A 576,716-nucleotide genomic window follows, 5' to 3' on the forward strand; every position below is an offset into this window, starting at 1 on the left:
ATATATATATATATATATATATATATATATATATATATATATATATATATATATATACTCCTTCACCACACGCTGAAAAACGTGTAAATGCACTCGACCTCCAGACAATATTCACCATTAAATTAGGCCATCCAGCAAAGTTCGTAAGTATATTCTTTATTCCAGCATGGAACACAGTTCATAGAACTAAACCCCCAACGCGTTTCAGCGACAACTCGCCTTGGTCACGGGACCCGTGACCAAGGCGAGTTGTCGCTGAAACGCGTTGGGGGTTTAGTTCTATGAACTGTGTTCCATGCTGGAATAAAGAATATACTTACGAACTTTGCTGGATGGCCTAATTTAATGGTGAATATTGTCTGGAGGTCGAGTGCATTTACACGTTTTTCAGCGTGTGGTGAAGGAGTATACAAACAGGGTGCCTTTGACCCTGGTTTGCACCGCAGTCCGAGGGTCCCAGTTTCTCAAAGGATGTGAACTGGTAATATATATATATATATATATATATATATATATATATATATATATATATATATATATATATATATATATATATATATATATATATATATATTCCTTCCTTTGGTTCTCCGTGTCTGGGAACTGCAGCGCTCAGCGTTCGGTTCGTAATCCCTGCGGCAGAACCACGCCGCTTCCAATTTGCACACAAACCTCCTTGACAGGAAGATTAACGGGACAAACTCACGTATTTAAGATGTTTTACTATTTTTATTTGATTTTTTAGCCTTCAGATAGCATTAATGCAGAAAAGGACAGACACTGATCAACACGTTTCGGGAGCACCTCTCCACAATGTTTTAGGACTTAAACAATGAGTGTATTTATATTTTATGAGCACAATACAGAAGTCAAAATTAAATGTTGCAGACAACTCTGTTAATATAAACAAAAACTACGAGTCTGTTCTTTATGTTTATGGTGTAGTTCTTAGTACACGTAATGAATTGTTTTTATAAAAAATGCCCTCCTTTTGATTTCCAATTGACCAAGACTGCTTGGCACTGGAAACGCGTTTGGCAGCGGCGAAAATAAAGGATTAAAAATCGCACACAGCGTCGTCATCTTTTGGCTATATATATATATATATATATACACACACGCACACACACACATTTATATATATATATATATCTGCAACACCTCGCAGCGCTCCACCACTCGGGTGAAAAACAAGGCCTTCGTTGCAGCATACAGTTTATTTGCCCAATAAACAGCTAGTCATGATGCGTTTCGGCCGTCCCTGCGGCCTTGGTCACATGACAATGCAATATGCTCAGCCCCTTTTAAAGTGCAAGTGCATCACAAGTCCAAATGGAAATAGACAAAATACTTTCTGTATAAATACATTTGTAAAAGTCAAGTTCACTGTCTCATTTCTATCCGTGTAAATACGAAAACTTAATTGCACAAAAAAGACAGTTAATAAATTACTTCAATTGTGAATTTGTTATGTTTCGGACAAAAATATTTTTTTTCCCAAAAATCAAATTTGCACTGACAGCATGAATGCTTATTCCTTATTCCAAAACATAGTTCACAAAGACCATAACCATTTGCCATGTCTGTTAATTTTAACACGTGCTCACCATAACGTGCATAAACTATAAATCATAATGAAGATAACTTAGGAAAATCATATAATTACTAAAGATAAACCCTATGTATTAAGGAAAAACTGCACAGGAAATACATATATAAGTGTAATTTGAGTCACTGGACATTATGGAAGAGTCATTCTCAGTATCATAGATATTTATGGGTGGAACCTAAATGCATACTGTATCTTACACATGATTGTATATTGTTTAACATACAAAGGAGGAGCCCCTCCTATGATAGTACTAAAGTGATCTTGTGCAATAGTGCAATACAGCTAAAGTGACTCATGCTTATAAAAATATTAAAACCATATAGAGCTTATCAAGTATCAATTCATAGGGATATTGGTTTAATTAATTGTTCAATGTTACATCGGATATATCTGGAGGGAAATTCATGTATCTAATGATCTTAGGGGGACAGTTTCAGAATAATTTATACAGTACTTCATGTGATTAGCAGTGTAATAAATTTGCTGCTTATAATACAACACCATAATTGATGAAAAATAGTTGAATTAAAACAACATTGTAAAAGTGACATATCTATAAAAGGATATCGGTGACATAATTAAAACCAACTATCTAAAAGACACCCGGATAAAATCTACCCTAATATCTAAAAGACAGCTAGAATTAGTTATGGGTCAATGCTTATGAACGTTCTGCACCTGTAATATATCTAAAAACTATAATAGTTTAAAAGAAATAAATATGTTTAGTACAAAAATTGTGCAAATCTAGCAAGTTTGTAATTAGTATCCCAATTATCCTATTTGTCTTATTCACAATGTTAGATGTTATATTGCTTAACTTCCTATCCTACATTTTCATGAAAGACCTCACATTTAAAATATTTATTGATCATTTATAAATATGTGTGAAGGTCTTCTGTAGTGTTCAATCCCCCGGGCCACTTTGAATCGAATTCCAGAATGTAGTTTGTTTCAGTTCTTCGCATTCAGGCCTCCCTATCCCCTCCTCTTTTGGTAACTGGGATAGACTCAATTGCGTAATATTTTAGGCATTGAGGTTTACTGATGTGACATGCCTCAAAATGCCTCGCAACCGGGTAACTCTGATCTTTATTAGTTATAGCACGTAAGTGCTGCAAGATTCTCTTATGAACCTGCAGCTTCGTGCTGCCTACATATTTCAGATGACAATCGCATTCCAGGATGTATACACAATATTCAGTTTTACATGTAAGGTGTTGCTTGATCTCCCTGGTTGCCTTTGGGATGACCGTGGTGTATTTTTTAGTATTCACACCATGTTGACATGCTTTACATGTAAAACATTTATAGAACCCCTTGCTAGTGGGTCGCCAGGGTTCTTTACCGAGACATTCCTGACTCTTCTTGGTTAGAATTGTGCCCAGACTCATTCCTTTACGATAAGTTATTGATGGATTGGCGGGCATCAATTCTCCAATGATTGGATCATCCTGTACAAAATGCCAGTTACGTCTGACTATACTCCTTAACTCCTTTTCTTGTTTGGAGTATGTCAGTACTAACCGAACTGAATTAGTATCTACACTCTGAGTTGGACTCCTTTTCGGGTTGTATTTTAGGAGATCACTTCTAGCTTTCTGTTGTGACTTTCTAATGGCGGTTCCTACTATGCTGGTACTATATCCTCTGCCCACAAATCTAGACAAACTTTCTTGTTGCTTCACGATCATGTCCTCATCATTACTGCAAATACGGCGGATGCGAAGCATCTCTACATATGGTATTGATTTGATCAAGTGTTGTGGATGGGCACTCGATGCATGTAACAGAGTGTTACCCGCCGTCGGTTTTCTAAAAAGGGAAGTACTAAGAACATTATTAGATAAAAAAACCTGCACATCTAAAAATGTCACTGATTCCTTACTGATACTAGAAGTAAAATTCAAATTAAGATCATTCACATTAATTTCCTGTATACATTTTAAAACACTTTCTTCAGATCCATGCCATACTATAAAAAGGTCATCAATAAAACGGAGCCAAGATATTATATTGGATGTACAATAGTGCATATATTTACGCCTGAGGACCAGTTCCTCCCACCAACCCATATAGAGGCAGGCATAACTTGGGGAGAAACTGGCCCCCACGGCTACACCCTGGATCTGTTGGAACAATTGGCCATTGAACATAAAATAATTGTTCTCTAGGTAGAAAGATAACATTTCAAGAAGCATTTTAGTATGGTGAGTTAGTTCCATTGGCCTGCTACTTAGATAATATTCACATGCTCGTAGGCCATCCCTATGTTTAATACAGGTATACAGGGAACTTACATCTAATGCTACTAAGAGGAAGTCTGATTTCCACTCAATCTCTTCAATTTTCCACAGGAAATCACTAGTGTCTTGGACATGTGAGTTCAAGGATTTCATATGTGTCTGTAAAAAATAGTCAATGTATTTCAATAAATTTTCTAAAGGCACACCACATGCCGCAATTATTGGTCTTCCTGGCGGTTTGGTTAGATTTTTATGTACCTTTGGTATAAAGTATATATATGGGGTTAGTGGGTGATCCTTTTTGATGTGCTTGAACTCATCACCTAACCCCTTCCAGGCCACCACATTTTTACACATGTTTTCCTGCATCATCCTGCATTTTTGTGGATTGCTTCTTCTGTAACACTGGATATCATCCAACTGGCTGTATGCTTCCTGAAGATAATCTTTGATTGGCCATAAGAAGATGTTCCCGCCGTTGTCTGAATTACGGATTACCAATTTTGCCATGCCATACTATAAAAAGGTCATCAATAAAACGGAGCCAAGATATTATATTGGATGTACAATAGTGCATATATTTACGCCTGAGGACCAGTTCCTCCCACCACCCCATATAGAGGCAGGCATAACTTGGGGAGAAACTGGCCCCCACGGCTACACCCTGGATCTGTTGGAACAATTGGCCATTGAACATAAAATAATTGTTCTCTAGGTAGAAAGATAACATTTCAAGAAGCATTTTAGTATGGTGAGTTAGTTCCATTGGCCTGCTACTTAGATAATATTCACATGCTCGTAGGCCATCCCTATGTTTAATACAGGTATACAGGGAACTTACATCTAATGCTACTAAGAGGAAGTCTGATTTCCACTCAATCTCTTCAATTTTCCACAGGAAATCACTAGTGTCTTGGACATGTGAGTTCAAGGATTTCATATGTGTCTGTAAAAAATAGTCAATGTATTTCAATACATTTTCTAAAGGCACACCACATGCCGCAATCATTGGTCTTCCTAGCGGTTTGGTTAGATTTTTATGTACCTTTGGTATAAAGTATATATATGGGGTTAGTGGGTGATCCTTTTTGATGTACTTGAACTCATCACCTAACCCCTTCCAGGCCACCACATTTTTACACATGTTTTCCTGCATCATCCTGCATTTTTGTGGATTGCTTCTTCTGTAACACTGGATATCATCCAACTGGCTGTATGCTTCCTGAAGATAATCTTTGATTGGCCATAAGAAGATGTTCCCGCCTTTGTCTGAATTACGGATTACCAATTTTGCCTCATGTAACTTATTCACCAACTGATTCAATTTCCTTTCTTGGCTTGTATATTTTTTCTCATTTTCATTGTTTGCTTGGGCCAGCCTTTTTATTTGCGTCCCACTGCCTCACTAAAGGCATCTAGTCCATCACAGGCTGCCAGGGGGATAAACTGTGATTTGGGTTTGAATGGGGTAGTAGGTTTCCTTTGCCCACTTAATGCAACTCTTTCTTGTGTCCCCAAACTATCCTCACTTCCCAATGGCACATGTCATCGAAAAGGCCGATATCCCTCACTGTTAGTTCTTCATTGCCCAATCCAGATTTAGGTGGTTCTGTAGCTATATTTGATGATTTATTCAGAAACTGTTTTTTCAATTTCAATTTCCGTATATACTGGTATACATCTGCCCTTGTTCTTGTATAGCAAAAGTTGGATTCCGGGCAAAAACGTAAGCCTAAACTAAGGAGTTGTTCCTAAGCTCTGGTTAATACTGTGGAGCTCAGGTTAATTATGGATCTTGGTTTAGTAGATTTTGTTACATCCACTACCTGAGTATTTTCGCCAGTTTCTGTTTTATATATATATATAAATATATATATATATATATATATATATATATATATATATATATATATAAATTCATGAAAACTCCACAACACCTCTGGTAAGCAGTTCTACAACACCAGCGAGAAAGGAGACGGACCAGAGGATCAGGTGCGATAATTTAGTTAGCACAGAGAAGAACAGCTACGCGTTTCAGGCTACACGAGCCCTTGTTCACGCTGCCTATATATATATATATATGTATATAGTTATTTATTTTAGGGAGTTTTATATAGCGCAAGCTTGACCAGAATGTATTGGAGCGCTTTGCATGAGCACCAATTGCATTATAGATTACCACTTTCATTTTTAGGCACGGAGAGATTAACAGGTACATGCATCAAAAGAAAAACAGGTCGCAAACGGCCAGATTCTCAAAATCTGCCACTTTGCGACCGGTATTTTTGCATTTGGGATGCATCATCCCAAATGCAAAAATCACAATTTAAGTAATCTCTGAATTGCGATTATTTAAATTGCGGTTGCATTTAAGGAATCGCAAATTGAGAGTCCTTAAATGTAATGCATTAAAGTAAAGAAAATAGCGATTTCGCTAATAGGAATCGCAAAATACCATGAAGTTGAACTTCATGGTAAATTGCAAAACTTTTCATGTTGCGCACACACATGCCCTTAGGCATGTGTGTGCGCAACATATGTGCACAGATCAATTTCAGGGGTGCAACAGGGTGTCCTTTTGACATTCTTGCACCCTGAAATTGCATGCGCAATTTGCGAGGACCTATGGGTACTCGCAAGTTGCGCATGGAATTTCTCATTCCTTCCTATGGGCCTGTAGGCCCATAGGAATGAATGGGAAGCCATTCCTTATTTGCGACTCACAATTTGCGAGTTGCAAATAAAGAAGGTGTAGGAACCGCTATTTTTACAGCATTGTCTACATGCATAGGCTTTTGCGAGTACTTAATAGCGATTCCTTAATTATCGTAATTAAGGACTCTCAAAATCCTACCTTGATGCATGTGCCTGTTTGTGAATTGCTCACAATCACAGGATGTTTGAGCCCTCCCGCCAGACTCCAACCTGGTTCCTCAACTTCAAAGTCGGCCGCTCTAGCCGTTAAGCCACATCATTAAATTCTTTCCTTCATGCATACCTCCTTCTCCCTACTCTCTCCACCAACCCTTCACACTCCGCCAAGGCCCTTTTTTGCTAAGTTCACGTCTCTCACCTCTCCGTCTCCCCTGTCTCACACTTCAATGGCCTTTCCAAACGTGTCGTCTTATTGGCTTCACACGTTTCCAATTACTTGCTCTCCATAATTAGCCCCGGGCGCGCTTGGCTGTGCCACAGGCACCGAAACAGAACAGAACATGATAATTTATATGCGGATTGGAGTACTTCTATTTTTTATTTTTTGAATCAAGTTCCTGCAGTGATGGAGACTGAAATGACTGTTACATTGTTCTCAATTAAAAGACCGCCTTTCTCAAGTTTAAAAATATAAAAGATTAATAAAACTGTTCTGTGCTGGTATTAATAGACACTTACTCATGTCACGGTGACAGTATCCTGCAACATATTTCCCAGGGGACTGGAGTTTAGAATAAGTTTATAGATTGCAGTCTGAAGTACTACTCCAACCGAAGCTGTGACAACAGGAAGACGAGAAACGGACCTTGGGGAGATGTCTGGCCTGTATTGATAACATCTTGTTGTGCACGAGCGCTTTATACCCCACTTTCCCACAGTGGTGTAGCAAGGGTGCCGAGAGCTTTTATCGAAGCAACTGTCTACCCACTAGACCCAGACAAAATGTCAGTGTACAGTCGCATAATTTATCGCATTTTGCATTGGGCTTGCTGTGCAGCATTCCAGAAATGACACCGCCGTTGGGTCAAACCAAGTGAGTTCGGGGCGGGAAAAAAACGATTGAAGGAGTACAGGATCAGAACCTGAGTGGCTTTTGTTAGCGACACATCTTTTTGCACTATTTTTAGCGCAAAATGAACCCCTTTTGCGTGATTTCGTGTAATTTTTCAGAAATTTTGCATAATTTCGCAAAAGGAGATTGCAAGAGTTTCGCGCAATCCTCCTCAAACCTTTTGAAAATGAAAAAACTGATATAGTTGGGGGGAAATGGGCCTCTCATAATCCCGAGTCCCAGTGTCACTGCACTTTTGATAGCTGCACCCCTGCATATGGCTTTTCTAAATGTTGCAAATATAAGGTCTTATGATATCCTAATTTAATGATATTTAATTTATCGAGCTCGAAGGTATAGAAGACATATACTCTGGGTCCCTCTCAACAGGGCCAAATAGCACATCTGCACTTGATATCAGTGGTGGCTGTGGTCTAGTAGGCAAGGTTCCCTTGGGGGGACGTGGGATGTAGATACAGGCTTTTATAAGAAAATGCAGTATCCAATTTCAAACTCTATACAGGCAAAGAAGTGCAACATTCAACTGCAACAACACAATCTTCCTTAAGTTCTGGTTTCTGGTACTTGTCATGGGAATCCCTGTCCCACCCTACTTCATGTAATGTGTCTGGTGATATTCCCCATTCTCTGGTGGCCACATCATGGAATGCAAACTATTAGGCCGTACTCAAGAGTTCTCCCTTTCAACCCTTTAGGAACTTAGTCAAAACTGTGTATGGTGCTGCAGCACTGTTAGCAGCGAGCTCCCCAAGGGCACACTGGCCCAGTTTACATCTTACCAACGCTCAAGCACAGAAATATTTAGTGATGCAGAGGGCGCCTTCAAACGCGCATCCGCGGGTCCTGCACAGGGCAGAGAGGTGGGGTTGCTTGGGACTCAGGCAGCAGCAACCTACAGCTCAGGCTCTCTCTCCTGAGTGGCGATGCTGGGGTCTCCCAGATGTCAGAGCAGCTCCCTGCTTGCAAAGCTGCTGTAAATTGACTTTGCTCAATGAGGGGGGAAGGAATCATGTCTTCAGCTCCCGACTTGAACCTGTGAGCGTGCAATACCATCCACAGCATCTCCGACAGTCCTCAGCGGTGAGTCAGGGCAGTTTCCTCGCAGTGCTGGTCGCACCTGCTGATCATAGCATCAGTCTCTCCTTGGGGGGCCTGAATCCTTGGGCAAATTTGGCACTGGCAGCCATTGCTGGAATATAGGGTTGCCATGGTGCAGTATTATCAGGGTTCAGGCTTTTGCAGCACATGCACCTCAGCCCAGACAGTCACAAGTCTTGGCACACCTTGAAGCGATAACTTTACTGGTGGCCCCTCCGGAATATGGGGTCACTGCAGCATGTTGGCACGGGTGTAGCAAGACCTGAACCATCCTCAACACCCAGCTCAGTTTAAGACAGCTCTCTCCTGGCATACAGGGGTTGTCGAAACAATATTACACATGGGTGATGACCTGATTGGTGCTAAGCTGAATCCTCACATGTCACACAGGAAGTCCTCATGGTATAGCTCCCCAGTGGATCTTGCTTCCCTCAGTGCTCTTCTCAGCCTTACAGGGCACACTGGTCTTAACAAGCAGGCATGTGTGGGTGCTCCAGGCTTCTGGGAAGCTGGTCCTGGTCAGGACCCCTTTTCCAGACACCAAATGTGATATGGGGTCTGGGTCTTTGGAGTTTTAGGTTAGGTTTCTCCGTCTTTTGAAGTGGGCACTTCATGAAAGATTTCTGTCACAGCAGGCATAAATCCAAAGCTAATTTTCCTCATCACAATTGATGAGAATGATCAGAGTTCACACTTTGATGTCAGCCACAGTGATATGTGCATCAAAACTGAATCCCAGACCCCCATCCCTACTCTTTATGATTCTTTTACTAGCCCTATCTCCCTTCCTGAGCTGTATCCAGGCACCTTCCTTGTAATCTATCAATAAATCAAAGAGCATTGTACCCTTATATGTACCCATGTATCCAGCACACACACTCATTCTGCGTGCACTGTTTAGCACCAAAGCTTTTATATTTAGCCAGGGTGTTATGTTTACATACACACACACTCAGGAGTGGCGGGGAGAGGTAAAAGCGGAGGGGAGACGGGGCGGAATGGGGGAGTCGACATACGACGAGGGAAAAGGAAATTTAAAAAAAGAAAAACACTTACCTTTGACAGAGAGCTTACGACACTCTAAATTGTATGGGTGCAATATACTCATGATTCAAACTCACTCACATGTATTTTTATCGTTTGCAGTGTATTATGTGTATCAATTGCATTTATTCAACATCCACAGCATTGAAATGTAATGTGCAGTTGAAGCAGGATTTACATGTATTAGAGATACTATCATTCCTGTAGGCATAATGTGCAGGATGACATTATATTCATATCATTGTACTTGTGTGCCCTTTAAGATGCCTGCATTGTAGGCCCAGAGCTGCAAGTTGTCCATTTAAAATCCTTAGGGGCAGATTTATGTTGGGAATGCGCTACGTTTGCGTCACGCAACTGCGGCGTAAACGTGGCGCATCCCTACGACCCATTTACAACGTGACGCATCTAGGCAGGCGCTTGCGGCGCAACTCCAGCAATGCGCCACCTTTACGGCACAGATGCGTCACGCATCTGTGCCGTTTTTGCCCCATGGTGCGCCGCATTGTAAATGCGGCGCACCATGGGTGGTGGAGCAGCATCGCACAATAACTGGCGCATCCCTGGGGATGCGCCAGTTATCATAAATCTGCCCCTTGGTTGCTAAATAAATAATTAAATGATTCCTTTTTGTGTGCCAGGACAGTATGTTCTCATCATTCTGCAGGTGCAAGAATTTGGTCTTGCTATTCTTAGTTCAAGGAGATAACCAAAATGTCTTTGAAGCGTCTGAAAGGCGAGAAGGGTGGATGCCTTCCGTGCCTGGCCTATCTGAACCTCAAGGCCACTGGAAGACAAGAAGAACTTAATTAAAGCGTCTATGGAAAGTTAAAAGAGAGTCTTACAAGTGAACAATTCATCACGTGATACTTTTGAGGAGGGCTGAACTTTGTCTTTTTGTATGATGCGCAGGGACAGGAAGGTAGAGACTTCTACATTTTCGGAGGAGAAGGAGCATCTTAAGAGCGAGCTCCATAGCCTTAAGCTATTTTGATCCTTTTGACGTGAGTACTTCTTAGGAAGTCTGCCCGTGCTGACACCTTTGGGAAATTATATAGGGGAAATAGCCAGGAACCTCAATGAGAGTAGTGTAGGGAGAGATAACTTATGCTTTCCTTCCTAATGAAAAGGGATTTAGATTCAGCCTCAATTCTGTGTTGCATTTTGATTTTGGAGTTCGTTACATTATGCCTTCTGTGCCGAATTAATTATATTCGTAGGTTCGGCTCTGTAGTGATTTTTATGTATCTATATTCGCTGATTCTCAGATGTGTTTACATCCAAATATTTTTGGCCTTATAACAATAAAATCTATAAACTGGAATTCAAAGTCTGTGGCCGTGTGAACATGACTGAATTGCAAGCATAATTTTGAATTGTTTACTCCCGTCAACCACTTTCAGCAGCCAAATAAAAGACCATCTGTGCTGGATTTAGTATGGAAGGTGAGGACTAAATTTAGCATAATCAAATGGTAGCAGAGGTTGGTTTGTCTCAGTGAGGGGAGGATAAAGAATTTAGAGTAAAAGCGGAGAAAAAATTGGCTCTGGACTTGGAATAGAGGTCGGCGAGAAATGAAGATTAATGGAGGTTGACGGATGCCGATGGTGCGGTGGAAGCAGTGGTAGCATGAGTATGAAACTTTGCGGTGTGCTAGATTGCGGTGATGAATTCATTGTGTGATGTCTTGCGAAGTGGGGATGTAAGTCTAGTGATTGTGGGTTAGTCAGTTTACTGGTCCGGACATGTGCGGATCAGGAAGTTTTGGTGAGCGGACTCAAGAGAAGTCCAAGATCCCGGGTCAGTTTTGTATATGTGATTGTCCGATCAAAATTGTGGGTGTGGTGAAGTGCTATCGGAGATCCACTTGTGATAGGGAACTTTGTGTGAATGTAGGAGTAATGTCACAGTGGAAAGCTTCAGGTACCGGGGGTATACTACTGCGATTGGGTGACCAACGCAGGTCAGTGGGTCACAGCAGATGTTCTTGTAAGAGTGTTCTATTGATCTTTTAGCAGACTGACAATTACTTGTTTATGTGACTGTAAGTTATTGTGGCTGTAGTAGGAAGCAGTTACTTGAGTAATGACTTTGGGTTATACAGTTACTTGTGTACGAATTAAGGGTGGGCGTAGTGGGCGTAGTGGTGCTTCGCGAAGCTACACAAAGTGGGCAAAAAACTATGCCCACCCATGCACTTCGCGTAGCCCCACTATGCGCCACCCGCCTCCCTCCTGCCCTCCCTAAATGCTTAAATTAGCTTAAAAATGAATTATATAAAACCACTTACCTTGTCCGCTGCGTCCCCGGGGCTGCCTCTCGTCATCGCGCCGCCGTCTTGGATACTAATGTGCATATCTCGCGAGAAATGCGTATGCGCGGGCAGCCGCACATGCGCATTAGTATCTAAGACGGCTGCGCCGGCGGCGCCATGACGAGAGGGAGCCCCGGGGATGCAGCGGACAAGGTAAGTGGTTTTATAATTCCTTTTTAAGCTAATTTAAGCATTTAGTGAGGGCTGGAGGGAGGCGGGCAACTTCGCTACGCCCAAGGAGTGGGCGTAGTGTTGCCTGCTTCACCTACTTTGCAAAGGGCGAAGTAGGCAACACTACGCCCACTTCGTGGGCGTAGCGAAGTTGCCCGCCCAGGGTTAGTGCGAATGTGTGAGTGAGTGTACAAAGTGAATTTGTAAAGGAGGGTGAGCCGCTGCAAGGAGGGAGTTGTGACATCAGTGTGAGCCGCACTGGGATTGGTCGGTTGGTGTAACGTTGCGCTGGGATTGGTGGAGGTTCATTTGAAGTTAAATATTGAATTCTGGATTGCAAATAACTGATTTTCACAATGAAATGTTTTAAGGTGTTGCTTGATTTGTGTAGAGGCGACACATGGGTGGTAACTTGGGTGGGAGAAGAAGCTCCACCAGAGGATATCCCGGCACACTACATGGCAACCAATGTAGGACTCCATACTATAGTGTGGCTGCAAAATTGGCACAACATTACAGAGAAAGAGGGAGAACTGGCTTTCCCTCATTATGGTTCATTTCTGTTGGTGGTGCTATGGCAAAGAAAGGAAAGCTTTGCCGGGAAGAATGAAGAAAGCAATGAAGGTGTATCAGGATGCTAGGTTGGGATGCACAATTGAAGAGGTGGAGAGTAGACACCATAGAGGGAGAACGTTATGTATCCATTGAGGTTGCTAAAAGGAGGGTCTGAAGGACAGAGTAAGACAGAGGAGTACAGTGATACAGATGATAGTTTTCTAGAGAGGCTGTTAGCAGAACGTCCCTAACCTTATGATTCCAGATTGGAGCTGGAGAAAATGCAGCAAGCTGGGGAAGCTTTAAGAGTGGGTGGAACGCGTTCAGAGGAGCAGACAACAGGAGTAAGAGGGAGAATGGCAGTGGGAATAAGAATTCCAGGGGGCTCTGCAGGGCCGGGATATGCAGACTCTGAACACAATGGAAGTGCATGTGTCATGCAGTTAGCAGACTCTCTTACTGTACCAATTTCAATTGGACCTGTAGTTTCAATCTATAACCCAAATGAGAGAGCAAGTGAAATTCAACAGCAGACCAGAGAAGGGGAAGAGACTATGTCAGGAGACAGTCTTACAGTGAGTGGATAAGGTGTGATTCAGATGCCAGTGGAAGCTAGTACTCCATTGCCAGCCACTGCTGATCCATCAAGGATGGACAGTGGGTCAGTGGGTCGGAACGAGATGAACAGGAGCATTGGCACATTCTAGGTCAGACATCAGAATGTGGGTTCCACCAGCGAGTCATTTCTACTTAGAGAAGAGCGGGATATGAGACAGGAAGCTCCTACAGTACTGTTCTAACCACAGGGTTTGTGTGGGAGTAATCATTGGAGAAGTCAAAGTTGTGAGAGAGAAAGTCATCGGGTGTTGAGAATGGAAGTGAGTGCAGGTCCAAGGAGAGCACAAGCAGGGAAGAATCAGGAAGTGAGAGAGGTCAAATAACCATACAAGTGGCAATGAAGGCACCATTGTTATATGTGGTCAGATTGAAAGTTGAAATTGATGAAGTGATGGAAGGGAATCTGCCATTGGACATGATTGAAACATATGATCCAAGCAAGTTGATATTTGTAGCTAAGGTTGTTACTAAAAAGGCAAAGCGAGATCAGGAAGTATTGGTACAGTTGTCCAGACGGTATGAGGTGGATTTGACCAAAACAAAATTAATGCAGGGAAGCTGCAGATTAAATTTTATGGGTCAAGATTTGGAGGAAAAGAGAGCAACATGATTAAAGACACACATTAGAGATTTGATTATAGCAATGTGACTGTGGAGAGAATTAGATAAGTGGGAAGAAAGATGGTCTAAAAAGAAAAGTGCCAAGAAGGTGATAGGAGATAGTCCGCCTCCAGGTGGAGGGATGGGAGCAGCAGGAAATTTCCCTCTGAGAGAAGTACAGAATAGGGGATATGTACATGTGCCATGGAGCAGGGGTGCTTTGGCAGCATTCACTAATGATTTTCCTCTGCTGAGGGAGAAACCTGCCAACTGGTATAAACAAATTGATAGTTTTGTTAAGATTTCGGAGGTTTTATGGATTGATTTGAATACCTTCTTTGGTATAGTGCTTCCAGGTGATTTATGGATGGCATGTAAGGTTGCTGTTGATTGGCCTGCTGCAGAACCGGCTAGAGATATGAGGACTAATGGTCCTTCGTTAAGGTGATGAAGAAATATGAACAAGTGATTACGTAGTTGCAGTCTAAAGTGGCCCCGCAGACTGTCGATTGGCTTAAAATTGATCGTACTACTCAGTTGCAGTTTAAAGTGGCCCCGCAGACTACTCAAGATCCTAAAGAATCAGTACATGATTATTATGAGAGACTTTTAATGGCATTAAAACAACATAGTGGATTAGAATCTGTTGAGCCAAAAGATATGGGACAGTTTGTTTCTAAATGTGTGTTAGGATTGAGATCTGATATCAGTTTGATGATACAGCACCACTTGATATGTTGGCAGAATAAATCTGTCGACAAAATTTTGCGATATACAAAATACTGCAGTGAACAGGTAGAGGCAGCAAAAAAGAAAACAAAGGAAAAATTAATGTTGGTACAGTTGAGAAATGCTGAAAGGCCTGACTGGGTACAAGGGGTTGAAGGAGTGATGGGTCGAGGAAGAGGAAGTGGTAGATGAATGAACCAACAGACTGTATCTCAACCTGGACAGGGCAGAGGAAGGGGTGCAGATGCCGGTATGGGAGCTGAGTGGGTGGTAAATCAAAAACGTGTCACAGCCTGCCACTATTGTCACAAAATCGGGCATTGGAAGCGTGAGTGTCAATTGAATCTAGCAAACCAATTGCAATATGAAGGAGAGGGACAGATGTCAGAAGGTGTGAATACTGTGATAAGACCCAAATCCATGTATGGGGGAGGCTTTGAGTCCCAAATGCAAATACCTCAGCCTCCAAGAATACCCAAGAGTAATCAGGTATATCGTCAGGTGCCTTACTTCGAGATACAAGACAGTTTAGATCAAATACAAGTCCATATGCGTATCAGAAGGGGGTGCAGGGAGATGCTCTTTGGGTGCCCCCTTGGAAGTGGATCAAAGTGGACCGTTTGTAGATGCTGAGGTGAATGGACATCATGTTACTTTCTTGTCAGACACCGGAGCTGCGCGCTCCACAGTAAGGACAGAAGTGGTCCCATATTTACCCCTGTCGAGAAAAAAAGATTCAAGTGGTAGGAGTAACCAATTTGAGAATGACTAACCCGTTGACAAATGAGTTACCTGTGAGAATAGGACCCTTTCAGGACAAATGCCAATTTGTGATGCGTGATTTCAGCCCAGTCTGTCTTTTGGGGCGAGTTCTTTTGTGCAAGCTAAATTGTACTATATCTTGCACTGCGAGGGGTGTGGAGTTGCAAACTTTTGATGACGATGCCGATTTTAAAATGGCCATTATGAGCTTGTATGCAGAACTGTTTGTGGATCTCACAATAGAAGCTTTACCATTTGATTTGAGAAATTCAGTTTCTCTGAAGGTGTGGGATTTCACGGGTGAGGAGAATCGATTGATTCAAGGGGTTGAACCTGTGAAGATACAGGTCAGACCAAATGCTGAATTCCCACGTACCCCGCAGTATAAATTGACTCCAGAAACTGTGGCAGGAATAAGATGGGTAATCGAGTCCATGGTTGCACAAGGCATTCTGAAGGAGATAAAAGGAAGTCCCTGTAACTCACCTATAATGGGACTACAGAAGCCTACCAACAAGTACAGAATAGTACAGGATTTGCACAGGGTCATTGAAATCGTGATCCCATGTTTTCCTGCGATACCGAATCCAGCTGTGATACTATTTCAGATACCATGTGAGGCCGAATTGTTTGCAGTCATCAATTTGTGTCAGGCGTTTTTCTCCATGCCATTGCATGAAGATAGCCGATATATTTTTGCGTTTAGTATGGACAACCATGCGTTAAAATGGTGTAGGATCCCTCAAGGGTATAAAGTAAGTCCCTCTATATTTAGCCAGTGTTTGAAGTAGAATCTTAAAGGGCTGGTGATGCCCCAGAGCTCAGTCCTGGTTCAGTATATCGATGACCTGTTGATCTCGTCAGAGAGTGAGGATGCTCGCAGGATCGATACAGTGGCTTTGCTGAATCATTTGGCAGAGAATGGACACAAAGTTTCTCCAAACAACTTTCAGTATTGTCAAACAGAAGTGCAGTATGTAGGTCACCGAATTGAAAAGGGAAAACAAAGGGTGTCACTAGATTGCATAGAGATAATTCTGCAAATGGGAACTCTGAAGTCTGCATATTTTTGGGGCTTGTCGGCTATTGTCGACAGTGGATCTCAAATTTTTCCTTACAAGTAAAGCCACTTTTGAGGTTGATGCAGAAAGACATTAGTGATTCGGTACCATGGGATGTTGACTGCTTGAGAGCCTACCATGAGCTGAGAGAGAGCCTATGTCACGCTCCAGCTTTGGGAATGCCAGATTATAATAAAGCATTTGCGCTCTTCTGCTGTGAGAGAGAAGGATGTGCATTAGTGGTCCTTGTACAGACACATGGAGGTGCCCGTTGACCAGTAGCTTATTTCTCCGCTACACTAGATTCTGTAGCTTCTGCGTTGCCCAGGTATCTCAAATCTGTAGCTGCAACAGGTGTCATCATTAAGAGATGTGAAAGGATAGTGATGGGTCATCCGCTCATTGTTTATGTGCCACATTCAGTAGAACTGTTAATGACAAGAACAAAGACGCAGCATTTAAAGAATAACAGACTTACAAAGTATGAGCAAGTTATATTGGCCTCTGAAAATGTTACCCTAAAATGCTGTGCTACCTTGAACACCGCAACATTGTTACCTCTTCTGCAAGAAGGTGCAGTGGATTATGAAGAGCCTGATGTCTGGATGTTACTGAACTATCTACGAAACCCAGACCTGACATTGTCGATGAACCTTTGCCTGAATCTGATTTTATCCTTTTTGTTGATAGTTCATGCTTAAGAGACAATGAAGGGTGTTTGAGAGCAGCGTTTGCTGTGTGCACCACCTTGGGGGTGGTTGAAGCTGCCTGTTTGAAAAGTGTATATTCTGTTCAGGTGGCCGAAATTATTGCTCTGATACATGCCTGTACCATCGCGGATGGAGTCCAAGTGACTATCTATACGGACAGCCAGTATGGATTTGGAGTGGTTCACGATTTTGGACAGTTATGGTCTCAGAGAGGATTTCTAACGTCTTAAGGATCCCCCATCCGTAATGGAGAATATGTACATAAATTATTGGAAGATTTACAGAGACCTAAAGCAATAGCTGTAGTTAAATGTGCAGCCCATGGAAAGGGAGAAGATTTTGTCACCAAGGGTAATAACTATGCTGTCGAAGTAGCTCGTTTTTGTGCAATACATGTCTGTATTTTCAATGGTGAATATATAGGAGAGAGCACAGAAGTGACAGAGCTCAGCATGATGTTAGCTGTGGCCGATACCTGCGATAAAGTGAAGCTGTTGCAGGATGAGGTCTCAGAGTAGGAAGCTGCATCATGGGTTAGAGCAGGCTGTGAAAAGAGAGAAGATGGCATTTTAGTGTCAACAGATGAAAGAGCAGTGTTACCTAACTGTTTACTGAGCCTGTTTACTGAGCCAGATGGCAAGGCAGATTCACAGAGTAGATCATCTTGGGAGAGATGTCATGGAGCGAGTGTTTAGACAAATGTGGTTTAACCCCCGATTCAGTGTACAAGTTAAAACAGTCTGTCACAGGTGTGTTACATGCCAGCAAATGAATTTGGAAAAAAGAACTGTGGTTGTGATTAGTTACATTGGAAGATCAGGAGGTCCTTTCAATAGTATACACTTGGACTTTATTGAGATGCCAAGGTACAATAGGCTGAGATATGTTTTGGTGTTGGTGTGTATCTTTTCACATTGGGTAGAGGCGTATCCAACTAGACAATATGACAGTCTCACAGTGGCAAAACTGCTCTTGAGGGAACTGATACCACGGTTTGGATTTCCGGCCTTGGTGGAGATAGATAGAGGAACACACTTCTATAACGAAATCATTAAATTATTGCGTATTGCTTTGAAGATTGCTCAGAGATTGCACTGTAGCTACATGCCTGTGGCTTCTGGTGTTGTGGAACAGAGAAACGGCACAATCAAGATGAGGGTGTCAAAGGTGTGTTCGTCAACGTCATAGAAATGGCCTGATGCGTTGCCTTCAATGTGTTGATGAGTCTGCGTAGTACTCCTGATAGGAGGACAGGGCTCTCTCCCCATGAAATATTGATGGGAAGAGCTATGCGATTGCCTATAGTGCCAGCTACAGCCTTGATAAAAATCACAGATGATTTGGTTATGGATTACTTTAAGGAACTGGCTGATGTGGTTAATTCTGTGTCCCACCAGGTTGAGGCTGCCACTGCATCCACCTCGAATGACCTGCTGTATGTTCTTAACCCTGGTGACTGGGTGCTTTTTCGAAAGCACGTAAGGACGAGCTGCCTTGATGCTCGCTGGCGAGGACCATACCAAGTACTTTTGGTCATATGTACAGCTGTGAAGTGTGGAGGGTGGAGGATTGCTAAAGTAGATCCACGATTCACATACTCGCAGAGTCCCAGGACCTGTTGACGACATGACTCCCCTTGTTTCGAGAAATGAAATAGAGTGCAACAGAAACATAAAGAACAGGTCAGATCGTGGGAACTCTTGATGAGGCGGAACAATCAACCGAGCAAGAAAGAATAAAACAAACAGCTCCCGCATTGAATTCAGACTCAGAGAGAGACGATATTGTAGAGGTGAACTTTGAACCAGAGCAGAGAGAACAGCCTGGTGCAGAAAGATCAGATCAAGAGGAAGAGAGGAGAGCAGATGCTGCAGCAGTAAAGTGACCAACAAAGAAGGAAAGGCTTAACATAACGTTTGCTTCTGAGAAAAATCTGACTCTGATTCCTGAAACATTTGAATCCGATCAAGGTGAAGTCGAAGAAAGACCAGATGGTCTAAGACAATCCAGAAGGGAGAGAGTACCGTCTCAAAAGTACGCATCTCCTGTGTGGACAAATCTGGCTGCAGATGCAGAGACCGGAGAAATTGGGCGGTTGGGGACTGGCACAGTGAGTCATGGAGAGAGCACTTTGACAATTGACATTCAGTTAATAGTCCCTGGAGTTGATGCCTTTGGAATTCTGACTCTGACAGTTCCCTATCCACCAAGGCTGAGTGGATTACCCTTTTTGATCCTCAACCAGGTTGCTTTCCCTATTTTTGGTCAACAGCCAACCGCACAAGAAATGGGTGAAATTCGTACTGAGATACTACAGCTTGTTCTTGCTATGCTTGAATCTAATATCATTAACGATGAAGTTTCAATTGTGAAAGAAATTGTATCAGCCTTGGAAAGAAGATAACCCAGCCCCAAGAGGAAGAAGATTCAAAATTAGGGACTTTCAATAGAAAGAAGAATTGAGGGTTAGGGCTGACTACGTCTCTTCAATAGGTTTAGTATCGTTGAACTGAATAATGAAAAATTGGACTGGAATAAGGGAAATAAAAATACATATAAATAACCAAAATAAGCAAAGTAAATAAGAACGGAGATTTTGTTGAATTCAGTTACATTTCAATTAAAACAGTTATTCAAAATGGAGTCCAAGAAGTCAGGATGCAAGCAGAAATGCATATTTGGTACCCTTATTGTTGTGGTGCTTATTGTCATAGCCTTGGGGATTGTTACATCTTTGATTGGGTCTCACAATGCTGAAAAGAATGAAATGACACCTACCCCATCTACCGCAGATGTAGGAGAGGGTGCATCTGCCTAAGATAGAGATATGATTAGAGAAACTAGTCGAATGCTACACATATATTTGTCAAAAGGAGATTTTACGCTGAATGCATATGCTTATTTATTGTGTGAGTATGTTGACACAATGGAAGCAAAAGATTGTTATTTGTGTATGTAATTGCCAGCATCAGTAGAAGAGGGAATCCAATATCATCACTTGCCTTTGACTTATGGCATCACATGAAGTGTGTTGCTGAGCATGTTTTATAGTAAGGCCCATTTTGAGTACTACTTCTTGATTTATGATGTGGTACTCTCAGAAGTTCCAGTTCTTAAGTACCTGAATAAGTAATATTACTATAAGGAGGTAGAGAGGATGTCTACGTATTTTGTGCCTACTATTACTTTGGATACATCATATGCTCATAGACACAATTTGACTTGCATGTTGACTGACATAGAGAAGAAATTTGTAGATCAGATAAAAGATCGGCATAGGCAGACCTTATTTAGACCAGACCCAAAACATAATGTTATCCCATGGACATAGGAAGAATTAGATCATAAAGCAAAGGGAAGTTCTGGTCCAATAGCTTTGGACTTTCAGCAAAAAAGGAAAGTTATGTATTAGCCTGCTGGAGGGCAGCTTTGATCAAGCTGGACCTCTTGGCGGCATTCGATACGGTGCCTCACTCCCTTCTTCTTGCTCGCCTCTCGGAGATTGGAATTGCTGGTTCCGGCTTAGGTTGGCTTACCTCCTTCCTGGCTGACCGGTCACAGCAGGTTTGGCTTCCACCTTGCGCCTCTGCACCCCAGCCAGTAGTCACAGGTGTCCTGCAGGGTTCCTCCCTTAGCCCCCTTCTCTTTAACATCTAGGTCACCCCGTTGATATATCTAGCGGAGGAGTTTGGGGTTAAGAGGATTGCTTATGTGGATGACACTCAGCTTTGGTTTACCTGGGAATTTGACGATGCTGAGGTTTCCTCCGCCCAACACTGCCTACTCTTGATATTTCACTGGCTGGCTCAGAAGCAGCTGAAGTGTAATGAGGAGAAAGCTGAAATACTTCTGTATGGCACATTTCTGCCTAATTTCAGAGAGTTATTATGGCCCGCAGGGTTTCCTTTGCCTTGCCTGTCGGATACTGCCGCAAAAAATCTGGGTGAATCGTTTGAGGAGAACCTAACCTTTGCCACCCAGATTAAGAAGCTGGTGGGGTCTGCTTTGGCATTTTAAAAACTTTGAGGAAGTTTCTTCCTCTTCCCCCAAAGGCTGCAAGGGAAACCGTGGTTCGGGCTCTGATCCTCTCTCGCCTGGACTACGCTAATGCACTGTATGTCGGGACCCCCGGCTATTTGTTGTTGAATAAGCTACAGGTGGTTCAGAATTCAGCAGCCCGCCTCCTGCTGGATCTCCAGCGAAAGAGTAGAGTGCGCCTCCATCTGTGCACCCTGCATTGGCTTCCTATAGTGGTGTGAATGAAATTTAAGGTCTTGTCGATTGCCCATAGTGCCCTGTATAGCCGGGGGCCCAGTTATCTACAAAAGAGGTTCTCTTTTTATGTGCCGACGACACAGCTGCGTTCCTCTTCCCAATTTTTGGTTCAGATCCCCTCTTTTATTCGTCAAAGGCTTGGGGGATGCTCCCTTGTCCGGAAAGCTGGCTATTCGCAGTATTCAAGATTCCCGGACTTTCAAGAAAAAGTTGAAAACCTTCTTGTTTTATAGTCTGATCTATAATCTTTTCAGGTTTTGTGCCGGGGCAGTCTCTGGAGTAGCTGAGCGTGCTACAAATGCATATAACAATAACAATAACAATTAGACACACGTCAACTTATTATGACAAAATATTTGTGGGTGAGAGTGACTGTGAACACATTTGCTTAAGTGAGGAGGCAATAAGAAACGCGTTATTGGATAAATTAACCATAGTACCCAATGTGTATTTTGTGTATGGAAAAAGTTCTTATGTGAAATTGCCAAAGAATTTGTATGGTACATGTTACTTAGCAGGGGTATGTCTTAAATCTTTCATGTAGATGATCTATGGCCCTTAGAGGGAAAGGGCTTTCGCAGAGGAAAAGGTGGTGCAAGTGCTGGAGACATTTTTGGAGATGTATTTGGAGCTATGATACAGAGTGTGGGTGTGATCTTGAATGATGTGAAAATTAGAAATCTGGCAACAATAGTGGATAAGCTCTCTGTGAATATGGCCCAAATATTGTTACTCGTTGAAGGGAAGATGGTCTCGATAAGGCTATGGTTCTTCAAAATTGTCTTGCTTTAGACGTCCTATGAGCAAAAGCCGGAGGAGTCTGTATAATATTGAAAGTTCAACAATGCTGCACGTATATTCCTGCCAATAGTCGAGATATACAAAAATATATCAGTAATATTTCAGATACATCAAGATTTGCATAATTTGGCTGCAGATGGCATTTGGGAAGAAATTGGCAAGGGATTTAGGAAGATTGGAAGCTGATTTGGAAGTTTGCGACAAGGAATAATGGGGTACATTTTGAAACCTATCATAATAGCAGTATTTGTATCATTGTGATATTGGGAGCCATCAACGCTTACAAATGGCAAAAGGCACGTCATAACAAAAATGTTTTAAGAAAAAGAGAGCAGCAATTGAAACGACTGCAGGACAGTCATTATCTCCATCTTAAGGAGTTAGAAAGATTTAGACAAGGACGGCAAGCTACAACTTCTGTTTTGGTTGATCTCTTCTACAAGGAGACAATCGTAAGAGAGTAAAAGATGTTGGTGTTATGACACTAGTCATAAGAGGGGGGAACTGATAGAGCGCTTACAGTACTCTAAATTGTATGGGTGCATTATACTCATGATTCAAATGCACTCAAATGTATTTTTATCGTTTGCAGTGTATTATGTGTATCAATTGCATTTATTCAACATCCACAGCATTGAAATGTAATGTGCACCTTAAACAAGATTTACATGTATTAGAGATACTATCATTCCTGTATGCATAATGTGCAGAATGACATTATATTCATAGCAATGTAATTGTGTGTCGTTTAAGTTGCCTGCATTGTAAGCCCAGAGCTGCAAGTTGTTGTCGGTTTAAAATCCTTGGTTGCTAAAGAAATAATTAAATGAATCCTTTTGGTGTGCCACAACAGTATGTTCTCATCCTTCACTAGGTGCAAGAATTCAACCTCTTTATTCTTAGTTTAAGGAGATAACCGAAACGTCTTTGAAGAATCTGCAACACGAGAAGGGAGGATGCCTTCCGTGCCTGGCCTATCTGAACCTCAAGGCCACTGGAAGAAAAGAAGAACTTAATTAAAGCGTCTATGGAAAGTTACAAGAGAGTCTTACAAGTGAACAATTCATCATGTGATACATTTGAGGGGGCTGAACTTTGTCTTTTTGTATGATGCACAGGGACAGCTAGGTAGAGACTTCTACATTTTCGGAGGAGAAGGAGCATCTTAAGACCGAGCTCCACAGCCTTAAGCTATTTTGATCCTTTTGACGTGAGTACTTCTTAGGAAGTCTACCCGTGCTGACACCTTTGGGAAATGATATAGGGGAAATAGCCAAGAACCTCAATGAGAGTAGTGTAGGGAGAGATAACTTATGCTTTCCTCCCTAATGAAAAGGTATTTAGATTCAGCCTCAATTCTGTGTTGCATTTTGATTTTGGAGTTTGTTACATTATGCCTTCTGTGCCAAATTAATTATATTCGTAGGTTTGGCTCTGTATTGATTTTTATGTACCTATATTCGCAGATTCTCAGATGTGTGTACATCCAATTATTTTTGGCCTTATAATATAATCCATAAATTGGAATTTGGAGTCTGTGGTCTTTTAAACATGACCGAATTGCAAGTATAATTTTGAATTGTTTACTCCCATCAACCACTTTCAGCAGGCAAATAAAAGACCATCTGTGCTGAATTTAGTAGGGAAGGTGAGGGCAAACATCACTTACAACGCAACTTTTACAACGCAGTGCCTTTGCGACGCAACTTTTACAACGCAAACCATTACAACGCATTGCGCTGGGGGCGCTCTAGGATAGGGAATAGGTTTAATTTACTGTCCAACACCTTCCCTACTATCCACAGGGACTGGAGTTGGAATAGTAAATTAAACTATTCACTATCCAGCGCCCCAAAGCACTATGCGTTGCAATGGTATGCGTTGTAAAACCCGCGTTGTAAAAGCATGCGATGTAAAAGCATGCGTTGTAATGTCGTACATCCAAGGTGAGTACTAAATTTAGTAATCATCTTCAACTCACTGCATTGCCGAGTCGGCTATGTGGTAAGAGCAAAGTAAGTGTTTTTCTATTTTCAAATGTAATTTCACCTCGTCTGTGTCTGTCCATTCCCTCCCACCCCACACCACAGCGCTTACTTGCACCGGCCACTTCTGCACACACTGGCAGCACACATACTCACTACATGCATTTTGTTGAACAATTCACCCTTCATATTGTACTCCACGTAAGCACACATAAACTCAGCATGCTTTATCCACACATGCACTGCACAGCCCTGCATCTATCATATAATGTATTCCTCTCTGCATACATACACCCAGTACATGTACTAACCACACATGCACTACACAGTACTGCTCCATTCTTTTACTGTTCCCTTCCCTAGCAAACAATCAACTAACATAGAGTCACTAATCCTTCACTCTCCACAACTATCCTGATGTAGGCCAAGGGTGAATTAAGCACATAGTAGCAGAATTTTTTTTGAAAAAAAAGGTAAGTGAGCCTACAGGCCTCACTCCAGTGACACAGGGTAAAAAGGTCCTGTTCACTACTACTGATCAGTATGCGCTATGCTGCCACAACTGCGCTTGTGCTGCTTAACTCCTGGTAAAGGCAGTAGTCTTCCACAACTTTCAGGGCAGCACTTTGGGGGCACCTCCCGGTCCAACAAGACCGCAATCTGTGAAACAGGCCTGGGCCATGGCACACACATTTAAGATCCGGGTTAGCCTATGACAAAAAAGTCAGCATTAGGGATCAGAACAACAGTAACGTTGGGCACTCAGGGCAGGAGGTACATGCCTTTACCATGCAGATGACATTTCCATCTCAACGGCCTACTCCAAACAGCTATTACCATTGTATTCTTAAAACATGATTCTATTCTGGAGGTGGTAGTTAATATGTACCAAGAACGCTTGTGCACATTTGTTGTGTAGACTTTTGTTGTTGTGGTGTTGTGTTTGTTGCTTTTGTGTATTACTGCATTTCAATGTGATTTTGTTGTGTTGAATTGTGGTTTAATATTAGGGTTCTGTTTTGATTATTTGTTTTGAACATGTACTCTGTCATGTTTTAATTGTTTTGTTAACTTACTGTGTATATGTTTTGTGTTCTGTTCTGTTCTGTTCTTTAAATCAGATATGTTAGCAAATGCTGCTGCATTTCCAGCCAATAACAGCGTGTCTTGACAGTTCCTGTGATAAAAATCAATTTACCACTGCCTAAGGTGCTGAAATAGTGCTGATTCTGCTCTTTTCGTGCTTAAGACGCCAGTCAGCCCACACCTGTGGCAGAGACAGTGTCTTAACTTAGCTCAGTGCTCATTTTATATGGTGCGGTCCCCGGTGTGTTATCAAGTCGGAGCAGATCAGTAGTACTGAGCAGACTCCTTCTCCTCTCACAGTTTAGCAGTACTTATTCCAAAATTATCAACAAACACATATAATTTTAGCAACAATTATGCTTAATTAAAATAAGCACACATACCTCCTATTAAATGTAGATCGTTTCAGTGCAGGTGCATCCCTCTTCTCCAGATTAAAAACGAGTTCTTGCAGTGGAGGCTGCTTCTGCTAATGAGGAGCAGGTCACAGGAGGACTGCACCAGGCATCCAGCACTTCCTTTTCTTTGTATTTTCTTGCACCATCTGCACTCAAGACCAGCACAAGGTACAGAATTGTATACATCTGAAAGTGGTGCATGTTTTTTGCAGTTTTCCCTCTGTGGCTGGTAACTACATGACCCATGTGTCATGTAATGACACCACTATATGTTATAGCACTTTATATAAAAATGTGTAAAACATAACAACTGCCAATGGTTTCGCTTCTTTTCACTGCATTGGAAAGGGTAATGTGCCCAAAAACGTTTTTCACATAATAACCAGAATTTCTGTAGAGCTTTAAACTACCAATTGAGCGGGTGGTGGGAGGGACCAGGGTAGCCTATTAAGATGGCGCTCGAGGTGTGGCTGAAAGGCTGGAATTTCATTGAATTAAGTTTTCCTTGGTGTACATCAGAGGCGGATGGGTATTTCTAAAAGAGGCGGGTGAGCCATGGCAATGAAGAGCTCTTGAAAGGTTTAGAAATTATTTCAAACTCAAGAAAACTTTGAAAAAATTGGTCACAATGAATAATTCTACAGCACATTTTTCACATGCATGTTCAAAAAGCAACAGATTCTGATATAGCACTTATTAAGTATTCCATTATGTTCATTGTTAGATCTGGGGGTCTCTAGTTGGCAATGGTATTCAACTTTGTCCAAATAGGGACCCTTGCTTCTAAGTAAGGATAAGGGGCTTACACTCCTTAATAACCCCTGCGCACCCCCTTGATAGCTTGGCACGAGCAGACAGGCTTATCTCAGAGGCAGTGTGTTAAGCATTTGTGGATATGCACAGTAATACAGTGAAAACACTACAGATGGACACAACACAGGTTTTATAAAAATAAGTATCCTTTATATAGATTTAAACACAAGACCACAAACGACAAAAATCCACAATACTACACTTAAGATTGCTTTAAAGATGATAAATGTTGCTTAATTCAAGTTGATGATAAATGCACCAAAGTTCTCAAAAAGGTCCTTAATGTGTAACGCAAAGTAAACAAAAGGCTTGCAAAATGGGAGATGCGTCGGTTTCGTGATCTGGAGTAAATGTTGCGTAGTGCCTCAATGCTTGTGCGGAGTAGGGGATGCGTCGTAATCCTTACCGGTGCGGAGGTGATGCGTAGGTTCTCGGCATGCGGGCCCGTTGCGGTGAGCAAGATGGCACCTTGATGGGATGCGATGATCCGCTTGCGATGCGAGAAGATGGCGCCCTTGATGCGATTATGCGAAGATGCTGCGATGATGATGCGTAGGCGCACTGGCAGCCTTGCGACAACTCTCTACTTTGGAGCCGCGACAGGTCCTGCGACACGTTTCTCCGGTGATGTGACAGCACGCAGCTTTGATGAACACATGCTTCCAGGGAGATGCGGCGAAGGTTCGCTTCTCCAGAGATGCGATGATTTCAGCTGCGGCGGGTACATGCTTCCTCTCGATGCGTCGCGCTTCCAGCTCCCAGCGACACGCAAATGTCTGTAGATAGAATTCCCAGCAGGGAAATTCACAGGAGGAGCTGGAGATGAAGTCTTTTGTCCCTGAGACTTCAGCAGGAGGAAATCACAGTTCAAGCCCTTGGGAAATATTCTGTAGATGATGAAAGGCCTTAAAAAGTTCCTCCTCCTTTCCTTGCCAATGAAGCAACCACTGCAGGCCAACCCAGCAAACAGCACACTTGCAGAGGGGCAGTAAAACTCCTGCAGCTTCCTTGGTTCTTCTCCTTGGCAAAAGGTTTTTTGTTCCAGAAGTGATCTAAAGTTCTTGAGGCTGGGTCCCAATATTTACACCCTAAAATTCTTTAGAGGTCTCTGCCTAGTCCAAACCAGTTCCTAAGCACTCTGTTTACATGACTCCTTCCTTCCTTTCACTGTAAGGGCAGAGACATCAGACGCCCCACAGGAGGTGGAGCCAGCACAGGGGAGGTAAGGCCCAGCCCTGGAGTACTTTGTTGACATGATTCCTTCTCTCCTTTCACAGTGCAGGGCAGAGACATCAGACAGACCACAGGAGGTGGAGCCAGCATTGTAGAGGGAAGGCCCAGCCCTATTCAGGTCCCAGGTGCAACTCCTCCCTCCCATTTATTTATTTATTTATTCAACTTATAAGGCGCACAGCTACCCGCAGTGGGTTTCCCGGCGCCAAGGGACAGATCAAAAGAATGAAAAGAGAGCAACCATAAGTCAATTACTGAGGAGGACAGCCAAGTTATTACTGAAAGTGCGATGTTTTAAGTCCCTTGCGGAAACGAAAAAGATTGGTTTCTGTTTTTAGGACAACAGGCAAAGCATTCCAGAACTTCGGGCCCAGGTGGGAGAAAGAGCGGCCGCTCATTTTCACCAACCTGAAACTTGGAATCACAAAATTACTTATCCCAGAGTATCTTAAAGAACGACTGGGTTGGTAAACTTGGATAAGATCATGTAGATATGCAGGAGCTGAGCCTTGTTTAATCTTAAAAATATAACAGAGAGCCTTGAATTTAATTCGACTGGCAATCCTAAGCCAGTGAAGATCATGAAGTGCTTGGGAAATGGAGGCTCTCCGAGGGACATGGAGTAGAAGCCGCGCTGCAGCGTTCTGCACAACCTGAAGTTTATGCTAGGTCGGCTCCTAAATAAAGAACATTTCCGTAGTCCAGGCGGGAAACAACCAAGGCCTGGACTACTGTCCTCTGTGTGGAGACAGGAAGCATCCAAAGGATTTTTTGGAGCCATTTTAGAGTAACAAAGCAGATGGAAGCTACCTTTAATACCTGCTGGCGCATCGTAAGCTTCTCATCAATGAAGGATTCCGAGGTTGCGCACCTGGGCAACAGGTTGAGGAATGAGGCACATTTCATTGGGCCAATGTTTAGGACCCCATGAATCTCTCCCCTTTCCCAGGATAACAACCTCGGTCTTGTCTCCATTAAGTTTGAGAAAGTTACTGCACATCCACTTAGAGACCCGAGTCAATCCTTGTTTCAAAACGGAGATTTTGCCACCTTCCACATTCGAGAGGGAAAGAATAATTTGCGTATCGTCGGTGTAGGAAAATAAGGTGAGGCAAGCTTCCTCCACTATGGTGGCCAGGGGTCTAACGTAAATATTAAATAATAGAGGGCTCAAAATAGACCCCTGGGGAACGCCGTACGCTGAAAAGCAAACTTTGGAGGCGGCTTTGGCAGAAAAACCTGGAATGTACGGCCACTTCAAAAAAGAGGCCACCCAAGCCAGAGCAGGACCCTCAACTCCTAGAGACCGAAGAGGTGCGAGAAGGATGGAATGTGTCACCGTATCGAAAGCCGCACTCAAATCAAGAAGTATGAGCGCAGATGTTTCTCCGTGATCGATACAGTGACGCAATCTCTCGGTGACTCCTAAAAGCGTAGTTTCAGTAGAGTAATTTGACCTGAAGCCAGATTGAGATGGATGCAGGAAGCCTGAGCTTTCTACAAAATTAGTCAGCTGTGTATTAATATGCCTTTCTAAGATCTTAGAAAAGATAGACAACAGCGAGATGGGCCTGAAATTAGACAAATTAGAAGGGTCAGCTCCGTCCTTCTTTAAGAGAGGAACTGTCATTGCATGTTTCCACTCCTGTGGAACATGTGCCTCTCTCAAGGAAGAATTAAGACGTTCCATCAAGACACAGCGGGAGTCCAGATCAAGTTGTTTCAAGATCTGGACTGGTAGAGGGTCGCGCGGGGAACCTGATTTAATGCTTTCCAAGCAATGAACAAAGGAAGTGGCATCGAAAGGCAACCAAGCAGCAAGCTTGGCTAACGAGCAAGGCATACTGTTATGAACAGGTACTGAGATCAGAGTGGATTCTTCATTGAAAACAGAAGGGCCTAGGGAGTCATAAATACACTCAACCTTTGCTATAAAAAATTCTGCAATTGAATTGCATTGTTCCACATCCAAAACCGGGGGAACAGGGACCGTGTTGGATCCTGTCAGTTTCTTCACCACAGAAAAGAGTATGCGAGAGCAGTTTTGGGCATGTGTCACAGTATTAGCAATATAGGTGGCTTTTGCCAGTTTACACTGTTTATGGTATTCTTTCAGGGCTGCTTTGTAGCCCACTTTACAGGCCGTTGAATAAGAGCGCCTCCATTTCCTTTCGAGAGCCTTACATTGGGACTTCATAGCCTTTAAGTTTTCCGAGAACCACGGCGCCGGAGGACGATGAGACAAGGAGTGTTTAGGCATCAGAGGGAGAAATGTATCAACAGCAACATTCAGCCAGTGAGAAACAGCTGAGTCAAGCATAGATAAAGACATACTGGTGTCCGGCATATTTTTGGATAAGAGAATGTTAAAATCTGTAGTATCAAGTTTACCCCAACGCCGAAAACTCACATCCGCATCTCTACCGCCATTAACAACAGTCTCAGTGAGTGTCAAAAGAAATTGAACTGCAAACTGGTCAGACCACTCCAAGGGGCGGGCAGCAAAGTCACAATTAAATGGAAGGTTTGAAAGAATAGGGTCCAATAGATGCCCGGCCTTATGTGTAGATCCTGAGTTTCACAAATGAATGTTAAGGGCCTCTAAGTCAGATAAAAAAGTTTTAGATGCAGATCTCTCTATTCACCACTGGGCTTCCCCAGCCTGTATCCTGGAATCCCCCAGCCCTGTCACTCACAAACCCAGACAAGGAATATACAACCTAGCAGAGGCAGGCCTGGACAGTTAGGCAAGAAAATACCTACTTTCTAAAAGTGGTATTTTAAAACACAGAATATTAAAACCAATGTTCGTAAAAGATGTATCTTGTTATTCTGAGTTCAGGCATACTAAATTCAAATTTCTACCATGTTCCTTGAGTCAGTTAGGATTATAAGGAAGTAATAATCTAACTGCCCATTCTAGCCTATGGAGAACAGGTAGCCTTGCAATAGTGAAAAACGAAAATGCCTGTAATTCACTATTAGGACATGCTACACACGGGAAACAACCTTTACAACGCAACTTTTACAACGCACTACCTTTACAACTAAACTTTTACACTGCAACATCCATTACAACGCATGCCATTACAACGCAACCATTACAACGCATGTCACTACAATGCATACCACTACAACGCATGTCATTACAACGCAGTTATTACAACGCATACCATTACAACGCATAGTTACACTATCCAACACTTACCCTACTGTTGCACCCCCTGGAGTTAGAATAGTAATTTTTACCCCTACACTATCCAACTGTGGCACCCCCTGGAGTTAGAATAGTAAATGTTACCCCTACACTATCCAATACTTACCAAACAGGTATGCGTTGTAATGGTATGCGTTGTAAAGGTAGTATGCGTTGTAATGGAATGCTTTGTAAAGGTAGTTTTAAAAGATGTGTTGTAAAGGTGTGCGTTGTGATGGAATGCGTTGTAAAGGACGTTGCGGTGTAAAAAATGTGTTGTAAAGGTATGCGTCCTAAAAGTATGCGTTGTAACATCATACATCCGCTACACGCACCAGAGTATGGCCTATGACCACACAGGTCTTGCAATGGCAGGCCTGGGACACACTTTACAAGCTGCTTCTGTGGGTGGCACAAACAGTGCTGCAAGCCCACCAGCAGTATTTGATTTGCAAGCCCTGGGCACACATGGTGTGCTGTACTAGGGGCTGACAGGTAAATCAAATAACCCAATCATGGTATCACCATTTAATACATCAATTTAACATAGGGAGCACTTGCACTGTGGCACTGAATAGCAGTGGCACAGTGCCCAAAGCATTTAACCAGCAAAAACATATCAAAACAGAGGAGTCGGGGGCGTGGTCAATATGGCGGCAGAGTAGGATGTATTTCCCAGTCCCTCCGGCGCCACCGAGAATAAAGCTTTGATATTGCCCATACATGTGTCCATTCCGGGTTCTACGGCACCGCTGGGACTCCCTGCGAGCTCCTGCTCTCAGCGGCACCTTCACAGTGGAGCGTTACGACTGCAGTCCGCCTCCTTCAGCGGCGAGCCCTGAGGCTGGGTCGACAGCGTGGGTGGCGACTTGGAGACCTCGGACGTCGCGTGACCTTAAGCCGCGTCGCACTACCAGGGAGTCCGGCGCAGCCTACGCCACTACGGTCGCCTAGAGCCTGCACCTGCCTGGGTACTCCCACTGGGTACATGCGGTAGAGCAGCCTGGGCACCGATGAAAGCGAAGCAGGTGAGGAGGCAGAGGGGCGCTCACCGGGCTGCTGCGAGCCGGACCGCGGATCGGCGGTCAGCGAAGTACCTGCACCACCTACGGGGGACAGCAGCAAGACAGCCACAGGACAACTACTCCAGGGCCGAGGTACAAGAGCCGAACCGATTGCCTGGGCCCAGAGTGTCAGTGACCCACACTAGCATAGTGTTTCTCCGCGACCTGGGAGGGGCCCATAAGCAAGCTTAGCGGCCTACTGGGAGCTTCGCTGAGGAGGATGAGACACGGTGGAGCGGCCCGTGGAGGGGCTGGGTCAACTCCCCGTTCCTGGTGGTGGCGACAGTCCCGGAGCCGGTCAGGGAATAGTGGCGACGCAGGGGCCCGGATGAGTCCGCCTGTTGGGTCGAGCATCGACGGGGACGCGCTCCATTTCGGCCCGGGGGGCGGCGGGTATAGCAATGGAGAGTGCGTGACAGCACTGTGAGGGCCTAGTTGCCCCCCCGGGAGGATTCGCCAGAGTTCTGGGGACCTAGCAGACAAGCCCTACTGCCTGGACAGCGAAAGTTTTGAGGCCTTCCTCGTGTTTAGAGATGCAGAGGTGAGGAGCGCGCCTTTCACCAGTGTGACAGGGGCCTAGGGTCGTACCCGGGAGTACTTTGGGGGTACTGAGGCAAAGTGCGAGATTCCTGGACCCTTACTTGGTACCTACGAACCGTCCCAGAGACAATCAGAGGAGGGGCTGAAGACCTAGGGTGCCCCCCCCCAATGGCATCCACCAGGGGCAAGAAGGACAAGGACCTCAAAGGTACGCTACCGAAACCGGGGAGTGGAAGCCCTCGTCAGGTGGGGGCGCAGACGCTGCAGGCAGAAGAGGTTGAGGCACCGGCCACAAAGGCTTTCATGCTGGAGCTCTTTGCTGCCATCAAGGAGGACATCCTGGCGATCCGCACTCAGCTATCCGCAGACATGCGCGAAATGAGGCGTGATGTTGACTCCATCTGAGAACGAGTGGTGACACTAGAGGAACATGATGTGGGCGCTGCCAACGAGCTGCATATCCTCCAGCAGGATGTTATCCGATTGACAGAGCAGAATCTAGACCTACAGGCGCATACTGAGGATCTAGAAAACCGCTCGAGGTGGAACAACATTCGAATTCGGGCGGTGCCTTGGAAAGGTGAGGGGGAGAGTCTCCGTGACTATGTGACGGGGCTGTTCAGACAGATTTTAATTAAAGGGGATGACTTCCAGCTCCAATTGGACAGGGTTCATAGACTGGGCCTACCAAGAGGCGCACAGGCCCCACCACCGGATATCCTGGTATGTGTTCACGACTTCCAGATCAAAGAACAAATTTTACACAGAGCTCGTGAACTCGCCGCCATCCAATTCTGTGGGCACCAGCCTGTCCAATACCAAGATCTTGCAGCCTCTACACTCGTCAAGCGCCGCAGCTTCAAACCTATCACCTCACATCTGAAGGAGCAGGGCATACCTTACTCTTGGGACCATCCATTTCGCATCATCTTCAAGTTCAAGGGCAAGCTCCTGCCGCTGCGTTCGTTGGATGCGGCATTCGAGGTACTGGGCCTGGAGAAGGCAGACGCTACGGCGGGTCTGGCTGACTCCCAATGCCAACGTCGTCGACGCAGAAGCACCACTGAATGGCAGACGGTGGGCCGATCCCCCACGATGGTGAGGCCTGACCCCTCTGTAAGCCTCCTGGAAAGAGAAGCGGCTGTCTCCTCCGCGACACTGGTGACTGACAGTGAGCCGGGGTCATGATTCTCCACGGACTGGCCTGGTCAATGTGGCAGGGTGGTGCCGGGAGGGGCTGGTGGGAGAGGGTTTGGTGATATCCACTCTCCACCCTCCCGAAGATGGACGGTGTCCTGCATCAGGTGCCGAGCTGTGGACTTTCCCACGTACTAACTTTCCTCTTCGTGGGTTGTTGGTGGGGTTTTTTGGGGGGGGGAAGGTTGAAGGTGGGTTCAGGGGGGGTTGTTGGGCAGGTTGGGTGGGGTTGCGGGGGAGGGGGGTGGGACATCATGGTGGCGGCTCTTCTTTTGGGGGCCTTTAACCTTCTTCTTCACTACAGATGGTGACTTGCGTAGGTGTTCGCTTAGGGACGCTGGCCAGGCTCTGGTTCGTTGGGTCCTCTATAGCCTTAACAAAGGCTGATGTTTTCCCTGGTGGTAGTATGCCTCCTATTTCCATAGCCACCTGGAACGTTAAGGGTCTCAACTCACCGCAGAAGCGAATCAAGGTGTGGAAGTACGTTGTAGACCATCATCTAGATGTGACTGCCCTACAGGAAACCCATTTAGCTAGAACAGACGAATCGCGCCTTAAGCATAAATTATTCCCCCTTATTTATAGGTCCTCAGCTGCCACAAAACACCGGGGGGGGCCTTGCTTTTCCGTGCTGCGCTCCAGTTTCAACCGCTTGGGGTCCAGGGAGATAAAGAGGGGTGATGGATTATGGTAAAGGGTGTTTTACGGGGAAGGGTCTGCACTTTTGTAGCGCTGTATGCTCCCAACACTGGCCAAGTTCCCTTTCTTTCCAGCTTACTTGGGAAAATAGCAGACTTTGTAGAAGGCCCCCTCCTGCTCTTGGGCGACTTTAATCTTATTTGGCAAAAAGACTTGGACAGTACACACACACAGATGTCGGATGTAGGGACCTTCACTGTCGAGACACAACACCGCATCTGGGACCTGGGACTCCTAGACACTTGTCGAGCACTTTATCCACAAACGTGTGACTTCACATTTTTTCCCACGTCCACAGAACATACTCCCACCTGGACTATATTTTTATCAGCCAATCTCTGCGGGCACCCTCCAGGATGCAAAAATCTTCCCCCTCTCGGTTTCGGACCATAGCCTGTACTCAATTAGCCTGCAGTGGCGAGGACCGGTTCTGACCACGCCTAAGTGGTACTTCCTGCCTTCCCTGGTACGCGATAAGGAATCATGTCTTAAACTATGCGCGGCCATTTCCAATTTCTTTAATACAAATCCCCCGGAAGACACGTCCAAATATACTAACTGGGATGCTCTGAAAGCGGTACTCAGCTCTAAATAAACTGCGTGCTCAGGAGCGCAAGGCTCTTGAGGATGAGCTCACAGCTGTCGAGCTTTCCCACAAGAGTGACCCCACGCGACAGAAACTACGACAGCTTACGGCTCTCAGAGGCAAACTCCGAGCTATATATTCCAATATTACAGAAATTACTCTCCTTAAGCTTCTGCAGCTTTCGTACACGCAGGTCAATAAAATAGGCAAACACTTGGTGCGCCATCTACGAGATAAGAGGGAGAGAGAATATATTGGTGGGATCCTGGACCCGATGGCCAGATAGCCCCCAGAGACGAGGGGAAGGCCGCGGCCTTCGGATCCTTCTATGACGATCTTTACTCAGGTGATTCCCTGGATAGTGAGGCCCAACAGACGTTCCTTGACTCCTTAGAGTTTCCACAGGTCTGTGAAGATTGGAATGCTCGGCTTATAGCTCCCATAACTCTTGCTGAAATTACCTCGGCAATCACCTAATTGAAAACTAATAAGGCCCCTGGACCCGATGGTTACACGGCGCTCTTTTATAAAACCTTTGCTCCTGAACTCTCCCCGCGCCTGGTCTCTCTTTTTAATGCAATGGCTGGCGAAAGTAGGTCGACCAACACCATGGCAGAAGCTATAATATCAGTCATACCTAAGCCTGGGAAGGATCCATAGATCTGCGCCTCTTATAGGCCGATCGCTCTGCTGAATCTGGATGCCAAGCTGTACTCTTCATTCATCGCTAAACGACTGAACGACCTCATGCCACTCCTCATCACCCGGATCAATCCGTTTTTATTGCAGGGAGACAAACACATGACAATACTCGCCGCATCATACATCTCAGAGAAAAAGCTAACAAGCTTCACATTCCGGCGATCCTGGTGGGCCTCGACGCGGAGAAGGCCTTTGACCAGGTCAACTGGTCTTTTCTGTTTAAGACACTGTCTGCCTTTGGCTTTTCACCCCAATTTATCGCCATGGTGCAGGCAAACGACCGCGCCCCCATCTCAAGAGTGGTGGTCAACGGAGCCCGCTCAGGAGCCTTCACACACTCTCGGGGGAACCAACAGGGGTGCCCCCTCTCTTCACTCCTCTTCGCGCTTAGCATCGAACCCTTAGCGACTGCAGTGCGGCGAAATCCGGACATCAAGGGCATCCCGTTCGCAGGAGACTCTCATAAAGTCTCGCTATTTGCCGACGACATCCTCCTGTCCCTTGCGGAACCTGAGAGCTCCCTTCCGGGCCTACACGCGGAGTTAAATCAGTTTGAGGCTTTGGTAGGCTTCAAGGTCAACGCTGGGAAATCCTTCATTCTTAACCTCTCCCTTCCCACAGACCGAGCTGCTGAACTTCGCTCATCGACCCTGCTCGCTTGGGCCCCCAAGTCGCTCCAATATCTAGGGGTGTCCTTGACCCCGACGCTACAGGGGCTTTTTTTTTTTTTTATTAAATTTATACTTTATTGCAACCACATGTCACATACACAGCCAACATCGCCTACAACCCGGAGGCCGGCGGCATCAGGAAGAAAAAACACCCTCCAATCCCTGGGTAAGGGTAGGTTACACAGCCGTAAAGTCCAACAGCCCGAGGGCCTGGTGGCGAGACTGCAGGTATGGGACAAGCGTGCAGAGGCAATGGATCATAGTAGCTACCGCTGGATGACCAGAACATATAAGCAGGATGCACGCCCCGCAACGCCAACAGAATCAGACCCAGGTGCAACATGGCGTGCCAGATTGGCAGGATCGAAATAGCCATCCGGGAAGGACTGCGCAGAAACCCAGACCCAGATCATAACAAACCCACCCACCCCCAAAAAAGAACAAGCCAGACTACCTAAACCCGTGTCCACCACCCACCTCCCACCCTACACCACCACCATGAACCCCTCAGCAAAACTAAGGGAGATAAACAAACGCCCACTAAGGCAGGATAACGCTCTAGGAAGGGGACAGCGGACGCCACAAACCAGAACAGCCGTCACAAGCCACCCCCAACGCAAAAACAACTCAAAAGTCAGACGAGAAACACCACACTGGTACAACATGAAGGCCTTCAACTGATACACTCCTCATCCACAGCTGATGCAACCCCCTCTTCCTGTAGCACATCAAGTTCCACACTCTCCGGATCCGACTCACCATCCTCTTTCGCACTCTGAAACGCTCGAAACAGACCCCAAAAGTTTTTGGGTCTACTCTTTGGCGGCAGGAGTTCACTATACACCTCCGACTGCGTGCAACAGTAAAGCAGGTCTGTTTCCTATCGTTGTTTAGTAGGGACTGGCCCCCGCATCCAACACACTGCTAACAGCCGCTTCGCCGTAAGTAATGCCATGTCTGCAAGTCGTCGCAGAGCAACAGGAAGGGGTTTTGAGAAACCAAGTAAGGCGAGCGCCGGGTCGGGCAGGATCACCTCACCAAGGGTAGCGCTGAGCTCCGCAAAGACCTCCGTCCAGTATTTATGTATGGCAGGACAAGACCAGGCCATATGGAGAAAGTCTGCTGTGTGAAAGTGGCAACGCTCACACTCCGCTGATTCTCTAAGGCCATACCTGTGCAACCTCTCAGGCGTGTAGTAGACACGCTGCAGGAACTTAAAATGCACCAGACGGTGCCTACCGCTGAGCGAGATTTTCCTAGTATTAGTAGCACAATAACGCCACATGTCATCTGAGATGGGAAAGTGGAGGTCAGCCTGCCAGGCCAAACGGGCCGTGGAGGGGGGACATTGCCGTTGACTATCACCCAGTGACCTAAGAGCCGTGATCAGTTTGCGAGCTGAGGGGGTTTTGATGACATAGGTGAGTTCCGGCACTTCCGGCGGTTCAGCAAGGTCCGGGCCTAGAACGGCAAGAGCCGCCCTACGGACCCTGTGATATTGAAAACTATGAAGCAGCGTTGCCCCGGGACAGGATTGAAGGACGTGCTGCAGCGTTTTCAGAGTGCCCTTTGAAAAGAGGTCCCCCACGGTAACAATGCCTAGGTCACGTAGCGCCTTCAGGACGCCCTTCTCCGTTAGCGGAGCCAACCAGGCCGCCCATTCTACACGGAGCAAAGGTGAATACAGCAGCGTGCACTCACGGGAGCTGATCAGAGCATGCCAAGCATGATTCGTGGCAGCTATGGAGTCCAGATTGCCGACCCTTCTATCGGGCGGATAACATACAGTCGCCGGAAGCGGGACGGGGTCTGCAAAGAGCCGCTCCAATTTCACATGAGGGATGCCTGGATCCCCATGAATCCACGTATGGAGGTGGGCACCCTGAGCAAGCCTATAGTATCGCTCCAGGTCTGGAGCCCCAAGGCCTCCCTGTTCGTACGGAAGGGTGAGCGTTTGCCACTGCACCCGCGGTTGTTTGCCCCCCCACGCCAGGCGGACAAGGGTCTGGGTAAGTTGCTGGAAAAAGGCTTTGGAAAGGACTACCGGTATGTTCACGAATAGAAAAAGGAACCTGGGGAGCACCACCATCTTCATGAGCGCAATCCTGCCCATGAGTGAAAGCGGGAGCCTAGACCACACCTCGACATCATCCACCAGTTTGGAGTAGGCCACTCCATAATTCTCGCGGATCAGGACCTCCGGGTCTGTATGAATGTGTATCCCTAAGTAGCGGATAGAGTCCGTGGTCCATTGCAAGGGGTACTCCGAGTCAAAAGGGAGCGTCACCGGTGTCAGGGGCAAAGCTACTGATTTAGTCCAGTTGACACGGAGGCCCGAAAGAGCCCCGAACCTCACCACCTCCCGCAGCACCGCAGAGAGGTTAATCTCCGGGTCCCGGACATATAGCAGAGTGTCATCCGCATATGTGGAGATACTGATTTGGTACGTCGGAAAGTTGATCCCCTCAAACCGATGATACTCTCGTATAGCGCAGGCGAGAGGCTCCGCTACCATGGCATACAGCAACGGAGAGAGGGGGCAACCTTGACGCGTGCCCCTCCCAATTTCGATGGGAGCAGTGACTAGGTTACCTATCTTCAGTCTCGCAGTAGGTTTGTAGTATAGGGCTCCCAACATTTGCAAAAACGGTTCCCCGAGGCCAAATTTACGAAGGACCCTCAGCATGAACGACCACTCAACAGAATCGAAGGCCTTCTCCATATCTAAGAAGATGGCCACAGCTTTGTTTTCGTGTTTGACATGCTGGATCGTGCCTAGGACCGTGCGGATATTATAAGTGAGATTGCTTGAGGGAACAAATCCAGCCTGCTCCGGGGCAACCAGGTCCGGGACCAGCAGCGACAGACGAGTCGCAAGAACTTTAGCATACAGTTTCGCGTCCACATTTATCAGCGATAGCGGCCGGTAGGAGCCACAGTGATTAAGGGGTTTGCCAGGTTTAGGGATGGTGATAAGGAGCGCCTCTCTCATGGATTTTGACATGCTGCCCTGCTGGCAAATATCATCGAACAAGAGCATTAGGTAGGGGACCAGTTGCGCCTGAAAGGCTTTGTAGAAGGAAACCGTGAGACCATCCGCACCAGGAGCGCTACCGGACTTCATGCCCTCCAGGGCTTCCGTAATCTCCTCCTTCTGGATGGGGGCCATAAGAAACTCCCTCTGCCAGTCGGCCAGGAAGGGCATCTGAAGATAGCTCAAATAATCGTCGATTTCTTCCTCGAGATGTGCGTCTCTCGAGGAGTAGAGGGCAGTGTAGTAGGCATGAAATTCCGCCAAGATATCTTGCTCCTCCGTAACCACCGCCCCAGTAGCCGTCACCAACTCCTCGATAACCATTGGGGGCCTACTGTTGCGCATAAGTTTAGCTAGGAGTGCACCAGGCCGCTCCCGTTCCCCATACGCACGCGCCGTCGCGTATTTGCCCATGTGTTTAATTTCCCTGTCCGCTTCCTCCTGAAATTCATCTAGCAAGGATTTGAGTGCGACCGCATCAGCTGTGTCCCCCGAGTCCACCGCCCGACCTTCCAGGCCCGCTAGCTGCGTCTCGAGCAACTGTAGGCGTCGCCTAATAGCCTTAAGCACCCCTGAGTGCTTCGCCATAGTCATCCCTCTGATGTAAACCTTAAATGCGTCCCAGAGAACCTGAACGCTGTCCACTGAGCCCACATTGGTTGCGAAATAGGTCTCTATGTCTTCGGCGAGTTCCCCTCTGAAGACTTCATCTAAGAGGGAGTACGGGGGGAACCTCCACGTGAAGGGGGGAATCCTCCTGGGAGGAGCCACCAGCAACAGGAGCAAGGGCGAGTGATCAGACAGCGTGCGCGGGAGAACCGTGCAACCCTTAACGATATCTAACAAAACGCGGGAAACAAACCAATAATCTATGCGTGTGTGGATGTTGTGGTAGGCCGAGTAGTGAGTGAACCCACCCCGCCCCGAGTGTCTATGCCGCCACACATCCAGTAAATCAAGTTTCACACATTCCGACAAAAGGAGGGACGCGGAGGCTGCAGGGGACCTAGGGGGGCCCGCAGATCTGTCCAGGGCCGGGTTCAGCACCAAATTAAAATCCCCCCCCCACAGCATTCTAGAGCCCACAAACTGCCTGCAGCTGTCAGCAAGCGAAGAGTAAAACTCCGGGGAGTCGTAGTTGGGGCCATACACATTCACCAGCAGGAGATCATGATCTTTTCCAACACAACGTGCAACCACAAACCTCCCCTCTGGGTCCACCGCCACCCGGGTCAACGACAGTCGGGACTTGGGATTAGCCCATATGAGCACCCCTCTAGCATGCGTTGTGAATCCCGCAGCGACACAAGCAGGGCCAAGGCCCCTCACCTGCAACATAGGGCTGGAAAGTGGTAAGTGTGTCTCCTGTAATAAAGCAATGTCGATATGATGGCGTTGCAAATAGGCCAAGACCTTCCTGAGTTTGCGGAAATCGTTAAGCCCCCTTACGTTCCAGGACAGCAATCGCAAAGAGCCCAGAGAGCTCTCCGCACTTAGTGAGTCAGCAGTCGACATAGCAGATTAGAAAGTAAAATGTCGCAGAGCAGACAGTGTGACAGACACAGTGCGGTAGTCGGCAAAAACAAACCCCCCACCCGGCAAACCCCGAACCCCAAACAGCATGACAGCAATAATACACAAACCATCAAAGAACTGTCTCCCCCCCACCCACAGCCGACCATCCCCAACCCGGTCAGACAGGAATCATCACCACCCAGCATCCCCCCCATACTCAACTATGAACTCTACAGAACCCCAAATAGCTCCCGAGGGAGCCAGAAGCCAAAAGCGCAGGGGCAGAGGGATCTAGCCAGCAAACGGCACAGCTGGGAAACCAGAGCCAGTAACCTCTCGCGTGCTCCCGTCCCGCCCCCCGCCCAGAAGTAGTGAGCCCTGCCGGCTCTAGTCTTCACAGGTCCTCAATACCAGTCCCTTATGCAGAGGGGCCTACCCCTTGACCCCCCCCGGCAAGTGGAGCGGCCCCCTGCCCATTCCACGGTGCTAACCAACCAAACCGGGAGTTAACAGGTAGATCTCACCCAAAAGACATGACTCGGTGGGTCCACACTGACCGTGTGTAAGTCTTTGCGCCGCCCAGCGCCAACAGTTCAGCAGCGTCCCTCATGCGTCCGGCTACTCCTGGTCACTCAAGTGGGAGGAGGCGTCTAGGTCCTCCCGCCTACTTCCCTGATTGTTGCGGTTGTCCTTCTCCCATTCCTTTAAGGATTTCTTAAGTTCTGCTGGGTCGGTAAAAAAGTGTGAGTGACCTTGCCTGTTGATGCGAAGCCTCGCCGGGTACAGCATGGCGTAGTCGAGCCCCAGGTCTTTCAGCTGTTTCTTGTAGGGGGCAAAGCGCTTCCTTTCCTCCTGTACTCTCGCCGTGAAGTCCGAGAATAGGGAGATGTTCATGCCCTCGAACTGTAGTTTCCCCTTTTCTCTGGCTAGTCGCAGTGCCAAGTCTCTGTCCCGATAATTAAGCAGCTTTGCTATGATCGGTCGCGGCGGGAGGCCAGGTTGTGGTTTCGGCCCCAGAGTGCGGTGGGCCCGTTCAACAATAAACATAGGGGAGAAGACATCTTCCCCTAAGAGGGTCCGAAGGAGTTTCTCCACAAACAGCTCCATTTTGCCGGTGCTAGTGGATTCCGCCACACCCGTAATGCGTAGGTTGGAGCGCCTGGAGCGTGCCTCCAAATCCTCTGTCTTATCCTAGATGACCTGGAGCAGTCGACTAAACTGTCTGCGGTCCTTATCCCACTCCGTTTGAGCCTCTTCCGCCTCTGTGAGCCGTCTCTCTGCCATGTCCAGCCTCTCCGCATGTTTGTCCACCCTCTCGGACATGCGGTCCATCCGATACGTGAGCGCGTCGATTTTGGTGCTAATCTCTGTCATGCTGACTTGTAGACCTTTTTCCATCGTCCCCAGCATGTCCCGTATTTCAGAACATAGGGAGGTCTCGGATGTCGTAGGGCGTGGAGGGGAAGTTTGAGTTGCCCCCTCGGCCCCCTTCGCCTTCCTCTGGTCGAAAGATAGCTTAGGTTGCGACCTGTCCCCTTTCCCCATGGCAGTTCTAGTGGACATACAGCCGACAGGGACAGAGGTGTGGAAACCACCACTTGCGATTTGCTGTCCGGCTTAGCGGTGGGCGCAGGTTTGTAGTCCTCTCTCGTCAAAGGGCGGCACGTCGCGGGACCGTTGCCCAAGATGGCGGCCTCCCGCACCAGAATGCCGATTCAATCGATCCGCAGAACGTGCCTTCGGGCAGCACCCCACGTTGTCTGTTCGCCCGGTGGGTGGTCAAAGTGCTTCAGTGTCCGGGAACAGGGCACTCACCGCCCCTCCGAGGGCCTTCCTCTGCGTGGTGTTAGGCGCTGGGAGTCGGCGAACAGTGCTTCTCGCCTTCAGCTTAGCAATTCTCCTCAGGGCCTCCCCATAGGCAATGTGGGCTCAGTGCACCCTCCGGCAGCCTCCTCCGCTCGTCGCCACCAGACAGGGGACAGTACCCTCCGCTGCTTCTCAGCGCTGGGCGCGAGCGTGACCGCCGACCAGGAGTCTCTGCGGATGGTCGGGACCGCCTCGGGCACACACGCCGCACGCACTGCGACGTAACCCGGGCAGCCCTCTAGGTCAGGCCGGGAATCGCGGCCTGGGTCTTCGACGCTCCGTGCACTGCAGCACCAAGTCGCACCGCGTCTGTTCTCCGCCGGACAAAGGGGCCGCCGTCTCACCGAGGGCTCGTACGAAGGTCCCCCACAGGTTTTAATGCCGGCAGAGCCGATTCAGGATGCGTTTGCAGGAGTTATGCGGGATATCGGCAAGGAGCTCCGCGCTCGAGCGTCTTACATGGACGCCGGCTAGCTCCGCCCCCCTACAGGGGCTTTTTAGGGCTAACTTTCCCCGTCTCCTCGCTCAAATTCAATCAGAGCTGGCAAAGTGGAAGCTGCTCTTCCTTTCCTGGCAGGGGCGCATCCACGCCATTAAGATGACGCTCTTGCCCAAACTCCTCTACCTTTTTCAGGCACTTCCCATCGGATTGGATGCCGACTTCTTCCAGAGACTCAAGACCATGATTTCACGCTTTATTTGGCTAGGCGGCCGATCACGCTTTTCCTTCTCCCATCTCCGTCGCCCCCGCACGGACGGTGGAGTCGGACTACCGGACATCCAGCTGTATTATAAAGCTGCCCAATTACGGGTATTGGTTGAATGGTCCCAGAAAAACTCTGAAAAACACTGGCTCCACATGGACCGAAGCGTTACGGGCAGGACGGTTTGGGATCTGGTCTGGCGCCCTCGCAGAGATAGGTCTCCGAATACATACCTGAGTACACCTACACATACTACGCTACAGGTGTGGGACACTGTCACCAGTGACGATAGGTGGACTACCTTTCCCTCCCCTACACCCCGATTCACCACACATCCTTATTCCTTCCGGCTTTACGTGAGGGGCAATTTGACTCCACTCCTACTGCTCAAATCCACTATCTCGCCGAGGCCCAGTTTTATGAATATGTGGGAGGTCCTCCTGCAGCACCCCATTGGAGAGGAGGAGTGGGGTTGTACCTCTGGGTAGATATCCACCGGTTTAATCACTCAGTTGCTCTTAGAGCGGCCCACCTCAAAACTATGATGGACCGGTATCTCCACCCTTCCAAACTCCAGAAAATCTTCCCCAATGCCTCGGACAGATGCTGGAGGGGGTGTGGCCACCTGGGTGACTTTCGACATATATGGTGGGACTGCCCTTCAATTAGACCTTACTGGGAAGAAATACTGGCACACATTAAGGAGATTCTAGGATACCCTATTCCCACGGACACGGCAAGGGTTTTGCTGGGACTGCGCGACCCATCCCTACTGGATCAGACCTGTGCGGATAAAATGATTATGTGGCTGTGCATTGGAGCAGCCAAGGTTACCCTGGCGGCAGCCTGGAAGAAGAAGGAAGCCCCAGCCATCTCTCTCTGGCATGCCCACCTATGGCAACTCTTGAGTATGGAGCGGATGGCAGACATCTTCAGAGATGATTTTAAAAACTTTGAATTTAGGTGGGGCCCGCTAGTAGCTTTCCTTTCTAGTGGACTTCCTTCGGCAGTTTGCCCCCCCACTATTAGGACTTTACACCTATTCCAAATATGAGTGATACACGGAGTCGCTGCTCCGCTCCCACCTCGTCTTGACCCAATATTTCTTGTTCTTCTTTTACTGTCATTTATTTTAGCCTTTACCGCCACCATGAGGGGAGGGGGGGATTGGGGGGTTGTTTATTTGTCAAAATGCAAGGTTAGCCTCCTGTTGAGGCAAATCAGTTGGCACCAATCTGCCAGGCAAAGTCCAGCGGCCATGGGTTGGCCCTATTATAACTGTCGCTCGTCATATAACGAGGTCCCGTTGGCTATTCCCCTTATGCTCCAGGTAGGGGGGCTCCTTCGCTGACTCAGCAGCCGGGATATGTCTACCCCTGTGGCCCTGCAATGGAGTGTCCTCCCCGTTGGAGACTTCGTGGGCACTGTCTATAGTTGCCTTCCATAATTGCCCTGTCGTCAATAAGCATGCTCTCCCTTCCTTGAAGACCCTTTGGTTTTGGCTATGACTGTCACTGTATTGTGTATTACTGTATCCATCAATAAAAATATTTTTGAGAAAAAAAAAAAACAGAGGAATCAATCCGTCAAAAATGGAAGGGAGACTCACGCCAATGAGGCCAGGTCTAACACGTGTCCCCTCCAGCTGAAATGTGGGGAGAACTACCCTTCCGCTTGGGAGTTCTCTTCACTAAGGCGGAAAAATCTGGACAGACCATCAGCTTTGACGTGTTCTGTACCAGGGCGGTGTTCCATCGTAAAGTCCATACCCTGTAGGGAAATGGACCACCTCAACAACTTTTGGATCTCACCCCTCATCTGAATTAGCCATCTGAGGGGCCTGTGGTTGGTCTAAACCAGGAAATGAGTCCCAAAGAAGTATGGTCTCAACTTCTTCAGTGCCCAGACCACAGCAAATGCCTCATGCTCAATTGCACTCCACCTCTGTTCCCATGGAAGTAACCTCCGTCTGATGAAGGCCATAGGTTGGACTATGCCCTCTTCATTAATCTGTGATAGAACAGCCCCACACCATGCTCTGAAGCGCCTGTCTGAACAATGAATTATTTTGAGAAGTTGGGCGCCTGAAAATCGGGTGCTGTGTACATGGCAGTCTTCAGGGCATCAAAAGCCTTCTTACAGGTGTCAGTCCAGTTCACTTTCTTGGGCTGCTTCCTGGAAGTCAGCTCAGTCAAGGGCGAAACAATGTTGCCATACCTGTTTGGCAAACCTCCTGTAGTACCCTGTGAGTCCTAAAAAGGCTCACACCTGTGTCTGAGTCTTAGGGGTTCCCATGCCAGGATGGTATCAATCTTGGGTTGTAGGGCCACCACCTGGCTGCTCCCTACCTGGGGACCCAAGTACACCACGGAACCCTGCCCGATCTGGCACTTACTTGCCTTGATCGTGAGGCCAGTCTTGCGCAGTGCCATCAGCACTTCCCAGAGGTTGCGCAGATGTCCTTCCCAACTGGCGCTGAACACTGGAATGTCATCCAGGTAGGCGGTACTGAAATCCTCCAGTCCAGCCAACACCTGGTTGACCAACCTCTGAAAGGTGGCAGGGGCATTCTTCATCCCAAAGGGCATAACCCGGAATTGGTAGTGCCCATCTGGCGTGGAGAAAGCTGACCTCTCCTTAGCCTCATCAGTCAAAGCAATCTGCCAGTACCCAGATGTCAAATCAAACATGCTGAGGTACCGGACTGCCCCTAACCGATCAATGAGCTCATCAGCTCGGGGGATGGGGTGTGCGTCAGTCCCAGTGACTGAACTGAGCCCTCTGTAGTCCACCCAGAACCGGAGTTCAGGTGTGGCACCCGACGTGGCAGCCTTTGGGACCAAGACCACTGCACTGGCCCAAGGACTGTTTGAGGACTCAATTACCCCTAAAGCAAACATTTTGGAGATTTCCTCCTTAATGTACACCCTAAACTTGTCAGTCACTCTGTAAGCCTTGTGCTTCACAGGAGGACTGTCTCCAGTGTCCACAAAATGGACGCACCACTCTGTGACACCAGGAACCAAGGAAAATAGTTCAGAGAATTGCCCCAACAGTTGGCGACAATCCTGCTGCTGATCAGGGATCAGTGTGGCAGAGAGGCCGACACCATCCACTGACCCATCTTGCTTTGTTGCAGACAGGAGGTGAGGAAGAGGCTCGGTCTCCTCCTTCATTCTATCATCTGTCGCTAGGTGCATGCCCACTTCGGACCTTTCTAAGTGGGGCTTCAGGTGGTTAACATGCAGGACCCGCAAGGGGTTCCTGGGAGACGGCAAGTTCACCAGATAGGTGAAGTCACTCTTACGCTCCACCAGCTCATATGGACCAGTCCACCTGTCCTGGAGCGCACAAGGCTCCACAGGGGCCATGACCCAAACTTTATGTCCAGGCTGAAGCTCAAGCAGAGTGGCATTCTGATCGTACCACCACTTCATCTCCTCCTGGCTGGCTTCCAGATTCGCCTGAGCGAGATCTCTGAATTGCCGAGTCTGGTTCCTTGAGGCCAGCATGTAACTATATATATATCCTGCGGAGGTTTCCTGGGAGATTGCTCCCAGATATCCTTGACCAAACTCAAAGGTCCTCTTACCGGTGGTCTATACAAAAGGTCAAAGGGGCTCAACCCTAGGGACTTTTGTGGCACCTCACGGTACGCAAACAGTAGGCATGGCAAGAGGACGTCCCACTTATGCCACATTGATTCCTCAAGACCCTTGATCATCCCTTTGAGGGTCCAGTTGAATCTTTCAACCAGCCCATTACCTTGTGTTTGGTAAGGAGTCGTGAACTTGTGGGTAACACCACACTCATTCCACAGAGACTTCATATAATTAGAAACGAAGTTTGTACCTCGGTCAGACACCACCCCTCTGGGGAACCCCACGGGGGAGAAGATCCTCATCAGTGTACATCTCACCACGGGGACAGTCACTGCCCTGAGCAGAATGGCTTCCGTGTCCCGGCTGGCATGGTCCACCAAGACCAGGATAAACCTGTTGCCCATGGCTGTCTTGGGGTCCAGTGGCCCCACAAAGTCAATCCCCACCCGTTCAAAGGGGGTACTGACTACAGGGAATGGTTGGAGAGTGTTCTTGTGCCTCCTTCCACTTTTCCCACTTGCCTGGCAAGTTTGACAGGTCCTATAAAGAGTATCTGAACTCTTCCGTATCTGGGGCCAATAAAAGTGGGAGACAAGCCTTTCAAAGGTCTTTTCTGTCCCAAATGTCCAGCTAAAGGAACGTCATGAGCCAAACCCAGTAGGAAGGCTCTGAAGCGCTGGGGTACCACCAGCAGACGGGCTGACCCAGGCTCAGCAACCTTAGTCTCCCTATACAGGAGACTGTTCTCCCAGTAGATCCAATGTGATCCAGACTGATCACCTGCTGCCTGGTTTGTGGCCTGTAGCCTCAAACCCACAAGAGAAGGGCACTTATGCTGCTCTTCACAAAATTCCTCCCTAGAGGGACCCCCTTCTTGCTGACAAAGGGTCAGCTCAGGTAGGTTTCCCAGTGCAGAAACTTGCCCCCCTGTAGGTTACAGGGCATCCCCCTCAAGTTCTGCCTCCTACTGGACTGTGGGAACAATGGGGGCTACTTTCCAGCACCCCCTACCTCTTATCTTCAAGGCAGGTAACTGGGCCATACTTTCAGGCTCCAGGGTCTCTTAAATACCCTTAGCTGCCATAGACCGAGGGGTCACACACGCCCACTCAGGCAGACCCAACATTCTCTAAATAAGCCTTCTTACACACCTTAACCCAAGGGGCGTGTTCCAAATCATTACCTAATAGACAATCAACAGGCATGGCTGGCCTCACAGCTACTTGAAGAGTACCAGAGACCCCCCCCACTCAAAGGAAACTTGAGCCACTTTGCAATGGCTCACTGTGTTGTCAGTGGCAACAACTGTGAAGAATGCATTGGGGACCACCTGCTCTTCAGGCACCAAGTGACACTTGATAGCTGTCGCACTGGCTCCGGTGTCTCTCAGAGCCTCCACTCTATGGCCATTGATGGTCACCCACTGCCTGTGTTTTTTAGTGTTATCAGCCAGCTGAGTTATATGGACCATCTCAAAGTCTCCTAAGGAGACAAGGGACATTTCTGCGAGACCCCACTCACCTTGGGCCCCCATCTCCTCCCCACCCAGGGCTAAACTGGCCATCTGATGGGGGTGCATGGGGTGGCACATACTGACCCTTTTGGGGACACTGGGGATCATACCAACGGTGTCCCACCTGCTTACACTGAATGCAGGTAACAGGCCCCCTATGAACAGGTTTACCTGTCGGGGTCCTGACTTCTTCTCAGGGGGAAGCTGGGAACCCTTACCTTGGTTCCCTTGGGAATTACTTTGGGGCCCTTTCTGGAACTCCTTCTGTTACACTTGTCCCCCCCACTCTTCTGCTGGGGACCCTGCCCACCTTTGGCGGAGTCTCCCACAAGACCCTTGGGGACCCTGGTACTGACCCAGCGGTCCAGCTCTTCAGCAAGCTTCCTAGGTTTAGTCAACTTGCTGTCAATAAGGTGCTGGCATAGCTCTGGAAAACAATTAGCGGACAAGTGCTCCCTAGCAATCAAATCATAGAGCGCTTGAGAATTATCAACATTGCTACCCCTCATTCAAGCATCCATAGCTCTGCAAAAGAAATATACATATTCTACCCAAGTGGTTCCCTCCAGCTTCTTACAATTCCTGAACCTCTGTTTATAGAGTTCTGGGGTCAAGCCATACCTTGTCATCAGTGATTCTTTCATGTGGGCATAATACATCCTATTCTCACTGGGCAGGTCTAACAAAGTATCCCTAACTTCAGTTAAAACGCGGCGCCACAACCCCGCTCCCGAATCCTTCTCATAGGCTGCAAACCACTGCCCAATATCTTCACTTTTGTGGAAATCATTCCTTGGGAATATGTACCCTGCCTTCTGAAGGCACAAATGGTGAGCTTCCACTAGAGAGATTGATTTCTAAGCCCTTGGCCTTGATTTCTAACTCCCTCAACATCCTCTCATGCTCCATTCTCATTCTCTCTTTCCAAAGATAATCTGTTATTCTATGTTTCCCTCTGACTCTCCATTTTAAGCTTAGCCAACTCCAGCTTGAGTGAATTATTTCTCTCCCTGTCTTCCAGCTCTCTGGGGGACAGGTCTTTGGAAGAGATACTGTTGCCAGATGGAGAGAGTTCCCCTTTCCCTTGGCTGAAAACACTGGCTTCTCTATGGGCCCATTTGTATCCCCAACTGGCTCCACCACAAGATCAGGGGCATTTCTGGCTTCTACCGAGGACCTCAATGTCTTTTGGTAGTCATCCTTTTATAGAAATGCCTTGAACTAGTGGTTTGACATGTACTATACAGTGCCTTGTCATACTTACTTCTCAAGCAGTTTTGTTTGCTCACCATAATTTTGGCTTGCTGTCTTTTGAATTAATTATGCAAAAGTGTGCAATTATCTTAGTTCATTATTTCTTGCAGCTCCAGTTTTTATTCCTTCATATTGTTTGTTATTTAACTCCTACTTTCTTTTATTTTCAGTTTTGGTTGAGCTGTGCTTATGACGAGCTGACGTTGTCATGAACAATGGGAAAGCCTTATGAGCAGCACAGGAGGGGAAAACCCCCTAGCAGCCAAGGTGTTAAGAGAGGTGTACCTATGTCCACACTCTGCTATGCCCTCTGCTCATTCTCAGTTCTATATATAGTACCTCTTGGTCTTTGATTCTAATGTTTTCTTCATACAGTCTTTCTACTTCGTTCAATTGTAGAAACTTTAGGATGGGCTAATTGATTCCTAATCCTTTGCCTATAATTAATAACCAAGTTTCTAAACATTGTAGTAGTACTCAGCAAACTACTTCAATGCAAGATTTCTGAGATATTGTGAAAGGAAGTTACAAGTCTATGAGGGACACAGAGGCAAGGATTATGCTTTTTTGTTTGCTTGGTTTATATAGCAGACATTAAAAAAACCAACATCAATACCCAAAAACATGAGCTGAAACTATAGGTTAAATGACAAAGGCTAAACCAATGAGGCAATACGAGTTTCATGAAATACATCATGTGTTCCCATCATTTGCTTTTTAGCAACAAATACAGAGGATTATACATCTTCCATCAATTTTCCTGAGGCCTGCTTCTCTTCCAAAACTCTTCTAAGAAGCCACATCCTATGAAACAAATTGAGATCCTTAGGACCTATTAACAGTATTCAAATAAAACAATTCAACATCGTTGCCACCAGGTATAATAAATCATCTAGCCATTAAAGATTCTCTACATAGGTAAACATTTACTTAATTTCCACATTGTAGCCAACTCTGGCAGAGCCATATTCTATTGTATTACAAAAAAGGAACAATCCTCATATCTATGTCCTTTGTAGAATTGTATGTTTACCCCATGATGGGTTGGGCATTTAACATTCAAAAGCAGGACTGGAGGTCAGGTGTATGCTCATTTAAATAGTACTTTACCACAATGCTGCCAAATTGGTGACAAATTTAAAACAGAATGACTGAAGTAGAATCTGAAGATCAGTCTGCACACTTTCAATGTATCTGGAAACCGTGTTCTAGGACAAAAGCTTTGGAGGCCAACACAGAAAATGCCCTGTGCAGCATGTGCCTCAAAACAGAAAATATATATTTTCTGACCTCCTGAATCACCCTACTTACCAGCTAGAGAGGACAAGATCATAAACAGGTTGTGAAAAGAGATGAACAATTATTTCCCACCACTCGGTAATAAAGTTTGAGAAATGTTCTTACACTTGCAAATACCTAGCCACTCTCAGCTCTGGGTTTTTTAGTAGAGCGGGAGAAAAGACAACTTTTGTGTTGGAGCAGGGGCTTTTGGATACTATGGGCCCCATTAAGATAGTGGGCGGAAAACCACGCCGACCGATTAGGATCAACCACCAAAAAAGACCAACCTCGGCTGTAGCGGACCAACAAAAGCCGCCTGACGCTGCTATGACGTCCAAAAAACGACCGCGGCTGTCGGAAACGCAGCGGAAAAGCTACACCCCTCCGCAAGCAAAGCAGAGACACCGCACCGGAAATTAGGATATCCCTGATGGTCTCGTAGTATGATCCGCTGTTTCCGACCACCGCGGTCGCACACAGGAGTGAATGTGAGAGACAGCGGAAGAGCTGCTGCATAGCCACCGCAGCCGACGGTACATGAAAAACATGGCGGACGATGCCAAAACACCGCAACAATGCCAAACTTGCCACAAATCAAAGTAGCCATGCCCTCCAAATGGACAAAACACATACCAATGATAAAACAAATACCGAAAAATAAAATACAATTCCTAGGACAACACCCACAACACACCTGACACCAAAATCCCATTTTGACACACCAACACAGCTGAGTATAAAACCAGCCCCTTTACTTACCACAATCCTTTGCAACTCTCCAGAAGAGAAGGGAATACACCACATTTGACAGGAGAGGCAAAACAACACAACACACACACTACCAACACCACCACTACCACCATCACTCTGATGCTCTTGATGCCTGGTGCAGGGGCCCCTGAAATAGTTCCAAATGATGCGGGGCCCCGACCGGGGCCCACGAGGCACTTATAAATGGTGTCTGGGGGCCCGAGGCTCTTGAGGAATGGTGCAGGGGGGCCCGGCCGGGCTGATACAAATGATAGGCGGGCCTGGGGGGGCCCCGGCCGGGCCCCTGAGGCTCCTGAGGAATGGTGCAGGGGGGGCCCAGCCGGGGTTGATACAAATGATAGGCAGGCCTTGGGGGGCCCCGGACGGAGCCCCTGAGGCAATTATGGTGCGTGCCTGTCTGCCTGCATGGGCCCCGGCCGTGACTACTGACTCTCACTCTGAGGCTCTTAATGTATGCGACTGCGGGTGGACCCCCGAGACTCTTAGGATGGTGGCGGAGCAGTGGGGCCCAGGCTGGGGCCCCTGAGAGGCAATTATGGTGCGTGTGTGCCTGCATGGGCGGCGGGCCCTGGCCCGGGCCCCCCTGAGGCTCTAAGAAATGCTGCCGGTCCAGGGGCCACCCCTGAGCAGGCTCTTTTATGTAAATGGTGGAAGGATAGGGTGGGTTTGCGCGGGCGCGGTGCTGCGCACACTTGTTTACTCCGAGTCCTCCCGTATGCGCGTTATGGTGGAGGGCGGGGGCAGAGCTGGTGACCACCAATGCCCTCATTACATTTGGGACAACACATGCGCAATCACCTCAATGAGCTCACAGTCACACACACGCAATAAAAAATGCGCATTTACGTTAGCGTTAGCATCATGATCAGGGGCGCGCGTGGCCACCAAGAGAAGAAGACAAAGCCATGGCACGCTCCTACCAGGTGACTGTCAGGAATGTACGAAGTCCCTTAGCGGCGGGGCCTTTATTTGCCATAATAATAATTATTTAAATTGCCTGGCCCCGGCGGCCCCCTAACTGGCTACCTGCCCATCCCGACCCGCTAGCGCCTCGGCCGCCCTAACTCTGAGCTGCAGGCCAGGCACAGGCCCTCCCCTAGCCTTGCTCAGATCAGGTGAGTGTCAGTGAGACAGTGAGTCTCTAGTCTGCGCCTGACTGATGGTCCCAGCGCACAGCGCCTAGTAGGCAGGAGTGGACTCAGGAGGACTGGAGTGGTGGTTCGGGACGGGTGGTGGAGAGGAGGACCGTCGGAGCATGGAGGGAGTCTGTGTCTGTCTGTCTCAGTGCAAGTGGGTAGCGGTCGGGACAGGTCACAGTATCACGGCAGACGGGCATGGTGAGGTAGTGTAGTGGGTTAGTTCCTTGCTGCAGAAATCTACGTGGGTATCTTAGGCAAAATCTGCAAAAAACACTTAGAAACCTGGAAAGCCTTATTGCTTCCTGGAAGAAATGTTAAATTGTCCTTGCTTCATTTAATAGGACAAATAAAATTAAAAGGAACGCACTGCCATTAGCCCTTGTTTTAACATCCTCACTCCCTACTGAGCGCATTTTTATTACATTTCATGACATGGTAATTGATAATCATTCGTGAATGATAAATTAGAGGATACTCATTTATTGGGGAAAAAAACAGTCACTCTTTGAAGAAAGGAGAGAGGTGTATACCTAGCAAATGTCAATTTTTCCCATTGGATCATTCATCTGAATAAAACCCAAAGCTTCCCATTTTTCAAGCGAAGTGCTGGACAAAAACTGAATGTATTTAGCAGTTGAAATGGGATGGACTGATCTCAGCGTTGGGATGGCAGAAATTGATAAGGGGAGTATACAGATGGCAAGATGCCCAAAACCCATATTAGTTGTAGTCAGATAGAAAAGTGAAATTAACAGAAGTATTGTAAAGTGTACGTTCACACAAGGGTATCTTGTTGCTGAATAACAGATGTTTATTGTTACCCAGCTCAATGATACTAATTTTATTGACGTCAGAAGGATGAAAGCCTGAGTGGACCTTCCAGGATTTGAACCTGCGAGCATGAGGTCAAACACAGGTCCCTGCAGGGAAGATCATTGTAGGGTAGAATCTTAAACAACTCTGGAGCCAACAGACTGGTGAGGGTACTCCCGGACTACTGGAGGAGAGCAGAGAGTATGAAAATGGCCCCTCATTGCACTCTATTAGACTGAGGGCAGATAGGAGGGGTCCTCAGTGGTGTAATATCGGCCCCTGCAGCCCCTGAGATGCGGGGTGCCCTAAGCTCTAGGGGGTCCCCTCAGCACAGCACCCTGATTGAGGTCAGAGGGGGCCCCTCCACGTACCTTGCAGGGGGGCCCCCTCAAGTTTCGTTATGCCACTGTGGTCTGATGAACTATTACGTGAGCTCATCCTGCTGATGAGGTCCATTGACACTCGCATTGGTCGAATGGTGGACCTCATGGGCCAGCAAGTGCCGTTGCTGAGGGACAGGCCTGCGTCCCAAACAACACCTCTGCCCCCCTCTGTTGTGCTGCAGGATGACAGTGCACGATCCTTCCCTGCGGCCACAGAGAGGGGTGAGTCCTCAGACGCGGCTGGCCATGCAGACGGCCCCCGCCAAAGCGATCAAGGGGACATCCAAAGAAGAGCCTGGGAGCCTCTGGGGGCTAAACACCAGCCACACGCCAGTCATGGAGCCAGCCCTCTTCCCCACTGCATTAACTGTTTGGACTGCCCTTCCCCACACTGTCTTGTCAATGGCACCTGTCTGTTGGACTTGGTCACCACATCCCTGTAGTATCTACTCTTGCGTCTCATCCACCATGACTGTCAACTCACTGCTCCATCACCACCTTATTGTACATATGCCCTGCACCCCTCACATGTCCACTTTGTAAATAAAATACTTTACACACTCGAATTTGTGCTGTTCTTTTTTAATGCAATATTTACAGTGTCCAAAATGTCCATTATGTACCCAAAAGATGTGCAGTATGTAGGACTGGATAAGTTTGAAGCACCCAGGGAGACACAACAGAACAACAGTCACTGGTGTTAGGGTGGCATCACAGACATACCACTACACAAAACATCCACAGAAGTCTACAGGCAGACAACACAATGTGCAGCAAGTGTCAACAAACAGAGTTCTGCATATGTTCATTTGTGAAATGTCACTGCCACATTTCCGCACACAGGTGACTCAACATGTCCCTGTCTGTACCATCCGCCCATAGCCCTTCACAACAACAGCAATCACACCAGACAATGTATATGTTGTGCCTCTTCACCCACCTTCAAGTGAAGTAGCGGGTAATGAGCTGTTGGCACATGTCAACTCCTTCCTCCTCTCCACTGTCCTCATCACTGGACTCAGGTCCTTGGGCAGGCGGGGGCCTTGGGTCCTCACCATAATCCAGGAGCAGGGGAATCTCCTTGTGAATGGCCATGTTGTGCAGCATACAGCATGCTACAACGATCTTGCAGACCTTCCCAGGCAAGTATGCCAGTGCACCTCCAATCCTGTCAAGGCAGCGGAATCTTGACTTGAGCAGGCCAAAAGTCTGCTCAATGACACGTCGGGTCTTGCCATGGGCCTCATTGTACCTGACGTCAGCCGGGGTCCTGGGATTCCGTAGTGGTGCCAGCAGCCATGGATGGCTGGGATATGCACAGTCACTTGTGATTGACAAACACACATTGCAATGTTGCACAGGCAGAGGGCAGCAGGTCACACACACATCACGCCTTATCACTAGGCATACTCACTCGCAATCCAAGCACGCTCGGGAAGCAGATTTGCCATTATCCGGGGCACCATGCTGTTTCTCAGGATGTATGAATCATGGGCTGAGCCGGGTAATCTTGCACACACATGTGATATGGTCATGTCCGCAAGGCACACCATCTGCACATTTATCGAATGATAATGTTTGCGATTTCTAAACATGTGCTCAGTCACCTGTGGTGGCACCAGACCTACATGTGTGCAATCTATGGCACCAACAACATGGGGGATGTGCCCAAGGGGATAGAAGTCACCCTTCACACTGGCCAATTCTGCTCCCCTGGGGAAATGTATGTATCAATCCTTATATATCATCATGGCTGCAAGAACATCCCTGAGCACCATGCTGAACATGGGTTGCGACATCCCTGCAGCGCTGGCCACGATCTCCTGGAAGGAACCAGTTGCAAAAAAAGTGGAGGGCTGCCATCACTTTGCATGTGGGTATGAATGCTGTTGGGTAGTGGCGACAAGGCTGCAGGTGGGACTCCAACAGATCACTAAGGGTCTTCAGGGTCGGTCTGTCGAGGCGGAATTTGCGAATGATCGCTATATCCTCCATGTCCTCCAGCACTGTCAGGCGACATATGAGGTTAGGCCTCCTCCTAGTTGAGATGTAAATGGTCAGATGTCAATGACAACCATCATGAGGTGGCCACAGCACATACCGTTAAGGATGTCACACAAAACCAAAGATTTTCATGAGAGACCCGTGGCACACCGGGTTACATGTGTGGACATTTGAGTCACACAGATGGCACACATCTGCATTTACAATACACAAGTGTGACACACAACACATAGGTCAATGGGAATGCACACATACCGAACCCCACATTCCACATGTGCACGCCTCTTACCGTACCGTACCAACCACAAAAGTGAGTAAAATGACCATGACTGTCTCATACCCATCTGCTGTACCTGTCACACCTCAATGCATCATGTGAACTTGGCACACATTAAGAGCCCAATGGTCACAGTAGCTGGAAAACTGTCACTTTTGTGCATGAGCTAATATGGTAGCACAAGTAAGTAACAACACCATACAGTGAGACAAGCCTTGCCAAGGACAGCACTGACCCACAAGACATCGATTTGTCACACATTATTGACATCAGCTTAACACTGTGAAGCATCATCAAATGCATAAGTGACATTGCAGGGACCACAGACCAAGGTGCGTCACACAAAATTAGCGACCACCTCTGCATTATATGGAATAATGGCATTGTGTGCACAATGATGTGCCCTTAAAAATGTTGCTGCTGTGTACTGATGCAGTGTTCACAGTGGACATTGCCATTGCATGTGCCCAAAATCAAGGTAGCTACCGCCTGGCCACGGCGGAGTGACACTAGCACCACCCCCTTCACAAGTGCGGTAGCCATTGGTATGGAGACATGCGTGGATGGCGGTGGGCATGCTCCGCCACCCAAATCGCGGTAGCGACCACCTGGCAACGGCGGTGTGCCACCAGCACCACCCCCTTCACAAGTGCGGTAGCCATTGGCATGGAGACATGGGTAGATGGCAGTGGGCATGCTCCGCCTCCCAAATCGCGGTAGCGACCGTCTGGCAACGGCGGTTTGACACCAGCACCACACCCTTCACAAGTGCAGTAGCCATTGGCATGGAGACATTGGTAGATGGCGGTGGGCATGCTCCGCCACCCAAATCGCGGTAGCTACCGCCTGGCCACAGAGGTGTGACACCAGCACCTACCCCTTCACAAGTGCGGTAGCCATTGGCATGGAGACATGGGTAGAAGGCGGTGGGCATGCGCCGCCCCCCCAAATCACGGTAGCGACCAGCTGGCAATGGCAGTGTTACACCACCATGGGGCATTGCCTACAGCCAGTGGGAGCGAAGATTGCGGTGGCATGATGTACTTTTGAAAATCGCGGAAGGCGTGCTCCACCACCACAGAGGCGGTCATTGGCTGGGTTTGAAAGATGCACCATCGCGGTAGTGCACCCCAGGCCCCTGCGGTGCATCACCGCCATAGAGCATTGCCTACAGCCAACGGGAGCGAAGATTGCAGTGGCATGATGCACTTTTGAAAATCACGGAAGACGTGCTCCGCCACCGCGGAGGCGGTCATTGGATAGGTTTGAAAGATGCACCATCACAATAGTGCACCCCGGGCCCCTGCGGTGAATCACCGCCATGGAGCATTGCCTACAGTCAATGGGAGCGATGATTGCGGTGGCATGATGCACTTTTGAAAATCGCGGAAGGCGTGCTACGCCACTGCGGAGGCGGTCATTGGATGCTTTTGAATGAGGCAGACCTGGACAAACAATTGTTGCAGCTTTGCACCTTACAAACGACCCCAGGGGGCTCTAAATCTGTGGGAGTGAGCCTCACATTGCCACTGTTCACAGAGCCTGCTGCCTGGGACCCTCTCCTGCTGCTGCTTGAAGTGCTTGCTGCCTGGGACCCTCTCCAGCTGCTGCCTCAGGAGCCTGCTGCCTGGAACCCTCTCCTGCTGCTGCCTCAAGAGCCTGCTGCCTGGGACCCTCTCCTGCTGCTACCTCAAGTACCTGCTGCCTGGGATGCTCTCCTGCTGCTGCCTGAAGTACCTGCTGCCTGGGACCATCTCCTGCTGCTGCCTCAAGCGTCTGCTGCTTGGGACCCTCTCCTGATGCTGCCTGGAGTGCCTGCTGCTTGAGACCCTTTCCTGCTGCTGCTTGAAGTGCCTGCTGCCTGGGACCCTCTCCTGATGCTGCCTCAGGAGCCTGCTGCCTGGGACCCTCTCCTGCTGCTGCCTCAAGAGCCTGCTGCCTGGGACCCTTTCCTGTTGCTGCCTGAAGTACCTGCTGCCTGGGACCATCTCCTTCTGCTGCCTCAAGTGCCTGCTGTTTGGGTCCCTCTCCTGCTGCTGCCTGGAGTGCCTGCTGCCTTGGACCCTTTCCTGCGGCTGCCTGAAGTGCCTGCTGCCAGGGACCCTCTCCTGATGCTGCCTGATGTGCCTGCTGCCTGGGACCCTCTCCTGCTGCTGCCTCAAAAGCCTGCTGCCTAGGACCCTCTCCTGCTGCTGCCTCAAGTGCCTGCTTTGACCCCTCACCACTCACTTCAACCACAGATGTTCCATGTTCACAGGGATGGCAAGGACAGAGAAGATCCGTGCCAGTCCATTCACAAGCGAGGAGCTGGAGGTCCTAGTAGACGAGGTGCTGACACAGTACCCAAGGCTGTTTGGTTGCCACAATGTAGTGGTAAGTTATCAATAAGGGAGCTGTTGGGGAGGGGGGTGTCAGACATGTAGTTGTGGTGCTGCCGTATATGCCTGAGGGTGTGGGGTTGTGTCAAACACTGACAAACAAACTGTCTCCAGGGCGAGGGAGTGTGCATGTCCCAATGTCACTGTTTTCCCTGCCTGCAATTGTATGTGTGAGTGGAGTGTATTACTTTGTCAGCCATATAGAGCCACTGGTTGTTGGACATGTAGGTGCCAGGACAGTAATTGCTCTGGGGAATGTTTTTGTGTGCCCCTGTTAACCGACTCAGTGTGAACCCAGAGACTAGGCCCAGTGCCTGCCCACCCAAACGAGAACACATCACCAAAGTTACATGGTCCTTGCTCCTGTTCATTCACACTGAATAGTGGATATGCACCTTCTCAGCCCTGTATGATTCCACATGAACACATCCCTGTAGATGGATATTTTGTTGGTGTGTCCATGTGCCCAAGGCCATACACATTACAAGCACATATGTTCACAGGACATGCTCATTGAATGCTGCCCAGTCATACTCACAGTGCTTCTAGACACAGACACAGGCAGATATGTGATGTATGTAGTGGGCAGACATGCATGGGTCTGGTGATGTCTGCGAGCCACTGAGGGGGTTCAGTGCAGTCATCCTGCATGTGTTTGAGATTATCAGGTACCCTCTACACCCTCATGTATGCATGCAATCACATCTGTTTGGCCCATGCAGAGTGCACTTGTGAGGTGTCCCCCACTTTGGCATGGAGGGAGATTACAATAGGTCCTGAGTCTGTGTCTTACTACTGTACTGATAGATGTTGGTACATGACACTATGTAACTGGTCATTTACCCTTCTTTTCTCCCATACCTGCAGCGCAAGGTACAACAGCGTAAGGTCGTGTGGAGGGCCATTGCAACAAAGGTGCGAGCCCTGGGGATATCCAACTGATGACGCACCCACTGCCACAAGAGGTGGGACGACAGCAGCCAGCTGGCAAAGAACGTGGCTGAGATGACAATGGGGCTGCAACCGCGCACTGGGCGTTTGGCAAAGCGCAAATTAGCACCTCTGATGGTCCACATATTGGCAATGACTAACCCGGAGCTGGATGCACGTCTGAAGGAGCATCGCCAGCAACGCAGGGGTGAGTATTTGGGGAGGGTGACTTTGGCTGGGATTGGATGCATGTGTACAGGGCCCGTGGCAGCGGTGGCCCATGTGATGTTCGTGTGGTGGTGCTGTGCTGTGTCATGTGAATGGCTGCTGGAATGTGTGCTAGTGTCAGGTATTGGGCTAAACTGGCCTTACAAAGATGATCCTCCCTGCTGTGCTTTCTCTTAGCCAGATGTTTTAGGATCCACATGGTCATTCAGCATTGAGATCGTGTGGGGCATCTATTAGGGAGTGAACAGCAGTGTCCACTATCTGAGTGTAACTTCATGTATGCCTACTTTGCATGCACCATGATCGGTGAGGCCCACACATCTGACAAGGTGACCCAGAGTACTACATGGTGCTTGGTATGGCCTACTTGGCATTGTGGACTATCATGTCCTAATAGGTGTGTGTGTTGTCCCCTCCTGTTCCCTGAAGGTCTGTCAGTGGCAATGAGTATTGGGACATGATATATGTGGGCAGGGCAAGTTGTGTGTCTGGTACACTTCATCCATGCCAGGGTGTTGTGCTGTTTGGCCTCAACATGGCAGATATTCAGGGTTACAGGCACTGTTGTGGTCTATGTAGTGTGTTGCTGCAATGTGATTGCAGGGTGTGGTGGTCACCATGTTGATTTGGGCATCCCCTGTACTGCATTGATTGGATTGCTTTGTCCTGATGATGACACTAACACAACCCTGCATCTCTCTCTCATGCAGAATCGCCAGTGGACACGGAGGAACGGAAGCCGGGAACCAGTGATGGTGAGAGTAGCACCACAGCTGCTCCGGAGGCTAGTGACACAGAGCACACCAGCGTATCTGAAGGGGACAGTAGTATGCAGGAGGAATCCGTGGCTGAGACACAGAGTACTACTATTCATCTGATGCCAGCAGTGATGCATCCATGTTGTCACGCACAGGGGATGGGGAGTCTGCAACATCATCTACCACTCAGCAGCCAGTGCCCAGCCTCCCATCCACTTCATCTGGTGCTGCCCGAGTCCGTGTCAGTAAGAGGGGACGAGTTACATTCACACCTGGCACCTCAATGCCTGCACCTTTCCCCCTGTCCCCCTGCTGCCCTCAGTGCTGAGTCTGTTGAACTCCTACGCAAGCTTTGTGTGGGCCAGACCGCCCTGCTCAATACCTTCAGTGATCATGACAAGAAATTAGGCCAGGTGGTTGCCTACATGAAGGGCATACACTCTGACGTGGGTGGGCTACACCGTACAGTCCAAGCTTTGTCATTCGCAGTGATGTCTGCCCTTCAACAGGTGCAAAAACCACAGTTGATGCACAGAATGCAAAACAATGTCATACATTCACCTCAGTACAGAGATCTGGGCCTAAATCCATCGTTTTTTTGCACTCCACACCACCCCAGTTCAGACATGGCCATATGCAAATCAGTCTGACCCTCTGCCTCATGGGAACCGTCCAGCCCGAACTGCCAAGCCATGCCTTCCCTGGACCGGAAACAAGCTTCCGAGGACCGGTTTCTTGCATTCCAGCCGTCTTCAGCCCAGCTTGCTTGAATCCAGTGGTGGGGTAAATGTATGACATTGTTCTGCATTCTATCCATCAACTGTGGTTTTTGCAATTTTGTCACCCCGAGTGGGATGGGTATGCTCAGACGTGAGTCCCTTGCACTCCACACCACTGGATTCAAGCAAGCCGGGCTGAAGACGGCGGACTGTTCCCATGAGGCACAGGGTCAGACTGATTTGCATATGGGCATGTCTGAACTGGGGTGGTGTGGAGTGCAAAAAAACAATGGATTTAGGCCCAGATCTCTGTACTGGGGTGAATGTATGACATTATTCTGCATTCTATCCATCAACTGTGGTTTTTGCAATTTCCCTTCAACAGGCACATGCTCCCATTCCTGCGCAGGTGTCTTTGTCCACCCCTCAGTCAGTGGCCACATCAGATGACAGTGACCACGGTTCGAATGCGTCACAGACACGATACTGCACAAGTAGCAAACAGCAGACACAACCCAAACGGTCCCGCCCACAGACACCATCCCCACAGAAGAGCAGAGCCACCCCAGAATGCAAGGACAAGAGCCCGTCAGGGTAGAGCAAGACCGAAAAAGCAATGAGGCTGACATCAGGCTCACATGCCTCAGAGGCATCACCATCAAAGGACTCTCCTGTCCCTAAAACATCATGCAGAGCTAGGTATGCAGTGTCTGTGCCCATTGCGGAGGTGTTGTATAGCAAGGGTACACCTAGGAAGGGCACAGGGCCACATCCCCGCACCACATCAACTCCAATTCCAAGCCCAGTGTAGCAGCTGGAGGAGGGCACTGTAGGGGCCATCCCTGGCAAGAAGGCAAAGAAGGGCACTGTAGGGGCTACCCCTGGCAAAGAGGCAAAGGAGGGCACTGTAGGGGCTACCCCTGGCAAAGAGTCAAAGGAGGACACTGTAGGGACCACCCCTGGCAAAGAAGCAAAGGAGGGCACTTTAGGTGGGACACCCGGCACAGAGGAGAAGGAGGGCACTGTAAGTCGGACACTTGGCAAACAGGCAAAGTAGCGGTACAAAAGGGGGTGGTGATGGACCGAGCATCTGAATCAATCAAACACTCACACCCAGTCAAAAGATCTGGGTTTAATCCATCACCGTTCTTTAGCCCACTCTACCACCCCAGTTCAGACTCTATATGCAAATCAGTCTGACCCTGTGCCTCATGGGAACAGTCCAGCCCGAACTGCCAAGCCATGTCTTCCCTGGACCGGAAACAAGCTTCCGAGGACCGGTTTCTGGCATTCCAGCCGTCTTCAGCCCAGCTTGCTTGAATCCAGTGGCAAAGTGAGCAAGGGACTCACGTCTGAGCATACCCTGCCACACTTATGGCGGCCAAAAGCGGTACAAAAGGGGGTGGTGATGGACAGGCAAAGTAGGGCACTGTAGGGGCCACCCCTGGCAAGGAGGCAAAGGAGGGCACTGTAGTTGGGACACCTGGAAAACAGGAGAAGGTGGTCCAGATGCGTAGCCAGACAAAGCATTACGCAGGATCCAGCACGTGACTAGAGGTAGTGCCAGTGTCTGCACCTGGTGCGGGACAGTTGGTGTGTGTGCCTGTTGTGTCATAACCAGTTCCCATTAATCCCGAGACAGGGAAGCCATTTCATTTTCCCCAAAAGTAGAAGGGCACCCCTCAAACATCACCCACCCACACTGTGTCACAGGTCTGCATGACTCCACCTCCACATGCCACTTTACCACCTGGTCCAAACAGCCCTCCAGCTTGCCAAACAACAGATAGTCCTACATCACCTGCGCCTCCTCCCCACTCAAGTGTTCCTGATATCCCCGACACACAGCCAGCTCCAAGTTCGCCTGACAGCCAAATGTGAGTGGCAGTCCTCCTCATACACCTGTCTCGCATACAGGTGTGCTAGTCCTGCCCATTGTTTGCCACCTGGGTGTGTTGCTGGTCATGGAAGGGTACAGTCAAACACACTCACTGTGCAGCTTCTCATGTCCTGAATCCGCATTTCTCCCTGGCAACTAAAATTGACATTCACTGCAGTGTTGGAGTCTCCCCTGTGCCATGGACACTGGCCCTGTTGCTCTGCTGTGTTGTACTCTCACCTGTCCCAGGGACACTGGATATGTTGCTCTGCTGTGTTGTACTCTCCACTGTGCCATGGACACTGACCCTGTTGCTCTGCTGTGTTGGAGTCTCCCCTGTTCCATGGACACTGGCCCTGTTGCTCTGCTGTGTTGGAGTCTCCCCTGTGCAATGGACACTGGCCCTGTTGCTCCGCTGTGTTTGAGTCTCCCCTGTGCCATGGACACTGGCCCTGTTGCTCTGCTGTGTTGTACTCGCACCTGTGCCATGGGCACTGGCCCTGTTGCTCTGCTGTGTTGTACTCTCACTTGTGCCATGGACACTGGCCCTGTTGCTCTGCTGTGTTGGAGTCTCCCCTGTGCCATGGACACTGGCCCTGTTGCTCTGCTATGTTGTACTCTCACCTGTGCCATGGACACTGGCTCTCTTGCTCTGCTGTGTTGTACGCTCCCCTGTGCCCTGGACACTGGTTTGTAGTCTCCCCTGTGCCATGGACCTGTTTGTAGTTTGCCTGTGCAGATTATCTTGCATATGGTCAGCATTTTCTGCCTTGCTCTTGTCTACTGTTGTTCTACTGTCACATCTGTGCAATCTGTGAATAAAGATAGTTACTCCTGTTGTGTGTTTTGTCAGTGTCCTTGCTCATTAAAGTTCTTTTGGTATGTGCATTTGGTTGCCTGTGTCCCATGGTCTATGTGTCACTTCAACATTGCCAAGCTCTTTGCCCGCATCACATTTTTAAACAGGGTTGACAGGGTTTCAGTCCATTCAGACACTGATACTTGTGTTATCTGTGTTGGGTCTTTTACCTGTCATGCAGTTCTCTTTTTAGTGGTTTGCTATTGTTTACTACGTTGATGCCATGTCAGGTTGGGGTACACTGCCAGCACAGGGTGTGATGCTGTGCACTGGTTTGCATGCAGGCGGGGTAATGTCATGATGTATGTGTGTTATTCCTGTATATGCGCCCCGCTATGTATGTATATGTTCATTTTGTGTTGGCCCTCAGTCCTGGTCCCCTGGCCTACATGAGATGTGTGCACTTGGGTGGTAAGGAGGTGTGCAGTGTGAAGGGTATGACTTTGTAGTGGGTGTGGATGTGTGTGTGCCTCTTTATTGTGATAGCCACACATGTGTCACCCAGGAGTTTTGTGCCTGTTGTTTGGATTGTCCTGCCTGTGTAAATGATTGTATGCACTTGTGTGAGTTGTCTGTTGTGCACTGTGCAGTTTGTTGGTGTGTCCATGCAGTTCTGTGTGACTCCTCCTTGTTGTTTTGGTCACTTATGGGTGTGCAAAGTGTGTGACTTGCACATCAGTGTTGTGTTTGTTTGATCATCAATGTGTCTTGAATGTGTTTGTGTAGACTGTGTGGCCCTGCTGCTCCTCACTGGCATTGTGTTTGTGTTTCCCATGCATTGCAGGCACGTGGTGCCTTTTCTCTTCCTGTGTGGCATGGTGTGTGTGGTGTGATGCCATCACCTATGTGTGCCACTTGTGCCTAGCTATTGTGGGTCTGCACTCCCTCTATTTGTGAATGGTATACCCCTCACATGTCTAGTACTGACATGCAAGTCGGTTGACTTAGATGTCAGTTGTCCCCTTTGCTTACAATTGTATGTGCCTCCCCATCACTTCATTTGTAAGACTGTGCCTTGTGGTGCTGTTCTTGGGCCAAGAGTGATATTCCACTCTGGACATTGCCCCAATGGTTTTTGTGTGTTGTTCTTGAGCTATTTATCAGTGAGGATTGCCCATGTGCACTTGAGCTGTGTGTGCTGCCCAGTGCTCTGGTGTAGATGGTTCTGCTCTTGTATCCCAGAGTGGTCCATCCTGTTGTTGTTGTGTTGGATGTCTATGTGTTGGCTGTGGTATTGCTTCACTTCCTGGGTGTGCTGTTTTTTTGTGCTGTGCTGATTTGTGGTGTGTGTGTTGAGGTTGCGTCAGTCATGTTTGTGTGTAGCTGTTGTGCTTGTTATTCACACACTGCTTGTTGTGCATACAGGGCTGTGTGTATGTGGGCTTGACATTGCCTGAAGTTCATCCCCTGATGTCCTGTGGTGTTTAATATTTTGTGCTTTCATGGGCATCTGTGGTTGGTTTGATGTGGCAGTGTAGGTCTGTGCAGGTGCACTTCTTGTGTGATAGGTGTTATGTTGTGTGTGGGTTTTGTTCTTGAGTGATTATGTTGTGCACTCATGTTGTGTTTGTGCTCCCATTGCCTTTCCACAGTTTGGCTGACAGGGTATGTCTGTTTCTGTGTGTGTTCCTGTGGTGTTTGTGTGTAGTTTTTGTGCAGGCATCTGTTCAGGTTTCCCTGTGTGTGTGTTCTGTTTGTGGATACACCCAGGGTGTGTGCTTGTTTGTGTGTGCATGAGCTGGGAAGTATTGGCAGTCTTCAGAGTGTGAGGCACTGGTGTTATGTGTTCCTTGTCAGCCACTCCTGCAGTGGCTGTCTCCCTGGTTGTTTGTTGTGTGGTGCAGGGTGTGTATTGTGCTTGCTTGTTGCTGTGCTTGTTGCTGTGCATGGGGGTGCACAGGATGGGCACCTAGCCTGTGGCTTGATGGGGTGTGTTGATGTGTGGTTGGGGGTGGTCTGTCCCTGTGGTCTTTGTGCCCTGCCCATGCCTTGTAGTGGCCCTGCCTTCTGCATTTTGCGCATCTGTTGACCGCGGCGGTGACGTGACCGGGTACGGGACGTTGCTGCTAGTTCGCAGTCGTGGTGTGTCCCGAATGCAGAGGGGTGACTTGTTGGCAGGTGGGTAATGTGTGGGTGCCCTTGTGGATGTATTATGACCCCCAGCAGGGTGTCTGTGGTGGAATTGGACCCTGTGTCAGCCCGTGTATTTGCGTACCTGCGGCGGCCCATTTGATGGTAGTGCTCAAGCAGGTACATGACCGGATGCATATGTAGAGCTGGGTCCATGGTGTTCATGACCGGGTGGAGAGTACCGGGTCTCTGCTATCGCGCTCCGCTGTCGAGTTTCCGCCGTCTCTGGTTGGGCGGTGTCTCCGCTGCGGTGCGTTTGCCTGTTTGGGTCATCCTAATTTGTGGAGCGGGGCGGACGTCATTCCACACGGCGGTGAGTCTCCATTGGCTCCCACCGCCGCGGTGGTGGGTGCACTTTGATGACAGTGTGCGCCGCTCCGCGTCGGACGGGAAATGACCTAAGTTTTGCTATTCTAATATGGCGGATGTGAGTACCTCTGCTCGCGGGTGGAAAAAAGGCATTTTTCCGCCCCGCCAACACCGTGTTGTGCCACCGTCCGACATCCTAATGGACCCCTATGTGCCTTGCCTCTTCAAGTGTAAGGGACCTTCTGGGAAAGTACTTGATGTCAGACACCCATTTGCATGAAATGGGAAACAACATCATAGTCAACTTGTCAAAAAGCTACTTCCTGGATAACCGTTCATTACCTGGTCAGTTGAAGAAATAATTCTGAACTCTATTTACATCTCAAAGTCGTGTATACTGATATAGGCTTAGAAAGTTTAATACATTTTTGCAATTTGGCTGATCCCCAATTGTCCTGACAACCATTAGCCATTTTATCCATAGCCTGCAAAGGTGACAGAACAGAAGGAGGTGACATTCCAATACACCCTCCCTGACACTGCTAGTTAAGAGTGGAAATTTAGAATGAAGACATGGGTGAGCCTCAATGGAGCAAGGTTACTCTTTACACACCAGCTGCACCGGTCACCTCTCGCTGGTTTCTCTTCTAAGTACTTGTCAATCAGGACTGCCAAGTAATGGAAGCAGCTTTCTGCAAAATGCCTCCCACTGTCTAGCTATTGCTGCAATTTACATACCACAAGAAACAACAATCCATTCAAAATCATCGGCTGATCCTCCTTAAGAAGCTCCAACAACAGCTCTAGAAAATATGGTAGCTGAACCGGTAAGCCATATAAAAACTACAGAAGATGCAGGAATCATGCCAGTGTCCTTCAGTCGGAAGTGAATATAAAAACCTCCTCCTTTTTGTCTCTGATTTTAAGTCCCTATGTATGTGGGAAACACACAATTCTACCCTTTGCTCCAATCCTGCAGCAAAACATCCACCTTTTCTTCTTCTATATATTGTTTCAAATGGAAGCAGAAGGGAAGCTGCACATCCTCTCTGGAGTCAAACAGGTCCCTCAACAGACACTATCAACTGGACTCTGGAACATCAAAGAATGCTACTTCATATCACTTGAATTCCACTGCAGATGGGAGTTTCAGTCTGTCACTACATTCTTCACATAAAGGCAATGCTCCACCATGACTAAACCCCTCTTTACAAGCAGAAATAGCAAAGGTTCTTAGCCAACTTCGCCAGCATCCGGATTTGAACTGTTCTTGAAGGTTGATGTAGCTGACTGTTGAGACATTGTTCATCTGTGGAGGACACCCCACTTCAACTTGTTCCTTGACAGGATGTGAATTAGGAATTACCCTGCAGGCTGATCAAAGCCATTGATGTGAAGGGGTAATTCATCTTCTAACTAGTAAAGGCATATCCGCAAGTGAGGCCGCAGTTTATATGGCTGGTGCATGACTATCAAATATTGATACAACTCCTAGAAAACCCTGCCATCCATGCCTCAATGTGATTTAGCCACCAGAAAATATCTCTCCTAGTGTCCTCTGAGTGGTGGACCACTTCTGCATAAGATATGCCATTCTCATTATGCTGGCACATTTAGATTCTGCTGTACATGATGATGCAAAGGGAAATGGCTCTGATTAAGGTACTACACCCACTATATTGACAGAGATATTCAAAGAATTGACAACATGCTTTCTACGGCAACCCAAGCCACAAAACTGGCTGCAGCATGTTTTGGCATTTAAAGGACTCTGACAAAGCAACTGAAGTGGCTACCTGAATCCTCATTTAGGGTAGTGGTGCATGGCTTGTAGTGTAGCTCCTATATCCCTGATAGGATATGCACATTGGAATAATATACACTATAGTTTTGACATAGGACTGAGGTCACTGTCTCTATCGAGTACATTAAACTTAATTACTTGTGTGTGCCAGCTAACTCAGAGGTCACTAGAAACTTCTTGAATAAACAAGAAGGGATTAGTTTCTGACAACCGCATAAACATGCCAACTTTGTTTCCTTTAGAGTCGGAACAATCTCAGAATCGTGGAAACAATAGATAACAGTTTCACTCAGTTAAATCGTGCATGCTTCATTTCTACAGAGTTGGCACAGAAATAGGGAGCAGTTGTTTCAATAAAAAGGGCAGAGATATGAACTGCTACAATCGTAAGACAGAATGCAAAGTATAATACTTACTGCATTTGCAGTAAGATAAAATAATACTGTAATAGCAGGGTTTGTAGCCATGACATATATTCATAAAAATACATACATAAAAAACACAGGCTAAAATACTCATCTGGTGCTTCGAAAATAATCCTATCCCAGTGTACCTAACCTAAGTGTCGTACGAGGGAAGAAGTAGGTGCTATTTAACTTTAGTCTAGTTTAGCTATAGTTGCCAAGATTTGCCAAAAATTTCTCTAGGTTCTAGTTCGCTCCATACCTTGGAATGAGTGAGGTTGGAATCTCTTTCTAAGTCTCGATCTCTAAAACCCTGCGAGGGGAGTCAGAAACACTGGAGCTGGGTTCTCTGTGAAGAGGATGACAGCGTCTGGTCAGTGCGTCAGTTGGCGACTTGACTTCCTTCCGAACTTGCCGCGGCGAGCCGCGTCCTGCAAGTAGGCAGCTAGACCGTGGCGTGGTTTGCCAATCTCAAGTGAAGGTATATTTATACCTTGAAGGTGTTTAGGAATGCCAGTATTGACGTAAAAGTCGGGCATAAGAACGTCGTAAATGAACCCCTAAGGAATAGATGTTCATGCATAATAGCTGAGTTCTTGGAGAAATCAATATCCAATCAAGGGGAAGTCCTAAAGGCTTAAAAGTGGTTTTCCAAGAACTCGTTGTGACGTGGATAGATGGATGTAGTTGATCATGCCTGTATTTGGTTAGCATGAGCAATGCCTATACAAGGGCTGGATTTCTATGCCTAAATAAGGACAATGTGAATTGTACCTATATAAGGGCATGAATTGGGAAATCTATATACGGTATCTAAATTGACACACAACACCAACTCCACTTTCGTATGAACATTACTAAATCCTAAACATGTTAAACATATCTAAAATATAGTTTCGCATGATTTGCAAAAAACATGCCCAAAAAACATATTTCTAAAAAATGCATTTCAGAGTGTAGCTGTATGCATTAAAGCAATGCTTCATTCTAGGCATATGTAGATGTTTTAATGTTACATGAATGAATCATAAATATATAAACATGATGAACTGGCTTGTAAATGCAGAAGAAAAAGGGCCAAAACATTTCATTTCAGATTACATAAACATTTTGTTGTGGACAAGGTCATATATTGTCTCTGGAAGTATTGAAAGATTCTTATTCTCTACGAATAGTTCAACTATAAGCAGATTACTTGAGCCCAAAAATGAAAAATACAAATTTGGAGAAAAAAAAATAATCAAGGAAAAAGTTCCAAAGTTAGTCCCTTGTTTTTGAAAAATGAAGGTCAAATTCAAAGTCTCTCAGTCCACTGTGTGCCAACATCAAAAGTCAGTGTTAGGGCTTGGAAAAAACATGCAATTTTCTATGTCTGTAGATAAAAAGTCTTCTACCATTGTAGGTGAAAGTTGGATTACCTCGTTTAACCCCTTCCCTGCTGGCCCATTTCCGCCCCCGTGCGGTAAACAAACGAACAGGGGCGGGCCATGACGAACCCCAGCCGTCATCAGCACACGAGCACCGTAGTGCATGACGGCTGGGGTTCGTCACCAGCATGGAAGGGGTTAAAAGACTAACCGCACATAGATGAGAAGCATCGCCTTCAGCATTGGTCGCATCAGCAATGTTCGTATCGGATGTTACCAGCGTGCCTGTTGTTTCCTCTCGTACCTCAGCAGTAGCATTTTGCATCTGTGAGATTTCAATGAATGCCGTCATCAGGATTGATAGCCACTGGGAACAACACAGAGCATAGGCCTTACCAGGTCCAGCAGTGTATCAATATCCGTAGGCATGACTGATGGGCGTGTTAAACAGATGTCTAGCACGCATTCTTCACCTCAAAGCAGGCAGGGTAGAACAGGTAAGATGCAATCTTGCCAGATTGGTCTGAATGACAGAATCCATGTGGTATTTAATTCTTGTAGATGAGGTAAACCTGCAATTTGGACGATGAGCTCACAACACGTCATCTCCACTAGAGCTCTCTCTATGGTGCATGGAGTGACGTTGGTGATTTGGCTTGCCATATCGTAGCAGGAGGAGCAAAAATAGGATCCCTCCAACGAGTCCAAAAAGTAGTGGCAGTCCACCAAACACAGAGTGCACGAAGTTGGGAAGTATTCCTAGGACTGCCTGAAAAGGTGCTAACAGTCCTGAACACATTGTCTTAAATACATGTACAATACCGCTCGTATCAGACATGTTTAAGATACGTTCCAACATTTCTAAGAAATGTATAAGGCAGTTTGTATTCAAAAGGGCATGTATCTTGGCAGAAGTCCTTGCGACTTGTAGATCATAGGTTTTTTTGGCCGAGGTCAGTGACACTGTTTGTTGCAAAAGAATGGCTTTCATTCCGCTTACAGTATCAATTCGTATAGAAGAGATGTTCAGTGAAGGCTATAAAGGCAACTCCCTGGCTGTATTATTTTGTGGAAACAATACTTGCATACAGTAAGTGACCCTGGATGAAACAGTCACTAAATATGGGATACCTGGCAACATGCCACTGCAGCTGTGATAATTCAACATGAGGTAACTTCCATTAGAAAGTAGTCCAGAAATTGGATAATCACTGCAGCTGGTGAGCCTTGCAGGTATCAGGATAAGTTTGTAGTGGAATCATGGTAGGCCCTGTGTAAATTAATACCCTGATAAAGGAGAGAACCGCTTAGTGCGTTTTCACAGTTAGAACTGCTAAGAAACACTTCACGCCCCCGCACCAACATCTGTGTGTGTATGGTAAATCCCAGGATGTCTTGATGTATTCTTTAACCAACCTTTTATATTTGTATGCTGGTATATGTTTTAGGCAATACTGAAAATGGAAAATTGTAACAGGCAGAGTATGTATGCATGTATGATCCACTCAGTAGCTGGTTTCTCTGCCACTGTGAATGGTACTTTTTACAGTTTTCAATGCTCAGCACTGTATAGTCTCCTCCCTTTTGTGCCAGTTTGATCTGTTTATCAGTGATATTGAATTCTGAAAACAGTTACGTAGTGTTGATTAAACGAACGCCAAGGCACATAGCCTGCACGCAAGTTTTGCAGCTTTCAGCCTAATAGGATGATAGAACTTAATTGAGACTGACCATGTTGCAATATGACCAAGTCTTGTTCCATGATGTCAATCGCAGAAGACACAATGCTGTCCAATAAATATATCCTGGACTACAGAGTCGTTAATCCATTGTCTACTACAGAGAGAGATTTCTATAAATGAATACGATCAATTTCTTGTATTCATTCCGCAGTCTCTGCTTGGGTAATCTTTCATATTTCGTTATAAGCAGTGCATACACAGTCATATATGAAACGTTTTTGACGCAGTTTTCTTGGTCCTAGCAAGAATTCCCTAAGGTCTGCGCCATCTTTAAGTAAAGATAAGTGTTGTTTTACATCCTTAAGTGTAGATTTCTGTAGCCAATAAAGGCAGGGTTTCCCTACACTGTATATTCTTACTACCCCAGGATGCTGTCTTTGAACATATTTTGGGTCTGGCCTATTGATAGTGAAACCCTGTGTTTTGTTCAGGAATCGATTTTGACAGTTGTTTATGTTTGTGGGCCAGAGCAACCATTTTTTTCCATTCTGGATCTGATCTGTTGTGATGCAAAATATTATGTACGTCGACCTCTCCCCGTGTAGTGCTATTGCTTGCAGGTATGGGTATGGTCGGTGTGTTCATGTCTTTGATCTTGGCTTACCCAAGGCAAGACATTTGTTGGACAGTGTAATTTAAAAACATAATTTGCTCAGGGATGATACAGGCTCTAAACAAAGCTTCTAACTCCTGCACTTGCCAATCTTTTGTACCCCAGACAGTTTTTGTCTCAATGTTGTCTTTCCAAAAGTCGAAACCCTGTATAGACAGTTGGGCAATAAAGGCTGCAGAATAAATCTGTTTTGTATTTGTTTACATATATTTCCTTTCTGTTTTGTTCACATTTTTAAAATAAAATGATTCTGGATTTGATTAATTGAACCCTGCAAAATATGGAAATTTCATTGCAAACGTTTTTGAGCTACCCTTTGGAGGTGTAGGACAATGTTCCCGTTGGTTATATATATATATATATATATATATATATATATATATATATATATATATATATATATATATATATATATTACCTACTGGCTATCGCCAGTAGGTATATATAGTTAGGATTAATTCCCTATGGCATTTCTGAAAATTCTATGTCTAATAACTTTGGCGTTTGTGGACGGAATCGGCTGAAATTTTCAGGAAAATGGCACATTTTGTTTCTGAGCAGCCCCTGAAAATTTGGGGGGGTTTCGTCAAGGGGGGGCCGAGAAAAAAGGGGGGTCCCGAAACGCGTTTTTCCCATGTTAATTTCCATAGGGCGGTTGGACTCACTTTTAGCTCGAACGGCTGAATGGATTTGCACGAAACTTGGCAAAATTGTAGGGACTGTTAGCCCGATGTGCCTTTGCTAGGTCTCAATATATGTGCTTCAGTGGATTTTGAGAAATTAACGTTCAAATCAAGATATATATCTGTAACAGCGCTCTGGGCAGCGATCCGGTCCGCTTACTTTTCGCGTTTCGGAACTTTGCGCGCAGAAAGCTGATTGGCTCTCCGGTGTCTGTCAACATTCTAAACAGTCCGGAGCGGCCGCCATCTTGTCTCTCGGTAGGATCGAGAGAGAAGAAGAGGTGAAAAACGAAGGGGGAATTTAATGAAAGGGGGCAAGGTATCACCCTCTTGACCCCCTAGGAATGTTGTTGGGGTTATTAAAGGGTCCCGTGGGGAAAAAAAAAAAAATGATTTTTTACCGTAGAAGCGCTTCACGGGCCGCGAACTGGGCCGCAAACTGGTAGCGAAACGGGAATTCGCCATTTTGTGCTTCGTTAATTAAATTACTAGGTATAAGGGGGTGCGGGAGACGTATCCTAATCCCCTATGTTTCCTGAGGGTGGCTGAGGAGGCTGATATATGTTGATACATCTCTTCCAGCGGCTGCGCCATCTTGCCTTTTTTCCAATGCCACAATTTTGTCGTGCACGGCAGCCATTTTAGATGCCAGGCTGGTCCCAGGCTATCACCTACCCCTGCGGATGTAGTTTATGGCCCCAGCTGTAGAGAATTCAGACATGCCAACCCTCCCGATTCAGGCGTGTGACTACTGATTTCAGTGCTAGTCTCCCGCCTCCCGATTTCTGCAAGCAAAAACCCGGGGGCATATTACGAACAACTAGCGATAATTTTTGTCTCTAACTTGTTTAGAGACAAAAATTATCGCCGCACATCGGCGATTTTTATCGCAGATAAACCTTGCTATTATCGCAGAAAAGTCAGCGATATTCATGTATTATCGAGCAAATGCTCTTAGCCATGTTATCCACCTCCCATTGGATAACATGGCTAAGAACTGCTCAGGGCAGGTGTTAGATTTTGGAGATATTCGCGCTTAGCGCGAATATCTCCAAAAGTTGGTAATAGGAGATAGCGATGTTAGGGACTGTTTGCAGTCGCTAACATCTTGGCACGCCACTTTGCATGTCATTAGTGATAAGTATCACTGACATGCAAAGCGGGGCCCAAGATGGTCGCTATCTCCTTTTAGCTGTCACTAACTGGTGTTAGCGACAGCTTGGTAATAGGGAGATAATTTTATCTCCGCTTTCATGGCTTTTAAAGCCAAAAAAGCGGAGATAAACCCCCTTGATAATATGCCCCACGATTCCTTGGGGGTTTCAGCTGACAGGGCTTGGTATTGTGTTACATGGTAATTTTTCCAGGAAACGTCAGAGGGTCGATGCAGGGGTTCTAGAAGAGGTGATAAACCATTTAAGCCTCATGAACAAGCGCATGGTCTTTTAAAGATTTGTGAAGTACTCGGGGCGGCGGTGTGTGTGTGCCCTCTTTCAGGAGCGGGCGGGGGGGCACTGCCAGCAACTTGCCAGGTCAGGTAGTGTTCAACACGTGCATCACCCTTTCTCTGCCTGCTATTGCGCTCCATGCTTCGGAAAGGTAAGAAAAAGAACGTGCATTTGAGTTTGAAATGTCCGATCCTGCAGCAGTACACTTCCAAAGCCCACACATGACAATAACCCGATTCAAGGCCCTATTCACCCGTTTTTAAAAAAATAGATAACACTCCGACAAAGTAAGATTATAAAACTTTATTAACTTTTAACTATAATGAACGGAACAAAAACTAAAAACATTTAAACATTTTTCAACTCAAAAAGCAACAATGGTTAGAAGCTGTCTTTTGTGCGAATAGTCCCAAGGCAGCACAACGTGCAGAGTTCTGGACGGCACCCAGGTGATGTCGCCTGGGTGCCGCACTGGTTTTGGGATCCTACAATGCAGCACAGAAAAACAGCGTGGGGCGTCCCGGGTGGTGCGGGGGGAGGCCTCGTCAGTAGCGGTCTGTTGTGCGAATAGTCCCAAGGCAGCAGAACGCGTTGAGATGTTGATGGGACTGTGTCCAGTGTTCCATGGCTGACACAACATGTACGACAGGCACCCAGGTGATGTCCAGTAAACTGCCGCACTGGTTTTGGTATCCTACAATGCTGCTCCGAAAATTGGCGTGCGGCGCCCCGGGGGGGGGGGCGTGGGGGAGGCGGCGTGAACGGGCCTCCCCAGGTGGCGGCCATCTAGCTGAGTTGCGCCCGCTCTTGCGGCTACAGCGTCTCGCTCACCATGTTGTTGAGTTGCTCCCACTCTTGCAGTGCAGCGATAGGCGGCTGCCACATGGCTCTTAAAATGGCGGACGGCTCCTCGGTTTTGGGCCTGGTCCACTGAAATGGCCCTGGGACACCTTGGAACTCGGACGCTTGCCTGCTAGGGCTTGGGCTCCATTCTCGAAAAGCGTCCCCTCAGCCGTGAAGATTCTACAAAAGACTTGGGGGCCCCCGACTCCCGCAGGCTTCCGGTGGGGAGCGGCTGCCATGATTGCTTGCGGAATGACCACGACGGAGCCACGAGATGGTGGTGCTCTCATGCTGACGCCAGCTTCAGTCTGAATGATCCAGAAACAAGGTGGGGCTTTCATCGTTTGGGAAAAAAAAATGTTCTAAACCAATGAAAAGTGTTATTTTTAGGTCATATGACCAAGCCTTCCATCTTTAGGAAACCAAAAGTAAAATGAGCCAATGAAAAGTTTTATAAACAAGTCACATGACCTGTTATGCGGCATAGGGCTACAAAAAGCGTAGAAAATCCGTTGGCACGTGAGGCGGCGTCAGTAGCGGACCGATGTGCGAATAGGCCGAAGGCAGCACAACGCGCCGAGATTCGGATGGCACCGAGGTGGTGTCCAGCAAATTGCCGCACTGGTGTGGCCATCCTACAATGCTGCGCCGAAAGACGGCGTGTCCAGCTGAGTTTCTCCCGCTCTTGCGGTACAGTGACTCGAATGCGCCGAGATCCGGATGGCACCGAGGTGGTGTCCAGCAAATTGCCGCACTGGTGTGGCCATCCTACAATGCTGCGCCGAAAGACGGCATGTCCAGCTGAGTTGCGGTCACTGTTGCGGTACAGTGACTCGAACGCGCCGAGATCCGGATGGCACCGAGGTGGTGTCCAGCAAATTGCCGCACTGGTGTGGCCATCCTACAATGCTGCGCCGAAAGATGGCGTGTCCAGCTGAGTTGCGGTCACTCTTGCGGTACAGTGAGTCGAACGCGCCGAGATCTGGATGGCCCCGATGTTGTGTCCAGCAAGTTGCCACACTGGTGTGGCCATCCTACAATGCTGCGCCGAAAGTCGGCGTGGGGTGCCCCGTTGGCTTATGAGGTGATGTCAGTAGTAGACCGATGTGTGAATAGGTCGGAACCAGCACAAGGCGCCAAGATCCGAATGGCAAGTCCTGGATGTTGAGTGCCTCAGTTGAGAGTTCTGAGCAGTGCTTGTAAGACTGTCTGAAGCTTATTTGCACCTGCTGCAGCTTCACTATTGCCCTGGTGTGGCCAAAGGTGGCACATGACATAGGCGGCCGGCTCCCGAGGTCCGGCGGAACTTTTTGCCTTTTCCTTTCTGCTTCTTTTCCTACAATCCGTTTCATCTGAAGACACGACCAGGTCCCTGAATGTGTGCAGGGGGACGCTATTGATTGAATGAAAATGGCGGCTTGACACAAAGCTGACTCAAGCGTTACTGTTGATGCTATACAGACAAAAATTGGTTTTCAGTTTGTACATTCTTCAGGTTTTTTTTCTCCATCCAAGTCTGATTGAGAGTTTGTAGAAAAATGGCTTCAGATTTTCCACATACTACTCTTCAACATTCTTCCTAAATGTAACAATGTGAAACTCACTAGGAGAACGGCTGTTTCTGTTTCCTTTCAAAATGCTGCCAGCAATATTTTCTGAATGGAAGACACCATCTTGTAGCATAAAGGGCCGAAAGGGGTTCTGGTCTGGCCGATGTTTGGTGGAGACATTTTGACTATATGTTGGACCTGCCCTGCCTCGCCCAAAATGGCGCCGGTATAAATGGGACTCGTAACTCCTTGCCCGCAAATGTATATCTAGAAAATGTTATTGTAAGTGGCCCTGTCGTATTTTAATTACAAAATGTACGTCCACCGATTCCGCAACTGTTAGACACCTTTGTTCTTGCAACCTAATGGCCCGCTCGTTACGTTCTTCTACAGTGTAAATGTCTCCTCATCATATACGATTTCAGTTTGCTCCGTGGCCGGCCCACGTGGTTATAGGCCCGTATTTGTATACTGACATTTTCACAATAAAGGTTTTTAAAACAAAACACGGTAGTAGTATTTACATTGGTAAAGTTTTTACTTTTAGTCACTGTTTTCGAATCAGTAAAGGCAAGTGAAATAAAGTAGTCCAATTACATGACGGATAAAAGGTATAATATGTAGGAACGCAGTAAAGATAAATGCTTAAGGGCAGTTGTGTTTTTCATGTCTGCAATATAAAGTGATCGATAAGAATCTGATAATCAGGCGTATCGGCGACTAAGACAGCAGGCCGAATCTCTTTTACTCAACGGCTCCGTCATGGAAGGAAGAAACGCCCTTTTTCTCGAAAAAGGAATATATTTTACTTACAAGACAGTTGTAAATTTTCCGTGAAAGTACATTAGCCTGGAATATTATAACATATGTTTGAAAAAAAAATATTGTTCGAAAACAATAAAAAGCGTAATTTTTAGGTCATATGACCAAGCTTTTCATCATTAAATTAACAAAAGTAAAATGAACCAATGAAAAGTTTTATTAACAAGTCACATGACCTGTTATGCTTACGTTACGCGCTGCGCGCCGCGCCTCGGATCACTTCCGGGTGCGGTAACGCGGCGTGTCATATAACGCATTACGCGACAACGTAGGTCAAGAATATAGTCAAAATGTCTCCACCAACCAGCGTTCGGAACACAACCCCTTTCAGCAGTCCAAAAAGTTCTGTTAAATGACAACAGAGGGGACAGGCAACAAGAACCATCAGTCAAAGAGGGGAGGGCAAGTTCTTCTCTTCCGGGTCATGTTGGGGCGCTACCGGAACTGATCGAATTGGTAGTCTACAGTGTTTCTGGATGTTTCAGACTAAAGCTGGCGTCAGCATGAGACCACTACCATCTCGTAGCTCCGTCGTGGCCATTCCACGAGCAATCATGGCAGCCGCTCCCCACCAGAAGCCTGCGGGAGTCGGAGGCCCCCAAGACTTTTGTAGAATCTTCACGGCTGAGGGGACGCTTTTCGAGAATGGGACCCAAGCCCTATCAGGGAAGCGTCCGAGTTCAAAGGTGTCCCAGGGCCATTTTAATGGACCAGGCCCAAAACCGAAGAGCCGGCCGCCATTTTGAGAGTCCTGTGGCAGCCGCCTATCGCTGCACCGCAAGAGTGGGCGCAATTCAGCTGGATGGTGGGCAAGACGCTGTAGCCGCAAGAGTGGGCGCAACTCAGCTGGATGGGACAAGGTTCAGAATTGAAGAGTCATCAAAAGGCAAAAAGTTCCGCCGGACCCCGGGAGCCGGCCGCCTATGTCGGGGGCGATCTCAGGCTACACCAGTGCTATAAGACTTGGGGAGGGTGCCGGAGCCAAGCGTCTTCTCCGAGTCCATGGCCATCACACCGCCCCTCAGGGGCCTCCGTCAAGCTGTTTAGGAAGGTAACTTATCACATTGTTTTCTAATGCAGTCAGGTCCACAAACGACACTCACTTACTTTGAGAATAGTGAAGCTGCAGTAGGTGGAAATAAGCTTCAGACAGTGTTACAAGCGCTGCTCAGAACTCTTAACTATGGCACCCAACATCCAGAACTTATGCCATTTGAGAATGGCAGTGACATCGAAGCAACTCAGGGACCAAAACCATTAACGTACTTTCACGTATGAAAATCTTACTTGGGGAGGGGGCAGGAGCGAAGCGCCCCCTCCCAGTCAGCGCCACCACACCGTATGTTGAAAATTTGAAGCCATCGTTCTACAAAGTCAACCAAACTTGGATTGAAAAATCTAGAAAAATGTACAAACTGAAAACCAGTTTTGGTCTGCATAGCATCAGTAGCAACGCTTGTGTCAGCTTTGTGTCAAGCCGCCATTTTGATTCAACAAAGCACAGGCATTGAAAAAGGCTCAAACTCAGAACTCTGAACTATGGCACCCAACATCCAGGAGCTTGCCATCCGGATCTTGGAGCCTTGTGCTGCTTTCGACCTATTCACACATCGGTCCACTACTGACATCATCTTATAAACCAACGTTATGTAAATAGTTTTTTAATAAAATGTTTTACCCTGTTTCTTTGCTGGTGTGTTGTCTATATTTTTAATATTTGCATAGGGTTTGTCGTTATTTTGTGCGGGATGGGTGATGGAGCCGAGCTGTCTTGCAGCCCTCATGGTGTGGAGCTCAGTTCATCTCACTATTTTCGTATTTCTCATGAAGGGTTGTTCCTAATATTTCTATTTTAGCGAGGTCAAAAAGAGATCCAATTAGTGGCCTACTGATTTTGCTCGATTACTTTGATTTTTTTTACACGATTTTTCACTATCTGCAAAGACTAAACAGAGTATTGCGACTTTGTGCTTGTTTGTAAATAGAGAATGATCCAAAGAGAACCAATTCTAAAACAGTAAATGCTTGGACAACAATCAATCAAATGGAGAGACAAGCAGGCACAACGGATTACAACGGGGGTAAAGGCCTGCGTTAACTACCCTTCAGTATCTGCAAAGAGAGAGTACTACTAAGACAAAAGAGGGGAGGGGGGGGGGTGCAGCGTTCAAAGCACATCAGCGTGCATAAATACGAAAATGTTTTTATCTATCACGTACTTGACATTTTAAAGCTTTTCATATTTGCTATTAAAAAACCAATGAAATTCACAGAAAAAAACATAGGTTATAGTGGATATATAGTTAGGAATTTGCATTTACAAAACCTTGAAAATTCAATGAAAAAACCATTGGTTTTAGGCCATATATAGTTAGGGATTTGCATTTACAAAACCTTATTTTACTCGCATAAAACCATTGAAATTCCATATATAGTTATAAGCGCTAACTATATATCGCTTACCCGCAATCCACTGCTGATGATGTCACATATTACATCATTCATGACATGGTTAGTGACATCACTGATGACATCACTGATGACATCTCAAATGACATCACTGATGACATCACTGAAAACATCTCATTTGACATGACTGATAACATCACTGATGATATCATTCATGTGATAATACCATGAACCTCTTCAGACTCTAATATAACCTTAGATACAATCAGTGTAAACAGACAGTCACAGACTGTCACTCATCCATGGAGTTACTCACACACCTAGTCAGTTATGCCAAAAATCAATCACACCTCCATTTTCTCAACTATACAGTTATACACACCTTACTTATTCAAACATATACTAACACATATTTACTTTACTCTCTTATACAATCTCTGATACATGTTCACAATGATCCATAAAGCCACTCACACATTCACTGGCTCTTATGCACAGTTATTTATAGATGTCAACTCTCACATGTACTGTGTTTTACATATGTACTTAATTTGACATGTAGCACTGAGATATCCATTCACTCACTAATACACTCATGCACAGTCAACCGCCCATACAGCTGTTTGCACATGCACTTTTGAATCTATACATATAGTGAATCAACTACTCACACATCTATGTACAGAGTCACACACCTCCCAGCCACCCATACACACACACACTCAGTTTCCCATACAAATACTTGGACAACCAATCAATAACCCATACAGTTACTCATATAGCTACTGATCAACATATGCAGCAGTTTGTAGAACAACAGATATAATGATGCACAAATTAAAACAGTTTAGTCACTAACCCATGCACTCAGTGAGACACATTTAATCACTCACTCAATCAGTCAGTCATGCACCTAGTAAATCCTTCATCCAGACACTTATATATCCACTCATTCTTCAATATGTAAAACATATTTTAACTTTACAGAAACATACAGTCACTGGATGTTGTAATCAGTGATGTCATCAGTGATGTCATTTGAGATGTCATCAGTGATGTCATCAGTGATGTCACTAACCATGTCATGAATGATGTAATATGTGACATCATCAGCAGTGGATTGCGGGTGCGCGATATATAGTTAGCGCTTATAACTATATATGGAATTTCAATGGTTTTATGCGAGTAAAATAAGGTTTTGTAAATGCAAATCCCTAACTATATATGGCCTAAAACCAACGGTTTTTTCATTGAATTTTCAAGGTTTTGTAAATGCAAATTCCTAACTATATATCCACTATAACCTATGGTTTTTTCTGTGAATATATATATATATATATATATATATATATATATATATATATATATATATATATATATATATATATATATATATATATATATATACACACATGCTTAGGCATTGCAGATTTGTGCAAGAAATGATGACCATAATGGTTATAACAATACATTTGTTCATCGTCTGATGAATCCTCTAAATGTTAATGATTTGTGAATACTGCAGACATTTCTAGATCAGACATCATGTTATTAACAGTCCCGAAGTTCCAATCATCAGAAAAGATACTAGAGGTAATAAAGCCACTTAATGAAATTCTGAATAAGTATGGAATCTTCAAAAGCTCCAACGGGCGAAAAATGCCATATTCAGTTCTGTCCCAAACTATATCATCTGGTATTGGAACGGCTGTGATGTTCACTGCTGACAAGTCTCTTTGTTCACGATGGGATGATTTGTGTGGCTGGAGAAGTAAGTTCACTATTTTTTACTTGCTGTGTCCATTTGAATATATCTTCCATTTATCGCATACCCAGAGTTATTAGTAGGGCTAACCAAAGTAGAAAGACGAATTTCCCCAAAACAATCCATAGTTCAATCCATGTTGAAACCAGAGAAATCTTTTTCAGGGGATGAAAAAAATCTGTCGCTTGTTCTTTGAAAGTTCTTTGTGCTGGCGTCGTTTCAGGTTCGCTGAGATCCTCAGAAAACGTATCAGAGTTAATGAAATAGCCAGAGGCAGTTCTGATCAGGTCGATGGACACAAATCGTTTCTCCTTTTTACCAGCACGGGGCAGCAGTAGTACTGTTCTTGATCCGTGGATTGCTAGGACAGGTAATGGTTGTCTGTAAGAAGGCCCTAATTCCTTCTTGTCTGCGATCTTTTTCTCTGAATAAATCACCAAGCTTTGGGATCCAGACAGGCCTTGCTGGCATGGTTGGTTTTTCCCCAGTGTTGGTTGGCTTCAGTGGCATGTTGCTTTGTTTCGATTGTAGTTCATTTAAGTCCTGTAAAACAGCCAAATGATCTTTAATATAAAATTTCTTATTTTCCACCACTGTTCCATGACAATCAAGATCCGGAACCGACATTCTTGTCCCAAATAGGACTTATGACACTCCCTAGAGAATTTTTTGGCAAGTTGTTTAATGCACGTTAGAGCCTATAAAGATTTTTGACCAACCCATCACCCGAACCTAATACACTACCTGTTATAGACTGCATATGTCCGAGTTTTTTCTTTCCACAAGAGAATTTACCTCAGGATCGAATAGAGAAGAATCCTGCAATCCAATGCCCAAACATTGCTTCTTTGTAATCTCGAGAGCTAAACGCAGGGCCCTGGTCAGAGTGTAGTGTGCCTATTGTGTATGTGCTGATAAAGACTCGCAAATCTTTTATAACAGTTCGAGCACCAGCCGAGCGCGGAAGCCACATCCAAAGGAACCTTGAACACGAGTCCACTGTGACAATGATATATTTTTAGTTACCATCCCTTTGTAAGGGAGTGCAGTGGTCCAGGTAAACACAAGCAAATGGTTTATCTGAAATTAACAGGGGCGTCTGCGCAGGGCGTTTCTCAGTAGAGAGTTTCATCTTTTGGCATATTTCATAATCCAAAACATAATTCCTGGTCTGTTTCCTAATGCCGGGCCAACAGTATCATTGTTTTAATAACAATACTGTAGCCAAAACTACTTGCATGAGCAGAGGCAAGCCTTTCATGTGCTGCTAGGATTAGTCCTAATCTATGTTCCATCTTTGGAATTACCCTCTACCCCACTCCAGGGATTCGAGCAAACGGAACATTTTTTGCATCAGTTATATACGAGTATTTGAGTGGAAACTTTTTAGGTGACGCTGCACTGCTGCCTTTGCTTGAAGCATTGACAGCCAGTAATATTTTTACTGTCTATTTTCATTTTTGAACGAGTGATTGCAGCTACGGAAGCCGTTTGTACAGCCCCCTTCGTGGCTTCATCAGCCAATGAATTCCCTTCAACGTGAACGTCATCACATTGATGACTCAGTGTGTGTATCACGTGAGTGTTTTGTAGTCCGTTTCGCAACTGAACTACTTGTTCCCAAAGCGTTTTGTGCTTGATTGTGCCACCTTTTGCATCTTTGAAACCATTTTGAAGCCAATTTTGTAAATATTCATTGTAAGATTGAACACAGTAAAAGGAATCGCACACTATGAGTTTTGGGAATTCGCAATCCGTATTTTCAAGTGCCTTTATGAATGCTTGTAGTTCAGCTCGCTGAGCTGTACAATCTCCTAGAGATTGCGTTTTTGTGACCATAGGTCTGAATTTGCCATTGTGCATACAACCTTTAACAGTCGCACATGCTGCACTATAAGCCTGCTTACCCCGGGTTGTGCAGATCCGTCAGTATAAATTATACATTCATACTGGTCTAGAGGTATAATTTCAGTAGGCAGAGGACATTCATGTATGTATTGCAGGAATGCTTGTTTTTTTAAATAAGGATCATAAACATATTCAACATCAGTTGCAGCAAGAGAATTAACCCATTGTATCCATCTTGGATGTAAAACGTTTGCACTCGTAATGCTAGCTTTTGTAACTGCCTCTAAGGGCTCTTTCTTTTGCTACAGCGGTTTGAACTGCTGTCAGACTTTTTTTTGCCAGTGTAAATTGCATTTTTGCTGTTGTGTACAAATGTGATTTGTAAGCAATTGGTACTTTTAAAAGTTGAGTAGGTGAATCCGCATTGACCCAGAATGATTCGGATCACTAGGTTGCGTACGTTTACGCGTGTTTGTAAATGTTTTGTTGCTAACATGTCTGTTTGTAGTGAACGCAACATTTCTGTGTGTTCTTTTGTCCAATTTATTGTTCTAAATCCGGTTTGATTAATTCGTAGAGATGTTTGACTCTTTCTGCGTAGTTTAGAATGTAAGTTCTTCCAAAATTCAGGAAACCTAGAATCGACAGTAAGTTTTTCAGCATTTTTGGAGGTTAAAGCAGCGCATACTTTTCTAAAAACTTGGCTGCCAGGCTTTTGCCTTCACTTGATAGTTCATATCCTAGAAAAAGGATGTTGAGATGGGCAATTCTGATTTTTTAAATTGAATTTATAACCCTCAGAGGCGAAGCCCAACATAATGGTGTTCATTCACCCTGTTCAAGTGCCTGTTCAGCTCATCGTCTGTCAGATAGATATCATCAACATATGACAATGCCTCGTCATCATAAGTTTGTAGTAACTCTGTTACCCTTGCTGAGAATAACCCCAGACTAATCTTGAATCCTTGAGGGAGACGACAGAAGTGACGCTGGGTTCCCATTATTGAGAAAGCGGTCAAATACCTACTTTCAGGTGCAATGTTTTGACAAAAGAAACCGTAGAAATACTAATGTGGTTTTATACTTTTTACGCACAATGTTATTCATTAATGCTGTACTGTGTGCATTTTGCACTGCAAATGTTTTACAACAAGAATTTAGTTGTCTGTAATCCAAAGCTAGACGATATGTATTGTCTGGTTTGGAAACAGGAAACAAAGGAGTGTTCATTGATGGGGTGCATGTTTCAATCACCCCTTGGTATTCAAGTTGATCTGAGATCTCCCTGACCTGTTTTTTAGCTTCTTGCTTAATTGGATACAGCATTTGTGCAGTTGGGTGATTTTTTAACTGGATTGTGTGGTGAGGTGAGTCCTCATCCCATCCTACATGATTTTTGTATAGTGCTGGGGCTTGGGCAACTGCCCATTTCCTGGCATATGTACATTTCAAATGTACTGGAACATGATTGGAGAATGTTGGCATGATGATGTCTTTGCCATGTGGGCTCTCTCTGACAATTTCTCGTGGCCAGTCCCGTTCTGATAGAAGTATATCATAACCCTTTGAAAGTCGCTCCAAAAAGAGAGCTTTCACTTTTCTTGATATGACTCCCTTCATCCGGAGTGTTATCTTATATAACTTTTGTGGATAACTAACCCTTGTGTTTGCAGTCTAAACTTGAATGTCTTCATTCAGGTCCACTGTCTCCAGAAGTCCCTTCAGATTCTGGTGAGCTATTGTTACTTCTGCTGTGCTGTCCAACATTGTCTGAGGCCATTCTCCGTTCTTGAGCTGTGTTCTCAGAATCCTCGGCATGTCTGATCTTCAGACCTGCTACCTTCTTTTTGGAGAATTGAGGTTTTGTTTTGTGTTTCTCAATGTGTTGATCGTCTTTGGACTTCATGCATTCTTCTTTTTGATCTGACTGTCATCTTTTTTCAGATGTCTGTGACGATATCTGAAAGATACAAGAGGAACGTGCATCAGTATCTTGATACCTGACAGGTTTTCTCAAATTATCCCTATTCCTGAGGTTGTACCTCCTTTCAGAGGGCTCCTTTGGAGGAGACCTACCTCGGGATTGAGAATCTTTCTCTTTTGAATGTTGTTTATTATTTTCCCACTTCTTTCTAGAAGATGTAGGATTGTTTTTAGTAAAGGTCTTTTCATGACTTTCAGACAGTTGTGGTGTAACTGGTTTCCCACCCAAACTGTCTCTGCCTAATTCTTCATAGTATTTTTAAATTATTCTGGCTAGTACTTGTGGCTGCTCTGTTACATCAAATTCCCTTAATTTCTGGTGGATTGCCACTGATGCTGCTTCTCCTTTAATATTAGATAATATTATTGTTGAGACCTGGTTAATATTTTTCATTAATTTCATACCTAAATTCAGAGCAGGCCCTGTCCCATATTCGTTTTGAATCTGTTTCAGGAAGTCAGGTATTACCATTATTGATGGAACCCCAAGTGTTTTAGTGCAGATAGCAGCAAAGACTGTGCCCCAAGTGGTGCAGCCTTCCAGATGTGGTGTTATCTAAGCATGGGCGAATTTTGCGAATCTCGCGTTCGCGAATTTTGCGGATTTGCGAACTCGCAATCCGCAAAATCTGCGAATTCTCGCGAATTTGCGGATTTTTTTTGTGTTTGCGCGGGTTTCTGCCAGTTCGCGAGGGTTTTGTACAATGTTGCAAATTGCGAACTTACCTGTCGGGTCGCAAGTTTCGCGAACTTGTTGTTTCTACGTGTCCAGCCTGTTTGGGACACTCTTCTTCATCACTGCCACTCTCTGTCACCACTGCCACTCTCTGACTACTCATGCCACCCTCTGGCCCACCCATGCCACCCTCTGTTTCATCACAGCACCCTCTGGTTGTCCAGTCAGTGTACATTATTGTGGAAATGCAAGCACACCTTCCCTGCCTCAAGTGACCTGAATTAATTTGGGGCTGATTAATGTGTCACAGAATATTTTTTTAGCTGGCACCTGCTTCCTTAGTGCTTCCTGATTAGTGATCTTTTGCACTTGCTAAGTGCTTTCATTGTTGCAAAATTAGTTACAACACCTGCCCTGCCCCAACTGACAATAATGAATTAGGGGCTGATTAATGGATTTGAACCTCCAGCCTGGCTCCTGCTTGTCTCCCTTAGCTGTAATTCAGGACCTTTGTGGCATATGTGTAACTATTCTGAGGTTCAGAGCAGGGTCACATAATAGTTGCAACTGGCAACTGAACTCTGGAGGGGCCCCTCAGGAAGCACTACAGGAAATGGCTACTAATGATGAGCCTGAACTTTTGAACCTGGTAAGTAGTTTCAGTTTTGCTAAGATCGTATTTCTGCAATTTTGCACTTATTCGCGGGGCGCGAAGTTGTACTGGGAAGCCGCGAACTCACGCGAACAGTGCGAGCAGTGCGAGCAAAATCCGCTGCTCGCGAATTTTTGCGGATTTTGCGGGAGATTCGCGAATCTCCCGGATTGCGAATTTACCGAAAATCCGCAAAATCCGCGAGCGAAACGGATTTTCCGCCCATGCTTAGTGTTATCCCCATTGGTAAACAGATTGTTAGAATTCCATCTTTGTTATAGGGGCTGGTATTAGGAAATACCTCTGCATTTTGAGTAATTTTTTGAGCTATCCAGAATGGAATTTGTTCACGTTTTGCGGGCAATTTACCCATGACTTTGTGTAAAGTCTGTGGAGTGATTTTTAGTGTATTCCCCTGGTGAGAGGTTTGTTGTGGAATGACTAATGGTGGTTGGACTGTGAGAGTCCGCCTGACATATTGGACTAATTGTATGTAGATCTTGATTAACTGTTTGAGTGGAGCAAGTAATTCTAGATCTGTCATTCCCTCAATGTCAGGATGTGGTCTATAGCCGGCTAAAATCGGCCATGTTGCTCCTGATGTACCTAGTAGACCGAGCCTGGTAATGTGATTTAAGTGTTTAAGGGCGCCTTTAAACCAGAGTTCATGCTCCTGGTATGTGATTGGAATTTCAATATCCTCGAAAGGAATATATTCCTCAGGTGGTTCATCTTCTTTGTAGAAGTGAAACACATAGGGGCTGGAATTAGGAAATACCTCTTCGTTTTGAGTAATTTTTTGAGCTATCCAGAATTGAATTTGTTCATGTTTTGCGGGCAATTTCCCCATGACTTTGTGTAAAGTCTGTGGAGTGATATTTAGTGTATTCCCCTGGTGAGAGTTTTGTTGTGGAATGACTAATGGTGGTTGGACTGTGAGAGTCCGCATGACATATTGGACTAATTGTATGTAGATCTTGATTAACTCTTTGAGTTGAGCAAGTAATTCTAGATCTGTCATTCCCTCAATGTCAGGATGTGGTGTATAGCCGGCTAAAATCGGCCATGTTGCTCCTGATGTACCTAGTAGACCGAGCCTGGTAATGTGATTTAAGTGTTTTAGGGTGCCTTTAAACCAGAGTTCATGCTCCTAGTATGTGATTGGAATTTCAATATCCTCGAAAGGAATATATTCCTCAGGTGGTTCATCTTCTTTGTAGAAGTGAAACACATAGGGGCTGGAACTAGGAAATACCTCTTCGTTTTGAGTAAATTTTTGAGCTATCCAGAATGGAATTTGTTCACATTTTGCGGGCAATTTCCCCATACTTTGTGTAAAGTCTGTGGAGTGATATTTAGTGTATTCCCCTGGTGAGAGGTTTGTTGTGGAATGACTAATGGTGGTTGGACTGTGAGAGTCCGCATGACATATTGGACTAATTGTATGTAGATCTTGATTAACTCTTTGAGTTGAGCAAGTAATTCTAGATCTGTCAATCCCTCAATGTCAGGATGTGGTGTATAGCCGGCTAAAATCGGCCATGTTGCTCCCGGTGTACCTAGTAGACCTAGCCTGGTAATGTGATTTAAGTGTTTTAGGGTGCCTTTAAACCAGAGTTCATGCTCCTGTTATGTGATTGGAATTTCAATATCCTCAAAAGGAATATATTCCTCAGGTGGTTCATCTTTGTAGAAGTGGAACACATGTGCTACTGGATTTGATTCTGGGAATATTATCCATGATTAGAATACCTCTGTCTGGTGAGATTCATGTGCCTCTATCACAAAAACTGCTCTACCACCTCTTGGTGTTAGGCCCTGTTTTATAAGTTTTAGATTGATGGCTCCCCTTAAATTTGGAGGAATGATTATTGCATTCCCATCGGTTTCATTAAAACCTGTATTATCTAAAGCTACCGCGACATCGTCGGTTATAGCTTCGTTGTTAATGGCGTCTTCGGCCATTGTTTAATGAAAGTTGCAGAGCAAGTTTCAAGGGAACTAAGATAAGGTGCACAATATTTTGGAACACTGTATCTTTCAACGTTGAACAAACCAAACAGCTAATACATAGGATTTGTTCGTCGTACTCAGCTCTGGCGGATATTATCCCTACCCACTCCAGACGTCTTATGGAGTATTATGAATAGGGGTCTTTGAGAAATGCACGACTGAGTTACTTCAGTGTCTAGCGTTAAATTAGTGCCTTAGCAAACCGTTGGGCGCCATGTAGTGTAGTTCCTATATCCCTGATAGGCTCTGTGCATTGGAAGAATATACACTATAGTCTTGACATAGGACTGAGTTCAGTATGTCTCTATCGAGTACATTAAACTTAATAACTTGTGTGTGCCAGTTAACTCAAAGGTCACTAGAAACTTCTCGAATAAACATGAAGGGATTTGTTTCTGACAACCGCATAAACATGACAACTTTGTTTCCCTTAGAGTCGGAACAATCTCAGAACCGTGGAAACAATAGATAACAGTTTCACTAAGTCAAATCGTGCATGCTTTGTTTATACAGAGTTTGCACAGATATAGGGAGACGGGCGTTTCAATAAAAAGGGTTTATTGAACAGTCTTATTTCTCGTGCAAGAGATATGAACTGCTACAATCGTAATGCAAAGTATAATATGTACAGCGTTTGCAGTAAAATAAAATGATTCTGTAATAGCATGTTTTGTAGCTATGACATATATTCATAAATATACATACATAAATACCACAGGCTAAAATACTCATCTGGTGCGTTTAAAATAATCCTACCCCAGTGTACCTAACCTAAGTGTAGTACGAGGGAAGAAGTAGGTGCTATTTAGCGATAGTCTAGTTTAGCTATAGTTGCCAAGATTTGCCAAAAGTTTCTCTAGGTTCTAGTTTGCTCCATACCTTAGAATGAGTGAAGTTGGAATCTCCTTCCAAGTCTTGAACTCTAACACCCCGCAAGGGGAGTCAGAAATACTGGAGCTGGATTCTCTGGGAGGAGGATGACAGCATCTTGTCAGTGTGTCAGTTGGGAACTTGACTTCCTTCAGAACTTGCCGTGGCGAGCTGCTTCGTGCAAGTAGTAAAAAAGGGGCTGGACTGTTTCCTTGAGGCACAGGGTCAGACTGATTTGCATATAGCCATGTCTGAACTGGGGTGGCAGAGTGGGCTAAGAACGGTGATGGATTAAACCCAGATCTGTTGACTGGGTATGAGTATTTGATTGGTTCAGATGCTCCGTCCATCACCACACCCTTTCGTACCGCTTTGTTCGCCAAAAAGTTGGCAGGGTATGCTAAGACGTGAGTCCCTTGCTCACTTTGCCACTGGATTCAAGCAAGCCTGGCTGAAGACGGCTGTAATGCCAGAAACCAGTCCTAGGAAGCTTGTTTCCGGTCCAGGGAAGGCATGGCTTGGCAGTTCGGGCTGAACTGTTCCCATGAGGCGCAGGGTCAGACTGATTTGCATAGGGCCATGTCTGAACTGGGGTGGCAGAGTGTGCTAAAGAACGGTGATGGATTAAACCCAGATCTGTTGACTGGGTGTGAGTGTTTGATTGGTTCAGATGCTCCGTCCATCCCCACCGCCTTTTGTACCGCTTTGTTCACCATATGTTGACAGGGTATGCTCAGACGTGAGTTCCTTGCTCACTTTGCCATTGGATTTAAGCAAGCCTGGCTAAAGACGGCTGGAATGCCAGAAACCGGTCCTAGGAAGCTTGTTTCTGGTCCAGGGAAGGCATGGCTTGGCAGTTCGGCTGGACTGTTACCATGAGGCACAGGGTCTGACTGATTTGCATATGGCCATGTCTGAACTGGGGTGGCAAGGTAGGCTAAAGAACAGTGATGGATTAAACCCAGATATGTTAACTGGGTTTGAGTGTTTGATTGGTTGAGATGCTCCGTCCATCACCACCCCCTTTTGTACCACTTTGTTTGCCATAAGTTGGCAGGGTATGCTCAGACGTGAGTCCGTTGCTCATTTTGCCACTGGATTCAAGCAAGCCTGGCTGAAGACAGCTGTAATGGCAGAAACCGGTCCTAGGAAGCTTGTTTCCGGTCCAGGGAAGGCATGGCTTGGCAGTTCAGGCTGGACTGTTCCCATGAGGCACAGGGTCAGACTGATTTGCATAAGGCCATGTCAGAACTGGGGTGGCAGATTGGACTAAAGAACGGTGATGGATTAAACCCAGATCTGTTGACTGGGTGTGAGTGTTTGATTGGTTCAGATGCTCGGTCCATCACCACCCCCTTTTGTACTGCTTTGTTCACCATATGTTGACAGGGTATGCTCAGACGTGAGTCCCTTGCTCACTTTGCCACTGGATTCAAGCAAGCCTGGCTGCAGACGGCTGGAATGCCAGAAACCGGTCCTAGGAAGCTTGTTTCTGGTCCAGGGAAGGCATGGCTTGGCAGTTCGGGCTGGATTGTTACCATGAGGCACAGGGTCAGACTGATTTGCATATGGCCATGTCTGAACTGGGGTGGCAAGGTAGGCTAAAGAACAGTGATGTATTAAACCCAGATCTGTTGACTGGGTGTGAGTGTTTGATTGGTTCAGATGCTCTGTCCATCACCACCCCCTTTTGTACCGCTTTGTTCGCCATAAGTTGGCAGGGTATGCTCAGACGTGAGTCCCTTGCTCACTTTGCCACTGGATTCAAGTACGCCTGGCAGAAGACAGCTGTAATGCCAGAACCGGTCCTAGGAAGCTTGTTTACGGTCCAGGGAAGGCATGGCTTGGCAGTTCGGGCTGGACTGTTTCTATGAGGCACAGGGTCAGACTGATTTGCATAGGGCCATGTCTGAACTGGGGTGGCAGAGTGGGCTAAAGAACGGTGATGGATTAAACCCAGATCTGTTGACTGGGTGTGAGTGTTTGAGTGGTTCAGATGCTCTGTCCATCACCACCCCCTTTTGTACAGCGTCGTGCAAGTAGGCAGCTGGACCGTACCGTAGTTTGCCATGGCAAGTGTAGGTATATTTATACCTTGAAGGTGTTTAGGAATGCCATTATTGACGTAAAAGTAGGGCATAAGAACGTCATGAATGAACCCCTAAGAAATAGATGTTCAAATGAGTTCTTGGAGAAATCTATATCCAAGTAAGGGGCAGTCCTAAATCCTTAAGAGTCTGGTTTTCCAAGAACTCATTGAGACGTGGTTAGATGGATGTAGTTGATCATGCCTGTATTTGGTTAGCATGAGCAATGCCTAAATAAGGGCTGGATTTCTATGCCTAAATAAGGTCAATGTGAATAGTACCTATATGAATCGGGAAATCTATATACGGTATGTAAATCGACACACAACAGGCTTAGTGATATCACAACTTGACAATGGGAACTCTCTGTATCTGGGAAGTCTCATGTCTGTCATAAAATGACTCCAGGTTACTCAGAAGGCCATAGTTAATATCCTGTTGAAAATTCCCAAACACCAATCTTCAACCGCGGCCCTGGTAAGCGGGCACTGTGTGCCAGTGCTAAAAAGTATTCGCTTTAAGCCAATTTGCCTTGCTTATCGAGCAAAAAAAAAGGGTCCAAGGTTGATTCAAACACTGCTTACTCCCTAAGACCCTCCAAGAGTGCTGCTCTCCACCAGCCAGCTACCTTTCGTAGAACCCAGGATAAAGAACACTAGGAGTAGAGGACGATCCTTTACATTTCTAGATCCTAAACTCTGGAATTCTCTCCCACAGCCTATAAATAACAACAAAAATAATAAAACTGCTAAAAACATCAATTTTTCAGCCAATAGGCTGAACATTGATTAGCAACCTGAAAGCTGTCTTAGTGCTGGGAGGCCCTCATGGTTTAGCCATGTGCTCTAGAAATCCTCATGAATAGAATAGAATAGAATAGAATAGATACCTTGTTGGCCAATGGTACCTGGTTGAGTTCCTCTTGACAGCCTCGACCTTCTCCCTTGAAAGTGGTAGCATTTCCGACTCTGAGTGTATAATGAATCCCAGGAACTCCATCTACCTTTGGGGTATCTTCTGCGGTTTTGGGTTATATTCTGGGATGTTTCTGATTTATTAGGAATTATAGGTCTCCAAGTAAACATATTGCCAGCTGCAGCTCGGCACAAAAATGGCCTTAACTTGGTCAATGAAAATGATGTCTTCAAAAGTCACTATCAGTCTGGTCTCTGGAGCTTATAACCAGGTCATGACTAGCCAAAGTAATTGGAAAAAGCATCAATGGGCGGAATATAGGTCAAATGGAACAACCCTGAACTCCAAAACCTGTTCCCCTCCAAAGAAATTTTAGAAAGGATATGTGGGTTTCTTAAATTGCAATAGAAAGATAGACATCCTTTCGGTGTGGCCTGACTACTCAATTATTTTCTCGCAAAATGTCCCTCAGTTAATGAACACCTTTATATTAAAAGTTTATGTAAACCTATCACCCATTGAAATCCCTAAGTCTGATGTCTAGACTCAAGCATTTCTCTTTCTTCTTCAAAGAAAAAGTAATGTGTTGGAATTTATCTGGGATCAAGGAAGTACCACTCAATCAATGATTTGACTGTCAGCCTGTAAAGTATTCATCCGCTAGGATCATTATCTCCTGTGAAAAACAGGTTAGCTTGCAACATCAGCGGCCATCCTGGGGTGCCCCAGAACTATATTCTGAAACCCTCTAAGTCTGAAAGGCACATGCATTGAAGACAACTCTCGCCACGTGTTAACACATGCTGCAAAGTTGTTCCTCAACTTATCAGGGAAGAAGGGAGAAATCTAATCTGTAATGCTTGTTGCTCCTCTGCCACCACCTCCGTTAAAGAGTTCACATTTGGACCTTGCATTTAATAAGAAATATGGATTGACCTTTTTTTCATCTTACCCATCCGTCCCACTAGAAGTTTTAACCCATTATGCTTTGAAACTGACCCCAGGCACAGTTTCACTGAAAAGTTTGGGGAAACAACTTTTTGTTGGAGGCCTCGGTCTTGCCCAATAACGTAAATGTATGGACGAACTTGCCAAGGTCCTTCAGAAAAGTGTCTCTGAAAACTCTTCCCAAAGCCTTTAGCCCAAGCTCTGAATTTTGGGTCTACACTGATGAGGATTGATCACCCATTAACCATTGAAATGTATTGGTTTGCATGTGCCAGCAGGCATATGACTCACTGGGCCAGCCCAGAAAGTACATCTGGGCAATGGGCTTCCTAGTCTCTTTGGTCGGAGTGCCTGGAGGCCTCAGCATCCCAAAGATCACACTACCTTATCTAAGTAGTGCCCTGTCATAATCCTTTTTGGCTTAGGAAAGGGCACTGGTATCTGCCTTCTCCTCAGAGGGATCAAGTAATTTATTTGCGCTGTTTATGAGGTCCTTCCTTTGTTCCTTCCAAACAATCTGGGTTCACACAAGAGGTCAGCAAGGCAACCAACATTTTATCACTCTCGAAAATTTTGGACGAGTTAAAGTTAAACAAGCCAGTGACCTATCCCTGCTTCGTGGATTTCAAGGCCATATTTGACTATGTGCATTGAAACCTCCTCTGGAATAAATTGGTACGCTGAGGCAACCCTGCTCACCTTCCAAAAGCAATATAGCTGCTATACAGAGCCACTTGTGCCAGAGTAAAAGTAGGATACAGCTCTTTTTTGTTCAGAAAAATAGAAAACTACCAGCAATACTATAGCAAGGACGCATACTGTTCATTCTATTTTTGGCCAACTTGACCCCAGCTCTGGATGAGGTAAATGCTCATGCCCCTAAACTAGGGGACTGAATGTTTCATATGCAGCGCCAGGACACTATTTTAGTAATAGAGCGCGTTATAAAAGCCTTTATATCATATCATATCATATCTTTTGCATGCAGATGAAGTGAACCTCCTCAGTCAATCAAAAACTGGTTTACAACATCTTATTGACAGACTATCTCATTACTCAATATCCACTGGCATGTCAATAAATTGGAAGACAACCAAGGTCATGGAAGTGAGTAATAGGATGCAAAAAAGTACAAATGGCACTTACAAAGTCAACAAGTGGAATCAATGAAATCTTACAGATACCTTGGAATATTACTGAACGAGAAAGGCTTCTTCAACCAGCCCACAAGCAGGTGCTTTAGAGAAATGTTAACGCCTTACTTCTTTCATTTTGCACTCAACAAAGACCACTAGACGTTTCCTGCCACTGCTGAAGGTAATCGCAGCAAAATGGTCACTGAGCCTCTCATATGGAAGTGAGGCGCTGCGAGGTTAAGACGAAATGCTTATAAATTCAATCAACACAAAAATATTGAGATCGCTTTCAATCTTCTTCCCAATGCCTCACCGATCCAGATAAGTCTTGAGTTTAATAAAATAATTTAAAAAAAAGGCACATACATCAAAGGGTGGAAAAGAATAAAGTCCTTGTTGGCCAACCAATTGTGTAAAGCCCTATGATACAAAGTATAAACAAGCAAAGTACGTCTTCTCATTGGTATCCAAATTCGACCATCGATGTCCTGGGTGTTCGATCACTATTGGAAAGATTCCTGACTCTAGAGTCTTTAAAAACGAAAAAATTTCGTAATGAAAAAAATCTCTCTGATTAAGGAAAAAGAGGCACTATCAACCAAATCTCACGCCTGGATGGTCCTAAAGGACTAAGGGGCATATGTATAAGCCCCTATTGCCACGGGAACATCACTTTTTGTGACGTTCCCGTGGTGATAGGGGCCTTGCCTTATATATAAGGCAGCATTATTCCACATTACAAGGCAACGTGGCTTAACGCTGCCTTGTACATACGGTACCCCTTCTGGCTAACTTAGCATGAAAAGGGTATGCAGAGGGAGTTGTGGTGGGCGTTCCACCACAACACCCATTCTATTTGACGCTGCCCCTATATACAAGGATGGCGTACCTGGTCTTAAGTTGGTCCTAGTCTTAAGTTGGCGAAACAAGGAGAAATTAATTATTACTCCTTGTTTTTGCTCTTTCCATGTGTGCTGCCTTGTGCAGAACACATGGAAAAAGCTAAATACCATGGTTTTTTTATGTAAAGGAAGGTGTCCCTTCCTGTACATGAACCACCCTTTAAAAAAAATCCATTTTGTAACTTTAATGTGTGCTGCACGAAGCTGCACACATGAAAGTTACAAAATGGCATTTTTGGATTGGTTGTGTGCAGGAAGGAACACCTTCCTACACATAATCAATCCTCCCCTGCACACAGTGGGGCGTATGTACAAGCCCCTATCACCACTGGAATGTCACTTTTTCTGACTTACTGTGGCAATAGGGGCCTTGCATTATGTACAAGGCAGCGTTAAGCCACTTACCGTGGCTTAATGTTGCCTTGTACATAAGACACCTTTTCACGCTATGCTATGAAAGGGGCGTTCAGTGGGTGTTGTGGTGGGCGTTGCACCGCAACACGCATTGTATTTGATGCTGCCCCCTATGTACAAGGGTGGCGTACATAGGAGGCAGGGCAAAGAATTAAGACCAGGAAAACCCTGGTCTTAAGGTGGCGAAACGAGGAGAAATGCATTATTTCTCCTCATTTTTGCCTTTTCCATGTGTAGCACACATCTGCCTTGTGCAGCACACATGGAAAAAGCTAAATGCCATGGATTGCTTATGTGTAGGAAGGTCCGCCTTCCTGTACATAAACAAACCTTTTAAAAAATGCAGTTTCGTAACTTTCATGTGTGCTGCATGAAGCAGCACACATGAAAGTTACAAAATGGTATTTTAGGATTGTTTATGTGCAGGAAGAGACTCTTTACTACACATAACCAACCCTCCCCTGCACACAGACACCCTTGCACTCTGGTGCAATGGTGCCTACGTTGGGGCTAAGTTGTGAAACTTAGCGCCATCGCAGGGGGAAATGCAAGGCTGCACCACATTCTTGTAAATATCGTGCAGCCTTGCGTTTCCGGAGTGGCGGAGGGTGTTGTTAAGCCCAGGAGGCTAATGCCATGCTCCGCCACTTCTTCGTACATATGGCCCTGACACCCTTGCACTCTGGTGCAAGGGTGCCTGTGTTGGTGCTAAGTTGGTGCTAAGTTCATTCAGGGGTGAAACGCAAGGCTGCACCACATTCTTGTCAATATGGTGCAGCCTTGTGTTTCCGACGTGTTGGAGAATGCCAATAGGCCAAGGAGGCTCACGACGCGCTCCGCCACCTCATTGTACATATCCCCCTGATACTTTAAATTCCAGCCATAGCTGGAGGCTGGGTAGTTCAAGTATCTAAAAGAGCATTTTATTAGATACTGTTTTGGCCTTCTTCCGGAACCGTTCACACTGTGCCCTGGCTTCAGGAAACTAAAATGCCTTGCTGCAGGCTGTTAAAAACTGGGGAGGAAAACATTGTTCACATAACTTGTGTATGCCCTGGTTTTATGAACGAAAGGAGGGTGCTGTTAAGAGGATCTTTCAACCAATGTCATATTCGTTTTACAGGCGGGCCGTGAGTGCATGCTTTAAGACAACAGACATCACTTTGAACTCTCACAATTTAATTAGGTTCGCTGCGAGGAATTGGAGCACTGTGAGGTCATGTCGTTTTAAGCTTACATGCACATTACTGAATTCCCTTTTACTCTAAGCCACAGATAATTTGCTATAATCGTAATATTTCGAATTTTACTATTTATGTTTTGGAATGTTTTATGGAATCTTGCTGTGGCTGTTTTAAATTGCGTTAATGAATGCTACCGTTTTGAATAACTATGCCTAATTAATTAATCTATCTATTCACCCTGAGTTGGCAAAAGGGCATTCTGCAGTCTTTTTAGGGTGGCTTATCACTAGTCAGCCCTAATTTCTTCACATGGCATCTATCAGGAAGGGAAATAGAATTTATGCTCCTCATGCACACAGTCTTATATGTACAAACTATGATCCACAGCCATATCACAAACTCAGCTAAAGATTACAAGGCTTAGCAAAGCTGAACTCTGAAAGCCTAAATCAATGCCCTAAATTCCTTATATAGTCTAGAACTCACGGATATCAACTGCGGAGCAACCCAGGGATCATCTCTCAGCCCTACGCTCTTCAACATCTACATGGCCCTCCTCGCCGCCATCTTCGGACAGCATGGACTCAGCATCGTATCCTATGCCGATGGTACACAGCTCATCCTCTCACTCACAAAGAATCCCGAAGACACCAGACTCTGCTTCCAGGAAAGACTGAAGAATGTGGCAGAATGGATGAAGGACAGCTGTCTGAAGCACAACTCAGAGAACACTGAGGTCCTCATCCTCGGACCCTGTTCCACTGCCTGGGACAACACCTGGTGGCTGTCCACCCTCGGTAGCCCACCCTCCCCCACCGACCATGCCCGGAACCTGGGCATCATCCTCAACTCCTCTCTCTCCATGAACAGCCAGATCAACGCCATCGCCTCCACCAGTTTCAACTGCCTTCGCATCTTCTGTAAGCCCTTCAAATGGATCCCCCCAGACTGCAGAAGGACTGTCACTCATGCAGTCATAACCAGCAGACTTGACTACGGCAACGCCCTCTATGACAAAATCAACAGAACTCTTCTACACAGACTCCAAACCATCCAGAATGCCGTGGCCAGATTCATCCTTGGAACTCTCGCGGCGCTAGCACATGGCCCAACACTTACGCAACCGGGAGGAGCTTCGCGCGCGACCAAGATGGCCGCATGAGCACAGGGCTCCCGAGACCCTCGTAGCCTCCCACATCTATCCTGTCGTTTATCCTGTCCTTCATTGACATATCTGTGAAGATGAACCACGGGTGAGGCGAGATCTGCTTTCAGATTCCGAATCGGACCCCGGAGACCGGAGTTGGGGTGCTTCGAAGATTGCGTCCTACACCTCCGTGATGCCCGGCTCTTGAGTTGGCACAGTGCCCGAGCTGCAGTTGATCAACATCGGCCTGAGGTGGTGGGGTCGACCGGTCTGGTTGACTTTCACTTTCGATTTGGCCTTTCCCTGAGGGAGAATCGACAGCAAGCGGCCCCTTAGTGCCGAGGTCGGCTATTCTCTGCAACATCCGAGTGTACCTCCTCACCGCTTTGAGACTCTTGCTTTGATACCTGGTGTGTGCCCTCCTGAGTGACGCTGGGCCACGGTCCCGAGGTCCTGGACCGCCATCTTCCTACCTGGCCTATCTACCTCGCGTCGGTCTGTACTCCGCAATGGCGGGGAAACCAGAGGGTAAAAAGCAGACGCTCAAGACAACCAGGCGTGGTGGCTATACCCAGACCAACAATATGGACCGTTATGCCCAAACTAAGGAATATCCCAGAGTACCGGGCAGATCGCTAGAGGACACTAGAGATGTTCCGACTTCGGCAATCAAACCGACCCTACAAGACGTTATGGCGCCATAGATGGGATCAAGTCCTCCCTCGGGCAACAAATGAGGACCCTCGCCCATAAACTCGACACTGTGGCAATCGATGTTAATGTGATCCGTACGGAACTGACGAAAACTAACGAGAAAGTCAAGTCGTTGGACATTCAGACCTTGGAGTTCTGGACTTTTTGGTTCCGTCCAGAGGTGTCAGGGGACAACACCCGAAGACCCCGGAGTTCCACCTGTCTCGGTGCACAAATAAACAGAAACACGGGCTTCTCGATGGTGGCGTCAAAGACCAAAGGTTTATTACTGCAGGGACACAGAAGTCACAGAAACTACACACGGGCAGATTCTAGGAGCCTGTTCGATTTGTACAAAGAGGGTTGCTCCTTATATACTAAATATTGGCCTTCAGGCAAATTCTTCACATGTTAGTACATTCCCAAACCTTTGTGTCCTAAACAATAAATATTTGGCGTTGCACAGGAATCGTCGACAATATCTGATGTCAAAACATTACGAACGAGGGGTTCCCACTTTTCCATCATAATCTCATGTCAACTTTTCATTCAAGACCCGGACCGCCTCATCGTAAATTTCGTTACCTCCCCTTAATAAAGGCCCAGAAGGAAAGGAGCAGAGCCAGGTGCAGAAGATAAAAAAGCAGGATAAGGGATGTTTGTGGGTTGTAAATGGGCAAGGCTACCGGCTTCGGCCGCCTAATCATAATCAGGCCAACGACCACAAGAACCAGTATAGCAGGACTGGCCTCGGGCAGAGGAGGCAGCCTTTGTCGAGTCATGCAGCTACAGCGTGTTCTGTTCCAAGGTGCACGTGTCACTAGAAAGGTGAATCGCCGGCTAAGGCTACGTGTCCTTAATCGAAATGAAGTAATCAAAGGTTATTGCGTATGTGAGGGCAAGAAGCACAAAATGGCTGCCATGATCTAAGATGGATGCCATGGGTAGATCGGAGATGTGTTCGTAACAGGAGTACTCTTGCTCGTAGCGTAGCGAAAACACCAGGATATGCTAAATGGATCATTTGCGGTTCGCTGATACCAATATTATGTATTTCCGACAATATTGAAAACACGGGTCCAAATCATCACGGAACCTCAGACCCTCCTTTTGCCCTTACATAGGCAATTACTCAGTCTATGTCAGAGTCTATGTCAGAGTCTAATTCTATGCTCATCAGGTCAGTGACATGTTGTTGTATCATCATCCTTTCTCGCGCCTTTTCTCCAAACGCAGGTGGTTTTCTAAAACAGGTTGCAGCACATAGACTACACAGAGCAGGACCACACTGGATAATCAGGCAACACGAGAACAGGAATACTAAGATGACACCAATGACCATCAGAACCTTCCATCCCCACGCTGATATCAGAGTCCAAAACCACTCCATGAAGGACCAGTTTCCCTTGTCTACGTGTATAGAGTCGGAAATCTTGTGTAGCTTAGAGATCGCCTCATAGACTGTTGGAGCATTATTGGGAATAAAGACACAGCAGCTCGATTGGATCATTCTGCATACCCCACCTCGATCTGCAAGTATTACGTCTAGAACCATACGGTTCTGCAACGTCATGAGTCTATCCGCCTGAAGCTCAGCTGTCAAATTGCTAAGGGCACCAGCAGTTTCGGTAATAGTAGATTCAACTACCCGTGTTAGCTGACGTATGTTTCTACTATTGGCCATAGGCCCCCAGAATGGAAGGAAACCTTTGAAGAAGTCTCCAGCTTCCTGACCAGCGGTGTCTTCCTTGCTGAAAACACCTCTTGCTACTCCGGTCTTGTGGTAGTCAGATGAAGCAGTGTATGTTGGAGGCAACAATCGAGCAATATAGCATGACCCCGCAAAGTCGGCAGGCAACCATGTATACGCTCTGTCTTGACAGATGAAGTAGGTACCCCTAGCAGTAAGAAAAGCAGGGGAAGAGTTAGACGGAAACACGTAAGTATCTACGCACTCACTCCTCCCTAGCTGAGCTCTCGGATTTCTCCCATTTCCTTGCAAACAGACCTGACCTCGGTGAGGTACGACCCAGATTGGAGTTGAGCTTTTACGCTTGCTTTCTCCCAAACTAAGGCGATACTCTGAAGAATTCCAACTCAAATATACTCGCAATTCGTCTCTAGGGTAAGATGGAGTATTATTGACGTCCTTAATCATGTCAATAATTCCCTGGACTAAAGCTTTGTTGGCAGAGTTATATTTAGTGGAACGTGGTGGACGCGGAGGATAGGTTTCAAGGGCATAAGCAAAGATGGTTTGAAAGGCCTGAAATGATCCATTATAGCTAAAAGGCAAAACCAGATAGGGAATGCCTTTATCCATAGTGTGGGGTATCAAGCCACACACCCAGCAGTCTGTAGTGTTAACTACCAGTTGGTGTTGGTGCAAGAGCTGTACAAAAGTGTTATTAATGAATTCTGAGCGTCGAGCTTGCTCATGTTCAGGAAATGAGTGAAAAGAGTGTATGGAAGAAACAGTAGAGGTAGCGGGATAAAGGGGAGGTACTGTAGTTACTGGCACAAAGATTAAATTTATACCAAAAACGATTCCACCCACCAACGTTATTAAAACAATTAAAAATGTAATAGTACATTGCATCAGAAAACATTTACTATGAAGGATTCTGTAAAGTCTGTTTCTGCGAACATAAATCACATTTTCTCGTTGCAGCGCAGGAAGCTCCATCTTCTACAATCCGCTCGCGACCACTGATGATGTGTACGTAGATGAAAATGCCTCTATCAGCCCTGCGAGTTCCCAGAACCAACAGAAAGATCGACCTTGTGTCTGATCACCGCAGATTCAACTAGGCACACAGCCACGACCCTACGGCTACCCAGACGGCAAGGCAATTTTAAAAACAATAAAACAATAGCAAACTTCCTGGCTGAAGGCAAAAGTTCAAAATTTCAAATATCACAATAGGCAGTTTCCTGCTTTATTTGTCCATATTACGAGATCGTAAGTTGTATCTTAGTTTTGCAGGAACCGTTTGATCAGGAAACAGTGTGTTGTCAGTAGAGTTTGCAATGTTCAAGTTCGCAGATGGCAAAGTTTCTTCTGATGCAGAGGGCAAGTGTTCAGGAGTCAAAGAAGTAGTTTCAGGAGGAGAGTCAGAGTTTGAAGTGTCAGTTATCAATTCGGCATCGCTGAAAGGGATAAACTTGGGTGTTTGCTCGAATTCAGAGGCACCAATTCCCTTCTTAATCCAGTTGTCATAAGGAAGTGGCAAGGGCACACGTTTGACATGTGTTGCATGAATCCAATGCTTGTGACCAGCCACACGAACAGCAGTTCTCGTCGCCAATAACACCTGGAAGGGGCCAACAAATCTGGGCTGAAGGTTCTTCGTCCTCGCAAAGTTTCGTACCACAACGTGGTCACCTGGTTTCAGCTGATGACCTGGACTCTCTGGAGGCTTTGGCAATGCATCGAAAACCTGTTGGTGAATAAGACTCAATTTTGCAGTCAAGTCGTAAAGGTAATCAATCAACATTGGATATTCCAGAGAACAAAATTCCTTTGGCCTTGGCACTCCCCAAATATTAGCAGGACGGCCAAAGACAATTTCGTATGGACTAAGCCCTACTCTAGAATGCACAGTCGTTCTCGTGGATAACAAAGCCAAGGGTAGTGCATCTGGCCAGGATAAACCCGTGGATGCCTGTATTTTAGCAAGTTTTAGTTTGAGGGTGCCATTGTAACCCTCAACTAAACCAGCAGACTGGGGATGGTTTGCACTGTGAAATTTTTGCTTAATACCCAAACCGGCACACACACTCTGCATAACTTTCCCTATAAACTCACTTCCGATATCTGACCATACAATCCGTGGCATTCCGTATCTAGGGAAATATTCTTTGAGAAGAATTTTGGCAGTTGATAGGGCAGTATTGTCCTTTAGTGGATATGCTTCGATCCATCTGGAGAAAGCACAAACTACCACCAGGACGTATTTTAAGTTATTGCACCGATCCATGTGAATGAAGTCTAACTGAATCACTTCAAAGGGGCAAGAGGGTGGAGCGAAGTGACCAGCAGGAGTAGGAGTTCCCTTGCCAGGATTATGCATCAGGCATACCATACAATTTTTCACCACTCTCTCTGCACATTTACTAATCCCATCATTCTTCCAGACTGGGGCCAACATTTTACAGATTCCTTTAGAACTTATGTGCGCTACTCCATGTGCCATTGTCACCACTGCAAGCACATACGCATCAGGCAACATCCAACGCTGTTGTTCCGACAAGTCAATCCAACACCCACTCGAATCCAACTTGCCCGTACTTTCTTTCCATGCACGTTTTTCCTCCTCAGTTGCCTCTTTCTGAATCTCTTTCACACTTTCTACTGTATCCTCACACATTCCAGACTCGGAAATCCATCTTGCAGACGTTGCAACATACATTCTACTCATCATATTTCTAGCTGTCTGTTTAGCAGTCTCATCAGCAAAAGCATTCCCACGACCAACATCATCCGTGATTGCTTTATGCGCACTGCATTTCACAATCGCAACTTCAGTCGGCAAGGTTAGAGATTCCAACAAGTCGTTAACTAACTGACCATGTTGAATCTTAGTCCCATGGGACGTAATGAAACCTCTTTCTTTCCACAAACGGCCAAAACTATGGGCCACGCCAAACGCGTACTGACTATCTGTGAACACATTCACTCTCTTTCCCTTAGCTAAAACACACGCTCTTGTTAGGGCGATTAACTCTGCGGCTTGGGCAGAATTCTGACTCACTCTTGCAGTCTCCACAATCGTCCTCAAAGTCGTTACTGCATAAGCAGCAGTCACATCACCATTCTCCAATTTAAAACATGACCCATCAACATACAACGTGCCATCTGGATCTGACAATGGGGTGTCTTTTAAATCAATTCGTCCTTTTGTCTCCTCCTCGGTTCTGAAACAACAATCATGGGGTTCGGAATCACTCGACTCTTGATTAGCCGGCAACAGTGTTGCTGGATTCAATACATTGCATCTTTTGATCTGAATATGACTCGCTAGCAATGTCAGCTCGAAGCCAGATAATCTCGCACTGGTAAGGTGTTGTGTCTTGGTTCTGTTCATGAGTGTATCCACAGCATGAGGAACCATGACCACTAGCATGTTATTCATCACTAAACCAGCAGATTGTCGAATGGAAGCCGCAGCTGCCGCTGTAGCTCTCAAACAACTAGGTAACGCTCTAGCTACCAGATCTAATGTTGATGAAAAGTACGCACAAGGGCGTTGTTTATCACCAAATTTCTGTGTCAGAACACTCAACGCGCAACCTTCTCTTTTGTGAACATAGAGCGTGAATGGCTTGCTGTAATCGGGTGTACCCAATACAGGAGCTGAACAAAGTGCATTTCGTAACTCAGAAAAACTCTCCTGACATTCAGCAGACCATGGCACTGGACTCGGAACATTTTTCCCAGTCAAAGCTACCAACGGTTTTGCTAAAAGAGAAAAATTTGGGATCCACTGCCTACAGTAAGAGGTAATACCTAAAAAGGCACGTACTTCTCTCTGTGTGCGAGGAACACTCATCTGCGTAATTGCTTTTATTCTCTCTGGGGTCAACTTCCTTCCCTCCTTTGACAAGAGATGACCTAGGTAAGTCACTTCTTGGCAGCAATATTGCATTTTCGAAGGTGACACCTTGTGATTCAAATTAGACAAATGATGCAATAACGAAATTGTAGCTGCTTTGCAAGTTTCCTTGTCATCAGCAGCCACTAGAAGGTCATCTACATACTGTACTAGAGCAGAACCTGGAGGAAGTACAAAGGAATCTAACTGACTTTTTAATGCCTGACTGTAAATGGATGGGCTCTCACAATAGCCTTGTGGAGCGCGTTTAAATCTGAAGCTTCGACCTCCTAGACAGAAGCCGAAAATATCTCTGCTTTCCTCGGCTATCGGAATGCTGAAAAAGGCGTTTTTCAAGTCGATGACTGAAAACCATGTAGCTGTTGCAGGAATCAATGTTAACAAGGCAGTAATGTCTGGAACCACAGGAAACTGCGGAACCACAATCTTATTAACCTCTCTGAGATCGATAACAAATCTATATACTGGAGGCTTTGTAGGATCAGTTCGTTTCAAAATCGGTAATACAGGACTGTTACAGACATTTCCTCTAGTTTCTTCAACCACACCTTTCTTAATCAAATCTTGCACAATCAATAAAAGTGCACGTTCACATTCAGTAGAGATCTTGTATTGAGGAATTCGTGGAAATTTTACATTTGCTTTCAAAGTGACTACATATGGTGGTATTTCTAAAAGGCCTACATCATTAGGACCAGTCGCCCACAGAGTATCAGGGAGTGAACGCAGCTCCGGCGGGAGTGCATCCATTGACAAGTACATCGGAGAGGTGATTCTTTTACCCAACGTAAGTTGTACTCCTTCCGGAGAACAGTACAATGTCGCATATAGGCGTTTTAACAAGTCTAAACCAAGCAGATTTTCATTACAACCTGTCGTCAAAATCAAGGGTGCTTTTAATTGACACGGTCCAACAGAAATAGACAAAGGACCAGATACGGGGTTGTAAACAGGGGCGCCTGAAAAACCTACAGAAACATTTGTTAAGCCGGACAAAGGTGCGCCAGGGAGTTTCGCATGAATGATAGAACTTTTTGCGGCACCAGTATCCAACAGAAACGGTTCGACTACACCTGATGTTGCTACTGCGACATAAGGCCCACTCTGATCTACTGGAACTGATACTACTCCCTCTCTCTGTCCATGGCTGTCCTAGTACTCATTTTGTTGAAATCCCTCATCATTTTCATAATAGTCTTCAACATGATACTGTTGAGATCTATTTTGTTGGGCAGACTGTCCATTTCGTTGATCAAAGTGATTGGAAGGGCGATCATTCGTCTGTGGAGGCATAGCACCTCGTCCTCGACCTCTAGAATTCTGCACAAAACCACCACGACCTCTCTGAGCTGCGGCTGCGTTATTTTGCGCTAAGACTGGACACTCATTTTTATAAGGACCCTCTTTCTTACAATACGCACACTGATTCCACTGATATTGTGGTCTCTGAGAACCATAATCTGTCCTTTGATACGATCTTTGTTGCGTATTAGTCTGATTCATGCGAGGTGGATATGCCTGTTGCAAAAGAACTTTAGTCTTTAAGTCTTTCGTTTTCTTATCTGATTTCTCTTTCTCCTCTTTATCCCTGTTTTCATAATACTGTGCAGTTGTAAGTATTTGCGCAGTTGTAGAGACAGCCCACGCACCCTCGGAATCTTTTAATTTATTGGATAGCTCAGGTAGCAAATTGTGTACAAATTTATCGACAAACAATCTCTGTCCTCCTTCTGTGCTCATATCCTGACCACTGTGATCTACAAAAGTCTCTTCGAACCTCGTGAAAAAGTCGGAGACACTTTCGTCTTTCTTTTGCCTGCATGCGGACAACTTGTCCCAATTAACACGCAATGCTGGCATCAGAGTCTTCATTAAGTCGATTATCCTACCTGGAAGATTAGCAATTAGGGGTTCGGGTTTGGAACCACCTATTTGCTGACCATCCGCTGCAATGATAGCTGCCCAATCACCACCTAGAGCAACGGGATGATTCTCTTTACGAATTTTAGCCCAAATTGGTTGCGGAACTACATTCCCAAATAACATGTCAATGTCCGCCAGATTCATTACACAGGCCTCAACTGTTTGTGCTAATTCCTTATAGTACCCAGCAGGATTCTTACGCGGGTCTGGCAAGGCCTGTTTCACTGCTAACACTTCGGCTCGCTTCCACGGAATGTGTATCCACACTCTTTGGAATTGGGCCGGAGCGGCTGCAATACCAAGGTTTACATCAGCTTGCACAGCTTCACGCCAAATTGGAGGAACCTCCCTCATTGGATACTGGCGATTCAGCTTCGCACTACTTTTCTCTAAGTCTCTCGGTGAACGAAGTGATGGATCATTCCTATAACTTAAAATCAGTTCCATCGCTTCTTTTATATTTTGACCTACTATCATTCCTGCAGCAAACTCTTTCTGAACCTTAATTAAGTCTTCTAAATTCAAATCAGAGTCATCTTCTTCTAACTCCTCACGTAAAAGAGAGCACATCTCGTCGAAGACATATCGTTGCGTTGGTTCATTCCACTGCATAAATGTATCTAGTACATCTCTCGTACTATATCTCCTACTTTTCGAAATCCATCTGAGAGCCGTGGAATCTAATATTCCCCTTTCCTCAGTACTTGGGAGCTGACTACGTCTTTGTACAGAGTCAGAAGTAGGAGTCTTAATTAAAGATTTATAGAAAGGAGACAGAATGTTAGAGACAGAATCAGTGATTCTTCGACGAACAGAAAGCGGAGTCATAATACTGGCAGATGCGGAGAACACAGTAGCAGTTGGAACAGATAGCGGGACAGTAGGAGTATCGAGTAAGATAGCTTGTGAAACAGTAGGTGTAAGCGATACAGGTATAGGTAGAGAAGTCGGCAACCCAGGAAGAGGAGGTGCCGTAGGAACATTTACATTAACCACAGGAGGTACAGGAGCTTGATTCTGAGGGGCAGGAGCAGGAATACCAGGTTGTCCAGCAACCGGCAATTGAACATTTGGTACAGGTGGAGCCGTAGCACCCTGTGCATACGGTGGTGGTGACCGTAACAAGTAAGACAACAGAGGATCGTTTTCGGGGTCCTCTACTATCTTAGTCGTACTCGATGGCAAGGCTGGATAGCACTTATCTATTGCTAAGTTACGCTCTCTAGTAGCTATCTCCATTGCTTTCTCAGACTCGTTGTCTTGCAGCTGCTTAGCCGCTTGTTCTAAAGTTAACTCTTGCTCTTTCTGTTCTTTTTTCAACCTTTTAATTTCTCTCTGTTTAGATTCTTTTCGCCAGTAACGGAAAGAATCAAACATTGCCGGCCGGGCTTTCTTCTTAAACAATTTCACTTCTAAATTGTCAAGGATTTCGGGTTCAAAACTACCATGTAGTGGCCAACTAAGGACACCATCCTTTTCAGTGTATCGGACCCATACCTCAATATACGATATAGGACCCACACCATGCTTACAGTAAAGATCATATAGAGGAGTCCCAATCGGAGGAACCAGACATGAGTCCTCCAATCGTGAATCACTGTTGCAACCAAAACACGACAACATACAATTTCTCCGACTTACCATTTTGTAATCCGGAACACAGAACAAACAACACAAACAGGGATGTGCACTCGAACCAAGAACTTAGGCCTACCAAAAGCGAACAAATGTATCGATACCCAAACTAAACCAAATAGATTATCGTAACCAGAACAACCAGTGATAATCTTACGAAACCAAACCAAACCAAGAACCAAAAAGGATTTTAACAACCCTCACGAAGTAACCAGCTAGCAACCACTAAATACTTAACTGAGGCACTGAAGACGTCACCAAGGAGAAACCCGTCACGTTTCGTCGTACTAAGGACTGCACCTCGGGTCCAAGACAGGGCGACGGTCAAGGCAACGGACCACTGCAGCCGTCCTGAACGGGAACCCTCGTGGAAGAGAACGTCGGGCCACTTTTGCGATATGCCGGGATCGATGAAGTGGGGCGCCTCCCTCAGGAATCTTCACACGAAGCTTCTCGAACTCTTCAGGCTTTTGGACCGGTACCGAATGACGTCGCCCCACGTTGGGCGCCAATTGGAGTTCTGGACTTTTTGGTTCCGTCCAGAGGTGTCAGGGGACAACACCCGAAGACCCCGGAGTTCCACCTGTCTCGGTGCACTAATAAACAGAAACACGGGCTTCTCGATGGTGGCGTCAAAGACCAAAGGTTTATTACTGCAGGGACACAGAAGTCACAGAAACTACACACGGGCAGATTCTAGGAGCCTGTTCGATTTGTACAAAGAGGGTTGCTCCTTATATACTAAATATTGGCCTTCAGGCAAATTCTTCACATGTTAGTACATTCCCAAACCTTTGTGTCCTAAACAATAAATATTTGGCGTTGCACAGGAATCGTCGACAATATCTGATGTGAAAACATTACGAACGAGGGGTTCCCACTTTTCCATCATAATCTCATGTCAACTTTTCATTCAAGACCCGGACCGCCTCATCGTAAATTTCGTTACCTCCCCTTAATAAAGGCCCAAAAGGAAAGGAGCAGAGCCAGGTGCAGAAGATAGAAAAGCAGGATAAGGGATGTTTGTGGGTTGTAAATGGGCAAGGCTACCGGCTTCGGCCGCCTAATCATGATCAGGCCAACGACCACAAGAACCAGTATAGCAGGACTGGCCTCGGGCAGAGGAGGCAGCCTTTGTCGAGTCATGCAGCTACAGCGTGTTCTGTTCCAAGGTGCACGTGTCACTAGAAAGGTGAATCGCCGGCTAAGGCTACGTGTCCTTAATCGAAATGAAGTAATCAAAGGTTATTGCGTATGTGAGGGCAAGAAACACAAAATGGCTGCCATGATCTAAGATGGATGCCATGGGTAGATCGGAGATGTGTTCATAACAGGAGTACTCTTGCTCGTAGCGTAGCGAAAACACCAGGATATGCTAAATGGATCATTTGCGGTTCGCTGATACCAATATTATGTATTTCTGACAATATTGAAAACACGGGTCCAAATCGTCACGGAACCTCAACCTCCAGTTTGACGAGTGATGTTGCTGACCTACAGATGGAGGTCCGCAATTTGAGGGCCTCCAATGATCTCTTTGTTCGTGGTCTGGAGGATTTTGAAGGGAGGGCTGGGCGGAGCAACGTTCGCATCATCGGTGTCCCGGAGCAGGCGGAAGACTCTGCAGCTGACCTCTTCGTCGAAAACTTGGTTGTTAACCATCTTGTACCCAAGGGACTAAGTAAATTTTTCATGGTCGAGCGGGCCCATAGAGTGCCGGGTGGTAAGCCAAAGGTGGGTGCCCCACCGCGGCCTATGATCGCAAGGATTTTCAACTTTCGCGACAGAGACGCTATCCTGCAGGCTTCGCGGGTGAGTGGACCTATTAAGTTCGAGAACACTACAATCATCTTCTACCCGGATTTACCCAATCTGTGCAAAGGCAGAGACTTGGTTTCCTGTGGGTAAAGAGGAAACTGCGTGATATGGGCCTAAAGTACGCTATGCTTTTCCCGGCCAAGTTGAGAATCGAACACGCTGAGCGCACTTATTTTTTCAATCGGCCTGATGCAGTGGCCGACTGGCTTGACACTCTACCGAACCATCCTGCGCCAGAGGAACAATCCGGAGGGGCAGGAGGCGGACTGATTGGACAGGAATAGACACCCTTTGCCTGGTTTCTGGGGTACCCCAGTCGGCCTCGAAATGTGGTTTGCTACTATTGTAATATAAATGGTTGTGACATCCGGGGGGGTTGCGGGGCTATTGGTGGGTCTCTTTCCTCCTCTGACTTACTTTTTTGTAGCTTAGTTGATGTGGGGGCAACAGGCACACTGCAAGTTGGTGTGGCTTTTTAGTCTTATGCAGGGGTGCAGGGTGGGGGGGTTTGTAACGGGATGTTGGTGGGGGGAGTGGGGGGTTCCGGTTGGGGGGGGTGTTTGTTTTTCTGCAAGGCAATGTATTGTTAAACTCTCCGATCGAAGTGCTGGATTCTCGTTGGGGTTGGAACTTTCACTATCGGATGGGGGTAGGGGGCTGAAATTGATGAGTTGGAATGTGAATGGGTTGGGGGATAGGATTAAACGCGGGGTAGTGCTGCAATTGTTGAAACGTATTTCCCCAGATGTTGTCCTTCTTCAGGAGATTCACTTGATAGGTAATACTTGTCATGCCATGAATAGGAAGGGGTATCATCTGGTCGCCCATGCTGGGTTTTCCTCAGGCTCAAGGGGGGTTGGTATTCTGATTAAGACTTCTCTCCCCTTGGAGATTGATGCAACGGTCCTGGATGACAGGGGGCGCTATGTTGCTGTAACGGGTAGGTGGGAGGGTCGAACTCTTTCCCTGGTTTCTGTTTATGTCCCCCCTGGCCTACAGTCTACTACTTTAGCGGACTTAGGGCGGCTGATCCTCGCTCTCCCGAGGGGTCATTGCTATTGGGTGGTGATTTTAACGCTATAGCTTCCGGTATGGCGGATCGGCACCCACCTAGAGATCTTAAGGGGGCGCAGAATTGGCTTCATGATTTCATTGATACTCTGGGCTTGGTAGACTGTTGGAGGTTGTTGCATCCTGTTCAGCAGCAGTATACTTTTCACTCGGGTGCGCATGGTAGCCTTTCTAGAATTGATTATGTTTTGTTCCCGGCTGCACAGGCGCTTTCTGTTACTGAGGTCAAGCATCTCGTTTGGGGGATCTCTGATCACTCTCCACTATGGCTCTGTATGGGGTCCAGTCCTGGTACGGAGGGTCGGGTAGCCCCGATCAACCCGTGGTACCTCCGGAACCCTAAAACTCGTGCGGATCTGGTGAAATCTCTCGATCACTATTTTCTTGAGAATGAGGGTTCGGTTTCGTCGGCGGTGTCCCTTTGTGAGGCTTTCAAAACTGTTCTCAGGGGCCAGGCCCTGTCGTTAATCGCAGGTGTTAAGAAACAGAGAGACGAGGAGGTAGTTAAGATTGAGGCGGAGATAGCGGATCTTGAGCTCGGCCTGGAACGGGAAGTTACGGGTGCTAAGACGAATGTTTTGCGGCTCAAACAGTTGGAGTATAGGGCGCTGGTTACTGACGCAGCTAAGGCAATGAGTAGAGAACAGCAGTGACAGCTTTATGACGTAGGAGATAAAGCTGGCAAATTGATAGCGTGGCTAGATAAGAAAGATAGGGCTAGTCGTGTGGTGTCCATGATTGAGACAGCGAGTGGTTGCCGGGTTACTGATCCTGAAGAGATCGTTCAGTGTTTCGCAGATCACATTCAGTCAGTTTATGCCTCTGTGTCGGATAGGCCGGAGGAAGATTCACATCTATTGTTGCGTGATATTGCTTTACCGCGTCTTTCTGATTTGGATAGGGAACATATGGATGCTCCAATAACTGCAGATGAGGTGGCTATTGCGATTCGCTCCTTGCGTTCGGGTAAGGCTATGAGTCCTAACAGCCTGCCTATTGAACTTTACAAATTGCGGCCTGACAGGATAGCGCCCTATGTAAGAGATATGTTTTTGGAGTCTCGGGAGTGCAGTTCTCTACCCAGCGATCAACGTCTCGCGACCATTATGGTGATCCATGAGGAAGGAAAGCCGAGAGACAGGTGTACATCGTACAGGCCGATTTCTCTTTTGAACGCTGAACCTAAGATCCTTGCAAAATTGCTGGCTAACTGCTTGATCACTGTTATCAGTGAATTGATACACCCGGATCAATCAGGTTTCATTCCGCATAGAAATACTGCCCTGAATCTCAGGCGTCTACACGGCGTTCTCGCGAGAGCTGCGACGTTGCATGAGCCGGCCGTCTTGGCGTCATTAGATGCCACGATGGCTTTCGATACCGTAGAATGGCCATACTTATGGGCCGTGTTGGCTAAGTTCGGGTTTGGACCCGGTTTTATTGGCTGGGTGCAGCTTCTTCACGAAGACCCCCTTGCGCAAACTGTAGTGAATGGTTGTGTTTCTACTCAGTTTAGTCTTGGAAGAGGCACTCGTCAGGGCTGTCCCTTGTCCCCGTTATTGTTTGCCCTAGCCCTAGAACCCCTTGCTGCTTGGATCCGATGGGAACCCTCGATGAAGGGTATTCAATGGTCTCCTGAATTCGAGGATCGCATATCGCTTTACGCGGATGATATATTACTGTATCAGACCTCATCCCGGAAGTCATTGATGGTTCTGTGCGATGTCTTGGCCTCCTTTGGTAGGAATTCTGGTTTGATTATCAATTGGTCGAAATCCTACTTATACGTTCTCTTTGGTGATGTCCCTCTTCTTCCACGTACCTGCCCTATTCAGGTGACTCTTACAGGATTTAAGTACCTCGGTATCTTTATCTCGTTGGATCCGATGGTCCGTTATGAACAGAACCTTCTCCCACCACTGGCTAGATTGAAACAGGACGTCGCAGGTTGGCGTAAACTTCCGCTTTCGCCGCTTGGCCAAGCGGCTCGATTAAAAATGATGTCTTTGCCTCGTTTTTTGTACGCTCTCAAGAACACTCTTGATATTGTCCCCGCTAGGTACTTTTGTGCAGTCGAAGACCTTCATTGGAAGTTGATATGGGACGGTAGACCTCGCATTGCCCTTGCCATACTGATGCTCCCCTGGTATGACGGGGGAATTGCTCTCCCTGACATCAAACGCTATTACTGGGCTGCTCAATTGGGTGCCATCAACCATGGTATGTATGGTCCTGTGTTAAATCCTACTTTCCCTATGGATAGATGGCTGCTACCCGTGGGTAATTATTATAGGGCGCTCTACTCAACACCGGTGGTCAAGACTCTGTCGGGGCCTACAAAGACGGCGGTGCGTACGTGGCAAGACGCTAATACTTCCCTGGGGTGGAAAGATCATTTAACCTTAGCGACCCCGCTCTTCAGTTCGGACAGGCTTGGGAAGTTATGGAAAACTAAGGGGTTCGATAGATGGGACCTTATCAGTATTAGTAAGGTGGGCGACCTCTGGGTGAAGTGCCAGGTGAAATCATTTGAGATATTAAAGACGGAGTTTGAATTGGGTGACAAAGAATACTTTCGTTACGTCCAGGTTCACCATGCCTTAACGTCGGTCTTCTCTTTGGGTGAGGTGATTCCGGAGTCATCCCCACTTGAGGATAGGCTGTTGGATAGCCGTGTCCCAGACAGCACCATCTCCCTTGTTTACAAGAAATTAATTAATAATAGGCCTGATCTCCTGCTACATCTCTGGGATTTGTGGACCCGTGACGGCCTGGAATTGGATGACAAGGACTGGCAATCTGCGATCTCCGCTCCCAAGGAGGTCGCGATTCCAGCTCGACTCCGACTGGTACAACTTAAGATCCTCCACAGGATTTACGTCACGGGCCCCCGTTTGGTCAATATGGGCTTTTCTGAGGAGGGATTATGTAAGCAAGGATGTGGGCAGATTGCTACCTTTCTTCATATTATTTGGGAATGTCGCGAGATTGCTTCTTTTTGGAGTGGGGTCCATGAGATCATGAAGGAAGTGACTGGGGTTGCTCTCCTGCCGGAGGCCAGACGCTGCTTGTTGAACGTCTGGGAACCGACGGATTATAATGTATCTCAGACTCAGTGGGCATCCCTGGGGGCCATGATTGCCAAGCGAGATATTGCTCAGTTGTGGGGGTCCCAGAGGCCTCCTACAGTGGACTTATGGAAGGAAAACATGGACTGGTGCATGTTCAGGGAAAAGACTGTGTACCTAGCCGGGGCCATCCCCGGAAGAGGTGCAGAGTGTGGGGACCTTGGAATAGTTATCGTGAAAATATATGTATACTGCCTGCAATCGACAGCACTGATGCTCCACCTTACCCCTAACCCATACATTTTGACCATTCTCCTGTATTGTTATTATATTTGACCCATCCCCTTTCTTTCTATCAATAGCTGTTCAGTGTATTTTCCTCCCTTAATTGAACTGGCACTTTGTATAACATGTTTCATGCCTTGCTTGTTTGCATATTTCAATAAAAAGAAACAAAAAATATAGGGCATGCCAATCACAAGGTTTACTGACTAAATTAAGGGAAAATAAAACCTGCTGCTTAAGGGTATGTATAAAATGCATAGTGTACTAATGCTACCATTGGAAGCATTAGTAAAATATTTATTCTACTGCTTGCAATGTGCTTTAGAATGCTGCATATCAGTTTTGAAACTATGTATGATTAGAAGTCTACTTCCCTGTTGTCTCTTTTTCCATTTTGTAAACTGCTGTGATTGGTCTATCGCTACTCGCTTGTTCTTATTGCAAAAATAAATATAAAGGTAATAAAAACAAAACAAAAAAAACACTTACGCAACCTACCCTGGCTCCCCATCGAGAAGAGAGTCACTTTCAAACTCCTCACCCATGCCTACAAAGCCCTCAACATCGGACCCAAATACCTGAACGGGAGAGTCTCCTTCCATGCACCAAAGAGAAACCTCTGATCCGCCGACCTCGCCCTGGCAAAAGTCCTCCGCATACGCAGAAACAAAACCGGAGGTAGAGCCTTCTCCTACATCGCAGCCAAGACCTAAAACAAGCTTCAGGTGAACATCAGACGCTCCCTGACCCTGCACACTGTAGTATTCTCTTTACATCTATCATGTGTCTGTACCATGGAACCTAGAATGTTAAGATGATGAATATTCCTGAGTATTCAGTTGCTGCCTAGTAGCTGATGGTTAGGGTGTTAAGAATAAACCTTGCTTAAACCTACATCATTCTTCTACGTTTATTTACATCTTTTCATTGGCGACGAGGACGGGATGAAGTGAAAGGAAAGAAGAAGAACACCTTAACATCAAGCTAAGTAGTTTGACACATTTGTTGAGCTATTTTTAAGACTTTGTGAGAAATTGGTATGAAGATTAACATTTATTAAATCTACATAAGGAGTTGGAATATTACAACGATTATTATCGTTATCTGTATTGACTTTGAGCTTCCCCAGCGGCTGAAAATTTAAATGGGAGATTAAAGATCTTCCCCAGCGGCTGTTGGTTAAATCAGAGGAAGCGTTCTGTAGGCTATAAGGAAGATTACGATAATTTTGTTGTGGCCAAGTTAATTCTATTCCTTCCCCAGCGGCAGAAAGGTGCAAAGAGAAGTTTTTAATTTAAATTTTATTCAGGTATCGTAATTGTGACTTCTCCTGCGGCAGTTTAAAAGTTCGGGTTGGAAGGGAATGGAAGCGAAAGTGTGAAAATACAGCGTTAATCTAAAGAAGAAAATGCAGTTGAATTAAAGCAAAAGAAACATTGGTTTCTGTTACCGTTTTCTTCTTGAGTTGAACGGTAAATCAGCCAGACGAGCTCTTCCTTGGTCGGCGTTGTTTCAAGAGTGATGACGTGGTGGAACGTGAAACGGGAGTTGGCGAAGGGCACGCATGAGTCATCGTGAGATCTGGAGCTGCAGTTTCTCTTCGCGCATTCAAGGAAACGTCTCCTTTGAACTGCCTGAACCTTTTCCGTGTAATTTAAGCGTCTGCATTTTCATTTGCGTGGCAGTCTTTCTTCAAAATGTGACGAAGACTTATGGATTTGAGCAAACCAGGAAGGAAAATCGTTGTGGTAACTTGAGGAAAAGAAAATTAATATGTTTTACTTTTGTTTTCTTCTCATACTAAGATTGTTTGTTTTCTTTTCATTTAAAGGTGAAGAAATATGTCTATGTAATGAGAATTAGTGTGTAATATCTAATATCTAGCTAGAAAGATAAAAATGTAATTGTAGTTTAAAGGCATTTAGAGGCAAGTAGTTATTAGAAATCTTGCACTGCGCATTTAATTGCTATACTATTTAAATATAAAAATGCAGAACATAACAACCCCTCTGTTTTTTTTAGTGATCCTGGAGAACGAAAGATAAAATGGAGTAAATGGAAAAAGATTTTTGCGCATTATGCTAGAGTTTGTGGCGCAAATTTAAGTGCAGAAAGAAAATATTCTTTATTAATGCATTGTCTTGGTGGGGAAGGGCAAGAGGTTCTAGAAAATCTGCCTGCTTTGTCTCATCGGGAACAAAGGGGTTTGGATGAATATGAGGTTTGGTTGTTACAAGTTGACAAGCATTATTTACCTCGTGTAAGTACTATAATGGAAAGATATCATTTTGGTAGAAGGGAACAAGGTAAAGAAGAGTCAGTTGAGGAATATTTAACTGCTTTGAGAAAATTATCTTCTACTTGCAAGTTTGGTCCTGCCAATGAGGAATGTTTAAGGGATCAGCTAGTGTTGAAATGTATTGAGTTACAATGGGGTATACCCTAAGAACTCTTTGACCTGGGTCAGTGAAAGTAGGTACAGTAGTAATGGTCAGAGTCTATAGATTCAATAACACAACCAATGTAATATATGCATACAATTATGTAGGAAGCAAAAGATTGCTCAGTCCAAAGTGTGCTTCACTTTTTATTCGTTATTTAAGCACATTATTGCTTAAGTACCCAATTCAAGTCATTGAGTACCCGGATTGTATTGAGTGTCTCTTAATTCAAACATCAAAAATACAGTATTCAATTGCTTCATTGAATCACACAGTTGCCTTGAAGCATAATTCACATTTGATGTGGAATTTATCAGAAGAGAGCAGCACAGTGAATTTCAAATCATCATATTTCAACGCGCTCAAAGTGATGGAAAAGGGAAAGTTAGATGGGATAGGTGTGATGGGAAAGAGGTGAGGACTAGGTAAAGGTGGTTGTGACCTTAAAACAATCACAGTGCTATAAAATACATCCTTTACAGTCTAAATTAAGATCTGCAGTTCCAATAAACTCTTAAGCATAGGATCCGTTTTGCTCTGTTAATTGTTCCTATGCGTAGAGAACATGTAAAGTCTGGTCTACGTTTCGACCCCCTGATTGGCGGGAAAGTTAAATCCTCAGGCTGGGGTCTTCTTCAGGACAAGGAGAAACAGGAGCGCCTATAACAACAATTATAGAATGAATGTATCATATTGCGCATAAGGTCAAATTGTGCACACCAGTGGAGCATTTCGGTTGAGGATGCTTACTTATTGTGAGGCCCTTGGGTGGCCATTGTCATTGGACCGTCAAAGGTTCCTTCCTGGTTGTCGTTCTGCAAATTATCTAAAAGGGAGTACGTATAACTATCAGGTATTGTAAATTGCATGTGTGTAGACAGATTTACCAAGATAACCTAAAGGGGTACTTACTGGGAAAAGGACATTTCCATTTCAAACACCATGTTGTTAAAATGGTCGCACCAGGCCAAACGCTGTTGCGGTGTAGGAATCATCCAGCCCACGTGGTTCTGTGGGAAGAACAAGAGTAACCAGAGCCAAAAATTAATGGCCTTAGTATGCAATATAGGATGACTTTAAAGAGGATTTTTACATGAGGCTAGGTTTTTCAAAGAATAGCATTGGGTAAGTTCGAAAAGATAGGGGAATGGCAGTCACCGAAAAGGTTGGTGAAAATTTAATAGTGCCTGGGCTGTCTATACACTAGTGAATAATTAAAGTGCTATCGCATGATCGCCATGCACAAAACGCCAAGAGGAGAGACTCGAGCAGTGTCTCATTATGTCCCTCCGTGGCGCCGGGGGTTCTGTGTGGTTAACAGATCCTCGGGGTTGCTCACCATTAGCTCGATCTCTGCAGTGTGTCTCCGTAACGCTGCCTCCTCGCTGTCAATGCCGTGAATGAACGGCCGCGAGGTGCAGCCGCTGGATACTTCGGAGGGGCTCGCCCGGGCCCAGCCAATCGGCTTAGAGCGTTTCAAAACCTGCGCTGTGCTCGGATCTGTCTAAGGGGTTGTCTGTAAAGACCAATCCCTTGACAGTCAGTTCTGTTATAAATCGGGACAATTTAGATACTGGATCTGGGCATAAATATAAGGTTGACAATACCTAAGTTTAAAATTGAAAATTGACATTAACCCGCTAGTGCCGGTATTTAGTTGGGTGCATTTGAGATACTGTGCCACATGCACCGGGACGGTAGTATCAGATACAGTGCATACGTCAGGAACAGCGTCCTGCAACAGTTACTTAAATCGATATCAGTCACACATATAGACATGGTTACAGAGGGTACTTGTGCACATTTATAGCAGATGGTATTACCAATTCCTAAGTAATTAACCCGCTGGTGCCGGTATTTAATCTAATTATTTTAGGGATGGGTGTGTCTGCCACTTTGCGACATGCACCGGGACGGTAGTACCAGACCCAGTACATACATCAGGAACAATGTCCCGCAGCAGTTACTTAAATGGATATCAGTCACAAATGTAGACATGGTTACAAAGGGTACTCGTACACATTTATAGCAGATGGTATTACCAATTTGTAGTTGCAGAGTCCATAGGTGTCATTGTTATGTTTGCTCAACTGATCAACGCCATTTGTGAAAAGGTGGCATCCAACTCATTAAGACCATTCTGTACAGAATCCAGAGAATGCATCCATTTGCATTCACGTATATTCAAAATGGAGTCCAGATCACCGCCCCTGGGACCCAGAGTGATATTTTCAATAATAACCCATTTCAGAGATTCGGGTGTGTGTGTCATTGCTAGAAAATGTTCAACCAGGGGTGCTCCTGCTGTTTGACACCTTATTCTGCTACAGTGTTGTAAAACCCGGTTCTTTATCTTTTGCTTAGTCTGCCCTACGTATATCAGACTGCACGGGCAGAAGATGGCATAAATCACTGCATGGCTGTTGCAATTAGTCAATGTCTTAAGATTGATAGTAACATTGTTGTGGGTAATAGTCTTTGTTTCTATGCACATGGAGCAGGCTTTGCATTTGGTGCATTTGTAGTTACCCACGACAGGGGGTAAGTTCCACATAGTCTGTATACTAGGTGCAGGGGGTGTGTCTAGCATTGAGCGAACAACGTAGTCCCGGATGTTTTTCGCTCTTCTGAAAGCATGCATCGGAGGGTCCGGTGTTTCTATCACCTCTGAGATAATATGCCAGTGTTTATTGATAATTCTGCGGATATCATTGCTCCTGCTACAGTACGTCGTGACACAAATCATCCTGTCTTCAGGTGATGCGCGGTCCTGGGGTGACAGTAGGGATTCTCTGTTGCTAAACCAAGCCCTCTTACGAGCTCGTTTAACCAGCCTCTTAGGGTAACCTCTATCAATCAGTCGAAAGATGAGGTCATCTGACTCGGCAAAGTAGTCTTCCTTCCATGTGCAGTTCCTCCGGATTCGGAGGAACTGTCCGAATGGGAGATTGTCTCTTAGCGCCCTGGTGTGGTGGCTTGAATATCTCAGTAGGGTATTGCGCTCTGATTGCTTCCTGTATAATGTGGTGTACAGTAATCCTTCCCGTTCCTTAATGCTGATATCCAGGAAGTCAATTGAGTTGTTGCTACTACTGGTGGTAAATTGAATGTCATTTGACTGGGTGTTGAGCCAACGGGTGAATTCTGCCAATTCTTCCTCCTGTCCACTCCAGATCATCAGGATGTCATCGATGTATCTGCGGTACTCACTGATTCTGTGGAAAAATGGATTGTAGGGTGAGAGAATATGGTGTTGCTCAAAGTCACTCATATATATGATCGCCAAGTCCGGGGCGAATGCTGCCCCCATAGCCACTCCCTTGCATTGCATGAAGTATTTGTCCTGAAATATAAAGAAGTTCTTGGTCATCGCGATCTCCAGAAGGTCAATCAAAAATTCTGTGGGTACCCCCTCAGGTTGGGGCCTGGTCGCCAATGCTCTACGTATTGTTGTTAATGCAGGTATTTGTGGAATGCTCGTGTAGAGTGACACGATGTCCATAGTTACGAGAAGTTGGGTGTTTTTATCAAAGGCTCGTTGGTCCACAATGTTGATTGCCTGCATTGTATCCCTTAAGTAAGTTGGGGTTGCCTCCGCCAAGGGTTTCAAAAAGAAGTCTATATATTTACAGAGTGGTTCCAGAATCGATCCACACCCTGAAATAATCGGTCTTCCTGGAGGTCTGGTGGGGTTCTTGTGAACCTTAGGTAACACATAGATCGTAGGGGTACGTGGTTGTTCCACATTGAGAAAGGCGTGTTCTTTTTCAGTTAGGAAACCAATGTCTTTCCCTCTCTCTGAGCAAACCAGGAAGGAAAATCGTTGTGGTAACTTGAGGAAAAGAAAATTAATATGTTTTACTTTTGTTTTCTTCTCATACTAAGATTGTTTGTTTTCTTTTCATTTAAAGGTGAAGAAATATGTCTATGTAATGAGAATTAGTGTGTAATATCTAATATCTAGCTAGAAAGATAAAAATGTAATTGTAGTTTAAAGGCATTTAGAGGCAAGTAGTTATTAGAAATCTTGCACTGCGCATTTAATTGCTATACTATTTAAATATAAAAATGCAGAACATAACAACCCCTCTGTTTTTTTTAGTGATCCTGGAGAACGAAAGATAAAATGGAGTAAATGGAAAAAGATTTTTGCGCATTATGCTAGAGTTTGCGGCGCAAATTTAAGTGCAGAAAGAAAATATTCTTTATTAATGCATTGTCTTGGTGGGGAAGGGCAAGAGGTTCTAGAAAATCTGCCTGCTTTGTCTCATCGGGAACAAAGGGGTTTGGATGAATATGAGGTTTGGTTGTTACAAGTTGACAAGCATTATTTACCTCGTGTAAGTACTATAATGGAAAGATATCATTTTGGTAGAAGGGAACAAGGTAAAGAAGAGTCAGTTGAGGAATATTTAACTGCTTTGAGAAAATTATCTTCTACTTGCAAGTTTGGTCCTGCCAATGAGGAATGTTTAAGGGATCAGCTAGTGTTGAAATGTAGAGAGGATAAAATTAGAGAAGAATTGTGGCTCAAGGATGAACCACCTCTTGAGGAAGTTGTAAGTATAGCAAAGAGGGTTGAACACATGATCAAATGTGTTGATGAATTAAAATATGACAAAGGGAGGACTGAGGAAAAGGTAGAAAAGTTAGAAGTGAAGGAATATGTTTCACAGATAAAGGAGGTGAAAGAAAGTAAGGCCTCGGTAAATGAAAAAAGTAAAGAGGAGGCTTCCTTGTCAGCTGTAACATGTTATAGATGTGGAAAATCTGGTCATAAGGCAAATTCAAAGTTCTATCCTGCGATGAGTTTTCTCTGTCATGGGTGTGGGAAAAAAGGTCATTTTGTAAAATTTTGCCAATCTAAGGAAAAAAAATAGTTAATAAAGAAATCAAAGAAATTATATGTCAAGTGAAGGACAAAGAAGAAAAGGATTATCCAACTGGAATAGTTAAGATTGAAGGAATTGAACTTGAAATGAAATTTGGCTCTTGTGCACGAATAACAATTGTATCTAAAGAGTTTTATGAAAAATGTTTAAAGATGAAAAACAAACTAATCAAAATGGATGTAAGTGCTGGAGGCTACGGTGGTGCCCCTATAAGCATGATGGGTTATTTCAATGCTTGCATTGAATTCAAGGAAAGAATTATTGTTGGGAAGGTTTATGTTTCCAAAGTTGGTGATTGTTTAATTGGGTGGCCACATCAACGTCTGTTGGGGGTCATACTTAATCCAAATTCTAATCCACATATTCAAATTCAGGAGATTGTATCAAAAAATAACTCTTTTATGGAGGAGTTTCCTAAACTCTTTCAATCTGATTTGGGTTGTCTTAAAGGCTATAAACATTGTATAAAGTTAAGAAAGGATGCTGTTACTGTGGTTGCTAAGGTTAGGAGGATTCCAATAGCTTTTCAGGAAAAAGTTGAACAAGAATTGAAAAAATTACAAGAACAAGATATAATTACTTCTGTTGAGGCAACTGAATGGTTGGCTCCAATCGTTGTCGCCAACAAACCCAATGGCGATATAAGATTATGTTGTGATTTAAGGTCACTCAATAAGGAAGTTGTAGTTGACAAATTTCCTTTGCCTAATATAGATGAATTATTATCATCTTTAGGTGATGCTAGAATTTTTACAACACTTGATCTTACTCAGGCATATCATCAAACTGAATTGACGCAGGATTCACAAGACCTTACAGCGTTTATCACTCCGATGGGTGCTTTCAAGTATAAGAGAATGCCGTTTGGTCTTGTGTCTGATGCGTCGGTTTTTCAACGTGTTATGTCATCCATTTTGAAAGGTATAAAAAATGTAAAATGCTATCAGGATGATTTTTTGATTTATGGTGTGAATCAAGAAGAGCATGATAGAATTTTAAGGACAGTTCTTAAGAGATTAGAAAATGCTGGTTTGACTTTAAAATATGAGAAATGTAAATTTTCTGTCTCTGAGGTGAATTATTTAGGTCATTGCATATCAGCGGTTGGTATTTCACCTAAGAAAGAGTTGGTTGATACTATTAAGAATCTGGTGTCACCAAAGAATAAGGAAGAGGTTGTTTCTTTTCTTGGTATGGTGGAATATTATGGAAAGTTCATCAAAAATTTAGCAAGTAAATCTGGTGGTTTAAGAGATCTTTTGGAAAAAAACAAGGAATTTAAGTGGTCAGTTGTATGTCAAAGGGAGTTTGAGGATATCAAGAGAGATTTAGTTGCTGCTCCAGATTTGCAAGCATTTGTTCCTTTTGAAGAGACATATGTATCACAGATGCAAGGTCTAAGGGTTTGAGGGCAATTTTGAAACAAAGAAGGAATGGACAAGAGAAGCTTATTGCCTGTGCTTCAAGGAGTTTGAGAGGTGCTGAACTGAACTATTCGGTCATTGAGAAAGAAGCCTTGGCCATATTTTGGGCTTTAAAGAAGTTCAGGAATTTTCTGTGGGGCCAGAAATTTAAAGTTTGTACCGATCATAAACCTCTAAGAGAGATTTTCTTGGTGAAAGGGTTGGATAATGTTTCTTCAAGGATCAGAAAATGGGTGATTAGTCTTCAAGAATTCTGTTCTGGAATTGACTATATACCAGGTGTGGAGAATGTATCTGCAGATTGTCTTTCACGTCTTGTTGATGACTCTCCTGAAGTTGTTTATGAGGAAGTTGACTGTGAAAGTGAGGTAAATGTTTGTGAAATTACCTCAGGTGTCATACTTGAAGAGGAATGGTTGGAGGAGTGTAGTAAAGATGGTGAGATTAAAAGTGTAATTTCTTCAGTTACAAGCAATTCTGATTTTGACAAAGTCTTATCTAAAGTTTGGCATTTGATTAAGAATGAGTTGTCTGTGGAGAATGGTATTCTTTTAAGGGGTTCTAAGTTGATTCCACCGAGCTCTTTGAGGAAAAGGTTGATTGAAGAGGCTTATCAAGGCCATATGGGAATTGTAAAAACAAAGGAAAGGATTTGTTGTTCTTTTTGGTGGCCAGGGATGGATTTGGAAATTGAAAGGGAGGTGAGGGAATGTTTGCAATGTAAAGTAAGTGATAAAATCTTAGTTTCTCGTACTGCTCCTATAATTTGTTGTAATCTTCCTAATGGACCTTGGGAAGATATAGCTATTGATATTGTGGGTCCACTTTCAGGTGAACATCGGACTCCTTATTTGATAGTTGTGATTGATCTTTATTCAAGGTGGGTTGAGATCTCTTCTGTTTCAGAGGTAACCTCTTCATGTGTCATTGATTTTTTAAAGGAATTTTTTAAAAGAGAGGTTTTTCCGAAATCTCTGTTGTCAGATAATGGTCCTCAGTTTTGCTCTAGTATGATGTCAGATTTTTTGTTATCTTGTGGCATTCAACATAAAAGATCTTCGGTTTATCACCCAGAGACCAATGGAACCGTAGAAAGGTTTAATAGGGTGATAAAGGAGAATATTCAACTTTCTAGGGTTAATGCGTTAGATTGGAAGGAAGAATTGCAAACGTGTATTCTGGCGCATAGGTTTTCACCTCAGATGTCTACTATGAAAACTCCATTTGAATTATTTAAAGGAAGAACTCCTTAAACTAGTTTGAGTCCGGCATGGATGTTCTGGGGCAAAGGGGTAAAAGACAATAGTATTGGTGATTGGAGACTAAGAGAGATAAAACTGCGTTTAAAAAATAAGTTGCGTTTTGATGAAAGAAAAAGGGTAAAAGAAGGTAAAGTTGCAGTTGGGGATGAAGTAAAGGTCAGAGCTCCAGTAGGTTCCTTGTCCTGGTCTAAATACTCTTCTCCCATGAAGGTTATCAAATGTTTTAGTAATTCTGTGAAGTTGGAAAATGGAAAGATATGGAATTTTAATTGTGTTACCATTGTTAAAAAATGCAATTCTGATTTGGATTCTTGTGCACATCATTCTGTCTCTTCTAATAGCTCAGAGCTACCTCCTAATAGATTTAGCACACGTGTAAAGAAAGTTCCAATTTATCTCAAGGATTACACCACTTGAAAGTTTCATTATATTTCCTTATGCTATGATTCTTTTCCCTGCATTCTGTTTTATTCTGTGATTCTGATGCTTGCTTTATGAAGCTGTTATATCTGTATTTTATCTGCAAGTTCTATCTTGTTATAAGAAAGAGGATGTGTAGTATTCTCTTTATATCTATCATATGTCTGTACCATGGAACCTAGAATGTTAAGATGATGAATATTCCTGAGTATTCAGTTGCTGCCTAGTAGCTGATGGTTAGGGTGTTAAGAATAAACCTTGCTTAAACCTACATCATTCTTCTACGTTTATTAACATCTTTTCACACATGTTCAGGAGGGACCTCTAGACCTGGCTCTTCAACTGATCCGGAGCCGCCTCCCCTCCCCAAAGCGCCTTGAGACCCTCACAGGTGAGTAGCGCGCTACATAAACTCCTGATTGATTGATTGAAATCCAAATATCTCATTCTCCTGGGTGGAGAGAGGCACTCAAACAGCATTCTGCAGCCTAGCATTGCACCTTCCACTGCCACTTCATGGGCTGGACCATACCCAACTGCTGGGAGTAAACAATAGCTTACAGGTACTGTGTCAACACATGTGCGAAGGAAGATAATTAAGCCAGGGTGCAACTCAAATAATTTCCATTTTTTAAAACTATGGGAAATGCAACGGCAGCTCCTCCGCTATGGCGGAGGAGCCTTGTCCCGACCTTCCAGCAGCCTAATAATGGAAAAAATAGAACGCTAATACTACATGTTTATTACTGTTTTAGTCTATGTGAGTGGGTCCATCGGGGTAACAGTGACGACGGTCAGTGGTGGGCACTGTTGTAGTTGCGCTTGTGGGTTTAGCCAGCCGACTAAGGAGGGCCAATCTGACACGTGCACTGAAGTTGTCTTAACCCAAACTACTTTGCACCGGCTTCCAGTCTCTCTTGGAGCACAAATCGAGGGCATTCAGGCCAATTTTAATGCTGCTCTCATGCATGAGATCTGCATCAGGATTCGCCACAGGACAGTCTGGGAGCCTGTGCCTGCATTAGAGAGTGCAAAAGTGTACCATGCGTGGGTTTGGCAGGTAAGTTATTTTTGATTGTTTTCTTTATTCTTCTTATCGTTCCCCCCCCCCCCCCCCCCCCCTCCCCCGGGCCCCAAACCCTCCCTATCTCCCCGAATACGCCCTGCCACTCTTCCCTGACACCAGCCGCTCCTGGAGAAATGACAAGAATTTATGCAAAATGTTTGTTCAGCACCTCACAAATGGATGCAAGGACCTATTTCGCGCACAACAAAAAAAAATGGAATCTCGTAAGATGCAAACAACAGCCACTCATATTCAGTTTGTTCACGTCGCTCCCATGCACATGTAATGTGTTTTTTACCTGTATGAAATTTTGCTTACACAACAAAGCATAGTGGCAGAATTTCAGGCATTTCGTATAAAAATAATAAAGCGAAATGCCAGAATTAGGCAAGATTGCATCAGCGTAGACAAAAATTAACTCAGGCCTAGGTACAATCACCAATGCTCTGCACCTGCTGTCAAACACCCAGGCTGCATAGCAGCAGTTCAAAAAAGATGCATATCACATAATAGAACAATACAGGATGGAAAAAGAAACTGATTTAAACAGCAAACCCAGCGCTTGATTGAAAGATAAGATGCCATTTTATCGGGCTGTTGTGTTAGTTCTTTTGTGCGTATCCATGTGACCTGTACTTACACCCATAGTTTTATGGGTATTTTGAAATGGCTACTAAAAGAGGAAAAGAATAAGCGTCACCTTTGACCTTGTTCACATAGGTTCAATGGCATGTTGTTGGGCTGAACCGCTGCTTTCTTCATTGGTTTCTATTATAACTTGATGTGGTTTTTCGTTCGGATCTTGTTGTAGCCTGAAGTCCTTGGGGCAAAACTTGCAAACTGAAAATTATGTCTGGGAATTGAAACACGTCCCAGCCCTGTAAACCTTCCTATCCATCATTCCAGGATAGGAATGCAATGCCTCCTGAAACAGTGTGGAAAGGGAAAGGCTGTTGGAAGGTTTTAGAAGGATTATCACAATGTTAGAAGCTCAGTGGCAGTGCACCCAGCTGCCTGAAGTTTAGAGATATCGATGATCAGTGATTTGGGAGCCAGCAGCATTAGAGGCAAAGCCTGGGAAGTCTGTACCTTGCTGAAGGTCGAGTTCAGTGAACTATGGGCCATATGTACTACGAAGTTGCCGAGCGCGTCGTTAGCCTCCTGGGCTTAAAGACACACTCCGCCACTTCGGAAACGCGAGGCTGAACCATATTTACAAGACTGTGGTGCAGCCTTGCGTTTCCCTCTGCAATGACGCTAAGTTTCACAACTTAGCGCCGCAGGCAACCTTGCACCATAGGGCAAGGGTGTCTGTGTGCGGGGAGGATTGGTTATGTGTAGGAAGGTGTCCCTTCCTGCACAAAAACAATCCTAAAATGCTTCATGCAGCACACATGAAATGTGCAATATGGCATTTTGAAGAAGGTTTGTTTATGTACAGGAAGGGACACCTTCCAGTACATAAAAAAAAAACATGGCATTTTACTTTTTCCATGTTTGCAGCCTTTTTTAAAAATGAGGAGAAATAATACATTTCTCCTTGTTTCGCCACCTCAAGACCACGGTTTTCCTGGTCTTAATTTTGGCACTGCCTCTTATGTACACCACCCTTGTACATAGAGGGCGGCGTCAAATGCAATGGGTGTTGCGGTGGAACGCCCACCACAACACTGACTGCATGCCCCTTTCACCCTAAACATATTGTGGAAGGGTGCCTTATGTACAAGGCAGCAATAAGCCACGTCATGATTACAAGGGCATTGTGCCACTGGGATGTCACTTTTTTGGACACTCCAGTGGCGCAATGTCCTGCTCCATATTTACAAAGCACCACTTTGTAAATATTGTACGCTTTCATGTGCAAAGGGTGTTGCAGTGGGCGTTCCTCCACAACACCCATTGATTTTTGATGCTGCCCAGATTTACAAGGATGTGCAAATCTGAGGCAACTCCAAATACTAACGCCACTGAATAGCACGTGATAGATTGGCGCAATGAGGAGAAATACTTTTATTTTTTATCTTTTTGTGCCCTTTCTATGTGTGCTGCATTCTGCAGCATGTATAGAAGGAGTACACCGCCTATAAAGATTGCTTATGATGAAGAAGGAGTCCCTTCCTGCACATAAACAATCATCCCTGCAAGACAGACACCCTTGCATCATGGTGCAAAGGTGCCTGAGTTGCCGGGAATCACACCCTTGGTATGGAATATCCCTGCGCTTTTGAACTGATGCAGAGCAGGTAAATTGCTTACAGCACAGCGCTGCACCATTTCTTTGTAAATATACCATTTTGTGTGATCTGCTTAGGCAGGACCTCTTTGGTAAATGTCCTATGCTGGGTGAAGAGTTAATTGAAGTCAGTGTTGTGATGATTAAGAAGTTCAGATAATTTTGCTGTGAGGTACACACTGTCAATAGAACCGTCAGCTCCATTAATACATGGGAATTTGTGTTTGTAAAACGACAGGACTCTGTTTATGTGCAGGTGGCACTGGTGGGTGCCCACATAGATACCTCCTGGGGGCACCATGTCCTAGTGGTCCTTCGTGGGTCAATCAATGTTAAATTGGCCAGTAACATTTTTCTCCTGGTATTTAAATAATACGTATTCTCCTTTTATTACCACTGACCTCACACTGCCCACATGGCACAGCATACAAGAAACATTTATTTATTTGAGGATTCATTGATTTACTATTTTACGGAGGTGGTGAATAACACTGGAGCGTATCTCAAACATCACATGCACTTGGTCGCTTTCAGTATCAGTTACTGTACAGCGCTCCGTGCCACACTTCTGCCTCTTCTGGGCGCTGTAAAATGAGACACCTTACCCAAGATAATGGGAGTGAATTTATTGACCTTGGAAGGACTGAGGTTTGAGTTCATTTTGTTAGAATTCTGTCTCATTAATAGGCCCCATCGAAATGTCAGTCATGCCAGTTTAATTCTAGTGATTTCCGCCAATTTCACGTTGCAGATCGCCATAGTAGTCAGCAGCCAGCAACAATTCAATGAAGCATCTTGCTGGCTATTCTCTACTTATATGTAAGGCTTCTTCAGAAAGTCCTTTTTTCAGCTAACAACATTTCACATGCTGGGATTTACAATCCAGTACTTATAATGGTACACTTAAACCATCATTTCCCCGTATTTAGGTGGTGTCTGAAAGCCAGAACAGGCTGAAGGTATCAAAAATAATATGAACTCTCTTACCAACCAGTTGAAAGCAAAATGACAGCAAAAATATATTTAACCCCGTAATGTCTTAGCAATGTAGAATTTCCATTCTCTCAGTTTCATACCATATTGGAAAAGCAATCCAATTTGAACTTCTCATAGAAGTTCTCTGGACTGCATGAAAACTGAATCTCTGCTCCAGGACTCTGTGTGCATTTTCCAGGTTGTCGGATCCAACAGAAGTAAGCTAGATCAGTGAGTTTATTTACTGGCTGCAGTTGCCTCTGTGTAGCTTGCTGATTCCGCATTTCGATCCCAGGAAGCTAGAGGTGCATTTTGTCTGTGTGGGTAGTAGTAAACCGAACCCTGAAAATTTTTTAACAAGAAAATTACGCTTACGCTTAATCCGTCAAATGAGACTCACTTGAGAGCTACTTATATCCAAGATTTAGTAAGCTTTGAAGTGAAGAACAATCAATTTTTTTTCTCAGGGGCATATTTACAAGCCCTAGCGCTGCTGGTGCTTCACTTTTTTTGATACACCAGCGGCGCAGAGTGGTGCTCCATATTTACAAGGCCACGTAAAGCCCCCCTGCATGGGTTTTCGTGCCCCTTTTTGTAAAAGGTGCTTGGCATGGGTGTTGCTGAAAGCAAACCCAAGGAGACAGAAAACAGCAGTCAGCTAGGTGGGGACTAAGCAAGCAGATCAGGGGGGATCTGGTTGCTCAGAAGCAAGAGCCCTCACGCAGCCAGATGGGTGTCAGGCTTCATCATCAGGCAGCTCCACTCAAACTGCAAAACTAAAAACTACATTTACCTGATTCCGTGCTCTTGTGGCAATAGATACATTGGCATGATCACAAGACCTGTCAAAGTAAGAGTCATGGAACATCAGAGTGGGATCCGATGTAAAACAAGTACCACAAAAATGGGCACACCTTTCCCCTGATGATGTGCGTTAGAATATTCTAAAGTCAGAACGTAACATGAGCAAAAAGGCTTTGTTCCGGAAGGAACCAACTGGATTTTTATTTGGCAGCACACAAGACTGGCCTTAACAATGACATCCCCTGGTGTGAGATGGGGTATTAACCCATATGCCTAGGGATGACACACACTTCATTTTTTATTCTTTGCCAAGTGACCTGCATTATCTCTCTCTTCCCAGTCATCATCTGTCACCAAACATCCTTGTCTCCGACTCCAGAGCACCTCTAATAATTACACAGCCCCAGCTATTAATCTTTGGCCGTTCAATACCCCACAATATTATGGGTTTTCAGAATTTCAACAAATTTGAGAGGCAGACGCTTTGGGTTCTGCCGGAGAGGAAGGAGGTCATCCATTCTAGGGCTTTGCCTCGGATCCCTACGGCGTCGAAGGCGGCGGAGAGGTCCAGGAGGATGAGGGCTGCGGTCTCACCGTTGTCCAGCGGGGTCCTGATGTCGTCGGTGGCGGGGATAAGGGCGGTCTCGGTGCTGTGGTTGCTGCGGAACCCTGACTGGAAAGGGTCCAGGATTCTGTTTTCTCCGAGGTATCAGATTAGCTGTCTGTTGATGATCTTCTCGATGACCTTGGCCAGGAACTGGAGCAGCGAGATGGGCCGGAAGTCCTTGAAGTCTTTGGGGTCTGCCTTGGGTTTTTTGAGTAGGGCGTTGATCTTGGCGTGTTTTCAGCTCTCAGGGAAGGTCGCAGCCTTGACGGAGAGATTGATGATGTTGCGCAGGTGGGTTGCCATGGAGCTGCTGGCTTTGTTGAAGATGTGGTACGGGAATGGGTCTGACGGGGAGCCAGAGTGGATTGTGCTCATGGTCTTGATGGTGCCCTCGATGCTCACGCTGGTCCAGGCTAGCAGGGGGTCGTGGTCGATGGTGCGCTGAGAGTCTGTTGTGCTGCTGTCTGTTGGGGCTGCCTGGGTGTTGAAGCTGTTGTGGATGTCTGCTATCTTGCGGTGGAAGAAGGTGGCGAGGGAGTCGCATAGGGCTAGCGACGGCGGGATGTCGTTGGTGTTAGAGCTGGGGTTGGAGAGTTCCTTCACGATGTTGAAGAGCTCCTTGCTATTGTGTGCGTTGTTGTAGAGGCGGTCTTTGAAGGAGGTCCTCTTGGCAGTCCTGATGAGGTGATGGTGGTTGCGGGTGGCGTCCTTGTGGGCTGCGTGGCTGTCCGGAGTCTGATTCCTGTGCCATTTCTTTTCTAGTTTCCGGCAGGATCATTTGGAGGCTAAGAGTTCTGGGGTGAACCAGCTGGCCCTCTTGCTGGTGTCTCTGTGGGGGGGGTTTCTTCAGCGGAGTGAGGTTGTTGGCGCAGTCGTCGATCCAGCGTCTGAGGCTGCCGGCAGCGTCGTAGGTGTTGGAGGGTTTGATGGGTGGGTTGAGAGCGAGGTTTGCTTGTAGTTGGTCTTCGGTGATTTTCTCCAGCAGCGGCGAGGGATCTGTTGGGTGCGGTAGTGTGTGGTGGGTTTTTGGAAGGAGAAGTGGATGCAGTGGTCGGTCCAGAGGAGTTCTGTGGTGTGGCTGAAGGCGATGTGGTGGCTTGCGGAGAAGATGCTGTCAAGTGTGCGGCCGGCTGAGTGGGTGGGCGTTGTGACGAGTTGCCTCTGTCCCAGGTTGGCGAGGTTTTCGATCAGGGTTCTCGAGTTGCTGTTGTTGTTGTTCTCGAGGTGAAAGTTCAGGTCTCCGAGGAGTATGTAGTCGGTGGAGGCTAGGGCATGCGTGCTGATGAAGTCGGGGATGGAGTCGCTGAACTGGGATTGGGGTCCGGGGGGGTCTATAGATGAGGGTGCCTCTGAGGGTGGAGTTGGGGTCTGTGTGGATCTGGAAATGCATGGGTTTGGCGGTGCTGAGAGTGTCATCAGTGCTGGTTGAGATCCTGATGCTGTTCTTGTGGACGATGGTGATTCATCCTTTGACTCCGTTGGTGCAGTCTCTGCGGGTGATCTTGTTGGAGCTGTCTGGGATGGCTATGGCGATGTCGGGTGCGGAGGAGTTGTTCATCCAGGTCTCTGTTAGGAAGGCGATGTCTGGGGATGATGTGTCGAGCGGGTCCAAAAGCTCGACGGCGTGTTTGCGTGCGGAGCGGGTGTTCAGTAAGATGCATAGGAGGTGGTAGAGGTCTTTCTTGGCCTGTTGTTCAGCAGCTTTGAGGCTGTGTAGCTGCAGTTCCGGCAGGTGAAGGGAACGTGTGGGTGGGCCTTGAAGCAGGTGTGGGTCCGTCTGGGGTTGAGAGCGTGGAGTGTGCTGGCATCGTAGTGGTGGTGGCCGTCGTGGCGGGTGCTGGGGCCAGTGGTTCTGGTGCTGGGCACGGTCCAGGTGCGGCGGCCGCCATATATGGATAGGTGGGAGGGAGGAGCAGCTGGGAGGCGGGAGCAGGGTGGTGAATGGGAGCATGGGGCGGGGCCGCAGGGGAGGAAGCGGCAGAAAAAACGAGCGGGATCTTTAGCGGGTGAAATGGGAACGAGGGGACAGACAATGAAGGCACAAAATACAGTATAATGCCAGTGGAACAATAAAGTCAGCGGCAAGAACAGAATATCAGTACAGGGGGGTACAGAATACAAATGCTGGCAGAATACAACAGAATGCAAATGCTGGCAAGTGGGGCAGGTGGCAACAGCGGCGGCAAACTCAGGCCGCAGGGGGTAGCAGGCAGGAAAACACAAGTGGCACTGTGGGGCGTGGGGAGCGACCTGACCTGCAAGCAGGGTCAAGGGTTGCTCTCCTCACTGCACAGCGGCTGCCATATATGGGTAGGTGGGAGGGAGGAACAACTGGGAGGCGGGAGCGGGGTGGCAAATGGGAGCACAGGGGGCACGGGCCGCAGGGGAGGCAGCGGCCGAAAAAACGAGCTGGATCTTTAGCGGTGAAACGGGGGAGAGGGTACAGAGAATGAAGGCACAAAACACAGAATTATGCGAGTGGGACAATAAAGTCAGAGGCAAGAACAGAATACCAGTACAGGGGGGCACAGAATACAAATGCTGCCGGAATACAACAGAATGCAAATGCTGGCAAGAGGGGCAGCTGGCAACAGCGGCGGCAAACTCAGGCAGCAGAGGGTATCAGGCAGGAACACACATGTGGCGCTGTGCGGAGTGGAGAGCGGCCAGACCTGCAAGCCTCCTTGAAACCATAACATCAAGGGGTTAGTGATTAGCACATGGTCCTTTCATCCTCAAGATGGCTGTTGCTCAGGCTTATGGAATCTTTACGAGTTAGCCTCCTAGGCTGACCTCAGCACCGAGGCACCACCTTGGCCCCGTCATTACCACCTGGGTGGCAGAGAGGAGTAGGTTGCAGCTCACTGAGCTCTCAGGACCAATAAGTACTTCACATTGGTTGTGTCGTGCCTTGTAGGAGGATGTCTCCGAAACACCACGAAGTTGAAGCTCTTTCCTGACCTCCCCCACACCGGTTCACTCTACACCAATGAAATATATATACTTGGTGATAAGAGTTGATGCCAGTGCAAGGGACACAGGGAAACAAAACAAGGAAAGATGGGGAAGACACAGGAATCTGAAATCCAGGATGCAAAGAGAACTGGTCAGCACTCACTATCTCTTCTGAACCCCTCCTGTGAAGAAAGAGAAAGTGATTAAGAGAGTGGTGTACTATATCTGTGAGTGTGTATGTTATAAACGGAGATATATGGTGCCTGGCGATTACTTGCAGTGCTTCTACCTGTACTTAACTTCCCTTCTGTTGTCTTCACAGAAAGGTAGGTAGTGTGATACTTATAAAAGAAGATTCCTATCTATAGGGGTCATAGGTTATCAATCAAGGAGAGTCATAAGATTAGGTATATGTATCAGAATATGTAAATAAACGTACCTAATGTTTCCAGTGCCTTATGAAGAATGACTCCCTGTTTCTCCACAAAAAGTAACTCCCACATCAATATAATAATTCCCTAAAGACATGAAAGATATTATCAGTAATTCTGTATACTCTCTATTGCACTTATAGACCTTTAGGGTATCGCTAGTACCTGTTTTGTGTCATCAAAATAAGATATATAAATCACCATGGAGCTCCAATTCCTATTTTCTGATGCTCCGATAAACAAATGAATAAACACCTCTGCAGTAAGTAAAAGCTCCAAACTAAGCTCTGCAAAGAGTGTTAGCTTACAATGTGATAAACCATAAAACCCCAGTGATGTCTCTACACTGGTTAGTAAACTCATATGAATGTTGCTCTACAAACAAAACTAGCCCTCGTACTTATCTTGGCAATAGGAGAGCGCGATGAACAGAAGACTAACTCTGAACCGAAGGGAGGATCCGACTAAGCTCGAACGCCACCACCGTGACCCGGAAGCGATGCAGAAAACCCGGAAGGAACGCAAAGCGTCATAGCAGCCGAAAGGGAGAACTATATAGCGGTATCGCGCATGCGCGAGACTTGCGCATGCGCTCTTCTGACATACTATCTTCCGCCAACCAAGCTTTGGCCAACCACGTCTCCCGTAGATCGGCAGGCATGACAGGTTGTCTCCTTACATATCTAAGTGTTGCTATTGGAGGTCTAGTATCACAAATTGAATACCCAGATGCATTTTAGCCTATTTTTCCTGCCTCTGTTTGTTTTTCTCTCGCTAGGTCAGATTTTAGACACCTAAAGTTATACTCTATCTACAGAGGGTTATATTACTTCTTGTGATTGGGTACTATAATTATCATTATTACACTTACCTCTCCAACCACCTGCAGACTAGGTGCATTGTTCCTAACAAATTGCTCTGAACGTTAGCCTAAACATTGGCAAGAAACATGTCGACTTTTGTGCAGAACCACTCTGGCTGTTCTGGATCATTATGTCCATATTCAGCCAATTTTTGCTTTTATTCATAGCGAGAAGGCCACCATAATAACAATCCTTCCAGTACCTCTTAACTATTTTTTAATTCACTCCACAGCAATCTGCACATAGAGCACCTTCACTCACACTTTACAATGGCGCCTTATTTTAAAAGTCTTCAGGCAAAGAACCCCCTTGAGGGGCCCATTGAGCATTGTAGCACTGGCCCAACGAGGAGCTGCCGAGGATGAAGCATAACATCCATTTGGGTGTGTGAGAGCGCTTGCTTCTGACCAATCAGATCCCTCCTGATCTACTTGCTTAGTTCCCATCCAATCGACTGCTGTTTTCTGTCTTTTCCTATTATCAGGAACTGCATACTCCTTGCTTGACTTGTACACCTAGGGAGCTTGTATGCTGGACCTTAGCACTCTCAGTCCCTCTAGGCTTTTTAGTAAGACAGTGCAGTGGACTAAAGTACCAGTTGCAGAAACATCTACGTACCCTGCAGGTTACATGTTCATGACCTAGGAGAGACGGCACACCCTACGTTTCTGAAAAACTATACAAATAGTAGTATTGAACTGGAAAGCAATGGTAAATTGTATTTCCAGAGTTATACAGCCACTCAACTCTGGCAGCAGGTACTAAAGAGATTATTTTTGTTATTATTAGTGTTAATATGGAGAACATTGCTCTAAACATGAAGTACAATGCATTCATGTGTCAGAACATAATCATATCTCTGTTGACAAATTCGCCCAATATGAACTCCACGTCAACCTCGACTCAGAAATACATGGTCAGGCAGGCCCTGAGATCAAGGCCTGAGGTCACTGATTGACAGATCACAGGTGTCACGTAGCTGGCAGACAAACACACAAACAGGAAATCCCAGATCTATCTCACAGATAGGTGCAGCAACACGACAATGACCCAGGTTGGTTGGCCCTATTAAAGCAGACATGGCCAGAGGGGTACGCTCGTTCCCAAAACACCATAAACTCAGATGCCACATGAAGTTAGGAACGCATAGCCAATCAGAACACAGCACACACAGTACACACAGTGAACACACACACTCACCCAATGACAGACATCTGGACACGTTTCCCACTGGCCACATTGTTTCCAAGTAAGGTCAAGGCCCACTTAGACTCCTCCAACAAATTGTATAAAATCCATGGCCGATCGTTTGTAAATTGAGACAGTCCTCAGACCTTCTGCCTATAACTGTACTCCTGGCTGCACGGTCTCATTAAACAAACTGTCTAACCCCTTTCATCTCTTGTTTGTTCAATATATTTCATGTTCAAGCAACATTAATACTATTAGTACTGTTAACAGTATTGTTAGCATTGTTTATAATAATATCAATCATAATAATAACAACACTAGTAACAATAATAATAACAAAACAACAATATTATTATAATAATAATAATAATTATCATTATTATTATTGTTGTTATTATTAATAATAATATTAACAGTAACAATAATAATAATAATAATAATAATAATAATAATAATAATAATAATAATAATAGTAATAACAATAATAATAATAATAATAATAATAATAATAATAATAATACAATATTAAACAGTATTTTTTGTGTTGTCATACTTTTCTAGTGCCAGCTCTCAAAACAATGGAACTTATGTGTCAGTGAACACCATCAGATAATGCCTCCTTTAAACACAAATAAAAATCAGCACGAAGGGTTTGAGTCAAGTACCAGAAGCAATCACAGTATTAGGGTGCATCAGTACAAGCTTGATATTTTTTGTTTTCTTTTTTTTTAAAGTAGTGCCTATCCTATTAGTGAAATGAATAGCTAAAATGTAGCCCAAGTTTGCAAATTGCGGCAGTTCTGACCTTGTAAAGACACAGGGCAGATTTATGTCGGACTTGCGCCACGTTTAAGCCGCCATTGCGTCACGCAACAGCGGCGTAAACGTGGTGCATCCCTGCGACCCATTTACAACGTGACGCATCTAGGTAGATGCGTCACGTTGTAAAGCCCTGTGCCACATGTGGGCGTTCCGGCGCAGGGTGAGCGTTGCGGGGCAGGTGTTCCTCGCAAAAGTGCCTGCGTGAAATCTACAAGATTTCACGCTGGCGCTTTTTGGCCAATGCTGCATCAAAACCCTGAAGCAGGCGTAAGGCTTGACGCAGCATTAGACAGATAGCATCCCCCAGAGCATTGCTGGAGCTGCGTCGCGCTTGCGACGCAACTCCAGCAATGCGCCGCCTTTAAGGCGCAGATGCGTCACGCATCTGTGCCATTTTTGCCCCATGGTGCGCCGCATTGTAAATGCGGCGCACCATGGGTGGCAGAGCTGTGGCGCACAATAACTGGTGCATCCCTGGGGATACGCCAGTTATTGTAAATCTGCCTCACACCGTGTAGGTTTTCGCAAAGTATGAATGACTGAATGGATTTGAGCTTGCTGCAGGCAATGTTTGTTTTATTAAAATCAACAATTAAAACCGGCCCACGCACTGACCTGTCAGACCAGCCCTTCGGCACTGCCTGGTTTCCCTGTAGGCCAGTTTTATCCTTGTTGAGAGGCTCCGTATATGCCAGTCGGATGAGATGAAATCTGCAGAAGAGTTCATTCAGTGCTCTGAAGCAGGAGAGAGGTAAGTCACGTTGAACTCCAACACTGCTAGAGCCCCATGTAGGATAACTGGAGAGAATCCAGCCAGGCAGACCACTGAAGGCATGTTGGCACCACAAAGGAGGCTCAGTCAGAATGCAGAGAGTGCCACTGATTAAAAATCCGCAAACAAAGATCAGATGGCTATAAGACGCAGACTTCTAAAACATACGAATCACCCAAGATGAGCTACTTGTGGACAGAGACCAGGGCAGTGGTTGTACCCGACCTTTGACAAGATCAACATTACGCCTTAGCATGCCACCTGAAAGTCTGTTTGGGCATTGATGGAACAGCACAAAAGTGGTTGCTGACTTTCTTGCTGATTGCACTCACCAGGTTAGGATTTCCACCTGTCTCCCATCACCAAGGTTACTTGCGGGGTGCTGTAGTGATCATATTTAATACTGATCTCCTGTTTTACTACGAAGATCCACTGTCACATAACACTTGAAGTTATAGGACACACCCAGCCCTGGATGAATGCGAGTGGGTTACTCTGGAGCACCTCCTAGAATGATGCTTGCGTGGGCCTTGACATCCATGCTCCCTTCCTTTCTCCATAGCCACCGACCAAGGGATTCCTCCCTGTCCTCAATATCAAGTCTGTGATCTTGTCATACACTTTGATGCTGATCTGTTATTTGTGCCCTATGTGAATGTTGTATTTTGTCGACATTATACCACCCGAGGGTTCTACAGAAAACACCTCTGTCCTAAATACCTCTTGCTTAGGGCGCCAACACCAGCGCTCTAGACCAAAGCAACTGTATCTATTCTGGGCAGCCTTCAAAAACTCTACACCTTGCCTACGCCTTTTTCGGCCGCTAAGCAGCGATAATGCTATCGCCCTATTAGCAAGCTGTCGCTAACAGCGGTTAGCGACAGCTTGTAGGCGATAGCAAGTGGTTTGGGGTCCACTTTGCATGTTAGCGATATTTATCGCTAATGACATGCAAAGTGGGCGTACCCAACCTGTAAGCCGCTGAATGCAGTCGCTAACATCGCTATCGCCTATTATCAACGCAGGCGTAGTGATGGAAATATTCGCACTAAGCGCAAATATCTCTAAAACCTAACGCCTGCTCAGACCAGTTCTTAGCCATTATATCCAATGGAAGGTGGATATTCTGGCTAAGTCCCCTTTGGCAATAATGTGTGAATATCGCTGGATTACCAGCGATATTCACACATTTCGCCGCTGACGCCGGAAATGTTATCGCTTTTGAGATAAACGTTGCTAATAGCACGTTATCTCTGCGATGAAATCCGGCGATGCACAACAATAGAAAAAATGTTGCTAAGTTAGTTAGCGATAAATATCGCTACTTGTTGATAATATGCCCCTGATCTTTGATAAAGACAGAACAAGCTCTGAGCAGCACAGAGACAGAGGTTTGGTCAAATGTTTTTCCACTGCGTCTACGATACACTGAGTTGGGCTTGGCTTAAAGCTCAGTGAAGCCTTCTCTGCTCTGTTACACTGAGAGGCGGGTACACTGGGGTTTCCACTGTGACTGGTGATTGGCCTGCGGTTCATGATAATACGATATCAATGGAAGCCGACTGCAGACCACCACAATAAAGCTGCGCCCCTCAGCGCTGGAGTGAATGAGCCATCACACCTCCAGTGCACCAACATAGACTCCGCCATGCCCCCAGCCCCTCCACCTGCCTTTAATCAGGCGCAGGAGCCACGGCTGCCTATAATTTCCCAGCCCGAGCCATCCATCAGCCGGGCATTAGTGCTGTAAAAGCTGCTTTTGTCAACAGGGAGCAGCTAATGTTTTTCTCAAGGGGAGCTTGATAGATAGGCCCTCAATTAAAGTGAATAGCGAGAGTTAATCAGTGTACGAACCGCGCTGATTAGGAATTTGTCATCTGCCAAACTGGAACAGTCTCTAAATGCAACATGTATGGTCTTTCGGGATGCACCGCTCTGTGGAGGCTTCGTGGTACAGGCTGGAGGAAGGGAGGGGACAAGAGACATATGGAAGGGAACATAAGAAAGCCAGGGAGGCACAGGTTATGAGCTAGGTGGAACTCCCAGCAGCCGGAGTGGCTGTTACAGACAGGACTCCACCAATTATGAGACAGACTACTCTGAATGTGGAATAACTGGGGAAAAGAATTACTGTGAGAAATTTCACATGATATTCCCTATTCCGAAAGATTTAATGGTTTTGCAAATAGGATCAGGCTTTCCTGTCCGGTTGGAGTGGCTTTAAAGGGGCTAGAAGGGTACGGAGAGGAAACAGGGACCTTGGGCCATATTATCAAGCCCCAGCGATAATTATCGCTAAGCGCACTTAGCGCTAGGATAATTATCGCCGGGTAGCGTGGATTTTTATCACTGACATAGCGAGCTATTAGCAACGCTTATCTCAGAAGTGATAAAAATCCTCGCGCTAACTGCTAAATGAGAGATTATCGCTGGAAAACCAACGATAATCTCTCAAAGTTTGGCGTTAGCTTGATGATAGGGGCTCAAAAACTTAGCCATGATATCCACCTTCCATAGGATATGACGGCTAAGTCAGGAAAATACCAGGTGTAAAAAAAGCAGCGCTAACTGCGGTTAGCGCTGCTTTTTTTATCACTAACAGGGTTAGCGATATCCTTGATAATAGGAGAAATGTCGCTTAACAACATTTCTCCTATTATTTTTCTCTGGAACGCCCCCTTTGCATCTCATTAGAGATGCAAGGGGAAGCGTAGAGAAAAAGGGTGCTAACATGCGAATTTGCGTGTTAGCACCCTGTTGCTGATAGGGAGATAAATGTATCTCCGTTTTCTTGGCTTTTAAAGCCAAAAAAGCAGAGATAAATCCCTTGATAATATGCCCCAATGTTCCCTGTCTTGTAACTAGGTGGACTATTGCCGTTCATTGTATGGTCCTGTGTTCGACTTCATGGTTCCAGGTTGAAATCCCTGTGGATCCGTTCAGCCTTTCATCCTACTGAGGTCGATATATTGAGTTGGATGACAATAAAATATCTGTTATTCAGTGCCAAGATACGTGAACGTACGTACGCTTTACAAATACATATGCCATTTTGCATGATACTTGCTTGCCAGAGAAAATGTTTGTCAGTGGTAGGAGATAAATAAAGCCAGGCTGCTGTAGCAGAACAAGCTGAAATTACCGGCTGACAAAATTGGTTCCGACGTTCCTGCACCTGTGATCACCTGCTGTAGTAAAACCTGATCAGTCGTCATCAGAGGGAGTGGAATTCACTACTGCATTTCTACTCCACATGGCTCGCAATTAGGGCTTGTGTAAAAGTACTTTCAGTTAGTAACCTTCCCCATAACCCATATTCAAATTATTGTAATTGTAATCCATCTAACCAGTTCTACGTTATGCACGTGTTGAGGATAGCAAGGTTTTCAAGGGTGCATGCAAGTGGTTCCTGAGGCCAGTGGTGTGTATTTTTCCAAGTGCTGGAGGCCATATTCTCAAGATTACCTTTCAGCTCTGGAGCAGATTTGAAAAAACGGACCTGCCAGACAGTCTGGGGCACATGCACAGGCCCCTATCGCCACCTCAACGTCACTTTTTCCAATGTTGTGGTGGCGATAGGGGCATTGCCTTATTTACTGGATCACGTTAAGCCACTTACGTGGCTTAACGCTGTCTTGTAAATAAGTCCCCCTTTCACGCTATGCTTAGCATGAAAGGGGTGGGCAGTGGGTGTTGAGGTGGGCGTTTCATCGCAACACCCATTGGTTTTGTCGCTGCCCCCTATTTACAAGGGCGCCGTAAATAGGAAGCAGTGCCAAAATTAGGACCAGGGAAAACCTGGTCTTAAGTTGGCGAAATGAGGAGAAATGGATTCTTTCTCCTCATTTTTGCTTTTTCCATGTGTGCCACCTTGTGCAGCACACATAGAAAAAGAAGAAAGCCTTGGATTGTTTATGTACAGGAAGGTGACCCATCCTGCACATAAACAATCTCTAAAAAAAGCCATTTTGTGACTTCTATGTGTGCTCCATTAAGCATCACACATAGAAGTGACAAAATGGCATTTAAAAATTGTTTATGTATAGGAAGGGGGACCTTTCAGTACATAAACAATCTTTCCCCTGCACGCAGACACCCTTGCAATATAGTGCAAGGATGCCTGCTTTGGCGCTACACTGCTAAGTGTAGCACCAGAACAGGAGGAAACGCAAGGCTGCACCATATTCTTGTAAATATGGCGCAGCCTTGAGTTTCTGAAGTGGTGGAGTTAGGCGTTAAGCATATGCGCCTCTGTGAGAAGCAGAATGTAATAAAACTAACACCGGGTCCCATCTGAACAGCGGTTTTGGTTTTAGATGTTAACAAAATAAATACAACGTAACAGAAATGATGGTGGAATAAAGGAGTACGCAAATTTCAATCTTAAAAAATAAAATACAATTTTTTACCATAAAGAAGGTTTTGTCAAGGAGCTTTTCATCTGGATTCATTTCTTTGTGGACACATTTGTATTATAAAATTCACATTGGTAAAATAGCGTTTTAAACATCATCTTCATTATATTTTATTTTGAGCCTCATGTCAGAATGCAACAGAACCCATTAACTCCTACATGGAACCCACGTTCCCTGATTGGCATTTGCATATCACTACACTAATATGTAGAACAAGTGCAGCTCTGTCAGAAAACAACAAAAGAGCAGTAGATTGGATTTCTCATGGATTATCTAATAACCATCAAGGCTTCTTCAATGTTTCCTTTCCAGAACTGATTTACCACACTCATTGCAGTATGAAGCACACCACCCTAGTACTAAGGGCTACTCAAGACCATATCTTGAAGTTCACTCCAAGAGTATTTTGAAATGGCCTTATTTGAAGCTACAACTGCAATTAAGATTACAAATTATATACATACCATTAATCTGTTCTCAATCGAGAAAGCATTAATCCTTTATAGGTTAGACAATTGAAATTCACTACCCAAGTGTCAACAAAACAGCATACGAACACAAAAAGGCCACCCAACAAGGAGAAGTATAAATTCTTTTACATGCCATATGCCCGCAGAAGGATGTCTGATTTCCATACATCAGCTTCTAGCTGAACTTACCCTTATTGTATAAAACTCTCCATCTGTTCTTGGAATCAACCATATTGGTTCAAGCTACTTCTCACCAAACAAAGGAGCATATTATCAAGAAATGGAGTTAAGATTATCGCCGCTGTAGCGGCAGAAAACTGCTGCTAAAGGGGAGATAACAGGCTTGACAATATGCCCTTATAGATTTTCCAAAGAAGCCCATGTTCTGGTGTGAACATGGGCTTCTATTGGAATTCTCCACGGCATATTATCAAGCCCATTATCGCCGCTTTAGTGGCAGTTTCCTGCCGCTAAAGCGGCGATAATCTTAACTCTGTGCTTGATAATATGCACCAAAATGTCTTTGTTTATTTACTGCCTTCCCTCCCTACAGAGGCCACAGAAATTCTAGGAATGATTGTCATTGGTGAACCAGTCTTATCCCAAGCAGCACTGGGTTTGTTAGATCAATGAAGACATGAAACAATACTTTTATTAAAGTAGTGTGCTGTTTTTATGGTGGAAAACATATGTGTCTACCATTTCCCTGGGTAGCATTTCTTGGACACGTGTCACTTGCATGTTGTCCCACTTTTTTCCCTTCTTCAGGTTTGCCTTATTGAGATCCAATGATGGTCAAGGGTTCAAACCAAGGCTGGTTACATTTGGATGATGTGTCATCTAAAGTGTCAACATGTAAACCTACAAGTCCAAAACAACCTTCTATAGACCGTGAAAGATTCCAAAGCAGAGCTAGACCGCTCACATTTTAAAGAAATTACTTGGTCTTAAAGACCCCCATAGATAAGGTGTAGTCTCTGTTTACAAAAGAAGAATTATGGTAATACTTGTGACTTTTTCAACATATCATAATTACATCTTGGACATGGGTAGTTGTCCTTTTGGAGGAATCTGTTAATGAAACAGGTAGCTCTTTTAGTGTTAGACCACGCCCAGAAGGGTGGGGGCAAGTGAGGGTTGCCCTTTGTGAATAATCCAACAAAAAGATGATCTGTGGGAGTTAAGTTACACAATAGTGGAAAGAGAAATGGTTCTGCAGCCAAAGTAGATGACAAGTGAGTATTACTTATGCTGTTTAAAAAGGGGGGGGGGGGGTGGACCACTTCTTTAAAGGCCTAGACTAATATATTTCCTATAATTGTTGTTACTTCAGGGGAACATATTCTTGGTTTGAATCACTGCTTCACATTCAAGTCATGTATTCAATGTCCAATTAACTTGTTCTGAGTTCCTTGTGTTGCTGGAATTGTTCAATAAGTTCTTCCAGGTATTGGCTTGTCTCGCCATTACCTGCAGCAACATACACACAGTAGGTTTTCACGAAAGTGCAACAGTAGCTTTGTGCAACAGGCCAGGCAGTGCATGCCTTGATATGTGTTTTTTATTTTATTTATTTTTTGCACAGCCATATCCCTCCCTATCCCCCGGGCCGCCGCCCCCTCTGCCGGGACCCCTCCCTCCATGCATCCCAGGGCAGCCCCCCCCCCCCTCTGGTTATTCAGTTTTTTGTTCATGGTTGATATGGGCTACACATTGACAATTATAAGCTGATTAGCCCTCAACTATATGCAACATGCCCTATTCTGTGCAGTGGTACTGGAGATGTACTAGCACCTCTGTATGTTGCAACCAGGTTGTGGATTGTGGGTTACCCATTTAAGTGTATAGCCCTCTATTCCTCTCTGAAATGAGATCTTTCTCCACCGCATACTGTTCGTTTATTGTTTACATGTACAGGAAAGAGCACACATCCCAGTGGCAATATAAATGAAACAATGGGTTCACCAATCAACCTTATGTGTATGTAAGACTAGCATGACCATCCAAAAATACAATCAGTACAAGAGCCTCCTCCTGTTAATGGGTTCCCGGAACCCAACATATGTAGACTTTAAACTGAGAAAGACTCACAGTCGGCTATTTGAGTGACAAGTTCTGGTATTTATTCTCTTAGAAAATGCTCATAAATATAGAGGTTCTCGACGAAAATTCACCATGTAAAATAATTACTGTATTTGGTTAGATCGATTTTCAGCTCGTTCCTGAATAAATCTATACAATTGATTAGATAGGTATACTAGCCCACATTGTCAAATTATTACAAAAAATGCACCAAGAAACCAGGAATTCCACAAAAATCCAATCGGATTATCATATTTAATAAACAGTTCAAGGGAAAAAAAAGAGTTTAGCAAATCTTTTTACAAATATTTACATTAACAATGAACGAAAAATCGTTTCATAAGGTAAAAAAGAGGCGTGCACAGAGAATGGTCAAAGTGTGTGCTCAGGTGATTGATCAAAGAGATCAGAAAAACAGAATGTGGATTATTTATATACAAACATGATCCTGCCCTAGAGAAAGCTTGCAAAAAAATGTATTCTTTTTTACTAGCTGGTATTTTTTGAAGAACCACCTCCGTTATCCTAAGTTGTACAATTGGCAATGGGATTTGGGAGGGAGGGAGGTGGGGGGGAAAAGGGGCACGGACTAATAGGTGCAGGCTCCCACAGGAAAATGTCGACGTTTCGACCCAACCATAAACCGGGTGGTTCAATTCCTCAACACAGGGTCTTCATCAGGACGGGGACTGGGAAAGGGGACGCAAAAAGGCTTTCAAAGTGCACGCAGGTTAAAAACCATTTACATTGGGCACCTATAATAATAAATGAGAGATGGGCTAAGTATCTTTAAAATATATCAGACGGTGTGAATCATATCATGAAGGGAATGCAATTGCACTCACCCTTATGCGGTGTATCATCAAAAGTGCGACATTTTGTCCGCACCGATTACTTTTGTCTTTGCAATTATCACTGTAAACAAAGGGAAAAGTAGCCATTAGTGCTACTCATAGCTCACTGCGTGGTTATTATCACATAAATCAGAATTCTCCCTGTTAAGAAAACATCATGTACTTAAGGAATTCGAACAATTGTACCCATATAGAGAAATCACTGTGCCCTAGTCTTAATATGGGCTGTAGGTATATTGTAGTCATCAAATGGCCACCTATCTCAAACGTACATGGATCCTAGAGGTACAAACACAGCCTAACAAGTCGCATACGTCAACATGAAGGAAAGATGGGGTCGTACTCACCCATCGAAAGCTTTTCCCTTTTTTTACAGTGATAATTGCGAGGACAAAAGTAATCGGTGCGGACAAAATGTCGCACTTTTGATGATACACCGCAAAAGGGTGAGTGCAATTGCATTCCCTTCATGATATGATTCACACCGTCTGATATATTTTAAAGATACTTAGCCCATCTCTCATTTATTATTATAGGTGCCCAATGTGAATGGTTTTTAACCTGCGTGCACTTTGAAAGCCTTTTTGCGTCCCCTTTCCCAGTCCCCGTCCTGATGAAGACCCTGTGTTGAGGAATTGAACCACCCGGTTTATGGTTGGGTCGAAACGTCGACATTTTCCTGTGGGAGCCTGCACCTATTAGTCCGTGCCCCTTTTCCCCCCCCACCTCCCTCCCTCCCAAATCCCATTGCCAATTGTACCACTTAGGATAACGGCGGTGGTTCTTCAAAAAGTACCAGCTAGTAAAAAAGAATACATTTTTTTGCAAGCTTTCTCTAGGGCAGGCTCATGTTTGTATATAAATAATCCACATTCTGTTTTTCTGATCTCTTTGATCAATCACCTGAGCACACACTTTGACCTTTCTCTGTGCACGCCTCTTTTTTACCTTATGAAACGATTTTTCGTTCATTGTTAATGTAAATATGTGTAAAAAGATTTGCTAAACTCTTTTTATTTTCCCTTGAATTGTTTATTAAATATGATAATCCGATTGGATTTTTGTGGAATTCCTGGTTTCTTGGTGCATTTTTTGTAATAATTTGACAATGTGGGCTAGTATACCTATCTAATCAATTGTATAGATTTATTCAGAAACGAGTTGAAAATCGATCTAACCAAATACAGTAATTATTTTACATGGTGAATTTTCGTCGAGGACCAATTGTTTATTGTAATATCAGATACCCAGGTCCTTTGACTTAATTGGGTCAACCCCGTCTTTATAACATAAATATAGAGGGGGCTGTTAAAGCACCTCTCTGGATATAGTGAAAGTAGTATTCTATTATACACAGTGGAGAAGTGTGGCTCAATTCTTAGAGCGGCAGACCTTGATGCAGAACGCTGGCCAGGGACCAGGGTTCGATTCCCGCCTCAGCGGGTTTCGGGCTTAAATTCCTCTGACCGAATATTCTCGCCTCAGTGCCGATTCTAAGCATGGGTCCCATGCTGCAACTCTGGGCAATAGCTTGCTTAGTCTCCACAAAGGCCCCCTGATACACAAGGGATGCCTGGTTTCACCATGGGATGCCCAGGAGTGGACACCCCACAAGGAAAAGCCAGGAGGGGTTCCCTTGTGGTAGGAGTACAAGCGCCGGGATGCCTCCGGGTCACTGTTCGCGCTATACAAATACGCCACATTTACATTTACATTTACAGTACAAACTACTCGTCCACTTTAAGCCCAGTCAAAAAAAAAGTTGCACTCATCCATGGAAACATATATCTGACATCACTCATTCTAAGTCTTATGACTCTGTCATACACTGAGGTATTCTACTGATGTTTCTGTTCCTTCCTTCAGGACTTGGCCAACATCTACACTCCCAATCACTATTGCGAAGGTAATTCCCACCTTCTCTGTGGGTAGTGTGTTGTAAACAAAGAGCAGTGAGGGAAGTTGGAGCATGTAAGCTGGTGAAAGGGGCCTTCTCACATTTCTGTTCCCTAAAGGTTGACTGAGAGTTTGGTGGGCACGAAATCAGTTACTGGAATTATGTGGCATTACTTACCCAAATATAGGCGCAAGTATTGATCAGCAGTGTGCTGCCCACTTGTGGTTACGAGGAATCAACAGGTTCGGGGTTCTCTTCAACACCTCTACATCTTCTTTACCCTCGTACTTTGTGGAGATGGTTAGTGGAGATAGAAATTGGAGCACCAGATCTTCTCTTCTCTATTATACTTCCTTCCTTTTTACATACCTGTCCCTTGCACGCAGATGCTCTGTAATATTTATGAGTGATGAACTCCTTGATGGAAAAGAATGGAAGAACACAAATTAACAAAAATCTTCAATCATAAGTAGTACATAGTAGAGCTGACCATATTTTGCTGGCTTTTAAGGTATTACAATCTCCTAAACTACAGACACCGTGAAGATTTAAGCAGCAGAGGGGTTTGAAAAGCTGACACTTTTAGACGAAAAGAACGTCATAATAATGTAAAAATGTGACCTTTTTGAAAACACTGATTTAATGCTAGTATTTGACTGCAGAACTCTTTCTTGCTCTGAAATGTGCTGTATTTCTGTTTTCCTCACACCATATGATTTTTTATCGTTTTAGACAAATGCATTTGCTATGTGCTTATAGTTCTCATGATTTATCCAAGACATTGCAGACAGAAAATATTTTATTTAATAGACGAGTCCATTGAACACACAATGGAACACTCAACAACTAACAGGGTGGGCTTGCAAAGGCTCCCCGTACAGAACCTTGGGGCATATTACCAAGCAATAGCGATAATTATCGCTATTGCTTGGTTAGAGACAAAAATTTACCGCTGAGCTGCGGCGATTTTTACCGCAAATGAACCTTGGCATTACCAAGGTTTATCGCAAATGCAATAAAAATCGCCGCAAATGAATGAATATCGCTGAAAAGTCAGCGATATTCATGCATTAGCGAGCTAATGCTCTTAGCCATGTTATCCACCTCCCATTGGATAACATGGCTAAGAACTGCTCAGGGCAGGTGTTAGCTTTTGGAGATATTCGCGCTTAGCATGAATATCTCCAAAAGTTGGTAATAGGAGATAGCGATGTTAGCGACTGTTTTCAGTCGCTAACATCTTGGCACGCCCACTTTGCATGTCATTAGTGATAAATATCACTGACATGCAAAGTGGTGCCCAAGATGGTCGCTATCTCCTTCTAGCTGTCGCTAACTGGTGTTAGCGACAGCTAGGTAATAGGGAGATAATTTTATCTCCGCTTTCTTGGCTTTTAAAGCCAAAAAAGCGGAGATAAAACCCCTTGATAATATGCCCCCTTGTCCATTATAGCAACTGCATACGATGTTAGCAAACTACAGATAACACCATGTCGACTGAAGCGTTCAGCGTACCTACCGCTAGATTGGAAGAAGGCAATTGTACTGCCAATCAAGAAGAAACCTAATGTAAGTCAGGATACCTTGGAAAACTTGAGACCAATCTCTCTATTACCTTACCTTGCAAAGGTGACCGAAAAGATTGCAAATAAACAACTCATGGCTCACTTTGAAGTTAATAAATCCCTGCATAGCTCCCAGTCCGGTTTCCGGACCAATTACTCCACCGAGACAGCCCTCCTAAGAGCAACTGAAACGCTTCGGGCAGGAGCTGACGAGGGCCATACGATGGCGCTCATAATGCTGGACCTCAGTGCTGCGTTTGACACTGTAGCTCATTCCATCCTGCTACAGTGTCTAAACCAGGCTGGGGTCACCAAGGCGGCATTGGGATGGCTTAAATCCTTCCTTATAGACCGTAGTTTCCAGGTTCAGAGAGGTAACTCCCTCTCAGACAGCATTGCCCTAGAACAGGGGGTGCCTCAGGGCTCTGCCCTGAGCCCCACCCTGTTTAACCTTTATATGGCCCCGCTGGCGGAGGTGGTTCAGTCGTATGGCATAAGTTTAGTATCTTATGCCGACGATACCCAACTCCTCATCTCCCTATCCCAGGCACCCACCCTGGCTGCTGCTAATTTCAAAACGTGCATGCAGGAGCTTGCAGGCTGGATGAACCAACACTGCCTGAAGCTCAATGGCTCTAAAACAGAGGTGCTTGTGATAGGGGGTAACTCGGCTAGTTGGACCCTGGACTGGTGGCCTCCTTGTTTAGGTCCTATACCTTCTCCTTGCAAGGAAGCAAAGAACCTGGGGGTATGGGTTGATCCCAGACTCTCCTTTGATAGCCACGTCCAGAAGCTAGCAGGGAAATGCTTTGGTGTATTGAAGACCTTAAACCGCTCCCTGGACCTCCTTCCTTTAGAGGCCAGACGCACGATGACCCAAGCTTTAGTCACCTCCCGTATTGATTACGGTAATGTTCTACTCTTAGGGACTACCGAGAAGAACATTAAAAAACTTCAGGTTCTCCAGAACACGGCGGCCCGATTGGTCCTTAGGCTTCCCAAAAGAGCTGCCTCCAAGCCCACACTGGAGGCCCTTCACTGGCTCCCTATAAAAAAGAGGATCCTGTTCAAAGCGCTCCTAATATGCTACAGGATAACCTCTCAGGTAGCCCCAGAATACCTGAAGGATCTTGCGATCCCTTACATGCCCAACAGAGAACTGCGCTCCAAGGGCACCGGGCTTCTGAGTGCCCCCCGGATAAACAAAGCCAGAATGGGAGGGCGCTCCTTTCGTGCGTTGGCGGCTAAAAATTGGAACCTTCTTCCTCTGCACATTAGACTGGCAGAGACAGAGACCTTATTTAGGAGACTTTTAAAAACCCACCTCTTTACCCTTTAGGTCGCTCACTTTCTCCTGCTACTCTCTCCACAGCGCGGGGACACGCCGTGATGGCGTCACCAGGCGCTTTATAAAATCCTTTATTATTATTATTATTACCGGGAGAATCGAGAGGAGATACAACAGACCATCGGAAGATGCTTCTCCATCTAACACCCGGAGTTAATAACATGTTTTCATTTTTCGATATAGTACATGTTCCAAGCTAGAGAATTATGGCATTGCATTCTATGCACATTTCCTTGCTATACCCCTTAGCACTTGACTGTGTTACTTTGCCGAATTGCTGTAAGCTACTACTAACGTTGATTTTCTGTTTCCTAGTTTTTGTTAGAAGTATCTTTCTTCTCTATGCTGAATATAGCTATGATTATTTCATTAGACCTGTTTCAACGGTTGCCACTGTGACTGTTGAGGAGCTCAGCTAAATTTCCAGAACTGCTCTTTATGGGGAGTTCGATAATTTATAGCTTTTAACTTGTTGCTCCAAAACGTGCTCTTTCCCAAATGGAACTCTCTAGGGGTTCTCGTTAGTTTAGGTCCTTTAGATGAAGATAGGGACTCTTTCCTTTGGAAGACGCTGTTATTTTTATATGTTAACTCTATCCAAATGTTCTTGATATTTTTGTAAACACACTTTTATGACTAACCTAGTAAAAGAAACAAAAACAATTACTAATCTCTTAATGAGAAATAAAGCTTAAAAACTTTGCCAAAACTCATCCTTGACTGAACCTAAAAATGCTGTAAATTGTTGAATATGATTTGTCCTCCATTCTAAAATGATCGCAAAGATCTGCCAACCGAGAGACGTAGTGGTGTGGAGCTGGAGATCTCTGTTGTAGGGGAAAGGGATGAACAGTTTATTATATTTTTCATAATTTCCCTGATAGCAGATCAATCCAGCCTTACAGCATTATGTCTGAGACAGAAGTATGGATTATCAGAAAAACACACACTTTGAACACGTTATTGAAATGTAATCCCTTTGCTCCCAAACATTGCCATGAAAATAACAATCAAATAAAAACGATTTGTTTTGAAGATATACAACAAATTACACCAAACTAAGGCGAGTCATTTTCTTCCACAAACACATTTTGTCTGGCAATAACAGATTTCTATCATTTAATAAACACCTGTTTGGAGCCCAAGATCATTTTGCCATTTTTATTGATTACTCACGTGCTATTTCCTCACATGGATTGATTCCGCCTTGAATATGCATGTGATAAATTGTCATGAAATTGATGCCCCCAAATTGACAAGACTCACCTCTATTAATCAAGAGTCACTACTATTGCAGTAGTGATCACATAATTCCTAGGAAGCCTAAATTTCTCCAGAAATGAACATCATTATATTAAGGCTATCATTACACAAGGTTTAGGGCACCATCATGCCATGGATGCCCACAATGCAGCAGTAGGATCCATCATTATTTCAAGCTCAACAATTTATCAGACATGGATAAAATCATCTCATGGATGCCCACACTGCCAACGAATTGCTATGAACATGCCAAGGCCAAGCCTAGACCAAGTGTGTGCACAAATCTTTTAAATTCATACGTGCATAAAGGTAAACATCTATAAACATACGCATATACATGTAGGCATGTTCACACCAATTCGTGTACACATGCAGAAGCACACAAAGTCATACATGCACCCATATACACAGAAATTACATAAATATGTTTGATAAAATAACATAAATACTTTGAAAGACACTTTACGAAGGCTAGTTGTCAAGTCATCCCACTCAAGATGTTTCCACGCTATACTGTTCTTTTCCATTAAGTGCTACCCATTCGCACTGCAAGTCAGGCCTTGTGCCTTATTGACCGTGTGACTGACAGTGCATCATCGGCCATGTGCTGTTGCTTCCACAGTTTTGTCTGGCACAGAGCCTGCTATTTGTTTTTGGAGCCCTAGTGAATAGAGTCCAGTTCAACAGATGTGTGCTGAAATGTTTGTCTACCTGTAAATAAGAACACTAAGAGCCAGATTTATCAAGGTTTTGAGTCGCCCTTGAGCCACAGGGGGTGAAAGGGTTACACAAAACTTATGTGAGATGCTGCATGTGTAACTCTGTCCCAGGGAGGCGTTCCATGAGTGGAGCTTGGGTGTTCCCATGTATCCACCCATGGAATTTAGTGTATTCCTAGATTTACCATTAATGGTAGACCTGGGAATGCTCAAAATGCTGTGCCTCCCAAGGGGAGGCAAAGCCCAAATATCTTTACTTCTTCTCGTTCTTTCCTCTTTCTATGTGTGCTGCGCTCTGCACAACACATAGAAAGAGGAAAATGCCTCTGAGGATTGTTTTTGCATGGGAAGGTGTACAACAACAATCTTGCCTACAGTGAAAGCCTCATTGCACCAAGATGTAAGGGTGCCTGCGTTGGTGCTTGGCTGCTAATTGTGCACAAGCGCAGACAGGGGACAGGAATGCACCACATTTTGATAGATATGGTGCATTCTTGCCCTTCCTCTTTCACACAGAACAGCCCAGCAAGGTGCCTTGCTGCGCTGCATGAAAGTTTGATAAATATGGCCCTCAGAATCAATACCCCAAAGATCACAAACTTTGCATGTCGGTGAGGCTAAGCATGAACCATCAGCCCATTAGTAATTGGCAGTCTCTTTTCCTTTTCACTCCAAACGTCTGGAACAGTGTGGCACTGCACATCTTCAGCATAAATAAGGGGAGCATCACTCACACGCCCTCATATGGTGACGTGCTCAGATACTACATATGGTATCTGTTAGAACTGGCACCATTGGCGTGGGTCTCCCTTCCATTTTTTGCTGTTGCCTCATGTATTTTTGCAGGTGTTAGATGCTTTGGGCACTGTGGCACTGCTATCCAGTGCCACAGTGCAAGTGCCCCCCATTGTAAATTGATGTATTAATCAGTGGTTCTATGTTTGGGTATTTAGTTTACTTGTCAGACTCTAGTCTAGTGCACTGAGTGTACCAAGGGCAAGTACATTCAAATGCTGCTGGTGGGCATGCAGTACTGGTTGTGCCACCCACAGAAGCAGCCACGTAAAATGTGTCTAAGGTCTGCCATTGCAGAGCCTGCGTGCAGTCTGGTACTGTCATGCTGACTGGGCAAGTGCACCCACTTGCCAGTCCCTAAACCTTCCCTTTTCTTCATATCAGTCACCCCTATGGTAGGACCAAGGGCAGGGTACATTGAAAGTACAAGGTAGGACAAGCCCGGGTGTGTGTGGCATGTCCTAATAGTGAATTACAGCCATTTTAGTTGTTCACTATGGCAAGGCTACCTGTTCTCCATAGGCCAGAATGGGCTGTTAGAGTTATTACCTTTTATAATCCTAACTGTCTCAGAGAACACAGTGGAAATTCGAGTTTAGTATGCCTGAACTATAATAAAATACATCTTTTAGTGAAGTTGGTTTTAATATTCTGTGTTTGCAAATAGCATTTTTAGTAAATAGGTATTTGCTTGTCTAACCATTCAAACCTGCCTCTGCTAGGTTGTGTATTCCTATGTCTGGTTTTGTGAGTGACAGGGCTGGGGAATTCCTGGAGACAGGCCGAGTCACCCAGTGGTGAATAGAGAGATCTGCATCTAGATGGGAAGGAGTTGCACCTGAACCTTGAATAGTGCTGTACCTGCCTCCCAGGCTACACCCCCTGGAGAGCGGCTGATGTCTCTGCCCTGCACAATGAAAGAAGAGAAGGAGTCCTGTAAACAAAGTGCTCCAGGACTGTACTGGCTCCCCCTCCTGTGGGGCGACTGATGTGCCTGCCCTGCACTGTGAAAAGAAAGGAGAAGTCTGGTAAACTGAGTGCTTCAGAACTGGTTTGGACTGGGCAAAGGCCCCTCTCCCCTCAGAGAACAAAGGATATCGGGGTATAAATATTGGGACCCTGATCCCATGAAATTAGATCACTTTGGACTACAGGAAGAAACCTTTACTGAGGAGAGGAAGGGTTATTTTAGGAGTGTAATCCCCTGACTAGAGGAGATGGTCCCTATTTGTCACAAGTAACTATCTGTGCCAACTAGATACCCCCAAATCTAACAGTATCTCATTACACAAATAAACATACAATGATAATGTTTGCACTATTTCCCCTGGTGCAGTTCTTAACTGCACACGTGCTAAATGCTCTGATGGAGCTTGTTGGTATTCTGTTAAGTCATTCTTGGTGCATAACTGGATAGAATACTTAATATTAACTTTATTACTCCAAGTCCCACTCATCCTTTTGCCAGTCCTAACAGTATGAGGTTTGACCTCATTACACATAAACGTTTTAAGTATCATAGCTAAACAAATATAGACCAAAAAGATCTGTTCTCTGAGCCCTTACTTTAGTCTCCACACCCTTTAGGTACTTAAAAGAGAAATTAACCAGCGCCATATACTGAAATACCCAAGTCTTAAAAGTTGCAAATGGTCGCCTCCCTTGCATGGCTCTAAGGTAAGGAGCCCTTGACTGGGAAAAGGAAGAATATGACTTGAAATAATAAAGACTGACAGTAAAACGCACATAAGGTGGAAGAAGGAAATAATATAACCACTAGTATTTACTTGAATAGCTTCCAAAACATTGTTGTTCACCCACTGTACGATTCTAAACAAAGGCCTGACTTATGCAAATTGGTACTGATGCTGCTCCTCATGGGAACAGTCCACCTCAAACTGTCAGGCAACATTTTTTGCAGAAGGGGACACAAGCAAACCTGAGATCAGATTCAGTCTTGATAGGCATTATCAGGGATTTATAGCTTGGATCCTATGGTACAGCGAGCACGGAACCTCATTTGAGATTAGCTTTGGCCACTTATAATGTTACGTCAAACACAGAAAAGGTGATGGGAGGAGTGTTTCGAATAGTCTAACCACTGGCGAAAGTGATTAAAAAAGAATTCACTTTGTGGAATAGACCCACATTCATCAAATTAATGAAAATATTCAAGATGCCCCTCTGCAGGCAAAGAAGGAGAGGAAAAGATTCTGGTAGGACCAAGTTTTGTGTCCAATGACATTTAGAAGGAATTTTGGGACGAAAATGAGGTTCTTGATGGAGAGCTACCTTGTCAAGAAAAAAAAAATGGGACATTACATACTAGGGCATTGAATTCTCAAATGTGTTTCCCTGATGAGTCAGCTACCAGTAAGAAAACGTTTGCCAAGAAAAATATGAAATCAACTAAGTTCAGTGGTTCAAACTGGGCCTCCTGCAGGATATGAAGTACAAAAGAAGTTCCAAGATGGAACTGGAAAATGATTAACTGGTTTATGAATAAAATACTTCAGAGAAGGCTGAAAGCCTGGTCAGAAATAGATTAAACATCGGATCCCCTCAAGATTCAAATAGCATTGAATTCTTAAGGTAGCAAAGACTAGGCTTCAGATAAAACCATCTCGAAGAAAATATAAAACCTCAAGAAGGACACCTACTTTGAAAATGATGCAAATATCGAGCATAAACGGTAGGAGGTTTCATACGATCTAACTGCTGAATACTTTCAGCCACTTCAGTAGAATGGACATGAGCTTGTAAAACCTATCCTGTCAAACTTCAGGCATCCAGACAGAGCTAGTTAAGGTAGGACTGTGGAATTAAAGGAACCAGATAAGGGGATGAAGCAGCTGGAAGCTCTAACAGGCATATTTAATAAGTCAGGCAATGCAACATAAGAACCAAAGTTGCATTGCTTGAAAGGAAAAGGTGCAGATCAGCGCCAAGTATACCAAGATATCCTGCTGCTGTTCTGTTCCTAAGAGCTGGTGCACTTTCAGGCTGACTAGCACCGCACAAAAAACTTGTCACCATAGTGTAAAGGTGTGTGGAGTGTCTAGCAAAGGTTTTGCACTGGAAGGGAATCCTTCCAGAGTACAATATTATTCTCACATGTGTGGTGTACAGTGCAGCACACATGCAAAGGTTGCAAGCCTTTTAGAACAAAATAGAAAAAACCCTTTTTTTCTACCCTGCTCCTGTCTTAAGCAGGTAAATATTTTGATGCAAAGCTACAAATAGTACTAGATAGACTTTGCGTCAAATACCATGAGTGGCAGTACAGGAAAGTCCATCTATCACCCATCCCCCGTCAATTCTGCAAAGTAATGCAAAGCAGCACATGCTGCTATTGTGCGTGACTTTTAGGCATTTTACAGAGCAAATAAAGTTTTGCCCGCGAAAGTAAATAAATAGGCAACTCTTTTTGAATGTATAGAGTCTCAAAACATATCATACAAAATTGTGGATTACGGGCTTAACCATCGGTATGTCAACGTACGAGATAGCTTTATAACAGGAAATGACTGGAAGCACCCCGAGCCCCACTTGACATGCCTATGAATCCAGCCAAACTGGAAAACAAACATCAGCTGGTTAGACTTCCAATAATGAGCGTAACTGAGAAACAAATGAGTTATTAAATTCAAGGGCAAAGGAGACGCTATATTTACTAAGATTTGGCACAATTCAACACAGCAATGCAAATCGGTGCACTGCTTCAAAGGAGAGAAAAGGAAATGCACTTTATTTACTCATATATGGCACATTTCTGCCATCTCACTGCAATGGCGCACTATGTGCTGCCTAGCGCCAACACCGGCACCATTGCGACATTGTTTTACGGGTGCCTGCATTACAATCAGGATTATTTTTGTACAGGAAGGGACACCTTAATGCACAAAAACAATCGTTAAACACATTTTGATCTTTCTATGCGTGCTGCAGAAAGCAGCACATGTAGAAAGAAGAAATAATGTAGAGATATAAAGATATTTCTCTTCATTACACCTCTGTTGGAATGGCATACCAATTTGAAGCATTACCAGGTTTGCTATTCTTAGTACATCTGTGAATAAAAAGCATGGGTGAGTGCATGGGAACACCCAAACTTCATCGATGGTACACCTTCCCAATGTAGAGTAATTCAAGGCCGCAGCTTGCACCACCGTGTGTTACTACTTTGCGTGGCTTAGTAAATCTGACTTAAGGGCTTGCAACACCTTATGTCGCCCTGCATGATGCAATTGCAATGCAAGCTGTTATTTGTCTTTGCCATGCATTCTCTCCTAAGCTATATGTCCCCTGCTACTCAGCCAGTGTAACTGTGAGGTAATAGAATGATGATGTGTGCATGGTTTGGGTGAGTTTCAGTTGGAATGCGTGGGCTTAGTAGCAAGGATGCTACTCCAAGTGGGGCCGTCCTGCTTCCCTACTACCATCTTCTACCTGTAACCTGAGACCACTAACTTGAGAACATACCGTATCCTGTTTCACCTATACTACTGACTTCCCTGCATCTTCATTTACCATAATGGTTATGAGTTGAAGGAAGAACAAAATGTAAAGAAAAGACTTCTGCAGGAACATGAGAAGAGAGGGGATTAAAACTAAGGATGGGCGAAATTTGAGAATCAGCGGTTCGCGAATTTGTGCGAAATCGCAAGAAAATCCGCAAATTCGCGGATTTCCCCGCGAAATTGTGGATGTTTTTGCGATTTTGCACCACCGCTAGTGTGTGTGGGGGGGCAAACGGGGGGCTTCTATGCGAGTTCACATGCCTCTTGTGTGTATAAAAGGACAGGCACCGATCAGAGCAGCAGATGAGGAGAAAGAAGCTTGTGGTCACAGGAACTGCACGGGGATGGAGCTTGTGAAAGTCAAGGATGCAAAGGCCTCCATCAAGCATCATAGCTAATTTTCGACAGTAGATATGGGGAGAACACACACCTGCCCAGCCTCGACAAAATATTTAACAACAAGGGGTGGTGATGGACAGAGTTTCTGAATTAAGCAGAATACTCTCACCCAGTCAAGAGATCAGGGCTAGATCCAACACCGTTTTTTAGCTCACTGCACCATCCCAGCTCAGAACCTGGCTATATGCAAATTATTCTGTTCCTGTCCCAGTGCATGATGGGAACAGGGCAAACGAAACTACCAAGCCAATTCTTACACTGGGAATGAAACAAGCTACCGGGGACCGGTTTCTGGCATTTCGGCCGTCGTCGGCCCGGCTTGCTTGAATCCTGATGGTGCAATGAGCAAGGGACTCACATCTGAGTATACCCTTCCACGCTTAGGGTGGACAAAATATTTAACAACAAGGGGTGGTGATGGACAGAGTTTCTGAATTAAGCAGAATACTCTCACCCAGTCAAGAGATCAGGGCTAGATCCAACACCGTTTTTTAGCTCACTGCACCATCCCAGCTCAGAACCTGGCTATATACAAATTAGTCTGTTCCTGTCCCAGTGCATGATGGGAACAGGGCAAACCAAACTACCAAGCCAATTCTTACACTGGGATGGAAACAAGCTACCGGGGACCGGTTTCTGGCATTTCAGACGTCGTCGGCCTGGCTTGCTTGAATCCTGATGGTGCAATGAGCAAGGGACTCACATCTGAGTATACCCTTCCACGCTTAGGGTGGACAAAATATTTAACAACAAGGGGTGGTGATGGACAGAGTTTCTGAATTAAGCAGAATACTCTCACCCAGTCAAGAGATCAGGGCTAGATCCAACACCGTTTTTTAGCTCACTGCACCATCCCAGCTCAGATCCTGGCTATATGCAAATTAGTCTGTTCCTGTCCCAGTGCATGATGGGAACAGGGCAAACCAAGCTACCAAGCCAATTCTTACTAGTTTGGTTTGCCCATCATGCATTGGTATTGGCCATATGGGAGGTTGTTCTTCAGGCTTTTGGGATGGAAACTTGCGTAATGTAGCGCATTATTCCTATCAGTTTTTTTCTGGAAGAGTGTGGACTTCAGGCCTTCTGGTGTCGATTTGATCTCCACATCAAGGAACGGCATGGATATGCAGTCGTATGCCAGACTGAATTTTATGTCTGGACTGCGGTTATTCAGCCACTGATGGAACTCTTCAAGGGACTCTGATGTGCCATTCCAGATGCACCACACATCATCTATGTACCTGAGCCACTGCCCAATGTGCGCTCAGTGCGGGTTGTTGTTATAAACAAATCTCTCTTCATATTGGGCCATATAAAGTATAGCCATTTCTGGGGCGAAGGGACACCCCATCGCCGATCCCTTTATCTGTAGGAACATTTCGTCCTCAAATACAAAAAAATTCTTTTTCAGGGCGAGAGATGCCAGATTGACAATAAGTTCAGTGGGCACTCTGTGCGGGCGAGGTCTTGAATTGAGATACAGTTCTATCACGTCGACTCCATCCTACTGTGGAATTTGGGTGTATAGAGAGGATACATCCATTGTTACTAAGAGTTGGGTGTTTGGATCGAACTCAACTCCCTCAACCTTAGTTAAGAAATCCATGGTGTCTCGGAGAAAAGACGGGACTTTGATGGTAAACTCCTTCAGGAAAACATCCACAAACTTGGAGATTGGCTCCAGCACAGAGTCACAACCCGACACTATCGGGCGGCCCGGCGGTGCACTGGGATATTTATGCACTTTTGGGAGGAAGTACAGGTGTGGAGTGCGTGGAAAGCGTTTTACAAGAAATTCTGCTTCTTTGGGACCAATGATCCCATTGTCTCTTGCGTCTTTAACAATCCGTGAGATTTCATGGGTGATCTCAGCTGTAGGATCCTGTGTGATAAGGCGGTACCAGTTGGTATTGTACACTTGTTTCCTTCCTTCGGCTTTGTAGAGGTCTTTGGACCAGAGGACCACTGCACCTCCCTTGTCCGCTGGTCTAATCACTGCTTCTTGCTGATTCTTCAGGGAGGTTATGGCCTGTCTCTGATCTTTGGAAAGATTAGTAGGTATGAATCTTCTTTTCTTTTCCAGCTCATTCAAGGAAGATAAAACTTTCTGCTCGAAAGTGACAATGTTCTTTGCCATGTTGTTATTTGGTGGGCAAAAAAGAGATTGGTTTCTGAGACCAGATACCTCCATTTGTGGTTCATAAGCAGAGTCTTTAAAGAACCATCTGAGACGTATTTTTCGAAAGAATTCGATCACCTCCAATTTGACTTTAGTGAAGTCAATGTGTGTGCCTGGTACAAATGAGAGACCCAGTTGTAATAGTTCTTCTTCCGCTTTAGTCAAGATTTTATTGGAGATATTGATAATGGAGGAATCTTTTAAGACTTGTAGTTCCGCTTGCGCGTTGACATTTCCCATTGTGGATGTTTGAATTTTCTCCGCTGCTGTTGTTGGCCCTGCCCTAAAAAAGGCCTCTTCTGTTGGCCCCTATTCGACGATCCTTCCCCTGGGTCGGATTCCGCGGACGAATCAGAGGATGAAGTTTCGGAAAATGTAACAAATCTTTTTTTGGATCTCCCTTGGTACGAATTGAGATATCTAGTGGACTCGGAGCGGGTGTAAAAATCTTCTTTCAAGTATGGATACACAACTTCTAGATTGAACGCCTTTTTGTCTTTCTCAAACTTTGTTGTTTTGAAGTTTATTGTATTGTCTTTGAATGTTGTGATCTCCTTCTCTATCTTTTCAAGAAGTAGTTTAGCCTCCGACTCCGTGTGATTATCCTTGATGTTCTGAAGTTGCTCTTCAATCTCCTCAATTTCTTTTTTGCAGATTCTGTGGGCTGTCTCGACCTTTGGTTTCACAGTTGCCGAACTGCCGCGGCGGCCGCAGCTCGGGTTCGTGCATAGATTCAAAATATCTGCTAACTAAGGTAGGATGCATTTTTAAATTCTGCCACAAACAGCTACGTGTGAAGACGTTAACCAGGTTTATAAGTTGGGATTGTAACGCGATGTGTTGTTCACTTTCCCTAGGCACATCATAACAGCAATTGATTTCATGCGCATCAGCACCCTATACACTCGTTAGTGTTTTAAACACCAAGGTACGTGCCCATAGTTAATTACCTTTGGTACATGGAGGCTCAGAGTGTCTTATAAATAACAGAGACTAACTAGGGTTTATATCATCTTATTCACAGGGAGGATCCTGATATTTCAAGCATAAGGTATTTGCTTGTTTCCTTACAGTGTTTGAGCTTCAGTGAGGTGTTAGTCAGCCTTTCATTGATACCATTTTTTTAAATTCACAGCGACAACGACCCCCCAATCCTTGTCCTGAGGAGAACCCTTAACCTATTATACGGGTTCGAAACGCGTTGGCGTCCTGCTCCACCCAGATACTGAACCACCAGGGCATAATAGGAATACAACTCACACAAATTCTACACTGCTGCATAGTTTTGTGTCTTCCTATTTTTTGCACCATATGATAAATTAAAAATGCGTATCTAGTGGTGGTGGAAACAAGTAGGCTAGTTTGTCATCTTGCTTGTCCACTTGTTCACTTTCATCCAGGATTGGTGCCTCAACAAAAGATTATATTTTGAGGCATTGCACAGTTGTTTATATCTATTGTTATCACAATTGTTATATGTGTATGTTTTGATTCAATGTATTGTATATGGTTTTTTCAATGCACTTGTGAACTTCTGTAAATGTGGTGTGTACCCCTTGATGCCGAATTATTTGTTCAAGAATCTTTTTCATAAAATACAAGTGATTAATCACAAATGGTTTGTCAGCCTAGCAATTAATTATACTAGGTGTGCATTTGTCTCTATTAATCCATACTGTCCGGCACTTTGGTTTGTTCGTTGCATAAGAGTGGTCCAAGCCGGTCAGAGACAGGACCCAGCCTTCCCCTCTTTTTTCTGTATCTTATTATTCAGAGCATTACTTCATATCATGTAAGGGGGGTCAGCTCATTATCTTTTCCTCAGAGTGGAGCGGCTTTTCCTTTCCCACTTCTGGAGGTTTAGTTAGGTAGGTGCAGGCCCCGGGTATATTGGGATTGCAGATTAAGATACGAGCAGGAACCAGCACACCGGACCATATATTTGTGACGGGATCAATTCTGCAGCTTTCCCGACAGCTGATCCACTGATTCCTGTGTTGTTGGACCAGTTGAAGCATGCTACTGTGTTTACTAAGTTGGACTTAAGGGGAGCATATCATCTGATTGGTGTTCGTGCCGGAGACGAATGAAAGACAGCTTTTAAATGAAACTTGGTTTGTTTGAATATTGCGTTATGTCTTTTGGTTTATGTAATGCTCCAGACGCTTTTCAGTTTTTCATTAATGAGGTTTTGAAGGAGTTTTTGGATGTGAGTGTTATTGTTTATATTGACGACATTTTGATTTATTCTGAATCCACTGCTGAGCATGAGTCACACGTCTATCGTGTGTTGCAGAAATTGAAGGAACATCAGTTGTTTGTGAAGTTAGAGAAATGTCAGTTCCATACATCCAGTGTAGAATTTTTGGGCTTCATTGTCTCTGCTGAAGGCATTAAGATGGATCCACGCAAGATTGAAGCTATCGTTACCTGGCCTATACCCGTATGTGTTAAGGACATACAGGTTCTTTTAGGATTTGCCAATTTTTATTGACAGCTTATTTCTCATTTCTCTGATGTAGTGGCACCTATAACCGCTTTGCTGAGGAAGGGGGTTCCTTTTGTTTGATCTTCTGGGGCGCAAGTCGCATTTCAGCAATTGATCTGTAAATGTACCTCGCCCCCGGTTCTAGTGCATCCTGATCCTGCTTTCCCCTTTTTTGTCGAAACTGACGCCTCCTTATATGCAGTAGGGGGGGTGCTTACCCAGAGAGATGCTGAGACAGGGTGTATGCATCCAATCGCGTTCTTTTCTATGACCTTACTGCCAGCTGAGCGCAATTATACAGTGGCTGAGAGGGAACTGCTGGTGATCAAGTTGTCATTTGAGGAATGGAGACACTATTTGTGGGGTGCTCGCCATTCAATAATGATCTACACTGATAAAAATCTAGAGTTCTTTCATTCAGCTAGAGCGGTATTGTTTTTCATTGAATACGATTTTGTTATCACTTATAGACCTGCAGCCCAACAAGTAAAATCTGATGCTCTGTCACGTGTACATGTGGATCAAGCGGAAAAGGGACTAGAGAAGGAGATAACACCAATGATTGCGAGTGAAAAGATTGTAGGTCGTGTTTCTGTGGAGGATTTCATGTTGTTGGTAAAGAAGAAATTGAGGGGGATAGATTTGTCTCCTTGGTTGTCTACCCCCAGGTTTGTGATGCAGAATGGGTTGTTGTATCGGGAGGAACGTTTGTTTATACCTCCTGAGTTACGTAATGAGGTTCTTCAATGGTGTAATTCCTCTTCCCTGGTGGCCCATCCTGGAATGACTAAAACTAAGGAGTTTTGTTTGCGATGGTTTTGGTGGGATACGTTGGCTCATGATGTGCAGGTCTTTGTGGCATTTTGTCCTGTGTGCGCCATTAGTAAACCCTCGCATTCTAGCCCCTCTGGTCTTTTACATCCATTGCCCGTTCCCCCTGCCCCTTGGCATACGTTAAGTATGGATTTTGTAACTGATATTCCCCTTATGTCTGGGTTTACTGCCATATTGGTTGTAGTGGATCTATTCACTAAAATGGCACATTTAGTTCCGCTACCTAAGGTACCAACAGCAAGGGAATTGGCATCAGTGTATGTGGGCTCGGTGGTGAGGTTCCATGGTTTGCCATCAGCAATAGTCTCAGATAGGGGAACACAGTTTGTGTCCCATTTTTGGACCGAATTGTGTGAATCCCTGCAAATACATTTGCGTCTGTCATCTGCATACCATCCACAGACAGATGGCCAGACGGAACACACTAATCAAACCATGGAGCAGTACCTTCGATGTCTGTTATCCTCTTTGACATGCAATTGGGTAGAGGCTCTTCCCTTGGCTGAATTTGCGTATAATAACAGCATGCATACAGCTTTAGGGATGTACCCTTTCTTTTGTTCCATGGGATATCATCCTAGAGCAATTCCTATCCAACCTTCGGGACTGGTGCCAGCAATAGACACACTTAGCAAGTTTTTGATTCATGTTTGCGATATGGCTAGGGAACATTTACAGACAGCTAAGGATATTATGAAGAGACATGCTGATCAGCATAGGGTTCCTGCTCCTTCTTATGCAGTAGGTGATCAGGTACGGTTGGCGTCAAGAAATCTACGCTTAAGTGGGTCAAGGAAATTACAGCCTGGTATGTAGGTCCCTTTTCTATCATTAAGGTAGTGAATCCTGTGGCAATGAAGCTTGAGTTGCCTGAGGAGTACCAGGTGCACCCTGTTTTTCACACTTCCCTTTTGAAGCCTTATGTTAGGACTACATAGAGGTTGCCACCCCCTCCTCCTTTGGAAGTTAATGGGCATGAGGAGTTTGAGGTGAATGCTATTCTGGATTCTAGGAGAAGGCGGGGAAGGTTATATTACCTAGTGGATGGGAAGGGCTATCCCCCGGAGGAGCGTACATGAGAACCTGCAGGTGGGGTTCAGGCTCCCCGCTTAGTACGTAGTTTCCATCTTCATCATCCCTCAAAACCCCGCCCTGTAGGGAGGCCTTTGGGGGGATACTGTTAGGAATTAGACTGGGTTCCCGCAGTCCTGTCTCACTTTTCATGCACATTTGGTCACATGACTGGAGCAGCCTACAAAGGGGAGTGTTTGAGTGGAGCTTGGTGCTTATTATCTACTTTGTTGGCGTTCACCCAGAGGATTGTGGTTTTGGAGTCTCCAGTACCTTTGTGTCTCCGTGAGGATCGTGGTTTGCTTTGGATCCCTTTATTCCCTGTACTTTCTTGGGCTTGGTTCAGGCAGTATTTGGGACCATTGTGGCAAAAATCAGAGGATTCCGATAATGGTCCTGGGCCGAATGGAAACATCGTGGCAGCCTTGAGGAGCCTTATGATTAATAAATAAGACTCTTGAGAACCTGTAATCCCTTGTTTCAGGACTGTAGGACGCGATATCGCCATTCAGGTGACTCGCGATAATTTCATTTCCTGTACTTTTGTACCCGCTCCACGTCGTTGTGTGGAGTTCGGGTCAAAACGCAAGTGTGTTGTTTCATTGCGTTTTTCTTTCACAGTTCATTAGTGGTCACTATTTTTGTTGTGTTTTCGGGCGTTTTTGGGCTGTCTTATTTTTGGCCTTAAGTCAGTAGGGGTTTTTCTCTGTTTCAAGAGTTTTTTTAATGGTGGTGATAAAGCAAACACAAATGGGGATATTAGGTGATTTGGTGACTTGGGGTACCAGAGTAGACAGCTGGACCCAGGTTGGGGTCTGTCAAATACAGCTGAACCCAGGTTAGGGGCTGTCAAATACAGCTGGACCCTGGTTGGGGTCTGTCAAATACAGCTGGACCCAGGTTGGGGAGTGTCAAATACAGCTGGACCCAAGTTGGGGGCTGTCAAATACTGGCCGGTGAGATGGAGCCTGAGGTCATTGCGGCCTAGTTACTAATGGTGATAGAGCAACTGCGTTTAGTTCAACAAGTCACCCAGTATGGCACTAGCATATGCTCGAGGAGCACAGAGTTGACCTTTGGGGTACCATTGGCAACGTAACGGATATGTGGCCCAGAACGTCACTGGTACATGCTGAGGAGCTCAGAGTTGACCTTTGGTGTACCATTGGCAACCTCAGAGATACGTGGCCTAGAATGGACATAGCACAGGCTTGAGGAGCTCGGAGTTGACCTTTGCGGTAGCATTGGCAACTTTGTGGGTATATGGCCCAGAACGGATTTAGCACAGGTTTCAAGGGCTGCCATAGGTTGCTGGGCAGGCTTGAGGAGCTCAGAGTGCACTTTGGGGTACCATTGGCAACACAGCAGACAGGTGGTCCAGTACGGCAGTAGCACATGCTGGAGGAGTCTGTGTTGATATTTGGGGTACCCTTGGCAACATATACGTAAAGTGACCCAGAAAGGCACTGGCATGCAGGAGCATCAACAATGATACTGTGGCCATGGAGGCACAACTGATTGATGGCGATTAAAGCTGACAAGCCTGTTACATGGTGCCAGAGGAGGCTTGACAGTTATGGGAGGCATGGGTGAGCCTGAGGAATAGTTGACAGCATGAAAGTCTGCCGGATCAGCACCGCACAGTCATTCCTGGGGTATGATATTGAGGTCGGTGACCATGGATGTCCTGTGTTCAGATAGGGATTACAGAGGATAAGTCCGGTTCCACGGACTGCTGGAGGAGGCTGGGCAGTGCTGGGAGCTCAGGGGCAAGCGCAGAGCACTTTTGCAACAAGTAAAGCAGCTGGCCTTAGTACGGGTTGCCACTCATGGGCATTGTATTTGATACAGAGATAGATTTTCCAAGCACTTTTCAATGGGCTGTCAGAAGGTGCGGGTCAGTGTTTTTGGGCAGCCAGGGCCTGGCTTAGGGGCTCCGATACAAAAAGGGCAGATAGTAGATTCCGGTACGGCGCATGAATTCACTGGATTAGTATGCGCAGGTCGAAATTCGAGGGCATGTTATCAACGTGTCTTGCGACAGGGGAGGGCTCGGACATCGCTGATGCTGTCTTCAGCTCACAGTTGGGTGAGTTCCTGTAAGATGTACACTGTTACAAGATGTGTAGGGTGGTCCTGCTTTGCAGGGAGTAGGAGAGACAAAAGACCAGAGTGAGGATTGAAGATCTGTACAGTTTCTTTGGCATCCGTTTGAACAGGAATATTGGCTAGTGCGTGGGTCAGCAGAGAGGTCTGCAGTCGAGGGAAGTTTATGATCAGGGATACGTCACGTTTGGTAGACAAGAGGGTTCATGTTTTTGGGGGTTGGGGTGGGGATTTTTAGAAGTGGGGACCCCCTTTTTTCATGTCGGAGACTGGGGCATATGTGCAGAGGTTATTCAATAAGTTACACGTGTGGGGCTCTGGAGAACCCTATAGTTGTGGTTTTTGTCCTGCGCCTCTGTGAGTTTTTGGGGGGCTATCCTTAGGATATGAAGTGGTATGCTTAAAGTAGTAAGCTTAGGGGTAGTCGCCCGTGGACAGTATAATACAGATGCTTACACGTCTACGACAAATCAGAGAGGTCTTGGTATGGCTATAGGGTGTAGGTATTTAGTTTTTAGGTTGGCTCTAGGACATGTGGCTCTTCCCCACGAGAAAGTTGGCACCGGGAAGGGGCTTGTTAGGTCACAATAGGGGCAAAGGGGTGAATTGGTCCAAGGTTATCTGTGTTGCTGTGGAGCTGCAGACACACAAGGTCTTGGGAGGCTGGCCATGGGTCAGAGCATGGTGGACGTGAGGTCTTGGGGAGAAGGGCATGTAATGCTGTTGCAATGTGTACTGGTCTGGGGGGAAGTGTTTCTAAGATATTTAGTTTTCTGAAATATTATTGTTGTTTTTCAGGTTCAGCTTTATTTGGAGGCTTGGGGTGTCTGTTTCGATACTTGAGGAGTCCTTGGTAAATTGGGAAGACCAGCAAGAAAGAGAGGCAGACTCTGGGTTTCTTGGAATCCGCTCTGTATTGTTTGCACATGGAATCATATAGGAGAAAGGGGCCTGGGGGAGAGGTAGCTGCTACCCTCTTAAGATAGGCTATAGGGGTTATGAATTTACATACAGGTGAGTTACGCCAATGTTCGAGCGATGGCTAGGTGGGTTGAGTGCTGGCCATGTGGGGCCACATGGAGGCAATATGAAGGCATAGAAGGAGTCTATGGTGTCAGGACTTCTTTTCTCGAAGCTCATGTGGCTGGCTTTATCTAAGACTCATAGGTATTTTTTTTTGTAGGGGTTTTTAGTGGTTTCCTTTTTCTCATGGATCAGATGGTGTCAGGTGCAGGTTACCTTTGCGGCGGCTCTGTCAGTTCCCAGGTTTTTGGGGGGATGAAAAAGGGGTAGTTCACCCCCCTTTTTCTGGGTGGCAGTTGGCAGTCAAGTTGACATGTTTTAGCCAAGTTTAATTTGTTATTGACAGAGGCAATCCAGGCTGAAAGGGAACGGGTAGACATCTTCACGAGGTAGGATCTTTAAGGTGCTTTAGGAAGTTAGTTTAGTGACAGGTTAATAGTCATAAAGGTTAAGGTTGAAAGGTCAAAAGTAAAAGGGTAAAGTTCAAAGGTCAAAGTTCAAAGACAACGGTTAAAAGGTCACACCAAGGGTGAAAGGGTAACTTTCAAAGGTCAAAGGTCAAAAGCTAAAAGGTCACAGTAGGTGGTACTGAATTGCAGGTTTTAAAAGTTGTGTGGGGGAATCTTAGGGGCAGGAGTAACGTAACATAGGTAACAGCTTGTATAGTGAGGTTGTAGTTTTGTAAAGTATTAGGCCAAGTTGTGCACCTGTTTCAATAAAAGCACCCTTTTACACACTATTTCGGGGTCAGTGGTCAGTGCCGCTCCCCATATTCCCCAAAGCTCATGCAGTATGGAGGCAACGTGGTTTGGTTGCTTTTGATGGTGGAGGGCAACAGCATGTAACTGTCATGATTGTCGGGTCCGAAACCCACAAATTGCTTACCCCACAATCCTGACCGCTGCTGAGATACTCCCGCTAGACGCGCATGCACAGGGATAGGCAGAGCAGTTAAAGCCAGGCCTTTTTGAGAGTTTCACGTTTCGCGTTTCGCGTTCTAGTGTTCCTGCACCCGATTTCATCACTTCAGGTTCATCACGGCCCCTCACTTCCACGTCGCCGGCATCCTGGTTCCTTGTCGGGGCATTAGACCCTGTTATCGTGTATTTAGTATCCCAAAGTCCTGAAAACCGGAACAGAAGAAGAATAGAAGCTATAATTTATCCGTGGTTACGGTATACAGCGCTCTGCGCTGCTTTCTTTATTTTTCCAGGTTTGTTTCACGTTACTAAAGCATTTTTACAACCAGGGCACTGGTATCCTGCTGAGCACCTATAGCTTCCTCAATTGGTGCTGAACTTGCATGGAGCTTATATTACGTTGTCTTTAAGTATTGATATTAAGGGAAAGGAATTGCAAGAATTATTGCAGATAGAAAGACACATATGGAAAACGTTTAGAGGTATGCTTTCCCTAAAAAGATTGCACTTTACATTACAGCATCACCAGACCTCATTCTGAACCTCCTCCACATTACTGGTCGTCAAGGGGAACTAGGTATATCTTTTACTACTGAGAGCTCTGTACAAATAAATGTTGGTGGTATTTGTTTTCTAAATATTTTCCATTTGTGTTTAGCCCTGTTTGCCTAATTCGGATCGTTTCCAGAAGCCTCCTGAGTGAGAAGGTTCTTTACAAGTCCTGGGTGTCACGGAGGAGTGTCTTCCCATCCTTCCCTTGATTTGTTTCCCCTCTTCCCATGATTACCTGTTGTAGCCTGTTTTCATATAGGCGCATGAGGTGGTTGGGGGAGGTTGTGGATTTCTACTGCAGTTCCGTTTCGTTCCTGTAGAAACAACAGGTGAGGCATTAACAGTAACATACCCCTGCTGCATCATATTTCTGGCCTGCAACCATGTATACAGGTCATTCTACTGACACTCACTCAATTCTACACTAGATGAGGAATGTCTACAGAAACAAATCAATCTGGCATGTAGTCCATTCCTCATACGAAGTACTTTCTGCAAGCTTTCCTGACCAAACCATTTGGGTAAAGGCTATTGGAACTGCGCAGAGGAACACAGAGCAACGTCCAAGCATAGAGTATCACTTTTCTGCATTTTATGATTGATCAGAAATGTAAACGAAGGCAGGTTAAGTAACCACAGTGGTTTCTGCTGAAGGATTCTTTTCATTTACATATTTACAAATGTAGTTTTATGAACATCTTCGGGTGAGGAGTTCGGGGACTTTTAGTGTCATCATTTTAATGCCTTATTAACATATTTGTGTGTCAGTCTTGATTTTCTGCCTATTTATTTATGCCATGCAGAATTTGTGTTTGCATACCATTCTTAATTTTCTATCCCAGAATGTTTCATTTCTGCAATGTTTATTATACTTCCGCTGACTATATTCTATTATGGTTGCCATTTACTGCATGCACAGATTTTTAAAGATTCAGTATCTATTTGATTAATTATTTTATCCTTACTTTCCTAAGTAGTAAACCCCTGTGTGCTGTTTGTGTGTTAAGCAGTATATGGTGTGAGTGTTGCACCTTATGCAAATGTTACGTTTGTTGCTTGTTGTGGGGGTTGTTTTTCACTCAAATGTTGCTTACTATTAATTGTGTTGGGGCATGTATATTGGATTCCCAAAAATTATTTCAGTTACATGTGATGGGGCAGGGAAGCTGCAACACAAACTGTACTTATATTTACTGGTGCTAGGGAATTTTGGTTACTCCCAAACCCCACATAATGTTGCTGGTTATGGGCAAGTGTTTTGCGCTCAAGCCATACTCACTTTCACTTGTACCGTGGCATGTGTGTTTATCCCCAGACATTACTTACTGTTACTGGTGATGGGGCATGTTGTTGCACCCAAACCATACTTGCTTTTACTTGTACTGGGGGAGGTTTAATTACATCCAGCCATTTTTTTACTTTTGCTCGTGATGGAGCACCTATTTTGTGTATATTTCAACAAAGGGAGAGGTAGGGAGAATCAAGGACACTCTCTCAATCCCCGGTTAAATGTACTTCGGGGGGTCCGGTTCCGAGGATTTTTGAAGGTTCAAAAGCGGGTTGTGAGCGCAGAGGGCGATGTGCCAGGCGCGCTCCAATCCTCCTCCCGAGACCCATGGTGCTAGTAGCGCCCTGTTTTAAAGTGCTGAGATACCCCTGAATTTGGGGCTTTTTCTTTAGAATGAGCATCACGCTCTTCTAATTTTAAGCACTTTTTTCACTTTTTCTTTTTTTCACTTTCACGTCCCCAGGTTAGGGTGGACTATTAGAGTGTCCATACCGCCGGGGTATAGTCCTGAAGAATGCCTTGGTGAATTTATACCACTAGTATGGCAGAAACATGTTGACTGATTAATTAACTCTGTGGTATTTAGCTGAATTTAACCAAATCCTAACAACCTTGGCACGTAAATTCAGACACATATACTACTTACCTGTGTCTTAGGGATCACTCATTAAAAACTTTTTTTGATACCTTCCTAGGCACTTTTAATTATATTTCACTCACATCACGCCCTCCCCACACGACCAGCTCCGCAGTCTTTCTGGCGTCGCAGCACACCAAAGAGGCACTCGGCCTCTTTGGTGGGGCCCGATGATGAAGCATGACACTGACCAGGTCGGTGTGTGAGGGCCTTCCTACTCAAATTGAGTGAGCGTGTTACCCTTCCATCATTCGCTCCAAATTTGTGGCAGTCCTGTGACTGACCAGACCTCTCTTTTTTTGTTGAAGTGCACCTATTTTGTGTCCAAACCATACTTACATTTCTGTTGCAGGTAATAGGCATTTATATTTAGCCTAAACCTTACTTACGTTCACATGTGTTGTGGCATTTTTACTTGCACCCTAACATTACATTCTGATGGGTTGATGAGTTGCTACCCAAACAATAATACATTACAACTTCTTACTAGTACTGGTGATGGGGCATTTTTCTTTGCGCACAAACATTTGGCTTTGGGCAAATATGTTGCACTATCTTAGATCTTCTTGTGTGGTTGGTTGATTGGGCAGATGCATGACACCCATTGGGAAATATATATTGCACCTTTCTGCTATGCTGTAGAGTCAGTGACTTTAGTGTTCGGTGTCCCTTTTGTTGTTTCTATATATTTTATTTTCTGCGGAGGGGGGGAGAGTGTGGGGGCTTCTTCCGAGTGATATATGTATGTGCCATTCTTGACCTTGTATCATTATTTCCTTCCCTGGCCCGTTTATATGATGTAGTGTTTGATTGAATTTGTACTTACACCATATGTCTTTTTTATGATGTTGATTATTACCATCTTCTGTATTCACGTTTTTTAACTTACATGTTATGTTTTGCTTTCTTACTTGGATTCATATTTTCTATTTTTTCCATAGCACAAGAGGTGTATGGTATCTTCATGTCTTTGCCATGCATTCTCTCCTTAGTTATCTATCCACTGCTGCCCAGCCAGTGTGACTGTGAGGTAATACACTGCTGATGTGTGCATGGTTTGAGTGAGTGTCAGTTGGAATGAGGGGGCTACGTATCAAGGATGCTGCTCCTGGTGGGGCCTTCCTGCTTCCCTACTACTATCTTCTACCTGTAACTTGAGATGACTAACTTAAGAATGGACCTTATCCTGTTTCACCTATACTACTGGTTACCCTGCATCTTTATTGATCAAACAAACCCTTAGAAAATGTGGAATAATATTTCTGGGGTGGGTGAAAACAGGATACTTTGAGAAGAGTCAAGTCAGAGGTCTGGTTTAACTCTAAGGGCCTAATCAAGAGCTGAGCCTGCCAAATATCATAAAGATTTAACTATGATGCAATCAATCACTGTTTTATAAAGCACAACCACTCACCTGTGTGAGTCTCATGGGGCTGGGGGGGGTGTATCTGTGGTTCAGTTGAAGAGTCAGGTCTTGAGATCCTTCCTCAATTGCAGCAACAATGGTTATTGCCTGAGGTGTAGAGGTAGGGAGTTCCAGGTCTTAGCAGCGAGGTAGGGGAAGTTTCTTCCTCAATCCTCAAGCGATGTCATGAGTGATGTCACTGACCATGTCATGAGTGATGTAATATGTGACGTCATCAGCAGTGCATTGCACGCGCAAGTTATAGTGAGTCCAACTAACTATAACGTGGAATTTCAATGGTTTTATGTGAGTAAAATTTCCACCTAACTATAACTGGTGGGAAACCTATGGTTTTTTCAGTGAATATCTATATATATATATATATATATATATATATATATATATATATATATGAGGCATGTCTGAGTTCCCAAAGCAGGCAGCGCAGCGCATACGACCACATAGACAAACAGGAACCAGCGAGACCCAGGAAGGTGCAAGTTTTTCTTTTATTTAATTCTTAGCCCAGCACCAGTCCGCCATGACGCGTTTCGGCTAAAGATAGCCTTGATCACATGACATCGTCATGAGGGCTGACCACCCATTTAAAGTGCAAGAGTGCCATCACATGTTATGGAAAGGGAGAAAATACTATACTTTCCAAAGTGTTACAAACATCGTATTGCAGCATAAATGCGAGTATTGCACAAAAAAGTATACAAGTAGATAACATGTGTTTCAAAATTGCGGTAAAATACATTTTAACACTTATAACTTGTAAAATCTCAGTAATCAAATGTAATTGTACGAATTCATGGCAACGGCAAAAAAAACTTTCTAGAAGGAGTATAAAAGTTAAAAGCCAATAAATGATTATAAATAATTATATTGCCATTAAAATTCCATCAAAACACTACTCCCTATGCAAGTTAAATCAAACAAATGTGTGGAGAGTGCATGTAAATAACAAAAAATCCCTGTTGTCATGGATTCAAATATGTTAAAAAGCATAATGCCCAAGTGGGCTGTACAAAGGTACTGAGGTAATATATATATATATATGTGTGTAGTCATAAGATTTAAGTGTGTAATTTTCTTTTTTCATTACTTACACAGACCCTGGAGATCAACCAGTTGACAGAATATGTCTGTCCAAAATTATACTGCACTTGCCAGGTGTCTCTTTGAAGCAATACGACCTAAAAACAAAGGGCCTCATTTACAATCCCATTGTTCCACTGGTGCTTCACTTTACTTGATGCACCAGCAGCACAATTGACTTGCCCTGCATGACTTTTCATGGCCTGGTAAATATGAGCCCCTTTTACGTATTACTCTGCATAAAAGGGGCATTACGCGAGTCTTGCTGTGGTTGTTCTCATGCAAGATCCATGGAACCTGACACATTCCCAGATTTGCAATGTTTTGTAAAGCTGGGAATGCGTCACAATCCTACACCACCCCAGGGAAGAGGCGCAACGAGGAGAAATAATTTTATTTCTGATCATTTTTTCCTCTTTCTATGTGTGCTGCATTCTACAGAACGCATTGAAAGAGCAAAATGCCTGCAATCATTGTTTTTGTGCAGGAAGGTGTGCCTTCGTTCACAAACAAGATCAACCCCGCAATTCAGGCACCCTTGCAACACGACCCAAGGGTGTCTGCGTTGGTGGGCAGCTGCTGTTTGAGCACTGGCACAGGGTAGAAGGACAGGAATGTGCTGTATCATATACATACAGCTCATTCCTTCCGTTTTATTTTGATGCACAGGTGCGCAGCAGGAAGACTCGCTGTGCAGCTGTGTGTCAATATTTAGTAAATGAGGCCCAAATTTTATGCAGACTCTGATACGTCTTTGTTTTTTATAATGATTTAATTGAGGTTATTGAGGTGTTGAGCCTCTCCTAAAATCCTTTGTTGTCTCAAGACAGTTCAGCCGGAAGAAACATTAACATAAGAAAGCAAAGCATGTACTGCTTTCTCATTACTGTACTGGGTCGCCAGGCATGACGAACAGATCCATTTTAGGAGAAGTTTAATGACTCAATGACTGCAATCAAATAACTGCAGAATAAATAGGCCTTGCAGTCTTAAAGATCACCACAGATACGACGTACTTTCTGTTAACACAGGAAAAATTATATTAATAGCTGTGACATTGTCAACATATGATTATAAAATCTCGTACATAGTGATTTGTTCTTTTGGAGGAATCTTTTAATGAAACAGGTAGATCTATTAGTGTTAGACAGCACCCAGAAGGGTAGGGCCAGGCAAGGATAGCCCACTGGGTGCAAATACAAGCCAACAAAAAAGATGACCTGTGGGATTTAAAGGTCCCCTATAGTGGGAGGAGAAATGGTTCTGCAGCCAAAGTAGATGACCAGTGAACATCAACTATGCTCTCGAAAAGGGGGCAGGCAGTTTGTGGACCTCTTTCTCAAAAGCGTGGACTAATGTATTTTTTTGCACATGTTGTTACTTTAGGAGCATATATTCTTGGTTTGAATCACTGGATCACTGTCAGGTCATGTATTGAATGTCCAAGTACCTTGTCCTGAGGTCCTTCTGTTGTTGGAATCATTCAATAAGTTCTTCCAGGTACTGAGTTGTCTCACCATTACCAGCAGCAATGTGCACAACAGTAGCTTTGTGCAACAGACCAGGCAGTGCTGCCTTGGTATGTCAGTTTTTTGTTCAGGGTTTATATGGGACACGCATTGAGAACTACGTGGTGTTTAGCCTTCAGCTATATGCAACATGACCTATTCTGTGCAGTAGTATGGGAGAAGTACTGGCACCTCTGTAAGTAATAATTAGGTTGTGGATTGTGGGATTCCCATTTAAGGGGTCTATTAGCATGGTGGTTGGAAAACCACTCCGACCGCCATGGAAGTGGAAAACAACCACCCGCCGGTACCGGGGAAAAAAGGCAGCTAAATTAGTACCAACCGCTAAAAAACACTGCAGCGGAACGGGGCAAAGAAAAAATGCATGTAGCGCGCAGAGATGGCCAAAACCCATCCGCGCCGGACGGAATTGCGGCGGAAAAAACACCAACCTGCAGCCAGGATAGCAGAGACACCGCACGGAAAGATAGGATATCCCCTATGGTCCTGCGGTACGTCCCGATTTTTCCGACCGCCGCGATCACAAACAGTGATGAATGGGAGAGCCGGCAGATGAGCTGCAGGATTGCCACCGCTGCTGACCCTCCGTGATAAATATGGCACAAGACAGAAAAAACCCATAATAAGGCCCCAAAGTGGAAAAAGCAAACTAGCCATGTTACCCAAAAACACAGAACACACCCCAATTACACAACCACATGACAAATATAAAGATACAAATCCTAGCACAACCCACACAACACATCTGACAGCAATCCCCCATTTAGACACACCCACATAGCTGAGTATAAAACCAGCCCCTTCCTTGACCACAATCCTTTGCAATACTCCACAACTGAAGGGCCCAACACCAGAGCACAAAGGAGAGGCAAACAACACACCATCACTACTCACACCACACACAGCAACACCACCACTTCCACACCTGCACCTCTAACCCCCTGCACATCACACACACCATACACATCACTAACCCACCCACTACTCACACCCCTGCACCCATAACCACTTTTGCACATCAACCCACCATGGCAACACATGGCCCAAATTCCCAGAGAGTGAGTTGAAGGTTATGGTAGATGAGATGGTCAGAATGGAACCACAACTGTTTGGTAGCCTGGTCCAACAGACACCATTAGCCACAAGTGCACAAATGGAGGGAAAGACAATTGAGAAGGTCAATGCAGTAGGGACCACTCCGCGCTCAAAAAATGAAATCATGAAGCTGTGGCATGACCTTAAGAGGGTTGTCAAACAGAAGAGGAGCAAGAACTGTGAGCTGCATGACAGGACTGGTGGTGGCCCTCCCATTCCACCCAAAACATTCACTACATGGGATGAGAAGGGGCTTGCCATACTGCATTCAGAGAGTCTCACAGGAGTAGCCGGGGGAGTGGAGGCTGGTAAGTACAAACAAATGACAACCACCACACTACTATTTACTGTCTTGCACAACTAAAAAGCTACCCTCCTTGGACAAATTCCATTCATCTGCACCACACACTCCCAAAAACATATCTCACAGATCCAAAATGCACTCCCTCCCATTCACCCTAAACGTACCTAGCAACATTACCATGGAGGCATGTGTACAGGCAGCCAGCACTACAACTCCCATCAGGCCCCCTTGTCCCCCAGCTGAGCAAGATGGAGCCCTCCCCACCCCACCCAGAAGAATGTGTCAGCCATCACATAACCCTCATCAAACTAATAGGTAGGTAGCCATCATGCCATGGAGGGCTCTATGGGGTAAGAGGCCTGCACTACTACTCCCACCATGCACCCTTGTCCCACACCTGAGTAGGATGGAGCACAACACCCCCACACAGAAGCAGTTGGAAGCCATTGCAGTATAGCAACCAAACTCACAGGTAGGCAGCCATCTTCACAGTGAGGGTATTTGGGGTGGGAGGCCAGCACTACAACTCCCACCAGGCCCTCTTGTCCGACAGCCCAGCAAGATGGAGCCCTCCCTCACCCCACCCAAAAGCATGTTTCAGCCATTACATTACCCTCATCAAAATAAAAGGTAGGTAGCCATCTTGCCATGGAGGGCTGTTTGGAGGTGGGAGGCTTGCGCTACTACTCCCACCATGCACCCTTGTCCCCCCGCTCAGCAAGATGGAGCTCTCCCTCCCACCCAGATGCATGCGGCAGCTAATAGATCACTACATGCAAGCTAACAGGTAGGTAGACATATTATGCTGTCTTGTGCCACCCCTGTGCAGGATATAAGCTCCCACCAGATACACACAGATGTGTCACAAAACAAAGCCAAATGGGAAAACATAACAGGTAAGTAGCCAGTACGTGTACCTGGCCATTCGTCACAAAAACCGGGGTGCCATATGACAACACCAGCCTTCTCATTGCAATCATATAGCCACTCACAGTGTGGAGATAGCTAAGCAAAAGAAACTGTAACAGCAACAAAAGTGTGACACATCAATGCATATGTAGAATATAGTCTGTGTACAATCATGCACAGCACTCAATGGCATGTGTAGTGCCATGGGGCCAGACCAACAAGGACCATATGAAAACAAAGAAAGCATGGTTGGTGGTACAAATCCAAATATGCACATGACAAGACAAAGGTATGCAGGAGATGACAATGGCGAGTTCATGCCCAGATGTGACGTCTGCCAGGGCAGAGTAATTAACAAAGAGTCCTCACAGAAAATCTTTGTTGCGCTAGTCCCTAGATGGCAACATGTCCCTGTAATCACAAACTATGCTATGTATTGACAGCTCACACCATGGACAAGTAATGCATTTATTTATTTATTTAAAGAGTTTTAGAAAGCGCTGGCTAGACCCGAAGGTATCAGAACACTTTACATGAGAATCAACAATGTCCCAGAAAAAGTTCAACAATTACACAATACATTAAACAAATAGGCAATACAATTAGAAGAGGAGAGAAAGGAGAGAGAAATGTAGTGTGGGGGCAGGGGAGGTGAGAAAGGGAGGATAAGGGAAGAGAGAATAAGGAGAGACGAAAAAGAAGTCTGCCCAAAGACCGACTGGGTAGGTGGCGACCAAGGAGGGAATCCACGGCCCATCTCCCCTATAGCTAAACCAGGTAGCTCCATAGGGCATCAGACAAAATAGTTCAGTCTCAATACATTGAGAGGGGAGAGAAGGAAAGACATAGATAGAGGAAGGATGCGGGAGGAGACGACAGGAGAGACGGAAGGAAGTGCAACAATGTGGTTCAACAATATAACACAAAAAGAACAACACAAAGCTTGCGCGGTGCACTACAATGACCATTTCCCATCTGACCCACAGGTGACCAAGAACTGACTGCAGAGGACAACACCAGCAACCTGCAGAGCCAGTCTTCCCCCGGAACATCGACTCTCGGATGTTGACTAAGTATGGGTGCAAAATCCGCTCCGCTCGCGAAATTTGTGAATTTTTGGCAATTTCGCGATCCGCAAATCTCGCGAAATTGACAAAAACATTTTTTGGGCCCACAGGACGCACAGTTAAGGCAGGTGCCCGAGTTGAAGCTAACTTTGTAACCATTTTAGAATGGCGCCAGCAAGCTAGTTAAGGCAGGTGCTCGAGTTGAAGTTAACTTTCTGACTATTTTAGAATGGTGCCGGCAAGCTGCCAGAGTGCTTGCTGGCGCCATTCTAAAATGGTTACATAGTTAGCTTCAACTCGGGCACCTGCCTTAACTCTGTAAGTGCCTCCTGTGGGCCAAAAATTAAACCTCAACAGGAAGCACTTACAGATATAAATAAAGCAGGTGCCCGAGTTGAAGCTCAAATTCAGTAACGTTTTAATCAGCCCAAAACATTAGTGAGCACGATCGAGGCTGGGCAAGTGTGCTTTAACCCCATATCTGCCGTCGAAAATTATCTGTAATATCCGTGGGAGGTATTTGCATCCCTGCGTTTCTTGAGCGCCATCCCCGTGTAGTTCCAGTGACCAGGAGGCTGCTTTCTCCTCACCTGCTGCCCTGCTCGCTCTCTGACCCTTTATACACAAGAGGCATGTTGACAAGCATAGAAGCCCCGTACCACACACTAGCGGTATCAAATGTCTTCCCGCCCTTTCCCAACTATGATGGACAGCTCACTCAAGGGACCTCGGCGCCTTTTGGAGCTGTGGCAAAGTTACAGGCACACATGGTTAGTGGAGACAAATCTGGCCCTATGCAGCTACAGTGTAGGAAAAGCACTATCATTTACCCAACGAGGTACCACTTACTGGATTAGCCAGTAGAAAGTACTGCAGTTGAGTAGAGGTATTGCACAAAACAGTGGCATCTTCATGGATAACTATGCAGGGCAGGATTCATTCTGGCACGAGACTCCTGTCGCAAAAATGAAACCTCAACAGGAAGCACTTACAGATATAAATAAAGCAGGTGCCCGAGTTGAAGCTCAAATTCAGTAACGTTTTAATCAGCCCAAAACATTAGTGAGCACGGTCGAGGCTGGGCAAGTGTGCTTTAACCCCATATCTGCAGTCGAAAATTATCTGTAATATCCGTGGGAGGTATTTGCATCCCTGCGTTTCTTGAGCGCCATCCCCGTGTAGTTCCAGTGACCAGGAGGCTGCTTTCTCCTCACCTGCTGCCCTGCTCGCTCTCTGACCCTTTATACACAAGAGGAATGTGAACACGCATAACAGCCCCGCACCATAGACTAGTGGTATCAAACGTCTTCCCGCCCTTTCCCAACTATGATGGACAGCTCACTCAAGGGACCTCGGTGCCTTTTGGCACTGTGGCAAAATTACAGGCACACATGGTCAGTGGAGATAAATCTCGCCCTACGCAGCGGCAAAGTAGGAAAAGCACTAACATTTACCCAACGAGGTAGCACTTACTTGATTAGCCAGTAGAAAGTACTCCAGTTGAGTAGAGGTATTGCACAAAATGGTGGCATCTTCGTGGATATCTATGCAGGGCAGGATTCATTCTGGCACGAGGCTCTTGTCACAAAAATTAAACCTCAACAGGAAGCACTTACAGATATAAATAAAGCAGGTGCCCAAGTTGAAGCTCAAATTCAGTAACGTTTTAATCAGCCCAAAAGCATTAGTGAGCACGGTCGAGGCTAGGCAAGTGTGCTTTAAACCCATATCTGCAGTCAAAAATTATCTGTAATATCCGAGGGATGTCTTTGCATCCCTGAGTTTCTAGAGCGCAATCCCTGTGTAGTTACTATGACCAGGAGGCTGCTTTCTCCTCACCTGCTGCCCTTCTCGCTCTCTGACCCTTTATACACAAGAGGCATGTTGACAAGCATAGAAGCCCCGTACCACACACTAGCGGTATCAAACGTCTTCCCGCCCTTTCCCAACTATGATGGACAGCTCACTCAAGGGACCTCGGCGCCTTTTGGAGCTGTGGCAAAGTTACAGGCACACATGGTTAGTGGAGACAAATCTGGCCCTACGCAGCTACAGTGTAGGAAAAGCACTATCATTTACCCAACGAGGTACCACTTACTGGATTAGCAGGGCAGGATTCATTCTGGCACGAGACTCCTGTCGCAAAAATGAAACCTCAACAGGAAGCACTTACAGATATAAATAAAGCAGGTGCCCGAGTTGAAGCTCAAATTCAGTAACGTTTTAATCAGCCCAAAACATTAGTGAGCACGGTCGAGGCTGGGCAAGTGTGCTTTAACCCCATATCTGCAGTCGAAAATTATCTGTAATATCCGAGGGAGGTATTTGCATCCCTGCGTTTCTTGAGCGCCATCCCCGTGTAGTTCCAGTGACCAGGAGGCTGCTTTCTCCTCACCTGCTTCCCTGCTCGCTCTCTGACCCTTTATACCAAGAGGCATTTTGACAAGAATAGAAGCCCCGCACCACACACTAGCTGTATCAAATGTCTTCCCGCCCTTTCCCAACTATGATGGACAGCTCACTCAAGAGACCTCGGTGCCTTTTGGCGCTGTGGCAAAGTTACAGGCACACATGATCAGTGGAGACAAATCTTCTGGCCTTACGCAGCTGCAGTGTAGGAAAAGCACTATACATTTACCCAACGAGGTAGCACTTACCGATTAGCCAGTAGAAAGTACTCCAGTTGAGTAGATGGAAATCGCAAAAAAATCCACGATTTCGCTGGAAAATCTGCGAATTTGCTGATTTTTTTGCAATTTTACGCGACTTCGCGGACCGCAGATCCGCAAAATTCACCCATACTTAATGTTGACTCCCGGGATTCTTTGGACGAGGAACTCGGAGCCGGCCCATCTGATGTGCCAGGGCGCAACAGGTCCCAGGACCCCAACTTCCCTCCACTACATCTGCAGCAATATCAACGTCTCTGCAGACCCCTGCTGTTACAGCCAGTGCGTCCTCCACCACCACCAGTGCTGCCAGCAACATTCTCCCTGTCCCACCCCACTGACTGAGGAGGGCATGTAGAGAATGCGGGTGCCTATAGTGGCGAGGCAACAGGTCTGTGGCAGCAGTGCAGGTGGGAGGGGCAGGGTCACCCACAGACAACCAGAGCTTGGGACCGAATTCCTGGACCACATAAACAGAGTCCTTGGGGCATATGAATGGGCCCAGGGACAAACAGGCCACCCAGAACAAGATTCCCATGAGCTCCTACTGCTGATGAGGTTCACGGACACCCGCATGGGCCAAATCGTGGATTCCTTGGGCCAGCTAGTGGCGGTACCGAGGGACAGGCCTGCACCCCATACACACCTCCACCTCCCTCTGGTGGGCTGTAGGATGACAGTTCACCATCTTCCCCAGCGCCTACAGAGAGGGGTGAGTCCTCAGACCCCACTGGCCCTACAGCAGAGGCCCCATCTGACAAGCGAAGAAGGGGCCATCCTAAGAAAACCCTGGGAGTATCTGTTGGCAAAGCACCTTCCAAACGCCAGTCATGAAGCCAGCCGTGATGCCAACTCTCTTCACCACTGCATTGACTTTTTGGACTGTCCTTCCCCACACTGCCTTGTGAATGGCATCTGTCTGTTGGACTGGGTCACCACATCTATGTGGTGACTACTCGATTATCTAATTTACCATAACTGCCAACTCACTGCTACACTAATCACCTCAATATAAATGTTCACCCCTTCACATGTCACCATTGTAAATAAAAAAACTCCTTACACATATGTTGTTGTACCTGCTCCATCTTTATTCCGGGGTGTACAGTCTTCACCATGATTACAATGTACCAGGAGTATTGAATGTATGTAGGCAAGGAGTGGTTGAAGGCACCTAGGAAAACACCACAGAACAACAGTCACTAGTCTGTGTGTGGCATCACAGACATCACCTAACATCAAGATAACCCTACATGCACACATCACAAGGGGGAACAAGTGCCAACATACACATCCTGTAGATGTTCCTATTTGAACTGTCCCAGAATCATTGTCAGCCACCGGCTGCAGTCACAAATCTCACATACACCTTCACAACAATAGCCACATCATCAGACAATGGATATGGTGTACATTGTTACCCACCTTCAAGTGAAGTAGCTGGTGATGAGCAGGTCAACAACTTCCTCCTCTCCACTGTCCTCATCACTGGACACGGGTTGGTTTGCAGGAGGGGGCCTTGGCTGCCCATCATCATCCTGGATCAGAGGAATCTCCTTGCAAATGGCCAGGTTGTGGAGCATGCAGCATGCCACTACAATCTGACACACCTTCCTGGGCGAGTACATCAGTGCACCTCAGGTCTTGTCCAGGCAGTGGAAAAGTGACTTCAGCAGACCAAAAGTATGCTCCACCACACGAAGTGTCCTCTCATGGGCATCATTGTAGCGGATGTCAGCTGGTGTCCTGGGATTCCGCAGTGGGCTCAGTAACCAAGGACGGTTGGGATATGCAGAGTCACCTAGGTGTAACAAACACTGATAAACATTGCCAACGCACTATGGCAGAGGACAGTAGATCACACACACAGCACACTATTTGACTAGGCATATTCACCTACAACCCGTGCACACTCGGGAAGCAGATTAGCCATCAGCTGGGGTACAATGCTATTACACAGGATGTATGAGTCATGGGCCGAGCCTGGAAATCTGGCACATCCGTGCAAGATGATCATATCTGCCTGGCACACCACTTGCACATTTATGGAGTGGTAATGTTTACGATTTCTGTAGATGTGCTCACGTGCCTGTGGTGGTACAAGCCCAACATGGGTGCAATCAATGGCACCAACAACATGGGGGATGTGTCAGAGGGGATACAAATCTCCCTTCACAGCTGCCAAATCAGGACCCCTGGGGACATGGATATATCTGTCCTTGCAGATCATCGTAGCGGACAGAACATCACGCAGCACCAAGCTGAACATAGGTTGTGACATCCCACCTGCACAGGACACGGTATGCTGGAATGATCCAGTGGCAACACATTGAAGGGTCGCCATCACCTTAGGCGTTGGGGTGAAAGCTGTTGGATATGTTCTTGAAGGCTGCTTGTGGAGCTCCAACATAGCACAAAGGGTCTGTAGGGTGGCTCTATCCAGACAGAATTTCCGGATGATCTCCTCCTCCTCCATGTCTGACAGCACTGTGAAGGGACGATGCAGATTTGGTGAGATGAAAGTGGACACATGTCAATGCAATACATAATGAGATGGGCACAGCGTCTAAAGTTTTGACTGACACAACGCCAACAATGGTCGTCACCATAATTGAGTTACAGACCAGCTTACATGTAGGGACACTTTCAGCTGCACCAATCGCACACTTGTCAACTTACAGAGAGCAAGTACCTCCAAAACCACCTCAGTCTATGAGAATGCACATAGGTTTATGGCCACCGTTTACCATGTGTACGCCTGGGAGTATATCATCCTCCACATATTTGTAACAATGCAACCACACTGTTTCATACCCAGCTGCTGTACCTGACACACCTTAATGCATCATTTGAACCAGGCACACATCAACAACACAATGACCACAGGCTGAGCATGAATGACGAGTATGTGCATGATCAAACATTAGAGGACAGGCAAATCAGAACATCATTGATTGAGACAAACATTGCTGTGATTTTCACTGCACTATAACACATTGACATGTGTACACATTGTAGAGTCCATAACAACACTGACCTGTGTACAGGCCCTTCAATATCACAAGTGAGATGTGAGGGAGTACATGCCAATATAAGAAATCACATACACAAACATTAGTCACCAGTGGGATAAATGGAACATTGGCATTGTGTGCACAATGGTGTCCCATTACCCTCGTGGCCACTGTGCACTGTTTATGATTGCCACATGGCCATTGATACAGCATTATAGGTCCATTGGTGCTGTCAGAGTAATCCGCCACCCCAATCCCGGCCTCCCATGTCACCGCATGGTACCCAAATCGCGGTAGCTACCGACTGGCACCAGCGGTGTCTCACCGCCAATCCCCAAAACGCAAGTGCGGTAGTGATAGCCATCGAGACATGCTCAAATGGCAGTTGGCATGCTGTGCCACCCAAATCGCGGTGACTCATGTGAATGTATGGCACCCAAATCCCAGTAGCTACTGCCTGGCACCAGCGGTATGTCACAGCCAATCCCCAAAACACAAATGCGGTAGTGATAGCCATAGAGACATGCCCAAATGGCAATGAAACAAAGAACCAACGGTGGACTCCAAATGCCGCACTTTCCTCTGTGTGTTCCCCAGGTAATATTTTAAGTGTAAGTTGGTGGTTGGTGTGCAAAGTCAGCTCCTGCACCCGGCGTTGTGGGATACCCCCTGCCTAGTAGGAAAACAGAACAGAACTGTGAGGACAATGGAGCAGTGCACTCCCAAGACAATATTGCGTTAATAAAGAAGCTCGATCAGTGTCTTCATTGCATCATCTTTATTTTTGACAATCCATGTGGTAAGTAAAATACATCAGCTAACGTGTTTCGATCAAGGATTGAACTTCGTCAGGGCTGGAAGAGGTTAAAGAAACATAAATGACATAAATACACAGATAGGTGACACAAAGGGTATGAGGTAAACAAAACATTTATCACAAACTTATACAATACTCGACAATGGGCACTATGAATTTACATAGGGCGCATAGCCACATCAATGCATAAAACATTAAAAACCATTAAAAACAATTGGATGGTCACAGCCGCCATACAACAAGATAACTCACATTCCTAAATGTCAATATATCATTCACAGGACAAAAGAAGCCAAACATGAGATGTGTGTGATGGAATATAATATTCACTCTAGGGAAGTATCAACTCATACTCTTTGTGTCATGTGCATGCGGGTGTAATCTTGAATGTAATCTAACTGTACCCGTGTAATCAGTAGCTTAGGGTCAATGGTTTGTACGGTGAGAGGGAGACGTGGACATAGGAGGTGTGCATCTGAAAGGTCAAAATCGTATGTAAGCATTTAAACAAATCGTACCGTCCTTGCTTAGGAAATAATAACACCAGGGGCAAGGCTGGTGTGGTGCATTAGAGGAGTGCTGGGTCGTATATCAATATTAGCTACAGTAGGTACCGTCCCTGCTTAGGGCATACTAACAACACTCGGGGAAAGACAGTGATGGGGAATCAGTGTGTAAAGAAAAACATCTTTACTAAGAAAACAAATTTAAAAAAAGAAAAAACCAAGTAAAAACATAGGGTAAATTTTTAAATAATTGTAAGAAAATGTGAAATATAGAACATTTGTGAGGCGGTGTGCCTCAGAGACCCACTTTGTGCTCAAATTTCATAACTAGATTAAGAATCAGTGAATGTCATTGAAAGATGCACCACCGCGGTAGCGCCCGCCTGGCACCTGCGGTGTGTCACCACCATGGACCATGTCCTTACAGCCAATGGGAACCTTAATCACAGTAGCATGATGCAATTTTGAAAATCGCAGTAGGCGTGCTCCACCACCGCGAGCCGGTCATTGGATGCAATTGAAAGATGCACCACCGCTGTAGCGCCTGCCTGGCCCCTGCGGTGTGTCAGCGCCATAGACCATGCCCTTACAGCCAATGGGAACCTTAATCTCGTTAGCATGATGCAATTTTGAAAATCGTTGTAGGCGTGCTCCGCCAACGCGGAGCGGGTCATTGGATGCATTTGAGAAAGGCAGACCTGGAACACCAATTGCAGTAGTTTAGCACCACAGAAACGACCCCAGGGGGCTATATATGTGTGGGAGGGAGCCTCCATTTCCACTGCTCCCAAAGCCTGCTACCTGAGATCCCTCATCTGCTGTTGCACAAGGGACTGCTGCCTCAGACCCCTCATCTGCTTCTGCCTCCAGGGACTGCTGACTGTGACCCCTCATCTGCAGCTGCCTCCAGGGACTGCTGCCAGAGACTCCTCATCTGCAGCTGCCTCCAGGGACTGCTTCCTGTGACCCCCTCATCTACTGCTGCCTCCCGGGACTGCTGCCAGAGACCCCTCATCTGCAGCTGCCTCCAGGGACTGCTGCCAGAGACTCCTCATCTGCTGCTGCCTCCAGGGACTGTTGCCTGAGACCCCTCACCAACAACTTCCGCCACTGCTGTCCCATGTCCACATTCAAGGCAAGGACTGAGAAGATCCATGTCAGTCCTTTCACAAGCGAGGAGCAGCAGGTGGATGAGGTGTTCACAGAGTACCCAAGGCTATATGGTGCCCCAACTGTCATGGTGGATCTTCAACAGTGGGGGGGGAAGATGGGGGGCACACATGTAGTTGGACTGATACAGTATGTGCCTGAGAGTGTGGGGTTGTGTCATGCACTGCCTAACATGCTGTCTCCAGGGGGAATGTGGGTGTACCCTTTTCCACACGTTTCCCTGCCTGCACATCAATATTTTAGTGACATGTGTTGTCAGCATTACAGTGATGCAGAAAGTTGTTAATGCAGGAGTCAGGACAGTGATTGCTTGGCTGAATGGCTGTGTCTGCCGCTGTTGTCCATCTCAGTGTGAGCCCACCTGGCCTGCACAGTCACCACCCAAAATGACAAGGACACATCACTTAACTTACACAGTAGTAAATGTGTCTTTTCTCATTGCACTCCTGCTATGAGCCATATCAGCCCTGTAGATTCCACACGACCGGCCTTATGAGAAGGATTTTGAATTTGGGAGATCATGTCCCTCATTTTGACATCCATGACACAGTGAGCTATTCACAGGGCAAGGATTTTGAGGGGTGCACGGTGTTGGACACAGTGAGTCTATCCCCAAACACATGGTGATATGTGATGTATGTCTTGATCAACCTAAAAATGTACAGGAGATGTGGGCAGACCACACATGGCTTTCTGTGCTGGCATCCTGCATGTGTGTGAGATGTGCAGGGACTGTGTCCTCCCTCACACCTGCATTCATTTACGTGGATTTGGAATGAGTTAGTATCATGCTACTGTACTGAGAGATGTAGGTACATAACACTGTGTCACTGATGTTTTCCCCCTTTCGTCTCCCATGCCTGCAGCTCAAGGTACACCAGCGCAAGGCTGTGTGGAGGGCCACTGCGTCCAAGGGGCGGGTTCTGGGTGTCTCAAACTGACGGCGCACCCACTGCCATAAGAGGTGCTACAACATCAGCCGGCTGGCAAAGAATGTGGCAGAGATGACCTTGGTGCTGCTCCCTCGCACTGGGCGGTTGGCACGGCGCAGCATGACACCACTAATGACACCACCAATGGGCAGCATCTTGGCCGTGACACAGCCTGAGCTGAATGCACGTTTGAAGGAGCATCAACAGCAAGCCAGGGGTGAGAATCCTGGGAAGGGTGACTTTGGCTGTGAGTGGCTGCATGTGTATGGGTACAGCACCGGAAAGACGTGTAAGGCTGGATCCATTGTGGTTGTGACGGGGAGGAAGGGATCGGGACTCTAGTTTTGAGTTCCGCTGTCGAGCTTCAGCCATCTCAGGTTAGGCGGTTTCTCTCCTGCGTTGCGACTAGTTGTTTGGGGCATCCTGATTTGTGGAGCAGAGCGGTCATCATTCTGCACGGCGGTGAGTCTCCTTTGGCTCACACCACCGCAGTGGCGGGCGCACTTTGATGGCAGTTCGCGTCGCACCACGGCGGACATACTAATATGGCGGACGTGAGGACCGCTGCTGGCGTGCGGTAAAAGGCATTTTCCTCCACCGCATGCTATGCGGTGGTGCCACCGCCGACCATCCTAATAGGCCCCTAAGTGTATAGTCCTCTATTCCTCTCTGGAATGAGACCATTCTCCAATGCAAACTGTTTGGTTAATTGTTAACATGTACAGTAAACAACACACATCCTAGTTGCAATATAGATCAAACAATGGGTTAACCCATCAACCTTACGTGTATGTAAGACTAGCAAGACAATCTAAAAAAACAATTAGTACTTAACCCTTCTCCTGGTTATTGGGTTCTAGGAACCCAACTTATTTAGACTTGACACTCCAAAAGACTCACAGTTGCGTGTCTGGGTGACAAGCTCTGATCTTTAGTCTCTTATAAATTATTCAAGAATATAGTGGAGGCTGTTAAACCACCTCTTTGGATATAGTGAAAGTATTATTTAATTCTATACAGTACAAACTATTGCTCCACATTAAGCCTGGTCACCCCCAAAATAGTTGCAATCAATCAATTAAAAAAAAACTTTGGCGGCGATTAGGATGGCGGACGGATTGCCCCCGCCGGCCCGGCGAGAGCAATCCGTCCGCCATCCTCCCTGAAATGCCCCCAGCCACATTAGGATGGCTGGGGGGTCCACGGCGGACGGGAAGACCATCCACCGCTTTTCCGCCGCGGTCGCCTTGCGATTGTGACGGAAAAGGTCTAATATGGTGGCGGTGTCTATCAGACACCGCCAGCCATATTAGGATGGGCTTTGGGGAATGCCGCCATGGGAAGGCATAAGTTCTTTGCTTTGGGGGCCTGTTGCGGCCCCCAGGGTGAAGGGGGGTGGGGGGGTGCAAATGGGGGGTACCTCTGGTACCCCCCTGCGTTTTGAAGTGCAACATGGCTTCGAAATGCACAAAATGCATTTTTAGCAATGCAGCGGGCGGTGCGTTCAGCACCCCCCGCCGCAATGTTAAAAATGCGGGATGCACCCAACACTGTGGCGGGTGCATCCTAATTCAGCACACGGGACCTCCGCCCTTATGGCGGACGGTCCCCTGCCACGACAGGATGGTGGACGGACAAAGTCCGTCTGCCATCCTAATGGACCCCTTTATTTGATCTTCCAGTGGCAGATTATAAAAGATACTAACAATAAAATAATTACACTAAATATGACCCTCAAATTAAAAACATCCACAATTAAAACAAAATAATTTGTTAAATCTCATATGATGAAGTGACAGTGATTAAGATTTTTTCCAACAGCATGAAAACAGAAATGGCAGCAATAGTAGATAAATGAGGGATGCGAAAAGTGATATTTACTTTGTAGTGCAAAGCCGGCAATGCTCAATTAGATTAAAATCCAGTAAGACATAGTTAAAACAAATATTAAAACTTTATCAAAACAGAATTCTTCTTCTTTTAGCTAAAATGCACTTCAAAAAGCTAACCACTGCATAGCATACCTTACAGTCATCAAGTTGCAATAATTAAAATAGAACAGCTTTGCACTTACAGAATTTATGTCTGTGTAGCAAGGGTATTAAACACTTCTTAGTAGACAGCAAATAAATTGGTAGAAAAAAACAAAGTGTAAAATAGTTTGGCTACATTGCTCATCACAGGGATAGGTGCAAATAGAGGCTGAAGAGTACTGGCCTCACGGAAAACATATTAACCTGCTGGACGAGCCTAGCCTAAATCTTGCCAACAATGTTCGCTCATACATGTTATTCACATTTAATAAACATGGAGCAATTGTTGGCACTGTTTGAATAATACAATTCAATTCAAAAATATCTTTATTTCGGTAAAGTTTTACCATAAAAGACGTTTATAGTACACATTTTAAAACTGGTTTTGATAAAATGATTTATACAGCAAATTGTAAAATTTATAAAATCAACTTTTACAAAATCCCTGTGTGCAGAAAAGTCAGTTCAAAGCCCTGAGGCATTTCCTTCTAATAGACCAGAGAGCGCCCAGGTACTTAGCCACAGCAAACACAATATGGTCAGACAGATCAATTTTTAGGACTCTGAAGGCGTCCATGCACCTCACAAATCCCAGATTCCTACATAAGGGAACAATCCAGTACCTTCGGATCTCTCGATAGGCGGGGCAAAGAAAGAGGATGTGAAGTTCAGTTTCATCCGAAGTTCTACATGCTGGGCAGGTACTGCTTGCGTCATCACTCCATTTAGATGTAAAAATTCTGATAGGGAGGGACCCATGTCTCCACTGTAGGTATAGTTTCCTCAGTAGAGAGGGGTATACCTTATCCAGAATCGGTTCCATGTTATAGTTGGCCTTGAAGGACAGAAAGGAGACTGTCAGAGTCCCGAGATTTTGTTGATTGAATATCAGGGATAGTTTACTATCACGGTATGACTTGACTAGCTCCTTTTTGGAGATGAGTTGGCACGTAGTCAAGGGATCGGACCACATTGTAGAGAGACCCAAGTAATACAATAATCTCTGATTTAAGGTTTGTACACTTCCGCTAGTTCCCTCATAGCTTGTTTCTTCTTACAAAAGCTTTCCTGAACCAACTATTTGTCCTTGTGTTAATAGATTCTGAGTGCTCAAACATATAGGCACAACCAAGGGCAGTAAGGCTTTCTTTAATATATTTTAGCCATGGGATGGCCAGACCCTGGACATAGGATAAACAATCTCACTTGATTTCCCAATTTAGAGCAGCTTCTTTTTAATGCTAGACTGAACACCAGAGAACTAATGGGGCAACTTTGATGGTATCTTGGACATACTCCATACCTAGCTCCAGGTGCAGAGGGAAATGCGGGGTTGAGGCAGGAATGCCTATTAACCGGCGGCAAAATCTATTCTCCTCCATCTGCATCGAATGAACGCCCCTGAATCCCCAAATTCCCATTCCATATGTTAGAATTTGCAAGCATTTCCAAATGCACATCCCAACTATCAGTGCAATAGGTTTTATTTTTACCAATAGACATGGCAAGCACAGAAGGGGTACCTACAGCTTGGGTGGAACGAGTTATCCTACTTTTAGTACAAGATGACCATATACATCCATCACCAAGCAAAGGGTGAGGAACAGACAGAGAGCAATCAGACGCAAAAGATTACATATAGAGTGCCACAAAAAGAACCCTCAGGCACCAACAAGACAGTTGGTTGCCATTTGTCTTCATTGGGTTCTGTATTGGAAATAGTGATTGAAAATTAAAAGAAGTATGGACTACTCCCCAAACTAATTTATTAGGGGGTAGTTCTAACCTCATTAAAAGTTATTGGTGAAAGTAATAACGGACGGGAAAGTGGTTATGTTAATTTGAACCACCCAGTCCTAAACAAAAAGCAACAAAGAACAAATATAGGTCGACATGTTTCTGCTAAAACGAGCCAATACTCAGCTCAGCGTTTATCAGGACCATATATTCCATGCAACAAGTAAGCGAAGCACGCTAAGGCTTCACCACCACTTGAAGTAGGGAAAAAATAGTAAAAAAAGAGGGATTACGACCTTATGTGTAATCAAGACACTGGGATTTCCTGGTCTCTTCTCCTCCTACAAGCGAGAGATTTATGTCTGTAGAAGAAAGAACAGAGTAAAAAAGAAGAGAAGTGTATTAAAAATGGCACTCAATTGCAAGATTATTGTGATATTTACAAGGATGTGAAGACTGCGTTTTCTGAAGGTTCAAACACCATCACCCACAAACCGTGTCAAAACATTGTAAAAAAGACAGCATTGTGTCTGATCACTCTCATTGTATTACTTATTTAGTAGTCATGAAATTTAGTACATATTTTATCCTAAAATTCAGTGTGGCCGTCATAAGATTATTATGAAAATTTGTAAGCCAAGAGCCCATATAGGATTTTCTTTGGAATTGCCAGAAAAGCCAAAGGCTTTATGCACGCACACATCCTTCAGAGGAAAGGTGCGTGAGTAGACACAAAATTTCAGTCCATAATTTAATAAATGTGTCCAGTAAATTTAAATGGTCCAGCAATCAGAGATTAATTGAACTGCCAGATATTCCTGAGAATTGCACATATTCAAAGGTTTCATTTAAATATCTATACCTGCACCACCATGGAGGGACTGGAAAATAAAACACATGAATTTAAGTCAAATTACTCACGTGTGTGATGATTTCACAGCACCGCATAGGCACGCGGCTGGGGGAAATCTTCACGCTCGGGCATCTAAGAGGGATAATAAAGCCTCAATGTTAAAAGGCTAGTGATACTCAGGGTTACAGTTTGTAAATAAGACCATTTATATTTTGGCCAGCAGTTAGAGCACAACGCTCTGATGTCCTCGTAAAGCTATCGTTTTGATCAAAAGGCATGTCAATCCTGTTGTTATGCCGGTCTCACATGCCGGTATTTTATAAAGCATATATGCCTCTGGTGCACAGCCTGCCATTATTAGGACGGGCGCAACAATACTGTCAACCTGCCGGTTTCACAAGACTACTACAAAACTAACCGCACACTTTCTCGAACTTGGTCATTGCCCAAATGATATAAGATGGACAGTTGTAGAACAGCTCAACTTGACAAACGAAAACACCTTGTTTGAACGGGAGCAAAGATGGATATACCACCTTTCTACACACTTAACTGGCCTAAACGATGCTATACCTTGGGGCTAAGTAATGCGACGTTAATTCCCTAGACATACCTGTGTAACTGTTCCCCATTTGGCCAGCAAGACTATAGGTGCCTTTTTGTGCTTTATGGCTGTCCTGTTTCCCTATAAAACACAAACAATAGCAGTGGGTCAGGAATGAATGAAGCTACCTATAGGAACTGTGGATTCACATCAGGATACAATCACGAAATCCAAGTAATTCGTGGTGAAAAAATTGTGTTCCCATCAGATACCCATCCTGTACCGCCCTACATCATTTGGGATCCTTCACCTGAAGGAAGTGGATGCATATCCGCTATGGATTAGGTAGATTGTAACCTAACCTCTTTGAAGGATACAGAGATGTGATGAAAAAAAAGTAGTATCAGGGGGTAAACTGACTAGCAGTGCAAAGAAATTAGTGGAAGTGCTGTGTGCAAAAATATGTGGATAAATTAAGATTGGGTTGCGGAAATGGAAGATAAATTTTAATAGGATCCTATCCACACCTAAGAATAAAAACAGTGCAAAGTAGTATGTAACAAATGACTACTTAGATGGAATCGAGGTCGACATGTTTCTGCAGTGTAACAGGGTCAAAGGATCCCTTCCTGCTTCATCAGGACCTTAACAGAAATGCTACTGCTAATGTGTAAATTATCGTGATATAAAAGTAAAAATCATATCACCTGGAAGGCGCCCATGTAGATGATCCAGAAGGTCATGGAATCACATTGGACAAACAAACACACAAAGAGTACACAGTTAGTAATGATAGCTTATAATGAAGAACACATTTCTTGTGAAGAATTACAAATGCCAATGAATTATTGGTCAGCGGTTGCTTATTAATCAACCCATTTAATCAAATCAACATATTGATGTGAAAAACAAACGGATATCACTGTATCCACTCACCCACTATATGGGGAATTCACTCTCTACCTCACCTGGCTACAGCTCAGGTTGAAATGGAGCACCGCTCTATTAGAAGAGAAAAAGGGAATGCTATAGATAAAGGAAGAGCTAGAGAGCTTCGCTAGACACACTCTATTTCAAAAGTAATCGGTATTCTGTATGATGATGCAGCATGGCATTCTGCAACATTCATATGCGTTTAACAATTTTTTTGCGCAATTTGAAACATAAAGTTTCTGTGTATGTTGGCTGTTTCGTCATATTCAAGCCCAGCTTAAAAGTAGAGGGACCGTGTTACATAGCAGTCACCTCGCTACAACCGGTATTATAAAATACGCGTTCAAAGCTAGTTGGCAATATATAAGTTTGACTTCGCATGTACTCTGGTTACTAAGGAAACCAAGTCGTAAGCATATTTAACAACCTCGGACGACCAAAGGGAAGTCCTGGCTTGTTCTCAAAAGATGCATTTACAATCCCCTGGATATCGCATTCCCTTCTAGAGGACTTCTGCCACAATACCGAATGAGGTATATATAAGATCTAGAACCGGGGAAGCTTCCAGCCCAATGTACGCTATAAGTCCCTCTGACTCAAAAAGCATGATTTGCCCGTATTGCCCTGGCCCGCTTACCTGTCCGTCGGTACTCCGGACATCCGTCTTGGCTGTCTTAGTGGGAGGTGCCTAGACCGACAGGAAGCGGCCATATAAACCTTTCTAAGGGGTTACGGTAAAGATCATGTGATCGCGCGAGGGCTTCGCGTCACACTCGCATAGGGCTGATGGGAGTTGTAGTTAATATGAGTGTTTATCACTACAACTGCCGATAATGGAAAACAGACTACAATCATTTTAGAGCCTTGAATCTATGTTATTGCGAAGATTTTTTTAAAACAAGATCACTCTCTGGTAATTATAATGTGGTCTGAGCGAGTGTGATTAAAGACTCCGAAATTTTAAAAAAAAATTCGCTCCAAGCCACATCAGGAGAGCGCTATGCCACCAGTTTAGAAAACGCCACTCATTGGACAATATCGGAAATGCTGCAGGCATATTGGCCGAAAAAGTTTACTAGGAACATTTACTGCTGGAAGGTAAGAAATTCATAAAGCTTGGTCTCACCATCATGAAAATATGCTATAATATTTGTTGGAACTGTGCAAATTGGGGATTATCTCCTAAGATCTGCAGTAATCATGCATCTAACGGAGCAACTTAATCTCCGTAGCCCCAATTTACTTGATACTGGGTCACATACAATAGCTCCTATTAGTGCTCAGGACAAGACCACCCAATAGCCAAAAGGATGATGCCATGTAATTAGTGGAGGACTACAAAGACATCCACGAATGCCTTCATTCAAGCCCATTTTATCTGTCTGTAATTTATACACCCACCTCTGTTCTCTTCTATGTAGGAAGGTACTGATATCAGAAATATGTTTAGGTATCACTGGTTGTTCTAACACAGTCCAGTGTAGGTCCATTGGAGAATGGTGGGCTGCTAGGAAGTGGTCGGTAAGTCTCGTAGCTTGTTTGTTACAACGTATCGAGCTCTTATGCTCCGATATTCTAATCTTTACTTTCCTGGTGGTCATGCCCACATATATTTTCTCACAGGGGCAATTGATTAGATAAATTAGGTTCATACTGTTGCAATTCGTGAACCTACGTTGCTCCGATGGTCGTTCTGTACCAATTTCAATCCTGGTAGATCTGGAGGTTTGGGGGCATGCTGCACATTGTCCACGTGAATGGTGACCAGTGACTGCAGGCATCTCTCATAAGGTACCTATGGCTCTTGGAATTTCCACTCTTGGTCTTGTGTGGACTAACTTGTCCTTTAAATTTTGTCCCCTTTTGAACGCAAAAAGGGGAGCAGGCAGTGTGCCCTTGCCAGTGTTGAGGATACCCCAGTGTTTTTTAATGATCTTGGAAATTTGATTGGACAGTATGCCAAACGTTGTGATGCATGTCATGCGTTCAACTTTCTCTTTGGGGGGCAAAATTTCCAATAGGCTGGCTCTGTTATTATTCGCCGCTCATTTTTTGGACTGATGTATTAGTTTTTTGGGATAGTCTTTGTCTAGTAAGTCTTGCGCTAGACTTTTTGGATGTGTTTCAAATGAAGTTCTGGTGGTGCAATTCCTTTGAATACACAAAAATTGCCCATAAGGCAAATTATCTCGTAAGGATTTCGGATGGCAGCTATGATAATTAAGCAATGAATTACGGGCCATTGGTTTCCGGTAGAGCTCAGAAATAAGGCCGTTTGGTGTGCCCAAAATCCATAGGTCCAGAAAGGCCAATTTACAGGTATCGTATTCCATGGTAAACTTTAGGAATCGATTCCTCTGATTAAGCCACTCATGGAACTCCTTGAGCTGGATCTCATCTCCACACCACACGACAAAAATATCGTCAATGTAGCGCTTCCATGCTCGCAGACACCTAAGATGGGGGTTGGTGTCTGCGAGCACGTGCTCCTGTTCAAATTGGTGCACGTACAGATTTGCGAGACTAGGGGCAAAAACACTGCCCATACTAGTCCCACTAGTCTGTAAATATAGGGAATCCTCAAATACGAAAACATTCTCTGTCATGGCCAGTGTAGCCAGCGTCATAATGAGTCTAACCGGAGTTAAAGATTTCAAATCTCTTGCCAGTAATAACTCCTCTATGACTTGTAATGTCTCTGTTTGAGGTATCGAAGTGTACAAACTTTCAACATCGAATGACACTAGAATATCCGTTTGAGTGTCATATTCGATGTCGGGTAGTAGTCTTAGGACGTCTTTGGTGTCCGTTAAAAACGTCGGCATTTCCCGTACCATCGGTTGTAAAAAAACATCGACAAAAGTCGACAGAGGTTCCAGAAGTGAACCTATCCCTGATATTATGGGACGTCCCGGTGGTGGGCGTTGGGCCTTGTGAATTTTTGGTAGTTGGTAAAAGTAAGGTGTGACAGGGTTCGATGTACGAAGGTATTGTCCCTCTTTTGGAGTTATCCATCCTTCCACAAGCGCTTCCTCAACAATGTGTCCTATGATGTTCGTAAATCTCACAGTAGGATCTTCTTTGAGTTTTTTATAGGATTGTGTGTCATTGAGTTGACGCAAGCACTCATTGCGGTAAGTTTCTGCATCTAGATCCTAGATGCAGAAACAATGAGTGCTTGCGTCAACTCAATGACACACGATCCTATAAAAAACTCAAAGAAGATCCTACTGTGAGATTAACGAACATCATAGGACACATTGTTGAGGAAGCATCTTTTGAGAACAAGCCAGGACTTCCCTTTGGTCGTCCGAGGTTGTTAAATATGCTTACGACTTGGTTTCCTTAGTAACCAGAGTACATGCGAAGTCAAACTTATATATTGCCAACTAGCTTTGAACGCGTATTTTATAATACCGGTTGTAGCGAGGTGACTGCTATGTAACACGGTCCCTCTACTTTTAAGCTGGGCTTGAATATGACGAAAAAGCCGACTTACACAGAAACTTTATGTTTCAAATTGTGCAAAAAAATTGGTAAACGCATATGAATGTTGCAGAATGCCATGCTGCATCATCATACAGAATACCGATTACTTTTGAAATAGAGTGTGTCTAGCGAAGCTCTCTAGGTCTTCCTTTATCTATAGCATTCCCTTTTTCTCTTCAAATAGAGCGGTGCTCCATTTCTACCTGAGCTGTAGCCGGGTGAGGTGGAGAGTGAATTCCCCATATAGTGGGTGAATGGATACAGTGATATCCGTTTGTTTTTCACATCAATATGTTGATTTGATTAAATGGGTTGATTAATAAGCAACCGCTGACCAATAATTCATTGGCATTTGCAATTCTTCACAAGAAATGTGTTCTTCATTATAAGCTATCGTTACTAACTGTGTACTCTTTGTGTGTTTGTTTGTCCAATGTGATTCCATAACCTTCTGGATCATCTACATGGGCGCCTTCCAGGTGATATGATTTTTACTTTTATATCACGATAATTCACACATTAGCAGTAGCATTTCTGTTAAGGTCCTTCTGAAGCAGGAAGGGATCCTTTGACCCTGTTACACTGCAGAAACATGTCGACCTCGATTCCATCTAAGTAGTCATTTGTTACATACTACTTTGCACTGTTTTTATTCTTGGGTGTGGATAGGATCCTATTAAAATTTATCTTCCATTTCCGCAACCCAATCTTAATTTATCCACATATTTTTGCACACAGCACTTCCACTAATTTTTTTGCACTGCTAGTCAGTTTACCCCCTGATACTACTTTTCTTTCATCACATCTCTGTATCCTTCAAAGAGGTTAGGTTACAATCTACCTAATCCACTGGTTATCACGTGACTAAGAATCCCTCTTCACGAACAAGCTGTTTAATATCCCGGCGATGGCGGTTCTGTGTGTTTTTCAGGCCGCGGTTTTGGCGAAACGAGCAGGTTCAGAAGCGGGGAGTCGCCGGGAGCAAGGTAAGAACTAAGCGGCTAGCTGCCAAGTAGTGGCATTTGCACCCTGTTAACCTTCATTTATACGCTGTTAAACTTCGATATGCAAAACGGGCGTTTCGGAAGTATTAGTACATCCGGCTGTAAATAGGCAGGCTGCTCCTCAGTGACATGCACACTTTTTAAATACCGGTATGTCAAACCTGCAGGTTGACAGTATCGTGGCGCCCATCCTAATAACGGCAGGCTGTGCACCAGAGGCATATATGCTTTCTAAAATATCGGCATGTGAGACAGGCATAACAACAGGATTGATATGCCTTTTGATCAAAACGATAGCTTTATGAGGACATCAGAGCGTTGTGCTCTCACTGCTGGCCAAAATATAAATGGTCTTATTTACAAACTGTAACCCTGAGTATCACTAGCCTTTTAACATTGAGGCTTTATTATCCCTCTTAGATGCCCGAGCGTGAAGATTTCCCCCAGCCGCGTGCCTATGCGGTGCTGTGAAATCATCACACACGTGAGTAATTTGACTTAAATTCATGTGTTTTATTTCCCAGTCTCTCCATGGTGGTGCAGGTATAGATATTTAAATGAAACCTTTGAATATGTGCAATTCTCAGGAATATCTGGCAGTTCAATTAATCTCTGATTGCTGGACCATTTAAATTTACTGGACACATTTATTAAATTATGGACTGAACTTTTGTGTCTACTCACGCACCTTTCCTCTGAAGGTTGTTTGCGTGCGTAAAGCCTTTGGCTTTTCTGGCAATTCCAAAGAAAATCCTATATGGTCTCTTGGCTTACAAATTTTCATAATAATTTTATGACGGCCACACTGAATTTTAGGATAAAATATATACTAAATTTCATGACTACTAAATAAGTAATACAATGAGAGTGATCAGACACAATGCTGTCTTTTTTACAATGTTTTGACACGGTTTGTGGGTGATGGTGTTTGAACCTTCAGAAAACGCAGTCTTCACATCCTGGTAAATATCACAATAATCTTGCAATTGAGTGCCATTTTTAATAAACATCTCTTCTTTTTTACTCTGTTCTTTCTTCTACAGACATAAATCTCTCACTTGTAGGAGGAGAAGAAACCAGGAAATCCCAGTGTCTGTATTACACATAAGGTCGTAATCCCTCTTTTTTTACTATTTTTTCCCTACTTCAAGTGGTGGTGAAGCCTTAGCGTGCTTTGCTCACTTGTTGCATGGAATATATGGTCCTGATGAACGCTGAGCTGAGTATTGGCTCGTTTTAGCAGAAACATGTCGACCTATTTTTGTTCTTTGTTGCTTTTTGTTTAGGACTGGGTGGTTCAAATTAACATAACCACTTTCCCGTCCGTTATTACTTTCACCAATAACTTTTAATGAGGTTAGAACTACCCCCTAATAAATTAGTTCGGGGAGTAGTCAATACTTCTTTTAATTTGTAATCACTATTTCCAATTCAGAACCCAATGAAGACAAATGGCAACCAACTGTCTTGTTGGTGCCTGAGGGTTCTTTTTGTGGCACTCTATATGTAATCTTTTGCGTCTGATTGCTCTCTGTCTGTTCCTCTCCCTTTGCTTGGTGGTAGCTATTGACTATCCCTTTTAGTTTTTGAGTCACTCTTTTGTTGATTTATAACTATTGCTCATAAAGGGGTACAAGAGTGGCTTTACAAGCCCTTTCTCTCCTGTTGATTATATACATATACATCCATCATCGAACTCCAAGCCCAAATAGGGAAAGGTACTAACCCTATCTAATTTTTTACCATCAATGTTTAAGGTACAGCTTTTCATATTTCTAGGACAACATACCATGGTAAATGTTTCCTTATGGTTAGTCTCCAGGTCCAGATCTTTCATAAAAATACCATAACTAAAAATACGTTTCTTAGGGCCATTTGCCATCCTTGCCAAGAGGACCACATTGTCAGCATGGAAAAGTCTGTGTATAGCCTTATTCTCTACAGACGGAACAGCTGCCCCAAAAAAATACCAGTGTTTTGTCCAGGTCATTCGTATAGAGTAGAAAAAGGATTGGGGCAAGAACACATCCCTGACGCACCCTCTGCTTGATGTTAAATGGCTCAGTGGGTGCAGAGTAAGAATATCAATGTAAAAATATCAACTTTCACAAATATTGAGGTAAAAATATCGTGGGTCAGAAATACCATCAGAGAAAATAGTGTTGTGAAGAATATTGATTTTAGGTAACTACTATAGATGAAACATTTTAACTTTTGATATTTATTCTTTTATTCTTGTTAGTAACCACCCTTTCTTTTAAACAATGTATTTGAAATTGTGAGTTTTAATTAACTGTGCAATAAACTTTACTTACTTACTTACTATAGATGTAAAAAATATTGAAGTGTTTAATATTGTTTGTAAAATTATAGTTGTTAAATATATCGATTTTTTATTTATGTTATGTATTTCAGTATATATTTCCTATGTGTGTGATGTTTGTTTTTCTGTATAAGAATTGTTTGCATTGTTATTGTATGTGTTAAATGTTAGTAGTTAGTAAAAAATTTTAAATATAGTTTTGCCTTTTTAGTTCCGTAGTTGGTTGTGCATTTATAGGGGAATAGGATGGGAAATAATTTAATTATATAAAATGTATTCATTATTTATAGTAGTTATTATTTCTTTTTATTTGAAATTTGCATTTTTAGTTCCCTAGTGCGTTGTGGGCTTATTGGGGAATAGGGTGGGAAGTAATTTAGTTATATAAAATAAATTGAATACTTTTTATTTATTGATATTTGTTTATTTGCGATGTTATAGTGTTAAATGTGTACATTAATTGTTTAATAATTAGCTGTGTATTATTTTAAATTAATTATGATAATTGTGTAATTAATTTTAGGTGAATATTGTGGTGTTTGTAGGTGTAAATAGTGTGAAGGGTGGGAAGTAATTTTTTTATTGATGAATTATTAATTATTTCTTAATTAATTTTAATTAATTAAATAGTCATTAATTATGGGAATTGTGTAATTAATTTTAGGTGTGTGTTGTGGTGTTTATTGTTGTGAAGTGTGGGAAGTAATTTGTTTTTTATTGATGATTTATTAATTATTTGTTAATTAAATTCAATTAATTAATTAGTAATTAATGATGGTAATTGTGTAATTCTAGATGTGTGTTGTGGTGTTTAGAGGTGTACACGGAGTGAAGGGTGGAAAGTAATGAATTTTTTATTGATGAATTAATTAATATTTGTTAATTAATTTACATTAATTAATTAGTAATTATGGTAATTGTGTAATTGATTTTAGGTGTGTGTTGTGTTGTTTATAGGTGTAAATGGTGTGAAGGATTGTAAGTAATTTATTTTTTATTGATGATTTCTTAATTATTTCTTAATTAATTTTAATGAATTAATTAGTAATTCATTATGGCAATTGTGTAATTAATTGTAGGTGTGTGTTTTTGTGTTTATAGGTGTAAATGGTGCAAAGGGTGGAAAATGATTTATTTTTGCATTGATGAATTATTAAATATTTGTTAATTAATTTACATTAATTAATTAGTAATTATGGTAATTGTGTAATTGATTTTAGGTGTGTGTTGAGGATATGATAGTGTTAAAGAATGTGTACTAATGAATATTTAATATCATCTAGTTATTAATAATATATTTTTATTTCATTATTAATTATGTTAATTATGGAAATAATTTTAAATAAAACCATTGATTTTTTTTTATTGGTGTGGTGTGTTATGGTAGAAAATAAAATAAATGCATGTATGTTTTTAATATTTTGTTTGTTTGTGAATGTTTGCTCCTTTTAAATAAATATTGTTTATAAATGTATTTATAAATTTGTGTTTAACAATGTTTGTACCTTTTTGTTATATGTAATCAACATTATAATGTGTACTCTTTTATATGTTTAATATATTTAATTGTAAATTTTTAAAATATTGTTTACTTATTTTTAAAAAATGTTATTTGTAATTGTTTGAATGTTAATAGTAATTTTTGTTTCTCTGCTATCCCATAGTTTCCCTACTGTTGCACTCATTGGAGTGGGAGTAGTAATTTTTACCCCTCCGCTATCCAATACTTTCCCTACTGTTCCTCTCACTGGAGTGGGAATAGTAATTTTTACCCTTCTGCTATCCAGCACTTTCCCTACTGTTGCACTCACTGGAGTGGGAATAGTAAGTTTTAACTCTGCGCTATCCACCACTTTCCCTGCTGTTGCACTCACTGGAGTGGGAATGGCGATTTTCACCCCTCCGCTATCCAGCAATTTCTCTACTGTTGCACTTACTGATCTCAAGATTTGGACACAGTGCGACCAACGGCTACGATACATCGTCAGCCCAATGTCAGTAGCACACATCCCTGCAAAATGCTCCAGTTCGGCCTCAGCCAAGATATGTACTGTGACTTTGTCTTGAGGTATCAATGAGAATAAAACAGACCGCGCAGGTTTCCAGAAGGCTTGTGGGTCTTTTGGTTGACAAACACTAACTACAGATTTCCATTTCTCCTCCTTCATGGCCAATTTTCTTCTCTTTACTGTTAGCTGGGAAGTCTTTCTGCAGGCTGAAATGGCACTCTGGTGTCTAAGAGGATTGCTTTAAGGCCCTACGTAGATATTCATTTGCCAGTCTACATTCTCTATCGAACCATGATTTAGCCTGAAGACGTGGCTGCACAATAGGCCCAGAAAGCATCTCTTTGATCCACGATAAAAGGTCTATAAAACAAGTAAAAATAAGGGCCTGGTTCCCAGTAACCAGATTACAGCTGTTCACCAGTGTCATACTATTGCAGACTACCTGTGACATGATGTGCTTCAGATTTGCAGTTCGCCACACCACTCTGCGGCCTGCATCCTTGCTATTTATGACCTGGGGATGCATTGGCTTAGAATTGTGTTGCGCAAATGGGATCATTAATAGTGCAGTAATGAGGGGCGTGGTTTGGACGCCGATGGCGGTGGTCGCCTGAGAGCTCGGCTCTGAGATTGAGCCCGCATTTATCCTGAATCCCGAGGGTCTTAAGCGCCCCGATCCCCTCAAACTGAAGAGCGCAGTGAGGCCGACTTGGTGGGGTACCTGAAGAACCCCGGAAACCGACTGGTCTTGACGAAAACCGAGGTTGCGGAGGGAGCGGAGCGGAGCTCAAGATGGCGCCCGTTCCGGCTCGATAGACCTGGAGAGAATCTCAGCCCGGAAGAGACCGCCGGCTCCGCGCTCACCTTCTTTCCATCTCTTCCCTCAGAGAAGCGGCGGTCCACTCGACGGCCCGGGAGGTTACAGACACCGGAGACCCTCCCGACGATCGCTGATCACTCTGCCGGCGTTGCGAGGGTCCTCGATGCCGGAGGGCGTGGTGGGAGGCGCTGAGCCGCCCGAGACGGGCGAACTTACTCCGTCTAGATCCTGCAACTAACGGTGAGGGTGCTCGACGCCATTGAGTCCAGACCCCCTCGGGTCCTGAGGAACATTGCAAGCGACAACATAACACTCGGGTGGCCTGCTGGAGGTTCGGCTACATCGGTGGCTGAAGACCGAGGCCTAAACTCGGTCCGGCGGGATTACGTTGCCTGGCGGTGATCGCTCCTACCTCCCCCCTCTGCTTGCTCCCGGAGACGCGGTTGCGGCTCATCACAGGATGGCCGACTAGTGGGGGAACTCCGCACCACTACGCTGGGAACGGTAGAAGGCCTATATCACCACGGCCATACACCGAAGGGCAATCAGCTGAAACCCACTCCTGGCTGATCGTCTGTCGAGTTCCCTACTGCAAAGCACGGTCGCCATGGGGAAACCAAGGGGAGCTAAAGGTGGCACTCCAGCCGTCTCGGACACGGAGGCGCCGGACAAAGACGACCGACTAGACCCGGAGAGATCCGGAGGCCCTCACCTACAGCAACAATTTGATAGGCTCCTAGAGGCGATCGCAGATACGCGATCGGCCTTACAACAGGACATTGCTCAAGTCGCAACGAGTTTGGGCCTTCTCAGAGCGGACCATGGTAAGCTCTCAGACAGGGTCAAAGAGGTGGAGAGCTCAATGGGGATCTTGGAACCAGCGCAAAAGACCCTGGCCGCTGCGATAAAAGATGCCCTAACCCGGATCGGTGATTTGGAGAGACGAGCGGAGGACGCGGAAGGGCGCAACAGGAGGAATAACATCCGTGTGGTGGGCCTACCGGAGAAGATTGAAAATGGCGACATGGTGGCCTATCTGGAGAATTGGCTCCGGACTGTAGTAGCACCTGAGGGGCTCTCCTCCTTTTACACCCTGGAGCGGGCACACAGGGTACCGGCCAGGCCTCCTCAACAGGGCCGATCCCCGCGCCCGGTGGTGGCGCGATTATTACATTTCCGAGACAGAGACCTTCTCCTCAATGCCGCCAGGCACAACAGCCCATACCAGGTGGAGAACAGTCAAGTGAACATTTTCCCTGACTACACTTATGAGACCCAGCGTAAGTGGACCTCTTTCCTGGCGGTCAAACGAGAGTTGCTGAGCGAGGGCTGTTCATGTTTTAACCTTATTTAATAAAAGTAATTTTTCTACATCATATGGACTCCTGATTCTGATTACAAGAGCAAGGATTCAGCCTAAGGACATTAACAATTTGGTCAAACACACTCATCACCCCCTCCAAAGACTTATTTGTTACAAAACTCAAGCGGTCCAGAGTTTTTTGAGTGGGTTCCTCTCAATACATGAAACGTGAAAACCGATATAGACTTGGCATTTCCTGTGGACCACTTCTTTTCCCTAGAAACGCGGAGCGAGGGCATCCAGTACTCCCTGCTCTTTCCAGCGAAACTTCGCATCATCCTTGATGACACGACCAAATTCTTTGAAAATCTGGAGGACGTCTGCAATTGGCTTGAACTGTACAGAGCTGGTAAGGATGGCTTCGGTTCCTCCTTTCAAACGACGTGGAGGCTGGACAACAACGGAGATCCAAAAGACTTCGGAGCGGCCGTGGTAAACCGGGCAGACCCTCGAAGGTGGAGACCGCAGCCGAGCGGCGGGGAGTGTTGGAGATGGTTTCCAACTTATCTGGCTCCCAAGGCGGACCCATCATGGAAGACTCGGAACCTGGCGGAGATGGGGGCCAATCGGACACGGAGGACTCGGAGACTGACAGTGTGAACTTACCTGTGATTACTCCTGACTCGGCAGAAGGCCTACTAGATGGGCAGGGATGAGCTTGGGTGAGATGATTCCATTTGGATGAGGGACTGTGGTGGAGGGTGGAGGGTCTCTGGAAGACGCCGCTGGGCTATGGATCACCAGTTGGGTTGGGGTGGCTTTTTGTGCCCGATATTCATGATTTGGAGCTCGGTCATGTCTCGGTAGCACTGAGACTCGGTGACCCCTTATCGGCACTCTACCCCCACTCGGCCCTTAAGGCAAACCTACGGTGGCTACCGTAGGGATAGTTGGGAAGGGGGGGTTTTCTGAGGGTACGGTTTGGATGGGAACTGGATGGTACTATTTGGGACCTGTTCTGGGGAGGGTGGAGGGTAGTTTGCGGCAGGGGGAAGTTCTGTTATTGTTGTTGTGGGGGGGAGACCACCATTGATGTTGAATTGACTGTAAAGCTATCTATAACTGAGCATTGCTGGAGAAACCTAGTTGAGACACTATGGGACAATGGCTGATGTCACTAATCTGAAATGTATCACTTGGAATGTGCGAGGCCTTCACACCATGTCCAGATGGCACAAGATCCATGCTTACCTAGTGCGCAGAGGGGTGCAGATTGCGCTGCTACAAGAGACACACCTTACTAAAGCAGAAGGGTTGGCACTACAGCGTAGGTGGAGAGGGCAGGTATACTGCACCACATACGCAGCTTACGCGAGAGGGGTGTTGATCTGGGTGCGAGCTGGGGTACCCCTGCAGGTTACCAAATCCGTGGTGGATCCAGAGGGACGATACGTGGCAATTTCTGGCACATTCGGGGGTAGGGCTTTGAACATTTGTTGCATTTATGCGCCTAATGTGGACCAACTTGCTTTCCTGGCCGCACTATCGGGCTCTTTGGCCCATTTCCTGTCGGGATCCCTCCTGATACGAGGAGACTTTAACTCGGTGATAGACGTTGATCTCGATCGTTCACCCACCCCCCTTCCAGACTCCCCAGTCCGACGGGTGGCTAAAGGCAGGAGGGAATGGTAGACTCAATGGGGGCTGACGGACATTTGGCGAGCACAGCACCCATGTACCAAGGACTACTCATACTTCTCTGGTATGCATGAACTGCATGTGAGACTAGATGGTCTGTTGGGATCGGCCGAACTAGTGTCCGTGACCGTGCGGTCTGAATACTTGACCAGGACCATCTCTGACCACAACCCCCTGATAGCGGATTTTCGATGGTTTCCGGGTGTCCTTAGTGTACCCACTTGGAAGCTGCGCCCGAGATACTGGAGGATCTAGTGTTCAAGACGGACCAAGAGGGCAAAATCGCTGAATATTTTGCGATGAACGAGGGCACAGCTGGGACGAGGGCCTCAGAGTGGGATGCTTTTAAGGTGGTGATTAGAGGCTACTGCATAGCCAAGAAGGTGGGAATGCAAAGGGTCATCCTTGATGACCTGGCCAACACTGACCGGAAACTTCGCGAGATGGAGCTTCTCCGCCCCGGCCATCCGGAACTTCAGGAACGAACCTCCGCAGCGAGGGAAGTGGTGGCTGTAGAAGTCGAACGATTGCGTAGCTTCGACTATAAGGCCTATGTCACCAGGTCACTGACAGAGGGGGATAAATCGGGAGCACTCCTAGCCTGGCTAGCTAATCCCATGAGACGAACCACCCCAACGGTGACAATGCGCACCTCGGAGGGATCCGAGGTACACACCCAGCCAGAGATACTCGACTGTTATATACGTTATTATGAAAGGTTATATCGCAGTAGACTAACTCAGGACACTGCCCAGATTGATGACTACTTACAGAACTTGCAGATCCCCGCACTGGAACCTGAAATGGCGAAGGACTTGGGTAAAGACATAGAGCTTGGAGAAATCCGCAGCGCCATAAAGGGGATGGTGAGAAACAAGACTCCGGGCCTCGACGGGCTCCCGGTGGAATTTTACTCCACCTACGTGGACCTCCTGGCTCCCCGACTGTTGGTGGTATATAGGGAAGCGAAACGCCTGGGACGCCTCCCCGGCTCGATGTGCGAGGCCTTAGTGGTCCCCCTTCTCAAACCTGGCAGGGAGGCCGATGACCCGGCGTCTTATCAACCGCTTTCGATGCTAACGGTCGATTATAAAATTCTGAGCAGCATATTAGCGTCGCGACTGTTGGGTCACATGAGCTCCTTAGTACATGAAGATCAAGCGGGAATCATCCCTAAACGCAACACGACTATGAATATCCGCCGCTTATTCCGTTTACTAGAGGAATCCCACGCAGAAGCCTCGTGCCCCTTAATCCTTTTGATCGACCTGGAAAAGGCCTTCGACAGCCTAGAATGGGAGTATTTACGTAGGGTGTTAGCGCATTTCGGTCTGGGAGAGGGGTTTACCCGATGGACCATGGTACTATATGCCTCGGCAACGGCCAGAGTGAGAGCCGGCCCGCTGATCTCCCACCAATACCCAGTGGAATGAGGCACGAGACAGGGATGCTCGTTATCCCCCCTGCTCTTCGCGCTCGCGGTAGAACCGTTGGCACTGTTGATTCGGACTGGGGCCTACTTCGGTGGGTTACGGACCTTATCGGGGCAACAATACATCTCCCTTTATGCCAATGATCTGCTGCTCTTCCTCGAAGATTCGGGCGGTGCCCTGTCTGGGGCTGATGCGGCTCTCACGACTTTTGGAGAGATCTCTGGCCTCAAAGTAAATTGGACCACAACTTGCTTGTTCCCGGTTCGGAAGGGGGAGTCCAGACCTGACACCGCCAGAGAGATCAGATGGGAACCTAGCTGCCTCAAATTCCTAGGAGTATATGTGTACCATGACCCTGCCGATCTCCTAGACGGCAACATAGCCCGGTGTATTCGCGCACTACGGGGCAGTATGGACTTTTGGGCCACCTTGCCACTATCGGTGGCTGGACGCATAGCACTGTTGAAAATGGTGGCACTCCCTCTGCTGTTATATTACTTTGGATGCTCCCGATCTGGATCCCACCGGCCACCTTCCGGCTCCTGAACTCCATGTTAGTGGCGTTCCTCTGGGGATCGGGCCGCCGAAGGGTGGCGCTCAAGACCCTGATGAGGCCGAAACCGGAGGGGGGGCCTAGCGGTGCCAGACTTGGAAAAGTACTATTTAGCGGTTCAATTGCAAACCTTTACCCAGGAGGTAGCGAGGGAGTTCCGAGGCCCGGAGGAGAGGAGGGGAAGAGGTATGCCCCGACATATTATATCCTACATTGCATTGCGTCAACGGTTAGCTCTGAAAGACCTCACGCTCGAAGAACGCACCATAGGTTTGTGCTGGAATCGTGCCCATAGCCGAGCGGAGCTGAAACACCCGTATGCTCCGGAGATTCCGCTGGGAATGCTCACTGCCTTGCCACATGGGGGCAACTGGTCGCAATTAAGGCACTGGGAAGACGCAGGGCTACAATTAGTAGGAGACCTATATGAGGATGGAATGTTGTTGCCCTTCCAGGAGATTTTAGACCGCTTTGACATTCCCCGAGGCAACTTCCTGCTTCACACAGCAGTCACTCGAGCGATCCAGACGCACTGGCAGAAGGGTGTAGAGGAGCCACCAACCTCACCGGTGTGCCAATATGCCATGATGTCGTCGGGGACGGTCAAAGCAGTAACGTGTTTCTATTCTAGATTGGTCAACGAGGGGTTGCCCCCGCTCGATACACTCAGGACACGGTGGGAGGCCGACATTGGGAAAGACATACCGGAAACCACATGGGCACAACTAATGCGCCAAGCCTGGAAAGGAACGCGCCACGCCCGGTTTCAGCTGGTTCATTTTTACATATTCCACCGGGCCTACCTGACTCCGGCGAAAATTCAACAATATTTTGCCTCGGATGCGGCGGCTTGCCCCAGATGCCGAACGCCTGCGGCAGACCTTATACATATGCTATGGTCCTGCCCAGCGCTGTCCTCATATTGGCTGCTGGTAGGTGACACCCTTAATGGAGTCACTGGGAGGTCCCTGATTTTTGACGCGGCGGTGGGGGTCCTACACTGGTTCCTCGTACTCCTAAAAACAAAATCTCCAGTAAGTTCATTGATCTGGGGCTCATTCTGGCAAAGAGAGAGATAACCAGGCACTGGAAGGCACGAATTGGTCCAACAGGCAGTAAATGGCACAATGAACTCCTGAAATGGGCTATGGGGGAGAGCACCCTGCGGTACCAACTGGCAAGGCGGCAGCAGAACGAGAAGGCGCTAGAAGCCGCACAGGAATGGGAGGCATTAGTGCAGGCCTTGCGCGTTTACAGCTCTTCCAGCGATTCTGAGAGTGATGATGTGGCACAGCCCGAATCCCAATAGCCATACATTGCACTGATCTTCTATACAGCAAGAATAGGTTTCCTTCCACAAGCTCTTATCACACACACAACACACAGTGGGAGGGTTAGGGGAGGGGGGTGGTGGATAGAGGTAGAGAGGAGCGTAGGACACTCTCACTATCATTTTGGTTTTTCATAACGCTGGATTAGCCCCCGGTCCTCTAGGGGGAGTTGGGTTGGGTGGGAAATAGGGGGAGTTTTTGGGATGATTTAGAAAAGCAGAGGAAGACCGCTCATTTATTCAGATCGACACCAGCGGACTACCAGACCCTCATGCGTGGACTCATCGCATACGCCGCCCGACCTTCGGGTTGTGGGCTGAATGGCTGTGTACGAGAGGGGTTCCCCCGCGGGGGGTCTATTGCTTCTGTTTTCCTTTAATGATGTGTCTCTGATCTACTATGTAACTCTGGCTGATTCGTGCAATAAAAATATATTTACAAAATGAAAAAAAAATAATTAATAGTGCAGTAATGGGGTTGTGGTCACTATAGACCTCAGGAAGGACCTTCATTTAAAAAAAATAATTTGTGACATATTCCAGGAGGTGAAAATATAATCTATAGTGCTCCCAGCCCCCCTCCCTGTAAAAGTTGCAATATCACAATCAGCAGGGGTCTTATTTGCCAAACCCCGTTCAGCCAGTAAGGAAAATAGGACCTGCCCCCTAGTATCCATCATGTTGCAATCAGCTTCTCGGTCAGATGGTTCAAAGGTATTTGATGATAGAGACTGCAAATGCCCTAATTTGGCATTAATGTCGCCTGCCACCATCAGATTAAGGGGGTATTCAACTCGGAACTCTGTTTCCACAAGCATATCAATTACTGCAAAAAGACCATGAAAATTACAATTACCTTTACTGGAAAAGTTATTGTTTTAAAAATTCACCATGTAGATCTTATAGTTATCTTGCCAGTTAAAACAGAAAACCTGCACTTTCCCCGGTCCAAGAAACGAGAAGAAATGGAACAACCAATATTTACTTTGAACCAGGAGGTGACCCCCACTTTGGCTCTACCTGCTGGGGACGGTGCAGCTGGCAAACTAAAACAGGTATAGTCATCAAAAGATATCTCTTTCTGTTCCCAGGTTTCCTGCATGAAAATTGCCAGCCTTCAACCAATATTTTAGAAGCTGGGTCTTCAACATTTCAACTTAAAAAACGAATAGATGCACAACCTGCACCACCTTCTGCCATGGATGAACTCGCTAGTTTCCATTTAAAGGGATACGTTAGGACTTTTCCAGGGCACTAGGACAGTCACGCTCCCTGCTAAATCGTCAATCGTTGTCCTCAAGCCCAGCTAAGACAGTGAATCTATTTTTTCAGGTGATCAGTTGGTCAAAAAAGAGGTCTAGAAGGTACATTCTTGAAGGCACTTAACCCCTCAATATTGTGAGATGGAATTGCAAAATGCTTATAAAAATAAAGAAATTGGGAATATCTTAACGGGCTGCTTTTTACCATTCCTGCTCTTGCTTGACACAGATTTTTCTTTACGACCATGGGATTATGAAAATCAACCACAATATCATCACCATTGTACCCTTTACCCATCACACCAATTACCCCCTACACATCTTTCCATCAGTAATTCTTTAGATATATCCCAATTGCCAGTTACGTTGGCATTCAGCCAATGCAAAGTTTTGTTCATGAGTCCCCTGGCGTTTTCCATGCTGCCTGCACAAAGACTAGGAACGTTTGTCAGGACTATAACATAGGGTGCTGACGCGGGAGGTAAATCTATCACAGGGTGGGAAATCGTGCTCAAAACAAATGTTTCCAGTTCCTTGACAGCTTGCGCAATGTGTGATGTGCTTCATTACTCCAGGCAGCTTTATTCTGCACCAAGCTCATGTCTGGTGCAGAGGCTTGGTTAACAACCACACTGGCACGCCCATGGATGGAGCTCTTGTTTGGAGCAGAAATAGGGGTGCACTGGCTCGCCTGGGTGTAGGTAGTTTCCCTGGGGACAAGCGATTTTGCCAATTTCGCTTCAATTTGTACCAGGTGATCAATAATCAGTCATAATTTAAACTCCAATAAATTGCCTATACGACTACTTAGTTGATTCCAGGTGTCTTCTTAAGTAGCAGCAAATGTTGGCACCAGCACTTCCTCATTACTGGGCCTATTTGAAGGTGGAAATTTGCCCTTAGTAATAGGATGTTTATTTTTTGTTGTTTTAGTTTTAACAATTTTCCCCCTGTGTTTAGATTTTGGGCTCAACTCTGGATCCAGATCCCAGTGTTGGTCACTACCCGCAATACCAGCATGACTATGCTCAACTCCTTTCCCCATTCCCATTGCTGTTGACGCATCCCCCAGACCGGCCACAACATTGGTAGCTTAGCCTAACTCCCCGGTATGGACATGGCAAATTAGACCAATTGAACTCGTGGGGGCTCTAGAGGGCTTTGATTATTTAACAGGGGCAAGTGTACAACTAGAGCACTTTCCTCTGTAGTGAGTGAAAGGCGTCACTCCACCAGTCTTATTTTGTTTGCAACCATATCTACAGACCGTGTTAGATAGTTATCCATTGTAGAGTGAGTACATGGTGGTGGTGGTGTGAACGTGCGGGGGACAACGGGTATTCCCTTCCTTTTGCCCATACTCAGATACTGATGTCGAGGCTGGTCAGTGTAAACGGGCAACAGGGATCCTCTGGCTTCAAAGAAAACAAATAACACCCCAGAGAGAAAATACACAGTATCTCAATTGTCCATTCCCGTGCCCCAATAATTCCAGGTGCAGATCTTTCTAGGGCTGAATTCAGAGGGGTGGCCCAGCCCAGCCTCTTATGGGCTATGATGGGCTAAGATGTGCCTGTCTTGACCCTGTCTTGGCCCAGACCTAGCCCGGGCATGTGCCACATGCATTCCAAGCTGCGGGACACCTGCTGGTTTTTAATGGTGCTTCTGCGCCAGCTGGTCGAAGCATCTCCTCCGGGCTGGAAGGAAATCTACAGCAAAGTAGAAAGAGGCTCCCGCGCTGTGGGAGGCCTAGCTGGGTTTTATGACGCTCCTGCATCTGCTGGTCGAGAACCCTCCTCTGGATCTCAGTATTTGGCCAACATCTGCCCCCCTGATCCCTATTGCAAAGGTATTTCCCACCTTCTCTGAAGGGTAGTGAATTGTGAACAATTTGCACTGAGGGTAGATGTAACATGTAAGCTGGTGGAAGGGACCTTTAATTTTTCTGTTCCCTAAAGGTTGACTGAGAGTTAGGTGGGCCCAACATCCGTTACTGGAATTCTATGGCATTTCTCTGTCAATTTTCTGTATGGCCCATCCCTAGAAGAAAGAAGAAGGGCTTACCGTACCCAATATTGCACTTTAGGTTGGCTTCCATAACAAATAGTGATCAGTTGTGCGCTGCCCGCTTGCGGCTACTAGTAATAAAACATTTCGGGGTTCCCTTCAACTCCTCTACATGTTCTGCACCCTGGTACTTTGTGGACATGATTTGTGGAGATGGAAACTGGAGCACAGGATCTTCTTTTCTCTTTGCCATTACACTTCCTTTCTTTTTAAGTACCTGTCCCTTTCACGCAGATGCTAAGTCTTATTTATGAGTGATGAACTCCTTGGATCGAAGTGTGGTAAAATACAAACTTACACAAATCTTGCAATCTCAAGCTGTACATAGCAGAGCTAACCGCATTTTACAGGCTTTTACGGTGGTATTCACCTGTTACAACGCATTTTTTACAACGCACTACCACTACAACGCAGGCATTACAACGCATACCATTACAACGCATAGCGCTGGGGGGCGCTCTAGGATAAGAGGTAAGTTTAATTTACTATCCAACACCTTCCCTAGGGTCCACGGGGACTGGAGTTAGAATAGTAAATTATACTTACCACTATCCAGCACCCCAAAGCGCTATGCGTTGTAGTGGTATGCGTTGTGAATACCGCGTTGTAATGGTATGCGGAGTAAAAGTATGCGTTGTAACGTCATACATCCTTTTACGGTATTACAATTTCCTAACCTACTCGTACCTTAAAGATTTAAGCAGCAGAGGGGTTTGAAAAAGCTGAAACGTTTAGACAGAAAGAACCTTATATTAATGTAAAAATGTGACCTTTTTGAAAACACTGATTTAATGCTAGTATTTGATGCAGAACTAGTCATTGCTCTGAAATGTGCTATATTAAAGAAAATGTGTTTCTGTCTTCCTCACACCATATGATTTCATCCTTTTAGACAAATGCATTTGCTGTGTGCTTATAGTTCTCATGTTTTAACAGAACATTGCAGACAGAAAATGTTTCATTTAATAGACTAGTGTTGAACACACAATGGAACACTGAACAACTAACAGGATCGGCTTGGAAAGGTTCTCCTGAAAAACCTTGTCCATTATAGCAACTGCATAAAATGTTAGCTAACTACAGATAACACCATGTCGACTGAAGCATTTACCATGAGAATCAAGAGGAGATACAACGGACCATTGGAAGATTTTTCTCCATTAGCTCAATATGATCTAACACCCGGAGTTTGTAACATGTTTTCATTATTCAATACGGTACATGTTCCTAGCTAGAGAGTTATGGCATTGCATTCTATGTTATATGTTATATGTTATATTTAGATTTGTATCGCGCACTGTTAGTCAAGACTGTCCTGGCGCGTAGGGGAACAACATGCGTGTAAGACAGACAAGGTAGCTAGGCCACTTGTTGGAAAAGATGCGTTTTGAGTAATTTTTTTAAACTATTCAGGTTCGTAGTGTATCTGAGTAGATCAGGTAAATCATTCCACATGGTGGCCGCTCTAACCGCCAGGGAATGACCCCCGAGGGGCACCCTCTTGAATCTGGGGACCACTAGACGTCGGAGCGTAGCTGAACGAAGCTCACGAGTTGGCTGGTAGAATGTGAATCTGGCCCTCAGATAGGATGGACAGGGGCCATGTAAGGCTTTGTGAGTCAGTACCAGAGCCTTAAAACGCACTCTTTGGGCCACGGGGAGCCAGTGAAGCTCACGCAGCTGCTTACGAACACTTAACCTCCTGGGTATATCAAAGAGGAGTCTCACTGCCGCGTTCTGAACTACTTGCTGTTTGCGTATCAGAAAGTCTGGGGTGCCGATGTATAGGGAATTTGAATAGTCCAGGCGTGAGAGAATAAGTGCCCTGGCTACTGCCTCCTTAGCAACTTGGGGAAGAAGGGGAAAAAACTTTCTGAGGGTCGCCAGGGTGCCAAAGCATGTTCCCGCCAACCTCATGATTTGATCGCGAAAGCACAGATCCGCACCAAACCAGATCCCCAGTTTTTTTGCTATCCCGCAATCTCCCTTAGGACAAGGTGTATCTTTAGGCCAGAGTGAATCACATTTCCTTGCTATACCCCTTAAGAACTTGACTGGGTTACTCTTGCCCAAATTGCTATAAGCTACGGCTAACAATGATTTTCTGTTTCCTAGTTTTTGTTAGAAGTTTCTTCTCTGTGCTGAATATAGCAACTGCTGAGATTATTTGGTTTTACCTGTTTTAACGTTTGCTACTGCGACTGTTGAGGAACTCAGTTGAATTTCCAGAACTGCTTTTTATGGGGAGGTCGATCCTTTATAGCTTTTAAGTTGATGCCCCAAAAATGTGCTCTTTTCCAAATGGACCTCTTTAGGGGTTCTTATTAGTTTAGGTTCCTTAGATAAAGATGGGGATTCGTCCCTTTATGGAACATGCTGTTATTTGTATATGTTAACTCTAACCAAATGTTCTGTAAACACACTTTTCTGTCTAACCTAAATAAAAGAAACAAAACAACTACCCATCTCTTAATGAGAAATAAAGCTTGACATTTTGGCCAAAACTCTCATCATTTACTGAATTTAAATAAGCTGTAAGTTGTTGAATATATGATTTGTGCTCCATTCTAAACCAATGGCAAAGATCTGCCGACCGAGAGTTGGAGTGGCATGGAGTTGGAGATCTCTGTTGTTTATTACATTTTGTATAATTTTCCTGCTATCAGATCAATCAAGTCTTACAGCATTATGTGGCCTATTACGATGGCGGGGTCATGGGACCGACCGCCCATGTCACGGAGGACCCGCCAAACACATTAGGATGCACCTGCTACACTGGTGGACGCATACTGCATTTTTTAACATGCAAATATGTGCACCACCCACCCCTCCAACACCCTGGAGGCATGCTACGGGCCCCCAACAGCAAAGACCGCAAGCCTTCCCATGGCAGAAACGCCGCCATGGAAAGGCGAGTGACCGCCTGCATCATATTATGGATTGCAGACACTGCCACCATGTTATGGCCTTTTTCCGCCCGATCGACGAGTCGACCAATGGAAAAGCGGCAGACAGTCATTCCGTCCACCGCGCACCCCCCAGACATCCTAAAGTGGCGGGGGTCATCCATGGCAGGATGGCGGGTGGATCGCCCCTGCACGGCCGGCAGTGGCTACCGCCGGCCCGGCAGGGGCGATCTGCCCGCCATCCTAATGGGCCCCTAAGTCTCAGACAGAAGTATGGACTATCACTCTAATACCCACTTTAAACACGTTTTGAAATGTAATCCCTTTGCTACCAAACATCGGCATAAAAATAATATATTTTCATTATCAAATAAAAGTGTTCAGTTTTGAAGAAATACAACAAATTACCTCAAACTGGTGCGCATTCAATATATAAACATTTTTATACCGATCTACACTAATAACGATTTTCTAATATCGTAAGGACAGAATATCGATGTCAAGAATATCGTTGACCAGAATATCGACCTTAAGGTAAGTAATATTGTTTTCTATTTATATCGAAGTAAGTAATATCGCAGTAAGTAACATCGTTATCCAAAATATTGTTGTTAATAATATCGATATTTATATTAGTGTTATGTATTTTATATGTATTTTATATGTATGTTAAACATTTTTTGTAATGTATTTTTATTATTTTTAAATATATGTATTAAATGTTTAGAAAGTAGTAAATTTTTTAAGTAAAATTTGTGTTTTAGCATCAGAGCAGGTTGTGGGTTTATAGGGGAATAGGGAGGGAAGTAATTCAATTATAATTAATTAATTAATATGCTTTATGTATTATGTATCATTAATGCATTTCTCATTAATCAATAATTGGCAATTCATTGTTATTATTTGGTTAATTTATGATTATATTACTCATGATTAATGTATCATTAAATTGTATTTATTATTTATTTATTGTTTGCTAATTAATTTTTATTAATTGATAGTTTGAAAATTAAATTAATTGTGTCATTTTTTATGTGTAGCAGGTTGTGTGTTTATGGGGGGAATAGGGTGGGAAGTAATTTAATGTTATTTAAGAAAATAATAATTTAATTGTATAGGTGTTTATTATTAATGCTTTTGTTAATTAATTATTAATGGTATTTATTTTACTTTTTTTAAAATTAATAAGAATGTATATTTAACCCCTACGCTATCCTACATTTTCCACACTGTTACACTCACTGCAGTTGGAATGGTCATTTTTTTACCCCTACACTATCCAACACTTACCATACGAAAGTACATCTATCACCCACCCTTGACCCCTCAATGCTGCAAACTAATGCAAAGCAGCACTTGTTGGTTTTGTGCAAGACGTTTAGGCATTTTTGTAGCACAAAAAAAGTTTTGCCCAGGAAAGTAAAAAATAGGCAACATTTTGTTCCAGGTGCCTCACATTTGGTGATTTTGCACCTGCACAAAGTGCACAATATGTTGGCAGAGGTTTTTTTTACATGTTGCATTAAGCCTTTGAAACAGTCCGCATTAACAAATAAACAGTACTAAACAGTTGAAAAAGAGTTTATAGAGTCTCAAATCACATCATACAAAACAATGCATTACAGGCTTAACTCTCGGTTTGTCAAGGCAGGAGATAGGCTTATAGCAGGATATGAATGGATATGAATCACCTTCAGCTCCTCTTGGCATGCCCATGAATCCAGTCAAACTGGAAAACAAACAACCACTGGTTAGACTTCCAATAATGATAAAAGCAGCGTTTGTTTTATACATATACCAAAAAGAAACAAATTAGTTATTAAATCCAAGGGAAAAGGAGACACTTGGGCCTAGATTTACTAAGATTTGGCCCAACGCAAAGCAGCAATACAACTTGCTGCTTTGCTTCAAATAGAGAGAGCAGGAATGTGCTACATTTGCTAATATATGGCACATTTGTACTATCTCTCTGTGATGGCGCACTATGTGCCGCCTAGCACCATCGGATTGTTTATCTGCAGGAAAGGACACCTACATGCACAAAAACAAACCTCAAAGGCATTTTCCTCTTTCTATGTGTGCTGCAGAATTTAGCACATGCAGAAAGAAAAAAATAATCGGGAGTAATAAAGATATTTCTCTTCATTACACCTCTGTTGGAATGGCCTACCATTTTAACACATTCCCAGGTTTGCTATTCTTAGTACATCTGTGAATGAAAACCATGGGTGAATACAGGGGAACACCCACACTCCAACTATGAAATGCCTTCTCAAGGCAGAGTAATGCAAGGCAGCAACTTGCACCACCTTGCTTGCATTGCTCCAGAAGTACTATGTCCCACAGAGCCCATGCAAAGTGGCTTTGCGAGGCTAAGTAAATATGACTTAAGGGCTTGCAATCCCTAATGTCGCCTTGCATGACGCAATGGCAATGCAAGCTGTGGTTTGTCTTTGCCATACAGTCTCACCTTAGCTATATGTCCACTGCCGCTAAACCAGTGACTGTGAGGGGATACAATGCTGTTGAGTTCCTTTTTTGAGTGAGTACCAGTTGGAATGCATGGTCTGAGTGGCATGTATGCTTCCCCTAGTGGGGCCTTCGTGCTTCCCTACTACCTCCTTCTACCTGTAACCTTAGACTACTAACTTTAGAATAAGCCTTATTCTGTTTCACCTAATCTACTGGCTAACTTGCATCTTCAATTACCACAATGGCGACATGCGGAAAGAACAAAGTGTAATGAAAAGGCTTCTGCAGGAACATGAGAGGATACGAGATTATACCTGAAGATTACCTGAAACAAGACAAGAGACCGAACACTAAAAGTGGATTTATACAAGTGCAAACTGAACGAATTAAAACACCCTAAAGCCCCACCGGTGTCTCTAACAACTGGCAACCTGCAGTTTGGGGGATTTAACCTTATTTTCAACTATTTAATTGACAAGCAAAGCAGTCTCTTTCTGTGACAACGGTGAAGTTGGCCTGTGTAGCACCTCATTGTTTACGTATCCACGAAGAATGTAACTGACAGCCCTGCATGATGAAAGGAATGCCCGGAATTGTCAAGTGAATCAGGAAAGCAGGTGGTGAGCAATTGGCAACACTTAATTGATCTGGCATATCTGTGAGGTCTCGGGTGACGCCCTGCTTCATTTGCCAAGTGGACTTTTTATATTGACAGTGACCGCAAGAAATCACAGGCGGCGAGTGAATTTGGACCCTTACCCCAAAATTGGATACCGTTGGTAGGAGAAAGGTTGTTGCGGTATTTTTAAAAGTTTGCCTGGGCTGCTGTGTGCTTCTCTCAAGTGGAGCGGATCACAGGATCTGCAAGGCGCCGTGAAACCACAAGCATGGAAGCCACCGCTAGTGGTAGCTATCACACCAGCATTGTTTTGCACTCTGCTGAGAACGAGCATGATAGAGCATGCAGAGCTGTATGCAACTTTGTGACATTCCTGGAAAAGCGAAAAAATGGTTCGAATGTGAATGGCATCAGGAGATGGCCGCAGGATGCTCAGTTGTATGGAGGCACCGTGGTGTGATCATTTGTGTTGGCGTTGGGCAACAGAATGTAATATGCTCCCGCTGCATCATATTCCTGGCCTGCAACCATGACTTCATCTCATTCTACTGACACTCACTCAATCCTATCCTACTCAATTCTACAGACACAACACTAGATGAGGAATGGGTACAGGAACAAAACAATATGGCATTTAGCCCATTCCTTGTATAAAGTATTTTCTGCAAGCTTTCCCGACTGAACGGTTTGGGTAAGGGGTATTGGAATTGTGGAACAGGACACAGAGCAATGTCCGAGCATGAAGTATCACTTTTCTGCATTTTCCTTTTGATCAGAAATTTAAACAAAGGAGGGTTAAGTCACCTCAGTGGTTTCTGCTGAAGGATTCTTTTTATTTGCATATTTACAAATGTAATTTTATGAAAATTTTCGGGTGAGGAGAGGGGGCCTTTGGTGTCATCGTTTTAATCCTGTATTAGCATATGTTTGAGTGTTGTTCTTGAATTTCTGCCTATTTATTTATGCCATGCTGAATATGTGCTTGCATGTTCTTGTATACCATTCAAAGTTTTCCATCCCAAAATGTTTCAATTCAGCAAGGGTTTTTATACTGCAGTTGACTACATTCTATTATGGTTGGCATTTACTGCATGCATATATTTTTAGAATCAGTATCTGTTTGATTATTTTATTAGTCAATGTTATTCTTAAGTTCCTAAGTAGTAAACCCCTGTGTGCTGTTAATGTGTTATGCAGTACAAGGCGTGAGTGTTGAACCTTATGCAAAAGTTACTTTTCTTGCTTGTTCTGGGGGATATGTTTTTCACCCAATTGTTGCTTACTATTAATTGTGTTGGGCATGTATATTGCATCCCAAAGAATTATTTAAGTCAATTGTGATGGGGCAGGGAAGCTGTAACCCAAACTGTACTTATATTTACTGGTGCTAGTGCATGTTGTATGCTCCCCAACCCTACTTAATGTTGCTGGTTATGGGCAGGTGTTTTGCGCTTAAGCCATACTTGCTTTTACTTGTACTGGGCATGTGTGTTTACTCCCACACATTAAATACTGTTGCTGGTGATGGAGCCTGTCATTACAATCAAACGATACTTGTACTGGGGAATGTTTATTTGCATCAAGTCATTTCTTACTGTTGCTGGTGATGGTGCCCCTGTTTTTCCACCAAACCGTACTTACATTTATGTTGCTAGTGATAGGCCTTTACGTTGCGCCTAAGCAGTACATATTTTACATGTGGTGGAGCATTTTTACTTGCATTCAACGTTACATTGTGATGGACTGGTGAGTTACTACCCAAACAATATTACATTACAACTTATTACTAGTACTATTATTATTTGTGCCCAAACATTTTGCTTTGGGCATATGTTTTGCACTTTCTTAGATGTTTTTGAGTGGTTGGTTGATTGGGCAGACGTATGGCACCCTTTGGGGTATTTGTTTTGCACTATTGGTCTATGCTGTAGAGTCTGTGGGGCATATTACCAAGCAATAGCGATAATTATCGCTATTGCTTGGTTAGAGACAAAAATTTACCACTGAGCTGCGGCGATTTTTACCGCAAATAAACCTTGGTATTCATCGCAAATGTGATAAAAATCGCCGCAATGCACGAATATCGCTGAAAAGTCAGTGATATTCATGCAGCCATGTTATCCACCTCCCATTGGATAACATGGCTAAGAACTGCTCAGGGCAGGTGTTAGCTTTTGGAGATATTCGCGCTTAGCGCGAATATCTCCAAAAGTTGATAATAGGAGATAGCGATGTTAGCGACTGTTTTCAGTCGCTAACATCTTGGCACACCCACTTTGCATGTCATTAGTGATAAATTTCACTGACATGCAAAGTGGGGCCCAAGATGGTCGCTATCTCCTACTATCTCCTACTAGCTGTCGCTAACTGGTGGGTATCCAGCTATCAGCCACGCACCACGCCGGATCCGCCGCGATGTGGCACTGAAAGGGCAACACCGAGAGGCTTTCGCCCAGACCCCACAATTATGAAACGTTTTGGAAACTGAACTTATATTACGGAACCGAGCCTCTCGGCCGACCGAATAGCCTAGAGCACCTTCATCAAACAAGGGCATTACAACGATTATATAATCAATATAGAGAAGCCATCACTGACAAAAGATGACACTCTAGGAAGCACATGCAACAAAGACAGAGCTACATCTGGACATCAATTCTAACTTCGGGATGGCTATTTACAAATAATCCGGTGGATTCATAACCACGGTCCCTAAATTATGACAGAAACTTAGAAAACGTGACTATTAGAAAAGCGTGACTATTTGAAGACCATTGGAGTCTTATCCAATCTTACTGTCAAGAATTTGCAGCTAAAATAAACACCCTTTTCTAGTTTGCATATCAAGGTCTGGATATCTTTGGTTACAGCAATACTCGGCCACCTGAGGAAGGCTACATTGGCCGAAACGCGCGTCGTGAACCATCTTGCCGTATTGCTAACACTATTTGTTCTCTTTTCATCCACTGTCTGTTTATAATTGTTTTAAGAATTTATGTATGTGATTTATTAACTATATGATCAACTGCCATATAATATGGAAAAAAGAATTTTATAAATAATAAGAATACTACAAAAAGATACAAATATTTGAAAAAGCTTTATAATAAATAAAAGAAATAATCCTTTTCTAAATTGGTTTGCTGAGTGACTTTTTCACTTAAACACTGGTTATTGAAAAAAATATATACACCATAATGAATATCATACAGTTTTTATGAGTTTCGAATTTACTTGGCTATAGACCGTTTCCAACCTGGCTAACTGGTGTTAGCGACAGCTAGGTAATAGGGAGATAATTTTATCTCCGCTTTCTTGGCTTTTAAAGCCAAAAAAGCGGAGATAAACCCCTTTGTGTGACTTTAGTGTTAGGTGTCACTTTTGTTGCTCCTCTATATTTTATTGTCTGCTGAAGGGGAGTGCTGATGTTTCTCCCAAGTGATGTATGTATGCGTCATTCTTGACCGTCTATCATTATTTCTTTCCCTGGTCCATTTATTTGATGTATTGTGTGATTGAATTTTTACTTACACGTCTTCTTTTTATGATGTTGAGCATTACCAACTTCTGTATTACATTTTTTTACTCCCATGTTTTGTGCTCATCCTATGGGTGTTATGTATTACTTTCTTACCTGCATTCATATTGTCCATTTTTTCCATAAAGAAGGGAGGTGTGTGGTATCTTCATGTCTTTGCCATGCATTCTCTCCTTAGTTATATGTCCACTGCTGCTTAGCTAGTGTGACTGTGGTAATACAGTGCTGATGTGTTCATGGTGTGGGTGAGTGTCAGTTGGGATGTGTGGACTTAGCAGCAAGGATTCTGCTCCCCGTGGGGCCTGCCTGCTTCCCTACTGCCATCTTCTACCTGTAACCTGAGACTACTAACTAGAGAATACATCTTAGCCTGTTTCATTCATACCGTGCATCTTCATTTACTACACAAGTCCTTAGTAAATTTGGACTTACATATCTGATTTGGCTGAACACAGAAAGCATTGAGAAGAGCTGAGCCAGGGGTCAGGTATTGTTCTAAGGGCCAAATCAAGAGTGGAGCCTGGTAAATATAATAAAGACCTAAATATTATACAATAATTTCTTTAAACATTTTTCAGTGTGTCAAATTAATACACATGATTACATCCCTGAATTCAGTGACATTTATTGAAAGTAGTGTTTTTTAAACTTGAAACATTCAAGAATGCCCAATGCCATGAAGATATTGGCACGTTACTGAAAATGTGTCAATGTGTCCTCTTTTCTATTTATATATCTACTGTTTTTATTAAATGTGATAGAAGATTATTTTATACTAACCATATGTAATTACGCTTGCTGTAGAGAACAGATTCTGTGCTGAATTACTTCAATATGCTCTCTAACTGTATGGCCAAGGAAAATGATCTATAGCAAAGTGAAGCAGTGGCCATGCATCGCACTTTTCTCAAGTAGAGAAGCTGTGATTTGAGGTCAGGATTGCATATGGTGCAGTTCATCAAATGTAGGTTACACCCTTCTCTCTTTGCAAGTGCAATGCTTTGTGTTCAGTTATTCAATAAGTGTTTGTGTATGGGGTTCAATAAATACAGTTATCACACCTCAAATCAAAGTAGCACCATACACACATATGTGTGTAGTCATAAGATATAAATGTTATATTTTCTTTTATCATTACTTATACAGACACTGGAGATCAACAGAATTGTCTGTACGAAATGATGCTGCAGTTGCCATGCGTCTCTTTGAAGAGCTGAAACCTAAAAGCAAAGGGCCTCATTTATGAGGTGACGCATCGCTGCATGTAAGCAGCGATGCATCACTTCTCAGTGGACCCTCCTTGTGACATATTAGATACATCATATGTATAGTATGACGCATCATGTTGCAAGGAGTTACAGATACATCAGTATTTCTGACATGTCTGTAGGCACAAAAGTGACGCTTTGCTGGAGCGACGCAACTCCATCAATGTGTCCTTACACATGGGGAAAGTGCCATTTGAAAGGGCCTGCGTTAGTTTAACGCCTGCTGTGAGGCAGGCATAAGATATTGATGCTTTTGCACCCTAGATGTGGAGCAGTGAAATCTCGTAGATTTCACTGCGGCACTTCTACGAGGCTGACTTGCTTCAAAACGCCCCCCTGCATACATTTGACCTGACACAGGTATAATGTAGCGCAGGGTTTTACAAAGTGACGCAGCTGCTTAGATGCGTCACTTAGTAAAAGAAGGTATAACAGGGGGCATGTTTTACGTCGCCGATGTGTCACAAAAACTGACGCAACGGCAGTGCAGAACTGACGCAAAGACTCATAAATAAGGTTGAGGTTCCGTGACAATTGTAAGTGGTGTTTTCGACTCGCCCGAATATAGTCGAGTCTGGTATCTATGAACCGCAAATGACGAGTTTAGTAAGTGTGCGCAGTTTCGCTGTGCTAACTTAAACCGTTCGTTTGTTATGTGGGTTTTTCATCTGTACCCACGGGTTCCATCTTAGATACGGCATCCATTTTGTCTCTTGCCCTCAAGTAGCCAGCGAACGGACGTTGTCCGCTTCGCTACCCTGGGACTCCCAAGATATTTGTGGAAGACACATGTTCTTTGTGAGTGTCTTTATGACGAGGGGGTTGCTACTGTAAGGCAGATGGCGCCGCTCGAGGCTCATCTTGCCGCACGGACTTATTGTCTCAGCCGTGCATCTCATTAGGCACGTCCCTTTTATGCCTGTATCTCGTGTTTCCCGATACCTCCCCTTTTACACCCTTTCCGATCTCCCCACTGTCTCCGTCTTCCTCTGCACCTGTCTTTGTTCCTATTTCGATCTGTTTTACTGCTGATTGGAATTTGCTAATGGTGGGAAGATGGTTTTTACAGTTGGGAACCGCCAAATGTTTCCGTACTTATGTTCCGGACCTCGTGTGTTTCAAAGTGACCAAAGCGACCCCTCTGGGGGATAATGGTGGGAACCGGGTTGTAAACTTTTGTGTTCAATGTTATCCTATGGGTAAAAACTGTATAAAAGGAGCGATCCACAGAACCAATTTGAAGCAGTCTCCCCAAGTTGCACGCTGTGTACTTGTCGTGATCTCTGTGTTCCCTGCAGTAAATAAACCTTGAATCTTTGACGTCGAAGGAAGTGTCCCGTGTCTCTGTGATTCGTACGCCGGAGCAGGTTACCCACGAAGGTTTCAGGTGTTGTGCCCTGGCACCGCTGGGTCTTAAAGAACCCAGTCCTTCAGTTGGCGCCCAACATGGGGCTGCATCAGTGGTACCGGTCCAAGCCCGACGATCGTGAGGAACTTCGTGTGAAATCTCCGAGGGAAGGTGCACTCCGCTTCATCGATCCTGTTGTCGAAATAAGTGGCCCGAAGACTTTTCCCGCGAAGATTCCCGCCTCCGGACGGCTGCGACGGACTGCTGCCCTGACTGTAGACCTGTTTTGGCGCCTGGCGTAGACCTTGGTATAGCGAGACGATTGACGGGCCTTCCTGGAGACGCCATCGATTTTTGAGTTAAGTATTTGTGGGTCGCCCCCATAGTTCTTGGTTGTTGACACTTTAGCGAGTGTTTTTGTTGTTAGCGCTGTGTGAGTGTTTTTGTCGGTGACACTTTGCTAGCGTACTTTGTTGTGTTGTTTGACGACTGCAGCCGCCAAAAACCGAGGGTTTTGTTCTTTGCTGGGACTTGGTAAATCCCGTAACCCTTGAAGTTTGTGAAACTCGGCTAGTGTGCAAGATGCCTGGTCGCGGTACTTTGTTCAGTTGTTTTAGACCTTGTGGTGCGGATTCCCGACTGGAGGACTCGTGTCCGATACCTCCGGTTGGAACTCCCACGTATGAGCTCTATAGTAAACATGGGCTAGGCCCAGTTACCTTTAACGATTACTGGATTAAATACACGAAAAAGGACGGCGACCTTCGTTGGCCACCTTATGGTAGTTTCGAGGCCCCGATCTTAGATAATCTAGAGATTAAATTGTTCGAACGAAAGTCAAGGCCGGCCATGTTTGATGCCTTTCGGTTGTGGCGCAAAGAAGCCCGACAGAAAGAAATCAGACAGAATAAACGTAGTCAGCGAGATAATGTTGCTACCATAGTGAAGAAAGCAGAGCAATTTCAGCGAGAAAAGGAGGTTAAGGATAAGGAAGTGTTTGACCGATTACAGCGTATGACTGTAGATAAATGTTACCCCGCTTTACCAACGGAGTCGGAAAAGAAGGAAGAGCCAGTTGAGGATACCTTAATGTCTTATCTTATGAAGTCACCGCCTCCGTACGTACAGGGTACCGCAGCTCCTGTGGTCCCTGCCGTACCTGTTCTTCCACCTATTCCTCCTCCGCCTGTTCCTCAACCTGCACCCGTTCTTCCGACTGTTCCTGTTCCTTTGTCTGTTTCTATTCCTACTGCTCCTCCGCTTCCACATACTCCTGTTCCCGCTACTGCTCTTGCTACTGCTCCTGTTTTGTTAACCCCTGCTGTTGCTACTGTTTCTACTCCTTCTCTTGTTAGCCCTGTGTCTTATTCTTCTCCCTCTACTCGTAGTCGCAATTCTCCTCTTGCGGCTAGCTTCTTTCATTCGCTCGGACCTGTTCATGGGTCCGCTGGTTCCGATGGTCCTCAGAGACGTAGTCAGCTTCCTGGAAACAGAGAACGCGTTGCGCTATATAATATGGCGATGGGTTGGATGGTAAATCCTGTTAGATGTCCACCCCGTGTTGTCCTCGAAACGTTTTGTCAATTTAATATACCAACCCAGAGATACGTGTTTGATGAAATGTGTAAGTTCCTTTATGATCAAATAGTGGCCGATGCGCCTGACGAGGTGCTCGCCGCTCTGTCTGATCTCCAGCTTCAGTTCGCAAATGGGCTGATAGTGGATACCAACGTTCGACGTGCTGTTGAACGATTGCTATCTCTTCGTCCCGCTCCCATCCCTCATGCATTGTTTGTTGAGGATATTGAAAAACAACCAGACGAGTCTGGCCAATACCCTATGCGGGAAGTTCCACCAGTGTGGATGCTAGGCGATGCTACTGCTATTCCTATTGTTCCGCCGCATTTCCAGAGAGTTTGGATACATCTCCCATGGAAAAGATCGGAAGTGTTGCAGGTGAAGCAATCTTTGCCTGACCCTCGCAAAAATCCTGCAGGGTATTACAAAGAATTATCGCAGCTTGTAGATGCTACAATAATGAATCTTGCCGATATCGACATGTTGTTTGGCAATGTCGTACCGCAACCGGTATGGGCTAAGATTCGCCAGGAAGATCACGCAAACGAACTAGGTGGTGATTGGGCGGCCATTGTAGCGGCAGATGGGTTGCAAGTTGGTGGCGCTAAGCCTGAACAGTTGATTGCTGCTCTCCCGCAAAGAATAATAACATTAATGAAAACTCTTATGCCAGCCATGAAGGTGAATTGGGACAAGTTGTCAGCCTGTAAGCAGAAGAAAGATGAGAGTGTTTCCGACTTCTTTACGAGGTTCGAGGAAGCATTCATCGACCATAGTGGTCAGGATATGGGCACGGAGGGTGGTCAAAGGTTGTTTGTGGATAAATTTGTTTCAAATTTGTTGCCCGATTTGAGCAATAAATTGAGAAATTCGGAAAGCGCATGGGCCGTTTCTACTTCGGCTCAGATATTGGCTACGGCACAATACTATGAGAATAGAGAGAAAGAAGAGATTGACCGTGCTGATAAAAAGACGAAAGAGCTAAAAACTAAAGTGTTGTTGCAACAAGCGTATCCTCCGCGGTCAAATCAGAATAATTCGCAACAGAATAGGTCACAGCCACAATCAAACAGATCCCAAACCCGTAACGATTCCTCCTCCCAACGATCCTCGTTAGGGTACAATCAATGTGCTTATTGTAGACAGGAAGGACACATTAAATTCAACTGCCCTGTTTTAAACGAACGTAATAGTGGTAACTCAACTAGAGGAGGTCGTGGTGGTTCGCAGCAAACATCCCGTGGTAGAGGTCGTGGTGCTCAGAACGATCGCTCAGATAATTCATCTACTTCTAATAATTGTTTCGATCAACGTGGATCTTCGCAAGGACGATCTGCGCAGTACAATGTAGACGATTACTACGTCATCAGGGGACTGACGACAGTAATTACTAGGACAGCCAAAGACAAGGAGAGGGAGTGGTATCAGTTCCGGTTGATCAGAGAGGGCCTTATGTCGCAGTTGCTACATCGGGCGTCGTTGAGCCTTTTCTGTTGGACACTGGTGCAGCGAAAAGTTCTATCATGTATTCGAAACTCCCTGGCGCACCTTTGTCTGGCTTAACAAATGTTTCCGTTGGATTCTCTGGCGCCCCTGTTAGCAATCCAGTTTCGCGCCCTTTGCCCCTTCAAATTGGGCCACGTGAGCTCGAAGCTCCGTTGATTTAAACCACGGGTTGTGGCGAAAATCTTTTGGGCCTGGATTTGCTTAAACGTTTGTACGCAACTTTGTATTGTTCTCCTGCGGGTGTAAAGCTTACGTTAGGAGAGAGGGTAGTCTCTCCCATGTATTTGTCCCTTGATAAGCTCCCACCGGAATTGAGTTCTCTTCCTGCGTCTTTGTGGGCAACAGGTCCAAATGACGTGGGCCTGCTTGATATCTCCCCTTATGTTGTTCAGTTGAAATCTAATGTGCGGCTGCCACGTATTCCCCAATATCGTATCTCCCTTGATGGTGAACGAGCATTGTTGGCGATCATCTATGATTTGATCGAGAAAGACGTTATTGAAGAGACTCGGGGAAACGTGTGCAACAGCCCTGTGCTGCCCATTCTTAAACGTACTGATCCTTCAAAACCGCCTGTTTATCGTTTTGTTATCGATTTACGGGAGGTAAATAAAATTGTGGTTCCTCAATTTCCTGTTGTGCCTGACATCACGGCGCTACTGACTCTGATTCCAGCTTCTGCATCATGGTTTTCGGTGATTGACTTGAAAAATGCGTTTTTCAGCATCCCGATTGCCGAAGAGAGCAGGGACCTTTTCGGTTTCTCTCTCGGTGGACGCAGCTTCCGGTTCAAACGCGCTCCTCAGGGCTACTGTGAAAGTCCATCTATTTACAGCCAAGCCTTGAAGGGTCAACTGGATGCATTTAGGTTGCCGGTTGGCGCGGCTTTGATCCAATACGTCGACGACTTATTGGTGGCTGCTGATACTCAGGACATTTGCAAAATTGCTACGGTATCGTTGCTGCAACATCTCTGTGAGTTAAATCACAAGGTGTCACCTTCTAAACTCCAATATTGTTGTCAAGAAGTAACCTATCTAGGTCACTTATTGTCAAAGGAGGGAAGGAGATTGACCCCAGAGAGAATTGCAGCGATTGCGCGAATGGCTGTGCCAAAAACCCAAAGAGATGTGCGTGCCTTCCTAGGTATCACGTCGTACTGCAGGCAATGGATTCCTAATTTTTCATTGCTAGCGAAACCATTGGTGGCTCTTACGTGCAAAGATGTTTCAACTCCTTTACCATGGACGGAAGAATGTCAGAAAAGTTTTTCTGAACTACGTGATTCATTGTGTTCGGCTCCTGTGTTAGGTACTCCTGATTACAGTAAGCCGTTTACGTTATATGTTCACGAGAGGGAAGGTTGTGCTTTGAGTGTCTTAACGCAACCTTTTGGTGGTAAGCAACGTCCATGTGCATATTTTTCCTCGACCTTGGACCCAGTAGCTAGAGCATTGCCGAGTTGTTTACGAGCAACAGCGGCAGCTGCGGTCTCCATCCGACAATCAGCAGGATTGGTCATGGATAATATGCTTACGGTGATGGTTCCGCATGCAGTCGATACTCTTTTGAATCGAACGAAAACTCAGCACTTGACGAGTGCGAGGTTGTCTGGATACGAATTGACGCTCTTGGCAAGCCACATTCAGATAAAACGTTGTAACGTTCTGAACCCGGCAACTTTGTTACCAATTAGCACAGAGTCAGATGAAGTAGCAGAACATGACTGCTACTTGAGGACTGAAGAGGAAACGAAAGGTCGAGTGGACCTTAAAAACACCCCATTGGAAGATCCGGATGGCACTTTGTATGTGGATGGGTCATGTTTTAAGTTGCCGAATGGCGATGTGACTACTGCTTATGCTGTTGTAACATTGAATACTGTTGTTGAGACTGCAAGGTTGAATCAGAATTCTGCCCAAGCTGCGGAGCTGATTGCTCTTACTAGAGCGTGTGTGTTGGCGAAAGGGAAACGTGTGAATGTTTTTACCGACAGTCAATACGCGTTTGGTGTTGCTCACAGTTTTGGACGATTGTGGAGAGAGAGAGGTTTCTTGACGTCGCACGGTACGAAGATACAGCATGGCCAGCTTGTGAACGATCTTTTGGATGCATTGACTTTGCCTACGCAAGTTGCGATTGTTAAGTGTAGTGCGCATCGTAAGGTGACGGATGATGTTGGTCGTGGTAATGCGTTTGCGGATGAGACTGCTAAGGAGACTGCCCGGAACCTTAGCACTCGAATGTATGTGACGAGTTCGGTTAGGTGGCCTACAGAATCGAGTATGTGTGAAGACACTATCGAGAGTGTGAAAGCAATTCAGAATGAGGCCACCGAGACTGAAAAGACGAAGTGGAAAGAAAGTACGGGAAAGTTGGATGCGAATGGTTGTTGGATTGATTTGTCGGATCAGAAAAGATGGATGTTGCCTGATGCGTATGTGCTGGCCGTTGTGACAATGGCACATGGGTTAGCACATATTAGCGCGAAAGGTATTTGCAAGTTGCTGGCTGCTGTATGGAAGAATGATGGCATTACAAAATGTGCTGAACGTTTGGTGAAGAATTGTATGGTGTGTATGATGTACAACCCTGGCAAAGGAACCCCAACTCCTCCTGGCAGTTTTGCTCCCCCTTCGTATCCCTTTGAGGTGATTCAATTGGACTTCATCCATATGGAGCGATGCAATAACCTGAAATACGTTTTAGTTGTGGTTTGCGCATTCTCCCGATGGATCGAGGCCTATCCCCTCAAAGACAATACTGCTTTGTCTACTGCGAAAATCCTACTGAAGGAATATTTTCCTCGGTATGGAATGCCTAGAGTCGTGTGGTCAGATAACGGAAGTGAGTTTGTTGGAAGTGTGATGAAGAGTGTGTGTAAGGGCCTTGGAATTAATCAGAAATTCCATAGCACCAATCATCCTCAGTCAGCTGGATTGGTTGAAGGGTACAACGGCACCCTTAAACTAAAGTTAGCGAAGATTCAGGCTACGACTGGTCTTTCGTGGCCTGACGCTTTGCCTTTAGCATTACTGTCAACTAGGGCGACTGTACACTCCCGAGTAGGGCTTAGCCCCTATGAAATAGTGTTCGGCCGTCCTGCGAATGTGTGGGGGGTTCCTAGGCCAGGAATGTTTTCTGATCTTGAGTATCCAATGTTGATTGACTATTTACATGACTTGACTGCTAAACTGAGGTTAATTCACCAACAGGTTTACGACGCATTGCCGACGCAGACGGAGGGTCCAGGCCACCAGCTCCAGCCCGGAGACTGGGTGGTAACACGAAACTTTTCACGCAAGAATAATCTGGACCCGAGGTTCACCGGACCTTACCAGGTGCTCCTGGCCACGAGGACTGCCGTTCGTCTTGAGGGGCGTAAAAACTGGGTGCATGCCACCCATACTAAGCGAGTCCCTATCCCTTTGCCGGCAGACCCGTGGGTAAGGAAAGGCATTGCGTCAACAGAAACAGAAACATTGCCGGCGTTTGTGCCTTTTAGCGACGCACAGCTTGTTGAAGAATCCTCAGCGCAGCAGAAAGACACTGTTGAACAATTAGCATCAAAAGACTCAAGACCAGAACAATCAACTGATCAGCAGGACGCTGTCTCTTCAACGGATCCTTTGTTCGACGAGCAGACACGTCCTGGGAAAACTCGATACTTCTTGCGATCTCGCACTAAGGACAAATAAAAAGATCTTGCCTTGCTGTATTGACAACTGCATCATCCCGCTTTCCGTGATCAGTTTTGAACTTTCGTATTACTGTAATTATTTCTGTACATATATTGAGCTTCATTCCTTATACTTTTTGCCTTTACAGCTGAGAGACTTTGTTTTTGCATACGTACATATTGTGCATTGAAGGCCGTAGGGCCGCGCGCGTACTCCCTTCTGGACAGTAGGTCTTGACGCTAGGTTAAAGGCCGTCGGTTCCTAGGAACTCCTAGGGATTGACTATTGCTGCACAGAACAAAGTGCGTCAAGAAACGTTGCGGACGGTCGTAGGGAATGGCATTCTCGAAGCTGAATGATTTGGAGGGAGCTCAAGTCCATAGATTCAAGCTGCAGCAACTCAGTCGTACCAAATGCTTCATATTCCAACTGTTTGTATTGTTTTTGACTGCTTCTGCATTATTGGCGGGTGGGGTGTATTACACGATGTCCTACTTCTTACCTGCTACACCTACTCCTACTCCTTACCCTAATCTTACCTCTACTGCTTCTCCCCATTCCTTTCATATGTTACCGGAACACGAGCAGGCTAGACGTGTAGAATTCCGCAACAATTCCTTTATTCAGCTCCTCCATCAGCATCAGTTAGTGGTTAACACTACTAATTGTTGGGTGTGTGGGTTGATGCCACATACTACGGATAAGGGAATTCCATATCTGGTGTTACCGTATAGTTCCCAAGGGTCAGCTCGAGCATTTCAAACAATGTTTCGAAGCGCACTGGGTTTCCACCCCATTCGAGAACCACGTTCCCCCTACTCTGGTCCTACCTCGTATCAAAAACCTTTGTCGATAGCAATAGAGGATTTAGATAGTGAGATCTATGATCCCTCGCTTATTCCCGAAGAAGAGGTACAGGCCTATAGGGTCCTAAGTAGAGGTGAATATAGTGTGTTCACTAGCGAAAAGCAGCTTAAAAGCTCGCCTCCGATATGGGTCGTACCCCACACTGGTAATTTTTGTCTTATGGGTCGTGGCCGAAGATCGCAAGCCCGACTTGGAGCAAGTGCTTGCACTGAAAATTACATTCTGCCGATGTCCTCGTCCCCTGTGTTTCTGGCTGCCAAGGGTACATACTTTATCTGTTATGATCGTGCATACACATGGTTGCCCGCTGACTTCATGGGCTCATGTTTTATTGCAAATCTGTTGCCTCCGACGTTCACTGTAGATGCCGATTATCATAAGATTAGAGTTGTGCGAGGCGTAATTAGTGAAGAGGATACTGCCGGTCAAGAGGCAGGAGACTTTTTCAAGGGTTTCCTCCCGTTTTGGGGACCTATGGTCAATAGTAGGAACCTGAGACAGTTGACTCGAGTGGTAGAATCGACAGCTAATATTACTGCCAGTGCCCTTGGTAATATCACCACAGAACTTCAGGCGGAGAGACTTATGACGTTACAAAACCGTATGGTTTTAGATGTCATTTTAGCAGATCGCGGTGGGGTATGTAAGGTGATCCATTCGAGCTGCTGCATTTTCATTCCAGATAATGCTCCTACTGTCTATCAAGCCATCTCGAGGTTGCATAAGATCTCCGAATCCATACACGTGGATGTAGGGGATTGGACGCTACTTGGATGGTTTTGGGGCCTGATGTCGACTTGGGGTTGGAAGATTCTGATGATCATCGGAGTCGTTGTAGTGTTCCTGTTCACGTGTTGCCTTTGTGTGCAGTGTGGTCCTGCCTTATGTGGCCTCTGTGCTACAACGTGTATGAGACAACCATCTGTTACCAAGGGGACTCGGTTGGACAGAGCTATGCTACAGCAACATCTCGATGGTCTGATGAATATCGAATATGATTCCGACTAGTGCTTGCCTACATGAGGGCAAAAGGAGCGTCTGAGGTTCCGTGACAATTGTAAGTGGTGTTTTCGACTCGCCCGAATATAGTCGAGTCTGGTATCTATGAACCGCAAATGACGAGTTTAGTAAGTGTGCGCAGTTTCGCTGTGCTAACTTAAACCGTTCGTTTGTTATGTGGGTTTTTCATCTGTACCCACGGGTTCCATCTTAGATACGGCATCCATTTTGTCTCTTGCCCTCAAGTAGCCAGCGAACGGACGTTGTCCGCTTCGCGACCCTGGGACTCCCAAGATATTTGTGGAAGACACATGTTCTTTGTGAGTGTCTTTATGACGAGGGGGTTGCTACTGTAAGGCAGATGGCGCCGCTCGAGGCTCATCTTGCCGCACGGACTTATTGTCTCAGCCGTGCATCTCATTAGGCACGTCCCTTTTATGCCTGTATCTCGTGTTTCCCGATACCTCCCCTTTTACACCCTTTCCGATCTCCCCACTGTCTCCGTCTTCCTCTGCACCTGTCTTTGTTCCTATTTCGATCTGTTTTACTGCTGATTGGAATTTGCTAATGGTGGGAAGATGGTTTTTACAGTTGGGAACCGCCAAATGTTTCCGTACTTATGTTCCGGACCTCGTGTGTTTCAAAGTGACCAAAGCGACCCCTCTGGGGGATAATGGTGGGAACCGGGTTGTAAACTTTTGTGTTCAATGTTATCCTATGGGTAAAAACTGTATAAAAGGAGCGATCCACAGAACCAATTTGAAGCAGTCTCCCCAAGTTGCACGCTGTGTACTTGTCGTGATCTCTGTGTTCCCTGCAGTAAATAAACCTTGAATCTTTGACGTCGAAGGAAGTGTCCCGTGTCTCTGTGATTCGTACGCCGGAGCAGGTTACCCACGAAGGTTTCAGGTGTTGTGCCCTGGCACCGCTGGGTCTTAAAGAACCCAGTCCTTCAAGGTTCAAACTTTATAGGAACTCTGAGACATCTTCGTTTTTTATAATGAATTAATTGAGGTTATTGTGGTGTTGAGCCTCTCCTAAAACACTTCATTTTCTCAAGTCAGTTCAGCCAGAAGTAAGATTAACATAAGAAAGCAAGCCCTACCTTCTCATTTCTTTGCTGGCTCGGCAGGCAGGACAAACAGATCCATTGTAGGAGAGGTTCAACAAATCAATGACCACAATCAAAAAATTGACAGAATAAATAGGCCGAGCAATCTCGACTGAGCATGCTCCTCAGTTTACAGTACTTCACGGGGACAGGCGATGTGCAGAATTGCCTTTGAGAAATACGTGCTGTGTGCAACTGTTTATTTTCAATCGCCACTTCAAAATGTGGGTGTGGGGATATAGTCTACTTACTACGTCCACCACATCCAAAATCTGTGGCCCATGTTTCCTACACCCATTACTAACTCACACAGGGCAAGTTGCTTGTTTCAACGCCTTCCCATATGGATAAAGATGTCACTCCAAATAGCTTACATTGGACCCCACGCAATTCTTGGCCTACTTTATATAGTTTACAGCAATGAAAAGCATTCAGTGGATGTATTGTAATATACAACAACCTGCAGTCATAACTTTGTGGTATGTGGGGGACCTTTCGGCCAGTCCTTCACCACCCTAAATTTGACCATTATCATAAGTAGCGCCACAAGCCTCTTGACAGGTTTTGGAATATGAGCAACATAGCCCAAATTTGCGATCAGTAGGTTTAATATCACTGTACAACCAATGAAATAATCCCAGATCCCATTCACCCAGCCAGTAGGAAAGGATTACATGACATGACTGGGCCGGATGCAGAACATCAGCTTTATTAGACACACACCTTGAACTGCCCGTACTCAACGAGGCATCAAACGTGTTCATCATTACATGAGTGCAATGTACTCCATTAGGAAACTTAAACTGGAGTATTTTATGTCTATAATCCATAGAGATTAATTTGGTCTTCGATCAGCAACACTTCCATATTCAGTTTCCAATAATAACACCTAATTCTAACTTCCATTGTTGTTTAGACAACAAGGCCCATCCACTGATGGCTTCTGATCTTTAAACATACAGCTTGGACACAGCTTTTATTTTTATCAGTGGTATGCAGATAACTCAAAGAAGTGTAACAGATTGGTTTCATCTCTTTATTTATTTACCTCCGATGACATGTACACTCCATCAGAAAATAAATGGCCTAGCTGGGTTATTTCCTTTTCAGTAACTGCTGTTATCACAGGGGATTTCATTATGGATGAGATCAAGTGATTTAGTAATGGGGATATAGCATGGGAGTACAATCAACCTAGCCATACCTTGTGAGCAAAAGGCCACCACAGCCAGTGTGTGCAGTGTACATTATGGATTTTAGATGTAGGATGCCTGATACTTAGTATTATATGTCAAAAGATGTGACAGGTAGGGGAACACTATCATTGGGACCCTAGAGTATGGCTAATATCAAAAGGCAATGCCTAACAACATCTCACCTACATTTTTGTGGCATTCTTTGTCATTGGTTTGCTTCTTCCATTCGAATTGTAAATACCACTGGGATGGACACAACCTCAAGGGGGTTTAGTATAAGTATGAACCAGATAATTGCAAGGGAACCAGATAAACTAAAAATATCCAGGATTAACCCAAAAATCATCGCATTTACCTGTGGGTACCCTGGGTATACTCAAACAAATCAAAATTGGGATGCTTTCAAAATCAATGTTTTGCACATCCACTGTTTTTTGCCAACATGTTTTGGCCATTCCTAGTGCCCAATTGGGTCAGTGGCCTTCGTCAGAGCTAGGTAGATCCCTGCTTAAAAGACATCCATAGTCATGCATTTGTACCTAATGTAGATGCATAAGGCTCTCAAAATGTATTTACTTGTCTATATTGGTTAACTCTAGCTTGTGTTGAAATTTACTTTATAGTCATGAAGAGGGACACTTCTATATAGTCATCCTTTTGTCAAGAGAAATGTGCCAGCAATGTCACTATTTTTCTCTTTATTCTACTGCACCTTCTGAAGTTACCAAGTCTCCTACTGACCCCTTTCAATTACAAAAAGCAGCACACATAGCTCTAAACTCATCCAATGTACTGCAAATAACTTTATGAAACCAGATAATATATATGGAAAGTAGGTACCCCAGTCTGTCTATTAAGGTAATGTAAGGGTATCCTGTTCAACTTTGGGTTGCGTCTTAGTCTAGGTCAGTGTTATAAGAATAGTTTGCAGGTTCTTAGAAATGGATACATTCAAAATGATTGGGAAGTTTCCAATAAGTAAAGGAGCTTGAAGAGGACAACCATTTTAAAACTGGCAATTCATCCAGCCAGGAAGACAGGCAGCCCAATCCCTTTCACAACCTGAGCACTCAATTTATCAATCTCTGGGCAATAATTCTCACTGTCACTAATTCTGAGACTCACCAAATTATGATCCCCACGTACTTAATGGAATGCTTGTTTAATGTTTGAGGGTGGTTTAGGTAGGGCTTATGAGGTTTGAGAGTCAGGGTGAATAAGACTGTTTTATCACAATTGATATAGAGACCTGAATATCATTTGAAGCTCACAACCCCATTATTGGTTAAACTTTTAACTGGGATTTATTTTAAACTGGGCAATGTTCTTCACTTAAAGCAATAGCAACATTCTTCTTGATCGAAAAGAGATCCCTAGATGAGAATAGCTCTGCATACATATTTACACTCTAAGGGTTCTAAGACCAGGGCAAACTGTAAGGGAAACAAAGGGCATCCCTGACGAGTATCCCATCTTCTAGAGAAACATGGAGACATGATATTATTCATCCTTAACAGCCCACAGGACGTATACATAGCAACTGCACCTGTTTTAGATTATATGGTCCTAGCACAATATGCTCCAAAATCACCTTCAAAAATGTCCCTTTAGGGAGTCCAAGCCTTTTTATAACCAAGAACGCCGCTAGTGCCTCAATGTCAGTGAGAATGTTCCGGGGCATCGTAAAAAGTGTATGTACATTATAGAACATGGACCTCCTTGGAATGAATCCCAATTATTCTGCTGGGAGGACCAATCTCTCAATATAAGGTGCGGGTCTGGTGGAAATTATTTTGGCTTATATTTTATTATCCATATTTAACAACAATCTCGGATGGTATGACTGATCCTTAGGGGCCTATTAGCATACTGCATTTTTTGTATGTTTAAAAGTACTTCAATAGTACTACTCACTTTCTATAAAAGGCTTTTCACAAACCTAAGTACAGAGGTCTCTGCCTCCACCTCTCCTTTCTTTTCTGTGTGGAGATCTCCACCCAACTGCAGAGATCTCCACTTATTAAGGCATACTTTTTTGTAGCAACTATTGGAGGGACCGGGAATTGGCTTGAGAATGGGGGAATATTTACCACTAAATGGGAGGGGGTTAAGCAGAGATAAAAGGAGTTTAGGGAGGGACAAACACATAGCCTCAAAAGAGTAAGATTATTGCTAGTCATAAACACCCAAAACAGTAGTAAATGTACTCCAGCTCAGCTTTGGAGAACGTCCAGCATTAAATATGGGCACTTGCAGGTACTGTAGGCAGCAAACTCCCATGACAAATAACAAAAACTTTATAAATATGTTGCAAAATAAATGATTTTTTATGGGCTTTTAAAAGATCCTGCGTTAAGAAAGTTTTAAAAATAAATCTTGCATAAAGATACTTCTATTTTTTATCATATAATGTATTTTTTAATGCTTGCAGGCCTAATGTTTTACATTTTAAATATTACAATGTACTACATAATAGTCCCTTTTATAAAAATGTACATCATTTTTGCAGGTGAGGCCGGTATGCTCTCTCTACCTATCTCCTCACATCCTATAGACGTTCAACCACTGTACGTCAACAGAGATACAATAAGGCACAGATGCATACATGAGCCATTACAGAACATACTTTTAGGATTCTTAAGTCATGATTCAGATCTCTTGACTGTTCACGAATGTACTCCTAAAAAGTTCTGTGCAAGATTGTAGCTTGTTCCAGGGTGGACAACATTGCAATGCAACAGTGCTTACATTTAAATCATGAACATGTTCTATGCTCAGGTACTTAGGGTGGAATACAGAAATGGGGTTAGGGTATTCAGGAGCGTGCTTGGCTAGTTAGCACATTTATTTGTGCAGCAGCTAGTTTATCCACTGCATTTAAGTTCATTGACAGTCTCTAGTCAATGATGAATGGTGGACTACACCCACAGTATTCATGTATACCACCTGAGACAGCTAGGTTTATTTTACATAATGTCATCAACAAACATGCAATGCTCTAGTGAAAAACTATGGGGCATATTACCAAGGGGGCCGTTTTCGGCGGCTAAGCGGCGATAATTCTATCGCCCTATTAGCAAGCTGTAGGCGATAGCGGGCGGTTTGGGGTCCGCTTTGCGTGTCAGCGATGTTTATCGCTAATGACATGCAAAGAGGGCGTACCCAACTATTTAGCGACTGAAAGCAGTCACTAACGTCGCTATCGCCTATTAGCAAGGCAGGTGTAGCATTGGAAATATTTGCGCTAAGTGCGAATATCTTCAAATACTAACACCTGCCCAGACCAGTTCTTAGCCATGTTATCCAATGGGAGGTGGATAGCATAGCTAAGAGCATTTCGTCGCTAATGCGTGAATATCGCTGTATTCTCAGCGATATTCACGCATTTCGCCGCTATAGCTGGATATTTTAGCACAATGGAGAAAAACGTTGCTATAGCATGTTTTCTCCGCTAACATATCCAGCGATAGGCAGCGATAACAAAATCGTCACTAAGTCTATTTAGCGGGAAATATCGCTACTTGTTGGTAATATGCCCCTATTTTCCTTCTCATTTTCTATAACAATCAACACTTTTACTCAACAACACTTTGATACAAACTCTTGCATACTACACTCAAGTTTTAGACCCAACATACTCAGAACCTTACTTTACTTACATTCATCAGGCACACAAAGATTCCATGTGATTAGGGTGGTGATACTATACATTGTTTTGTGTTTTCTCTAAATGCAGGGGAGTCCATCCTGCATTCAAGGGTATCTTCTGGGGCGGGGGGGGGGGGGGGGGGGGAGCTCCGCTATACACAGTAAACAAACAATTACATACAAGAACAGGAAGTTGGCTGTATTGTGGTCATACTGAGCCAACCTCTGAACACCCCAACACCATCCTCTTCCATCATGCTGCTGCTTTCCGTATTGTGACCCACAACATTGCTGAGTGGCAATATGAGAAGGTGACCTCACTCATCAATGAGAAATTGAAGCTTATTTCTGAGGGGTCTTCCAATAGTCCCCCTAGCTTTATAGGGACCCGGAGAACCAGCTGAGTAATGCAGCACAGGGTAAACATTTTCACAACATTGCCAGGTGCTGCAGTGCAGTGGGAAGTTCTGCTGTAAGTGCTGGGAGAATCTTTGTCACTGTCCCTAAATTCCCGGCACACCCAAATGACATCACTGACCTGAAGGGTCCCGAGAGAAGTCTGGCCAATCTTTCATGCTGCAGACAAATAGTTAATGTATTGTCTCGAATATTCACTTAAATGCACATTACTTTTGAGAGCGACGTCCTGCCATGAGCTCAATTGTAATTTTGTTCTAAAATTCCATGTTGTCTTTAACCTGTGTATTTGTATGTATGTATGAAAGGATTGTAAGTTTACAATTACTAACATGTTTGTTTAGGTGTAGTTTTGTTTGGAATGAATAATTGTTTGATCTTGACATTAGATAATGTTTTTAAAGTGTTATATTTTGTGACAAAATAACAGTTAAAACACAACTTCAGCATTTGGGATCTGTTACATTTCTGTTTCGTCAAACGTAATTTATATGATGCTGACTCTGTGTACCTTTACGTTACATTCCAGCCACTACGACTGTCATCATTCACACAATTAGTACATTTACAAATATGTTATCCAAAAATCAACAATAGAACATTTGCATTTTGAATGCTTTGTTGCCTTGTACAAACACATATTAATCCCTGTTGGTAATGTGCGGAAGATGTTGAAATACTACGTTTTCTACTTTAAGTACAGGATCAGGCAAAGAAAAAAAGTCAAAGTACAACTCTGTCTCCTCTTTAAATGCCTCACTTCCAAATATATTTTGAAAATATATATTGTTAATATTGGACAGTTCACAAAAAATAGTATATAAATATTAGATAGTCAGGAGTTTGGTCAAATCTGCTTACCATCATGAGGAAATATAAATTCTATGGTCAAGTTGTGTTCCCTAGCGCGTACCCCACCGACTCCATGTACCAGCTTAAAGTGCATGTAACTTCCCTCCTGTACCAGCTATGAAGACGCAAATACATTTGCGTCCAACGTTAACTTGTCCTCTTTCAGACCCACCCTGAATGGATTAAATAGTCCGTTCCTAAGTATGCTATGCCACCGTCTTTTTGTAGTGTACTGTACATGTTTTTCCTGCTCTGGCAAAGTAGGCCCTGAATTTCTGCCATCGAGCCTCTTTTTTGGCTTCTGACTCTGACAGCCTCAGCCCAGGCTGCCTCTGTACCCGTGAACTCTGACTTACTTCCAGCGCGGCCCCTCGCGCTCAGCTCAGCCTGCTTTCTGCCAAGACTGACTATAACCTTCGAGTTATCTGTTCCGCTCCTCGAAAATGCATTCCTGCCTACTAGCTTCAGTAAACATCCTCCCCAGCTGCAGAGCCAAAGGGCCGACCTGTCTCAGTGCAAGTAATTCATAGCTTCTGTTACCATGCTTCCATGGAAGGCCCCGTGCCCCCACGCTTCTCATGCAGACACTCAGGCGCTTATACACGCATCCACAGTTAGTATAGAATGGCTTCTGTCCTAGAGACCTTTCCGTCCAGATAATATGGTTCCTAAACATCAGATATCAGATATGATAGAAGTACAAGTTGATCTGACATGCCAGACTTCTGTCTCTTTCCGTCAGTGTAAATGTCAAGTCCCCTGCACCCCTCCAGTTTCACGTCCATCACACGTCATGCAGCTGTGCGCGCATCCAAGCTTCCAATTTCTGCTGACATTGCAACATTTCTGTTAGTGCCACCCCTTTGTGACACCCATCTGTGACGTTTTCTAGTACACACCTCCAGTTCACGCCTAGTCCACGCCTTCTGATTACGTACTAGTAACACGTGCAAACTGTTATCTTGTCTTCTCTCAGCTGTTACGCCTACTATACCGTTTCCTATGACCTGAATTAAGTATATAAGCTATGTACTGTCAATAAAATGTAGCGCGCTCTTACTATCCCTTCTTCCACCCCAGTGGTGGGAAGAACATGATATCTTGGTCATGACCATTCCTTTTTGAGGAATAAAACCCCTAAGAACTCTAACACCACGGACTCTGGTTTCTTTCTTTCCGATTGAGTTATTATTGATTAAGTACTTACCTGCATAGAAATTAAGAGAGTAAATTATATATTTACGTCATTTTGGCGCCCGAATAGGGACCCCTCCCCCACCTCACGCGCCGGTTGGTGCGTTGCAAGCTATGTCCCCTGCCATCAGTTAGATGGAAACTACGCGTACCGGCAGGATTTCCTGCACCTCCCTCTGACCCACGGAGGTGACGAAGACTGCGATCAGTACCAAGACGAGGCGGTGAGGAGTGCGGAGGATCCCGACCAGAGCCTAGCCGAAAGAAGCAAGGTCCGAGGTGTCAAGAGGCCCACCAGTTTTCCGAAGTTTTCCGAAGTTTCCCGAAGTCGAGCCGAGTCGAGTCCAGTCCAGTCGAGTTTTCCGAGGCCTTCTGTTTCCGTGCTTCCCGGTGAGTACCATTGCTGGGACGTATCTAGACGGGTTTGGGTACACAAGTCCGGTCTGCACTGTTTTTAGGCAGTGTATCTGTACTGTTTAGCAGTATATCTAGTATTCTGAATTTCTGAATTCCTGCACTGTTACACCAGTGTATCTGTACTGTTGAGCAGTACATCCAGTATAGAGGGTAGTCATCTATGTCCCAAATGTCTTTTCATGTGATTAATGTCGTGGTATGAATGTGACCGTTTTAATGTGCATTATTGTGTTTCTTGTATAAACTAGCTGTATCCAGTATTAAGTAGTAAGGATTGAGTATTCAGTAATAAGTAAAGAAGATGCCGTTTTTCAACAAGTTAAAGCAAATAGGAACTAGGAAAGGGATACTAGAGGAAGAAATTCCTATTCCCCCTAGGAACACTCCAGGTAACTTTATGTACCACAAACACGGCATAGATGCCATATTGTATCTAGAGTTATGGGCCGACTATACCAAGCATCTAGACGAAAGACACAGATGGCCTGTTACCGGAACATGGGATGCCGAGTGCATCATGGAGGTAGAAGAAGTATTATGGAAAAAGAAAGCTAGACAATCTCAGAAAGACGCCATAGAATTTTGGCGTAAGGAATCACACAAGCGTGCTGAAAAAAGCACTACGTAGAGAGGACAGACTTAAAGAATCAGACAAGGCCCAAGAAAACGAGTTAGTTACTGAAGGGATCCGAGTAAAAACAGAACAAATAGACCGTGCCCGAAACAATCTCGTAAACGGTATGTATCTCGCGGCTGAGGGTTCATCTGAGGCCCTATCAGAAATACCGAAAAACTTACCGCCACCATTAGTTCCAACTAAAGTAATGCATAAGACTACTAAAGACATATTCCTAAATTCCTATCTAGAGGATGTAGCACCGGCTTACACCAATCTGCCAGTTCGTGCCTTGCCTACTGACAGGGACGGGGGTGGCACCCCGCCCCCGGATCATGTCCCACCAGTACCGCGACAGACCTCCCCCGTTCCGCCAGCCCCGCCACTTCCCGCACCCAAAATTGACCTACCGAAACCACGTCTACCTGATCCTACTAAACGACAAATTCAAGTTCAGATACAGACTCCACAGGGAGATAATGCCCAAGCCTCCGCTTCAGGAGGTGCGACCGCGGGTCTTCGAACCCCGCCATTAACACACAGATTCAATCTCAGGGATATGCAGAGTCCTCTTACGTTCAGGTCACCCCGCCTTGACGCATTAAAAGAAAACATTTCAGTTTGCCGATATGATCCAGTACCCGGAAAAGACGATCTAATGATATTGGCATCACTACGGTTAAGATCTGCTACTGATATCTTGCTATGCTATGTAGGAATGAAGGACCGTCTAGATAGAATATATGAGTTTGTTCAGACAGGGAAAGACCCTGACAGTATCAAGGATGCCATGGAGAAACAGAAAGTTGACGTTCAAGCACAGATACTACGATTTTTCATAAATTGTCTAATAAGAGAACGAGACAGGCCTGGAACAGATCAGAGTGAATTAGATGCACTGAACAAGTGGGGTCAAAATATAGCTGAAGGAAAACATGACAAGGGGACTTGCATAGCCAGTATGTACAAGAAAATTAGAAAAACAGTGATAACAGTACAAGTACCACACTCTGTAGAGGTTCTTTTAAACAGAACTCAGACTCAACACTTGACTATAGCACGACTGACAGGTTACGAATTAACACTATTCCAGCCACACATAGAGATCAGACGCTGCAGCATTCTGAACCCCGCAACACTATTACCTACAAATATGACAGATCCAGCCCCGCATGATTGCATGGAGATCATTAATGCAGTAACAAAGCCTCGACGAGATTTAACAGATGTTCCATTGACAAACCCAGACCTGACACTTTATGTGGATGGTTCATGTATGCGAACAAGTACAGGAGAATTAGTGGCCGCATATGCCGTGACCACTGAAACCGAAGTTAAAGAAACACATCGTATCGACACACTGTCTGCTCAAGCGGCAGAGCTCCTTGCTCTGACCCGAGCCTGTATACTAGCCAAGAACAGAAATGTCAACATATACACTGATTCCCGTTATGCGTTCGGAGTTGTACACGACTTCGGCATGTTATGGCAAGAACGAGGTTTTCTGACCTCTCATGGTGCCAAGATCCAACATGGTCCCCTCATTCAAGCACTGTTAGAAGCAATACATCTGCCTTCAGGCATATCCGTCATGAAGTGTAAAGCACATACTAAAGTCACAGATTCTGTTTCCCAGGGTAACGACCTGGCAGACCAGACAGCAAAACGTACAGCATTGACTCACACTCAGACAACTGACACAACAAAGACAACCGGACCGACACATTGTATGACAGTCAGAGATCCCACACTAGATGTTATCGATATTCAGACACATGCTACCCCGGAAGAAATAAAGAAATGGATTGAACTAGGAGGGATCCAGACAGATCAAGGTTGGATGACGAAGGGAAAATCTACATGGTTTCTCCCTGACTCTATGGTTCAAGTCATGATTAATACAGCACATAGTCCAGCACATCTAGGAGAGAAAGCGATGTTAGACAGTTTACAAAATCTTTGGAACAATAAACACTTACGAGCAGCAGCGAAACAGAAAGTGCGTACTTGCATGATCTGTTGTCAGTTCAATCCAGGTAAAAGCGTCCCTGTAGAGCAAGGTGGATTTCATTCTCCCGATCACCCTTTTGAAGTCCTCCAGATGGATTATATCCAGATGGACCGTTGTCGAGGATTTAAATATGTCCTCGTAGTTGTTTGTGCTCTGTCCCGCTGGACCGAAGCATATTCAGTCCCAGACTATACTGCTCCGACCACTGCCAGGCAGTTGGTTCGTGAATTCTTCCCACGGTACGGCTTGCCTCGTGTCGTGTACTCAGATAACGGTCAGCCATTCTCATCCGCATTAATGAAAGAAGTTTCTTTATTGCTAGGATACCAGTGGAAATTCCATTGTGTCCGACACCCCGAAGCCGCAGGCCTTGTAGAGAGGCATAATCAGACACTAAAGACACGCCTTGCAAAAATATGTCAGGAGAAAGGGGTCGACTGGATAGTCGCCCTGCCAGTGGCACTATTCTATATGAGAATGGTTGCCCATTCGAGATCAGGGCTATCCCCGTACGAAGTGGTTTTTGGCAGACCACCGAATATGTGGGGGACGCCCATTCCGAAAAAGATTACTGATGTTGATTGTAACATGTTGACAGATTACCTTGCCTCCTTGATGTCTGCACTCCAATCATGTCGTTCACAGGTTGCCGCAGCCTTCCCTGACAACACTGATGTAAAGCCACATGATGTCCGTCCTGGGGACCTAGTATTGGTACGAAATTTTGATAGGAAGAGTCCGCTGGAGCCCCGCTGGAAATCGCCGAAGACCGTCCTTCTCACCACAAGGACCGCCGTGAAGATCGAAGGGAGAAAGGGGTGGGTCCATACGAGTCATGTGAAAAAATTCCATGAACTGAAACCAGACCGAGGCTCGTCCACCCCCACCAAAGACTGTGTTGAGCCAAAAGACTTTACAGAATCTGAACGAGAAAAAACTCCCCAAGAGGAGTATAGACTTAAGCTCCGATCTAGCAAGTCAGACAGTTTAATTGTTTAAGTCCTCCCCTAGGTGAATCGGTTAAATAGTCTCTGACATGTATCCCCTAGATCGAGATAGAGAGAGAGAGAGACGAATTAAGAAACATGCATATTGTAAATCACTGCGTAGTCACTGTATAGTGACACTATTAATCATGTTTATTCTGAGTATTTTAATTATTGTTGCTAGCATCCTTCTACCTCTCTACTACCCTATTTTCAAGCGTGAACAATCTGCTTACAATGTTTCTGCTGAACATACTTTTAGCGAGTTACCTCCACACGAACTCTCCTACAGACTTGCGCTGCGCAACAACACTTTCATTAGTATGCTACATCATTCCCATCAAACTAACAATGCTACAGACTGCTGGATATGTGGCCGACTCCCTCCCTACCAGAATTACAAGGGAGCTCTGCCCCTCTTTCCGTACCCGTTCACTCACAATGGCTCCTGCGGTGCATGGTTTAAAATAATAAATTCCTTAGATCCTGATATTGCTGTTTTCGACGGGGGCTGGGTTTGGGGAAACTTGAACTTGGTCCTGCTCGATGTCTGTTACCCTGATAAGGAGGGACTCCCCACTAGAATAGGAACTGATCTAGAAAATGAAGTATATGGACTAGGTAATTACACAATTAGCCTTATGATTCTCACTGTTGAAGCCGAAGCTGCACCAGTTATACCCACTATGTCAGTATTGCCAGTCACTGGTGAATTATGTGTCTGGAAGAAAGGTTCAGTACACTTAGGTCATAGTAAATGCACTACTGTGGTCGAATTCAGTGATCATGGAAAATTGTCCTTTAAAGCTATTCGTCATTCTTACTTTGTTTGTGGTCATACCGCATACATACGCCTACCTCCAGATTGGGATGGTACCTGTTATATTGCATTCCTTCTGCCACCTGTTTTCCTAGCTCCTCCTGATTACCACAGAAATACAAATCTAGTAAAGAATAGACCCAGAAGAGATAACCCACTTGTCGACTACACAGAAACGGCATGGGAACAGTACACCGATTTTAATAAAGGATTCTTTTTCTTTTTAGGACCTGTTCAAAATAGTAAACTAATACGCAGATTAACTAGAACACTTGAAGCAGTAGTAAATGAAACTGCCTACGCCCTAGGTAACTTAACCGAAGAGCAGTCCGCCATGCGGGTTGTTGTCCTTCAGAATCGTCTTGTTATTGACGTCATCTTGGCAGATAGAGGTGGAGCCTGTAAGGTCATCGGGTCAAGTTGCTGTGTTTTCATTCCACAAAACGCACCATCTGTATATCAAGCTATTACACGCCTCCATAAAATTGCAAATCAGATACATCAGAATCCAGGCACCTGGACTTGGTCCGGTTGGTTCTGGACAACGTTAACTGCTTGGGGATGGAAGATCCTATCCTTCCTAGGCATTGGCCTAGTCCTAGTATTCAGTTGCTGCCTGTGCCTGCAGTGCGGGCCAGCGATTTGTGGACTGTGTGCCACATCTTGTATTGAACATTCCAGTTTTTTCTCAAAACGTAAAAGAAAGAAAGAAGAACAAATGATGTTACAAGAACAAACTGATCGATTCATGAGGATCGATATATCATGAAGGGTTCGTAGGGAACAAGGAGGGAATGAGGAAATATAAATTCTATGGTCAAGTTGTGTTCCCTAGCGCGTACCCCACCGACTCCATGTACCAGCTTAAAGTGCATGTAACTTCCCTCCTGTACCAGCTATGAAGACGCAAATACATTTGCGTCCAACGTTAACTTGTCCTCTTTCAGACCCACCCTGAATGGATTAAATAGTCCGTTCCTAAGTATGCTATGCCACCGTCTTTTTGTAGTGTACTGTACATGTTTTTCCTGCTCTGGCAAAGTAGGCCCTGAATTTCTGCCATCGAGCCTCTTTTTTGGCTTCTGACTCTGACAGCCTCAGCCCAGGCTGCCTCTGTACCCGTGAACTCTGACTTACTTCCAGCGCGGCCCCTCGCGCTCAGCTCAGCCTGCTTTCTGCCAAGACTGACTATAACCTTCGAGTTATCTGTTCCGCTCCTCGAAAATGCATTCCTGCCTACTAGCTTCAGTAAACATCCTCCCCAGCTGCAGAGCCAAAGGGCCGACCTGTCTCAGTGCAAGTAATTCATAGCTTCTGTTACCATGCTTCCATGGAAGGCCCCGTGCCCCCACGCTTCTCATGCAGACACTCAGGCGCTTATACACGCATCCACAGTTAGTATAGAATGGCTTCTGTCCTAGAGACCTTTCCGTCCAGATAATATGGTTCCTAAACATCAGATATCAGATATGATAGAAGTACAAGTTGATCTGACATGCCAGACTTCTGTCTCTTTCCGTCAGTGTAAATGTCAAGTCCCCTGCACCCCTCCAGTTTCACGTCCATCACACGTCATGCAGCTGCGCGCGCATCCAAGCTTCCGATTTCTGCTGACATTGCAACATTTCTGTTAGTGCCACCCCTTTGTGACACCCATCTGTGACGTTTTCTAGTACACACCTCCAGTTCACGCCTAGTCCACGCCTTCTGATTACGTACTAGTAACACGTGCAAACTATTATCTTGTCTTCTCTCAGCTGTTACGCCTACTATACCGTTTCCTATGACCTGAATTAAGTATATAAGCTATGTACTGTCAATAAAATGTAGCGCGCTCTTACTATCCCTTCTTCCACCCCAGTGGTGGGAAGAACATGATATCTTGGTCATGACCATTCCTTTTTGAGGAATAAAACCCCTAAGAACTCTAACACCACGGACTCTGGTTTCTTTCTTTCCGATTGAGTTATTATTGATTAAGTACTTACCTGCATAGAAATTAAGAGAGTAAATTATATATTTACGTCAATCAGCTCCTGAATATAACTTTCTTTTTTAATTAAATGATTTTGATATGCATTATTGAACATATGAATTCAAAATTTCTCCCTTTTTTCACAATCCTTTTCAGTGAACCGAGCTAGCCAAGGTTGATCCCAGCAGGGCCCAGGAGAAATATGAAAATCCTCGCCTGTGTGACGGACATGACAACTTTTTACCCACAGCGAACAGGAGGAAGTCAAACCCAGAAAGGCATGGAACCTGCGTGGAGAAAAACAAGATCTGTCATCAAAAGACTCCGGACCGAGGGTGAAGAGGCAACTGGGGTGGGGAATGTGGACACCAACAGGCAAGCAGAGTCAGATCTTGGGATGCCTCCTGGTCTTAAGCAACAACAACCATCTGTGTCTGAAGAGCAGGGTCACCATCATATTGATATTCACCAATACACTCCTTAAATGCAGAAGTGGCAATATCATTGGGGCCTCCAGCTACGCCCCTCTTTACAGCCATCATCTCCTCCACCAAATACCAGAAGAATAACAACACCCAAGAGACACATCAGCCCCCCAAACCCCACAACCTCTTTTGCAGCCTACTCCCTTCAACTACAATATGTGTCTTTGATTTTGAATTTGTCCTGAGACTAATTGAAAGGTTCAGGGAGTGATCTTTTGGGTTATCTAGGACTTAGTTGGAAGGGTCCAGATACTCCAGATGCTCCAAACAATGTGGCCTCATTAACTCTTTGATAGCAGGTTTTATGTTACAAATACCTCTACAAACTGCCCCATCTCCCAGTTTGTTGGTCATCTCTATTTCCCCTGCTATCCCTGTATAACTTTTTTCCTATAATAACACCGCCAGACAATTACGATTCACATTAGAGGAGGACTTCAACATCATTCTGGTGAAGACAGAGTGAGGATGGCCAAGAGCCTTTGCCCCCAAGCCAGCAACATTACTCAGACATGGGAACCAGGCTCCTTGTGTGCCCCCCACTGCTGAAGAGAGCTTCCAACCCTCAGCTCCAGGGTAATACGTTTCCCAATGCTAAAACGACATCTTCTGAACCATCGCCTATTTTCTTGTTCTTGTATAGCGCACAGCTACCCATTGGGTTTCCAGCGCTTAGAGGGAAGGCAAGACAGATTAGAGTGGAGACTTAGAATAACCAGGTTTTTAGCTCTTTGTGCAAGGTGGTTAAAGAGGTGCAGCATCTCAGCGACTCAGGGAGAGTATACCAGAACGTGGGACCCAGAACAGAGGAGGAATGGCCGCCCCACCCCGGTTGTGCCTAACTCTGGGAACTATAAAGAGGGATCGGTTGCATGAACACAGAGTACAGGGTGGTAAGGGGTGACTAGTTTTTACAAGTACTGAGGTCTCAAGCATAAGTTGATTTCATTAATGAGGCAGAGTGTCTTAAAATTGATGTACTTGTCCACTTTGAGCCAATGAAGGTCACGGAGGAGGCCGGACACAGAAGAGTGCTTGGGAAGCCAGAGCAGGAGCCTTGCAGCAGAGTTCTGGACCACCTGGAAGCAAATGATTGTGGACTTATCTTCTCCTAAATACAAGATGTTGCCATGATCTAACTTGGAAAGAATCATGGCTTGGATGACGGTTACTCCACAAAATCATTTTGAGCCACTTCAAAATGGCAAACACAAGGAAGCTGCTTTAGCTGCCTGTGGCTTCATTGACAGAGTGGAATTTCGCCCTAAGCCAAGGTTCTTCACCTTGTGGGTAGGTATGGGAAGAGCTCCCAGTGTGGTAGGCCAGTGTTAAGGACCCCAGTACTGGGGATTCCTGCCAAGTACCATAAGTTTGGTCTTGTCACCATTTAATTTTAGAGAGTTTGAGTTCATTCACGTGGAGAAAAGGCAGAGGCAGGAAATGAGATCTTCCAAGTTAGCATGCCACTTGGATGACAAGGAGGAAATTATCTAGGTGTTGGTAGCATATGAGAAAAAAGTAAGGCCACAGCTTTCCACTAGGTCCACCAAGGGTGGACATAAATGTTGAAAGCTATAAGGCTGATGGCAGATTCCTGCTGAACTCCGGATGCAAGCGAGTGTGAACTAGACACTACATTTGTTGCGTAGGCCAGAAACATTCGATCCACCAAGAAAGATGAGGACTAGGCAAACACTGTGCCCCGGAGACCCTGTTGTGCCAGTTTTCTGGCAAGAATGTTGTGAGACACAGTGTTGAAAGCCACACAGCTGTCCCACCCATGTCCAGGAGCCTTCTAAGGTGTTATGTGACTCCTAGTAGGGCAGATGCTTTGCTGTATACATCTCTGAATAATCCTGATTGGAAGGGGTGAAGGGCATTCTGGGCTTCCAGAGAAGAGGTGAGTTGGGTGTTAACATGCTTCTCCAGTATCTTGAAGAGGATAGGCAACAGAGAGATGGGTCTAAAGTTGTATCATTAGATTGGTACAGGTGTTTTTAACAGGGGGAGCACCATGGCATGCTTCCAGGCTTTGGGTATAAACCCCTTATGTAGGGAAGAGTTCAAGAGTTCAACTAGGAGAAGCATGAGGTGAGGACTAAAAGTACTCAGCTTGGCTGAGGAAAGAGAATTAAGTGGAGAACCTGATTTAATGGACTGCAATAGGTACAGAAAGCATGAAGAGTCTAGGGGAAGCAAGTAGTGTAACCGAGCCAGCAACTGGCTAGTAACCAAAGGTTTTTCTTCCTGGAGGAAGGAAGGGTGGGATTGGAGTAGGAGCTAGTGCTCCCGAGCTGGGTTTTGCTAATTCTTTTTGTGACTAGACTAAGTTGAATGTTTGCTACTCTCTGAAAAAAAAAATCAGCTCTTCACATTGGGCTTGTGATAGTGATAGTGGAGGAGCAGTGTTATTGGGGTTTGGCAGGTCTTGGACTACTTTGAAGAATGTTTTCGGGCAATTTTAAGCTTTCAGCATATTTTCAGAATAAAAGGAGGTGCAGTCATTTCAACAGTGCATGCGATATTGAATCAAAGCATTTTTTTATATTTCAATTTTGAGTTCTTATCATATAGCTTACCCCACTCCCTTTAAAGTACCTTACAGAATTTTCTTTATTCCTGTAAGGTCACACTAAACCAAGGGAAGGAGGGTGCTGCCTGGAGACAGATTATAGTTTGGCTGGTAGGATTGTGTCGATAGAGTTTCTGAGCCAGTTTTACACCATTGGCTCGCCATTTACGCTATGAAACACCTCTAAGGTCAATCTGCAGCTGTATCTAGGGTGGAAATTATCCCAGTAAAACATTGTAAACCTCAACTTCAATGGTTTTTGGTTGTTCACTTGCTTAGCAAGGCATGTCCATAGTTGATTTAGATTTCCCTGTTGCAACATTGCATGTAGCCAAATAAGCGAATGTTGTTTTCTAGTATAAAATGTAGCACCGCATTAAGCACCAGCATTTTCAGGGACTCATAGAGCTTTGTGTGAAGCCATCACCACTATCATGCTCAAAGCGACACTGACTCTTCGGCTGCATGGGAACCGCATCAAGCACTAACACTTTTGGTGTCTCTAAGCCCCATAGACCTCTGCCCCTCGAAGTGCCAAAGCGTGGCAGGAAGGGAGAGTAGCCATCACCCCTTGCACACTCAAATCACCGCTGCCTCTTCCTCTGTGCAGGATGCATGCAGGCCTTGCCTAGGCCAAGAATGTGCCCGTCCTATACCCATCAGCTCCAGGAAGAGGCATGGCAGGGCCACCCCCTTGGCTTTTTTTCCTCAGGGACAATCACGTGTCCAGCCTTAGGGGGAAAGGATTCGCAAAATTCTGTGAGTATCTTGAGCAGCAGCAAATAGTTTCCCCAGAATACCCAATCGACAATACATCAGGAAATGGGACAATTCATTCTTGGTCACTAATCAGATGCCTATACCCTACTGTCTGCACAATAATCACGTTTTAGTTTTCATGACTAATTTCCAGAGACTTAAACCTGATTAAAAGGAATCTACAAAACCTCTGCTGAATAAGGTGTCTAATTGGATTAGAATTCAAAGACTGTGTCTCTCAAATGTACATTCGGACATTCTCTTTGCTCAATGTCTATATAACCCCACTGAAATTTGGGATACAATCAGGTTAATGAGAGGGCCATCTCACTACTCAATGGACTACTGGCCGTGCATGCCCGATCTTACCCACCCATAGGCTCCAAAATTCAACTTAAGAGTACCATAGGCTCCTAATCTATAGGAACCTCTTGCTCTTCTCCCCTGCGCATCTTGAAACCTCAATCCTTAAGTTCAGGGTAAAGTGAATGTGCCTGTCCAAAGGGAGGTGAGTAACCCTAATACAACAGAGATGTCCCATCTGAACAAACTTGATTGACTAAATGCTGTTTTGCCCCCTGTTTGCTTCATATGTATGAGTACCTCTTAATGCTCATTTGTAAATGCTAATCCACTAGTACCCTCTAATGGTACTCACAACCTACCCATACACACATATACCCAGAGTCACTTAGATGAGCCTGCTCTACCTCAGCACCCCCATTTTAGAACTGGTACACCCGCACATCCAACCACTGCTGATACTCACCCACGGGATTATGTCATGACAAGCTTTGTTTAGGAATGTCATACCATTTGCACTAATGTCATGGAACGTGGCAGGCCTGTGCGGGAAAATCGCACACCTTGAATGGGGCGATTTTATTAGTCACTTTGATCTGGTTATATTTCAAGAGACGTATACCCTGTAAATTCCTTCAGGCTAGGGTTTACGAACCATAGAGAAGAAGCAATACCATCTAAAGTGGGTCTTCTGTCCAGTGGGATACTGATCTGGGCCTAAAAATGCCAGATGTTACCAAAAAAAGATTAGAGCTCAACAGCAAAGATATTCTAGTTCTGTGTTTTATTGGGCAAAATGTGCGAAGGGTAAAGGTTTATAACATCTACAACCATTCTACAAATATGAACAACGATACACCAACACTAAAATTGTTGGCCCACCATCTTACAGAGTGCTCAGACACATCTCCTGTTGCGCTCACTGGCGACTTCAACACCACGTTTGAGCCCCTGAAAGGGCTAAAAGTCATTACAAAAGGGAAGGATGTGGCAAGGGGCATTTAGAAGTTGGAGGTAAAATCAATTAGAAATTGGTTGTCCACAGCCCTACAGTTATTGCCTCTTACAAAGTCTTTTGGCCTTAGTGCCTTCAATGGCAAATTTAGGTCACGCAACCACCTTGCGCCTACTATAATAAGAGGGAATTGCCAGAGCAGAATTGATTATCTCATCTTAGATACTGACCTTTGGCTCCTTCCACCAGACTCAGAAATTGTGACCTGAACAGTTGGTGACCATAACGTCCTTAACCTGACAATGATGGACAATTTGTTCCCAGTCATTACAAATCCAGTTCCACAATCTGAACTGACCATAACTTTATCAAGCATTAGACAAGCTATCAAGTGGTCGAAGTTAGGCCTTTACCCTGACATACTATTGCAAATATATGCAGTATTTAACAGCACTATAGGTTTATTTGAAACTTTTCCATCTAACAAGATTCCCTTGAGTAAACGGCACAATCATTTGGTGAGCCTTTATATTCCCTATGTAGTAAAGAAAGGATGTTTAGGAAGGGAAGAGTGAACTGTTCTCCATTTTGGTACTCGGGTGACTGCTGCACAGCCAAAGAGCATCTAATTAAGGCAATCTAACAGGGTGATCATGACCACATTAAGCAATCTCATGAAAACTATAAAACAACTATTGCTACCTATAAGCAGGAATGGATTGATTCCGATTGGCTAGCCTTAACTGAAGCACCCAAACATAAAGATCAGAAATCTTTCTGGCAGGTTTTCTCCCATGGTGACCCAGTAAGACAAAGTCCTATCAAATATGCAGTACTGTACAGCCTCAGCAATGGGCGGAACGCTTCCAGGATATATATGCTGCAACCTCCCCATGGCTGAACAAGAAACCGTCCTGCACTATTCAGATAGCTCTATTAAAGATGAGTTTACCCCAATTTCAATGGACAAGATGCTTAGGACCATTCAATCTCTACGCCATGCTAAGGCGTCAGGCCCAGACAAAGTTCCGGGGGCCCTTTTTTGCCCTGAGTCTGTGGTATTGGATCAATAAATAAATGCACTTTCCAACAACGTTATGGCACGTGATAGTATACCAACTTCCTGGCTTGGTGCTGAAATAATTCCCATCTATAAAAAAGGTGAAAGAACACTTACCAGCAATTACAGACCTAACAGTCTGATCGATAACCTGTGGACCTCTAGAAGGTTTCCTATCATCAAGTACTCAACAGACTACAAGGTCATATTCCCACTCCAAGATGGGTTATATACCAAAGTAAGTACCATCGAACAGGTCTTCCATATGAACATCATAGTCTGGAAATATTTGGCGCTTTCTAATGGCCATCTATGCATTGCTTTTGGTGATTTGAGGGCTACCTTTGATCTGGTCCCTAGGCATCAAATGTGGCCTACCCTGGCAAGAACTGGCGTATAACCAAGTTTACTGGATGTCCTTATCAGGCTTCATAAAAGGAATGCTGCCCAAGTAAGGTGAGGGTGTTATGGGAAAGCTCACTGATCATATATCCATCGATTGTAGTGTGCGATTGGGATGTGTGCTCGCCTCATCCTGCTCTCCCTCTACATAAATTATGTGGTCAACTTTCTATCGCTCTGCATCCATGACTGCCCCAAATTCCTGCATTGCTATTCACGGATGATATCATGCTATTATGTCACACCCCAATTGAGCCGGAGAATCCCCTGAACAGTTTTGATGCCTGAGGACAGGGAGTGAATTCTTCTAAAAAAGATAATGATCTTGAAAACACATAGATCTTTCAACAGGGGATTCTATATGAAAGAGACTAAACTCCAATAGGTAGACTACTTTGACTACTTAGGAGTCAGGATTGCTTAACACCTTGGCTGCTAGGGGTTTTCCCCTCCTGTGCTGAAAATGCTTGAATACTATAGTTTCATGACAAGGTCAGCTCGTTATAAGCACAGCTCAACCGTGCCTCATGACGAGCTGACCTTGTCATGAGCATGGAAGGGGTTAAACCACCAAATGGAAGGCCCAAATGCTAAAATCAGAAAAATCCCTATTCCATAGAGCATCTGCAATTATTAAACGCTATAAAACGACCACCTCAAAATCAGTATGTTCAGTCATCGAAAATATATAGGGCACAGGTGCAATCTGCATTGCTCTATGGTACAGGAATTTGGGCTACAGAGAATATGAGTGCGCTGATTTAAAAAGAGAATAGTTTTTATAAAATCCTTGTTCAAAATGTCAAGAAGCCCCCCATCTGTCCCCTTATTCTTTGACACTGGCCTTAAAAAGACTAGAGAGCTTGCCAGGTTGAAGTCGCTTCTCTTCTGAGTGAGACTGTGGTCCACCCTGGAACTGGTCTTGTATAGATCAGCACTGGAGGAGGCCATCAGCCTAGGGAACAGTATCTCCATTCCTTGGTTTTATATTAAACAACAACTGGAGATCCTAGAATTGGGCATGCATTGGTCCAATCCCTCCCTAATAAGTAACAGTACTAAGGCAGTTGTCAAAGAGAAATTCTGGTCTAAAACGATACACTCTTACCCCCAAATACCAAGGCAGGAGTGCTGGTCAAAGAGTTTTGTCTTTTAAACACACACCTAAATTCGAAATGTATGTGAATGCTTATGTACCACCTCTCGCAAGCACTCTGCTTTTAAAACTTAGAATAGGCACACTGTTAGTGAGCAGATTCACTAATAATTAGGGGCCAGATGTAGGTGAAATAGATTTACCGATTTTAAATTACCGAATTTTACCGATTCGGTAATTGAAAATTGGTAAATCTATGGTGTCGACATGTAGGTATTCCAGATGTGCTGGAATACCGAATCGGATGATTTCGGTATTTACCGATTCGGTAAATACCGAATCGGTAATGCCCATTCATTCCTATGGGCTTTGAAGCCCATAGGAATGAATGGGCATTACCAATTCGGTATTTACCGAATCGGGAAATACCGATTTTGACAAGGGTGCAGGGGGTGTCACTTTGACACCCTCTGGCACCCCCAAAACAGGCTCGGGTGCCATGTGGCAGGCATACATGCCCTAAGGGCAGGTCTGCCTGTCACATGGCATAGGTGTGCATGCACACATGTGCATGCACACCTGAATCGGTATTTTACCATCAAATTGGATTTGATGGTAAAATACCGATTCGGTAAGGCTCCTGGGACTCTGAAGAGTCCCACCTACATATGGGTGGCTCAGATTCGGTAAATTTACCGATTTTTTATTTTACCGAATCGGTAAAATTACCGAATCGGTAATTTTACCGATTCGGTAAAATAATGCCCCCTACATGCCAATCACCTATTTACCGATCGGTAACGGCCGAAAATACCAATTTTCGGCCGTTACCGACCGACCTACATCGGGCCCTAGAATTCCGATCATCCAAAATCACAAACCTGCTCCTTTTGTAATTAGAGAATAGAAGATGTAGAGCATTCATTGTTCTTCTGCTGATGAACTTATGTTAAACCTAGAAGGTCGTGACCAATTGGTATTTCTTTGGGCATGAAACACTTTAGTTAATCCTACCAAATTTTAAGGACAGATTATAGAATTTCGATCATACTAGGTCTAGGTAGCTACTTACAAGCTGTCTGGCAAATAAGGAAATGAGTGGAAATGTTGTTGCAGCACTTTAAATGATCTATTACGCTGTGCACTGTTGTTAGAAATGGGGGTCTCTAGTTGACAGAGATAGGTACCTGTGTCCAAATAGGGACGCTTGCTTCTAGCCAGGGTAAGGGGGGACACACTTTAGGTAACCCCTGCTGACCCCCTTGGTAGCTTTGACACAAGCAGACAGACTTATCCCAAAGGCAATGTGTAATGTATTTGTAATCAAAACACACAATAATACAGTGTTAGCACCACAAATGGGCACCACACCAGTTTAGAAAAAGAAGGTATCTTTATCTGAACTCAAAAAGACCAAAACGACAAAAATCCAACATACATTTAATAAGAATATGACTTCAAAAAGGTTTTAAACAACTTGGACCATTGAAAACTATGGATGAGTGATTTCTCTCAAATTACCTGTAGTTGCAACAAAATTCACAAGGCCAAACAGCGTCAGAGATGAGAAGCATAGAAAAATAAAGAGATGCATCAGTCCCTGAGACCATGGAGGGGTGATGCAACAGTTCTGCTGCATGGAGAAGTGATGCATCAAATCCGGTCTGTAGGGGGCAGTGATGCGTCGATTCCGAGAAGGTTCTTGTCTGAGGGTGATGAGTTGGGAAAACTTGCCGCACATGTATGATGCGTGGAAATCCGGGATGCGTCAGCGATTGATGTGGCGGCGTCAATCGGCGCTGTGTCAGTTTCTTCAGCCGCGACCCCTCAATGCATCAGTTCCTGCAGCGGTGGCAGGCGCTGTATTGGTTTCTGCAGTGGTGCGGCGATGCATGGACATTCTTTTCACACAGTGGTGCTGCATCGAGAAAACTGCTGCAAGGAATGTGATGCCACAACTTTCTTGTTGTTGCTTTGCTTTTCCAGCTCCCAACAGCAGGAACAACCTCCAAAGGTCCAACACAGTCACAGGCCCTTCTTGACAGGTCAGAACTCCCAGCAAGGAAGTTCAGGGGAGCTGGGGGTGAAATCTTTGTGTCCCTGAGACTTCAGAACAGGAGGCCAGCACACCCAGGCCCTTGGAGATCTTCCTCAAGCAGGCACGTAGCAAAGTCCTTATCCTTTCCTTGGCAGCATCAGCTACTGCAGGCCAATCCCAGACAGCACGTAGCAAAGGGGCAGTACTTTTCTTCAGTTTCTCCAGCTGTTCTCCTTGGCAAAGGTTCCTCTTGATTTCAGATGTAGTCTAAAGTTCAGAGGTGTTAGGTCTAATACTTATACCACAAAATGCCTTTGTTCTCTTTGTGCAAGGGTCTCTGAGCCCAGTCCAAACCAGTTCTGTACTCACTGGTGCAGTATGACCATAGGGGATGGAGACAGCATTGTGTAAGGGAGACAGGCCCTATGAAGGTACAAGGAAATCTCCTCCCACTACTCTAAATTTCACCTAGGCCTATTTAGGTGCTAGTGAAAACTCCTCCATCTACTCAGTTTTTTTATTTAAAAAGTTTTAAATAGCGCTGGCTAGACCCGGAGGTATCAGAGCGCTTTACATAAGGGCATTGTTTCAGAACATTGTTACATAGTTACATCAGTTGCTGGAGCGTCGCATAAGATAGAAAGGAAAACAGTATAACATAGCTACATGAGTTATTAAAGCATAGCACAACATAGAAAAACAGGCAAGGAGGGAAGTACTTCAGGGGATACAGAAAAGTCAGGCTGGAAAAGGGGAGGCAGTCAAAGAATCAAAGAGGGAGGAGGCGGGGGAGGGAAAAGAAACACAACGGGGAGACGAGGAAAACAATGTCCGATGTCCGGCTGGGTAGGTGACGGCAGAGGGGTGAACCAGAGCCAAACTCCAAAATAGCTGCATAGGACAGCTCCACTGGGCATCAGCTAAGGTTGCTCAGGCACCGCGGTAAGTACAGAAAGTTATGGTTTCCGCCCAGGGGTATCGTCAAAGGTTCTATCGAGAGTACCGGTAAAGGTGTTACTCGGAGGCGCCGTCCGCCTGTTCCTCCAGCTCACCCCCAGGTCAAAAGTGGTGAGAGGGGAGGTGGAAGGGACAGTTCCAATGTCTGCAGATCAGCCCCATTCCCAGCAGTAGGAGTGAGTGTTGGGCATTTGTACAGGATCCGAGTGGCAGAGGGACCACTCCCAATCCTCTACTGAGTGTGTCTCTCTTGCCGCTGTGGTCACTCACTGAAAGGCCCCAGTATCCCCGGAGAATGAATTCTGGATCCCTTTTTAAGATGGGGAGAAAAGCGTGCTTATGTGCCATATGTGCAGGTAAGTAGTCTTACTTCTTCGAGGGGGAGCGGTCCTCCTGAGACCATACCCTCTGTAGTCACCAGTGTATCAGATGTGGTCTGTCAGCATGCTTCTCTTCCAGCAGAGTCAGCTCCCCAAGTAAAGAACGGTGGCCATCTTAAGGTCAGGCACATAGTGAGTAGCTGGACTGATTGTAAGAGGAGGTGCTACCCATGACTTGCACGGTTGCTCCTGAGGGTTCAGGATCACGGCTGTCCCCCTCTAGGGTATATGCAGCAACATTCAAGGCTGATCATTAGGTCCCCCGGCGGCAATCCACTACGGGTGCCATGTTGGAAAAGGCATGCCTCCGGGCCTCCCCGACCCCACAGTCTGCTGATCAAAGGTTTAGCAGTTTAGGTTCAGCGCCCTGCCACCTGGGTCGCAGAACACATTGCCCACCAGCAGCTGCACAGCCCTGCTTACTGTCTCATCCATCCCGCTGAATCGCTGCAGACTCAGGCATGCTCCACATGTGTTCCACGTTGTTTCTGCTCTATGCTGGATCGTCCCTCTCCCGGTAAGGCGGACCTATGGTCCCTGCCAACTGCCGCAACTCTCCTGTAGGTTTACTTTCTCTGGCGGGAGCGCTACAGTCATCTTTACTTAATTCCACTCTCCTGCGGCAATCAGGTCCGGTGGTGCCATTTTATTTGCTTGCGTCTTTCTTCTCCTCCGCTAGATTGCTCAGTAATCCGTGTTGTGTGTGAGTTGGACAGGATCTCTTGGGCTCCCGATGGGGTCACACTGCACTGCGGACCATTACGGTTGAATTCCTGCTATCTTGCCTCTCTGTGGCAGGTTGGGACAGCTACAGGGCTCCGGAGCCGGTGTGGATCACGTTCACCCATCCAGTTCTGCTGCACAAGTCTGTCTAAATGCAGCCCAGGTCTATTTAGCCCAGCCCTGACTCATTCAGGAAAGGCAGGACACACATCAACTCCCCCAGTCGCTGTCTGACAGAATGCACATCCCCAGGATGTCACTCCCACACCAGACCAATACACGAACAGGCAGAGGCACACAGAATGGTTAAACAAGAAAATGCCTACGTTCTAGAAGTGGCATTTTCAAACACACCATGTAACAGCTATCTTTACTAAAAGATGTGTTATTAAATTCTGAGTTCAGAGAGCCTGAAATGTATTTCTCTATCTTGACCCAATGGTAATTTATGCTTGTAAGATGTTACAATGCATTTCCCATTATATCCTATTGGCAAGCTAGCCTTTCAATAGTGAAAAACTAAATTGGCAGTATTTCACTATCAGGACAGTCACACATACCACCACATGTCCTACCTTTCACATACACTGAACCTTGCGCAGGAGGGTACCTCGGGCCTGCCATAGGGGTGCCTTACATGTAAGAACAGGGAAGAAAGTTAGGGTCTGGTAAGTGGGTGCACTTGCCAAGTCGACATGGCAGTTAGCAAACTGCACCAGACACTGCAGTGGCAGGTCTGAGTTACCTTTTCAGGGCTACTCATTTGGGTGGCACAATCAGTGCTGAAGGCCAACTAGTAGTATTTGATTTACAGTTTCTGTCCACATACAGTGCACTTTTCTAGGGGCCTACCAGTAAATCAAATATGCCAAACATGGAAACCAATCATGATACCAATTCACACAGATAGCATATGCACTTTAGCAATGAATAGCAGTGGTGCAGTGCCTAGAGTCCTATCGCCAACAAACATAGGTCAGGAAAAAATAGGAGGAAGAAGCAAAAAGTTCAGAGATAACCCTGCAAAAAAGAACAAGTGCAACAACTGTTGATCAAGATGATTGTAGAAAACTGCATGTATCTGTCCTTATTTCCCTAATGTTGTATTTGTACTAATATTGTAGTTTAGCATGATGAAATCAATAATAGAAGTAATGTACTTGTTCTTGTTTTTAAGCTTAGTAGGCCTGGGCGGTAAATTCCATTCCGCTCACGGAATTTAGGTAATTTTGCGTTCCACAGAGAACGCAGAATTGCCCAAAATTCTGCGGCTTCGCGGAATATTTTGCTTGTTCGCGATTTTCAAATGCATGTTTGCAAGATATTTCTCCCCGAGCACTCAAACAACATTCGCAAACGTCTTAAAACATCGCGAACGGGCGGAACAACCAATTCTGCATGTTAGCAGAATTTTTGTGTGCTCACAGAGATTTTTTACCATTTCGCTGAGCTTTGTGTAGCGCGACTACGCACATTCCAATCACCCCTTAGTATGTATTTATGAGTGTTTTTTTAATTTTATGATGTGTTTTATGGGCTTGATCCCCCAAAAAACACCTCTACTCCTACTACTGCTATTCAGCCACAACCTCTGGCTTGGGGAAATGACTGAATTATATTTTCAAACACTAAACTTTTTTATGACTATTTATGGACATTTTTCTTTCATTGTTCCCCTTTGTACTTAAACTTCTTCAGTTGACATTTCATGATGCGTTTTTATATTTGCTCACCAACTTTCCAACTTTACATTTCCACTCTTAAGACTCCATTATGTTATATGTTGTGCTTTTCCAAGGATATATTTGAATTTCCACCAAAAAGTATAATTTTGAACAAAATGTAAATTTACTTAGTAATATAAAAATACTTCAACATAGATGAAAGTTCAACATATGTTTCTTCTTCTAAAAAAAGATTTTTATTTTTTGGAAATGGTTTCTTTTCATTAACTGTGTTAGGGAAAGAGCTGTAAAGTTATGTTGGGAGGATTCTCCCACTACTTCACTTACACAATGCTGGTGGTGAGATTGTTTGAGACTGTGATTGTAGGTGGTTGAGTTTATGGTGTTGGAAGTTAAGGTGGTAAAGGTGGTGCTGGGTGAAGTGGTACAGGTGATTGTGGCATATGGGTGAGGTGGCAGGTAGTGTGTCTCTCCTACTTTGAGGTATCTTTGTAGAATCTCCTGCATCCATTGGCCATGAAGGGTGACATTGTCATTGCCTACATCATCTTTATGGCCATGAATATTGCCTTGCACATTTGCCCTTAAAGGTTCTAAGATGTTCTTAGTGTATTATAGCAATTTCTTTGTAGCATTTCACAATTATATCCAAGACAATTGTCTACTTTCAATCATATCAGGGAACCTTTTATGGGAGAGCAGTGTTAGACTATGCGTCACGACTTTCTCCCTGCATTCTCGTGTCCACCACCAGGGGGCTGAACTGTGAGACTCTCCAGTGGTCTAATAAGCTTCCAGACCTTCCCATTCATGTACATACTGACTTCCAGTTATTTGGAGTCTACTTGCAAATTGCCATCCATTCCAATCCATGCCGTGTGTTGTGAAAGCCAGCCTGCTCCTGCTTGAAGCCAACCTGCTCATGCCTGAAACTCAATTACCTAGAATTCCCTTCTCACTGCTTCATCTCCACCCCTGCAGGCCAAGGATGGGTGAGGAAATTCAGTTCACCTGTTGCTGGCTGCTGCCAGCCTGCACACACCTGATGCATGTGATTACTGTGAGGTATTTTAATCCCCAGCTCCCTTCAGGCCAAGGTTGGTCATTGTAGCTGTGTACCGGTGAGACCGGCCCTTGTTTCCAGTGCTCCCTGAGCTTTTGCTATCCTTTGTTTCCAGTGTTCCTGCGCTTTAGTTATTACTTGTCCCTGACCTGCTGCTGTTTTCCTTGTTCCTGAATTAGCCCTGCCTGCAGTGCTACCTTGACTCCTGAGACTTAGTATTCCTTGTTCCTGAGCTGCTTCAGTTTCCCTTGTTCCTGAAGTAGCATTGCCTGCAGTGTTACCTTGAGTCCTGAGCTTTATCTCAATTCCCGATCCTGCTCCTGAGCCTAAGCATTCCTTGTTCCTGAGCTACAGTATTTTCCCTTGTTCCTGAACTAGGACTGTCTGTTACCTTGGCTTTTGAGCTTTTGATACATTCTCGTCTTGCTCCAGCACAGACTTCAGTGCTACTTTGTTATCTTGACTCCTGATCCGTAACTGGTCTAGTGTACCATTGTAGCCTCCCCTTCTGTATGTCTCTTCCCAGTCCCTGCCCTGTCTTCCCATTTGACTGGTTACAGTTCCTAGTTTGATGTCTTTCTGTTCTGCTGTCTTGCTATTGTTACCTTGTATGTTTGTTACCTACTTTCTGCCAACTGTGCCCTGTGATTTATTTCATTTCCTGTTAAGCACTCTTTGCTAGCTCCTTGTCTATTGTGCTTGTGTTTAGTTCTAACCCCTTGCTGTTACTGCCTTGCGTGTTCCTGTTTGATCGCCAGGATCTGTGGTCACAGCTGACTAACTAGGTGGTGTTTCTTGTCCACTGTTAGTATCGTCCTTGATTTACATTTATAACATAACCGTAGGTATAAGCTCTACAGACCCTGCATTTGCTTGCATATCCTTTATGTGGGTATTTGCAGTCAATATCTGTAACAGCAATAGTTGGGTGAGAAACTTACTGAGCTTAAGTCTTATTGTGTGGAGCTCCTGAGTGCTTTACACCACACTCCCCTTTATTGTTAATGTTGGTTCATATATATGTCTTGCCCATTCGTCCTGGGTGTAGTCTTTCTGGATGCTAAATCACCTCATGAGTGCCTCTCCTTTCTGAGTCTTAGCCATCTTGTTCCTTTGTCCAGGCTTCCCCTTTGGATCCTTTGTCTCCTATGACTTCCTGTATGATCCTGGGCAGTGCTGTACTCCTCTTTCTGAATTCTTTTTCTACCCAGTCCCAGTCCTTGCCCAAGTCTCTTACTGTGTCCCAGACAGTCCCTGACACTATGCAAACCCTCCCTCATGCGTGGCCATTTGACATGGTTAGCAGGTTGTCCAGCACAGAGAGGGGTGTCATCTGGGCATTTGTGCGATGGAAGAATGATGAATGGGGGATACTTCCTACATATGTTCTATCCTCAGATGACTGAGATCAGAGATGCACCTTAATGGAAGGAGTATGTAGACGATTGTACAGAGGTACCTATAAGCAGAGGGATATTTACAGTTGAGTGTTGCATGAGCGGAACAAGCATCAGTGGCTACTTAGCAAATAGCTGGGGAATGACGCTCCTCAGAATTGATTTAGGAGGAAAACTGCTGCCTGTACATGAAGTGCTCTTCCGTAAGATGTTCTGTGTGCTGGGGCAATGATGTCCTCTTCCTCCTCCAGGCCGGCCTTCTCCTTAGCCAGCTCCTGCTCAAAATCTTCTTGGCGAGCAGTGTTGACCACTGAGAAAGTTGCTTTGAAAGGGATTGGACTCTCTACTCAGATTCCCCACCCATCCTTTGACTGCAGGTAGTTCAGGATCATCATCCAACGTCTTGTCCCCAAAACCTGTGTCATGACTCCCTCATATAATGCTTCTTAGGTAACAGTTCAATCAACCAATCTAAATCATTGGGTTGTCAATGTTACACAATATGTACATAACCGAGACCGTAAGTTCAAAACAATTTTTCGAAAAGAAACATCCTCCACATACTTCAACTAATGAAGAAGTCGGGCTTGGAGCTGAATGTGAGAAGCAGATAGTTGTCGACGTTTCGACCCTCTTGAATACGCAGGAACTAGTACTGTCCTTGCAGTGGGGTCTTCATCAGGACAGGAGACCTGGGACACATAACCTATTTAATAAGTAAATATATGGTATTAGACACGGGAAAGAAATCCCTGGATATATCGCAGAATGGCACAACCATCTCAAAGTGGAATTGGTAGAAGGGTTTTATTGGCTGAGGACGGGTGCTCAACGGAATTAAAAGAGCAAATATATTAAACTGCGTTGATAATATGTACATGTTGAAATCTCTCTGAGTGGGCTAAGGATTCCCGAGTCATTGGTACTACACTAAGGAAAAAGTAATGAGCCGTTGGAGATAAACCAGCCCTATGTGGGTGGCTATGGCCTAGGCTATCTGAACATTAATGTTCACAGATATTCACACAATGGGGCATCGTGCTACAACTGAAACCCAATAGGTTAGGAGCACGGTGCCAACACAGAGTCAAAAGATATTAGTCCAGATTATGTCTGGTGTACACTGTGCCTATACGGACATATAGTTGTAGGCTAGTGAAAATTCAAACTTACCACAATCGTGGTACTGTACTTTGCTCTCAGGCTGATCACGGTCCGCCGGACCGATGTAGGACAGAATCTATCAAGTATAAATAATAGACATATTACCGAAGTTATCCTGAAGAAAACTCGGGAAAGGGATAAACACAAACGACGCGGTAAACTTACCACCAAGTAATGTGAAAAGCGCGTAAGTTTAATGAGGCTCAGAGGATGGCAGTTAACCCCCGTGACATCGTTAGTGTAAAATCTGTTGAATATAAATGCAACAGACATTTAGGCAGACGTTGGCATGTGAGGGATTCGCAATTTGCAATCACTGGGAACGACACTCACCATTTGGCAGTATTGGATTTCATGTCAAGCGTGAGTCATGAAGATGGTCGGTCCAGTAAGGGAAAGTGTCGAGGTGTCTAGAAAACAAAGTGGAGTCGAAAATGGAACAATCGCCACTTGAGTATAATAACCAGTAATGGCAAGCTAGTGTGCCCCGCGGGGGTGGTGGAAGAGTACTCACCAAGCACGGAACAAATCGCGTCCTGTAGAACTCTCGCACTCGCAATGGCAAAGCGCGTTTTCCGGGTTACTGATATCGCCATGGTAATGGAAACACGTGGTACGTTAGCCCCGTGTAGACATGGAAAAAAGACTGTGTTGGTTGCTAGGTTACCGGAGGCTCTTGAATACTAACTAGCGCTAAGGCTAAACCTGTGTAATGCGCATATAATTGAATGTTGAATCGCGCATATAGTGTTACAGTTGTCATTTGTAACCGAGTGAAATTACAAAACTTTGTACATAGCGGCTAACATGCTAAAATCACACAAAATAGGGCATATCCACTTACAGATTGAAAAATTACCAAGTGGCATGACATGACTGACAGAAGAGAAAGCGATTTAAACAAATTACAGTGAATAATTATGCAGGGAGAATTATTTTGGATACAAATTCACAATTATATGGCACACAGGACAGATATCATTACGTCTAATGGAGTGAGACACAATATATCGAGTGTCATTTACGGGCTAGTAGGATCACATTCAAGACATATAGACTCGAGATAAAAAATAATTATAAAGTAGTATGACATGACTACCATGTGTGGGACCAGTCACAATATGTATCGTTACTTAGACTTAGAGTAGCGTACCTCTCACATGAGGGTAAAAGCCACACTTCAATGTAGGCAGTTAAATATTATATAGGAGAAATGGACAAGATCACAGATTAATGCATTAGGACGTCATCATGACAAAAATTGGCATACTGCTCACATGCGGGTAGGAACCAGTACAGTGTCATCAAAGATATGGCGTACCTCTCACATGAGGGTAAAGGCCATCTAGAACAAGAGTCATCAAATAATTAGGGTAGAGTAGCTAACTGGGAGAATGAGCTATCATGCTCATTAAGGCCCGACTCAATGGAGTCAAAAAAGAACATCCATTTGAGCTCACGGGTATTCAAAATATTGGAAATACTCCCCCCCCCCGAGGTCCTAGAGTGGCTTTTTCAATTACTACCCATTTGAGCGATTCAGGTGGGTGCCCGGCCAATGAGAAATGCTCCACCAAGGGTGCGCCCTGCACCTGGCATCTGATTCGACTCATGTGCTGGAGAATACGCGCTTTTGCTTTCTGCTGCGTCTGGCCTATATATATCTTTTTGCATGGACATACAATGGCATAAATGATGTTTGAAGAATTACAATTGGTAAATGTCTTGAGGCAAATTTTATGATGACCATGTTCCAATTCTCTAGTTTGAATTGTACTGTCGCAGGCTTTGCAATTGCCGCATCTGAAGTGGCCAACCACCGGTGGCAGATTCCATAAAGTGGCGATGGTGGGGTCCTCAGGAGTTGGTAAAAAAGAACGGACCACATGATCTTTGACACTTCTCGCTTTTTTAAAAGCATGTAGAGGTGTGGCGGGTTGATTAATATCATCCGATAATGCCCAGTGGTGGTTAATTATGCGTTTTATTTTGTTGCTCTTGGTGTTGAACGTAGTAACGCATACAATCCTCTGTTCTTGTCGATCCGCGTCTTGCTTTGGGGTGAGTAACTCATCACGAGGGTAAAACCAGGCCCTCTTTCTGGCCCGCTTGATCAGTTTTTTCGGATATCCTCTTTGTAGAAGTCGATTAGTTAATTCCTCTGACTCCGTGAAAAAGTGGTCTTTGTTGGAACAGTTCCTGCGAATTCGCAGGAACTGCCCAAACGGCAAGTTATCACGTAGGGCTCTTGGGTGGTGACTGTTATAGTGTAATAGCGAATTTCTCTCTGCAGGTTTCTGATATAATGTAGTGAGAAGATGTCCAGAGTTCTCGTAGATGGTGAGATCAAGGAAGTTTATAGTATGGCTGTCAGACTGGATGGTAAATTTGAGAAATTCTGATTGGCTATTGAGCCACCTGAAGAAGGACATTAGTTCCTCTAGCTCGCCGTTCCAGATTAGCAAAATGTCGTCTATGTATCTCATCCAGAGACCAACTTGGTCTCTGAATGGATTAACTGGATTGAGCACAGTGTCCTGCTCAAAGGCTGCCATGTATAGAATGGCTACATCAGGAGCAAAAGGTGTGCCCATGGCTACTCCTGATGTTTGGACGTAAAATTTGTCTCTGAACAGAAAATTTTTTTGGGTCATAGCTATACGAAGTAGAGCCACAATAAATTCCGTTGGTACTTGGACTGGCGCCGGTCGTTGTTGTAGGCAGCGTGTGATAACAGTTAGTGCTTCCTCTTGTGGAATACATGTGTATAACGATACCACATCACAGGTGGCTAAACGTTGATGATGAGAATCAAAGGTTGAGTTCTCGATAATATTAATCGTATGCATAGTGTCACGCAAGTACGCAGGAGTCGCTTCTGCGAGCGGTTTTAGAAAAAAGTCTATGTATTTTCCGAGGGGCTCAAGGATGGAGCCGCACCCCGATACGATCGGACGACCAGGTGGGTCTGACATGGATTTATGAATCTTTGGTATAGTATAGATTGTTGCAAGTCGAGGGTTTTGTTTATTCAAAAGTTGAAATTCCAATTCTGATAGGAAACCCTGGTCTAATCCGGCTTGAGTTATCTCCAAGATTTCGAGAGCAATAGCTTTGGACGGATCAGAACGTAGTTGTTGGTAGCTGGTTCCATCGTTTAATTGACGGAGGATTTCGGATTCGTAAGAGGTTACATCCTGTACCACTATTGCGCCGCCCTTATCCGCGGGTTTGATAACAAGTTGGTCATTCCGGGCCAGGGATTGCAAGGCCATTTTTTCTTTTTTACTAGTGTTGTATTTGGTAAAAGACTTGGTACCTAGAACTTGTAGTACATCTCTCAGAACTACTGCTTCGTAGGCCAGAATTTTGTGTGACATTGTACTGTTATAGGGGACAAAGGTGGAAGGAGGTCTAAGTCCAGTGACTGATGGTTGGGTCATTGATTCTGAGTTGCGGAAGAAATATTTGAGCCTTATTTTTCGGAAAAATTGAAACAATTCAGTACGGATGGTGAAGGTATCCGGGTTGTTAGTAGGGACATATGATAATCCTTTCCCTAGTACATTGATTTCGTCATCATTCAAAGTTTGTTTCGATATATTAACAACAGGACTGACAGCCACGCGGGGGGCCCTCCGAGTAGTTTCAACTGGGGATAGTTCTCCAAGTTCCCTACCATCTGTAGGTTTTGTTGCGGGTCACTCGTTCCCCATGCTGTGGTTGTGTCTGGAAATGTACCTGTTTCTGTGGTTGCCCACGACCTCCGTCCCAGCTGCTCGTGCCTTGTTGGGGTCCACGTTGCTGGCCACGTTGCCAGTTGTTGCCCCTGCCACGTGGGGGTCGCCATGGCCCTTGGCGTTGCCCTAAAAAAGGATTGTATTGATATTGTTGGTGGTATCCGTAGTCTGGGTAGGTGTATTGAAAGCTAGGCCCAGGCTGTTCCTGTTCGCCTTCCGAGCTGTATGAAGAATCCGAAAAAGTTTGGTAGTTACGTCTCCCTCTGGAAGATCCTCGCCCTCGATTGGTAAATCGTCCTTGATTATCCTGTCGGAAATAATCGTCTTGAAGATATGGATATGTTTTCTTCTTATCGTATAGCCGTATGTCTCGTGCTAATTTTTCAAGTTTACGATTTTGAGTTGTTAAATCAAAATCTTTAAGGGTAGCTTCAAGATTCGTTAGAGTTTCCTTAGCGCTGGCAAAGTTAGCATCTGCTGCTATTTCTGCTTTGAGAGTTTTAATTTCGGCCGTAATCACTTGGACTTGCTCAGCAGCAGTTTCCACTCCGAGGACCATCCAATGACGGGAACAATTGTTCGCGACGTGGCTGAACCCTTCTTTGAACTTGGGCACCTCAATGAAGATGTCAGGTTCGATCTTTATTTGTAACCCCACAGGTATGATGTTTTCCTTAAGGTACCTAGTCAGGAGATGGCCGTGCCACCTGGTGCGGACCAGTTTTTTCTCCAGCCGCTCAAGACGTGATATTTTGTCCTTTAATGTAAAGTCAATAGTTGGAATCTCAGATGAAATAAAGAAATTATTTGGATTTTCAAGTAGTTTGTCAATATAGTCCTCAGAGTAAGATAGAAGTTCCCTTTCTACCATGGTGTGCACAGGTCAAATTAATTGAACCTAAAAAACAACCTCGCAGACGGGCGTCTGCTCGAAGTAGTATACTAATGGGGGGTTGACCCAGCTAAAGTCACTGGGACCTGGGCTATCTAAGTGGTTACAGGGAGGGGTCCCAGTTGGAAAGACACAACAATAGATCTAAAATAAAAATAACAATCAACCAAACAGCAGTTCAACCCAAACTGTTTTAATCACAGTAGGGACGTATAGCAAATATACACTGTATCCGAACAATAAATACGTGTTTTTTAAGTGCCCCGAGAGGGAAAGGAAATAGGGGAGGGGGTGGTTGGTGGTCAAGTGAGGATGAAGTGAAAAGAAAAGAAAAATCCTTCTTAGGTGACAGTACAATCAACCAATCTAAATCATTGGGTTGTCAATGTTACACAATATGTACATAACCGAGACCGTAAGTTCAAAACAATTTTTCGAAAAGAAACATCCTCCACATAGTTCAACTAATGAAGCAGTCGGGCGTGGAGCTGAATGTGAGAAGCAGATAGTTGTCGACGTTTCGACCCTCTTGAATACGCAGGAACTAGTACTGTCCTTGCAGTGGGGTCTTCATCAGGACAGGAGACCTGGGACACATAACCTATTTAATAAGTAAATATATGGTATTAGACACGGGAAAGAAATCCCTGGATATATCGCAGAATGGCACAACCATCTCAAAGTGGAATTGGTAGAAGGGTTTTATTGGCTGAGGACGGGTGCTCAACGAGATTAAAAGAGCAAATATATTAAACTGCGTTGATAATATGTACATGTTGAAATCTCTCTGAGTGGGCTAAGGATTCCCGAGTCATTGGTACTACAATAAGGAAAAAGTCATGAGCCGTTGGAGATAAACCAGCCCTATGTGGGTGGCTATGGCCTAGGCTATCTGAACATTAATGTTCACAGATATTCACACAATGGGGCATCGTGCTACAACTGAAACCCAATAGGTTAGGAGCACGGTGCCAACACAGAGTCAAAAGATATTAGTCCAGATTATGTCTGGTGTACACTGTGCCTATACGGACATATAGTTGTAGGCTAGTGAAAATTCAAACTTACCACAATCGTGGTACTGTACTTTGCTCTAAGGCTGATCACGGTCCGCCGGACCGATGTAGGACAGAATCTATCAAGTATAAATAATAGACATATTACCGAAGTTATCCTGAAGAAAACTCGGGAAAGGGATAAACACAAACGACGCGGTAAACTTACCACCAAGTAATGTGAAAAGCGCGTAAGTTTAATGAGGCTCAGAGGATGGCAGTTAACCCCCGTGACATCGTTAGTGTAAAATCTGTTGAATATAAATGCAACAGACATTTAGGCAGACGTTGGCATGTGAGGGATTCGCAATTTGCAATCACTGGGAACGACACTCACCATTTGGCAGTATTGGATTTCATGTCAAGCGTGAGTCATGAAGATGGTCGGTCCAGTAAGGGAAAGTGTCGAGGTGTCTAGAAAACAAAGTGGAGTCGAAAATGGAACAATCGCCACTTGAGTATAATAACCAGTAATGGCAAGCTAGTGTGCCCCGCGGGGGTGGTGGAAGAGTACTCACCAAGCACGGAACAAATCGCGTCCTGTAGAACTCTCGCACTCGCAATGGCAAAGCGCGTTTTCCGGGTTACTGATATCGCCATGGTAATGGAAACACGTGGTACGTTAGCCCCGTGTAGACATGGAAAAAAGACTGTGTTGGTTGCTAGGTTACCGGAGGCTCTTGAATACTAACTAGCGCTAAGGCTAAACCTGTGTAATGCGCATATAATTGAATGTTGAATCGCGCATATAGTGTTACAGTTGTCATTTGTAACCGAGTGAAATTACAAAACTTTGTACATAGCGGCTAACATGCTAAAATCACACAAAATAGGGCATATCCATTTACAGATTGAAAAATTACCAAGTGGCATGACATGACTGACAGAAGAGAAAGCGATTTAAACAAATTACAGTGAATAATTATGCAGGGAGAATTATTTTGGATACAAATTCACAATTATATGGCACACAGGACAGATATCATTACGTCTAATGGAGTGAGACACAATATATCGAGTGTCATTTACGGGCTAGTAGGATCACATTCAAGACATATAGACTCGAGATAAAAAATAATTATAAAGTAGTATGACATGACTACCATGTGTGGGACCAGTCACAATATGTATCGTTACTTAGACTTAGAGTAGCGTACCTCTCACATGAGGGTAAAAGCCACACTTCAATGTAGGCAGTTAAATATTATATAGGAGAAATGGACAAGATCAGAGATTAATGCATTAGGACGTCATCATGACAAAAATTGGCATACTGCTCACATGCGGGTAGGAACCAGTACAGTGTCATCAAAGATATGGCGTACCTCTCACATGAGGGTAAAGGCCATCTAGAACAAGAGTCATCAAATAATTAGGGTAGAGTAGCTAACTGGGAGAATGAGCTATCATGCTCATTAAGGCCCGACTCAATGGAGTCAAAAAAGAACATCCATTTGAGCTCACGGGTATTCAAAATATTGGAAATACTCCCCCCCCCCGAGGTCCTAGAGTGGCTTTTTCAATTACTACCCATTTGAGCGATTCAGGTGGGTGCCCGGCCAATGAGAAATGCTCCACCAAGGGTGCGCCCTGCACCTGGCATCTGATTCGACTCATGTGCTGGAGAATACGCGCTTTTGCTTTCTGCTGCGTCTGGCCTATATATATCTTTTTGCATGGACATACAATGGCATAAATGATGTTTGAAGAATTACAATTGGTAAATGTCTTGAGGCAAATTTTATGATGACCATGTTCCAATTCTCTAGTTTGAATTGTACTGTCGCAGGCTTTGCAATTGCCGCATCTGAAGTGGCCAACCACCGGTGGCAGATTCCATAAAGTGGCGATGGTGGGGTCCTCAGGAGTTGGTAAAAAAGAACGGACCACATGATCTTTGACACTTCTCGCTTTTTTAAAAGCATGTAGAGGTGTGGCGGGTTGATTAATATCATCCGATAATGCCCAGTGGTGGTTAATTATGCGTTTTATTTTGTTGCTCTTGGTGTTGAACGTAGTAACGCATACAATCCTCTGTTCTTGTCGATCCGCGTCTTGCTTTGGGGTGAGTAACTCATCACGAGGGTAAAACCAGGCCCTCTTTCTGGCCCGCTTGATCAGTTTTTTCGGATATCCTCTTTGTAGAAGTCGATTAGTTAATTCCTCTGACTCCGTGAAAAAGTGGTCTTTGTTGGAACAGTTCCTGCGAATTCGCAGGAACTGCCCAAACGGCAAGTTATCACGTAGGGCTCTTGGGTGGTGACTGTTATAGTGTAATAGCGAATTTCTCTCTGCAGGTTTCTGGTATAATGTAGTGAGAAGATGTCCAGAGTTCTCGTAGATGGTGAGATCAAGGAAGTTTATAGTATGGCTGTCAGACTGGATGGTAAATTTGAGAAATTCTGATTGGCTATTGAGCCACCTGAAGAAGGACATTAGTTCCTCTAGCTCGCCGTTCCAGATTAGCAAAATGTCGTCTATGTATCTCATCCAGAGACCAACTTGGTCTCTGAATGGATTAACTGGATTGAGCACAGTGTCCTGCTCAAAGGCTGCCATGTATAGAATGGCTACATCAGGAGCAAAAGGTGTGCCCATGGCTACTCCTGATGTTTGGGCGTAAAATTTGTCTCTGAACAGAAAAAATTTTTTGGTCATAGCTATACGAAGTAGAGCCACAATAAATTCCGTTGGTACTTGGACTGGCGCCGGTCGTTGTTGTAGGCAGCGTGTGATAACAGTTAGTGCTTCCTCTTGTGGAATACATGTGTATAACGATACCACATCACAGGTGGCTAAACGTTGATGATGAGAATCAAAGGTTGAGTTCTCGATAATATTAATCGTATGCATAGTGTCACGCAAGTACGCAGGAGTCGCTTCTGCGAGCGGTTTTAGAAAAAAGTCTATGTATTTTCCGAGGGGCTCAAGGATGGAGCCGCACCCCGATACGATCGGACGACCAGGTGGGTCTGACATGGATTTATGAATCTTTGGTATAGTATAGATTGTTGCAAGTCGAGGGTTTTGTTTATTCAAAAGTTGAAATTCCAATTCTGATAGGAAACCCTGGTCTAATCCGGCTTGAGTTATCTCCAAGATTTCGAGAGCAATAGCTTTGGACGGATCAGAACGTAGTTGTTGGTAGCTGGTTCCATCGTTTAATTGACGGAGGATTTCGGATTCGTAAGAGGTTACATCCTGTACCACTATTGCGCCGCCCTTATCCGCGGGTTTGATAACAAGTTGGTCATTCCGGGCCAGGGATTGCAAGGCCATTTTTTCTTTTTTACTAGTGTTGTATTTGGTAAAAGACTTGGTACCTAGAACTTGTAGTACATCTCTCAGAACTACTGCTTCGTAGGCCAGAATTTTGTGTGACATTGTACTGTTATAGGGGACAAAGGTGGAAGGAGGTCTAAGTCCAGTGACTGATGGTTGGGTCATTGATTCTGAGTTGCGGAAGAAATATTTGAGCCTTATTTTTCGGAAAAATTGAAACAATTCAGTACGGATGGTGAAGGTATCCGGGTTGTTAGTAGGGACATATGATAATCCTTTCCCTAGTACATTGATTTCGTCATCATTCAAAGTTTGTTTCGATATATTAACAACAGGACTGACAGCCACGCGGGGGGCCCTCCGAGTAGTTTCAACTGGGGATAGTTCTCCAAGTTCCCTACCATCTGTAGGTTTTGTTGCGGGTCACTCGTTCCCCATGCTGTGGTTGTGTCTGGAAATGTACCTGTTTCTGTGGTTGCCCACGACCTCCGTCCCAGCTGCTCGTGCCTTGTTGGGGTCCACGTTGCTGGCCACGTTGCCAGTTGTTGCCCCTGCCACGTGGGGGTCGCCATGGCCCTTGGCGTTGCCCTAAAAAAGGATTGTATTGATATTGTTGGTGGTATCCGTAGTCTGGGTAGGTGTATTGAAAGCTAGGCCCAGGCTGTTCCTGTTCGCCTTCCGAGCTGTATGAAGAATCCGAAAAAGTTTGGTAGTTACGTCTCCCTCTGGAAGATCCTCGCCCTCGATTGGTAAATCGTCCTTGATTATCCTGTCGGAAATAATCGTCTTGAAGATATGGATAAGTTTTCTTCTTATCGTATAGCCGTATGTCTCGTGCTAATTTTTCAAGTTTACGATTTTGAGTTGTTAAATCAAAATCTTTAAGGGTAGCTTCAAGATTCGTTAGAGTTTCCTTAGCGCTGGCAAAGTTAGCATCTGCTGCTATTTCTGCTTTGAGAGTTTTAATTTCGGCCGTAATCACTTGGACTTGCTCAGCAGCAGTTTCCACTCCGAGGACCATCCAATGACGGGAACAATTGTTCGCGACGTGGCTGAACCCTTCTTTGAACTTGGGCACCTCAATGAAGATGTCAGGTTCGATCTTTATTTGTAACCCCACAGGTATGATGTTTTCCTTAAGGTACCTAGTCAGGAGATGGCCGTGCCACCTGGTGCGGACCAGTTTTTTCTCCAGCCGCTCAAGACGTGATATTTTGTCCTTTAATGTAAAGTCAATAGTTGGAATCTCAGATGAAATAAAGAAATTATTTGGATTTTCAAGTAGTTTGTCAATATAGTCCTCAGAGTAAGATAGAAGTTCCCTTTCTACCATGGTGTGCACAGGTCAAATTAATTGAACCTAAAAAACAACCTCGCAGACGGGCGTCTGCTCGAAGTAGTATACTAATGGGGGGTTGACCCAGCTAAAGTCACTGGGACCTGGGCTATCTAAGTGGTTACAGGGAGGGGTCCCAGTTGGAAAGACACAACAATAGATCTAAAATAAAAATAACAATCAACCAAACAGCAGTTCAACCCAAACTGTTTTAATCACAGTAGGGACGTATAGCAAATATACACTGTATCCGAACAATAAATACGTGTTTTTTAAGTGCCCCGAGAGGGAAAGGAAATAGGGGAGGGGGTGGTTGGTGGTCAAGTGAGGATGAAGTGAAAAGAAAAGAAAAATCCTTCTTAGGTGACAGTACAATCAACCAATCTAAATCATTGGGTTGTCAATGTTACACAATATGTACATAACCGAGACCGTAAGTTCAAAACAATTTTTCGAAAAGAAACATCCTCCACATAGTTCAACTAATGAAGCAGTCGGACGTGGAGCTGAATGTGAGAAGCAGATAGTTGTCGACGTTTCGACCCTCTTGAATACGCAGGAACTAGTACTGTCCTTGCAGTGGGGTCTTCATCAGGACAGGAGACCTGGGACACATAACCTATTTAATAAGTAAATATATGGTATTAGACACGGGAAAGAAATCCCTGGATATATCGCAGAATGGCACAACCATCTCAAAGTGGAATTGGTAGAAGGGTTTTATTGGCTGAGGACGGGTGCTCAACGAGATTAAAAGAGCAAATATATTAAACTGCGTTGATAATATGTACATGTTGAAATCTCTCTGAGTGGGCTAAGGATTCCCGAGTCATTGGTACTACAATAAGGAAAAAGTCATGAGCCGTTGGAGATAAACCAGCCCTATGTGGGTGGCTATGGCCTAGGCTATCTGAACATTAATGTTCACAGATATTCACACAATGGGGCATCGTGCTACAACTGAAACCCAATAGGTTAGGAGCACGGTGCCAACACAGAGTCAAAAGATATTAGTCCAGATTATGTCTGGTGTACACTGTGCCTATACGGACATATAGTTGTAGGCTAGTGAAAATTCAAACTTACCACAATCGTGGTACTGTACTTTGCTCTCAGGCTGATCACGGTCCGCCGGACCGATGTAGGACAGAATCTATCAAGTATAAATAATAGACATATTACCGAAGTTATCCTGAAGAAAACTCGGGAAAGGGATAAACACAAACGACGCGGTAAACTTACCACCAAGTAATGTGAAAAGCGCGTAAGTTTAATGAGGCTCAGAGGATGGCAGTTAACCCCCGTGACATCGTTAGTGTAAAATCTGTTGAATATAAATGCAACAGACATTTAGGCAGACGTTGGCATGTGAGGGATTCGCAATTTGCAATCACTGGGAACGACACTCACCATTTGGCAGTATTGGATTTCATGTCAAGCGTGAGTCATGAAGATGGTCGGTCCAGTAAGGGAAAGTGTCGAGGTGTCTAGAAAACAAAGTGGAGTCGAAAATGGAACAATCGCCACTTGAGTATAATAACCAGTAATGGCAAGCTAGTGTGCCCTGCGGGGGTGGTGGAAGAGTACTCACCAAGCACGGAACAAATCGCGTCCTGTAGAACTCTCGCACTCGCAATGGCAAAGCGCGTTTTCCGGGTTACTGATATCGCCATGGTAATGAAACACGTGGTACGTTAGCCCTGTGTAGACATGGAAAAAAACCTGTGTTGGTTGCTAGATTACCGGAGGCTCTTGAATACTAACTAGCGCTAAGGCTAAACCTGTGTAATGCGCATATAATTGAATGTTGAATCGCGCATATAGTGTTACAGTTGTCATTTGTAAGCGAGTGAAATTACAAAACTTTGTACATAGCGGTTAACATGCTAAAATCACACAAATAGGGCATATCCACTTACAGATTGAAAAATTACCAAATGGCATGACATGACTGACAGAAGAGAAAGCGATTTAAACAAATTACAGTGAATAATTATGCAGGGAGAATTATTTTGGATACAAATTCACAATTATATGGCACACAGGACAGATATCATTACGTCTAATGGAGTGAGACAAAATATATCGAGTGTCATTTACAGGCTAGTAGGATCACATTCAAGACATATAGACTCGAGATAAAAAATAATTATAAAGTAGCATGACATGACTACCATGTGTGGGACCAGTCACGATATGTATCGTTACTTAGACTTAGAGTAGCGTACCTCTCACATGAGGGTAAAAGCCACACTTCAATGTAGGCAGTTAAATATTATATAGGAGAAATGGACAAGATCACACATTAGTTGATTAATGCATTAGGACGTCATCATGACAAAAATTGGCATACTGCTCACATGCGGGTAGGAACCAGAACAGTGTCATCAAAGATATGGCGTACCTCTCACATGAGGGTAAAGGCCATCTAGAACAAGAGTCATCAAATAATTAGGGTAGAGTAGCTAACTGGGAGAATGAGCTATCATGCTCATTAAGGCCCGACTCAATGGAGTCAAAAAAGAACATCCATTTGAGCTCACGGGTATTCAAAATATTGGCAATACTCCCCCCCCCCCCCGAGGTCCTAGAGTGGCTTTTTCAATTACTACCCATTTGAGCGATTCAGGTGGGTGCCCGGCCAATGAGAAATGCTCCACCAAGGGTGCGCCCTGCACCTGGCATCTGATTCGACTCATGTGCTGGAGAATACGCGCTTTTGCTTTCTGCTGCGTCTGGCCTATATATATCTTTTTGCATGGACATACAATGGCATAAATGATGTTTGAAGAATTACAATTGGTAAATGTCGTGAGGCAAATTTTATGATGACCATGTTCCAATTCTCTAGTTTGAATTGTACTGTCGCAGGCTTTGCAATTGCCAAATCTGAAGTGGCCAACCACCGGTGGCAGATTCCATAAAGTGGCGATGGTGGGGTCCTCAGGAGTTGGTAAAAAAGAACGGACCACATGATCTTTGACACTTCTCGCTTTTTTAAAAGCATGTCGAGATGTGGCGGGTTGATTAATATCATCCGATATCAATGCCCAGTGGTGGTTAATTATGCGTTTTATTTTGTTGCTCCTGGTGTTGAACGTAGTAACGCATACAATCCTCTGTTCTTGTTGATCCGCGTCTTGCTTTGGGGTGAGTAACTCATCACGAGGGTAAAACCAGGCACTCTTTCTGGCCCGCTTGATCAGTTTTTTCGGATATCCTCTTTGTAGAAGTCGATTAGTTAATTCCTCTGACTCCGTGAAAAAGTGGTCTTTGTTGGAACAGTTCCTGCGAATTCGCAGGAACTGCCCAAACGGCAAGTTATCACGTAGGGCTCTCGGGTGGTGGCTGTTATAGTGTAATAGCGAATTTCTCTCTGCAGGTTTCCGATATAATGTAGTGAGAAGATGTCCAGAGTTCTCGTAGATGGTGAGATCAAGGAAGTTTATAGTATGGCTGTCAGACTGGATGGTAAATTTGAGGAATTCTGATTGGCTATTGAGCCACCTGAAGAAGGACATTAGTTCCTCTAGCTCGCCGTTCCAGATTAGCAAAATGTCGTCTATGTATCTCATCCAGAGACCAACTTGGTCTCTGAATGGATTAACTGGATTGAGCACAGTGTCCTGCTCAAAGGCTGCCATGTATAGAATGGTGGTAAGTTTACCGCGTCGTTTGTGTTTATCCCTTTCCCGAGTTTTCTTCAGGATAACTTCGGTAATATGTCTATTATTTATACTTGATAGATTCTGTCCTACACCTATTGGGTTTCAGTTGTAGCACGATGCCCCATTGTGTGAATATCTGTGAACATTAATGTTCAGATAGCCTAGGCCATAGCCACCCACATAGGGCTGGTTTATCTCCAACGGCTCATGACTTTTTCCTTATTGTAGTACCAATGACTTGGGAATCCTTAGCCCACTCAGAGAGATTTCAACATGTACATATTATCAACGCAGTTTAATATATTTGCTCTTTTAATCTCGTTGAGCACCCGTCCTCAGCCAATAAAACCCTTCTACCAATTCCACTTTGAGATGGTTGTGCCATTCTGCGATATATCCAGGGATTTCTTTCCCGTGTCTAATACCATATATTTACTTATTAAATAGGTTATGTGTCCCAGGTCTCCTGTCCTGATGAAGACCCCACTGCAAGGACAGTACTAGTTCCTGCGTATTCAAGAGGGTCGAAACGTCGACAACTATCTGCTTCTCACATTCAGCTCCACGCCCGACTGCTTCATTAGTTGAACTATGAGGAGGATGTTTCTTTTCGAAAAATTGTTTTGAACTTACGGTCTCGGTTATGTACATATTGTGTAACATTGACAACCCAATGATTTAGATTGGTTGATTGTACTGTCACCTAAGAAGGATTTTTCTTTTCTTTTCACTTCATCCTCACTTGACCACCAACCACCCCCTCCCCTATTTCCTTTCCCTCTCGGGGCACTTAAAAAACACGTATTTATTGCTCGGATACAGTGTATATTTGCTATACGTCCCTACTGTGATTATAACAGTTTGGATTGAACTGCTGTTTGGTTGATTGTTATTTTTATTTTAGATCTATTGTTGTGTCTTTCCAACTGGGACCCCTCCCTGTAACCACTTAGATAGCCCAGGTCCCAGTGACTTTAGCTGGGTCAACCCCCCATTAGTATACTACTTCGAGCAGACGCCCGTCTGCGAGGTTGTTTTTTATGTTCAATTAATTTGACCTGTGCACACCATGGTAGAAAGGGAACTTCTATCTTACTCTGAGGACTATATTGACAAACTACTTGAAAATCCAAATAATTTCTTTATTTCATCTGAGATTCCAACTATTGACTTTACATTAAAGGACAAAATATCACGTCTTGAGCGGCTGGAGAAAAAACTGGTCCGCACCAGGTGGCACGGCCATCTCCTGACTAGGTACCTTAAGGAAAACATCATACCTGTGGGGTTACAAATAAAGATCGAACCTGACATCTTCATTGAGGTGCCCAAGTTCAAAGAAGGGTTCAGCCACGTCGCGAACAATTGTTCCCGTCATTGGATGGTCCTCGGAGTGGAAACTGCTGCTGAGCAAGTCCAAGTGATTACGGCCGAAATTAAAACTCTCAAAGCAGAAATAGCAGCAGATGCTAACTTTGCCAGCGCTTAGGAAACTCTAACGAATCTTGAAGCTACCCTTAAAGATTTTGATTTAACAACTCAAAATCGTAAACTTGAAAAATTAGCACGAGAAAAACGGCTATACGATAAGAAGAAAACTTATCCATATCTTCAAGACGGTTATTTCCGACAGGATAATCAAGGACGATTTACCAATCGAGGGCGAGGATCTTCCAGAGGGAGACGTAACTACCAAACTTTTTTGGATTCTTCATACAGCTCGGAAGGCGAACAGGAACAGCCTGGGCCTAGCTTTCAATACACCTACCCAGACTACGGATACCACCAACAATATCAATACAATCCTTTTTTAGGGCAACGCCAAGGGCCATGGCGACCCCCACGTGGCAGGGGCAACAACTGGCAACGTGGCCAGCAACATGGACCCCAACAAGGCACGAGCAGCTGGGACGGAGGTCGTGGGCAACCACAGAAACAGGTACATTTCCAGACAGAACCACAGCATGGGGAACGAGTGACCCGCAACAAAACCTACAGATGGTAGGGAACTTGGAGAACTATCCCCAGTTGAAACTACTCGGAGGGGCACCCCCCGCGGCTGTCAGTCCTGTTGTTAATATATCGAAACAAACTTTGAATGATGACGAAATCAATGTACTAGGGAAAGGATTATCATATGTCCCTACTAACAATCCGGATACCTTCACCATCCGTACTGAATTGTTTCAATTTTTCCGAAAAATAAGGCTCAGATATTTCTTCCGCAACTCAGAATCAATGACCCAACCATCAGTCACTGGACTTAGACCTCGTTCCACCTTTGTCCCCTATAACAGTACAATGTCACACAAAATTCTGGCCTACGAAGCAGTAGTTCTGAGAGATGTACTACAAGTTCTAGGTACCAAGTATTTTACCAAATACAACACTAGTAAAAAAGAAAAAATGGCCTTGCAATCCCTGGCCCGGAATGACCAACTTGTTATCAAACCCGCGGATAAGGGCGGCGCAATAGTGGTACAGGATGTAACCTCTTACGAATCCGAAATCCTCCGTCAATTAAACGATGGAACCAGCTACCAACAACTACGCTCTGATCCGTCCAAAGCTATTGCTCTCGAAATCTTGGAGATAACTCAAGCCGGATTAGACCAGGGTTTCCTATCAGAATCGGAATTTCAATTTTTGAATAAACAAAACCCTCGACTTGCAACAATCTATACTATACCAAAGATTCATAAATCCATGTCAGACCCACCTGGTCGTCCGATCGTATCGGGGTGCGGCTCCATCCTTGAGCCCCTCGGAAAATACATAGACTTTTTTCTAAAACCGCTCGCAGAAGCGACTCCTGCGTACTTGCGTGACACTATGCATACGATTAATATTATCGAGAACTCAACCTTTGATTCTCATCATCAACGTTTAGCCACCTGTGATGTGGTATCGTTATACATATGTATTCCACAAGAGGAAGCACTAACGGTTATCACACGCTGCCTACACCAACGACCGGCGTCAGTCCAAGTACCAACGGAATTTATTGTGGCTTTACTTCGTATAGCTATGACCAAAAATATTTTTCTGTTCAGAGACAAATTTTACGTCCAAACATCAGGAGTAGCCATGGGCGCACCTTTTGCTCCTGATGTAGCCATTCTATACATGGCAGCCTTTGAGCAGGACACTGTGCTCAATCCAGTTAATCCATTCAGAGACCAAGTTGGTCTCTGGATGAGATACATAGACGACATTTTGCTAATCTGGAACGGCGAGCTAGAGGAACTAATGTCCTTCTTCAGGTGGCTCAATAGCCAATCAGAATTCCTCAAATTTACCATCCAGTCTGACAGCCATACTATAAACATCCTTGATCTCACCATCTACGAGAACTCTGGACATCTTCTCACTACATTATATCGGAAACCTGCAGAGAGAAATTCGCTATTACACTATAACAGTCACCACCCGAGAGCCCTACGTGATAACTTGCCGTTTGGGCAGTTCCTGCGAATTCGCAGGAACTGTTCCAACAAAGACCACTTTTTCACGGAGTCAGAGGAATTAACTAATCGACTTCTACAATGAGGATATCCGAAAAAACTGATCAAGCGGGCCAGAAAGAGGGCCTGGTTTTACCCTCGTGATGAGTTACTCACCCCAAAGCAAGACGCGGATCAACAAGAACAGAGGATTGTATGCGTTACTACGTTGAACACCAAGAGCAACAAAATAAAACGCATAATTAACCACCACTGGGCATTGATATTGGATGATATTAATCAACCCGCCACACCTCTACATGCTTTTAAAAAAGCGAGAAGTGTCAAAGATCATGTGGTCCGTTCTTTTTTACCAACTCCTGAGGACCCCACCATCGCCACTTTATGGAATCTGCCACCGGTGGTTGGCCACTTCAGATTTGGCAATTGCAAAGCCTGCGACAGTACAATTCAAACTAGAGAATTGGAACATGGTCATCATAAAATTTGCCTCAAGACATTTACCAATTGTAATTCTTCAAACATCATTTATGCCATTGTATGTCCATGCAAAAAGATATATATAGGCCAGACGCAGCAGAAAGCAAAAGCGTGTATTCTCCAGCACATGAGTCGAATCAGATGCCAGGTGCAGGGCGCACCCTTGGTGGAGCATTTCTCATTTGCCGGGCACCCACCTGAATCGCTCAAATGGGTAGTAATTGAAAAAGCCACTCTAGGACCTCGGGGGGGGGGGAGTATTGCCAATATTTTGAATACCTGTGAGCTCAAATGGATGTTCTTTTTTGACTCCATTGAGTCGGGCCTTAATGAGCATGATAGCTCATTCTCCCAGTTAGCTACTCTACCCTAATTATTTGATGACTCTTGTTCTAGATGGCCTTTACCCTCATGTGAGAGGTACGCCATATCTTTGATGACACTGTACTGGTTCCTACCTGCATGTGAGCAGTATGCCAATTTTTGTCATGATGACGTCCTAATGCATTAATCAACTAATGTGTGATCTTGTCCATTTCTCCTATATAATATTTAACTGCCTACATTGAAGTGTGGCTTTTACCCTCATGTGAGAGGTACGCTACTCTAAGTCTAAGTAACGATACATATCGTGACTGGTCCCACACATGGTAGTCATGTCATGCTACTTTATAATTATTTTTTATCTCAAGTCTATATGTCTTGAATGTGATCCTACTAGCCCGTAAATGACACTCGATATATTGTGTCTCACTCCATTAGACGTAATGATATCTGTCCTGTGTGCCATATAATTGTGAATTTGTATCCAAAATAATTCTCCCTGCATAATTATTCACTGTAATTTGTTTAAATCGCTTTCTCTTCTGTCAGTCATGTCATGCCACTTGGTAATGTTTCAATCTGTAAGTGGATATGCCCTATTTGTGTGATTTTAGCATGTTAACCGCTATGTACAAAGTTTTGTAATTTCACTCGGTTACAAACGACAACTGTAACACTATATGCGCGATTCAACTTTCAATTATATGCGCATTACACAGGTTTAGCCTTAGCGCTAGTTAGTATTCAAGAGCCTCCGGTAACCTAGCAACCAACACAGTCTTTTTTCCATGTCTACACGGGGCTAACGTACCACGTGTTTCCATTACCATGGCGATATCAGTAACCCGGAAAACGCGCTTTGCCATTGCGAGTGCGAGAGTTCTACAGGACGCGATTTGTTCCGTGCTTGGTGAGTACTCTTCCACCACCCATGCGGGGCACACTAGCTAGCCATTACTGGTTATTATACTCAAGTGGCGATTGTTCCATTTTCGACTCCACTTTGTTTTCTAGACACCTCGACACTTTCCCTTACTGGACCGACCATCTTCATGACTCACGCCTGACATGAAATCCAATACTGCCAAATGGTGAGTGTCGTTCCCAGTGATTGCAAATTGCGAATCCCTCACATGTCAACGTCTGCCTAAATGTCTGTTGCATTTATATTCAACAGATTTTACACTAACGATGTCACGGGGGTTAACTGCCATCCTCTGAGCCTCATTAAACTTACGCGCTTTTCACATTACTTGGTGGTAAGTTTACCGCGTCGTTTGTGTTTATCCCTTTCCCGAGTTTTCTTCAGGATAACTTCGGTAATATGTCTATTATTTATACTTGATAGATTCTGTCCTACATCGGTCCGGCGGACCGTGATCAGCCTGAGAGCAAAGTACAGTACCACGATTGTGGTAAGTTTGAATTTTCACTAGCCTACAACTATATGTCCGTATAGGCACAGTGTACACCAGACATAATCTGGACTAATATCTTTTGACTCTGTGTTGGCACCGTGCTCCTAACCTATTGGGTTTCAGTTGTAGCACGATGCCCCATTGTGTGAATATCTGTGAACATTAATGTTCAGATAGACTAGGCCATAGCCACCGACATAGGGCTGGTTTATCTCCTACGGCTCATGACTTTTTCCTTATTGTAGTACCAATGACTCGGGAATCCTTAGCCCACTCAGAGAGATTTCAACATGTACATATTATCAACGCAGTTTAATATATTTGCTCTTTTAATCTCGTTGAGCACCCGTCCTCAGCCAATAAAACCCTTCTACCAATTCCACTTTGAGATGGTTGTGCCATTCTGCGATATATCCAGGGATTTCTTTCCCGTGTCTAATACCATATATTTACTTATTAAATAGGTTATGTGTCCCAGGTCTCCTGTCCTGATGAAGACCCCACTGCAAGGACAGTACTAGTTCCTGCGTATTCAAGAGGGTCGAAACGTCGACAACTATCTGCTTCTCACATTCAGCTCCACGCCCGACTGCTTCATTAGTTGAACTATGTGGAGGATGTTTCTTTTCGAAAAATTGTTTTGAACTTACGGTCTCGGTTATGTACATATTGTGTAACATTGACAACCCAATGATTTAGATTGGTTGATTGTACTGTCACCTAAGAAGGATTTTTCTTTTCTTTTCACTTCATCCTCACTTGACCACCAACCACCCCCTCCCCTATTTCCTTTCCCTCTCGGGGCACTTAAAAAACACGTATTTATTGCTCGGATACAGTGTATATTTGCTATAGGTCCCTACTGTGATTAAAACAGTTTGGGTTGAACTGCTGTTTGGTTGATTGTTATTTTTATTTTAGATCTATTGTTGTGTCTTTCCAACTGGGACCCCTCCCTGTAACCACTTAGATAGCCCAGGTCCCAGTGACTTTAGCTGGGTCAACCCCCCATTAGTATACTCCCTCATATAATGGGCCTGGTGTGCAGGGCTTATGCTATGTTACCCATGTGGCACCTCATGGCATGCAATGATTCCATGCCCAAGTTTCCCCAATCCCCCTGATTCCATTTCACCTGAGCTGGCAAGCATTTCCTGAACATGTAAACCAATTGCTAGACTTGCTCCCACTGTTACTAGGGTCTTGGAGTTTTTTCCCTTGAGTATGTTTAGACAAAACAAAACATTTGTTTGCTGTTAATTGATTCCATGTTAGCATGCATCTACTCTTCCTGTAAGGTCAAAACCAGTGTAATAACAAGTATTTCCTTCAGGAGTCTTGGAGAACTTTTCAGACTGCCACATGTGCCACATGCTACATGTATTCAATGGACCCTGAATATGTTCTATAAACCACACCCTAACCCGAGCCACTTGCTTGGCCTACACTCCCTCTGGAATAAGCTTCCTTCCTACTCACTCATATGAAGAATTGATCAGACCTGGGCAGTGCACTTCACTGCTGCAGTTCCAAGCTCCTCCGGTGATTCCCTTGGGTCCAGCTCCCTCGATGCATCTTTCAACTCTGCCTCCTGCTCAGCCACTCCAGTTTCCTGGCGACTTCCTGAGTTTAGACCTCAATATCTTCATCAACGTACCACAATTTGAAGAACTCAGATAAGTAGTTAAGATCAGATTAAGGCACACTATCCTTTTATAGTAGTAAGCAGGCCGGAGTATCAGCATCTTCTAGACTATAGAATTGTCATCAAGTTTCGTCTCATTGAATTTCCTCCAGTTCACTTTGATTGTTTTGCTCCGGACCCTTCCTGCAACCATGGCCTTTGAACTGTGTTCATACTAGGCCTAGAGACTTTGTGTTGCGTTTTCCTGATGACAAGAAGGGCCTAGAGAATTCTCCTTAGAGCCTTGATTCATGTATTAACCCTGTACCGAGATCTAGGTTCTGAGTTTATCCTTGGGAGTGTTATTAATTCCAATCTCTGTTCCACGTGTTTCATTGGGAGTGCCAGTTACTTCAATCTGTGGGCCATATTTACAAGGAAGTGATGCACCATCGTGCCCCAAGCCATTTGGCTGCGCCGCCCAGCGCTACTTCTGAAGCAAATGGATGCGTCATATTTATAACAATATGAGGTATCCCTGAGCAATCCCCTGCGCTGGCGTACAATTGGCTGTCATGTGGTAATACAGGCACCCTTGCACAATGGTGCTTGCTGAGAGGTGATTTCCTCTTTCTAGGGGTGCTGTGATTCACATTATTACCTGAGCAATGGATGGTAGATGACTAATAACTACTTCTTGGATGTTCTGTGATGTCATTGGTGTTGATGCCATCTATTTCAGCTGTGGAAATACGAAATCCTTCTACGCTGGCCAAAGCAGAGTCCTGGTCAAAGTCCAAATTTATATGGCAATAGACCACTAAAGTAGGAACCACATAAGGCATACTCATTATAAACAATAGATTACTTACCTGAATGAATGCCCAGTATCAATTTCCACACGAAGAAATGACAGTGGTTAATCTCACACTGAGCTTGCTCTGCCATCAGGAAACTCACTCTGACAGCTGGTAGAGTAGAGGCTATTAAAGTAAGGGCATCACGTCACACCCCTATTTAGAGCAGACAACTGTATATTCCTATTATATGTACTTCACCACCAGCTTACAAACAGAAATAAATAATGGCCTCATGCCCTGGGAGAAAACTCTCAGAGTATGGGGGGCTATTAGTTATTTTGTGGGTGCTTGATTATTGAAACAAAAAAATTGGTGTGCAGCTGCTTAAAAAGACAGCAGCCACACACTAAATATTCAGTGCCTTCACAGGAGCTAGAATAGTAGGGGTTCCTGAAAGCCATAGTGTTTACCACATCGCCGTCAGTGATCTCTTAATTTAGTGGGCGACTAACTGGCCTGTGTGGTGAAGGAGATGACCTCCTCCACCCTGATGGAAGGCAGGACTACTGACAGGGTTACAGCAGGCCCTCAATGTGCTAGCTCAAAGTGATGCACTCCAAGGAAATTTGGCAAAGCTGCTTACAATCGTTTGACATTAAGAAGGGGATGCCTGTGGTTCCCACCTGCATAGCAGGCACACTGAGTCCCTCAGAAAGACATGGATTTAGAAGGCTTTAATGTACTTGGATTGCCTGGATGTTTCATTAAATTCATATTCCGTAGATACAGTACTAAAAGCTAGTCCCTCTTTGTTTTTTCATGCTGTGCAAGGGCAGACTGTGGAAATGTTACAAAGAATTGTGTGAGCACATTTTCTAAATTTCTTGAGTACTCTGCTCTTCGGGAGCAACAGCTTCTTTCATTTTATTTCTATTGTGTAGTGTGCTTCTAAACTTTTTTACATTGCTTAGTTCTGGGTCTAGTAGTACCAAAGAGCTGGTGTTCCAAATGACCAGGAACACAATAATGTAATCTTAATAAACGGTGTGTGGTAATGATAGCAACCTAAAAGTGATTATTTACTCTACGCACAAAGATGGAGCCATGATATAATGTGAGAGGAGAATTACTGGGTGACATATTGAATAATGAATACAATACTGTGAAACTGATTAAATAATATAAGTCTTGGTGGAAAATAATATCACTTTTCATCATCACAGAAAATATTATCAATATTTTAGTATCACACAAGCGCTCCATTGTCACTTCTTTATGTCAATGTTTTGCATTTTTTTGCAGCTGCTGTTTGTTTACTTTAATTAGCTTGAAAGTGGTGGGCAACTCTTCCACGGCATTATGTCTCTAGTGCAGGCAAAGGATCACCCACTGCAATGCTTGAGGAAATCATCTGGTACTTGCAACTAGACGGATTTCCTCTTTTTTTCAATTTTTTCACTTACCTTCACTCCCAGGGACATCTTAAGGATTTTGGGGTCCCTGGGCCAAACATATTTGAAGGCCCCTATTCAGAACAGCTTTGAATTTATGATCCAATTTGAGCCCCTGTTTCCCACGCAGTTTCCGCTTCCTCAGCTGCGTTAGCGATCCAGTTTGCATTATAGGCATTAGCCTATATATTCCCGATGTAAATGGACGCCCACAGCTGACAGCAGTAGGCTTTAGAGGTTCCTGCCCTGCTACTAGGTTTTTAATACTTTTCAAATTGTATATGTGTGGCTGAATTACTCTGTGCTTTTTAACAATTTCTCCAACCTACACGCACTTGCACTTTACTTCATTCTGCTTGCCTACACCTCCTTAGCTGCTCAGATTCGCAGCTCACTTTTTTTTCCAGTCCTGGTCCGCTGCGGCTGATACTCCGATTGTGCAGAGGGCTGGGGCTACTATCGGGCCCCAGACTTCCACCCAAATAGTTTCCGCTTCCTCAGCTGCATTAGCGATCGAGTTTGCATCATAAGCATTAGCCTATATGGGCCCGATTCATAGAACTAACTTCAGACAAAATCCTAAACTTACTACCATTTTAGTATTCACAGAAGGCACTTACTCATTTTGGTATTCACAGAAGTTAGGAGTCCTAACTTTAGGACTCCTAAATGCCTTCTGTGAATACCGAAAGACTTCAAGCTAGGATTTTTCTCAGTTTAGGAGTCCTAAAGTTAGGAGTTCTAACTTTACTACTCCTAAATTGAGAAACATTCTAACTTTAAGACTTTCGATATTCACAGAAGGAATTTAGGAGTCCTAAAGTCAGGAGTCCTAACTTTACTACTCCTAAACTGAGAAAAATCCTAACTTTAAGACTTGCGGTATTCACAGAAGGCATTTAGGAGTCCTAAATTAAGGACTCGTAACTTCTGTGAATACCAAAATGAGTAAGTGCCTTCTGTGAATACCAAAATGGTAGTAAGTTTAGGATTTTGTCTTAAGTTAGTTCTGTGAATCGGGCCCTATATTCCTGATGCAAATGAATGCGCGCAGCTGACAGCAGTATGATTTAGTGTTTCCTGCTCTGCTATTTTAATACTTTTTAAATTGTGTATGTGTGGCTGAATTACTGTGTGCTTTTTAACAATTTCTCCTACCTACGCGCACTTGCACTTTTCTTGATTTTGCTTGCTTACACATACTTAGCTGCTTCGATTTGCATCTTGCTTTTCCTCTAGTCCTGGTCCGCTGCGGTTGATACTCCGATTGTGCAGAGGGTTGGTGCTACTATCGGGCTTCTCACTTCTGCCCACGCAGTTTCCACTTCCTCAGCTACGTTAGTGATCCAATGAGCATCATAGTCATTAGCCTATATATTCCTGATGCAAACGAACACACGCAGCAGGCGTGGCGATGGAGTGCCAAAAGCTGGCCTGTCTGCACCCTGAGGCGTCCCAGACTCGTCTGGTGTTGGCCATGCTACCCAGTTCCCCTCCACTGAGTTTCTTCCACTGTATTACAATAGGGAAAAACTGACAGCAGTAGTATTTAGTGTTTCCTGCTCTGCTATAGTAATTCTTTTTAAATTGTGTGTGTGTGGCTCAATTACTCTGTGCTTTTTAACAATTTCTCTTACCTACGCGCACTTGCACTTTTCTTGATTCTGCTTGCATACACATACTTAGCTGCTTCGATTTGCATCTTGCTTTTCCTCCAGTCCTGGTCTGCCGCTGCTGATACTCCGATTGTGCGGAGGGCTGGTGCCACTATCGGGCTCCTCACTTCTGCCCATGCAGTTTCCACTTCCTCAGCTGTGTTAGCGATCTAGTTTGCATCATAGGCATTAGCTTATATATTCCTGACGCAAATGAATGCACGCAGCAGGCGTGCCGATGGTGCACCAAAGGCAAGCCTGTCTGCGCCGTGAGGCATCCGGCATTCATCTGGTGCTGGCCATGCTGCCCAGTTCCCCTCCGCGGAGTTTCTTCCACTATATTACAATAGGGAAAAACGGCTTAGCCTTAGGCGGCTACCATTATGTTGGTGTATAGCGGCTGCTCCGAGCTTGGAGGTAGACTTTTGATGCAATAAGTGCAACTGGTCTTTCCTCCAGCCCAGGAACCGTGCACTCAAAATCCTCCCACGCAACAATAAGTGGAAAAACAATAAGAAAACAGAGGACTTAAAGGCCACCCTTTTCAATTGTCGCTCTATGCAAAAGCATGAACCAGACATTTATGGCTTACTTTTAGACAAACATCCTAATTTTGTATTTCTCACTGAGACATGGCTGTCTGAAGCATCCAAACCTACTATCACCTCGGCCATCCCTACAGCTTATAACATCCTTACGAGGGATTGGGAAGGGGGGCTATGTTGCCATAATTTACAATCATAAACTAGACTGCTCTACCATCCCCAGCTCCATGGTTTAATGATTCCCTCAGATTTAGCTAAATAAATTGAAGAAAAATGGAACAAAAATGGCATGAATCCTATCCACTTGAGGACAGGAAGGTAGGAAGGTGCATAAAGACAACTTAAAAGCTCATTATATTCTTGTGAAGTCAGAAAAGAAAACTTTGTTCAAATCAAGATAGAAATTGCCCAAAATAAGAGTAAGGAAATCTTTAGTATAGTTAAATCTTTTACCGCCCCTAAAGCAGGCACAAAGGAAGAGCCATGCACAGAAGAATGGTCTAAGCAAATAGCTCAATTCTTCCACAAAAAGTTCTCCGTGGTCCAACATGCCTTCACTAACATCTCAGAACTGGCCTTCTACCTTGGTTCTAGTAGCATATTTCACCTCTTGGATCCTCATCTTTACTAACTTTCCCTGAGTTTCAGCATGAAGAGTCACTGACCCTTCCCCAAAGCATTAGGTCTGGCTCTACTACTGACCCATGTCCAGCGAATATCCTGAACATATTAGCTCCAGCCATAAGCCCCATGGTAAACCAGCTCTTTAATGTGTCCCTCGCCACTGATAAAACTGCTAACGCCAAACCGACGAACCCTATCAACTACAGGGCAATCTCCCTTCTTCCAGCCCTCTCCAAAGTATTAGAGAAACATGTAAACAAGGCCCTCCAAAAATACATTAAAGATGGGAAGCTCCTTCATGAGTACCAATCCGATTTTAGGGCGAACTACAGTACGGAGACCGAACTGCTGGAAGTGACTGAATTTCTCAAGGTTAAGCGGGACCAGGAAGGCAAGGCTGTTCTGATACTGCTCAATCTGCCGGCGGCCTCCGATATGGTCCCACATGAGGGGCTCCTGGATGGACTTGCTAACATCGGCCTGGGGTGGGACCGCCTTAAACTGGATGTCATCCTTCTTGGCAAATAGATCTCAGGACATCTGGTACCCTTTTCTCATCCCCGGTTCTGGCCATGAAGGTACATGTCCCCCAGGGCTCCATTCTCAGACCGACCCTTTTTAATATGTATCTATCCCCCCTTGCATTTTTGATAGAGAAAGAGGGCACCAAAATTGTTTCCTATGCTGATGACACTCAGCTGAATTTTTCCGTGTGAAAAAGGAACCAAATTTGATGGAGCAATGATTAGGTCTTACCTCACAAAGGTTTTTAACTGGCTTATGATCAATCAACTGAAGTGCAATCTGACAAAACTGAAGTTGTTTTCTTTGGTAATCCAGAAACACCTGACTGGAGCTCTTGGTGGCCATAAGATCTGCCACTGCTGCCCTCGGAAAAGGAGAAAGTCAAAAACTTAGGAAATGTCATAGACAAGACACTTTCCATGCGCTTTCAAATCAAAAATCTAACTGGCGTTTGCTTTGGCATACTCCGGATGCTAAAAAATTCCTGCCACTATTAACGCTTGAGAGCAGAAAGATCGTGGTGCAGGTTCTGGTGACATCAAAGCTTGACTATGTCAACAGGTTGTACCTCTGTCTTCCCAAATTCCTTATGCAGAGCCATCCTGAGACCTAAACCAAGATCTAGCATGACCCCTATTCTTAGGCCTCTACACACCCTCCGCATAAAAGAACGGATCGACTTTAAAGCGATGACCATCTTCTTTAAAGCTTTTCCGTGGCATAGGAGCCGGCTACCTAAATAAGCATGTTAATTGCTGCACAACATCTAGACCCTTAAGATCTTCCAATGCCAACCTGGCCATGGTGCCTAAAATATGCTGTGCTTGCACTGGAGACAGATCCCTCGGCTTTCTAGGCGCAAAATTGTGGAATCGCCTCCCTTAGTCTCTGAGACTAACCACAGACCTACTCTCTTTCAGGAAAAACTAAAAAACCTGGCTTTTTAATAACTGATGGGTCTTTTATGCATATTTTCCTCCTGCTGTCACGCGCCAGGACACTCTAGTCTGAGTAGCTGTGCACTTTATTAAATACACAATTTCATTTCATTAGGGCCCTGACAGTGCAAAGGAACACTTGTTCAAATTCTAAGGGCCTTATTTATTAGGCCTTGCTTCACTTTTATGCCGCTGGTGAGTCACTTTTTGTGACGCCTCAGCAGTGTAATAAATGTGCCATGTTGCACCCCATTTACAAAGTGACGCATCTAGGCAGATGCGTCACTTTGTAAACCCCTGCACTACATTATACTTGCGCCAGATATAATGTATGCAGGGTGGGTTTTGCCATGTAGAAGTGGCGCATTGAAATCTATGAGAAATCAGTGCACCACTTCTAGGACGCAATTGCGTCAATATCTTACACCTGCCTCACAGCAGGTGTAAGACTGATGCAGGCAAGCCCCATATGAAAGGACACATTGCTGAAGTTGCGTCTATTTTCTGACACACCCCAGCAATGCATCGCTTTTGCGCCTATGGATATGTCAGAAATACTGACGTATCTGTAACTCCTTGCAACATGATGGCTCATACTAAGAAGTGACTCATCCCTGTTTTCACACAGTGATGCATCACTTCTCATAAATAAGGCCCTAAATGTGTTTACATCTAATCTTCAGGAATAGTTGTGTATGTTTTCAATATTGTAACACAGCAGCAGCTCCCCAATATTACTGCAAATAATCTCTGTGACGCCCTCCCATTTCTTAAGTCAGGCCTTGTTTTGATCTACAATTAACTTTTTTATGTATATTGCATGAAACATAAAAACAACATTTCTCCGCAAAATGGCTGTACTAGACTCTCACACATCAGGTACATAAAAAATAAATTAAAGGAAAACAGTATGTAAAACAATCTGTTTCAGAAATATTTAAGGTAATTAGGGCAAAACTCCGGAGAACAGAGCTGGCTTTGTCAGGGGGCCCCCTGAAAGGATGATGCCCTGGGCCAGAGCCCACTTTGCCCATGCATTAAAAAGTCTCTGTTCACTCCTATAGTAGGACAGAAGAAAGGGGTGCATCCAAACATGTAAACTTTGACTTAAACCAATGTCATGTACGACCAGTTTGTGATGTTACCCCACGAAGGGAAAGCGATGTTAAATGTATGTGTAAAAATTCTTAATAAAAATACTTTGAAATAAAAGAAATATCAGTCAAGACACAATGGAAAAGCTTCCCTCATATCCTGTGCTTGATAGGTTTTTTTTGTTTACTGTATTGCACAAAGTGTGCTGACATCACTGTAAAGAAAAGTCATAGCAAGTTGCCCTATTAGAAGTGGCTACATTCCCTTTGATCAGTCCTTGTGGTGTGTAACTCTGCCCTCAAGCACTGATCTGTGTGGGACAGGTACAGCTGGAAAGAGGAGAATGCCCACTTCTGAGTGGTACCTTTTCGAGTGGATCCCTGCTTGGGGTTTGCACTGGGACCACAATCCCCAAGTAGGAATCCACCGTTGGGCACCAGGGAGGTCATTTTGGGGCCAGACTGGAGTGGGCAAGTTCTCTCCCCAGGCACAACTGTCATTTTGCCCCTCAAAAGGGAGGGGGGGACAGAAAGGTCACAATGCATCAAGAAGTAATGGGCCAAAAAAGAGAGTTACTCACCCTGGAATCTGGCCTTTTTTCCCCACCTCAGAATGGATATTTCTACCCATTTTGGGGGCAGATTGGTGGGTTTTACCCACAATCTGTCCGTGCAAGGAGGGTTTAGGGAACCCACTAGACACCAGGGAAAGCATATTCCCAAAAAATATAGGGAGTGCAACCCATCCAGTCATTAGTCCATGTCACCACCCAAAAGGTGCTATATATTCTTTCTGCCACTCCCTATGTCGGCGACAAGAAGTGTTTACCCACAAATCAAATAGCACCAATATGCTGATGTATGCTTGTGATTAGGAAGTATTTAATTTACTCATTCATTCTGTGCCTACGGAGTGGAAAGCTCCATAGACATTAGGGAAATATGGTCAAAAGAGTGTCCAGACATTTTCCTCACAGAAATGTGTGGAAAACGTGAAAATATAGATATGGGTTGAGGTTTTTACACCATTTTTGGTAATAAAAACAGTGCGATCCATAAAAGTTACACACCCCTTAATGTCCCTGGGTGCTTGTTTTCAGAAATGTTTGGGTTCAGTATGTTTCCCTGGCTGGCAACCAATCCCCGTCCCAAAGACCATTGTTACCCACATTTCCACAAAGCATTGATTTTGATGACAAAGAATTGATGCATTGTTAATGTGCTTTCCATCGGGTAATTGACCCAGCTACATAAGTGGCATACCATTCTTTTATCAGGGGAAGTGTGGGAATTCAAAATAGTAGAATATTTTCTTTTATCAATTGAATGTCCCTCCATTTTTGACTTCCAATTGTAAGTCACGGTGCAAGAACGAACACATTGGACAAAAGGCCTCCTGTATCACATGGTGCGTAAGCAGAAAATATGGAGTCCAACATTTCAATGGAACAGAACATTGTTCAAACACTATCCAGGGACACAATATTAGAAAGTAAGTTCCGAATCAATATCTATACTTCCACAGGGATGTACCTTGTTGATGCATATATCTTCAAGATACATAGATATGGAGTTAAGAATTATAAGTGCTTATCTTTCGCTGTGTACGTAGCCTCTGATATTTTGTCCCATAATATCGTTCTAACAATATCTGTCCTGTTGAAATTAATTTCTCGATATTCCCTACTACATTCATCAGATAATAGTATGGGTAACCCCAAATGCAGTCTTGCATAAATGACCAAGTTTCATAAACTTAGTATCTTGGGCAGAATTGAACAATGTATAGGTTACATTCCCATTCCTTTTTCATTCATTAGATGTTACCATATGAATTGAAGCATAGTCAGTACACAATGAAAAGTCATTATAAGTGGCAGCTGAGTTCTTGGCTCTGGTTTTACAGGTTTTTGAAACACAACATACAGTTTTTCTTCATGAAAGCTGAAGTGTAAGATAGATATAATGTATATTACTTTGAAAATTGCCCACCAGGGCAAATAATTACAGATGAAAACATTTTCAGCTATTTCTATCTTTCCTGTTTTTGTGAAATTATTTTTGATATCAACAATTGTTTTCTTTGAGTAAACCATGAGTGATCCACACAATTGACCCCTTGCTGAATTTGGAATGTTGTCTAGTTTTCAGTAATATATTGCTTTCCTGCAACTTGATGATTGGTTATTCCAGCACTCCAGTGCACAAAGCAGCTCTTGTCTTTGTCAGTGGCAGACCCCCTAGGCTGGGTGCAGACAAGATGCTGGGGCAGTGGGTGCGACCTCCGGCCTAATCTTGACCTTGAGGTTGTCTTCACTGTTGCAGCCTCAAGGCCTTTATGGGCTCCCAACTTGTCAACAAATCATTCTGACGCTGATGTCAGCAGCATCAGTCACTCAGTCACGTTGGGTTGCCGATTTCACATGATACTTGGTATGGTCTACTCCTAGAACCTCTGAGGGAGACTGCACGCGCTATCACTAGCTTCACTTCCTCAGCTCCTCCAGCAGAAAGTGCAGACTTTATGTGATGACTCTTCTCTTCTGGGAGATTGGCTACCATGCAGAAAACCACCCCCAGTCACATAGCAGTCATATGAGAATCCTGAAAAACACCACTTTCCTTGGTTATGAAGAATTCAGAATGGATTTCGGTTGGGTGGTTTGGTTTGTATATTATTACACATTTTCCAAACAGTGGATGTGGCTCTATTGTCAAAGGTTTCATAACCGATTTGGGCCAGTTTTCTTTTCTGGCAATTGCTCAGTCACGGCCTTTGTACAAGTTCATGCCTCTCACGGCAGGAAGAATGGGTCTGACTCTGAGCACGAGTATCTAAAACAAGAGCACAACCAAGTGTGAGATCTATGCGCCTGGCTGTTACCAGCCTTCCTGAACAGTAATCAGGAACAAACAAAATAACAGGCCATGCCTAGAAATACCCTCACCTTGATCAACATAAACTGCTGTACCTGCCCTTCCCCTTCCATCTCCCAAATGGCAGGTAGCTACAAGAAATAATCATTAACGCTTTGCTCACAAGGACCTCATTGAAGTTCTAAAGGTACATAGGAGATCTACCTATTTTGCATGGTCAAGCTGAATTTTTCTCCTTTTGCAGAAGCCTATATTTTTGCAAGCTTTAGAACTCTGTATACGTTACCCCTGCTAGCCAGTATTAGAGTCTCTGTGCTCCCCCTTTAAACATGACAGAAGTGAAGATATTCTGATTGGTATATTTAACTTATGGTTAAGTCCCTAGTATATGGCACAGTACAAGATGTATCTAGGGCCTATAAGTTAAACACTACTATGTCATCAAATTTGCCATCTTCCTCGGTGGCAGTGAAAACATGGCTTCAAGCCTATCAGTGTAGCCTGTCAGGAGCCCTGTAAAAACTGCAATACCATCTGTCAAATACACCCTTTTGACAGAGCAAAACCACCTTTTAAATACTATTCCAGCCTATGCAGGCCTTGTTGTCCACAAATGCAAAAACCACAGTTGATAGACAGAATGCAGAACAATGTCATACATTCACCCCAGTACAGAGATCTGGGCCTAAATCCATCATTTTTTTGCACTCCACACCACCCCAGTTCAGACATAGCCATATGCAAATCAGTCTGACCCTGTGCCTCATGGGAACAGTTCAGCCCGAACTGCCAAGTCATGCCTTCCCTGGACCGGAAACAAGCTTCCGAGGACCGGTTTCTGGCATTCCAGCCGCCTTCAGCCCGGCTTGCTTGAATCCAGTGGTGTGGAGTGCATGGGACTCACGTCTGAGCATACCCATCCCACTTGGGGTGACAAATGCAAAAAATTAGTTGATGGACAGAATGCAGAACAATGTCATACATTCACCCCAGTACAGAGATCTGGGCCTAAATCCCTAGTTTTTTTTGCACTCCACACCTCCCCAGTTCAGACATGGCCATATGCAAATCAGTCTGACCCTGTGCCTGATGGGAACAGTCCAGCCCGAACTGCAAAGCCATGCCTTCCCTGGACCGGAAACAAGCTTCCGAGGACCGGTTTCTGGCATTCCAGCTGTCTTCAGCCCGGCTTGTTTGAATCCAGTGGTGCGGAGTGCATGGGACTCACGTCTGAGCATACCCATCCCACTCGGGGTGACAAATGAAAAAACCACAGTTGATGGACAGAATGCAGAACAATGTCATACATTCACCCCAGTACAGAGATCTGGTTCTAAATCCATCGTTTTTTTGCACTCCGCACCACCCCAGTTCAGACATGGCCATATGCAAATCAGTCTGACCCTGTACCTCATAGGAACAGTCCAGCCGAACTGCCAAACCATGCCTTCCCTGGACCGGAAACAAGCTTCTGAGGACCGGTTACTGGCATTCCAGCCGTCTTCAGCCCGGCTTGCTTGAATCCAGTGGTGTGGAGTGCATGGGACTCACGTCTGAGCATACCCATCCCACTTGGGGTGACAAATGCAAAAACCACAGTTGATGGACAGAATGCAGAACAATGTCATACATTCACCCCAGTACAGAGATCTGGGCCTAAATCCATCGTTTGTTTGCACTCCACACCACCCCAGTTCAGACATGCCATATGCAAATCAGCCTTGACCCTGTGCCTCATGGGAACAGTCCTGCTCGAACTGCCAAGCCATGGCATGGGATGGGTATGCTCAGACGTGAGTCCCAGTATAGCCAAACTACGGAGGGCTATAAAGCTATTAGAACATTCTGCCACTAGCGAGCAGAATCAGAATGTTGGAGCTCCCGGCTTCTACTGGCTATTAGAAGCCTGGACCACATCATTGTTTTCAATGGAGGCCCCACACATTCCAATATTCTAATTTCAGAAATGGCCTTTCTTTCAAAAGACGATGCTATTGCTGCAATACTAGATTACAGTGCGATGATTGGTGATTTTAGCAGAGGAAATGCTCAAAAGGGCATGTTTTAGCATGTGGTCCCATTTCTGATATTTCATTGAATTGTCCCAAAGAGTTTCCTACTCAGGCAGATCCCACGTATCAAACAGCTTTGTATGAAAATCCCTTAACACGATTATCATGTAACCTCACTTTAACCAACTACATATTACATTTCACCTAATGAAACAATATCCTGGAGCACTCTGAAATAATATGGATCTTCACATTTTTTGCTGCGATCATTCTTTTATGTACATATAAATCTCCCCATCGTCAGATCATGATTTCATTTGATGTACCTTTTCTGAGGAAATGTGCATTTGTTTACTTTTCCTATCACCTCATATCCCGGAGAGGAGAATGTATTCACTGTGTCCTTAATTTATTTATTTATTTGGACATTTTTAAAGCGCCTGGTGACGCCAGAAGGCGTGTCCCCGCGCTATGATAAGTGAGCAGTTGCCATCCCCCCCTCCCCCAGGAGCTACCTGCTAAAAAGGTAAGTTTTTAATTTTTTCCTAAACAGGGCCTCTGATGGCTCAAGACGCAAGTCTGGGGGCAAGACATTCCAGCACTTGGGAGCAAGGTATCTGAAAGATCTCCCCCCCATCCGCGCCTTCCTAACTCTGGGCACCACAAGTAGTCCCGTCTGAGAGGACCGTAAATTGCGGGTAGGCTCATAGTGGGACACCAAACTCTGAAGTGGCACAGGGGCTTTGCCGCTCAGAATGCGATGGCACGTTGAGAGGGCCTTAAACTCAACTCTCTTCTCCATCGGAAGCCAATGGAGAGCTTGGAGAGCGGGTTTAGAGGGAGACCTTCTCGGGAGTCTTAGCACGAGCCGTGCTGCGGCATTTTGGAGCACCTGAAGGCGCCCCATGACCTTGCCTGAAGCCCCCAAATAAAGCAGGTTACCATAGTCTAGGCGCGAGGTGACCAGGGCGTGCACCAGCGTCCTACGAGCCGAGATGGGAAGCAGATCTAGAACCTTCCTCAAAGTTCTCAAGACACCGAAACACACCCCTGTCACCCGGCCAACCTGCGGGGCCAAAGGCAAGGTCCTTATCAAGCCACATGCCAAGATTCTTGGCCTCCAGGCTGGGAGTGGGGGCCTCACCTAGGCAGGGTGGCCACCACGCAGGCGACCACGCAGAAGGCCCGCCCCCCACCACGATCACCTCGGTCTTGCTGCCGTTCAGTTTTAAACAGTGTGCGGACATCCAGGCTGCAAGATCTTGCATGCAGTTCCTGAAGATGTCCGCCGCAAGACCGGGGGAACGAGATAGGGAGACGACCAACTGCGTGTCGTCGGCGTAGGGCACCAGGTGCAGACCGTGGCCCTCCGCGATGGCTGCTAACGGGGAGACGTAGATATTGAATAAAGTCGGGCTCAGGGACGAACCCTGTGGTACGCCCTGGCCCAACTCGATCTCCCTCGAATAGCATTCTCCCATCCTGACTTGGAAGCATCTATCAGACAGGAAGGACTTAATCCAACCAAGCGCAGCACCTGTGACCCCTCCTTCACTCAGACACTGTAGCAAGATGGTATGTGCTACAGTGTCGAATGCTGCACTTAAGTCGAGTAGGATCAGAGCCATAGTCTGGCCCTCATCCACACCCTGTCGGAGTGCCTCCACCGCCGCCAGAAGTGCAGATTCCGTTGAGTGACGGGGACGGAAGCCAAATTGTGAGTCGTGGAGTAGCAATGCCTCACTCTACTACCATTTGCTAGGCCTGGCCTGTACTTTATAAGACTTTCAAGTAAAAAGGTAAATGTATCAGAACTCAACTTTATCTAACTAGAATCTGTTGCTCAATTTATCAATGACTTTTGTGACATCTTTAATTGAAGCAAAGCTACTTTTAACTGTTTTATTTGCCTTTATATTTTTCTGGGCAAATATCTTCTGTGCTGCATAGTGTATCTTGCCAAGGGTATTTGACAACCATCTTATTCCAGTATTGGCTTTGGAATGTTATATATTCACAGATCTGGAAGCAATTAGTGAACGAGCAAAGACATCAGTTTTGCTGAGTCCTGGGCTTTGTTTTTCCACCCAGTGTGACTAATGTATTGTATTTCCACTTAGAACTTTAAAGTATCTGTACTCATTTAATAAGGGAAGTGCAAAGTTGTATCAAAAAGGCTAAAGGATTAATGAATTTATATTTTTTATTATTGAATGTAGTATGGCATAGTTGGGTATGGTGACAAGCCATTGATAAAGGGTGCAGGTCTGACTGGCCTATAGGGAAACATGTTAGATGCCAGGGGTCTGACTTATTTATTATGAAATGGCACGACAAAGGCTGTAGGCCTAATTCATTGTGAAAACATATACTAAAGGCTGATAAGGGTGGACTGGTATTACACCGTATTAAAGCCTGTAGACATCACTTTGTTCCATGAATATTTCAGATTGCTGCTGTAGCAATGTTTTTTGTGTTGGTTACAACCAGGGCCGGCTTTAGTGCTGGTGGCACCTAGTGCGATAATGTTTGTTGATGCCCCCCAATACCACCTCTGCCACATATTCCCTCAATACTACCCTTTAACAGTGCCCCTCAAGTCTCCATAGCCACTCTTTCTCAGATGCATTTCATTAGTTTTATAGTGCCACTTGTATCAATGTAGGGTGTCAGAGTACTTTGCATCACACATACTACACTAAGATAATCTATCATAGGAGTGTAAATCACTGTATAGAAAATATCACGTAGGACAGAGGACAACAAGGTTTCGGAGTCACATGTCATCCATGCTGGTAGACAGTATAGTTTAATCGTGCTTGGTCTGGAGAAGCACATACTCAGAATTTAAAATGTAACACCATGGTTGTGGGTTCTCATTAATAATCAGAATTAATTTCTATCTAAATGAGCCCATATTCCAACATCAGATAATGAAAGACTTGGGAAAAATCATAGCGCTCTAATCTATACCATGCAGTTGGCATGCAAATCTTTAATGATGGTTAATAGCTCGCTGTTCTATGTTAGGATTTTAATTGTAAGTAACAAAAGGATCTCTCAGACAAAAGCAGTAACCCACTGACCTATTTAAATTATATACACTTTGGGATGTGCATGGTACACGTTCTTTGCAGCAAGTATATTAACGCACTGTGCTGCCTTACCATGAGTCAAAACTTCCACTAGACAAACCTCTGATCTCCAGGAAGAACATTAATCACTGGAGTTTTCTTGACATTTTTCTTGTTTCCTTTAAATTTCTGGAGGCCAGGAACGCGGCAGCAGGTGCTTTTCAAACCATAATATACTTGCAAATAGGAAGCCCCCAGGAAGACCCTGTAGTGGTCGCACCGCCTTTGAGCCGGCCCCCGTTACACACTCTGATCAATCCTGAGCGTAAAAGATTTGCATTATGTCAGCTATCTGGAATCGGTACAACAAGCATGCACTTTGCTCAATACAATTCCAAGATGTACTCCCACTGCAATGTCTACTAAGTGACCCTTTTAGAATGATATTTGACTAGTGTATCATTATTTTACTACTCTAAGATGGCCAACACAATGTTTTTAAACCTGCTATCCATGTTAGTACTTGATAAGAATGACAAACTATGGACAATACCATTATTAGGCGATTACTATGCCAGTCAGCCCGACAAATCACTTTATTCGATATTTAATTAATAAGATCATAAAAGTACAAAGTGCACATTATAAAATAGACATTAAAAGGGAATGCAGCTTTCATAGTGCAAATGTTAACAATGATGTGAGATAAGCATATAAAAACGTTAATTTGAAAACAGAATTTAAGTGCACAGTTTGTGGGACAGGATTACCCTGCCGCCTAGTCTTCAATGAGCAGAGTAGAAATGAAGCCACAGAATGGCATATTAATTGTTCAGGCAATGAATGTAAGAAATACAGACCTGGGCGACATTGGTTAAGATGATGATTATGCATAAGTGGCCAGATAAATCATTTGTAGTGAGCCTTATTGCATTTGCAGAACAAGATAACATGTAGGTTTGATTCGGAAGAAGAGCCATCACACAGGCAGGGAGGTAGGTCAGAGATAGAGAAGATGCCTACTGGGTAGGAAAACATGCAAGTTACGAAATTCAACCGAAACCTCATTCAAATAAATCGATGGTATGGGTTAGTCACATAAGCTAGATATAAGAGTGCACCTTCCTGATCGATTGGGCCCTCTAGGTACAATTTTACAGACGCTTTTGAGAAATTTAAATGGAGTCGCTCGAATGATCTTATTTAGAGAAATAATGTTTTGATTTCTTTTTTTGAAACTATGGTACAATTTTTTATTTTATTTGTGTACATTCAGAGAGACTTTATAACTACATTCATATATAAAAAAGAAAGTTAATTCATTTTAATACATTGTCAATAGTTGTCTATTAATCCAGATCTAAATTGATACTGATACATGAAAAGGGAAAGGGCTGAGGAGATACAATATATCAGAAAACATTTATAAATTATCCTACCCTTTTACCCACTTCATAACTGGAGCTCATATTTTATACCCCCTCTTTTGTCCTGGTACCCCTTACAGGTAAATAGAGCCTGTTCAAGTTTATATACAGCTATAAAACGGGCTGAGAATTCATAAACATTTGGAGGAATTGGATCCTTCCATCTGGTTGCAATGAGTATCACAACGGAGATAAATATGATACTAATCTGGGGTTTATCTAGCTCGACACTGCTGTTGTATCCAATCATCATAAGTGAAGGGGTTAACGCCACCGTTTTTCCACGGATCTTCTCCCAGAACTTTACCAGTTCTGTTTTTATCAAATCAAGTTGTGGACACCCATAAAACATATGAATTTCTTTAGCTGGTCCTATCCCACATCTGGGGCACTTATCGTCCTCCCTTTTCCCCCATTTGAATAATTTGGCCTGAGTAAAATACTAATTATAAATCGTTTTATAGTGTTGCGATTTTAGATTAGCAGATAGGAGCGTTTTTTTTTACTAACCGTAATGACGTATCAATATCAACATGTTCGTCTTCTAATCTATTGGCCCAGTTAGTCTCAACTTTTTCAACATCATCCGGAGCAAGTTCCATCATCATACTATATAGATGTTTAATTTTACAGGCAGTTCTACCCATTGTTCCAAACAGTGTAATTTTAGCATTAGAAATTGCTTGTCTCCTTTTGCCAGGACCCCCCTTTATTTGTAGATACTTAAGATAATGCCCATCCGGTATTCCAAACTCTCTTTGTAGCTCACCAAACGAATATAATTGGCCATCTGGCTGGATGTCTCCCACTGTCCGTAGACCCAGTTGCTCCCATTTCTTGGCTATAACATCGTAAAACACAGGAGGAAATAGAAATGATTTCCAAATGGGTGTATAATCTGTTACCTTCGCAATATTCATATGTTTTTGTATTCTACCCCAGGTTTTCCATGCATTTCAATATGATCTTAAATCAAACCTTCTTGTAGGTTCCAGCTCTTGCAGAAACAATGCTTTTGCCCTTATTCCGAGTGCCAGCTCATAGATTGTTGGGAGACCAGCCTGTATCTCGATGGTGCTGCCAGTAGTTTTAAAAAAAAGTATATTCATTTGGTGTAAGAAGACTGCCCAACAATAATAAGTTAAATTAGGACCTTACAACATTGCCAGATAAAACTACTAAACAAAGAATCTAAAGCTCTGGTTAAAGATCCTTCAATTTCTACCTATGATGGTTAAATGAAGTGAATTCATTCGCCTAAGGTCTTTAGCGATCTTACTGATCACAGGGTTTAGATTAATTTGGGCAATCAAACCGATATCCCGGGTGATCTGAACTCCAAGATAAGTTGCTATATTTACTCATTGGCTATTCAGGAGAGTAACATTTTTGGGGCAAACTATTTGAGTCTTGGTTTTATTCAGTAGATACCTTGATTCCTTCCCAAAAATAGTAGCAGCAACTTCTATCTCCCTCATTGCCTCCTCGGGATTAGGTGTTAATACCACGATTTCATCTGTGTATGCTAGTACTTTAGTACTAAATCCCTGGATCATCACTGGTGCAATTGCATGGTTCTCGATCAACGATTGGATAAATGGATCAATATATAGGGCAAATAGGATTGGAGAGCAAGGGCATCGCTGCCTTGTTCCTCGTGAAATCTTCATCATGTCAGATTCTCTACCCATCAACAGCAATTTCACGTAGTGGGCCCTGTACATCACATTAATTGCAGTTACGGCCCCAGAGCCGAACCTTGTAGCTGCTTGGACATCCCACAAATACTCCCATGACACACAATCAAATGCCTTTTCCGCATCTAAGAGGATCGTAGCCAGATATCCATTAGTCTCCCCAATGATGTCAAATAGGGCTACGGCTCTCCTTACATGGTCAGTTGTGTCCTTCCCTGGCACAAAACCAGGTTGCCAGGGTGATACAAGGCTGGCTATGACCCTCTGGAGACAGTTCGCCAAGATTTTAGAATAGATTTTGGCAGCACTATTTATTAGAGAGATAGGCCTCTATGAGGTGGGCCTATCCAATGGCTTATCTTTCTTGGGGAAGATGACAATATTAGTACCCCTCCAGGAGTTCGTTGGGTTCCCAGATTATTGCACCCCCTGGAACAGATCCCAGAGCAAGGGATCTAGCTCTTCTTGAAAGATTTTATAGAATTCAGATGGAATTTTATCAGGGCCAGCTGCCTTGCCCTAAGCCAACTGCTTTGCCGCTATTTGTGTCTCCTCCATTGTGAATTCCATCTCCAGCCTCTCCCTTGTGTCATCCTCCAAAGTTCTATATTCTCTGCTAGCCCTCACAAAGGCATCCCCGTGGGAACCTTGCTTTTCCTCCTTATAGAGCTCTTGATAAAATGTATAAAACACATCAACTATATCCCCAGAATCTGTGTATGAAATCCCCCTGCTGGTTATAAGAGATATCTGGCTGTTCGCTAATTTTTGTTTGGTCTTTAAAGCAAGTAGTTGCCCAACAGTTTTGCAATACTCATAGCTCTCCCCCCTATGAGTCAAGTAGCTTGCTGCAGCCTTTTTTAGAATAATAAGACCCTATCTCAGCCTTAATCATGATGATATCTAGATGAGTTGTAGCTACATCAATCCCGCACTATCTTCCCCAGATGTTCTCTGTCCAGGTCCTGAAGCTTGGCATGTAATTGCCTAATCTTCTTTGCTTGTTGTTGTATCTGGTTAGATATAAAGCTTACTGTCTCTCCCCTTACTCAAGCTTCCCAAACAATGATACGTGAGGCGCTAAAACTATTCATATAAAAAAATTCTTTGATCCAAGTTCTAAAATGGCAAACATATTCTTACTGAGCTTTCTGGAAGAGCCCATGGACACTCAAGGAGAGTTGCCATTCCGTCCCTGAACTGGGAAGGCTGCCGCATCCCCTCTTCTGCCTGAAGTAGAAACCTATCTCCAGCTCCTATTGGTCATGTATTTAATGAATGCCAAACGCTACTCTGAGGCACAGAAAGTTTCAGATGACTTGATGCAGAAAATTAGTCCCCAGAACCGGCGTGCATCAGATCTGGTGGTTGCCAAATGTTACTATTACCACTCACGGATTTATGAGTTCCTGAACAAGCTTGATGTAGTCCGAAGCTTCCTACATGCCCGTTTGCGGGCAGCCACCCTCCGTCATGATGCAGATGGCCAGGCAACTCTCCTTAATCTGCTTCTCAGAAACTACCTTCACTACAACCTGTACGACCAGGCAGAAAAGCTAGTCTCCAAGTCTGTATTTCCAGAACTTGCCAACAACAACGAATGGGCCCGTTACTTATATTATACAGGTCGCATATTCTTGATCAACCAACAATTTCCGATCAAATGTCCATTGCGTTTGGCGCATATGGATTTGCAGCAATCTTAGCCCTAGAATCAAAGGGTTATGATCAGACATCAATTTTGGCAAGATTTCTATTTCTGCCCTTCCTAGAATCTGCTTTGATATAAAAAAAAATAATCCAGCCTGACATATTTCTGGTGGGGATAAGAGAAGTATGTATATCCTGGGTTGGAGGGAAGCTTGGATTCCCATACGTCCATTAACTCATGGATTTTAATCAGTGATGCTAATGCTCGATAAACTCTGGGCTTCCATCTGTGATATCTTTTAGAATAAACATCACCTACTCCTAGATGTATATTACAGTCCCCACACATAACTAGAGGTGTAGGCCAAGCTGCCAAATCCATTTCCAGGTCTTTGAATATGTCGGACTCATCCTGATTTGATCCATACACCGTCACTATTGTTATTCCATATTCGAGCTCCACTATAACCCACCTCCCTCCTGCATCACCCAATGTGCGCCAAGCGGGTCCTATCTGGTTCTTAGCTAAAATAGCCACCCGTCTAATATTAGAAGTTTGCCTAGAGCAGGCCATTAAAGAATAGCCCTTTATCATGATTAGCACCCTCTTTTCCCATGGTTTATGCGTTTCTTGAAGTGCAATTATATCAGGGAGACAAAATCTCAGCATTTCCATAGTCCAGTTTCGTTTATTCCTGTCCCCTATGTCACCTATATGAACAGACAGTCAGCTTACCCATTTAAATTGATATGTTGTCCCCTTTCTTTTGTTTCATCCCTTTCCTTTATTAAACCAAAATCCAAGCCGAAGTAACAATAGTTTACTCTTATTTCCGTCATTATTCGTAATATTTTAAAATTCAGTTTTTTAAACCCATTGTCCCTCTGAATTTTCTCACCCTGTATTGTCCCCCCCACCCAGAATCCCTAGAACCCCTGTCCAATCCTCCCCCCACCCCATCCCTCTAATCCCTATCCAACCACCCACCCCTGCCCCCCTCCCTCTCTCCCATCTTCAGAAAATGCCAAGACCATATCGTTCTGCTGGCAGAGATGTAGAGTGATTCGCCAGCACCATGATTCCCTTATACACACCATGCTATCTTCTTCAGGGATAGTCCTATCCGTGAGTATTCATCTTAATAAAGAAAGAAAGAGAGGGCGAGTAAAAGAAAAAAAAGGAAAGGAAGTGAGGGGAGGGTATCTATACATTAGACTGCAGGAATCTGACACATCAGGAACAAAGATACCTTCTCCCCCTTACAGCACTTCATTCGGCTACCTAATCCTATAGAGTATTTAGAGCTTCAATCCAGCCAGGAACTCTTGAGCCTTTACCTCAGATGTAAAAAAACGGTGTTGACCCTTGCCAGACTACCTTTAAGGAGGTAGGATTATTCAGAAATGCTTTTGCCCCTTTATCCTGAAAAGGTTTTATCAATTGGCACAAGCGCCACCTCCTCTCATCGGTAACATGACAGAAGTCAGATTTTACAAAAAAAGAGACATCATCAACATTTCTCTTGGCCTCTGGCCTAGCTTTTTCGAACACTGCCTGTCTCAAAAGAAAATTGCCAAAAAAGACCAAGATGGCTCTTGGCTTAGATCCCTCCCTGACTGGATTTCTCAGATTGAAGGGTGTCTTATGCACTCGCTGGACCTCTTGTTGCCAATTCCAGCCTTTGATTTCCGGGAAGGCTCATCGAAAGAGATCTAGTACGTAGGTCCGAATATCTGACCCCTCCTTCCCTTCAGGAACCCCAAGACCCTCAAATTATTACATTGCTGATGGTTCTCACTTTCTTCCATTGAATGTCCGTGATTGGTTCCTCTTGTTCCTTTAATTGGCAAAGTTTATCAGTAACTTCGGTCTCAACATTGCTGACTCGTTTTTCAAGCTCCGTTAGCCTTTCGCCAATAATGTTACATGATTTTGCAAGCTTCCTAACTGCCCCATGGACTTTCCGTGCAGCACTCTGCGCTTTGGGGGCATCGGCCCATGTCTCATCCTGATGTTGCATTACTGTCTGTAAGACGGTTTCCAATGTTGGGGCATGCAAGCCAGGGGTGTCCTGAGATACTGCATTTTGGGTGAGGTTAGTTGAGTGGGTTAGAGAGTAATTCCATTTCAGGCTTGCTGTCCTTTGCACGGGAAACCCAGTTTTCTTTCCCCCAACCCGACGGGCAGTCATATATAAGGAGTCTCCTGCTTTCTCCACCTCACTTGCATCTTCATCTTCACTTGATATTATTGAGGACCCAGAGTTGTTACCTGACCACTCAGGGCCATCAGACAGGGAGTAAAAGCAATCATTAGGGTCCATATCCACTTCGGGGTATACCTGCTTGCCCCTGACTTTGGGAGTTTAACTGGGCTGTGGGGGTCCCTGGTATTGTCGATATTACTGTCTCGACCTCTGTTGTTACTGGCCTGGCATTCATTATACCCTCTGTAGTCTCCCCCTGGCTTATCTTCTGGTCGCCCTCATATTCCCGACATTGTTTTGGCAATCCCCGCTGCACCTCCTCGGATCTTCAGATATGCCCTATGATACATTGACACTCTGCCGTATCTCAGAACTTACTTTCAGGCTTCCAGCAGGTAGATCCTTAGCCAGATCATCCTCCCGAGCCATTGCTGAGTCATTTGCTTGTTCTGACTCATAAGGAAGACTCTCCACTTCAGCCTCAGCATTGCATGTGTCTTGGGCTGCACCCTCCATCCGTTTATCGCTAGAGGCACGGGGCATTTCCACTACTGTGTCACCTGGCACACGTCGTCCAGCTGAAGTCCCGCCTCTTCCCCTGACTGAAACTGAAACTGGCTCTCTCTCCTTCTCCAAAGCCGGCTTCAGTGTTAGCGCCGGCCACCGGCTGCCTCGTCTGCCCGCAGGGCCCGCAGAGTCTGCCATCGCACCCGTCTTTCCCTTGGCAGAACTGGGCGCCTTAGGAGCCATTTGTATACTCCTTCTTCGCCGACACCGCCGTCAGCCAACGGACGCAAGGTGTCGCGCCAAGAGCTTTACCGCCACAGCGTAGTCCTGTGGCGGCTCTTCCCCGGTGCTGACCTTGGATCCAAGATCGATATCTGTGACTGTGTCGGAGCCTCTTGTATCCACGAGCATTAGGCAGGTGAGTATTGTATTACTTTAGATTAGCTTCCCCACTTAGTTCATCCTCGGTTCATAGTGCTACTGGCAAGTCCGTTCCAGCAGCCTCAAGCAGCAGCCATCTTGCTTTTTCCGCGCATCACTATGGTACAATTTGATGGAGATGTAAATAGGTGAGCTAAACCAATAGAGGTGGGGCTATCATTGATGTATGGTAGCACGGAATCCTTTGAGCATGCTCCAGATGAAGGCAATCTTCCATTAGCCTCTGGGTAAGGTTCACTGATGCTCTTCTCCATATCGAATGCCAGAAGAGTATCGGTACCAGCCTGATTATATCCTCAATTTTAGGGACAGCCAGCTCTGCGTGGTATATAAAATTCGAACAGCTTGCTGGGAGGCAAGTGATTTTTTTCCAGAAGAAATTCTCAATAATGTTGCTGTTACTCTTAATAATGAAGTATTATTAAGTGCCTAATCTCACCAGTGACTGAAGCCACACTTTCACTTATAACAAATAACAAAAGAAATTGCCAATACTGATAACATTATTTCAGTAATTAAACTCATCATCCACATCAAGAGAAATAATTCAAGATAGGGTATTGCTACTTAATCGCAGTTTTATTTTATAGAAATTCAATGATCATAACATAGTTTGTTTTTTCATAAAAAAGAGAGAAGCATTAGAAAAATCAAGAACACACCATATTACATTCAATAGAAACTTCAATCATCCGAAAACCTCAATCATATCACAGTCAAAAACATTCGACACATTCATACCTGATTATTATCACACGTACCACATACTGACACTACAGTAAAAATGAAGTATAAACTGGGTCTGCAAAGATTATACACAAATTCAGTACAAATATTTGAAAACAGTACAATCCAATAAATCTTTCAAATTTTGCACCATTCAATATGATTAATTCAATGATAGGTAATGTACAAAAAATAAGGGATCCAAGAGTAGTAATCTCTCCTAGATGCTCAAGCAGACCAGTTGAGACATGGCCTACGCGTTTCAAATCCCCTTCTATTCGTGAGGGATTCTCGTCAGGGCCTCAAACACTGCAATGTGGAGAGAAAAAAAACATAGAAAAGAATTTTCAGAAAAGAAAATGAAAAGAAGGGTTTCTGCCGTGAAAAGCGCAGTTAATTAGAAAACCACATCAAGAGTCTCGCTTAAAGGCTCCAATTTAATTGTAACTCTATGGAAATATCCTGTTCTAATGATAGCCCTACTGAGGACAGGATGGATCATAGAACCAGGTAGATTAAAGAACAAAGAACTACTATCCTAGATTTAGCGTCCTGGGGAAAATCACTGCACCTTAATTAACACTATGGTTTACCAAATACTTACAAACCCAAATGACGGTGAGATGGTCACAAGGGGGTCAGGTAAGAACAGGCTTCTCTGAAATAACATGCCTGAAAATAAAGGATTGGAGGTGTTGACTCTGGCATCAAGTGTGAGATGGAAACCATTTTACGGGAAAAATCAAAGCAAAATCTTACCACTACGAGACGGAATGTAGATGTCAGTGGCTAGAAGAAATAGGCTGGCAACGCGGGATGAACAATGAATGAACCTGCACAGGGAAATAAAACAAGAAGACCCTTATTGCAAGGCCAATTAGCCTAAAGCACTAAACAGGGGTAGGACTCGCTCGGTGGAAGAATGAAATACCTAGTAAGAAACAGATCATGCCGCGGAAGATATCTGGCATATGTCTTTAAGAACCAATTGCTGCTCTGGGCGATTAAACACTGTTTGTCTGCAAAGGGGGGGGGAGAAAGAATAATGCCCTGTTATTAAGCCGATGACTTATAGGCCCCACAGTGGTCGAATGAAAGGTCTAATGACACTTGCGTTACCTTTTAAAAGGGTTTAGACATAGAAGTATAAACAGGAACTGTCTCGGTTAGAATACCGGGTTTGGCAGAGTCAGCACATTCTTGCTCCAACATGTGGTTTAATCGCCCAGAGCAGCAATTGGTTCTTAAAGACATATGCCAGATGTCTTCCGCGGCATGATCTGTTTCTTACGAGGTATTTCATTCTTCCACCGAGCGAGTCCTAGCCCTGTTTAGTGCTTTAGGCTAATTGGCCTTGCACTAAGGGTCTTCTTGTTTTATTTCCCTGTGCAGGTTCATTCATTGTTCGTCCCGCGTTGCCAGCCTTTTTCTTCTAGCCACTGACGTCTACATTCCGTCTCGTAGTGGTAAGATTTTGCTTTGATTTTCCCCGTAAAATGGTTTCCATCTCACACTTGATGCCAGAGTCAACACCTCCAATCCTTTATTTTCAGGCATGTTATTTCAGAGAAGCCTGTTCTTACCTGACCCCCTTGTGACCATCTCACCGTCATTTGGGTTTGTAAGTATTTGGTAAACCGTAGTGTTAATTAAGGTGCAGTGATTTTCCCCAGGACGCTAAATCTAGGATAGTTGTTCTTTGTTCTTTAATCTACCTGGTTCTATGATCCATCCTGTCCTCAGTAGGGCTATCATTAGAACAGGATATTTCCATAGAGTTACAATTAAATTGGAGCCTTAGCCTATGACAGGTGGATTGCCTTTAAGCAAGACTCTTGATGTGGTTTTCTAATTAACTGCGCTTTTCACGGCAGAAACCCTTCTTTTCATTTTCTTTTCTGAAAATTCTTTTCTATGTTTTTTTTCTCTCCACATTGCAGTGTTTGAGGCCCTGACGAGAATCCATCACGAATAGAAGGGGATTTGAAACGCGTAGGCCATGTCTCAACTGGTCTGCTTGAGCATCTAGGAGAGATTACTACTCTTGGATCCCTTATTTTTTGTACATTACCTATCATTGAATTAATCATATTGAATGGTGCAAAATTTGAAAGATTTATTGGATTGTACTGTTTTCAAATATTTGTACTGAATTTGTGTATAATCTTTGCAGACCCAGTTTATACTTCATTTTTACTGTAGTGTCAGTATGTGGTATGTGTGATAATAATCAGGTATGAATGTGTCGAATGTTTTTGACTGTGATATGATTGAGGTTTTCGGATGATTGAAGTTTCTATTGAATGTAATATGGTGTGTTCTTGATTTTTCTAATGCTTCTCTCTTTTTTATGAAAAAACAAACTATGTTATGATCATTGAATTTCTATAAAATAAAACTGCGATTAAGTAGCAATACCCTATCTTGAATTATTTCTCTTGATGTGGATGATGAGTTTAATTACTGAAATAATGTTATCAGTATTGGCAATTTCTTTTGTTATTTGAAATGTAGGCTCAGCCTTGCTGATTAGAGCCAACCCTATTTTGTTTTACACACTTTCACTTATAAGCAAGACCGAATGGAATTGCCATTGCTTATTATTCATTTGTGTGCTGCAAACTTAAATAAACTTTATTTTTCATTATTAACTTGTTAACTGCACTGCTACTTTTATTTGGCTCTCAAACACATTCACAAGAATTGCTTTGCCCTTAATGCACCAATAAAAGAGAGGATTTAAGTGAATGAGTTAATGAAGTAAACCAAAAAGAACCAATATGATGCAGTTGTGTCTTTGCATTCTGTTGGGAATGAATCATGCATGAATATAATGCTGCAGTTGAAATCTTAGTGTATCAATAAGAATATCAAGCTGGCATTTACACTGGGTGGACAAGGTTCTGAGCTGGTGTTGATCAGTAATACACCAAATGCTAGGAATAGCAGACGTTACCTCACACACATTTTGGTCACAAATGACATCATAGGATGGATGCCTTATACCACCCTTGACCCCTCAACAATACCCTAATTGTCTATAGCCAACAAGACTCTCACAGCCATTTATTCGAAGTTGCTGGCACTACCTTTATTTCCTCTGAGGCCGGGTGTAGCAAGGGTTGCATCAGAAGTCCCCTAATGGGAGCATTTGTTACCCTTGACTACTTCTTAATGATGTCCATGATTCTGATGGCCTTCACTTCAGCTCAATACTGTTCCTAATGTGTACCTCAGATACTGAGTAAAGAATACCTTTTATTAACATTGATTGGCTCTTGCTGTGGGAGATTTGTTTTGGAATGTAGCAATGGTGTGAAAAGCACTGCAACTTCAAGAAATTGAAACTAGATGAACCAGAATCCTTTTGTGAGGCCAGTGCCTCAACCAGCAAACGGCCCCAAGTAGAAGTTAACTGTCTCCAGAGAAGAGAGCAGGCCTCTTGCGTTGAAGCGGTACTGATTGGTTCATTTGTAGGTCTATTGATTGCTGCCCACTTTGCTTTATCACCGATTTTACCCGTGTAAATAAATTTCACTGCAAACCATGCTTCCAACCCTTTTTAGTACCACAACCCAATTTTTAGAAAAACAAACCTTCGATACCCACTTAGCTTTAACTGACATGAGGCTGTAGTGATATTTTAATATAATAGTACCTATGATTTAAAAATGCTGTCAATTACCAAAATAGCATACTCTTTACAATTGTTTGCGTTCCTCTCTAACAACAATACTTTGTAATTGTCACAACCTTGATCACGGCCTTCAATATATCTTTATCAGATTATGGATAAGAGATCGATCTAGAAGACTGCAATCAGCCCAGAATGCCGTCGCCAGATTGGTCTTGGATGTGCCTAAATACCAATCCATTAGAGCGGGAATTCAATATCTACACTGGCTTCCGGTTGGCCAATGGGTGAAGTTCAAAGCACTTTGTATTGCTCACAAAGAACTTCATGGCGAGGGCCCCCAGTTTCTACATCATGCTTTTAAGTGGTACACCCCCAGCAGATCTCTACGTTCAGCCACAGCATTCTTAATGCTCACCCCCAGAGTTCAAACCATGAACTGGGAAGGAATGAGCTTTAGGCATAGCACCATCAGACTTTGGAATACTCTTCCTCTTAGGAAGATCCCATTATTGCTGCAATTCAGAAAACATCCTAAAATCTAGCTTATTAAAAACTAATTTTTATCAATTCCTCTCGGCAGTATGAGGTCCGCAAAGCGCCTAGACACCTATGGGTAGTAGTGTGCGCTATAAATTGGCATAACATAACTTAACATAACATCTACCCATAACAGTGGCAAATGGTGACATGCACTGGAGCTGGAACATTATTCAGAGCAGGATGTTGGCCTGTGGCATCAGTTCACTAAAATCAGACAGCTTTTAAAAAATCTTGCTGTTGATACCAGTGATGTTAGTAGATTTTTTAAAAAAAACTTCCGTAGCAGAGTATGGATTAAGGCCTCATATATATATATTGTAGTTGTTTATAGCATAAATGCTGCCTAAAGGGTACTTCAGGAGCACCAGATTAAATTATCTAACAACAGATTCATTTTATTTTAAGCACAGTGGATGTATGACGTTATGACGCATACCGTCACAACGCATGCTGTTACAACGCGTCTTTTACAACGCAAGTCGTGACAACGATTTGCGTTGGGGGCGCGGATTGAGAATAGTATAATTTACTATTCTAACACCAGTCCCCGTGGACACTAGGGAAGGTGTTGGAATAGTAAATATATTATTCTTAATCCTGTAGCACCCTCCAGCGGAAGTCGTGGTTACGACTTGCGTTGTAAAGGACGCGTCGTAACAGCACTGCGTTGAAATATTCGCGGTGTAAAGGATGTTTCCCAGCACAGTAGATTAAGTGATTTGCCCAAAGCCAACACCAGGACTTAAACCTGGTTTCCAAGTCCAAAGTCAGCAGCTCTGTAATGACCATAAACATGTGGGTTGATTATGTATGGTCACATACAGTGAGCACATTCTCTGTTGAAATGGCTTTGTTAAGTACACGTAACAGCAACAAAAAATACTGGAAGGCTGATCTGGAATCTTGCTTGTGAATACTTGGAATGGTCTGTTTCCATCACACTTCAAAATTACAAAAAGAAATGTGCTTAATTTTTGCTTTGCTAATTGCTGGTATATTCTGAAATATATGTACAGTTTATTTACATGTATCTAAATTGTGTTTTGTGTTACAAAAAACATTACATCCTACAGCCTTTCCTCTCACGCTCCCTGGACCCCAGCAAAATTGTCACATTGTTCCCTAGAAAAACTCATCTCAGGTTACAGTCAGAGAAAGAAAAGTAAACTTTTATTTTTATTTTTTATTTATTTATTTATGTCATTTCTAAAGCGCGCTGCAACCCTACGGGCATCCTGGCGCTGAAAAAAGTGCAACTAAAGAAACTGAACAGCAAAGGGACAAGTGAGTGGAACAGCTCTAGGGAAGTGTAATTTTGGGGAAAAGCCAAGTCTTTATCCTTTTGCGAAAAAGCAACAGTTCGTTGGTTTTCCTAATTGCCAAGGGAAGGCTATTCCAGAGATGAGCTGCAGCTATGCTAAAAGCTCTGCCACCATGAGTAGCTTTCCTAATCCTAGGTACACTGAGGAGGTTAGTGGATGAGGAGCGGAGGGTCCGTGTGGGTTCATACCACTTGAATTTGGCCTGAAGGGGCTTAGGACCCAAACCATGCGCTGCCTTGAAGACGGTGCACAGGGATTTGAACCGGATCCTCTGATGAACGGGCAGCCAGTGCAACTCAGCTAGAGCAAGGGAGGTGGAGGACCGACGTCCTCGAGAAAGCACTAATTCTATGTAAAAAGAAAAATAAACAGCAATTTGTCAGAAGATATAGCCTGACATTAGTCCTCTGTCTCTGAAGCACAGCAAATATGGCAAGATAAAGACAAAATGAAGAGGCATCTTTATTTATTGCCCTTTATCAATGCACCAGAAATCGGCTGGCGACCCGCCAGTGGGTTGTTACCCACAGCTTGAAACGCTGCTGTAGATGCATCATGGGTAATTGACTGTTCTCTGTGACATTGCAGGGCGCCAAATGAACCATTCCCTATCAGTACCTGGATGCTGATAGAAGCAGTGGAGGGAACTGTGAGGTTGAGATCGATCATCAATGGAGAGAGGCTATTGGCAGAATGAGAAACAGCTAGTCTCTAATAATGGGTGAAGAACACACCATTCTTTTTTATTTTTTATTAACATTTCTTAAGTACAGCACACAGTTTACAGACAGCAAGGTCAAATCACAGAATTATCAATGATAGAGACGTGCAAAGCAGCCATGACATTTTTCCCTTTTGCGTGTGTTAATTACCCAATACATTGTCCGTCCCATAGGTTGGGAATGTTAAAGTATGTTAGTCATATGTGTATACAATCATTGCAGTCTCCACATCCACAATTCACCGACACCCAGATGCAAGCCCTGTAGGGAAGCTCCAGCTCCATACCCAAAGGGGGGATCATGTGTGTTTCAGGGCATGAGGCCGAGCCTCAATTCCAATCGGTTCATTCCACCTAGTCAGTGGGGGCTGGAGGGTCATTTGTGTCGCCGGTCACCTCCGGATGTGCAAGCAAATATGTGCGCAATGGTTCCGAAATGCTTAGAGGCAGTGGGCAGCAGTTCTGCGTATGTTGATGTCTGTTCCTGCCATATGAGGAGATCCCTAATCCAGTCCTTAAATTTAGGTGCCCGTCCTCTACCCCATTTGCATGCTACTCGTCACTTAGCCAGCAGGAGCCCTAATGATATAAATCTGTGGTATTTTGGGAGTATGTCTGCTGTGTTGCCTAGAAGAGCAACCAATGGTGTTTGTACAATCGTTTTCGCGGTCATTTGCCCCAGTGCACCCAATACCTCTTCCCAGACCAATCGTATCACACCGCATTCCCTGGCCAAGTGTAGGAATGCTGCCTTCTCCTGCCCACATCTTTCACAAGCATCGCTATCTCGCAGCTTAAACTTAAAAAGCTTGGTCGGCTTATAGTAGAGTCATTGGAGATATTTATAGTGAATGATTCGTAATCGGCTATTCACTGGGTCTTGCCTGTCTGTACACAACAGTAGCCCCATTTCCTTTCATCCAGTGGGTCTCATATCTCTTGCTCCCATTGCACCCTGGCAGTTCCCGTATGCATGTGTATCTCTTTCTTTGTGCTGTGATATATAAGGGACTACATAGAGCAAAGTGGTGCCTGGGACACTATTAACGGAGTTCATGGAAAATGGTGAGACAGTTTAATTATCTACCCCTCCAACAAATAAATTGTCTGGAAACACTATTTTATATTATTAAAATTTCCCATCTCCACAGAGCGAGCACACCATATATTGTTCTCTTATTGATTTTTTATTTTGATTGGAAAGGAATTAAAATTAAATTGGGGCTTGTCATTTTGTTTGAAGAAGATCCCAGCCAAATTATTTGAATTAATGAAAATATATTATTCACAAGGAGTAAAACGTTTTGAAGATAGTCTAAGGAGACATGGACTATGTATACTGCTTGTGTTAGGTCTGGTGGAGCTTACTTTTAGAGGAATGTGGAGTCTGTACATTTAGCGGGCATCCTCTGTTTATAAAAAAATCGGGCTACTATAGTTTGAATACATCCTTCTGATTTATGTGTGTATTTATATATATATATATATATATATATGTTTTTTATATGTTTATGTAAAAAGTAATGTGTAAATATATATACGTGTGTGTTCGTTCGTTTGAAGTGGGCCTATAAATCACACAAGCCCCAATTAAATGTTAATTCCTTTCCAATCAAAATAAAAAATCAATAAGAGAACAATATATGGTGTGCTCGCTCTGTGGAGATGGGACATTTTACTAATATAAAATAGTGTTTCCAGACAATTTATTTGTTGTAGGGGTAGATAATTAAACTGTCTCACCATTTTCCATAAACTCCGTTAATAGTGTCCCAGGCACCACTTTGCTTTATGTAGTACTTTATTTACCCTGATGCCTGTGGCTTACCGGGTTCACGCTGAATTTGAAAGTGATATATAAGGGAAACAACAGTGCGGGACTGTTAGCCTGAAGTAAGCAGTGTAGAGGGCTCAGCGCAGGGGGTTTGGTCACGTGCCTTCTAGGGCCCCGGAAGACAACGCCATTCTTGAGTGTATGGTGAGAACTGACCATCATCCACTGATAACCGACAGATATGCAGCACCTGCAACAAGTGGTGCACCTGTTGATGGTAGGGTGCCCGTCACAGTGGTGCTACAGTCACAGCACTTGAAACAGTTCAAACTGTAGGCTTCAGAAGAAGACAGTGGGTCTCTGCAGACTCCTGAAAATCAAAAGAGGGGTGGGTGTAGTAGTGGTGTTACTTTGTAGTACCCAGAGTCTACCTAGGCTCTGACCAAAAGTCTGGGTAACAAGGTCTTTTCAGCATGCACCTTTGTTTTAGAGACGTTTTAATGTTTGGCCATTAGAAGAGGGGCTCTAACATCTGCACTTAAAAGGCAATCTTAGCTTTCCCCCCAATTGGTTGTTTAACCAGGTATTTCCTTTAACTGAAAGTAATATTTATTTAGCTTTTTACAAGCTGTGCACTGACCTAATGACATGTGACACCATCGCCCAGTCTTTGCTTTTCAGACAACAGCATTTTTCATTCTGTACTTTGGCTTTCCGCAACATCATCATAGGTTCAAAAACCCTGATTTGCAAAGAAATAGTGAGGAAAAAGCCAGAATTGGTTGAAGGAGTTGCACATGGCGTGGAGCCACCCGACAGCTATGTTTAAAAAAATGTCAAGGCGATGTAGCCCATTTAAAAAACTGCTGGTTTCACATGTAAACCAAAACTGAATGTTGTTACTTTATTTTGCACTTCCATTTGTATCCTGCATTAAATTAAGCGTGGGTATTGCCAGTTGTGTGGATTTAATGTAAGTTTTTTTAATCAATCTTCACTAACACAAGTACAGCTTGGGCAGGAGCAGTGCAAGCTTCCTTGACATAAAGAGTATGTAAATGACAGGTTTAGCAGCAGGAAAGGCATTGCACGTTTCTGTCACACCCGTACAAACATTACAGGAATAATATAAATAGCAACAGTGCATGCTTCCCTTTCCTACAGAATAGGTGCAACTTCTAACCCAAATGTTAAAACTCCTCTCTCTCCAAAAAAACAGGTGCAGTTAGGACATCAGCAGTTCTCCTTAAGCACTTATCCTTAAGCCCGGCGTGAAAGCTCTCATAGCTTTACGTTGGAAATTTTTACTTGCTTTTGTCACACTCCTTAAACTAACTCAAACATTGCCTTCTCTCTTTCATGCCCATTTTTTTCACAAACTATTTCTCACACACTTTTTTGGTGTCTCTCACAGGGAGGTTTTGTTTATTACACTTCCTGTCATCAATGCACGTGCATAGAAACTTAAATGTGAAAAAGAAGCAAAATAAAGTTGGTTGGACTTTTGGAATCCGTTGCACTTTGAAGCAGCTATTTGGTTTAATTGTTTTTTGGAGCAGCGTCACCTTTTTAGGTGAGAATTTTTGGGGGCAGCTCAGCCCCCACCAAAATAACTATGCTTTAGCCATGCATACAGGTGCCAAATATCTGAAAAGGTTTTTAATACCTGTGTACTGGCACCGTGTGATTCCAGCCTCGGTCTTCCACCTGTTGACATTGCTGAGAGTCACCATTGCATCCATCCCTGATATACTGATGATAAGATTAGTACTCATGGTTGCAACTTTCCCCCTCAATTCACTGAACCATGCTTCCCTGACCATATAGTTTGGATTTTAAAATGCAATTTAAATCGGGTGTTGGAGCACACACACTCATTTAAGTGCATGCTTTTGTTGAAGTAGTCTGTGGCCGTGGCATTGACCTGTACAAGCCCTGATGGGAAATAGCCTTAACAATGTGGGGGCATATTATCAAGGGGGTTTATCTCCGCTTTTTTGGCTTTAAAAACCAAGAAAGCGGAGATAAAATTATCTTCCTATTACCTAGCTGTCGCTAACACCAGTTAGCGACAGCTAGTAGGAGATAGCGACCATCTTGGGCCCCGCTTTGCATGTCAGTGATATTTATCACTAATGACATGCAAAGTGGGCGTGCCAAGATGTTAGCGACTGGAAACAGTCGCTAACATCGCTATCTCCTATTACCAACTTTTGGAGATATTTGCGCTAAGCGCGAATATCTCCAAAAGCTAACACCTGCCTTTGAGCAGTTCTTAGCCATGTTATCCAATGGTAGGTGGATAACATGGCTAAGAGTATTAGCTCGGTAATGCATGAATATCGCTGACTTTTCAGCGATATTCATGCATTTCGGCCGATTTTTATCGCTTAGGAGATAAACCTTGATAATAGCAAGGTTCCTAAGCGATAAAAATCACCGCAGCTCTGCGATAAAAATATCGCTGCTAAACCAACATAGCGATAATTATCGCTAGTTGTTGGTAATATGCCCTGTGGTTTTTAGCACGCAGTGCCTTTACCACATTTTTACCAAGCAAATCTGTTAGCACGCATATGTCTTTACCCTACATATAAAGTCCATTAATTTAACTATAAATGTTTGTGTGCGTTTACATATAAACATATATATATATCAGCTCCAATCCCGTAATGGCCACAAATGAACCAGCCGGGCATAGACTCCACTTTTACTAGTGCTTGTTTATTGTAGTGAATCACCCATGTCCATATAACGCGTTTTAGCCGCTGCACCGCGGCCTTGCTCACATATGCGCTGGTTTCTCTAACAACTCTTTTTATGCTTTTTTACACCATGTGAGAATTACGGAACTAAAACAGCCATTTATATAAAAGTAAGACTAGTGTTGTTATCATATCAGGGATCATCTTAAATCTTCACATATTAAATAACCTTATAAATAATACTTTTATCATTATAAGTACACAAATTCATCATCAAAGAGCATATATGTATATATAGCTAATTAATTTAAAAATTAATTAAAACATTAATTCAAAGATCAATTTCATCAACTATTCAATGTTGTCACTTGGCCCAGGGGACATTGCCGTCGCCACTAAGTTAGCATGAGCTCTGCTGACATTACGGAGCTTTGCGCACGTTACTACATAGCTTTATTTTTGCCGCCACTTTGTTCGCACCTTTCACATGAGAACATGCTTCTGTGTGCCTTCTCTGCCTTTTCCTAGTATTTTGTCTTAACATTGTGAGAAAAGTCGATTAACAATGCCCCTTGTTATTCTGTTCTGGTCAGGCCTTAGCACCAAGACAAATCATACCAATGCAGCTGTTGTTTGGGAAAACACACTTTGTTCTTATGGGAATACACGAATAGGTAAGACATACTTGGATAGGGTCCTTTCCAGGGAGAAGAGTGAGGCAGCACCTATGATTTAGATCTACCATCTATAGGCTAAGCTTTGGGGTCTGCTGACAAAGCCCTGAGATCTCCTAATATACAATAATACTTTTTCTTAGCAAGGGGAGGGAGGTTAGGCTCTATTATCTGTTGCTAATTGTCTTTTTATAAATGACATCTCCCTTCATGATATATGGATTAGCTGCTATGCTGACTGTATTCGTACTATGCATTTTCTTGCTTGTTGTGGCACTTATACTGCATGTTAGGGCACAATAGTTAAAATAAATATTTTAAACTGTTCCTTGTCTGTCAGATCTCAATGTGGACAGGATAACAAGAGTGCGAGCGAAAGGTTATGTCTTGTAACCACGAGTCCTGAGAGATTCGCAAGTGTTGTGTTCTGGGAAGTCTAATCACTTGTTTCTCTGTGGGTGAGTAGGAGAGCAAGTGAGACACTATAGCTAGTCGGTCCTGGGCTTTTGGGTACTTAGGGCTCAATTAGGATGGCGGTGAATCCGCATGCTCCGGGCCGGTGAAAGCCACCACCGGCCCGGAGGATGCAGATTCACCGCCGCGGTCCCTGTGAACACCACCCGCCAGATCAGGATGGCGGTAGGATCAGCGGCGGACGGCAGGTCCGACCGCCGCTGATCCGCGGGGTGTAGCCTGCTATTTGGTGGCGGTGTCTGCAAGACACCACCAGCCAAATTAGGAAGCATGTGTACACATGCTTTTCCGTGGCGGTTTTTCCGCCGTGGAAAAGCATGTGGACCTTTGCTTGTGGGGAGCCCTTGCGGGCCCCCAGGGTCAAGGGGGGTGGGGGTGCACATGGGCGGTACCTATGGTACCCCCCTGCATTTGCATGCACAAAGCGGCAGACACCGTGCGGTGCCTGCCGCTTTGTGCATGCAAATGCAATGCATGCATTTTTAACATTGCGGCGGGTGTGTGGAAAAAAGGTAGGGCCGATGTTGATCAAGAACCTTTTTTTCAGTATTGCCCGGCGCTAACCGCCTCTCATACCACTCGAAGCTATCAAATAAAGAGGCAGGCGCTGGAGACTGGAAGGCAGGAAACAGAAGTTTTATTCCGACGGAGCAGAACACGTCAACTCAGACAACAGGGTATCTTCTCGAGGTGCTCTAACCGCATCTCTGAGGCCTGGCCTCTTATACACAAGTTTATTGCTTTATTGCATAAAACACATCTCTGTCAACACTTTGATGTACGGAAAGACTTCCTCGGAATCCCCGCTTCAAGCCCGTTCCCACACACATTTACAGTAGAAGTCCCCACCCCGGTCACAACAGGTGATGATTGTCACGCAGCTGGGCATTCCGCCGATTCCCGGAATGTATGTGGTTGATCGGATCTCATGGGGTGGGGGCTTTGATCAGTCGTGGATCCTTTGATGGGGGAGCTTCCTACTGTATGGGGGCAATAAACAGCATCCGCAGGGCCAGGTGGCAGCCTGGGAACAAGCAGGACAATCGGGCACAGAGGAAAAGGGGGGTTTTATCAAAGGATACGGGATCATGAAAGGAATGGAGGGAGGTGTTGAGCTGGGAACAGGATGGGGTTCCGAGGCAGGGTTGCGCTGAAGAGGGTTTTATGGCCCAAGCATGTGAGAGCGGGGGCTGTCAGCGCGCGGGGGATGCCTGCGAGGTTAGGAGAGAGAGAGAGATGCGCTGGCTATCGGCGGTGGGCAGAGAGGCCATGGCATTCAAAATGGCTGCCGTTTACGCGCACGAATGGGCCTAAAAAGGGACAAGATGGCGCCGATAATGTTGACGCTGCAAACTAGATTTTAACAGTCCTCCCTTTTCAACATATCTAGCCAGCTTGTCTAATCAACATCTATCTTCATCAAGTTCCTAACCTCAACAGCGTACAATGCTCTCATGCGTTCCTTTTCGAAGTCCAGAGTCTTAGGGCATATACAGTTTGCACATAGTGAACACAGAGGCGGCAGGCATTGGATTCCTAAGCAGAAACCGCATATTACAACAACAGGAATCAGGATAATCCTAAACAACCTCCACCCCCAGTTCTTTACAGTACTCCAGAACCATCCACCAAGCGACCATTCTTCTTGCTCCTGGTGAACATCTGAGGAAAGTCTTTGGAGATGTTCGATGGCTTTGTACACTGAGGGTGAATTGTTCGGTATATATGTGCAGCAGCTGGACCCAATGATGCGGCATGCTCCTCCACGATCCGCTAGAACCACATCTAGAACAAGGCGGTTCTGGAGAGCCACCAGGCGGACCGCTTGAAGCTCAGCTGTATTGTTCGCAAGGATGCCAGCTGTAATGTTCATTGTTGTTTCGACTGCCTGGGTCAAATGTCGGATGGCACGGCTGTTCGCCATCGGGCCCCAGAGTGGAACAAGTCCCTTCATTGCATCGAGGAACTGTGCTCCGGTGGAGTCGGCTTGCTCAATGTCCTTGGCTCGTTTTTGTCTGTGGTGATTCGGTGGAGCCACATAGGTCGGAGGAAGGATGAGGGCAATGTAACAGGTGCCCCCCCAACCTTTGGGGAGCCAGGTGTAGGCCTTTGTACCACAAACAAAGTACATGTTCGGAGAGGAGACAAAAGACGGTGGATCAGTGGAGTCCAAAGTTCTGGTGATGCGGCAAGCGCTGCGGCCTACCAGCTGTGTCCCAAGCCCTTCGATGCACATAAGGCCTGTGACGTTGATGACAGATAGGGCCACAGTCAGGGTGGCAGCTGTTCGTTTCCGGAGGTAGGAGAAGGTGGGTCTGGTCGGATTGTTAAACACCTGCATTTCAATCTGTTCTTTGACAGGGATGTCCATGTGGATACAATCGTTGGAGGTCTGTGGGCAGAAGTGTACAGCAGTTTTCTTCGTTTTGTTCTGCCAGACCTCATGAAAGAAATGTGTCATAGTTTTGCTGGAGGTGGCATTATCCCTGTAGCTTTCTTGCAAGAGGATCAACCAAGCAAGGCAGGAGCCGTGAATTGAGAAGGGTTAAGGGATGAAGGGTATAGAATGTCCAGTGGCGTGGGGTAGCAAACCACAGATCCAGCAGTTGGTGGCATTGGTAGCAAGATTGTGCTGGTGCAGCAGTTGCACAAAGGAGTTGTTCCAAAACTCCTTACGTCTTTCTCCGAGTTGGGGTGAAAGAGAAATCAGATAATGTTCCTTCATGGTGGTAGGCTGTGCAGTGGTCAGGAATGTCTCATGAGCTGGTGCGCTTTCTTCCACAATCCAGAGGGTGGTCATGAGGAGGAGGCAAAAGAGAAGGGCGGTAAAAAGTGCAATAGTCTTTGAACTGTGGATTTTGTCAGTCTTTGGATTTCTGTAGCGAATCTTCGGATGTCCGGTTGCTTCCATCATCTTCGTGTCAGGTGCTTCCATCATCTTCTTATCGGGCGCTTCCATCATCTTCAAGGGAGCTCGGTAGCGGGCAGAACCACAAACTTCGTCTGGCTTCTCTCCTGACAGCCTTAGTAGTGTTAGGCCACCGTTCTGAGAATTACGACTTAGTCAATGGTCTGCTTAGCCGAAGCTCCCTCCTTTCGTCGCAGGTTATACCCTTCTCTGGACGGCACAGTAGGATCGGGAAATTTTGCTACTTCAAGTATTTCTGTATCAGGATAGCAGTTCAGTGATGGTCGGTCTTTGTTCAGGAGCTCTTCCTGGGTGGCCACGTCTTTGGTCGTCGTCAGAGTCGAGGTTATCTTCTTGCAATGGTGTGCATGCACCCAATTGCGCTTTCCTTCCACTCGAAGAGCTGTTCGGGTGGTGATCAGGACTTGCCAGGGGCCCGTCCACCGGGGTTCCAGACTCTTGGCACGCTGGAAGTTGCGGATTAGGACGAAATCCCCAGGTTGGATGGTGTGTCCGGGACCCCTGGAAGCGTCGGGAATGGCATGCAGCACCGGTTGGTGGATAACAGACAGTGTTTTAGTCAACTGGTACAAGTAATCAGACATTAGGACGTCCGGGACGTCATGAATGGAAGTCGGTTTTGGTGCAGACCAGACGCTCATGGGCCGGCCGAAAACGACCTCGCAAGGTGTCAAGTGGTGTTTGGTGGGGGTGGAACGCTTTGAGAGCAATGCCAGTGGGAGAGCGTCTGGCCATTTCAGTCCTGTGGTAGCCACTATCTTAGCTAACTTGAGTTTCAAGGTGGCGTTATGTCGTTCAACTAGTCCGGCTGATTGAGGGTGGAAGACTGTGAGGAACTTTTGTTTTACACCCAACCCCTTCAAGATGAGTTGGATAACTTCGGCCACGAAGTGAGGGCCATTGTCGCTCCACAAAATTCGACAAAGGCCGTAACGAGGGAAGAATTCCTTTAGTAGTACCTTTGCAGTGGCCATAGCAGTGTTGTCGCGGGTTGGATAGGCTTCCACCCACTTGCTAAATGCGCACACCACAACAAGTACGTACTTCAGGCCTTGGCATCTTTCTAGCTGGATGTAGTCCATTTGCAGGACTTCAAACGGGTGATTGGGAACCCCAAACCCTTCCCGGGGTACTACAGTTCCTTTCCCAGGGTTGTGTTGCAGGCATATCAGGCATTGTTGGACCAGACGTTTGGTGGAGTCTGCGATCTTGTCATTGTGCCAAACTTTGGAGACAAGCTCGGTCATAGGGGCTGATCCTATATGTGCAGGGTAGTGTGCCATAGTCAGTATGGGAATCAGGTATGAATCAGGTAGCAACCATTTGTTCGTGTCTTTTGTTCGCCAGCAGCCTTCATCGTCTTTCAGTCCCACCCGTGCCCATTCAGTCAATTCGTGTTGTGAGCTGGCCATTTGGATGTCCCTAATAGTTTCCCTAGCGTCTGTCCATTTCTCGGCTTGTGACCTGGTCACGTACATGCGTGTTGCCGTCCTATTCTCAGCTGTGGTTCGGGCAGTCATGTCGGCTAGTGCATTCCCCTGTCCAATGATGTCTGTCACCTTTTTGTGTGCTTGGCATTTTATTACTGCAAGTTGTTTGGGAAGAAGGACTGCTTCAGTTAGGGCGGAGCCTAGATCTCCGTGCAACATGGGGGTGTCATGTGAGGTCAAGAATCCCCTCTCCTTCCAAAGGAGCCCAAAATGGTGAACCACCCCGAAGGCGTACTGGCTGTCGGTGTAAATGTTTGCTGTGGTTCCTGCTGCCAGGATACATGCTTGTGTGAGGGCAATCAGTTCTGCTGCCTGTGCAGATCGTTGTGTGATGCGAGCTGTCTCTACTCCAGTCCGGGCTGTGGTAACTGCATAAGCAGCTGAGGTGGTGCCATCGGGGACTTTGATGCAAGAACCGTCCACCCACAGCTCTCCGTCGGGGTCAGGGAAAGCTGTGTCTCTGAGGTCGACCCTACTCCTAGTCTGTTCGTCCGTGAGGGTCACACAGTCATGTACAGGGGACACATTGGGATCGTTCTCTGGTAGGGGTAACAAAGTCGCTGGGTTCAGGGTGGTGCATCTCTTCAGGGTGATGTGGGGCGCAAGCAGAGTCAATTCGTATCCAGTCAGTCGTGCACTCGTCAGGTGTTGCGTCTTAGTCTGGTTCAGGAGGGTGTCAACCGCATGGGGTACTAACACCATGAGGGAATTCGAGAGCACGATCCCCTCACTCTGCCGGATAGAGATAGCAGCGGCAGCTACAGCTCGAAGGCAAGCAGGCAAAGCTCTGGCTACAGGGTCGAGTGGCAGAGAAGTAAGCGCATGGTCGTTGCTTTGGGCCAATAGACTGGGTCAAGACAGACAAAGCACATCCCTCCCTTTCGTGAGTGTAGAGGGAGAAGGGCTTCGTGTAATCGGGTGTTCCTAGAACAGGGGCTGAACAAAGGGCATTCCTTAATTCTATGAAGGAGGATTGGCATTCAGGGGTCCACAGGAGTGGGAAAGGGACATCTTTAGCTAGCAGGGAAAGCAGTGGTTTTACAATGAGGCTGAAATTCGGTAACCATTGTTGGCAGAAGGAAGTCAGACCTAGTAGGGAGCGGACTTGTTTCTGGGTCTTAGGGACAGGGGTCTCTAGAATGGTTTGGATTCGGTCGGGAGTAAGTTTCCTTCCGTCTTTGGACAGAAGGTGGCCTAGGTAGGTGACTTGGGGTTGGCAGAATTGCAGCTTCTTTTTGGAGACCTTGGGGCAATTTTCCGCAAAGAAGTGCAGGAGTTGGATGGTGGCTGTGACTGCAAGTGGAGTGGTATCGGCAGCCAAAAGGATGTCATCGACGTATTGTATCAATACCACTCCATCGGGTAGCTGGACTTCGTCCAGTTGTCTCTTGAGGGCCTGACTGTAGATGCTGGGGCTTTCTGTGTAGCCTTGGGTTGCTCGACAGAATCTATATGAGCAGGCTTTTAGGGTGAAGCCAAAGAGGTATCGGCTGTCTGGGTGGATGGGGATAGAGAAGAAAGCATTTTTTAGATCAATGACAATGAAGGTGGTGGCAGTAGAAGGAATCAGAGTCAGGATAGTGGTGATGTCTGAGACCACGGGGTACTGAGGTACAACTACTTTGTTGACCTCTCGTAGGTCAATGATGAAGCTGTACGCTTTCTCATCTCCCTCTCCTTGTTTCTTTACGATGGGTAGGATAGGGCTGTTGCAAACATTGCTAACTACTTCTTCTACCACTCCTGCATCTATCAGGGACTGAATAATCTTTACCAATGCCTTCTCGCCCTCGGGCGATATCCGATATTGTGGAAGTTTTGGGAGTATTGCGTCCTGTCGAACAGTTATGTGCACCGGGTCAATCATCATGCGTCCTACGTCCGAGTCAGTCTTGGCCCACAGATACGGAGGCAGAGTGTCAAGTAGGGACGTGTCAGTGTCAGAAATGGAAAACATGCGTCGGGAAGGACAATGTCTGAGCAGAGCCGGGTTGTCGTACAGAAAGACCCGAACTCCATCTTGTGAACATCTAATAGTAGCTCGGAAATGTTTCAGCAGGTCAAGTCCCATAATGACGTCAGGGGTATTGGACGAAAGCAAAAACGTTGTGTCAGTGGTGTTGTTCTCTAGGTCAAAGGAGATCGATGTGGACAAAGGGTTAGTGGAGGGCGTTCCATCGAAACCTATAGATGTTACAAGTGAGCCAGACAAGGGTGCCCTTGGAATCAGTCGTTTAGATGACGCACTAGGTGTCGTGCCAGTGTCTACCAGAAATGGAGACTTCGTGCCCAGGACCTTAGCGGTGACATAAGGACCTTGCTGGTCAACATGGAGCTCGACTGGATCCCTCCCTTGCCCTAGGCAGTCCTATGCGAAGTCGTGGGTGTCGTCACAGTCAGACTGTTGGTACTGGTTCTGTCGGGGACGGTCAAATGTATTCGGTCTGCTTGATCTGTCGTTATTCGCATCATTCGTGGACCCTCGTCCCTGTCCTCTATTTCTTGGTCCACCCGTTACGTCTTTAGGGTCCCTATTCTTGTTCATCTCCAACAGAACCGGACACTGGGATTTCCAATGTCCGAATCCTTTGCAGAATGCACACTGGTCCTCGCTAATATCTTTACGTCCAACGTAGGGTGCGGGAGTACGGCCTTTAGGGGGTGGATTCCTAGGGGCATTTGTCTGGTAATTCCCCTTGTACTGCTCTCGACCTACAGTCACCCCTTGCAACTGTGCAATCATCACCCTCTCCTTCAAGTCCTTTTTCTTTTTCTCAGTCGCCCTATCATTTTCGTTCTTCTGATGCTCATAATATTGGGCCATCTGGAGGATGGCCGCGGGTTTGGAGGCCGCCCAACTACTCTCGCTGGCCTGCAGTTTCTGAGAGACCTCCTGCGACAGACCTTTGACATAGTTCTGGACAAACAGATGGTGTCCGGTTGCAGTGGTCATGTCCTGGCCGCTGTAGTCGGAGAACACTGTTTCAAACCGAGAGAAGTATTCCGATACGTCTTCCTGGGGTTTCTGACGACAGGCTGTTACTATCGACCAGTCTACTTTCTTTTCTGGGATCAGGGTTTTTAGTTTCTGCACTGCTTTGTCTGGGAGTTTTAAAATGGATTTCAAAGGCTTCTGTCCAGGCTCTCGTTGTCTATCTATGCCATCGAGTTGTGATCAGGTATGTCCAAACAGCTGAAGGTGGTCGACTTTCCGGATTTGCTTCCACACATCAGCTGGCAAACATAACCCGAAAAACAAATCGATGTCAGCTAGGGTCATAATCGTTGAACCTAGGGCTGTACCTTGTTCGGTATAGAAGGCAGTGGAGTTTTTACGTAAATCGGGCAGAGATTTCCGGAATGTCAGAATATCCTGCCGATCCCATGGTTGGTAGACCCACTTATACACCACCCTCCCTCTTGCATCTTGGTGGTTGACATCATCGTGTGTTCCCTGACCTCGTGGGGGGACCCAGTAGGGGGCAGCCTCTCTTATTGGCATCATGGTGCCAGCTTGCTCTATTCGTGGTTCGGTCGCTACAGAAGTCGTAGGTTTAGCTTCCGACCCTTGTTCAGTGAGGTGGCGGAAAACCTCAAGCGTACGCACAAGGAGGTCCGTCACGTCACACTCACCCTCATCCCCAATATCGACCTTTCTATACAGAGTCGTTAGGCTCTCGGGACCTTTGTCTCGATATCGGTCCTCATATGCGTTTAGGGCATGATAACATAATCGCACAACAAAATGCCGTCTGTGGCTCCCAGCATATGAGTTGAACATATCCATGATGTGTTCCTCACTCTCCTTTCTTTCTACTAGTGTCCTTACTACCTTGTCAATCCCTGCACGCTCATCTTTGCTTAACCTGTTCGTTCTTGTGGAATCTGTCTTTCGGGCCTCAGGGTCATCTAACATTGTCGCTTGTGCTGTATCTAGTACAAGGGGTTCGGCCGGCGCGGAGGCCATGGTGACCGAGGCCCTGGTACTACTCTCGCCTGTGCTTGGGGGCAGTGGGTGCTGTGCTAAAGGTTGGGAAGGGGCATATGGAGGGGGCATGTAGATGATCAGAGGACCTAATAAAAGATCATCGTTGGCTCGCTGTTTCGAGGGTAATTCAGGGTAGAGCGTAGAAGGTGTTCTAACAGGACACTGACTCAATGTTTCGGATTCTTGTTTCCGTTTGGCTTCCTCTCTCTCCTTAATTTCTTCTTCTAATTTCCTAGCAGCTAGGTGGGCTGCCTTTCGTAGCTCTTTCTCTAATCTAATTTCGTTTCTCTTTTTACGTTGTTCCGTTTCTTTGCGCCACATGCCGAGACTATCAAGCATAGTGGGCGTTGTCTTGTTGTTACAAAGGGCTGTTTCTAGCGCGCTTATTTTATCTTCATCGAAGGATCCTATCAGTGGCCACTGACTTTTCTGATTCTTTTTCGTATATTTATGCCATAATTTGCTATAGGCTATGGCGATTAATCCATGCTTCATGAACATGTCCTTATTAGGGGTGCCTTCCAGTGGAGCTGGATGGTTCATCTCTAATAAGCGGTCCGGCCTGAACCAACTACCAATCAGTGGGGAGAAGATAGGCATGACGGATTACAACGGGGACAAAAGTCTGCACTACCTATCTTATCACTGCTTGCAAAGACTAGACAGAATATTTCTATTCTTCGTTATTTGCAGGCAGAGAATACCTCAAAAGAACCAATATCGAACAGTCAATGTTCGGTCAATCAAACAATCAATGGGGAGAAAGAATAGGCACGACGGATTACAACGGGGACAAAAGTCTGCGTTACCTACCCCTCACTATCTGCAAAGGAAGAGAGAATATTTCTATTCTTCCTCGTTTGTAGACAGAGAGAATCTCAAGAGAACAATCCTCGAACAACAATGTTCGGGCAAACAATCAATCAGTGGGGGAGAAAGATAGGCACGACGGGGACAAAGGTCTGCGTTACCTACCCTTCACTACCTGCAAAGGAAGAGAGAATCTATTCTTCTCCGTTTGCAGACAGCGAATCTCCAAAAAGAACCAACAATTCGAAGAGTAATACTAGTATTTTCCAAACAATCAAACAATCATTTCGCAATTTGTCGTGTTACACGACCTTACCCGGACCGTATGGACAGTTTCTTGTCTTCCGAATCCAGCGCCCGATCGTCCTCTATTCTCCGTGACTGTCATGGCACTCCTGATGGTTCCCAGTCAGGACCGTAGATCACTCGAGAGAGGTCTGTTCGGAACCAGTGAAGTTCGGATGATCGGCTGTCAGACGAGGGTCTATCGGACAGGAGCTCTCCTGATTGTTGCAGTCGTTCACTCTGTCGTCAGGGCCTCTCCCACTGGATCCACGTGTCACTGATGGGCCCCACGTTTGGGCCGCCAATTGTGGAAAAAAGGTAGGGCCGATGTTGATCAAGAACCTTTTTCAGTATTGCCCGGCGCTAACCGCCTCTCATACCACTCGGAGCTATCAAACAAAGAGGCAGGCGCTGGAGACTGGAAGGCAGGAAACAGAAGTTTTATTCCGACGGAGCAGAACACGTCAACTCAGACAACAGGGTATCTTCTCGAGGTGCTCTAACCGCATCTCTGAGGCCTGGCCTCTTATACACAAGTTTATTGCTTTATTGCATAAAACACATCTCTGTCAACACTTTGATGTACGGAAAGACTTCCTCGGAATTCCCGCTTCAAGCCCGTTCCCACACACATTTACAGAAGAAGTCCCCACCCCGGTCACAACAGGTGATGATTGTCACGCAGCTGGGCATTCCGCCGATTCCCGGAATGTATGTGGTTGATCGGATCTCATGGGGTGGGGGCTTTGATCAGTCGTGGATCCTTTGATGGGGGAGCTTCCTACTGTATGGGGGCAATAAACAGCATCCGCAGGGCCAGGTGGCGGCCTGGGAACAAGCAGGAAAATCGGGCACAGAGGAAAAGGGGGGTTTTATCAAAGGATACGGGATCATGAAAGGAATGGAGGGAGGTGTTGAGCTGGGAACAGGATGGGGTTCCGAGGCAGGGTTGCGCTGAAGAGGGTTTTATGGCCCAAGCAAGTGAGAGCGGGGGCTGTCAGCGCGCGGGGGATGCCTGTGAGGTTAGGAGAGAGAGAGAGACGCGCTGGCTATCGGCGGTGGGCAGAGAGGCCATGGCATTCAAAATTGCTGCCGTTTACGCGCACGAATGGGCCTAAAAAGGGACAAGATGGCGCCGTTAATGTTGACGCTGCAAACTAGATTTTAACAGGTGCTGCTTGAAGCAGCACCCGCCGCAATGTTAAAGATACAGAATGTGACCACCAAAGTGGCGGTCAAATCCTAATTGGCATGGAGGGACCGCCGCTGCCCTTGCGGATGGTCCCTCCACCTCGGGGGTGGCAGATGGACGCAGGTCCGTCCGCCATCCTAATGACCCCCTAAGTTGGTAGGGGGACTCAGTCCCTATACAACAAGGTCCTATAATCCTGTGCATAGTTCTGCTCTTGGGCAGAATCCCTGCAACATGGCGCCACCAGAGTTTGGTCTGGTACTTATTCGTGAGCTCCCTGAGTAGCTAGATTAACTTATGTCATGCTATTGTGGTATGTTGTCTGCACATAACCATTGTGTAGCACACACTGGAGTTATCTGTAGCACCTGTGCCCATGCTGCTTAATCAAGTGTTGTCTCTGCCTAGTGTGGAGGACATGCTGTGTACTGTGGGAAAGTGAATAAAGTTGGAGAAAGAAAGACATGATCTGTGTGTTACCTAGTCTTCTTTGATCTCACGTGCACATACAAGAGTGCTTAAGTCACCTTACCGTGCTCTTGAAGTTCTGCTTGGGAGTAGCATCCACCTGGTGAGGAGCAATAGAAAGGAAGGGCTATGTGTGACTAACCGTGTTCCATCTTATAGTAAATCCTGAGCGGGACATACCTTACTTTGTGATCCCAACAAAATCACCTCAATGGAGAAGTGGTGAGTATGTTCTTTGTGGAGCCTCCTCATCCTGAGGACAGTGTTTCACTTCCTGAGAGTTAGGAGCATGTGGGCCTTTCAAATATCCCTCAAGGGACATCTGAAAGGTCCACATGTCAGTCCGAAAGGGAATGAATATTGATGATGAAAACAATTCTTGAGGGTGAATGTATGCCATCTTCAAATTATTTCATGTTTATTAGAGGTATTATACCAACTATTCCGCTTCACCTTGGTGGGACTCTGGACAACTCGGACATGAAGATTGATATCAGTGTAAGGTTTTGCAATTGTAGTGCACAGGTTTCTGGGTACATTTCGTGAGCTGGTGTTCCATTGTATCAACATATTAACTATATGTCCATAGTGGGGTTGCTATTTTTCTGGTTTGGTATTCTATTAATTGATAGGTTTCAAGAACATTGATACGAGTTGCAAAGGGATTGTCCATATGTGAGCACTGCTTCCCTTCACTAACTGCATGCAAGTCTTGAAGGTTGGTGAGTAATGTTGGTGTATTCCACCATGAGATTGTTCTGTATTGTGCAATCAATTTTAACATGTTATTCCCTGAGCAATGATAGGGTGATTTGTTGTGTGCTCAATAAGAGGCCTTCAAGTTGGAATGTGTTAGATTTCGAAGATACTGCAGCTTAATTCCCAAGGTGCCATTAGAGATGGGATGAATAGTGATTGGAACATATCTACTGCATGATCCGCAAGATGTACTTAGAGTAAGGCCAGATGAAATTAGTGAATGTGGAAAATACCTGTTGCTTGATTTATGTGTTCTATGGGGACTTGGGATGAGCGGGGTTGGGAAGATCTCATTGCATGATTAACAAGATGCTTTGAGAGATGGATGAATGAGGGTTAAAAAATACATGTTCCTTGATTCATGGTGCATTGGCAGATGTGTGGAGTGATGCTTAAGTGATACTAAATGTTGATTCATGAAATGCCCTCAGATGTAGAATAAGTATGAGTTGAATGACATATAATGCAATGTTCTGATGAAAGATCATGTAGTGTATCCTGTGAGGAATGAAAGATACCTGTCCCATGAGTCACAAGGTGTCCTGAGAAATGGGATGAGTGGAGATGGGAGCATTCCTATGATTCAAGAGGTGTCTTGAGAACCGTGATGAGGAGGGCTGAAAGAGAGGTGTTCTACTTTACAACTGTTTGAATGGCTTTGTTTCTGATTAAAAGATAGTGTTTTAACACTGGCTTGTGGCTGCATTGTGCATTCTTTTCTTGCGTACTTTACTTAGTTCTGCTTTTAAGGTTCAGACTGCTAGACCACACATGTGCTGTGTGCCGCAAAATACATTGCTGACTTATCAAGAACATACATGGACTTGGTGCACGCCCATTGTTTACCATTAATTGCCTTTCTTGCCCCATCTTGTCAATATTGTGTTTGTCCCTCCAATGGAGCATGGCCTCTTTCCCATCTCATTTACATGGCTGGATTCTATGCATCTATTGTCTGCCTTTCATGCACTACTTTTTTCTTTTGTGTTAAGCATGCCATGTGTGTGCATGTCTGTTATAGCTGTCTCTCTCATGCACTACTGCATACACTACATTTTGCTTTCACCTGTGTGCTTCTCGCTCTCCATGTGCTCTCTCGCCTGTTGCTTCTCCTCCCATCCCACCCTCTATGTTGATTCCCCCACCAGTGTCCAGCTTCACTCTCACCCTTTGCTTCTCCTCCCCCCATTCTGGTAGATTCAGTTATCCCTGCATTGCTTCCCCCATTGCTTCCATGTTGCCATACCTGATCTGTGCCATCCATGTTGGTAACTTTAACTCGCCGACTCCACTGTCTTTAAATGCTTTGAGACACTTCTTCTGACTTTGTGGATAATAGCATGTTTTACCTTCTACAAATTATTTATTGCATGGTTTCCAAGTGGGCCCATGTCATGCTTGACACCTCTTGCTAGTCCTGAAATGTGCCTCTTTAGGCCCTTACATTATTGTACATTGTATGTATGGTGCGCTTCAAATGTTCAAGCATGCAAAAGGCCCTTGGGTCAAACATACATGGCACCCTGAGCCAGGTCTGGTATTTTCACCATTAACACAATGAAGTCTGGGACTTCTACTTCAACTTTTACCATGCCAAGTGCTGTGTTATAGAATCCTGGGACTGGTTGGAGGAGTTGATCTTATCATAAGGCCCCTTGTGGTCTATATTTAAATACAAGGCAGGCAGAAATTGTAAGACCTGACATGCCACCATTGACACCCTACATCACATGGCCATGCTATTATGGCATCAGGTCAAACAAGGTTTTGTTTACTCAACATCATTGCAGAAGAATACTTTGCAGTCACTCAAGTTGGAAAATCTGAAACTAGGGATTGCCACAGTGCTATACATTGGATGACAGTCCTAGGCTTTTCTTTAACAGATCAGTGCATTGAGATACTGCTCACATTTTACCAGTGGTATGTAAAGCCTAAATAGGACTAAGGCGATCTACTAAACCTATTGGTAACTGCAAGCATGGGCTACATGATGACAGAGCATCAGAAAGTAGGATTCTGGAGCAAATTACAGTAATCGTCTTCATTGCATATGTTGCACTACCTCTTGCCCATATGTTCAGCTACCTTTGGGGGGGCAGACTTGAGAAGATTCGACTATGTATGGTTTAATTGCTGTTCACTGCTAGTCAAACACTACATGTACATAGTCCATAAGGATGGATACATATATGTGTGTGTGTTCTTGTGCACGTGCACTTATAAGATGTACACCAAACTGGGGGGCTGAACAGAATGCAGGGGGATGACAGTAGGAAGAGGCAAGTGTAGCCTCCTGATTTAATGTTGTGCTGGGAATGCTCTTCAAGTTTCATGTGAGGATGAGCAAAATAGGTTTCATTGTTCGTAAACGAGGAAACCATTATTTGGACCAACTCAGTAATCATATGGTTACACTGGTGTTTATCTGCCATTTTTGCCTCGAACGTGCTCCCCAAGAAAGTGAAGGGGGCATGGTTCACCATGGTGCCATGCACAGAGTGATTTTAGTATAACACCACAGTGGTACACCTCTTGTTTTGTAGCTGATCAGGCACTAAAACCCTGTTACGATCTTAAATAAAAATTACTGATTATGTTTTAGGCCACAGCAATATGGTACTCAGTCAGTTCCGATATCTTTCTTTCGTTGATCATTTATTTGGTAAGATACTGTTTTGAGGGTCAGAAATCTGATTTTGTCTAAGGTAATTAGTATGTGTTACTTCAGATGCTATTTCATTGAAATGGTTTTATTTAAGTGAACAACAAAGATTTTACTTATAGTTAACTTCAAAACTAGGAGATGGAATGTCTGTTGTGCTGAAAGCTAGCCACCACAAACAGCGTAAACACATTTGACCATTACCAGATATGCTTTTGTATTCTGTATTTTTTAGGTCTGCCGACAGATAGCCAATAGCTGTTTATGGTCAACAACATATTGTTTAAAATAATATTAATTACAGTGGCCTTTAGGCCAACCCATTGCTTACAAGGGATTGGCTTTCTAGTCACTATAATTTGTTTGCTTTTGATTCAATGACTTTCCTTAATTTTTGTGTGACCATCCCTTTCCTGAAACATAGCTTTTATACCATCTTTTTCATTCGAAAACTTTTTATCCTTTGAATACCTATATTATGGGAGTTACTTTTATTTTCCTTTAAGACTCCTTGTGAGTGCACACGTTTTCTTGCTTTCCTTAGTATGCTTCATCCCTACTTTAAATTTCCCATTTCTCCCCCCTGTCACCTTGCATAAATGTTTCTTCCAATAACTCCCTCAGTTAACAATTTTTTAAATTTATTTTTCACTATGACATCCAGTTGGCCTGTCATAGCATCGTGATTCATTGATGATGTTACCCAAGCCCAAGCATATTAGCACATCCTTTTACCAGTGCTGTTCAACAGCAGCAAACAAAAAATAAGTTTTCTTTTTTTTCAGTTTAAGGTTTATTGAAAACAAAGTATCTATCACAGGTATAAAAAGGAATTACATAAGAGAAAATATAATGAATACATAAGTTATTGAATTATAGAACATATCTTAGTCCATGTGTACCAAATGGAGGGAAAGACGAAAGAAGGAGAAATAAGGAAGGGGAAGAAGGGGGGAAAGGAAGGAGAGGGGGAAAATAACATGAATGATAATGTCAATATAAGCAACCTCTGAATCTTTTCCTGAAAAAACAACAAGAAAGCGTGCAAATAACATGGAAAATGCAAAAGTCAAATTCTACAATAGCAAATATGAAAAGAAGGGAGTAACATTTAAAAAAAAATGTCATCTGAATTGGAGGGAAGAGGCGACAACAGTGAAACTTCATGGGGGTTTCCTAACTTCATCTGATTCGTGAATTTTCAAGGATGAGGCCAAGGCCAAATCTGAGAGGTAGGAGGAAAGAGGGAGCCATAAAAGGTCTCTTTTAATGTGTAAGGAGAGAGGAGTCATTTTACATGTATCTAACCTGTGATGAAAACATACTGCATTCCACCAGGCCTTAAAAGTGACTTTATCTGCGTGTTTCCAGTGAGAAGCAATTAGATGGAGGGCTATCGCCAATAACAAGTCAATTAGTGAATGAGAGTGAGTTGAATGTGGCCAGGAGGGTGATAATGATCCTAAGAAGATATGAGAGTAAGAAAAAGGGATATGTGTATTGAAAATGTTATTTATTTGGGACCAAACTGAGAGCCAGAATTGGAAGAGGGAGGGACAGTCAAAAAGCATATGCTTGAGGTCGGCTGAGGTACTATTACATGACCAGCAAGTAGGAGAAATGTCTGGGGAAAAAGTGGCTAATTTCATTGAAGTGGAAAAAAGGCGTTTATAAATAAAATACAAGGTCTGGGTTGTATTAGCTGCCCTGGATGTTTTATGACTTTTTAACCATAAAGAGTCCCAAAAAGAAATAGACCAACTCTCCCCTAAGTCTTTCTCCCAGGCCAATTCAGATTTCCCCTTAGGTCTGTCAGAGACGAAAAACTGATGTTTATATATAGAAGAGGCCGAAGCTTGAATAGATAATGAAGGAAATAGCTTAGAAGAAGAAGGAGGAATGTCTGGAGTAGGGGGCAGAGTTTGAAGGTATTGAGGAAGAGAAGGAAGAAGAGAATTATATTGAGACTTACAAGAAGATGGCAAGGAAAAATTCAATGGGAGGTCTGAAAAAGAGAGGGGAAGAGAATTAGACACAATTGCGAAATCCAAATTAAACCTTTGAGTCTCCATTTTTTCCAATAGAAGGTGCGACCTTTAATAAGTAAAAGACTATTATGCCAAATAGGTTGAGAGTCTAGAGAAGATAGAGCAGGATATGAGGAAGGAAGAATAGGTATTAACAATTTACGAGTGTGAGAAATTACTTGTGATCTGGATGAAGGAATATTATTAGTAAAGGTTAGAGATTCCCGAAATTGGAAGGGAGCTATGAAATGCTATTCTATTTTCAACCAAAGAGGAGGGTGAACACCTTGATCTTGATCCAACCAACGAGAGGATTGTTTTAAAGAGAATGCAAAGTGATATGATATGAAGTCAGGAAATGTAAGGCCTCCAGAGGATTTATCAGCTTTAAGAGCAGCAAGAGCTATTCGAAGAGATTTATTCTTCCAGAGGAACCTATTCAAAATAGAATCGATTTTTAAAAAATAAAAAGCGGGAATGTGAACTGGAATCATAGAAAGAAGATACCGGACTAGCGGAGAAAGCATCATTTTAATAGAATCTAGTCGGCTCAACCAGGAAAGAAAAAGCGGATGCCATCAATCAATAGATGTAGAGAGAGATTTAGAAAGAGTAGCAAAATTTTCCTTCAAGGTCTCAGGGATAGAGGATATAAACCATAAACCTAAATATTTAATTTTAGTAGTCTTCCAGGAGAACCCCGAGGTAAGGAAGTCTTGTTTTAAACAAAGAAAATTTAAAGGGAGGACTTCACATGTATCCGCGTTAAGGCGATATCCGGACAACTGTGAGAAAGTATCAACCTGGGAGAGGAAAGCTGGCATAGAAATAGAAGGATTGGAGCAATATAAAAGAATATCATCAGCATAGACAGACATTTTACCATGGGAAGACTCTAGTTGAAAGCCCGAGATTTTGTCATCGATTCGAAATTTCGTTAAAAAGGTTCTAAGGCAATAATAAATAATAGAGGATATAAAGGACATCCCTGACGGACACTTCTAGAAAGAGAGAAATACTCAAAGGAAACACCATTAACAAAAATAGAGGCTTTAGGATTAGAATACAATAAAGAAATGAGAGAGATTAGTTTGGCAGGAAAACCCATCCATTTAAGTGCCTGAAACATAAAATCCCATCCAATTCTATCGAAACGCCTTTTCGGCATCTAACTCTATGGCTGCAATTAGATAGTCAAGAGAGGAGGATTTACTTAAAATATTAAAGAAAACTTTAGAATTATCGGATGAAAGACGACCTTTGACAAAGTCAGATTGCTCTGGACCAATAATGTTTGGGAGAATGGGGTCTAAACGGAGAGCAAGTATTTTTGCAAAAATCTTATAATCTAAATTAACTAAGGATATCAGACGTTAATTCTTAGAAAGTGAGGGATCTTTATTTTCTTTGGGAATTAAGCAGATCACAGCTTCTTGGAAAGAGACTGAAGAAGAACCTTGTTTTATAAAATACTGGTACAGCGACAAAAGATGGGGGAGAAGTAAAGAGGAAAAATGAGCGTAAAATTAAATGGGAAAGCAGTCGGGGCCAGGTGCCTTACCTCATTTAAGTTTGGACACCGCTTGAATAATTTCAGACAAGGTGATATCTAATTCTAGTGAGGCACAATCAGTAGCCGCTATGGATGGAGGGTGCAACGAGTGAAAGAAAGAAGAAAGAGCCTCAGAAGACGGGTAACTTTCTGGTGTGTACAAATTTTTATCAAAGGAGACAAATTCATTTAAAATATCACTGTCTTTAAATAATGAAGCACCAGCCGTATTATGAATAGATTACATTTTTGTACACTCCCAACAAATTTTTAAATAATTTGCAAGCAATTTGCCCATCTTATTTTATCCTCCATAGTATCTGGTAATACTTTTTAATAGATAGGAAGATACAGCTTCCGTAAATGACTTATTAAAGGAAATTTCTGCATCAATAAGACGTTTCAATGAGGATTCAGAATTAGACTGGTAATAAGAATATTCAAGGTTTTTAATATCAGCTAATAACCGTTTTTTCTTTTTTGCTTCAAAGAATTTCTTTTTCTGGGAACAAAACGTATGATAAAACCCCTGGCCGCTGCTTTAAAAGAGTCCCAAATCATAACAGGAGAGGATTCTGGGGTAGAATTAATAGAGAAGAATTCAGACGCAAAATAGGTGAATTGGCCTGTAAATGTAGGATGTAATAATCGAGAATTATTAAAACGAAATTTACCCTTATTGGGAGTGAAAGGTAAAAGATCAAAATCTACAAAAACTGATGCATGATCTGAAATTAGAATGGATCCAATTTCAGCATGAGTAACAAGTTGGGATAAGGGCCTACTAAAGAAAAGGTAGTCTATTCTGGATTGTGAGTTGTGACAATGGGAATGAAAAGTATACTCTTGCAAGTCTGGATTACAGAGTCTCCAAATATCAGTTAGGGCCTTACGAAGAATAGCGGGAACTGAGAATGCATTTTAGTATTTGTAAACCTGACAGAGGAATGTCTATCGAGGATAGGGTGGAATACTTGGTTACAGTCACTCCCAAAGATAATGTAATCATCAGCAAACAATAGGAGTTTTTCGGAAATCTGATTCCAGAAAATATTATCTACATTAACAGGTGCATAGACATTAAACAACACCAAGGGGATTTGATTATTAAGTAATTTGAAATTCACCCAGCGACCTTCGAGATCATTTTCTTGATGGGTAATTGAAAATTGATGTTTTTATGAGACAAAATTGATAGGCCATTTTTCTTTCCAAAGGCTGGGGAGGAGAAAACATGACCCACCAAACCTCTTTTCAATTTCGCTGCTTCAATATCTGAGAGGTGAGTTTCCTGAATAAAGGCAATATCTACATTTAATCTAGATATATGGGTTAAAACTCGTTGTTGCTTATAGGATTATGAACTCCCTTAACATTCCAAGTTAAGACTCTAAATATGAATCATAAAAAATGAACATGCACAAGGAATATTAAAAACATCGGTAGCAAGGTTGCAATCTGTATAAAAAACTACAGGTGTATCATAAAAAAAGAGCATGAAAACTTCTTAGAAAAATATAAGGAGAGGAAATATCATCACAATTTGGAACGATTAAAATATCAACAGTGTAACAATGCAGAATCATATCATCAAAAGAAGAAAAGTTAAAGAGGGAGAAAGGAAGATAGTGAGTTTGAAAGAAGTAGAGAAATAAGAAAAGGAGAAGCAATGAACAAAGAAAGCGAAAAGTGCAAGGGGGAGAAAGAAAGAGAGAGGGAAAAAGAAGAAGTAGGTATGAGAAAAGGAGAGACTGAGAAGGAATAAAGCGAAGAGTAAAAATCAGAAATAATAAAAACAATTGACGAAGAAAAACATTAAGGGAACGTACCACACTAAAACAATGAGACTGTGGTGGTGGAACCACATGAGGAGAACAGCACACCGGAGCAGGGAAAAAAATACAGGAACGCGCACAGGGAGAAGGACTTCCGAGTGGATATAAAGAACATATAATGTAGGGGATCACAGAGCTGCATCTGGAAGAAGGCAAAAGAAAAGGTGTTAACAAAAGGAACATTACATCATGAAGATGATACAATGCACAAAAAAGGTTACATAAAATAGGGGTTAAATACAAAAAACAAAACACAAGGGGGAGAGAAATTAATAATGGACGTCAAGATGCGTCATCATTTCAACATGCGAGGAGCGCATACAAAGAATTCATGGCTGAGAAATGTCCATAGAAACACTGGTGCATGAGTCCAGAAATCGTTGAAGCATAACCGGGTCTTCGTAAGTCGTCGTCTTGTTGTTATAAGTCACTTTAAAGAGACATGGATGGAATAATCCATAGCGGGCATTTAATGAGCGTAGAGCAGGTCTCATTTCCAGAAATGTTTTGCGTCGGTCTGCAGTACTTTTGGCATAATCCTGAGCAAAGAAGAGGTTTGAACCGTCCCAAGTAACCTTTCCTTTTTGTTTGGCAGCCTGGAGAACTTTAAGTAAATCAGTATATTCCAAAAAATATAGAATAACACCTCTGGGTTTAACTGTAGAAGACAATGGCGAAGAGATGCGGGAAGGAGGACCTAAGCGATGAGCATGTTGTATATTTAAAGGTGCGGAAATTGGTAAACCCAGGAGTGGAGGCAAAAAGTTCTGAAAGAAGGAGATGGGATTTGACCCCTCACGACTCTCCGCCAGACCATAAATGCGTATATTATTGCGTCTATTTTGACTTTCTAAATTTTCCACCTGTTGTCTGAGATTTTGTATTTCCTTGTGAGTTCCTGGAACTTGATCCGTGACTGTCTGGACTGAGGAAACCGCTTTCTCAAGCTGATCTACTTTTTGTTCAGTGTGTGACCAATTGACTTCGAGGTTTTGAAGTCGAGCATTTGTGTCCGCCATGTAAGGCTTGAGGGCGCGAATCTCCTAAATGAAAGGCATAAGAGAACGAAGGAGTTCCATACGGATGGAAGAGGATGAGTTAGTTGGAGAAGGGGGGTTCGTTTTAATTTGCTTCCTAGTGTTTGAGGTAGACGTAGACGGTAGTTTAGAGGTATTTTTTGTGTTTGAGCGAGAGGATTGAGGGGAGAAATTTTTCATTGAGGGAGAGTCAGTATTCGCGTCTTCCATAGTGTCTTGTAATACGCTGAAGGGATTAGTATCCTCTAAAGAATTACTGGCTGCCTTGACTTGTGGATTGGAGCTCTTATTTTGTCTTGTCGACGCCATCAAAAAGGATGAAATATACAGGTTAGCCAAGTGCAGTAGACAAAATAAGTAATCTTCATACACAAAATGAGAAGAAAACAAATTTTGTGAAGATAAGTGTTGAGTTCAGAGCATGAAAGAGTTCAAAAGAAAAAGGACTGTCACAGAGCTACATTGGTAATAGCGCTTAACCGCAAAGTAACCAAACTGGAATTCAATATTTGCCTCAAAAAGTCATATAGCGCCAAAAAGAGTTCTCATCAGCTTCTTGTAGCATGTAAGCGTTGGTAAAATTCAGGCAAGATCACAGTTTGTTCAAACATACATGTTTTCAACAGAAATGAGGAAAAAAGCACCACAGAAGGTGTAGAAAAAACAAAAAATGGGCAGGAGAGAGCTTGAAGATATTGTGCCCATACCTTCCTGAAAGGTAAATAACATGAGGGAAAGCCTCTTGAAAAAATGCAGGCATTCGCAATTGAAGATACCAGGTAGCTGTATATAGCTTGTTTGCAGCGTTTCTGAGGCGTTTCTGAGGCGTTTCTGAGGCGATAGGCACCGCAAAATGGCGAATGCTGTGGCACAGAAGCACATAAAAGCCTACCGCTGCGAGTCTCTGTGTCGCCCGTAACAGCAATGTCAGCTAGAGATGTTCCGACGTGAAATGCGGCACATTTGAAGGATCCTTAGTCATTAGGTGCACTTGAAAGCTTCCCGTTGTGACTACGTTGCTGTGGAGCCTCCCAGAACTCCGGCCATTTCTCTCGGTGCCAAAACCACGCCCCCAATATGTTTTCCTTTTGATAATGCAGAACACCATTGGCGTACAAATAGGTCTGCATTGGTAAAGCTAAAGCACGAGACCTATTGCGCTTGCCAATGTTTGTTTTGCATACAATAACACAACATTCACATGAAAATTGAATGTGAGGGAATCTCCCTTAACTAAAAGATATGCTATACTAGCAAAGAAGCCTCATTAAATAGAAAATTACCCCAGCTAAATATTTGCTGCTCAAATCAATCCACCACAGTAAGAAAGTAGGAAATGTTTTTCATCCTGAATATTCACAGAATTTCACTTATTTCATGTCAGGCGAAATAGGTTCTAAAATAATTTTTGTGTAGACATTTGAGTGTTGAGTGTGTTATGTAACTAGCAGTGTGCACAATTTGCTTTCCCGTAATTACACAAAATTATACCACAATTATGCAAAAATACATGCAATTACCTGTATTGAAAATCTGTCATTTTTCTTTATATTTTAGTATGAAATGAGTCCTCGCATAATTCATTCACCAAGCGAGATCGGCAGTAATTCGAGGTCGCTTATACTATTTCTTTTTCAAAATAACAGGGACTCGAAAAAGATAAATAAGTCTCAGGATATGGATACTGTTCATTACCATATGGAGATTACATCTCTTGAATGTACTGAACTGTATTTAATTTGGATACCCAACCAAGAGCACAGATTTTACGTGTCTCATTTTAGGTTGTGTACAGTCCACTTCCTGGTGGCTTTTCCACAAAAGGGCAGCTGGTTTTCTGCCATCCCCCGTTGCCCTCGTGATAATATTAGTCAGCTTTATTTTATCCATCTTATAGTATTTTTGCAGTTTTTACACTTTCCCTTGAGCTTAATTTTTACTACTTAACATTTCTGCAGTGCCTTGATACAGAGCACATCATTTACAATATTTTGACACACTGCAGCTCAGCAAGCCTTCCTTCAGTGCTGCGGTGTGTTAAAAGAAAAGGGCAGGGATGTGCCATATCCACAAGATACAAAGCATTCCTGTCCTTTTCTCTTACGCTGGCACACAATGTCCCACTATGCGCCAATGCAGGCACCCTTGAGTCATGATGCAAGGGTGTCTGAGTTGTAGGGGTGAATGTTTTTGTGCAGGAAGGGACGCCATCCTGCACAAAAGCAATCACAAGAGGTGTTTTCCTGTTACAATGTGTGCTGTAGAGATGCACAGTCAAAATATTGATTTTTAAATATCAACCTACCTTAATATCATGTTTATAATATCGTAGGGTCAGAATATCGAAGTCAAGAATATTGTTGACCAGAATATCGACCTTAAGGTAAGTAATATAGTTTGTTTTAATATCAAAGTAAGTAATATTGAAGTAAGTAATATCGTTAGCAAAAATATCGTTATCAATAATGTTGAGAAAAAAATGGTGTTATGTATTTTAGTATGTATTTTATATGTATGTTTAACATTTTATTTTAATGTATTTTCTTAATTTTTAAATATATGTATTTGAATAAATTTAGCGTTTTAGTATCAGAGCGGGTTGTGGGTTTATAGGGGAATAGGGTGGGAAGTAATTTAATTATGATTAATTAAGTAATATGTTTTTATTTATTGTTATTGATTATTAATGTATTGTTAATTACGTAGTAATTGGTCATACATTTGTATTAATAGGGTAATTTATCATTATATTAAATATAATTATTGTATTAGTAATTTTTATTTATTGTTATTGGTTATTAATGTATTGCTAATTAATTTGTCATTGCTAAATATTTTTTATTCATTGATTAATTGATAATTACATTAATTGTGTTTTTTTTCATGTGTAGTGTGTTGTGTGTTAATAGGGGAATAGTGTGGGAAGTAATTTTGCCCTGCTCAAGACACCCTCCAACAGCCACACCAATAAGAAAGCCACCTGGTTCACCAAAGACCTCCAGGCCTCCAATCGAACATGCCAAAAACTAGAGAAGAACTGGGTCCGCGAACGAACACCCGACAGCTACGCAGCCCACAAGAACGCCACCCGCAGACACCATCAACTCATCAGACCTGCCAAGAGGGCCTCATTCAAAGTCCGCCTGGATAACAATGCATACAACAGCAAAGAGCTCTTCAACATCGTGAAGGAACTCTCCAACCCCAGCTCCAACACCAACGACATCCCGCCTTCACAAGACCTGTGTGACTCGCTGGCCACCTTCTTCCACCGCAAGATCCCCGACATTCACTACAGCTTCAACGCCATGACCGCCCCGACAACCACTGCCCCCATGACCACCACCTGCACTAACTGCCTGCTCTCCTGGATCAGCCTCAACGCTGAGGACACCAGCGAGATTACGAACACCATCCACACCGGATCACCGTTAGACCCATGCCCTCACCACATCTTCGGTATACAACAAGGGGTAGATTCTTTTTTAGGAATTCAGAGGCTGGAATCTTTTACTATTATATTCATGAACACAGAATACCTCTGAATACCATAGATCACACTATTCTTCTTTTGCCTCAAACAGTTCTTTTTATTGACTTCGGACAACAATTCATTTGTGTTTTTTTTACTTCAAAAACCTTTTTATTTGTTTGGCGTTATTTACACCACAGATATTTCTTTCTTCTCAATACATGAAAAACATTATATGCAAATACACTTATATACACAACATATACAACATTATTCCATTAGAAAACACACCACAAGTGATTAAAAACTCAACGACATTAATGCACAGTATTTTACAAAACTCACAAAACATTTACAGTTCACTACCAGTTTTTTGACACATATAGAGTTTGATTTTTAGTCCTATATTTGTTGATAACATTTCCTCGAACTTAAACTGCCTTTGGTCCACAGGATATCCTAGTTTTTAGGTCCTATATAGGGTTGGAGATATAATTCAACAAGGTGTTATGGGGGAACAACGAGGTTTCTGCTTCTGCTGCCCAAATGGGTGCAAAAATAACAGTTGATGGACAGAATGCAGAACAATGTCATACATTCACCCCAGTACAGAGATCTGGGCCTAAATCCATCGTTTTTTTGCACTCCACACCACACAAGTTCAGACATGGCCATATGCAAATTAGCCTTTACCCTGTACCTCATGCGAACAGTCCAGCCCGAACTGCCAAGTCATGTCTTACTTGGACCGGAATCAAGCATCCTAGGACCGGTTTCTGGCTATCAGCCGTCTTCAGCCAGGATAGCTTGACTCCAGTGGTGTGGAGAGCATGGGACTCATGTCTGAGCATACCCATCCCACTCGGGGTGACAAATGCAAAAATAACAGTTGATGGACAGAATGCAGAACAATGTCATGCATTCACCCCAGTACAGAGATCTGGGCCTAAATCAGTCGTTTTTTTGCACTCCACACCACCCCAGTTCAAACATGGCCATATGCAAATCAGCCTTGACCCTGTACCTCATGGGAAGAGTCCAGCCCGAACTGCCAAGCCATGTCTTACCTGGACCGGAATCCAAGCATCCTGGGACCGGTTTCTGGCACCCAGGAACATGATGGTTCTTGCCTCTATTTTGGTCATTATGTTTTCAATATTGTTTCCAGTTATATGGTGTACCACAGTCCATTTTATGTCATTGGGGCCATGACCCATCTCTACACAGTGTGCCACCATAGGTGCATTCGGCGTTTTGCATCTAATGCGTGAGCGATGTTGCGAGATGCGGTTCTTGACTGGTTGGCTCGTTTTTCCAACATAGGTTTTTTTGCACGGGCAAATATTGCAATAAATCACATTATGTGTGTTACAATTCGTGAAGTCTTCGTGTCTCAAATATTTTTTGCCATATGAAAGAGCGTACCCTCCAGGGTGCTGTCGCAGGACACGCAGTTCCCACATTTCCTGTGTCCTTTTATTGGTGGCAGGGCCAACATCGTTCTCAGTGATCTGTCTTGTTTTTTAGTTGTCGTATTCACCCTGACGAGTTCGTCCCTTATGCTCTTATTCTTTTTGAGTGCAAAAATGGGAGTCTTTGTAAAGGGTTTTAGGCCTTTGACCGTATTCCAGTTCTTTCTCACAATTTTTGTACTTCGTTGGTTATGCCTGAGAAAGTCGTAACACACACAAGGGGTGTATCCGCTTCTTTTCTTCTGGGGCTCAACAAAGACTCACAAGGAGTATACCACGCCCTCTTCATAGCCCGTTTGAGTAGCTTCTTTGGATATTGTCTCTCCACCAGTTTTTTTATTAATTCTTTCGTGTTCACGAAATAATCATTCTTCTTTGAGCAATTTCTCCTTATTCTAAGGAAATCGCTCAAGGGTAAATTTTCTCATAGGTTTCTCTGATGAAAACTAGAGAAGTGTAAAAATGTATTGCGATCTGTTTTTTGTGTACAATGTAGTGTACAGGTGACCTTTTTCGTTTTTTATGAGATCTAAAAAGTTCATTTCAGTTGTGCTTGTGTTTGATGTAAACTGTATGTCTGGATTCCTGTTGTTTAGCCAGATTACAAATTCATTCAGTTGTTCTTCTTGTCCTCTCCACAACAAGAAAATGTTGTCGATGTATCGACGCGTAATTTTAATATGTCCTTCATATGGATTGTTGTTGTATAACCATCTGTCTTCATAAAGCGCCAAAAACATTATGGCCATCTCCGGTGCGAAAGGACATCCGTTCGTTGTGCCCATTATTTGTACAAATTGAGTGTCGTTAAAGATAAAAAAATTATTCCTCAAGCATAGTTCTGCTAGTTGAAGCAGAAATTCAGTCGGTACAATCTGAGGTCTCTCTCGTTGTTCCAGAAAAATTTCTATGGCCTCTAAGCATGCCTCTTGCTGGATATTGGAATACAGACTGACTATGTCCAATGTCACTAGGATTACGTTCTCCTCATCGAAGGGTTGGTCTTCCAGGAAGTTGATTGCTTCCATGGTATCTCTTATATAGCTTGCAGTTCCCCGTACTAGCGGTTTTAAGAAAACGGCTACATATTTTGCTGGACGCTCTAGTATGGAATTCACGCTAGAAAAGATTGGTCTTCCCGGTGGATTGTTCAAATCTTTATTTATTTTCAGGAGGACGTACATAATTGAGGTCCTTGGATTCTCATTTATCAAGTAGGCTGCTTCCTTCTATGAGAGCCATCCCTTTTTTTCTCCATAGTCAGTCAAATTCATCAATTTTGTTTTTATCTTTCTGTTCCAGTCTTTATTTGTCTTGCGATAATATCTTTCATCGGATAGCTGCCTTAGTACCTCTGCTTCATATTTCTCTCTTGGTAGGAGAACTATGCTTCCGCCTTTATCGGCGGGCTTCAATATCAAGTTGTTGTTTTCTGCAAGTTGGTCTAGGGCCTGTTTTTCATGCACGGGTAAATTCCATTTGGTGAATATTTTCTTGTTGTCCAGATTATCAAGATCCCGTAGCACATACTTTTCAAATGTCAGGATTTCTATGGGCATATTGATGCTATTTGGAAAGAAGGTTGAGGGATTCTTTAAGCCTGAGAAATTCCGTGCTTGCATGTTTTCATGAGCTTGGGAAAAACTTTTTAGACGTATTTTTCTAAAAAGTTGTATAATTTCAAGCTTTGTTTGACTCAAATCAGGTTTCACTGTTGGCATAAAAGAAAGACCCTTTTCTAGGACACTGATTTCACTTGTGGAAAGAGTATAGTCTGACAAATTGTATATGGGACTCTTGTTGTTCTTTACCATCGGTAGACATTCCTCCTCGTCGTTATTTCCCCTCGAAATTGGTTGGGATTGGCTGTGCTGGCTTCAACAAAGCCAGCACAGCCATCACACCCCACCTCTGGAAAGTAATCAACATCTCCTTTGAGACAGCAACCTTCCCGGAAATCAGGAAGCACACCGAGATCAACGCCTTACTCAAGAAACCCAAGGCATACCCCAAGGACCTCAAGAACTTCGAACCCATCTCCCTGCTCCCGTTCCCAGCAAAGGTCACCGAGAAAATAGTCTACAATCAACTGACTCGCTTCCTCGGGGAGAACAGCATCCTGGACCCGTCCCAGTCTGGGTTCGGCAGCAACCACAGCACTGAAACCGTCCTCATCGTCGCCACTGATGACATTAGGACCCTGCTTGACAACAGAGTAACAGCAGCCCTCATCCTCCTGGACCTGTCAGCCGCCTTCGACGCGGTCTGCCCCTGCATACTACGAACACGCCTACACGACGCCAGGATCCAAGAGAAGGCCCTGGACTGAACCACATCCTTCCTCTCCGGCAGAACTCAGAGCATCCACCTCCCCCCCTTCCGCGCCATTGCCACCAAAATCATCAGCGGCGTACCCCCGGGCTCTTCCCTCAGCCCAACGCTGTTCAACATCTACATGGCATCCCTCACCCGCGTCTCCCGACAGCACGACCTCAACATCATCTCCTACGCTGACGACACCCAGCTGATCATCTCCCTCACCAAAGACCCTCACATCGCCAAAACAACCTCCACGAAGGAATGAAGGCCGTCGCCGAATGGATGAGGAACAGCCGAATGAAGCTGAACTCGGACAAGAAGGAGGTCCTCATCCTCGGCTCCACACCTTTAGCCTGGGATGACTCCTGGTGGCCAACAACACTAGGAACAGCCCCAACACCCACCGACCCCGCATGCAACCTAGGGGTCATCCTCAACTCCACACTCTCCATGACTAAGCAGGTCAACACCGTCTCCTCATCCTGCTTCAACACCCTCCAAATGCTCCGCAGGATCTTCAAGTGGATCCCCACCGAGACGAGAAAGACAGTCACCCAGGCCCTCGTCACCAGCAGGCTGGACTATGGAAACGCCCTCTATGCAGGAACGTTGGCCAAGCTCCTGAGACGATTGCAATGCATCCAGAATGCCTCTGCACGTCTGATCCTCGACATCCCCTGCCGCAGCCACGTCACACCCCACCTGAAAGACCTGCGCTTGCTCCCCGTCAACGAGAGGATAACCTTCAAACTCCTCATCCACGCCCACAAAGCTCTCCACAAGACTGTCCCAGCATACCTCAACAGACGACTCAACTTCTACACCCCCTTACATTTTCCAAACTGTTACACTTACTGGAGTTGGAATATTAGTTTTAACCCTTACGCTATGCATCACATTCCCTACTTTTGCACTCACTGGAGTGGGAATAGTAATTTTAACCGCTACGCTATCCAACACTTTCCCTACTGTTGCACTCACTGGAGTGGGAATAGTAATTTTTACCCCTACGCTATCCAACACTTTCCCTACTGTTGCACTCACTGGAGTGGGAATAGTAATTTTTACCCCTACGCTATCCAACACTTTCATTACTGTTGCACTCCTTGGAGTGGGAATTGTAATTTTAACCGCTGCGCTATCCAACACTCTCCCTACTGTTGCACTCACTGGAGTGGGAATATAAATTTTGACCCCTGCGCTCTCCAACACTTTCCCTACTGTTGCACTCCCTGGTGTGGGAATAGTAATGTTAACCCATACGCTATCTGATATTTCTTGTATTACTTCAACTAATGTAGTATATAATTAATTTTAAAAAGATTAAAAATATTTTTATTTTTTTTAATTTGTTACATATATTTATTTAATTTTTATTTATATTATTGTTTTATGGGTATATATGTATTTATCGTTTATAAGATTTTTTAAATGTATAAGTTATTAAAATAATTATTAAATCATATTAATAAGTAAGTATATATTATATAATATATATTATATGTATATGTTTAATGTATTTTTAAATTATATATATTACCTATTATTTTTAATCTTTTAAAAATATTTTTAACTATGTTTATTTCAATTATATGTATTATTTACTTTATTTAACATTATTTTTAATTTTAAAAAACAATATGTTTAACAACAATATTTTTGACATCTATATTGTTTTCCGATATTTTCATACTTACCATAATGTAGATAGGGTGTCTATATTCTTGATTTCGATATTCTTGCTGCGATATTTCTGTAGGTCGATATTCTGACCCAGATTTTATCAGTGATTCGTGCTGTAGAATGCAATACACTTAGAAAAATGAAAAACAAGCAGAAATAAAGGGTTTTCTCCTCGTTGCGCCTCCCTTACGCTTCCCCTGAGGAGGCATACAAATCTGACGCCTTCCCAGGTTAACAAAACCCTGTAAATCTGGGAATGTGTCACATTACATGGATGTTGCAAGGAAACACCTACAGCAACACCCATGAAACGCCTCTTTTATACAGACTAATGCGTGAAAGAGGGCCATATTTATGAGGCCATGAAAAGCCATGGAGGGTGGCGTTATGTGGCCTTGTAAATAAGGGCAGGCACACTGTGCTGCAGGTGCATCAAATAAGTGGTGCTCCAGCAGCGCAATAGGCTTGTAAATAAGCCCCAGAGTGGTAGTGCAATGGGCTTGTAAATAAGCCCCAGAGTTTGTCAGGCTTTAATTAGCCATATATGCCATTCCCTCAAAGTAGAAGAGACATAAGGATCCCGGATCATAGCTCTTCAGTCTTAAGTTTCTACTTTTTGAAAATGCAGGCCAATTGTCAGTTCTGAATTGTTTTTATAGTTTTCTTGTTTGACTGATGTATGTATGGCTTGTATTTTAACCCGTTCCGGGCTCCCGTCGGCACTCCCTCCCTGGTGCTGCCAACGATCGTTGGCCGACACAGCCCCGCCCACCCAGTAGAACGCCCGCACCACGGCGGACATTCCGGGTTAAATGCAATGTTTTTATCTTTTATGGTGCCTTTTTGTGGCTTTGTTGGCCAGATATAAGTATTTCTGTCTGACTGAGTCCTCACATCAATTTTTGGCACGTGAACACATCTAAACAAAACCACAGCGAACAACAGCTGCTCACAATCCCATTCATTTGCAGTAAATTTTTACTGGGAGTTTGGGCATTCACTGTACATCTTTACCGGAAAAAGTGTGAAATTGCACACAAAGTTGTATAATGGCATAATTTTTTTATTGCACATAACAAGCATAACACGAAATTCCTGAAATTATGCGAATTACGCCAACATAACTTAAACGTCTACCAGGCCCACGTGATGCAACCCCACATGCAATATGGAATATTAGGGAGAGTGGAACTGACAGTTGCACCAGCTGAATGAGGAGGCAGAACATAGCTGTTCCTAGGTCCTATCAAGGCTTATAATATAAACTGCTACCATTAGAGTCCGGCATTGATCCTGAGCCCAGCCTGCTTCTTTGGGATGTGATAAAAGGCCACTATTAATGTGAAATATTCAGTGACTGAATAGTCAATTTATACTTGTCAGCTTTGTGCTTTCGTGCATAAGCGCATACAAATATTCTTCAATCTATGCAATCTACAGGGCACCCAGAAAAACTATGTTACTGTTGTGGTCATTGTGGATGCTCTGCTTGTCTCATATAAAGCTATGGGGGCTTATTGCATACAGTGAGCACTGCCAGGGTTAATCTAAGGCAAAGTTTCCTGGTAGAGTTTCAGCTGCTGTCGTAAATGGCTGACCAGCAGGAGCAGTGCTATTTTACCACCTTAGTGGATGCATGTCAACAAACTTTAATGCATGTACGGCTTTTGGTTGGAAATGTAGCTGCATTTTGACATAAATAAAGTAAATAATAGACCATAGCACAATAAAATCCACAAAGCAAAATGACAGCACAAGTAAAAACATAACAGGGCCCAATACTAAAGAACAGTCAAATCAGAATGATACAACAACCACTACACACCTCATCACACACAAAGCATAACAGCATAACAAAATCAACAGAAGGCAACTCCACCACAACAAAATGTGGCAACAAATATGTACAAACATTCTCGTCACACATTACCAACCATCAGAAAGCTAAATACGGTGGTAAAAAGAGTTTGCATTAAGGACCTGCTACATTTGGCAGTCAAAAATGTGCCTTCTCTGCCAGTGGCCTGGATCACCCAAGAACTGTCAATGAAGGCTATTTGCTTGAGTCATACTATATAGGGGTCGAAACGTCGACAGCTCTGTGTACTTTTCAGCTCTACCCCATGATTTGAAAATGTGTATATTATGTGGAGCATGATATTTCTCTACGGTTTTCTGCATTAATGATGTATATGTCTATGTTTGACTTACAACACATAGTACAGTGAGGCCGCTTGGCCGTTTTTATACGTCACCATCCTTTACCTTCACTACCCTTCACCTTACCACTTCCTTCCCTTTTTCCAGGGGCACTGTGAATACATTCTGAATTACATAACAAATGTTTTTGGCAATTTATATATGACAACATTGTGATTAAATAACAATGGTTGTGAATTCAGTGTAAAAAATTTCTGAGTCACATATAATATATAGTTGTTGTTTCATTGCTGGGACCCCTTTTCTCAGTACCATTAGAGTCCAGCATTGATCCTGAGCCCAGCCTGCTTCTTTGGGATGTGATAAAAGGCCACTATTAATGTGAAATATTCAGTGACTGAATAGTCAATTTATACTTGTCAGCTTTGTGCTTTCGTGCATAAGCGCATACAAATATTCTTCAATCTTTGCAATCTACAGGGCACCCAGAAAAACTTTGGGCCAGATGTATCAAGGCTTTTGCGACTCGCAAAGGCCGAAATTCGCAGAATTTCGGCCTTTGCGACTCGCAAACGGCCTTATTGCATTTTTTCCTATGTATGAAAAAATCGCAATTTAAGGAATAGCAATAATTTGCGATTCCTTATTTTACCATAGCATTTAAGGAATCACAAATTTTGCGATTCCTTAAATGATATGTATGAAACATTTTTAAATTGCGAATTTCTGTTAAGAAATCGCAATTTACTACCAACTTGTAGTTGGTGGTAATTTGCGATTTCTTTTAAAAATGCCCTATTTGGCATTTGTGAGGGTGGCATGTGACACACATACATGCCCATAGGGCATGTATGTGTGCCACATACACACACATGTAGATTTCAGGGGTGGAGCAGGGTGTCTTTGAGACATCCCTGCACCCTTGAAATAATTCTCAAATTGCGATTAGCAAATTGCGAATTCGCCATTTGAGAATTATTGCACTATCATTCCTATGGGCCTCCTGACCCATAGGAATGCATTGGAAATTATTCTTTATTTGCGAATTCGCAAATTGCGAATTCGCAAATAAAGAATAATAAGGAATCGCTAAAAAATAGCGATTTTGTACATACATACCGTTTTGCGAATTCTAAATAGCGATTCGCAAAAAAACGCTATTTAGGATTCGCAAAACGGAATCTTGATACATCTGGCCCTATGTTACTGTTGTGGTCATTGTGGATGCTCTGCTTATCTCATATAAAGCTATGGGGGCTTATTGCATACAGTGAGCACTGCCAGGGTTAATCTAAGGCAAAGTTTCCTGGTAGAGTTTCAGCTGCTGTCGTAAATGGCTGACCAGCAGGAGCAGTGCTATTTTACCACCTTAGTGGATGCATGTCAACAAACTTTAATGCATGTACGGCTTTTGGTTGGAAATGTAGCTGCATTTTGACATAAATAAAGTAAATAATAGACCATAGCACAATACAATCCACAAAGCAAAATGACAGCACAAGTAAAAACATAACAGGGCACAATACTAAAGAAAAGTCAAATCAGAATGATACAACAACCACTATACACCTCATCACACACAAAGGATAACAGCATAACAAAATTAACAGAAGGCAACTCCACCACAACAAAATGTGACAACAAATATGTACAAACATTCTCGTCACACATTACCAACCATCAGAATGCTAAATACGGTGGTAAAAAGAGTTTGCATTAAGGACCTGCTACATTTGGCAGTCAAAAATGTGCCTTCTCTGCCAGTGGCCTGGATCACCCAAGAACTGTCAATGAAGGCTATTTGCTTGAGTCAGCCAGGGCTGGAGCACAGGCATTCAGCAGCATTTTGTATACAATCCACATCCGGGTCACCCGACGCTTTAGGGCTTGCAAATCAGTTCGAGGCTCTGCTGGGGACGACGGAGAGGTGGGCGGAGGCAGGTAGCCGCGGGTTATCTTACTGAAACGATGAACTCTGTTTTGATTAAACGCAATTCTTGGGGTAAACCAACCTGAATAATGGAAACTCGATGGGAGCTGAGCGCGTGCCTCGGAGCTATCTCATCCATCAGCGCGGAGGGAAGCGCGAGCTGGGCCGTGATTTATACCGGAGCGCGGCAAACACCTGAGGAGGGATGGGTGATGAATCAACGAGAAAAGCAGATAACTCCTTCCAGCGCCGTGTTATCCGCTCATTTCATCAGTCGGAGAACTCGGGGCCTGATAGAAAACAACGCTCAATAGGCTCTCGCCAAGTAGGGCAAACAGTAAACAAGATGTGCCTTCATCGAACACCTGTAAATGTGTGTGCGTACTCACATAGAAACGTGTTACTTTTATTGACACCAGAACAACGATGCTTATCCTCCAGCAACTTACAACATTACCTTTATTTTTAAATCTTCATATTTGCAGCAATGTAAGATAAAATTACCCTTGAACTCGATTCGTTTCCAAAACAATATTTTGTACTGCATTTTATAGTAGATTTTTTTAATTTACTCACCATTTCAAAGTGTACCTATGGAATTTATTTTAGAATAAAATTAACAGGTAAGGAAGTGAAAAGAACTATGGGCCTCATTTAGAGCAGGGCGGTGGAGATAATCTGCTGATAACATGATGGATTTACCCATGGGTGTTGCTGTTCTGGGAGCTGCTGGTTTTAATTTTGGCAGGTGGTCCCAGATCACGCTCTCCAAAAATGCAACTGCTTTGCCATTCAAACGTGCCATGGTGCAGAGGTTACTCCAAAGCAAATGAAATAACAATAGAGTGCCCGCTATACCAGCATGACTGGCGTAGCTGGATAAACGCCTGCCTTCCAATTGATTACGAACTTTCACGGACTCTGTAAGCATGGTCTCCTACTTTGTCGGGAGTCCCCCTCTCCCCTCCAGCTTTTTAGCAGTGGGAAATCAAAATGATAGGCCACTGTCCAGAAAGTGATAAAGGACACAAGGCCCAGATTATGTTGGCCATGCGTCACCTAGGGCGACACAAGGTTAACACAATCCCTAAATCAGATTTATCAACTCCCTCAAGGCCACCTTGCATGGCCCTGGTTGGTAAATCTGCAGTAATGAAAGGCAGCGCAAGTCGCTGCCTTGTGTTACTCTGCGTCAGGAAGGCGTTACATGTGTGGAGAGAGTGGGTGTACCCACATATCCACCCATGTATTTTGGTGCATTCCCAGATAAAACAAGACAAGTAAACCTAGGAATGCTTCAAAATTGCTGGCATTTCTGATAGAGGTGCAACAAGGAGAAATATATGTATTTCTCCTTGTTTTTTCCTCTTTCTAAGTGTGCTGTGTTTCTTAGTGTGCTGCAGGATGCAACACACTTAGAAAGAGAAACATGCCTCTAAGGATTGTTTTGTGCAGGAAGTTATCTCTTCATGCACAAACAAAATCCTGCCTGTGAAAGGGCTGCTGGGCCCTTTAGATCTAGACCTATTCTAGAGACACAAACAAAGGGTTTGTTTTCGCAGCCTGTAAGTATAAAAAAGAGAAAATTGTTAATACACAGTCAATTAATGAACAATGTTTCTTACCATTACCACAGACAACTAAATAAAACTAGTCAATTTATTACAAAGCCAAAAATAACTGGACATACAGACACCTCAGCATGAAAGTATAGAAATACAACAGAATTAGCATGAAGCCAAATCTATGCATCCAATTTAGATGGTGCAGCATGAACAAAACTATTAATTCAGGAAGTAGGATACAGAGAATTAAGAAGCATGAGTCAACATTTCCCTGCATTGAGGGTTGATGAGTAAAACAGATTAATCTATCCAAACTCTAGCTCTAAGGTGACACCTCTACATAGGCATCTTCAATGGAAAGGAAAAGGTGTCAGTTAGGTACCTAAAAAACAGCTAGTATCAGGTTTGCCTATGTTCACTTAAATGTGTCTTTCAATTGCTCGTCCTAGGTCTTCCAGGTTTTTTATAGTGTGTTTTTAACCAATGTTTTGTACCCATTATAAGATGGTCTGTTCCAATTGATTTAATACTTTTTTAAATGACACAATGAATTTGTTTATTTTTATCATGTATATTTTGTATGTATGTCTTTTAAGATGAAATAATCGAATAAAGACTTCTTAAATGGTAAATGGTAGTCTTCCTAAGAAGACTCTCCACCATCCATGGGCCAAGTAGCATAAAGCCACTATTGCAAAGAAAGAGCTCGTTCTGAGATGCTCCCTCTCCTAAGGCAAGAACAAAATGAGCACTTTCCCTCATTTCAACAATCAGTTATCCACAGGTAGGATTCCCATGATGCACCTCACATCACGCCATCCACTCTGGGTGCTGTTCCAGATGTACTTTTCCATGATGTTGTCCCTGTTCCTTCCTCACACAATTTGTCCTTGGCTCCCATGTCCTCTCCCGTGTGAAACTATCTCTGTCTTTATCACCTCCAACCCATATAATTGTAACTTCTTCTCTCCTTGTCTAGCTACTAAAAGAAATAAATTTTTCTCTAAAAGAAAGCTTACCAGCCTGCAATGGACACGTGAGAAAGAACAGATTCAGCAGTGCGCATGACATTTGATTATTCATTCTAAAGCAATAGTTTTCAGGAACTTGCATTTCAGGCCTATGACTTTGGATAACATAAGAATATGTCACTTTACCAGTCGCATAATTATTATAGCATTTCAGCTAATATATTTATCTTCTTATAGAAATTATCATTTGTCAAACACATTTGATATGCGAGTAGTGTCAGCTTCACGGCACAAGCTTTACATGTTAGCGTTGTCTGCTAGTTACATTTATTTCATGTGTTAATTCTCAATGACACTTGTCCATAAACTAAAGCACGTCTCATAATTGCGTCAATACTTTTCACAATTCTAACACCTCAAGTTAACATAATTTGTAAGATTATATGCGGATGCGTTCTACACGTGATTATAATGCACACCTAAAAATAAATGAAATTTCCGCTTTATCACCTGCAATGTAGATACCCTTGCATCATGGAGCAAGGGTGCATGCGTTGGCTGTAGGCAAGACATAGGGCACCAGCACAGTGAAAGAGCAGGAAGGCACCATATATTAGTATATGTAGCATATTCATGCCCTCGCCATTTGACGCAAAACAGCAAGTTGTCTTGCGCTGTTGCACTGCATTAAATATTGATAAATTTGTCCCTCAGACTCTTATATCTCACATATATTCATATGCTCTGATCTAAAAGGGACCCCATAAGGATTGTCAACCTTTTAAGCCACCAGCGCTGCAGAGGGTTGCATTGTACAACTGCTTATTATGGAGATTGTGGACACTGGTTCCATTTATACTGGCTGCTGGTGGCGTTTATGAATCACAAATCCTTTTGCATTTTGGCTTAGAAATTTCACTTAAACATACACACACAAACACAAACACACATACACACACACACATACTCTCTTTCTCACTCTGTAAAGGAGCTCTTAAAACATGTAAAAAGGGGATAAAGATTGATCTTTATTTAACACTTTCTATTTTCTTTACTTCTTTCCAATATTCTTTCATTTCTCTTTCCTTCTGTTTGTTTGTTCTACCTTTTTTCATTGCATCTCTCATTCCTTCTATACGTATTTCATTTCATTTTCTTTTCATCATCCTACATGTCCAATCGTTCCATTCTTTAATTCTCTTTCATTCTTTTGTTTTTTTTCTTCTTCTCATCCTCTTGTCCTTACTGCTTCCCTTTATTCCATTCTTTTCCTTCCATTCTTTAATTTTTTTCTCTTTCCTCCTTTGATTGCCCTCCTTCCATCTCTCATCTCACATTTCATGACTTCATTCACTTTTTCAGATCTCCTTATTACTTTCTCTTCTACCATATTTATTTTGTAGGTATTACTTCTTTTCCCCTTGCTGTCTTTCTTTTAATCAGTAATCTTTTTCTTTTCTTTGTTCTCCCTTCCTTTCTTTTCTTCCTTTACGTCTTTCATTTTTTATTTCCATTCTTCTTGTGCACCATTTTAACAGCCTGCTTCTTTTATTCTCTCTATATTTCTTTCCTTACTTGAATTCTATGCTGCTTCCTATCCTTGCTCTATCACTCTATTTGCCTCACAATTTTTCTTTACCATTTTAATAATTCCTCTTTCTCTCTGTCACAGTTTTTGGTTACTTTAGATTCAAGCCCACAGCTGTGTCATTGTGTGTATTCTTACAGTGTTTATTAATGTGTTCTTCTGTCTTGTGAGGACCTGAGCCACAGATCAAAGTTAAAAAGGAGCATAACACAATTGAATCTGCTGCAATAGCATCCCTGCTATGCACTTGAACATGCCCAGGAATGGACTCATTACTTCCCATGGTCCCTGATGATATGAATAACAGCTAATTGGGAGGAAAGAGAGGAAACGTAAAAACCCAATTCAAAACCATCCATGAGGAAGTCTAGAACCTACAAGGCATCCCAGAAATGAGGAATCCATTGAAACATCTCACGACAAAGTGCTGTTTCCAAAGAGGGGTAACACTGGACACATTGCCAGCTTGCAGGTTCTCTGAACAAAGAAAATAATTGCAAATCAAGTGTAGATTGAAGTTTGCTCAGGAAAGAATGTACTGTGTCAACAGGACCAAGAGAGCGCTATTTTGTGACAAGCTGTCCTTTGCTCATGGAGCACTGTGGGTGAAACCAAATTTGTCACTGCTTCACAGTTTTCTTTGGACCCGAGTCATCATAGGAGGCTCGTGCAGGGGACTCCATCGCCCCTCTGGAGGCCTGGGTGTGAGCATAGCTTGCACATGTGAATGGCCTACCCTGATTTGTGTCACCCTTCCTCTGTATATATATATATGCATCTTAACAACCATGTTTTTCATACTCAATTGCAAAGCTGTCTCCCTAATCTGGGCAGAAAATAACTGAACTGGGACAGAATATCAAGTTTTAAGTATCATTCTACAAACACTGCAGAGTAAAAGCACATCTAAAATATATAAAAAATTATATATAGATAAGTATAGGTTTACTATATGTAACGCCACATATGTACCTTAACGATATACATGTCTTCAAAGTATAGAGATGTATTGTTAATAATAATACATCAATACTAATCAATATATACTTATGTTGGATCTGACATACTTGGCGTGGCTTTCCCCCAACATTTCTGCCTTCAATCCTCTTGTTTTTTCTGACTTTGTTTTTTTGGCCTTAGGTGTCTACACACTGCTAACCTGTGCTTAAGATCTCCCGCTCTCTCCTTTAAACATGGTAAGATTGACTTATACCCAATTGGAACATTTAATTTACTTTAAGCCCCTTGTAAAGTGATACTACATGTATTTAGGGCCTGTAAATTAAATGCTACTAGTGGGCCTACTGCACTCATTGTGCCACCACCTTAAATAGCCCTTTAAGCATGTCCCAGGACTGCTATTGCGTCCTGTGTGCAGCTTTTAACTACTATCTCGACCTGTCAAAATAAACCTTTTGAGAGGCCTTAATCTTACTTTTTATTATCATACAAGTCACCCCTATGCTAGGCCCTACAAAGCCCATAAGGCATGGGGAAGTGTTTTCATAAAATCGGTCATGTTACTTTTAAATTTACATGTCATAAATTCTTTTTTCAGTACTGCAAGGACTTCTTCTCCCTTAGGTTATCATTGGGTTACCTTATTACTTTTAATAATCTGTAACTTTTAAATGGCGAGCAGGTAGATATCTGTGAGTTTGGTGTCTAAAAAATTGTTATTGTCATTTAAATTGTCATTTAAACCCTTCTTTATTGGTAAAGTCAGATTTTAGGTCACATTTCTGAAAATATCCCTTTCAGAAAGTTGGTATTATCTTCTACCAAATATTTGGTGCATGCAGTTTGTATCCTGGGTCACATGACTAGGTGCAGATGGCAGTTGTTTTTTGTGTATTGCTCCCAAACAGTGAGACAAAGTGGAAATATATGTTGTCAGGCTCGACCATCTCCGATTTTATAAGGGGTGGAGCTATCATCTACCACACTTGCACATCACAAAGACTTTGTCTTAGCACACGTACAAAGGATTTGAGACTAGTCTTCTGTGACCCCAAATAAGCTGGGTATCAGGGCAGGGACTTAGAAAATGCCAGGCACCTCTGTGGTGGAACACTCTAGAAATGTCTCCTACTTCAAGGCAGTCACCAAGGATAAATAGTTGACCCTCAGACCCAACTCTTCAGCACACCTCTGGAGCTGGGGAAGACTCAGAAAGACTGCTGTGCTACTTTGCTGTAAGAAGAACTGCCACTTTGCTACCCTGCTACTCTGATGCCCTGCTGCCTGAGTGAGAAGAATTGGACCTGCATTATGAATAGGCCTGGGCGGTAAATTCCGTTCCGTTCGCAGAATTTGAAGAATTTGGATAATTTCGCGTTCCGCAGAGAACGCGAAATTGCCCAAAATTCTGCATTCCGCGACTTCGCGAATTTTTTTGCTTGTTCGCGTTCACAAAATGCATGTTCGCGAGATATTTCCCCCCCGAGCATGCAAACAGCGATTTCGAACAGTAAAAAAGCATTGCAAACAAGCAATTCTGCGTGATTGCGGAATTTCTGCGTGTTTGCAGATATTTTTTACCATTTCGCGGAGATTTGCGTAACGGGATTACGCAAATTACGCCCACCCCCTGTACCACTAGAGTGACTCTAAGGGCTAGTTGGCTGGCCTCTTGATCATAAAACATGGACAGAAAAGGTTCCAACTCTTTTGAACCCAGCAACTGGACTCTGCTTGCTGTGAGCCCTAACCCCCTCAAGTAGTGTCTGTCCAGTCCTGGGCCCTATGAGGGGGGCTAGAGGTACTTTGCCAGCTCAGCTGTGGTCATCACCAAATCTGGGATGAGGTGGTATGGATCCCAGGTCACTGACATAATACTGATGCATAATAATGATGCATACAATATCAACATACAAAAAATTCTGTAAATATATATCGCCATCAAAAATATTGGCAGCCTATGCTTAACTAGTAAAACTAGAAATATTGAGAATATAAATATCATTTTTAAAAATATAAATTTTTACTTATATCTAAAACTCAAATATCAGAAACAAAAACATTGTCACCTTTAACCTTTTCCATGCGTCGGACCGCCCCCGGCCATCTGACATCGCGGTGGGCGTGTGCGGGGATGGCCAGGCCCCTCTGAATCAGTCGCGGGGGGATATCCTTGGGTCCCCCCTTTCCATGCATGCACTGTGTGACGGGCACCATGGGGTGCCCGCCACAGGGCACACTGTTTTCCCCACCCACCCCTTTATATCAATGGGATCCTTTGTTCACATTGGATGCACAGGCTCTCATTGAATTCAAGGGGAGTCTGACCGAACCGAGTCCAAATACGTACGGGCACATCGTAATCATTCGGTGGGACTCCCAAGTGCGATTCATACGAAAGGCTTTCAAGAACCGACTCATCCGGAAGGCTTTCCTAACGACATTGTAATCAGCCCCTAAATATATGACAAACCCATAAGCAACACTATAACTATCGAGACCACTGCCCCAAACTCCTGCTACCCTCAAATCCCTTAGAACATCCTTTAAAAAGGACTTACCTGTACCGAAGAAAAGCAGCACCTTACCGTGACCTGCTTCTGGTTAAATAAACTAAAAATCACTAAAATAGATTACAAAATAGAGGGAAGGGGTAAAAAAATTGCTACCAAATGAAAATAAGGAAAATCTTATCCCCTTACAGAAATGAATAGGAAATAATTAAAAAATGTTGAAAAATGTACGAAATAAATGACAAAAATTAAACATGAAAACATGTCCAAACGTGTAAGAAGATGTTAAAAATTGTAAAATATAAACTAAATAATGGTATAAAATACATGCAAGTATTTAATTTATCCTGGGAAAACTTATGTTAAAATGACATTGAAAATATGTATATAAAACAATTTAAGAAATGTAAAAAAAAGTGTTAAACAAAGGAAAAAAAGAAGAACATGTACCACATGTAATAGTATTCAAATATCATTTGGATTTTTTATTTAATAATAAAAAAACTTTAAACTATTTTAATAATTTAACTATATAAATGTTTATTTTAAAATTTAAATATATCTGCTTAAAAAAGTAAAAATATTCATTGAACAAACTTTGACAACATAATATGAGAAAAATGTGTTACATTTCTTTATTCTATAAAAAATTGTAGTTAATGATATTAATGCTTACAATCCATTTTTTCCAGCATTTCTAAACATCAACAATAAAAATGAAATAATGCAAACTACTTCTACTCAATACAAATAAAATTAAAACAAAGAATTTCAGACTGAAATATAAAATGAAATAATCACACCCCAACACAAACTATTTTTAAGAAAGTGTTGGACACTAAAGGGGTGATATTTACTGTTCCCACTCCATTCTGAACCAATTTGAGGAAAGTGTTGTGCACTAAATGGGTAACATGTACTATTCCCAGTCCAACCTATACGAATTTGTGGAAGGTATTGCGCACAAAATGGGTAACATTTAATATTCTCACTCCAATCTATGCTAATACTATACACGCTCTAATGTTTACCAATTTGGGGATAGTGTTGGACACTAAAAGGATGTTATAGACTATTCACGCTCCAACCTATAACAATTTGGGGAAGATGCTGGACACTGGAATGGCAACATTTACTCTTCAAACTTCAATCTGTACCAATTTGAAGAAGGTGTTGGACACTTAAGGGGTGAGAAATTCATTCTCACTCCAATCTAAACCACTTTGGGGACAGTGGTGGGCACTAAAGAGGTGACATTTACTATTCCCCCTCCAATCTAAAACAATTTAGGGAAAGTGTTGAATACTAAAAGGGTGGCATTCACTATTCCCACTCCCATCTACACTAATGTTGAGAAGGTGTTGTACACTAAAAGAGTGTAATTAACTATTCCCACTTCAATCTAACCATATTAGGGGAAGTTCATGGACACTAAAGAGGTCACATTTACTATTCCCACTCCAACCCAAATCTATTTGAAGAAGTTGTTGGATGCTAAAGAGTTGAAACTTACTTTTTCCACTGCAATCTAAAACATTTTATACAAATTGAATATTTTATTTACACATTCATTCAGTTTGTCAAATGTCTTTATTCGCCTACATTTCTGTAGCATAAAAGCACATTGCTAAATACAAAGAGAATAGAAACAAAGTTTAAAAAGCTGTTAAAAATGGCATATAAAAACGTCCTTGCCCAGTTTGTGTGCACAGCGGTAGAAGCAGAAACCCGTATCAGGTAAACATAGCAAAAATATCGGCCTGCCCAACATAAAAGACAAATGCAACTGTAGTAATTTTCGTAAACACAGCAGCTTTATAGTAGTGCACTTTTCCTTACTTTTAAAAGCTGCCAAATAAAGGCGGCCACAGAGCAGCATGTGTTGTAAACACAGCAGGACATGTCTGCACTGTAAAAACTTGAAAATTTTAAATAAGGGAACTGTAAGATTCCTTTTAGGTATCTGGTAAAAAGTGCAAAAGAACATAATATGTAGGTTTGTCTGGGTCGATATATCATCACAGAGACAAGGGGCCAGACCGATAAAGTGCAAAGGGTTACCTGGGTATGCCACTATATGGAGTAGTAAATGAAAATAAAATCTTGTGAGAACAAAGTGGTGTTGTCTATTTTAACTTTATATATATTTTTTAATTGTTCTTCAACACATTTTTCAAACGTTTGCAGCATGCCTTAATTATATCCAATATTGCGAAGGGCTAAAATTCCAGAATGAAGTTCTTTCTGATCATTAATAGAGCCACAAAATTAACATAACTCAAACAAGTATCTATTGCTTCTTGACTAATCTGAGATATGACTACCGTGCATTAATATACTTTGGAACTGCTCATATTTCTCTTGGACAGTCTCCGTTGTTGCAGAAACGTAGGCCCTGATTGAAAATTAAATGTATTGGTAATTATTGCAGGCAATGGTAAATAGCATATGAATCTACCAACTCGTCAGATCACCAGTTAAAAACCAAATGTGATATTTATAACATGCTAAAAACAGCATATGGGTGGTCCACTTGCACTATTTAAGGCATGTGCTATATATAACAAAAGATAAAGCATGTGATTAATAACACCCAATAACAAGTATGAGAGGTACTTGAAAACCTGTGGAAAATAACACCTTAAAATATCTCCACTTAAAAGCTGATGGAAAACAATCCTGAAAGTGTAGGGAAGAAAGAAAAGCTACACAAAAATGCAAAAAATCTAAAACCCACACAATAATACTAAATATACATTACAGGAATTTTAAGAACTGAAAAACATAAAATTACATAAACAACCATGGACAGATGGCACACTCACAGGTCTATTGCGGCAGCTCGCACTGCCGTTCATAGTACACTATTGTGGATGCAGCACTGCTAGGCCACTGTTTCATGGTATGCCAGATGAATGCTCCATAACAATAAACTATGCTAGAGTATAAAAAGTGATGAATGGAATGCTTGAATTAATCTCAGTCACTGGTAATTACTCAGGCCACATCCAGTAAATTGTTATTTAGTAAACCATTCCACCTCAGTTTGGACCCTGCTATATGTAAATCCGCCTTGAGTGGGGAAACAAGTGGGTGCATACTCCTACTTAATTAATGATTCCAATTTGATGTTTGTCTGTGTATTATAATTTTTTTAATTCTTTTATTTCATGCTTTTAATCTTCATCCTTATTTCATGATACATAGGTTGTCATGATTTTCCAAGGTATTACAGAAAGTTGTTGCAGCAGCCAACACGTTTTTCGCCCTTTGGTGGTTTCTCAAGTCTGCAAAAGGTATATTCAATATCATGAATTAAAATGAATTGCAAAAGTAGTTGCAGTCACCACCGAGTGGTGTGTGTTAATAGTGCAAGGAATTTTTTTTTCGTTTGTCAAATGAAGTGCTAAAACGAAACACCCGGAGCGTACTCTCTGCACCTGGACTGTACTCTCCGGCTAGGGAGGTACTCTCCAGCTCGAGCCATAATCTCCGGCTGGGGGCGGATAAAGTGTAATCAACCAGCCGGTTTGCAATTTATACAAAAAGGAACAATCGGAATGTGTGATAAATGGTAGAGGAGGTCATGAAGAAACAGTTTAGGTGGGGAAAAGGGTACGTCCAGACACTACAGCATAACCCAGAAAAGTTTCTCCTTTTTCTTCAAGCTCCCAGCAGCAGGTATAACCTCCAGAGGCCCAAAATGGATAAGGCACCACTTGGCAGGTGAGAACTCATAGCCACAGATTTCAGGGGAGCTGGGGGTAAAGCTTTTTTGTCCCTGAGACTTCAGAATAGCTACCAGCACACAGGCCCTTGGAAATTCTTCTCCAAGTAGGTTCACTGCAAAGTTCCAGTCTTTGCCCTTTCCTTGGCAGAAACATTAACTGCAAGCAAACCCCACACAGCACACAACAAAGAGGTAGTACTCCTCCTTACAGCTCTTTGGCTCTTCTCCTGGCAAAGGTTCCTCTTGAGTCCAGAAGTGATGTCAAGTTCTGGGGTTTAAGGCCTACTACTTATATCCCATTTTGTCTTTGTTCTCTTTGTACAAGGGTCCGAGAGCCCAGTCTAAACCAGTTCTGTCCTCACTGGTGCAGCATGACCACAGGGGGTGGAGACAGCATTGTGCAAGGAAGACAAGCCCTATTCAGGTGCAAGGAAATCTCCCACTACTCTAAATTCAGCCAAGGTCTATTGAGCTCAGCTCTAAGTCATCCAGGGCCAGGCATACCTCAACCCCGAGTGACTGTCTACAGTGAATGCACTTCACCATCCTCTGTTGCTCCAAACCCAGTCAGTCAATCCACAAACAGGCAGAGGCACACAGAATGGTTTAACACAAAATGGCCTACTTTCTAAAAGTGGCATTTTCAAACATCTGATTTAAAAAAAAACATCTTTACTAAAAGATGTGTTATTAAATTCTGAGTTTAGAGAGCCTAAAGTTTATTTATCATAATTTAGCATTTGAATCGCGCGACGAATCATCCCAACAGGAATCTCTCTGCGCTTTTGGCTACACAGTGCTAAAGGCTGGGGAAAAATTACGGATTTAAAACAGCCAGGATTTTAACTGCTTCTTGAATTTCCCCAAACTTCTGCAGGCGCGTAGGTCATCCGACAAGCGATTCCAACGGAGCATGGCTAGATGTGAGAATGCGTGCCCTCCCATTTTAACTTTCCATATTTTACAGGGACGTAGTAAATTACGGTAGCTAGATCTCAGTAAGCGAGAAGGTGTATAGGGTACTAACTTCTTCCTTAGGTAGATCGGGCCAATCCCCTGCTGTGCTTTAAACACCACTGTCAAGAGCTTAAACACAGCTCTCTTCCTCATGGGCAGTCAGTGTAGTTGTTGCAAAAGCGGTCAGGAGGGGGTACGTACTGGTTTGTTGAGGACCAGTCTGGCTGCCGTGTTTTGCACTACCTGTTGTCTGGATGCAAGGTCCTCCATAATTCCTACTAGCAGTGCGTTCCCATAGTCCAGTCTACTAACTAGTAGTGCCTGAACTAGGGTCTTTCTGGCCTCCAGAGGGATTCATGGAAAAATCTTCCTAAGCTTCTTCATGATGCCAAAGGATGTGCCCGATACTGACTTTATGTGTTCCTCCATTGAAAGCTTATAATCAAACAGGATAGCCAGATTCCGTGCCTGAGTAGTTGGTTTGGGTGCCTCCCCCAATTCCTCCGCTCACCAGTCCTACAACCACAATTTTGTCGCTTTTCCAAACAGAAGGATCTCCGTCCTGTTGGAATTGAACTACAGAAAATTTTCGCTCATCCAAGCAGCAATTTTCAGCATTTAGGCTTTGAACTTTACTCTTGCTTCAGCTTGGTCCGTCTCGATAGGGATTATCACCTGTGTGTCATCCGCATACGAGATTGTCTCAAAACCCCAAGATCTTATGATGGTGGCCAATGATGCCACATAGATGTCGAATATTGTTGGGCTTAAGATGCGAACCCTGCGGAATCCCCTTGTCTACTATCATGGTCTGAGAGATGAAGGGGTCTAATTAGACACATTGTGTTCTGCTGTTAAGAAAGCTCTGCAGCCACGTCCATGCAGAGCCTTCGACACCAATCTCCCGCAACCTGTCCAACAGGGCACAGTGAGAGATGGTGTCAAAGGCTGCCTATAGATCAAGGAGCACTAGCATGGTGGGCGTCCCTCTGTCCAGTGACATCCTGATCATATCCATGACCTCCACCAGTGCCGCCTCCGTGCTATGGGCTGGCCCGAAACCTGATTTTGAGGGGTCCAATGACCCATGCTGCTCCAGATATCCAGTAAGTTGTTTATTTATCGGTGTCTCCATGACCTTCGAACTGCAACGGAGGAGGGAGATTGGTCTGTAATTTTGAAGATCCGCCAGGTCTGCCAGAGGCTTCTTCAGCAAAGGTTTTATATGCGCTTTTTTCCATTTCCTGGGAAATACGGCAGTAGCCAGGGAGATGTTACAGACCTCAGCTAGCAATGGAGCTAGAATTGGGGCGAGTTCAGCCATTATAAATGGCATTGGCGGGTCTGAGGGGGCACCTGATTTCGTTCGTGCCAACACTGCTGCCACTTGCTCTGTGGTAATCGCTGTGAAAGCGTCGAGTCTAGGTAATGTGGGGGGCCAAACTCATTGGTGCTGCTCCTTCCGCTAGAGAGCTATAAATCTTGTCTACCTTATCCCTATAATGGTTTGCTATGTCATCACATAGTTTATGCGTCGGGGTATAGAGGGACTGCTAGCTTTAGGGTTTGTGAACTCTTTCAATATTATAAAGAGCTCCTTAGAAGAGGTCTTTGCCTCCCGTATTCTTGAGCCTAGGAGGTCTCTTCTGGCTGAGTTACAATTTGTTAAGTATGCTTTGTGTGCTACTGCAAATGCCAGCTTATCGTCTGGCCGCTTGGTTTTCCGCCATTTTCTTTCTCTGCCTCTACACCTGGCCTTTTCCTTCTTCAAACGTTCCGAGTACCAGGGGACTGAGACAGCCCTTCCCTGCGTACGTACTACTTTGCAAGGCGAATGATATTTAGTGTGTCTCCAATTGAGGCCTCCCATTTTGCTTAGACATTATCACTTCCCTCTCCTTTGTTGAGGGAGTGGGGTCTGAAGGCCTGATTAAATGCCATAGGGGTGACTTTCCTCCACCCTCTATGGGGACTCATTCACCATTGGGACTGGCCTCCTCTATCCGCCCTGCTCAAGGTGAATTTAAGTGCAAAATGATCGGTCCATGTTAGTGGCCATGGGGATTCTGCTGCTAAGCCTATGTTTGCAAAGATGTTGTATAGGGTATGCCCTGCTATATGGGTAGGTTCATGTACTCTTGGAGAGAGTCCTAATGACTCCATGGTTGCCAGCAAACATTTTGTGTCTGCATTAGAAGGGTCGTCTAGATGGTGATTAAAGTCGCCAACCAAAAAAAAGAACTCTATCTTGTCCCAATGGGAAGTTATACTTGTAAGATGTTACAAAATATTTTTCATTCTATTATGTGGGGCAGATAGCCTTTCAATAGTGAAAAATTAAATTGGCAGTATTTCACTATCAGGACAAGTCACACACACCAGTACATGTCCTACCTTTCACGTACACTGCATCCTGCCCATCCTTGGGTCCACCATAGGGGTGCCTTACATATACAAAAAGGGAAGTTTAGGGCCTGGCAAATGGGTGCACTTGCCAGGTCGACATGGCAGTTCACAACTGCATGCAGACACTGCAGTGGCAGGTCTGAGATACCTTTTCAGGGCTACTCATGTGGGTGGCACAATTAGTGCTGCAGGCCCACTAGTAGCATTTGATTTAATGGCCCTGACACATTCAGTGCACTTTACTAGGAACTTACCAGTACATAACATATGCCAATTAGGGAGAAACAATTGTCAAAACAGTTTACATAGAAAGCATATGCCATTTAATGCTGATTAGCAGTGGTTAAGTGCCCAGAGTCCTAAAGCCAACAAAAAGAGGTGAGGGAAAAATAGGAGGAAGAAGCAGCAAGCTTGGGGATAACCCTGTTAAGGGATGAGTACAACAGTAATGTTCTCAACTTCATGTGGATATGTTGATACGGTAATGATTTGGTTCATTACCTGGCAGGACCGTCCATGTTCTTCTTTGTTAATGGTGACATTGTCAGCATGAGATGGCCCATTATTCGGTCTTGGTGTGTTACCTCTTTCATGGTCAGGAGCTTCAGCTCAGAATCTGTAAACGTGTACTTATTTTCCCTGCTGTGGGTCCATGATGGAAGAGTTTCTGTTTGTGATAATTGAGTGATATCAGGGCATGGCACTGTATTTTGATTATCAAGTTTCAATGTGCTTTCCCCACAGAAAATGGATGCCGGCACACTCCCACACACAAAGGAGTTGTTGGTGTATTTGGAGGTGTCCTCAGGTCATTCTATGTTTTGCTTCAGCCAGGTTTCACCAGAACTACTATGATTGCTTTTAGGCGGATTTTAGGAGTTTAGCTTTTTGTTTTCTTTCTTCAAACATTTCCAGTATTTTAGGGATAACCTTTTGTCTTATATAGTGTGTGAAAATCTGGAGGGAGCAAATTGGTCCTTGGTATAGTGCCTCTGGCCAATTGATATATAGGTAATTTAATTCCACTAGGGGCTTAATTTGTTGTTGTGTGACTCAGAATACTCTTAAGGACTCTATGCCATTTAAATGTTGTTGGTTCTTTTTTTATTTATATTCTAGCCATCTGGCTCATTCCATGAACTTAGCGTATCGCACTCTATTACTCAATAGCCATTAAGCCATTTGTTGTTTTTCGTTGTAATTCTAGTGTAGACAATGTGAAAAGTAACTATTATAAAAACAAACCAAATATTGGGAAGCATTTTTATTAGAAGGCTGAGTATTAAAATATATTTTAACATTATTGTGATATCATAATAAAGCTTCTTTATATCAAAATGCCCAAGTTCACCCCCGTCTCAGTTAATTAACCTGCACAATGCACCAAATGAGGCCTACTTTGTGTTTCACCTGCCTCATGTGAACAACAGAACCAATGTTTAGCCCAGAAACAGCATCTGCTATTCTGTTTGCATCAGCAAGCTAGCAGATAAGCAAGTGGACTGCAGGCTGTAAGTGCCTTCCCCTTAACCTTCATCAAAAGAAAGGAGATTACAGCTCTGTATGACCCTCAGTCTCAATCCATGATATGAAGATCCTCCTATCTTATTTTACTCTGTTCTGAAATTTACATATTGTATCTGGACATTGTTGAACATTTCAGAATAAACAATTAGTAGTAAAGCCCTTGCAACATTTCACTTACAGTCTGTGAAAATCTATCAATTGTTGTTAAAAAAAATGCAAAGCAAGAATACTAATTTCTATGAAAACGTAATACATTTTTGAATAAACAATCACTGAAAAAGAAAGTTCAGTCAATAAAGACAATAATTTATTCAAGCAGACCAATTATCATGTTGCAATGAGTAGCAACATAAATACCTGGGCATTAATGTTTGCAACCTACATCTAAATAAACAGAATGTCTGATGATGCTTGGATCGACAACAGAGTTAATTTGCTGTTTGGCTTATAGAGTGACTTTTACAGCACTGCCATTGTCTTAAAAAGTAGATGTTTCCAAAAAACATTCTCAGTCCAATTACCATGAAATACTGTGAGTGAGACTCAGGGAGTTACAATCACCCTCAGTACAGATTCAAAAATTGGGTGATCAAAAGGGAAAAATCCTGGTGGACTAAATGAGTGGAACCCATTTCTACAGGTAGTTTCTGACCACAGTAAAGATCAATATCCTACAAAAGGCCAAATGTGGGCTAATATGTAATCAGGGCTAATTAAGCCTTAACGAGCAAGTTTAGGAACAAATTAATTAGGATGAAAGTCCAAGAAATACTATTGTTTGTCTCAGTAATGGTTACTAAATCTGTCCGCACCACATTATTTGGAAGCGACTCGAAAATTGGCAAATGCCCATTAACATTTCTTCCATTCATGATCTCATAGGCAGACCTCAGGAATAAATGTCATATTCAGTATTTAAAGTGATAAAATGCCATAAAATATTCATAACTTGTATGCCGGTTCTTTAAACTTATTTTAGTTTAAGGCAGCTGTGTTACAGAAAAGACAGTTGACTAAGTAAGTATTGACAGTGCTCCCTCTGTTCTGTAATACAGCTGCCAAACTAAAAGAAAAGCGTGCCGCGAACATCTACTTATGTTGCAAGTAGATGACGAACGCTTGAAATTCACAAAATGAATTTGTGTGCACTTTCTGGGTCTTTCCAACATAGGATTTCAGTGTACATGAAGGACCGCTCTGCACCATTAAATAAGGGCAATTCGTGGCTGTGAACTACACAAGCCCTTATCTTTCACTTTACAGGCCGAACAAAGCTTGAAAAGAAACAGATCATTAAGCATTGGACTTCAATGTGTAGATGTTTATCAAGTCAGTTGACCGCAACGTTTCTAATTATCAAGTGAGTTGAGTTCAGCCATCATAGTTGACCCTTTGCGTCTCCCCTGCAACACTTAACCAAACTCTTAACTAGCCAATGGTTCATTTCCCCCCCCAGCTCCATGAAATGCGAACATATATTGATGTGAAGATGGATCAACCGAAACCCACATAAATTAAGTGCTTGCAAGTTTTCTATAGAGTAGTGCGTGCTGAGACTACCTCAACGCACACCCTGCAAATAAGCCATAATACTAAATAAAGTTTCTATGTTTTTTTCCCAATGTTTTTATGTAGTACCCAGTAGTTCTGTGTCCTGATGAGAACTTGGTTAATCGTTTTCGAGTTCAAAACGCGTCAACAGCTGTAGAAACCTGTGAGTGCATTGGAAAAGACATAATTGGCGCACAGGGTACTTTTGAGTCAAAGATTGTTGAGTTGATATCCCTGTGAAATGCCTTTTGAATTCGTACTAAGTTTGCACCCTCTGACCACTGCCCAACAGACAGGTGCTTCCAATAATATTGAAGTGTCATAAGTCCCCTTTGGGCATTTTATTTTCAGAACTGGGACAGACATCTGTTAGATTATGTGTATTGCCAATGTCTCATTGGTATGTTTTAGTGTAATGTGTTAGTGCAATGTCATACTGTTTAATATGTGGGCTTTAATCATTCACACATTTCTGATGTAATATTTGCTCAGTTTGTTTTGTGTTCCATTTTTTATGACTGTTTTTCAAAAAAATCATAAAAAGTTCATGCACAAATAATGCTGAAACATAAATGGTGATCAGGATAACTCATTTGTATAATCGCCAATTGTAAGCTATGTTGATGTTCTATTAAGGCCCGTAATGGCATTTGTGTATTTGACATTAGATCGTGACCTAGTCTTGCTCACAGATTTTGTTAACTTTTTAAAAAGTTGGCATTTTTCTGTCTAAACCAAATGTGCAGGGTCACATGATTGATTATAGCTCTCCTGCTGTGTGATGTTTATTCCTTCCAAACAGGGTACAAAGGGGCCTTGGGTGTGGGGAGGTTGTTCCTCCCAGGAACAGGATGGCTTGGGTGTTGTACTCAGCCCTTTCTGAACTTCAAAGAGTAGCTTGAGAGCTGTACCCACCCCCTTCCTAGCTGCTGAATCTGCCTGTCCAATCACAGGCAAATGCAGTTCTAACCTGGGCCTGCCTCCCTTTTGTAACCTAGACTGTTTGGAGCTAAACCCAGGGAATACGGAAAGATTGACCAGAACCAGTTTAAGGTTGGACACAGAGAGTGACCTTCACACACAGGTCGGTAAGGGATATAAAAGTGGCACCTTTAGAATCTCTCATCAGAACACTTTGGACCTGTAGAAGATTCAGAAGAAGGGCTGCCCTGCTGTCTGAAGGAGGAAGCTTGGACCTGCTTGCCTTGAACCGAGGATCCTAGAAGTGACTCCAAATGTTAGATTGCTTACCTCCTGTTTGAGCTACAGGGAGACAATAAACTTCCAGAGGTCTTCCCTGCAACTGCCCAACTGACCAGCGCCATCTGGAACTGCCTAAATCCTGCTGCTGGCCTATGCTTGAGTGAGTCTTGACCCTCCAGGAGTTGTCTTCTCAGGTCCTGGACCCTTGGATGGCCCTCTTTGTCTCCCTTCTAGGTGGATCTAAAATTCTCTCTTTTAATGTTTACCTAATGGCCCTGTGTTTAATATACGGTCATAGCGGCCACATAATACAAAGTGCTACACTAGATAGTGTTAGTTATGTGGCTCTTCTCAATGCCCCTTGTGTCTTTCCATCCAACTGTAGAACATATGTTATTTTATTTGGGGCACCTGTGTGACACACACCGCACCCAAGAAGTATTACAGAGCAGTTTGCATAGCATTTACAGTTAGTCAAAGCTAGTCAGATGTTTATCAAGTCAGTTAAATCATAGCAATGACTGGAATAGTCTGAGCTGATGGGAGTGATTGTTAAATATGCCTGTAACAGGCCTTTGACTAAGATAACTGTGCTAGTACAGAAATAGTTTAGAACAACTCAACAACATTTTGGGAAGGCTGGTCTTGCCAATCACATCACATTCTGTCATCTCATTTCACCTATTGCTATTTTGTATGTGAGATACGCTTGCACTGATGCTGGCAATGATATTCCTGACTCGTATGTGATGCATGAGTGCACAGGTACTGCTCCTCGAATGCCCTTTTAGAGTCAGCATCTGTGTGTTTTGTTTGTGTGATACCTGTTCTGGCACTGCTGTTAGAATATAATAGAAGAAACACAGGGAACATAACAGATTATTGCCACAGGGCCAGAGCTTCTGTTAGCTCATTAGGCACTCAGTCAGGGCTTCCTCCCATCATGCATTAAGTACCACAGCACACAAGTCCGATAGTTATCAAAAGGCACAGTTCGAAGTTTGGGCAGATACATGTTGTTCCTCTGTTCTGTCCCGTTATACCACAAAATGTCTAAATTGCCTCTTAGCATCTCACTTTTAAAATGCTGGTACTTGCAGGCGGGGAACTAGTGGACGAGCTTTAGGGCAAGCATGAGCAACACCCATTCCCTTAGCAGGGCAGTAAACCACAGGACTTCTCCTGTATGTTGTATGAGTCAACAATACCACCGACAACAATATTAACTTGGAATGTTACTGGTATGCACACGCAAATATAACACATATGCATATATAAAGAGACATGCCGTGCACATCGCGTTGTTACAAGAAGCACATATCTCACAGCCCGAAATACTTAGGTTACAGCATAAATAGAGAGGATAGATATTCGCCGCTGGCTGCTCATCATATGCGCTGGGGCACTAATATGGGTCAAGCCAGGCACACACTATTTCTCATAAGAAAATGAAACAGATGTACATGGTCAATTTGCACTGACAAGGGGCAGGCTCAATGGCAGGCAGATAGTGCTAGGATCAAGATATGCCCCGAACACCGAACATGCCCCCTTCTGGTATGCATTGCCGGCGAGGCTAACCCAGTGGTACAATATCCCTTGGTTACTAGGGGGGGGGATTACAACGCAGTATTGGATACAGGATTGGATAGGTCTTTCTCGCCAATACAGCAGACTACCGCTGCCTCTAATGCTAAAGGCTTGAATGAATGGCTAGGTAGTTAGGGCCTAGTAGATATATGGAGGACGTTAAATCCTTACACATGCCTTTATTCGTACTACTCACACCCCCATGACCTGCACATGCGGCTAGACTGATTTGTGGGCAGTGCGGCGCTGATTGCAGACTGCATGACTGCGGACTATCTAGGGAGCACACACTCTGATCATAACCCACACGTGGTGCCGATAGGAGGAGCTGACTCAATGTCAGCACATAAACTTTGGTGGCTAAAGACAGCAGCACTAGAGGACCCCCCTCTTCGTGACTCATGGGATTGGCCTAGAACACTTATTTTGGCATAAACAACGGGTCAGTAGCGGACCATGGGATATTATGGGATGCCCACAAGGCAATAGTACGTGGGTAATGTCTGAGCTTGACTTTGAGTATACATTGAAAGCTCAATACATATAGGACACTCTTATCACTCTCAAAGATGACTCTGCAAGGGGTGTTAATCAGCAGCAGGCACTAGACGATCAAAGGCAAAAACATGTGGAGGTGATGGAAAGGATGCGCTGTCTGAACTATGCGGCACACTCGGCCCACACTCATGCCTCTGCTGACAGAGCAGAGAGATTGTTTGGCATTTCTCATCCTACAGGATCATATGCAACAGAAAACACTGTGCTTACGGTCCAGAACGGGATAATTGCTGACGTGACCATGTGATGTACATGGCAAATATACGACCCATTACACCACCATATATAAACTGGTGGTACGGGTGTCGCCAGAGGAACGAGAAGAGTATCTGTCCCAGCTGCCTATGTCAACGGTAGACGACTCCCAGAGAGCTGATTTTAATCGGCCACTTACGTTGCTAGAAGTGCAGTTAGCAATCCGGTCATTGGCTACAGGTAAGGCGCCTGGCCCAGACGGGCTCCCGGTGGAATATTACAAGACCTACCAAGACACAGTTGCCTCGAAACTGCTAGTGCTATACATTAGTGCACAAGAGTCATCCATTCTACCTAGGTCGTTACGTGAATCCCTTCTTGCCTCGCTGACTAAGCCGGAAAGATATCAATCAATTAATCAATCAGAACATTTGTAAAGCGCACTACTCACCCGTGGGGGTCTCAAGGCGCTGGGGGAATTCTGCTACTGCTCGAATAGCCAGCTCTTGAGTAGTCTTCTGAAGGTTAGCAGGTCCTGGGTCTGCCGTAGGAGGTTGGGGAGGATGTTTCAGGTCTTGGCGGCTAGGTGGGATAATGATCTACCGCCAGAGGTCATTCTTCGGATGCGGGGGACAGTGGTGAGGGCGAGGTCGGTGGAGCAGAGCTGGAGGTTGGGGGTGTGGAAGGTGAGTCATTTGTTGAGGTATGCTGGTCCAGTGTTGTGGAGTGCCTTGTGTGCATGGGTGAGGAGCTTGAAGCTGATCCTCTTGTTGACAGGGAGCCAGTGCAAGTCTCTCAGGTTGGTTGGGATGTGGCTGCGGAGAGAGATGTTGAGGAACAGGCGTGCAGAGGCGTTATGAATGCGTTGTAGTCATTTCAGGAGTTTGGCCGAGGCTCCTGCATAGAGGGCGTTTCCGTAGTCCAACCTGCTGCTGACGAGGGCCTGGGTTCTTCTTGTTTCGGTGGGGCTCCATCTGTAGATCTTGTGGAGCATTCAGAGGGTGTTGAAGCAGAAGGACGAGACAGCGTTGACCTGCTTTGTCATGGAGAGAGTAGAGTTGAGGATGAACCCGAGGTTGCATGCGTGGTCAGTGGGTGTTGGTGCTGTTCCCAGTGCGGTATGCCACCAGGAGTAGTCCCAGGAAGAAGGGGTGGAGCCGAGGATGAGGACTCCTGTCTTGTCTGAGTTTAGCTTCAGGCGGCTGTTCTTCATCCACTCGATGACGGCTTTCATTCCATCATGGAGGTTGGTTTTGGTGAGGGATAGGATCAGCTGGGTGTCGTCGGCGTATGAGATGATATTGAGGCCATACAGTCTGGCGACGTGAGGGAGTGGTGCCATGTAGATGTTAAACAATGTCGGGCTGAGGGATGAGTCCTAGGGTACGCCGCAGATGATCTCAGTGGCATCGGAGAGGAAAGGGGAGGCGGATACTCTGGGTTCTGCCAGAGAGGAAGGAGGTGGTCCAGTCCAGAGTCTTGTCTCGGATCCCAGCGTCATGGAGGCGTGTGCATAGTATGTGGTGGCAGACAGTGTTGAAGGCAGCTGACAGGTCCAGGAGGATGAGGGCCGCAGTTTCATCGCTGTCCAGCAGGGCCCTGATGTCATCGGTGGCAGCGATGAGGACAGTTTCGGTGCTGTGTTTGCTGTGGAACCCGGGTTGGGAACGGGTCCAGGATGCTGTTCTCCTCAAGGTAGCAGGTAAGTTGTCTGTTGACAGTCTTCTCGATGACATTCGCCGGGAACGGGAACAGGGAGATGGGCCGGAAGTTCTTGAGGTCCTTAGGGTCGGCCTTGGGTTTTTTGAGTAAAGCGTTGATCTCGGCGTACTTCCAACTCTCCGGGAAGGTCACTGTCTTGAAGGAGATGTTGATGGTTATCTTGAGATGGGGTGCAATGGTGGTACTGGCTTTGTGAAGATGTGGTGTGGGCATGGGTCTGACAGAGATCCAGAGTGGATGGTGTACAATATTTTGATGGAGTCGTTGTGCTGTGATGGAGGCCGTGGGGACGGAGGACTCAGTGGCTGTCGGGGCAGTCGTGACGATGAAGCTGTCGTGGATGTCGGCGATCTTGCGATGGAAGAAGGTGGCAAAGGAGTTGCACAGGTCTTGCGAAGGTGTGATGTCATTGGTGTTGGAGCTGGTGTTGGAGAGTTGCTTCACGTTGTTGAAGAGCTCATTGCTGTTGTGTGTGTTGTCGTCTAGGCGGTCTTTGAAAGAGACCCTTTTGGCGGATCTGATGAGGTGATGGTGTCTGCGGGTGGCGTTCTTGTGGGCTGCGTAGCTTTCCGGTGTTTGTTCACGGAGCCATTTCTTCTCTAGTGTTTGGCAGGTATGCTTGGGTGCCTGGAGGTCCTCAGTGATCCGGCTGGCTTTCTTGCTGGTGTGTCTGTTGAGTGTTTCTTGATCGGCCGCGGGTGTTGGCGCAGTCGTCTATCCACTGTCTGAGGTTGCAGATGGTGTTGTCGGGGTCGGTGGGTGGGTTCTGGGTGAGGATGGTGGTCAGCGGGTCTTTGGTGACTTTTCTTCAGCAGTGGCAGGGGAATCTGTTGGGTGCGGTTGTGTGTGGTGGGTTTCCAGAAGGTGAAGTGGATGCAGCGATGGTCGGACCAATGGAGTTCGGTGGTGTGGCTGAAGGAGACGTGGGGGCTTGCAGAGGAGATGGGGTCAAGCGTGTGGCCAGTGGAGTGAGTGGGCGTCGCAACAAGCTGTCTGAGTCTGAGGTTGGCGAGGTTGACGATCAAGCGGTGGAGTTAGTGTCTTTGTTGTTCTCGAGGTGGAAGTTCAGGTTCCAGAGGAGGATGTAGTCTGTGAAGGTGAGGGCGTATGTACTGACGAAGTCGGCAATGGAGTCGCTGAACTGTGGCCGGGGTCTGTAGACAATCATTCCTCTGAGGGTGGTGTTCGGATTGGTGTGGATCTGGAAGTGCAGGTGTTTGGCGGTTCTGAGGGTGTCATCGGTGTTGGTCGAGACTCTGAGAGTGTTCCTGTGGATGATGGTGATTCCTCCTCCTGTTCCATTGGTGCGGTCTCTGCAGGCTATCTTGTAGCCGTCCGGGATGGCTAAGGCGATGTTGGGGGCCCAGGAGGGGTTCATCGAGGTCTCTGTCAGGAAGGCGACGTCTGGGGAGGTTGAGTCGAGGAGGTCCCAGAGTTCAACGGCGTGTTTGCGAGCAGAGCGGGTGTTGGGAAGAATGCATCTGAGGTGGTTGCATTCTTTCAAGGTGGGTGGTTTGGCGGATCGGATGCTGGTGAAGCTGCAGTTTCAACAGAAGAAGGGTCCTTGGGTGCGTTTCAGGCGGCCAGGAAGCAAGTGTGTGATCGTTCGGTGTTGAGTGCGTGGAGGGTTCTGGTATCGTAGCGGAGTCGGGCGTCATGGCATTCGCGGGGGCCAGGGGTCTGGTGCTGATGCGGTCCAGGTGCGGACGGGCGCAGACGGGCTTGCCTTTGGCGTGCCAGTGGCCGCCATATAAGGGGAGGTGGGAGGGAGGAGCAGCTAGGAGGCGGGAGCAGGGCAGCGAATGGAGGAGTGGGGGCGGGCCGCAAGGGAAGCAGCGGTGGGAAAGAGAGCAGGTGGGGGATACAGAAAGCAAAAAGAAGGGGGACAGCGAAAAAAGGGGGTGTAACAATGAACTTAAAGCACAAACTGCTAGGCACAATAAGGAGCAGAGGCACAAAAGGACAGTAAGCACAACGCACAATGCACAAAAATACAGTGGAGCAAACGCAGTGGAGGGGCAGCAAACTTACAGCACCAGCGGGCTGACAGGCAGGCGGGCACGGGAACACAGGTGGTGCTGTGCGGCGTGGGGAGCGGCCTACCTGAAAACAGGCTCAAGGGTCGCTCTCCTCACTGCGCAGCGGCTTCCATATATCCGGAGGTGGGAGGGAGGAGCAGCTGGGTTGCGGAGCGGCGAATTGGCTTGCAGGGGGCGGGACGCAGGGGAAGCAGCAGCAGGAAAGCAAGCAGGTGGGGATACAGAAAGCAAAAAGAAGGGGAACTGCGAAAATAGGGGGTGTAACAATGAACTTAAGGCACAAACTACTAAGCACAATAAGAAGCAAGGGCACAAAATGACAGCAAGTACAACGCACAATGCACATAAATACAGTGGGGCAAACGCATCTGAGGGGCAGCGAACTTACAGCTGCAGCAGGCTGGCAGGGACAGGCACACAGGTGATGCTGTGCAGCATGGGGAGCGGCCTGCCTGAAAACAGGGTCAAGGGTCATTCTGGAAAGATGGGACCAGGACACCACCTGGTTCTTCTGGGTTCTGCTCCAACAAAGTTTACAGTTCTTCTTTCTCGAAGTTTGTATTGATTGTTGAGCTTGTTTTCCCTAGATCAACAATTGTTTCTTCATCATGGCCCATCGTCAGCAGCGGTCTCATGTGCTCGCCGTAGCGATCTGCCTCCATCGCTCCTTGGCCGGGCTGTGCTGTGCTACTGGGCTCCTACCGCCCATTGGCATTGTTAAATGCGGATTATAAAATCCTTGCTAAATTACTGGCAAGTAGACTGGCCCCATGGTCCCACAATTGATGCATGAAGACCAGAATGGGTTTGTACCAGCACCCAGTTCATCTCTCATCTTATGGAGGTTTTTCAGAATTGCCCACTACTCTAGGGAGCGCTGGCCACACTCGGGGTGCTTAGTATTGGACCTTAAAAAAGCGTTTGATACGCTCGAATGGGACTTTCTTTTTGCCATGCTAGCCAAATATAACCTGGGAGATGGCTTTGTTGGCCTGGTTAAGTTACCCTGCACAGGTCTAACAGCAAGGATCAAGACAGGTCCATATATCTCTGAGCCCATCTCCATAGGTTGGGGTAGGAGGCAAGTATGCCCCCTCTCTCCGCTATTGTTCGCGCTTGCTATTGAACCACTGGCGGTGGCCTTACATAGCATGATGGCAGACTGGGGATTACCATTAGGTGATGGGATTCACGCGGTGTCCTTATATGCTGATGACCTTCTGATATACCTGTGTAATCTACTCCAACCATCTGACACAATATCACGGGCTATTTCAGACTTGGCCGCTCTGTCCGGGTTACACATTAACTAGAGTAAGTCATGCCTTTCCTATTTTAACAACACCACTTCCGATTCAAGTCCAGACATTGCACTTTTCTGTGCATTCTTTCTCTTATATGGTGTTAGAACTGGGATTTCTGGTTGGCTAAGGCTTGCGCCAAAGCCAGGCAGAAACCACCACTCTAGTCAGGGCAAGGAAGTTACACGCCAAAGGTAACCCCTTCTCAACCCTTGGTAGCTTGACACGAGCAGTCAGGCTTATCCCGAAGGCAATGTGTAAAGCGTTTGTGTGTGCACCCAGCAACAACACACAAGGCCCACCACAAAGGAAACTCCACACAAGGTTATATATAAAAAATAACCTTTGCATTATACCAAACACCTTAGATAATAAACACACAATTTACACTGTGCCACTGGCACGGGCAGAATTTACAGGGGATTATATACATAGGACAGGGCCACATGGACCACTGTCAGGAATAAGCCCTTGGTAGAACTAGCACTTTGTAGGAATAGCCCTTTGTAGGAATAGCACTTAGAATATAGAATAATTGTAGCACCCAATAGCAAATGTAGCACACAACCAGTAATCACTGGTAAAAGGTAGGAACACACTACTCAACCCTAACCACCTTAGGCATATATCAGGCAGGGAACCATGAACTCACTAATGTAAAATCTACTAGGCAAAGCAACCTCCTAAGCATAAAATCACAGTTAGAGGAATAGGCAAACAGCATTGCATATAATGCATAAATCACATTAGGCAAGTAATCACATTTGCGCCAAATATCACATAACTGACCCCAGGCCGACTTGGCTTATCAGGAGGCTGAAACGCCCTTTGTCCACAATGTCAGGGCTGGGCTGCGCAGGCAGCCAAAGAAGGATGCGCAAAAGAACAGCCTAAACCTAGCAGCTGCCCACTAAGTGCTGGGCACTTGGGGAACTGAGCCTGGGCACCAGCGTGCACCCTGGCTCTTCTCTGGGGCTCTGAACACAAAAATGCAGCCACACACGACGTGGAAGACATGCAGGCTCTTAGCACAAAATGCCCCCTAATACAACGTGGGGGCTTGTGGGCTCTGAAGACCAAAAATGCTGCCACACTGTGGGAGCGGCCCGCTGCCAGCCGGGCCGTTCCTACTCCAGAAATGCCCCCGAGACATTGGAGCCCGCAAGCTCTAAATCATGCAGCTGCTGTGAGCCTCGTGGACTCTAATTTACCAAAGAATGCCCCACTAAGTTGGAGTCCCACTCGGGAGACTTGTGAAGCAAAAGGTCCCTCCTGTTGGAGCAGGTCGCTAACCAGACTACGCCGCTTGACACACGGCAGGACACTGTGCCTCTCTCCAGCACTCTGAACCTGCCCGGAGCTCCCCTCAGCCCGTCAACACCAGGCTGCTCTCGCTCGGGGACGTATCCTCTCAACGGCGGCCGGGGCTCTTCTTGCCTGGTAGGCTCCCGCCTGGGTCTTCTTCTCCGACCACACTGGGCACCACGGCAGTCCGGGGATCTCGGGAGCCCTGGGGAGAGATGCCGACTTCTTGCTGGCGGTGCAGGAGTGCGGGGTGGGCTCCCGTCTGCTTCCTGTTTCCGCCCCTTTTCTTCCGGGTCGCCGGGGGCAGAGCGGCGGCCCTCAACGTTCCTCCTGGCGGCTGCAAGCCGCAACACGGGGTAGGCTCCCATTTTGGTATTAAGTCTCTAGCGGGGTGGGCACACGCTAGGGCAACGAAAGTGGCGGCAAACATGGGGTGGCACCCGAAGAAAATGAATAATCTAGCAGGGTGGACACCCCTGCCAATCAAGGAGCCAAAAAGCGCCAAATAAGGGGGTGGGCACCCGCGCCGAAAATCAAAGAGTAGGGGGGATCCCCAGACTGGGGAATCCCTCAGGACTGGGATTGCCGCTCCTGGAAATTAAAGCGCTTGGCTGTAGGGAGAATCCAGCACTCCCAGGGCTCTACAGCAGAAAGGTCTTGTGGGCAAAGTCCAGGGAAAGTCTTTTTAGGAAGCAGGGGGGCAAAGGCTGTGTCCAGGGGCCAGCTCACAGGGCCCTCCAACAGGGAGGCAGTCCCCAGTGGCAGTTCCTCCTGGCGCCCAGCAGCAGGCCCCTCTCAGATTAGGATCAGCAGAACATTTTCATGGGGTCACACCCCCTCTTTTATACACATATTCCTTTGTCTCTGGCTGCACGGTAGGGGGAAAACCAGATGCAGCTGGTTCTGGAGCACTCTGTTGTGCTCAGCCCCTCTTCCCATTCACTGGACAGGCTAGGGACATCAGTCGCACCACAGGGGGTGGAGCCAGCATTGTGGAGGGAAAGCCTAGCCCTATTCAGGTCCCAGGTGCACTCCTCCCTCCCATCATCATGCAGATCTCTCCACTCACCACTGGGCCAGACCCATCCTGACTCCTGGAGCCAGGCACACCAGCCAGCTCCAGCCAATCACAAGCCAGACAGTCAATTCACATTTATGACACAGACATGCCAACTTCTAGAAGGGGCACTTCCACACTAGACACATTAACGCCACACTCATCATCGCACAGCATTCAATCTCACGAGTTCGCACATACCAAACTCGACCCTGCACTCCCCACGCATCAGGAACTACCATGGACACACACATTCTCCATGCATTCCTATGGGAGGTGCAGGCCAATCTCACAACATGCACTCAGAGTGGGCACGCACTTTACACTGGGACACAGTATTAAAGTGCGCAGAAGCCAAAAATAACTAACACCAAGTCACATACCAAAGCAAAAAGTTTAGGGGTGAACCTGCCAGAAGGGCCAAGTCCAACATATGGTTACTCTTGGCCTCCGAAGAACAACAGCCTATTGCAAGTGCAATGTCTGGACTTGAGTAAACACGTGAAGACGTAGAGTCTTTTTGACCACCAGTCTGACCCCCGTAGGACCCACAAAGTAATTTGACATCGAGGATCCAGTTAGAATAGGTCCAGATACTGCACAAAAAAACTGTAGGACAAAGGATTATTTTTCCCTTCTATTTTATTTCTGCAATTATGTGTTTTGTGTAACATCACATTCATCAGTTTATGTTGTGTCATGCACTGATTTCTTCTTTGGAACAATAAGATGTGTTGTAGTGTAGTTCCTATATTCCCAATAGGCTCTGCGCATTGGAATAACATAAACGACAGTGTAGACGTAGGACTGAGGTCGACTAGGTATCTATTGAAATTGTTAGACTTAATCATGTGTGCCAGCTAGCTCAGAGGTCACTAGAAACTTTTTCGAGTAACCAAGAAGGTGTTAACTTTCCCTGATAGACAAGAAGGGATTAGTTTCTGACAACCGCATAAACATGACAACTTTGCTCCCCCAGAATAATGAGTATATCTCCAGAGTCGCGGAAAGAATAGATAGCTATTTCACTCAGTCAATCGTGCATGCTTAGTTTCACCAGAAGTGCAGAGAAATAGAGAGATGGGCGTTTTCAATAAAAGTGGTTATTTATTGAGCAGTCTACTTTCTCGGGCAAGAGAAGTGAATTGCCACAAGTGCAATACTTGTCATAAAGTAAGGTGCGTATAGTTAAATGAGTATTATGAAATAATACTGTAAAAGCATTTATATGGTTTCTAAGCCATTAGATACTTAAAATGGATAAAATACATAAAACAATAAAATAATGACTAAACATACTCAACTGGTGTTTCTAAAATACGCCTACCCCGGTACCTAACCTAAGCCTAGTACAGGGAAGGAGTAGATGAGTTACAGTTTTTGCCAAGAATCTGAATCAAGAATTCTCTGTGGGTCTAATCAGCTCCGTACCTTGATTATAGAATGAAGGAGGTCTTGTATCTCTTTCTCAGGACTCGATCTCCCAGCAACCCACAAGGGTGACCTGAAAACACTGGAGCTGGATTTCCCGACAGGAGAAAAGACAGTGTCTCTCTCAGTGCACCAATGGGAGGGTCGGCTTCCTTCGGCACTCGCATCAGCAGGGCGTCGGGCAAGTAGATAGCCGATCTGCTCCAAACCACTGTGTGTTGCTTAAGGCAGATGCTGGTATATTTATACCTGAAGGTGCCAAGTTTGATGTAAGGTTGGACATAAGATGCCACTAAGAACTCGCAGTACTTTCAGGACTCCAGGAGTTCCAGGACAAATCAATACAGAAGCAGGGGGAATTCTCGGGCTGCTGGAAGCTTGGTTTGTTTAAAAACGCGTTGTGCTTTCTAGGAGTCTATGGGAGTAGCCTTGCCGTATTTGGACTGCATTGGCTATGTCTTAATATGGGTATGATTCTTATGCTTGTATAAGGGTATGATTTAATATAACCACATAAGGGCATAAAATCGGGAATATTACTAGAGTCCTAGAATCATCTACAACACCCACTCCACATATAATGTCCATCATTACTAAATACTAAGCAATGTATAAGCATATCTAAGCATGTGTTTACCATCCCACCCCAAAATACATAAAATGCATTTGAAATGGTATATACACGAAAAATGAGTATTATACTGTACGTTTTCAAGCAGTGGTATCATTCAGATAATGCATATATTGTACATTTAGAATGTTGACTGAATGAATCACAAAATGTTACATTCATGAAATGGCTCTTAATACAGAAGAGAAGGTCGAGACCACTTCATCACATATTTATACAGGACTGTACATGGGCTAGAGGCTAAGTCAAAATATTGTCTCTAGGTATTTTAAAAATAGAAATCTTGTTCTCTAAGAATAGTTCTACTTTAAGCAGAGTATCATGTTCCAAAAAAGTAAATATTTTGGAAACTGGAGAAAAATAATTTTGTTTTCGGGAAGAAAAATAGCTCCAATGTTTTTTAGCAGTTCTGTGTATCAAAAACTGAAGGCCGAATTCAGAGTTCAGAGAACGCTGTGTGCTTGTATTTTCAAAAGTTATTCTCGTTGTTAGGAGAGAACATTAACTCAGATAGACTGGTAAAAAATTTGTAGTAGGTAAAAGTTGGACCAAATTCGAAAAAGTGGAAATAGTGCATATGTGAGATGCATTACCGTCAGCGTTATCTGGATTAGCAATGTTCACAGAAGGTTGTACCTGTGTGCCGCTTTCATCTCATACCTCACCGCCACCTAATAGTAATGGTGAGGTCTCAATGAATGCCATCATCAGAATGGGTAGCCGCTGGGGACAACACCTTGCATGAGCCGTTACCGAACCAAGCAAAGTATCGACATCCATAGGTACTGCTGATGGAAGTGTGAGACAGACGCCTAACACGCATTCTTCTCCGCATAGCAGGCATTGTAGAAAGAGGTAAGATGCAATCTTGCCAGATTGGTCTGAATGAAAGAAACCACGTAGTATTCAGATCTCTTAGCCGGGCCAAGCCGAGGACTTTAGTAATCCGCTCTCGGTATTGTATTGCTAGGATTGTGTCTTCCATTGTAGCCTGAGTTTTGTCTGTGACTTCACTTGCCATATCTGAGCAGAAGGAATGAAAATAAGATTCCTGCTTCGAGTCCCATGATGAGAGACAGGCCGCCGAACACAGAGTGAACAAAATTCGGGAAGATGCTCAGGACTGCTTCAATGGGTGCTAACAGTCCCAAAAAAAATGGCTTGAATACATGTGCGGTGCCGCTGGTATCAGTCATGTTTAAGATTTGGCTTAACATTTCTACGAAATGTATGGAGCGATTTGTCGATAATAATGTATGTATCTCTTCTGCTGTCCTTGCAACTTGCAGGTCATACGTTTATCTAGATGAGGTTAAAGGCACAGTTGTGTGTAAAAGAATAGACTTCATTCTGCTTAAAGTATCAATTCGAATAGAAGAGATATTCAAAGAATGCCATATTGCTGCCTCCATGTCTAGCTTGTTGTTTGGATACAATACTTACATACAACAAGTGACCCTGGAAGTAACGCTCACGAGATAGGCCGTTCCAGGCACCATGCCACAACAGCTGTGGTCACTTATTAGAACGTAGCTGCCGTTGGAAAGCTGTCTGAAAAAAGGCTCTATCTGTGTAGCAGGGGTGCCGTGCAGGTGGCATGAAAGGTTATTTGATGAACCTTCGCAGGCTCCGTGTAAGTTAATTCCTTGACACAGAAGTGTACCGCTTAGTGAATTTTTACAGTTGTTGCCACTAAGGAATACCTCTTTCTTGCCCCCACTCCAACATCTATGTGTGTAAGGTAAATTCCAGGTTGACTTGATGTACCCTTTACCCAACCTTTCGTACAGGCCTGCTGGTATATACTTTTGGCAATACTGAAACTGAAAAGTCGCTATCGGAATTGTAATGGTGCCATGTATTATCCATTCAATGACAGGTCTTTCGGGGACTGTCAATGGTAATCTTTCTAGTTTTTCAATGCTCAGCACCGTATAGTCTGCCCCTCTTTGTGCCGAAGAGATTTGTTTATCAGTAAGGTTATAGATAGAAAATAATGACGTTGTGTTTATCAGACGCCATGGCACGTAGCCTGAATGCAGATTTTGTAACGTCCAGCCTAACTGTAAAATAGAACGTAATTGGGACTGGCCATGTTGTAACATTAGCAAATCCTGTTCTATTATATCAATAGCAGATGCTACAATGCTGTCCAGTGAATAAATTCTGGAGGACAGAGTCGTTAATCCATTGTCCACTACAGACAGTGATGTTTCCAAATGAATACGATTAATTTCTCGTATTTTTTCTGCAGTTTCAATTTGTGTTATTTTCCAAGCTTCATTGTAAGCTGCGTATATATCGTTGTATATGAAACGTTTTTGACGCTGTTTGTGAGGTCCCAGTATGAAATCTCGCAAGTCAGCACCTTCTTTGAGTAAACTCAAGTGTTGCTTAATTTCAGGTAGTGTGGATTTCTGTAGCCATTCGAGGCATAGTTTTCCTACACTATTGGTTGTTATTATCCATGGATGTTGTCTCTGGGAATATCTTGGGTCTGGCCTATTCTGTTTGAACCCCTGTACTTTATTCAGGAATCTATCTTGACAGTTATTAGTGTCTGTGGGCCAGATCAACCATTTGTTCCAATTAGGAACTGTTCTGTTTTGTTTTAAAATATGAGATACGTCTATCTCCACTGCTGTAGTGCTATTACTATAAGGTATGGGTTTTGGTATAGACGGTTTGTTTAAGTCTTTTATCCTGGCTAGGCCAAGACAGGTCGTTTGTTGAATGGTGTCATTCAGGATCATTATTTGTTCTGGGATCATGCAGGCTCTGAACAATGATTCTAAACCTTTTACCTGCCATTCTTCTGTGCCCCAAACTGTTTTTGTCTCAATGTTGTTTTTCCAAAATTCCAAACCAAACGTAGACATTTTTTCATAACATTTTTCAGAGTATATCAGTTTAGTATTTGTCAACATGTTTTTCATTCCTGTCTTATTCATAATTTAAAAAAAAAAAGTTTCTGGATCATTCATGTTAAACCCTGAAAAGTATGGGAATTGTTCATAAAATGTTTTTGAGCTGCCTTTTGGCGGAGTTGGACAATGTTCCCATTGATTATACATAAAAACATTTCTAGGATTTGCTGATTTATGCAAATAGTGATGCCCATAATGATTATAGCAATACATTTCTTCATAATCTGATGAACCTTGTAAATAATCATGTTCTGTATATTTAGCTGACATTTCTAAATCTGACATCATATTGTTAATTTTTTCAAAGTCCCAATCATCAGAGAAAGTACTAGGTGATACAAAGTCACTTAAAGAAATTTTTAATTTATGTGGATATTTCAAGAGTTCAACCGCGCCATAGATGTCGTAATCAGTAGTGTCCCACGCTACAACACCAGGTATAGGAATGGCTGTGATGTTCACTGATGATAGTTCTGTTTTTTTCAATGTGAGATGGTCTGTGAGGTTTTAGAACCAAGTTGATGTTCTGACTTGCTGTGTCCATTGTACTATATTTTCCATTATTATTATTATTCCCAAGCTTAGAACCAAAATGAACCAGAGCAGGAGCAAAAGTACACCTAACACAATCCACAGTTCAATCCAGGGTGAAATCAGATATGTTTTTCCAAGTTGATGAAAGAGTTCTGTAATTTTGTCTTTGAAAGTTTTGTGTGCTGGATGGTCTTCATGTTCACTTGGATCATCAGAAAAGTAATCGAAATTGATGAAGTAGCCAGATGCAGTTCTGTCAATTGTTTGGATGGCATCAGGATTGTTATTAATCTTTGTAGTTGCTTCTTCCTTTTTCATATTTGTATAGTCCGAGGCTACATCATTGTAGACAGGTGTTTCTTGACGAACTGTTGCAATTTGGGTTTCAAGAGGCACAAGTTCCATGGCTTCATTGCATAGTCCTTTTTTAGTCACTGTAGATTTATCAAATGTGATTAGTCTCTCAGTTTGAACCTCTTGGATTGTAGCAAGGCTTGGTCTTCTGCTACTTCTTGGGAGTCCAATGGGCCTACTACGTATTATTGGCCACGTGGTTGTGGTTTTACCAGGTCGATTGATACAACTCTGTTTTCCCTTTTACCAGCAACGGGCGGTAGTACGACTGATCTTGTTCCGCTTATAGCTAAGACAGGTATTGCTTTTCTGTAAGAAGGCCCAAATTCCTTCTTTACCGCGATCTTTTCTCTGACCAGATCCCCAATCTTTGGAATCCAGACAGGTCTTGCTGGGACAGGTGGTTTCTCTTCAGTGGCCGTTGGCTTTAGCTTTGTGTTACTTAGGCTTCTTCTCGTTTCATTCAAGTCCTGTAAAACAGCCAAACGATCTTGGATTTCAAAAGCTTTTCGTTCCACCACTGAAGTCTAAAAATCGAGATCTTCGATTATCATTCTTGTACCAAATAAAAGTTCATACAGAGTGATTCCACCCAGAGAATTTCTTGGCAGATTGTTAAGACTACGTTGGACACTTATTAGATGTTCGACCCACCCATCACCCGAACTTAATACCCTCGCTGTTATAGATTGCTTTATGTCACGTTTTTTTCTCTCCACTGCTGCATTTCCCTCAGGATGGAATGGACTAGAGTACCACAATGCAATGCCCAAACTGTTCATGGCCTCCTTTTAAGCTCGAGAGCTAAATGCAGGACCCTGGTCAGAATGTAGCATGCCAATTGCGTATGTGCCGATAAAGACTCGCAAATCCTTTATAACAGTTCTGGCGTCAGCCGAGCGCTGGGGCCACATCCAAATGCATCTCGTGCAGGAATCCACTGCGACCATGATATAATTATAGTTGCCATCCCTTTGTAAGGGACCACAGTGTCCAGGTAAACACATGCTAATGGCTTATCTGAGATTAGAAGGGGCGTCTGCGCAGGTCATTTCACTGTTGATACCTTCATTTTTGGCATATTTCACATTCTAAAACATAGTTTCTAGTCTGTTTTCACATGCGTGGTCACCAGTGTCTCTGTTTTAATAACGATACTGTGGCAGAAACACCTGCATGTGCAGAGACGAGCCCTTCGTGTGCCGCTAAGATTAGTCCTAACCTATGTTCCATGTTTGGAATTGCCCTATCCCCCACTCCAGGGATTACAGCAAAAGGAACATTGTTTGCATAAGTTTTGTATGAGTACTTTACTGGAAAGCCTTTCGGGAGTGTCTTACCACTGTCTTATACTGAAGCACTGACAGCTAGCAGTATATCGCGGTCTATTTTTGTTTTTGACCGGGTGATTGCTGCTACGGAAGCTTTTTGCACAGCTGCCTTCGCTGCTTCATCAGCCAATGAATTCCCTGCAACTTGAACTCCATTGTGCTGATGACTCAGTGTATGTGCTGGGACGCTTGCGGGCAGCCATGCGCTTTACAAATTTAATTTAATTTCATTTCATTATGTATCACATGAGTCCTTTGTAGTTCTTTCTGCAAAAGAACTACTTGTTCCCAAAGCTTTTTATGCTTTATTGTGCAACCTCTTTCTTCTTTGTAACCATTTTCAATCCAGGTCTGCATGGATTTATTGTAAGATTCGACGCAGTAATGCGAATCGCACACTATTAGTGTGGGGAATTCGCGATCTGCATTTTCAAGCGCCATCTTAAATGCATGTAGTTCAGCTCGCTGAGCTGTACAGTTTCTGAGCGATTCAGTTTTAGTGATTAACTGTCTAAATTTACCTATGCGCCAGCGACCTTTTACAATCGCGCACGTAGCACTATATGCTTTTTTATCCACAACGTAGTGTTGTGCAAATCTGTCTGTGTAGATTACACAGGTGTACTGTTCCAGAGGCAGAATTTCTGCTGGCAGAGGACATTCGTATTCGTATTGGAGAAATTCTTGTGTTTTCAAGTTAGGATCAAATTCGTAAACTACGTCTGATGCAACAAGAGAATTAACCCATTGTATCCATCTCGGATGTAATGCTTTAGCATTCGGATTGGTTGCTCTTGTTACTGCTTCTAGGGCAGGTATTGGTGTAACGATTATTATGCGTTTACTTTGTGCCAGGGCTCTTTCTTTTGCTACAGCAGTTTGTATCGCAGTTTGAATTTTTTCAGTGGAACTGTATTTCATTTCAGCTTGTGAGTACAAGTATTATTTGTAAGCTATTGGTACCGTTTCTCCCTCATTAGAGGTCAGGTATGTAAATCCGCATCTTCCTGGGATGACTCGGATTACAAGGTTGCGTTCGTTCGCGCGTGTTTGCAGTTTTGTTTTAGTTAACATGTCTGTTTGTAATGATCGTAAGATTTCCGTGTGTTTCTGAGTCTGTTAGACCTGACACCCTTGGTGTGGTTTTCCCCCATCTTTTTGCCTCTGCCTCCTGTATTTTTGATGCTGTGCTGGATTTCGTTTTTGCTGGTTTTGATGCTTTGGACACTCTGCCACTGCTGATCAGTGCCAGAGTGTAAGTGCTCCCTGTGTAAATTGTCATATTGATTGGGTATACCTGATTGGCATATTTGTATCACCATGAAGTCCCTAGTAAAGTGCACTGTGTAAGCCAGGGCTGGTGATGACAGATGCTACAAGTGGGCCTGCAGCGCAGATTGCGCCACCCACATAAGTAGCCCTAAAATGGTGTCTCAGGCCTGCCAGCGCAGTGCCTGTGTGCAGTCAGTGGACTGCCATGTCTGCCTGGCCAGTGTCCCCACTGGCTGGGCCTTACCCTTCCCTGTCTGTGCACATCAGTCACCCCTATGGAAGGCTCAAGGCACCCCCCTGGGCAGGGTGCAGTGCATGGGTAAGGTAGAGCATGTACTAGTGCAGGTAACATGCTCTGGTAGTGAGCAGCAGCCATTGTGTGTGCTCACTGCTGCAAGGTAATCTTGCTCCATAGATTAACATGGGGGAGGCTGGTCCCAATGGATACCAGCCTATCTTCCCATAGGAATAAGATGGGACATAAGTGATTGATATCCCTGAACTCAGAATTTAATAACACATCTTTTAGGAAAGGTTGTTTTTAAATTCTGTGTTTGAGAATAGTACTTTTAGAAAGTGGCTGTTCTCTTGTCTAACCTTTCTGTGTGCCTGGGACTGTTTGTGGATTGACTGTCTGGTTTGAGGGTGACAGGAGCTGCAGAGCCCCCAGGAGGTTGTCTGAGTCAGGCCGTGGATGAAAGGCAGCATCTGCTGCCAAGGAAGTAGGAGGAGATAGCACCTGGGAGTGACTAAGGATGTGCCTGCCTGACCACAATGCTGGCTCCACCTCCCGCTGGGCGACTGTCACCTCTGTACCTGATACTGAAGGAGAGAAGGAAGCCAGGAATCCCCCAGTGCCTCAGCAACACCCAGAACTGGTTTAGATCGGGCTCAGGGCCCACTTGCACAAAGACTTCAAAGAACTTCAAAGACTTTTTGGGGTATAAGAGAAGGACCCCTGACAACAGAAAATCAGATTCTACAATCAAGAGGAACCTCTACTGGAAGAAGGACTGCTGGAGAACTGAAGGAAGATTGCCTTGCTGTGTGCTCTAAGGGCTGACCTGTTCTGCTGTTCAACTGAAAGCTGAGAAGAAGAAAGGGACTTTGCTGTGTGCTGTGTCTTCCAACTGAATCTCCAAGGGCCTGAGAAGAGCTGGCCTCCTGTCTGGGAACCCAGGGTCAAAAGGTTCCCCTGTAACTGAACTACGCCAGAAAGATCGTGCTTTAACTACTGCTGAGAGCGTGGCTTGCAATTGTGGCCGTGGAGGAAGATCGTCGTGCTCATCGGCACGTTTTGCCAGAGGATCGGAGGTTGACTGTGTTTTCCTCCGTGAACTACTCCCCAGCCGGAGTGGTGGCTCCACGAGCACTCTGCTCGCCTCTGGTTAAGTGAAAAGCCCTTGCCGCCCGTTCACCGCCGCTGCCCGGGGCCAGAAACCCCCTTGTACATTGCCGTCCTGATCGGAGCTGCGGGGCCGAAGATTGAAGCCGCCGCGCTCCCATTGGTCGAAGGAGCCGAGCCCCCTCACTGACGCCGCGACGGGATTGGCCCGTGCGCTGAAGCATCATCTCCGAGGTCGGGCGGTGGTTGGTTGTCCCCAACGCGTCATCGTAGGCCTACCCCGGGAGCCGCACTGCCATTGGCTGACTCCCGGGTACTGGTGGAGGCTCGACTGAAGTGCCGCGACCGGATTGGCCCGCAGCCTGGAAGCTGCGTTGGAAGCCATCGAGAAGCCGTGACCAAAGCAAACCCAGCGAGGAGCCGACTGCCGAGTCAGCTGTTCGACCCATCCTCGCCGAGGGAGCCCGAGTGTGTCCTGCGCCCCTGGCCTGTCGTCCCCGCCGAGGTGTGCTGCACCAACTCCCCCGCCGCTCGTTGGATTGTCGAGAGCGGGCGTGAGAGCAGAGGGGACCGGCCGGGGCGGAGTGAAGTCTACTCTAGTCAGCGCGAAGGCGCCAACCGAATCCTAGGTGAGGTGCGCATCACAGAGCTGGGGTCTCAGTAGTTAGAGGAAATAACTAACCAAGTATTTGCACGCTGGCATTGCTTTAATACTCCATTTGAGGAGCTGGATAGAGGATACCACCGGTGGTGTTATATTTGTGACATATACACTGGTTAAGAGACTTGAGACTATTTGTTTCTAATAAGAACTTCCTAATTCCATCTGCAACCAATTAAGATTAAGTGCAACATATTCCTGAAAACAAGTAATTATCGTATATTGTTGATTTCTACTGCTGCAATTAGATAAAGATATATTTTTATAAAATATACTTACCTGTGTGGTCTCAGTTTGTGGTGGATTGGGGATTATTGTTGTGTTAAGTGCATTTACTATACACATTGCCTTGGGGATAAGCCTGCCTGCTTGCGCCAAGCTACCTAGAGGGAGAGCATGGGTTATCTACTGTGTGTATTCCTTCACCCTGACTAGAAGCAAGTGTCCCTACTTGGTCTAAGGTACCTACCTCTGCCAATTAGAGATGCCCAGATCTAACAGAGTTCAATTAATTGATTTGAAATCAGGTTTTATTAGTTTGTAGAGCGGTTTAACCCTCTCTGCATAATTTAGAATGTAAGTTCTTCCGAAATTCAGGAAACCTAGAATTGATTGTAAGATTTTCAGTGTTTTTGAGGCTTGGAGTACTGCACACTTCTCTAAGAAGTTGTCTGCTAGGCTTTTGCCTTCACTTGATAACTCATATCCTAAAAATAAGACAGTGAGGTGGGCAATTCGTGACTTTTTAAAGTTAAATTTGTACCCTTCATATGCGATCCCCAGTATTATGGTGTTCACTCTTTTCAAGTGTGTCTCCAGGTCATCGTCTGTTAGATAGATATCGTCGACATAGGATAATGCTTCATCATCATACATTTGTAGTAACTCTGTTACTCTGGCTGAAAATAATCCTGGGCTGTTCTTGAATCCCTGTGGGAGACGAAAAAATTGCTTTTCGGCCCCCATACTGGAGAAAGCGGTCAAATACCTGCTTTCTGGTGCAATGTTTTGACAGAAAATACCATTTGATATATCTAATGTCGTTTTATATTTTTTGCGCACAATGTTATTCATCAGTGCTGCACTGTGTGAATTTTGTACTGCAAATGTTTTGCAACAGGAGTTTAAGTGTCTTTAATCCAATACTAGACGATATGAATTGTCTGGTTTGGATACAGGAAACAAAGGATTGTTCATTTGTGAGGTGCATGTTTCAATCACCCTGACTTGTTTTTTAGCTTCTTGCTTAACAGGATACTGCCTTTATGCTGTAGGTTGATTTTTTACCTGGATTTTATGCTGAGGAGAATCCTCATCCCATCCTACATGATTTTTTATATAATGCAGGGGCTTGGGCTACTGCCCATTTTCTAGCATATGTGTATTTTTTATGAATTGGAATGTGATTTGAGAAGGCAGGCATAATCATTTCTTCGCCATGTGGGCACTCCCTGACAAACTCTGGTGGCCAGTCCTTTTCTGCTAGAAGGATATCATAACCTTTAGATAGGTTCTCCCCGAAGAGAGTTCTGTCCCCCTCTATACGTAATGTTATTTCATATAATTTATGAGGCACGCTGACTCTGGTGTCTGCAGTTTCCACTTGAATTTATTCATTTGTGTCTACTGTCTCCAGAAGATTCATCAGGATCTTGCGAGCTATGGTCACTTCTGCTGCGCTGTCTAGAATTGTCTGGGCCCATTCTCCGTTCTTGAGTTGTGTCCTCAGAATCCTCGGCATGTTTTATTTTAATACTGGCTACCTTCTTTTTGGGAAATTGTAATATTTTACTTTGATGAGCAGGTTATTTGCCTTTGGACTTGATGCGCTCTTCTTTATGTTCTGACCGTCCTCTTCTTTCCGATTTCTGTGAGGAAGTCTGAAAAGATCGAGAGGGAGGTGTATCAATATCTGTCAGGTTTTCTTAAATTTTCCCTATTTCTGAGGTTATATCTTTTCTTAGAGGGCTCCCGTTGTGGAGACCTACCCCCCGGTCTGGACATCTATCTCTCCGCTGGGGAGACCTTCCTCTGGTCTGAAACTGTTTTTCTCTAGAAGTGGTTTGCTTATTACCCTCCCACTTCTTTTTATGAGTTATTACATTATTTTTAATGAAAGTATTTTCAGGATTTTCTGTTAGTTGTGATTTTAGTGGTTTACCACCCAAACTATCTCTACCTAATTCTTCATAGGATTTTTCAATTATTCTGGCAAGTTCAAAAGGTTGATCTGCTATATCTGTTTCTTTTAATTTTTGGCGCATTGCCACGGATGCTGCTTCTCCTTTTATGTTGGCTAGTAGTATAGCCGAGACTTGCTTAAAGTCTTTCAGTAATTTCATACCTAGATTTAAAGCAGGCTCTGGACCGTATTCATTTTGAATCTGTCTTAGTACATCTGGTATAACCGCCATAGACGGAACACCATGTTCAACACCAATTGTCTATGTATTTTAATTAATTGTTTTAGTTGAACTAAAAGTTCTCTGTCTGACATTTCTTCAATGTCAGGATGTGGTGTATAGCTGGCTAGAACCGGCCATGTGGCTCCTGGTCTACCTAGTGGACCGAGCCTGGTAATGCGATTTTAATGTTTTAGGGCGCCATTAAACCAGATCTCATGCTCTTGGTAAGTTAGTGGAATTTCAACATCCTCAAAAGGAACGTATTCCGCTGGAGGTTCCCCTGCTTTGTAGTAGTGAAACTTGTGTGTTACAGCATTTGCTGCTGGAAAATGTATCCAAGAATAGAATACCTCTGTCTGCCGACATTCATGTGCCTCTACCACAAATATGACTGTACCACCTCTCGATGATACACCATTTTCTATAAGTTTTATAGTTACACTCTTCCTTACATTCACCGGGTTGAGCTTCGCATCCGGGTCATTTTCTTGGAGACTTGTGTCTTCCGTCAAAAGTTGAGCTGCTAGTCTAGCTCTCTCCCTTTCGTCGTCACTCTCTGACATTTTGCTGACAGAAAGTTTGCAGAGCGAGTTTCAAGGAAACAAAGATTAGGTGCACAATATTTTGAACACTCTATACTTCAACGTTGATTAAACCAAAAACTAATACATAGGAATCTCTTCCTATTAAGTTCTGGCAGATATTAACCTTTTTACCCACTCCAGACGTGTATCGGAGTTTTTGCAGGAAAAAAGGGGTCTGTGTGAAAAGCACGACTAAGTTACTCTAGTATCTAGCGTTAAATGTATCGCCTTACTAAAAGTTGGGCGCCATGTAGTGTAGTTCCTATATTCCCAATAGGCTCTGCGCATTGGAATAACATAAACGACAGTGTAGACGTAGGACTGAGGTCGACTAGGTCTCTATTGAAAATGTTAGATTTAATTATGTGTGCCAGCTAGCTCAGAGGTCACTAGAAACTTTCTCGAGTAACCAAGAAGGTGTTAACATTCCTGGATAGACAAGAAGGGATTAGTTTCTGACAACCGCATAAACATGACAACTTTGCTCCCCCAGAATAAGGAGTATATCTCCAGAGTTGCGGGAACAATAGATAGCTATTTCACTCAGTCAATCGTGCATGCTTAGTGTCACCAGAAGTGCAGAGAAATAGAGAGACGGGCGTTTTCAATAAAAGTGGTTATTTATTGAGCAGTCTACTTTCTTGTGCAAGAGAAGTGAATTGCCACAATTGCAATACTTGTCATAAAGTAAAGTGCGTACAGTAAAATGAGTATTATGAAATAATACTGTAAAAGCATTTATATGGTTTCTAAGCCATAAGATACTTAAAATGGATAAAATACATAATGACTAAACGTACTCAACTGGTGTTTCTAAGATACGCCTACCCCGGTGTACCTATCCTAAGCCTAGTACAGGGAAGGAGTAGATGAGTTACAGTTTTTGCCAAGAATCTGAATCAAGAATTCTCTGTGGGTCTAATCAGCTCCGTACCTTGGTTATAGAATGAAGGAGGTCTTGTATCTCTTTCTCAGGACTTGATCTCCCAGCAACCCACAAGGGTGACCGGAGAACACTGGAGCCGGATTTCTCGGCAGGAGAAAAGACAGCGTCTCTCTCAGTGCGTCAATGGGAGGGTCGGCTTCCTTCGGCACTCGCATCAGCAGGGCGTGGGGCAAGTAGATAGCCGATCTGCTCCAAACCACAGTGTGTTGCTTAAGGCAGATGCTGGTATATTTATACCTGGAAGGTGCAGAGTTTGATGTAAGGTTGGAAATAAGAAGTCACTAAGAACTCGCAGTTCTTTCAGGACTTCAGGAGTTCTAGGACAAATCAATACAGAAGCAGGGGGAATCCCCGGACTGCTGGAGGCTTGGTTTGTTTAAGAACACGTTGTGCTTTCTAGGAGTCTATGGGAGTAGCCTGGCCGTATTTGGATTGCTTTGGCTATGTCTTAATATGGGTATGATTCTTATGCCTGTATAAGGGTATGATTTGATATAACCACATAAGGGCATAACATCGGGAATATTGCTAGAGTCCTAGAATAATCTACAACAGTGTTATATTTGTTATTTGTACATATTGTTATATGTGTTTACACTGCTTGTGAAAAATGATAATGAGGTGCATGTTGTAAATATTGAGTAAGAAAAAACTCAATGAATATAAGAAAGAGCAACGAAAAAGAAAAATAAGCCCAGAGTTAATAAATATGACTTCTGAAGGCATTAAGAATAATGTCTGATTTGTGGTGGGAGAGGCATTTTCTGTAAGACTAGCTTTGTATGTGATTCCAGCCTCTCTTGTCCAGAATTAGAATTACCCCCTTTTCTTACTTTCCATTGAAAATGGTGGCACTTCCACTGCTGTTGTACCACTTTGCAAACCTGCCAGTGTCCATCAAGCCTGCGGTGTTCAGCTTGTTTGGGACAGATATGCGACAATTCATTTGGCATGGCGGCTGCAACAGAGTGGCGTTAGCCAAAATTTACTTACCCATGGATAGGGGTGGAGTGGCAGTCCCAAACATGGAGCACTAATATCTGGCAGCTCAACTGCAATGGGTAGCTCGCTGGCTTAGTAGGAGATAACTCGGTAACACCACTACATAACAACCTGGCAATACTCAAGAGCAAAGAACGTCCCTGTATCATCCGGATAGAAGATGACAGGGTCCTACTCAGCAGCTGGTGAAAGTGGCGTATGCCTGCTTCCGGCGAGTCCTCTGACTTACTAAAAAGATAGTCATGTACCCTCTCTCCCACTGATGGGTACCCCAAGACAGCAACATGTGACCACAGCAGTGGAGTTCCTGGGAGAATACAGGACTTCAGACAGTGGGGGACTTATATCATGACAGGCAGCTACTCCCATTTTACATGCTTGTGCATAAATATGACCTGCCACAGGGCCAGTTTTTATTACACACAGAGCTCATTAGATCGTTGCAGTCAATCTGGGGGATATGTCAGAGGAACCACCAACACACCTAACACTTCAATATTGACATATTATGGGGACAGACTGTCACCTAATTAGATGGTTATCAGAGTCACTGAGGACACATGCAGCAATCCCTTCCAGCACAAAAACAATCCTGTATGAAATGCAGACATCCTTGAACCGTGGTGCAAGGGTGCCTGCATTGGCGGTAGGCAGCAAATTGTGCACCAGGATATATATGGTGCATTCCTGCCCTTTTACATTGGCGTAGGGCAGCACTGCAAGAAGAGTTGAGGTGCTACCCTACGCCAATTTCCCATAAATGAGGCCCCAAATGTCTGTGGCCACAAGCAGGCTATTCTAAGAAAGTGTTATTGTGCATAAACGGGCACCTTTCTACAACACAAAAGTAATGGACTGGTTTAAAAGGTCAATTGTGTCATCAAGCTGGATGTCCAGGAAGCTATTGCTTGTGTTTGGTTACATAGGGGTATACAGCTGATTTGACGGACATATCATTAAACACCCTAAATTGAGGCCAGAATGTCTCTCTCACATTTATTGAGGAAAATTATTCCAAATTCTTAGTTGCATTTTGGTTGGTTGTGGGAAACTGTATGTTGGAATAATGAGCATAAAAATTGTACTTCCAAAATAATGTAGCAGAATGTCGATGGCCAAAATATAAAGAATGAAAGTATGTAAGTAAATATAATTGCTCTATTCCTAACTCCACATTTACTTACATTAAAGATTGGCAATATAAGCACACATAGGTGGGAAGGTATAAGGTAGAGTGGGTTTGGCAGGTGATGGGACAAGTAGTGGCTCCATCATGCACCTGTCTCCCTATGATAAAGGTCTCAATGACTCTGAGAGCTTTGATTAATGCCCTGTGGTAGATGAAGTGTAATAAAGTCATTTAGATCTGTTATTTGTCTGTGATTGGTGGCAGGGTGTGCTTTATTAAATCTAACACTATAAGCAATTTTGTAAATGTACCAAATATTGTAACTAATGATTGAGTACGTATTGATCTTTAGCACAATTCCCTGAAACTGTTGAATCTTATATAAATTTGTGTTACATATTGGTATGATAAATTCACTTTGTCTACTTGTATTGACCCACAAGAAACATTTACTTTAAAGCATGAAGATTACAGTAAAGCCAAGATTAAAGTGTAAATAATTCATGAATGCGTACAAAATTATGAAATAATGATCTCTTAATTTTACAAAATTCCTAACTATTTTTAGAATGGCATGATTCAGGCCCATTGGTTGCATTTGCTGAAAATTCCGTATCTAGATGTGATGGAGGCTTTTTTTTGGTTAACCAATGTGAGGACAAATAAATATCTGTATTTATAGAAGTAAGAAAGTAAAGTAATTAATGAAAAAAACACTTCAGTTGAAGGGATATTATGGCTGTAGTTGAAAACTTGCCAATCAGTAAGATTCACCATTTACTTGAGTGGCAGAAAATTAACTCCTCAAAAACGCTGCTCCGGACCTCATGGATGACACCACACATGACTTCACAATTATTGTCACTTATGACGTGACATTTCAAAAGACCAATAGTGTATATAATATAATTTGTGTTACATATAAAACTATTGATTTCTAAGAGTGTATTATGGGATGTTTTTCTCCAAGAGGTTCTGAGTCACAGCAAATAGACAATGATGAGAGGCTCCAGTTGTGTATGATGTCACTCGGAATCCGGAGGTGAAAAACATTCCTGTAATTCACTTTTTACCCTGCTTTTAGCTGCTAGGCAGGGGCAGAAGAGCAATGGGACAGCCATTCATAACATAGCCTCTCCTTCCTGCTCCAAATAAACAAAAAAACCTTACCTGCCTTTCTTTCCCAAACCCCCACCACCTTACCTACCTTCCTTTCCACTCCTGCAGTTGTGAGATCTGATTTCAATCAAAGACGACAAGCAGCTTTACTCTGACATGCTCTCAGAGAGTCATGTCATCAGGGCCTGGCAGATATTTGATACATAGCAAAAGTGGGTAACGAGTTTTGTTATCAAATGTTGCTATGTCATAGGAGTGATTTACCAATGTTAGAACCTGGTGTATTGGATAGAGGTTTCTTATGGAAGCTATGCATAACTGAGGTGTAAAACCAGCCGTTCATAACTGATGGTTGTAGAAAGATAGTATAGATAAAAGGCTTCAATAAGACAATGCAAATAGGTAACCTCTTTCAGGACATGAAATTACAAAGATGAACTTTCTCGAAAAGGTTATTTAGAGACAAAAATTTGCAGCACTTCGCAGTTCTTTTATACAGAAGGAAGCCTATGCTGACCATTAAAATATCTCCACATGTTTTGTTTAAACTGAGAAACCAGGCCACAGTATCATTGATCACTACTACAAACATAGTTAAGATGAACACAGAAACAGTGTTGCAAGTACCAAGTAATAGTCCTCATATGTTCCAGCCATTGCTCAAGAGAAAGAAGCAAGGCCACAGACTACTATCACCAGATGCCCTCACCAATGAGATACATGTCATTACAAGCAGGCACGGCCCGTGCCGGGCATTATACTGGGGTGGTGACATCAGGCAGGGGAGGGTCAGCATTTTACAACCCCCCACCCTGACCCTCCCCTGCCTGACGTCACCGCCCAAGTATAACGCCCAGCACGGGCCGTGCCTGATTACAAGATGTGGGCAGCAATCAGCCCTCCAAAGCTGTCTTAGCTGCGTACGTTATACTGTCTCATATCTAGCTGAGCAGTTGCATATGTAGGTCCATATGTGATATTTTAATTACACAAAACTAGCCTATAGGCAGAGATAAAGATATGTTCAGAGATTGATTAGAAAAGAGCTAGGCTCTGAGAGCAGAATTGGGCTGTGACTGTGTTGAGATGTATTCTTCTTTAAAGAGGTGTGTCTTTAGCTCACTTCTGACTGGAAGCAGGGTTGGGTTGGTCTATATGAACACAGTGAGGTAATTCCAGATCCTGGGAGCATATATGGGAAATGCCCATTGCATAGTTTGTATTTATTTTGCATTACTTCGTCTCCAGTCTAATGGTGCTCTGAATGCGAGTCTGCCAAGAACCACTGACGTTTTTGACCATTTGTGACTTTACTGTACTCTAAATGCATTTTTCTCTTTCTTTTTCTTAGTCATTTTTCCATGGTCTGGCTATCTCCCTACTTCCCTTTGTAGCCTAGAACAGGTCACTGAGTCTTCCTTTTTCTACATGAATTTTATTTCCACAAAGAGAAACTCACATGCTTGTGCAAACTCACATATTTCAAGCTAGAAAAAAAAGAAGAAATAATTCAAGCACTTCATCGGCCAAACACATTTCATGAAAATTAAAATGTGATTGACTTAACTCGCGTATTAAGGACAGAACTTGCCAACAGACAGAACTTGTTAGTCATGGTCCATTGCATAAATCATATCTCGTACCCTTGGATAAAAACCAGCATTCACTCCCCAAACGGTTTCTTCATAAACTTCCAATATTTTTGTTTGTAACTATCTGTTCTTAACAGCACAAAAACACTTGGGGGGGGGGTCATTAGGATGGTCGGTGGACTTTGTCCGCCCACCACCCTAATGGAGATCAGGACCGCCCTCCATAAGGACGGGGGTCCCTTAGGGGGAATTAGGATGTGCCCGCCACAGTGGCGGGCACATCCTACATATATATCATTGTGGCTTGCGGTGCACTCAGCATCGCCCGCCACAATGATAAACATGTCAGCACGCATTTGCATATGTAAAGCGGCAGGCACCGCGCGGTGCCTGCCGCCTTGCATATGCAAATGTGGGTGGTACCATAGGTAATCCCCATGTCCCCCCCACCTCTACCATCACCTGGGGGCCCCGCAGGGGCCCCCGCAGCAATCGGCACCTGCCACCGCAGAAAGGCCCCTACATATTGCCATTGTAATATGGCTGGCGGTGTCCATTGGGCACCGCCACCATATTAATCTATTACCGCCGCGGTCGCAAGGCGACCGCGGTGGTAAAGCGGCGGACGGTCTTTCCTTCCGCCGCTGTCCCCTCCGTCATCCTAATCTGGTGGGGGGGAATCAGGACATGGATGTCGGACAGATTGCCTCCGCCAGGCCGGCGGTGGCCACCGCCAGCCTGGCGGAGGCAATCCGCCCGACATCATAAAGGGCCGCTTAAATATTAACTAGAATGTATGCAAAAGTCATGCAATTTTCTATTCTGTAAGTGCATGAAATTTCAGAAATATTATGTGAAATTATGTGAAATGGAAAACCCTTCATTTAGCACTATATTTTAATGAGAAATGTGCCCTTGCATCCATTTTGGATGTAAGGATTCCTCTAGCACTAAAAAAATAGCACAAATAACACAAGTGCTGTGAACAATTGCTGCCTGCATTTTGGTCATTCACGTTGTTTCTGTGCTCTAGCGACACAATTTTTACACAAACAGTCTTTAATTATGCAACGAAGCATAACAGTATAATTGCGGGAACTTATTGCACCAAGTGAAATGAAAAATCCTCTAAACTATGCAATATTGCACCGGTGTAACAAGCAACAAGCATTTTGTCCAGGCCTAGTACAAGACATAATAAAATATCTCCCCCAACACACCTTAAGGGCAAAATATATTATATGAGTTACAAATATCAACAATTCTTGTTTTTCTTTGTATTTGTTATATTTATTCTTATTTTTCTTTGTTATAGTTTTCTTTTTAGCCAACAAGTGTTTCGTGGCCAATGGTATGTGACCGCGATTGCATAGGGGCTGTTGTGTCGGTACGTTATTATTCTTTCAACCGGTTTTAATTCTGTCCCGGTTTCCCCAAATCGTCCCGTGTTTTTGAATAACTTTCATTCACCCTATGTTCCGTTCATGTCAATAGTTTTGTCCCAAGTTGTTTGTACTCCATTCTTCCAGATTCCGAGCGCTTATTCATGCAGCCTTACGTCGTCCCAGCGAGTACGCTGGGGAGTGGGTGATCTTCCCACATCAAAGCACCGCACATAAACAGAACTACAAAAAATGTATGTGTACTTCTTCTAGAGAGCCACAAATCCTTCTGCAAACCTCACCCTCTCTAACATAGCAAGTACAAGACATAACCAAAGAAATGATGCTGCATCAAAAGTGATGTCAAAGATAATGTCAATCGTAAGGTGATGTATAATGTCATAAGGGATATCATCCTTACTGATAGCATCTGCCACATCATGTGTGGGCAGTCGTTTTTGATGGTGTGATATGATTTTCTTGGTGTTTTGCAAGTAATGGGTTTTGTAGTGGACCATAACTGGTGAATTTTAACTGGTTTATTTTGAGCCATAACATCAATTGAACTGTGATATTTTGGGTGAATTTATGAGATTTGTTTTAAAGTATCTTAGGGTTTGAATGCTTGGCCATCCATGAGTACCTTGTCCCCATCGTGGACAGCCTTGTTTAGTGGAGTTGGGCAAAAACCCTGGTCTGCCGTCAGGCCCTGCATCCAACTGCCAATGAGACCGGCAACTTCAGCCCGTGCCCTTTGGCTGTGCATGATTAGGCTGCGTGCAGCTCTGACCGGTGATTAGTCCCTTCACCCATCAACCTGTGCAATCGGCTACCTTTTAAATTTGTCATATAGATAGTTAGGACCCAGGTCATAGAGAGCTTTGAAAACAGTGCAGCAGATTTTGAATTTAAACCGCTTCTGCAATGGGAGCCAATGTAGTTGTCGCAGAAGGGGTAAATATGCCATTCTGGGAGGGGCATTTGCTACTAGGCATGCCACAGTATTATGGACCATCTGCAATTTGTTTAAAGAAGCTTTGTTGGCTAAAACCAATAAGGTATTGCAGTAGTCCAGACGGCTTAACACTAGTGCTGGGATCAAACCTTTTTGTGTGGAGGAGGGTAAAAAAGGGAAAACTCTCCTTAGTCTGCTAAGTGTGTGAAAACATGCCCCAGCAGCAGTGGTGGCATGCTCTTCTAGCGTGACTTTCTGGTCTATGTGGACTCTGCCCAAACACTTGGGCATTTCAGCACTTGTACACGGTCCTGTACAAACACCCTCTGCTGACCCGCCCATGCATCCCAGTAGTTGGACAAAGTGACCAGGTTCAGTTCCCAACTGCCAGTGCATCTTAGCAAGCCCTAAAGCCAGTGACGCCTGCCCTCTTACTCCCCTGTTTACAATTCACAAATTCACAAAAACTCACAAATTCAGGAAAATAATATAATTCCTGAAATCAAAGTAGTGGCATTGTTTGCTCTTCTATTTTTCCGAACTGGCAAGTTTATATCTACTAAATTCGTTTCTTTTTTATTTTGCTGTGCAATTTTCCCATACCTCTAGGTTCCTAACTACCCCACCTTGTGACCTTGAACTGGATATCACAGCTACTATTATTCGTGTGATTTTTTTTGTCCATGAGGCAACACTCAGGGGTTTGAGTAATTTCAAGAAATTCACGATGGTAGAAAAAAGTAATCCAAGCCTTCCATCAGCAACTACATTTGATGAAATATTCAAATCTGATTGACAGATTGCATCAGTTTCCTGCTTCCGAGTTTTAGGACAAGATATCTCTAAATTGTACCTATTTGATGCCTGCCCAGCACCGTTTTAAAATGCTAATATCTCGAAAACGAATTTACATATTTCCTCCAAACCACAAATAGAACATTTCTGACTGAATTCCACTCCCAAGTTTGGTGTAAATCCTTCAGCATTTTGTTTTGCTGCAGTGAAGTGGAAATTGTTCTCTGACAGCTAAAATTGTATATGACTATTCCTTATCGTAGCCCCCCCCCCCCCCCCCCCCACTCGTTTTCCCCTGCACGGATCTGTCCAAATATAGCCATGCTAAAAAAGTAGTCAATTTTGCTTGGGGTGGGACAAAGTTCACGCACATGCCTCAAATAACATGAATGTTATTTGAAACCAAAATGTGCATTTCAATGTGAAAATGGCGCTCAAAGATAACTACAAGGTTCCATGTATATTAGATATTTGATATCCTAATATATAGGTATTAGGTGAATGATGCTGACATTTGTCCCATACGACGTCTTGAATGTAGTATTGAAAGTCACATTTCTGCAATTGACATTAGTCTCACACTTGCTTTGAGAGTGTACTTTAACGTCTCTGATCACACAAAAGATGTACACATATGCTGCGTGAAGGACTAAGCTCTAAGGATGCTGTCACCTTATGCTACCGTGTGCTATTTTGGAACATGCTACTAGCTTCTGTCTTTAGTTTAGGTAGGGCAGTCTTGACATCCCTCACCATTTGCTATACTAGGCTTTTAAATGGGTCTGGTGTTATCTCTGGGGGATGACTGTCCCACTTAGACACAAAGCTTGGGAAATAATTTCCATGAGGACTAAGATAAGAGAGATGCTATATTTAATGATGCATCTTAATGATCCTGCAAGCGACTTATTCTGTGTGCAATTACAGCCCGTCTACACATCACTCTTTAATCCCGCTTCATGGATTTGCCCTCGAGGGACTGATGTTGCCTGCAAACATTTGTAATGCATTCTGGAGTTTTTCATCAACACATGGCGTTTGTATAGTATAGCTGAAAGGAAAATATTATTACAGATGAAAGACATTAGATATAATTAAATGTTCAACGTGCGTAATTGCTTCACTGAGTCCCATTATCACAAAGACTGATGGCAGTTTGAGGGAAAATGTTCATAGTAAAAAACATATGAGTTCAGATCGGAGTTTAACTTTTTGGATTTCTATATGGTATCTCAAATTTCATTGACTCTGTCTTAATGCAAGATGTCTGTGGTCTTCAAATATCATACCAACTTAAGAGTTAGAGAATTTGGAAAAAAACACACAATTTTTGAGACATTTACAAAAATGACACAAACATTGCACGAAAATTAAACCTTGAATTAGATCATCAGGATCATTTTCCAGTGAGATATTTTCAAACCAGTTCCCTGTGGCAAACAAAGGGGCATATTATCAAGGGATTTATCTCCGCTTTTTGGGCTTTAAAAGCCAAGAAAGCGGAGATAAAATTATCTCCCTATTACCTAGCTGTCGCTGACACCAGTTAGTGACAGCTAGTAGGAGATAGCGACCATCTTGGGCCCCGCTTTGCATGTCAGAAAAATGTATCACTAATGACATGCAAAGTAGGCAGGCCAAGATGTTAGGGACTGGAAACAGTCGCTAACATCGCTATCTCCTATTACCAACTTTTGGAGATATTCGCCAAAAGCTAACACCTGCCCAGGAGCAGTTCTTAGCCATGTTATCCAATGGGAGGTGGATAACATGGCTAAAAGCATTTGCTCGGTAATGCCTGAATATCGCTGATTTTTCAGCGATATTCATGCATTATTGGCGATTTTTATCGCATTTGCGATAAACCTTAGTAATACCAAGGTTTGTCTGCGATAAAAATCGCGCAGGTCGGCGATAATTTTTTATCGCTAACCAAGCAATAGCGATAATTATCGCTATTGCTTGGTAATATGCCCCAAAGTGTGTGAAATTCACGAACTTTCATAAATTTCACAAACTTAATAACACTTATGCACAGACCTACAAAAGGTCAGTCTCTCCTGTAACAATCCCTATCAAAATATGTTACTAACAAACATCCTAGCCCAGTGGCATATAGGCTGAGACAGGCCTTCTAGTCCAGCACAAAGAACATGCGGGAGTCTGATCTGGGGTGTGACTAATTGAAATATTGTTTAAGATGATTAAACACGCACATGGCTGGTAAGTTTTCTCATTTTAAGTTTGACACCCTCAGCCATCTCGAACCTTTCAGTAAACAGAAGTTTCCCTTAACAGGGTGAAAGTTAAACTGGATGTTCCAGATTGTGGATTGCTGGATTTGAAAATCCCCACCACCTAAGAAGTATGTCTCCTTGACTGCCCCAATGCGAATCAATGGATACACAAATAAGAGTAATGGTGATTGCAGCACCAGACTTGAAAAATAGGGATAGCACTGCCTCAGCTAGCAAAATATAATCTTTTTTTAAAAAAACACAAAAAAATGTAAAATTACAGCAGGGCAGGCTCAGCCTTCCCTCCACTTGAAGTTGGCAATTTGACCACAACCAAAGTGGCTACTTTTAATGACAATCCTGTTACCAAATAAAGCGGCTAGTTTTAACGTTTTAAATGGAACTGATTTCTCTTTTATTCACTTTGACATTTTTAATATTGAAAGATGAGCTATTGTTTCTATGATGCTAATAATTTAGTAATGACAGTGCTAGTCTGATCGTGCTGTTGTGAATTCCCCTGCACTTTAAGAATGAACAATTGAATTTGTATACATGATGTGGTGTGAGGAGATGTGTAATGTGAAATAGGTTGTTTAAGCAAATCATATTGTCTTAATCGTACAAACCAGTGGCTGGAAGACACTGCATTGTGTTTGACTGATCACAAACCCATCTCTTTCGAATGGCCACATAATCTAGGAAGACCTCTGCATACATTCACAAAGAAAAAATACCTGGGACCTGTGTTTGACGTGAAGAGGTCTGATCAAGGACATACATTTGCAGTTATTCCTCCTCTGAAAGCTCCTGCTCTTACTCCACTGTATTCTTCAGGTGAAACTGATGAGGCACCTGGTATGCAAGGCTGGTCTACTGTAATGTGTTCTGCAATGGACTTCCAAAAACCTGATCCCAAAAAGGAAAGAACAGCAAAATCATACAGAAAGACTGTGACGAAACTATAGAAAGCTTGGCCATCTAAGACAAGAGTTGAAAACCTTCACTGGTCTGTGGTAAAAAAGAGAGACATGTTTACATTTCTCAATTTAGTACATAAAGCATATGGGGGGAAAGCCCTGGGATCATGCTAAAACTCAGCTCCCTCACAACACATTAACATCATAGTGAGGTCCCACAGCTCATAGTCCATTGCTACAATGCTTATGTTTTCAGGTGAGTGAATTTTTTTTTTTTTGAAAACCTTTATTCATAAAAGAAGGAGGTACATGCGCAGGCCCACAACCATCATGGCCGGCCGCAAAAACATTCAATGAAACAGGAGAAACTAGAGCAAATCAGTAAACAGGATATATCGGAGTATATAAGGAGTGGTTGTGGGACTCGCAAACAGGATATGAGGTTTTCATTTTAAAAGTTTAGAAGAGAAGTAGGGGCTGCAACAACAAGGACAACACACCTCCAAGGATAGAAGCACCAAGGAGACGAAGGGGATTTTATCCCAAGTACTATCGGAGATAGGCAATGAAAAAAGCATCTATGCAATCTGGGCAGCCACGGTGACGATATTGAACAATAAACCATAGTACATTAATCCACATTTCTAAAATCACCCCAGAGAGCCTACCCCCCAGGAATAGAAAAACAGAGGCTCACCAAGAAGCCGGAATAAAAGAAAGAAAGGTGCGAGACCAAGAGACAGCCAACCCTACTAAAGAGGAAAGAACCCTCCCAAAGACGGAAAAGAGCGATAGGGACCATAGACCAAAACAAACTAAAATAACAAACCCCCCCACACCCGCCACCCTGCACCCCTGTAATGGCTACGGCCTAACCCACTAACAGCGTGCCTGTCGCCCCGAAACTGCCCCACAGAAGGGAAATTATAAGAAGAGGCGGAGGAGGAGAAAAAACAAACAAGCCCCCGGACACCTAGCACCCCTCACCAGCGGCGACCCCCCCATAACACAATCATCATCAAGTAATACTAAACAGTCAGCAATATTACGGGGAGGATAGTCACAATGAAACCCCCCCCCCTACCCCAAGCCCGGTGAGGGATTTGGCGCAGTCCCGGCAAAACTAAACGGAGCAACCCCAAGGAAACAGAAGTCAACCCTGCAAGTCTCACGAGGAGATCCATTACCAAAGGCATATCAGTTGCAAACAAAGGGAGCGTCTCAGATGGTCCGAAGCAGTGGCAAGGGGCGAATAAACCTCGAAGTCAAAGTCAGCCCTGACCAGTGCGAATCCGTTCCGGAGCACATCCCGACCAAGCCACATCCGACCAGAGGCAGCCAAAGCGTCCGTGGCAAATCAGAGCATCGAAGATGGAACAAAGTCCGGTCACAAAATGGCGGCATCCCTCATGCAAATGGGCCGAGACAAAGGAAAATGGCGAGCCCCGTAAATGAGACCCTGAGACTCGACAAGGATGTGCAGGACAGCCAGCGACGATACACCATCGGATAGTAGATGTAGAGGGAAGACCGTGCACTGTAGAGGATGAGGGAAAAGTGAGGTCGACTCTCAAAGAAACAAAGTCGGGCCGCTGCATGGGCTCCTTGAGATGGCGGGTCAATTCACTGGACTGGACCGCAGATTTCTGTGCAAGCGCTATAGCGTCTGTGGCCGGACTCGAGCAAAGATCATCCAATTTCGCCGCCAGGGAGACACATGTGTCGGTAAACTACGAGCGGAGCGCCCCAATCGCCGCCATTACGGATCTCAGTGAATGTGCGCCATCCACCCCCTCCATCCCGGGGCCCAGAGGACGGAGGGGGACACAATCTCCAGCCCACATCGCCGGGCTCCGGGTACACATTTGGCGATAGTAACAACACGGGCGCTCCAGACTAGCAAACTCAGCACACACACCGGCCGTGGGTGCAGCCCGTCAGTCCCCGGGGCGGGAAACGAGGGTCAGGCACACAACACACAGTCACGGTGCAAGAGGATCACAGCACAGCACAGTGTCTCTTATCCGGCATCATCCATCAACGAGGACAAGGGACTCAAAGGTGGAAAAAAAATATTCAGGCCTGGAAGACCGGCCACAATCGTGGTCCCACAGCCGATGTTGATCAGGTCCCTCTCAGGTACTTCAAAAATCGAGGTCCCGGCGGCAGCCCGGGAATAGGCCAAAAATGGAACACAACATAACTTTGTCGCTGAAATGGACAGAAAATCCGGGAAAGCACCGTTGGCATCAGGCAACCTTCATACATCCAGGCCCAGGGCGTGGGTAGAGGATAGACAACAGGATTGACGGGCCGCCGGAGGAGGTCAGCGGAGCCGGGAGCTTATGCGGCCATCTTGGTTCACGGCGTAGCTCCTCCCCCTCAGGTGAGTGTATTATCTTGAATTTGACCACTGAGCCTTAGCAAGTGGGGTCATTTAGACTCTGGTGGGCAGCCATCAGCAGAGGACCTGGCTTCTGCTTTGATAACAGAGGACCACTCAACTTATGATGAGATCCCTGCGAGCCTGACAGGGATCTCTGTGATGCTAGCGCATCAGCCAGGTTGCTAGATGACTTTCATCACTGGTGAATGCCGAGCTGACCGCCATTTTCATTTATCCTACTTGGCATTCTCCACTGCTTTTCAGCAACAACCAGTGGCGTTCCGTGCAGGTAGGCGCGGTGAGGGGTGAAAATAACATAGGCCGACTAGGCGATGCGGCAAGCACAAGGTAACTGGGTTTAATTATTTATTTATTTTATATTCGTTATCTTGTCATATGTCACTTTCACTCGCCCACCTCAGCCCCGGCCTCACCCCACCGCCTCACCGTGCAGATTGCCACTGAAAACAACATCCTAAAACAAAATAAAAAAAATTCCCTGAAATGCACAACGTTTCTTCCCTACGTACCAGGAACATTTTCTCACATTTTACATTTTCTTCCTAGGTCATTATGCCTTACCATAGTAGGCCAGGGAAGAAAATCATCAGTGAGGTAGTCCCGCCCTAAATAGGGCTTGGGTACGTTTACTGTGACCTGGTGATCCACTGGAAGATGGCAGCAAGGCCAGGAGTTTCTGCTGGAAGATAGTTGAGGTTCTACTGACAGAAACCCTGCTCCTATCCCACCTCGAAACGGAGAGCAGGAGCTGCGAGGTTGAAGGGATGAGAGCACCAATCATTTGAGGCAGTACTCCTGCCACGTGAACTTCAGTTTAATGAACCCATGTTTCTGAGTTCCAAAATCCAGACATCCTTCAAGGATAAGGCTGGATTGTCCTATCTCACAATCTCCTGAGATTCAAACACCAAAAATGCAATTGTTAGTATTTCAGCAAACTTCATAGTAGTTAGCACCTTTTCCTGTACCTTGAGTTCAGAGATACTAACTAATTCTTGTCAGAAGATTTGGCTATTATCCTCTGAGTACCCAGGTCCTGCTAGAGAGATCTGACTGACGATAAATCTAAAAAATAAAACAATAGAACATAAACATAGATCACATTCACCTAAACACAAAGATGATATAGGTGACCTATTGTTGCAGTACCCCATTCACTAGTTACAGTTTCCTCAGAATGTGAAAGGCAAGGCTAGTGGTCGAAATGTCCAAAGTGAGGTTGATACATACGGTTCAAACCATCTCCTCTGGATTTCATTACAAACGTTTTTACATTTATGATTTGTTCATAAAGACTTCTGCCATCAGGCCCAATGTAACGACACCATAACACCTTTACACAAAATCTTATATAAAAAGGACAAATCCATATACTTAACAAAATACTAGAAATACCTAAAATCCTCCCTGTAGAGAATTTCTTCAGCTTTAGAAAATAGTATACCACATTGACAACTCAGCTGAATGAGTGTATATACATGAATTCATAAGTTACATCACCACATAAGGAATGTGTGAAGAAATGATGTTGATACTGTTAACAGTGTCATAGATAAATTCTAATACATCACTACCTGCGACAGCTTGACCAAATTACACCCCTTTGCTCCCGGTACACTAATTTCCATTTTAAAAGAAGCTACGCAGACTAGCCAACAATATTCTCCAGATCCCATTGATCCACCAATGGCTAAAGTATGTAAAGGCATTGTCCCCTCACCTTTGCTCAGATGCATCAATGCTTCCTTACTAACTAGTATCTAGCCCAAACCTTGGGAAATCGGTAACGTAGTGTTGGAACTGAGAAAGCTGGCCCCAATGTAATTGAAAGCTTTAGACCTATCACCACTCTCCTTTACTTGGCAAAAATATTAGAGAAATGTGTGGCTGGCCGAGCAAATGATCCCATCAACAGATGCCAAATCCTAGGCCCTCTTCCGGCTTAAGATACTGCCACAACACGGAAATAACCTTTTTCTTATAGTTGTTGACTCCGTACACCCTATTGACAACTGACGTTCATGCATACTAATGCCTTTGGGCAACCACAACATGTGACACAATAGACAATGACATCCTCCTTGCTCTTATATGTCAACATATGGGTTTTGAAAACACTGTTTCTAATTTGTTGGTTTCTAGCTCTCAAACCACATTCAATAAGTGAAGATTATAAATTCAGTCATTAAAATCATTCCCTCATGTTGTGGTGTGTCTGAAAGCTCAATCAAGGAAAGTGTATTGGTCAGCCTGTACTCACAGCCATTTGGTGAATATTCAGGAATATCGTTTTTCATTTAATCAGTTTCAGATGTCACACAGCTATAGCTTAGAATGCGCTATCAATCAGTCTTCGTGCACCTGCCATTTCCATATCTAAAGTACAGATATGGATAAATGATGTAGAACTAAAGCTAATTTCTAAAACAAAAAACCTTCTTCACCCCCCTAAGCAAAACTGTAATCAACTGCCAGATTGGGATGAGCACATCTACAACCAGTCTCATTGACAAAGTCCTGGAGATTCACCCTAGAATCTAAACTTAGCATAAACACACACATCAAGGCAAGAGCGGTAAGTACCATTTACCATCTAAGTATCATACAGATTATCAATCATTTTCTCTCTACATCCGATTTTAAAATCTTACTCTTTCTGAGGTCTGAGCAGAAACAAATGGCATGATGTTCATGTTTTTTTTGTGGAAATATCCTTTATGTTGCTTGTGATATAAAACACTATTTAAACAATAAATGATGTAAAAATCAATAATAATTCTGAAATTCCCTCTCATTAATTTCTTGGGTTTTACCAACTGCAAGTGTGGTGACCTCATGTTTACAATTGACACAGTCTCCCAATGTCCCATCATCACATTCCTTTAAAGTAAAAGTGCCATATTAAAAGTGACGCACCGGCGGCGCAAGGGACATGTAAATAAGCTCTTTGGTTCATGGATCACGCTCAGTTCATTTCAGCAGGAGTGGGCTAGTGATTCAGCAAGCAGAGTCCTTTGATTGCCTGGCATCTTTTATAAATTCCACAGCCAGATTCTGTGAAACCTTTAGCAATTACATTTTATGTCGCAGTCATTCAGCTGCAAAATGGGATCTTTTGCAAATAGAGCTTTCCGAACATACCCTCAGATAAATAACAATATTGCTCCGGCAGAAAGGAACCGCTGTGAGCACAGCAGGTTAATGCACTTAGTATATTTCCATGGCCAGAGTGAGTCAATGGACCGGTGGCAGCAGAGAACTGATAAATTGGGGCCATAACATAGGAAAGTCAGGGTCTTTTACAACACCTATTTCAATTACCTTCCCGCCATGAAATACTGATGGGCAGTCCCGGGGTTTTGCTGCTCTCCTGCCCCTTACGCCATCATTTGTCTTTCTTCGCTTGCGTCAAGGTTCGGAACGGGCATTGTGGGAATGAGGGGACTATATAATATGCTGGTAGCCTCTGACTGATCCTCTAATGAAATAGGCCTTGAAATGAAGCGCCACTGCCTTGACATCTTTGTTCTCTTTCATGGAGTGATGGAAGGGAATGTCAATTAGCAGTTATAGCCAAGGCCCGGGATTCTGAAGGTACTGCCAAGCATATACAACCACTTCCATATATATCTTGTTTGAGTCTTTGTCGCACATTTCCTTCACCAGTGTCCTGGGATGGGCTGGCATCCTGCTAATTTTGTAAGTCAACATTTTTTTTTATTATTTGTTTAACTATTTTATTTATTTATTTATTAACATTTGTTTATCTCTGAATCTAATTATTCATTTATTTACCTATGTATTTCTAGGACTTATTTAGCATGGGCTTATCTAAATAGGCAATAGGGTGCTTTAGAGGTAACCAACAGTACAATGAATAATGAGGATAGGGTCACAAGGGAGGAGAAGCAGAAAGATTTATGAGTATTAAAGTAAACCTGAGGTGCTCATGGGATTGACTAGAGTTTTGCATAGGTTCTGAACAGACAAGTTTTCAGGTTCTTCCTGAATTGTAGAAGGCTACCATTCAAACTCAGGCCTTCTGGCAGATCATTCAGAGTCCAGGACCAGACAAGATAAAGTGCGAGCTTAATATACAGTGGTGGCTTGTGGGTGGCGGGCGGGCAAGGCGGGAAGCAAGTGGGGCGCAGCCCCTTTTTTTAAATAAAAAAAATAACACACTTACCTTGCTGCTGGGTCCTGTGTCTCCGCTCCCCTCCGTCTCGGAGTCCAGGAAACAGCCAGGCCCCCTGACCAATCACAACGCTGCAATGCAGCGCTGTGATTGGTAAGCACTCAGGCTCCCCTAACAAATCACGACGCTGCAGAGCAGCGTTGTGATTGGTCTGAGTGCCGTGGTTTAGTGCTCAGCCAGGGACTGGGGGCCTGGTTATGTTCTCCATGCAGGCTGTAATTCAGCCTGCATCGACAACAGGAAAAGTGTGCATGACTGATTAGGGCGGACCGAGAGGGCTGACCATACAGTCATTGTGCACTTAGGAGGGTTCTACCACTTCTCCCCTGCTTTGCAGCCCCACCGCCTCCTCACACAAAGCTGCTGCAGCAGGAGGACTAAATAAAATCATAATAACATTAAATTATTATCATTTGATTTTTTCCTTTATTACTGCTTCAAGGTAGTGGGGTGACACTCCTCTGCCTTAGAGGAGCTGCCCTTGTCAATATATCATTATATGTAACCCCCCTACTCCGTGGGAGACCTCTCGGAGTCACAGCATGGCCATCTCAAACTTTCACCATTGTGAGTTTGATAAACAGAGACTTGGGAATCGTAGGACATATTATGAACATTCCATAGAAACTACACACACAGAGGATAAAGACTGATGGACTGCTGATCAGTGTCAAAATGCAAGCGCTCCCTGTGTAAAGTGTCATCATAATTGGATGTCCATGATTGGTATTTTTGCCTTACTAGTAAAGTCCCTAGTAAAGTGCACTATGTGTACCAGAGCTAGTAATGCAAATGCTACTAGTGGGCCTGCGGTAGTAATTGTGCCACCCACACAAGTAGACCTAATGAGAGAACTCTGACCTGCCACTGCAGTGCCTGTGCAGAGTTTGATAAACCGCCATGTTATCATGACAAGTGCACCCACTTGCCAGGCCTTGCCCTTCCCTTTTATTCACATGAGGCACCCCTATGGTAGGTCCAAGGTACCCCCCTGGGCAGGGTGCAGTTATGTGAAAGGTAGGACATGTACTAAGGTGAGTACCGTGTCCTGACAGTGAAATACTCTCTATTTTGTTTTTCACTGTTGCAAGGCCATCTTGCCCATAGGACAGAATGAAGAAGGCTGTGTGATATGTTTCCAACCTATCTTCCCATAGGCTTAAGATGGAGAGGTGAGGTTTAGTGTGCCTAAACTTACAATTTCTGTAACACATCTTCTTGTGAAGGTGGTTTTTGCATTGGGTGTTTAGAAACCACTCTTTTAGAAGTGTCTGGTTTTTTGTGTTCTAACATTTCTGTGTGTCTCTGCCTGGTTGTGGATTGACTGTCTGGATTTGAATGTGATAGGCCTTGGGGAATGTCTGGGCCCAGGGGAAGAGGTGAGACAGCAACAGGCTGACCTGCATCTGGAGTATATGGGGAGGAGTAGCCCCTGGAGGTGAAGAGGCCTGGGCTGCTGCCATAAATGAATGGCTCCATCTCCTGCTGAGTAATTGAGTATCCAGACCCCCACTATCAAAGGAAGAAGGTGTCACTGGCAGGGAGACACCCAGAACTCGTTTGGACAGGGGTTAGTGCCCCCCTGAACACAAAGACTTCAAAGACATTTAGGGGTATACTTATGGGAGCTGAAACCCCTGAACGTCACATTGGAACTGATCAGCACTGAAAAGGATTGAAACTACTCTGTGGTCAAGAGGAACCTCTGCCAAAGAAAAAAACAGCTGAAGAGACTGAAGGAAAGGACTGACCCTTGCTGTGTGTTGTGGGGCTGGCCTGCAGTTTGCAGATTTAACCAAGGAGGGGCTAAGGGACTTTGCTGTGTGCTGTGTCCCCCTGCTTGAAAGGACTTTGCTGTGTCCTGAAGTAACTTGGGCCTGAGGAGAGCTTTCTCCCTGTTGTGGAAACTCAGGAACATAAAAGTTTCCAAGGGTGTCTGAGTGACGCTGTGTGCGTGTGCTTTGTGCAGCCTGAGACCCTTGTAAGAATTGCCTTGTGATCGTGGGCACCTGGAGTACAAGTGAATCTCAGTGACGCCATGTGCTTGGTGCAGCCTGAGAAATTTGTGAGGATTGTCCTGTGATCGTGTGCACCCAGAGTCCAAGTGAGTCTCAGCGACGCTGTGTGTATGTGCTCTGTCGCAGCCTGAGACCTTCGTGGGGATTACCCTGTAATGGTGCGCACCCGGAGTCAAAGTAAGTCTCAGCGACGCTGAGTGCGAGTGCTTTGTGCAGCCTGAGACCTTCGTGAGGATTGCCCCGTCATTGTGTGCACCCAGAGGTCAAATGAGTCTCAGCGCTGCTGTCTGCTTGTGCTTTGTTGCAGCCTGAGACGTTCGTGAGAAATTGCCCCATGATGGTGTATCCCGGAGCAGTCGTGTTTTCTGAGTTGATCGACAGCGTGATCAGAAGTGCTGGGATCGTCATTGCCATCGAGCCTGCCTTTGCCAAGAAGAGACCACAAACCATCACGTCTGGGGGTCCTTGTTCCACTGCCCAAGATCAACTAAGTCGCATCGGAGTCCCAAGGCGTGAGGAGAGGAGAGTGAGATTGTACTCCCCCAGGTAACGCTCAGCGAGCGTGCATGTGTCGTGCGGGGTGCTCTCTGCCTTTCCCATCTTAGCAATTCGAATCTCCACTCAAGTTTGTATCGTAGTCTGTACTTGCCATGGAGTGGCAGTAGCGGGGCCGGAGTGTGGAGTTGCAATTTATTTTACACCATGCCCGTCTTGGGGGCATATTTTGGCCGTAGCTGACCGCAAGTCAGTAAGAGTGGCATAGAGACCTTCCAAAGCTCCATGATTGGTGCCGGAGTACATTATTGTTGGCATAACGAACTGCCCGATTGTTGCATTACGCATTGCATTATGTTTGCATTACGAACTGCCTAATTGTTGCATTACGCTTTGCATTATTTTTGCATTATGAACTGCCTGATTGTTGCATTACGCTTTACATTACTTTTGTATAAGGAACTGCCTTTTTGTTGCATTACAAATTGCATTATTTTGGCATTACGAACTGCCCGATTATTGCATATCAAACTGCATTATTTTAACATTTCCAAGTGTCTGATTCTTATATTACGAACTGCATAGCATTGCATTAGGACTGCATTGGATCATTGAGAATTGCTCATTAATACTGCAAGAACCTACAAGGGCTTCCTGGCCTAATAACCGGCAAGGTGAAATATTACAAATACGCATATGTTGGATTCTTATCGTGTAATCTGATTGTATATCTTTTCTTTTATAAACATATGATTGCTTATTTTAGGAATCTCATGTGGAGTCCATGTGTGGTGGCATCATTGGGTCACTGAGAGTGTGGTTGCAAATACTTTACACATTTGCCTTGGAGATAAGCCTGGCTGCTCGTTTCAAGCTACCGAGGGGTGAGCAGGAGCTATCCAAGAAAGTGTCCTTCCTTTCCCTGACTTAGAAGCAAGGGTCCCTATTTGGACTAAGGTACCTACTTCAGCCAACTAGAGACCCCCAGTTCTAACAAAGGCAAGTTATTATCAACCACCCCATGACCAGGTAATAAGAAGGTATCGCTCTGTTAAAAGTAAAAGGGTGTGTCACACTAATGTCACCAAAGATCTTTACCACTCCTCACAGGTCCTGTCATGAAGACATGAGTCTCACATCAAGAAATGATTAATCTACTAGCCTCTTATAACATGTCTTTGCTCATCCTATAAATATAATCAATTAGATCTTATGTTATGTTAATTTTACTTGCAAAAACACAAAGGTAAAGTGACGTGGCACTTCTGACGTTACACTTGAGGAGAGAATAAGAAAACCTAGGAAACTCAGGCCACATGTATCATGCATTTTACCAGCTGCAAACAGCCCAATTTGCAGAATCGGGCCATTTGCAACCTGTAAAATGCATTTTGCTATGTATGAATTCCAATTTGCTATTCGGTGCTATGTATGAATTCCAATTTGCTATTCGGTGCATGTTACCAAATTGCAATTTGGAATTGCGAATACATACCAATTCGGAATTAGGAAGGTGGGTGTTTAGGGCATCCCTTCCTAATACCATATCGCAGCCGTATGTAAGAATATTTTGCAACCGAAATGCATTTGCAAAACATTTGCATTTTACCACCAACTTCAAGGAGGTGGTAACCCATTCTTAAATAGCAAGGGGTCCTCAAGAGGCCCCTTTCCTTTTGGAAATGGCAGCGAAAATGCTTTTAGAGCAGACAGTGGTGCCACGGACCACTGCCTGCTCTGAAAAAAATGATAATAAAACTCTTCATTTTTCTATTTATAAATGCAACTTGTTTTCCTTTAAAGAAAATGGGTAGAATTAAAAAAATATATTGCTTTATTTTAAAAGAAATCACGGATATGGTGGTCTGCTGACCCCAGCAGGCCACGATCCCCATGATTTTAGCAATTCATAATGGGTCGCGAATTGCAAAATTCCTTATTAATATTCATGAGATTGGTCGATTTGCAACCAAATAGGAATCTCTACATTTGGAATATAGCGATTAACTAATTCCAATTTGCAGAAAATCGCAGTTAGGTGATCGCAATTTACAATAATGATACATGTGGCCTTAAATCTTCAGGAAAACCCTTCTATTGAAGTTCAAATCAATAAAAAAAGAGACAGTCTACAGAAGGCTACATTACCAATTGACGAGTCCTGAGCTTCCTCATAAAAGTCAGCAAATCACCTTATGAGCAGAGATTTATTGGAGGCCATTTCACCCTCTAGAGGCAGATGCTGAGAAGAAGCCCTACCACTTGATGATATTGTATAGGTAGGATATTATGTTGGTATGGGGTATTTTCCAGCACAAACTATTGGATAGAATGGAGAGGATGAATGTGTACATGTTGCTAGGAGTGTCCTGCCCAGAACTGAGGAGTTTTGGCGTGGACAGTTTTATGTACTATTGTTAAGGTCTTGAAGATATTTATATTGTGGATTGGAAGCTAGTGCAGATTTCTGAGAATTAGGGTCACGTGATGTAAGGTAAGAGGTGACTGAGCATTCCCTCAACTGCATTCTGAATAAGTTACATGCAACACAGCAATTTGGGACTGGTTGCAAGTTATATCACTTTACTATAGTCCAACCTTCTGTCACCCAAGCATTAGCCATAGGCATGAGCCACTGTGAATAAAGAAAGAGAAATATCGTTTAGAAGATCAGTAGCTAAGAAGGCGCATCACATTTGGAAGAGACCACCTCTACTGTTGAAAAATTAGAATTCACTGCACATGTGCTGGACTGCATGCCAGAGAATCATAACCTGTGGACAGATTGCAATATTCCCGCATCTTGGCTTCTCCGCAGCATTCTGCTCTGTTAGTAGGCTATTGCCAGATGGGAATACGCATTTACAATGGAATCCAAGAGTTGGCACTAGTCTTTCCTAAGTGAGAGGTCCCAAAAAGAAAAAAAAAGGAGGGATGTTCAATTCCCCAGCTGCATGGCTCCATGATCCACAATACCATACAAAGGTTGTGTATGATGAATTATGAGTATCATCTGAGCTCAGGGAGTCATTGTAAAGTGGAATGATGGAGTCCCTCAACCTTAATGCAGGCATATTCAGTAACTTAAACAACTGTTAAGGCACAATAGCAAAGCAAACGAATTGTAGGTGGCTCAAGCGGTCTACAAAGTGACTTATTTTTTTCCTCAGTTCCCTACTGACCGTGAACACACACCAACCACACAAATTCCAAAATCACAGTCACAATTCATATAAGCATTGGCCGAGCCAATAAGTCTGGCTTTCATATGCCAACACATGAAAACACAGGCATTCACAAATGCTGGCTACATGCATTGCTATCTATCACACAAAAACCTGCCTTATTGGCTCTGCTAATGCTGGGAAATAAACAGAGAAAAAAATACTTCCTGTATCGGATGTATACACGTGCTAAAGAACTAAATGTGAAAGAAACCATGATGAATAATTGTACTTTTCAGATGTAAAATAGGCAAATGAAAGCCCTTCCCGGAAGGCAGAAGAACACACCAAAGGGACAATAGCATAAAATGAGAGAGTATTACTCCTCTGGGTGGAGCCAAAGCCCACTGCATATAGACCTTAAAGAATTGGTAACAACAAGTCTTCAAAGCAGCAGTGCTCTCAAGCCAGAACTAACAACAAAGAGATTGAATCCTGCATACCTACCTGGAGATGCAGATATGCACGATTATTGGTTCACAAAAGAATTCCTTCTCCATGCTCAAAGATAAAGCAACCCTAATCTTAGCATTTGTTGGGGCCTAATCCTAAATATGATAACAATGTCTATCTTTGTAATTGTCAAAGATCAAACAAAAGTCAGAACTGCAAATGAAGCTCTGGCAGATGAAATATTCAGTTAGTTCGAGGACCACTACCTATGCTGAAACGAAGACTCAGGTTTATTATGCTAGTTGGTGCAAGGCAGCATCAACGCTGTGTTGTTCATATTTGCCACGCAAATATGTTTTGCAATAAAAGTGTAACACAAGCACATCATATCCTTGATAGCAGCCATGGTCAGTAGTGGGAGTACCTGCCAGGCGGTGACGTGTGGAGGGGGAGGGTCAGGGTGGGGGGTGGTAAACTATGGCTTACCGAGGTTGACAGATAAGTAAACATATGAATAAATAAAACGAATTTCGTTGCGCACATTGCATCACATTTGGGGATGCAGTGCACGCAACAAAATTTGTCGTTTTTATTTATATGTTTAGTTACCTGTAAAGCTCCGTAATCCATAGTTTACTACTCCCCACCCTGTCCCTCCCCCTCCCCATGTCACTGCCCGGCAGGTACTTCCACTACCAACCGCGGCTGCTTGATAGTGAATGCAAAGGCGTCTTTAGAGAGCAGGAACAGAACAACACCTCTACCCCTAATAAAAGTCTGATCTAATAAAGTAGCATGGCTTGATGTTGTGTGAATTCCTGTTCACAATATAAATGAATGATTCATTTTTTGCTCTTTGTACGACTTAATCCTGGAAAGGAAAGAGACAAAACAACAAGCCAAATGCGTTTTACAGTATTATCCTAAATACCCAAAACAGATTATAAAACACTGAGTTTGTATGTAGCAATATAAATTCGTTATTTATTTCGCAATCATATATACATATTTATTTACAGGACCCCAAGAAAGTTGGGGGAATTCTGCAAGGCACAGTAGAAAGTGAAAACGTTTTTTGTGCTCAAGTGAAGATAGAGAAAAGTGAGTAAAAAGGGGGATACTCAAATGATTTAGAACCGGGACTAAGGTTGTGCTCCCTTAGTATTATGCCAGCCCCACGTATATTAATCATACAGTTTGAATATAGTCTTTCAAAAAAGGCAGGGGAAGGGGTGCAGTCATCAAGTAAAGGGGGATCGTCGACGTTTCGACCCTAGCGCTGTGGAGGGTGGTTCGACACCTCAGCTGCGGGTCTTCATCAGGACGGAAGGAGAAGGGAGGGGGGAACCTATACTGCAGAGAGACAGCACCCCAAGAATGAGGATAGCCACCAAATAATGGTGTGCTCTAGAATTTCAATAAATGAAAACTCTGTAGAAAGCTTTTCCTGTTACTGGAGAGGGCTGATTGGGAAGTAAATCCAACTCGCAAAGGGTGAATCTTCAGTCGGGCAAACCCAGAAATTATACTTATACACCAACCAGACGCCAGTCAGTTAGTTCCATTGGCGTGGTCCTGGTAATATTCACGCTGACCTCCTCAACGGGTGCCGTCACCATAGATAACCCGAGGGCTGTCTATGGAGCTTTCTACCGTGTTTTCATTTATTGAAATTCTAGAGCACGCCATTATTTGGTGGCTACTCTCATTCTTGGGGTGCTGTCTCTCTGCAGTATAGGTTCCCCCCTCCCTTCTCCTTCCGTCCTGATGAAGACCCGCAGCTGAGGTGTCGAACCACCCTCCACAGTGCTAGGGTCGAAACGTCAACTATCCCCCTTTTCTTGATGCCTGCACCCCTTCCCCTGCCTTTTTTGAAAGACTATATTCAAACTGTATGATTAATATACGTGGGGCTAGCATAATACTAAGGGAGCACAACCTTAGTCCCGGTTCTAAATCATTTGAGTATTCCCCTTTTTACTCACTTTTCTCTATCTTAACTTGAGCACAAAAAACCTTTGCACTTTCTACTGCGCCTGGCAGAATTCCCCCAACTTTCTTGGGGTCCTGTAAATAAATATGTATATATGATTGTGAAATAAATTGCGAATTTATATTGCTACATACGAACTCAGTGTTTTATAATCTGTTTTGGGAATTTAGGATAATACTGTAAAACGCATTTGGCTTGTTGTTTTGTCTCTTTCCTTTCCAGGATTAAGTCCTACAAAGAGCAAAAAATGAATAATTTATTTATATGTGTTTGATAAATTGTGTCTAGGACCACTTTGTTTACATACCATACGATACCCAGGTCCTTTGACTCTGTCTGGGTCATACCCCATTTTTTATAATGGTTGTGTGAATTCCTAGCACCAAATTAATGTAGTCACAAACATAGACCAGGCGAGTACTGCTTCCAGTTCCCACACATAGGCCCATATTTATCATTTTTTCATGCAGCCCAGCGCAGTAAACCACCTTGCTGTGCTGCATGAAAGGGAATGGGCAGGAATGCACTGTATTAAACAATATATGGCACATTCCTTTCCTTTCCCTGCACTGGTGCAAGGGCGACACAAAACCTTGATAAATCTGGCCCATATTTTTGTGTTGCTTCACATTTGTACGTGACTTGTCCTTTAGTGGTTTCCATCTCACAGAAACTCTGGGTCTGATTTAGAGTTTGGTTGATGGTATACAAATATCCTGTCTGGCATATGACTAGGGCCATAGGATATACTGCATCAGTAATATATCGGGATAACTGTCATGTTTGTAACGAAGAATTTCATTTGCCAAAGTCTAAATCTGGCCGTCTGTCATGCAAGATTCTGCAATATCTTAATTGTGCTGCACTAAACAGCATTTTTGCATGAGCTGCTCCATTGACATCATCAGGCAACTCTTTGCAAATATGGCACTGGCAATTATTTTTACCAATTCACACAAGGCAATGCTGAATCTGTGATGCTCGTTTCTGACTTTTAGTGAATCCAGGCTAAAGAGGCACACTCCAGATGGTAGTACAGTGGACGTTGTAGATTCTTGGCAATTTGATTTTTAAGAGAAGGTGTGAAAAATGATAGATTTTAAAGAATTAAGTACCTGCAATGTAGCTCTAACGTGCAGGATTTTATGAAAACAACACCGGAGTAGAGTTGGCTCCACTGCTATGGCGGAATTGTGATGCCACCCCATTTTCCAACAGCATAAAGAAAATAAAAATAAAACGATAATAAACCATGGTTTATTATTGTTTTATTTTGTGTCCCGGAGTCTTGGGCATGGGGCAAGGTGGATAACAGGCACCCACTGCTAGTGGTATGCACTGTTATCAGTGTGCAGGACAACTTGGCCAGCCGTCTTAGGCCGGGCAAACCATAATGCGCACTTTGCATGTTCTCCACGTGGGCTGCATTACTGCCTGGGTGGAGAACATGCCCAGGCTCCCTGTCCCTGGCTGAGTGCCAAACCACGGCGCTCAGACCAATCACAACACTGCACTGAAGCATTGTGATTGGCTCAGGGGAGCCTGGGTGCTTCCTGCTTCTGGCCAGAGCAGAGCAACAACAAGGAGGGAAAACAAAGAGACACATTGTCAAAGAGATAAGTTTAATGTTTTTTTTACTACCCCCTGGCCCTCCTTGCTTCCCCCATGATCCGTGACAGCCACCACTGCACCTCGGGGTTGAGGTGTGGCTTTCCAAATTGTTGGGTAATGGCAAGAGTGATAGGCCAACAACATAAGGCAAAAGGCAGTGTTACAAAGGCGAAACTAGGAGGGTTCCAAAAAGAATTTATTTTTAATGTTGGGAGTAATGGTGTATTTTCACTTTTGGCTAGGTGTTTGGTGAAAGTGGTTAGACATCAGCATTGCAGGGCGCTGTGTTCAGGATTCAACCAAGAAATAGATAAAAAATAACTAAATGGCAAGAGGTGCATTTTAAAGCAACCTGAGTAAGATTGGTCAAAACTGTTTAAGATTAAATAAAATATATAAGTAAGTCCCTCATTACAGGTGGCCAGGTAATCAGTGTAATGTTTACTCCAGCTGAGAATATCTGACTTCGCTAAGGTGGAATTTAACAGGTGCAATAAATAACACCCAATTTCATAATTTCAATTTCATAAAGCTTTATTCGGAGCATAAAAAACATGTCCATAAAAGCACATACAATTACAAATACAAAACATTTCATCAATTAAAAAAGAAACACATGATACATTTAATATCCAGAAGGGGATGGAATAAATAGTTAAAATGATTAAAAACACATACTTTTCCTGGCACCAATTGCTTTGAGCAGGAAAGTAGCAGTAAAGAAGCAAATGTCCGGATGGTGCAGATTAAAAAGCAGTTTCATAGAGTCAGTAATTGTTCTTACTCCAAATCTTTTCAACATGGGCTTTAGGAAGATTTTCCGTAACTCACTATACAATTGGCATGATAAAAGAAAGTGCGTGGTGCTCTGCTCCGCATTATTATCACAGGCACAGGGTCCAGTAGGGCGCAGTTTTACATTAGGGCACGCGACCAGATGGTGTACTGTTTCCATCCTCATTCTGGTCAGTACAAACTGGTGCGAAGCTCTGGTCACCTGTTTCAAGTACGGATGAAATCCGATAAAATTATTCATGCTATTGTACAGAATACATGTAGATAGTTTTGATTCCTCCAAAGCACGCCTCTCTGCGCAATAATTCTGAAAAGTAGTTTTCAAATTAGACTTGAAGATGTCAGAGGCACAATATCGATCATTGGTCACATTAAACCCAAAAACCTTTTGAAAACAATCGATGATATATTTGATCCAAGGGATCTTTAAGTGCTGATCCAAAATGAGGCAATCCTCGATAATGGCTCTATTCAAAGAGGTGCCTTCATTCAGCCATATAGAGCGCCACAGTAATAAGGGTCTTAACATAATCGTATCATTCAGGAATTGAGTCCCTGTTTCCTTATGAACCAAGTTGTTGGAGGTAGATTTGGGTAAGCACAGGAGCCTTTTCAGAAAATTATTCTCCTCTACCTGTAGACTCCCGGCTGGAGACACACCCCAAACTCCAGCCCCGTAAAGGGCCGCAGAAAGACATCTAGATTGGAAAATTTTTAAGAACGTCCTCAATGTGCCTATTCCCCAGCTTCTTGGCAAATACAAAAACCCCATTGGCACTCCTGATCATCTTTGTTTTAACAGCTTTATATTCGGTATCCCAGCTGCCATTTTTAGAAAAAGTGATCCCCAGATAGCAGAAGTTATCAACTTTTTGAACCGATTCACCTTCTATGGAATAATGGGAGTTAACTTTTGTTTTAGCTCGCCCGGGCCCGCACTCCATCACATAAGTTTTCGACCTATTAATCACCAGTTTCCTACTCTTGATGAACTGCACAAACCTGTCCATCAAGCGTTGGAGACCCAGAGGGGTCCTAGACAGCAGCACGGCGTCGTCCGCATAGAGTAACACAGGAATGTTAAGATTGTTAACTCTAGGGGCGTCTGCCGTAACTGTCTGCAGAACAGAATCCACCTCATTAATGAAGAGTATAAAGAGCAGGGGTGCTAAAACACACCTCTGCCTAATTCCCCTCCCGATCCTGAACTTGCTCGTACACTCCCCGTTAGGTCCATACCGAACACTGGTGCAAACTTTTTCGTAGAGGCGGGCCAAAAAGTAAACTATACCTTCGGGAGCTCCCATTTCAATAAGTTCAGCCCATAATATAGCGTGGTCTGCCATATCGAAAGCGCTGCTTAGGTCAGCAAAGCATAGATAAATTGACCCTTTTTTGGCCTGGGTATATTTCCCTACCAAAAGTTCTAAATTCAAGCACTGCTCAATGGTGCCACAACCTTTTCTGAATCCAAACTGACTGTTGGTTAAGATCTCATTGGTCTCTGCCCATTCCTCTAATCTGACTAAAAGGACCCGACTCATAACTTTAACAGATGAGTCCAGTAAGGATATTGGCCGATAATTTTTAGCATCGCCCCGGTCACCTTTCTTAAAGATGGGGACGATTATTGATTCTGCCCATGTAGACGGTATTTTGCAGCTAACTGCTGCATTAAAGATCTTGACCAGCAACGGGCCCCAAATCTCCGGGGCAGTCTTATACACATCTATTGGTACCCCATCAGGTCCCTGGGCCTTCCCTCCCTTACTGGCTCTTATACTATCCATGACCTCAGCTGTAGTAATGTTTAAGGCAATGATGGGCCAGCCTTCTTCATAGGAGGCTGGTCTATTACCAGAGTCAAAAATAATGGAAAAATGTTGAATCCATGATTCCATGCTCACATTTGATGTAAGCTCTGGCACCTTATCATCCTTAAGGAATGGACTGTTCATGGTGGTCCAAAACAGTGTGCAGTTTTTCAATTCAGCTGCTTGGCTAAGGTTATCCCACGCTTCCTGCTGTAATTCAGCCTTCCTGCGTTTAAGGATCAAATTATAATCCTGCCTAAGTTGAATCACCAGACTCTTATCTCTAGGTTTAGCTGCTAAGGCTTCTTTGAGGTCTCTCCGGGCAGTAGAACAAGCATAGTCAAACGACCCCCTTTTTTGTCTACTCTTGTGCCCTGCATCTCTAGTGAACTTCTTATTGATGGTTGCGTTAATACTACCAAAGTGATCAATACTGACAGCCACAGTTTCATCCTGTTCGAGGATCGCCGTAATTTCTGTCAAACAGCTATTGATGATGGAATCAGATGTTATTTCGGCTTTATCTCCTTTCCACCTCAACCTGAAACCATTTGATCTATGCGGTTCAATATTGACAATAGTACCCAGATCGAGAGTGGGGACAGGTTTCCAAATCATGGCTTCAGTAGTTAAACAGTTATGGTCACTTAGCATAACATCAACCACCTTGGGCTCTGAGCACAGAGGGATTAGGTTAGAGGACATGCACATAAAATCAATGACAGTATTAGCCCCCCTCCCTTTGAAAGTCGGTATACTTTCTCCTAGATCATTCTTTGCATTTTCCATGATTTCCATGTCATGATCTATCAGAAAGTTATTCAGGGTTTCTCCATACAAATGATGGGAAAAATGAACATCAGCATCCCCTGAACGATTATAAACACCGCATAACTTCTGAGATGATAAGGGACAAACTGGAATATTAAAATCCCCCACAAAAATAAATTCATAAACGCCATTAAAATTATTCACAAAGTTACTCAGTGCATTTTCTAAATCATTAATTACTGTGTGCCTAGTACCATCAAATATATTATTGTAGACATTTATCAAAAGTATATTTCTACCCGCTTCTTGTGCTAGCCATAAAATTTGGGAGTGAGCCCCCACTACCACATGCTTTTTCACAGAAATTGGTAACTTGACTGAGATCAAAACCAACAGCCCTCCTTTTGCTCTGCCATGGGGCGATGCCAAGGCAGGAAGTTCATAGGATACAAAGCCATCACTGCCCTTAAAGTTTTTGCACCAGGTTTCCTGTAGGCAAATGATATCAAATAAACTAATAAATTCCTTCCATCCTAACATATCCTCCTTGGCCATCAGGCCTGCAATATTCCAGCTGGCGATATAACAAGTTACCCTATTCCTATCATGGCTGACAATAGGCGGTCCATCACTAAATACGGACATGTTGTCATCTGGGTTAAAAAGCTCTATATTGTACATAAAATTCTCATCTTCTCCCCCAACAGGCATACAATCTACAGTCACATTATTAACCAGTTCGGTTTCGGGCGTAGTTAACTCTATGATATTATTACTATTTACCCCTCTCCCAAATACCGGGCCAATCTGATGTCAATCATTTTGGTCCAGAAAACTCAATGACTGATACCTTATCTGGAGGGGACTTGGTAAACCATCCCATTACTTTTGATTATGGGGGAAAAACATGCAGATGTTGGTGATTACTGCACCAAAATCTAAAAGTTCCTGCTTTGTGGCTGGCCAAAATTAATTACAAAACTTATAATTGTGATGCGTGCAGTCGCAACATTTAACACATGTATCGGAATTATCACAATTAACCGGGCTGCTACTAATGAGGGCTAAGATTTTGTTGATTCCTGTGCAATACGTTTTTAAGAAAATGTGTAACAGATAGGGAATCCAACATGGCACTGGGGCAGTTGCTTATATCCAAGATGTCCTTTAATAAAAACAATTATAACAGCTACATTGGGTACACAAGTGAATCATGCTGAACTACACAAGAAAACTGAAACCATTCATCTCAGAGGCGGATCTTAAACCGGCAGTCCAATCCTTAGTTATCTCAAGGATTGAATATGGGTGCACCACCTTAGCCGGTCTACCAAAAACGTCCACAGCACCACTAAAAGCATGTCTCAACGCAGCGGCAAGACTTATCACTGGATCGAGGAAATTCAACCATATCTCTCCTCACCTGAAAGCATTAAACTGGCTACCCTATGAAGCCAGAATTCAACTAAAAATAGCGTGTATCACCCATAAAGCGCTCCACTACAACACACCAAGAAACCTAGCCGGGAAAATTGAACTATCAGGAGGAAACAGACCAGTCAGGAGCGCCAAGGAGCTGCTGTTGCAGCCAGCCATTTTCCGGAGAAAAAAAACTTACGACCGAGCGTTCTCGGGAGCAGCCCCCAGAATCTGGAATTCACTCCCTCCAAACATTAGAAAGATTCAAAATATAGCAACATTTAAGAGGGAAGTGTAAAGCATCTTGATGAGTAAATACCTCACATTGTGAAGACTGCTGATCACAGATAGGATCTATTGTTGCCCTGATACAGAGCATCTACGTCGCTAGAAGGGAAAGACGCCGACTTGAACAAAGATAAATGCTGAACGATGACTCGGGACAGGAGTCACTCCTTGGGACCTAGTTGTATCCTTACTGCTACCTCATGATAATATGAATACTTATATTTATATACTCACCGCCTGAATGCCTTATAATTACCTACCTCATATTTGTTTGTTTTTAAACCGTCTTCTATATATGCTAACCTTTAACCTATCTCATAATGTAAACACTCATGTTATGTATATATATATATATATATATTCTCTCCTCCTAAAGCCATATAATTATCTGCCTCATATCTGTTTGCTCTTAAATTGTTACTATATATGTTTAATCTTGAACCGACCACTTATTGTAAAGCGCTCTGATACCCACGGGTCTTGTTCGCGCTATACAAAACACTATAATAAATAAATAAATAAATAAATGCGCAATAGTTTATAATTGAATGTGTCCCATTTATTTTACAACCAAATACAAAACACTGTACCAGGGATATGTTTTCATGTTTGCCATGTCCTTCCTGTTACAGCATAGAACAGATATTAATCATATTATGCCAAATAATACATGCCCCTGTGTATTGTGACAGATAGGTAAAGAATAGAATTTCACCTTGTATCGTTTTTGCTCTTGTGTCAGCGGCTGGTGAATAGATTAAGGTGACCCTTGCCTGTGCTGTTTGGAACCACGAGGGAGTAATTGCCGCTTTCTGCTTGCCGTTTTCTGCCTGTTGACCACTGCTCGCCGCTCCCGCTGCGCGGGAGCCGCTTCGCCCTTGTGAGGAGAAATTGACCTGCCCTGCCGACGCGGACTGCACCAGCCGGTTGAGGGAGACTAACACCTGAGGAGGCTGCAGGGGTAAGCGCGCAGGGACTCACTATCCCAGGAGTCCCTGCATGACCACGTGACATCGGTCAGCGCCCCCCTGCGTGCCCGCCCCCACCGGCAAACTGTTGAAAGCGACGCTGGGTCTTGACTGTCTGTGACCCTTGCCTGTGCTGTTTGGAACCACGAGGGAGTAATTGCCGCTTTCTGCTTGCCGTTTTCTGCCTGTTGACCACTGCTCGCCGCTCCCGCTGCGCGGGAGCCGCTTCGCCCTTGTGAGGAGAAATTGACCTGCCCTGCCGACGCGGACTGCACCAGCCGGTTGAGGGAGACTAACACCTGAGGAGGCTGCAGGGGTAAGCGCGCAGGGACTCACTATCCCAGGAGTCCCTGCATGACCACGTGACATCGGTCAGCGCCCCCCTGCGAGCCCGCCCCCACCGGCAAACTGTTGAAAGCGACGCTGGGTCTTGACTGTCTGTGACCCTTGCCTGTGCTGTTTGGAACCACGAGGGAGTAATTGCCGCTTTCTGCTTGCCGTTTTCTGCCTGTTGACCACTGCTCGCCGCTCCCGCTGCGCGGGAGCCGCTTCGCCCTTGTGAGGAGAAATTGACCTGCCCTGCCGACGCGGACTGCACCAGCCGGTTGAGGGAGACTAACACCTGAGGAGGCTGCAGGGGTAAGCGCGCAGGGACTCACTATCCCAGGAGTCCCTGCATGACCACGTGACATCGGTCAGCGCCCCCCTGCGTGCCCCGCCCCCACAGCCATTCTATAATACCAAAGGAGAGTCCGTCTTGCGGGACGCAAGCGGGACGCCGGGCTAAGCCCGGGCAAAGGGCGGGCCCTCTGTGGCCCTCAGTGACCGAGGTAGGCCGGGCTGGGCCCAGTCCCTTACATTTTATTCTCTGCTCTGTGATTCTAATTGCATCCGTGCCCATCTTGGTAGGAGGGTAATTTGATGCAAGTCTTGTGATAGATACACTGCACCCCGGTCCTACCTGTTTCGCCAGGGACTGACTTGACTCCAGTTTTTAGCCGTTTTAAATTGTTACATTCCTAACTGCTGTTGTGGAAAATGTCTAAAACTCTACGATCTGGAAGGGTAGTGGGAGAAAAACCTACCCGGAAATTCACTCTAATCCGCACAAGAACCAAGTCAGTAAACAATCCACCTTTGAAAGGTCAATGTCAGTTATCTGAACTCTGGGATCTATCTGTTATAAAAAAACTTAATTGTGCGACTTCACATAACCCTGATTCGAAAGTTCTGGAAGTACAGGAAGTACACTTACCAACTACTTCTGAGCCCCGATCCCCCCAAGGCCAGCAGGGGGCCTCCCAAACCATGGTAGGGGGGTCTCCCATTCGGGACCACTCAGATGAGAAGCTGATGACTGTAAGTGAACCAGTGCACATTTCATCGATCCCTCAGTTACCCACCGAGGACAGGCCGAGGGAGGACCTGTCTGCACTCTCCATTGATCTGGAACTTTGGGGACGCTACGTAAGCCCTGCTAAAGTGGAACCCCTGGAGCAATTTAAAGCTCAGGGGGGTGCCACTCCCTCAGGGTTAATGCTGTATAGTAGCACCCCGTCGTTAAATAGACATGAAATATCTGACTTGCTAAACTCCTCCAAGAGCCCCGACCTCAATCTCCTGGATAATATTTGTACGGCGGAAGCACGAGAAAAGCCGATCTCAGAGTCTATGATCGCGCTGGAACAACTGCTTGCTTCAATTCTGCTGCTTTTAGGGAAATTTGTAGGCAGCTCGGACTGTATCCTTGAATCAGTTACCCAAATCTTAAAATTATTGCTGCAGAAAGTGCCGGACCTAAGTAAGACCTCTTCCCCCAAGCCTGAACAATCCGCACTGGAGGGGAAATGTAAAGCCACTAGAAGCGAACCAGTTAGGAAAAATGAAGTGCCTCCTATGGCTTCTCTCGAGGAGGTGCCTCATACTGCAGCACCTAACTGTATCAAGAATATAGTCCTGGAGATAGAGGAGGAGGATAAAGTCTTGCCCGGCCTCAAACCGGCTCAGGAGTTATTTCCTATCTTTGCCCCGGATGGCGGAAAAGATCTCCTGGCCGACAACCCTGAGGTCATTGTAGAAAAGAGGAAAAATGGTAAACAAATAAGTACCAAAGCCAGCAAGAGGAAACCAGTTCGAAAATATAGAAAGAAGAAGCAACGGAGAATCATTTTTCAAAAATGCATAGAGGCAAGGGGGAATGAAACAAGGAATGGGGAACCCTCATCTACTTCCTTAAAAGTGGACATGGATGTGAACCTAACCACATCAACATCTGTGGAGGAGGAAAATGATCAAGGCAGCTTGCCTTCCCAAGAAGATTTTCCACAAATTGGGGACTCTTTACCAGGCTCTCCTTCTCGGAGTGCACTAGGAGGACTACTCTCTCATCCCCCCGGGACCTTAAACCCTTGTGCCCCTCCCTTTGTGGTAACAGTTGACTCTGTAAATTCTTGCCCTCCGGTCTGGCCTAGAGCAAGTATGTCTAAGGCACCTGCGGATGTGCGTATTCTAGATTTTGTTCCATTATTTGATACTGACCTCTTACTAAATAGAGCCTGGCTTCTTAAGCGTTTTAGCGAGGTTGAATGTCTCTACCATATTCAGTCTAGAGACATAGAACTGGTGACTCTGTTGGGAGGTAGTCGGGTTTTGAGCATTCGGGTGAAATTTTTTTCCCCTATTATAACAAATTTGATACTCGAACAGGCTGAAAATTTTCAACGCTTAGGCATTGATATTCTGCCTATCGCCACCCCAGGCAAGCCAAATCCTATCAGTAATCAGGGGTTGAGGGATGGTGAGCAAAATGGGGTTACTTCTCCTCTGAGAGACCTGAAAATTTGGGTTTCCAGGGGAAAACGCTCAGTATCGCACGTGAAGCCTCTCCCACTTGTTGAGAATTCCACACTCAATGACGATAATAACCGGTGGAATTGGCTTCATAGTGCATTATCCACAAAAAATAAGGATAACCCCAAATTGTTCCAACACCTTTAGCCCAGCCTTAAACATAATTTCCTGGAACGCGGCCGGATTTCATTGCAGCCCGGAGAAAATGTCCTTTTTATCTACTCTGGAGGCTGATATACTGTGTATCCAGGAAACATGGTGCATAGATAGGTTAACGCCTTTAAATGATTTCTATGTTTTGGAAGTCCCGGCTGCGCCCTCTAAGAAAGGGCATGCTAGGGGGGGGCTCGCCTGTTTACTATCAAATAAGTTCCAATGGAGGTTTTCCCATTATATCGATCCCAGTAGACTTTTTCACACAATAACATTGGAAAATATGTTTCATGACAATGTAAAATACTCTATGGTAATTTTTAATGTGTATATTCCGCCTGAGGAATGTTTTAACGATAAACTGCAGCGGGTTCTCCAGTATATGGATAAGGTAAAAAATTCACCTCCCTTCCCTGTAATTTTGCTTATTGGGGATTTGAATAGTAAAGTGTCAAACGCTAGTCTAAAACTCTTCAGGGATAAAGCGAAGGAGGAAGCATATTGCATCCCCCAGACGCTTTTTCCTGAAAATTTAAGAACAAATAAAAGGGGGAAGATTCTGTTAAAAGAACTTGCGATCGGGGATGGCATTATCTTAAATGGAAGATTTCAATCTGACGTTCCCGCAAATTACACGCATAAATCCCCCTTCGGATCATCCATTTTGGACTACGCTATCGCCAGCTATAGTCTGTTTCCCCAGATTCTTGACCTAAAGATCATACCCACCACTCTGAGCGACCATAGTATATTATTACTATCAATTTCGTTAAAGTCTTTGAATACGGCATCCTGGTCGCTTAACGGCAACGAGGCCACCTTCCACCCAACATCTGGAAGATGCTTCTGGAACAATGCCGTCATTAACGGGGTGCAGGAGTTACTGACGGATACCCTCAGGGAAATAGAAGAGTGGCACGGAAAAGAAATAGTTTGTTTTGAGGAATTCATGCAAAAGATTATATGGAATGTTAAGAAAATTGTCCCCCCTAGGAAAAAAGGAGGGGTAGTTCCTTTGACCCTCCGCAAACTGAATAGGGATTTAAACAAACTAATCCGTGCACAGTACGTTGTAAGGGTACCGGAACGTGGGAAGGATATCGCTAGGTTAAGAAGAAAGAGAAGCAGACTTAAGCTAAAAATTAAAAGGGATAGGGAGGATGAAGTATGGATTAAACTAAGGGAATCTGCAGCGCATGGCAACATTAAAGATTTCTGGGCAATAATAGGGAAAGGATGTGGTACTCGCCACTCCCCTACTCCCATGGCTATACCAGAAGACCTATGGTCCTCCCACATTAGTGAATTATATGCAGGGAATGACCCCACAGTTGTGGATCACTTTACGTACGTTGCCCCTGATGACTCGGTCTTCTTTCCCTCTGAGAAGGAAATCGAGTTAGCCATAAAAAATATGCGACCCTCTGGGGCCATGGGTCCGGATGAGCTCCCGATGACGGTCCTAAAACAAGACCCTTTAACCTGGAGCAAAATCCTGTACCCCCTGTTTAGGGCATGCCACCAGTCCAAATGTGTCCCTGCATCGTGGAGAGGAAGCATTCTGGTCCCTATCTTTAAAAAGGGGGCAAGAGACAGCCCCAGTAATTATCGTATGATTGCGCTCCTCGACTCCATCGGAAAGGTCTTTGCAAAATGCCTCCTGAGCTCTCTTTCTGATTGGGTCGAGGAGCGCAATATCTTGCCAATGGAACAGACTGGGTTCCGAAGGGAACATGGCACTCTGGACAACCTGACTGCCCTTCAGGTTATTACGGATAAATATGTCCAGGTGAGGGGGGGTGTTGTATACGCCGCCTTTATTGATTTCTCCACAGCGTTCGATAAAGTAGATCGGAGAACGCTGTGGAGAAAACTGGCGATGCTGGGTGTCCCTACTCCCCTGTTGGAATTGGTGCGGGCTCTGCACACTGAGACCTGGTGCAGGGTCTTAATGGGGGGTGAAAGGGGGCTCTCAGCCAAAATACCAGCTCAGAATGGCCTGAAACAGGGCTGCCTATTGGCGCCCCTGCTGTTCTCCCTTTATACATCTGACCTCCCTGAAGTTGTGTCTCACAGTGAGGGGATTGCACCAATGCTTGGAGGAGTGCCAATAGCCTGTCTGATGTATGCCGATGATGTGTTATTGCTTGACTTAACTCCTGTAGGTCTGGCAAATCGGCTTCAGGCTCTTCAGGACTTTGCTGGGGAGCATTTCATGAAGATTAATATTAATAAAAGTAAAGTGATGTGTATTGCTGGTAGGAAGAAATGCCGCTCGACAAATTTTAGTTGGGCCATTGGAGGGCACAGATTGGAGGTCGTAACTTGTTATACCTTTTTGGGGAAAATATTCTCGGCCAATATGAGCGAGAATCTCCATATAGAGCATTGCTCTCTCAAAGCTCTTGCCCATGGCAATGGGTTAAAGTCCCTATACCTGGCAACGGGGAAAAGACATTTTTCTAGCCTTTTGGAAGTCTTCAGAGCTAAAATCCCCGCTACCGTTTTGTATGGTATAGAAATAATAGAGATTAAGTACTGGGACTTTTGCCACAAGATTGAGGGAAAACTCCTGAGATCCCTCTCGACTCTTAATAATGCCTGCCCACTGGCTGCCTGTAGGTTGGATTTTGGACTCAGGAGTGCCTGGGTTCAGGGGCTGTGCGCCTTAATAAGGTGGGTAGCCAGTTTGGCCAGAGCAAGTGAGGGAACCCTGCGAGTTTTACTCAAAAATGAGCTTTTGGGCAATTTTAAGGAGTTCTCCAAACTCGTTAGCAATTTTAGAGGGGCGGTGAAAATCCTTAGACTGGATGAAAGCGCTCTTTTCTCCTACTCTCCCACGCAGTTAAAGCAGGTCCTTAAGGAGGCTTCGTGGGAGTATTGTTTTCTATCTGACAAAAAAACAGTTAGTGGTAAAAGGAATGTGGAGCTGCTTATCTCATCCTATAGGTTGAAACAGCCCCAACCGTACGCCCTGTGGAACTTACCACATGGGATACGTAGGTTCTGGTTTTTATTACGTTACAACTTAATTCCTCTCAACGTGTTGCTGTCCAAATGGCATGGCATTTCACCGCTGTGCAACCTATGTAAATTGAATAACCAGGACTTTATGCATGTACTTTTGATTTGTCCTATGTTACGTAGCTTGCGCAATCGATGGCTTAAAGTAATTTGTCTACGCCTCAGCATCGTCACTTTACAAGATTTCCTTCATGCACTTTACTGCCCACCTAATGAAATGTTTTGCGCCTATGTTTTTAACTTTTTTAAAGGATTTTTAGCTATTTATTAAATTTTCTGGAAGACGGTGTCCCTCTGGCCCTGTGGGACCGATGGTTTGCAGTGTACCTATTATGACTTGAATACTATGTTTTATAAATTTGCAATTTTTTTTTTTATTGATTGTGTTGCTTTGTATGTACATGTTTATGTGGCCCTCTTTGAGAGCCAAAACATAATAAAATAATTTGAATTTGAATAGATTAAAAGCTTCAATCCTCTTGCCTATACATGAGTTTGTCTGAAAAGATCTATGAACCCCTATTTCAGCTTGGAACTAGGGAAACCCTATTAATCAGTGAAGCAGAGAAAGGTGTCAGGATACCAGAACTTCCATAGAAGGTTTTAAAGGTAAAGTATACTGTATAGCATAAATCCAAACAACAGCGAGGTTGCAAAGAGGACTAAAGGGGAATCTGAACAAAGCTAAAGTGCAATGCCCAATTATACCCACCAAAAGAAACTTGCAGAATTACAGTTCACATGTCAAATTCATTTTAATCTTCAAACAACAAGAAGTTGGCAACTACACTCAAGATTTCTTTCCTTTGGTCCACACAGTAAAACGTCCTTGAATGTGGACAGTAGTCCTCCCTTGTTTCTTTAACTTCTCTTATCCTTGCGAAAGATACTGCTTTTGAGCCTTACTATCACTTTCACACAATGTGCCTTTCTTTGACCGGGAGCCCATTTAACAGAACCTGCAGAGAAGAGAAAAACATTGCACCCAGAGCAATCATTATTGTTGAAATTAAACATTGCAAAATCCAAAAGCTTAAAGCCTTTAGTCAACTTTAGTACGGAAAGCATTTCAGTACACATTTTGAATGCATGATTACAAATACATCTACGGTTACAATACAGGTGTAGAGCACTATTCGAATGGGTTCATTTTTAGCTAAGATTTAAATGGTGAATAATGGAGAGTATTATTTAAAGAAATGTGTAAACATGTGAAAAATACAATGCTATTCAAACCACATAGATATATATGAGAACTGCAACTCGTTACTGTAAAGAAAATATTAGTATACACACTCATATAAATGTCAAGATTACACAATAGATGCACTTTCTGTATCTGCCCAAATGCACTACAGTCTGTTATTAAGGCTACACCCCCATGCAAATGACAGAATGCCCCCTTCAGGTGCACAATTAGTGGTGGCACAGTCTATATTGCAAAGGGTGCTGCACAAGTAATTGCAGCCTCTCTAGAACACCTGTTGCACCCCTTGGGCACTTTTGATAATGGCCCAGTTCTCTTACTGTGATAAAAAAAATAACTTCATTAGATTCCAAGAAAACAACACTTTATTGCACACCAATCACCTTGCTCACAGAAGGGATCTGGTAGTGCCTACTTTTTTCAGGACAGGTTCACAGGTTCCAGATTTGTACAGCAGATCAGCACTCAGTGTGTTTGACTGAGTGTCTATTATCTGTTCAAGAATTTGGGTTGTGGATTACTAATGGTTGCCTCAAACATGAAAAAAATCAGATACTATAGTTGCAGGTTTCTATAAAGCACTTGTCATGCAGAACCCTTAAGAAAATAGTATTTTAAGTTGCAAAAGGTGCATTCTACTTTGATCAAAAATACTGATTTATGCCAGAAATAACTCATCTTCACCACTCAGCATTGCTTTAAGCAGTGTCTTATTTTAGTTGCTAACTGGATGAAAGACAGCTGTCTCAATCTCACTTTGATACAAACAAAAATCCTTGTTCTCAGGAACCCTAATTACATATTGTCCAATTGTTGGTGGCCACCGGAACTAAGCCTCTGATGCACAGCCCGTATACCCGCCTGACTCGACTATGCCAATGCATCATTTTGAGACTTGTGAAGTACTTAACACAGCAGCTGCAACTAGTGTTTCAGAAAGAGGCAGCCTGGCTCATCCTCAATCTTCCAGGCAGGCTATCAATATCATCACATCTAAGGAAGCTTCATTGGCTTTCTATATATAACAGAAGAACATTTTAAACACTCTCTATGACTTACCGTGTGTCTCATAAAACTGGCCAAGTCTACCTTCATATACTGATTAGACCTGAGATCCTCCTTATCCAGCTCCTCCAGATCCCCAGTTATCCCAATGTTTTCTGGGCGGGCTGTTCTTTCACCAACGAAGCAGCCAAATTCTGGAATGAACTTGTGTAGATCTATTTGGTGGTCCATAATCAAACATTTATCTAAAAAAAGAAACCCCAAAAACCTCAAGACTTGTTTTTTTTCATTAAGCCATCTTTCTCTTTCTGCCCAGACCATTATGCCTTCATCTGTGTATTCTCAACGCAAGGACGCCCCTCTCTGTAACTGTAGAGCCTTGTAAATTTCTCATTCATTTAAGAGTAACAGTTCAGATTTTGTTAGAGTTATTGCACCAACTGTATATTGTAAACAAAGGTTAACAGAGGACTGTATTTCAAATGGATTAATGCATCTTTATATAGCGCCTCATTCGGAATGCATTGAGGCAACTTTAATCAGCTCTAGACCCTCAAAGTGACAGTGAACAATACACAAATTGCATTGATGTGATGAGCTCGTAGACCATGCTTGGCCTGTTACACATCCACCCTTTATGCTCGTTGTCATGCAAGTGCAATAGTGAAGAACTGTAATAAAACGTTGTGTGACACAATCTTAAAGGTCTGTAGCTCGGTAGCAGATTGCTGTTCAACAAAGCTTCACACTCACACAGGCATCACACTTATAGCAACAGAGCGAGACAATAGCATATAAATGACACTAGTAGTGTGCAAGATGAGTCTGCAATTGCATGAGAAGAGTGAACCAGGGGGCATATTATCAAGGGGGTTTATCTCCTCTTTTTTGGCTTTAAAAGCCAAGAAAGCGGAGATAAAATTATCTCCCTATTACCTAGCTGTCGCTAACACCAGTTAGCGACAGCTAGTAGGAAATAGCGACCATCTTGGGCCCCACTTTGCATGTCAGTGAAATTTATCACTAATGACATGCAAAGTGGGCGTGCCAAGATGTTAGAGACTGAAAACAGTCGCTAACATCGCTATCTCCTATTACCAACTTTTGGAGATATTCGCGCTAAGCACGAATATCTCCAAAAGCTAACACCTGCCCTGAGCAGTTCTTAGCCATGTTATCCAATGGGAGGTGGATAACATGGCTTAGAGCATTAGCTCAGTAATGCATGAATATCGCTGACTTTTCAGCGATATTCATGCATTGCGGCGATTTTTATCGCATTTGCGATAAACCTTGGTAATACCAAGGTTTATTTGCGGTAAAAATCGCCGCAGCGCAGCCGTAAATTTTTGTCTCTAACCAAGCAATAGCGATAATTATCGCTATTGCTTGGTAATATGCCCCCAGGAGACTAGTAGAGGAGCGCAGCCCAAGTGAATGGTTGAAAGCACAGCCAGAGTGTTTTGTGTCAAAGGGTAAATCAATAGCAAAGTATTGATTGCTGTTAGGTGTGTCTGTGGGTGATGGTGTGATGTGCCAACACTTGGTATGATACTGGACCTGGCATGATAATGATTGGCATTTTGGTGGCATCCGTGGCATAATGATGCTTTCCCTAAAATAATGTTTGTCATGGAGTAACAACGATAATTCTCAGTGTGTTAGGAACATTCAGGACATGGCGGTGCCCAAACCTGGTTTTATTCTGGCCCTGGCATAATAGCTGTAGCAATTGAGTAACAGTTGATGGGCATGCCTGGCATGCAATGGTGAGACACGTGCCTGCAAGGCGCAAAGTGCTGCATGTGAGTACTTGATCAAAATGAAAAAAAACAATTTTTTGGGTACCAAACGTGTTTCCAGCGTTGAAGTAAAATACCTTACATTTGAAAAGCTGTAAATAAAATGTGTTTTTTGCAGGATCATCAAAATCTTTTTGGGGAGAATTTAGTTGATTTTGTCTAAAAATAAAAAGCTTGTACTTAAAGCATATTATGTGCCCACTTTCGTGAACTGACCTGCTGATGTTTGGGAGCAAATTGTTTCTTTTTCAGGCATATATTCATAGCTCAGGTTTGATTTCTGAGCGTTAGCTTGTAATTTTGAGCAATCTGTATGCTGATCAAACCTGTATGGTTTCGGTAACTAGAGTGATAACTCTGTTACATGCGCCTCCTAATTCTGTGTGCCTCTGCTGCATATAGCCTGACATTATGATATTTATATATTTCTAAATGTTTCCAACTTTAAGCCCAAATCTACTATGCACCTGTGTTGTCCTTGCGTCGCACAAGCTGACACAAGGCAATGCAAGTGCTTACGTGACATTCACAAAGCAACACAAATCTATAATCGTTTAGCATTGCATCACTTTTCTCCTGTAAGCTAACACAATACAGCTACTTGCACTGCCTTGCATTACCTTGCGCCAGGAAGGAATTACATGAGTGGAGCATGGTTGTTCCTGTGCATTCACCCATGTGTTTTGATACAACCCCAGATTTACTGAAGTTGGTAAATATCTGTTTGCGCCAAAATTGTGGACCGATCTGACATTGGCTTAATAACGAGAAATATATTTTTTCCTCCTTGTTACTTCCTCTTTGTATGTGTGCTGCATTCTGCAGCATATATGCAAAGTGGAGTGAGCCTCTAAGGATTGTTTTTATGAAGGAAGGTATTCCAACTGACATAAAAACAATCCTGCGCGTATCAAGAGAGAGAGAGAGGACTAGAAAGCTAGTCCGAGTCCCCGTAGTTTATATGTGTTATCAAAAGAGACTAGCTTAAATATGACCAATATTGTTAGAACGCTGATTAGATTTGTCATGGGCACCTCGTTGGTGGGTTCATGAAGCCCTCACCCACCAACCTGGTTGGTGGCATGCTTCATCATCGGGCCCACCCAGTGACACCTAATGTGTCCCGGGTGTGCTGCGACGCCATATTACAGCGGAGCTGGTATTTTACTGAGAGTGCAGTCTGAGGTGTAAAGTGAAGTGTGAGTTAAAACGGCTTGGCGAGGGTTCCAGTACCCAAGGGTAAATTACATTTTAATAATTGGGCCCCCATCAGCGGTTAAAATAAGGCTTGGGGATGTTTAAGGGAGGCGAGTTACTACCTCCTACATCCATCAGTTGGTCGACATGTTTCAGCCAGTGCCTTAAACTAAATCTGGCTTTCCTCAGGACCTTTTTAAAATAGAGTGTAGTGCAGGATAAAAAGGAGTGTAATCCAGGCTATGTGTTACACTCACTAAGGTGTTTCTCTAAGTGTGAGAGGAGATTCCCTTCTCATATATGCCTGTACCGACAACATTGAAGACATAGACAAAACATAGACAACATTGAAGATTTAGTTTAAGGCACTGGCTGAAACATGTCGACCAACTGATGGATGTAGGAGGTAGTAACTCGCCTCCCTTAAACATCCCCAACCCTTATTTTAACCGCTGGTGGGGGCCCAGTTATTAAAATGTTGTTTACCCTCGAGTACTGGGACCCTCGCCAAGCCGTTTTAACTCACACTTCACTTTACACCTCACACTGCACTCTCAGTAAAATACCAGCTCCGCTGTAATCAGGCGTCGCAGCACACCCGGGACACATTAGGTGTCACTGGGTGGGCCCTATGATGAAGCATGCCACCGACCAAGTTGGTGGGTGAGGGCTTCATGAACTCACCTACGGGGTGCCCATGACATATCTAATCAGAGTTCTAACAATATTGGTCATATTTAAGCTGTCTCTTTTGATAACACACATAAACAATCCTACCCTCAATGCAGACCGCTTTGCATCATGATACAAGGGTGCCTGCATTGGTGCTAGGCACCACAAGTATGCCGGCTCATGGAGAAAGTTGAACAGCACCATCTTTGTAAATATGGCAGAGTTCAGCTCTTTCCCCTCCACACAATGCAGCCCAGAAACATGCCTTCCTTCAATGTGTTGCACAAAAATATTCATAAAACTGGGCATTAATGTTTGAATAGATTCTCCTTCATAACATCTGGCACAGAATCTACTTTGATGGCCTGTATGACCCCAGGCATCTTAGATGTTCTTAGGCAAATTGTGGTGAAAATGCAACATTTTTTCAAATTATCCTAACGTGGAAGACCCCCCATCACGCCTGTGGAGGTCCAAGCTTGAATGGCACACCAGGACAGTCTAAAATATTTCATGAAATATTTTCCAAGAGCCAATTCACAACCTATCGATTCTAAGATACATATGTCAGTTGATGTTGTATTATTAAGTGTGTTTATTTCAAACCAACCTCAAAGATTAGCAGCCATCACTGTGAATGACATAGGCTATAGAGCTTTTTATAAGAAAGGAACTTCGGGAACTTGTGCAGAACAATGTTCCGGAGCAGGACTGTAGAACATTATGCAGCGCATTTGTGCAAAATAGGCGAAATCTTCTACTAGTGCCAAGGACCTTTTCTGTGATAGTGCCTAGAGCCTATGGTTCAGGCTGGGTGAGGTGCAAGATTTGTATTGGGTGTCTACATGATACATCGACCAGCGCTGTAGATAAGCATTCGTATTGCAGGCACATTGCAGTGCAGTGTTATGAGACGAGTATAGTAGAATGAGTGTGAGAAATAGGATTGAGGCTTGTCAATACCAAATTGTCGGTATTTAAGTTTAATCTACTTGTGGTCAGATGTACGAAGGGATTTAGCATGCGTAAACTGGTTTGCGACCCATTTGTGCATGCTAAACCTTGTGGGCCATGTACAAACACCATTTTGTGAGTCGCAAATAAATTGCAACTCGCAAAATAGTTTTTCGCAATTCACTATTAGGAAGGGGTGTTCTCTTCCTAATAGCGAACTGTTCGATCTGGCGGTCTCTAGTTGACAATGGTATACACCTTTGTCCAAATAGGGACCCTTGCTTCTGAGTCAGGATAAGGGGATTAAACTCCTAGATAACCCCTGCTCACCCCCTTGGTAGCTTGGCACGAGCAGACAGGCTTATCTCAGAGGCAGTGTGTTAAGCATTTGTGAATATACACAGTAATACAATGAAAACACTACAGATGGACACAACACAGGTTTTATAAAAATAAGTATTCTTTATATAGACTTTTTTTTTTTAAGTTTATTTATAACATTTTCTCATACATAGTAAGTGGGCAATCAGCAAGCCACTACAGTGTTACAGTATACAATCATTCAATCAAGTCAATAGGTCAGCGAATGTAGGGACCATCTTTCACATACAGAGTCATGCAGTGGGGTGACATTTGAACAATGCGCTAATCAGCTATTGGCAAGAACGTCAGCATGTGATCAACAGAGGAGTCATTCAATATTATAACGAAAATCAGGGCTTAACACAGTGAAGTATTATTCGACCCCCGTATAAGCAAGTGAGTATGATATGCAATAATAACATTTAATATGGTTACGTTCCTTCCCCTCTTCAATGGTCTACCTGGGTTCCAGCCACTAATTGGCACCCACCCCTCTCACCGTCCTTCACTCGTTGCGTAATGTAGGATTGCAGTGAGCCCCAGATATCTACAGGTCTTGAGGTTCCGTGACGTTCGTAAGTGGTGTTTTCGACTCGCACGAATATGGTCGAGTCTGGTATCTATGAACCGCAAATGACGAGTTTAGTGGGTGTACGCGTTTTCGCTGTACTATCTTATACCGTTCGTTTGTTTCATGGGTTTCTTCATCTGTACCCACGGGTTCCATCTTAGATACGGCATCCATTTTGTTTCTTGCCCTCAAGTAGCCAGCGAACGGACGGTGTCCGTTTCGCGACCCTGGGATTCACAAACTCTTGTGGAAGACAGGTTTCTTTTGAAAGTGTCTTTATGATGAGGGGGATGACACTGCAAGGCAGCTGGCCCCGCTCGAGGCTCATCTTGCCGGGCCGGACTATTGTCTTAGTTGTGCATCTCATTAGGCACGTCCCTTTGATGCCCGCAGCTCGTGTTTCCCGATACCACCCCTTTTACACCCTTTTCCGATCTCCCCACTGTTTCTGTCTTCCTCTGCACCTGTTTCTGTCCCTTCCTCGATCTGTTTATTGTTGATTGGAATGTACTAATGGTGGGAAGACGGGCTTTTACAGTTGGGAGCTACCAAACGTTTCTGTGCTTATGTTCCGGGCCTTGAATACATGAAAGTAACCCCTTATGGTTTTACGATGGGAACCGAGTTGTAACCTTTTGTGTACCATGATATTCAATGCATTAGAACTGTATAAAAAGGAGCGACCCACAGAGGCAAGTCGAATCAGGCTCCGTGAACCTACATGTGATGTACTTCTCGTGACTTCTGTGTTCCCTGCAGTAATAAACCTCGAATCTTTGACGCCGAAGGAAGTGTCCCGTGTCTCTGTCATTTGTACGCCGGAACAGGTTACCCACGAAGATTTTAGGTGTTATCCCTGGCACCGCTGGGTCTTAAGAAAACCCAGTCCTTCAGGTGGCGCCCAACGTGGGGCTGCATCAGTTGTACCGGTCCAAAGCCCGACGATCGTGAGGAACTTCGTGTGAAATCTCCGAGGGAAGGTGCACCCCGCTTCATCGATCCTGTTGTCGAAACAAGTGGCCCGACGACTTTTCCCGCAAAGATTCCCGCCTCCTGACGGCTGCGACGGACTGCTGCCCTGACTGTAGACCTGTTTTGGCGCCTGGCGTAGACCTTGGTACAGCGAGACGATAGACGGGCCTTCCTGGTGACGCCATCGATCTTTGAGTTAAGTATTTGTGGGTCGCTCCCAGAGTCCTTTGTTGTGGGTGCTTAGTTGTTGCATGGTTCCATTGCATTTGTGGTCCTTAGTACTTTGTTCTTTGTTGTGATATTTGACGTCTGCAGTCGCCAAAAACCGAGGGTTTTTGCTCATTGCTGGGATATAGTGTAATCCCGTAACCCTTGACGTTTGTGAAACTCGGTTAGTGTGCACGATGCCTGGCCGTAGTACTTTGTTTAGTTGCTTTAGAAGTTGTGGCGCGGATTCCCGACTGGAGGACTCGTGTCCGATACCTCCGGTTGGAACTCCAACTTATGAGCTATATAGCAAACACGGGTTAGGTCCGATTACTTTCAATAAGTGTTGGATCCGCTATACTAAAAAGGACGGTGTCCTTCGTTGGCCACCTCATGGTAGTTTTGAGACTCCGATTTCAGATAATTTAGAAGCTAAATTGTTACAAAGAAAAGCAAGGCCGGCCATGTTTGATTCCTTTCGGTTGTGGCGTAAAGAAGCCAAACAGAGAGAAATCAGACAGATTAAACAAAATAAGAGAGTAGGAGTTGTTACAACGGTAAGAAATGCAGAACAGTTCCAGCGAGATAAGGAGGAAAAGGAAAAGGAAGTTTTCGATAGGCTTCAGCGTATGTCTATAGATAAATGTTACCCCGCTTTGCCGACGGGTACGGATAAGAAGGAGGAATCAGTAGAGGACCCCTTGTTGTCCTATCTCTTGAAGTCACCACGTCCGTACGCACAGGGTACTGTTGTTCCTGTGGTTCCTCCTGTCCCTGTCCCTCCTGCTCCTGTTCCACAACCTGTCCCTGTTCCTCAACCCGTTCCTGCTCCTCTACTTGCTTCCATCCCTACTGCTCCTCCACTTGTACTTCCCCATACTCCTGCTCCTGCTGTTCCCGCTGCTCCTGCTGTTCTGGTTACTCCTGCTGTCTCTTCTGCTTCTGATACCTCTCTTGTTACCCCGTTGTGTTACTCTTCGTCTCCATCTGTTCGACGTCGCACCCCCTCTGTTGCTGCTAACTTTTTTAATTCTCTTGGTCCTATTCTTGAGTCCGCTGGTTCGGACGGTCCTCAAAGACGTAGTCAGCTTCCCGGTGGTAGGGAACGTGACTCGTTGTATAACATGGCGATGGGTTGGATGAAATACCCCCTTAGAAATCCTCCACGTGTGGTGTTAGATACGTTTTGCCAATTCAACATGCCGACACAAAGGTTTGTTTCTGATGAAATGTGTAAGGCTCTACGTGACCAAATATCGGCTGATGCATCTGATGAGGTTTTGACTGCCTTGACTGATCTTCAGCTCCAGTTTGCGAGCGGAATGTTGGTGGGCTCCAATGTTCGACGTGCTGTCGAGCAGTTGTTGTCTTTTCGCCCTACTATAATGCCTAGGGCATTGTTTTTAGAAGATATTGAGGGACCGCTTGCAGCGCCTGGTCAGTATCCTATGCGCGAAGTTCCACCAGTGTGGATGCCGGGTAACCCTGGTGCTGCTCCGCCGATCCTACCATACTTCCAGAGAGTGTGGATACATCTTCCATGGAAACGATCAGAAGTTTTACAGGTAAAGCAATCTTTGCCTGACCCCCGCAAAAATCCTGCTGGGTATTATAAAGAATTGTCGCAGCTAGTGGATGCTACGATAATGAATCTTGCTGATATCGATATGCTGTTTGGCAATGTCGTACCACAACCGGTATGGGCCAAGATTCGTCAGGAAGACCATGTGGGAGAACTAGGCGGTGATTGGAATGCATTGCGGGCTGCTGACGCTTTACAAGTTGGTGGGGCCAAGCCTGATCAGTTAATTACGGCTTTGCCTCAGAGAATTATCGCTCTAATGAAAACGCTTATGCCAGCTATGAAGGTAAATTGGGGCAAACTGTCCGCTTGCAAACAAAAGAAGGATGAGAGTGTCTTTGATTTCTTTACGAGATTTGAGGAGGCTTTCATTGATCACAGTGGTCAGGATATGGGTACTGAGGGAGGTCAGCGGTTGTTTGTGGATAAGTTTGTCTCCAATTTTCTACCTGACTTAAGCAACAAATAGCGTAATTCAGAAAGTGCGTGGGCTGTTTCCACTTCCGCTCAGATATTGGCCACGGCCCAATATTATGAGAATAGAGAGAAAGAGGAGAATGATCGTGCTGATAAGAAGACAAAAGAACTCAAAACTAAAGTGTTGTTGCAGCAAGCGTATCCTCCACGTTCGAATCAGAATGATTCGCAACAACGGAACAGATCACAGTCTCAATCGAATAGGTCACAATCGCGAAATTATTCCTCTTCGCAGAGATCGACGTTAGGGTACAATCAGTGTGCCTATTGTAGGGGAGAGGGTCATTTGAAATTCGATTGTCCAGTTTTGCTTGATCGTAATAGTGGTAATTCGTCTAGAGGAGGTCGTGGTGGTCCTCAACAGACATCACGTGGTAGAGGTCGCGGTGCTCAGAACGATCGTTCCACTAATACTTCAGACTCTAATAATTGTTTTGATCAGCGTGGATCGACACAAGGAAGATCTGCTCAGTATAATGTGGACGATTATTACGTCGATCAGGATGCTGGCGACGGTAATTACTAGGAAAGCCATAGACAAGGAGAGGGAGTGGTATCAGTTCCGGTTGATCAGAGAGGGCCTTACGTCGCAGTTGCCACCTCGGGCGTCGTTGAGCCTTTTCTGTTGGACACTGGTGCAGCGAAAAGTTCCATCATGCATTCGAAACTCCCTGGCGCACCTTTGTCTGGCTTAACAAATGTTTCCGTTGGATTCTCTGGCGCCCCTGTTAGCAATCCGGTTTCGTGCCCTTTGCCTCTTACGATTGGGCCTCGTGAGCTGAAAGCTCCGTTGATTTTGACTACTGGTTGTGGTGAAAATCTTTTGGGCCTGGATTTGCTGAAACGTCTGTATGCGACTTTGTATTGTTCTCCTGCGGGAGTGAAGCTTACGTTGGGTGAGAGAGTTGTCTCTCCTATGTACTTATCTCTCGATAAGCTTCCACCGGAATTGAGTTCTCTTCCTGCATCTTTGTGGGCAACAGGTCCCAATGACGTGGGCCTGCTTGACATCTCCCCTTATGTTGTCCACTTGAAATCGAATGTACGATTGCCACGTATTCCCCAGTATCGTATCTCCCTTAATGGTGAGCGAGCGCTGTTAGCGATCATTTACGATTTGATCGAAAAGAATGTTATCGAGGAGACTCGGGGAAACGTGTGCAATAGCCCTGTACTGCCCATTTTGAAGCGCACGGACCCATCAAAACCACCTGTTTATCGTTTTGTTATCGATTTACGGGAGGTGAATAAAATTGTGATTCCTCAGTTCCCTGTGGTGCCTGACATCACGGCGCTACTGACTCTGATTCCAGCCTCTGCATCTTGGTTCTCGGTGATCGATCTGAAGAATGCTTTCTTCAGCATTCCGATTGCTGAGGAAAGTAGAGACCTTTTCGGTTTCTCTCTTGGTGGCCGCAGCTTCAGGTTTAAACGCGCTCCTCAGGGCTACTGTGAAAGTCCATCCATATACAGTCAAGCCTTGAACGGCCAACTTGATGCGTTTGTGTTGCCGGCTGTTGCGGCTTTGATCCAATACGTCGACGACTTATTGGTGGCTGCAGACACTCAGGACATTTGCAAAATTGCCACGGTATCGTTGTTGCAGCATCTCTGTGACTTACACCACAAGGTGTCTCCTTCTAAACTTCAATATTGTTGTCAAGAAGTAACCTATCTAGGTCACTTATTGTCAAAGGAGGGAAGAAGGTTGACCCCAGAGAGAATTACAGCGATTGCTCGAATGACTGTGCCAACAACTCAGAGAGATGTGCGTGCCTTTTTAGGTATCACGTCATACTGCAGGCAGTGGATCCCAAATTTTTCATTGCTAGCGAAACCATTGGTGGCTCTTACGTGTAAGGATGTTCCAACTCCTTTACCATGGACGGAAGAATGTCAGAAGAGTTTTTCTGAACTGCGTGATGCGTTGTGTTCGGCCCCTGTGTTAGGTACTCCTGACTACAGTAAGCCGTTTACACTATACGTTCACGAGAGAGAAGGTTGTGCGTTGAGTGTTTTGACGCAACAATTCTGTGGTAAGCAACGTCCATGTGCATATTTTTCCTCGACCTTGGATCCGGTAGCTAGAGCATTGCCGAGTTGTTTGAGAGCAACAGCGGCAGCTGCCGTGTCTATCCGACAATCTGCAGGATTGGTCATGGATAATATGCTTACGGTGATGGTTCCGCATGCAGTTGACACCCTCTTGAATCGTACGAAAACCCAGCACTTGACGAGTGCAAGGTTGTCTGGTTATGAGTTGACGCTCTTGGCAAGTCATATTCAAATAAAACGTTGCAACGTCCTGAACCCGGCGACTTTGTTGCCAATCAGTATGGAGTCAGATGAAGTAGCACCTCATGATTGCTACTTGCGAACGGAAGAGGAAACGAAAGGTCGTGTAGACCTGAAAAATACTCCATTAGAAGATCCCGATGGGACCTTGTATGTGGATGGTTCATGTTTTAAGTTGCCGAATGGCGATGTAACGACTGCGTATGCTGTGGTGACATTGAATACTGTTGTGGAAAGTGCGAGATTGAATCAGAATTCTGCTCAGGCGGCAGAGCTGATTGCCTTGACTAGAGCGTGTGTGTTGTCGAAAGGGAAACGGGTGAATGTGTTTACCGACAGTCAATACGCATTTGGCGTAGCGCATAGCTTTGGACGTTTGTGGAGAGAGAGATTTTATGACATCGCATGGTACTAAGATTCAGCATGGACAGCTTGTGAATGATCTTTTGGATGCACTTACATTGCCTAAGCAGGTGGCGATTGTTAAATGTAGTGCACACCGTAAGGTGACGGATGATGTTGGTCGTGGTAATGCGTTTGCTGATGAAACTGCTAAGGAGACTGCTCGGAATCTTAGTACCAGAATGTATGTGACGAGTTCAGTTATGTGGCTTACAGAGACTAGTATGTGTGAGGATCCCATCGAGAGTGTGAAAATGATTCAGAATGAGGCCACCGAAAATGAAAAGACGAAGTGGAAAGAGAGTACGGGAAAGTTGGATGCGAATGGCTGTTGGATTGATTTGTCGGAGAATAAGAGGTGGATGTTGCCGGACGCGTATGTACTAGCTGTTGTGACGATGGCACACGGCTTGGCACATATTAGTGCGAAAGGTATTTGTAAGTTGTTGTCCCCAGTATGGAAGAATGATGGTATCACGAAGTGTGCTGAGAGATTGGTGAAGAATTGTATGATATGCATGATGTACAATCCTGGAAAGGGAACCCCTACTCCTCCTGGCCATTTTGCTCCCCCTTCATGTCCCTTTGAAGTGATCCAGCTAGACTTCATCCAAATGGAGCGATGCAATAACCTGAAATACGTTTTAGTGGTGGTTTGCGCATTCTCCCGATGGATTGAAGCCTACCCTCTCAAAGATAACACGGCTCTGTCCACTGCGAAAATCCTACTGAAGGAATACTTTCCTCGGTATGGAATGCCACGGATTGTATGGTCTGATAACGGAAGTGAGTTTGTGGGGAGTGTGATGAAGAGTGTGTGTAAGGGCCTTGGAATTACTCAAAAATTCCATAGCGCCAATCATCCCCAGTCAGCAGGTTTGGTTGAAGGGTATAATGGCACCCTTAAACTCAAACTAGCGAAGATTCAGGCTACGACTGGTCTCTCGTGGCCCGACGCTTTACCTCTAGCCCTTCTGTCCACTAGGGCGACTGTGCACTCCCGAGTAGGGCTTAGTCCCTACGAGATTGTGTTCGGCCGCCCTGCGAATGTTTGGGGGGTTCCTAGACCCGAGTGTGTTCTCTGATCTTGAGTATCCAATGTTGATCGATTATCTGCATGATCTGACTGCTAAACTGAGGTTAATTCACCAACAGGTCTTTGAAGCACTGCCGGCGCAGACGGAGGGCCCAGGCCACCAGCTCCAGCCTGGAGATTGGGTGGTGACGCGGAACTTCGGACGCAAACGAAATCTTAAGCCCCGCTTTACTGGACCCTACCAAGTTCTTCTCGCCACGAGGACTGCTGTTCGTTTGGAAGGTCGTAAACACTGGGTGCACGCCACCCATACTAAAAAGGTACCTATACCTTTACCGGCAGACTCGTGGGTGAGGAAGGGCATTGCTTCGTCTGAAACGGAAACTGCACAGACTTTCGTCCCTTTTAGCGACGCTCAGCTTGTTGGAGAACCCTCAGCGCAGCAGGACGACATTGTTGAACAATTGCCACCTACAAACTCAAGATCTGAACAATTGACTGATCAGCAGAACTCTGTCCCACCATCGGATCAGTTGTTTGACGAACAGACACGTCCTGGGAGAAGCCTATACTTCCTGAGATCCAATACTAAGGAGAAATAAAAAAGTTTTTGCTTTCTCCCTTGACATCCACATTACCCCATTGACACCATTCAGTCTGAACACACTCGTATAATTTTGGTTCTTGTAAATATTGTGAGTTTGTTTCCATATATTTTTTTTTGCTTCCACAGCTAGTAGATTTTGTGTATATTTGTAAATAAATTACCTTACATCCGGGTGAACCGTAGGGCCGCGCGCGTACTTCCTTCTGGTTAGTAGGTCTTGACGCTAGGTCGAAGGCCGTCGGTTCCTGGGAACTCCTGGGGATTGACTACTGCTACACAGAACGAAGTGCGTCAAGAAACGTTGCGGACGGTTTTAGAGGATGCCGTTCTCTAAGCTGGTGGATTTGGAAAAAGCTCAGGCCCAAAGATTCAAGTTGCAGCAAATTACTCGCACGAAATGCTTCATGATTCAAGTGTTCCTCTTGTTCTTAACTGTTTCCTCGCTATTGGTGGGTGGGGTGTATTATATGATATTGACGTTCTTGCCTACTGCCTCACCTACCCCTTCTTCTGAACCTAAACCTACCTCCACTGTTTCTCCTCATTCCTTCCACATCTTACCACAACACGAGCAGGCTAGACGTGTGGAGTTCATGAACAATTCCTTCGTTCAGCTCCTTCATCAGCATCAGTTGGTCGTAAACACTACCAATTGTTGGGTGTGTGGGTTAATGCCACATACCACCGATAAGGGAATTCCGTATTTGGTTTTGCCTTACAGTTCCCAGGGTTCAGCTCGAGCATTTCAAACAATGTTTCGAAGCGCACTAGACTCTTACCCCAATCGAGAGCCACGTTCTCCCCACTTTGGACCTGGTCCGTACCATAAGCCTTTGGCAATAGCGATTGCTGATTTAGATAGGGATATATATGAGCCGTCGCTTATCCCAGATGAAGAGGTGCGAGCCTATAGGGATCTAAGTGAGGTTGAGTATAATGCGCTCGTGGGTGAAAGACAGCTTAAAAGCTCGTCTCCAATATGGATCGTACCCCACCTTGGTAATTTCTGTCTAAAAGGTCGTGGCCGAAGACCGAGAGCTCATCTTGGAGAGAGTGCTTGCTCCGAGACGTATGTCTTACCAATGCTCTCTTCCCCTGTTCTCCTGACTGCCAAGGGTACATACTTTGTCTGTTATGACCGTGCATATACATGGTTGCCCCTTGACTTTGCGGGCACCTGTTATATTGCAAATTTGTTACCTCCAACCTTCACAGTTGCAGCAGATTATCACAAGACTAGAGTTGTGAGGGGCGTGATTAGCGAAGAGGACACTGCCGGTCAAGAGGTAGGAGACTTTTTCAAGGGTTTCTTTCCGTTTTGGGGTCCTATGGTCAATAGTAGGAACCTGAGACAGTTGACTCGAGTGGTGGAATCGACCGCTAATATCACTGCCAGTGCCCTTGGTAACATCACAGCAGAACTTCAGGCGGATAGGCTCATGACGTTACAAAACCGTATGGTTTTAGACGTTGTTTTAGCAGATCGAGGTGGAGTATGTAAGGTGATCCATTCGAGCTGCTGTATTTTCATTCCAGATAACGCTCCGACTGTCTATCAAGCCATCTCAAAGTTGCATAAGATCTCTGAGTCCATACACGTGGACGTAGGAGATTGGACGCTACTTGGGTGGTTTTGGGGCCTAATGTCGACTTGGGGTTGGAAGATTCTGATGATTATCGGGGCGGTTGTAGCATTTCTGTTCACGTGTTGCCTTTGTGTGCAGTGTGGTCCTGCCTTATGTGGCCTCTGTGCTACGACGTGTATGAGACAGCCGCCTGTTACCAAAGGAACTCTGATGGATAGAATTATGTTGCAGCAGCACCTAGATGGTCTGATGAATATCGAATACGATTCCGACTAGTGCTTGCCTACATGAGGGCAAAAGGAGCGTCTGAGGTTCCGTGATGTTCGTAAGTGGTGTTTTCGACTCGCACGAATATGGTCGAGTCTGGTATCTATGAACCGCAAATGACGAGTTTAGTGGGTGTACGCGTTTTCGCTGTACTATCTTATACCGTTCGTTTGTTTCGTGGGTTTCTTCATCTGTACCCACGGGTTCCATCTTAGATACGGCATCCATTTTGTTTCTTGCCCTCAAGTAGCCAGCGAACGGACGGTGTCCGTTTCGCGACCCTGGGATTCACAAACTCTTGTGGAAGACAGGTTTCTTTTGAAAGTGTCTTTATGATGAGGGGGATGACACTGCAAGGCAGCTGGCCCTGCTCGAGGCTCATCTTGCCGGGCCGGACTATTGTCTTAGGTGTGCATCTCATTAGGCACGTCCCTTTGATGCCCGCAGCTCGTGTTTCCTGATACCACCCCTTTTACACCCTTTTCCCATCTCCCCACTGTTTCTGTCTTCCTCTGCACCTGTTTCTGTCCCTTCCTCGATCTGTTTATTGTTGATTGGAATGTACTAATGGTGGGAAGACGGGCTTTTACAGTTGGGAGCTACCAAACGTTTCTGTGCTTATGTTCCGGGCCTTGAATACATGAAAGTAACCCCTTATGGTTTTACGATGGGAACCGAGTTGTAACCTTTTGTGTACCATGATGTTCAATGCATTAGAACTGTAAAAAAAGGAGCGACCCACAGAGACAAGTCGAATCAGGCTCCGTGAACCTACATGTGATGTACTTCTCGTGACTTCTGTGTTCCCTGCAGTAATAAACCTCGAATCTTTGACGCCGAAGGAAGTGTCCCGTGTCTCTGTCATTTGTACGCCGGAACAGGTTACCCACGAAGGTTTTAGGTGTTATCCCTGGCACCGCTGGGTCTTAAGAAAACCCAGTCCTTCAGTCTAGAGGTCATTGGTTGTGTCTCAGCATAGAAACTGTATTGGTCCTGACTGTGCAACATGTCTTGGAGCCATTCCTTGAATTTCGGGGCTCGCCCCCTCCCCCATCGACATGCCAATCTCCGCTTAGCTAATAGAAGAGCAGTGTCAAGAAATGTCCTGTATGGTCGAGGTATGTGTTGTGTGTGTCCCAATAAAAATAGCAATGGAACCCTGGTCAGTTCAATAGATAACATACTCTCTAAAGTGTTGTGTATCTGTTCCCAGTAGGCCGCAATCTGTGGGCAAAGCCAGGCTAGGTGGAAGAAATCGGCCCCTGGTTGCCCGCACCTCTCACATCGGTCTGAGTCAGTCAGATGAAACTGAAACTTCCGTGCAGGGGTATAATATATGCGATGCAGGAATTTATAGTGGGTAATTTTAAATCTGCTACTGGACGCTATGCGACCTGTCAGTTCACAACAATACTCCCATGTCTCATCAGGGAGAGCCTCCCCTATGTCTCGTTCCCAATAGCTGCGCGCCGACCCACCAACTTCTAAGGTGTGGGCACGTATACTGCCATAGAGACCATTTCTGGTGTTTGGCGGACTATCTGGCGTAAACATAAACTGGTTATATAGACAATACAAGGGAACCCAGGGTGCAGTAAGCTAGGGACCTTGGGTAGATACTAGTTAACAGAGACAATGGTCCCTAGACAGGAGTTGAATCAGAACACAATAAATATAGACTAGATAGTGCTATATTTTCTTTGTCCAGCCGGACAGTTTAATTTCTAGTAATCAGAAATATAAAAGTTACGATACAATGTGGTACAAGTGGGACACCAGCCGATGTCCGACTTCCACACTAGGGAAACAGGAACAAAACAAGGTGGTAGGCAAAATCAGGTCATCTGGTTATCATAAATCATAAGCAGATAATCAAACAGAAACACATATGCATGAAAACAATCATTATTACACTATGCATTTAGTGTTTTGGGTCGACGACGTTTCGAACCATGTCTAGTAAAGGTTCATCCTCAGGACATTAAATAATTTACCTAAAGAAAAACAATGCAACTGTAGCCTACGAGTCAGGCAAGCAAGTTGGCGTTCTTTACTAATAGTGCATGAGAACCCAAGTCTGGTGATCAGGGTTTAGATAATCCCTGTCGTCAAATCTAGTGTGGAAAGGTGGATACGCAATCAAGGCTGGAAAGTCCTTGTCGGTGCCGTCAGAATTTGGCGAGGTACAAGTCCAGACTGGGGGTCCAAGTACTGCGTGCTGTTTTTGTTATGATTTATGATAACCAGATGACCTGATTTTGCCTACCACCTTGTTTTGTTCCTGTTTCCCTAGTGTGGAAGTCGGACATCAGCTGGAGTCCCACTTGTACCACATTGTATCGTAACTTTTATATTTCTGATTACTAGAAATTAAACTGTCCGGCTGGACAAAGAAAATATAGCACTATCTAGTCCATATTTATTGTGTTCTGATTCAACTCCTGTCTAGGGACCATTGTCTCTGTTAACTAGTATCTACCCAAGGTCCCTAGCTTACTGCACCCTGGGTTCCCTTGTATTGTCTATATAACCAGTTTATGTTTACGTCAGATAGTCCGCCAAACACCAGAAATTCTCGTAGCAGCGCATTCAGGTTCGTTTGCGGATCCTTGATGTAAAGTGTGACATCATCCTCATACAGTGACACAGAAATCTGTCTTTGAAAACATCGGAAAGCACTATCCTTATGTAATTGTCTTATTCTGCATGCCAAGGCTCTATGGCGATGGCGAACAATAGAGGGGATAGAGGGCATCCCTGTCGAGTGCCCCTAGTAATTGATATCCCGGGCGATAGATGTCCGTTGACAAGGACCCGCGCAGTGGACGCAGTGTACAACAGTTTCACTCATGCCAGAAAGACAGGGGGGAATCCCATTCTCCGCAAGACCGCGAGTAGGTAGCACCACTCCATAGAATCGAAAGGTTTGGAAGCATCCAAAAACACTGCTGCCAATGGGACCTCCGGAGCCACTGTGTTGACAAGGGAGAATAGGGTCCTAAGGTTGTGACTCGTAGCCCTCGATGGAACGAAACCCGATTGGTCCGGAAGTACTATACGAGTCATGAGCAGCGACAGCCTGGAGGCTAGAACCTTTGCAATATCTTTGCATCGCAGTTAATGAGTGACAGTGGCTGGCAGGAATCACACAATGAGGGCTCCCTACTGGGCTTCAGGAGAGAAGTGATGACCACATCACGCAGGGAGCGGGGCAGGACTCCCACCTCTAACGACTCCTCAAAGATTTCGCGGAGCACAGGTGCCTTGATTTCAATATAGCAGTTGTAAAATTCCGCCGGAATACCATCCAGCCCCGGTGCCTTTCCGTTTTTAGGGACATAATAGCATCCTTTATTTCATCGACTTCCAGAGGAGCACCCAGAAATTGTCTATCTACATTGCTCAGCCAGCAGAGGGCCACATCGCCCAGAAAGGAATCAAGTCTGTGTTACTCGTGTCTTGGGAGGTGTACAGCGATTTATAGTGTCTAGTGAAGGCCTCTCCTATCTCAGCATTACCCCTCCGCATGTCCCCAGTGCTATCAGCGATCTCTAGAACCGTGTTGGTACCTCTGGTATTGCGCACGATTGCGGCTAGTGTCTTTCCAGACCTGTCTCCCTACCCATATCGTCTGGCAGTCCAATATTTACTACGAAATCGCGTTTCACGCTCCGCCTCATTCTCATATTCCGTTAGTTTACTTCTAAACTCAGCCTGCACTTCCTGATGCGATGTTCCAAATCCCTCAGCTCACCCTCCAATCTACTGATCGTACGTTGAATGTCCCGCAATACCCCTAATCCCTTTGCAATGCACCAACCTCGTACAGTGATATTGAAGGCCTCCCAAATATTCTTAACTCTCTCCACAGATCCCCGATTTCACGGAAAAAAGTCATTAATGTCATCCCGCAGTTCTTCCCTAAATACCATATCCAAAAGTGTCGTGGGTTGCAGACGCCAAGGCGGTCTAGGGCGGTCTAGGCCTGGGATCTGCAGGGTAACTACCACAGGGCAGTGATCAGAGTACGTGCGAGCTAGTGTTTGGCATCCGACACAGTGCCCGCTAAGTGATGCGTTAGTAGACAATAATCCAGCCATGCCCAGGTCCCTGTGTGAGAGGTGAAGTGAGTGCCCTCAAGCGTGTGGGGATGTAGGTCTCTCCAGCTATCCACCAGCATACCTTCCGTCATGATGCCCTCAAGTACCTCTCTGGATTTAGGGTGATAGTGTGCTAGTCCGTCCGCCCTGTCCACTGCCGGGACCAACGCCACATTAAAATCACCCCCTCAAATTACATGCACAGATCCTATGTCCAGTATTTTACCCCACAAAAGAACAAAGAATTCAGTTGTATCGATATTGGGAGCATAGCAATTCACCACCGTGACCGTGGACTCTCCCAGTCTACCCCAGATTATCACATATCGTCCTGCAACATCAACCAGCTTACCCTGGAGCAGGAATAGGACATTGCGTTTAATCAGTATTGCAACTCCTCGAGCATATGAGGAATAGGACGCAAAGTATCTGCCCCCTGCCCATCGGCTTGCAAATGAGGGAGTGACCTGTGGGGGGTATGCGTCTCTTGTAACATCACCAGCTGTGCCCCGTGTCTATCGAAGTAGGACAGTACTTGTCGACACTTTCTGGGATTATTATTATTTTTTTTTTAAAAACCTTTATTGCAGCATTCATAAAGTACAAGTATGGGCCTACAACCGCAGGGGCCGGCCGCTAAACAGAAGTAGAACCCGATTTATCATGATACGACACAGCTCCTCAGCCGACAACCCTGAGGTCTGGCAGCGATTCAGGATGGATCTTGTATTGGAACGCATTGATAAATCACAGGATATAATAAAGGTTTCATTTTATATTATTTAAATGAGCGGATCAGGTGCCATACAATCTAACAATAGGATACGGGGGACAGGCCAAGGAAACAGAATATGCATATAGAAACAGCCATTCATGGGACTCTGGCGTTAATGCGTATGAATCAAAATAAACAACAAAACAATAGACGTTTTCGTGAACGCCAATTCTCAGGGCCTGCCCACCCAGAAGTTCAAGTAACGTAAAAAGCATAGGCACTAAATTCCAGATCACAGTGAAATCAGAATAAAACACAAACCATACTGATCCTAAAGGAATAAAGGGAAGGAAGAAAAAGGCCATAGAAAATAAAAAAGGCAAAATAAACCCCCCCCTCCAACCCCCCACCCTGCAACCCTGCCGATGGCTATAGCCTAACCCCACTAGCAGCATGCCTGTCGCCCCATTAACCTAAACCCTAAAGGAAGGAAGAAGAAGAATGGAGGAGGGCATAGATGTACAATGTTCCCGGCCCCTTGGCCCCCCTGCCAAAAACAGATACCCCCTGTCGCAAAAGACGGATGTATAGCTACTCTTTCAAAAGACAATAGGGGGCACCGTGATATACCACCCAGTCTCTTTAATCAAACAGATACAGTTCAAGCGTATATAACATTAGTTCCAAACCATCCCGATTCAATTGACTTAACCTTGACCCTTTCGAACCAGCAGACGAACCCTCCCCAGCGAGACCTATGAGCATACAAACGAGTCATAGATGAGAGGGAAGTCATCGAAAGTCAATCCAGTACCACCTGCAGCTAGTAACTCCAAAAGAACTTCAAGCGCAGAAAGTTCCCCTCTCGTAACTGGACTGTCCCGATGTTTCTTGCCTTGAGATCGTAAAATCACCAAAAAAGGGAAAGGCAACCACAAGATGAGAGAAGAGTCTACAGTGCCGGTCTCCGGGGGGGGGAATGCCATTCGCTACCTCCAAAGTCAATGGCGATGAAAGGTACGGTGATACACTCACGGCCTCGGGGACACCATCTTCCGTTGGTTCAGATATTCGCTTCGATACGTGTTTCCTCACGGGGTCCTCGCACAAAGTCAAAATTGCCACGGCTTGAGTGGCTGCAGATTGCTGGTTCAACCGTGGGGCAGGGTCCGGTACCTCATGCAGAATCCCAGCTAGGCATGCATCCATTTTAGTGAATTACACATCCACTTGCGAGTGAAAATCCCAAAGTTCTGCCAATATTGACCTCAGCATTGGCCCAGATGCCGTTCGATACATGGTATCAAGTTCGGTACCAGTCACAATTAACTCCCCGGGTGAATCTGGCATTTTTGGGGGGTACGTACAGGATCACGAAAGGGCAAACGTGGATGGCGACCCGTCGTTATCCACAGCCGCGTTAATACGGTGCAACACCGCAGGTCGGGGTCCCGACCCGCCGAACCCCGGCAGGGATCTATACCGGGTATGCGGGACGGGGATCCCCACCCACAGTCAGCAACGGCAGGCCACCTCTCTCTCAACGCTAGGAAAGGAAAACAATCGCCATCAAATTTGGGCGCAGACGAAGTCCCCACTACGGTTAACCGGACCCTGCCGGGTCTCTCAGCCGATGTTGTTTCACTGCAGTCTGGCCTTGCAGATACTTGAGGCCCCAGCTTCACCGCCGGAGCAGGCCACGATCTTCAACTCGGTGTAAGTTCGTGAAATTAGCCGATAAAAATGTGGGGATTTCACCGGAATGAGGAACACTTCATTCAAGCAGAGGCTGGGCGTAAGATCAGGATATTGTGCAGGATCTTGCGGCGGAGTACGGAGGTCGGCGGAGCCGGGCACCTATGCAGCCATCTTGTTTGCCATCATAGCTCCTCCCCCTTTCTGGGATTATTGAGGCCCCGAACATTCCATGATAGTATCGTCAACAGCTTGTTTCTAGTATCGCCGGGACTACCTATTATCACAGTTGGGTCCCCATATCAGCAATATCATCAGTCTCTGGATCATCCCAACATCGCCACCATCTCTCACCATCTTGTATTGTGCCCCGACCACATTGTCCAACCATTCCCCCCTCGCATCCCTTGAAATACCACCCCCTCCCACTGAAGCATCCCCACCTTGCCAGTATGTGTTACCACCCCCCGTACCCCCATCCCGATCCCAACCCCAACATCAGCAATAAGAACAGAATACCCCATAGGGGAACACCCTCTGGGGAACCTCCAATGAGTAACACGACCACCCTCCCCCCTCACGCCTTCGGACATGTACCACCACTAGGCGTCTATCGAGGACGGAGAGTGGTCCCCGGAATACTTTACCACTGCGCCTACCTGCAAGACTGCTGTCCTCTGCGCCCTGTACACGTTTGAAGCAGGAGGTCAAAACCTGTAATCGCGTGGGGTGTTAGCGACAGTCAAAAATGCTGGTAGTATTCTGACAGCGGAGACAGTCCTCATTGTCCGTGCCCTGCTCCCATTCTCGCTGTTGAGCATCACGTGACGATCCGCTCCTGGTCCCTTTCCGCAGTGTTCGCAGATAGTCCTCCACCTGTTGAGGGTTCGTAAAGAAGTGCTGTCGGACCTGGTGTGTCAGTCGTAGGCGAGCAGGGTACAACAGTGCATAGTCAATTTGTGCCCCACGCAGCTTTTTCTTAACCTCAATGAATTTGCGACGTTGTTCCTGCACCATTGGGGTGAAATCCGGAAAGATGGAAAAGGAAACACCATTGTATGTCAGGTCCTTGTTGGTTCGTGCAGCTTGTAACGCCACATCGCGGTCTCTATAGTTCAATAATCTTGCAATATTAGGCCTTGGGGGAGCCCCAGATTTGGGTTTGGGGCCAAGGGATCCATGCGCTCTCTCCACTATAAACTGCGTAGAGAACTTTTCAGCACCTATAGAGGCAAGCAGCATCTTCTCAATAAAGTCTTCCATGCGCGCAGTGTCCATAGACTCTGGAATGCCCGTAACGCGGATGTTATTGCGTGGCCCCCAGGCTTCCAAATCCTTTCTTAGCAGCTATATCCCGCAGGAGTTTTTCCATTCTAGCCAATTGTGTGGAGTGGCTAGTCGTTGTGTCATCCGCCTCCGAGATTCTCACCTCCACCTCCTTAATTCGGTCATCATGTTGGTCCACCTTATGAACTAAGGCATCCATCCTGGAGGACATTCGATCCTCCTTATCCACTACAGTGGCAAATCCTTGCCGCATTTCCTGCAGGATTTGGCGCATGTCGAGTTCCGGGGTACCATCGCCTCCACCTTGTAAATTCGGATTGTCCAAGGCGCCCGCTCCGGCCGGCATGTTAGGTCCCTTCTTCGCCGACCCAAAGGTCAGCTTTGGCTGTCGCGTGTCCGGCTTCCCCATTGTGCGCGATGTCCGGGTGCAGGTTAGAAGGACGGGACCGGTCGCACAAAACTACTGCCAGCTGCACTAATTCCGCACCAATCCCCAGCAGTGATCGGCAACGCGCTGTCCGCTTGGTTTCACGGCCCTGGACCGCTCAACACATCAGTGGCACAGTCAGCGATGGTACCTGTTGCAGATACACCTGTTCAGGAGTGGCACCATGCACTTCTCTATCGTCAGTTCGCTGCCAATCGTCCTTCCCAGGCGCTTTTGTCAGTCCCAGCACAGTCGCAGCGAGCCTCCAGGGGGCGCCTACCCACCCCAGTAGCAGCCCCATTGGCCCAGTGCGTAGAACTAGGCGGTCGCCGTACGCTCTCAGCGCAAAGCACCAGCCACTACAGGCCGCTCGCAGGATGTCACTGCGATGTTTCTAGGCAATCATGCGTCACACTCCGGTCACTGCAGGGCCATTAATAAACTCACCAGCAAATTTCACAATAGTCCGCATTCACGTCGTGTATCACAAGGGACTTACGATGTGTTCAGTCCGCTTACATGCCTTGTGTTAGTCCCGGGGCCCCAGCGCCGATAACACAGCTGTCCAGCACTGCACCCTGTGAGGCTGGAGCGGTCGGAACGGCGCAGCTCTCAATCCTGGGGAGGTCGCAACACAGATGCACTCCGTAGAAGCCCAGGTACCACCAGCAGTTCCACTGGCATCCGATCACCAATATTACTTTCCTGCCCAGGGGGTCTGAGCTTCACACTGCCTCCAAAGCGGGGGGGTCAAGAAATGTCAGTGTGCGATATGGCGCCGATAAATCCGCACGTCCTCAGCCGCCTCTCTATCTGCACTTCACCATGGCAGTCCTCCGCCTCCACAGGGCCTACCGTACTTGTGGCGAGCCGCGGACTTTCCTGCTCGCAGCTGACGGTCAGCGCCACCTCCCGGGCTCCAGTTCCACAGTCGGGAAAAGCTTCAGAGCCTCCTCCAGCAGTCCCACAGCGTCGGGTTGTCACCAAACTTCCAGCGAGTCCAGTTCACAGTGTAATCAACATTTGCGGTGCAAAGCAGTTCGTTTTCGGTCCAGTTCAGAAGGATTAATTAAGGATATCAGGTCCGGGGAGTAGGAGCCTCACCAAATGGCGGCCATTCGACTCGTGCGCCCTCAAGCGCCCCTTCTTTATATAGACTTAACACAAGACCACAAAAGACAAAAATCCACAATACTGTACTTTAAGTTGACTTAAAGATGGTAAAAGTTACTTAGTTCAAGTTGGTGTTAAATGCGACACAGTTCTCCCAAAAGTACCTGGATGCATAACGCAAAATAAACAAAAGGCTCGCAGAGGGAGATGTGTTGGTTCCGTGCTCCCGGGGAGATGATGCGTCGTGCCTCAATGCTTGCGCAGAGTATGGGATGCGTCGTGATCCTTAGCGGTGCGGGGATTATGCGTAGTTTCTCGGCCTGCTGCCCGGTTGCGATGCGCAAGATGGTGCCTCGAAGCGATGTGACAATTCTGGTGCGATACGATAAGATGGCGCCCTTGATGCAACGACGATGTGTTCACGCCCTGGCAGCCTTGCGACTACTCTGTACTTTGGAGCCGCAACAGGCCCTGTGACACGCTTCTCCGGTGATGTGATGGCGACCCTCTCGATGGCGTCACGCTTCCCCGGTTATGCCACAGCAGGCAGCTTCGACGAAGACATGCTTTCTGGGAGATGAGGCGGCAGCACGCATCTCCGGCGATGTGACGACTACAGCTGCGGCGGCATCACGCTTCTTGTTACGTCTAGTTTCCAGCTCCCAGCGACACACAGGCTTCTGCAGTTAGAATTCCCAGCAAGGACGTTCAGAGGGGAGCTGGAGATGAAGTCTTTTGTCCCTGAGACTTTAGCAGGAGGCAAGCACAAGTTCAAGTCCATGGAGTAAAAATCTGCAACATGATGAAAGTCCTTAAAAAGTTCCTTCTCCTTTCCTTGGCAATGAAGAAACCACTGCAGGCCAAACCAGCAAACATCACACTGGCAGAGGGGCTGTCCAAAACTCCAGCAGCTTCCTTGGTTCTTCTCCTTGGCAAAAGGTTTGTCTTGTTCCCAGAAGTGATCTAAAGTTCTTGGGTCGGGGTCCCAATATTTATACTGCTTTTCTCGTTGTTCTCTGAAGGCAGAGGGGACTTTGCTCAGTCCAAACCAGTTCTGGAGCACTCTGTTTACATGACTCCTTCTTTCCTTTCACAGTGCAGGGTAGAAATATCAGACGCCCCACAGGAGGTGGAGCCAGCATTGTGGAGGGAAAGCACAGCCCTGGAGCACTTTGTTGACATGATTCCTTCTCTTCTTTCACAGTGCAGGGCAGAGACATCAGCCGCACCCCAGGGGATGGAGCCAGCATTGTGGCGGGAAGGCCCAGCCCTATTCAGGCCCCAGGTGCAACTCCTCCCTCCCATCCTAATGCAGATCTCCCTATTCACCACTGGGCTGACTCATTCTGTCTCCTGGAATCCCCCAGTCCTGTCACTTAAACTCCAGACAAGTAATACACAACCTGGCACAAGCAGGCCTGGATAGTTAGATAAGAAAATACCTACTTTCTAAAAGTGGTATTTTCAAACACAGAATGTTAAAACCAACTTTACTAAAAGTTTTATTTTATAATTCTAAGTTCAGGCATACTAAATTCGAATTTCTACCATGCTCCCTGAGTCAGTTAGGATTATAAAATGTAATAATCTAACTGCCCATTCCGGCCTACGGAGAACAGGTAGCCTTGCAATAGTGAAAAACGAAAATGGCTTTAATTCAGTCTTAGGACATGCTACACACACCAGGGCATGTCCTACCTCATACTTACAATGCACCCTGCCATTGGGCCTGACTTAGGGGTGTCTGATATGAAGAAAAGGGAAGGTTTAGGGACTGGCAAGTGGGTGCACTTGCCAAGTCGACATGGCAGTCACAGACTGCACACAGGCCTTGCAATGGCAGGCCTGAGACGCACTTTACAAGCTGCTTCTGTGGGTGGCACAACCAATGCTGCAAGCCCACCAAAAGCATTTGATTTACAAGCCCTGGGCACACATGGTGCACTGTACTAGGGTCTGACAAGTCAATCAAATAATCCAATCATGGAGTCACCAATTAGTACATCAATTTAACATAGGGAGCACTTGAACTGTGGCATTGAATAGCAGTGGCACAGTGCCCAAAGCATATAACCAGCAAAAACATATCAAAAACAGAGGAGGCAATCTGACAAGATGGAAGGGACACTCACGCCAATGACGCCAGGTCTAACACGACCCCAAACCCATGTATGAATGTTTTGCGACCGCAATTGCAGTTGAAAACACTTGCAAATTACCATCCTCTTCAAGAGTGTGGTAATGCACTCGCAAAAGGAAAAGGGTCCCCTGGGGAGCCCTTCCCCTTTGCAAATGCAGGGGCAAATATTTTTTAGGGGCAGGCAGCGGTTCCAGGGACAACTTCCCATATTTAGATGGCCTTTGTAAAAAAACATACGTTATGCATATTATATATGGACGAAGTCATCACGCCTATCTTGTTATGTGCGTGTTGTTGGTGCTGAGGGGAAGGCGGTTGAGCGCCACCTGTGCAGGAACACACTAATCTCTCGTTGCCAGTATGAATCCTGCCTGTGGGGAAAGGCAGATGCAGCGGGCGCTCTGTCTCTTCTCTATGTGAGTGGGGTGCACAAGCCTATGGTATGTGGTGCAGTAGGGTTAGAATCTCCAGGCATCCCAGATTTGGCTGAACAGCCCCTGTTACATAAATTCATTTTTGGAGCGGGTATAATGAATAAAGTGGGTGACAATGTTTCACGTGTGCCAGTGTAGAATTCATTAGCAGACCCTAGCTGAAAGCAATTCAGCTAATAGGGATTATACTTTGTGTAAAAGTTGCATTTTATTCTGCTTAGTGCTTCATCGTCAGTGTTTATAATGTCGATAAGCGTAGTTAATTATGTCTTTTAAATAGTCTTTTAGGTCCATGAGAAATTGCAGCCATCTGTGCTTGTGGAATGCCCTGGTTTATTTTATTGTCAAATTCTCATCATTCTTGATGCTCAGTGTAGCTGCTGCTCTGACAGATTGTGAACTGGAATTCTGAAAGTTACACGTGTTGTGGCCCAGAGTCCGCTCCCCAAGTATCCTTGGATAGAAGACAACAGAGAGGAGGGGGTATGAATAACTAGCACATATGTTAGGGCTGGGGTCAAAACAACTCTAAAGATCTGACAGCCGACCAATCCTAAAGAAAGTGTGAAAATGGCTGGTTTATAGTGAGTCGAGTTATCAATGTTGATGAGAGCTGCCCAGGATCCTGGCAGATTCTCCTGCCAGAGCGCTCTCATGAACAGAAGGCTTTCATGAACAGATGGGTGCCGGCCACCTACTTGAACCCATCTTCTTGAACCACTTGGGTCTGGGGGTGCAAATACCTAGCCCTGTCCCATGGTCCGATCATCACCTCATAGAGTTCCATGTCTCTCTACCTAAACAACGCTCTAGGAAAAACGCTGATCCCACTCGCCCACATAGGAATTGGTCCAAGTTTAATCATGAAAACTTCTCTAGAACACTTCAGAAAACTCCACCTCTATTAAATAGCGACGTCAACCGAGCCAACACCTCAATAGACAAGTGAGAGTCTAAATCAGCGCCCTGGTTTAACGAAGAGCTCAGAAGTGTGAAACGCCTTGAAGGAAAATGGAGAATAACTTTCTCCAAAGAATCCAAAGAAGCCTACAAAACAGCACAGAACAAATACCACTCTCTCCTCAAAAAAAGGCGTTCCATAAACTATAAAGAGAGAATTGACTTGGCTGAAAATTCCTCTAAGGAACTGTACGCTACACTGCAAGAGCTCTCGTCTCTGGAGAGAATGCTCACAACACCTAACAGCTCTGAAGAGCGTTGCAATGTAATTGCAGACTTCTTCCTTCAAAAAGTATTGACTATATACAACTCCTACCCTGAGGAAGCCCACAACTGCCTTACTGAACCTAAAGAGGAAGCTACTGGGCTCAGCTTGCCACCCTTGAGTGAGTTTTTCAACCCCTCTGCACTGGTGCTCAAGGAAATGGCTTTACAAATTAAATCTGGCTCCCCTGTGTATCCAGCGGCACACAACAGAGTCAAAGAGGGCATTGAACTGATAATACCTAAAATACTTCAACTTATAGACACTTCATTCAAATATGGAGAGGTCCTGCTGGCATGGAAACATGCGATTGTTATATCCCTTAAAAAAACCTCAGCCAACACCGAGTTACTAGATAACCTGAGCCCCATCTCCTTGCTCCCCTACATATCAAAACTCACTGAAAAGGTTGTGAACAAGCAATTAGTGGAACATATCAACACACACAACCCTCTACAACTGATGCATTCAGGTTTCAGAGCATCCTGCTCTACAGAATCAGCTCTCTTTTTGCTACAGAAACCTTAGGGAGACGGGCGGACACCGGTCAGACGGTGGCCCTGATCATGTTGGACCTAAGTGCTGCCTTCGACACAGTATCTCATAAGCTTCTCATTCAACGCCTACGAGTGTGTGGTCAGGATGGTAGCTCTGCAATGGATGCAGTCCTTCAAAAGATCGTAGTTTCCGAATAGCACAACACCCCCATCGTTCTAAAACCCTACCCCTCCAGCAAGGGGTCCCACAGGGATCCATTCAGAGCCCCACCCTTTTCAATATATATATATTAGTCCATTGGCGAAGATCATGGACAATTACAAATTCTCCATGGTGTTGTATGCTGACGACACACAGCTTGTGGTGACAATGGCACAAGACTCCAGAGAGTCTGCACTACAGTTCTCTTCCTGTCTCAATGATCTGGCCTCTTGAATGCCAAATAACTGCCTTATGTTGAATGGTAGTAAGACAGAGGTCATGATTTTTGGGAAATCTCCCTCCATCTGGGATACAACATGGTGTCCCCAAACATTTGGCCCTATCCCTGAGCCCAAAACTGAGATAAAAAACCTAGGAGTGTGGCTCAATCGTAAACTCTTGTTTGAGACTCAGACCAGAAAGATGGCAGGGAGATGCTTTAGCACTCTGAAGATGCTAAAAAAAAAACTAGACATCCTCCCTGTTATCAGCAAGGAAAACCTTAGTCCACACTCTGGTGACCTCACAACTTTATTAGGGGAATGTTCTTTACCTGGGTGCACCAAAAACCTGCATTACACGCCTTCAACATATTCAAAAGGCAGTGGCCCGCCTCGTGCTTAATCTACTGATTATTTTTTTTTAAATATATTTTTATTGCAGGAATAGGTAAATTGTTACATAGTCGACCAGCATTATCGATCAAACAAAATCAGTGAAATACAACCCTCCTTCCCTCATCGGTATGTACCCTTACACAGCCATTCAACCCACAACCCTATGGTCGGGCGGCGAAATCCAATGGGGGCTCAGCAGGAAGGCGAAGCTGGTCCGGATGATCCACTGTCCGTCATCTGCTTTTCTAAACAAGCCTACAAAACCCAAAAGAAACCCCCCCCCTCAAAACACAATGAACCAAATTAATCCCTACTCAACCCCGCCATCAGTGCACGGCAACAACCGCATTAGGATCTGTGAGAGGACCCATGAGGAAAGTAACAGAGCTGTAAAGTGCAAATGTCTATCGGGGCGAGCTGCTTCCTCACTTTCGGAGTCGCTGGGGGCGCAATAATCCCTGAGGGCCTGCACTAATGTCTCCCATTCAAGCGCTGCCTCCTGTGCCTTCTCGTTATGCTGTCTCCTAGCTAGCTGGTATCTCAGCGTGCTTTCCCCCGCTGCCCACTTCAAGAGTTCGCTGTGCCATCGGCCCCCCGTCGGACCAGCCCGTGCCTTCCAGTTCCTGGTCACCTCTCGTTTGGCAAGGAGAAGCCCCAAATCGATGAATTTACTGGTAATTTTGTTTTTGGGGGTATGTGGAAACCAGTGTAGGAGTCCCACTGCCGCATCAACTGATAAGGATCTCCCTGTCACCTCCTCCAGGGTCTTCCCCACCTCCATCCAGTAGGAGGACAATCCCGGGCAGGACCACAACATGTGGAGAAGGTCTGCCTCCGGCGCCGGGCATCTGGGGCAGTCCGCCGAGCCCGTAGCAAAATACTGTTGGATTTTCGCCGGGGTCAGATATGCCCTATTGAGTACGTAGTAGTGGACCAATTGAAAGCGGACGTGGCATGTGCCCTTCCAGGCTCGCCGCACGAGTTGGGACCAGGTCGTCTCCGGGATCTCCTTACCTATGTCCTCCTCCCAACGGGCTCTCAAAGTGGTGAGGGGGGTCGCCCCTCATTGATCAGTCTACCGTAGAGGCAAGTGACCGCCTTCACCGTACCCGCTGACATCATGACGTATTGGCACACCGGAGATATAGGGGGTTCCTCTTGCCCGCATTTCCAGTGCGCCTGGATCGCTCGGACCAGGGCCGAGTGCAATAGAAAGTCGCCGCGAGGAACCTCGAAGCGGTCAATGAGCCCCTGAAAGGGCAAGAGCGCCCCGTCCTCGTAGAGGTCACCTACCAATTGTAAGCCTGCATCCTCCCAGTTTGCTAACCGTGACCAATCACCGCCATGGGGCAAGGCCGCCAGCATCCCCAAAGGTATTTCGGGCGCATACGGTATACGCAGTTGGCCCCGGGCGTGGGCCCGGTTCCAACACAGGCGAATGGTCTTCTCCTCTAGCGACAAGTCCTGTAAGGCCAATCGTTGTCGCAGCGCTATGAAGGAGAGAACATGCCTGGCCATCCCCGTACCTCTCCTGTCCTCTGGGCCCCGGAATTCCCTGGCGATCTCCTGGGTGAGGGTCTGGAGCTGCGCCGCTAGGTAGTACTTTTCAAAGTCCGGCACCGCAAGCCCATCCTCGGCTTTCGGCCTCATCAGGGTCCTGAGGGCCACCCTTCGGCGTCCCGAGCCCCAGAGGAATCCGACTATCATCGACCGTAACAGTCTAAACGTGGCCGGTGGGACCCAGATCGGTAGCGCTCGGAAATAATACAGCAACCGGGGAAGCGCCACCATTTTGAGCAAAGCGATCCGCCCTGCCACCGAAAGCGGTAGTGTAGCCCAAAAGTCCATACTGCCCCGCAGCGCTCGAGTGCTGCGGGCAATGTTCCCATCCAGGAGGTCAGATGGCTCATGGTAGACGTACACCCCCAGGTACTTAAAGCAGTCAGGTTCCCATCTAATCTCTCTACTGAGAACGGGGCTAGGGGTGCCTTTGCGAACGGGAAAAGACAGGTCTTAGCCCAGTTCACCTGAAGGCCCGCGACCTCCCCAAACGTCGTGAGCGCCGACGCAGCTCCTTGCAGGGCAGCAACCGGGTTCTCAAGGAAGAGCAGCAGGTCATCGGCATACAGCGAGATGTAGTGTGGGCCCGAAGGTGTCCCCAAGCCCTTATAATGGGTTCCCGATCGGAGGTGCAGCGCGAGTGGCTCCACTGCCAGCGCAAAGAGAAGCGGGGATAACGAACAACCCTGTCTCGTGCCTCTCTCCACCGGGTATTGTGGGGAAATCAGCGGGCCCGCCCGAACCCTGGCCGATGCAGAGGCATACAGGACCGTGGTCCACCGGACGAAACCCTCGCCGAGGCCGAACCTCCGTAACACAGTGCTCAAGTAGTCCCATTCCAGGCTGTCAAAAGCCTTCTCTAAGTCTACCGATAGGACTACCGGGCACGGGGCATCCACGAGCGGTTCTCCCAGCAAGCGGAACAACCTGCGGATGTTCATGGTCGTGTTTCGCCTGGGGATGAATCCAGCCTGGTCTTCATGTACCAGGGAGCTCATGTGGCCCAGCAGCCTCGAAGCCAAGATGCTGCTCAGTATTTTATAGTCAACCGTCAGCATTGATAAGGGACGGTAAGACCCCGGATCGGACGAGTCCCTTCCCGGCTTGAGGAGGGGAACCACTAAGGCCTCGCACATCGAGCCTGGGAGCCGACCAAGCCTCTTCGCCTCTCTATATACTATCAATAACCTTGGGGCTAGGAGATCAGCATAAGCTGCATAAAATTCCACAGGAAGGCCGTCCAGGCCCGGGGTCTTATTCCTCGCCATCTTTTTAATGGCGCTGCGGATCTCTCCAAGTCTTATGTCGGACCCCAGGGCTTTCGCTACGTCCGGCTCCACTGTTTGGAGCTACAGGGGTCGCAGATAATTATCGAGCAGGTCAGGGTCTCTGTCAGAACGACTGCGGTACAAACTTTCGTAGTAGTGCAGGTAGCAGCTCAGAATCTCAGGCTGAGTGTGTACCACGGTCCCGTCCGCCATGCGCATGGACGTCGTCAGTGAGGTCTGGCGCGTAGGGTTGGCTAGCCATGCCAGCAACGCGCTCGACCTATCCCCCTCTGCGAGGGACCTAACCGTATAGGCCTTGTAGTCGAAACAGCGCAGCCGTTCGACCTCCGCCGCCACCGCCTCCTTCGCCTCCGCCGTGCGTTCCTGTAATTCAGGGCGCCCGGGGCGGCGGAGTTCCAACTCACAGAGTTTCCGATCAGCTGTATCTAAGTCGGCTAGGATAATTCGCCTCATGCCGACCTTCTTGGAAATACAGTATCCCCTCACCACCACCTTGAAAGCGTCCCATTCTAGCGCTCTCGAGCTCGCGGTGCCCCCGTTGGACGCAAAGTATTCCGAGATCTTATCTCCTAGGTCCGCTTTGAAAACGCTGTCCTCAAGGATCTCGGGACGTAACTTCCAGGTGGGCACCGCGGGCACCCCAGGAAACCAACGAAGGTCCAGCAGGAGGGGGTTATGATCTGAGATGGTCCTGGTCAAATATTCAGACCGGACCGCCGCTGAAACCAGTTCAGTCGAGCCAAGAAAACCGTCCAGTCTAACGTGTAACTCATGTAGACCCGAGAAGTAGGAATAGTCTCTAGTGTCGGGGTGTTGCGCCCTCCAAATATCCGTCAGACCCCAGTGTGTCTGCCAGTCCCTACGACCTTTAGCCACACGGCGAACCGGAGAGTCAGGGAGGGTCGGATGCGAGCGGTCAGTTTCCACATCCACTACTGAATTGAAATCCCCACCGAGCAGGAGGGGCCCGGAGAAGAAGTGGGCCAACGAGCCCGATAACCTGGAAAGGAAGGCAATCTGGTCTATATTTGGTGCGTACACACAGCAAACGTTTAGGTCCCTCCCTCCCAGAGTGCCCGAAATGGCCACATAGCGCCCCTCTGGATCCACCACCGCCTTCGTGACCTGGAAGGGAACCCCAGCTCTAATCCAGATTAGCGCCCCCCTGGCATACGCAGAGTACGAAGTGCAAAAGACCTGCCCCCTCCACCTACGCTGTAGCGCCGCCCCTTCCGCCTTGTTCAGATGGGTCTCCTGCAGCAGCGCCATTTGTACCCCTCTACGCACTAAATAAGCGTGGACTTTGTGACGTCTAGACATGGTGTGGAGCCCCCGCACGTTCCAAGTAATGCATTTCACATTTGCAACATCAGCCATTGTCCCATATTGTCCGTGCAAAGTCTCCCCATCCGGGTCCCAACAAAGAAAAAGCAACAATCAACCCAGCACTGATGGCGGCCATTTTCCACAACCAAAACTCAACAACCCCCGTTCGACCCAAACCCCCACCCACCCTCCCCAGAACAGGACCCAAATAGCACCATCTAGTTCCCATCCAAACCATACCCTGAAAAAAAACCCTGTCCCCGACTAATCCTGCGGTCGCCACTGTAGGAAGGCCTTAAGGGCCAGGTGCGGGCTGGGCGTTGGCAGTGGGCCCTCGATGCCCTGGCTACCAGGACTAAAGCAAGCCCAAAACAGTACTAGGAACCCTCGGGGCAAGAGCAAGGCACCCCACCCCCCCTTCCCCGGGAGTCATCATCAATCGTCGGCTCCCGCCACCCCCGCTTCGGGCCCCCACCCAAATGGATGTAGCTCACCCCATCAACCCTGTCCATCCAGAAGATCCTCAACCGATTTCGGTGTGATCACCGGCGTGTGGACGCTATCAGTCGCCGATTCCTCGGAATCCGTTGGTACCCCCTCGTCACCAGGGTCCACTTCCTCTTCAATGGTACCGTCTCGTGAGCCAGACAGCGCAGATAACACCTCCAGCACTCCCTTCCGCTCCGTCGATGTCTCCGCAGTTGAGGGCCCGCCTGATCGGCCACGGCGGCTCCGAATCCTCTTGGACCGCCGTCTCTGCTCCGGCTCTGCCGCTAGCTGAAATGAGGAGCTAAAGCCATCTTTTCCGGCTCTATATAGTTCAAGCCAGTTACAGACATCCTCCGGGGTATCAAAGAATTGAGTCTTGTCATCGACAATTATGCGGAGCCTTGCAGGAAATAGGAGCGAGTATTGGATGCCCTCGCTCCGGAGCTCGCGCTTGACCGCCAAGAATGAAAACCGCCTGCGTTGGGTTTCATAGGTGTAATCCGGGAAGATGTTCACCTGGCTGTTCGCCACTTTGAATGGGCCATTATGTCTGGCGGCATTGAGGATGAGGTCTCTGTCCCGAAAGTGCAATAACCGTGCCACCACCGGTCGCGGGGCACGTCCCTGTTGTGGCGGCCTCGCTGGGACTCTATGAGCTCGCTCCAGGGTGTAGAAGGAGGATAAACCCTCCGGGGCCACCGTGTCTCGGAGCCAGGCTTCCAAGTATGCCACCATGTCGCCATCCTCAATCTTCTCCGGCAGACCCACCACACGAATGTTGTTTCGCCTGTTACGGCCTTCCGCATCTTCCGCTCGCTGCTCCAGGGCAGTAATCCGGGACAGGGCATCCTTCATAGTCGCGGCCAAGGTTCGCTGCGCCGGCTCCAAGGTCTTCACCGAGCCCTCCACTTCCTTGACCCTATCCGAAAGCTTGCCGTGATCCGCTCTAAGGAGGCCCAGGCTCGTCGCCACCTGGGCAATGTCCTGCTGGAGGGCCGAGCGTGTGGTCGCAATCGCCTCCAAGACGCGGTCAAATTGTTGCTGCATTGGTGCGCCCCCAGAACTTTCCGGGTCTCCACGTTCCTCTTTGTCCGGGGCCTCCGAGTCTGAGGCGGCTGGGGTAGTCCCCTTGGCTCCCCTCGGTTTCCCCATGTCGCCGGAGGCACACAGTGTGGATCTAGGGACATGCGCCACCGAGTGCGGGCGTCCGCTATGTCTCTCCCGGTTGTTGGTCTCCGGGTCGAGGGTCGGTGATCCCCGTCTCCAGGGCTTGTTGGATCTTCTCAGCTTCGGCTCGCGCCACCACCACGTCGTCTGAGGGCACCGAGGAGGAGGCGTAGACAATCGGCGCCAGGTCGGGCAGGCCCTTTTGGCAGATGAGGACCCGGAGTGAGGGTCACCAGCTCCACTGGATACTTTGTGGCGCCAAGGGGCTGTGCCTCCCATGGGAGTGGGTCGGTCGGGGAGATGCACCCAAGTGCGGTTTAGGGAGTGGGCGCCCCAGCCAGGGCCTCCAGGCGGCCGCGTGCCGAGATCCACTATAGTGGGGGCATCCGACCATCTAGGCGCGATCCCCGTTACCAGAGTCCAATCAGTTCGATACCCCGACCCTCCTATCACGGGGAGACGAAAAGGTGGAGGGTGCGCCGCAGCTAGTGATGTTCCTCCAGCCTAATGGTTCCGTTCGAGGGGACAATGAAGTCCGGGCGCCATGTTGGGTCGCACTCCGCGGATCCACAGACTTCGATTTTCCGTCGGCTCACCACCCGATCGGGCTGCGCCAGGTGCCCCGGCAGGTCCCCGTCGGGCCGATCAACAGTTTGCGGGGGTTAGGGTGCCCCACGGCCTCCGATTTACAGGATAATCCCGGGCTCAGTCCCGGAGCCGAGCTCTCAGGCGACCATCGCCATCGGCGCCCAAGCCACGCCCCTCGTGCTTAATCTACTGAGTTGTGCTTCAATGACAAAAGCTCTTGACTCCCTCCATTGGCTGCCTATCAAGAAAAGAATACTTTTCAAAGCCATGTGTTTTTGTCACAATACAGGGGAAGGGCCCCAGCTACCTGCATGATTTTCTCTCCCCGCACAATCCTAGCCGCCAGGTAAGATCAACAGGAGCACACCTACTTAAGATGCCCCGGATAAGGAAAGCTAGGATGGGCGCTCAATCCTTTGGCTACCTAGTGGCCAAGAATTGGAACACGCTTCCTTTCTGGCTAGGCGCAGAGAAATCAGGACCAGCCTTTCGCAAAGGACAGAAAACCTGGCTGTACAAACAGTAACTTGTGCCAGCAGTCTCCATCACTCGTGCTGACATGCTTCCAGCGTGGGGACACACTTTTTGGGGTAACCAGGCGCTCTACAAATGAACAATTATTATTATCATTATAATAAAGCGTCAGTGACAAGCAGCAGAGGCCACCATGTGTTAAATTAGTTTGTTATGAATTTATACTCAGTGTAGCTATATAGTATGTAATGGGAGTCACCACAGCCTCTCACAGACCCATTTAGATTCTTATGCACACCCATCCACAGACCCACTCCGACACTCATGCACCCACTTACAGAACCTCTCATGCTCTTTCACACTGACTCACAGACCTACTTAGAGTCTCACACATTGACTCACAGACCCACTCAGAGACTCACACATCCACTCTGAGACTAATCCACCTACTCACAGACCCACTCAGAGACTGACGCACCCACTCACAGATAGGCCTAGGCAAAGTTCACGGAGTTTCACTCCGCGGAATTCCACAGAGTTATCGAACAACACTATGAAATTCTGCAGAGTTCCGCAAACAGGCGGAGTACTATCTGTTTGAACACTGTGAAAGTGGGTTGTTCTAAAGAGGTGTTGACCATTTTCCTGACGTGAAACCAAGATCTGCCATTGATTCTAGAGAGGAGAGGAGTGGGGCACTGTCTCACTAATGATCCTAGCCACCATTGTGAGGCTGTGCTTCTGCAGTGCCCTTAGCTTGTGGCGCCCTCAACTCACCTATATTGTTACTGATGCTGAGATCATCCACAGTGCTTCTGCGACTTACCTGAACAACCTACCTTTATCAGCTAGTGTGTATTTCCATCCTGCACTTCAGAGGATCTGGACAGCACCACATAGTTTACTAAAGAAAATCTGGAATGTCAGCAATGCAGCTGCAATCATTCACTGTATGCAGGCAAAAGAAAAAAGAATCCTGCAGGAGAAACTCCTATTTTTCAGACCAGCACGGCCGCATTAATGAAGAAAGTTATTAATACAGCTCAGCAGACAAATGAGAAATATGGCGCTAGAGTGACCTCTCGCTCTTCTGTTGTAGAAATCAGCTCTGCTCGATGTCAGTGCCCAAATGCAAATGCCAGCATTTTCAAATACTCAGCCTCAGTAACATATGTGCAAAGACAGGGAAAAATAGAAAAACCTTGCCTGGATAACCCCTGAGATGAGGAGGAGCCAGGGCAGTATCAAGGGTAGCAGAGAGATAGCTAGCGGTAGCTGTTGCTACTCACGGATACTAATTACTGGAGCCCGTGCTCCTGGGCTCTCTTCTATCATGTCCCTCTTGCTACATTCGCAAGAACAGCCCATCAGTGACCCAAAAAACATTTTAACGTAGCCCAGTAGGTGCCAGCTTGCTCAGAGCCGTGGTCTGCTTGTAAACAGCAGTACGCCTTTATGTTCCTCCCGTTATAGCAGGATATTAAAGGACAGACGCCCACATGCAGCAAACTTATATTTTGCGATTCCTAATTTGTGAAATTTACCGAATCGCAAATTACGAATCGCAAAATGGTATGCATCAATTTTTTCGCAATTTTTTTGCGATTCTGTAAAAATCGCAATTTTTACGGAATCGCAAGAAAAATGCAAATTTTTAATTGCGAATTCGCAATTTGCGATATCGCAAATTGAGGATTCGCATTTTGATGCATACTAATGAGGACACACCCAGGCAGCCAGTAAACTGATTACACACAGCTGAAGCCCAGTTCAAACTGCAGGAGTGGCTTTTGGCAGTTGGAGCTCTGCTTGCAGCTACAGGAGGACTGTGTTTGGTGTGCTCTTGAAGGAGTAATGGCTACTGAAAGTGCTGTGGAAGACATGCATGCCAGAAAATGAAAATTAAAGTTTAGTGACCAGGAACTTGAGATTTTAATAGAAGAGGTCACTCTGAGGCATGATCAGCTTTTTGACAAAAATTCCTTGAAGGTCCCTGAAGGAGTGAAGAGAAGACTGTGGCTGGCCATTCAATCCAAAGTGAATGCTATGGGGGTTGCCCACAGAGACATTACAAATCTACAAAAACGCTGGTATGATTTACGCAGCCGTACAAAGGAGAAAATTGCGTGCAGGATAAAAAGTGCAAATAGAACAGGTGGAGGACCCCCAAAGGATAAACCAAATACCCCACTGGAGGACATGGTTGAGGGGACCCTAGTCACTAAAGCAGTGATAGGAGTGATTAACATAGACACCTCTGAACAGGCTGGTACTTCACAAGGTAAGTGTGTAATTGTCTTATTTTGCTCTGTAAATGTGTATCAGATACTTGCCTTTTGATTCAACCTCAAATGATATAAGTTATCACCAGCATCTAATCTCAATCACATACAAAAAGGCTATAGTAATAGCAATGATTCAGCATTGAAGCAATGCATTTTGGGAGATGTAGTCTTTAGCATCATTTTTAAAATTAAGTTTATGTGTAAATGATTTCCAAATGCTAAATAAGTTATCCCATATGTGAGTACAGTTATTTTTTAGTAAAGTAGATATTTATTTAGAATCACAAATGCAATTTTGCAGAATTATAAGAAAATTCACAGACATTTCAATAAGTAAACTCTACATACATTTTCCTTTTGTAGATTTTCAAAAAGAGGGTGAAACTATTGATTTGGACAACACAGTTAATACTGACATAGAGAACACAGAAGTCCAAAATGAAAAGATATCCTCACCAACAGTTGGAAAGAAAAAAACTAGTGAAAGGGTTCAGCAACTGCAAGACTCTGACACTGATGAAGAGCCAAACGCACATGCACATTTGCAACAAGCAGTTGAAATGAATGTCAATCCAAAGAAAAATGTAAGTCAACGTAGTAGACTGCAACAATTTTTCAGAAGAAGGTCACGTCCTGCAAACCAGAGGACATCCTCACAAGATGAGTGCCAGGCCAGTGTAGTGGAGAAGAAGCTCCTCAAAGTGCAAAGGCTGCAAGGCAAAGATATCAGGGTCATGAAGGGCAAACTGAACCATATTAGTAACAACATCAGTACCATGAGTGACAGCCTTGTGAGAATGACTAATGTGATGGAAACTGCACATATGGCGTCAAGTAATAAATTGGAGCACATGGCAACAGCCATGGAAAGAATGTGTGAAGCAAAAGAAGCACAGAACATTGCAAATTGCAATAGGCACTTAAGATTATTTTCAAGCATCCACACTTATACCAGAGCTATACATCGCTTGTGCAATAGCAATGCCAAAATGATAACAACTACACTATGCATGCAAAAGGAATTAAGGAAATGTTGCAATGACCTGTCTGAAGGAATGCTTGCCAACACAACTACCAAGGATGTCATGCAGGAAGACATGAGTGTGCTTCCATCAATACATGGGGACAATGAAAATGTAGGTGCTAAACCCACTTGTGAATCAAAATCAGAAACAGTGGTTGGACGCCGCAGCACAAGACATGTCGCACTGCAAAGCAACACATCTTCAGCTCTGAGGAATACTAAAAGCAACGCTTTAGGTGTGAGAGGGAGGAAATAAATGTATAGGCTATTGAAGGATTGACATCATGACAAACTGGCCAGACACAGCTGAAAATTAAAAGCTACATGTTGATTTCATGTCAACTTCTTTTGCTTTCATGTTACCTTGGTTTAGCATTACTCCTCTTTTGATTATGAATAAATGTCAATCTGATTTACTGAATATAACCTGGCTTCTTACCTCTTTTAAAAATAATCCGCCTGATTCATGAAGCAAAATTGCACTTGCAAAGGGCAAGATTCTCAGAATCTTGCCTTTTGCGAGTGCAATTTTGGCCTTTGGGATTCACAATCCCAAATGCTAAAATCGCTAATGAGGAATTAGCAAATATGCGAGGATTAGCATTTAAGGAATCTCTATTAGAGATTCCTTAAATGCTATTCATGACACTTGCAAAAATTGCGATTTAGCAAAATTGGGCCGCTATTTACCGAGAGGTCAGACCTCTCGGTAAATAGCAAAAACATAGAAAAATGCTTTTAAAAGCATTTTTCTAAGTTGCATGTTGCACACACACATGTCCTTTGGACATGTGTGTGCGCAACACCTGTTCAAATGTGCATTTTAGGGGTGCTACAGGGTGTCCTTTGGACACCCCTGGCACCCTTAAAATCGCTATCTGATTTGCGAGTAGCAAATTGCTACTCGCAAATAAGGGATACTCCCCATTCATTCCTATGGGCCTTTTGGCCCATAGGAATGAATGGGGAGAAATTCCTTTTTTTGCGAGTAGCAAATTGCTACTCGCAAATAGAGAACATGTAGGAATCGCTATTGATTTAGCAATTCCTACATGAATGCCGTTTTGCGTGTCCTCAATAGCGAGTCGCTATGATTCGCTATTAGGGCCACGCAAAACGGCCCGTACATGAATCAGGCTGTAAGCTCTGTGATTTCTGCTCGCCTTCGCCTTCCTTCAGCTGCATCTGGTCCATGAATTCTTGCATGTGGTTGTTGTGGCTGGTTGTCATTGTTTGGTAGAATGTCATCTACATCCAGTTCCAAGCCTCTCCGTGTGGCAATGTTGTGCAGGATGGCACATGTCGCTACTATTCAGTTTCAGTTTCATTAACTTTTATTCGATTATCATTTCAATAATCATAAAAAGTACATAGTAAAAAATTTTTAACACATAAATAAGGAGCACGATATTAAGAACAAAAAAAAAGGAAATAGGGTTTGAAATACTGTTCAGTTCTCTTTTAACTGGAAATGCTGCGACGTATTGTTAAGACTTCTTTGAGGAAGGTCGCTATGAATTTGGCTTCATGCATTGACTTTAAAGATTGCAAATAAAGATATGCTGCCTGCGTTTGTCTGTGACCACTGATTCGAAGAATCGGAATAATCAATTTTTTCCTTGATGTTTTATAATATTTACAAAAAAGGACTACATGGATCGTAGTTTGTGTAGAAATTCCGTCACAGGGACAGTTCAGCAACTTTGGCGACCAGTTTTTCGTTTCAGGGAATGTAACTAAACGAAAGAAAATATTGAATCGAAGTCTTGTTAATAGATACCTTTCATAATTTGATAAAAAATACGTCAGATAAGGCTGTATACATTTTCCAGTTTGTTGGGCGCCGATTTTTTCGTTTTATGTCGCTACTATTTTGCAGCACACACCAGGGCGATATTGCAGTGCTCCTCCAGTTTTGTGCAGTATCCGGAACCTAGACTTCATGACCCCAAAGGTCCGCTCTACAACATTTCTGGTGGAAATATGGGCACGGTTGTAGTTTTGCTCTTTACGGGTTGATGGATTGAGGTATGGTGTAAGTATATATGATCTCACACCATATGCACTGTCTCCTATGGGGGTATAAAAAGGTAGAATGGAAGTTAACATATCATGCAACAGCATGTGATTGAAATGTACTTTGGGAAACAGAGCATTATTTACCAAGCAAATATCCATCTCCAAATTCACCTGACAACAAACGCCCATGGATGGCACTATGTTTGAAAATGTAGGTGTGTAACGACTGGATTTTCGGACCAGATAGAATCAGCTCACCAAGACACCACCAACCCAGCCGAAACACAACCACCTCCCTCCTCAGGACCCATCTATCCAGGCACCTGGGTACCTACCTGAGGATGGGGAATTAGCAATATACAAGCTCATATCATCAGAAACACCACTAAATCTATAGGGATTACTAGGAATACTCACTGATTACTAAGGGCGTCCATGCCCTACACCACACTCATACCTTATAGTCTCACGGCAACTCAGACCCAGACTATGCTACCCTCCTACTCATAGTGAAGGGGGCAGTTCCAATAACTTACCATTACACACTGGCTACAACCAGTGCTCTCTCAAGCCACAATCCTGTGGGTATAAACACTGTGTCCTCCCAGTGCTCTCACTATTACACAAGCCACAATCCTGTGGGTATACACATCGACCTCAGTCAATGCTCTCATTAACGCCGCTTTCCCTAGAAGCGATCTCATTACACACCGGTTTCCCCCCGGTGCTCTCATTAACGCCGCTTTACAACGACGATCACTTTCCTATAAATACCTTCAGCTCTCTCTCTTTCTGTTGGGAAGTTTCTCTCATACATCTGATACCTACTGGGAATGTCTCATATATCTTATGTGGTACACAAGAATGGCCAAATTACACTGTACAATTGTTATTATCTAATACAAGTTCTCCTCTCCCCCTCATTATTCAGTTACCATTTACCTGGACGGGAGTCGCTTCCGTTCACATAACAGCATCTGACTAGAAGAAAGGTTTACCTTATTATAAGAACAACATCCGCACAGCTGTTCATTAAGAACTGGGGTTCCTTTATTCACTAATAACATCAATAATATAATACTGCACTATAACACATAGCCTGAAAAGTAAAAGGGGAATAGACGCATACACAGATCTGCGGGGTCTCTTTATTATAATGGAAAGCTTTATTACTATAACACATCCACATGTAACTGACAGGGAATGGATTATACTGCACACCGCTGAAAAAAAAAGGATTAGCAATACAGTAGGGACAAGGTTAATGTTTAAGTGTAAAGCAAACTAATATAACAGGACAGATATCACCTGATTAGTATGAAGTCTTGCTCTAGCTGTCATCTGGGTTCCTCTCTCGTCTGTGCCTTGGCTCGTCTCAGATTCTCCCCTGCACTCTTGGACACGCATCTGCGCTGATCACTCAGCACTGGATTCCTCTCCCCCACGAACTGTCTTCACCTTCAAACTTCAGTCTAATGATATAGTTTCTGCCGCTCTGATAACCGTTCGCTCCACTAACTTCTTCACTCTGTCTGATTATCCCCGCTCCAATGTCCAACTCACTCCAGCTGCTCCCACAGACTAATCCACGATATAACTTCAGTCTCTTCCAAAAGGCATCACTCCAGACTCCAGCTGATCACAACTCCCTCTGATAAGTAACTGCTTCTGACTGATTTCTTCAGCTCCAAACATCATCTGCCTTCTCTCTCCAGCTCCAAACACCATCTGCTCACAACTGCTTCTGACAACTCCAGCAACCAACTGACTGCTCTCCCTCTGGTTCCAACTCACTGACTGACTTCTCTCTGGTCCAAACACCAACTCACTTCTCTCTCCAGCTTCAACTGACTGCTCCGCCTCCTCTGCACTTCACTAATATGGAATGCTCTCTCCTCATGGAAAGTTCCAGCCAGTAGCCTCCTCCCACCGATTCCATGCACCAGGCTCCCTGCTCCAGACGCCCCCACAGTGATCAACTGCTTGTTTCGTCTAGAGACCTGAGCCCAGGGACATTTCCTGATTAGATTCGGCTCTGGCCGGTTCTCTCCAGTTTGCAAAGAGCGAACAACACCTCATAACTAAAACATCACCTTTACCCTGCAAGCATCTCAGTCTGCAGGGACAGAAAGCAAAATGGAATCTCTCTAGTTCTGGGCCTTGTAGGCCCGAAAAGGATGAAATAACACTTAACTCTATCAGAGTACATACACAAACCATACCAATATGTAATATAACGTCAGGACTACAGGATCGACCCTCTACTATAGGTAGGATGATGAAAGGACACATAATTATGTCAAAGCAAGTAGGCAATAGATGGATTAGAGTCAGGAATAAGGGATCTATCATCATATAAAGCTGCTATCCTCTAGTCTATGCTTCTAGGTCTGAAAAGGGGCCCAAAAGGACCGAAACAAGCTAAGAATAAGGATCTAGGACGGTAGCAAGCTTAAAGTCACCATCACTCAGAAATAGTGCCAAAAACACGGTCACTACAAGGAGTCATCGGCACTCCCAGGGTAACTTGCAACTAAGTCTGTGATTAGTGTTGTGGAATTACAAATTACTTGGATGTTTAAAGAGTGATAATTTTTTCTGTTGCGAAAACTATACTCATTTACAGATGGGGGACAGATGGGAACATGGGTTCCATCTATGCAACCTATAACATGTGGGAAATTAGCCATGTTATAGAAGTCCAACTTTGTTTCCAACAACTCTTGAGGATTTCTAGGAAAATGAATGTGATGCTGTATCCTTAGCAGCATTGCATTGAGGAAATCATGGAAAAATCTAGAAAGTGCACTCTGTGACGCCCCCCAGCAATTGCTATTACTCCCTGGAAGGAACCTGAGGCTAGAAGGTGTAGACAACCTAAGACCTGCACATGGGTGGGTATGGCTAGGGTCCTACGAGTTTCTCTGCGCAAAATAGGGTCTAATTCAGCAATGAGATCTATTATGGAGTCAGCATTCAGCCTATAATTGTCATATATTTCTGCCTGTGTCTGACCAAACAATGTAATTTGCAATCTAAATATCCTTTCACTGAGCATCCTCCTTCTCCTTCCTGCTGCTCTCAACCTCCAGCGACGTGCCAGGACAATGACCTCAAAGAGGTCTAGTTCAACTGTGGAACCCCTTAAGTACCCTACTAATTCGTTTCACATGTTTCCAAAAAATAAAAAAAATTACCACCTGCTCTCAGTACTTCTAAATTTAGGAATTCTTAAATGCGATTCCTTACAAAATCGCAATTAGCGAATTTAGATGCATACACTTTTTTGAGAATTTTTTGCGATTCCTTAAAATTGCGACTTTTTAAGGAATCGCAAACACAATTGCGAATTCACAAAAATGCGAAAAATACATTTCTTCTTGATGCATCTCAGAAACAGGAATTGCATTTGCAAACGGCCGAATTTTGCGATTCGCACCATTTGCGAATGCAATTCTGCTTGATGCATGTGGGCAAGAAAGTATGCAGTCGATGACTAAAACATTAAATCTCTGAGGCTTATGTTGATTCTGTTATCAGGCCTTACAGTAGTCCCGAGCATGAAACTCTCACTTGACACCAAGGCATACTGTCTGCACTACTACTATGATTGTCAAAATAACCCTTTCTAGACTCTCTCCTACTCTACCCCTCCTTGCATCATAGGACACCTCTCTTACTATACCGATCCCCTAAAACAAACCTTTCTAAACTCTTTTCTCTGAGTCCTCCCCTCCCAAACTCCTTTTTACTCATCCAAAAGCCTCCTCCTATTGCTAAGACATAAAAATAAAAAAAATTAAAAAAAAATCAAAAAAGAAATCTTTCACTCTTTTATCCCTCCACTATCCTTTTCAATCAAAATTAACAGACTAACATGTTCACTTCTCAAATTCCATATTAAACTATACTAAAATACTACCCAAATAACTGAATAACATATCCACTACTCAAATTACTTCACATTTTTTTTACTATACTAATTTTCAACAGTAATCCTTTATGGGTTCCGGAGTGGCGTGCTACCCGCCAGAAAAGCGATTCAACACCCATCAGGGGTAGCAAGTGCTATATGAATGCAAATCTTTCTTCCCTTTTTATCCCTCCGCTATCCTCACTCCAAGTAACTGACTAATATCCACCACTGAAATTACTTCATATTTCACCATATTAATTCACCACTAATCCTTTGTAGGCCTTCTGAATAGCGTGCGTCAACAAGCGCTATATAAATACAAACCTTTGTCCTCCTCTATCCTTCTGAAATCATTACAAATCCAAATAACTGACTAACCTATCCACCACTTAACATGTACTTGCATGTTTCACTATACTAATTCACACTAATCCTCTATGGGTTCCGGAGTAGCGTGCTACTCACCGAAAAAGTGCTTTGATGCCTCGGATGGGGTAGTAAGAGCTATATAAATGCAATTACAATACAATACAATGCAATGGATCCCTTGTTCCGGACTGAATACTCATGCTTCCTTCTTTTTATTTTCTACACTATACTTGCTCACCTCTTCAAATGCATTTAACAATTGTGATTATCAGAAAGAAACATGCAAGTTAACTTATCTTGTAATATCGACTATATTCTCAACAATTCACAATCATCAAAGCAGCCAATCGTTCACGTCACTCTGGTGATGCTGGTTTTGTGTTTGAAAGACAATCACAGCAGTACTGAAATGCATTGCACAGAAAAATTGGACTGTGTCGTCTTCACCTCAACGCACTATTAAGTCTGGCAAAGCCACCTATGGGCAAGTAAAAAGGACTTTGTGTCCCACACTGAATTCCTGACTACTCTGGAAACCTTCCACGCTTTAAGTGTTACCTGTAAGTTAAACATTTACTTGCTTGAGAGCAACTATTGATAACTTGATAGGGGGTGGGGTGGGAAGGGGGTAGTGAACGCCACATACATTACGTAGCAATTAACTTTCTGAGGCCTTCTCTCAGGATTGGAACCAGTTCTTTCTTTTTGTAAATAAAATAAACAGTAACACCTTGCATTCCTGTGCTCTGCTGCTGACTCTAGCATCCTGACCACTATGAACAGTGTAAGGGGCTAACACAGAGGTCAACTTCCCTCTCCCCGGCCCCCTCCCCATTGCTCTACCTAAGCACAACTTTTGAAATAACTACCACCCATTGCCTCCTTTGCCGGTTTCTCAAGACGAACAGCGGCCAAGATGAACGACACTGTGACGGTCCGAACCAGGATGTTCAGGACCAACAGGCTTCTGCAACGGAAGCAAATGGTCATTGATGTACTTCACCCTGGAAAGGCCACTGTCCCAAAGACTGAAATCCGGGATAAGCTAGCCAAAATGCACAAAACCACCCCGATGCCATCTTTGTATTTGGCTTCAGAACTCACTTTGGTGGTGCAAGACAACAGGCTTTGGTATGATTTATGACTCTCTCGACTATGCAAAGAAGAATGAGCCCAAGCACAGGCTTGCCCGGCATGGGTTGTATGAAAAGAAAAAGACATCCAGGACACAGCGCAAAGAAAATAAAAGTAGAATTAAGAAGGTCTGGGGCACAGCTAAGGCAAATGTTGGTGCTGGTAAAAAGTGAGATGAAGAATATTAACGCAAGAATTGAACCTCCTGGTCATCATGTCTGTTAAGACAGTGTTCGACGTTCTCTAATAACATTTCTACAAATTGAAAAAAAAACTACCACCCCATTCTCACTCACCACACGAAGAGCAGAGACAGTAGAGGAAGTGCCTTCCAGGCAGGCATTTACAGGAGTGAACCATGTGTACAGACTAACCCACACCAAGGGTGCTGAATAGCGCCAAGGCCCAGGTGGGAAACAGCCTTGAAGTGAAACAGGGGAGGCTTGGCACAAGGGATAACAACATGAGGTACAAAGGCCACCGGAGGAGCCCTGGCAGCAGACTGGTCACTACAGCTGCTGGGGTTGGAGTCCAGCCCGCTGCCTGTGAGGAAGAGTTTACTATAGGATGAGCGATCAACTCGTGCAGGTAAACTCCGCTACGCTGGTGATGGTAGAGTTTTTGGCACTCCGCGCTCACCTTGGAGTGCAGAGTGTGAAAAATTCTGTGAACTCTGTTGGGTGGGTGGGGTTTACCACCCATCCCTATTCACAGACCTATTCAGACACTTATGCACTCACTGACAGACTGACATATATACTCATGGAGGCACTTGCAAACCCACTAAGACACTCTCATACCCACTCAGATACTCACTCATACACCCACTCAGATACCCACTCAGACAATCATGTACCCACTCACAGATCCACTCAAACACTCACCCACCCACTCACAGACCCATACAGTCACTCACACGCCCATTCACAGACCAATACAGCCACTCACACCCACAAAACCACTTACACACCCTGTCATAGACCCATACAGCCACTCACACACCCACTCACTGACCTATACAGCCACTCACACACACACACTTTGAAAGGCTACAGGTTACAGTTAGGAAAATTCAATTTTAAAAAACCCTTAAAATTCACTAAAAACCAATGGTTACAGGGACGTTACAGTTAGGAATTAAACTTAAATAAACATAGCAATTCTTTAAAAAAACAAGGGTTACAGGAACGTTATAGTTGAGCTCAGATTTTACTCAAACAAAATCAGTGAAATTCAGCAGTTATAGCTAAATGTAATTTATGCCCCTGAAACGCCCTGCCTTGGAGCTCACATATTACATCACTCATGACATGGTCAGTGATATCACTAATGGTATCACTGATGACATCTGAAATGACATCACTGATGACCATTGATGACATCATCCACAAGACCACTTGTGCTTCCACTCAGAGACCCACCCAACCACACAACCACTCAAACTCCGATTCACACACCCTTACAACCGTTCACACACCCACTCATTCATTCATAAAGGTACTCACACACCCACTCGCTCACTCATAGAGCCACTCATATACACAGTTATACAGCTACTCACACATCCACTCATACACCCGTGGAGTCACTCACACATACAGACACTCATCCATAGAGGCCCTCACACACTCATTCACTCATGCATACAGCCACTGACCTAGCCATTGACTCATCCATACCAGCACTCAGATACTCACTCACCTATACAGACACTCATACACCCAGTCTCACACACATAAAACCACGTATACACCCACTTACAAACCCATACAATTACTCACACATCTACTCACACACCAACTCCACCACTCACACACCCACTCATTCACCCACACAACCACTCACTCACAAACCAAACCAATGTTCACAGGGAAATTATAGTTTGGACATAGAATTAAAAAACCTTGTGAATGCACTGAAAAAAACCAAAGGTTAGAGAGATGATATAGTTAGCTTCACATTTCACTCATACTGAACTAGTGAATTGCAGAAGTTATAGTTACCTTAGTTAACTATAACTTATGCTCCTGCAATTCTCTGCTTATAAACTCATATAAAACGTCATTGATGACATGGTCAGTGACACGACTGATGATATCACAGATGAAATTTCAATTGATATCACTGATGACATCATCCACCGAACCACTCAGATACCCAGTCACACCACTATAGAATCTCTCATACATCCACTCCCACTGCCACACAACTCCTCCTATACCCATTCACAGGCCCATACCAGTACTCCCACAATCAATCACTCATCCATAGTGCCACTCATCCATCTACTCACTCATACAGCTACTCCCACACCTACTAACTCACTCATACAGCCACTCAAGCACCCACTCATGCACCAATACAGCCACTCACACATTCAGTCATACAGGCACTTAAACACACACACATATACCCTTACAGCCACTCACATACCCCTACAGAAACTCACACACCACTCACTTACCTATACAGCACTTGACACAGCCACTCACTCTACTATACAACCACTCACACACCCAGAATGAAATTGTTCACAGTTTGTAAAAACCTAAAAGCGAAATTCAACCAGTCATCACTCTTGGTAGAAGCTACGAATGTGGAGCTTAGAATAATAGGGAATGAAGTATCCAGGCTAGAGGATCTGATGTACCTCAGAAAGAAAGAATCAGTTCATTATATGATGACTAGCTGGGAGAATGAAATATGGTACCCCTACCTAGATACACTGCCCAACTGAGGACTTAGAGCCGAAGTGCTCAGATGGAGAATAAGCATCAATCATGATGTTTCACATGTAAATAGAGAAGCAGTATGGTGCAATCTGATGGCAAATGTCACTGTGGATTTGGTACAAAGTTTGACAATTTACATATCATATTGGGCAGTCAAAAATTCTCGCCTCAGCGGAATATGTTTTTACGACCCATCTTTCTAAAATACGGTGTAACTGAGCGCATGTTAGCGATTAAACGTCTTACTGACATGCCAAACCTTGATATAGCAATTGCTATGGCAAAATATATGAAGGTAATAAAAAGGTCCTTGCTGGAATCAGAAACGGTTGGATAAAAATTAGCCTGGAAGTAAATTTGGGCATTGTTCTAAATAAACTTTTTAGGTTGTAGCATTAGTTTTAAGATATATTTTTGGACACATTTTTTATCATTGAGAATATCATGGGTGCTTTTTATATATGGGAAATTTGTAAGCTATTGGTGGGAGGCAGGTATTGCCCCTTCAAGGTGTCATTGGAATTTGTATTGTATGTTTTGAAATATTTATTGTAATATATTTTTATGTTGTTTAAAGACCCACGGTCTAAATAAACATATTTCTAAACTGAAAACACTCACACACCCACAGAACCACAGAACCACTTATATACCTATTCATATATCCATACATCCACTCACTCACCCTTACAGCCACTCACACACACTCATTCTACAATATAACCACTCACACCCACTCACTTACCTATAGACACACACTGAAACAGCTACTCACTCACCCATACAGCCACTCACACACCCACTCCCTCACCCATACAGTGACTCTCACAGCCACTCAGTAACCCATACAGCCATTTACACACCCACTCAAACACCTGTGCAGCCACTCACACAGTCACTAACTCACCCATACAGCCACTAACACATCCGCTCACACTCCAATAAATCCACTCACACAGCCAGTCACCCACCCATACAGTTACTCACTTACCCACACACACATCCATACAGCCTCTCAGATATCCACTCACACACTGATACAGACAGTCACACAGCCACTCAGATGAGATATGTTGGAAATAGTATGACTAAATACTTGTACAGAAAGAATAGTAAATTAACTTATGCGGTACCTTAGTATATATCTTTAAGTCTTAAAAATGTTTATGAGAAACGTACACTCATTGGATGATGTCATCAGTGATGTCATTTAAGATGTCATCAGTGATGTCATCAACCATGTCACAAGTGATGTAATATTTGAGGTCATGAACAGTGAATTGCGGGTGCATAAATGATAGTTAGCTCAGGTAACTATAACTGTTCAATTTCACTGGCTTTGTATGAGTGAAATGTGAACCTAACTATGTCTTTGTGACCTTTGTTTTTTTCAGTGAAATATATATATATATATATATATATCTATATATATATATATATATATATATATATAAATATTTATAAATCTCCAGATACTTTGTGTTTTAACAAAATAGTCTTGAGCCCAAATCCATAAAGCGTGATTTATTTACGAACAAATGGCACACAAATGCCTGATGAGTTTTGATGCAGCCTTACCTTCGTCATGGGTCAAAGAGTTTGTGCATTGTACTAAAAACATATAGTGCTCATACACAACAGTTGATGTAGGACTACCTGTCCCAAACCATGATGAAAGGCAAGCAACAATGGCATCCATTTTGAAGTGGTAACTTTCATATACCTACTTCCGTTAAAGACCACATCATATATAGCCATTATACATTTAATCCATATTGTTTCTCAATATTTTAAAATATTTTAGTGTTTTTGTGACATTTATATTTATACCTGGAAATTAGTGGAGGTATATTAAAACAGAACAAAAGATAATGTTACGACAGTCTACAATTTTGCCCCAATGGGCACTGTCACATTGAAGGAAACCATTCCTAGACCCTTATATTCAACCATACTCGGTCCACATATCTTACCCCAGTGGGTCCTTAACTAAGAGGATATAGTCCAATCCTGTTATATTTCACCACATCAACTATCTAAGTCATGCCCAATGGGCGATTTCAACCAATCACAAAAACATCATTTTAACTAGAAAGTTACGTCATTTTAACAGCGATATCCAAAAACTTTTTTCCATTTCTTCAACATGGTGTGCTGACATTCTCATCTCCTACGAGAAATATAAAAACAGTGCAATCACTATCATGTGTGTGGATTAAAAACACAAACCTTGGCTTCTCATATAAACATAACTAGCAGCCCGTCCCGACGTTGTCCGGGTATGAAGAGTTGAGTGGGTGACAGCTTGCGCTAGAGATGCTGTCAATTTCAAGGTTAGTGTGCCAGCAGGGCCGCTTAGTCGCGTCAGCTGCCGCTTGAGGCCGGCTCCAGCCCTGATTGATGTTGAACGCCGTGTGTAAATTCGTTTATGCAGAGAGTTGAGTGACAGCACGCATGAGACGCTGCAGTTATTGTCACCGCAGGCATGCTCAGTGGCGTGTGCCCCCGCTTGAGGCCCGGCTTCAGCGGCGACCGTATTACAATGCAAATTATGTGACCCTTGAAAGTTATTTCCTGGTATTATTATTTTTTTAGGACCCACATGGCGTGAAGGCAGGAACGTAACGTCATTTTAGTAAAGCACCGACGGCATTCGGCCCCAGTCTGTTTGACACGCACCCAGCACAAGGCACACACTGCATTCGGCCCCAGTATGTGTGACACGCCCCCAGCACAACGTGCAGGCCCACAAATGAGTAGAGTGAACGGTCACTTACCACGCCTCCAGCTGAACGCAGACGCCCATTGAACGCATATGCCCAGGTGCACGATTGGCATCATAATTTTGGAATGTGGCACAATTGTTGGCGGCCGATTGCCGCGCCCATTGTTGTTTGTCACGGCCCCTGCTCCCACGCAATTGGCGCGCCTCCAGCTGAACTCAGACGCCCATTGAACGCTCTTGCTCCCGTGCATTTCCTCACCCATTGGCCACGCCCCTTGCTCCCGCGCAATTGCTGCACCCATTGTAGTTTGTCACACCCCCAGCACACGCCCCCAGCCTTTGTCACGCCCCCAGCACAACGCACACGTTTAAGGAACGCTTTTTTTTGTCGTCATGCCACGCCCCGCCCACGCACACGACCACAAGGGACTACTTTGCTGGCAAGGTTCGTTTACCTTTCAAATACATATGGTGGCCATCTGTATAGACTATGTCCTTCTGCTGCAACTGCATTTTCCAATGCTGTATTGGGTGTTGTGATTGGTGCTGTGGTTACTGAGATTACCCGCCTCAAAGGTTAGGGCTCTCTCTTTATAATATTAGTATGGATAACATTCTACAATGACACAGAAAAGGTATCATTCAAATTCATAAAAACAGCAATTAGCCTAAGGAAACTGACAACTCTTCATCTTTGTCCATCCTAAGGGATGCACTGTACCGTATTTGATAATCATTTTGAACTCCAACCGTCTCAATTCCCTTGTTCTGTTACCTCCTCTCTCAGATTTGGGAATTCTATCTAGTGCACAGAACTGTAAAAGACTGATGTTTTTATCATGCAGTTCTTTAAAATGCCTGGCAATTGGATGTTGCCTATCCTCTTTGGCAATGGCCCTTGTGTGCTCCAAAAGGTGCTTTTTCACTTGGTGACTGGTGCTCCCAATATACACTAATGAGCAGGGACAGCTAAGCGCATAAACACAGTAATCAGATTTGCACGTGAGATATTTAATGATGACATAGGGTTTGTGGTATTTAGGCAGCTGGAATCCTTTACGATTGACACTGTTTTTGCAGGTTTTACATGAGTTACATGTAAAGAAACCTTGAATGGCTCTTGGATCTTTCCCTTGTTTATGTGTTCTGCTACAAGGTATGTCCTTTAAAGCTGTGCATTTACTGAACGTTAGTTTGGGTTGGCCCCCAACATGTTTTTTCAAAATTTTATCAGTGTTTAAAACATGCCAATACTTGTTCAAACACTTCCTAACCTGCCATGATTGATTGCTATACACCGTTATGAATCTTATAGGATCTTCCTCATTTGATATAACGAGTTTCGATTTTAATAAATCTCCTCTCATAACTGACCTTATCTTCATACAGGCTTGTTCATTAACTTTGCTGGGATACCCTCTTGCAGAAATCTGCCTCTCATGTTAGACATTTCTTGTTGGAAGACCTGTTCTGAACTACAATTTCTTTTTGCTGTGGATAAGGTTTTTTGGATGGCAGCTTTTTGCATGCAACAAGCTGTTTCCAGCTGTTGTCTTGTGAAACAGCCTGCTCTCCAATTTCCCATCGTGTACCTTAACTACCACATCTAGAAATTCAATGGTCTCTTTATGTATTGTAGTTGTGAATTTTAAATTACATTTGTTGTCGTTCAATGTGACATCAAACTGCACGGCTTCTTTTTCCGTCCCCCACCAAATACAGAAAATGTAATCTTGCCCTGAGGACGACGTTGTGGGTAAAGTCTGTGATGTTACTAGCCACCTGCTCCTCCCACCAGCCAAGGTACAAACTCGCTTAGCTGGGGCAAAGAAGGTTCCCATCACCATTACCCAGGTTTGGAAATAGATGACATGATCAAACAAAAAATAGTTGTTAGACAGACATGTTTGCATCATGCTTAACAGCATTTCAGTGTGCAAAAAGTAGTTTCAATCACGTTGTCTTAAAAAATGGTGATTCACCTTGATGCCCAATTCAAGCGGCATGCACGTGTATAAGCTATTTACATCTAGTGTCATTAGCCACATACCCTCTTCCCAACTCACATTTTAAAGTAATCTTAAAAAATCATGGGTATCTTGTAAATAAGAAGGGAGTGCTTGGACAAATGGGCGCAAAAAGTAATCACTATTCTTCAAAGTGTTTTCATAAGTGCTTCCAATTGAAGACACAATAGGTCCCCCTAGTAGATTAACACTATCTTTGTGTAACTTGGGCAACAAATACATTGCCGCAAGTTTGGGTATTGACACTTAAGATACTTATATTCATCTTCTGATAACAATTTATCATGTTTCTATTGAAGCAATTGGGATTGATACTCCTCATTGCTTTTGTAATAGCTGGATCTATTGCTGATGATGTAGCTATCAGTATCACCAAATTGTCTCCTGCCTTCATTCAGATACATTTGTGTGGGCCAAATCACGACATTCCCACCCTTATCAGATCTTTTGATAACGATGTTCCTATTTATTTGCAGTTCTTTGACTGCTTTACATTGTTTAAGGGTGAGACTGTCGTGTCTGAATGTACCAGATTTTTCAAGGTAAGTAGGGTGGGGGTGAACCAGTGGGCATAAGAATAAGGGGAATGCCCCTATTAGATCGAACATGATGGACAGGAGCCAGCCCACAGCCTGAGCCCCCTCTTATTGTTAGGAGATGTGGGAGGATGTATGATAACAGTGAGGACCTATGGGTATTTATGGAACCATGGGGTCAAAGGGTGGGGAAAAAGCAGCAAAGGAAAATAAAACCCCTAAATACTGGGTAAATGCCCTACTTTGGGGGAGGTCACATCTGAAGATATAAGGCAAATAGGCTTTTTAACAAGTTTAGAAGGAAACAAGGTAACAAAGGTGCTTTTCTACTCTGAATTTGTAAAACAAAAAAGTCAGTGGCTTAGGCATAGAGAGACTTGGAAAAGGAGGGTATAAGACTTGTGCATGTCAATGAACTTCGGAAAGAAGGGAATAATTCTGGGTGCTCTGGGACACTTACTTACCATGCAGGGCTATGCCCGGAGCAAGTACAGTATGAAGCATTTGGTGCCCAATATAGAAGAATTTGCACAGATAAAGATCAAGGAGGGCTAAAAGTAATAATAGCAAGTACTGCATGTGAGCTAATGTTGAGTAATCGATTTGACCGCCTAGACGAATGTTCAAATAGTTGGGAAGACAATATGACTGATATGTTGAGTGAAGTGGACTAGGACTTAGAGTACTCACACAGCCTACGGACACTGTCTTGGAATATTGGGGGCTATAAGAGACAGCTAGCACAAGACACTTTTAGAGAAATGCTGGGTAATTATGACATCTTGTGTCTGCAGGAGTCCAGGCTTTGTGAGGTACCCGATCTAATAGATGTTTTTTTCATGGTAACCATCGAGGCAGTACGAATGAACTTAGGCCGACCTTCGGAGGGGCTTAATTACACTGGTATAAGTAAAAAGAGCTAATAAAATAACCAAGTTGAATGTGAAATGTAGGTGTTTTCTAGCTTGTCAGGTAGAACTCTACAGTGGGTTCTGGGCAAAAATCCAAATATTGTGATCAACTTATATATTCAGCCAGTAGTAATAGTAGATTATGAAGTACAACTGTGATTGTTAGAGAAAGATTTGGAATCTATTTGTATAACAAAAGCAGCATATTTGAGAATGATCTTAGGAGACTTTAACCATGAATTAGATTGGTCCCTTAGTGATAAACTGTTTAAGGAAGTTTTAGCCATTTCACAGATTCCCCAAGCAAATTTTGTTGAAGTAGGTAGTGCAGCACGAGACAAATATCTAGTAAAGTTCCTTGGACCCATGGGATTATTCTGTGCCAATGGGCGAAAAATTCTGACTGTCCATATAGGGAACCAGAATTGCCCTAATGATTATGCTTTTATAAATGCACTGCATTTTAGGGATGTTGAACAATTTGAGGTATTGTAGAGTGAAGGCAGTGACCATTGGCCTTTAGAATTGCTAATTAAGATGGAACAGGAATCAAAAAGAGAAAGATGATCCCCTTACAGATTGAATATCCTAGACCTATAACCACCCATATAACCAAGGAAAGCTTGTAATTGGTTAATAACGTGCTTCTTGATTATACGGTTGTTGGTAATTTACCCCCAAAATAATTTATTTTAACATGGTATGAGCAGACGACCGAGCAGGTGGTAAATTGCTTAAAAATAAAAGTAAAAGTAGGGCCCACCCATAAGACAAAAGAAAGTATAAATGGTTGGTTTAACAATGAGTGCAGGGATTTGAAACTTAGGGTACGGAAATGGAAAAGACAGTTAAGGATAAAACCAGATAAGGGGACAAAGGAGAACCTCCGAGTGTCAAAACTGGAATACAAAAATAAAACCTGAGAAAGGAAACTAGAATATAAGTAAAACAATTGGAAAATAATGTTAGAAGTGATAAACACAAATAATATAAGGTCCTTTTGGCAATTGGTAAAAGAGGGAAATGTTCAAGGGGAAATGGGGGAGAAGCTGATTGGGTTATTCATTTGAGTAATTTATATAAGGGCACAGAACTGAAGAAGACCCTGAAATTAAGAGCAGAGGAGTTAGAACAATTAAAGCCACACTTCTCTTTTCAAAATATAAAAAAAAATCAATCTTTAAAGCTAACAAAATCCGCAGGACCAAACAATCTACCTGCAATTATTTTTAAAAAATAGTACTGATTGGTGGGCAAGCTTCTTAAATGCAACCTTCCAACAAAATCTTGTTGCTGGGATTTTCCCAGAAAGTTGGTAAGGCCAATTTATAAAAATGAGGATGCCAAGTTACCCCAGAATTATCGCCTCATAAGCTTACTGGATGTGGGGGAGAAGGTCTTTTCTAAAAGATTGGTAGGGGTAGTGAAGTCCTGGCAAAACAGTATAATCTGATACCAATAGAACAAGGTGGGTTCAAAGAGGGGCATTTGACTGTTGATCACTGCCTAAGTTTATGGGCATTGGGAAAAAAAGGCAATAGAAGTGTGCAGCAGCTTGTTTTGCTGTTTTGTTGATTTCCGAGCCACATTTGATTTGGTAGATTGAAGTTCACTGTGGAGTATGATGGTAAAGCTCGGAATCAACAAGGCAGTTCTTTCACTAATTCAGGAAATGCATTCAAAGAATTGGGCTAGGGTAATCTTGGACTATCTTGGAACATTATCTAAGAAAATTCAGATAATGAATAGCCTGAGGCAGGGCTGTGTTTTAGCCCCTCTGTTATTTTCTCTATTTTTATCTGACCTGCCAATTACATTGAGCAAAGCAGGAGGTCTAAGCCCTAAGATGGGGGAACTCAAATGTCATGTCTGCTATACGCGGATGATTTAGTGATAACAGACATGACAGAGTTAGGCTTACAAAAAAAACTGGATACCTTTTACGAATACTGTCTCAGTCAAACGCAGGTGCATTTCACTGCCACCGAGCCAGCTCCGCTATCTCTCCTGCCTCTCGTGACATCACGACCGCCCTAACTTAATTGGACTTCAACCGTACTTGACTCACAGTCGCATCGGCAGAGAGTTTGCCACAGTTCACAGCAGTAATTTCTTCACCTGCCACCACAAACATTTTCTATTTGGAAACCTTCTATTGTTTCAACCCCAAAAAATTCTCAGACGCCACCATTAAATATACATTCTTGCAGTTCTTTTATGATAAACTTGACTGACTCTGATAAAAAGGGCTCAAGATCATCAGGAGAATTTAATTTGACATTTGACCTGGGAGAAGACGTTTGGGATGATTTTGAAGATGAGAAATTATTAAAGGCTGAAAACTTTACATCTTTGTCAACTTTTAACACTCGCTCAGGCACTCACAACAATCTGAAACTTAAAACTCTGGAAAGCAAGCTGTCGTTAATAAAGGCAGAAAATAAGCTAAGCAGTCCACTTGGATGCAGTTTTTCTAAAAAACAAGATACGTCTAATGACATCTTACGAGAACCAGATAACCCGAGATCAAATGTAATAATAGATGCTAGAAATGTGCATATGGTACGGGGAGATTAAGTGATTTGCAAAGAAACAGAGGATGTTGACGCCCAGACTCAAACCTGGTTTCCCAGTTCTAAAGTCGGAAGCTCTGTCCGTTACGCCAGATCCTACCCATATCAACATGCAGGAACGTGGGATATAAGCCCTGGGAGAGCACACAGCACCTCCAGAGGGCACAAGAACACTGTTGGAAATTAAAGATAAGGAATCTGAATCCTTCGTGTTTGGAGCAGCTTGGAGCCTGGGTGATCGTCGCTGTGACTTTGGACGTCTGACCCCGTTTTTTTATTAACTACTCCCGCTTCGTGGCAAGTACAGGGCGCCACTGAAAGCAAATTAATAAGGTGCAGTGGGGCCAGGCAGGGCTGCGAGCAGGAGCAAGGACTCAATGTTCCAGGAGTCCTTGCTGGCCGATTGGAGACACCTGGCCGCTCTCCCTGCCAGCCCCGCCCACTGAGCCACGGACCACGGTAAAGGCACACCTCTAATTGTCCAAATTGCTATTTAAACAACCCACAGCACCGCTGCGCGGGAGCGCGCGGGAGAGCGCCGGGAGAAGCCCGGGACAAGGGCGGGACCGTCTATGGCCGTCAGGGGCCGTAGGAGGCCGGGCTGGGCCACCCCCCTTACATCGTGACAGCGGACCTGTGGTATAGTCAATACCCTTTGACATTGATTATAGCTGCATATTACTAGTATCACTCATGTATTAACGATTGTTATGCCCTTTATGACTCTTGTTACCTAGCCGGGTTTGTCATTCATTCCACCCTTAGGCTCCCTTCATATTGTTCCTTCAAACTTCTTTTATATGCCTAAAATGTCTATACTTGAAACGAATCCCCTACCGGGCATGGCAGGGGCTCCCATTTTAGGCCCATTGGACAATTTTTTGCTAAAGTAAAGAGTGAAGTCGATAGGGAGATTACGCTTGCAGAGAAGCGAGCTGGGCGCCGTCTTTCCATCGAGTTATTAAAACAAAGACCACTCCCCGCCCAGAAGGTGGATACAGGTACTGCAACAGACCTAATTAATTACAAAGAACCTGACGCTGAGTTACTTAGTACAGATGGTATCCCGCTTATATTCCAGAACAACTACCCCGCCCAAAATGACATTATAGTTATTCCTGACCTTAATTCTTCTGAGTCAACCAAAAATCAGTTAATTGACTTAAGCACTCCCACTCCCTTACCCAATGATGTAGCACCTCTCCACGATATAAATGTACCTTCCCCTATATTTACACCCCTAGGATCTGATTGTCATCCGATTACCACACCTGACAAATAGTCTAAAAAATCTCCCATTAAGGGATCTAATAGTGCCTCTGGTTCACCACCGAGAAAGAGAAGAAGGAAGGGTGGAATCAAAAAGGGGAATAGACTTCTTATTAGTAATATGTCCTCCCCGCACAAGATTACTAAAGAAGTAGGGAATGTGGACCCAACAGGGCATTTGACCACCAAATCGATATCTGTCCCAAGTTATGAAGGCCTATTAAATGATATTGACTGCCTTATCAAGGCTTTGATACTTCCACTCACTGAAAGGGTTATAAGGTTAGGAGAGAAAATGGACCAGATCCTCCAAGGACAAAAGGCAGCACCCTGTCACAAACCTGGCGATCAAAGTAACATGCACTCGCCAGTCAAACACCATCCTAGTGACTCATCCAAGCAACATATTGCCACTCCTACATTAATTAAAAAGCCCGCCATAGTGAGACCTAATCCATTGGCGGATACTAAACCCTCCACAGTTATTGATGATACAAATAAGGAAAATCCCCATTCTCATACAAGTACACAAAAAAGAGGCCATACCATAAAAGAACCCCCAAGCAGGCTTACCCAAACAACTAGAACAAGAACTAGAAACCTTGCTGATTTGCCCCCGGAATCCCTTAATTATGTCATCGTCCTTACAGGAGTCCCGCCCACGCCAGATGGTAACCTAGAACACTACTCCAGTCTTAAAAATAAGGTCATTTACTGGCTGCGAAAAAATAGACCACTTCCAACGCACTTAAACTGAGACATAGTCTCAGTTAGGTGATGCAAGTGGGTGGGATCTAGACCAAAGGACATCGAAGGGGATGTGATCATCGTCAATTTTAAAGACCATAGACTGATCACATATATCAGTGACTGGTTCCCAGGGAGATGTGAGGGAGGAATCTCTACGCATAACTTGAGCTATTTCTATCCGGAAGCTCTTATGAAGCCCTCAATTAATAATAATCCACCAACGATGAATAGAAATCATCTCCCACTAAATAAATGGAGATTTGAAGGGCCATATAGACCAAACCCATCTTTGAACCCAGCTCAAAGATTTTATAACGGAAATGATACTCCTTTTTTGGAACCCATGCCTGCTCCCTATCCTCCTAAGATGTATAGACCTCACCCACCACATAGACCGGACTCATTTATGAACCCGGTTGCTCATAACTTTCACAGCAGGAATAATAATTTCTGTTTCCCACCAATGTATCCAAACCAATTATTGTCCAACATTAACAACTCCTATGTCAATAATCCCAGAGATCACTTCCAAACCCATAATCCCAGGGATATTTGGGACATACCTTTGTCTAATTTATTCCATCCTTTCTCCGGACTGGATGAGAATGAATGACTTAATGTAACATGTACAAGGGAAAAATCGCCTGATAGGTACCTGACGCGTGGTTGTGCCACAGCTCTAGCTGACTCATCCAGCACACCCGAGGAGTGTTGGACAAGCAAGAAATCTGGGGAAAATATAAATAGCCCTACATTGAATCCTAACCCTGTTCTTTACCAATCCCAGTTATCTACAAATGATTGTAGTTTTGCTATTCCTATGAAAATAGCGGCCACACCACATGCACCCCTCCCACATGCCCTTAATTCAAAGGAGAATTTTAGATGTAACCAAGTCAACCCTAGCAAGACTTCTCACTCGCTGCTTTCATGGAATGTGGCGGGTCTTGGAAGCAAAATTACCCACAAGCCCTGGTTAGATTTCATCCAAAATCATGGCATACTCTGCCTCCAAGAGACATGGCTTCTTGAGGAAGCACACCTGCTAGGATATCAGACCTTTCATTCCCTGGCTATTCCATCAGCACAGGGACACAACAAGGGAGGACTTTGTATTCATGTTTCAACTACTGTGGATGTTAAAGTATACAAATTTCTCTCTAGTCAGCACTTTCAAATATTATCATTTAAGTGGGGTCTTACTCAGAATATAGTATTAGTGAACTTTTATAATAACATGTCAAGTAGTGAGATGGAGCCCACTATGGTAAAAATGATGAGTTGTATTACTAGACTTGCTGAAGACCTTGCGGGGGAAAAAAGGATTGTGTGGGTGGGGGATTTTAATTGTACAATTTGTTCGTTTACCGAAACAGATTTTTGCGGTCTGTCAGATTACGGGGAGGATGGTCCCATACATTTTTCCCATACCAAGATGGGGTCCCTTCTTAATGGCATTGTTTTTAATTTTGATTTCTCATTTGTCAATCGGATTTGTTCACCACCTGCCCCATTCGAGCCAACCTTTAATGACAGAGGTTGTAATTCGACAATTGATTTCGCCTTAATTACCCCTGTCAACTCAGGATTCATAACCTCCTGGGAAGTTGGGAAAGACCTATCGAGCGATCACTATCCACTGATTATTGGTGTAAATGTCACAGGGCCTCACCGTAAGAAAGGGACTGTATGCACCTACCCATATAAGATCAATTTAACTAGAACCAACGGATATGTTGTTAAATGGGAAAAAATTGAGCCCCGACTGTTCCTGCAGAATGTGCTTACATCATGTGCTGCTGATGTTGATGCTTGTCTGGAGGACCACAACGATCCAAAGACCGTAATGACTACTTTCTCAAAAGTACAGCATTACATTAAAAATCTGCTGGTTCGAGTCCCTAAAGGAAACATCAAAAGGTCTGAAGGGTGGTTTAATGGAAAGTGCACTAAGGCACTAAAAGATCTAAAAAGAGCCCTGTCCTTAAAACCGAAAAACTCAGCCTTAATACGTGAGACTAGGAGAGTTTACAAATCATCTATTAAAGAAAGAAAGCTGACCTTGAAAAAGGAAGCATGGGAATCACTGATGGAGGCATCAAGGCAGAAGAACAGTTCTCTTTTTTGGAGGGCTGTAAAATCTTTATACCAGCCAAGGGATAGTGTTAACACTATGGACTTAGCCATAACGGGTGAAAGGTGGTTAAGACATTTTAGACAATTGTATAACCACACAATCTCTGGAGACAGTATAACATCAGGGGTGTGCCCATCCATAGAAAAGGGAGTACATAATAGTGGCTTAGAATATCCCCCAGCCCATCCATTCCCTATAGATTTATTATTCACTATTGAGGAAGTTTACGATGCCATTAGGGAAAGTGCAACAGGCAAAGCCGCAGGACCAGATTGCATGCCAGTAGATGTCTATAAAGCAGAACCAGACTTCTGGGCCCCCTTGCTCACAAATGTTTTAAATAAGGGAAACCAGAGTGGGTTCATTGATACCTGGACTGATGCTATCGTGGTCCCTATATTTAAAAAAGGTAACAGGGATGATCCCACCTGCTATAGGCTGATATCACTACTGGATGGACTAATGAAGGTGGCTGGAAGAATTATTTTAAAGAGAATACAACTCTGGGAGGAAGACCATAATGCTGTTTCCCACCTACAGTACGGATTCGGAAAAGGAATAGGGACAATTGAACAGTGCTTAAATCTGTCCCTCCTCGTCTCCAAGTATACTCACGTCAAACGCAGAGCTCTTTTTATAACTTTTATCGATCTTAGCTCCGCGTTCGATTGTGTTGATCATGCATTGCTGTGGGCAACACTGGGGGAACTGGGTATTGATAACCGCATCATCACTTTTATCAAAGAGCTCTATAAAGAGGCAGGGGCAAGAGTTAGGTATGGTAAACAGGGGGAATGCACAGAGAAATTTCCGATTACTAGAGGGGTGAGACAAGGCTGTATTCTGGCCCCGCTGCTCTTCACATACTATATTAATTCAATCGGACAGCACCTCGCAACCTTACCTAATGATTACCCAACTGTTAAAGGCTTACCGGTCCCAATTTTATTATATGTCGACGATGCGGCTATAATGTCCCAGACCAAAGTTGGTTTACAAAGGGCGGTAACCAATTTCGCGTGCTATATGAGGGATAGAGGCCTCAGAATTAACATCTCGAAAACATTCACGATGCCCTGTACCCGGAAGATTAACAGAGCTCCTTGTACCATATTCCTAGATAACCAAAAAATTGCAACTACTGATAAATTCTGTTATCTAGGCATTCTGTTTGATAGACGGTGCCGTTGGCAGGCAGCGATAGCCGCTAGGAAGCTGGCATATAACCGCACAATAGGCGCCTTGCGCGTTTTCTCCGATAGAGATCTTATTGAAGACTGTCTAGCCTTAGACAGGGCAGCCAATGTTAAATGGTTATCCTATGTGAGATCAACGTTTACTGATCTGGGCCACCCAGAGTAGTTTGATAACCCTAGAACCCTGGATGGACTATCAAGATCAGCATTGAAAAAAATGATAACCACCCATCTAGAAACTGTTACATGGAACAGCGAAAAATCAAGGCGCACAGTACTAAATTACTAGGAAATTACACCAACTGAGGGTTTGCAAACTTACCTTGCCCTGGTACAGAGCCCATACCCTCGAATGTTGTTGACTCGCTTGCGTCTGGGTATTTTCTTCCGCATGGTTACCCTACCTAATGTTAATGACTGGTCCTCTAACAAATTAATATGCCCTTGTGATAACATCTCGGTACAATCTAACATTCATATTATGTTTTTTTGCAAACTATATACGAACCCCAGAAAACAATTCTTGATGCCGTTTTTAAAACGATGGGGGTTACGAAAATGTAGACCAGCATATCAAAAAATGTTACAGTTAGAAGGAGATCAGATCATTTACGCCGTTTCATGTTTTTTAAAGAGTGTAATAATGTACAGAAAATCATTGTGTTAAATTTTCTTCCTATAATTCATCGTCGCCTGCTACCAATGAAATGTTTGTATTTTAAGGTTCCTTTCTATTCTGTTTTTTCATGAAATATTCTCAATGATTAAGTAAGCATCTATTTTGTATCAAATATGTATACAATACTTTTAATTGTTGTATGTACAAATGTTTTTGTAGTGCTTTTATGATTTTAACTGAAAAATCGAATAAAGCTTACTTTACTTACTTACTTACGAATACTGTAAAAAGAAAAGCCTCACGGTTAATTTAGAAAAGACCAAAATAATGGTACTTGGGAAAAGAAAGAGCTCCTTCTACTGGAAACTGGGGGATGTTAGAATTGAAGAAGTGGATAAATATAAATAGTTGGGCATGTGGTTCGATAGTAAGTTCAATTGGAAGGGACACATACAGGCATTAAAAGCAAAGGCCCTTTCTGCAGTCTGGGGCCTTAACCAATATAAACAGAAGTATGGAGACCCCTCACTGCGACCAACACTATTGGCTTTTAATGCATTGGTTTGACCACAAATTTAGTATGGTGTCGAGTTTTATTCATGGGGGCAAATCGGATTGGATCTTAGAGGAGGGAAAATGTGTGAAGCAGCTTCTCGCTCTCCCATTGACAACTGTGTTACAGACTGTGCGAGCAGAATGGCACCTTACAGCCTGGAACTATTAGGGAATGCTAGCAACATTAAACTTCTGGAAAAAAATGAATGGTGAAGGGCCTTCCAAAAAAGCATACCTTTGTAAGAAAGAAATAGAGAACAGTGAACTTAACTGGCCGGTCCAAGCAAGAAATAAACTAGACAAGTTAGGTGCTAAACTTACCCTAGAGCGAGACCAATGGAAATCAGGGCAGCAGATCCCTAAGCTGGAGTTCCAGCCCAAAATTAATGTGAAGCCCAGAGAAGAAGATTTATATTACTTGGAGAGCAAATCGTCTGCCCGGTTTCTGATAAATGGGTGGGCCAATGATTATACCTTTCCCTATATAGAAGCTATGCCTAACCGAAAGCTTAGAAATGTAATATTGAAATTTAGAGTTGGCCTGAATCCATGTAACATCAATTGGAAGATAAAATTGTTCAGGTCGAATGACCAATCTTGATGGATTGTTTGTGGTTTTTAGAAGCACGAAAAAAAATAAAACCTATTTTTATTGTTTATAAAACTTTCAGTAGGGACCAATCACTTAGCTTATTGATAAATATGAGATTTTTAGAGGTGGCATGTGCAGTAGGAAGATTTTGAATTGCAATACAGGAGTCATTGAAGGAAATGGTATTGTCATTTGAAATGAACATATGGTAGAAATTCGATCTTACCCATGATCTGTGGATTACTCTTGCTTCTTTATAAATGTATAGCTAATGTCTAAGTGACCCCTTGCTGCTTTGGTGATGAATTAAGAGTTTTGTATAAGTGGGTTTTCCATTGTATACTTTAGTAGGTTTTTACCGTGTATTATATTGTTTTATGGTTAAACTGTTGAGACAAATCATTATTTAGATTGTTTGTACTGTGCTACTTTTTATGGCTAGATATGCCAAATAAAAATATTTACAACAACAAACATAAAGAGACCATTGAATTTCTAGATGTGGTAGTTAAGGTACAGAATGACAAATTGGTGAGCAGGCTGTTTTGCAAGACAACAGCTGGAAACAGCTTGTTGCATGCAATATGATGCCATCCAAAAAACCTTATTCGCAGTATACCGTACGGTGAGCTCCTGCAACCAAAAATAAATTGTAGTTCAGAACAGGCCTTCCAACAAGAAATGTCGAACATGAGAGGCAGATTTCTGGCAAGAGGGTATCCTAGCAAAGTTTTCGAACAAGCCTATACCAAGATAAGGTCAGTTATGAGAGGACATTTATTAAAATCGAAACCTGTTATATCAAATGAGGAAGATCCTATAAGATTCATAATGGCGTATAGCAATCAACTATGGCAGGTTAGGATGTATTTGAAGAAGTATTGGCATGTTTTAAACACTGATCCAATTTTGAAAAAACATGTTGGGGACCAACCCAAAATAACTTTTAGAAAATGCACAGCTTTAAAGGACATACTGTGTAGCAGTACACTTAAACAAGAGAAAGTTCCAAGAGCCATTCAAGGTTTCTTTACATGCAACTCGTATAAAGCCCGAAAAAACAGTGTCAATCGTAAAGAATTCACGCTGTCTAAGACCAAAAACCCTATGTCATCACTAAATATCTTACGTGCAAATCTGATTACTGTGTTTATGCGCTTAGCTGTCCCTGCTCATTAGTGTATATTAGGAGCACCATTCATCAAGTGAAAAAGCGCGTTTTCAAGCACACTAGGGCCATTGTCAACGAGGATAGGCAATATCCAATTGCCAGGCATTTTAAAGAACTGCCTGATAAAAACATAAGTCTTTTACAGTTCTGTGCCCGAGATAGAATTCCCAAATCTGAGAGAGGAGGTAACAGACCAAGGGGATTGAGACAGTTGGGGTCCAAAATGATTATCAAATACGGTACAGGACATCCCTTAGGATTGAACAAAGATGAAGAGTTGTCAGTTCATTTAGGCTAATTGCTGTTTTAATGAATTTGAATTGTGCCTTTTCTTTCCCGTTGTAGAATGTTATTATGTTGATATCATAAGCCAATGTTTGTGTTTTTAATCCACACAAGTGATAATGATTGCACAGTTTTTATGTTTCTTGGAGGAGGCGAGAATGTCAGCACACCATGTTGAAGAAATGCAAAAGAGTTTTTTGATATCGCTGTTAAAATGACGTAACTTTCTATTTAAAATGATGTTTTTTTGCGATCTGTTGAACTTGCCCATTGGGTATGAGTTGGAAAGTTGAAGTGGTGAAATATAACAGAATTGGACTATATCCTCTCAGTTAAGGGCCTACTGGGGCAAGATATGAAGACTGAGGTTGGTCGACTATAAGGCTCTAGGAATGGTTTCCTTCAATGTGACAGTGCCCACTGGGGCAACATTGTAGACTGGCGTAACATTATACTTTGTTCTGTTTTATTATACCTCCACTCATTTCCAGGTATAAATATACATTTCACAAAAACACAAAAAAAATATTTTTTTAAATATTGAGAAACAATATGGATTAAATGTATAATGGTTTGATATCATGTGGTCTTTAAAGGAAGTAGGTATATGAAATTTACCACTTCAAAAAGGATGCCATTGTTACTTGCCTTTCATCATGGTTTGGGACGGGTAGTCCTACATCAATTGTTGTGTATGAAAACTAAATGTTTTCACAACGCACAAACTGTCTTTGACCCGTGACCAAGGTGCGGCTGCACGGAACGCGACGGGTGTTTTTTGCCATTTGTTCATAAATAAATCACGCTTCATGGATTTGGGCTCAAGACTATTTTGTTAAAACACAAAGTATCTGGAGAGATAAAGGAGGATCGCTACCTCGGTTGAGCCCGCCTCCGAAAAGAGGCAGAGAGACCTGCGTACTTGAATATATATATAGATAGATAGATAGATAGATAGATAGATAGATAGATAGATAGATAGATAGATAGATAGATAGATAGATAGATAGATAGATAGATAGATAGATAGATAGATAGATAGATAGATAGATAGATAGATAGCAGTGGACTACCTATCTATCTATCTATCTATCTATCTATCTATCTATCTATCTATCTATCTATCTATCTATCTATCTATCTATCTATCTATCTATCTATCTATCTAACTATCAGCGTATTATCAAGTCCATTATCGCCGCTTTAGCTGCAGTTTTCTGCCGCTAAAGCAGCGATAATGTTAACGCTGTTTCTTGATAATATGCCCCACATTTACAGGGAGGGGCTGTAGCTCAGTCATCTATACCATTCTGGTTTTGGCCAGAATGTTACCCTTGCTTATTAGTTTCTTTGTGGGAATGGAATGGCAGCAGCTACCATAACCCGTTAGTGGCACTGTTTGGTTGGTTTGCAGCGGGACTTCATCCAAATATGGTATATAAGGAGAACCTAAATTGGCAGGTTCATGGTCCCAGGCTGGGATGTGGCTTGGTCCCCATTTAGGCTCGAAAATAGCATTGGAAGAGGGGTTACACTGCACGGAAGCACGAAAATCTACAAAGCCGATGTGGAACCACATTGACCGTCAAGCACCATAAACTTTAAAACAGAACTCACCACTAGGGGTACTTAAGTGCGGACAATTGAGTGGTCTCCACACGTAACTTTGATGGCTGGGTTCACCTTTGAAAAAGTGCACTGGATGCACGAAACGCGTCAGGACTGCCCGCAGCTGCCAAAGAAAGAACTTAAACGACAGTGAAACGAGCGCGGCTCATCTCTTTCTTTCAAGAAGAAGGTATTTTGTACATATATATATATATACATACATACATACACATAGATAGATAGATAGATAGATAGATAGATAGATAGATAGATAGATAGATAGATAGATAGATAGATAGATAGATAGATAGATAGATAGATAGATAGATAGATAGCAGTGGACTACCTATCTATCTATCTATCTATCTATCTATCTATCTATCTATCTATCTATCTATCTATCTATCTATCTATCTATCTATCTATCTATCTATCTATCTATCTATCAGCGTATTATCAAGTCCATTATCGCCACTTTAGCTGCAGTTTTCTGCCGCTAAAGCAACGATAATGTTAACGCTGTTTCTTGATAATTTGCCCCACATTTACAGGGAGGGGCTGTAGCTCAGTCATCTATACCATTCTGGTTTTGGCCAGAATGTTACCCTTGCTTATTAGTTTCTTTGTGGGAATGGAATGGCAGCAGCTACCATAACCCGTTAGTGGCACTGTTTGGTTGGTTTGCAGCGGGACTTCATCCAAATATGGTATATAAGGAGAACCTAAATTGGCAGGTTCATGGTCCCAGGCTTATCTAGGGCAAACTTGTTCTGGATTATTTTCTAAGGGTTTTGATTCAGAACCAAACTTTGAGAACTGTTTATCAATAGACTTCACGGATCAGTCCATTATGAATTATTTTTATGAAATTGGCACAACAGTAGAAATGGCTCTTACAGTAATAACAAGAAGGGGGGAACCCAGGCCCCAAGTGGTTTGACAGGAGTTGCTCATTTACATACAGGGTGCTGTTGAAGGCCTTAAAAGCAAAAGCCTAGGGATAAGAAGTTTATTAAAGAGGCCAAAAAGCATCACAATTTGGCTCGTAATACCCGGAATGAGGCACTAAAAAAAGAGGCATGGTAAGTGTTGGTGGCCGCTTGTGAATCAGATAAAAGCTTCCCTTTTTGGAAAGTAGTTAACCATTTGTTAATAATGATACAACAGTTCCAGAACAGTGTCAGTCTATTCCTGCCCAGGCGTGGGTTAAGCATTTTGAGCTTATATATGAGTCGGCCAACACAACACCTGGCTCAACAGCTGAGACCCCTATTAGTAGAGGGAGCCCTTTCAAGTTCTCTGTGAGTGAAGTGGCAGAAGCATTAGCAACCCTTCCTATTCATAAAGTTCCAGGCCCAGACGGAGTACCTTGGGACCTCTACAAATCATGTGTGGAATTATGGGCCCCTTTAATTGCCTGAACTGGGGTGGCTTGGTGACCAAAATAACGATGGATTAAACACAGATCTGTGACTGGGGGTGAATGTTTTGCCCTTGTGCATCATTCCGTCCATCATCTTTGGTTTTTCCTTTGATTGCCCAGCATCTTAAAGAAGATCACTTTCCTCCGTCCTGACATAGGTCGTTGATTGTACTACTTTTTAAATTAGCAAATGTGCAGATTCCATCTGCTATCGGACCATTTCATCAGTGGATGCTGAAGTGAAGGTTATAAGGAGAGTATTGCTAAACCACCTGAGGAAATGATCAGAGAAAGGGAATCTTAACTCTGATATTCAATATGGGTTCAGGTCCGGGAGAGGGATAATAGAGCAAAATGTTGTTCAGCTTTGTGCTTAAATGTTTCTTCACAAACCCCTGATTAATCTCTGTTTCATAACACATAACTTTCAGTTTAATCTACTGAATTATTGCTGTTTACTGCATTTGTAACCGGGTTGCCTTCACCTTTAGCATTTTTACTCCATATAGCATATGGCATTAATGTGTGTAATGGCGCAGTACTTTTTATTTGTGTCCGCTTCCTTCAGTTCCTGGCCACCAACACATCATTGTGACTTTCTTTATCTTTAAGTGTTTTACACAGACTGGTGTTGCACTGAGTCTCTACTGGTGCCAGTGGTGATTCTGCGCTTCGACTGTGACACACGTAGCATGCAAGAGCAGTTTGCTAAACCACAGCAAACTCTCTGGAAGAGCGCCTTCAATGTGCAGGCTTTGAATCCCTTATCTCCTCACCAGTTGTGCCATCCTGCCAGCCCAGGTACTCGCCGATACCCACGCCACACACAGAGAGTAATTTTACATGTCTTTATTCCGTTGGTGTAAGTTAGAACTCCAACATTCTAACCCTGCCTTCAACTTATCTCTCCAATGCTCACGTCACAGGCCTACAGCATACAGTGGGAACCAAAAGAGTTCCACAGTTTTTTTATTTAAAAGAAACTACACAAAGGATTAACAATGCCGTTGACCTCGAGCAGCAAAATGACAAAAGCATTTTACCGCTCCAGGCACAGTATTTGATTGGTAAAATACCAGTCAAGCCAACCAGGAAAAAATAAGAACTGCCCATGACACTTGTTTCCCACTAGTTAGAGTTTTTATACATATGTATTTCGATATTACGGATGTGAGATTTTGCATGTCGAGACCGACCGTGATATAGTGACATTCAACTAAGTGGTATGATGTAACTACCACGTTTGGGCATTAGCACTGGATTTTATCCAACCTAATAATGCCTGGTTACTCACCATTAATCTTCATTACTCAGAGTGCTTGTCTTCCCGTTCGATTACTTGCGCATGAGCAGGTCACCTGCTCCACAGAAATTATTACCTAGCTGAGGTCAAAATACTTCCCCCAATATGGCGCTGCCTCCCCAGCCTGCACAAAGAAGGAAGCACATCACTAGGACAACCTGAGAATACCGAAGAAACTCATAAGAAAGAAATAAAATCACCATAAACAGAAACCAGGGAAGGAGGGACGGGCTCAGGAATGGAACGGGAAGACCAGGAGTCGAAGTAATGAAGATTACTGGTGAGTAACCAGGCATTACCTCCTCATTCGTCTTCCCGTCCCATTCCGTACACCTGAGCCCATACCAAAGTACATGGTGATTGATTCACACAGAAACCAAATATGATGTACTAACATGATAGGCAATGCAAAAAATATCATACATCACAGATCATGTACAGGTGACAAAACATGAGCGTCAGACTCTGCGGACGCAGCCATCCCCAACTGAAGACAGCAGTGGGAAATAAAGGCATGGAGAAAGTTCCACGGAGCAGCATTACAAATATCATGCAGTGACCACCCCGAAACATTGCCAAGGATGAGGAAACACCCTGAGTCAACCGCCACTGGACCGAAAGACGGAAGTGGATGGTGAGCAACCACGTGAGACAAGACAACAGAGCACAACACTCCTCGAGTAAGAATGGATAAAGAAGGCTTGAGGCCCCTCCCAGATAGACCAGAGGCGACACACAAAGAAGCCACTGCCCAAATGTGTTGGAATGTCCCAGGGAGATGTGAAGGGCCCACAAAACATTCAGAAAACAGACAACCTCCACCTCTGGAGAAGAAGTGTCAAGCGAAAACACCAGAAGGACAAACCCCTTAAGACCAACAGAAACCAAGGGTGCAAAGGAGGACCAGTCAATGCCAGGAGCACCAATGGAAGACCTTGGGCGGAGACCGGAGAGTAGGAGACAGGACTCTGAAGCAAAAAAAACTCTGCAAAAGGTGAGCTCCCAATAAAGAGAAAGAAGACATAACTGAGCCCCTAAATGCCAGAATGGAGGCCCATTGGGCACAGAGAGTGAAGATTGCTAGGCCCAACATAAAACTATTACCCAAAAAAACCACGCTGTGACCAAATCACAGGGAACATGAAACAGACCCATTCCCCCTATACTAAGAGTCAAAGTTCCTCCAATGACGATCATAAGACATCAGGGGCAAAAAAACAACAGGGACAACCTCACAAGTGCCAAACTCCCAGCCAGAGACACAGGAGAGAGGATGTGCTGAGAAGAGGAGCAAGCAGCGGAGATGGGCGTATGGGGATCACCAATGCAGAGAAACTGAAATACCCTCAAGAAGGGGAACCTCAGTACCGAGACCAATACACTAATACTGAACAACCAGAAGAACCTCCGTCTGCAACACCCAAATCTCCCTGAGGTTGCGGGAAAGCAAAGCCCAAGGGATGGAGAGAGCATATATTGCCCAGACCGCAAGCTGAGGGAGAAGGTCCAACTCTGCCGTAGCAATCAGACCAAGCCTGGGAAGGCTGAACCTGGAGAGAAATGACACATCCAGCTCAAAGAAACCACAGTTCACATCACCTCCCCCAGAAGACAGACTGCAGATAGAGAGAGAGAGGAGACTCCTCAAGGCCCACAGGCCAATCCCTGGGAACAGAGAAAACAGATACTGCCACATCCCCCCTGCTGGTCGACATAGGCATGATGCCGAAGGGGAGGAGTGAATCAAAAACAGCGCCTGCCACACCCCATCACATTACATCAGTATGAGGACTGGAGAGCCCAGAAAAGGGATCATCTGCCCAGGGCCTAGGAATCCCCCAGCAGCACCCTCTACCTATGGCACACGCATTGGTTCTCAAGACAATAGAGGGAGAAAGAATCGAGACTGATTACCTTGGAGGGACTGAGTGGTGAAAATCCCCACCGGAAAGATCCTCAAGCTCCGGGATCCAGATATTAAATCCACTGATTTATGAAAAGCTGGATACCAGTGAATATATGGAGACAGGCCCAGGGGAGCACAGGCTGTGTGGAGGCCATTCACGGACTGACTGCACCTGACAGCCGCACCAGGGTACACGAGGACATCGCTCCCATTACAAGCGGATCCGTGCATCGACCCGGTACCGCCAATCTAATTACTCGCGATTCGGCAAAACACTTGACGGATTACTTAATCAGGCGTTTCCCAACGCGGCAAACATGACCTCGGCTGAGAGCAATTTCTGCCGACCTTCATCCCGACCCCGTGCGTTGTCACCTTGCAGGACTCAAGGAGTTCACCCAAAGAATTGAACCATTGGATACTCAAGTCCCGTTATGCGCACCTCCCTCTACCTAAGAGGCGTATAAACTGTTCACAACAGGCAATACAATTTTAATAAGTCCTGATGATGATCCCAATGTATTTTAGAGCGTGGGATCGAAACGTCGACCTTTTATAGTAGTTATACAGTATAAACCAATGTGTATCATTCACTGTATATACTACTCTGGTAAAACACTTGTACTATTGATCTAAAAGTGTCCAGGTTGCTCTTCTTCTTGCCTGTAAAACCTCTTCTCTCTTATACTTATCCTCATCTCCCTAATCTTTTTTGTTTTGTGGTAAGGCACAGGATTGTGCTCTTTTATATTTCCTGTAATTTAATTTACAAATATTTCTTCATTGTGAAAATAAATTCCTTGTCTGGCTGGACTTGGACAAATATATAAGCAGCTCATTAAGGCTTGGCTTATTATCTTTCGTTCTTTATCTCTGCACTGCTTTGGACCACTGTCTGTTTGCAAATCTCTCCCAGACTCAGCAGTCAGATACAGAAATATACCTAATGTTGGGAAAGATCCCAGGAAAGATGGTATAACAGACAGTGGTGGGCCCTGATGAACATCAAAGTCTGGAATGGGTGCAGGGAGTACAACCTGTGGGTGAAAAGAAACCCAACAGAAACCAGAAGTTGACAGACACCACAAACCTCCGCTGTTGCCTAGAGAAAGAAGGAGAGACAATCAGCCAGTCATCAAGATATGAGTAGACTTGAAATAACCTGAGCCATTGGGGCAAAGAGGGACAGAAAAACCCTTGGCGCAGATGAAAAGCTGCAAAAGAAGCACCTGGAAACAATAGTATAGTGAGCCCATAGCAAAACATAGAAACTGCAGACCAGTCAGATGAATGGGTATATGCAGGCAAGTCAGTCAGTCAGTACATCTTTATTTCGGTTAATAAAAACCATAAAAGCAATACACTACAAGAGTTCATTATATACACATTAAAATTTGTACAGAAATAAGATATAAACATGATTACAGTTCAAACAATCTAAAACAGTTAAAATCCTTGATTCAAAGAGAAAAGAGACAAAATCTATATCTTGAATATAAAGGCCCAACCCTATTTGAGACGATCCTCATTCAGTTATGTGTTCTCCTGATAGTGAATTCATTAGGGTGAGTCTGTTTTTATTTATACGTGCTGCCGCTACCAAAAAACTGGCTACACTATGCGTAACCTGCATAGAATCAAGCATTTGTAAATGTAGGAGGGCAGGCCTCACCTGGACGAATTTTAGTTCCTTAAGAACAGGGTATACATTTTTTTTACGGGCTACCAGAAAGTGCTCACAGAACATCACCAAGTGGAGCGTGTCCTGTGTAGAGAGACTATCACAGGTGCAGGGTGGGGTATCTTCAGGGGTCCCCCACTTCAGATAAGTGCCTAGTGTGAGGTGGATGAGGTTGAACCTGAATCTAACTAAAAGGAAACGATGGTAAGAGTTGGTCACGTAGTTCAGATAGGGTTCCATGACTGGGGAGATCGTGACTTGATAGATTGATCTCACCATAGGTTTCCTAAGTTCAACTTCCTCCCTTTCCAGCTCAAGTGAATTGAGGAAGTTACGGTTGATCCACCCTAAATCCTCATTCCTGAGGCCCTGTGGTGACAGATACATTTCTGGACGCCCCAGCCTCACAATTGCCGCTCTAACATACGCGAGCCAGGGTATTCTGTCTACTCTGTCCAGGGCCAAACAATCCTTGAGCATTAGGTGGTTAAGCGTGATCTCTTCATTTAGCCAGGTTTTAACCCATCGTAATAAAGGGGCCATTTTTAAGTGATCAGAAATATACCCCAAGCCTACTTCACGGTGGATGGAATATGTGGGAGATGATTGAGGGAGTGACAGGAGGGATCGTATAAACTTATTTTCTATGATTTGGATCCTTGTTGTTGGAACATAACCCCATATATCAGCCCCATATGAGGCAATCGCAATGCATTTTGACTTATAAATGCGGATCATAGCCTCCATGGGTCTTGCACCCAGTCTTTTTGAGAAGTTCATAAGGGCTGTGGTAGATCTTGCAACCACACTACCCTTAAGTTTTAACTGGGGTCCCCAATTCCCTCTTTCATCAAATAATACCCCTAAATAACAAAAGGAAGGTACCCTTGAGATTGGCATTCCATTGCATCTAAATGTTTTGATCTTCGTGGTTTTCCTACGTAAACCAGCCACCACTACGTGGGATTTCGAGGTGTTGATTTTTAAATCCAAGGCCTCCATGAAGGAGACAAAATGATCTAACAATCTTTGTAATCCAGTACCAGTTCGAGCCAGTAGGACGGCATCGTCCGCGTACAGGAGGACCGGTATAGCCGACCCTCCCATACGCGGCACGTCCAGGGTGGCCAGCTCTAAAGATTTACCCAAAGAGTTAATGTAGAGCATAAATAGGAGAGGGGCCAGAATGCAACCTTGTCTGACCCCTCTTCTAGATCTAAATTGCTCGGTACATCTGCCCTCCCTTATTACCCTAACAGAGGCCGCCAAGTTCTGGTGGAGATCATTTAAAAAATTAACCAACGTGATGTCCAAGCCCATATCCCGCAAAATGATCCATCATTTAGAACGATTAACCAAATCAAATGCGGAAGAAAGATCCATAAAACCCAAATATAAAAGCCCCTCCTTCACCACTGTGTACTTACTAATAATGAAATGAAGGTTTAGGCATTGATCCATGGACCCCCCTATGTGCCCTAAAACCATACTGGAGATCAGAGAGAACCCCACTCCCCTCAAGTCAATCTCCCAATCTCTGTAAGATAACTCTGCCTAGGATCTTTACGGCAGAGTCCAGCAGGGAGATTGGCCTGTAGCAAGCGGGGTCCCCCCTGTTCCCTTTCTTGAAAATCGGAACAATAATAGAGGTAGACCAGGAGGATGGGGCGCCTACGGTGAGTATTGCGTTAAAGACATTTGTTAGAATTTTGGACCAAAATTGTGGGTACAAAATATAAAGATCTGCAGGGACCCCATCCGGGCCGGGGGCCTTATGTTTGCTAGTATCTTTAATCGCCTTTTCCACCTCAGGGATATTAAACTTAATGGACATATTGTTTCGAGGTAGTGAAACTAGGGGAGTAGTAGTCTCATTATCATAGATGTTTCTAAAGTGATTAAGCCAACTCTCGTCTTCAATTACACAGTCCATATCTGATTTCCCCTCCTCAGTGAAAAAAGACTGATTAATGATAGCCCAAATTTTTTTGCTGTCTCTCAACACATCAACAGATTGTAGATGACCCCAAGCTTCTTCCTTAATTTGGTTCTTACGATTTGCAAGTGCCAGTTTGTATTCCTTACAAAGGTTCGCCACAATTAGCCTATCCCTGGGTCTACATTTCAGCGCTTTAAGTAGGGCACTATGGGCGAGTGAGCACTTTTTGTCGAACCATTTAAACACCTTCTCATGATGTGGGCCATTAATAGACTCCAAATTCTTGGAGATCCGTGAGCATATCTCTACATAGGCATCCACAACATCAGCCCCTGATGCAGTGGAGTCCAAGCAGACAGCCATATTGTCCTCGGTTTTGTTTGCATGTATTTTAAAAAAGGTCTCTGGAATAACACTCTCCCATTTTACCCTCCTACCCTGCCCTCCAGTTGTCAAGTCTTTTGAGGTCACCAAGCTTGATTTCCTCCCCTGCAAGAAACTCTCAAGATCTATAGCCAATAAGACAGGGTTGTGGTCACTAAAGATTGCAATCACTACACTATACTCCTGCGTTTTGGCTAACACCCCAGGGGAAACAAAAATATAGTCGATAACTGTGTTTGCGTCCCTCCCAATGAACGTGGGTGCTCTAATCTCGTAATTTCCTAGGCCTGGTTCAAATAAATTTGAATTGGCAAGAAGACTCTCAAGAGCATTACCATCCTTGCTATGTTCAAAATGGGGGACCCCTTCCACAGGTGATCCTCCGTATGCATCATTATAACAATCCCCCTCACAGGGATGAATATTAAAATCTCCCATAATAACCATCTCTGGGGCAGAAGTGAGATCATGTTTGTAGACTGACAGAAAATCAGCCAGGGCAGTCAGATGCTCATTGTCAGATGAGCCCGCCCTGGAATTATAAAAATTTACGATTAGAAATTTTTGTTGATCTGAAAGAGTCCATTCAATTAATAATGAGTTCAGAGGGGTGGGATCTAATTTTTTGAAAACCCCAACCAAGTTAAGTGAGAACAGTGTAAGCAAGCCCCCTTTAGCTCTTCCTCTCATCCCCGGTACTGCTGGGGTTGAGAAACTAAGAAAGCCATCTAATGAAAAACTGGGTGATGTATCCCATGTCTCTTGAAAGGCCAAGATATCATACTGCTTTACAAAGCCCTGCCATAAAGGGTCAGTAGTTTTTCCGATTAGTCCAGCCACATTCCAAGTTAGCATTTTGCAACATGGACTTGTTGTTTCTTTGTGGGTGTTTTTAACTCCAGTTTGTAGTGGACTTCTATTTCATTGACTCTGATTACTATGTAGTGCCAAGTTGATCCATTTTGCATTTATTGCTGTCTTTCTTTCTACCTCTTTTTTCAAGGCAGTACGTTCATTTTTCTCTGGAGATCTAGCAAGCGCGTTTCTTAGGACTGGTGCAGTCTTTGACCCTACCTTCTTATGTTTCGATGGAGTTTCATCTCCTATAAAAGGACTAGGGTAAACCTCTGGAATTTGTTTGGTAAGTGTTATACCCCAGTTTTGAATATCTTTTGCTCCTTCATTATCTGATCAGCTATAGATATTGAGGAAAGTGAGATTAAAGTTGGGGTCTGGCTATTCCTGTCATCCTCCATAAATTGAACAGATATGATGTCATTAGATACAATGTTATTGAGGGAAGGTATGGATTTAAAAAGTCGCAGTAAATTCCCTCGATTAAGAATATCGTGTCTACCTCTAGAGCGGAATTCTGGTGTAAATCTGAGTTTTTCCTTAGTTTCAGTATTATGTTGATTTGTAGCTTCCAATTTTTTAGTATGTTTCGTTGTACAAGTTATTGTTTTATTTCCATTCACGCATTTAATCTGCAAATGGTCTCGTTCAAATGTTATATCGTGGCTACTTGCTGCCCTTCTCTCAGTTAGGGCAATATCTTTTTTTGTATTTTCCTTCATGCATGCTTTGAGATGAGAATTCATTTTTTCTGTCTCTTTAGTAGCGCTGTTTCCATTCATTGTATCAGAGTTAAAAGTAGTTTGATCTCTTTCTTCCTTGTTTTGGTTTTTATCCTTGTTAGGTCCCAATTGAGGACTCTCTGGCATACTGTTTATTACTCGTACTTCCACTTCCACTTCTCTATCTTCTTCCTGTTCCTGGTTTTGGAATTCATTCGGTTTTACCGGGCCATGAACGTTTACTGATTTTTCCCCGAAGATAGGGAAGAAGTTGTTAGGTCCTGAGTTAGATGCTTTAAGGTCCTTAGGTGGGATACTTGTAGTATTCGCCTTCCGTTTCTCATTTTTTCTTGCTTTGCAGAATTTTTTTTTTTGGCGTTTTGTCATTGTTGAGAATCCATCCTGTTCGGTATCAGTTGAATTTTGATCGTTTTTGGTGAATTTACGCGGAGCTTCACACAGGATTTCATTATCCAGATGATCCTTTGCCTGTAAGATTTGAGTGTTAACTGAGCCGTCAAATTGACTTATTAATTGTTTTGGCCCTGCGGGAATAGGGTTGTCCGTACCATCCCCAGGTGTAATCTTTTCCGTACCCATGGTACTTTTGATGTTTATTTTAGGGTTATCCTTACTGTGATGGATGGTTCTTTTGGCATCATCTATTATGCGTGTTAATACCGCAGGTAAGGCTGAAAGCTTATCCATGATAGGCACGTAGATGCTATCAGAGGATGTTTTTACATTATCTTTTTGTACTCTGATTATCAGGTCATTTAATTGGGCCAGTTTGTTATCAATCCCTGCCACGCTATTTGCCATCATCTTTAGGAGGTCAATTTGTATGTCCATTTTGTTTGATTGATAGTGAAGGGCTTCCAGCGTAAGGGTTGATGTTTGGTAGAAAATATCCCAGGGTTTGACTACACCCTGGTGTTTTGCTCCAGATTCCAAAGTTTCATCTTTGGACTCTTCAGCACCCACGGAGTCTAGTGTTTGTTCCCTAATTTCAACCTTGTTTACCCTATTGTCAGGCATTTCATTGGAAATGTTGTCGGTTCGAATGCACCTTTGAGTTTCCTGTTGGAAGTCTAGTTGTATTTCAGTTACTTCAGAGATTGTGCCCGAACTTTTTATAATCTCGACGTTGACTTCAAGGGGGACACTTTGAACTGTCTGCTTAGCTTGGTCAGTTATATTGTGGCAGTCTTGTTGGTTAGATCCCCTGGATTGCGACAGCAGTTTGTTTGCGGTAATGACAGCTGGGTTAGATGTTACAGCTATATTGTCTTCTTTCGTCGTATAGCAAATTCTCATATCTTTTAAGGATTTTCCTTGAGTATCCCCCAGCTGTTGGGTTGCAGTTTGGATTTCTAGATCCACAGATTCGTTTCTATTCCAGGCAAATTCGATTTGATCCAATTCTTGTATTTCTTTGCAATTTTGTGACTGATTTAGGACATCAGTATTACTATTGATGTTAGTATTAAAGGGTTTCATTGGTGTTTGCAATCTGTCTTTATCTTTACTTATTTCCATTGTCATTGACAGCATACCACCCGCAGGATCCTTCAGGAATTGAAATTTATCTGGTATTTTACCAGATTTCTCGAACATCCGAGCAATCGGAGATATAAGAGGTTGGTTCTGACCTGGAGTATTTGTTTTTAGTTTTTTTGCCACATTTGATTGCTGTAGTTTTTTTTGTACATTTAATTGATGCTCCCACAGTCCTTACCTTGCCTGATCTCATGTCTAGGACTGAGCTTTTGATTATATGTTACTTTTGCACCTTTTGCACCTTATGGGTAAGGTTTCCAGTACGATTGTGGCACTCTTATATGGTCCTGTTGCCTACTCTCATTGGCAATTAATTAAATGTAAGAAATGCCAAACTCCTTAATACACTCTCAAACCCATATAGCGCTGGAACCTACCAGGGCAGCACTGCAATCATTGATGTAGTCCTGTTGAAAGGCAAAAATGGCAGACTTGCCCCTCGCTCCGTGAATCCTCTGCGGCTCCTCAGCACCTCGCAAAACACGAACGGATCAGCTGCTCATTTGCAGAATACTGCTGCTCCTTGCAGGCTTTAGTTACAGACTATGCTGCCATCAATATTGTCCGGTAACAGTTCTTCTCGGTCCAAGCCTTTAATCTCTGCTCTAAACCGAGCTCCTGTATGTCTGGCGCTTTGAGTGCATGAACGCTTCACAGTGCGTTTTTGAGATGTGTTTATGAGCACCTCAGTTACCTGGCGCCGCCCTGGCGCTGCCTCGCCCCGCCTTGCCTTCCCACCTGGTGAGTTTGTGTTCAGTCCTCAAGGTTTAAGGGGTACTTATGGCAATATGGCACTATGGCCACTGTGCAGCGCCACGCTGCTACGGCACCAAAGCTCGACACTTCATCCAGCGTCTCAGGTGCTCCCGATCCCGCTTCCGCCTCAGCTTCAACTTCTCCGGAGCAGGACCGAGTGGGGCGGTGCGGTGTGGTGCGGTGCCTCAATGCGAACAAGTGCTCTTGTGCTGTGCCTGTGCCCGGCCCGGCACCCAATTCCAGCTCAGTGTGCGGCGTGTCTCTAGGAGATGGTTTTCTGTGTGCCTCGGAGACACTTTGATACCACAGCACGCCGGCTCCGGCTCCAACTCCCTCTGTGACACTCGCTCTGACTTCGGGATTTCAAGCGTCCAACAAGGCGAGGGAAGCGAGGAAGTACTGCTCAGGAGCTGTGAGTTTGGGTTCCAAGGATACTGGGCCCATGCTCCAAAAGGGAAGCCTTGATTACATACATAAGACTTTGTCAACTGGGTGTCTGTCTGAATACACACCCCTTGACCCCCAACTGAGGGGAGGAAATGAAACAGAGCAGCCCGAACTGGGGCCAAGGCCAACCAGATGGAAAAATTAGAGACTCTCCCCTGAACTATACCCCTCACAGGAGAGAGAGACTTAACTGAAGACTCTTAGTGAGAGCATCTGTGAGATAGATCACTGCATGCCTTGCCAAACTTGGTGAGTGATTGGAACCCATGTCTCGCAACCTAAGACACTGAATCCCAATGTTGGAGAACGCCACAGTTGGACAGGCAGCTGCAAGTATGTCTACAGGACAACACCTTGATTGAAATCAAGGGAAAGAGGATTTATCCACCACCTTCCATACAGGCAACAGCACCCATATAGCATAACATGTGTATTTGTAAAGCCCACATCCACTCAGAAGTGTAACTTGTGCTGAATAACATATGTTTATTGTTACCTCAGAAGGATGAAAAGCTGAGGGGACCTGATGGCATAAGAACTTGTGACCATGAGGTCAAACACAGGTCCCCACAGTGGTCGCATCAGTCCACTAATCCACCAGACCCAACCCGAATAGCATAACGTAAAGGTACAGTCTCATGTACAACTGGCAGAAATGAGGCCATAAAATGATCAAAATTATCCGCATCAGCCAATGCTCTAGATGAGAGGACACTAGAGTCCACTAAGATGCCTTAGTAGGTCTGCCAGATCGGAATCCTGAACATATAGACCTCTGCAGCTCTCCTTCCCTTGACCCCCATCAGGACGTTCAGTGGTGGTTGCCCGGGCCTCAAAGGCAGGCCTCCACCGCATCCTCAATCATGGCCCATACCGAGGGCAGTGAACGTTGGCACAGAAGGACCTAGTTCAACCTCCAATTGCTCCATCGTAACACCAACCACAAGCCAACAACCCCAACCACTCTGATTACCCTGTATGCCAAAAACACGAGGTAACAAATGCTACCTCCTGCGATATACCACATGAAGGTATCCTGAGAGGCCGGACATGTGGCGTAGCTAGCCGAAAGGAAACCCATATGCTGTGCTGGAGGGAAACAAAACAGGCCACAGCATTCCCAGCCCCCTTGCAGTAAGGACCGCTTTGCCACTTCCCGAGAGGGAAATATCCAAAACGGACACAAAAGCAGAGGGAAGAGTACGCAGAGTCCCCCTAGGCGAGCACAATGGGCGATGGACTCCAATGTTCCAAATCCAGGGTCTCCAGGCCCTGCTCGCTAACGCAGAGCAATACAGGCCTGGGACATTGAAAACAGCTACAACAGCACTGCACTACAACACACAGGCCCACCAGTCCTGCCTGCTGAAGAAGGACCCCACAGGAGGGAGCAACTGACCAGAAATACTGTGCAGAAAAGCATGGGAAATAAATGACTCAAACCCATAAACCCTGAGAGTAGGAGCCTTCCACAGAGGACTCCTCCAAGTAAGCTCAATCAATCAATCAGTGACACTTATAAAGCGCGCTACATACCCGTAGGGTCTCAAGGCGCTGGGGGGGGGGGTGCCGCTACTGCTCGAACAGCCAGGTCTTCAGCTTCTTCCTGAAGGAGAGGTGGTCTTGGGTCAGGCGCAGGTCAGTCGGGAGGGAGTTCCAGGTCTTGGCGGCCAGGTAGGAGAAGGACCTTCCTCCTGTAGTCGCTCTTCGGATGCGGGGGACGGCGGCGAGGGCGTGGTTGGCTGATCGGAGGTGGCGTTTGGGAGCGTAGAAGTTGACTCGGCTGTTGAGGTAGCTCGGGCCTTGGTCGTGTAGGGCCTTGTGTGCGTGGGTGAGGAGGCGGAAGGTGATTCTTTTGTTGATGGGGAGCCAGTGAAGGTCTCTCAGATGTCCGGAGATGTGGCTGGTTCGTGGGATGTCGAGGATGAGTCTGGCTGAGGCGTTCTGGATCCGCTGGAGTCTCTTCTGGAGCTTGGCGGTGGTACCGGCGTAGAGGGCGTTGCCGTAGTCCAGTCGGCTGGTGACGAGGGCCTGGGTGACGGTCTTCCTGGTCTCGGTGGGGATCCACCAGAAGATCTTCCGTAGCATGCGTAGGATGTTGAAGCACGCCGAGGAGACGTTGTTGACTTGCCTGGTCATGGAGAGGGAGGAGTCCAGGATGAAGCCCAGGTTTCGTGCATGGTCTGTCGGTTTGGGTGCGGTGCCCAGGGCGGGAGGCCACCAGGAGTCGTCCCAGGCGGAGGGTGAGGAGCCCAGGATGAGGACCTCCGTCTTGTCCGAGTTCAGTTTCAGGCAGCTGGTTGTCATCCACTCGGCTACCTCTTTCATCCCTTCGTGCAGGTTGGCTCTGGCGGCGGCGGGGTCGTTGGTCAGGGAGAGGATCAGCTGGGTGTCGTCGGCGTAGGAGATTATGTTGAGGTTGTGTTTGCGTACGATGGCTGCGAGGGGGCTCATGTAGACGTTGAAGAGGGTGGGGCTCAGAGATGATCCTTGGGGGACGCCGCAGATGACTTCGGAGGCCTCTGACTTGTACGGTGGTAGGCGGACTCTCTGTGTTCTTCCGTCGAGGAAGGAGATGATCCATTCCAGCGCCTTGTCCTGGATGCCGATGTTGCTGAGGCGCCGTACTAGGGTGCGGTGGCAGACCGTATCGAATGCCGCGGAGAGGTCTAGGAGGATGAGGGCCGCTGTTTCTCCATTGTCCATCAGGGCTCGGATGTCATCGGTGGCGGCGATGAGGGCGGTCTCGGTGCTGTGGTTGGCTCGGAAGCCGGACTGTGAGGGGTCGAGGGATCCGTTCGTCTCGAGGAAGGCGGCCATCTGCTTGTTGACGGTCTTCTCGATGACTTTGGCTGGAAACGGGAGGAGCGAGATGGGGCGGTAGTTCTTGAGTTCGGTGGGGTCCGCTGTGGGTTTCTTGAGTAGAGCGCTGAGTTCGGCGTGCTTCCAGCTCTCAGGGAAGGTGGCGGTGTCGAAGGATGTGTTGATGATGTCTCGCAGGTGGGGTGCGATGACAGCGTCGGCCTTGTTGAAGACGTGGTGAGGGCAGGGGTCGGTCGGTGATCCGGAGTGGATGGAGTTCATCATGCGGATGGTGTCTTCGGTGCTGATCGGGGTCCAGGCGTGGAGGGTGGTGGTGGGGGGTGGTTGTTCGGTCATGGTGTGCGTTGGTTGGTTGTTGAAGCTGTTGTGTATGTCCGCGATCTTGTTGTGGAAGTATGAAGCGAGGGAGTTGCAGAGGTCTTGCGATGGGGTGATGTCGTTGTTTCCTGCGCTGGGGTTGGAAAGCTCTTTCACGATGTTGAAGAGTTCCTTGCAGTTGTGTGCGTTGTTGTCCAACCGGTCCTTGAATGCTGTTTTCTTGGCGGCGCGGATCAGCTGGTGGTGTTTCCGGGTGGCAAGTTTGAAGGAGGTCCTGTTGTCCGGTGTCGGTTCCCTTCTCCAGACTTTCTCGAGGGCTCGGCAGTTCTTCTTGGAGCTCTTGAGTTCGTCGGTGAACCATGGGGCCTTCTTGCTTCCGGGTCTGCTAGGCGGGGTCCTCAGTGGGGCGAATTCGTCCGCGCAGTTGCTGATCCACTTCGTGAGGTTGTCGGCGGCCTGGCTGGGGTTCGCTGAGCTGGCAGGAGGGTGCTGGCTCAGGGAGGTGGCGAGCTGGTCTGCTGTGATCTTGTTCCAGCTTCTGCGGGCGGCCTGTTGCTGGTGGTGGTGGGTCGTCGTTCTCTTGAAGGTGAAGTGGACGCAGCTGTGGTCCGTCCATTGAAGCTCAGTGGCGTGGCTGAAGTCGATGTCTGTGCTGGAAGAGAAGACTGCGTCGAGTGTGTGTCCGGCGAGGTGGGTGGGGGTGGACACCAGTTGCTTGAGTCCCAGGTTGGCGAGGTTGTCGAGCAGGGTGCTGGTGTTGCGGTCGTTGTTGTTCTCCAGATGGAAGTTGAGGTCTCCCAGGAGGATGTAGTCAGCAGAGGGGAGGGCATGTGGGCTGACGAAGTCGGCGATGTCCTCGCTGAATTGCGTGCGTGGTCCAGGGGGTCGGTAGATGAGGGTGCCTCTGAGGGTGGTGTTCGGGTTGGTGTGGATCTGGAAATGCAGGTGTTCGGCGCTGGTCAGGGTGTTGTCGGTGCTGGTCGTGAGAGGGATGGTGCTCCTGTGGACGATGGCGATGCCTCCTCCCATCTGGTTGGCGTTTCGGTCCCTCCGGACGATCTTGTAGCCACTAAGGGCAGAACATAGAACAGCACAAAAAGCTAAGAATGTCATAAACTTTAATCTGAGCAGGTATTAAATGCACATGAAAAGGCCAATACTACAAGCATGCAGCTCCTCCTATTGAGCAAAAAAAGCACCCATCTAACCAGGAGCCCTGGCAGTAAAGGAGTCACAATCCCACATCCGTGGTGGCATCATAAGGAAAATGGAACAGACCACCAGCAGGGGATGAGGAGGGGGGAAAGGACGTAAAGTGCTGCAACCCAGAAACATGGACCAAGGCCCGCTGTACAGGGCGGCCAATACTCCTAAATACAGACTACTAAAGCGAATCTCACGGTAGGCAAAAACATGTTAAAACATTAAAAGCATTAACATCTTACCTGACCTCGCTAGAAAACATTTCTGCAGTGCAGAAAGAAAAGAACATGAGGTCTTTGTGACATACTTCCCTCTTTATGCATGCTGGGTAGGCAGCGCCATTGGGGACTTGGGGGGCCAGCCAACCGCAGGGTGGTCTGCCTACCCCGAGGTGTTTGTGGAAGGTGATGCAGTCCAGCGACTTCACCATGGTTTTTGGGCTACCTCTGGGCTGCTTCATAAACCAAGGTATATAAAGTTTCCCATTTCGGGGTACCAGCCAACATTTTGTCTTGGTGACAGGGTGGCTGGTCCCTAGGAAGGTCACATCATTTTGTCCACTCCCTCCCCTTAGGGAAGAGAATTAGGGGTTTTTGGGTGGCTTGGGGCCCAAAAAGGGTCCCAGCCTGCTTCCATTGGGACAGGTGTGCAAGGGGATCCTTAGGTGTTCTGTGTCTCTTGGTCACTTGATTCAGGTGCACACAGCAGTCGCTGGGAAGTTGCCATGATTTGCAGAAGTTTATTCTTTGTCAGAGGCAGTTCAGGCTGAAAGTGAATGGGTAAGCAAGTTTGCGCCTGGACGACATAGGAAATTCAAATTTAAGTAGGAAGTTCAATGGGTTTCAAAGGGTAATTGAGGTAGGAAAATGAAAGAGAACTTAGAGGTCCCAGTTACAGATGATCAGCTCTGATGCAAGTTTTTTGGCGGTTTGAATGGTGCTATGGGGGGAGGGATATGTTAGGGGTGGGGGTGGATTAGCATAGGTAATTAAAAATGTATAGTGAAGTTACAGTTTTGCAAGGCAAAGGCCTAGGTTATATTGCAATGTGCAACTTTTTTCAATAAAGCGCCCTTTTTCACACACAATCAAGTGTTGGTGGTCTTTCCTACTCCCCTCTTCCTCAAATTGGGGGAGGTATTTTGGCCCCAGCTATGTAATAGTTTCTATGGAGCAGGCAAACTTTCATGCCTAAGGAATAAGACGGGAAGACGGACCAGGGGCAGTGGCGTAACACAGCCCTCTGCAGCCCCTGCTGTGCGGGGGCCCCAAGCTCCAGGGGGGCCATCAGCACAGTTCCCTGGCAGGAGAGCTCCCTATGTGGTCTGGAGGGGCCCTCTCCACATACCTTGCAGCAGGCCCCCTCAAGTTTTGTTACACAAGTGATGAGGGGGTAATGGGACAGCCAGTCAGCTAAGGGGCTGATTTACAAGCCCCTTGCAACACTTTTACGCCGCTGTTGAGTCAGCAGCTTAAAAGCAGCGATGTCGTAAACAATACACCAGGTTGCGACACTTTACAACGTGACGCATCTAGGGAGATGCGTCACGTTGTGAAGCCCTGCATCACATTATACCTGCATCAGGTATAATGTATGCAGGGTGGGCAGTCTCACGCAAGAAAGACTCGTAAAAGTGATGCAGTGAAATCTACAAGATTTCACAGAGTCACTTATACGACGCCGCCGTGTCAAAATCTTACACCTGCTTCAAGTAGGCGTAAAGAGTGACACATCACAATAAGTATAGGCCGCCCATGAGCATGGCTGGAGTTGGGTCGCGCTTGCGACTTGACTCCAGCAATGCTTTACCTTTACGCCGACAAATGCATCACTTATCTGTCAATCCTTGCGCCATGGTGCGCCGCATTGTAAATGTGACGCATCCATGGTGGCGCAAGTTTTTTTTTACGTGAAGCAACTTAACTGACGCATCTCTGCTAATATGCAGAGATGCGCCAGTTCTTGTAAATCTGCCCCTAAGCCTTTAATACCTGCAAAGCTCACTAGGAACATCTTTGCTCCTACCAATAAATTCGTGGCAGCAAGGGCCCGAACAAAGCGGGGCCTTGAGAAGCAAGGCCCTCTCAGGTCTGTAGCGATTATGGCAGTTGATCGTTTTCAGACTGTTCTGTACTTTAAACGCTGCATCTTACACAAAGTGCTTCAGTCGGCAATGTTTCTGACAACTGATGAAAAATTCTTCTCTAGGTCTAAAATTCCCCATAAGCGTCTCTGCAGCGATTCCCCTGCTCTCCCCAGGGGGCGCTGCCTGCGGATCGCGCCTCTGGATTGACCGAGAACTGCTTGAAACCTTGAATTCCAAAGATGATAACCTAAAAGTAATGTTTTCATTTCTATTCAGGTGCAGTGTCTCGAGCGCAAGATCCTTGGAGGCTGCTGTCTGGTACAGAACTAATGCTTCTTTCTTCAGAGGACAGAGAGTGCCCGGCTAAGGCAGCAGGTCAGGAGCAGAACTGCGTTTTTTATTATTTCATGCAGATTGTGAACTTCGGCGGGGGCAGGTATGGAGTGAAATGTAAAAGGGAGAGTCGAAATTAGAAGTAAGAGATTCCAGTGCCTTGGGGCAGGTACGGCCAGGTCCCACAGGACTCGAAGCAGCATAGATCAGAGGCATGCGATCAGGCAGCATAGATAAACAGTGGTTGCCTGCGGCTTTCATGCGTGACTGAGACTTCGAATGAGCCGAGGGTCTGTGCTAGGCCCACGTTGTTCCCCGTGATCACAGATATTGTGATATGTGAAAGCGCACGGGCCTGGTCAAATATTCAGATATCATTTACTATTCTCCCACGTCAGGCAGTGTTACTGACTCTTTTTACATTACTCGGCCTAGGCGAAATTTTCTTTGCATACATTACGAGAAATGCATACAAATGATACGAATGTTTTATATGATAATTGGAAATGCTGGCTCCGGCATCTTGCGCTATGTTTTAGCTCGAAATGCGTCCTCTTGTCCATTTTTGACGACAGGTTGCATGAATCACTATGTAGTAGCACAATATTAAGCGTGATGCAATTAACAGCTGTCTGTGTGCTGTTACCTCATATTCATCCTGTGCTCCCACAATAGGATTTTTATCTGACTAATGTCTCAATTTCTCTCTCCTTCTTTTCTTTACTCTTATTTCTTCTCCTCATTTGTGTTTATGGAAAAAAAATTCCTTTCATTACCTTGAATGCCTTCTGTCTTAATTTATTATATTCACTTACATTATTGTATGGCTTTGTTTATGTTTTTGCTAACACTCAATAAAAATTTCTTAAACAAAAAAAAAAGTCTCAATTTACATGAGGTGGTGTAATGGCGTAATGGCAAGCATTGTGCGTAACAACCATAAAATAACACACAAGATAGATATTACGTGAGATTACACTGGCTCGAATTACAGTTCTCCGAGGTCTAGAACTTGTCTACAAAGCACTAATGTAAATCAATGAGCAATCATCACCTAAGGCATACACTTTTGATTCAAGGTCTCTATGATCCATTGTGATGTGTGCTACTGAATACTTTAACAATGAGATCCAGGAGATGTGGGTGAGTAGCTAGTCAATCTACCTGTGTGGCGCATGCCTACAAATATGCTATTCTAAGGGAGGACCACCAACAGAATCAAGAGACCCCTCACCTTGGCAAAAAAGTATTCTGATAAAAGGGCTTCCACTAATACAGAGGAAGCAGTTTTGGCAAAATGTTAATCTAACAAAATACAGATATTCAAGCAGGTGGGCAACATTTTCAAAATGTGACAAATGAACCTCCAAAACACAGAGATTGTGTCTTAAATATAAAGAAATCAATATCCATGGGGATATTGCTGAACATGAATCTTTACAGGTTACCTGCGCTTTCTGCCTTGTTATCCTGACCAGCCTCTAGACTCTGCTCTGTAAACCTTTCCACCTCATTCTGATGTCTACATGGTAGAGTGTTGAAACACCATTTCTACTATCCACAACTCTGGTCCACATTGCTGTTCATTGTCTGATTGTATGATTTACATAAGAGTTATAGAGCTAAGATTCTTTATTACTATCTTATCTAACATTATCCAGGCCTGTCAAAATCGTTTGTGAAGCCAGGGCAAAACCTTGCGTGAGGCCTCATTCTGACTTGTAATTCAAGGAGCACATAGTAATAAAAAAATAATGATTGCCTGGGCAAAAGAGAAGAACAGGTATTTGGTGCTACCTATTGATGTAGCTGCATTCCTTGTATCATTAACCCCTTCACGGCGGCGGCTATTCCGCCGCAGTGCTAAGGGGGCGGGGTGGCCGCATGCTGGTGACGGAACCGCTCCGTCACCAGCGTCGGTGGCGCTGTGCTTATGACGGAGTGGTTTTGTCACGGCCCGCCCCGCTCAATAGAACGCTCAGCGCAGGCGCGGAATTCGCGCCGCGCATGAGCAGTGAGCGGGCCATGACGGAACCGCTCCGTCATCAGCACAGCGCCACCGCAGCTGATGACGGAGCGGTTCCGTCATCAGCAGAGAAGGGGTTAAAGAACTGGTCACTCACGTGTTTCTATTAATTAAATACATTGTGTAACAGGAGTGTGGAGACTCAAAGCGTGTGGGGCCTTGGGGAAAGCTCCAGCTGCCATGCCCTTGCAAAGGCTCTTGCCAGAACCCCAAGCTTGCTATGTGCACCTTTGTGTTCCTGTTCTAAGCTTCTCCGTTGCTTGCATTAGAGTTATCTAAGCTAGGATGTAAAATCACTAAAATGCCAGGGGTAGCTGAAGGGACTTCAGATGCTCCTTGACCTTCATTTTCACTCACACATATGCTTGTACACACAAAGGCATTCGCACATACAAACACACACACACACACACACACACACACACACACACACATGCATGCCCACATAAACTTATGGGCTCATTTATGAGCCCTTGCAACACTTTTGCGCCACTGGTGCATCACATTTTGTGACGCTTCGACTGAATAAAAAATGTGCCATGTTGCGCCCTATTTACAAAGTGACGCATCTACACAGATGCGTCACTTTGTAAACCCCTGCGCTACATTATACCTGTGTCAGGTATAATGTATGCCGGGTGGGTGCTTCTCCGCTTCCAAGCCTCGTAGAAGTGGCGCAGTGAAATCTATCAGATTTCACTGCGCCACTTCTAGGACGCTACTGCGTCAATATCTTACGCCTGCCTCACAGCAGGCATAAGACAGGACACCTTACTGGAGTTGCGTCTGTTTTCAGACACACCCCAGCAATACGTCAGTTTTACCCCAACAGATACATCAGTAATTCTGACGTATCTGTCATTCCTTGCTACATGATGCGTCATACAGTAAATATGAAGCATCCATCATGTCCCAAGAATGGTGGACTGAGAAGTGACGCATCGCTAATTTCACGCAGCGATGAGTCACTTCTCATAAATAAGGTCCTTAATATCTGTTACATAAACACACTCAAAACTGAAAGCATGCACGCAACATCCATTTAAAAGAATTTTTTTAACTTACCTCAGCTGCCAGGGAAAGTCATACTCCAGCTATTTGTACTCGATTGTTATTAAAGTAATTACAACTAAAGTAATATTATTCACTATTAGTATAATAAAAAGATTGACAAAACACAAGGTGAGTGAAGCCCACTCCTACATCCATAATGGTGAGCTGCTGGATATTTGATATTTGAGGGGGTATTTCTAAAGTGCAGCGGTCGCTTCTGTTCCTGCCACTGATTTTACCACTGCTGACGCTAGGGGTCGCAAAGGCAGTGCCAGGGGTCACAAGGGACAGGCCAGGGGTCGCAGAAGCAACCCCTGCCGACCCCTAAATGATGGCCATGCTTCTAAGGTATGAGGTCCTAAAAGCAGTTGTGTGCAGCATGGACTGTTCCTTGGCGGCTGGAGTTATTTTGTAGAAGAAGGTGGCAAACGTTCCTCGTTGCTTCATGCTGTGCAGGTGTGACTTACAGCAACAAGTCTGCCACGGCAACATTTGTTTTAATTCCTATGCTGTTGCGTACTGGCATGGTCCAACTGCTAACCCTCCACTTTATGGCACTGGTAAGCTTCAGATATGGAAGACATTTCTCCACCACACCCAATTGGATCCACACTAGGCCTGTGGGCGACGTTGCCTATCACGGGGACAGTTTGATGAAACATGAGGCATTTCGATGTCCAAAGGACATTACAGAACCATAATCTTAATATTGACAAACAAATTATGAAATTGAGATGGCTGTACCACGCAGTGCACATATGTGTAATATAAGTGGTGTTAACAAATGCGATTTCAGATTTGTGGTTTCCTAATACTAGAATTCTAAAAATTGTTAGTGTGAAAGAAGCATAGCATAGTTGTTTTTTTTTCGGAGCCATAGGTCCAAACAATGAAGCATTGGCAAAGCCAATCAGTCTCGCTAAATCTCGTGTACTTCCTTAATGAGTGGGGCACGAGGGTCAGGCAGACTATACGAAAAACAAGCAATACTATAGCTGCATATTCTAAGCATCTCGCTATAGGATAATTTAACCTGATTGTGAATTTCACAACCACAACACATTGAGGAAAGTAACAGAGAAAAAATATATATTTTGTTTTCCTCTTCATTTGTGCTCCTATATATCCCCGTGGCCTAAGCTGTTTCTTTCAATGGCCAGGCCACGCTTCGGTTCACAGTCAGCAAGTGCATTGCACCGGAAATACATCAGCCATCTATCTGATCAAACGATCTTAGCCATCAGTGACAAGTAACATTAGGAAGCCTTTATAACAGTGTCATCGAAGGGTTTATTGCAGCAGTGTTGATTCCAGACCAATAACCTGGCATCGACAGGAATCCAGCTGTGCAGCATTGTTAAAAATTTAACTGTGCTTGTGTTCAAGGTTGCTAAGAAAGCAGTTTCTTCTCAATCTGCTTTGTCAGGCATGATGCTGGAAGAAGGAAGACCCTCAGGGCAGAGTCACAGTTTGTTAGCACATTACATATTAAGACTGTGAGAATATGATGGCGGCATCGCATATAAACAAGCCTCTGGACTCTTGTGCTCACTGATGCACATCAGCTGAAGGTTCTGTGGAGCTGTGCAGCCAGCGGGACTGTGTGCCCTATGAAAGCAACCAGCTTAATTATGATAGAAGCCTGGAAAAAAAGACACCTTCTTCTCATTGTGTTAAAAAGTTAAATAAAAATTAAACATATAAAACAAACAGGGCAGGGATTCATTGGCCCAGGTTTGTACAAAGATGTTGGCCATACCTCTCCAGATTCAGGTCGATGGCTGCGTCCAAATTAAGCCCTTTTATACATTTTCACATTAAGGCCAAATTTTCTGTGATTTTGCGTTTGTGTTTCGTCGCTTTTTGAGGGCGCAGCCCCAACAAAAATTTTTTTTTACATTTACTTGTGTGGCTTAGTAAATGCAAAGTAATGCAAGGCAGCGCAGAACGCTGACTTGCATTACTTGCTTCGAGTAGAAGTTACATGAGTGGAACATGGGCGCTCCCTTGCATCCATCCATGTATTTTGACGCAAACCCATATTAACAAACACTTGTAAACGTGGGTTTGTGCCAAAGAAGTCCTGCGTTAAGCTTGTGAAGCTGCGTCTCTGACCTTTTGTTGCCCACCCTGCGCCATTGGCGGAGCTCCTTGAGAACTCTTTTGCTTCAATCAGATTCTATGGATTTAGGCCCAGATCTCCGTACTGGGGTGAATGTATGACATTGTTCTGCATTCTGTCCATTAACTGTTATTTTTGCATTTGTCACCCCGAGTGGGATGGGTATGCTCAGTCGTGAGTCCCAGGCTCTCCACACCACTGGAGTCAAGCTATCCTGGCTGAAGACGGCTGATAGCCAGAAACCGGTCCTAGGATGCTTGATTCCGGTCCAGGAAAGACATGGCTTGGCAGTTCAAGCTGGACTGTTCCCATGAGGCACAGGGTCAAGGCTGATTTGCATATGGCCATGTCTGAACTGGGGTGGTGTGGAGTGCAAAAAAAAAACTATGGATTTAGGCCCAGATATCTGTAGTGGGGTGAATGTATGACATTGTTCTGCATTCTGTCCATCAACTGTTATTTTTGTATCAATCAGATTCTCTGCACATCACCGGTTCACCTCAGTACAACCCTGAGAGCCAGGCATTCGTCCAACGCATATCCCTCTCTCTCGCCAGGTGACCGAGGAGGGCGAAACCTATTTCAGGTCGTTGCAGGTAGTTGCATCTCCCCCAAGGACCAGACATTCATTATCAAACTCTCCTCGCCATCACCTCTTCCTCCCTACCGCCAGTGCTAGCCCCCTGCTCTTAGAATGGGCCGCCTGAGATCCACTGCACAGACACCGACGCCTCAGGTAGTTTATCCACCAGCGGTTATGCCGCAAACTCCTCTGCCTGAGAACACTTCACACGACCCACCGCCACCCGACTACAAGCTCCACAAAGTCCTTGCTGACATCGAAAAGTCTTGAGTCTCCATGGAGACTGATGGGCTCTCTGGTAGCTGAGGCGTTCTATGGGATGATTGCAGCAAGCTCACTGAGAGAGTCTCCGAGGTGAAAGAGAAGCTCTCTACGCTACAACCCCAGGTAGATTCCATTCAACAGACACTCATGACCTCCAGAGCCGAGTGAGGATACTTGAAGAGTGGGTAGAGGATGCCGAGGGATGATCCAACAGGATTACCATCCTAATCATAGGCCTACCAGAGGACCTGGATGGATGAGACTCTCTAACCTTCTTGGAGAGCTGGTTCTGCTCCTTCGTCTTCATATCTGGCCTCACCCGATTCTTCTAGAGAGAGCCCGGCGGGGCCCCTCTCCGCACTCTACAATGACCAAACCCCACTCCTGGAGCAAATGATAGAGAACTGGCATCCGGCTCTTCAAGTGACATTTTTGGGAGATAATGCCTGCACATCAGAGGGGGAAAGGAGCCCCATATCTTCGCATTGGACAATGACTCCACAGTAACAGACGGACACCACCGTGCCTCTCAGACACCACTGTTCATCACACCACGAATGAAACACAGCATGATATGATCGTGGCTACTCCTGTCCACCCCCTGAGCACTGCTGACCTTGGCATACATTTTGGACTCTGTCCCACAACACCTATGATCTCATTTCCCAAACCCTTTGCACAGTTGATGTGCGGAGGGGTGGGATGCTGGTGGAAGGGGACTTATCTACATTACCTTTCCCCTCCCACTTCCCTTCCCTGTACTGTTGATGCTGAGCCCCGGATAGACCAACTGTTGTGATTCACGCCCAACTCACGCCTGCCCCTTGTCTCACATCTCCAAGTCACCACCCTATCTTCATTCATGGATCAAGACATTAATACGTTTGCGCGTACTGCCTTTGCAATAGGCTCTGTATGATGTAATGGTTCATCCCCTCTATTCCCACAGTTCACCTCTAAATCCTGGGGAAATCCTGGCCTACAGATACGCTCAGGTGCTACAGACCCTGGAACATTCAGGCAAATGGTTTTGTCCCGGGGCATATCAAGTCTCAAAACATATGCCATCTGTTCTATATGATGGACCAGGTCCCCAGACACTTCCCCTATGCCCGTTGATTAATACTGGACCTAGAGAATGCCTTCGATATGCTAGTGTGGGACTACCTTTTTCAGGTGTTGATCGCTATGGGGATAGGCGACAGTCTCAGAAGATATACTAAATTGCTGTACTCTGACCCCACATACAGGTTCAACCTGGGCCTGATGATCTCGCCACCATTCACCGTGGAAAGAGGCACTATGCAGGAATGTCCCCTTTCCCCTTCACTGTTTGCGTTGGCCATGAAGCATCTCGCCAACAGGGTTTGCAAGAACGGCATGACCCATGTAGTGTCCCTATATGCCTATGACCTGATTCTATACTTTCACAACATCTGCCTGGTGTTCACACCCATACACACCACACTACAGGCATTTTAACGGGTAGCTTGCCTACTGGTTAAATGGGCCAAGTTCTGCGTGTTCCTACTAAGCTGCAATATAGACCCTCTCGAGGTGAGCCTGGGGGCAACATTATTGAATCAGAAAGGTGATAAAGTCCAATTCCTTGGAGTGCGCCTATGCCGCATTCTAGTTGACCTGTTTGAGGGTAACCTGAGGAGGGTGTTTTCGTCCCTAAAATCACAGATACAATTTTGGAAAGTCCTGCCCTTAGCTACAATGGGGAAAATAGCCCTGTCCAAAATGATAGTCTGCCATGACTTCTTTATCACTTTATCAACAGCAACGTTGTTCCCCCTGGATGCATCTTCTGTGACCTGGACACTATGGTAAGGGAGCTTATCTGGAGAAACATGTGTCACCGCATTGTACTGCGAAAACAGCAATTACCCGTGGGCAGGGGCGGACTTGGAGATTCATCAAGCGACACTGTTTCAGTAGGTTTCGCGATGGTTAATAGGGCGCTATATGGGAGAAACATGCAACGGATCCGGACCCCTGTCTCTGACCGCTCTCCAGGGCTTCCTTCTACCCAGGCCACTCTCGGCCCCACAATCACTGGAGATCGTGGTTGCCCGCAAATATCTAAAAAGTGTCTCTCGCCTTACGCGTCACTTTCAACCATATGTCCCTGCATTATTCTTGCAAGGCTTGCCACGCTTCCCAGGACCGAACCCTATAGTTGACCTGAAGAGCTGGCACAACCACACTTTGGGTGAGGTTCAGCACTATGAAGAGGCCTGGCAACTCTGCAAAGTCCAATTTCCTCAGCTTGGGACACTCTTCTAGACCATTTTCTACAGTTCCCCCTGAGTAATGATCTGCCCTCGCGAACCCCAATCTGTCAGCCCCCACCAGCAATCCCTTATACTAGGCTGCTGCCTATAAGCTATCCCAGCAGTGTTACCCCTCCTCGTTGCCTCCAGAGGCAGCAGGGGATCCCACTGAGGTTCCGTGACAATTGTAAGTGGTGTTTTTAACTCGCACGAATATGGTCGAGTCTAGTATCTATGAACCGCAAACGACGAGTTTTGTAAGTGTGCGCAGTTTCGCTGTGCTAACTTAAACCGTTCGTTTGTTATGTGGGTTTGTCATCTGTACCCACGGGTTCCATCTTAGATACGGCATCCATTTTGTCTCTTGCCCTCAAGTAGCCAGCGAACGGACGCTGTCCGCTTCGCGACCCTGGGACTCCCAAGATATGGCGGAAGACGCATGTTCTTTGTAAGTGTCTTTATGACGAGGGGGATGCTACTGTAAGGCAGATGGCGCCGCTCGAGGCTCATCTTGCCGCACGGGCTTATTGTCTCAGTCGTGCATCTCATTAGGCACGTCCCTTTGATGCCTGTATCTCGTGCTTCTCGACACTCCCCTTTTACACCCTTTCCGATCTCCCTACTGTCTCCGTCTTCCTCTGCACCTGTCTTCGTTCCTATTTCGATCTACTTTACTGCTGATTGGAATTTGCTAATGGTGGGAAGATGGGTTTTTACAGTTGGGAACCGCCAAATGTTTCCGCACTTATGTTCCGGATCTTGTGTGTTTCAAAGTGATCTAAGCGACCCCTCTGAGAGCGACTTGTGGGAACCAGGTTGTAAACTATTGTGTATCATGTTATCCTATGGGTAAAAACTGTATAAAAGGAGCGATCCACAAATACAATTTGAAGCAGTCTCCCCGAACTACACTCGATGTACTTCCTGTGACTTCTGTGTTCCCTGCAGTAAATAAACCTTGACTCTTTGACGCCGAAGGAAGTGTCCCGTGTCTCTGTGACTTGTACGCCGGAGCAGGTTACCCACGAAGGTTTCAGGTGTTGTGCCCTGGCACCGCTGGGTCCAAAGAACCCAGTCCTTCAGTTGGCGCCCAACGTGGGGCTGCATCAGTGGTACCGGTCCAAGCCCGACGATCGTGAGGAACTTCGTGTGAAATCTCCGAGGGAAGGTGCACCCCGCTTCATCGATCCTGTTGTCGAAATAAGTGGCCCGAAGACTTTTCCCGCGAAGATTCCCGCCTCCTAACGGCTGCGACGGACTGCTGCCCTGACTGTAGACCTGTTTTGGCGCCTGGCGTAGACCTTGGTATAGCGAGACGATTGACGGGCCTTCCTGAGGACGCCATTGATCTTTGAGTTAAGTATTTGTGGGTCGCTCCCAGAGTTCTTGGTTGTAGACACTTTAGCGAGTGTCTTTGTTGTAAACACTTTAGCGAGTGTTTTTGTTGTAGACACTTTAGCGGGTGTCTTTGTTGTACACGCTGTGTGAGTGTTTTTGTCGGTGACACTTTGCTAGCGTACTTTGTTGTTGTTGTATTTGTTTGACGACTGCAGCCGCCAAAGACCGAGGGTTTAGTTCTTTGCTGGGACTTGGTAAATCCCGAAATCCCGTAACCCTTGAAGTTTGTGAAACTCGGCTAGTGTGCAAGATGCCTGGTCGCAGTACTTTGTTCAGTTGCTTTAGACCTTGTGGTGCGGATTCCCTGCTGGAGGACTCGTGTCCGATACCTCCGGTTGGAACTCCTACATATGACTTATATAGCAAACATGGGCTAGGCCCGATTGCTTTTAACGATTATTGGATCAAATATACAAAGAAAGACGGCGATCTTCGTTGGCCACCTCACGGTAGCTTCGAAGCGTCGATCTTAGATAATTTGGAAATAAAGTTGTTCGAACGTAAATCAAGGCCGGCCATGTTTGATGCCTTTCGGTTCTGGCGCAAAGAAGCCCGACAGAAAGAGATCAGACAAAATAAACGTAGTCAGCGAGATACTGTTGCTACTATAGTGAAGAAAGCTGAGCAGTTTCAGCGTGATAAGGAGGATAAGGATAAGGAAGTGTTTGAGAGATTACAGCGTATGTCCATAGACAAATGCTATCCTGTTTTGCCTACGGAGTCGGATAAGAAGGAAGAGGCAGTTGAGGATTCTTTAATGTCCTATCTTATGAAGTCGCCACCTCCGTACGTACAGGGTACCGCAGCTCCTGTGGTCCCTGCCGTACCTGTTCTTCCACCTGTTATTCCTCCACCAGTTCCTCAACCTGCACCTGCTCTTCCGACTGTTCCTGCTCCTTTGCCTATTTCTATTCCTACTGCTCCTCCGCTTCCACATACTCCTGTTCCCGCTACTGCTCACGCTACTGCTCCTGTGTTGTTAACCCCTGTTGCTGCTAACGTCTCTACTCCTTCTCTTGTTAGTCCTGTGTCTTACTCTTCTCCCTCTACTCGTAATCGTGATTCTCCCCTTGCGACAAACTTCTTTCAGTCGCTCGGACCTGTTTTTGGGTCTGCAGGTTCTGATGGTCCACAGAGACGTAGCCAGCTTCCTGGTAATAGAGAACGTGTTGCGCTATACAATATGGCGATGGGTTGGATGATAAACCCTGTTAGAAATCCACCTCGTGTTGTCCTCGAAACGTTTGATCAATTCAACATACCTACTCAGAGATATGTGTTTGATGAAATGTGCAAGTTCTTACATGATCAGATAGCGGCCAATGCGCCTGACGAGGTGCTGACCGCCCTGTCTGAACTCCGGCTTCAGTTCGCAACTGGACTGATAGTCGACACTAATGTCCGACGTGCTATTGAGCGGTTGCTATCTCTTCGTCCCGCTCCTATTCCTCATGCATTGTTCGTTGAGGACATTGAACAACGAGATGGGTCTGGCCAATATCCTATGCGTGAAGTTCCGCCAGTTTGGGTACCCGCTGATAATACTAATGCTAATGCTCCAATACCAGCACATTTCCAGAGAGTGTGGATACACCTCCCTTGGAAACGATCGGAAGTGCTTCAGGTGAAACAAACTTTGCCTGATCCTCGCAAAAATCCTGCGGGGTATTACAAAGAATTATCGCAGCTCGTAGACGCTACGATAATGAATCTGGCCGATATCGACATGTTGTTTGGCAATGTCGTACCGCAACCGGTATGGGCCAAGATTCGTCACCAAGATCACGCGAATGAATTAGGTGGTGATTGGGCTGCCATTACAGCGGCAGACGCTGGACAAGTGGCTGCTACTAAACCCGATCAGTTGATTGAACTTCTTCCCCAGCGAATCATTACATTAATGAAAACGCTTATGCCAGCTATGAGGGTAAATTGGGACAAGTTGTCAGCCTGTAAGCAGAAGAAAGATGAGAGTGTTTCAGACTTCTTTACGAGGTTTGAGGAAACATTTGTTGATCATAGTGGACAGGATATGGGCACTGAGGGTGGACAACGGCTGTTTGTGGATAAATTTGTGTCGAACTTATTGCCCGATTTGTGCAATAAATTAAAGAATTCAGAAAGTGCATGGGCCGTTTCTACCTCAGCTCAGATTCTGGCTACGGCACAATATTATGAAAATAGAGAGAAAGAAGAAAATGACCGAGCTGATAAAAAGACAAAAGAGCTGAAAACTAAAGTGTTGTTACAACAAGCATATCCGCCGCGTTCTAATCAGAATGCGTCTCAGCAGAATAGATCACAGTCGCAATCGAATAGATCGCAGTCGCGTAATGATTCCTCTTTCAACAGATCTTCGTTGGGGTACAACCAATGTGCTTATTGTAGACAGGAGGGACACATTAAATTCAATTGTCCTGCTTTAAATGACCGTAGTGGTGGTAATTCGTCTAGAGGAGGTCGTGGTGGTGCACAGCACGCATCACGTGGTAGAGGTCGTGGTGCTCAGAATGATCGCTCTGACCATTCATCAAATTCTAATAACTGTTTCGATCAACGTGGATCATCGCAAGGACGATCTGCGCAGTACAATGTAGACGATTATTACGTCGATCAGGGAACTGACGACAGTAATTACTAGGACAGCCAAAGACAAGGAGAGGGAGTGGTATCAGTTCCGGTTGATCAGAGAGGGCCTTACGTCGCAGTTGCTACATCGGGCGTCGTTGAGCCTTTTCTGTTGGACACTGGTGCAGCGAAAAGTTCTATCATGCATTCGAAACTCCCTGGCGCACCTTTGTCTGGCTTAACAAATGTTTCCGTTGGATTCTCTGGCGCCCCCGTTAGCAATCCAGTTTCGCGCCCTTTGCCCCTTAAAATTGGGCCACGTGAGCTCGAAGCTCCATTGATTTTGTCTACTGGTTGTGGCGAAAATCTTTTGGGTCTGGATTTGCTTAAACGCTTGTATGCGACTTTGTATTGTTCTCCTGCGGGTGTAAAGCTTACGTTCGGAGAGAGGGTAGTCTCTCCCATGTACTTGTCCCTCGATAAGCTTCCACCGGAATTGAGTTCTCTTCCTGCATCTTTGTGGGCGACGGGTCCAAATGACGTGGGCCTACTTGATATCTCCCCTTATGTTGTTCAGTTGAAATCGAATGTGCGATTGCCACGTATTCCCCAATATCGTATCTCCCTTGATGGTGAACGAGCTTTGTTAGCGATCATCTATGATTTGATCGAGAAAGATGTCATTGAAGAAACTCGGGGAAACGTGTGCAATAGTCCTGTACTGCCCATTCTTAAACGTACTGATCCTACCAAACCGCCTGTTTATCGTTTTGTTATCGATTTACGGGAGGTGAATAAAATTGTGGTTCCTCAATTCCCTGTTGTGCCTGACATTACGGCGCTACTGACTCTGATTCCAGCTACAGCTTCATGGTTTTCGGTGATTGATTTGAAAAATGCGTTTTTCAGCATCCCGATTGCCGAAGAGAGCAGGGACCTTTTCGGTTTCTCTCTTGGTGGACGTAGCTTCCGGTTTAAACGCGCTCCTCAGGGCTACTGTGAAAGTCCATCGATTTACAGTCAAGCTTTGAAGGGTCAACTAGATGCGTTTAGGTTGCCGGTTGGTGCGGCTTTAATCCAATACGTCGACGACTTATTGGTGGCTGCTGATACTCAGGACATTTGCAAAATTGCTACAGTGTCGTTGCTGCAACATCTCTGTGAGTTAAATCACAAGGTGTCACCTTCTAAACTCCAATATTGTTGTCAAGAAGTAACCTACCTAGGTCACTTATTGTCAAAGGAGGGAAGGAGATTGACCCCAGAGAGAATTGCAGCGATTGCGCGCATGGCTGTGCCACAAACCCAAAGAGATGTGCGTGCCTTTCTAGGTATCACATCGTACTGCAGGCAGTGGATTCCTAATTTTTCATTGCTAGCGAAACCATTGGTGGCTCTTACGTGCAAGGATGTTTCGACTCCTTTACCATGGACGGAAGAATGTCAGAAAAGTTTTTCTGAATTACGTGATTCATTGTGTTCGGCTCCTGTGTTAGGTACCCCTGATTACAGTAAACCGTTCACGTTATATGTTCACGAGAGGGAAGGTTGTGCTTTAAGCGTCTTAACGCAACCTTTTGGTGGTAAGCAACGTCCATGTGCATATTTTTCCTCGACCTTAGACCCAGTAGCTAGAGCATTGCCGAGTTGTTTGAGAGCAACTGCGGCAGCTGCGGTCTCCATCCGACAATCAGCAGGATTGGTCATGGATAATATGCTTACGGTGATGGTTCCGCATGCAGTCGATACTCTTTTGAACCGTACGAAAACTCAGCACTTGACGAGTGCGAGGTTATCTGGGTACGAATTGACGCTCTTGGCAAGCCACATTCAGATAAAACGTTGTAATGTCCTAAATCCGGCAACTTTGTTACCAATTAGTGCAGAGTCAGATGCAGTAACAGAACATGACTGTTACTTGCGGACAGAGGAGGAAACAAAAGGTCGTGTGGACCTTAAAAACACCCCATTGGAAGACCCGGACGGCATCCTGTATGTGGATGGGTCATGTTTTAAATTGCCGAATGGTGATGTGACTACTGCTTATGCTGTGGTGACATTGAATACTGTTGTTGAGACTGCGAGATTGAATCAGAATTCTGCCCAAGCTGCAGAGCTGATCGCTCTTACTAGAGCATGTGTATTAGCAAAAGGTAAACGTGTGAATGTGTACACCGATAGTCAGTATGCTTTCGGTGTAGCGCATAGTTTCGGACGATTGTGGCGAGAACGTGGTTTCTTGACGTCACATGGCACGAAAATACAGCATGGCCAGCTTGTGAACGATCTTTTGGATGCATTGACTTTGCCTGCTCAAGTTGCAATTGTTAAATGTAGTGCGCATCGTAAAGTGACGGATGATGTTGGTCGTGGTAATGCGTTTGCAGATGAGATTGCTAAGGAGACTGCCCGGAACCTTAGCACTCGAATGTATGTGACGAATTCGGTTAGGTGGCCTACAGAATCAAGTATGTGTGAGAATACTATAGAGAGTGTGAAAGCAATTCAGAATGAGGCCACCGACACTGAAAAGATGAAGTGGAAAGAAAGTACGGGAAGATTGGATGTGAATGGTTGCTGGATTGATTTGTCAGATCAGAAAAGATGGATGTTGCCTGATGCGTATGTACTAGCCGTTGTGACAATGGCACATGGGTTAGCACATATTAGCGCGAAAGGCATTTGCAAGTTGTTGGCTGATGTGTGGAAGAATGATGGCATTACGAAGTGTGCTGAACGCTTGGTGAAGAATTGTATGGTGTGTATAATGTACAATCCTGGCAAAGGAACCCCAACTCCCCCTGGCAGTTTTGCTCCTCCTTCGTATCCCTTTGAGGTGATTCAATTGGACTTCGTCCATATGGAGCGATGCAATAACCTGAAATACGTTTTGGTTGTGGTTTGCGCATTCTCCCGATGGATTGAGGCCTATCCCCTCAAAGACAATACTGCTTTGTCTACTGCGAAAATCCTACTGAAGGAATACTTTCCTCGGTATGGAATGCCTAGAGTCGTGTGGTCAGATAACGGAAGTGAGTTTGTTGGAAGTGTGATGAAGAGTGTGTGTAAGGGCCTTGGAATTAATCAGAAATTCCATAGCGCCAATCATCCCCAGTCAGCTGGATTGGTTGAAGGGTACAATGGCACCCTTAAACTAAAGCTAGCGAAGATTCAGGCTACGACTGGACTTTCGTGGCCTGACGCTTTGCCTCTAGCATTACTGTCAACTAGGGCGACTGTACACTCCCGAATAGGGCTTAGTCCCTATGAAATAGTGTTCGGCCGTCCTGCGAATGTGTGGGGGGTTCCTAGGCCAGGTATATTCGTTGATCTTGAGTATCCGATGTTGATTGACTACTTACATGACTTGACTGCTAAACTGAGGTTAATTCATCAACAGGTTTACGACGCCTTGCCGACGCAGACGGAGGGTCCAGGCCACCAGCTCCAGCCCGGTGATTGGGTAGTTACCCGTAACTTCTCACGCAAGAAGAATCTGGACCCCCGCTTTGTTGGACCTTTCCAGGTGCTCCTGGCCACGAGGACTGCCGTTCGTCTTGAGGGGCGGAAGAATTGGGTACATGCTACCCATTGTAAACGAGTCCCTATTCCTTTACCGGCAGACCCGTGGGTGAGGAAAGGCATTGCGTCAACAGAAACAGAAACATTGCCGGCGTTTGTACCTTTTAGCGACGCACAGCTTGTTGGTGAACACTCAGCGCAGCAGAAAGCCACTGTTGAACATTTGTCAGCAAAAGACTCAAGATCAAATCAACCAATTAATCAACAGGACGCTGTCTCTTCAACGGATCCTTTGTTCGACGAGCAGACACGTCCCGGGAAACATCGATATTCTCTGCGATCTCACACTAAGGACAAATAAAAATTTGCTTGCTTTGCTGAAATTGATAACTGCAATATCTTCGTTTCCCATGATCAACTTTGAACATTCGTATCATTGAAAATTGTTTTGTATATATATATATATCAAGCTTCTTCCTTGTATCTTTTCCTTCCACAGCTGAAAAATTGTGCTAAATAAAATACATATTGTGTATTGAGGGCCGTAGGGCCGCGCGCGTACTTCCTTCTGGACAGTAGGTCTTGACGCTAGGTTAAAGACCGTCGGTTCCTAGGAACTCCTGGGGATTGACTATTGCTGCACAGAACGAAGTGCGTCAAGAAACGTTGCGGACGGTCGTAGGGAAATGGCATTTTCGAAGCTGAATGATTTGGAAGGAGCTCAGGCATATAGAGTCAAGCTGCAGAAACTTAGTCGTACGAAATGTTTTGTATCCCAGTTGTTTGTTTTGTTTTTAACTGCTTCTGCATTTTTGGCGGGTGGGGTGTATTACACTATGTCTTACTTCTTACTTCCTACCCCTACTCCTACTCCTTACCCTAATCTTACTTCTACCGCTTCTCCTCATTCCTTTCATATGTTACCGGAACACGAACAGGCTAGACGTGTAGAATTCCGCAACAATTCCTTTATCCAGCTCCTCCATCAGCATCAGTTAGTGGTTAACACTACTAATTGTTGGGTGTGTGGGTTGATGCCACATACTACGGGTAAGGGAATTCCATATCTGGTGTTACCGTATAGTTCCCAAGGGTCAGCTCGAGCATTCCAAACAATGCTTCGAAGCGCACTGGGTTTCCACCCCACTCCAGAACAACGTTCCCCCAACTCTGGTCCTACCTCGTATCAGTGGGTGCTATCGATGGCAATAGAGGATATGGAAGATGAGATCCATGATGCTTTTCTTATCCCTAAAGAAGAGGTACAAGCCTATAGGGTCCTAAGTAGAGGGGAATATAGTATGTTCATTAATGAAAAGCAGCTTAAAAGCTCGTCTCCAATATGGGTCGTACCCCACACTGGTAATCTTTGCCTTGTGGGTCGTGGTTCGCAAGCCTCACTTGGAGCCAGTGCTTGCACTGAAAGTTACCTTCTGCCAATGTCCCCGACCCCTGTGTTTCTGGCTGCCAAGGGTACGTACTTTATCTGTCATGATCGTGCATACACATGGTTGCCCACAGACTTCATGGGCTCATGTTTTGTTGCAAATCTGTTGCCTCCGACGTTTACTGTAGATGCCGATTATCATAAGACTAGAGTTGTACGAGGCGTAATTAGCGAAGAGGATACTGCCGGTCAAGAGGCAGGAGACTTTTTCAAGGGTTTCCTCCCGTTTTGGGGACCTATGGTTAATAGTAGGAACCTGAGACATTTGACTCGAGTGGTAGAATCGACAGCTAATATTACTGCCAGTGCCCTTGGTAATATCACCACAGAACTTCAGGCGGAGAGACTTATGACGTTGCAAAACCGTATGGTTTTAGATGTCGTCTTGGCAGATCGCGGTGGGGTATGTAAAGTGATCCATTCGAGCTGTTGCATTTTCATACCTGATAATGCTCCTACTGTCTATGAAGCCATCTCGAAGTTGCATAAGATCTCCGAATCCATACACGTGGATGTAGGGGATTGGACGCTACTCGGTTGGTTTTGGGGCCTGATGTCGACTTGGGGTTGGAAGATTCTGATGATCATCGGGGTTGTGGTAGTGTTCCTGTTCACGTGTTGCCTTTGTGTGCAGTGTGGTCCTGCCTTATGTGGCCTCTGTGCTACAACGTGTATGAGACAACCATCTGTTACCAAGGGGACTCGGTTGGACAGAGCTATGCTACAACGACATCTTGATGGTCTGATGAATATCGAGTATGATTCCGACTAGTGCTTGCCTACATGAGGGCAAAAGGAGCGTCTGAGGTTCCGTGACAATTGTAAGTGGTGTTTTTAACTCGCACGAATATGGTCGAGTCTAGTATCTATGAACCGCAAACGACGAGTTTTGTAAGTGTGCGCAGTTTCGCTGTGCTAACTTAAACCGTTCGTTTGTTATGTGGGTTTGTCATCTGTACCCACGGGTTCCATCTTAGATACGGCATCCATTTTGTCTCTTGCCCTCAAGTAGCCAGCGAACGGACGCTGTCCGCTTCGCGACCCTGGGACTCCCAAGATATGGCGGAAGACGCATGTTCTTTGTAAGTGTCTTTATGACGAGGGGGATGCTACTGTAAGGCAGATGGCGCCGCTCGAGGCTCATCTTGCCGCACGGGCTTATTGTCTCAGTCGTGCATCTCATTAGGCACGTCCCTTTGATGCCTGTATCTCGTGCTTCTCGACACTCCCCTTTTACACCCTTTCCGATCTCCCTACTGTCTCCGTCTTCCTCTGCACCTGTCTTCGTTCCTATTTCGATCTACTTTACTGCTGATTGGAATTTGCTAATGGTGGGAAGATGGGTTTTTACAGTTGGGAACCGCCAAATGTTTCCGCACTTATGTTCCGGATCTTGTGTGTTTCAAAGTGATCTAAGCGACCCCTCTGAGAGCGACTTGTGGGAACCAGGTTGTAAACTATTGTGTATCATGTTATCCTATGGGTAAAAACTGTATAAAAGGAGCGATCCACAAATACAATTTGAAGCAGTCTCCCCGAACTACACTCGATGTACTTCCTGTGACTTCTGTGTTCCCTGCAGTAAATAAACCTTGACTCTTTGACGCCGAAGGAAGTGTCCCGTGTCTCTGTGACTTGTACGCCGGAGCAGGTTACCCACGAAGGTTTCAGGTGTTGTGCCCTGGCACCGCTGGGTCCAAAGAACCCAGTCCTTCACCACTGTCTCTTGTGTCCATTCCTATAATACCAGCTTATATGTAGTTGCCTCCTTACCCAAGCTTTACCCCAAAAACCCTTGCATGTATCACCTCTAGTTCCACCCTGAATCCAGATCACCATCCCCCTTTCCCAGTTTAAGCACAACCCCTAGTTACCCTACCTGAGCCTACACACTAAGCTGGCACCATGCAGCTGCACTCTCCCTCTGATGTTGTTCCACTTCCCTATCTATATTGTGCCTACTGTCATGCTTCCCCATCATTACTGCATGGCTGTCAACACTATTGTATGATATTAGGGGCTGTTGGCACTTTTGTTCTTGTAAATAAAAAACTTCAATCAAAACAGTTGGGAAAAAACATAGGTTTGCATAAAAATCATGCATCTACTCTTTATTTCTCCTTGTTACTTCCTCTTCACATGTGTGCTGCATTCTGCAGCACACATGGAAAGAGGAATATGACTCTTGTGCAGGAAGGTGTCCTTTCCTGCGTAAAAACAACCCTGGTCATAATGTAGGCTCCCTTGCACTAGGGGGCAGGATTGCCTGCGTTGGTGCAAGGCAACACACGGTGCACCAGAGCAAGGAGAGAGAAGAAATGTTCCATATTGAGAATATGAAGCATTTTTGCTTTCTCCCTTGCACGCAATTTCCCTTGCTATGCCGTGTTGTGTGAAAAAATAGTAAATGTGCCCCAACATCTCTCCGTGTGTAGGGGCTGTTTATATATAGCGTACAACACAGCCTCTCTGACCTCTGCTGAGCCTGGTCAGCCTCATATGGCTAACACCACTCACAACCCGCTCCCGTCACAGGGCAAAGCAGAGGCAGTTAAATGTAAAGGATCTCGGACCATATTATCAAGAAAGGGCGATACATTATCACCGCTTTTATCGGCAGGAAACTGCCGATAAAGCGGCGATAATGGGCTTGATAATAGGCCCTTGTGAATTCCCATAGAAGCCCAGATTCTGGTGTTAACCTGGGCTTCTATGGGAATTCACAAGGGCCTAATATCAAGCCCATTATCGCCGCTTTATCTGCAGTTTCCTGCCGATAAAAGCGGCGATAATGTATCGCCCTTTCTTGATAATATGGCCCCTCATTCCCAAAGAGCAGATCATATAAAAAGAAACACTGTTTGTGTGGTACTGTGGCAATGATGGGACAGAGTGCAAGGTTAAACTGAACATTTCCAGGTAAGCCGCCTGCTGTTCCTCGTTACATGGAATACAAGAAACACAATGTGGTATTGGGCTATAGGGTTTAGAATGAAGAAAAGTTATCTAGGATTCATAGCATGTTCACATGTCTGGTCGGTGTGCAGGGGTGTGGCTAGGTATGCAATACCTCCGTCCATGCCTAAAGATAGTTTCTGTGTAGAAAGGAGTGACATGAATGGAGTACATTTGTAAACCATGTGCTGCTGCAGTTCCATGATGGAGCTCCACTGTGGTCTGATGAAGCTGGTGAGTATAAGGGTGTGTTAGCATGGGCAGCACAGTGAGATGTGCTGAAAGAGAGAGGTGGACTAACATTTTGATGTGGAAGGGAATATCCAAGCAACCAATCAAAAGCTGTGGTCTAAGAGAGGAGAACACAGAATGGAGCGAAGCTCTAATAGCTTATGATTCGCAGCATGTTCAGATGCTCTGTCTGGTGTGTGGGGGCGCAATGAAGTGTGCAGCATTTCCATTCATGCCTGAGGATAGGTTTCTGAGTAGAAACGAGTGACATGAACGGACTACATTTGCAATCGATGCGCTGCTGCAACTCCACGATGGGCTGTTGGACAGTGCTTAATTTGTGACAAAGTAAGTGGCAAGGCTCTCGTCAGGAGGTCACTCTAGCTGGCAACACACCTTTCCCCTGCTATGCTGAAAAGGATAGTAGCAACACAACTACTAACCATTACACTCCTACACATTTGAAAATTCAGACGTTTTCAAGCCCCCGATGCTATAAGAATACCTTGGGCTGCAGGTTATAGTCATTTTTAATGTGTATTGCATTAATAATTAACTTCTGTGGTAATCTCCAAATGAGCCAACAGCGCCACCTTGCGGCAGACTGTCACAAGTGTTGGTGTTCACAACTAAATGCTGGAACCAAACACCAGAAACCACTGGCTCAAATTAAAGCACTGATGTTGGAGCTGCCTGGTGGTCTGATGTAGCTGTTGGGTATAAGGTTGTGCCAACATGGCCACCACAATGACAATTGCTGAAAGAGAGAGCTAGACTACATTATGATTGTATTTATCACTTATGGGAGAGGTGTGGCGCAGCAGCCATAGGAGCTGACTCCGCAGAGCAGGGCCCAAGGTTCGAACCCCGGCAGAAGCTCAGTTCACCATCACGTGACTCTGGGCAATAGCTCCCTTAATCTCCCTGACAGCCCCAAGTGCCTTGAAACCCTTGAGAGGTGATATGTTCGCACTTTACAAATACAAATATTTATTAATAATAATGATTACTTAAGATTGGTAAAATATGGAAGGGTTTGTGTAAGCAATCAATTAAAAGCAAGGTTATAAGAGGTATGGCCCAGGGGAGGAACAAGCACAGAATGGGCAAAAGTCATGTATCAGAAAAGGCAACTGAAATTGACAAGAAAGTCATCTAGTCATGATAAGAAATTACCATATTTTGCATAGTGCATCCCCCAAATGCTTGCCTTTTCTGATTTTGCTGACTGTAGAACTAACTAGTGGTAAAGTGCCTTAGCTCCTCCTTTCAACACAGAGAAATTGGTATAGCCCTAATTGGCATTTATAACTCACCTATAAGTCCCTATTACATGATAGAGAGTTTAACAAGGGCCTGTAAGTTAAATATCACAAGTGTACAGCAGCACCTGTTGTGCCATCGAGTTTAGTGACAGTGTAAAAACTTTACTTCGAGGCTACTATTGTAACCTGACAAAAGCAGTTTTTAAACTGCAATTCGACTTGTCAAAATAAACCCTCTTAACAGGTCTAAACCTTCCTTTTAAATATTAAGAAGTCAGTCGTGAGTAGGCATTACAACCTATAAAGCAGGTTAAATGGTATGTAAAAGTAGGACATGTAGAAATGTAATGTTAAACACGTCCTTGCAGTGAAAAGGCCCAGACAAATTTTTTCACTGTAGCAATGCTGACTGTTCCTTAGGAAAGCACTTGGATGCAATATTACATTTAATAATGTTTTCTCCGGCTAACAAAATCCTAGAAATTAACTTCTTGAACTCTATGCAATATTTCTTAAAAGTACAATTCACTGGTGAAGTTGCATTTTTAATAACTATCATACAAAAAGTACTTTTGTAGAGTTACATTTTCCCTGTCTAAAGCCACTCGAGGCTATGTTGCATTAGTCTTCAGCTACAGCCCTCTGAGTGTTTAACACCGAATGAGTTGTGAAAACTGCTCACACAACAGGAGACAAAGGTTTGGGTGTGGGGTGGTGGTGTTTCCTTTCCTCTTCCTCTTGCAGGATTACCATTTGGGCAGTGACCTGGGGCCTCATTTATGAGGCTGTGCGCCACTTTTACGCCGCCGGTGCATCACTTTTTGTGAAGCACCAGTGGCGTAAAAAATGCACCCTGTTGCACCATATTTACAAAGTGACGCATCTAGGTAGATGCGTCACTTTGTAAACCCCTACGCCACATTATACCTGCGCCAGGTATAATGTATGCAAGTGAGGCGTATTGACGCAAGGAAGGGTCGTAGAAGTGACGCAGTGAAATCTATGAGATTTCACTGCGTCACTTTTAGGACGCTGTTGCGTCAAAATCTTGCGCCTGCCTCACAGCAGGCGTAAGACTGACGCAGGCCCTTTCACATGGGGCTTGCCCCATGTGAAAGGACGCATTGCTGGAGTTGCGTCACTTTTGTGACACACTCCAGCAATGCGTCACTTTTGCGCCATACAGATACGTCCGAAATACTGATGTATCTGTAACTCCTTGCGACATGATGCGTCATACATTAAATATGACGCATCCGAAATGCCGCAAGTAGTGCACACTGAAAAGTGACGCATCGCTGCTTTCACGCAGCGATGCGTCATTTCTCATAAATGAGTCCCCAGGAACTTAATTAACCTAAAATGGGCCTCCTCTGTCAAAGGTAGATATCAGATAACACCTGCACAGACACCGTCTTTGTACCCACTGTCGGACTAGCTCCAGTAATGGTGGGGAGGGATCTACCCTCAAAACAGGTTTAAAGGAACTATAGAGGATGTGTTGATCCTTTCCCAGGCTACATCTCCGGGGTGGGCACAGTGGCTCTACACAAAGAGAGAAGTGTTTCACCATCTTGGACTTAGGCAGAGAGTCTGAAAGTAAAACTTTTGACCTGGTCAAACCTGATTTCTATACCCGACTGGCACGCCATCATGGTTGGTCTTAAATTGCGCCTAGGTCTCTGCCTACCATGACCAGTTGGCCGCAGTTGACAATTAATGCTCTTTGATGCCATATTTAATCTTGAACTTTAAAAAATAATGTCTATCATTCCCCTTTTTGGATTTTAGTGGATTTTTGCACTTTTGATGTAATTTTATTTATGAAAATCTGGTATATTTTTCTACATTTATTTAGGAGTTTTATTCTGTTGCGTTGCAACTTTATTACTATTTTGGTACTGAATAAATACTTTACATCTTGGCTCTATGTTCAGCCTGTCTTCTCTGTGATAGAGCTACAAGAGGGTTAAGTTCAGATTAATTAAGTGACTATAGTGGTTCACCCTAACAAGGACTGTGTTTATTTCGTAAGGTGAGTAGTTATTCCTGTTAACTAATGACCCAATTTCTTACGGTGGTCCAGTAGGTTCCAACAGATTTTTAAAACTGGGTAACAATTTGAATTTATTGCAAGGTTTTCAAATAAAGGAGCATATGTACAAGCCCCTATCACCATGGAAATGTCACTTTTTGTGACGTTTCTGTGGCGATTGGGGCTCTGCCTTATTTACAAGACAGCGTTAAGCCACTTAACGTGGCTTAACGCTGCCTTGTAAATAAGGCCCCATTTTCATGCTATGCTTAGTGTGAAAGGGGTGAGTTGTGGGTGTTGCGGTGAGCGTTTCAATGCAACAAACATTGAATTTGACTCTGCCCCCTATTTACAAGGGCAGCGTAAATAGGAGGCAGTGCCAAAATTAAGACCATGGAAAACCTGGTCTTAAATTGATGAAAAGAGGAGAAATGCTTTATTTCTCCTTGTTTTTGCTTTATCCATATGTGCTGCCTTGTACACATGGAAAAATCGAAATGCCTTGGATTGTTTATGTGTAGGAAGGTGACCTTTACTACACATAAACAATCCTTAAAAAAATATACATTTTGCAACTTTCATATGCGCTGCGTTAAGCAGCACACATAGAAGTGACAAAATGGCATTTCAGGATTGTTTATGTGCAGTAAGGTACACCTTCTTACACATAAACAACCATCCCCTGCACGCAGACACCCTTGCACACTTCGCCATATTCTTCTTAATATGGTGCAGCCTTGCGTTTCTGAAGTGGCGTAGTGAGGCATTAAGCCATGGCTAACGCCTTACTCCGCCACTTCCTTGTACAAATTGGTGAATGTAAAGCCCTCCAAATGTGATCAGTGGTCTCTTAATAGCGATCAAATACATTTCGGCACTAAATCAGGAAGGTGTTACTGGAATGCAAGAGCGCAACGAAATTTGGAAGGAATGCTCGACATAGCAATATCTGAGCTCCCTTCCTGGCATGGCTCGAAATAGAAAATTTCTCTCTGTTCATGAAGGCAGTAATAGCGGGGGCAAAAAAGTCCAATAAGAAAAAGTCCATTTGAATATTCCCAAGCCCTCTGAGACTGCTTAACATAGAAATTAATAAATTAGTAAGGGCCCAATACTTAAATAGATCCGTTATTATAGCACGGAAAATAACTTTGCTAAAAAGGAAAAGGAGAAGGCTATCAGTCACAATACGTAAAGAAAAAGAGGATACCATCTGGGTAAAAATGAGAGAAGCCGCTACTAACGGGGAAATGAGGCAGTTTTGGTCCCTTATAGGTGAGGGGTGCGGATTGAGAAAAAGACCTTTACCCATCCCTATTGAGGAACAAATATGGAGGGACTTTGTTTCTACCCTTTATGCAGGCAACAACCCTGTGGCCCCACAAGTATGGTCAAAAGAGATGAGTCTGCCTCTAGAGCCATTCTCAGAAAAAGACATAGATTAAGCTATTGGTGAAATGAGGAATTCCGGGGCAATGGGCCCGGTCGAATTGCCCATCACCGTATTAAAACAAAACAGGGCTAAATGGAGCAAATTACTTTGTCCAGTATTTAATATTTGTCTACTGAGAGGTAAGGTTTTACCCTCCTGGAAGGGAAGCATCCTGGTGCCATTATTTAAAAAGGGAGACCGCTTATCCCCTCAGAACTATCGCCAGATTGCATTGTTGGATGCAATCGGCAAAGTTTTTACAAGATGTTTGCTGAAATGAATAAATGACAGGGTGGATTATTCAAACATACTTCCACTCGAGCAGACTGGTTTCAGAAAAAACCATGGCACCATGGACAATCTAACAGCCATCCAGGTAATAACCGATAAATACATTGGAGCAAGAAAGGGGAGAGTCTATGTGGCATTCATAGATTTTTCCAAGGCCTTTGATAAGGTCGATCGGCAATTACTGTGGAAAAAGCTATCTTCTCTTGGAATGCCTCATAGACTTTTACTTCTGGTACAAGACTTGCATGACAACACATGGTGTAGAGTGCTATTGGGGGGAGAAAGGGGCTTATCTCAGCTTATTCCATCTGCGAATGGCCTCAAACAGGGCTGTTTATTAGCTCCCCTTTTGTTTTCCCTCTATGTTAGTGATCTCCCCCACACTATATCCACATGTGAAGGAATTGCCCCACGTCTGGGAGATACATACATTTCTTGCTTAATGTATGCGGACGACATACTAATCCTAGACCTTACCCCGAAAGGTCTTAACAACCGTCTGCATTCATTATATGTATTCTCCGAAGATCATTTCCTGAAAATAAATATCTCTAAAAACAAGGTAATGTGCATTGAGGGGCGAAAAAAACTGAAGTTGGAACACATTAGCTGGGAGCTGGGAGGTCAAAAATTAGAAAGAGTAAAATCATATGTATTCTTGGGTAAGGTTGTCAATAGCAACTTGAACAACAAATCCCACATAGATAGTAGTTCTCGTAAGGCAAAATCGCAGGGAAATGGGTTGAGAGCTTTTTATAAATCAACCGGTAAAAGACACTTCGGGTATCTGCTGGAGGCCTTCCGGGCAAAAATCCCTTCAACTTTGCTTTACGGCATAGAACTCATTGATTTAGGTGAATGGGGTTTTTTGGACATTATTGAGGGTTCCCCCTTGAGAAACCTAACTTCGGTTAATAATAGTTGCAGTGCAGCAGCCCTTCGATTAGAATTCGGCTTAAGAAGTAGCTGGGCACAGGGTTTGGCAGGAGTTATTCGCTGGGTTACCTGCTTGATCAAAGGAAAGTCAGCCACATTAAGATCCCTCATCACAAAAGAGTTGATGGGCCCCCTAAAAGAGCACTTGTTACTCATAAAGAACTATAGGAAGGCCATTACTCTCTTGGATCTGGAGGAAGCCACTCTTTTAGACCTCTCTATGCAACAACTAAAATTCACATTAAAACAAGCTACATGGAAGTTAAGCTACGAAAGGGATCGCAACTCTATTGTACAGAAGAAGGGGGTTACTCAAGCTGTTAACTCTCTTCTGTTTAGACAAATACAACCTTATGCTTCTTGGAATATACCTCACGGTCTGCGCCGCTTTTGGCTGCTTCTTAGGCAGGATCTTCTTCCACTGAATAAGTTGTTGGCCAAATGGTATGGTATATCCAATATATGTAATTTCTGTATAAACTCAGTCCAAGACTCTATACATGTTCTGTTAGTTTGTCCAGCACTAATGGTTCACCGCCGCTTGTGGGTGAAACCTGTATGTATACAATTTGGTATTTTATCGGCAAGATCTCTTATTGATGCTATCGTCTGTCCCCCAAATGAAATTTTCTGTAATAGAATTTTTAATTTTTTTAAATGTTTTTTAGAATTGTATTAGATGAGTTGCATGATAATTCGTATAAGCCAGATCACACGTGGTTTCATTTTTATATTACTTGTCTGTTGCTTTGTTATATGTGGATCTCTGAGGAGTTCCAAATCATATTTAAATAAAATTGAAATTGAATTGAATTGAATTGTACAAATGTCCCAAAGTGTGCTAAAATAAATAGGTCTTAGAGACATTTCTGACAAAAAGGACACACATTGAATAGTCTAATGTGTTATGGTTTACTTCAGTTCCCAGCTGCATCATTCTTCTGCAGCATATAGAACATCAACATACTCATTCGAATAACTGTCTGGATGTTGTATGCTCTAACTTTTCTTTAAGGTTCGAATTTAATGTGAACCATGTTCCAGAAAGAGGCACAGGAGAGCATGCCCTCTGGCACAGAAGTAACCATGTCCATCCAAATGCATTCCAACCACATATTGTATTATAATCGCATTTACATAAGCGCTTACTGCTCCTGGCGAGGCGTCAAAGAGCCATTTTGGCAAGTAGCACTCTACTCTGGAATGCATAAAGGATTAGTGTTGAATCATTATAGTGAAATATGCAATTAATTTGACTGGTGGATAGGTTAGTCAGTTGTTTGGATTCTGAAGGATAGCAGAAGGATAGAAGAGGGAAAAAAGGTTTACATTTATATAGCGCTTGTTACCCCTGATGGAGAGTTGAAGTGCTTTTTTGCGAGTAGCATGCTATTCCGGAAACCCATAAAGGATTAGTGTTGAAAATTAGTATAGTGAAATATGAAAGTGATTTGAGTAGTGGATATTAGTGGATTATTTGGATAGAGAAGGGTAGGGGCGGGATACAAGAGGGAACGAGGTTTGCATTTATATAGTGCATGAAGCACTTTTTTTGCGAGTAGCACGCTACTCCGGAACACATAACGGTTTAGTGTTTAAAATGAGTATAGTGAAATATGAAAATAATTTGATTGGTGGATATGTTATTCAATTATTTGGATAGAGAAGGGTAGCAGAGGGATACAAGAAGGGAAAAGGTTTGCATATATATAGTGCTTGCTGCCCCTGATGAGGTTCTTTTTTAGCGAGTAGTACTTCACTCTGGAACCCATAAAGGATTAGTGGTGAATTAGTATAGTGAAATATGAAATTTGAGAAGTGAGCATGTTAGTCTGTTATTTGATTGAAAAGGAACATAGAGGGATAGAAGACCGAAGGAGTTAAACTTTTTTTGTTAGTTTTGGAAGTCATAGCAGTAGGGAGAGGCTTGGGACGAGTAAAAAGGGATGTGGAGGGTAAGAGTCAGAGGAAAGAGTTTAGAAAGGCTTGCTTTGCAGGATCAGTATAGTAAAAGAGGTGTCAGATGATGCAAGGAGGGATAGAGTAGGGAAGAGTCTAGTAAGGGTTATTTTGGGGATCATAGTAGTGGTATGGGGTTTAGGATAAATTAGAGAGTGGATGTAGAGGATATATTGATAGAGGTACAGGGTGATAAATAGGGTAGTGCTTTGGAAAGAGTAGTATAAAGAAGTTTGAGATGAGTCAGAAAGTTCGGGTAGAAGATATATTGAGAGAGGTATTGGGAGATAAATAGTGTAGTGCTTTTTATATGCTGAATTAGAAGAAAGAGTTAAATATATAAATCCATAAGTACATGGAAAGTATATAGCTGCATAAAATAAGTAGGTATATGTAGGTTAAAGATATTGATAGAGGCATAGGATAAGAAATAGGGTAGTGCATTGAATATGCTTTTTTAGGAGAAAAGTAATAAATATATAGATCCAAGTACATGGAAGGTATATAGATGCATACAGGGAGTAAGTATATGCAGATTAAAGATGCATTAGATAAACTCTGGATTTCAAGTGTTGTTGTCCTAAAAAATGTATTTTATTTATTTTTAACAGCATAATTATTCTACATGTTTATACAAAGCAATACACAAAGATAGGCACTGATCTATTGTACAAATAAACGCATATATACTGAGGGATATGTTGTATATTTCTGTATGCATATGGTGCTTCTGTGGGGAAGAGTCAATTCTTGAGTAGTTTTCTGAAGATATGGTGTTTGTCCATGGTCCTATTTTGGGGGGTAAAGAGTTTGGCTGCTTCAACAGAGAAGGATGTGCCACCCTTGGTTTTTTTTCTTGTCTCTTGGGATTTTGAGGCGAGGTGCCACTCTAGACCGGACATACCTTTGTTGAATGTGTTTGGGGATTTTATTCCTGATGAAGAGCGGTCCCATTCCATGTATGACTTTTTGGGTGATAAAAAGCAGCTTGAACGTGGATCTTCTGGCAACTGGTAACCAATGCAGGGCTTTTAAGGCAGGTGGGATGTGGTCTTGCGGTTTGAAATGCAAGAGTAGTCTGGCAGCCGAGTTCTGGATCCGTCGTAGTCTTTTCATGTTCGTTAAAGGTGATCCGTGGTAGAGGCTATTGGCGTAATCGAGTTTGGACAGAACAAGGGAGACTGTAGCTTGGACCTTGTGTGGAAATCTCAAATGGGAATAAATTTGTCACAGAGTTTTTATAGTGACAAAGCTTGATCTTGCTAGTTTATCCACTTGGGCATTCATCGATAGCTTGGAGTCCAAGGTCATTCCGAGGTTTCTTATTTCTTTCGATACTTTAGGTGGTGATCCCAGTTCATCATCTAGATGGCAAGTGGGTCGCAATGTTTCCAATAGCCACAAATGAGTATTTCAATTTTGGAAGCATTCAATTTGAGATGTCTCCAAGTCATCCACTGATCCACAGCTCTGAGACAACAGAAAATTGGGGAGTTTCCAAAGTCTTTGAGGAATTCCAGTTGTAGGAGTATTTGTATGTCATCTGCATAGTTATAGCACTTAAGGTGATATTGATTGATCAGTACCTATAATGACTTCATGTAGATGTTGAAAAGCACGAGCAAGATGATAGAGCCTTGAGGGACCCCTGCTTTTGTGGAGTATGGTTTGGAAGAGAAAGGTGGGGTCTGGATGACATTAGTTCTGTTTCGAAGGTAGGATGTGATCCAGTCTAGAGCAGTCCCCTTTATGCCGGCTTCATATAGGGCCACATGCATCAACCAAAAATGCGATCGCAACTGGTGCGAAGTACCAATTGCGATCGCAAAGTAAAGAAACGGCATGCATGAAGTGAAATCGCAAGAAAATGCGAAATCTCAAACGCAAAATTGCGAAATCGCAATAAAATCGCAGAATCCCCTTTAGCGACTCGCAAGTAGCGAGAAACCAATAAATTGCGAATCATATAGCCAAATCGCTATATCCAAATAGCGATTTCGCAATAAAATCGCTTTTCCCATGCATGTAAAATCGCTATTTGCGATTCTGTCATTAATCGCTATTTTGCAAGAGCAGTTTACAGGGAATCACAATCAGGTGGTAAAAAAAAAAAAAAAATCCTACTCACCTGCCTGCCATCAGAGGTGTATTTAAACAGACCCATGAGGCCCCAGTGGCCTTCCACAATGGCAAGACTCTACATATTTGCGAGGAGGAGGAGGATACTTGCAGCAGGCCAGGCCAGAAGGAGAATCCAGGATAGAATCTTCCGTCTGCGCATCACATTGTTAGGACAGACAGCTGAGCAAATTTATGATAAGTACAGGATGAATGCTGCAATGATACTGGACTTAATAGATGAATTGGACCCACTATTGCAGCGCCAAACACATAAGAGCCAGGCTATACCTACTCATGTCCAGGTGCTATGTAGCCTCCACCTCCTTGCCTCAGGTAGCTTCCAGGACATAGTGGCAGAAGCAGGAGGGGTATCACAGAGCTCCCTTTCGCGGTTCTTCAAATCCTTCCTGGCCGCCATGATGACTGTCATCAACAACCACATCACCTTCCCCACCACCCCACAGGAATTGAGCCAAACAAAACAGGATTTCTACCAAGTAGCAAGGTTCCCACACGTGATCGGATGCATTGATTGCACCCACGTAGCCATATGTCCCCCTGCCGTGAATGAGTATATATTCCGCAACCGGAAAGCATATCACTCAATTAATGTTCAAGCAGTGTGCAATGCTGAAAACATCATCACCGACCTTGTTGCACAATACCCAGGAAGCACTCACGATTCATACATCTTCCACCATAGCGGCTTGCACACACGTCTGCTCAGGGGAGATTTTGGTAATGGACACCTGCTAGGTAAGTGCAATACTATACACATCACTGACTTAGTCATGGCAATGCATACGTGACTCTGACATCTTGCCTCTAACTCTGTAGGTGACAGTGCATACGCGGTGAGGCATTACATCTTGACTCCCTACCTGAACCCAGCCAGCCCACAACAACAGAGGTACAATGCAGCCCACATCAGGACACGTAACGTAATAGAACCGACATTTGGATTGCTCAAGAGTCGCTTTCGCATCCTGCATAAAACTGGAGGAGCTATGCTGTACCAACCGGAAACCTGCTGCAGGATAATTGCGGCATGTGCAATGTTGCACAACATAGCGACAAGGAGAGGCATCCCCATTGAGGAATCCGACACAGAGGGCAACCAGCCCCCAGCACAACCACGCCGTTCACATCTTGGTAGTTCAGCGGAGGGACAGAGGAAACGTGCTGACATCACCCAGTATTATTTCTAAGGTATGTAACAATGACACACAACACTCATTTGCATTTGAAGGTGAACTATTTATTATCACGGCTGGCGGTATGGGGTGTCAATACAACCTGAAATGGTGTCCATTAGCACATTTACTCCATGCACCAATGGACAGAGGAGACACACTAAGGACTTGTATTGCAGTCACAAAGATAGTCTTGTACATGGTTACGTCACCATGAGGTCTAACACCCCTCCAATTTGGTTTACCGTCTCCTCCCTCTCACACCCAAATGTCTTTCTCCTGCTTCAGCATCTGCATCCCTAGATGCTGCGGGAGGTGCCTGTCTACGGCTACTGCTCCTCCTGACAGTGTTGAGTGGCACAGTGATGCTGCTGAGGCTGGAAGCCTCACTACCCTCTTCCCCTGTAACGTCGCCCTGAACACCAGTGCTAGCCTGCATCAGTTCAACAGCTGTTGTAATTTGCCCCAGTGCCTTGGACACATCCCCACAACAATGGGCCATATCAATCTGCATTCCCACAGACCGATGTGACAGGTGTGACACGCTAGTGCTGATCTTGTTGTTTGACTTGGTATAGGCGTCCATGCATGTGAGAAACTGGCGATGCCTCTTCCTCTGTGTGGTGTGTCCCTCGTGCATCACACGCGCAACCTCCAGCAGGGCGTTGTTGGATTCCCTGTGAGCCTCCACTATTGCAGTTGTGAGCTCCCTCATACTGTCAGCCATTGCAGTAATGTTACTGTTCATTTTTATCATCTGCAGGTTGATTGCTCCCATGTGCCTAGCTTGCACGCGCTGCACCTGCACCATCTGTGAGTCCACGCCACCCCACTGATTGTGACTTCCTGCTTCCTGTGACATAGTAGGACTCCTTGGTCTGCATCGTGTTCCTGCCCGGACATGTGCCTGCGGTGTTGGTGTGTGTCTGGCACTTTCACGGCTTGTAGTAGGTGCGGTAGATGTATCCTGTTCTACCTCCAATGGCTGTAGTGGTGCAACTGTGGCCCTGCGTTTTGCTGGTGCCTTGCCTTTGGGTGGTGGTGACACAGGTTTTGACACCGCAGTCTCTTGATTGGGCTGTGTGCTGTCTCCAACATCACTGTCATCAGTGTTAGCTTCAGCTGCATCTGTGATGTGAAACAGTGCAATGTTATATACATGTGTTTCAATAGTTCAGCAACCTTAATAAAATTATACTTTTATGTTATGACTGTCTCTCATCTGTCACTGTACTGCTTATTGTTAGCATTTGGGCTTACTGTGTTGGATTCTAACAGGCAAATGGGTACTACTGACTACAAGTCCCATGATGCATTGGTCTCCCTATGTTAAATGTGTGCTGGACTATTTGTGCTGTTCTTTTTGCTGGTTAAATCACATTTGGGCACTATCAGTATGTGCTTAGTGCTGTTGATAGTCATGCATCTTACCTTGTGTGCTACAGGCTGCCCCAGATGTGTCCAGGATTGTCACTCCTACCACTGCTTCTGGCTCAATTGTGGCCTCAACCATGTCCTCCTGAGGTGTGTTGTCTGGGACTGTTGGGCCTCCTCCTCCAGTCCCCTTCGCCTCCTTCAGCCTTTCAGCAACCTTCTCCTTTGCACGACTGCGCAGGTCGTACCAGCGCTTCTTCAGGTCATCGATGCTGCGGTGTGTGACCCCCACAGCATTCACCTTGTCCCTGATCCTGGTCCAGATCCTTCTCTTGTCTGCCTCTGGCACCTTAAGGGAGAGCTTGCCAAATAGCTTTTCATGGTTGTTTGCGACATCCTCAATGAGGATGCCAAGTTCACCCTCACTGAACTTGATTTTGCGCTTCCTGCTCACTGCTCCCTCCTCTGTGGCTGTTTGGGACATGGCTGTCTCCATCAGTTAGCAACCTGCAGTTTGTTCTCTTCTGCTCTCACTCCCAGCACTCAGCTTCTGCCTCAGTGTTCCACTGTGCACAGGTGGCAGCATGGGCTGATTGACTTCCTGGTAGTGATGTCATCAGCCTGCTCCCAATGCGACTCTGTAGTTTTCACGCTCCCGCTTTTTGCGAACTCGCAATTTGCGATCTCGCAATTTGCGATTTCGCTAATAGCGGGATCGCAAATTGCGAGATAGGAGTTATTTTACTATTGCGATTACTTTACATGGAATCGCTAAAGTATTTAGCGATTTTTAGCGATTCCTTGTTTTATCGCATTCCACATCATGCATAGCCAATAGCGAGTCCTTATTTGCGATTCCTTAATAATCGCAATTAAGGAATCGCTATTTCTTTGCATGATGCATCTGGCCCATAGTCTTTGTTTCAGAGTGTCATGGTCAACTGTGTCAAAGACAGCTGACAGGTCCAAGAGGAGTAGCGCAGCAACCCTGTTGCGGTCAACTGTGTTGTTCAGGTCATCACAGATGGCTAGGAGGGCAGATTCAGTGCCTCTTGCTGGACGGAATCCTGTTTGGAAGTCTGAAAGTATGGCATTCCCTTCAATTAGTTGTGATATCTGGGTGAATGCTGCTCTTTCTATCAGTTTGCCCAGGAAAGGTCCATGTTAATGGGTCTGTCAGGGTTCAGCGGGTCCAAGTTTGTTTTCTTCAGTAAAGCGCATTTGTATGTCTTTTTGAGTTCTTCTGTAAATATTCTGGTACCTAAGGAATTGTTGAGTATTTTTCTTACTGGAGTGGCAGCAGAGATAGTTAAAAGAATTGCCTTGAAAGTTTGCTGTGGACACAGGTCAGAAGGGCAGCCGACAGGTCTGCTTGATTTGACCAGGTTCATAAATTCATTGCGTGAGATGTGTTGAAAGGAAAGGAGAGGCTGGGTTAGAGTATTCTTTGATTGTTGTTTTGTAAAAGGGTTAGTGCTGGTACTTTGTGTCGGTTAAGTATGAGTCCAACATGTCTCGTTTGTCCGTGTAATGATTTGCCGGTTTGTCTGTTCAATCTTGAGTAACGGGATGAGTTCCTTCTAGGCAACCATGGGTTCTTTATTTGCACATTGAGCATTTGAATTCTGTCTGAATAGTACCTTTTCTTAGCTATTTTGATAGCTGACTTGTATAATCTGTTCATTTTCTGTAGGTGAACTTTGTCTTGTTTGGTGTTTGTTTTGAGCCAGGTACGTTGCTACTTTCTAATTTGTTGTTTTATGTCTTCTATCTCTATATTTCTCCAAGGTGCTTTTTTCTTTTGTTCTGTTGTGTGGTTTCGCGTGATATCATATTTCATATGTCAAAGGGAATACAATCTAGTGTGCATCTTGTAGCAGGAGAAACAATAGCTTTCAAAACTGTTATACCAAAAATATGCACAGCAGAATTCATGGGGCAGGAAAATATTCATCAGAATTCCTGTTTCACAGGATATGTCAGTTGGAATTCATACACCCATGCTATGTACATCAGAATAGGTGTGCCCAGAGAAGAGTATAGTGACATACCTTGCCTCTAACAGCAGTATGATACATTTTTTATACTGTGCACATTTAAGCTTATAGCAAACTACAGAGGAGTTCCATGCTATATGGAGGCACAAAGCTGCCACTTGAGTAACCTTTACAAGATTGCAAAACTCTGGAGACCTTGCACCTACCCCATAATTTATGGTAGAGTTTATAATACTACTGTTTATGATACTTATGTCCTTATTAGGAATTTGTCAGAATAAAGAGTGGTATTTAGCACAGTTGGAAAATGCAATTACCCCACTAAGAGATATTTATCACTTGTATTAAATAGCTCCTATATTGGGTTTCTTAAAGTAAAATAGGGCATACAATACAATGCCGTATTGGTTTTTAACACACCACATTTCATGCTTTTTTGTTTCCTATGTTTTTTCCCGCAGTAGAGATTGGAAGGTTTCACCCGCTGAGATGGTGTGATAATTATCATGCAACTCATAATTCTAATCCAGCTGCAAATACTTTATATTTTGAAGTAAGAAGAAATAAATAATGTAACTGTATATTTTTTTATAGTTTTGCAGTCGTCAAACAAAATATTTTTCATACAGAGTCTGAGTTACAAATATACTACTATTGTGCTATATGAGTATTTAAGGTGGACTTAAAATATTATTAAATATCTATTTAATATACTCTGTTACCAAATATTGTGTTTCATGCTTACTTTTATCTGTATGCATGAATGTATGTGGTATTGTTAAAGCACAAACCCAGTTGAAAGGCAGTAGAGTACTGTAAATCTGGAAAGACAAAGATGCAGTCAAGAAGTGATTGAAGGAATGGCTGGGTTCTCAGAGCGAAACAGGACTCTCACTGTATCATGATCTAGGGGCATATGTCTCATTGTAGTTGCATTGCTCTCGCACCACGCAATGGGGCACAAGTGTGGCACAACAACAAAGTCAGATTCATCAAGCCACCCAAGACCACCTTACATGGCCTCCTTGCCTGGCTTAATACATCTTTGAGTAACGCAGTGCAGCACAAACAACTGGATTGCATTACTCTGCCCAGGGAGGCGTTCCATGGGTGGAACGTCTGTGTTCCAATGCATTCACCCATGGGTTTTTGCACATTTCCAGATTTACCATTAGTGGTAGACTGGGGAATGCATCAAAATGCTACCCCTCCTAAGATGAGGTGTAACAAAGAGAAATATCTTTATTTCTCCTCATTTATTTCCTCTTGCCACAGAGGATAGTTTTTGTGCAGGAAGGTGTCCGTTCCTGCAAAAAAAACAATCCTGCTTACAACGCAGGAACCCTTGCACCTTGCATTGGCGCTAGGCAGCCCAGAGTGCACCAGCACAAGGAAAGGACAGGAATATGCTATAGGATGTTAAATGTGGCACATTCCTGCCCTTTCACGCTGTGCATCTCCAACTCGGTTCCAAAACTAGAGCAGTATTAGAGCAGTTCTGTGTATAGGGAGATGTTGTTTCAGACATTGAGAGGCATATTTATCGACTTATCATGCAGTACAGCTAGGCAAGCCACCTAATTGCGCTGTGTGATAGGAAAAGTGCAGGAATATGCTGTATTTAATATTATGCAGTGCTTTCCTGTAATTTCCCATCGCTGGTGCATAATTCGCTGCCTCGGACCAACACAGGCATCCTTGCACCATGGTACAACCATGCCTGCATTGTAAGCAGGATTGTTTATGTGCAGGAAGGGACACCTTCCTACAAAAAAACAATCAAATAATGATTTTTTCTCTTTTTCTGGGTGCTGCAGAATGCATCACATGTAGAACGAAGAAAATGAGAAGTCTCTTTCATAAATTTGACCATGGGTTCATAGCCAGAGAAGCATATTGCCTTTTTTTTTAAAAATTGCATGCTCTGCCCTGTCTCCATTTTGATGGTGCCTTTGTCCTGGAGGTTGCAAGGTTGTAAATGTAAATGTATAGGCATTTATATAGCGCACTACTTACCCGTAGGGTCCCAAGGCGCTTCGACCGCTGCGAAACCCTTCCTGGTTTCCCTGAGAGATGGTCCCTTAATGGGTATCTCCAGGGTGAGACCAGGCATCCCCGGCGGTCTGGTGGGGCCGTTAGTGAAGATGAGGCAAGCTAATGCCCAGAGTTGCCGAGTGTGATCGCTGATCAGAGTGGGCACCGAGGCGAGAGAATTATCGAGTCTGCTGACCCTGGTCCAGAAACCTGCCGCGCCGGGAATCGAACCCTGGTCCCGGGCCGTCCTCTGCTCTCGGGTCTGCCGCCTCTAACCAGTGAGCCACACTACTTCAGGTTATCAACAGGATAGGCAGATCTTTCCCTTGTCTTCAAAGGTTGTGTCAGGGGCAACAAGCTTATCAACAGGATAGGCAGGTCTTTCCCTTGTCTTCAAAGGTTGTGTCAGGGGCAACAAGCTTACCTTGTGATGTGGTTGGGGATCTATCTAGAAGTGTAACATGTGCAATTCAGTATGATAAAGGTCATAGCTGTGTTTGAGAAACATTTTGTTGTGTTCTGTAACATGTAGACATTTTTTATTGTGTTTTGTACACTGATTTTGAATAGTTCCTAATGCTATGTATTTTTTTGTGTCCAGATAAATAAACACTGTGGATGGTATTTGTGGTGTACAATTTTTATGCATCTTGGTTAGCATTTTGTTTTGGTTTCTGATGGTGTTGCTTTTAATAATATTTCTTTTTTTACTGTTGCAATGGAAGAATGTGTACTTTCATTTGCATTCCTTTAAGTCATAACCTATGTTGCCTGATGTATTTTAGTGCTTATAGTTCATATTAATTTCTAACTATTCCTTTCAATGATAGTAAAAACATTGAAATGTTGGAGACCATTTTGCAGTTATGAGCGTAAGATATATATTATGTTGCATTTATCCTTTATGATTGTATGAGGGTGATATCAGAAGTTGTTTCCTAATTATGTTTTTCGTTTAGTCAAGTTTTTATGTTTGTATTCTGTCTCGTGTGATGGCCATTGGTGTTGACAGTAGCATTTTATTTGTATTTTCAGACACGTTATTTTTCTGAATAAGAACAGTTGTTTCACCAGCTAGTTAGCCTATCACCAGGTATATAGGGAATTTTCTCTGCTATATCCCTGGCCACTGGCTAAATAGTAGAAATTATTCAGTGCTTGGCCAGTAGCCTTCAAAATAGCAGAGAAACCTCACTATTTACCCAACTGCTCGCTAACTACTAGAAACTCTGCACTGCTTAGCCATCGGCAGTGCCAATAGCAATCTTCACTATTTACTCCGCAGCTAGCTAAATAGTAGACATTCTGCACTGAATGTCTGACAAAATGTCGATACTAAAAATATCGACATACAAAAATATTGCAACATAATTATCGATGTCAACAATATCGACATCCTATCTCCAACAAGGTAAGTACAAAAATATCGGGAAAAAAATTCGAATGTGAAAAATATCGTAATTAAAAAAGATTGTTTTTTTTTTATAAAGAAATATGTAAAATAAATTAAATAATACTTATAAATGTAATAAACATAGTTAAAATATTTTATAATAATTAAAATTAATAATTAATATACATAATTTAATAAGAAAATTAATTTAAAATATTCATATAATACATAATATATATATATATATATATATATATATATATATATATATATATATATATATATATATATATATATATATATATATATATATATATATATATATATATATATATATATATATATATATTACCTACTGGCTATCGCCAGTAGGTATATATAGTTAGGATTAATTCCCTATGGGATTTTTGAAAATTGTATGTCTAATAACTTTGGCGTTTGAGGACGGAATCGGCTGAAATTTTCAGGAAAATGGCACATTTTGTTTCTGAGCAGCCCCTGAAAATTTGGTGGAGTTTCGTCAAGGGGGGGCTGAGAAAAAAGGGGGGTCCCAAAACGCGTTTTTCCCATTCATTTTTCCATAGGGCGGTTGGACTCACTTTTAGCTCGAACGGCTGAATGGATTTGCACGAAACTTGGCAAAATTGTAGGGACTGTTAGCCCGATGTGCCTTTGCTAGGTCTCAATATATGTGCTCCAGTAGTTTTTGAGAAATTAACGTTCAAAACAAGATATATATCTGTAACAGCGCTCCGGGCAGCGATCCGGTCCGCTTACTTTTCGCGAAACGGAACTTTGCGCGCAGAAAGCTGATTGGCTCTCCGGTGTCTGTCAACATTCTAAACAGTCCGGAGCGGCCGCCATCTTATCTCTCGGTAGGATCGAGAGAGAAGAGGTGAAAAACGAAGGGGGAATTTATTGAAAGGGTGCAAGGTATACCCCTCTTGACCCCCTAGGATTGTTGTTGGGGTTATTAAAGGGTCCCGTGGGGAAAATAAAAAAATATATATTTTTCACGGTAGAAGCGTTTCCCGGGCCGCGAACTGGGCCGCAAACTGGTAGCGAAACGGGAATTCGCCATTTTGTGCTTCGTTTTAATTGTTTAGAGACAAAAATTATCGCCGCACATCGGCCACAATGCATGAATATCGTTGAAAAGTCAGCGATATTCATGCATTATCCAGCAAATGCTCTTAGCCATGTTATCCACCTTCCATTGGATAACAGAAAGCTGATTGGCTCTCCGGTGTCTGTCAACATTCTAAATAGTCCGGAGCGGCCGCCATCTTATCTCTCGGTAGGATCGAGAGAGAAGAAGAGGTGAAAAACGAAGGGGGAATTTATTGAAAGGGGGCAAGGTATACCCCTCTTGACCCCCTAGGAATGTTGTTGGGGTTATTAAAGGGTCCCGTGGGGAAAATAAAAAAAAAATGATTTTTCACGGTAGAAGCGCTTCACGGGCCGCGAACTGGGCCGCAAACTGGTAGCGAAACGGGAATTCGCCATTTTTTGTTGCGTTTTAATTGTTTAGAGACAAAAATTATCGCCGCACATCGGCCACAATGCATGAATATCTTTGAAAAGTCAGCGATATTCATGCATTATCCAGCAAATGCTCTTAGCCATGTTATCCACCTTCCATTGGATAACATGGCTAAAAACTGCTCTGTGCGTGAGCTTTTTTTTTTTTTTTTTTTGCTGCGTGACGTTTGTTAACGTTCGATTCGATGGAAATCAGGAAGTGTTGAACACCATTTTGTCACTGCGAGTAAATATTTTGTTATAAATGAATCCTTATTGATAAACATTGTCTGCGCCATCTTGCGTTTTTGTCCAATGCCACAATTTTGTCGTGCACGGCAGCCATTTTAGATGCCTTGACCAGGGCCACTCTCTGCACGCCGCCGATTCTCAGCATGGCTCCCCACCCTCGCACGCATCTCCCCCACGCAATGGTCACCCCCGCTCTCTCTCTCATGCATGGGCCATATACTTCCCCCATCTGCGCTGCTCTTCTTTGAGAATCACACCCTGTGCCCGCTCGACACCTCCCTTTCACCCTATTCACTACCGCACCCTCTGACACTCCTCTTCCTCTGTGTCCGATTGTCCAGGCCGGACCTAGGCTATCACCTAGCCCTGCGGATGTAGTTTATGGCCCCAGCTGTAGAGTATCCAGACATGCCAACCCTCCCGATTCAGGTGTGAGACTACTGATTTCAGTGCTAGTCTTTCGCTTCCCGATTCCTGCAAGGAAAAACCCGGGGGCATATTTCCAACAACTAGCGGTAATTTTTGTCTCTAACTTGTTTAGAGACAATAATTATCGCCGCACTTCGGCGAATTTTATCGCACATAAACCTTGCTATTAGCAAGGTTTATCGCAAATGCGATAAAAAACGGCCGCAATGCATGAATATCGCTGAAAAGTCAGCGATATTCATGCATTAGTCAGCAAATGCTCTTAGCCATGTTATCCACTTCCCATTGAACAAGCGCATGGTCTTTTAAAGATTTGTGAAGTACTCGGGGCGGCGGTGTGTGTGTGCCCTCTTTCAGGAGCGGGCGGGGGGGCACTGCCAGCAATTTGCAGGCCAGGCAGTGTTCAACACGTGCATCACCCTTTCTCTGCCTGCTATTGCGCTCCATGCTTCGGAAAGGTAAGAAAAAGAACGTGCATTTGAGTTTGAAATGTCCGATCTTGTAGCAGTACACTTGCAAAGCCCACACATGACAATAACCCGATTCAAGGCCCCATTCACCCGATTTTTTTAAAAAATATAGTACTCCAAGACAGTTACATTTTAAAACTTTATTAATATTTAAATATAACGAACGCAACAAAAACTGTAAATATATTTAACCATTTTTTGAAATTAACCAGAACTATAACGATAACAACAACAACAACAATAATATAACTTTTATGCCTAAATTACGCAAACATTTAGCTAATCTGCTAAAGGGGGGAGTCGCCATTTCTTTACAATAATCAATAATGAAAAATCCACATCAATAGGGTTGCCCGTTTTCTCGATGCAGCACTATAGTGCAATATACACAGCACCTGGGGTGTCAAGAGTGAACAGGTCTTTCTTTGTTCCTTAAGATGTTATCTCCGAGAATGCTGATGCATTGGTGTCTGTACACTTCTTTGTCAATTCTGTCAAGATGATAACTGCTTTATAAACAGACCAGCGACGGCTCGTGGAGGGAGTTACGGTGGGGCAGGAGGGTGGGGAGGGGGAGGGGCAGGGTGGAGGTTGCTAAAAACCGGCATATGGATAATTGCAGGTAAGTAAACAATTTAATTAATAAAACGAATTTCGTAGCTCGCACTGCATTGCATTTTGCGATGCAAGGCGCACTACGAAATTCGTTTTATTAATTAAATTGTTTACTTACCTGCAATTATCCATATGCCGGTTTTTAGCAACCTCCACCCTGCCCCTCCCCCTCCCCGCCCTCCTGCCCCACCATAACTCCCTCCACGAGCCGTCGCTGAAACAGACGATATCTTTGTTTAGTCATTAGTGTTAAGTGTGTCTGAAACTACAGTGCCCTTCTGTTTTTTTTTCTTCAGGCTCTACAGAGTTTTGTGTGTTGTTCTTTTGAGCGACAATTATTCCAGAGGTTTCAGGTTCACTTGTTTTGTTCTGCAGTGAGTTAACAGCTTTAGAGAGTTCATGTTTATTTGCTATGTCCTGCTGTTCGTCAACTGCTTCAGAGACGTCAGCCTCATTTTTTATGTTTCAGTAGATCCTGGACCTGCCCGGCCGCGCCCAAAATGGCGCCGGTGTAAATGGGACTCGTAACTGCTTGTTCTGTACTGGTTGCCCAACCTTGATATCACGAGATACATATGCAGTTTTGAAGCACATGGCGGAGGCTTGTCTGCTGTAGTGGGGCGCCCCTTTATCGTTTCAGTCGCCATTCCGCCCGCTTTTGCTACACTGTGCCTTTTCCGCCATTCAGCTGTTTAGCGCCCGCTCTTACGGCTACAGCGTCTCGCTCACCATGTAGTTGAGTTGCTCCCACTCTTGCGGTGCAGCGGTAGGCGGCTGCCACAGGACTCTTAAAATGGCGGCCGGCTCTTCGGATTTGGGCCTGGTCCAGTAAAATGGCCCTGGGACACCTTGGAACTCGGACGCTTGTCTGCCAGGGCTTGGGTTCCATTCTCGAAAGCGTCCCCTCAGCCTTGAAGATTGTACAAAAGTCTTGGGGGCCCTCGACTCCCGCAGGCTTCCGGTGGGGAGCGGCTGCCATGATTGCTTGCGGAATGGCCACGACGGAGCTACGAGATGGTGGTGCTCTCATGGTGACGCCAGCTTCAGTCTGAAACATCCAGAAACAAGGTGGGGCTTTCATCGTTTGGGGAAAAAAAATGTTTTAATCCAATGAAAAGTGTTATTTTTAGGTCACATGACCTAGTCTTACATAATTAGGAAAAGAAAAGTAAAATGAACCAATGAAAAGTTTTATTAACAAGTCACATGACCTGTTATGCTTACGTTACGCGCTGCGCGGCACGCTCTGGATCGTTTCCGGGAAGCTGCGCCTTGCGCACCGGAGCACTTCCGGGTGCGCTAACGCGTCGCGTCATATGACGCATTACGCGACAATGCAGGTGCAGAATATAGTCAAAATGTCTCCACCAACCAGCGGTCGGAATTCCACCGCTTTCAGCAGTCCAAAAAGTTCGGTCAAATCTTAAGAGCGGGAGCAACTCAACTACATGGTGAGCGAGACGTTGTAGTCGCAAGAGCGAGCGGTAAACAGCTGAATGGCGGAAGAGGCACAGAGTACCAAAAGCGGGCGGAATGGCAACTAAAACGGTAAAGGGGCGCCCTACGACAGCGTGTCTTCAGGTGAAACGGATTGTGGGACAAGGTCCAGAATGAAAGATTCTTCAAAAGGGAAAAAATTCCGCCGGACCCCGGGAGCCGGCCGCCTATGCCGGGGGCGATCTCAGGCCTCACCAGGGCAACACGACTTGGGGAGGGGGCAGGAGCCAAGCGCCCCCTCTCAGTCCGCGCCATCTCACCGCCCCTCGGGGGCCTCCGTCAAGCGGTTTAGGGAGGCACCGTATCACATTGTTTTCCAATGCAGTCAGGTCCACAAATGGACCCCACTTACTTTGAATAGTGAAGCTGCAGCAGGTGCAAATAAGGCTTAAACAGTGTTACAAGAGCTGCTTAGAACTCTGAAGTATGGCACTCAACAACCAGGACTTATGCCATTTATGTAAGGCAGTGACATGGAAGCAACTCAGGGACAAAAAGCATGAACGAACATTCACGTATGAAAATCTTATTTGGAGAAGGGGTAGAATCCAAACGCCCCCTGCCAGTTCGCGCCACTACACCGTATGTGGAAAATCTGAAGCCATCATTCTACAAACTCTCAACGCTTGTTATCAGTGCATGACTTTCATGCTCGATCTATTGAGCTAGCCGGATCGGGCAATAAAAAGTATAAAATAGTTATGTAAATAGTTATTTAATAAAATGTTTTACTCTGTTTCTTTGGTGGTGTGTTGTGTATATTTATAATATTTGCATAGGGTTTGCCGTTATTTTGGGCGGTGTGGGTGGCGGAGTCGAGCTGTTTTGCAGCCCTCATGGTGTGGAGCTCAATTCATTTCACTATTTTCGTATTTCTCATGAAGGGTTATTCCTAATGTTTGTATTTTACCGAGGTTAAAAAGAGATCGAATTAGTGGTCTACTGATTTTGCTCGATTACTTTTATTTTTTTACACGATTTTTCACTATCTGCAAAGACTAAACAGAGTATTGCGACTTTGTGCTTGTTTGTAAATAGAGAATGATCCAAAGAGAACCAATTGTAAAACAGTAAATGCTTGGATAATAATTAATCAAATGGAGAGACAAGCAGGTACGACGGATTACAACAGGGGTAAAGGTCTGAGTTAACTACCGTTCACTATCTGCAAAGAGAGAGTACTACTAAGAGAAAAGAGGGGAGTGGGGGGGGGGCAGCGTTCAAAGCACATCAGCGTGCATAAACACGAAAACGTTTTTACCTATCACGTACTTGACATTTGACAGCTTTTGATATTTGCTATTAAAAAACCATTGAAATTCACAGAAAAAACCATAGGTTATACTCCATATATAGTTAGGAATTTGCATTTACAAAACCTTGAAAATTCAATGAAAAAAACATTGGTTTTAGGCCATATATAGTTAGGGATTTGCATTTAGAAAACCTTATTTTACTCGCATAAAACCATTGAAATTCCATATATAGTTATAAGCGCTAACTATATATCGCGCACCCGCAATCCACTGCTGATGATGTCACATATTACATCATTCATGACATGGTTAGTGACATCACTGATGACATCACTGATGACATCTCAAATGACATCACTGATGACATCACTGATAACATCTCATTTGACATGACTGATCACATCACTGATGATATCATTCATGTGATAATACCATGAACCTCTTCAGACTCTAATATAACCTTAGATACAATCAGTGTAAACAGACAGTCACTCATCCATGGAGTTACTCACACACCTAGTCAGTTATGCC

General features: G+C 44.6%; 1 pseudogene; it reads left to right on the forward strand.

Moving 5' to 3' along the window:
* The first annotated feature begins 490,024 nt into the window (after nucleotides 1-490,024).
* On the forward strand, nucleotides 490,025-490,415 carry LOC147705808 (small ribosomal subunit protein eS24 pseudogene; annotated as a pseudogene).
* Nucleotides 490,416-576,716: the final 86,301 nt, after the last annotated feature.

Source organism: Lissotriton vulgaris, chromosome 7 (genome assembly GCF_964263255.1).
Source record: "Lissotriton vulgaris chromosome 7, aLisVul1.2, whole genome shotgun sequence".
NCBI classification, from domain to species: Eukaryota; Metazoa; Chordata; class Amphibia; order Caudata; family Salamandridae; genus Lissotriton; species Lissotriton vulgaris.